This window comes from Taudactylus pleione, unplaced genomic scaffold (assembly GCF_031769625.1).
Source record: "Taudactylus pleione unplaced genomic scaffold, aTauple2 ptg000408l, whole genome shotgun sequence".
Lineage (NCBI taxonomy): Eukaryota > Metazoa > Chordata > Amphibia > Anura > Myobatrachidae > Taudactylus > Taudactylus pleione.
In genome coordinates, this window is record NW_028284810.1 from 6,578,922 (window position 1) to 7,155,637 (window position 576,716).

The following is a 576,716-nucleotide window of genomic DNA, read 5'->3' on the forward strand; positions in this document are numbered from 1 at the left end:
TTACGCCATGTGGAAATTCACTACGGAGATGCAGCTAATGCGAGAAAAGTTGTGAAAGATCAAAAATGATCCAGATGACAATCCAAAACCTGATAAATTGGATATAGCCATGGGAACCATTGGCCTAACTGTAGAACAGCACGTGTATTCCATAATTAATGAAAAATTTGCAGCACATGACATGTGGATAGTCCTGTTAGCAGCATGTGAAGATAAATGTCTGATGAGGAGGATAAACCTGAGGCATACACTGTACTGTACCAAACTATGTGCATGCAGAGACATGAATGAGTACATTAACAAGATATAGGCCCTCATTCAGACCCACTCGCAAGCGGGCGCACGTACGTTAGGCGTACGTACAAAAATATTTAAATTCAATGGCTCGCTCGTATTTTCGTTCGCATCTAAAATTCCTCCCAAAACTCTGACGACCCCTCCTCTAACTAACGAGCGTACAAAATAGCGAGCGTACATCCCCGAAATGGCTTGAAAGGAACGCACGCACAAGTATAAACAGGAAGTGGCCTTGTCAGATGTCGATTACCTGCTCCTTTATTCTGCCTACCTCCATCAATCGTATCATGCCAATCAATGTATCAATTAGCTTAATTGTTTGTTTTTTTCAACACAATGCAAGAAACTTTACTCTTGTCCGTGTTTGTGTTTACCCGCAGAATACGTACGGATGAAACATTCGCTTTTATTGTTCAAAAAACATGTGAACCACAATTAAACAATTGTACTATTGCTGTGGATCCCCGCATATTTCCCTGGGTTCATTTCTTTATTTAAATTTGCTTACGCATGTCACTGCATCAAGCCTATCCTAACTCTCCAGAGATTTCTGGCCCTGTCGAACACATGACTCATACACTAACCAATAAAATTGCTCCTGTTAATTTCCCAAATACATTAGCCAATCAGAAAATTTTTACACACTTTATCAAAAATGATTTTTAAGAAAAACACCATTGCCATCATGAGAGCCTCCGCATTCACCAGGCGCGAGCTGCTGGTGCTTATGGAGGTCATGGATCGCCGGATCACCAGCCAGCCTCAACCCATGACCAACCGGCAGAAGCGCTCCGCGTATGCGGAGGCACGGTCCCGCCTGCGGTCCTTCGGCTCACGCCGCAACATCGGGCAGCTGGAGCGCAGGTGGTCCGACCTGCAACGGCGAACGCCCCGCTTGCTGGCATGCTTTCGCATGCAGATCCTGGCAAGTAAGTGTTATGTATTGTGGTTTTAATGTTTGTGGGGCAAACTGCGTGTGCATGTTTTCCTGTCTGTTCTATTTATTATTTGTACTCATATCTGCGTGTGCATGTTTTCCTGTCTGTTCTATTTATTATTTGTACTCATATCTGCGTGTGCATGTTTTCCTGTCTGTTCTATTTATTATTTGTACTCATATCTGCGTGTGCATGTTTTCCTGTCTGTTCTATTTATTATTTGTACTCATATCTGCGTGTGCATGTTTTCCTGTCTGTTCTATTTATTATTTGTACTCATATCTGCGTGTGCATGTTTTCCTGTCTGTTCTATTTATTATTTGTACTCATATCTGCGTGTGCATGTTTTCCTGTCTGTTCTATTTATTATTTGTACTCATATCTGCGTGTGCATGTTTTCCTGTCTGTTCTATTTATTATTTGTACTCATATCTGCGTGTGCATGTTTTCCTGTCTGTTCTATTTATTATTTGTACTCATATCTGCGTGTGCATGTTTCCCCTCTATTTCTGATTTATTAATTCTACTGCTATTTGGCTTTTTTTTTTTTTTTTAATTTTTTTTTTTTTAGTTTGGTTGCCCGGATTTGTCCATAAACTAAACGCAATTTTTTTGACATATTTTAGGGGGACAGCCAAGACTCCGCCGTCACCGTCCGTCCAGACGGCGTTCCCGCCCACTATCCCCAACCCCCAGCCAACACTCCACCCCAAATCTTTCCCCTATTCCCCACTCCTCCCCATCCTTCCCAGACCCTCTCCCGGAAATGTCGGGCCTCCTTCCCCTCCGTCCCACTTCCCCCTCTCCTCCACCCACCCCTCTTCCAATTACCCCCTCTCCGGAGTCCATCATAACTCCGCCCCATTCTTTGGGTAATAACGGATCCTCCGAGGAGGATCATGGAGGTTTGCCCGGAGCTCCCGTTTTGTCTCCCGGTATGTTTTTTTTTTTTTTTTTTTAAAGCACAAACTGTTTGTATGTAATCATGTGTCGTGCCTTTCTTCGTGTTTTTGTGGCTTGACTTTTGTTGATTGTGAAGGTTTGCCTTTACCTCTTCCTGGTGATTTAAACATACACATATCATACCTGTGGGAATTTGTACCTAGGCCTTGTATTTTTGCCAGCCCCCCCTTTTAATTTTTGTTTTTGGGTTTAGGAGTGATTTGGTTGTGTTTTTTTTTTTTTATGTGGATTCCCTATTGTTGTATTAACCCACACACTTTTCTCACCCACAGAGGAACAGAGGCGTCGGCAAGAGGTGGCGGATGTTGTGGGGCAGATGCGCCAACATGTCATCGGCATTCTGGTGGCCCTCGACCGGCTGTCTGGCCTCCTTCGGCATTAGTTTTTTTATTTTTGTTCTATTTTCCAATTAAATTTATTAAGACAAATATACGTTGTGGCTCATTTTTAAAAACCAAAACCAAGATAGTTTAGCCTGACATAAGTAGACTGTTCCTGCAAGGATTTCCCTTTTTTAAAAGTTAGATTGTGTTTTGTCTTTGTATGTCAAACAGACACAAGAAACACATAACAGTAACAATGTCATTTCCCTTTTTGGGTGTAGTGTCAATTACATATTTCTACATTTTCCAGGTTCCTACTTGGTGCGCAAGCTGCTTAGGCCAATCTTACAAATCCCAAGGTTGGGCCAGGCTTCCTTTTGGTGTGGATTGGGAAGCTGAAAACATATTTCAGTTTAGCTCAACTGGCGTCAGTACTGGTTTACCCCTTAGTCAAATGTAACTTGTGTTAACCTGGTTACACTTGCTGTTAACGTTCCAAAAAAGGAAGACCATTTCACTCTTCAAACATTTATTCACAACATAACAGAGAAAACAAAGTGGTCACTCCCAAAAAAAAAACACAGTGATAAATTCAAATACAACACATACCAAGAAATAATTAAATAAAAACACAAAATCAAGAACTGGTTGACGAAGGACCATGCCAACATGATTCCACAAACATGGCGTTGCGATATGGGTTCCAGAATATATGCCCAAAAGGACCAGATCCAGGTTTGGTAAGGGTAGCAGGAAGTAGTGAGCGTTGGAGTGCCAAAGATTATGTGAACAAACAGAAGATGGTGAGAAAAATAAAAATAAATTAGATGTTCGCAAAAAAACACAAACACATTAGGTATAAACACTGGAGTTTTGTTCAAACTTACCTAAAAAATCTGGCCACCACATCATCGCGTATGGCCCCCCCACATACTGACCTTCGACCAACCTCGGGGGGCCATCCTCAGGTAAGGCATCCTCTGGCTGCATTGGGACACCACTCCTTATGGCAATGTTGTGAAATATCCCACACAGGACCACAATTTTCGACACCATATCCGGCACATACATGAGCTCGCCACCAGAGCGGTGGAGGCATCTGAATCGGCCTTTTAAAAGGCCGATACAGCGCTCCACCACTTGCCTGGTGGCTGTAAGTGCGGAATTATACGCACTTTGTGGCCCTGGTGTGGGAGCCAAATAAGGAGTGAGCAGCCAGGACATGCAAGGGTATCCACTGTCTCCTGTGAACAAAAATAGACCACATCAGGAACACTGTGTATCAAGCTTAACATTGTTATGTACTAAAGGTCTCCACTTACCCAGAAGCCACGCATCACCAGCTTGTAGGTTGGTTAATTTCTGCCATATCCCTGATTGCCGGATGACGAAGGAGTCATGAGCACTTCCGGGTAATTTAGCATTCAGGGACAGGATCTGGAGGGAGGCATCACATACCACCATTACATTCAGGGAGTGATAGTGTTTCCTGTTTCTAAATATTGCCTCCAGCCGTGCTGGAGGCTGAAGTGGTATGTGAGTACCATCCACAACCCCTATGATGTGTGGGAAGCCAGCTATTTGGTAAAAATTGGCCTTGGCCACACTAAGGGCACCCATATCCAAAGGCATTTTAATAAAATGATGGAGGTGCTTGAAAAGTGCCTCCATCACTGCCCTCAGGATCCTGGAAAAGGAGGATTGGGAGATGCCCGCCACTATTCCCACCGTTGTTTGAAACGATCCTGAGGCACAGAAATGTAACACCGCCATAAATTGCGTCAGTGGTGGTATTGCTGTTGGACTGTCAATTTGCCGCTCAAGATCACTTTCTATTAATGAGAGAGTGTCTATGATGATTTTGGAAGGTAGACGGTAGCGTCTTAAAACCTCATCATCGGGCATTCCAAAAAGGGTGACACGTGTTCGAAATATCTGGGGCCTTGCATGCCTACGATGCCTACGCCTGGGACGAGTTTGAGGTTGGTCGTCTTCCGGGAGCAGGGCCAGAACAATTCGCCCCAGATCTACCTGAAATTCAAAGTTTACAATGTAAGGCTTTTGACCCACCCCAAAAGTAACAAAAAACAACTTAGCTTTCTGATACCATCCATAGCTGCTTACATGCCGGGGTATTGTCATGATACGTATAAACTGTAAAAAAGCCAACAATGAGACTTCAAAAATTTAGAGGGTGAATTTTTTTTATTCAAATTGTTGCAAGCCAACACAGAAAATAGCCGAAACACACATTTGGCCATCGATGAAAACGACATTGCACACCGTACGTCAAATAGGGTTCAAATGGACCCCAAAAATGGAAAAGGGAAAAGCAAAACTGGATTACATGATGAATAAGCCGCCAAAAATGCGTTAATTATTTCGCAAATGCAAGTCACTACACCAACAGTCAAAAATGCGGTAATTAATTCGCAAATGCAAGTCACTACACCAACAGTCAAAAATGCGGTAATTAATTCGCAAATGCAAGTCACTACACCAACAGTCAAAAATGCGGTAATTAATTCGCAAATGCAAGACAAAAAATGGACTTACCCAACTCGAATATATAAGATTTCCAAAAAAAACGTCTTTGGGTCCGAAAGCCAAAAAAAACTAAAAAAGATGAAATGAGTGTTAAAAAAATTAACTAACCACAAAACAGAAGAAGACACCAATTGGCCACAAATTTGACTGCACAAAACTTACCAAATCAGGAAAGGATGTGGAAAAAAGGAAAAAAATGCGAACGGAAAAACAAAAGCACTGTAGCAAAAACAAACAAAAAACCAACTCTGCCAAATCCTCCAACCGCAAACAACCAAATCCAAACAACTTAACCGCCAACACTCCAACAACCCCACCTCGACTCCACACACACCAAGCCATAAATAGTGTTTATTTTCCCGCACAAATTAAGGATGAATCATAGGGACGCACAATCAATGATGCGGCCGCAAACAAAGGACGCATGTATAAATACGTCACGAAATCACATTGAATTTCTGGTTGATTTCATTCTGGAAGCAGAAACATGGCTTCAGACCAGGGAAACAATGGCCAAAAATCCGGCGGTAAGGCCTTCATGCATTTTGTCTCCATGATTATTTTCAAACAAATATATTGGTCAAGTTGTGAAGTGGCTAAATCTGCATATTTACCCAAATAGGTGAGGAGGATGACATGGAAGAGACTGCTGGCCCCAGTCAACCCGCCAAAGCTGCCAAAAAAAAAAGGCAGCCACATTTCACAAGCAAGGAGATGGAGGTTTTGATCCAGAAGTGCATTGACATCCTGCCCCAGGCAGCCAGGAATATGAGCCAAAGCCAGAAGTGGAGAATGTGGGAGGAGGTCGCCGTTGCTGTCAATAGGGTGGGTGATTATGTCCGTCTAGCCCGGGATGTCAAACGGCGGTAAGTAAACACTTTCCCATCCTATAAACAAACCCCATTGTAAAAAAAAGGATAATGGTTCCAATTTCATTCCACAGATGGGCAGACTTCAAATATCGTCTCAAACAAAAACTTGCCGACAGGGCTAGGCATGCAAGGGGGACAGGTGGGGGTCCCACCCCTGTGTCATTGGAGTTGACAGACTTAGAAGAGATGGCACAGGGGTGTGTGCAGGCTGTGGAGGTGTTTGGTGTGTCCAACATGGATACGGACATGCCAGACTTTGCGGCTCCTCATGTTGGCCAAGGTAAGTCTTGTGATGTCACCAACTCTGAAATGCTATTGTGCCAATATGTAGATTCTAATGTGAGTCTTTTCTCCAATTTCCTAACAGAGACAGAGGCGGATGAGTCTGCTCCAGAGGGGAGCCTTGGCCGCAGAATTTCTGCTGGCTCTGCAGGGGAGGAACCAGTACATCCGGCTGAGGACCCTGCAGAAGCCAGTCCAGGGCGTGCCCCCTCGCAGGCAGTGGGCCTCCTCACAGAACTCAATTTTAAATCGGATTGCCATACGGAGATTCTGCAGAGGATGGACGCCAGTCTGATACGGGTGGCTGAGGTCCTGGAGCAAAATGCTGCGGCCAACGTGACCATTGCTCAGGCCCTGGCGGAAAATACCAGGGCCAACATCCGCATCGCCGATGCCCTGGAGCAGCTCGTTCGCCAGCACATGGTGGAGCCGACCTCCCTTCCTGCCGGAACATCCGGATCCTCCACCTCTGGCACAACATCAGGCAATCCTCCAAATGTGCCTAGCCCTGTGCCTAGTCCAGAGGCCACAACATCTGCCTCTGGACAGGCCAGCCCGATGGCATCCCGGACCCGGTCTGGCACCCACCCTCACCCAGCCAAACGGGCGAGAAAACGGTGACAGCAATGGCGACTTTTCCCACACTCCTTCTGTGCTTGGCTCATATTCCTTTCTGGTCAAAACTTCCCTCTCCTTTCTTGTGAAATGTTTTTAAATTTTGTATTTACGCTTATGTTAGCAGTTATGGTTATTTTTTTTTTGGATCAAATATCTTGGCCACAAAAAAAGGCAACAAAATATTAGGCCAATTTGTTTGTGTTTAAACAATAAATTAAAAACAAAAAACTGACATTGTATTGTGACATTATTGTACAAATGGGTTACATTTAATCCTGGCCCTAAAGGCAAAAACTGACCCTCTTAAAAAAAAAAAAAGGCCTCTTTAAGGAACGTTTCAAAAATCACATAGCGATGCAAATTCCACAGTAAACCAAAAAAAAGGGGAGCTAATTAAAAGATGATGACATTATTGTTACAATAGGCCATAACCAACAAATTGTGGCCAAAATAAAACCCCAAAAATGTACGCTAATTGATGTGTAATCATGACATTAGCAGCTCTGATTTCCACCTGCGTACGCTTTTGTGCTATCCCAATAAACTGCTTTCCAAACACATACCAAGCCGGATTTCAATCCAACACTAATTACTTTACTGACCAGCCGCGATTAATCGCAGCACCATCGTGGAGTCCCGGGACGGAGGAGAAGGCCATCGCCAATGTGGTCGAGTAATCCTGACCCTAAGCTGTGCGAGCATTTTGAAGGGAAAGCGGATGTTTCAGTGACGTATGAGACGGTCCGAACACATTTGACGTTCGCATCTGCTAATGTATGTACGCCCCAAAAACGCCTCGCCACGCCTGCGTTTTTTCATCTCCACCCCCGTCAACACCCAAAAACGCCCTGTTCTGTCAATCACATTTGACATGTCACTTCCTGTACGCTATTTTAGGAACGAGAGAAAAAAAGCTCGCAATCTGCCGTACGCACATGCGCAATGTAACACCGACGCATGCGCGGTTAGTCAACATCGGAACGCAACGAGCGTACTGTTGTTAACGTGCGGCTCTGAATGAGGGCCAGTGTTTTTTTGAGCAATTTGGTGTGAAAAATTGGAGCTAACTTACACAGCCTTTTTAAATATGAAATGATAAAAAAAAATGCACATCATGGTGTAATACATTTTTAATAGAACACAAAGCTGTCAAGGTAAACATACTAATCAAACAGACCAGTTATATAAATATGAATCTTTAAATGTTACGAAATCATGAAACAAATCCTTTACAAACTGCTAATACACACTTAGAAGGCAGTAAAAAAATAAAAGCACATATGTGCTTTCCTATGGAAATAATGATGGCAATGCAAATTTCAAATGGGTACTGTTCCTTCAAAGAATGAAAAGTTGAGATTGGTCCATCAGTGATATCACAGCCATCTTCAGTATCAAGAAAATATTTGGTTTATACTGTCTGCTAATGGTTTTCTTTATAAAGTTAAACAAGACCAGGCTGCTTGTGCCCGGAAGGTTATAACATATGGGTCATGATCGCTGTTATAAATTATGCATTCTTATTAAGGTAGCAATATTTATTTCTATTTGTCAAATAAAGAAGAACAGTTGCGTATCTCCAGCTATTTATCTAACTAAATATTTTTTCAACTGTTATTCATGTAAAGTCTACTTATCAATGTTATCTAAATGTTATATATATAAAAAAAGGAGAAGCAGCAGTTATGAGTGTCTATTGATTGCTATTTAAGTACACATCCTGTAGAATGACCTCATAATCCTATCAAGCAGCCCTCCTATGGTTAATAGGTCATTTCTCACTTGGATGTGTGAAAAATAATCTAATATGTTTAAGAAGTCATTAATTACTCAGTTAGTATTTTTAACTAGGGTAAAGGTGATGAAGGGTTTTATACATTTATACATAAAAAGTTTGGTAAATATATATGACTGCCTTGTAGATTAAACTTTAATGCACATTGTGATCAGTGTTGTGAGGCAGTTGAAGAGCAGTTGCAAAGTGCTAGTCATTCTTACAGGAGTTTATGCAATATATGGAAATTCTTGCAATAGGTCTACCATTTTGTAACATACCAATAAAAGCCAAGCTGTGAGACTTTATATCACAACGTGAATTCTGAGCTTGATAAATAGGCCCCAGATGGTCAGGAATGGATAAATGTCTAGTTGCTTTATTCACACTGCAGAGGTTTAGAATAGATTTCCACCTTGTTTCCTTACAAGTAAACTAAGAGAGATACAACTCTTGCTAATAGCCAAGAGGCACTAACTCCTAAAGTACACCAATCTCATGCAGCAGTCTCTTATCACAATTCCTGCCCGCATACATCTCCTTTCCCTGGCTCTTTGATATATTGATTTTATCATCAGTTTTTAGAAGCTTGGATTCTTTGAGTAATCTCAGCTAAAAATTTCTAGTTTAATTAAATTATCTAATTCTTTCCTTTTTCATGTACTTGCCAAATTGTCATGTTGTTTAGGATACAAACGACTGTAGGTATAGAGTTATTGTATTTGTTTTCTATACACTGAAGTGCCAAAAGTCAAGAGATAGCAGAATGTAAAGGTAATAGTAGGAGGCATCACTGCACTGTATGCTCTTGAAGTGCCAAAACCTGCATAAGTTGTATTCTGACATCTCGTGAGTTAATTTGAACACCAGCTAGGCTGCTAATGGCAAGGCGATGTGAGTTAGAATGGGGCATGATAGTGTATGCCCGTTAGGTAGGACATTCCATTTGCGAAGTTGTGTGGACATTCAACATGCCTCGATCTATGGTGTCACATGTGTACAGGGAATACCTCATGGAAGAATTATCACCCACCATGGACAGCGCAGTTGCCAACCACGGGTGCTTAATGATTGTGACAAGCGACACTGGCTCAAATCACATCCACATTCAATACAGGAGGTACCAGATGCATATCCAGCAGGTCAGTACAGCATTCTTTATCTTCCATGGGATATGGGAGCAGAAGACTGACCAGTGCTTCTGTTAACACTACAACACTGGACATAACACCCACCTGGGCTTGTTACGTCGCTATTTGGACCCAGGAGGTATGGCAACATGTGGCATGGTCTGAGGAGTTACGGTTCCAGTTGTTTTGAGCTGATGGTAGGGTTCAGGTGTGGTGCAGACCTCATGAAGTCATAGACCCCAGTTGTCAACAAGACATCGTGCAGGCTGGTGGTGGCACCATAATAATGTGGAGTGTGTTCATGTGGCATGGGTTGGGTTCTCTGGTGCATCTGAACATGTTATTGACTGTTAAACGCTAGGTTGCATTGCATGAAGTCCATTTGCAGCTCTTCATGGACTTCATGTACCCCAACAACAGTGTAATATTCCAGAGGTATTCCATACACTTGTGGAATCAATGCCACATTTATTTGCTGGACTTCGCTGGGCTAGAGGGGTCCTACATGATACTAGGCATCTATCACATGACTTATACTGATACTATATCGTTATGATATACAGAGGAAAATATAACATAATTACTGGAACAAGACACTGTTACAAATGGTGTCTGCAAGTTACCTGTCTCAGGTGGTGTTCGGGATTCAACGGAGACCGGCATGACTGGAACCACAGATGACGTAGATAGCTCTATTTACAAGATTTGTGTAGCAGTGAAAACTGCCTTTGATGATAGATGACAGTAACGTGGAGGAACCGGACGGGGGCTGGCAGGAAGACTTGTTGAGTTGAACTGATGAACTAGGAACTTGACTCTGGACTGGAACTATGTGGCTTGAACTGATGAGCTTGGAAATTGACTCTGGACTGGAACTATGTGGCTTGAACTGATGAGCTTGGAACTTGACTCTGGACTGGAACAACGTGGATAAAACTGATATGACAGGAACTTGACTCTGGACTGGAATAACGTGACAATGGCTGAAGGGAAATCTGGTAATGCTGAGACAAGGGTTAAACAGGGTGATCCGGAAATTCTGTGACAAAGGTTGGAACTCAGGTGCAGGCTGGATTGGATAATTGGGAATTACAGGTTTAGGAAGGAATGGATAGGTTTGGGATTTAGGTTCAGGGAGGGAGTGGGTAGGTAGAAGGAGCAGGAGTTGATCCAGGAAGCACGATGCAAGTTTGCAGGGTGCCAGGGACTAACCAGGAGTAGGACTAGCAGAGCACAGGACTAAGGTCAGAAGCACAGGAACTCACTATTAGCTGATGCTAGCAGGTCGTCAGGATTGCTGTAGCAGGTTTTCTGGATTGCACCAGGGGTTGCTGTAGTAGGTTTTCTGGATTGCACCAGGGGTTGCTGTAGCAGGTTTTCTGGATGCACTGGGGGTTGCTGTAGCAGGTTTTCTGGATGCACGCTATAGATTTGGACTAAATTATTTAAAAGTTTGTGAGTGAATCAAATTTATGGAATTCATGCTGTAGATTGGGTATAGGTGGATTAGTCAAGATGGCCAGGGGGTCATCCGCAAATAAAGCCAGCTTGTATTCACGGCTACCCACAGTTAGCCCAGATATGTCAGGGTTCATCCTGGCCAAAGCTTCCATGCGGGGGCAGCCTTACTGTGTGTCATTGGAAAAAAGACAGGGGCAGCCTCATGCGTTCTAGTAGCTCTATCATAAATTTCCAGTCAATTCTATCAAAGGCCTTCTCTGTGTCAGTCGATATAAAGAGAGCCAGGGATTGCTCTGTCAGAGCAATGTGTATCAAATCAATCACTTTGGTGGTGTTGCCCCATGTCTCACTTTATCTAATGCAGTTTTTCTTTTAAATAAACGATTCCTGAAATTGTAAAGTACCAGCAGTAAAAATATCCACGATCACCATACAGTGCATGCATAATTTTACTCAGGCTCTCATTGAGTAAATCAGGTATTATAGATGTGTCCTCACTTAATGGTTCTCGGCACGAGATGCAGCGGGAGGCACCCGGCACAATTGAGATGCTCCGGGACGAGTAGCGTACCGTGATTTTCATTACAGTTTACATCTTAGTCGCATTGCAGATGCTAGGCTGGTTTTACAAAGTCGCAGATAAGCACAACGGAACATGGCATGTGAAAAATCCACTACCATCAGAGCCCTTTTTAGTATACACAGATGTACAAATGTTGCACATCAAATTGATCAGTGCAAACTAAGTTAACCATGTAGGTTTGTCACTTCCAGTTATTTAATTTATGCGAATAACAAGCACAGTTTGAGTGAGAATGACACTCAGAACCTGGCGCGCCGAGAGGGACTGTTTGGCGTGACTGAACAGTAACAAGGGACACATCCGTAGTTTACTTCATTCATTATGACCCATTGTTGGTTATATCATCATTGCGCACTGATACAAGCATCCTGGTCTAGGATACAGTGATTCCCCAGCAGGAAAATAATGTCAATATTTGAAACAGTGCATCCATAATTTGCATTTACATGTCTGTACAATGTAATGTGGCATTACGGGTCCCTCAGACACTGCAGATACCACTATAATTTACTTCTATAGCCTAAAAGCTAATTCAAATATTATGTGCCTGTAGTGCCAAATATATTGATAAAAATAATGCCTGTTGGAGACTATGGGTATAAACTATAATTAATATGCACCTTGCATTCTACTGTCTACTGTGATAAGAAACAATCCTTTCCTATGGCGCTTTGTAGTGGAATCCAGCAGTCAGTTTACTGATTATCATGTGGAGTCCTGAGAATGTCAGCAGTAGTATTATTGCACAGCTCAGAGTTAATAAAATAAAATACATATTCTCAATTAAATTAGTTGTTTTTATCCAATGAAGTCACTGGGCCTGATTCATAGTTGCACACAAGTCCATTTTGCAGACGTGTTTTGCGATCTTTCGCACTATGCATGCGCCCAAGCTGAGCATTGGTAACTTTGCTCAACTATGGGCAATTTACCATAACAGAGTTAATAGTCTATTTAGTGAAAAAAAATATCCCACTACATAAAATTCACCACTTTTCGCAAAAGCATTTTCTCCATATTTCTATCAAACTTGCTGCCAGGACAGCCGATGCGAAAAAGGTTAACAGGCTCTGGATCCCCCATACATCTACTGAGGGATGGGTACGGGATGCCGATGTTCGGGATCCCGGTGGTGAGAATCCCGACGTCGGCATCCTGACAGGGATAGAATACCGACTTTTTGCCGGGCGGTATCCTAACCCTCTCCCTATTCTAACCTTCCCTCCCCGGTGCCTAACTCTAACCTCCCCCCCTAGTGCCTACCTAAACTTAACCTCCCCCTCCCTGCACCCTAAACCTAACACCAGTGGCAAACGCAGGATTTTTAGAGGGGGGGGAGTTTCCAAATGCTTGATTTTAGAGTGAGTGTGGCCAGCCATGAAGAGGTTAGATTTAGTACTTAAATAAGCATCATACAAAGTGTATTGTGTGTCATAATTCCAGCATATACAGGACCAGTGATCACAGTAAGCCATTAGATGCGTCAGTAGAGCCGTCCTGCTTTAGCTGAATGTATTTATTTTAGATGTGGGAACCATTCCAGACTATTGGAGCAAGTCTGGGAGCCTGGAGGAGCAGCAGAAGACCTTAGCATTGCTCTGGTCATAATGGGCTCTATAGCAGTGCATCCCTAACACTGCATGTTTTCCAGATCTCCTAGTTGGTGCACAGGTTATTTATTACTGGCTGATACATGTTAAAAGATCCATGGGTGATGCTAATTATTTCATTTGTGGTGCTGAGAAGAACATGCAGCACTAGTAACAATCTATTATATTACTATTTCTACTGTGGTCATGGTGTGGGCTGAGGAGAGGGGTTTTCAGGCAGCCGGAAACCGCCCCTGCGTTTGCCTATGAACACTCCCTTTAGTGCTTAACCCTTCCCTAGTGCCTAACTCTAACTCTCCAACCAACCCCGCTACTTGCCTTCAGGATGTCGTCACCGGATTCTGACAGGTGTCGGGATTCTGGCATTGGCATTCTGACTGCCGGAATCCCTGCTGCTAGCATTTTAACAGCATCCCATCTACCAAAGCTCTAATGTATATCTGTCTGTCATCCATGTCCTATGCTGAATTCATCTGCCTGCCATGCTATTTGTATGACATAGCATCCATTAATTTTGATTTAGCCTATTTGTCGATGTCATGTATTTAGTTTTGTCATGTATTTAGCTTTGTTGTCTTGATTGCTGTGTCATATTAAAGTATTGCTTTGTACTTACAGTATGGTTATCACTTGTGTAATGTAATTCTGATGTGTTTATATCTACCGCTTTTACAGCGCTACAAAAACTTCATAAATAACAGATAATAAAAATATTAATTCTGAATCTGAGTGGAAAGTCCTACCTTGTTGATTGGAGTTAATATTATATTTATGTTATATTCCAAAAGAAAAATATTAAATTTATAACAACTACCAAATATTAGTCACAGTGGCGTAACTAGGGTATTGGAGCCCAGGGCAAGTTAAAAACCGGAGGCCCCCCCCCTAATGTACGCGAGTCGAAACAGTGGACAGTGGAAAATGGGGGTATGTCTACATGACGCACCACCGTTTCTCGTCACTCTGGGAATATTCCTTTCCATTCCATATGCACCTTAATACCCCCAGTAGTATTGCCCCTCTTGGAATGCCCACTGTAGTAGTGCCCCTTATGCAATGTCGCCAGTAGCAGTGCCCCTTATAAAGTGCCCCCTATAGTAGTTGTGCCCCTTATTCAGTGCCCCCAGTAGCGGCCCTTATACAGTGCCCCCAGTAATGCACCCTTACACAGTGCCCCCAGTAAGGCACCCTTATACAGAGCCCCCAATAGTGCCACTTATGCAGTGCACCTTATACAGTGCCCTCAGTAGTGCCCCTTATACAGTGCCCCCAGTAATGCCCCTTATACAGTGCCGATAGTACTGGTCCCCCTTTGCAGTGCCCCCAGTAGTGGTCCCCCCTATGCAGTGCCCCCAGTAGTGACCCTTATACAGTGCCCCAGTAGTGGTCCCCCCTATGCAGTGCCCCTATACAGTGCCCCCAGTAGGGGTCCGCCCTATGCAGTGCTCCCAGTAGTGCCCCTTATACAGTGCCCCAGTAGTGGTCCCCCCTATGCAGTGCCCCTTTTACAGTGCCCCCAGTAATGGTCCCCCCTATGCAGTGTCCCTTATACAGTGCCCCCAGTAGTGATCCCTCTTATACAGTGTCCTCAGTAGTGGTCCCCCTCCTATGCAGTGCCCCCAGTAGTGCCCCTTATATAGTGCTCTCCGTAGTGGTCACCCCTATGCAGTGCCCTCAGTAGTAGTCCCCTCTATGCAGTGCCCCTTATATAGTGCCCCCAGTAGTAGTCCCCACAATGCAGTGCCCTCAATAGTAGTCCCTCCTATGCAGTGCCCTCAGTAGGACCCCTTATATAGTGCCCCCAGTAGTAGCCCCCTTATGCAGTTCCCTCAGTAGTAGTCCCCCCTATGCAATGACCCCAGTAGTGCCCCTTAGATAGTGCTCCCAGTAGTATTCCCCCCTATACAGTGCCATCAGTAGTAGTCTCCCTATGCAGTCCCTCATATAAAACACAAAAAACACAACACTTACCTGAATCCCCGCTCCTGCCATGTCCGCCGCTGTCCACTCCTCCGTCCTCCCGGCCCGCTCTGTACTATGCGAGAGACGTCATAATGTCTCTCCCATCACCCACTGCGGGAGCCGGAAGGCGGTGCTCAAGAGTGAGCTCCAGCCCGGCTCCTGCAATGGGCGCAGCAGCCAATTAGGGTCTGTCTGACTCTCATTGGCTGCCAAAACAAAGCAGGTAGTACGAGTGTACTACTCAGCGCCGACGGCAGTGTTTGTGCCTTGTAGTGCTGACCGCACTCCGGGCCTGATTCAGAGCCGGATGCTATTTGCGCTCGCTCGTTCAGAAAAAGGGGCCGGCTATTTAAATTGAGCGCTCGCTCTTTGCGGTCTGTTGACGCCTCTATGTCTGAGCGAGTGAACGAAACATGCACTCGCTATTTTGTAAAGACGCCCCCTGGCCACTCGCATCCTACGTCATCTCCGCTATTTATTAGATTAATCAAGTACATCGAAAGGCGTCTGAACTGCTCGCAGTGTTTGTGGTAGGATTTTCCTACCGCAATCATGTGACCAGTTCAGGCTAAGAAACAACCAAGTGACGTGGTCGATGACACTGCTTTGTTAATTATGCACACCCTTAAAATGCCCGTATTGACCGTTTGGCACGCCTGCGTTTGGATCGCCACTCCCCGTTTTCAAGCACCTTCCCCTGTTAGCACCCACAAACGCCTCATCCTGTCACTCAAATTAGCAGGCACTCGCTATTTTGCGAGCACTCGATTTCCGACCGCAATGACTGGTTGGCACATGCGCATTATGACCCATACTCATGCGCAGATGTGCAAACATCGCTCGGAGCGAATGAGCAGCCGCTTACGAGAGGCTCTGAATCAGGCCCTCCATGCGGACTGCACTACACTGACTTCAAATCAGTGTCCTGAACCACGGCCGGCGTCACCCCCCCAGCACCACCGATCCGACGGGGCCCAGGACATGTACCCTGATCAACCCCCCACAGTACGCCACTGATTAGTCATAAAAGCTGTTTTGAGACCACTTAGCATTCACACAGGTCTTCTTTCAGTGACCTCACAGGGAAGGGAGTGTTGGCAGATGAGAATGCTTAAAATTGCTTAAAATTTAATTGACTTGAAATATTGCCATTTCCAGGGGATCAATACGCTTAGGAGATGCTGACCACTTTCCAGCCTTCCCCGAAAGATGAGTTTTCAATTTCTGTGTCTCACATAGCTCTGAGAGACTCTGCATTATACTGTATGCCTGCTATCACCGCATATATAAGCACTGTTACCCACACACAGTCACCAGCTTGATATCTGTATCCTCCACACAAGCTCCGCTCCATGCAAGAGTCTGTATGTGCATAACTGTGAGTACAGCTGTACAATTATATTATAAAAACAAGAAAGAAAAGGGAGGCGCTAAGAAAAAAGAAGAATAATAAATATATGTATAGCTGCAAGACAAATGAGCCTGTGTAAGCTCAATAAGACTATGCTCAGGACCACAACTAGGAGGGGGCTAGAGGTGCACGTGCACCGGGTGCCGGAATGCAGGGGGTGAAAAAGGGCTGACTCACAGTGGCTTGGGGACTGCAGATTCAGAAAATGGCCATCCAAAAATGGTCACCGCCAAGGAGGAGACAGATGCTACAGGTCCTTACTGGACCTCTAGTGTCTGTCTCCTCCTTGGTGGTGGCAATTTTTGGATGGCTGTTTTCAGCAGATTCCATGCAGACTAGCCAAAAAAAAGGCTGACTCACAGTGGCTTGGGGGCTGCAGAGTCAGAAAATGGCCATCCAAAAATGGCCGCCACCAAGGAGGAGACAGACACTAGAGTTCATACTGGACCTCTAGTGTCTGTTAGGCCAGCGCAGTGCACACAGTGTTCCCGGAAGTGCCGGGAGAAGATGCAAACCCCATGGCAACAAGCATAAACCCTATAGCAATGAGCATGAAACCCCCTGGCAACGAGCATGAAACCCCCTGGCAACGAGCATGAAACCCCTTGGCAACGAGCATGAAAGCCCCTGGCAACGAGCATGGAAGCCCTTGGCAACGAGCATGTAAGCCTCTGGCAACGAGCATAAAACCCCTGCCAACGAGCAGGTAATTTTAAAGTAATTAGAAGCCTTACTGTGAGGCATAAAATGGTGTCGGGCAAATATGTAAGTGGCACTTTGGTAATAGGCATTACAGTGTGTGGAAAATGTGTAATGGGCATTATGGTGTGTGGAATAATGTAAGTCACTATACCAGGGACGTTTGACTAGTGTACTGCCTTATGGAGGAGCAAGGACAAAATCCAGGTTCGGGAAGGGAGGGAGCGCAAAATTGCAGCCTTGTACTGGGTGGCAGATATCCTAGTTTCGGCCCTGCTATGCTAGTCAATATAAATCCAAAACAAAGAAAAAGTCCAGCGCTAGTTTGTAAAATATGAATTTAACCAAATATATTGGATATGGCAGAAGAGATAAGATCAAAACGCCAAATTATGTAACATTATTGCTTATAATGTAATATAAAAATGATACAGTAACATTAATATAGCAGCAATTATTAGAATCACAGTTAAATATAACGACTCCTCTATATGCAGGGCTCCAAAGAACCTAACTACTGCCCGCAAAGCCGCCAGCACCAACAGAGATATAGTGCTTTTTCTACGCACAGCAATATTGCGACTTGGCTGTGAGCAGCTACAAACCTTTGGTTCCCTGCATATAGAGGAGCCGTTACATTTAACCCACTTGTGACAGGACTGGGTGAGACTCTAAAATGTGGAGAGAATATTTGTAACTTTGTCCTATTAAGGGTTTGGACGTCGAAAGTTATATATGTTCATCCAAGCATATTTTATATGTATTCGTTGATTCTAATAATTGCTGCTTTATTAATGTTACTGTATCCTTTTTTTATTACATTATATACAATATGTTGCATAATTTGGCGTTTTGATCTATTCTTTTCTATATTTTATTAAATTCATATTTTAGAAACTAGCTCTGGACTTTTTCTTTGTTTTGTACAATTATATTACTGCTTAAGTACTGGGCTGTTCCGTGGCTTTGAGTGATTCGATGCTGTATACCAGAGCTGTAACTAGACTTTTCGGTGCCCTGTGCCAGAAAGAGCATTGGCGCCCCCCCTATTTTTAAAATAGGGACATAATGCACCTGAAAAAGGGGCATGGCCTCATGGGGAAGGTCCAGTGAAGAGATAGGGGAGGCCAGAAGATGCTGGGGATAAAATAAGAGGAAGCTACAAGTGAGAATGATAATAAACAGAAAATTGACAGGCCCAAACAGCGCCCCCTGCCCTGTGGTGCCCTGTGCCATGGCACTGGTCGCATTACCCTAGTTACAGCTCTGATGTATACTATTACTCTGCTATTGCCATCACCATTACTACACACATTACAGTATTAACGGTGGGGTGGGGGAGAGGGAACTCCCCATTCTGACCTAGTGCTGATGCGCTATGTCATGTCTTCAGGTCACCCCCAATGCGCATGCCAGGGGCGGATTGGGCCGCCGGGACACGGGGCTGGTTCCTGCTGGGCCGGTCCATACAGTGGCCGGCGGCGGCGGCCGAATCATGACCACCCTCAACTGCTGCCGCGATCGGAGGTTAGCTCCGATCAGACAGCTGTACATTTCCTGCGCATGCGTAGTAACTTACAAAAAAAAATGGCTAACGGGGGAGCTGATGCCCAGCCGCAGCAGCTCCTCCCACAAACCTTTGCGGAGCCTGTCAGTCACTACTGACGGCTCCGCCTCCAGCCCCTCCGCTTCCCAGCACCTCTTCTCCATGCATGCTGCAATAGTAGGCAGCTGCACGGTGATGCCAGCCACAGCCCACACAGTCCACAGACATTCAGCGCCGCGGGCAGCCGGAGGAGGAGAAGCAGCAGCAGCAGGTAAGTGGTGTTGCCGGCAGCAGGAGGAGAGTGGGAGCTTAGACTTGACGACACAGGGCTGGGGGGAGGTTGGACCTGGTGTTGGAGCTGTTAACACAGGGCTGTAGAGGGGGATGCCACACACTGGAACTGGGAAATGTGGCTGAGGCTGCCACACTGGGGATGGACTGCCACACTGGGGATGGGGGAATGGGACTGAGACACACTGGGCCTGGGGATGGAGAGACGCAGGGGACCCTGGGTATGGAGATAAACATAACGGGGTCACAGGTAGCCTGGAGAGCCACGGTGGGCCTGGAGAAACACAGGGGGGCCTGGGGATGGAGACGTAGGGGGTTCTGGAGTAACACAGGGGGACCTGGAGAGAGTCAGAAATTGTTTAATCAGGGAAATTCACATTTTGCCCTGCTCAAAAATTTCTGTTACTAAACATTATCTGCTTATAATGATGACATTGGTTATATTTCTACATAAACAGGCATCTTCCATACAGTGTGATCTCCTACATGAATAGTGAATACCGGTTGAAGACGCTGTGCAGTGAGGCTCAAATTCTTCAGAGGTTCCACCATATAGGTAAGAAAACACTTTAAAACTGACTGGCCTGTACCCAGTGCTAGTCTGACCATTAAGCATGTTACATGGGCATGTAGGGCACCAGGCACCCTGAATGGTGAAGACTCGAGTATAAAATCCCACCTGTCCGCCTTAGCTCTGGCTTTGGAGAGAGAGGGGAAAGGGAAGGCAGAGGGAGGCGCACGAAAAATGTGCAGCTTCCCATCGTAATCAGGTCTGTCCATCCCTGCCTGTACCTAATGCAGAGGGATGGGGGCCCCCAAAAAAGTGCATCGTAAACCAAAATTTATGTTGCCGACCCTGCTCTCCTCAGTGGCTTGCAAAAGCCCCTCCAGGCCCTAAGAGGAGGGAGTATACTGCCCTCTTCCAAAGACCCCATCCACTCAACAGACCCACCCCCTCAACAGACCTGCCCCCATTAGGGCTGCTACCAGAAATTTCCCGGGCTGGTTTTCCATCCCAATCCACCCCTGGCGCATGTGCAAGATCTCGTGATACAGATACCTGTAGCTAATCCTATCTATATATGCGAAAACGACAAGCTACAAAGGTGATTTTATTGTTTCTTCAACTCCATCGCCATACAAGAGTATGACTACAGTGATTTTCTCTACAGCAACTGATTTAATGCATCTTGATCAATACAAGTGTCAAACTGCACTGGATCTAATGCATTTGACATCACCAGATAATTCATCTCTCCCAGAATTATATATTTCAGAGTAGTATTGACTATGTAAAATAATGGCTATGATCATTATTCTCATATCTAGTAACTCACTACATTTTCCCCTCCAGCACTAAATGGCTGTCATTCTCTTACAATACAGCAAATGATCATCATTCTCCCACACAGTCACAATCACCATCTGTTATGAGTGCCTAACGTGATCCTGAGCCTGCAGAACTTGCAGAGTACTTCACCTATAACAACCCCCTTTCCCAGAACTACTGTCGTTCACTGGTACTCAACTGCCACCAGGTTCTAAACTCTAAGTAGTGCAGGCTCAAGTTCACAGACACATATTATTACAGGGAACAGAAAACTTCAAATATGACTAAATGTCATAGGACACTAAAAGAACTAGCTAAATGTACCATTTAACTAAATGGTACCAGGCACTTAATGCACTAACTAAATATGCTGACTAAATAGGAATAACTAGATAATAATAAAACTATATATAAAACAGTTAACCAACTTATATAACTATATCTCTGGGCTTGTAATAAGAGGTCCATTTTCGAATGAATGTGCAGAGGACATGCCATTCCTCATTGCCAGCCAAATATCACATAGATGGCTTACACAGCATTTACCAGCCACAAACTACACATAGAACCCCACCATCATATTTCACATTTCCAGTTTTATATTGTGCAAAGATAACCCTTTTGCCAACCACACGCTGCATAGGGATTAGGGATGTGCAGGCTCGGTTTTACTCGGATTTACTCGGTTCTTATCGCCACTTTACCGCAAATTCGGATTTATTATATTGGCTATCCAAAACACATGATAGGCGATAGCCAATAAAATGCCGTTTAAAGATCCGAGTAAATCCGAGTAAAACCGAACCCGCTCACCCCTAATAGGGATACACGCTTTGCATTTTGAATGAACCCAGAACATAAAGCCAACAAGCCAGCAATATGAAGTCATTGAGGAGAAGTGCCACTTCCTTCTATATACCAGGTTATTTAAATCTGTGGTCGCAATTTTAGATGGGTGCTGTACAATGCAATAATGTTTCTTGTTGGCCATTGCCTACACACACAGACTGATGCAGCCAGTCACCTCTAAACAGGTTTTACTACCCAGTCCAAGCAAGATGGACTTTAATGTGTTGGGTAATCTTTTTGGAAGTCCTAACTTCTAAATAGCCAACAAAGTCACTGTATGTGTGGCCATCTTAACACATTACTAACATTGGGAAGTGGCTGTGCAATGCCGTACAACTAGCATGCTAATTCCTGCAGGAGGCGTCTGAGGGAAAGTCGCATTCAGCCCAAGTGCTGCATCCGAAACCGCAGCATCGGATCAACATTGTACCCATTGTGTTGTTTCCGGCATCGGTCATCTGAGTAAACTGAAACTCACTCAGACTGGCCGCTTCCATCCCGCTTGCGAGGCCAGGAAATCGGCATCCTCCGATGCAGACACTGGCCTCGGCACTCCCAGGAAATGGGGTGAAATGCCCTCATTTCTGGGAAAGCAGGCCGGCGTCACCCCCTCTCTGCCCCAAATGGCCGACATGCTGCAGTTTGGGGGCACTGCGTGCGACCATGCAGGAATCGTTCTGCACATGGGCAGAATGGGTCCTGTGCATGCGCTCCACTTATGGAAATGTACGTAAATTTACATACATTTCTGAATCAGGCCCATAGTTTTTGTGTGTCATCCTTGTGTCATTCTAGGTCATTGCTTTATTGATCTAACTCATGGTGCATGAAGAAGCAGCATTTTCGAGGCTGTATCTATGTTCTGACACTTTAATAAATGGCATCATAGTGAAAATATATTTTATTTTAAGCTAAGTATGTTACAACTAAAAATAATAAGGAATTCTTATGCTCTGTCACTGTTTGAAGTATATAAATGCTTCTAGCATTTACTTGTGTGTCCCCTTATTTGAGTGCTGTTACCCAAACCTGAAGTAGAGTGGGTGTTTGTAGCACTAATGGTGATCTTGTTTTAGTATCCTACCTCGCTATTATGAGTCTATCTATAAGGTTAATTATTAATACTGTTATCAAGTGCATACGGAGACCAATATGTACATATATGTTCAGCACAGTGCTAGGTTCTTCTGCTGCTCCCCCAGACTCCCGTTTTGTTCCCATGCTCTGGAATGGTGCCCACATGTGACATAAAAACATTCAGCTCAGACAGGATGGCCCTACTGCCACATTTAATGGCTTACTGTGATCATTGGCAGTGGCGTAACTAGAGCAGGACGAGCGGGGTGCGTGCCCTGGGTGCCGTGGGACCGGCGGCGCGGAGGGGGGGCGCCGCCGGTCACGGTGCCAGTTCGCCCTAGTTAGCCAGAGTAGCACCGACTGCAGAGAGTGCGGTCAGCACTACACATTTACACAGGACCGGCGCTAGGCTTCCAGCGCCAGTCCTATGCTGCACAGCTGAGCTCCTTCCCTCCCCCTGAGCGCTTGCCCAATAGTGCCAGGAGGTGGGTGGCAGGCGGGCTCAGACTGTGCTAACACACACATCGCCGCCTGCACTGGCGGTGATGTGTGTGTTAATCAGCAGCCAATGAGAGTCAGATAGACTCTCATTGACTGCTGCGCGCCCACTGCAAGAGCCGGGCTTCCGTCCGGCTCCTGCAGTGGTAATGGTAGAAACGTCATGATGTCTCTTCCATAATGCAGAGCGGCCCGGCCCGGAAGGATGGACATGCGGGCGGCAGCGGGAGCAGGAGCGTGGATACAGGTAAGTATTTTTCTTTTGTTTCATTTTAGTGTGTATTTCGGGGGGGGGCGCTCTATTACAAAGAAGGGGATTACTACTGGGGGCACTACTGGGGGGGATACTACTGTGGGCACTGCTTCAGGTGGGGGGGACCAGTACTGGGGACTACTACTGGGTGGGGGATACTACTGGGGGCACTGCTTCGGGGGGGGACCACTACTGGGGACAACTACTGGGGGGGGATACTACTGGGGCACTGCCTCAGGGAGGGGACCACTACTGGGGGGATACTACTGGAGGGGATACTACTGAGGGCACTGCTTCAGGGGGGGACCACTACTGGGGGGATATACTGTGGGCACTGCATCGTGGGGGACCACTACTGGGGACTACCACTGGGGGGGATACTACTGTGGGCACTGCATCATGGGGGACCACTACTGGGGACTACCACTTGGGGGGGGATACTACTGTGGGCACTGCATTGTGGGGGACCACTACTGGGGACTACTACAGGGGGCACTGCATCAAGTGGGACTCCTACTGGGGGAACTATATAAAGGGCACTGTATAGGAGGGACTACTACTGGGGGCACTACTGGGGGCACTATATAAGGGGCTCACTACTGGGGGCACTGCACAGGGGGGTCCACTACAGGGGGCACTGAAAAGGGAGAACCACTACAGGGGGCACTGCATAAGGGGGACAACTACTGGGGGCACTGTATAAGGGGCACTGTATATGGGGGATCACTACTGCGGGCACTGTATAAGGGGAACTAATGGGGGGCTGCATAAGGGGGACCACTACAGGGGGCACTGTGTAAGGGGCACTGCATATGGGGACCACTACTGGGGGCCTGTATAAGGGGAACTAATCGGGGCCTGCATAAGGGTATCCACTACTAGGGGCACTGCATAGGGGGGGACTGTATAAGGGGCACTGCATTAAGGTGCAAATGGAAATAAATGTTCCCAGTGACAAGAAAGGGGTGTGTGTAATGATGACACGCCCCATTTTTCAGTGGCCACGCCCATTTTTCACGGCGCGCGCACACCCGGGGGGGCTCCATTTTCAAATTTGCCCTGGGCTCCAAATACGTTAGTTATGCCACTGATCATTGGTCCTGAATATGCTGGAATTATGACACACAATACACTTTGTATGACGCATATTTCATGGCTATATGCCCTCTTCATGGACTGACCCCACTCACTCTAAAATAAAGCATTTGGAAACCCCCCTCTAGAAAACCTGCGTTTGCCACTGAGTAGAGTTTAAACTAAAGTCAAAATGGAGACCATAAAATGGTTATAGGACCTTGGGAGGCTCAGCTTGGACTTGGGGACTCAATGGAATTTTCTACTCAATATTGAATCATCATTGAGCAGCAAATGTTTATTTATACCCTGAAATTGACATTAGACAAAGAGAAAATAATAAATAGGATTTTAGTCTATTTAAACCCATATATGTTTCAGCCAAATTCCAGGGAAAATTATTTTATAATTGCATCTATCCTTTGTTGTTTCCCCATTTTCTATTCATAGTTGTTGTACAGTATATTTCCTATTATATTTATTATTTTGTCATGTACACTTTATGTAATAGTTTATCATTACAAGTTCTAGCATTCATCCCAGATTGAGTAATACATCCCCAGATTAAATGTGTGTAGGACATATTTATTCACCTATTTGTCTAGTGAAGAACAAGAAGGTGTTCTGTTTAGATAAGGTGAACTGAGTGTTTCATGTCATGCTTTAATCCAACTTTATTGTACTTTATTTGTGACATTCCTGTAATAACATTTTACCTGTCCTTTTTCTGTATGCTTTTAACAAGTTAACAAACATAAATTAATATGTTAAACAAATCAGAAAACTATTGAAGTTCTTGCATTCATGTGGTTTCGATGAATCACTATGGATCACTCATCTGTAAATGTGCAGTTCCTGCTGCATACTTGCCTATCCTCGCTGCATACTTGCCTACCCTCCCGATTTGGTCGGGAGCCTCCCGATAATCGTGTGCTGCTCCCGACCTCCCGGGAAGTCAGGCAATCCTCCAGCTGCCGCCAACCCCTCCTATCTCCCCCGCAAGTTCCTTTGAAACCCCCGCAACGGGGGGTTTCAAAGGATCATTTTGGCCCCGCCTGCTGCTTCACAATGCCTGTAATATTGGCATTGTGTACCGGGGGCGGGGCCAAAATGACGCGACCACGTGGCCCAGCCCACAAATACTCATAGTCTGTCATGCCGATCTGGCTGCTCCCTCCCGGAAGGGGCAGCCAGAAAGTCGGCAAGCCTGTCCTGCTGTTTACGCATCATAGGCGTACATTAAAGCAGTGTCAGCTGCATTTCAGTATTGTGAACTTTTGTTTATTCATTCCAGCACTCTCAGCAGCTTATCTCTGCCTGTGTGGCCAATCAGCTAAATGACACCTAGCTGTCTGCACTGCAATTCAGTGCTATGTGCACTATCTGCAATTTACAACTCCTCAGTTTCAGTTGCAATTCATTGTCTGTATATTAAAGCAAGCAATACACTTTTACAGCTATTCCTGATATCCAGGGCTGCCATCAGAAATGGTGGGGCCCGGTACTGACAAATTAGGCAGGGCCCCCCTCCCCCGCGATATGGGGCAGAAGTGGGCAGAGCTGTGGATGTGGGTGGAGCTACTTTGGGGGTGAGAGACAGGGAGGGCTGGACCTATTGGGGGCACAGATTAATCGTTCGTAAATTCTGTTATATTATTTGCTGTGCTGACATTTTTATTTGGATGTTTTTAATGTAATATATCTAAGCACAAGATGTATTGTGTGTGTGTGTATATGTGTGTGTATATATATATATTACATACACAAACAAACAGAGCCGTAACTAGACTTTTTGGTGCTGCGTAGCTATATTAAATTAAAAGCATGTAGGTGTCAGCACAGCAAGTAATATAACAGCGCTTACCCACATTTATGTGTGTGATTTTATATATATATATATATGTATATACACACACACACACACACTGTATATATATACTATATATATATATATATACACACACTATATATATACTGTGTGTGTATATATATATATATATATATATATATACATACATATATATATATAGTATATATACAGTGTGTGTGTATATATATATATATATATATATTAATATATAGATAAAATCACACACATAAATGTGGGTAAGTGCTGTTATATATAAATATATATATACAAACTTACCTGGACACTCTGCCATCTTCGTGACTCTGGGAGCTCAGAGGACAGCCAGCGCAGAGTGATGTGCGGTACCGCGTGTATGCTCCGGCAGCTGCCAGAGAAGAGGAAGAGTCTCGGTGGTATTTAATACATGGAGCCTGTCGCAAGCCAATCACAACTCCCTGAACGGCAGCCAGCCAATCAGCAGCGGCCACTGCTGATTGGCTGGATGTTGTTCCACGAGCTGTGATTGGCTCGCGGAACTGCAGCCAATCAGCAGCGGCCGCTGCTGATTGGTTGGCTGCCGTTCCGCGAGCTGCTGTGATTGGCTTGCGGACGGCTCTATGTATTAAATGCCACCAAGTCTCTTTAGTTCTGCCCCCGGTGCATTCCAGCAGTGATGTGCGGTAGCGCACATCACTGCATTTCACACCACCGTTACCCGGGCCCCCTCTCTCTCCGTTCCCGGGACTGGAGTCCCCGCAGTCCCCCCATGATGGCGGCCCTGCTGATATCCCTAAGTGCATACCAGTCCTCAGGACTGCAACTAGCCAAGTGCATACCAGCTATTAAGGCTGCTACTAGCCAAGTGCATACCAGTCCTCAAGACTGCAACTAGCCAAGTGCATACCAGCTATTAAGGCTGCAACCCGTTAAGTATTTATCAGTCCTCAATACTGCAACCTGCCAAGTATTCATCAATCCGCAAGGCTGCAACTTACCAAGTATATATCAGCCCTCGAGGTCACATTTCAACTAGGAGCCATCTTGTCCTCCCAATTCCTTATCAATCGACTCTTTTATCAATTGACTCTTCAAGTATCCATTATCAATTGACTCTTGATCAATCAACTCACTATACTTTATTGAGCTTCATATTCCTGGTAATGGTTCCACTGTGAATCTTCCCAGAGGTTCATAACACTCAGTCACCAGGACCCCTTACAGTTCAAGTTTTCCAGATGTCCTAGCTGGTGCACAGGTGTATTTATTACTGACTCTGGGCATGACTCAGCAAGGAACGCAGTTGCTAATATGCACAAAATAGGCCGAATGTTGCGTACTGCGCATGCGTATGCATCACATTGCATGAACAAGCCATTGCGATCGGGACTGCGATTGCAATGACTACACAGACGCATCACAGAGTGATTGACAGGAAGTGCAGTTTGTTGGTGGTAATGGGGGGGTGATCGGCCAAACGCAGGCGCGCTAGTGTGTTTCAATGCCATTGCAGGGGCGTGCAAAAATTTTCCACTGGAATACCCTATGCAGCCTGAGGCCCGATATCGTTCGTGGAAATTAGCAATTTCTGAGTGAGGTCAGGGCTTGTGCAAGTATACGTGAGGCTGCGATGGTACTTGATGGTTTTGCAGTCTTGCTAAACATTACGGATGTGTGCTAAAGGCAAGTTGGCGTCCTTGTGTAGTGCAGCAACATTGCAATCGCAATGGATTAGCATACTATCGCAGTTGAACTGCATGCGTAATCGCTATTGCATTCACAGTTGCGTTCCTTGCTGAATCTGTCACATTTTAAAAGATCCACAGGTGGTCTGTAAAACATTGGATAAGAATAAACAAATAAATTATGCAATCACTCATATGCAATAGAAAACCACCAAACTCTCACACATATACAGAATTTCTAAGAAGTACATATAACAAGTTGGCGCACATCCTTTTCCAGTCTTTATATAGACAATGAGCCTGATTCAGACCCATTCGCAAGCATCCGCTCGCTCGTACGCGGCCGATGTTATGCATTTGCGCATGCGTATGCATCGCAGTGCACGTGCGCGAACTAGTTTCAGCGATCGGATTTTGCTCACTCGCCCAGCAAAGACAGCCCAGTGGAATGAGTGACTGGAGAGGCCATTTGTGGGTGGTAACAGGGGCGGGGAAGTAGTAACGGGGGAGTGGAGTTGCGAACGCAGGCGTGCCTGAGTGTTTCAACGCCGTTTTCCAGGCGTGCATAATTAACAGGCAGCGTCAGAGTACACGTCACCTGACTGATTTTTACACAGAACTGCTCGCAGTGCTTGCGGTAGGGTACAGTCAACCACAAGCGCTGTGGTCTGCTCCGATGGTTCCCGATGTACCGATGGTTGTATATACTTCTGGAGATGATGTATGCTGGTGGGCGGCTAAAGACAGGCTGGTGGGTGTCTATAAACACAAAAGTGATCGCTCGCCAAGACATAGTGGGCATGCTTATGCCTTGCCGTGCAAGCGCCTGCCTTGACATCACTTAGCTGAATTTGCATATGCTGGGAGCGAGCGGCCGCATCTAGCAAACGGATCTGAATCAGGTCCAGTGTACAAAAATAATCCACCATTGCCACTTCTCCAAACATATCAAGATATATTCCAGCATGCCATAAAAGAGAAAGAAAATATTATGGGATAAATCTGCATATATAGGAGAACCCCACTATGGGCCTGATTCAGACCCGGAAGCAAGTTCGGCGTATGAGCGAAAAAATTTAAATTCAAGCGCTCGCTCGTATGTTCGCTCGCAGCTAATCTTCCGCCCCATAGTCTCCCAACCCCTCCTCTAGCTAGCGAACGTTCAAAATAGCGACCGTCCGTCTCCTCTTTGGTTGCAGGGAACGCTCGCACAAGTCAAATCCGGAAGTGGGCCTGTCATTTTTCGATTGACTGCTATTTCATTCTGCAAACATACTTGAATCGATTAATAGCAATCAGTATATTCATTAGCTTAATTGGTATTCACATCTTTGCAATCCATTTTTTTTAACAATGTCAATAAACTTTATTATTGTTCGTGTGTGTCATTCCTTCCGCAGAATATGTATGTTTGTACCAAGGGGATGGTTTTTCAAATTTTACAGTTTGTTTGAATGCTACTATTGTTTTGCGTTAGTTTATATGCAGATTTTTCATCTTTATTAATAATATTTAAATTAGCTTACGCATATCACTGCATCAAGCCTATCATAACTCACATTATATTTGTGAGGGTGTACTGTAGGTCACATGACTCATACAATAACCAATAGAATGCTTTCTGTTAATTTTCAAAGTACATTAGCCAATCAAATTTTTTCTGGGACCTTTATTAAAACTGTTTTGTGTTGAAAAAATCATTGCCATCATGAGAGCCGCAGCATTTTGTCGTTGCGAACTCCTGGCCCTCACAGATGTGATGGACCAGAGAATAACAGAGCATCCGGCCCCCATCACTAACCGCCGCAAGCGGCAAGCCTATGCGGAGGTGCGGCGCCGGCTGCGTACGTTGGGCTACCGCCGCAATATCGGCCAGCTCGAAAGGCGATGGTCAGATCTACGCCGCAGATCCCCACGCCTTTTGGCCAATTTGCGTCAGCAAATTCTGGAAAGTAAGTATTTTTTTTACATTTTAAATGTAAGCATACCTGCGTGTGCATGTTTTCCGTCTAGCCCTGTTTCTTTATTTAGGACATACCTGTGTGTGCATGTTTTCCATCTAGCCCTGTTTCTTTATTTAGGACATACCTGCGTGTGCATGTTTTCCGTCTAGCCCTGTTTCTTTATTTTGGACATACCTGCGTGTGCATGTTTTCCATATAGCCCTGTTTCTTTATTTTGGTCATACCTACGTGTGCATGTTTTCCATATCGCGCTTTTTTTAAAATTTTATATTTGGTGTGTAAATTTTGAGTTAAAAATATTAAATATGTAATAATATAAATTTTTCAACCTCATTTAGGGGCTGAGTGCAGACTTCGACGTCAACAAACTCGACGACGTCGGGCTCGTCCCCTATCCCCCACTCCCTCCCAAACATCCTCTCCCCAACCTTCCGCAAATTCCCCCTCCACCCCAGACCTGGCAGACAGTGATGCCCCTCCCTCTCAACACATTCCCATCCCTCCAAATTCAGACTCCCCTCCACCCCCCCTATCTTTTCATCACCCTCCACCCACCCCTCTCTTTTCCTCACCCTCAACCTCCTCCCAAATCACCCCTCCTCCATCCGACCAGCACTGGCCCACCTCTGAGGAGGAAGATTTCGGGGCTCCTGGCCCAGTCAGCATAATGACCGGTATGTTTCCCTTTTAAACTATGGTTGCTTTTGTAATGTTTGGTTTTTTGTTGATGTTGTCCTTTTGCCTGTGCTGTTCAAAATTGTCAAGTTTTTCTTGTTTACGGTACCAACAAATGTAGTATTTTTGCGTAGTTGTCCCTATTTTTTTTTTCTTTTGTTTTTGTATAGTCTGATTTTTAAGTTGTTTGGTAACATATAAATTAAGGTGTCATTTTAGGAATCCAAACATTTTTTTAACCCACAGAGGACTAGAGGCGGATGCAAGAAATGTTTGCTGGCTTGCAGAGGTTGAGGGGCCATGTAGTAGGCATGCTAGTGGTCCTGGATCATATGTTGGCGCTCCTGCACCACTACTTTTTTGTTTTTCCCCCAAAAAAACTGTTTACAAAAATAAAATATATTTTGATGTATTAAAGTCTCATTCCTTGTCTGGAAATATTAGATTGTTGAACCTTACATAAGTCGACTATTGTAGCATGAGTTTTTAAGTAATGTAAATTAGATTGTAGAAAGCTCAAGTAAGTATGTAAGCTGGCACATTAAACACCTAACAATACCAATAGGTTTGTAGAATTAACTGCAAATGTTTTTTTAATTTTTTTGTGGGTAATGTAAAAACCTGCTTAGGGTTAGATTAGAAAACATACTGATTCACCATAATACCTTTGGGGTTTGTTTTTAGCCACAAAGCAGGCTAAAATACTTTACAATTTAACACATTACAGGATTAGCCATTAAGCAAGTTTGCCTTTTTTGGACCAGGTTACACTTGCTTGTAATTTAACAAGGAAATGTTTGTTTAACGTTAAAAATAAATTTAATGCACACAAATAATAAACACAAAGTGAATTGGCACAATCATTTCACACAGTGAAAACACACACAAAAATCCAAACAACACCAAAAAGAACAAAATAACAACAACAATCAAGAACTGTTTGAAGAAGTAGCATGCCAACATGAATCCACAAATGAGGCGAAGAAATCATTGTTCCCGAAGTTATATCCAATGTGTCCACATGAAGTAAATTTTTTGGATCAGGTAGTAGGCATCGTTTTTTAGGTTAATTTTATGGAATAAAAGACAAAAAAATATAAAACACAAATTAAATTTGGCCATTAAAATCTTACATGTCTACATTGTGTCAATTAACTTAATTTTTGAAAATAATTACCTAAAAAATCTGGCCACAATGTCATCGCGTATGGCCCCCCCACATACTGACCTCCAACCAACCTCAGGGGGGCCATCCTCAGGCAAGACATCCTCTGGCTGCATTGGGACACCACTCCTTATGGCGATGTTGTGAAACATCCAACACAGGACCACAATTTTAGAAACCATAGCCAGCAAATACATGAGCTCGCCACCAGAGCGGTGGAGGCATCTGAATCGGCCTTTTAAAAGGCCGATACAGTGCTCCACCACCTGCCTGGTCACTGTAAGTGCGGAATTATACTCACTTTTGTGGCCCTGGTGTGGGAACCAAATAATGAGTGAGCAGCCAGGGCGTGCAAGGGTAACCACTGTCTCCTGTGAAAAAACAAAAACAAACACATTGTGTAACAAGCTTTGCATTGGTTGCAACAGAAGGTGTCAACTTACCCAGAAGCCACACATCACCAGCTTGTAGGTTGTTTAATTTGTGCCAAATCCCTGATTGCCGGATGACGAAGGAATCATGTGCACTGCCGGGGAATTTGGCATTCAGGGACAGGATCTGGAGGGAGGCATCACATACCACCATTACATTCAGTGAATGAAAGTGCTTGCGGTTCCTAAAAATAGCCTCCAGCCTTGCTGGAGGCTGAAGTGGTATGTGAGTGCCATCCACAACACCTATGATTTGTGGGAAGCCAGCTATTTGGTAAAAATTGGCCTTCGCCACATTAAGGGTACCCATATCCAATGGCATTTGAATAAAATGATGGAGGTGTTTGAAAAGGGCCTCCATCACTGCCCTCAGGATCCTTGAAAAGGAGGATTGGGATATTCCCGCAACTATTCCCACAGTGGTTATTGCTGTAGGACTGTCAATTTGCCATTCAAGATCACTCTCTATTAATGAGAGAGTGTCTATGATGATTTGTGGCGGAAGACGGTAGTGCCTTAACACCTCATCATCTGGCATTCCAAAAAGGGTGACACGTGTTCTATATATCTGGGGCCTTGCACGCCTACGAGGCCTATGCCTGGGACGAAGTTGAGGTTGGTCGGGTTCTGGAACCATGGCCAATATAATACGACCAACATCAACCTGAAATGGTAAGCCAGGTAGTTATTGTTTTAGACAAATGTTTTAAGAAGAATATACTTATCTTTTCTAAGAAATCCAAAGATGCTTACAGGCCTGGGCTGTGTCATGTGCAGAACCATCTACATTTCCAAAGTAGAAAATATGTTTTAGATTAATTTTATAAAATAGGATTGTAAACAAATTATTTTTTCGAAAAAATAGAGAAGGGAGCACACATTAGTGAAGAAACTAGTACGCTACATTTAGTGGTAAGAGATGATTTTACAAGGAAAAATTCAAAAATCATTCCTGCGCAAAATAGTACGGTACTTTTACAGTTAAATCAAGACACATTAGTTCGCAAAATAGTACGCTACTTTTACAGTTAAATCAAGACACATTCCTGTGCAAAATAGTACGCTACTTTTACAGTTAAATCAAGACACATTAGTTCGCAAAATAGTACGCTACTTTTACAGTTAAATCAAGACACATTAGTTCGCAAAATAGTACGCTACTTTTACAGTTAAATCAAGACACATTAGTTCGCAAAATAGTACGCTACTTTTACAGTTAAATCAAGACACATTAGTTCGCAAAATAGTACGCTACATTTACTGGTAAGACATGATTGTTCCCAGAAAAAAAACAACATTACTTTGCAAAACATATGCTAAGAACAACACATCTAATTTGTAAAATCCTGAAAACCAAAACACTTACCAAAAACAGACAAATATCCCAAAGTTCAAAAACTTCACTGGGGCAATGCAAAATAACTGTAAAAAAAAATAATAAATATTAAAAACATTTGTAAACTATTTACTATGATTTTTTACGGTGGTTTTTTAAAATACTTACTCAACAAAACACAAAAAAATAGCCAAACAATCCAAAAAATAACCAACGGAAAACAAAGAAGCTAGAAAAAAAACAAAAAATCGCTCCGAAAATATCCTCCATCTACTCACTAAACCGCAAAACCACTCCAACGCCAAACCTCCAACAAACAACATGCCACATCGACTCCAGTCACACCAAGCCATAAATAGTCTTTATTTTCCCGCTCAAATTAAGGACGGACAATAGGAGCGCACAGTCAATGATGCGGACGAATAATGCTGACGCATGTATAAAAACGTCACTGAAAACCCAAATCGGTCTGCTGTAGTGAGACCTGAAAGTCCAAAATTACTACAGAGCAGCAAAGCACTAGCCAAGAGGCGCCAGGTAAGTATTTCTCTTTTTTGGGCAAAAGGATTATGTTTAATAATAATTTTGGGAACATTTTACATTATAAATGTTAATCCCATTTTTATAAAAGGTGTTGAGGATGCCATGGAAGAGGCTGCTAGGCCTAGTAGGCCAACTAAACCCCCCCAAAAAGGCAGCCACAATTCACAAGAAAGGAGATGGAGGTTTTGGTGCAAATGTGCAATGACAACCTGCCACAGGCAGCAAGGAATATGGGTGCAAGCCAGAAATTGAAAATGTGGGATGACATAGCCAGTGGTGTCAATAGGGTAGGTGAGTTGGAACGTTCAACCCGGGAGGTCAAACGCCGGTACGTAAAAACTACACTTTAGTAAAAAGTGTTTACAGGTCCAAATACTGCAGGAATAATGCCAACTTTTTACCACACAGATGGAGCGACTTCAAATATCGTCTTAAGCAAAAAATGGCTGATAGGGCTAGGCATGCAGGGGGGACAGGTGGGGGTCCCACCCCTGTGTCACTGGAGCTCACAGATTTGGAGGAGATGGCCCAGGGGTGTGTGCAGGATGAGGAGGTGTTTGGCGTGTCGAACATGGATACTGACATGCCAGACTTTGCGGCTCCTCATGTTGCCCCAGGTAAATGTTGTAATGTTAACAACTCAGAAATGTGTTTGGGACAATATCTAGATTATAATGTTACTCTTTTCTCTTTTTTCTCACAGAGACACAGGCGGATGAGTCAGCTCCAGAGGGGAGCTTTGGCCGCAGAATTTCTGCTGGCTCTGCAGGGGAGGAAGCAGTAGATCCGGCTGGGGACCCTGTGGCAGACAGTCCAGGGCATTCCCCCTCGCAGGCAGTGGGCCTCCTCACTGATCTCAATATTAAAACGGATCAGCAGACCGAGATTCTGCTGAGGATGGACGCCAATCTGCTATGGGTGGCGGACGCCCTGGAGCAAAGTGCTGCGGCCAACGTGACCATTGCTAAGGCCCTGGCGGAAAATACTGGGGCCAACGTGCGAATAGCAAATGCCCTGGAGCAGCTCGTTCGCCAGCACATGTTGGAACCGGCCTCCCTTCCTGCCGGAACATCAGGACCCACCACCTCTGGCACAACAACAGCCATCCCTCCAAATGTGCCTAGCCCTATGCCTAGTCCAGAGGCCACAACGTCTGCCTCTGGCCAGGCCAGCAGAAGGACATCCCGGACCCGTTCAGGTTCCCTCCCTACCCCGGCCAAACAGGCCAAATGGCGATGACAGCACTGGCTAATTTTCCCACAATCCTTCTTTGTGTTTGCCCCATATTCCTTAATGCCCAAAACCTCCCTCTCCTTTCTTGTGAATTTTTTATTAATTGTGTTCGTTTGTGTATTTCAAATGCCACTTATTTTGTTTGTGTGTTTCTAAAATCATTTGTTATTTGTTTTTACGTTATCAAGTTTTTAATATTTCCCTAAAATTTATTTAAAAAAAAAAACCACAAAATAAAATCACGTTGAAAATATACACAATTCTATTGTTAATTTATTCCAAAACTGGTTAAAAGGTAATCCCGCAAACAAAATTACAAACAATACAACGGAAATGTAAACATTATTTTTGCCAAAAAAAACCAAGGGTTAAAAACAATTTATGAGTTTTAATTAACACTTAGCAAAAAACCAAAGGACGATTGTTTTCTTGGCCCCTAAAAAATTAAGAAAAACAACAAACATGCGTACAATATTGTTGCCCTAAAAAAAGTAGAAAACAAATTTGGCAAAAACACGCAAATTGAAAAGAAATTTGTAAACTAATTGATTGTCTAACCCAGAAATTAGCAGCTGAGTAGTTCACCTGCGTACGGTGTTTTGCTACTAAAAAAAGCCTATTTGCTAAACACCTTACAAGCATTTTTGCAATTCAAAACTGATTGTTTTTGAGGCCTCAATTGATAAATCGGGAAACCATCGATGAGCCACGGGAAGAACGAAGAGACGAGACCATCGTCATTGCGGTAGAGAATACCAGACCACAAGCTGAGCGAGCATCAGACAGTGATGTAACACTTTTTCTGTTCACATTGGCCGTTCGCATCAGATAATTTATGTACGCCCAAAAAACGCCTCGACACGCCTGCGTTTTCCCATCTCCACCCCTGTCACCGCCCCAAAACGGATAGTTCTGTCAATCACATTTGACATGTCACTTCCTGTTCGCTATTCGACGAATGACTGAAAAAATGATCGCAATCAGCCGTATGCACATGCGCACTGTTACACCGACGCATGCGTGGTTTAACAACATCGGATGACTACGAGCGTACAGACGCTTACGAGCGGCTCTGAATGAGGGCCTATGTTCACATCAAAGTTAGGAAAGAGTGATTCCCATAGGAACCAAATTCTTAAAATAATGTGCAATTGACAATGGGATGTTAGTGAATACACTGGCTGAATTCGATGCTTACAAGACTTCCAAAACAATGAAGCCCATAAACGTATCTTTATAGTCTTATGATGACTGGAGTATGTTAGTGGAGGACCCTTAACTAAAGTTGTTTGTAAGGGCCACCATCAGAGTGGGACTGCCGAGTCTGGAGTCCCGGGCCCGATACAGAGAGGGGCCCGCCCTGGTACTGACTTACCGTGATGCAACAGGGGCCTCAGCACATATCAGATCATGACTGAAGATCCACAGCGCTGGGCAGCCGTCACTGACATCAGTCAGGGTTGCAGAAAGGGTTGAGCTTATTTTCCATTCATGCTAAGGACCTGGAAGTGATGTGCAGTGAGGGTGGAAGTGCGATTCCATCCCCATAAAGTCCACCTAAAGAAGAAACTTGTCCCGCTCGCCAAAAGATTATATTCCCCCTCTATGTCCACCTGGATGGTAGGGCATGACGTTGGAAAGTAACTGATGACATCTGAGTCCTCTCTGTGAAGGGCATCTAGACACTTCCCTGCAGAAAGTTTCCTTTCAGCAGAGAGCTATACTTCCTAGTGGCTGACCCCTCCCCCCGGACCAGCCGCCTGACCTTACATGAGCTCAGAGCAGCCAGATCTGCATATGCCTGAGCTGTAGCCACTGCCAGCACACTCATTCCGCCCCAGTGCACTCTGCTACTCGGACTCCTCCCAGGACTGCTCCCTTGAAACAGGCAGCAGTGAGAGCCCCACAGCCACTAAGATAGAGGTAAATGGGGGATGGGGCACAAAGGGACAGAAGGGAATGCATGTGTGGGTGTTGGGGGGGGTCACTGACATGCAGAGGAGAATGTGTGTGTTGGGGGCAGGAATCACTGGCAACCAGAGGGGAATGTGTGTGCGTGTGGGGGCAGGGGAGTAGCGAGGGTGGTCCCAGTGGAGCACGGGCTCCGGGCACCAAAATGGACAGAGGGCACCATCCAGGGTTCTGGAATTCATAGAGCGCTACATAGTATGATGGCCACCTTTTAGTTTTATCTTGGTTTGTTTGCTCTATATTCTAAAAAAGTTTTGGATCTGAGATCTGTTTCTACATTTCATGTTCCCTCAAGCTGCCCAGATTGCCTCCCCTCCGGCCCTCCCTCCTATGTGATCATCTTCTGTCACCTCTCCTTCTGTCAGATTGATTACATTCACTTCTCACCTCTTTAATTCCATCCCCTCTCTACCCTGTGATCGGCTCTTTGCCCCTGTCCACTCCTTTCTTATTGGCTTCTGTCACAAAGCCTCTCTGATCGACTCTTTGCCCATCCCCTCTCCTTGCTTATTGGCTTCTGTCACCTCCCTTCTCCTTTTCTTATTGGTCTCTGTCACCTCCCGTCTCTGATCGGCACTCCCTCCCTCCCTCCCTCCTTCTCTCCTCTGTGCTTCAATGGACTTAAAAGTGATACATCAGAGGTAAAATCCTAATCTTCAATTATAAAGTATGAGTTTAAAAAAAGTCACTGGTTTGCTATTTAAAGTAATGAGATGTTCCCTGGTATGACCACAAAGTGTTATTTGCAAGGTCTTTTAAAAAATATTAGGAGACCTGGAATAATAATGATGCTGGTAGACAGAACATGGTTAGTAGTACTCACATTAGGAATCGGTATGATTTACCGGTTGGAAACCCGACAGCGGCATCCCGGCAGAGGAGGAAATCCCGATCGTCCTAAGGTAAGTATTGACTAACCTAATTCTAGCCCCTAACCCTAACCCTCCCTTAGGGGTGCCTAACCCTAACCTTCCCCCCAGTGCCTAACCTCATCCCCCCTCTAAGTGCCTAAACCCAACCCCCCCTTCCCCGCCACCTAAAGCCGGGGGGATGCCTAACCCTAAATCCCCCCTGGGTGCCTAACCCTAACCCTCCCTTCCCCTAGCCTAAACCTAACCTCCCGGGGGGGTGCCTATCCCTAAGTCCCCCCCGGGAACCCTAAACCTAACCCTTTTACCCCTTCGATTGGGATGCCGGGCGCCGGTCTCCCGGCATCTGTAAAATGACAGGTGTCTAGATTTAGACACCTGTCATTTAACCCTCGCCGGGATTAAGCAGAGCAGCCAAAGGGGACCTTCTTTCTTCTTCGGGGGGCGTGACCAGACAATAGCCAGTATTAGGCTCCACCCCCTTTACAGAAAACCCTTGCGATTCACAGGCCCGCAGGGAGGGGGCGGGGATAAATTATGCAATTCGCACCATTTAGCCAAGCCCTCTCTATACGGACCTGCAAACGTCTCAGAAAATCTCCCCATCCTTTCCACTTCACTAGGAAGTGGGCGGGATGAGGGCGATTTTCCTAATCTTTCGGGGGTGCAGGCGGTTACCCGAAAAATCGGGATCCTCCCGCGACTCCCGGGAGAGTAGGCAAGTATGGTCCTGGGCCCCACAATTTCTGATGGCAGCCCTGCGTAGTAATACAAAGTCCCCATTGGAGGTGTGACTGACCCAGGCTCTAAGTATCACATATTTTGGGATTGCCCCTGGATTACTGTTTACTGGGGTAATATTCAATTGACCAAGGAATTATGAGAGCAGATGTGCCATAGGACCCAGAGTTTTGGCTTCTCAACTTAATAGACATAGCCATTAAAAAAAACTTTACAGTACTTCAACATCTGAATGATGCAGCTGAAATTGTTCTCCCAAGTCACTGGAGTACCCCCTTCCCTTTTAAAGAGTGTTTGAAAGACTCCTTTTGTATATGGACATTCAGAATATTACATTTTCTGCTGCAGATTGTTGCTCAGAGTTTCAATCCACTTAGTTTTCATGTCTTGAATACAATATGTTGCATTGTAGGCCTGTGACCTAATAATTCTTCTTATCCCCCTGAATTCTCTTCTTCCTTGAGTTATCGATAGAGGCATACTTGTCTGCTTTTGGTTTTTGGAAAAGTGGAGATGCCGCTGACCACTTTATGGTGTGGGCCAGATTCTTCCATCATTAGGCCCCGTCATGGTAAAATGCAGCGAATCACAGAGAGGGGATAGAGCTAAAATGATACGATTTGAGGCACTTTAGCACCTCCCAACGGACCCGCGATTCCCAATATTATCTCCCTATCTTGCGCACTTCACTAGGAAGTGGACGGGATGCGGGAGATCTGCCTACACTTCCAGGCGTGTGGGGTACTACCCAAAAAATTGTGAGACTCCCGCACCTTCCGGGAGAGTAGGCAAGTATGATAGCGGTATTTGTGATTCTACTTTTGGCTTTTGGGTGATTTTTGAATTCTTAAGATAACATAGTATAAGCTTCTTTCTTTTTGATAATAAATGTTTCCATGCTAGAGTTTCAACTTAAGAGGGATATTTATCAAAGCCTGGAGAGAAATAAAGTGGAAAGAAATGAAGTACCAACCAGTCTGCTTCTGTCATTTTTAGGCATACCTGCCTACCCGCCCGATTCCTGTGGGAGACTGCCGGATCAAAGCACAGTCTCCTGATGCCCCGGAAACTTAATTAAATCCCCCGCATTCCTCTGCTGTCAGCAATTGTAGAGCACCTTCTCTAGCTGTAATTGCAGCCAGCGGCCACCAGGGGGAGAGCATATGAAAGAGAGGTGTCCGGAATTGTAGAGCTTCAGCAACATGGCAGCCACTCTTCTGCAGTGAGGGCAGTATTTACCCTCTCCTCTAGTTATCCCTGCTCTCTGCTGCTGGACAAAGGGCCGTGACAGATGCTGTGTGGCTGTGCTACAGGTATAGAATAGTAATGTATCATACCTCCCAACATGACCCTCTCCAGGAGGGACACAATGCTCTGGTCCTGGACTTCCCTGGTAATTTATGATTGGTGAATCAGTCTCCTGATTCACTGCAGGAAACACGCTGAGTGTCAATAGATACGCCCACAGGTGGAGTTAGACACAACCTTTGAGCAGAGCATGACATGTCCCGTTAACAGCGTGCCACATTCTACAATCTCCCTGAAACTAGTTTTCAAAAGTAGGCAAGTATGTTTTTAGGCCATGTTTGAAAAAAAGTGTTTGATAAATCTCCCCCTAAATCTTTCTTATATTGGCGAAAGTTTTTATTGATTCCCTTTCACTTCCTTCCTTAACTTTTATTTGTTTATCTTCTCCTAATTATCCATTAGGATAATCAACAGTAAGATTTAGACATTTATTATGTGACACTTTTCAATACCATTGATTAAAAATTTCTTGTTTGTATGTCCTTACAATGGAGGGTACACACAGTCAGACTAGGAGACAATCAGGTAACGATAACGATCGATATCGAACATCCAACACATGCATCAACCCCCCATCTACTATAACGACCCTGCAATCAGCGATCGCAGGTCCCTATAGTAAACAGGCTAACCTGGTCGATATCCACAAGGTTGGCCTGCATGCACGGGCTATGGTCAATAACGACCATCCGTGCCTGTGCATCGATCATCGTTTCATTGTTTGAAGGGGACAGAATATATATCGATATCGTTATCGTTCAAATCGACCAGGGAAATCTGACCGTGTGTATGCACCTTAAGTTTTGAAAAAATTAACAAATAGAGATGATGGAAATACACTTGAAGTTACATTTTCCAATACAATATTTAAACTATCTTTACATGATGACTGTTTATGTTATCGCTTTGTGCTTGTCCAATTGCCAAGTTTTTTGTTTTTTTTCAGAATTTCTGCATCGTGTTCCAAACAGAAGGCAGATGGAAGGATAGTGTTGTAATCACAGGGTCATTGAGGTGTGCGTGACAAAATGGAAGAAAATAATGCCTCCTTGAGATAGATGCAGCAGACATTACAGGAGATAAATGCTGGAGCTAAATAAATAATTGGTAATAAACAAATATATTAATAAATAATGGTATCTGCCTATGTAGCTTTGGGCAGATGCTAAAACGTTAAAAGGGGAAATCTATACTGCACTTCTAATGACTGCTACCACATGGCAACATGCAGGTTCTTTATCTTAACCTCAGATTTGAACTCTAGAGGACTGGAGCCAGTCATGTAATTTATGGGAATAGAGGAAGTGAATACAGGTCCTAACTGTACAGGAGCTGTGGACATCTAATGGCTTCCCACATTCTGTTACACATTCCCATTATGTCTGAATCCCACATGCCTATCAATTTCCACGCTGTGTCTAGGGACAAAACAGCATGATTCTGTGGCATGTATAATGTCTGGGGGTTCCATGTGGGTATGGGGTCATCCCAGGTGTGTTAACCCATACCTCCGAACATTCCTCTCCTGAATCAGGAAATCATCTTGCCCCCTCTTAAAGAGAGTATGGTTGTGTAGAAATGTTCTAAGCACTGGATCCATGCCTGGCATGGTACACAGAGGATTCCATGCTGTAACCAAGAAGTGGAGCCCAGTATTGATCAGGAGGTGACCGTCGAGGAAGAGCAGTGCCAGCGCGGCATGGTGGGACATGGAGGATGGATACTAATGCTGCCGCTAGACATCTTTTGGAAGATAGCATCAGGACCCACTTGACAAAGCAGACCTCAAAAGTGCTTGGAGCAGTAATTGTAAGGTGCATCCCGGTCCTCTTTTGGCTGAACCTGAGAAGATTCAAATTCAGGGCCTGATTCAGAGATGTACGCTAATGCATTTGCAACTGCATACTCTCACGGATCGCAGTAGCTAAAATATGCTAATACCTTCCAAAGCATAACTGGGCAAAGGGACGCCCACTGCTCATATGCGACGATGTGACACAGAGTAAACATCAGTACTCTCGAAGCACATCGGGCAGTCACGCAGCATGTAAGGCAAGTATATGGAAAAGATTTCTGGACTGCACAACCGGACTATATATATAATGGGAGGTGCTACCTGATGAGACTAATTGCAGACACAGAAACAGACAAATCTCAGGTGCACAACTCCAACTTATTAATGATATATATATAAATGCAATAAAATTTTGCAATCAATAGAGGTTTTTAGCATAATCATGACCAAGGTTATGGGCCTACCCACCATATCCAGGTAACCTCTTTCGGGTAGGTCCCTAACATACTAGGGTTCAAATCCAGAGCGCAGAACCCCCCAAAACTGGCCCAGCTAAGCCGCCCCAGGGCACCACCATAGTAAGAAATGTGCAGGGTAAAGAGATAGTTAGGAGCAGCTGCAGCTGCATATAAAGAATGAAAATAAAAAAGTGAGGTACATATATATTAGACACACAGTGAAGGGTTAAAATGTGTTATAAAGGAAAATGTGTTATAATGCAGTGCCCTGAGACAGCTCAACCAACGCAATCCAGGGGGACCCACACCCCCAAAATGAACCAAAATTGCACTACAGTATATAACTTGTAGGACTTACCTAGAATTGTGCCTAATACAGTGTGCATATACATTTCCATACTCCATGCTTTTAAACCAATAAGGAAGGGTGCTAGTCCAGAATGTGGGCGTCTCCTTTCCCTCAGAAGTGCAATAAAGCACATTAAATGGAGTATATGGAAAAGATTTCTGGACTGCACAACCGGACTATATATATAATGGGAGGTGCTACCTGATGAGACTAATTGCAGGCACGGAAACAGACAAATTTCAGGTGCACAACTCCAAATTATTAATAATATATATATAAATGCAATAAAATTTTGCAATCAATAGAGGTTTTTAGCATAATCATGGCCAAGGTTATGAGCCTACCCACCATATCCAGGTAACCTCTTTCGGGTAGGTCCCTAACATACTAAGGTTCAAATCCAGAGCGCAGGACCCCCCAAATCCGGCCCAGCTAAGCCGCCCCAGGGCACCAGCATAGTAAGAAAAGTGCAGTGTAAAAGTATGTAAGGCAAGTCTGAACAGCCGCAAACACTGCAGCTCTCATAACACGCAGAAAGCTCTCATACTCCGAAGGTGATCGCAATGGCAATTTAAGAACGCCTATGAAACAGCGTTCAGTCAGATACGCCCACATTTTTCTAACCCCCCCTGTTACCACCCTCAAATGGTGACTACTTGTCATTCACTTAGCGAGTGGTTCCTGTGCATGAAAGTAACCACAATGCAATCACTGCACGTGCGCAGCTCGACGTTCACTCATGCACAATAGCAAACAATCGCTCATTCTGCGATATATCGTCATTGCATTTGTCTCTGAATCAGGCCCTCAGTTAATCAGGGCTTACCATGACAAAGCCAATCACGGCTTGCCATGTTATAGCCCCAACTCTTGTTCTGACTTATAATAGCAGGTGTGAGAGGCACAGGAGTAGTTCATCTTCAGAGTTGGAGCTGGCAATTTCTCAGGAAGGGCTGTATTCAATTAGCGGGGAGAAAACGGACGTTTTTTTCACCATTGGTGAAAACAAACGTTTTCGCAAAAAAAAAAAAAAGTTATATTTTCGCCAACAAACAGGCTGAAACGGCAACAGGCGAAAAATAGCTGGAGAAAAGTTTTCTCCATCCAAGACCAGGCGAAAAAAAATGCGAAATCTCTATTTTTGGCAAAAAATTTGGGAATTTCTTTCAGAATCCTTTGGACACCCCCTCCTCCAATGATAAATTACTGGGGAAAAAAATCATATGTTGCGTACTTTTGGCGAAAATGACCTCGCAAATTTTGGGCAAAAAAAAATAAAAATAAGTTGAGAAAAGATAAAAAACTATTTTTTCCAGGAAATGACTGTTCCACTTTAATTGGGGGTACGTTAAAAATGGATGCAAGTATATTTTCGTGTCATAAAAACACAATTTTAAAAACCATTAAATAAACTACCTGCTGCGACCGCGTGTGATATTTAAAACACTTATAGCATCCATACAGAGCCGTAACTAGACTTTTTGGTGCCCTGTACCAGAAAGAGAATTGGCGCCCCCCTCATTTTTCAAAGGGACATAATGCACCCAAAAAAGGGCCATAGCTTCATGGGGAAGGACCAGGGAAGAGATAGTAGAGACCAGGAGATGCTGGGGATGAGATAAGAGGGAGCTACAAGCAAGAATGATAATAAACAGAAATTTGACAGGCCCAAACAGCACCCCATGACCTGCGGTGCCCTGTGCGATGGCACCAGCCGCACTACCCTAGCTACGGCCCTGCATCCATACCACCCATCGAAAAATCAGACCCAATATGTTATAACCATTTTCAACAATTTATTTATTTATTTTATTCAAAGAATCAGGACTTTCCTGCTTATAATCAAGTTATGTCTTTAAAAAAAAAAAACATCAAGTTTTGCTGACCGATAAATGGGCCTATCCATTACCCAACTTTGTGAACAATCCGACCAAACCCAGGAGGATTTGGTCACATTGTTCACAAAGTCGGGTAATGGATAGCCAGCAAGGACCAGCGATGCGCGTGCACGCTGGGTCCTTGCCGTCCCCGACTGTCTACTGGACATGCCAGTCAACCTGACGACGCTCGTCAGTTTCGGCATGTTCAGAGATAGGTGGTCGGGCTCCTGCACTGAATGACGTTCAGTGAACGCCGTTCAGTGCGGGCACCGCACCTCGGCGACCTAAAGGTCTGAACGCTAGAAGTTCAGTCTATCAGGTCGCCTAGTGGATAGGCCCCTTAAGTCAGGTCTGGTGATGGTGCCCAGCGACGGATCTTCACAATTTTTTCTCTCCCATTCATCAATAATAAATAATGTCATATTCTACAACCTAGTGTAATATAATTTGTAATTATTATGATTGGTGACCAAATACCATACTCAAAGAGCAACAGTGCCCAGAAATCGTCATTGGGGCATATTCAATTGGGGGCAAAATAATAGAAAAACCTGGGTGTGCAAGGCTTTTCTCGCAGCCACAGGGTTTTTTCCTATTCCATTGATTTAGAAAAAATGTGCCATAGTGCTTTCTTTAGAAATCACGGCCCCAGAGGAAGTCTAATTTTTCCTTAAATTGCTATTTTAAGTAAAATAAAAAATGTAGGGAATTGCTCCAGAACCCCTTGGACACTCCCCCTAATGACTAATTTAAGAAAATGAAATGTACTAATTAGCTTAATTAATCCAATAAATACCTCCTGCTGCAGTTTCTCCATGCTCTTCCTTTTCAATGATGAAGACGGGTGGGCTGGGGCTGGTGGGATGGACTCTGCTGCTGGGTTGCATCCCCTGTAACACTTGTTGGCTCAGCTGTTGCCAGCACCTCCGTGATCTCCTCCTCCAGCAAGTCGACAGGAACTATTTAATCTCAGACTCAGTAGGATCCCTATATATTTTATATTATAAGTGCAGTAAGTATAGTGCGTATCTTAAATAATAATACAAAAGCAATACTAAAAGCATAGGGCCTGATTCAGGGGTGCACCCTAATGCAGTGGGGATTCCGACTTTTTGCTTAGGCTCAGCGGCAATAATTTGCAAATACTACAGTAGTTTCAGCCTTCCCCTTGTGTACTAGTGTGCTCCATCGACCCTTGTACCAGCATATGACAGGCACATTGGAGTTCATGTATCAAACAGTGAAAAGCGTGGAGAATTGGACCAGTGGAGAAGTTGCCCATAGCAACCAATCAGCTCCTACCTATTATTTTAACTTCAAAGCTGATTGCTTACTATGGGAAACTTCTCCACTGGTCCACTGCTTGATACATAAACACCATTGTCTCCTTCTGAAATTCATCAGAACATGGCCTCTGTGGGCGCGGCTCTTCATCTGAGAACAAAGCAGCGTTTACTGGCATGGCCGTAACACGTCCCTGAATGAGACTTTTTGCCTGTACTTTAGGCCACCGCTGAGTCAACACCCATGAACACCAATTGGTTTTGCATCGCCGTTCCTAATGCCAGTGCTCCCATATGCAACTGCGTACACTCAATGGAACGCATGCGCCGTAGGGGTTTTCAAAATGCGAATAATCGCACTCTGGGCCTGATTCAGAGCAGGACGCTCTTTCAGAGCGCTCGCTCTGAATCAGTGCCCGCCTATTGTATTTTTAGAGCGGCCTCCTGGCCGCTCGCATAGCTGTGGGTGACCACCCACAGCTATAGCGAGCTGCCAGGATGATGGTCACGATGGTCAAGACCATCGCGACCATCAGACTTGCGATGAGACCCTTGTGGTAGGGTTTCGTTGCCGCAAGTCCCAGTGGACTTCTTGCTCTTACAGAGCAAGAAGTCCACCCACTGACATCACTTGTGATGTCAGTGGGGCCGGCTCCAGACAGTAGGCGTTCCCGTGGGAACGCCTCCGTCTGGGCAGCCACGCCCCCGGCCCACCCACCTAAGGGGGCGTGCTGTCACTCAACATCGACAGCACGCCCCCTCTGTAGCGAGACCCGGAGTGACGGTTTGCCCGTCGCTATCCGGGTCTCTCGCATGCGCATGACGGAGCCGCCTCCGTCGCACGCATGCGCACTGGGCCAACATCGACCCGCTTGCGAGCACTCAGCGCTCGCGAGCGGGTCTGAATCAGACCCTAAGATCAGCATTGTGTGCCCCTCTGAACCAGGCCCTGGGTTGCATACACCATTTAATGTTTGTCTTGATAAACCAAATAAAGCGTATTTTAAATATAATTACTGTACTATGTTAACTGATACATGAACCTCCAGCAATGTCAGCAATCTGTTACACCATCTTTTAGGCAACCTGTTTTTTCCTTTTTTCCTTTAATAATTACTTCTGTGTTAGTTATATTTACACATATAAACATATGTTTGCATTTTGATTTTATTTTACATTTTTTGGATGTGCAAATATAATTTAAATGATAAAAATACATTTAAATAAAATTCTATACAGTAGCCGAACATGTAAGCCGGAGGAAAAATCCCCATAGGAAGAACACACGTGTGATAATGGCAAACTACAATAGCACTTTCAAGTTAGGATTCAACAAATAGTACTTTATTTAGAGTTAGGAGCAAATCCAGGTAAAAGGTATACATTTGTACACGAGCAAACCATGTGACTGACTCAGCGATGTAAGCTTATGCCGCCGTAGCTGCAAATTTGTATGCAAATGTCGTAGCCGCTGAGATTTGTATTGAGACGCCCACCGAAGGCTTTGCAAATCAAAGCGACTGCGTACTAAAATGCAGATCAGTCAATGAACGGACTTCTAAGTTACCCTATGATAGTCGCAGGCAGAGAGGCTTCCTGAAATGGTTACAACATGCCTGCGTTTGAGTCGCAAGCACCCCATTGCCCCCCACAAACGGTCTCTGTCTGTCAACCATTTTGCAAATAAATCCTCACTCAAGCAAAAATTAAAATGAAACTTGACGCATGTGCAGATAATTGCTGAAGCTCTGTAACCATCGGCATCGCATACATCATTGAGGGACTCCGAGGCTTGGTTGCAGTGGGTAACGCCATCTCCTGATGACGTTACCCTATGGGCTTCTATCGGGAGAGTGCTGTAAGAGGGATCCAATTGGATCCCTAACAGCACCCCTCGCGGCGCGTGTGTCCTCCGCATGCGCAGAACAACATCAGAGGGGCTTCTGGGTCATAGACCCAGAAGTCCCTTAAACGCAAAGGGGTGCTCTTACGGAGAGAGCGGTCTTTTGCATATTCCTTCATGCATACCGGTGTTATCAACGCCGGAATACATGCGAAGAGCGGCTGGATTCATCGCATCCCGAATGCATCATGCATCCCGCCCTGAATCAGGCCCTATGTTTGGATGCAACTTTAATCTGTCCGCACATTTTAAAATTGAACAAGTGAAACATCTAGCTAACTAGCTTGTTAATGCTTTCTACAAGTAACTCTAAAGGAGGCCCATACTTATAAGAGAAACCGAATGATTACATAAGAAAAGAGGTGTGTTAAACCTCTAGGATGGGGGCAGGCATGTATGCAAATTACTTGTTTGGAGTTAGCCTATGGCAAGCAGGGGTGGGTTTGTAACGGGAACATTATATAGAGGGCTAGAAGTGTGGGCCAAAGCCTCTTTTGTTCCAGATTCTGGTCAGTAACAGAGATTAGCATTGTATTCTGTATTGTGATTATATCAATACTATTAATTGCTTTTCTTTTGTTTATTTTCCTTCGGGTTAAACATATCTCTCCCTGCTGCATATTTCTCTCCCTATTCTTCTGTTATATTCTTCCTTCGCAATCTTTTCTTTCCCTCTCTGTCCTGGCCTGTCATCTGGTATTGAAAATAGTCCCTGTAGCTGTCCCTGTCCCTTTTATTTGACCATGCCCCGTCCCAGCCGCTGCGTGCTCCCTCGTGCCCGCTTTGCACAGTCGGCCAGTGAGCAGAGCCCACGCCGGCGCCGTGACGAGGCCTCTGTCGCGGCGGATGCTGCTCCTGGCACTACAGTAGCCAGGACGCCTGAGCACGCGCCAGCGTAGGAAAAACCTCTGCCGCGTACGCGGCGGATTCCATTTCTGTCGCTGCTGTGGCTAGGGACCGGCGCCGCAGGGCGGCCCCTGCCGTGTGTGCGGCGGGTGCTGCTACCGACGCTGTAGCTGTGGGGGAGCAGAGTACGCGCCGGCGCCCGGCTCTGCTGAGCCCGGGCCCGGCCGTGGCTCCCACTAATAGAGCAGGTGGTTGCGGGCGGGAGCGCACCGCGCCAGCTGCATGCGCGCGCTCTCCCGTCCGTCATAAGGGACATAGCCTCCGGTAAAAGGAGGAGGTCCCGACGGGGTTCTTGGCAGGTATCTGTATTACTGGGAGGGTCAGGTTCCCCTGGTTGCCCCCTCCGTTCCTCGCTCACAGCGGGGCGCCCGCCATGTTAGTGAGCGGGGGCGGGGCTTAGTCAAAGGGTCAGCCATGTTGCAGGGAGTTTGCTTCAAATTCCTGACCCCATGTCTGAGGAGGTTGATTTAGTGGCTACTGGTAGTTACAGGCTAGTGCAAGCGCAGTTAGTCCCTGCAGTGTTAGATGTTGCGGCCCCTCCCCCCCCCATTGCTGTGTAGCCAGAGCCTTAAGCTATAGGTTATGTCTAGACTGTACAGGGCTGATGGCCCTTTGACGTCACACCCACGTGACTCCGCCTGAAAGGGGGAGGGGCGGGGATGGTAACGGGGGACCAAAACTGTCCCCTTGTGGGCTCGCTGCACTCGCCACACTTCGGGCATGGTGGCTCGCTGCGCTCGCCACAGATATTTATTCCCCCTCTGTGCCCTATTGGATGGTAACGCAGGAGCGGTCCAGCCTCCCGCAGCCGTCACATGGTGTTTACGTCACAGAGGTCCTTTCTCCAACTTGGAAATAGCAGCAACCTTAAGCTATAGTGTCTGCCTTATCAACCCTGGCTGCTGTTTTTTTTTTTTTTTTGCCCCATTTTTAGCAGCTCCGCCAGCAGGTTCTTTGCCTAACCAGACTGTCGCGCCTGCTAACGTTAATTATGCAAAGGTGCTAAGGGGTCCGGATGTAGATCAGTTGGTGCAAGCATTATGGGCTATCGCCCCCCCTAGTTTGGACCAGCAAAGTCTAGTGACTACCGCACCCTCCCTTTTGCTGAGTCAGGGCGCTAGTCAGGCCAGTGCAGTTCTTAGGTTGCCGGCCGCAGAGGCGGCAGCAGGTGTCCTTTCTTCTTTTTCAGATGACGATGTCGAGAAAGGGGGGCTTGTTGACGAAAACGTCGGTGAAGGGACGTTCAGATTTTCCTCTGATACCGTGACATCGGAGGGTTCAGGTGGGTCTCTCTCAGACTCTAGTTCTTTGACAACATCTTTTGCTTCCTCTATATCTAAAGCGGACACCGCTGGCAGAGCGCGTAAGCAAGCTGCAAAATATGTAAAATTGGAAGCAAGGCGGCGCTCGAGGCGTAGGCATTGCACCCCTAAGCGTAAGCCAATAGAGAAAGGGTTAGAATGTTCTGCAGGGGTACACTGTGGCAACACCGCTGTATTTGCGAAGTTTAAGGGCAACTTGCCACACTAAGATCCGCAGGGGAGAATATGTGGATATTTTTGCTCTTACGGAGAAAGCTAAGAAGGCGTTTAAAGCTGCTAGGGCAAAAGGCGGTATAGGTTTGGAAGCATTTACATCTTACAATAATTGGTTGGCCGGCTTTTGCTTTTTATCGGCTTGTTATTTGGAGACGCGTCCGGAGGAGCACCTGAATGTCATTAGTTATCTGCATTTAGTGCATAGCATGCAGTTAGCTTCCAAGGGCAGGGCTTGGCGCGCTTGCGACGAAGAATTTCGTCGCAAGCAAAATGGCAGTCAGGTTATGGATCTAGGGTGGAAGGACGTGGAGGTGTGGCTGGAGGTCACGCAGCTTTTGCGTCTTGCGTTTGAGGGGTACAATGTGAGCAAAGCATCTAGTTCGGTTTGTCAGGGCCAGCAGCAGGCGTCTGGGGGAAAATGATTCGCGTTTAATAATTCTACCTCTACGCTGGGACGAAAATGTCATTTTCGTCACCTCTGATTGCGATGCGGTGGCAACCACCCAGTGGCCAAGTGTTTAAAGGTGGGTCCCCAGCAGCAGCCTGTCCAGCCAGCAAAAGGCACTAGTGCTAAGTAAAGCTCCATCCCCTGTCCATGTCACAGCGATAGCAAAATGGTGGAGTCGGTACCTGGTTCTGCAGGATGCAGAATTTTGTTAAAGGGTTTCAGTTTTGTTTTTCGTTTACCTATTTGCAGGGCTGTCGACTTGGGTTCGTCTAGAAATTGGAAGTCTGTTTTTGAGTTGCCTCACATTGTTAGGGATAAGGTGGCTGCTGAGGTTGGCGTCGGTCGTATGGTGGGCCCTTTCGCTGAGCCCCCAATTAGGGATCTTGTTGTTTCCCTGGTGGGTGTGGTTCAAAAGAAAGTTCAAGGAAAATACAGGCTCATTCACCATTTGTCTTATCCGCCAGGCTCGTCAGTAAATGATGCCATACCAGTTGAGGTTTCCTCGGTGGTGTACCAGTCTTTTGGCAATGCTTTGGACGTCATTAGGTGTTATGGTCCGGGCGCCCTGATGGCTAGGATAGATGTTGAGTCAGCTTTTCGCCTACTTCATTTACACCCAGAGTCATTCCGATGTATGGGTTTTCGCTTGGACAACGGATATTTCATAGACAAATGCTTGCCTGTGGGATGTTCTGTGTCATGTGCATTTTTTGAGCGATTTAGCACTTTCCTACACTGGTGCGTGGAATTTTCTTGCGGTGGTCATGGGATAGCCCACTATCTCGATGACTTTCTGTGTGTCGGCCCTTCCGGTTCAGATAGTTGTAGTTATTTGTTGTTTTTTGTTTGTTTTTTTTGCAAGCGCTGTTTTTTCATTTTGGGGTTCCCGTTGCTGCGGACAAAACTGAGGGCCCTTCCTCTTGCTTGTCATTCCTAGGTATCGAGATCGATACTTCAGCGGGTGCTTGTCGCCTTCCTCTTGATTAGGTCTACAAGTTGTGCAATGCCATAGCGGAGTGCACGGCTTCCAGTAAAATTACCCTGCGGCAGGCGCAATCTCTCCTGGGCCTGTTAAATTTCGCTTGTAAGGTCATACCAATGGGCAGTTTTTTCGCGCAAGCTGGAGAGGGCCACGGCTGGAGTCACTAAGCCGAGACATTTGATCCATTTGTCCTTAGAGTTTAAGCGGTTCCTCTCTGTCTGGGTCTCGTTTCTTCAGGATTTTAATGGCGTCCGGTTGTGGATGTCTCCACCCACGGACAATTCCCAGCTGCAGCTATTCACCGATGCAGCAGGCGCAACGGGGTTCGGATGCTACCTCGATGGTTCCTGGTGTTTTGGTCATTGGCCGGGGGAATGGGTCGGAAGGGGTTTGATTAAGGACTTGCTCCTTCTCAAACTTTTCCCATAATGGTTTAATTCGAAATTTGGGGTGAACGGTTATGCAATCGCAGCATTGTGATCAGGTGTGACAACCTGGGCGTGGTGCACGTGATTAACCGGCAACGCGCCTTTTCCCTGCTGGTTTTGCGTTTGCTAGGGCAGCTGCTTACATGTTTGCGCTGTAACATTATGTTTAAAGCAAAACACGTGCCGGGGTTGGGAATTAGAGCCGATGCGTTATCACGTTTCCAGTGGGCTCGATTCCGATCTTTGGCTCCTGGTGCTGACGCTGACGCGGTGCTTTGACCCTCTTATGTTTGGCAGGTGATCAAGCCGGCATGGAGGGCTTAGCAGAACAGTCTCTAGCCCCCTCCACGTTGCGAGCATACCATCAGGCATGGAATGAATGGGAAGACTATTCCCGTAGCAGCAGGCAGGTAAGAGTCAGCATCGTTCGATGCTTGCTTTTATTTGGAGTCTCCGTTTGGCTGGCAGATCCATGGCTTCTGTTACGCGCTCTTTGGCAGGCATTGCATTTTATTGTAAATTGAGGGGACAGCCTGACTTTACAAAAAGCTTTCTGATCATGAAGACTTTAAAGGGTTGGGCACGGGTTTCTCGGCCAGTAGCTGACCGTAGGAAACCTGTGGACGCTCATTTGCTTCCGGCAGTATTGGGGGCAGTTCACGGAGTTGCTCTTACTGAGTACGAGGCGGTCCTGATCCAATTGGCGTTTTCGATGGCTTTTCACGGCACCTTGCGGGTATCAGAGCAGGTGGCTTCTTCCAAATGGGTTGATGCCACCATGCTCCTCTCGGATATCTCGGTCAATGTAAGGTCTGTGCTGCGTAGGATACGGCGGTCAAGGACCGACCAGGCTGGTAAGGGTAGGTGGATCTCGTTGAATCCGTCTAAGGACGAACGGATCTGCCCTGTGACACTAGCTACGCGCTATGCATTATTAAGGCCGGATGTTCCTGGTTCATGGCTCATGCATTTGGACAGGACTCCACTTACCAAATACCAGTTTGGTTGGTTTTTTAAGGTGTGTATCAGGTTAGGCCTCCCGCCTCAGGTTTTTGGTACACACTCGTTTCGGATCGGAGCCGCAACTTCAGCGGCAGCTGCAGGTTTCTCGACATCAGCAATTAAGGCCTGGGACATTGGAAATCGGATAGTTATAAAAGTTACATTAGATCTAGGTGTTAAGGTCCTTTGTTTAAAGTCATATCACAGTGTGTTCTTGTTACGTGATATTTTATGCTTGCCTGGTTTTTGTCTTGTCTCATGTACTGTCCTGTCTTGTCTTTTCTGTTACCCCTGTCTGTCCTACTCGGGATTAGCTACTCGCCATTGCTGGCAATGGGAGTCTTGAGGGATTTAACAATTTTTACCTGAACTGACGGATTCAATTCGGCTATTCTCAATCATTTAATTCATAGTCCATCCCTCAGCAGGTTTTTATTTTACCTCTTGCCGAGTTCACCTGTTTTTTCCCAATTTCCCCCCCACCCATTCTTCCCCTTTGTGTCTTTTGTTTGTCTCAGCCACTTTAAATAGTAAAGTCGGCGACCAATAGAAAATTTTTCTTTTTGGCATATACTCACTTATGTTCTATCAGATCCCACTAATACTCCATAATATTTTATTGTTTTATACAATTCCTAATTTTTCTTTACTGCCTTCCTCCACCTTAGGATTACTCTTTGTCACGCAGGACATTTGGGTTATAGGCCACTCATATATTTTCTAGGTAGGAGGCAACGACTTAGGGCGGAGGTCCACTGTAGAATTATGAGTTGATATTGGTAACGATTTGGCGAGGGTGCTGTCGGCCTGGCCCTTGTGTTAATTAATTTGGTCTTGCATCGTACCTCGACAGGTCTGGCGTGGGGTTAGGAGTTTTCCTGCTATTGACAAAGCTGGGAAGTAACTTAACTTTGCAGTAGCCAAATTTGTGATGGACAATTATGGCCATGTCATTTACCATAAAAACATTCAATTTCGTTTTAGTGATTTATAGAGGGCTGATGGAGTCCATTTAACGGAGGAGGGTTTGTCATTGTTTTATTGGGGATCTTTTTGAGGAGTTTGCATTATTGGGGTAGTCCTTGGTATGGTGGCGGTGCGGCGGTTCTATAAGCAGAACCTTGCTGTGGCGGGAAAGAACGGCAGTTCACCAGTCCGGGTGCAATTATGAGTTAAGGGCGCTCCCTTCTGTTGACTGGTAGTTGGCTGTACCAACCTAACGGGGGGCAGTATCACCACCTAAACGGGTGGGAAGTCAAGATAGAGGCTGAGCGTTACCTTTTGTTGTTGATATGATTTACATGGTTATGTGTATGCACTCTGGGCGATCTACGCCTGCTATGCCTTTTGTTGTTTGTGTGTGGGCATAGCAGATTTGGCTGATTTCTGGCCGTCCTTTCTTTGCCACCATACATCCTTAAATAAATAATAAATAATAAATTATTATTGCTCCAATAAATCGCCATCAAGTTATCTGCCAAATCCACGTCTCAGTGTCTTTATTTTATGTTAGTATGATAAGTGGTTTGCACACATGACACACCTCATCCGATAGAAGGTTTAGAGAAACTGAATGATTACATAAGAAAAGAGGTGTGTTAAACCTCTAGGATGGGGGCAGGCATGTATGCAAATTACTTGTTTGGAGTTAGCCTATGGCAAGCAGGGGTGGGTTTGTAACGGGAACATTATATAGAGGGCTAGAAGTGTGGGCCAAAGCCTCTTTTGTTCCAGATTCCCCACCCTCCCTCCCCTATACATTTTGGTCTGTTTGTGGGTTGGTTTTTGGGCGGCGGGAAAGAACGGCAGTTCACCAGTCCGGGTGCAATTATGAGTTAAGGGCGCTCCCTTCTGTTGACTGGTAGTTGGCTGTACCAACCTAACGGGGGGCAGTATCACCACCTAAACGGGTGGGAAGTCAAGATAGAGGCTGAGCGTTACCTTTTGTTGTTGATATGATTTACATGGTTATGTGTATGCACTCTGGGCGATCTACGCCTGCTATGCCTTTTGTTGTTTGTGTGTGGGCATAGCAGATTTGGCTGATTTCTGGCCGTCCTTTCTTTGCCACCATACATCCTTAAATAAATAATAAATAATAAATTATTATTGCTCCAATAAATCGCCATCAAGTTATCTGCCAAATCCACGTCTCAGTGTCTTTATTTTATGTTAGTATGATAAGTGGTTTGCACACATGACACACCTCATCCGATAGAAGGTTTATGTCATTTAGCCTACACAGATAACCACTAGGTGGAAGCATTGAGTGTAAGAATTCCCCAAAGGAAATAATGGGAAGTTTTCATTTTGTTATAGATGCAAAGGCAACTTTGCCCATCGCCTAAGACTACATTAATATTACTGTATATGCTCTAAAGCTAAAACCCAACTGATGTCTGAGAAAAGTAAATAACTTACAGAAACACTTTAATAATAGCTCAGACTGTACAGTTTGCTCAATTAGGCATTCTAAGGAACTTATTATTAAAGCATCTGAACCTGTTTTTTTTTTCCTTTTGCTGGAACAGATTCTTATCGGAGTCAATGTACCAGAAAGTGACTCTTCATAAACTACATGTAGAATGCAATGTTTCTATGCTGTAAATTCAGCGCATCTCTTTTTATATTATTTTAAGCCGATCACACCCATGGAAAGTACTGAGCTAATCACTTGTTATTGTAGTATTATTATTATTATTATTATTATTATTATTATTACTGTTGTTTATTTTTCATAGTGCTCTGCAACAATATATAGTGTGGAGAAAAAGGATATATAAGTAAGCATATACTGTACCAGGTAGAAAGTGAAACAGATGTGAAAATAAAGAGTAACGAGGACACTGCTAATTAGAGGAGTACAGTGAGGCTCAGGCTGCAGATTGGGACATATAGGCCCGTATTCAATTAGCTGCGAAAAGTCAGAGACTTTTCGCGTATTGTACTTTCCTCTGCATTTGTCTGTTTGGGAAGCAAATTTGCGGCATGCGCGTCCCGCGTTTCGCCCTACTCAATTACAGAACAGGCAAAAATGCAAATAGGCGAATGCATAACAGGCAGAAAGCACTTAATAGATTAGGGGAATCAGTCTGGAAACCCCAAAATAAGGGGAAACCCCAAAATAAGAAGCATTGACACTGGAAATCATTACAGATGTGTACTATTACCCCTAATAAACGTACTTTGTGTCCTTAAGTTGTGTTAATGCTTTCTACAAGCATATTTGTAAAAATGGTGAAGAATGATAGAAAACAGTATTTTTGGGGGAAAATAAACAGTCCAGTTAAATTTGGGGTACTTGCGAATGGGTGCTAGCATATTTTTGTGTCTCTAAAGTGCACTTTTAAAAAATGTGAAAAATCCACCTGCTGCATGCACCTGTAATCCTAAAAACACTTACCACATCCATGCAGCTCCCCAAGAAACCTATTTTGCTAGTTTTTATCCTTGTCCCCCCACTTTTTTAATTTTCACCCCAAAAATGACATATCTTTTTTGGGGTGTTCTGATGGGGTTTTTTTTGGCTGATTTGTCCTTTGGGGAGGGTTGTCCAAAGGGTTCGGATCAATTCCCCACACTTGCACCCCAAAATAGAGATTTTGCACTTTTTTCCACCTGCCATTCATTGGAGAAACTTTTCCGCCTGTTTCAGTGCATTGAGTTGCCACTTAGGCGAAAACGTCCTGGAATTGAATTTGGAGATAAGTCGCAAACAGGCGAAAAGCGGCAACAGGCGAAACTTTTTTGCCGATTACGGCTTTTCGCGTCTAATTGAATCGACCCTTTTCTTCTAGTAAAGAGATTTTCAGGGAGAATATAAAAATCTGAAGGTTGTGGGAGTGTCTGATCAAGCATTGGGCCGTATTCAATTAGTTTTGCATCCGTGGAAAAGTTTCACCTGCCCGACTTTTCGCTGACATCACCTGTTTTGGATGCGGAAACTTATCGTGCGCGTCCCCGTTATTCGCCGTATTCAATTACAAACCACTCAAAAACAGCCAGCGGCAAATTCAGAATAGGCAGAAAGTGCTGTCAGAATTGGGGAAGTCAGCCTGAACCCCCCAAAAAGATGCACTAACATTGGGGATCAATGTAGATGTGTCCGAATAGCCCTAATAAAGCTATTTGGGGTGCTTAAGTTGTTTTAATAGTCTCTTATTAGCGTCTTTGCACAAGTGGTGAAGAATGGCATTAAGCAGTATTTTTTGGTGAAAATAAGTAGTCCTGTCAAATTTGGGGTACTTGAAAATGGGTGCTAGCATATTTTATAGTCTCTAAAGTGAAGTTTTAAAAATCGTGAAAAATGCACCTGCTACATGCACCTGCAATCCTAATAACACCTGACCCATCCGCGCAGACCCCCAAGAAGGCTATTTCTCTAGTTTTTATACTTGTTCCCCCACGTTGTGCTTTTTTGCCACCCAAAATGAAAGTACTTTTTGGGGTGTTCTCAAATTTTTTTCCCGGGATCTTTGACACAGTTGTCCTTTGGGAGGCTGTCCCAAGGGTTCTGAGAGGTTTCCCCACCTTTGCACCCCAAAATAAAAATGTTGCACTTCTTTTCTCCTGCTATTCAGAGGCGAATCTTTTTCACCTATTACATTGCATTGACTTTCCGTGTAGGCGAAAACCGTCTGGATTTGAATGTGGAGCTAAGTTCCAACCACGCGAAATGTCGCAATCGGCGATACTTTTTTGCGGAAAACGGCTTTTCGTTCTAATTGAATACGGCCTTCTGTATGGTATTCCATATATTTCACAGGAGAAGTCTTATAGGCAGGCGTGAGAAGTGGCTATCAGAGAGATGGTATGCAGCAGGCACCAGGCAGACTCAGAAATGGGCATGATGGAGAGGCAGGTGCATTTCTAGAGAGGAGGGGGGCCCGTGTGCAGTCTCTGATACAGGCCCCCTCCTCTCTGCCCGGCGTCCAAAAGCGCACTGAGCTGTACGCGGCCAGCGCTGGAGTTATAGACTCTGGGCACTAGAGTGTGCCCAGAGTCTATAGTGTCTGCACAGGTCACTGGTAAAATGGCCACGGTGGCCATTTACCCTGTACTGCGCATGCGCAAACGACGGGAAAACGGCCGCCGCAGCCATTTTCCAGTCGTTTTACAGTGCCGGACCCCCGCGCCGATGTGGGACTCCGGAGAGGTAAGTAAGATTATGGGTGCAGGGTGTGCGGTGCGGGGGCCCCCTGGACCCAGGGACCCATATTCCCCGCACACCCGGCACCCATTATAGATAAACCCCTGTGGAGAAGAGTTTGCAAAGCTGTGCTGTGGATGTGCAGCACTGAGACCATAATAACTGTGTTGCCATGATATTTAAGACCTATTGAAGTAGGTGGCCGAGCTGCTCAAGATGGCGGATGCAAGGCTTCGCTCTGGCCTGCGGGTTTAGGCCTATTCTCCCCTGCTCATGTCAGCGCGGACTACCTGTGTTCCGGGCGCTGTGACCCTGAAGGTCCCGGCCGCCTGGTAGACCTCCTCCACTCGTGCAGGGCTACCTTTACCTCCTGGGGTCGGGACTCTGTCCACGCTGAGGTGACGCCGGGGCCAGTTTTGGATTTCTCCGGCCGCTCTGATCTCACTAGCGGCTGCTGCTGGATGCGGCCGGCGTCCCTGTGGTATAAACCACAACACTGACTTCCCTGCTACCAGTTGTATGACCACAAGATCTATGTAACAGTCACTCCTGTGTGGACAGCATTGACAAGATGCATGCAGGGGTTGATTTTTCAATTCAATAGATATGAGGTCCAAGCTATAGAAAGTTTTGTTTTCTGGAGCTTGGTGCATATGGGGAATGTGGTCAGACCTCCGAAAACAGCATTTTCTGAGGTTTGACTACATTTTGCAGTTTGATGCATTATGACCCTTATTTTATACTAAATGACAGATTAGAAAAGGATTATAAATAGATAGATAGCAATGGCAAACTGCATGCAGGAGGTGATTTTTCACCTCAGTATACTCAACATGTGACTTGTTACACCATAAACAACCTCTGTGATGTCACAGCTTTGGTAGAAAGGTCACCACTTTGCAGTGCATTGTCAGTTATCAACTGTATCTGCTGATATGACATGTCACAGTGTAAGGTATGCTTATTTTAACCTAAATGTTATATATAAATATAATGATAGATAGATAGATAGATAGATAGATAGATAGATAGATAGATAGATAGATAGATAGATAGATAGATAGATAGACTGACTTTGTAGTGTAAGCTTATTTTAACCTAAGTGATAGGTACAGGGGCATCAATATGATTTTATGTTGGGCGGGGAACAAAATTTTTTTCACGCCCGCCCCCCTCCTCCTTTCCTCCCTCCCTCCCTCTCTCTTACCTGAGTGGCAGCCGCAGATGGTCAGGGGCTGTGCTTAATAGCTATAGACTGCTCAGCACTTGCACTGCACGGAGGAGGAGGTGTAATATGTGGTGTTTTAACTTAAAGACCGCACATTACACCTCCTCCGTGTAGTGCTTAAAGCACAGCCCCTGACTGTCCTTGGCCCACGAGCTAACCCCTTCCCCCCCCCCCCCCATAAATAGATAGCTATAGTAAAATGCATGCAAGAGGTGATTTTTTTTTCCCTCAGTATACTGACCATGTGACTTGTTACCATTTTGTAGAGAACTGTCAGTTATTAACTGTATCTGCTGATCAGGGCCAAATTTTCCTCAATGCAAACTAGGCACTCGCCTAGGGCCCAGCGGTTCCCAAGGGGTCCCAGGCAGACCGGCCCGCACTGCTAGAGTCCCGCTGCGGCACTGTCTGCACTTTCACAGACAGTCTGTGCATAGGAGGGGAGGAGGGTCACCATCCGCCACACAGCCCCAGCAGTCTCTGTCTCTGCCGCTGCCAGGCTTGCCACCAGTAGGCAGCACCCGGCCGGCAGCTAAATACAGAGAACGGGGGCACTGACTGCAGTCAGATTCAGCACTGCAGTGCACTACAGGGTAATAAACCCCAGTAGTCTCTGCAGAGGGGTCAGAGGAGAATATGCTGAGCTCTGATTGGAGGAGACCCTAACATGCTTTTAGTCATCAACTGTATCTGTTAATATGCCTGCTGACTTTGTAGTGTAAGCTTTTTTTAACCTAAGTGATAGGTACAGGGGCATCAGAATGATTTTATGTTGGGGCGGCAACAAAATCTTTTTCACGCCCGCCCCCCTCCTCCTTTCCTCCCTCCCTCCCTCCCTCTCTCTTACCTGAGCCGCGTCCGCGGATGGTCAGGGGCTGTGCTTTATAGCTATAGACTGCTCAGCACCTGTGGAAGCTTATTTTAACCTAAATGATAGACAGACAAACAGATAGATAGATAGATAGATAGATAGATAGATAGATAGATAGATAGATAGATAGATAGTTAGATAGATAGATAGATAGATTTGTCAGTTATTAGCTGTATCTGTTGATCAGGACCGGATTTTCCACATGGCAATCTAGGCACTCGCCTAGGGCCACGGACCTGCCCACACCCCCGGTGTCCCGCTGTCACAGTCATAGGAGGGGAGGCAGACTGGCAGCCAGTCAGTGATTTGCTGAGTCTGAGACAGTGAGGATCTGGATGACAGTAAAGCACAGCAGCCAGGCAAGTAGGGTACTGCATAGACAACAAACTATATTAAATATTATTACTCTCTAATGTAATATTCTCAACTAATCTTTAATGAAGATTGAATTATGTAGGATTTTATTTTGTATGGTAGGTGGGGTCTTTGGGGGTGGACAGGACTGCCTTATATTACAAGTATATTGTAATATACATTAAGATGACCATGATATTATTAGTCATATATTATATTCTTAATATATCAATTCAGGATGATGGTTCATTTACCAATTATTTTTTACATTAGGTACTTGTAATCAGGGGCGGAACTACCAGCGGTGCAGCCGGTGCACTGCACCGGGACCCACCGCAATATAGGGGTCCGCACTGCCCGGTGCTGTTTGTAAATAGCAGGCTGCAGTGCAGCTGTTTGCCGGGCAGTCATCAAAGGCTGTGAGTGAGCGGGCCGGCAGCTACACGCAGAGAGGACCAGAGCACAGTGCAGTCAGGCTCAGCAGCACTGCAGTGCTCTACTGGGTAATAAATCCCAGTAGTCTCTGCAGTGGGGTCAGAGGAGCATGTGCTGAGCTCTGATTGGAGGAGCCCATCACATGCCCATGCCCATCACATGCAGCCCATCACAAGCAGCCAGCAGAGCAGCAGTCACAGCCTCACAATGAGTCACTCCCATGAGGCTGCACTGCTGTTAAACTCCAGGTAAGAGGAGCATGTGATGGGCTCCTCCAATCAGAGCTCAGCACATGCTCCTGAGCTCTGATTGGAGGAGCCCATCACATGCTCCTCTTACCTGGAGTTTAACAGCAGTGCAGCCTCATTGGAGTGACTCATTGTGAGGCTGTGACTGCTGCTCTGCTGGCTGCCTGAAGATACTGCTGGTGAGTACACTATGTGGGCACTACAGGTGGCATAATGTGTGGGAACTACAGTGTAGCATAATGTGTGGGCACTAGAGGTGGTATAATGTGTGGAGGTGCTGTATCTGGATGGCAGTGAGCCCTGTGCAGCACTGCCACCCCTTTTGCTCCCTCTCCACCCCCCTCCTCCCCCTGAGCGCTTACCTTTCCTTCCAGGGGGTGGAAGGCGAGCGAGATCCTGTGCCGACGTTCTTGTGCGCCACTGCCGGAGGTCTCTTCCTGAAGACCTCCGGCATCGGGAAATGTGTGGCCGATGCCGCTGGAGGATTCCGCCCTGTGCGGAGGCACCGGCCGCACCACCCTCCCTACGGCCCTGGTGTGTGGGCACTAGAGGTAGCATAATGTGTGGATACTACAGGTGGTATAATGTGGGGGCACTACAGTGTAGAATAATGTGGGCACTACAGGTGACATAATGTGTGGGGACTACAGTGTAGCATAATGCGTGGGCACTAGAGGTGACATAATGTGTGGGCACTATAGTGTGGCATAATCTGTGGACCACTACAGTGTGACAATGTGGGGGGCACTACAGTGTGGTGTAATGTGTAGGGCACCTACTGCTTCTCCCTGTCACCTCTCACCCTCTTCCATGTCACCCACTGCCTCTTCCCTCTGTCACCCACTGCCTGTCACCTTTCCGTCACCCACTGCTTTTCCCTGTCACCCACTGTCTGTCCCCTCTCCCTGTCACCCACTGCCTCTTCCTTCTCCCTGTCACCCACTGCCTCTTCCCTCTCCATGTCACCCATTGCTTCTCCTTGTCCCCTTCTTGCCTCTCTTTGTCTACCTCTTGGTCCTCCGTGTCACCCTCTACCTCTCCCTGTCACCCACTGCACTTTGAACTTGGAGTAGGGCAGAGGAGGAGGGCCCAAAGCACATTTTTGCACCTGGCCCACCACTCACAATTGCCGCCACTGCTTGTAATATACTTGTACTGTAAGGCAGTCCTGTCCACTTCCCACCTACCATAACATGAGCACTATGATATGTATCATTTGTCTTGGTGCGCCATCTACTCGATTGACATGTGAACTGCAACTTCATGAGTCAAGATATGCTGCCTGACTAGTGCTTAATATATAGTTGGGTTTTTCTGCGGAATAGATCTTGAGATATATATGTATATATATATATATATATATATATATGTATTTATATATGCATACATATATAACTGTTTGTGTTCAGGGTGTGCGATATATGTATAGGATATATATATATATATTAGGGGTGTGCACCGGCCACTTTTCGTGTTTTGTGTTTTGGTTTTGGATCTGGATCTTTCTTCGTGTTTTGGATCTGGATTGGTTTTGCCAAAACCACCCTTCCGTGTTTTGGGTTCTGGGTTTTGTGTTTTGGATCTGTATTTTTTTGAAAAAAAGCATAAAAACAGCTAAAATCACAGAATTTGTAGGTTTTTCTGCTCCTATGCTATTATTAACCTCAATAACCTTAATTTCCACTCATTTCCAGTCTATTCTGAACACCTCACACCTCACAATAGTGTTTTTATGTCCAAAAGGTTGCACCGAGGTAGCTGGATGACTATGCTAAGCGACACGAGTGGGCGGCACAAACACGTGACCCATCTAGGAGTGACACTGCAGTGGCAGGCAGGATGGCAGTTAGAAAAACTAGGCCCCAAACTGTACATAATGCAAAGAAAAAAAGAGGTGCAAGATGGAATTGTCCTTGGGCCCTCCCACCCACCCTTATGTTGTATAAACAGGACATGCACACTTTAACAAATCAATCATTTCAGCGCCAGGGTCTGCCACACAACTGTGGCTGAAATGATTGGTTCGTTTGGGCCCCCACAAAACAAGCTGGCAATTAATGTGTCCCTGCACAAACTGGCTCTACGGAGGCAAGATGTCATCCTCATCCTCCTCATCCACCGATTCCTCACCCTCTTCAGTGTGTACATCCTCATCCTCACAAAGTATTAACTCGTCCCCACTTGAATCCACCACCACAGGTCCCTCTGTACCTTCTGGAGGCTGGTCTCCCTGGAAGAGCTGATAATTCATTTTGATGAACATCATCTTCTCCACATTCTGTGGAAGCAACCTCCTACGCCTTTCGCTGACAAGGTTCCCGGCTGCACTAAACACTCTTTCGGAGTACACACTGGAGGGGGGGCAACTCAGGTAAAATAGAGCCAGTTTGTACAGGGGCCTCCAAATTGCCTCTTTTTCCTGCCAGTACAGGTATGGACTGTCTGACATGCCTACTTGGATGCTGTCACCGATGTAATCCTCCACCATTCTGTCAATGGTGACAGTATCATATGCAGTGACAGTAGACATGTCAGAAATTGTTGCCAGGTCCTTCAGTCCGGACCAGATGTCCAAACTTGGTCCTGCCTGCCCTGCATCACCGCCAGCGGGTTGCTTAGGATACCTAAGTTTTTTCCTGGCAGCCCCAGTTGCGGGAGAAAATGAAGAAGGAGCCGTTGACGTGTCACGTTCCGCTTCAGCTGACAGTGTGTTCACCAGCAGGTCTTTGCACCTCTGCAGGCTTGTGTCGGCCGGAAAGAGAGACACCACATAGGCTTTAAACCTAGGATCGAGCACGGTGGCCAAAATGTAGTGGTCTGATTTCAACAGATTGACCACCCTGGAATCCTGGCAAAGCGAATGAAGGGCTTCATCCACAAGTCCCACATGCCGAGCGGAATCGCTCCGTCTTAGCTCCTCCTTCACTTTCTCCAGCTGCTTCTGCAAAAGCCTGATGAGGGGAATGACCTGACTCAAGCTGGCAGTGTCTGAACTGACTTCACGTGTGGCAAGTTCGAAGGGCTGAAGAACCTTGCACAACACGGAAATCATTCTCCACTGCGCTTGAGTCAGGTGCATACCCCCTCCTTTGCCTATGTCATAGGTGGATGTATAGGCTTGTATGGCCTTTTGCTGCTCCTCCATCCTCTGAAGCATATAGAGGGTTGAGTTCCACCGCGTCACAACCTCTTGCTTCAGGTGATGGCGGGGCAGGTTCAAGAGTGTTTGCTGGCGCTCCAGTCTTCGGCACGCAGTCGCTGAATGGCGAAAGTGGCCAGAAATTTTTCGGGCCACCCAAAGCATCTCCTGCACGCCCCTGTCGCTTTTCAGAAAATTCTGCACCACCAAGTTTATTGTGTGAGCAAAACATGGGACGTGCTGGAATTTGCCCAGATGTAATGCCCGCACAATATTGGTGGCGTTGTCAGATATCACAAATCCCCAGGAGAGTCTAAGTGGGGTAAGCCACTGGGCGATGATTTCCCTCAGTTTCTCTAAGAGGTTGTCGGCGGTGTGCCTCTTACTGAAACCGGTGATACACAGCGTAGCCTGCCTTGTAACGAGCTGGCGTTTCTGAGATGCTGCTACTGGTGACGCTGCTGCTGTTGCTGCGTAAGGTGATACATCTACCCAGTGGGCTGTCACAGTCATATAGTCCTTAGTCTGCCCTGTTCCACTTGTCCACATGTCCGTGGTTAAGTGGACATTGTGTACAACGGCATTTTTCAGGACACTGAGGACACTTTTTCTGACGTTTCTGTACAGTCTCGGTATCGCCTGCCTAGTGAAGTGGAATCTAGACGGGATTTGGAACCGGGGACACACTACCTCCATCAATTGTCTAAATCCCACTGCACTAATGGCGGATACCGGACGCACGTCTAACACCAACATAGCAGTCAAGGCCTCAGTTATACGTTTTGCTTCAGGATGACTGCTGTCGTACTTCATCCTCCTCGCTAAGGACTGTTGGAGGGTCAATTGTTTAGTAAAAGTAGTGGTGTTCCTACTTCCTCTCTGGGATGATGAACGACTCCCAGCAGCAGCAGCAACAGCAGCAGCGGCAGCAGTAGGCGTAGCAATGCAGGATCCTCCGGAGGAATCCCGGATAGGAGAGTCAGTCATGCCAGTGATATGGCCTGCAGGACTACTTCCGATCCTGACTAAGGAGGAAATTGACGAGGAGGGAGTTGACGGTGTGGTTTGCAGGCGCTTGGATACAACAGGACAACGGGATTTAGGTGTCCCTGGACTGCTTACGGTCTGAGCCAAAGTTTCTGAACTTGACAGTAACTTTTTATGAACGCGCTGCAGGTGCCGTATAAGGGAGGATGTTCCTAGGTGGTTGACGTCCCTACCCCTACTTATTTCACCTTTACATATGGTACATATGGCAAGACAGTTGTTGTCCGGATTTGGATAGAAATATTGCCAGACCAAAGAGGTGGAATGTTTGGTCTTCTGCCCAGGCATGACCGTGATGGGCTTTTTCATCCCACGGACAACAACTGTCTCCCCCGGAGCCTGATTTAAACAAACCACATCACCATCAGAATCCTCCTCGCCAACTTCCTCCTCAGCGCCAGCTACACCAGTATCCTCATCCTGTTGTACTTCAACAGTGACATCTTCAATTTGCATATCAGCAAGTGGACTGTGGGTGCTCCTTTCAGCACTTGCAGGGGGCGTGCAAATGGTGGAAAGAGCCACCTCTTCCCGTCCAGTGCTGGGAAGGTCAGGCATCGCAACCACCACCACACTTGGACTCTCTTTGGGGATTTGTGATATCTTCTTAGAAAGCACAGTTCTTCGCTGTGCTTTTGCCAGCTTAACTCTTTTGATTTTTTTAGTGGGAGGAGTGCTTCCATCGTCATGTGAAGCTGAACCACTAGTCATGAACATACTAGGGATCGACCTTAGCCGTTCCTTGCCACTCCGTGTCGTAAATGGCATATTGGCAAGTTTACGTTTCTCTTCAGCTGATTTAAATGTCTTTTTCAAGGTCATTTTCCTGAACTTTGCCATTTGGGATTGTATGTGCCCTCTACTATGACATTGGGCATCGGCCTTGGCAGACGACGTTGATGGCATGTTATCGTCTATGTCATGACTAGTGGCAGCAGCTTCAGCACTAGGAGGAAGTGGTTCTTGATCTTTCTCTATTTTATTTTTATCGGAGAAAGTTTGGTCCTCCATTTATGTTATATCGATTTGATATATACGTGCGGCTAAACACAGAAAATAAATTTTTTTTTGGTTCGGACTGGAGTGTACTTTGTGGGTTACAGCACCCTTTAACGGTCAAGCCAGCCGGCCCTTTACTTATGACACAGGCGCACTCTTGGCACTACTTTGTTGATGCACGTGCGGCTACTGCGCACACAATTCACAAACACAGAAAATAATTTTTTTTTGGTTTGGACTGGAGTGTACTTTGGGGGTTACAGCACCCTTTAACGGTCAAGCCAGCTGGCCCTTTACTTATGACACAGGCGCACGCTTGGCACTACTTTGTTGATGCACGTGCGGCTACTGCGCACACAATTCACAAACACAGAAAATAATTTTTTTTTGGTTTGGACTGGAGTGTACTTTCGGGGGTTACAGCACCCTTTAACGGTCAAGCCAGCTGGCCCTTTACTTATGACACAGGCGCACGCTTGGCACTACTTTGTTGATGCACGTGCGGCTACTGCGCACACAATTCACAAACACAGAAAATAATTTTTTTTTAGGTTTGGACTGGAGTGTACTTTCGGGGGTTACAGCACCCTTAACGGTCAAGCCAGCCGGCCCTTTACTTATGACACAGGCGCACGCTTGGCACTACTTTGTTGATGCACGTGCGGCTACTGCGCACACAATTCACAAACACAGAAAATAATTTTTTTTTTGGTTTGGACTGGAGTGTACTTTCGGGGGTTACAGCACCCTTAACGGTCAAGCCAGCCGGCCCTTTACTTATGACACAGGCGCACGCTTGGCACTACTTTGTTGATGCACGTGCGGCTACTGCGCACACAATTCACAAACACAGAAAATAATTTTTTTTTTGGTTTGGACTGGAGTGTACTTTCGGGAGTTACAGCACCCTTAACGGTCAAGCCAGCCGGCCCTTTACTTATGACACAGGCGCACGCTTGGCACTACTTTGTTGATGCACGTGCGGCTACTGCGCACACAATTCACAAACACAGAAAATAATTTTTTTTTGGTTTGGACTGGAGTGTACTTTCAGGGGTTACAGCACCCTTTAACGGTCAAGCCAGCCGGCCCTTTACTTATGACACAGGCGCACGCTTGGCACTACTTTGTTGATGCACGTGCGGCTACTGCGCACACAATTCACAAACACAGAAAATAATTTTTTTTTGGTTTGGACTGGAGTGTACTTTCGGGGGTTACAGCACCCTTTAATGGTCAAGCCAGCCGGCCCTTTACTTATGACACAGGCGCACTCTTGGCACTACTTTGTTGATGCACGTGCGGCTACTGCGCACACAATTCACAAACACAGAAAATAATTTTTTTTTAGGTTTGGACTGGAGTGTACTTTCGGGGGTTACAGCACCCTTAACGGTCAAGCCAGCCGGCCCTTTACTTATGACACAGGCGCACGCTTGGCACTACTTTGTTGATGCACGTGCGGCTACTGCGCACACAATTCACAACCACAGAAAATAATTTTTTTTTGGTTTGGACTGGAGTGTACTTTCGGGGGTTACAGCACCCTTTAACGGTCAAGCCAGCCGGCCCTTTACTTATGACACAGGCGCACGCTTGGCACTACTTTGTTGATGCACGTGCGGCTACTGCGCACACAATTCACAAACACAGAAAATAATTTTTTTTTTGGTTTGGACTGGAGTGTACTTTCGGGGGTTACAGCACCCTTAACGGTCAAGCCAGCCGGCCCTTTACTTATGACACAGGCACACGCTTGGCACTACTTTGTTGATGCACGTGCGGCTACTGCGCACACAATTCACAAACACAGAAAATAATTTTTTTTTAGGTTTGGACTGGAGTGTACTTTCGGGGGTTACAGCACCCTTAACGGTCAAGCCAGCCGGCCCTTTACTTATGACACAGGGGCACTCTTGGCACTACTTTGTTGATGCACGTGCGGCTACTGCGCACACAATTCACAAACACAGAAAATAATTTTTTTTTTGGTTTGGACTGGAGTGTACTTTGGGGGTTACAGCACCCTTTAACGGTCAAGCCAGCCGGCCCTTTACTTATGACACAGGCGCACGCTTGGCACTACTTTGTTGATGCACGTGCGGCTACTGCGCACACAATTCACAAACACAGAAAATAATTTTTTTTTTGGTTTGGACTGGAGTGTACTTTCGGGGGTTACAGCACCCTTTAACGGTCAAGCCAGCCGGCCCTTTACTTATGACACAGGCGCACGCTTGGCACTACTTTGTTGATGCACGTGCGGCTACTGCGCACACAATTCACAAACACAGAAAATAATTTTTTTTTAGGTTTGGACTGGAGTGTACTTTCGGGGGTTACAGCACCCTTAACGGTCAAGCCAGCCGGCCCTTTACTTATGACACAGGCGCACGCTTGGCACTACTTTGTTGATGCACGTGCGGCTACTGCGCACACAATTCACAAACACAGAAAATAATTTTTTTTTTGGTTTGGACTGGAGTGTACTTTCGGGGGTTACAGCACCCTTAACGGTCAAGCCAGCCGGCCCTTTACTTATGACACAGGCGCACGCTTGGCACTACTTTGTTGATGCACGTGCGGCTACTGCGCACACAATTCACAAACACAGAAAATATATTATTTTTTTAGCACTTGGGGGGAGCACCCCTGATGGACAGAGCACCCCCTGGACAACACTACAGCACCCCTTTAGGACTGGGACACTGCACAGGACTTTGGAACTGACTGCACAACACAGTCCAGCCAGCCCCTATGGACTTTGAAGTAGTGGACACAGCCCCTATTAACAACAGCAGCACAGCACAACACAGCCAGCCCCTATGGACTTTGAAGTAGTGGACAACAGCAGCACTACACTACACTACACTACACAGCACTAACTCCCACCCTCCCTCTTCACTGTCCACAGCCGAGTGAGAAAATGGCGCCGACGCGGGTACCTTATATAGGATCCAAAACCCGCGAGACTCGGAAGGCGGGATGATGACGTTTTGCCTCGATGTCAGATCCGAGTCAGGCGGGAAAAGTCGAGCCTGACTCGGATCGGACTCGGATCGGGGGGGCTCGGGGGGGTTCGGATTTCAGAAATCCGAACCCGCTCACCCCTAATATATATATATATATATATATATAGGAACCAGCGTGCACCCGGCACTCAGTCAATGGCAATAATGCTCCGGTGCCCTTCCAGAAAAGGCAAATATAGCATGTAGAAAGCGGACGGCACTCGTGGAGACTCAATGAAAAAATAACGATGAAGCAACTGTGCTGAAGGTCAACGTTTCAGTGTATTATCACTTTTATCAAGACATACAGAGAACAAACAATATAACATACCTTAAATACTATTCACCCAGTGTGTCAGCCTCATGCGGCTCGATCCCAGCGGGAGTCCCCTGACGTCACGTGCGGCGCCTCAGCACTGACGTCACCGTTATCCCTATGGGGGCGTGTCCGCATACAAGTGCACCCTTCACCAAGGCAACCTAAGTAAACAATAAACATAGAATAGCGGAGCATATACTAACGGTCTACAGACTATGTCACAAAATAAAACTGAGCTAAGCGTAGCCACATGTTGTAAACCTGCTGGAAAACTAATGTAAACCTGCTAGAAAAATATATGGGTAGAAGCCAATTGGATAGTACGTGCAAATCTACAGAAAACACGAATAGGAATTCATTTCATTAAGGCCTAAAGGTTTTAGAGTCTGCAGGATGTGTATCCATCTGGACTCATGCTGTAAAAGGGTACGTCCCCTATCACCCCCTCTGCTATGGGGCGGAATCCAATCTATAATTTTGCAACGTAACGTTGCCAGCCCATGTTTGAAATCCCTAAAATGTTTAGCGACCGGCTGGTCCATTGGTTTGCCTTCCAAGGCTGTTCTAATACTTGAGCGATGGAGAGCCATACGCTCCTTCAACTGACGGTTAGTTTTACCTACATAAAGGAGCCCGCATGGGCACCTTATGTAGTAGACAACATAACGGCTAGTGCAGGTGACTGCATGACGTATATAAAACTTTTTACCCGAACGGGGATGCAGGAATACATTACCCGTTTCCAAATGGCTACAAGTGATGCATCCTGTACATCTGTAATTCCCCGGTTTCCTAGTAAGAAAATGTGCAGGCATAGCATCAGTGTGCTGTGAGACATCATTATGTACCACATAATCCTTAATATTACGGCCTCTTTTAAAGGCAGGTACAATTCTGACATTTTTCAACATATCCAATGAAGGATCCTCAGTGACCAAGGGCCACATTTGTTTAGCCTTGCACATGATATCACTGGAACTAGGTGAGAACTCTTGTACCCAGATCATTTGATTTTTGTCTACTGTTTTGACTGTGGAATGTAGAGCTGCCATTCTAGATACTCTTAGCGCTTTCAATTTAGCATCCTTGAGAGCCCTAGGATTATATCCTCTAGCGAGGAACTTCATGGACATCTTATCAATTTGTAAAATCACATCCTCAGGATCATTACAGATACGTATGATCCGTAGGAACTGAGAATACGGCAAACCCCTCTTAAGGGCTGGTGGATGAAAGCTCTCAGCCCGTAAGAAGGTATTTCTGTCCGTGGCTTTAAAGAAAATTGATGTATTAATTTGTAAATCCTCACCAATGTTAATAGCCACATCAAGGAAATTAATGGAGGTATAGTTATACTCAAAGGTAAATTTGACAGCTGCATCACAGGTATTGATGTCTGACATGGTGTCAACAAAGGTCTCCACTGAACCCGTCCAAAAAATAAAAATGTCATCTATATACCGAAAATATGCTGCGATGGAATCCTGTGTGGCAGAACCAGAGAAGAATAAATCCCTCTCTACCTCGCACATAAATAAATTAGCGAAGCTGGGTGCCACACAGGACCCCATCGCACAGCCAGATTTCTGCACAAAAAACTTATTATCAAAAAGAAAATAATTCCTAGATAATGTGAGTTCTAAGAGAGTAAGAAAAAATGAAATGTCTGGGCCTGTGTACGCTGGATTGTTGGTGAGGATACGTTTGATAGCCTCTAATCCACGCTGATGAGGTATGCAAGTGTAAAGGCTTACAACATCAATTAAACACATCAATTGTTTAGACGGCAAAGGGGATAGCCGTTGTAAATGAAGAATAAAGGATGTGGTGTCCCGTAATATGGTAGTTTGAGCCTGCACAACCTGCTGTAGTAAACAGTCAAGATACTGAGATACTATATAGTATAAAGAATCTCTAGCCGATATAATCGGCCTTCCCGGAGGGGTGGTGGCATTCTTATGCAACTTGGGTATTGTGTAGAGGATCGAAATTTTGGGCCAGTCCTGTATCAATGCATCATGCGTTTTCTTTGAAATCACATTATTGGCTAGTGCTACATGAAGGATGTCATCAAGTTCTTTCTTAAATGCTGGAGTAGGATCCCCGCTAAGCTGTTGGTATACCGTAGAGTCTGACAGCTGATTGTAAATTTCCTGTTTGTAATCCAGGGTATTAAGGACCACGATCGCGCCCCCCTTATCAGCTGAACGAATCACTATGTCCTTGTAGTCACTAAGATTTTGTAATGCCTGCCTCTCTCTGCCAGAGAGGTTTGATATGCTGGAAGTCGTAGGGTTAGTCCTAGCATTATCCGTATGACTTTCAATGTGCTTCTCAATGCAGTTGGTAAAATGTTTTATGGCAACATTGTTAGAGATGGGGTCAAATGTAGATTTCTTGACTACTGGACAAGCCGATTGAATAGAACACTCAGAGGCCCCGAAGTGCTCCCTGAGTCTAATTTTTCTTGTAAATTTATGTAAATTGATAATGTCTTTGAACTTGTTTGGGGGATGCGATGGGACAAAGGATAATCCCTTATTGAGGACCGAAATTTCATCCTCTGTTAAAGTCCGAGAAGATAGATTGAACACTACATTTTCTTTTTGTAGACTCTTTTTGATCGACCTCGTCCACTGGCCTCCCCTTCGGGTTTTGGATCTGCCTGTATCTCGGTTCTGCCCCGAGTGCGTACCCCTAAAGGGGGTCTCTGTGTGGATTTGTTGCCAACCACCGAAGCACATTCTGTGTCACTAGATGAAATCGCTGTAGCTGATGAATCTGTTTCCAATGGGTATTTACGTGGTTTATATCTATGTCTCCTGTCTGGATTTTGTCCTCTAGTGTTGATCCAACTATAGACCTTCAATTCAGCGTAGTCACGATTCACAGTATTTAATTTTGACTTCTTAAATTTGATCAGATCTGCTTTGTACTGATCTATTTGGACAGATAGCTTTGAAAATAGTGCCGCCGAAGTGTCCGCTGGCAAATTTTTAATTCGTGTGGATTCAAAGTGGGCTATGTTTTCTTTTGCCACTGCAAGTTCCCTTGCTGACTCCTCTACAACCAATAGAATTAAGTCAAATGAGCACCGGTTCAAAATGGCAGCCCACCTCCTGCAAAAGGTCGGATTATAGCGTCCAATAGTCAGAATATTTTTAATACGGAAACCTCTTGGGATTTTTTTATCCCTGTAGTAATCTGAAAGAGTGACACCGTGCAGGAAGTAATCCACCTCGCGTTTTTTTAAACGTAGCAATTGTGCCGTAAGTTGTTCAATAGTTTCCTCACCAGCCGTGGTTTCTAGATTATCTTTGAATAATATACTTTCTGCTTCTACATCAGAGAAGCCAAGTACTTCTCCCAAGGGCAATACGATGTTAGATAGTCCCGCTATATCAATGTTATCCTGTGCCTCCGTCATAACCTCCACCAAATGTAGAGGGTGGGAGACAATGATGTGTTGTAACGAAAATAGAATAAAAACCACTGTGCTTTAAAGTGAAAACGAAAATAAGGTACTTGATAAACAGGAGACAGGTGCCTTGGTAAGACCACCTAAACACAGTATAGTGCAGAGGTAAATGCAGGAACCAGCGTGCACCCGGCACTCAGTCAATGGCAATAATGCTCCGGTGCCCTTCCAGAAAAGGCAAATATAGCATGTAGAAAGCGGACGGCACTCGTGGAGACTCAATGAAAAAATAACGATGAAGCAACTGTGCTGAAGGTCAACGTTTCAGTGTATTATCACTTTTATCAAGACATACAGAGAACAAACAATATAACATACCTTAAATACTATTCACCCAGTGTGTCATCCTCATGCGGCTCGATCCCAGCGGGAGTCCCCTGACGTCACATGCGGCGCCTCAGCACTGACGTCACCGTTATCCCTATGGGGGCGTGTCCGCATACAAGTGCACCCTTCACCAAGGCAACCTAAGTAAACAATAAACATAGAATAGCGGAGCATATACTAATGGTCTACAGACTATGTCACAAAATAAAACTGAGCTAAGCGTAGCCACATGTTGTAAACCTGCTGGAAAACTAATGTAAACCTGCTAGAAAAATATATGGGTAGAAGCCAATTGGATAGTACATGCAAATCTACAGAAAACACGAATAGGAATTCATTTCATTAAGGCCTAAAGGTTTTAGAGTCTGCAGGATGTGTATCCATCTGGACTCATGCTGTAAAAGGGTACGTCCCCTATCACCCCCTCTGCTATGGGGCGGAATCCAATCTATAATTTTGCAACGTAACGTTGCCAGCCCATGTTTGAAATCCCTAAAATGTTTAGCGACCGGCTGGTCCATTGGTTTGCCTTCCAAGGCTGTTCTAATACTTGAGCGATGGAGAGCCATACGCTCCTTCAACTGACGGGTAGTTTTACCTACATAAAGGAGCCCGCATGGGCACCTTATGTAGTAGACAACATAACGGCTAGTGCAGCTGACTGCATGACGTATATAAAACTTAGGGATTTCAAACATGGGCTGGCAACGTTACGTTGCAAAATTATAGATTGGATTCCGCCCCATAGCAGAGGGGGTGATAGGGGACGTACCCTTTTACAGCATGAGTCCAGATGGATACACATCCTGCAGACTCTAAAACCTTTAGGCCTTAATGAAATGAATTCCTATTCGTGTTTTCTGTAGATTTGCACGTACTATCCAATTGGCTTCTACCCATATATTTTTCTAGCAGGTTTACATTAGTTTTCCAGCAGGTTTACAACATGTGGCTACGCTTAGCTCAGTTTTATTTTGTGACATAGTCTGTAGACCGTTAGTATATGCTCCGCTATTCTATGTTTATTGTTTACTTAGGTTGCCTTGGTGAAGGGTGCACTTGTATGCGGACACGCCCCCATAGGGATAACGGTGACGTCAGTGCTGAGGCGCCGCATGTGACGTCAGGGGACTCCCGCTGGGATCGAGCCGCATGAGGCTGACACACTGGGTGAATAGTATTTAAGGTATGTTATATTGTTTGTTCTCTGTATGTCTTGATAAAAGTGATAATACACTGAAACGTTGACCTTCACCACAGTTGCTTCATCGTTATTTTTTCATTGAGTCTCCACGAGTGCCGTCCACTTTCTACATGATAATTATATATATATATATATATATATATATATTTATATACTGTAAGAGGGGGTATAGAAATGAGGACTCCAGACAGGCAGGTAATATAATATGGGCAGATTTTATAAATGTGTGGCTATTTATGTACTTTATGAAATTCAGATCATTAAGGCTGATGCTGTAATGGACAGTGTTCCTTGCGCAATACAGATATGTTATGTCATCACACCCTGTGGTTAGCTGCAGATTCAGCACTCTCACAGAGTGATATTGCTGTCACTCACAAAATGATGGAGCTGCTAATTCACAGAATTGTGTTCTCATTGGAATACACTCATGCAGTCTATGCAACTGAGGTCTCAGTAGTTATGTGGCACACACATCCCACTCAGCGCCCACAATCTTCCCATTCATTCACTACAACAATCCCACTGGGTTTCAACATCCTTCTCACTCCATACATCCATCTCATTCAGAATACACATTCAGCTCCCTAATTTCTAAAACTGTCATACTGTCTATGCATGTACACTATCTGCGCTTCCATTGTGCTCCGAATAAATTCCATGTACAGACACAACCATTACAACTTTATTATAAGTATAGAAGATACCTTTAGAAATAATGTCGGTAATATTGATAACAGATATTTAGTAAAGGGTGGCAGAAACTGTCCTTTTGCAATACTTAATTACTCCTCATTTGTCATTTTGAAAAATGTATCAATGGTAGACAATATCTACCTCTCTAGACTCATTCCCCTGTGTCTCTGCAGCTCCACCCTAGTTGTGTAAACTAGCAGAAGCTAATAATTTAATATGGGGCAGCTTTTATTAAATGTTGGGCTATTTATGTAATGTGAGGTGTGAGGTGTTTCGTGACTAACAAAAGTAAGTAAATCCTTACTAATACATTGGCAAACAGGAGAGTGTAGCATTGGGTCTCCTTCTAACTCCAAAGAGCAGTGGGTGTTGAAATAATAATTTAAAAGTAAAATCGTAGCATTATTAGATATATGTCAATATTAGTTCGCATACTCTAGGCATCAAGAACCCACTGTGACCTGTAGTGTCACTTAGCAAAACACTGTAAAAAACCCAACAAATTTTGTGGGCACCCATCCCCAGGTTGTGCGTGCAGCCTTGAGTGTGTGACCTCGCTATCCCTGCCCCCCTAGGCTACATACACATCTATATATATATATATATATATATAACATGTAGAGGGGCACTCTCAATTCCAATTCAATAATGCCGGGGTGCCTTCCTTAAAGTAATGTAGAAATGCAAGGTCTGTCAGAAACAGCAACAGGCGGCACTCTGCAGACTTTGTAAATGAAGAAAAGTTACTTTATTCCCCAAAGTTTCAAAACCAATGAGGCCTTGTCATCAGGGTGTGAAAAATCATATATATATATATATATATATATATATATATATATATACTATTCCATAGATAAAAAAACTTACGGTCTCACGTGTCCCATTAAGGCTTCTTGGACATGATCAGAAATTTCACAATACCTATTGCATTTCTGACACTCAAACTTAAAAAAAGCAATGAAATTCCAGACATTAAGGCTGAAAACTGTAACTTTCTCAATTACCTGAAACCAAAAGGCCCTACCCTGGCACAATAGCTACCTAATAAAACAAATCCCAAGTCTAAATTCGCCCCCTACCCTGAGTTATGCCTTCCCAAAATTCCTCCATAGTTTACAGCAGAAAATTGGTCCTAACTGAGAGTGTCAGAAAAAACTGACAGTTGGAACTTTAGATTACTCCCAAACAGGGCCGGCAACAGAAATCTTGGGGCCTGGTACACGGTATACCTCTGGGCCCCCCCCCCCCAACCAAGCAACGTTTTCTTTTTTTCTTTGTCAAAAACAGTTAGGAAGAGAGAGGTGCTTCTTATCAGGCTGCCTGCTCCTCGTAGGTAGACCTCGGCTGCTGACAGGAAGGAACGGCAAAGGACCCAGCGGCAATGTGATGATGTTGCAACGTCATGCATATACACCCGGACTATGTGATGTGACAGGTGACCGGGAAGAGAGCCCGGGAGAGGCTGGCCAGCTGTCGCTTGAAAGAGTATTTTAATTTTGCAACGTAACGTTGCCAGCCCATGTTTGAAATCCCTAAAATGTTTAGCGACCGGCTGGTCCATTGGTTTGCCTTCCAAGGCTGTTCTAATACTTGAGCGATGGAGAGCCATACGCTCCTTCAACTGACGGGTAGTTTTACCTACATAAAGGAGCCCGCATGGGCACCTTATGTAGTAGACAACATAACGGCTAGTGCAGCTGACTGCATGACGTATATAAAACTTAGGGATTTCAAACATGGGCTGGCAACGTTACGTTGCAAAATTATAGATTGGATTCCGCCCCATAGCAGAGGGGGTGATAGGGGACGTACCCTTTTACAGCATGAGTCCAGATGGATACACATCCTGCAGACTCTAAAACCTTTAGGCCTTAATGAAATGAATTCCTATTCGTGTTTTCTGTAGATTTGCACGTACTATCCAATTGGCTTCTACCCATATATTTTTCTAGCAGGTTTACATTAGTTTTCCAGCAGGTTTACAACATGTGGCTACGCTTAGCTCAGTTTTATTTTGTGACATAGTCTGTAGACCATTAGTATATGCTCCGCTATTCTATGTTTATTGTTTACTTAGGTTGCCTTGGTGAAGGGTGCACTTGTATGCGGACACGCCCCCATAGGGATAACGGTGACGTCAGTGCTGAGGCGCCGCATGTGACGTCAGGGGACTCCCGCTGGGATCGAGCCGCATGAGGCTGACACACTGGGTGAATAGTATTTAAGGTATGTTATATTGTTTGTTCTCTGTATGTCTTGATAAAAGTGATAATACACTGAAACGTTGACCTTCACCACAGTTGCTTCATCGTTATTTTTTCATTGAGTCTCCACGAGTGCCGTCCGCTTTCTACATGATAATTATATATATATATATATATATATATATATATTTATATACTGTAAGAGGGGGTATAGAAATGAGGACTCCAGACAGGCAGGTAATATAATATGGGCAGATTTTATAAATGTGTGGCTATTTATGTACTTTATGAAATTCAGATCATTAAGGCTGATGCTGTAATGGACAGTGTTCCTTGCGCAATACAGATATGTTATGTCATCACACCCTGTGGTTAGCTGCAGATTCAGCACTCTCACAGAGTGATATTGCTGTCACTCACAAAATGATGGAGCTGCTAATTCACAGAATTGTGTTCTCATTGGAATACACTCATGCAGTCTATGCAACTGAGGTCTCAGTAGTTATGTGGCACACACATCCCACTCAGCGCCCACAATCTTCCCATTCATTCACCACAACAATCCCACTGGGTTTCAACATCCTTCTCACTCCATACATCCATCTCATTCAGAATACACATTCAGCTCCCTAATTTCTAAAACTGTCATACTGTCTATGCATGTACACTATCTGCGCTTCCATTGTGCTCCGAATAAATTCCATGTACAGACACAACCATTACAACTTTATTATAAGTATAGAAGATACCTTTAGAAATAATGTCGGTAATATTGATAACAGATATTTAGTAAAGGGTGGCAGAAACTGTCCTTTTGCAATACTTAATTACTCCTCATTTGTCATTTTGAAAAATGTATCAATGGTAGACAATATCTACCTCTCTAGACTCATTCCCCTGTGTCTCTGCAGCTCCACCCTAGTTGTGTAAACTAGCAGAAGCTAATAATTTAATATGGGGCAGCTTTTATTAAATGTTGGGCTATTTATGTAATGTGAGGTGTGAGGTGTTTCGTGACTAACAAAAGTAAGTAAATCCTTACTAATACATTGGCAAACAGGAGAGTGTAGCATTGGGTCTCCTTCTAACTCCAAAGAGCAGTGGGTGTTGAAATAATAATTTAAAAGTAAAATCGTAGCATTATTAGATATATGTCAATATTAGTTCGCATACTCTAGGCATCAAGAACCCACTGTGACCTGTAGTGTCACTTAGCAAAACACTGTAAAAAACCCAACAAATTTTGTGGGCACCCATCCCCAGGTTGTGCGTGCAGCCTTGAGTGTGTGACCTCGCTATCCCTGCCCCCCTAGGCTACATACACATCTATATATATATATATATATATATATATATATATATATATAACATGTAGAGGGGCACTCTCAATTCCAATTCAATAATGCCGGGGTGCCTTCCTTAAAGTAATGTAGAAATGCAAGGTCTGTCAGAAACAGCAACAGGCGGCACTCTGCAGACTTTGTAAATGAAGAAAAGTTACTTTATTCCCCAAAGTTTCAAAACCAATGAGGCCTTGTCATCAGGGTGTGAAAAATCATATATATATATATATATATATATATATATATATATATATATATACTATTCCATAGATAAAAAAACTTACGGTCTCACGTGTCCCATTAAGGCTTCTTGGACATGATCAGAAATTTCACAATACCTATTGCATTTCTGACACTCAAACTTAAAAAAAGCAATGAAATTCCAGACATTAAGGCTGAAAACTGTAACTTTCTCAATTACCTGAAACCAAAAGGCCCTACCCTGGCACAATAGCTACCTAATAAAACAAATCCCAAGTCTAAATTCGCCCCCTACCCTGAGTTATGCCTTCCCAAAATTCCTCCATAGTTTACAGCAGAAAATTGGTCCTAACTGAGAGTGTCAGAAAAAACTGACAGTTGGAACTTTAGATTACTCCCAAACAGGGCCGGCAACAGAAATCTTGGGGCCTGGTACACGGTATACCTCTGGGCCCCCCCCCCCCAACCAAGCAACGTTTTCTTTTTTTCTTTGTCAAAAACAGTTAGGAAGAGAGAGGTGCTTCTTATCAGGCTGCCTGCTCCTCGTAGGTAGACCTCGGCTGCTGACAGGAAGGAACGGCAAAGGACCCAGCGGCAATGTGATGATGTTGCAACGTCATGCATATACACCCGGACTATGTGATGTGACAGGTGACCGGGAAGAGAGCCCGGGAGAGGCTGGCCAGCTGTCGCTTGAAAGAGTATTTTAATTTTGCCCATTTGCGCAGTGCCGGTCACGTCGCTGAACCGTTTAGAAATTACAATTATACTCCACAGTCCCATTTTTCTCCTATGAACTTCGGGGTCCTCTGAGCCTCAGGGCCCGGGTCAGGTGTACCCTTAGTTAGGGCCTGCTCCCAAATCCTAATTTTTTTTTTATTACCCTGAAATTTGGCATGCAGCACCAAGCAACAGTTCCACCCGCCCATGCCAAATTTCAGCTCAGTACTTCCTATAGCTTTTGAGGTGTAACCCCTTAAACACCATGCCCCCTCCGGAATTCTCTATGGAGAATTCTGTTTTTTTTTCGATTCAGCCTTAATGTAAGGGCCCGTGCCCTTATAATACTGCTCTTTCGTCACCCATCTGTAAAAGTGTATGAAAGTTAGTGTATTAATGCCGTACATCAGCATATCTTTCCCTGACCTTTATATCAATGATCCTATAATATTACAATGTAGTCATTTCAACCTGTCAGCTTCATTGATAAGTGTTAGGTATAAATGCAGCTAATGTGCAGTGTACCATTACTTTCATTTATATTTGCTTGAATCCATTAAATAGAGTTGTACAGAAGCCTATACTTAGTAAATCATCATTATAGCCATTTGAGTCAGTGATGCTAACAATAACATCACTGCACAATGAAACATTTCATTATCACAGATAAATATAAAACTCTTGTGTATACTATTATCTACTTTTAAACACAGCAGCACGTACTGTGCTTTTGTGCTTCACATAGATGTAAAGTCAAATTAATGTCAACATTCTGATGAAGATGTATCACTATCTGTGTACTATTCTATGTAACATTAGTCTGTATATCAGTAATGTTTTAATAAATAAGCAGACTAGTGTGCAAGTTTTGTTGATGGCTCTTTTTCCCCAGAAAATGGTGCCAACACATGCCCAGAAAATAGCAATTATTCTAGTATAATGCCAGAGTCTCAGCTACCTTCGGCACGTGTCATATTTCCGGTGATTTAATTATTTCTTTCCCAAATATGAGGGCTGGCTTCAGTCCAATCTGACCTTGTTTTGGGGTGCAGCTGTGCAGTGTGGACTGTCTTGTCACAAGAGCCTGTGTATAGCACACACTCTGCACCCAATATAGATAGGCTTGTATGTCCCTTTAATTTGGGACACATATGAATTACACAGATTCTGTGGCTGGCAGACCTCAAGCATACTTGCCAAATCTCCCTGATTGTCAGGGAGACTCCCTGGCTGAATTGTAGCAATCACCCTGATGAGTCTAGGATTCTACGTGATTGCACCATACCCCCATTATGTAGATGTTATATAGTTGGGAAAAAAAATAAACCACAGATATATACATTAAAATGACCAATCCAGGATCACAGTTGCTACGATAGGGTAATGTCTTCCAAAGCCTACCTGAGCATAGGCATGCCCACTGCTGCCTTCTCATAGCCATACAACAATGTGCATGAGCATAAACACTGGGACTGTCGATGTACATCGGGCAGTCATGCAGCATGTAAGTCAAGGCTGACCAGCTGCAAACACTGTAGCTCTCCTGACACGCACAGAGCTCTCATGCTATGAAAGATTGCAATGATTAATTTATGCACACCCACGCAATGGCATTTAAACGGTCAGACATGCCTGCGTTGTTTTCATCAGCCACAGAACCTGTGTAATTCACATCTGTCCCAAATTAAATGGATGATATGCCTAATTATAGATATGCATTTGCAGTCTATTATATGAAGACTAGCAACCCGCCCCGGCTTCGCATGGGAGCAATTGTCGACATTAGTAGTTTTTCCTCCTGATGGCAACACAAAAAGATTTATTTTTGACATGACACGTAAAATGACCAAAAGGGCCTTGTAAAGTTGTCCATGAGATAAACTGTTTCTGCTTAGGTCAACTCCAGCCACGTTAAGTATCTGTCCCTGTGCCTTATTTATTGTCACACCAAAGCAGACTCTTACCTGGAATTGGACTCCAGTGGTGTATCTAGGGGTCTGAGAGCCCCTGGCAAAGTAATTGACTGGCGCCCTGCCCCTCCATATTTTTGATTAATTACATTCTGTCTCCGCAGCCATTCCCCCTTCTGCCTCCACAGCCATCCCTCTTCTATGTCCCCAGTCATTCCCCCTTCTGTCTCCCCAGCCATCCCTCTTCTATGTCCCCAGTCATTCCCCCTTCTGTCTCCCCAGCCTTTCCCCCTTCTTTCTCCCCAGCCATCCCTCTTTTGTGTGCCCAGCCATCTCTCTTTTGTGTGCCCAGCCATCTCTCTTTTGTCTCCCCAGCCATCCCTCTTCTGTGTCCCCAGCCATCCCTCTTCTGTGTCCCCAGCCATTCCCCCTTCTGTCTCTGCAGCCATTCCCCCTTCTGTCTCCCCAGCCATCCCTCTTCTGTGTCCCCAGCCATTCCCCCTTCTGTCTCTGCAGCCATTCCCCCTTCTGTCTCCCCAGCCATCTCTCTTTTGTGTTCCCAGCCATCCCTCTACAGTGCCCCCAGCCATCCCTCTTCTGTGCCCCCAGCCATTCCCCCTTCTGTCTCCCCAGCTTTTCCCCCCTTCTGTCTCCCCAGCCATCCCTCTTTTGTGTGCCCAGCCAACTCTCTTTTGTGTCCACAGCCATCCCCCTTCTGTGCCCCCAGCCATCCCCCTCCTGTGTCCCCAGCCATCCCTCTTCTGTGTCCCCAGCCCCCACACAGATACATTCCATCTCTTCCGGCCGTGGCTGCTCCGGCAGGCTCCTCAGTCAGTGGGTGCAGCAAGGCGGCGCGAGTGATGTCATGACATCACATGCGCCTTGTGTAAAAAAAAAAAATCTATTAATTGCTCGTACCAGGCAGCCGCCGGCAAGCTGCAGTGGCTAGCTGGCCCCAAACATCTGGTCCGGGTGAGAGCCAGGGGCATACCTGGGAGTCGGGACTCCTAGCAGTACCGGCCTGATTATACGGTGCCCCCCCCCTCAGGCAGCGCCATGCTGGCCAATGGGTAGATATGCCCCTGTTGGACTCCTGAGCAATAAAGAATGGTTTTTCACATAAATGAAATAGGAATGGTAAAAAAAAAGGGAAAATCTAAAATTTTGTATCAGTAAACAGGGTTTACATCAGTTTTTCTGGAGAAACCGGATAATACATATCAGTCTCTACTCAGGGGCAGAACTATGGGAGACAATGGAGGCGCCTGCCGCCGGGCTCCAGCTCTGAAGGGGCACCTTCTCCATTGTCCACAACATATTCACCCCACTTAGGGCTGTAACTACAATATGTACCCAGGGTATACCATCACGGCCGTCCAATACATGACACCCCTTCCTGGCACCTGAGAAGCCACCATACACTAGGGATGTGCAGGCTCGGATAGGTTTGAGTTTGCACGTTGAGTTCGGATTTTTCCCTCCAAAAAAACGGAACTCAGAAAGAGGCTAAACGTCATCTTACATGGACGAACATCATCGTTCCTGGACTTTTGTCCAGGAATGATGATGTTCGTCCATGTAAGATGACGTTTAGCCTCTTTCTGAGTTCCGTTTTTTTGGAGGGAAAAATCCGAACTCAACGTGCAAACTCAAACCAATCCGAGCCTGCACATCCCTACCATACACTAGTGGAGAGCTCCATGTCAGACCGTCAGCTACATCCTCCGTTTATCTATAGCCTGTCTGTATGCGAATTGGGGGGGGGGGGGCACCAAAGTATAACTTGCCTCTGGGCATCTGGGATGAACTTACGCCACTGTCTCTACTTGGCATAAAATAAAGTCCATCGTTGTGAAAGCGCTCGGATGTCGGTTTTTTCATTGAGTTGCTTTACTAAAATCATCATTGCTCTGCTCCCTTTTGTCATACAATAATGTTTCATACACCTAAACCTTCCTAGACAAATGCTCTGTAGAATAGTGAAAACTGCATTAAAATCCATCCAGTGGTTCTCGAGATTAGCCCAGAAAAATCAGACAGAAGCCTACTGCTGGCCATACACCAGCACGATTTCGGGTCGATTTCCTGATGGATGGATCCTGTGAAAATCGTGTATTTATGGAGTAAGATACAATCCGATGTGCGCTCCCGCAGCTCCTAAAATGGATCGTATGATCAGATGTGCAGCGCATATGGTCCATCCTATCATGTGCAGATCGTACCGTTTATTTTGTGCATGCCATGCATCGTGCGTCCATTCAAGTCATTTCAATGGCTTTTTCCCTGATGAGCGCGTGAGGCACACGATCGATCGTACGACAGATCGTGTGCTAGAAAGACAACAAATATGCCGCCGGGACTGCCAGGGAGCTCCGGGGAGTTGGATGGTGAATCTGATCTGGTGCTGGCCGTGCAGGTGTATGGCCAGCATTACAGGGACTATATTTATTACTATGTATAGATGATACATCAGTTTCCTTCTCTGCAATGTGACTGTGGATGGGTCATTGCTATGTACAGTAGATAACAATGCGGCTGTGGATGGGTCATTGCTATGTACAGTAGATAACAATGTGGCTGTGGTTGGGTCATTGCTAAGTAGATAACAATGTGGTAGAACAATAAAAAATAGTGTCTCCTGCTCAAACATATATACTGTATGCATAGAAATATGTTTGTTGAAGCAGAATAATGCACACCCAATATTTAGAAAGCTTGTGGAGGATAGTGGAGTAAACTGGATATTACTTGCTAATAGGGTAGATTATTGCCATCTTGGTTTATTTTGTTTGGAATCCACACTTCTATCTTCTTATAGTGTTATGCAGCAGCGGCTCCTACCCTCTTGGATGAGGGGGCTGCTGCTACCTGTGCTGCACTGACTGCGTTAGTCATAAGGAGAGGAGAAGACAGTCCCGGGCCGGCCGGGTCCTGGCGTCTGTATAATGGATCTGGCAGGCGCCGGGACCGGTGCACGCGCACAAGCGGTGGTGAGACTGCACATGTGCAAAACACCTGCTATGAGGGAGTGCATCAGCTGCAGCCCCTAGAAGCTGGGTATTAGTGCCCAAAAGACAGATGAATGGCTTCCCACTGGAAGCACACTCTCTGCTAATTGCAGCCTGGACTGGAAGTCTCAGAGGACTGCCTGTCCAGGCTGTGTGTGACTGGCAGATAGCGCTGCCAATGGGAAGTCACTGCCAGTCACAGTGTAGCCAGTGCAGTCACAGACCATTGGATTGCGATGTCCATCCCTACGCTGAACCTGCAGACGGACTCAGGCCACCACTCCTCCACTGTGAAGTTCTCCCTTTCAAGCGTGATGTATATATAGGGGATGTAGTGAATTTACCTATGATCAGGATGCCGGCGGTCGAAATCCTGGAGCCGGAATCCTGATCCGCGGCCAGAACACCGGAAATCCAACATCAGCTGAGATGCTGACACTGGAATCCCGACAGTCGGCTTCCCGGTCGTAAGTATAGCGGGCCGTATTATCTGTTAGCCGCGCGCAGGGGGGGGTGTAGTAGATTTAAGCACCATGGGGGGGCTGGCTAGGGTTAGGCTGAGGGAGAGGGGAGGGTAGGGTCAAGCTACTAACAGAGGGGTTAGGGTTAGGCACTAAGGGAGGAGGGTTAGGTTTAAGCATTAATGGGGAGGGTTAGGGTTAGGATGCAGGAAGGGAGGGTTAGGGGGTGAACGGGGGAGGGTTAGGATACTTACCTAGCACCTGTCGGGATTCTGAGCATCGGGGTGCTGCTGTCTGTGTTTTGACAGCCAGCATCCCGACTGCCGGTCTCCCATACCCAACCCATATATAGCTACGTAACTTCCATAATAATGATTCTGTTTAAGGGGCAGACTGACAGGGTGGTCACCCGGAGCACTGTAGCCTGGAAGGGCACTGCCGCAGTCAGCCTGACACCTCAGTCTCCGAATCATTCTGCCTCCTCTCTTGGAGGCCTATTCATCATTACATAATTATCACCAGGGCCGGATTAAGGGGGGGCGACAGGGGCGGTCGTCCCTGGGCCCCCACACACAGAGGGCCCCCACACAGGGTCGATGTGACCCTGCCGAGAACAGGTGCCGGCGGCACCTGTTCCCGGGAGGAGGGCGCTCTGCAGCTGCATGCAGCAGCACAGTCAGTGCTGCTGCATCAGCTTGGGGCAGGGTGGTAGTGCTGATGGGACATAAGTGCCGTCCGCACTACACAGCACAAACACACAGCCGCCGGCGCCGGCAGCTGTGTGTTTGTTTTACCAGCCTATGAGAGTCAGACAGACTCTCATCGGCTGCTGCGCTGTGGCCCACTGCTGGAGCCTCCGTCTTCCGGCTCCCACAGTGGCTGATGGGAGAGACGTCGACGTCTCTCCCATCATGCAGAGCGGGCCGGCCCGGGAGGATGCTGGACAGATGAGCAGATGCAGGAGCGGGGATTAAGGTAAGTGGAGATTTTTTTTTTTCCTGCGTGTGTCTGTGTGTGTCTGGCCGGGAGGGGGGATTACTATTCCTAAAGGCACTGCTGGTGGGGGGATTACTATTCCTAAAGGCACTGCTGGGGGGGATTACTATTCCTAAGGGCACTGCTGGGGGGGGATTACTATTCCTAAAGGACTTGCGGGGGGGGATTACTATTCCTAAAGGCACTGCTGGGGGGGATTACTATTCCTAAAGGCACTGCTGGGGGGGGGATTACTACTCCTAAAGGCACTGCTGGGGGGGGATTACTACTCCTAAAGGCACTGCTGGGGAGGGATTACTATTCCTAAAGGCACTGCTGGGGGGGATTACTATTCCTAAGGGCACTGCTGGGGGGGGATTACTATTCCTAAGGGCACTGCTGGGGGGGGGGATTACTATTCCTAAAGGCACTGCTGTGGGGGATTACTATTCCTAAGGGCACTGCTGGGGGGATTACTATTTCTAAAGGCACTGCTGGGGGGGGATTACTATGCCTAAGGGCACTGCTGGGGGGGATTACTATTCCTAAGGGCACTGCTGGGGGGATTACTATTCCTAAAGGCACTGCTGGGGGGGATTACTATTCCTAAGGGCACTGCTGGGGGGGATTACTATTCCTAAAGGCACTGCTGGGGGGAGGATTACTATTCCTAAGGGCACTGCTGGGGGGGATTACCATTCCTAAGGGCACTGCTGGGGGGATTACCATTCCTAAGGACACTGCTGGGGGGGAGGGGACGGACTATTCCTAAGGGCACTGCTGGGACCACTACTGGGGGACACTCTATAGAGGGGGGGGCACTGCTAGGGGCACTGCTGGGGATAACAATGGGGACACTGCACACTGCTGGGACCACTACTGGGGGACAGAGCATAGAGGGGGGGATCACTACAAGGGGTACTCCTGGTGGGACTGTTACTGGGGGCACAGCTGAGCTGGGTTCAGCTCTGTGTGGCTTGAAGGGGGCCCCCGCAATTTAGTTGCCCTGGGACCCCCACAAGCCTTAATCCGGCCCTGATTATCACTAGTGATAATTATGTTTTAAACTCTCTGCGAGTTTAAAAAATGAAAGGGAGGTATTCATCATGCCTCCTTGCCTAAAGTATCATTTCCGAAAAACTGCTCTTTTTGCGGAGGCAGCTTTTCGGAAATGTGATACTTTTCCCCATGCAGTTGAGGTATCCACAAGGATTTCCTCATTGCATCTGCCACCCCCCTCCTCCCCCTCTCTATTCCACTGCTGTCCTCCACCCCAGACACCACCCACAGAATTCTAGACCCCCCACCGCCACTGTAGTTCCCCTCTCGGCTGCCGTTGACCCGCTGGTGTTTGTCATGGCCAACCCTCACCATCTCCCCGGCCACTGTTGTAAGTAACTCCCTCCCCCTGTGGCCCCCGCACACACCCATTGCAGCCAGTCCTGCAGGTGTCCGTTCCGGCCCCTGCTGATTATTTTACAGGCAGATAGGCAAATGAAGGCGCAGCGGCCGTGGCGTTCGTCCCAGCCCCTTACCCCGACACCTGGTTCCTGATGTCAGTAACTCCCCCACCACCACACACACCAGTGCGGCCACCTGTTTGAGACCTGGTCCCCCACGGCAGCTGCTCTCCTGTGTATCCTCCGCGGCCGCTACTCCTCCATCCTCTATCTAAAATAATAATCTCTGCCTCTGCCGCCGCATAAGCTCCACCGGCGCCCCTGCCTGCAGCACAAGCTCCCCCGGTGCTCTGAGGGAACCAGTGACAGCCAGAGATGCAGGAGGTAATTAAACAGTCATAATTTCTACATCTCAATACTAACGTATGGGGAGTGTGGTAATTATCCGCGGAGAACTGTAACCAGGAGATATCAGTGATATATCTGTGTTACACTGTTGAAGAATAGCCCTGACCCTTAATTTTTACAAAAGTAAGGGAAAATTTCAATTTTCACCCACTTTTGTAGAAATTAAGGGATGATGAATAAATCCCTGGTGTGTGCAGCTGCTCAGCTGTTGCCTCTCCTTTTCTACATCTTGCCTCATTCTGCAGCTCGGCCTCCCTTCTTGCTGCTGCCTTACACTCATCTGCTCTGCTCCACCCCATCTAAAGTGAGCTAAGGGCCTCATTCAGACCCACTCGCAAGCGGCTGTCCGCTCGCAAGTGGGTCGATGGTGTGCACTGTGCATGCGCACGACGGAGGGAGCTCCGTCGTGCGCATGCACCAGACGCGACGAGCGAAGGACTTTCCTTCGCTCGTAGTGTCTGATCAAAGGGGGCGTGCTGTCGATGTTGATTGACAGCACGCCCCCTTTGGTGGGCGTGCTGGGGGCGTGCCTTCCAGACGGGGGCGTGCCTCCCAGACGGGGGCGTCCCAAGGGAACGCCTACTGTCAGAAGCCGGCCCACTGACATCACTAGTGATGTCAGTGGGAGTGATTTTGGCTCTGATAGAGCCAAAATCACTCCGGGCCTTGACGTTGAGAAACTCAACCGCAGGCTCCGGCTCGCAGTGGCGATGGTCGCGATGGTCAAGACCATCGTGGCCATCAACCTGCAAGCTCGTATAGGCTGTGGGTGGTGACCCACAGCTATACGAGCGTCCAGGAGGACGCTCCATAATTATGGAGGTGGGCCCTGATTCAGAGCGAGCACTCTGGTCAGAGCGTCCGGCTCTGAATCAGGGCCTAATTTCCATGTGTGTTTTGAGTTTATTTCAATATTTATTTTGCAGGGAAACTACAGGTACCAGCGGCCCCTTAATGCCCAACATGCTGGTACTTGTGGTTCTCCAAGTACCAGCATGCGGGGAGGCTTGCTGGGCCTTGTAGTTCTCTAGCAAAACACAATATTAGTTAATCTATCTTTTACACAATCAACCCGGCACCCACTGGCCAGGGGTGCCAAGGATATCTCCAGGCTATCGTCCTAGGCCTGGGGTGCCCTGGAGAGGGGCCTGAGCTGACTAGTGGTCAAGTGTAATGCTTTGGCCAGGGGACCCGGTGAAAGGATTCCCCTGGCTGTGACATTACGCCCCCGCTAGAAAGAGTCCACGCTGGTTATGGAAAATACAGGGGACCCCTACTCATTTTGTCCCCTGTATTTCCAAAACCAGGATCGGCTCACTGAGCCCAGTGCTGTTTGTGCTAAATACAGGGGACCCCCGTATTTAAACAACCAGGACTGGCTCTGAAAAGTCCGGGGCTGGTTGTGCTTTTATGGGGGGACCCCATGTCATTTTAAAAAGAAGCTTTTACACAGATCTCACTGATCTGTGCATGCATCTGTGTCTGAAGCAGGTATGGGAGGGGAGTGGGAATGCCTGTCAAATGACGGCTGCATTGGGCAGGTTTGAACGACATATCGTTTGTCGTTCGGTAGTGTGTACACATTGCACGATAAGAGGGAAATCGTTAACGAGATTGACAGATCTTCCCCATTGTACAAAAGATCTGAAGATGCGACCAATGACCCACGGGAACGCGCATCGGGATCATGATATAGTGTACACACTGGGCGATATGAACATTTTGTCGTTCGGATGCGTCGGACTCAAACAAATCGTTAAAGATATCGTCTAGTGTGTAGGGGCCTTTAATGTTGCATTCAATATGAAAATTTGCACTCCAATTAATTACTTAGTATTTCCTTGCAAACCTAACCAATTTGAATATAAATTAAATTACTGTAGATTAACATTACTGTTCTACCCTCAGAGCACCCCTCTCCCCTCACCCAGCACAGCAAAGCACCCCTCTCCCCTCACTGCACAGCACCCCTCTCCGAGCACAGCACCCATCACCCGGCACAGCACCCCTCATCCAGCACCCCTTTCCCAGCACAACACCCATCACTCCTGCCCCAGCACAGCAAAGCACCCCTCACCCAGCACAGCACCCATCACACCTCACCAAGCACAGCACTCCTCATCCAGCATCCCTTTTCCCGCATTCAATATGAAACTTTGCACTCCAAATAATTCCTTAGTATTTCCTTTCAAACCCAACCAATTTGAACATAAATTAATTTACTGTAGATAAACATTACTGTTCTTCCCTCACAGCATGCCAGGCTCTCCCCTCAGAACACCCCTCTACCCTCACTGTAAAAGTCCTGATCACCACCTCATCCAGCACCCCTCTTCCAGCACAGCACCCCTCACCCAGCACAGCAAAGCACCCCTCATGGCTACAGGAGTATGTATGGACCTCCAGTGGGAGTGTCCAGGGCCAGTGGGCTTGATTGTGAGTGGTCTGTCCAGCAGCTTATGGAGTCAGCGGGGATTCGGCCCTAATGGTGGCCACGGCGCTTAGTGCCGAGGAAGGGGGGTGCGGATGTAGACGTGTCTGTCAGTGGATGGGGTGCTGGTGTGAGTGTGCCTCTTTTTGGTGTCACCCCCTGCACCCCATTAGTGACACCACTGATGTAGTGTGGGCAGGGGCGGATTTACCGCTAGGCAACCAAAGCGGCTGCCTAGGGCCCGGCGGGTCCCAAAGGGCCCGTGGACGGGCCCCCCTGAAAGCCGGCCCTGCTGCACTGCAGCAGGCAGTATAGTAGCAGCCCAACAGGGGAGGAGGCGGAGTTACAGCCCAGGAGCCGGGTTCCGCGATCGAAGATCAGCTCTGATCAGGCAAGAGTTCTGTGTTTGTAGAGGCCCTCTGACAACCTGTAGCCACCCGCGGCGCCGATGCAATAAAGGTTTTTTTGCTACAGCGCGCGCGCGCTGTGCAGAGAGAGACTGCTGTAGAGGAGCCACAGAAGTGGAGCATTAGGGAGAACCTGAGTATGGTGAGTGTGCAGTCTGTCGGCCAGGACAGGCAGATTTTATTTCTTTTTACTAATTACATTTGAAGCACTGGGACCTACAGTATGTGTACTATATATACATACATATATATATGTGTGTGTATAGTTGTGCTGTAATATTTCATATGTAAGTGTGTGTATATTTGTGCTGTAATATATATATATATATATATATATATGTGTGTGTGTGTGTATATATATATATATGTATAAATATATACACATGTATATATGTGTGTATAACTGTATATATATTAGGGGTGTGCACCGGCCACTTTTCGTGTTTTGTGTTTTGGTTTTGGATCTGGATCTTTCTTCGTGTTTTGGATCTGGATTGGTTTTGCCAAAACCACCCTTCCGTGTTTTGGGTTCTGGGTTTTGTGTTTTGGATCTGTATTTTTTTGAAAAAAAGCATAAAAACAGCTAAAATCACAGAATTTGTAGGTTTTTCTGCTCCTATGCTATTATTAACCTCAATAACCTTAATTTCCACTCATTTCCAGTCTATTCTGAATACCTCACACCTCACAATAGTGTTTTTATGTCCAAAAGGTTGCACCGAGGTAGCTGGATGACTATGCTAAGCGACACGAGTGGGCGGCACAAACACGTGACCCATCTAGGCGTGAAACTGCAGTGGCAGACAGGATGGCATTGAAAAACTAGGCCCCAAACTGTACATAATGCAAAGAAAAAAAAGAGGTGCAAGATGGAATTGTCCTTGGGCCCTCCCACCCACCCTTATGTTGTATAAACAGGACATGCACACTTTAACAAACCAATCATTTCAGCGCCAGGGTCTGCCACACAACTGTGGCTGAAATGATTGGTTCGTTTGGGCCCCCACAAAACAAGCTGGCAATTAATCTGTCCCTGCACAAACTGGCTCTACGGAGGCAAGAAGTCGTCCTCATCCTCCTCATCCACAGATTCCTCACCCTCTTCAGTGTTATGTACATCCTCATCCTCACAGAGTATTAATTCGTCCCTGCTGGAACCACAGGTCCCTCTGTACGTTCTGGAGGCTGGTCTCCCTGGAAGAGTTGATCATTCATTTTATGAACATCATCTTCTCCACATTTTGTGGAAGCAACCTCCTACGCCTTTCGCTAACAAGGTTCCCGGCTGCACTAAACACTCTTTCGGAGTACACACTGGAGGGGGGGCAACTCAGGTAAAATAGAGCCAGTTTGTACAGGGACCTCCAAATTGCTTCTTTTTCCTGCCAGTACAGGTACGGACTGTCTGACATGCCTACTTGGATGCTGTCACCGATGTAATCCTTTAACAGACAGACGCACGCTTGTCGCTGCTGCTTTGAGGATTCAAGTGCGGCTACAGCCCACACAATTCACAAACACAGAAAATAAATTTTTTTTTGGTTTGGACTGGAGTGTACTTTGGGGGTTGCAGCACCCTTTAACGGTCAAGCCAGCTGGCCCTTTACTTATGACACAGGCGCACGCTTGGCACTACTTTGTTGATGCACATGCGGCTACTGCGCACACAATTCACAAACACAGAAAATAAAATTTTTTTTGGTTTGGACTGGAGTGTACTTTGGGGGTTACAGCACCCTTTAACGGTCAAGCCAGCCGGCCCTTTACTTATGACACAGGCGCACGCTTGGCACTACTTTGTTGATGCACGTGCGGCTACTGCGCACACAATTCACAAACACAGAAAATAATTTTTTTTTTGGTTTGGACTGGAGTGTACTTTCGGGGGTTACAGCACCCTTAACGGTCAAGCCAGCCGGCCCTTTACTTATGACACAGGCGCACGCTTGGCACTACTTTGTTGATGCACGTGCGGCTACTGCGCACACAATTCACAAACACAGAAAATAATTTTTTTTTTGGTTTGGACTGGAGTGTACTTTCGGGGGTTACAGCACCCTTAACGGTCAAGCCAGCCGGCCCTTTACTTATGACACAGGCGCACACTTGGCACTACTTTGTTGATGCACGTGCGGCTACTGCGCACACAATTCACAAACACAGAAAATAATTTTTTTTTTGGTTTGGACTGGAGTGTACTTTCGGGGGTTACAGCACCCTTAACGGTCAAGCCAGCCGGCCCTTTACTTATGACACAGGCGCACGCTTGGCACTACTTTGTTGATGCACGTGCGGCTACTGCGCACACAATTCACAAACACAGAAAATAATTTTTTTTTGGTTTGGACTGGAGTGTACTTTCGGGGGTTACAGCACCCTTAACGGTCAAGCCAGCCGGCCCTTTACTTATGACACAGGCGCACGCTTGGCACTACTTTGTTGATGCACGTGCGGCTACTGCGCACACAATTCACAAACACAGAAAATAATTTTTTTTTTGGTTTGGACTGGAGTGTACTTTCGGGGGTTACAGCACCCTTAACGGTCAAGCCAGCCGGCCCTTTACTTATGACACAGGCGCACGCTTGGCACTACTTTGTTGATGCACGTGCGGCTACTGCGCACACAATTCACAAACACAGAAAATAATTTTTTTTTGGTTTGGACTGGAGTGTACTTTCGGGGGTTACAGCACCCTTTAACGGTCAAGCCAGCCGGCCCTTTACTTATGACACAGGCGCACGCTTGGCACTACTTTGTTGATGCACGTGCGGCTACTGCGCACACAATTCACAAACACAGAAAATATATTATTTTTTTAGCACTTGGGGGGAGCACCCCTGATGGACAGAGCACCCCCTGGACAACACTACAGCACCTCTTTAGGACTGGGACACTGCACAGGACTTTGGAGTGGACACAGCCCCTATGGAGAACTGACTGCACAACACAGTCCAGCCAGCCCCTATGGACTTTGAAGTAGTGGACACAGCCCCTATTAACAACAGCAGCACAGCACAACACAGCCAGCCCCTATGGACTTTGAAGTAGTGGACAACAGCAGCACTACACTACACTACACTACACAGCCCTAACTCCCACCCTCCCTCTTCACTGTCCACAGCCGAGTGAGAAAATGGCGCCGACGTGGGTACCTTATATAGGATCCAAAACCCGCGAGACTCGGAAGGCGGGAAGATGACGTTTTGCCTCGATTTCAGAATCCGAGTCAGGCGGGAAAAGTCGAGCCTGACTCGGATCGGACTCGGATCGGGGGGGCTCGGGGGGGTTCGGATTTCAGAAATCCGAACCCGCTCACCCCTAATATATATATGTATATTTATAGGATGTATATGTTTGTATTTGTACAATATATGTGTGTGTACATGTGTGTGTGTATATATATATATATATATATATATATATATAAAAACACACACCATATACAGACATATAATATGATTTGCCGGCGGCTGAATAGATGGAAGCTCGATCACTGAAGATTCCGACAGGGGAGATAAGTACCCTAACCCTCCCCCCCCCTAACCTCCCTTAGTGGTGCCTAACCCTGGCCTGCCTCGGTGGTGCCTAACCCTAACCCCACCCCTTCTTGCACCCTAAACCAACCTAACCCTCCCAGAGAGTGCCTAACCCTAAACTCCCCCCAGTGGTGCCTAACCCTAACCCCCCACCCCGTAGCCTAACCCTAATCCTCTCCAGGGGGTGCTTATCCCTAATCTCCCCCCGGGAGTGCCTAAATCTAACCCCCCCATTCCGGGGAAACTAACATACTTACCCAGGTCTGGACGTTCGGGATTCCGGCATCGGTATATGGACATCAGGCATCCCATCCGCTGGCGATATAACTACATCCGCATATAACTACATTCCCCAGAGGCTAGGTGATGTGAAAGATATTGAAGTGTGCAAGCTGGGCTGAAGGACTTCTGATGTCACAACCATGATAGGAGGGGTAGGGTCAGTGGGCTAACAGTTTTACTATGGTAGTGGATAGATCCCCTTCAGTATTTGTACCTTGACGTCATCAGTTACTGTCCAACGTCATTCCTTGCTATCCAAGTGAACATAGAGGGGGAATATAAACCTGTGGCAAGAGAAGCGAGCCACTGTGCCCGAAGCATGGCAAGAGAAGTGAGCCACCGTGCCCGAAGCATGGCAAGAGAAGCGAGCCACCGTTACCGAAGCGTGGCAAGAGAAGCGAGCCGCCGTGCCCGAACCGTGGCAAGAGAAGCGAGTCACCATGCCCGAAGCGTGGCAAAAGAAGCAAGTCACCATGCCCGAAGCGTGGCCTTTATGGGCCCTCACTCCACATCACTTCCAGGTACAAATACTGAAGGTGATCTATACACTACCATTTTACTATCCACCCATTACCTCTGTCCTTGTCACCTCTCTCTACTGTCCCCTCTGCTGTGTCCTGGCCCTGTCACCCCCGTCCTTTCCCTGTCCCCTTTGTCGTGGCCCTGACATTTCTGTCCTGGCTTTGTTGCCTCTTTCCTGGCCCTGTTACGCCTAACTCGTATCCCCTCTGTTCTGTCCTGGCCCTCAGCCTTTCCATGTCTTCTCTATCCTAGTTCTGTCACCTCTGTCCTGGCCCTGTCACTGTCACCTTTGTCCTGGTCCTGTCAATGCTGTCCTGGACCTGTCGCATATGTCCTGTCACCTCTGTCCTCACCCTGTCATCTCTGTTCTGTACCTGCACCTCACTCTCCTGTCCGTCTGTTCTGTCCTGGTCCTGTGTCCCCTACCCCCACTGTCCTGTTCCTGTCACCTCTATCCTGATACTTTCCACACTGTCCTGTCCCTGTCACCTCTGTACTGTGGGTTGGAAAGTTAGGTGACCATACTGTTTACTAGAGAATAGCAAAGTAAACCCAATGGTTTGCAATCATCTCCGATGGTGGGATGTTTATGCATGTTTTGAACCCATTCCATGATTTTGCAGCTGCGTTAGCATAAAGTCAGACGCAACTGCAGCAAAAGACTGTGTCGCTGGAAGGTCACTGCTGCCTCCGACTCAGAATCGGGCCCTCAACAGACTCTACCCACTTAAGGCTGCTTCCAAAAATTTCCCAGGCTGATTTTCCATCCCAATCCACCACTGAGAATGATGCCAATAACCTGCATTTCCCCCTCTACTAAATGTATTTTCAGTGTGTATCTGGGAGCTACTATCCTTTCTCACCTGCATCCCTCTACTCATGCTGCCTATCTATGTGCTGCTAATGCCAGCAGATGTAAGGGGAGAAAGGTGCTGTGAGGTGATGGGAGGACGGTCTGTGCTGTGAGGGGAGAAGGGTATATGCTGAGGGAATAGGGTTCTGCTGCTGCCGAGGGGTCTATGCTGTGAGGGGAGGGAGGTCTGTGCTGTAAGTATAGAGGGGTTCTGTGCTGTAAGGAGAGAGGGGGTCTGTGCTGTTATGGGGAGAGGGGTGCTGAGCTGTAAGGAGAGAGGAGGTCTGTGCTGTTAGGGGGAGAGGGGTGCTGTGCTGTAAGGAGAGAGGGGGTCTGTGCTGTTAGGGGGAGAGGGGTGCTGTGCTATAAGGAGAGAGGGGGTCTGTGCTGTTAGTGGGAGAGGGTGCTATGCTGTAAGGAGAGAGGGGGTCTGTGCTGTTAGGGGGAGAGGGGTGCTGACTTGTAAGGAGAGAGGGGGTCTGTGCTGTTGGGGGGAGAGGGGTGCTGTGCTATAAGGAGAGAGGGGGTCTGTGCTGTTAGTGGGAGAGGGGTGCTGTGCTGTAAGGAGAGAGGGGGTCTGTGCTGTTAGTGGGAGAGGGGTGCTGTGCTGTAAGGAGAGAGGGGGTCTGTGCTGTAAGGGGGAGAGGGGTGCTGTGCTGTGAGGAGAGAGGGGGTCTGTGCTGTTAGGGGGAGAGGGGTGCTGTGCTGTAAGGAGAGAGGAGGTCTGTGCTGTTAGTGGGAGAGGGATGCTGTGCTGTAAGGAGAGAGGGGGTCTGTGCTGTTAGTGGGAGAGGGGTGCTGTGCTGTAAGGAGAGAGGGGGTCTGTGCTGTAAGGGGGAGAGAGGTGCTGTGCTGTGAGGATAGAGGGGGTCTGTGCTGTTAGGGGGAGAAGGGTGCTGTGCTGTAAGGAGAGAGGAGGTCTGTGCTGTTAGTGGGAGAGGGGTGCTGTGCTGTAAGGAGAGAGGGGGTCTGTGCTGTTAGGGGGAGAAGGGTGCTGTGCTATAAGACAGCAATTGAAGGGGTCAGTATGTGGTGCTATGAAGGGACAGTGAAGGGAGAAGTATCCGGTGTTGTATGGTGGGCAGTAACTAGGTTAGTGTGTGTGCTGTGGGGGGCTCATTGTGCTATGGGGGTGCTATAAGTGAGCTGGGATGGAGGTCAGTGTGCTGAGTGAGTGATTGCTTTGAGAAGGCAGCGAGTCAGTGTGATATGGAATGTACTGGCAGTGAGAGCATTAGAGGGGGCAATCAGTGGGGCCAAAATTGAGAAAGCTTAGTGAAAGCTAGAAAAAAATCAAGTGTATTATACATACTGTATATAGCCGACATTCCAAGGTGGACCTTTTCTTCAAAGTGCTGTACAGGGACATGTATCAGGAATGAAAATATAATGCATTGGATTGTTTGAGGGAGGGGAGGGCCCAAAACCGGTATCTTGCCTAGGGCCCTATGAGGTCTAAATCCGGCTCTGAGTGTGGGGGATAAAGGGGTAAGTAATGTAATGGTGGGTAAAGAGGGGTCACTAATGTAGTGCAGGGTATAGAGGGGTCAGTGATGTAGTGTAAGGTGTAGAGGGGTCAGTGATGTAATGTAGGGTGTAGAGAGTTCAGTAATGTAGGGCATAAAGGGATAAGTAATGTGGTGTAGGATATAGATGGGGTCAGTAATGTAGTGTAGGGTATAGAGGGGTCAGTGATGTAGTGTAGGGTATAGAGGGATCAGTGATGTAGTGTAGGGTATAGAGGGGTCAGTGATGTAGTGTAGGGTATAGAGGGGTCAGTGGTGTAGGGTATAGAGGGGTCAGTGATGTAGTGTAGGGTATAGAGGGGTCAGTGATGTAGTGTAGGGTATAGAGGGGTCAGTGGTGTAGGGTATAGAGGGGTCAGTGATGTAGTGTAGGGTATAGAGGGGTCAGTGGTGTAGGGTATAGAGGGGTCAGTGATTTAGTGTAGGGTATAGAGGGGTTAGTGATGTAATGTAGGATATAGAGGGGTCAGTAATGTAGTGTAGGGTATAGAGGGGTCAGTGATGTAGTGTAGGGTATAGAGGGATCAGTGATGTAGTGTAGGATATAGAGGGGTCAGTAATGTAGTGTAGGGTATAGAGGGGTCAGTGATGTAGTGTAGGGTATAGAGGGGTCAGTGATGTAGTGTAGGGTATAGAGGGGTCAGTGATGTAGTGTAGGATATAGATGGGGTCAGTGATGTAGTGTAGGGTATAGAGGGGTCAGTGATGTAATGTAGGGTATAGAGGGGTCAGAAATGTAAGGTGGGTATTGAGGGTTTTGTTTGCTCTAGAACCAGCCCTAGATGGACCACATGGTTCTTATCAACGTGGTTCTTATCTGTTGACCAACTATATTTCTATGTTTAAAAAATGTGGCTACCTATAAAATTGTATTTATCATCAAAAATCAACACTAGTTTTGTGGCACATTATAGTTTCAAACAAATTATTTTTACAGTAACCCATAAATTCATTGCCAAGCAACCACTACATTTGAAAGTAGATGGTAAGATGAAAGTTATTGCACATAACACATATAGTTTTAGGGACATCCTGAATTTTTTAAGCAGTCAGTGGTTTGGTGACTGCACCCTCAGCAGCAATCACCATCGACAGCTCGCCCCCTGAGCGACAGAGCACCCGTCGCTAGCCAAGTCTCACGCATGCGCACGACGGAGCCGGCTCCGTCGTGCGCATGCCCAGTGGGCAAACATCGACCCGGTTGCGAGTGCTCAGCGCTTGCGACCGGGTTTGAATCAGGCCCTATTTTCACAATGTTGATAAAATGCCAAATAAAAACAGAAGCATCTTGCAGAAAGCATTCACAGGCTCATAGCAAAATGCACAAGGGAAGGTGAGTCTGAATACATTTGCTTCCAAAATCGCAGATGTAAAAATAATTAACTAAATTAAAACACAATTTTGTGCATATGCAAAGCAGCAAAAATAGCATATTGTTTTCAGGTCCAATCCCGTAGCATATGAGCCACAATTATGTTGATCACATACATCAGATACACTCACACGGGGGGCCAAATGTAATAGGTAGTCTGTTTTAGTAACAAACTTTTAGAAAGTGCGAGTAGCTCGAGGCTACTGCATTTGCGAGTTTAGGCGAGTTTAGGACTATGTAAACTGACACCTTTTAATGCGAGTAGCATTAAAAGGTGCGAGTTTTAGAGAAGCCATCACAGATCAGTGAAATCCGTGATGGCTTCTGTGTGTGTGTAAAAAAAATTAAATGTGCACCCACCGCCCTAGGGTGCCGGGGATAGCCCTGGGCTATCAGTCTAGGCCTGGGGTGCCCTGGAGAGGGGTACCCCTTTATTGGGGGGGTACCAAACTCCCCAGGGATCCCCGGCCTGGACTGACTAGCGGTCAGGGGTAATGCTTTGGCCAGGGAAACCGGTGAAAGGTTTTCCCTGGCTGTGGCATTATCCCCCCGCTAGAAAGAGTTCGGTGCTGGTTCTGGAATTTTCAGGGGACCCCTACTCGTTTTGTCCCCTGATTTTCCAGAACCAGGACTAGCTCAACAAAGCCCTGTGCTGGTTCTTAATATACAGGGGCCCCCTACGCATTTTGGCCCCTGTATTTTTAGAACCAGAACAGGCTTTATAAAGCCCGGGGCTGGTAATGCTTTTGGGGAGGGGGTGCACATTTTTTTTTATTTAAAAACATTTAACATAAGTACACACAGAAACATGTACATATCTCATGGATATGTGCATGTTTCAGTGTTAATCTGACCTGCTCAGGATGTACTCGCTAGCCTGAACAGGTCTATTATTTGGGGACTTTTGGTAAACTTTTTTTTGCGAGTCTGAAACAGACACTCTATTATATTGGGCGAGTTGATTGTTTTCAATGTGAAAACATCTGGATGCGAGTTTGAGAATGGAGAGTTTTAGTAACTCTGAAAAATGCGAGTTTTAGTGAACAGACACCCTATTACATTGGAGAGTTGTGAAAAATTGCGAGTTTAGCACCAAACTCGCAATTTACCAAAACAGACTACCTATTACATTTGGCCCTAAATGTTCAAACTTTTATTTTGGTAGCAATTTATGCATTCACTATTATGTTTGAATAAAATGAAATATATCAGATAAAACAATTTTTTTCTGTTTATGAAAAAAAAGTCCAACTTAGTATCAGCCCCAAAGACACCACAAGTGAAATTATTTTCCCAACCAGGGGCAAACACAGAACTTTCAGAGGGGAATTTATATATGGCTGATTTAGGAACAGGGTGTAATGTAGTAGTGACTTGGTGTACCAACACCAGCATTGGCGTAAGAGAGTGGTCTTGGGCTATCATGCTTGGACAGAACCCAAGTACTAGCCTAAAAACTTACTGGTGCAACCTAAATTTTTTAGGATATTTCTATATATCTCTTCCATAAAAGATTCTGCTCCACCTAGATCTGCAGGAACATACTGTATGGAACAGGGAAAATGCAAGATTACCAAATACATGAGAATACATTGTTTTTTTTTCCATTTGCAAATATATTTCTTTACTCCCATGGTTATGTGTAAAATAACCACATAAAAAATTAGATCTTGTGCATTTTTTGAATACAGTTATGGGCATGTACAGTGAACTCTTTCATATGAAAATCCTATGGCTGCCTATGAGTATGCAGAATGCTAGAACTAACACGTTTTAACCACAGTTTATTTTATTGTAACTCAGAATTGGTGACGGTGAGAAGTGATATACCCTGTTTAATAGGAAGAAAATAAATGAGGAAATCATGGAATTATGTGTTGCACAGTATATACTTTTAATGTCCGATTGCATTTATATAAAGAAAGAAGGTGGTTGAGCACATCCTAATTAATTTGAGTAGGGATGCTCTAGTGAGTGGTCAGTTTTTTCTTCCAATCTTATTGGACTAAGTTGGATCAAGAAAGAAGATTGAGATTGGTAAGTGGAAATCAAACTACATTACAGATTTTTTATTATTTATTATTTTTTTTTAGTGTGGGGGTTAGAGGTTAGTATGAGGCGGGCAAAAATATTCATTAAAAAAATATATTAATAAAGTGAGCAACATATATTAGTGTTAAACTTTAGGGGGCCACGTATATGATGTAAAATCATTAAGGGTACACATATACTGAATGACTGTCACAATTACCCCTTTTTTTATTCGGCGAAAAAAAGCAGCTGGAAACATTCAAAACGTCAGCTTGATAAATTGCACTTATAACACTGCACAACAATTAAAATTTTTCCGATGTGAAAATAGTTACTTCTAATTGATTTCAGCATGCAAAGAATGAATATGACATTTGAAACTCTCAGTTAGCTCTGAGTTCCGAGATATAGCCCATTTATGACGATGTAGGGGTATTCCTAGTGAAGTGGGCAGAATGGAGAGAATCTTACCAGCAATCTGCGTTCTGCACAGACGGGGCGGGGCCTAATGACCCAATTAAATAAATCAGTTATTTGTCCCCTCCCCTATTCAAATATATGCAATTCACGGGATTACCCACACAAGATAACTGTGGTGCACTGAGTGACAAGCATAGTGAACGATTCCACCAAGACATTTCAGCAATGGAACAAAGATATCAGGGTAGGTGATCACTACTGTTGGGCAGTGACAAGAGATGCCCCAGAGGAGGAGTACAAGCGACAAGCAAAGAGAAAGCACCCCCATAAATAGGCCACTAAATTAGATAGTACTTTCGTATGCTGTATGTTTCGTTTCATTTTGTGTTCTTATTTGTGATTGATTGAATTAAAACAACTGTTATTTATTTTCTATGAAGAAAATATCAGATTATTTTAAAATAGCTTTTCACTATGACTATATTACTAATGTACATACAGTATCGTGCAAGTAGTGTAGCTCAAAAAATAGAGCTAGTAAAAACATTCTGAAATAATTTTAGTTTATCTCTACCTCAAATTAGTAATGTATGACTATTTTTAGAAAGGAAACAAATTAAAAGTATTAATTTGTTGTACAGTGTAATGGGGAAAAGGTTTCGAACGTTCGATAGGATTCTGAGCATATTGTGCAACCTTGCACTGCTCCACCACCAAGGGGACCCTTTTGTACAACTTCAAATGGATTTGTCGCAGCTATCACCTACCAGTGGATCAGTGACTGAACTAGAGAGTGGTGGGCCCAGGTGCAAGAATATGCTTTGGGCCCCCCTATGCAGTGCCCCACGTAGTGGTACCCCTATTCAGTGCCCCCAATAGTGCCCCTTATATAGTGCCCCCAGTAGTAGTTCCCCCTAGGTGCAGTGCCCCCAGTAGTAGTCCCCACTATGCAGTACCCCCAGTAGTAGTTCCCCCTATGTGCAGTGCCCCCAGTAGTAGTTCCCCCTAGGTTCAGTGCCCCCAGTAGTAGTTCCCCTATGTGCACTGCCCCCAGTAGTAGTCCCCGCTATGTGCACTGCCCCCAGTAGTAGTCCCCACTATGTGCACTGCCCCCAGTAGAAGTTCCCCCTAGGTGCAGTGCCCCAGTAGTAGTCCCCACTGTGTGCAGTGCCCCCAGCAATAGTCCTCCTACGTGCAGTGCCTCCAATAGTGGTTCCCCCTAGGTGCAGTGCCCCCAGTAGTAGTCCCTGCTACGTGCACTGCCCCCAATAGTAGTTCCCCCTAGGTGCAGTGCCCCCAGTAGTAGTCCTTTCTATGTGCAGTGCCTCCAGTAGTAGTCCTTTCTATGTGCAGTGCCCCCAGTAGTAGTCCCCACTATGTGCACTGCCCCCAGTAGTAGTCCCCACTACTTGCACTGCCCCCAGTAGAAGCTCCCCCTAGGTGCAGTGCCCCCAGTAGGTGCAGTGCCCCCAGTAGTAGTCCCCGCTATGTGCACTGCCTCAAGTAGAAGTTCCCCCTAGGTGCAGTGCCCCCAGTAGTAGTCCCCGCTATGTGCAGTGCCCCCAGTAGTAGTCCCCGCTATGTGCAGTGCCCCCAGTAGTAGTCCGCCTTTAGAACAAACACACAAAAAAACCCAAAAGAAAACACTTAACCTGAATCCCCGCTCCTGCACCCGCCGCTGTCTGCTCCTCCATCCTCTCGACCCGATCTCGCTCTGCACTATGGGAGAGACGTCATGACATCTCTCCCATCACACACAGCAGGAGCCGGGGCTGGCGGCGGTGATGTTGTGTAGTGCAGACCACACTCACTGGCGGCGGGTGCAGCGGCGCTGTTGGCTGCAGGGGCTTTGGGCCCCTGCACCACAATGGCCAGTGGCTGACCGCCGCTAGTTCTGCCACTGCAGAGGATATAAATACTAATTGCTTAATGTGGATTGTTTCTGTTGGTGAGCTAAACTAACTTGGACAAAATCATTCACAGACTGTTGCCAAAATATACTTTAAATATTTTATACCCCACTGGTATATTCCAAAGTCCATAGATAGTGACTATGGATCTCTTGTGGCACCAACTATAACGGAATCACATGAGAAACTGTGCCTGATTTTGAATCATTCGCTGCTGTGACTGCTTTCAGCCTTTTCCCCTGTGTGACTGAATGTGTAAGGGCTGAGACGCACACTTTCAGCATCTTCAGACACTATAATACCACTTGGTGCATCTTTAGACGCAACCATTGGTCACATTATCGAAAATGGTCCTAGAGCAATGAGTATGGACGTCAATGACAGCAATTAAGCGACTGAGTTTGCAACCAGTTCTGGAACACTCTTGCGACACACCCATAAGATGGACCATATTCATGAGTCTCCCAGACACCACCCAGGAACATTTGCATTTCCGTGTACATCGACACTGCGTGTGACTCAGAATTAAGCTCAATGAACATTGTCACACGCCACATCAGAGACCCCAGGATCAGACTACGTCACTTACCTTTGCGGGCGCTGTGTGCTGCTCTCTTCTCCCTCAGGGCAGGTCCCGCTGTTGTTCCCCAATGGGTCCCGCTGCTATTCTGTCTCCACGCCGGCTCCTGCTGACTGTCAGGTCCCCGCTGCTCACATCCAGGAAGCGCTGTCCTCCAGTCCATGGGCGTGGCCATCTTGGATTTGCCCATGTGTCTCCACTACCACCAATGAGGAGGCTTCTCCTTCTCTTTCAGCCTACCAGCACCCTGCTTTTCCTATAAAAGGATCCCTACGGCTGACACAAGTTGCCAGTGCAACAAGTCCCTTAGTCTAAATAAGTGAGCCTCACCACTGCGCTCTGTAGGTGTTGTCACCGCTCTATATGGCTACCCAGCCGCTCCAAGTAGCTTCCATGCTACCACCATTTCCAAACGGCTATCCAGCCACTCCAAGTAGCTTCCACGCTACCTCCATCTCTAAACGGCTATCCAGCCGTTCCAAGTAGCTTCCATGCTACCTCCATCTCCAAACGGCTATCCAGCCGCTCCAAGTAGCTTCCATGCTACCTCCATCTCCAAACGGCTATCCAGCCGCTCCAAGTAGCTTCCACGCTACCTCCATCTCCAAACGGCTACCCAGCTGCTCCAAGTAGCTTCCACGCTACCAACATCTCCATACGGCTTCCCAGACACTCCAAGTAGCGTCCAAGCTACCACCGTCACCTTACGGCTCCGTAGCCGCACCCAGCAGCCCGTGCTGCCACCTTTACCATACGGCTCCTTAGCCGCACTTAGCAGTCCGTGCTTCCACCATCCATTATACGGCTTCCAGCCGCATCAAGCAACTTCCGTGTTACATCAATCCTCTACCAGTCATCTGCACCCTCTCATGCGGAGGAACTTCATCAAACCAAGTCTCCTCCAGCGAGCATCTGAACTGAGTAATACAGGTCCAAGGCCCAGCACGGGAACACAGCCTCAAAATCCCATGACTGTGACAGTTTGCACTGGCCCGATGGACTCAGCAAGTGGTCAAGGATCTGGAGTAGACTCCTCTCAAGATGTGCTATCTTGTCTGGAAAGACAAGAGACCTCTTAGGCCCAGTTGATTCAATTGTTCCAGGATATGTCATCGCGTCTGGACAACATTCAGGCCTTGCTAGCCCACCCTGCTCCAGTTGGCGCTCAAGCCGCCTCTCCTCCTGCGGTGTCACCTGCTCCTCAGGTAACACCTCCTGCTCGTCTTCAGCTCTCACCTCCAAGCAAGTTCGATGGCAACCCCAAGTTATGCAGAGTTTTCTTGAATCAATGCGAAATTCATTTCGAGCTTCAACCCGCCAACTTTCCGACAGCCAGAACCTGAGTGGCGTATATTATCTCTCTACTCTCTGGTCAAGCACTCGATTGGGCCTCGCCCCTCTGGGAGAAGTTGGGTCCTTTGCTCTCCAACTATCCTGAATTTGTTGACACTTTTTGCAGGATTTTTGATGAGCCAGGAAGAACCATTTCCGCATCAGCTGATATTCTACGCCTCCGTCAGGGCAGCAGGACCATCGGCCAATATGTCATCCAGTTCTGGACCCTGGCTTTGGAGCTCAATTGGAATCAGGATGCTCTCATTGCTGCCTTCTGGAGTGGTCTTTCAGAAAGACTCAAAGATGATCTGGCTTCCCGTGACCTTCCAGCCAGTCAGGATGATCTAATCGCTCTCTGCAATAAGGTGGACCTTCGACACAGAGAGCGTGCCTTGGAGAGAGGCAGATTCGATCGTGGAATGCCACGTACAGCTTCTCGACTACCTTCTGCTCCCGTGGGCCGAAGAACCCATGCAGGTCAATCGCTCCCGCTTGTCCCCTGAAGAATGGCAGAAAAGGCAGAGACAGAATCTCTGTATGTGTTGCGGATCTCCCCAACATTTAGTTAAATCCTGTCCCATCCATCTGGGAAACGCCTCCTCCTAACTTATGACAGAGAGGGTAAGTTAGGAGTTGCCATTGACTCACATAGGAAGTCTGATTCCTCCATCCAGGTTCATTTGAAGCTTCCTCGAGATTCCAAACCTGTATTAGCCCTTCTGGACTCTGGAGCGGCAGGGAACTTTGTCACTACGGACTTTGTCCATAAACATCAAATTTCCGTTGAAGTATTGCCTCGAGTCATCACTTTAACTGCCATCGATGGTAGTCGCATTACTAGTGGAACCGTCACTCATCACACAACACCACTTAAACTTACCAAATGGGTGCTCCATCCCAAACAACTATCCTTCCTAGTGATTCCCAAAGCCTCTCATTCTCTAGTTCTTGGGTTACCCTGGCTACAGAGACATTCACCACAAATTGATTGGTCAACCATGCAGATAACCTCCTGGGGTTCTGACTGTTTCAAGAGCTGCCTTCATTGGGTAGGACCTGTTCAATCTTCTGCTCTACAGAGTTCTACAGACCTGCCCAAATCTTATTTGGGGTTCCTGGACATCTTCAGCAAACAGAGCGCAAATTTATTGCCTCCCCATCGTGATTGGGACTGTCCCATAGACCTGATCCCCGGGAAGAATCCTCCAAGGGGCCGAACTTACCGTCTGTCTCTTCCTGAGACTCAAGCCATGTCAGAATATATTAAGGAAAATTTAAGTAAAGGCTTCATTCGACCTTCCACGTCTCCAGCTGGGGCTGGATTTTTCTTCATAAAAAAGAAAGATGTTGGGTTACGCCCGTGCATTGACTACCGGGGTCTTAACAACATGACTGTCAAGAATTGCTACCCTCTTCCCCTCATAACCGAATTGTTTGATCAATTCAAGGGGGCCACAGTTTTCACCAAGCTCGACCTAAGAGGAGCCTATAATCTAATCCGTATACGCCCTGAGGATGAATGGAAAACGGCCTTCAACACCAGGGATGGGCACTATGAATACCTCATTATGCCCTTCTGCCTCTGCAGTGCTCCAGCTGTTTTCCAATTTTTCGTCAATAAAATCTTCCGAGATCTCCTGTACAAGTGTGTGGTCGTCTACTTGGACGACATCTGTATTTTCTCTCAAGACCTCAAAAGCCATCATGATCAGGTGAAAGAAGTTCTTCTGAGATTATGCTCCAACCAACTTTTCTGCAAACTTGAGAAATGCCTATTTGAAGTCTCAAGTGTACCATCCCTGGGGTACATCATCTCCGGAACAGGTCTTCAAATGGATCCTTCAAAACTACAAGCCATTCTTGATTGGTCTTTTCCTTCATCCTTGAAATCCAAACAATGATTCCTAGGATTCGCCAACTATTATCGCAAGTTTGTGAAGGGTTTTTTGACATTGGTAGCCCCTATCACAGCCCTCACCTGCAAGGGTGCAAATCCAACTAAATGGTCTGTCGAAGCTACTTCCACATTTCAACTCCTCAAACAAGCATTTATCTCTGCTCCCATCTTGAAACAACCAGATTCTACCTGGCCATTTATCCTGGAAGTGGATGCATCCTCCGAAGGGGTTGGTGCAGTGCTCTCCCAACGATTTGAAGATGAGAAACTTCATCCCTGCGGTTCCTTTTCTCGGAAGTTCTTGCCAGCAGAGAAGAACTACGCTATCGGAGACCAAGAGCTGCTCGCTATAAATTGGCGCTCGAGGAATGGCGGTATCTTCTAGAAGGGGCCCAATACCCCATCACCATTTATACAGACCACAAGAATCTGCTTTACCTTAAATCTGCAAATTGCTTGAATCCTCGGCAAGCCAGGTGGGCAATGTTTTTCTCCAGATTCAATTTCAAACTCTCCTACCGTCCCGGCTCACAAAACCGCAAAGCCAACGCACTCTCTCGTTCCATGACAGGTGACTCTGATCTACCCATGAAACAGTCTCATCCAATCCTGGACCCAGCTACCTTCGCTTCTACCAAGCCATCTTCGATTCCCCCTGTCGGGAAGACTTTCGTTGCTCCTAAACTCTGCAAGAAGTTACTTCAGTGGGCCCATGTTTCTCAGTTCTCTGGTCACTTAGGTATGGATAAGACTCTTAAATTCATCCAGCAGTCCTATTGGTGGGCTTCAATGAAAGGGGACGTTAGGTCCTATGTGTCGTCATGCATCAAGTGTGCCCAGCACAAAATACCCCGGCAGGCTCCACTCGGACAGCTCCAACCTCTAGCAATTCCATTAAAGCCATGTACCCATTTATCTATGGACTTCATCTCTGATCTTCCTCCATCTCGGGACCACAACACAGTTTGGGTAATCGTGGACCGATTTTCCAAAATGGCCCATTTCGTACCTCTTACTGGGCTTCCGTCTGCATCCCTACTCGCCCAGAACTTTTATAAAAGAGATCTTCAGATTTCACAGCTGTCGAAGCTGGATAATTGGCTGAGACAGAATCAGTTTTAAAATTAGATCGGAGCGACAAGACTCCATCTTAGAAATAGGTCACACAGCGCCATTTTGTCAAAACCACATAGTACACAAAACACAACGCAAAATTGCTAATAAGTAGCACGGCCAGCTTTTTAATAATCTTCCTCAAACACATACCGACGGTGTCTGACATACATAAAAATGACTTTCCAACACATTAAAATCACCACAGACTTAAATATGAACAGCACTAAAATTTAGCAAATTAGTGGTGTTTTCCCTCCATTCACATTAACACATACACGCGATGTTAAACAGTGCACAACGCAAAATAGCTAATTATTAGCACGTTCAGCTTTTTAACGATCCCTACACAACTAATACCGACTTAGTCCCATACACTCAGAGATACCTTTCCAGCTTAGTTCTGCTCGCTAAGTACCCCACAGACCCCCAGACGCACAACGCTATTTACAGGGGTATTCAATATGAAACATTAACTTCACTGTCAAAGTTAATGTTTCATATCAGAGGTTTTACCTGCGTTAAAGTATCGGGCGCGCTCCCGCTTATACCCATATTCAATATAAAATTAACGAAAACGGGAAACTCCGAAGTTGCATTTGCGTAAAGTTACAAATTTTTCCTTAAAAAATTGTAAGACCCCCCTAAAGTTGTAAAAACATGGTGGATACACTATGGGTACCCCCGTTTTAGCCTTTAATTGAAAGTCGGGGATTTAAATAGCCGCAGCAGGTGTTTTTTTCCCGACATGGAAGAAGTGATGCAGAAGAGCACTTAGGTTATTTTTTTTCATTTTTTTTAAGTGGTCCCATCAAATTTGGGGTACATGAAAATGGGTACTAGCATATTTTGATGTCCCTAAAGTAAGTTTTTAAAAATTCTGCATTTGTGCACCTGCCGCTATAATTCTATTCTAGAAAACATCTGCCGCATACTTGCAGAATAGCCCTGAACCTATTTCCCTATTGTTAAACAATTTATTCCCATTTTTTTTTTCACCCCAATTTTTAAATACATTTTTTGGGGTGTCCCTATTTTTTTTTAAAAATTTTTTTGACACAGTTCTTTTTTAAATGTCATTCTCAGGGGTGCAGGCTATTTTTTTAAGCCTGCACCCCTAAACCCCAATTCTGCACTTTTTTTCGACACCTATTCAATGGTGAAAACTTATACCCGTTTTTTATCAAAGACTTTTCAAAACTGAGATAAGTCTTTGAAATTGAATATGGTGTAAAAGTCAAACCTGCGATAATGACGTCAAAAGTGCGATATTAACGCAAAAACGATGTTATCACTCCCATATTGAATACCCCTGTTAGTGTCATTCTCCCTTGCATACATACACTTAAAGCAATAGTTCCATAGCGCAAAAGGGTTATTATTATTCAATTCAATCACAATGCCAGCATGTAAAGAAATTACTGTTTTCTGCAACTAAGGTTTAGTACATGATAAGCAAACCGTGTTTGGTGTTGTACTGATCTACTCTGTCTCAACAGCTTTTTGGTAACATCGGTGAGAAGATCGCAACATGCATTCTCAACTTATGGACTGTAGAGAGTTAAAACACTAAAATGTACTAAATGAAATGAAAACACTAAAATGATTTGCATGCGGCGGGAAAAAGTAGACAAAAGGCTGTCGGAGGCTGATCTGTGTCCATTTGAATCAACCTGTTAAATGTCCTGTAACAGATGCACGCGTACTGGGAACCAATGGAACCATGCCACACTCTTCTATTGTGTTGCTTATCCCTGTAAAAGTATAAATGTGCGTACCGACTCCAATCTGCAGTCTTCTTGCTGATGCTGGTGACGGAGGTCTCTTGTTGATGCCGGTAACTGGTTCCAGTGCGCGTGCGTATGTATAACTGTACCTTGGGTCTGTATAATTTCTTTGCGCTAAATTATCTTAAATCACAGTGTGTAACCTACTGTTTTTATGTGGAATAATATACTTTGTGCATTGGAAACACATTTCAATGTCTGAAAGTTTTTTTTTTTACTATATGACTGCGTACGCAAATAGCGTCAACTTAGAAGGTATAGACAGGAGTGTATAAAGGTTTAGAAGGTATAGGCAGGATTGTTCAGAGGTTTAAAGTCAGTATCGTTAGTTGGGGGCTCTTCGTGTGAAGTCACGATACCAATTTACACGAGAAATATACGGTTATCAATCTCTCATCAAAGGGTGGAGTTGCCACACGCAGGGTTTACCTGCAACCACTTGATGCTCAGAGATCGCTATCCGTTATCGTGTGAGCTAAGGTACGCTGACTAGAATCCAGGGGCAAGAAAGGAAAAAGTTTGTTTTACTTTGTTGATAGAATTGCATGCTAAAAGAGGTGCCGCAGTATTGCATACATGGCTGGGTCGCATTTTTGCGTACACAGCAGAGACGCATTTTTGCGTACGCAGTTAAGGGTAACAGTCATATGGTTGTGTAGTAGTCGCATTATTGTGTATGCGACTAGTCGCACAATAGCGTATACGTATTTCCGGTCTTACTGCCACGTGTTTTAAACAAAGCCGTTGAGATTACATTATCAATTGTTGCCAATAACTGAGTTAACGGGTATTTTTCTGCACAGGAAAATAGTGTGTAACTGTGAGTATTTGTTTAGGGTGTAACACGGGACCTAAATGTTAAGGGTATCGTAGGTCCCTTAAGTGCTAGGCGCAGGAGTTGGCCTAGTGACTCGGTAGCAGCTTATCGTTTACTTTACACAAGGCAGGTGTATGGGTTGTTATTTTTGTTAGGGTTCGGCTCCCAATGTGATTATAGTATTCAGTAATCAGTGTGTGATAATCTGTTAGGCTTATTTGAGCACTATAATTGAACCGCATAGTTTTGGGATAAACTGTGATTGTGAACTGGTGAGAGGGTGGACGAAATCAACTGGAAAACCAAGGGTACTTTGTTGCCCCCTAGCGGTTGAAACGTAGTCAAAAAGGGATTGCTGCGTGGAAGCATCCTTTCTTCCATAGGTGAGTGGAGGCATCTAGAGGTCTTCCATAGGGTTCGTGGATACACCCTTTTTCCAAGCTGTCTGCAGGTAAGTGAAAGTATCTTGACTGTCTTTCACCAGTTTAATTCTTTATTGAAAAACGTAGGAGTTGTTAGACAATGATGTGCTGCTAATGGAAGCGCCGCTTGGATCGGCCCAGTTGTATTATGCATACTAAGGCCCTCATTCAGACCCACTCGCGAGCGGCTGTCCGCTCGCAAGTGGGTCGATGGTCCGCACTGCGTATGCGCACGACGGAGGGAGCTCCGTCGTGCGCATGCGTGAGATGCGACAAGCGAAGGACTTTCCTTCGCTCGGAGTGTCTCATCAAAGGGGGCGTGCTGTCGATGTTGACTGACAGCACGCCCCCTTTGGTGGGCGTGCCGGGGGTGTGCCTGCCAGACGGAGGTGTTCCCAAGGGAACGCCTACCATCTGAAGCCGGCCCCACTGACATCACTAGTGATGTCAGTGGGAGTGATTTTGGCTCTGATAGACAAAACCCCCAGCCAGGTAATAATCCAGGTAACAGACTAAACCCCCAGCCAGGTAATAAGGTCAAAAGTAGCAGTGCGGCCGGTCTGCATCCCATCCGGACAATAACTGTTCCGAATGGGAATGTGGATGCGAACGGAGTAGTGCCTACAAGGGAAGTAGTAATGCATTGTCCTTGGACAAGAGTGGAGCTAAATTCCATAATGAATGATTTCCCCGATCCCAAAAAGGAATTAGCCAAATGTCAAATATTTTTGAGAAATTTTGGGTAGTTCTCACGAGCCAACCAACAAAGATTGCCGAGTGGTGTTAAGGGCTTGTCTACCATGCAATACCGACGTGACAAAATTTATCACGGATTGTGTATTGGATGGAGATGTTCCCTTAACAGACAAAATTAATCAAGGAAATATTTCCCACATTGTAACTCAATTGGGGGTATATTTTCCAGTAGTAGTTAACTGGAACAAAATCTTCACCATAAAACAAAAAGAGAGTAAATCTGCAGAAGATTATTGTGACCGGGCTCTGCAGGCTATCACCCAGTACACTGGGTTAGAAGATATTAAAGATAGCACTCACCACAGGGGAATGATTGTCACTGTACTCATGGATGGTCTTAAAGAGAACCTAAAGACCCGGGTTCAGACCTCACAGCCTGGCTGGAGGGGAGTCACAATAGACACCCTCATAGAATCTGCAATTAAACATGACAAAAACATCTCTAAAAAGAGAGAGACCCAGAGCAAGAAACTAATGGCTGTCAGTATTCAAGCTCTAGAAGGAATGACAGTAACATCACAGCCTGCACCCACACCTGCACCCACACCTGAACAGGTACACGTCCTCACTAACCCCACACCAACACAAACGCAGCCCTACCCCGCTCACCACACACAGCCACGGGTCCCATACTATCCACAATATCCTTTCCCTCAATATCCTTACCCATACCCACCACCTTTCTCTCCTGCTCAACCCACACAACAATCCTTTCATCCACTTCACCCACGAAAGTGTTTTAATTGCAACCAGCCAGGACATGTAAGTAAGAACTGTATGGCAAAGAGGGTAGGACCCCCTAACTAGGGAGTACCTGGATATCACCATAAGGGATATACACAGAGACCAGCAAATGTCCAACAGGCACCAGCTCCAATTGCGGCCGTTAATGCTTTATTGGAGAGTGGGAGCCAACGCTAGGAGTCAGGTAATACCTGTGGTCTACAGATAGACAGGTTGACGGGAAGTACTAGGGAAAAACTGGTAATGGTAATTGATGTAACTGATACCCAATCTCTGTTCTGCTTTCTTTCCTGTGTCCTAACACCCTGACTGTCAGTATCTTTTTGCTTTCACATAGGGGGAGGTGTACACCACACATGGACACGAGTGTCCCATGGGTTCATAGACAACCCCAGTATCTTCTCCCAGGCCTTATATCTTTTCAACTTGCCAATGGAGCTGTTCTGATACAATATAAGGACGATTTATTGTTGTGCCCTGTTTCATTTATGCCCTGTTTAAATTATACTAAACTGTTGTGCTTCATCTCTCACACACAGGACACAAGGGGCCTGATTCAGACCCACTCGCAAGCGGCTGTCCGCTTGCAAGTGGGTCGATGTTGTGGTCTGCGCATGCGCACGATGGCGGGAGCTCCGTCGTGCGCATGCGCCAGACGCGACGAGCGAAGGACTTTCCTTCGCTCGTTGTGTCTGATCAAAGGGGGCGTGCTGTCGATGTTGATTGACAGCACGCCCCCTTTGGTGGGTGTGCCGGGGGCGTGCCTCCCTGACGGGGGCGTTCCCACGGGAACGCCTCCCGTCAGAAGCCGGCCCACTGACATCACTAGTGATGTCAGTGGGAGTGATTTTGGCTCTGATAGAGCCAAAATCACTCCGGGCCTTGCGGTTGAAAACCTCAACCGCAGGCTCCGGCTCGCAGTTTCGATGGTCGCGATGGTCAAGACCATCGCGGCCATCAAACTGCACGCTCATATAGGCTGTGGGTGGTGACCCACAGCTATACGAGCGTCCAGGAGGACGCTCCATTTTTATGGAGGGCGGCCCTCATCCAGTGCGTGCGCTCTGCTCAGAGCGTACGGCTCTGAATGAGGGCCAAGGTTGGTAAGGAAAAATTGCAGCCATGCCAGGCTAAGGTCAAGTACTTGGGAAACTGTCCAAACCCAGGGGCTGAGACACTACCTAGAGCAGTAGCTATTAATAACTATTACTAACAGGGTTCAATTGTATAGAAAGTTGTATGCAGATACGGTATCCCTAGAGTATAGGGATACTCATTTCACAGGTGTGGTCACCCAGAAGCATGTGTAAGTTGATGAGTAATAGTAGCCCCAGGACCACCCCCAGGCCCCCTCTAAATCTGTCCCCTTTGAAATACTGTTTGATAGACAACCTCATTTGATTATAAGTCCGCAGGAAGATTTGAAAGGTAACAACGAGGTAACTGTAAAGTATCTTATATCAATGAGTAAGCAGTTAAAACAGCAGCAGCAGAAACTGAAATTGTTGTCACTTGATATGCCAGAAGCAAATTGTCATGACGTCAAACCTGGAGAATTTGTTATAATCCAAAATTTCTTACGGTCAGGTTGTCTGGTAGATCGGTGGGAAGGTCCGTATCAGGTGTTGCTGAAGGTGGCCGAGAGAGATACCTGGGTCCATTCCACTCACTGTAGAAAGGTCAACCAACCGGTGGAGATACGGGGCGAAGTCAAAGCAGATAACGTGAACCTGTCAATTGTGAGTCTGTTCCGGGAGGGTTAAAAGGGGCGGTGAGATACCTGAGCTAAAGAAATGTGTAGATCAGTGCTTCCAACAATGGAGTGGTCTGCTGTGGTCATCCTAGTTCTTTCTTCCAGAGTTTCTGTCGTGATGATCTGTTTGGGGATATCCAGTTTCTGTGATGGAGCACAGAGGACGGAGAGGGGAGCTGATAGTGATATCAAGTGGAGTCGAGAGGAGGAGTACTATGCCAAATCAGGGGAGTGTCTGACCAATCTTAGTACCGTAATTGTTATGTAATTTGGGAAGAATACTTCCAGAAATTATGACCCTTACACATGGTGAAATGCTTGGTATTCATAAAAACACACCATCACCATATCTTCACACACAGTATGAACACAAAGACCAAAGAAATATGATACCTGGTGATGTGCATAAAGCCACTCAGTTAATTAGTGAGACAACTGGCTTTCAAGTTTTAGTAGCATTGGATCCCACCAGGATTGCTCGGGGTACACTAAATTTTAGATATATCCAAAATCTTGCTAAATTGATAGATAATATCACCGAGATGTATGATGACACCTTCAGGTATACAGGTAGGGAATTGCAAGCATACAAGAAAGAGCTGGTGCAACACAGACTAGTGTTAAATTATTTAACAGCTGTCACTGGAGGGTACTGCGTAACTTTGGCCACCCAATTTGGAGTGAAGTGTTGCACTTATGTTACGAATGATACCAGCAACCCCAAGGAGGTGATAGACCAAAAGATGGATGAAATTCTGATCCTCATACTGGTTGTCATCATAGTAATTGGAATATGTGTCAGGTGTGTTCCTACTGTGTTGAAGTGTGGAAGATCTAAAAATAAGGTAAACTGGAAGAATGAAATTATGATGGTGGTCAGTAATGACAATATGAATACTGAGGTAAATGTAGAACTGCACTACAACCCTGAACTAGGAAATACCATCATATAATGTATTATGATTAGACATGCATAAAATGTATTATTAAAATGTTATCCTAAAAACACCTCAAATAATGTAAGTCCCTATCTCCCCCACAAGACTTCCTTTATAGGATAGGTGCATTCCCACACCTTTCCCATGATCCTGCAGGATGCGTGGTGTGCGTATAAAGGTAGTTTTATGTCCCCTCCTTGAGACATGTTATTGATGGATTAAGAACCACCGTGTGCCATCCCATACTATAACATTAAAATAATATGTCAAAATGTAAGTCTAAGATAAATGTAAGACCAGTGTATGATAGCATGTTGACTGCTATCAAAGGGTGGACTGTCGAAGCTGGATAATTGGCTAAGACAGAATCAGTTTTAAAATTAGAAAATTAGATGCCATCTTGCGAATGGCGACAAGACTCCATCTTAGAAATAGGTCACACAGCGCCATTTTGTCAAAACCACATAGTACACAAAACAACGCAAAATTGCTAATAAGTAGCACGGCCAGCTTTTTAACAATTTTCCCCAAACACATACCGATGGTGTCTGACATACATAAAAATGACTTTCCAACACATTAAAATCACCACAGACTTAAATATGAACAGCACTAAAAAGTAGCAAATTAGTGGTGTTTTCCCTGCATTCACATTAACACATACACGCGATGTTAAACAGTGCACAATGCAAAATAGCTAATTATTAGCACATTCAGCTTTTTAACGATCCCTACACAACTAATACCGACTTAGTCCCATACACTCAGAGATACCTTTCTAGCTTAGTGCTGCTCGCTAAGTACCCCATAGACCCCCAGACGCACAACGCTATTTAGTGTTGTTCTCCCTTGCATACATACACTTAAAGCAATAGTTCCATAGTGCAAAAGGGTTATTATTATTCAATTCAATCACAATTCCAGCATGTAAAGAAATTACTGTTTTCTGCAACTAAGGTTTAGTACATGATAAGCAAACAGTGTTTGGTGTTGTACTGATCTACTCTGTCTCAACAGCTTTCTGGTAACATCGTTGAGAAGATTGCAACATGCATTCTCAACTTATGGACTGTAGAGAGTTAAAACACTAAAATGTACCTTGTAATATTAACAGCTTAGATTTGCATGTGGTGGGAAAAAGGAGACAAAAGGCTGTCGGAGGCTGATCTGTGTCCATTTGAATCAACCTGTTAAATGTCCTGTAACAGATGCACGCGTACTGGGAACCAATGGAACCATGCCACACTCTTCTATTGTGTTGCTTATCCCTGTAAGAGTATAAATGTGTGTACCGACTCCAATCTGTAGTCTTCTTACTGATGCTGTTGACGGAGGTCTCTTGTTGATGCCAGTAACTGGTTCCAGTGCGTATGTATAACTGTACCTTTGGTCTGTATAATTTCTTTGCGCTAAATTGTCTTTAGATCACAGCGTGTAACCTACTGTTTTTATGTGGAATAATATACTTTGTGCGTTGGAAACACATTTCGTACGCAAATAGCGTCAACTTAGAAGGTATAGGCAGGAGCGTATAAAGGTTTAGAAGGTATAGGCAGGATTGTTCAGTGGTTTAAAGTCTGTATTGTTACAGCCTTCCACAAGAGATCATCTCTGACAGAGGAGTGCAGTTTGTGGCGAAGTTCTGGAGGTCACTCTGCTCAGCCCTTCAAGTGAAACTCAAATTCTCTACCGCGTATCATCCCCAGACCAATGGTCAGACCGAAAGGGTCAATCAGGACCTGGAACAGTTCCTGCGTACTTCTATCTCCTCCTCCCAAGATGACTGGATTGAACTTCTCCCTTGGCCGAATTTGCTCACAACAACCATTATCACACGTCCACCAATTCAACTCCTTTTCTTACAGTTTTTGGTCATCATCCTCGGGCGCCAGATTTCCCTCTTCCTCCAACATTGGATGTTCCTGCCGCTAAAATGTCTCTCCAGCGGTTCTCCAACATCTGGAAAAAGGTTCGTTCCTCTCTGACTAACACCTCAGCCCGGTGCAAAAGATTTGCTGACCACAAAAGACGAGCGGTTCCAAGTTTGCAAACTGGAGATATGGTCTGGCTCTCCACTCGAAACCTAAGATTCCGAGTACCCTCGATGAAATTTGACCCACGTTATATTGGTCCATTTCCAATTATCAAAGTCCTGAACCCCGTGGCTTACAAACTAAAGCTTCCTCCATTTCTTCGTATTCCTAATTCTTTCCATATTTCTTTTCTGAAACCATTGGTCTTAAACAGATTCCAGAAGGACCTTCCTAAAGCTTCTAGTCTTCAAACACAGCAAGGAGAGGAGTTCGAAGTTGACAGAATCTTAGATTCCCATTGTCGATACAACCGTCCTCAATACCTCATCGACTGGAAAGATTATGGTCCGGAAGAACGAATCTGGATAAATGCTTCCGATGTCCATGCGCGAGCTAGTCAAGGCGTTCCATATAAAATTTCCTCATAAACCAAGGAAGTGTCTGGTGGCCACTCATGAAGAAGGGGGTAATGTCACATGCCACACTAGAGACCCCAGGATCAGACCCTATTACTTACATTTGCAGGCGCTGACCCGCAGTGTCTTCTGGCTGCCACGCTGTGCGCTGCTCTCTTCTGCCTCAGGGCAGGTCCCACTGTTGTTCCCTGATGGGTCCCGCTGCTGTTCTGTCTCCATGCCTTCTCCTGCTGACTGCCAGGTCCCCGCTGCTCACATCCAGGAAGTGCTGTCCTCTGGTCCATGGGCGTGGCCATCTTGGATTTGCCCATGTGTCTCCACTACCACCAATGAGGAGGCTTCTCCTTCTCTCTCAGCCTACCAGCACCCTGCATTCCCTATAAAAGGATCTCTACGGCTGACACAAGTTGCCAGTGCAACAAGTCCCTTAGTCTAACTAAGTGAGCCTCCCCACTGCACTCTGTAGGTGTTGTCACCGCACTATACGGCTACCCAGCCACTCCAAGTAGCTTCCACGCTACCACCATTTCCGAATGGCTATCCAGCCGCTCCAAGTAGCTTCCACGCTACCTCCATCTCCAAATGGCTATCCAGCCGCTCCAAGTAGCTTCCATGCTACCTCCATCTCCAAACGGCTATCCAGCCGCTCCAAGTAGCTTCCATGCTACCTCCATCTCCAAACGGCTGTCTAGCCACTCCAAGTAGCTTCCAGGCTACCACCATCTCCATACGGCTTCCCAGCCGCTCCAAGTAGCGTCCAAGCTACCATCATCACCTTACAGCTCCTTAGCTGCACCCAGCAGCCCGTGCTGCCACCTTTACCATACGGCTCCTTAGCCGCACCTAGCAGTCCATGCTTCCACCATCCATTATACGGCTTCCAGCCGCATCAAGCAACTTCCATGTTACATCAATCCCCTACCAGTCATCTGCACTCTCTCATGTGGAGGAACGTCATCAAACCAAGTCTCCTCCACCGAGCATCTGAACTGAGTAATACAGGTCCAAGACCCAGCCTGGGAAAACAGCCTCAAAATCCCATGACTGTGACAAACACCAACAATTTAACTGGCTAATATTTTTTATAAAATGTCTCCAAAATTGTCAATTTCTATTTTTATCAAATTGCGTAAATATTAGCTATTTCAACCTGTTTTAGTATCATTTTGTAACAAATATGCAGATATGTTAATAAAGTTATACTGATTAAAGTTTATATAGCTATTATTTATGTAATTTGATAATAACAAAATCAACAATTTTGGAGACATATTTGAGAAAAATTGTTTTAAAAAAAACTTTGCTGTGTTAACATGAGAGTGCCTATGGCCCTCATTCAGAGCCGGACGCTCTGAGCAGAGCGCTCGCTCTGAATGAGGGCCATCCTCCATAAAAATGGAGCGTCCTCCTGGACGCTCGTACCACAGCTCATACGAGCGTGCAGGATGATGGTCGCGATGGTTTTGACCATCGCGACCATCGCCACTGCGACCAAAAGCCTGTGGTCGGGGTTTTCGACCACAAGCCCTGGAGTGATTTTGGCTCTATCAGAGCCAAAATCACTCCCACTGACATCACTAGTGATGTCAGTGGGGCCGGCTTCTGACAGTAGGCGTTCCCTTTGGAACGCCTCCGTCTGGGAGGCACGCCCCCGGCACGCCCACCAAAGGGGGCGTGCTGTCAATCAACATCGACAGCACGCCCCCTTTGATCAGACACAACGAGCGAAGGAAAGTCCTTCGCTTGTCGCGTCTGGCGCATGCGCACGACAGAGCTCCCTCCGTCGTGCGCATGCGCAGTGCACACCATTGACCCACTTGCGAGCGGACAGCCACTTGCGAGTGGGTCTGAATGAGGCCTTATATTTTTCTGTCCCATAGGTAGATGTGGCAATGCTATGCTGGTATTGTGAAGCTCATACATCGATATGTCTGAACCTGCGGTTGGAATGCTGTAGTCTTCTTTGGTTACAGCGAGTGGAAGATCTTCGTACATTTCGTCTTGGCGGATGAGGAAGACGTGTCTGTGAGATTATGTCAGAACACGAACTTTCAATGCAATGCAGTGTGCTGCACTATCTTGTTGATCCCAAATCTGTCACTACTTAACCTACAGTACAGTAACACTGAAAGGTTGCAAGTAACATGAGCAGAGACTCTATGATATGTAGTATTTGTCTTGGTGTGCCATCTACTAGATTGATATTTAAAAGGCAAAACCAGTTTGAGCTTTCCTTTTTAATGATTGCCCTTTTAAAATATTGGGCCAACTCGCCAGAAACTCGCTGATACCTGCAAGCCGCAGACTATTACATTTACCCTTAGTGTTTTCTAGCAACAAATGAAGGCTACCCATGTTCCAGGATTCATAGTATACATACAACTTCTAGTGTACCAGTTAAACACCCTGGGCCTGATTCAGAGGTGTATACACTGCCGATATCAGACGTAGTAGAGCAAAGTCGCAGTTCTAATGGGCGGTGACCGGGAAATATCTTAGGGCACACACAGAGATTATCATTCTTATGGGAGTGTTGCGAGCGTGTATGTGAAAGTGGTTGTGTACACAGACTATCGACTGCTAACATAGGAGGCCATCTACAGACGGAGAACCTTCCCCTGCCATAGGGCTGGTGCAAGTATCGACGGTGCAACTGGTGATAGTGTCTTAGGACTCACCAAACTGTATTACTGTGTGTACAAATGCTGAAAGTGGACATTTTTGTCTTTGCATACTCGTATGTACGGATGTACACAAGGGAAGGACTTTGTAGTGGCATTTGCATAAAGTCACAGACAAGTGACTACAAATGGACGTGGTCATTTCTGTTTCCACTTCCAAATCAGGTCCCCTGACTTATCAAGACTATTATGAAGCCCTAACCCACCCTCCACCACAGACAGGGCTGACATCAGGGGGGGACTGCCGGGACTGGTGTCCCGGGCCCGGACCCTGGCTGAACGGTGGGGGGGGCCCGGCCGCTTCTACGACCACTGCAGAGCCTGCAGTCCAAACTACCCCCTTGAAAAGAAGAAGGGGGCCTGACCACCACTGCTACCACCTGGCGACCCGGTCCCCATGGATGGAGCTGGAGGAGGAAGCAGCTCGGGCCTTTCCTCCACAAGTTTACATGACATTCGGCACGCGCGACGTCATGACGTCACGGTGTGCTGCTGGAGGGAGTGATCGTCAATGTCGGAGGAGCCGTGGATCAAGAGGAGTAGCGTCTGCAGTGCTGGTGGAAGAAGCTGGATTCTTCCTTCTTCACAAAAATAATGTAAGTGGGAAAAAAAACAGGGGGGAGTGAGATGGTACAAAAAAAAAGCCTGGACAGATAACCGGGGCGGGGGGGGGGGGGGGGCAGGGCTGGTCGGGAGTGAGGTGTTGAAAAACAAAAAAAGCTGGCCAGATAACCGGATGGAGGGGAGGCGGGGCGGTAGTGAGTTGGTAAAAACAATACTGCTGGGCGGATACTGGATTTCCTAACCAACCTTGAGGGGTGAGGTGGTAAAAAGAAAAAATAGGCTTGGCAGAGACTAGACTTAACAACCGGGTGGGGGTGGGGCGAGGTGGTAAAAACAAAAAAAAGCTGGGCTTAATAACTGGACTTAATAACCTGGGGGAGGGGGGGGAGCGAGGTAGTAAAAAAAACAACTGGGCATAAACTGGTTTTAATAATCTGGGGAGGGTGTGAATAAGGTAGCGGGGGGGGGAGGGCCTGCCTATTTTGTCTGTCCCGGGCCCCTCAATTTCCGATGGCAGCCCTGGCCAGAAATAGTGGTTTTTCTGCTTCCTGATCACTGAAACAGGCTATTCTCAGATCCCATGTCCCAGCAATTCAAATTGGTACATTGTAGCGACTTTAAGAAATCTTATTGCGACAATATGCAGCAATAAATATTCTTAATATTCGGGGGCACACCACATTTTATAATAAATATTCCCTAAAGTTACAAGTTGATACAACATTTATTTTATTTTGTTCATTTCTGGAACGATTTCAGTGATTTCTTCCTGTTTCTGGATTTAGTTGTTTTTAGTCAAGTTTAGAAATATTGGGAAATCACTTGTAACTTTTTTATATTTGATAATGTCATTGATAGGGGGCCCCACCAGTTTATTGCCCAGGGGCCCCCACAGACCTTAAACTGGCCCTGGCCGCAGCGCCAGCGGTGATGTGTTTATAACTGTGTAGTGTGGATCACACTCACTGCGGTCTGCACTACACTGGCTGACTAGGGAGGGCCTGTACCGTGGCCAACGGTATTGGGTCATCTATGATTATTCCCATTTCTCCGTTCTTATTAGGCACTTTTTATTAACAATAAGTGCCACCCTAAGACACTCTAGTTTGCAACATCTCCACTTTTGAAAATGTTATTAGTAAATGTAACCCTTAGTATTAAATAAAGGGGGACATTAGACAGAGAGCACTTAGCCTGTCAATTAGGAGTCAAGCCATGAGTGCCCCGAGGCGATGGAGACGTTTAATCTCACAGATGAGATATGGAAATACAGGAACCATTTTGGAAGCAAGGGGGCAGGATTGATCCTTTTGGGGGCCCAGGGCATTTAAAACAGGGAGGACCGCCCCCACTCCTCTGGCACGCCCCTTCTTATCAGCACCACCCCCCCCCTTGTCGTCTGGCCCACCCCCAGTAGTTGTCCCCGTCCGGCCAAATGGAAAATGCACGGGACTGCATAGTGCAGCAGTGGGTTCTGTTATGTGTCTGTGTTGAGAAGCAGGTATGCAATTATACACATTTAAATAATTGAATTTTACAAGTTTAGATTACCATAAAGCACATTTTACACACAGAAACCGATGAGACATTTACTTGTGACTGATCTATAAAACTTTAATGGAAAAGTGTATTTACAGGGAATGAATAAAGAGAAACCTATTCTTACAGTATATATTTAGTGTAAAAAAAATACGAGCGCTAGCGAAATGCCGGTTAAAACTACAGTGAAGTTGCCAAAGTCCATATTGGCCGGAGCAGCAGCAGCACAGTGAGTGTCGGTATACTAGTGGCAGCCCTTCCCTGGTGCTGTGAGCTCAGCAGCAGCACACAGCGGGTTAAGGCTGAGGAATGCAGGAGTGTGGAATGTGCATGCAAATGAGACGGATGCTAATCTCATGCTAATGTGTTTGTGGCTGGGAACAGGCCGAGGTTATTGGCTTCCCCGGATCCTAATCCAGACGGCTCCTTGCTGCTGCCAGTCCCCCTCCTCATGCTACAGGAGGCACAGCCCGACATGCTGGATTGCAAGATGAGGGGTTTCCTCTCTACATTACACTAGGGAGCTGCATTTCTGGGGTGTAGGGGGCAGGCTTCCTCCTAATTCCAAATACCCCCATAGTGACTCCCCTCCAACCTCTTTCTGTACTTATGGAGGAGTTTGCAGAGGCTGATCATGCCTAGGAAAGGGAATGGGCAGCTGCCTTTACCGGATGGCTGGGAAGAAGCGAGAGATTACGACGGGAAGGTCTTTTATATTGATCACAACACCAGGCAGACCAGCTGGATCGACCCCAGGGACAGGTATGATGACATGACCCCAAAAGTGTCCCATTGCATTCTGCACCCCCACCCACTTAATAAAAGAATGCTTGATGGCTCTCTTCCCGGCAGTGGCCCTTGTGATTGCATTATATAGTGGGAGAATGGTGGTGGTGCTGCCACCGTACAAAGAGAGGCAGAGGAGACATATACAATGTAGCAGCTGTTGGAGAGTTGTACGGTTATGTTGTATCACTGAGCCTGGAGGAGGGGGAGGGAGTTGGGGAAGAAAGACAGGCAGGGCAGGGGGAGGTGGTAGGGAAGGGGAGGCATGTATGCAGCAGTCACTTTGGGTAATGCAATGAGGAGGAGCCAACTCAGGAATGTTGGGCTCTGTGAGGGGAAGAGAAAAATGTGGTGAGGCAACATAGAGCAGCTTATACTCCTGATGGGGAGGGGGATGAACCATTTTCCCACACCACCTACTCACTTGTGTTACCATTTACTTTCTGACTTGTTAATATTGCTTTTCTTTTTGTTGTTGTGCTCCAGTACCTCCCTATAAGAGTATCATGCTACTGTGCAGTGCGCTCAGAATAAAATGGCAGATTTGCTGCCATGGGCATTGCTGCACCCTGAGGCATCTGAGGGATTATAACCGAATATTTAGTGTGTACATAGTAGTTACATGTGGGCCCTGCAGCATTGTGGGCTATAAATGTCAGCTATGTGTTTGTCACTTCAAGTACGAATACCAGTGTCACCAGATTCCTCATTGCTCCAATAGCTTTCAGGTGGAAACATTTCACTTATTTATTTGGTTTCCCTGAGCTTGGTATTTGTTAATAGTTGTGTGCTAAGGAAAGCTTTGTAAAGGTTTGGACATCAGTTTATAGTTCCCAATCTAAAATGTGTCAGCAGTTACTTGGTTTAGTTTACTAAACTCAAAACTTATTTTTGAGAGGCTTGATAAATAATCTTCTCTGTTAAACTGTACTGTGGCCTAGTCAGACTTGGGGGGGTCTATTCACTAAGCAGTGTTAGGAGAAGTGAAAAGTTATAAGGTGCCAGCCAATCAGCTTCTAACTGCCATCTCACAGGCTGTGTTTGAAAAATGACAGTTGGGAGCTGATTGGCTGGCACCTTATCAATTTTAACTCTTCACTTTTCACTTCTCCTAACACTGCTTAGTAAATAGACCCCTAGGTCGCATGGCTGTTTCTTAAAAAAATATGTTCCAGGCGACTATGGTCTTCCTCTAAAGATGAAAACATCGGAGTCATTTCTCACTAGACAAGGAACAATAAATGAAATGCATTGTCTGTAAACTTATTTCTGTTTATTTTAAATAAACAAACAAAAGCCTACATGATTTTTTTGTTCATGTCCAGTTACAGAGGGCTTTTACCATGAAGTTATAATGTTTATCAACTAACCCACCATAAATCTTGTAATTATGGATAGAATGTCAAGCCGACTTTTAACCTGCAGTTACGCCATGTTTTCCCATTGACCTGCTGCTGCTAGCATCACTGACTTATCTTCTGCGTGAACTATAATGTAATAAGCATATCAGGTTAAACAATTTTGGGTGTCAAATTCTGTGACTATCCTTGGTATCTGGGACACACAGAAGTTATAATTGCCTGCAAAATAGTTGAGCAATGAATAGACTGATTCCTGGCATACTTACATGTTACAGTGCACTGTAGGTGTGTAAATGTCATAGTGAAACCAAATAAAGTCAAAATGGAGGAAATATACTTAAGACAGGAGTAGACAGTGACATGCTCCTTTGCAGATGGTGAAATACTCAGTGCTCCATTATGGCAAAGTTGGGCATGGAAACCCCAACGCTCAGTCATCAGGTGATGCAGAAACTTCTTCCTTTTACCTGTAGTCTTGAGTTTGCGGGAATTCTAAATACCTCTGATTTCTTACAAACACAACGGAAGATTAGCATTGTCACTTCTTCAGTTTTGACCTGGATACATAGTTGGATGTAAAAACAAGTCATATTTTCGTGCAGTCCAATCCTTGAGGTTAGATTTACTATGCACAGCTTTTATAAGCCGACGATTCTCATCAGTTTTGACCCCAAAATTTAAAATGGCAATTATTTTAAAATGAATAACCAGGCATGTTTTGCATTCATTATTGTTGCGGTTTTACATTTCAAGATAACCGCCGAGGATCGCTGGCTTGCAAAAGCCGCCACTTAGTAATATATACTAATGCCTGATTTGTCAAAGATTCAGACCATCTGCGGATTTGACCAATCGTTTTAAAATGACAATAGGAATGAATCCTAAACCATGCTTGTAATGCATTTATGTCTATTGGTGTTTATGATCTGCGGTTTTCACAAACGATGCTTAGTAAATCATCCCCCAAGTGTTTGTTGAGGGATGGTAACCCCTTTTTTGAGTTTTGTGCATTCTTAACACTGAAAGTGATACAAATGTTTGTTTTTGTTTTTTTTAAATATTACTTCGTCAGCGCTACAAATAATGTCTGACTAGATGCACATGTTATTTTCTTGGCAGTACTTTTATTTCCTATATATAGAGACATCATATAGCAGAAAAAGTTTGTATTTACTATTAACCTTTGTTTATATCCCCAGCTTACGCCAAATTGCTTTACATTATGGAACAGACATCAGGCTATTAGTATATAGCAACAATTCATAAAACTGAAAAATGAAGAAAAAAACAAAAGTTTGATTAATAGGCCCCTTGGTTTTAACAGAAAAACAAATAGGTAAAAAGGCCCAGTTTTCAAAGTTATAGGGGCCACTTCAGTTAAGCTGAGATATTAGCATGGGTCAACTTACCACACAATTTGAGGGCTATTTTCAGCATGCGCACTCCCGTGACCCTTGTTACTCAGTTGGAAAATAGACTGTAAGATTAATGCAAATGTAATTCTACAGTGCTAGACCTGGGGGAAGTGCATGGAAAAGTGGGGAAATCACTCTGGACACCAAAGAAGTGGGAAATTAGATTAGATAACAGTAAAGAAGGCTATTATTGCCCATAAACAAAGTATTTAAGGTTCTTAAAAATTGTAAAACAGATGATTCTAAAAAAATAAAATAATAATTAACAATGAAAAAAATGAAAGTAAGCAATAGTTTTTCACCAAATTAGAGCTTCTAGATTATTGCGGGTACAAAGAAAGGGCTATAATGTGTTTTTTTAATTGTTCTTAAGCAAGTTTAAAAAATATTATGAAAAACACTTTTGAGTGCCATATGCAAGTTCAAAAGTTAATTTCCCCATCTGTATAATACCTCAAAATACATGTCTCACATAATTCACATTTTTTTTTTGAGCTTTTACAGAAAATCACCTGAAAAAATGACATGTCCTTTATTGGCCAAATTATGCTTTTTACGCCTCCAATAGCATATTCATTGGGTGATTTTTACCATAAAATATAGACTTTTCCCTACTTTTCAAGGTAACTGATCCAATCAGATTGCAGTGGGAAAAAAAGTTTCTGAAGGCTATATGATCCAGTCACACGGCAATGTTGACTTGGGGCTGATATATTTGTTTGAGTAAAGAAAGAGAATAAATGTAAGTTTGGAGTGAATTATGTAACGGTGCAGTAATTGGGTATAATAGGCTAGCACCCATCTACCTTCTAAAACTAGCTTGTCAGGTTACGGCTACACATTGGTTTATTTTCAGTCAAACTTTAAGAGCAATTTGCACATAATGTTTACAACTGATACCTTGAGTAGCAATTTCTCTGTAAGCAAAAATAAAAGTTATATAATCACTGACATTCTTTAATAGATACTGTAGATGGTAAATATAGAGTCATTTGCTTTGTGTGCGTGTTGTACAGGTTACAGCTAAAACACAAAGTCCTGGGAGGAGTATTTTCATGTATGTGACACAACAGGATAAACAAACTGCTGCCTTTATGTTGTGGTGATGTAGAATGGATAGCAATGTGTCAGCCAGGCAGTGACATACCTGGTGCAGGAATGTGCTCTGTAGTACTGGTAACCTCACAGTGCACTTTGAGATTGCTCAAGTGTTGCATATACTGTACTGACTGTGTTCTGGCCCTTGCAAGAATATGTATTTCTTATTTGGTTTTAAACAATTCTACGGCCTACTAAATCCATTATAGAAACAATAAAGGTTTTAAAATTTCTTGTTGCTCCCTATTATTAGACTTGAATACCAGACATATTCCACAACATTGTGCAGTTTGACCATTTCCAGATATAGTTGATATGTATGGACTAGTGACCTCATGACCTGAAGGCCATATAAAATAGCGGCGACATTCTGGTGATACAGTTTTTTAGTTCTGCTTTCGCTGTGCCATGTTACACTGCATTTGTAAACCCGCATTTCCTGGACTTTATGAATAGAGCCTGGACAACATTGGTTAATTTATTTTGATCTGGGGTTGGGCAAGGATTGGGAATACTTAAGGCCAAATGCAGAATGAGGTAGAATATTTGTTTTAATGGTTACAAATTATGTAATCTCTAGTCGTGGGAAATTAAGGAAATCTATACTAATGATGCGTATCCACTAGCAGATTGTGAAACAACTGCACGATTGCAACATTGTAATCATGCAGTTGTTTCACAGTCTGTGCTGTGCCTACTCTGAACGTTCAGACGATCAGTGTAGGCACATCAATCATCCCCTTAAGGCACACATCCACTACACGATTAAAATGAGCGATTGAATGATAACGATATCGTTATTGTTCAATCGTTCGCAAATCGTTCACTAAAATGACCAGCGATGCACGCTCCAGCTGGTCGTTTTGGACATCTATCATCGGCCAAACATGCTGAACAACCTGACTATAACGTCAGGTTGAGCGTGTTAGGGGATGATTAATGTGCCTACACTGAACAACTGATCGTTCAATGTAGGCACAGCACCAGACTGTGAATCGACTGCACGATTACAATATCGTAATCGTGCAGTCGTTTTGAGGTCTTCTAGTGGATGTGTGCCTTAAGTTGTTCTAGAAACTGTGTGTAATTGTGTCTATACACATTATGATTCCTCTAGTTCATTGGGTGATCTTTTATCAAATCGCAGCATACATGGGCCAAAAATTAGGGTTAACAAATTATCCCTTTAATGAGGGACACATGAATTATATATGTTCTGTGGTCAGCTGACTTCAAGTTTGCATTTCACCTTGCTTTAATGTACCACAGAACCTCTGTAATTCATGTGTCCAATATTAAAGGCACAGGGACAAATGTAGTAGCCCACGATTTGTGGCAGCCAGTGCTAATCTGGCGATATAGTAACTACATTTAAAACGGTAATTAGTTTAAATTAAAAACCAGGTGGGCCCCTTACCTGGGAACCCTAGCTAAAAAAGACCTCTGGTCTGGATTATTATTATTCTCCTTTTATTTTTATGGTGTCATATGGGATCCGCAGCCCCTTACAAATGAGCAAAACAAGAAAACAGCTATTTTTAGTACATAATGCAGAACAACTGTATGACGGCTACATCTTACCACATATGTGTTCATCATCCACCTAAGCTTTAACTGTACCGTGTTGGTTGTGTCCTGTCAGGCCAAACGGTCATATCTTTTACATGTGTCTACCACCGTTTACATGGATCGCTCACGCTCTCTCGCACAAAACTCTGCATAGGCCGGAGAAGGGATGCGGCAATTCTAGGAATTGGGACTGAATTTGCTTAAATCCTAAAAGTTTTTATTTTTAACAAGGTTTGGTTAAATTCTAATCCTGATTTCACTAAAATTTTATCTCATAGGCCATTGTGATTGATTTCAGGAGCTACTGTAAGGAGCTAAGCCAAGGCATTGCATTCCCTCTTGATCTGAAAGCATAATTCAATAGTAAATTAACCGAATAAAAATCTATTGATAGACTGATGTGAATGATGTTAGAACACATTTGTGTTGTTTTGTGTAATTTTCAGCCTCTATCATCTTTGCTGAGCTCTCTGCAGGTTGAATGGTTGTAAAATTCAATGTCTAAACACACTATATGCACACTTCTCCAAGTAAGTGGCCAGCAGCTTTAGTGCAAGTGCCCATGTGTACATACCGAAGAGCGAAATCGCATAACTTTGCTTATCTGACCTGCCACTCCATATGCACTCATGGTAACGCTTTAGCTGTCAGATTTGTAATTGTTATTTCACAAACTAATGGTTACATACCAAACATTTTCAAATATCTAATTTTGCAACATGAAGGAAACCCTGACACTATGTTGGCTGGACAGTTATTTTCTTTTTCTTTTTTTCTTTTAAATAATTGCGGAATGGTGGTTGTTTTTTTCATTAAATAATGCTCACATTTAAAGGGTGTATTTAATTTTTGAAATGTATTCATGTCATGTAATTAAACGCGTTGAATGCATTAGAAATTATTGTCTCATTATCAATGTTACTGAACTTTGTATTACTGGGGAATGGGCTTATGTAGTCATCTGCATTGTTTGTTGGTGGATGCAATTAGTGTCTGTATTCTCAGTGTTGTTTACTTTTGTCTTTGCTTTGTGCTAATGAAGTGTAATTACAGTATTACTAGTAACTTCCTTTGTTGTCACTATTTGTGCTCCCTGTGAGTGAAACCAGAGTTAAGGCCCCCATACATCAGAGATGGATTGCAGCAATCGTGCAATTTGCAATCGATTGTGTATAAAAATCTGCAATGTATGGGCTTCACAGATCGCAAATTGCAACCAAAAAGTGATTGGAATTGTTAAATCTGATTGTCCAACATGTTGGATTTCACAGATCGATTGGGGTTGTAGATTGCTAGTGTATGGCCATGATCAGCAGATTTGCAGACCGTTACCAGTAAATTGATGGGCCTTTCAAGATTGTCCGATCTGTGTTTTCTGCAATCGATCTGCAAATCACTGAAAAAGATCTGTAATGTATGGGCGCAGATTGCTCGATTGGGAATTCCTAAGATCGGGCAATAAATCTTCAAATTGTTCAATTGTGGTTTTCAGATTGCTGATGTATGGGGGCCTTTGCTCTCTTACTACTGCAGACAGCTACTGATTTCATCAATAAATTCCCCAAATAAAATTAAGAGAAAAAACCCAAAAACCTTTACATAAGTGTTGGAAGGTGAGCAATGACTCTGATGTTCCAAGTAAAGGCCCCCATACATCAGCAATCTGAAAACCACAATTGAACAATTTGAAGAATTATTGCCCGATTTTAGGATTTCCCAATCTAGCAATCTGCGCCCATACATTACAGATCTTTTTCAGTGATTTGCAGATCGATTGCAGCAAACACAAATCTGCCAATCTTGAAAGGCCCATAATTTTACTAGTAACGGTCTGCAAATCTGCTGATCATGGCCATACAATAGCAATCTACAGCCCCAATCAAACTGTGAAATCCAACATGTTGGACAACCTGATTTACCAATTCCAATCACTTTTTGGTTGCCATCTGCGATCTGTGAAGCCCATACATTGCAGATTATTTTTATACAGTTATCTATTGATTGCCACAATCAATTGCTGATGTATGGGGGCCTTTACATTGGTTACATAAATGTGTTTACTGGCTTGTTAGGGGTTATATTATTACTTTTGTGACAGTTGGGTTAGAAACACTAGTTCTGCATCAAGCTAACATGAGCATAGGAACCTGTCTATGTAAGCCCTGACAGGTGAACTGGTTTAGCTTCTCCGTCTTGTCCTTACTTACTCCACATTTTGTAGCAGTCCTCACATCAAGAGCACAGATTCTATATTCTTCAGGTCTGCACACACAGGTGTCTAAATTTGTCTTCCCTTTGTGACTGATGTTGGAGGAGGAAAACCACTTATAGGGTATTAATTGAATAAGGCTGTGCAAAACATAGCAGTGTATTATTCATCTCTATGGGGGATATTCAATTAGGCTGCGAAAAGTCGGAATCTGTGTCATTTTCGCCTATTTCAATTATCCCCGTTTTCAATTTCAAAGACTTTTCGCAGGTTCGAAAAGTCTTTGAAGAAAAAAATGGGGATAACTTTTCACCATGTTTTACATGGTGAAAAAACGTACAGAATTGGGGTTATGGGGTGCAGGCTTAAAAAAAAAAAAAGCCTGCACCCCTGGGAATGACATTTAAAAATAAAAGTAAAAAAAAAAATAGGGACACCCCCAAAAAAATGAATTAAAAATTTGGAATGAAAAAAAAAAAAAAAAAAAGGGGGAAACAGTGTTTAAAAATAGGGAAATAAGTTCAGGGCTATTCTGCAAGTATGTGGCAGGTGTTTTCTAGAATAGGCTATTAGCGGCATGTGCATTTTTGCAAAATGTTTAAAAACTTACTTTAGGGTCTTAAAAATATGCTAGTACCCATTTTCATGTACCCCAAATTTGATGGGACCACTTAAAAAAAACGAAAAAAAAAGTGCTCGTCTGCATCACTTCTTCAATGTCGGGGGAAAAAAACATCTGGCTATTTAAAAACCTGACTTTCTTCTGCAGGCAAAAACGGCGGTACCCATAGTGATTCCCCATGTCTTTATGGGGGTCCTACAATTATTTCCCGAAAATTCCTGTTTTTTTTTCGTAGATCCCAATTCGCTGGGTCCTGTTTTCGGTCATTTTAAATTGAATACGAGGATAAAGCGGGCACACACCCTTTACTTTATTCCCAAAAAAGCTCCAATGTGGAGCGAAAAGTCCCGCATGGACTTTTCGTTCATTGAATACGGGCCTTAGTGTCTTGTTTTGTTATCTGTTTTGACAAATCAGCCATATACATTGGTCTTCACATAGCAATCCATGACCTATATACAAGCATCTGTCTCATCTTTCTCTTGATAAAAATAGAGGAAAGACACATTAAGAGACTGTGTGCACCTAGCCTAGGATTAGCCACACCTGCAACATCCTAAAACACAGCCATACAGGATCACAGTCCAGTTTGGGATGAGATTGGGTGTTTTAGCAGGTGGGCTAAGTGAGATGCAGTCCGTGGGGATTCCTGCGCTCAGAAGTGGGCATTCCGGCATTCGGGATGCCAGCGCAGGAATTCTGGCAAGTGTCGGGAATCCGGCGCTGGCATCCCGACTGCCAGAATCCCAAAGGTAGTGGGGAGGGGGGGTTAGGCACTAAGGGGGGAGGGTTAGGTTTAGGGTGCGGGGAGGGGGAGGTTAGGTTTAGACACTAGGGGGGGGAGGTTAGGGTCAGGCACCAGAGAAGGTTAGGGTAGGGAGAGGGGGAGGGTTAGAATACTGACCAACAAGTGTCAGAATTCTAACCTTGTCGGGATGTCGGCATTGGGAGTCTGACCGCTGGGATCCCGAGTGCCGGCATCCTGTACCCATCCCGGCTAATCATCTTGATCACTTTTGGCATCACAGGGGACTTTTATGGTGTTTGGAAGATAATGCCTACAATAGTGGTAATCTTCCAGATGCATTTACTGAGTAAACACAAATTACAGTTTTTAAATGATGATTTAATTTATTGAAATTAAAATGTTATCTACCAACTATAACACCAATGTGAAAAATGAATTTCCCCCTAAACTTAACTGGCAGTGCCATCATTAGCAATAACCGCAACCAAACCCTACCAATAACTGGGGATCAGACTTTCACATTGCTGTGTAGTAATTTTGGATCTCCTCTTCTTTGCAGAACTGCTTTAAAAAGCCACATTAGAGGGTTATTAAGCACAAACTGCCCGTTTAAGGTCCTGTCACAGCATCTCAAATGGATTCAAGTGAGGACTTTGACTAGGCCACGCCAAAATCTTAATTTTGTTTCTTTTGAGCAACTTGCTCTTGTGCTTCCGATAGTTGTCTTGCGGCATAAGATAATTGTGCTGCAGATTATGGGCTGATGACCAGACGTTTTCCCTCAGATTTTCTGATAGAGAGTAGAATCCATGATTCTATCAATTATTGCAAGTCACCAAGCTCCTAAAGCATCTCCAAACCGTCACACTACCACCGTGTCTGACTGTGGATATGATGTGGAATGTTATGTTAGCTTTATGCCAGATGAAACAGGACCCATGTCTTTCACGGAATATTAGTCTGAAAAGTTTGGGGGTTATCCAAATTTTTTGGTTTTTGGCAAATGTGAGACAAGCCTTTGTTTCTCTTGGATAGCAGTGGTTTTCGCCTCCCATGGTTAAAATTTTTGCCCTGGGTCTTATGGTGAGTGAGGCATACAGTTCCTAAAGCTGGGTACACACCTAACAGATATATCTGCAAATCAACTAAACATCATGCACCCCTCCCCGCGGCCTCTGCTTCAAGTGTACAGGCGGTCGGCTGACCATTCATACACATGGCATGATGAGCAGATATATCTGCCATCGGCTGTGCAGTACAGCCGACGCGATAAGTCCATGAACAACGTCGTTCAGACATATGGCTGGTACACACTGGCCGATCAATTGATAGGTCAATATATCTGCCAGTGTGTGCCCAGCATTAGATGTTCATCTGGGTTCTTTTGTGGCTTCCTTGACAAGTCATTGATGTTCTCTTGGAGGAATTTAGCCACTCCTGGGAAGATTCACCACTGTTCCAAGGTTTCTCCATTAAGAGATAATGGTTCTCCCTCTGGTTCGTTGGAGGACCAGGGCCTTAGAAATGGATTTGTACCACTTTCCAGACTGATTTAAATAACTTTCTTTCTCTTTTTTTTTTGGAATTTCTTTTGATTGCAGCATACTGTGCTGCTTGTTGCTTCAGTTTTATTTAAGTGATGTTTAGGTTCAACAGGGTTGGCAGTAATCAAGCCTGATTGTGTCTAGTCTATTTGAACTTGATTTATCAATTTTATTTTGGTTCATTGTTTGAAAGAGTAATTAAGGGTGCAATTGCTATTTCACACAGGGCAGGGAGGTGTTGGATAGCTTTTTTATTTTTAATAAATTAAATGATAATTTAAAAACAGTATTATGCTTTTACTCCGATTGCCTGTCTTATATTCAGTTGTTTTTGATGATCTGGAACAATTAAGTGTTGAAAATATGCAAAAATACAAGAAAGGACATGAGTGTGTTTAATTCCAGTGGCATAACGTCATCCCATATGAATAAAGGATGATAATCCTGCATCAAGTTGATTAAATTAAGAGGAATATTACATGTAATAATAACCTATAGGACACATTTTATACCTATAAGTATAATGTTGGTGCTACCCACTGATTCAAATATACATACCGAAATTATAGAAGAAATAGGAATCTGTTTCAAATCGGGTGCACTCAGTTCCTCACTGATATAATTTCGGGTCTAAAAACAAACTCTTTACTAGGTAGGCATACTTTTAAAACACAGGTATCCTTTTACCTTATGTAGTGATGAGAATGCTGATTGTTGCTCGATATTCTGAAAACGTATTATTATAATCAACTTCCTCCCAGTCGCCCACAGGCAAGAAAGATGTTAGCCCCCCCATGCCAACTCTTCAACTTCATAAAATGAACGACTTGCACTTAACATCCCTATGAAAATGATTTATATCATGCAAATCAACAGTCCCCAACCAGTTACAGCCCATTTCCTGCTAACCTGTTACCGCTCGCGTTCATCTAATGATGCAGATCCATTCAATTTTTAATTACTATTTTCACGCATGCGCAGAGTGATATCTCAGAAAAATATGCATGTGCAGTAGTGTAAAAATTGCTCATTCCATCTGCGATATTCGTGACCGCCAGACTATACGGAGACAATGGTGTAAATTTGTCCCAGATGCCCGGAGGCAAGTTATAATTTGGTGCCCCTCCCATCACAGCCGCTGACAGTGTAACGTAGCATTTCGCATGCAGATACACCCACAGTTGCACATAGAATATATGCCTGCCGTATATCATTTTAATCAGCAGGAGCTGCTTGTCTGTCCTATTCACATTGCTGTATGAGTAAGACGCATTTGAAGGGAAAAGATGCTTGGCACTACCGAGTCATTCTGCGCCCACGCATAATTTTTTACTTGGAGGATAGATGTATATGGGCACATCTGTATGTATTCGTCACAGATAAGATAGTGACCTGTATGGTGCAATTGGCATGAGGCTCAGAGTCCTCCTGGTGGAGGGAAAACCACCTGATGAGGGGTGGGGAGCCCTCCTGATACCCCTGATGGAGGGGAAAACCACCTGATCTGGTGGCTTTGAGGAGTTTAAATCAAGATACTGTAAGACTGCCATCATGGTGGGACTACAAATCACAAAATGCCCAGTCTACTGCCGACTGCATCTCATGCTGGGAAGTTGAGCCACCAAAGATCTGGCCCCCAGACTCAGCTGGTGCTACAGCCCTAAGTGGGGTGAATATATTGTGGGCAATGAAGGAAGTGCCCCTTCAGTGCTGGAGTCCGCCGGCAGGGGCTCCATTGTCTCCCATAGTTCTGCCCCTGTGCGCATTTTAATGACTGCCATACACCACTGAAAACATTTTTGTGACCACCATACAATACGGAGAGTATTCTAATGACCACAATATAATGCAGAGAACATCGTAGTTACCACCATATATTGCAGAGGGCATCGCAGTTCCTGTCCTATAATACAGAGACCATCAGTGCCTGCCATGTAATGCAGAGAGCGTCGCAGTGCCCGCCAAGTAATGCAGATAGTGTCGCAATGCCCGCCATGTAACTCACCTTGCATACTTGGCTTTTATTTTACACAGTTTCATATGTTCCTTGGCTCCTCCCAGAGGAGAACTGCTGATTCTCGGAAAATGTAATCGGTGGTGCTTCGTTCTGATGCAAGCACAATGATGGCTCCCAGTGTCTACAGCCGCTGGGTCAGTCAACAGCTGACTACCTGGCAAACAACTGCGCTGTGCCCAGCAGGCCTGTCCGTCCCTCGCTGCAGGGGCAAAGTGCGGGGGCAGCCGCTGGAATAATGGAGGAGAGGTTCCCCCTTCAGGGCTGATGCCCGGAGGTGACCACCTCCATTGTCTCCTGCAGTTCCGCCCCTGTGTAATACATATTACAGATGGTCACAAAAATTCTGATAGGTAATTCTTTTAATTAAATAATATCCAAAAAACACAATTTAAGGTGTCCCTAAACAACTGAATTGCAGAATTATATATCATATTGTTTTTGTTGAACTATTTTAAGGTTTTCGAAAGAAACGAGCATCTTTGTCTAAAGAAACCGCCTTTCCCTCTTTTAGCAGTAAATCACAGTAATACAGTCTCACACATACAGCCAAGTTCTACAGTTGTTTATGAAAGAATAAGACAAGTGTAATGCCAAAATGTACTTACTCCTGATTGTTGAATGATCTCATGTATACAGAAATATTACTAAATGGGATGTGAAAGTGGCTTTTATAAGTCAATTTTATTGCTTCTTGTAAATGCTTTAGTAAACTTTCAGCCTGTAATTTTTATTATTTATATGAGGAAGTATACTTGTGTGTGATAAATTGCATATATAGATGTATACTGTGTTATCTTACATTGTCCGCACAACATGGATGTGCTTTATGGTAACACTATTGTAGTTGAACTCTGTTTCCACCTGTGACCTTACCAACCCTCTCAATAATCAGGCTCATTAATGAGACTACATCTTCTTAACAGAAGATAATACATTTTGGATGCTTTAGACATGAAGGGGGAGATGTACTAAGCCTTTGACTGTGATAAAGCAGAGAGAGATAAAGTACCAACCAATCAGCTCCTAACTGACATGTTACAGGCTGTGTTTACAAAATCGTAGTTAGGAGCTGATTGGTTGGTACTTTATCTCTATCCACTTTCTCTCTCTCCAAGGCTTAGTACATCTCCCCCTGAATGAGGGTGTGTTCCAACATTAGATGATGATCAATAATTAGTTGTTAATGCCCTGAATGCATAAATCTCTGGAGGGAGGGGGGCACATTTATTTTGTGTAGGTACAATTTTATAGCAAAGCAGAAATTTTCTTATATTTTTATTTGTTTTTGCTGTTGGGAGTTACTCTAAAGTTAGTATGTTTTGCTATTGACATTTGATAGAAAATAAAGATGCAAAGACTTACACTATCTTAAGAATATTAACAATTTTTAAACCAATACCTAGTGCAGTTTATCACTGTCTACGTAATATTTTGGAATATGGTAAAGGGTCACGTGGTAAAATTGCCTGTGGTTGCCAGTTTTGCCTATGCATTGTGACTGCTAAGATATTAGGCACATTGATGGGCCGTTCGGTCACATGGGATCATTATTTGTGGATTGCATCTGTGCCTGTTTATTTTGCCCTATTCATTACTAAAACCTATCAAAATGTATTCCTGCCTCCCTTCCTCATCTAAAAGAAGAAGAATAAAAATCCCTGCCTGTTGCCATAATATGTAAAATGTACCCTCTTAGCACATTTGGTAAAATATCTTTCTCACTTCTGTCCATATATGAAATCAAGTGCCTCTTTCATTACACATTGAAGAAACAGTCCCTCATACAATCACCTAGTACTAGCTCCCAAAAATATGTTGGCCCCACTCGATTTCCTGTGGACACGTCCCAGGCTCCTAATTGATAGTAGAAATCGTCACTACAGTGCACAGAGTAATTTTGGGGCCCCGTTAGAGTGTTGGAGATGTGACCATACATAATTGGGGCACAGCTTCACCGCATTGGGTGGTGTGAGAAGCACTTGGCAGCTCCCTAAACAGTAGTTAGACCAAGCCACAATGATACAAATTCAAGCTTAATGACAATGGCTTTCTATGGAACCAACGGCTACATTTCTGTCTGCTTCTTACTGATATAATAAAGAATTACCAAAAAGTAACTGGTGACGCAGCCTCTGTTACTAGATCCAAAATACAGTGAATGCTGTAATGCAGGACAGACCCAGTCTGAGCCTGCCCACTTAATGGTTTTCCCAATGATCTCATTTAAAAAAACATTTGTGTGATCGTATGGATCTGATAATTTGATCAGGGCTGCATGCACGACATTGCATGAGCCGATTTCAATAGCAGCAAATAAGGTGTTATCATTTAATCTGTTCTATTTTATTGTTGTTGTTATTATTATTTAATATGCTTTATTTATAGGATGCCATATATGGTTTGTACAGAGAGAAAATGCCAAGACAGCACATGGTAGCACAGTACAATACAATGATCAATACAGTATACAATTAACAACACTACAACTCTCAACATTAGCTACTGATGCCAGTGGGGCAAGGGGAATTTTTGTTACATGCTGAATCCTATACCCACAGGTTAGGGCGCAACTAACAACTTGAGAGCCACTGCAAGAGGATATGAAGGAAAGATGAAGTGGAGTCCCTTGCAGAGAGGTGGTGTACGAGTGTAGCTGATGAGCAAGAGTAGTTAATGATGAGACAGTAGGTCCTGCTCACAGGAGCTTACATATTAAGAGGCGAGGAGACAAACAGATGACACAACAGATCTGAAGGCAGATAGTAAGAGTGGGGGAGATGTAGGATGAAAGAGGGTGAGGTGAACTTTGTGGCAACATAGTTATGCAGTGGATTTACAGTGCCCAGAACGAGGGAGAGCATTCCATTATTGGGGGCAGCACGGGATACATCTTGGATTCGGAGTGAGATGTGGTAACTAGAGGGGTGGAAAAATAACGGTCATTGGCCGACTGGAGTCGGCCAATGTAGGAAGATGAGGTTAGAGATGTAGGAGCAGTGGAGTTAGAGAGGGCCTTATATGTGAGTGAGGAGTTTGAAGAGATTTATGTAGGGAAGGGGGGAGCCAGTGTAGGGTAAGTCTAGATGCAACGTTAAATACAGATAGGAGAGGAGTGAGGTGGGGGAGGCCAGTAAGGTCAAGGTTGCAGTAGTCGAAACGAGAAATGATCAGTGAGTGCATGATAGTTTAGGTGGCATCTTGGGAATGGTAGGGTCTGATGCAAGTGATGTTGCGGAGCTGGAAATGACCGGATTGGGCAAGAGATTGAATGTGGTGAGTGAAAGAGGAAGGAGGAGTAAAGAATGACCCCCAGACAGCGGTCTTGGGGAACAGAGAAGATGGTGGTGTTGTCAGTGAAGACAATGAGTTCAGTTTTGGCAATGTTGAGTTTGAGAACGCGCATTGACATCCAGGAGGAGCTAGCAGAGACACAACTGGACACCTGAGAGGAGGGAGGAAGAGAGATCAGGAGAGGAGAGGTAGAGTTGAATGTTGTTGGCATAGAGGTGGTACTAGAGGCCGAAGGAACTGATTAGTTCACCCAGGGAGTAAGTATACAAAGAAAAGAGAAGAGGGCCGTTGACAGACGCCCACTGGAAGGATGAATGGGGGTGGGGGGATGGAATTAGAGGCAGAGATGGAGCGTTTGGTGATGTAGGAGGGAAACCAGAAGAGAACTGTTTCAGAGAGGCTAGTAGTATGGAGGGAGCGCAGCAGCAGAGGGTGATCCATGGTGTTAAGGGCTACAGAGAGGTCCAGGAGGATGAAGGAGAAGTGGCCCCATGATTTAGCAAAGAAACATCATTGATGACTTTGGCCATGGCAGTTTCAGTGGAGTGGAGGGGAGAAAGCTAGATTGGAGAAGATGAAGGATAGAGTTGTCAGAGAGGTATAGATGCGCCCAGTTACATTGTGGCTGGTATACAATCGGGAAACTGGCTGCCTTAATACCGACAGCCGGCTTCCCGACTGTCATATCCCGGCGAGGGTGAAATGCCGGGCATCTAGATGTAGACGCCTGACATTTCCCCAATGCCGGGGGGGACTTAGGGTTAGGCACCCACCCTGGGAGGGTTAGGGTTAGGCACCCACCCTGGGAGGGTTAGGGTTAGGCACCCACCCTGGGAGGGTTAGGGTTAGGCTAGGGGGAGGGAGGGTTAGGGTTAGGCCCCCCCCTGGCGGACTTGGGTTTAGGCAGCGGGAATGGGGGGGGTTAGGGTTAGGCCCCTCTAAGGAGGGTTAGGGGGTTAGGTTAGTTTATACTTACGTTAGCGACGATTGGGATTTCCAGTGCTGTCGGGCTTCCGCTGCCGGGAACTCTGCTTTTGTCAGCCAGGCGCTGCCGGGAATCGAACCGCCGGCCGCATTCCTTGTGGCTGATCGAGCCACAAATGTGTGCACGCATCGCTCCATGCGATTCCCCGTACCTACGGCGCGCACTGCGATTGCACCATTGATTCCTATGGAGGCGCGGGTTTGCGTCTTGTGCCATGCGTGACACGATTTGCAGTGCCAGTGGCAAGGATGTAGCTTGTCCTATCTGTAGCAGATGAGATGGTTGTAGACAAGCCGCTCAAGTATTCTGAAATCAAAATTGAGTTAGAGAGTAAAGAGGAGTCAAGGTTGGAATTATTTTAGACTGGGTGACACAAGAGCATGTTTGTGTGAGGTTCTGGTTTTGTTGTGGACCTGGGATGGTATTAGGAGCAAACACTGAAGCAGACTTAAAGGAAAGTGTGGAACTTTTAATGAGTGGTTTAGTAGACATGAATATGGCAACACAAAAGTCCAGATAGTACTAAGGTGCTCTTGGAACTGTAGTGAGGCAATGGGAAAAAGTCCAGGTAGTGACAGACAGAAGACAGTCCAGTATTCTGGGTTTTGTGAGGTTGAAGTGAAGTGCAGGCTGAATAAATAATATCCAGAGGTAATGCAAGTGGAGGCAAGGTGCAGGGTACAGGAGACTCAGGTACTCAGGCAAGGGAGAGGTAAATGGAGGAGGCAGGGGAATCCAGTGGGGTTGGAGCAGGCAAGGTGAAGCAGGCTTAGGCAGGGATTCCAAAGACTGGCGTACGAGCACAGGAACTCTCTCTCAGCTACCGCTGAGAAACACGTTGCACTGGCAATGAAGGGAAGCTCTGAACTCCCTTAAATACCAAGTGCTCTACCGTGACAGGTCAGAGAGAGAGCACGTGACACACCAGGATAGGGCAATTAGGTCACATGGCCAGAGGCAAGATGGCAGTGCCCATGCCGAAGCGGAACGGACGCATCGCCAGGCTTAACCAGCCCAGAATGACAACATGCCCGCACAGGACCACGCACAGCCAATTCTCCTCGCCAGGCACCAGCACCACCGCCAGACACCCCTCGCCATAGCGTCCACACAGGTATCACCTGCCGACCGCCATGCCGAGAAACCCTGGTCGTGACAGTTTGAAGGAAGAGCGGAAGATGCCAGAGGACAGGGATAGATCGGAATGATCATTGACTAAGTGTGCAGTAGTTTTTGCACTGAAAGATGATTGAGCAGTCAGACAGATCATTTGTACATCACTAAGGTGTGTACCTACAGTAGCTTTGGAAGTATATTTCATATTGACTCTGAAAAGGAAATATAAACTGGGCAAAGGATGAAATGATGTACTCCATTTTTTTGGTTTAAAACATCATACAGCCGTTTATTCTCGCTGTGTTACGGAATATGCTTTCAGCAGCAATTCTTCTCCCAGGCTGTAGGTTTGTAACTCTTTTTTTTCCTGGTATAAGATAAATGAATTAACATGCCAAAATAAATATGAGGATGATAGGCTTTTATTGTCTGTTTAACCTTCCTGCAATTAAATAAAGTGTTTAAGAAGTATAGTTGTAATAGTTGTAAACGTAACAGTACTTGCAGTTTGAAACAACAGAGATGCTTTACGTTAATAACATTTTTTTTAGTGTCTAATTCTCTTTTGGGTTTTTATTGCTGTTAAGCGTATATTTACATATGGATAACTTTTATGGCATCCTTCATTCTTCTCTCACAGGGGAAATTCTCCTGTATCTGACACGTGTCTGCATAACCACATTTTTCGTTTGTTACTTTATGATTCTTGATAGAGAGATTATTATATTTGTTCTTTCTTTTTTTTTTTTATAGTTTGAAAAAATAAATGGAACAAGAAATAATGTACCAGGTTATAAACTTCAGTAAGTTTATATTTTCGAATACAAATGGGATTTTCTTTTTTTAGTAGCAGTAAAGATATTAAACACCATAATGATCTCTAGAAAATGCCACTAGGAAATATGATTTAGACATAAACATTTGCTGGATTTTGTGCTATACACAAGCTAGCTGAAATCGGTTAAATGTAAAACCGTCATACCATTTCTTGTTTCATTATTTGTGGGATACTGTGAAAGCCAATAGATTGTATTGGAAAAAAGCTATTGAGCTCTGTCTTTACTACAATGGGAAACTGAAAGCGATAGGTCATCAGGTTTCAGTGTACAATACAAAATTGAAAGGATTACAATACATGTTCTCATTTTGTTTTTTCTTCTAAGGATACATTGTATCTGGTTTCCTCAGTAGGACAGCAGCCGTCGTGTGTCATGTCATTGCCGCTGCTTCATGTATTTTTGCCATTAGTTGCCCTGATTGAAAGACTCTAAAAGGCCCTGTTCATTTTTTGTCTGTATTATTAAGGATGGCACAGAAACCATTTTATTTACAGTACAAACCTATATTCACACCATATGAGTGACAGTCTGATTGCCCAAAAATATTTCTATCACCTAACATAAGATTATATTCTGCAGTTGGAAGGGTTTTGCATCAGAAACTAGTTCTGATGGTCATATTGTAAGACAAAAACATAAATAAATAAATAAAATTATCTAGGGTTGATGGCTGAGCTGAGTTACGTAAGCTCAGACAGTGTCTGCATCTACTGCTGGATAAGCCCTCCTGTCTTTTAGTAATGTTCTCCTAAAACTTATATTGTTAGAAGCAACAAAATCTCTGCACACCATGAAAAGGTGATTACATGCAGAGAACAGTTGCCAGGACTCAGACTTTTTTTTTATGGGATAAATTTGGAGTTTGATCCAATTAAGACACTTTTGGCAACTGCTCTTTGCATTTAATGCTGTTCAGAACTCGGGATGAGGCAGCAATACATATAGGCAATGTGAAATTGGCTTTATGTTATTTGGATTTGAAATATAACATTTAACCTTTTGACGATGTACAGTGATTTTCAGCTTAAAATGGAAGTTTTGAGAGACCATTAACAAAAACTCATCAGGAGGGGTTACGTTGCAGATGCATACTCCCTATATATTAACCATGAGCAACTCTTTTTAACCCAATAGAAGTGATTCACTATTTAATCCTATTCCACTATGACGCTGTTTCTTTTGGAGTATTGCAGTTGGAGACCGTGATTCTGCATCTCATGTATACATTTCAAAGCCATATCCAGCAGCTCTTAATTACTAAAGGGTGTTGATATAGGACCAACACCTGAAAGGGTAAATTGTAGCAGGTGAGATGTGTTGGTGGCTGTGACATGACTGACATACATTTCCCTATGTGGCACCAATCTTTAGCCTGCATAGAACACTTCTGGTATGACAGAGACTGTACAGAAATCACTCCTATTCTGATATTCACTTTTCCTCAGAGTAACGAGAGATCTATACTTTCCAGCAAAGAATGCTGCAATTATTATGCAGGACTGATTATTAAGTAAGTACAATATTTTTTCTGGTATACTGGCTACTCCAGTGTCTGACATATCCAATGTTGATTGGGAAGGGGGGGGGGGAACTAAACGAAAGTCCAAAGTACAGTCAGACACAGTTTAATGTATGACTTTCAATATTTAAAGTCCATTTTTTGAACTCTGAGAATACTCCTGTGCATTCCTAGAGTACCACTACCCAGAAAAGTATCATTAGTTCTATAACTGTGTTTTAAAAACATTAAGAAAAGTACCAGAGAGACATGTTGTAATCCTTGCGTGAGATTTTTTTTTTCAAATATATTTATTGTAAGACTGCAAAACATACATTACAATGCATATAAAATAACTGAGTTTCACAGGTAAACATAAAATACATCGATCCACAAAGATATCAAGACAGATATGACATTACCACAATCATATAATACGATGTTACACCAGACATAGAACAGAAATTCCACCACACAATGTCGGAAGGAATTTTCTGAAAATCGGACAAAAATAAAAAAATTCTAGATCTAGTTCTCAGCTATCCCGAGGGAAACTTCGGAGGGAACCAGCTACTAGATGGTTCGATTAGTCTCTCTTTTAAGTCCCAAAACATATTAACCTGTATAAATAAACCATCTGACTAAAATGGAGCAAAGCCTAGAGCAGGGGTAGCCAACCTCGATCCTCGTGAGCTACCAACAGTTCACGTTTTCCAGACCACCTAGCAGGTGCACAGGTGTATTTATTACTAACTAACACATTTTAAAAATTCCACAGGTGGAGCTAATTATGTCACTTGTAATTCTGTGAGGAGATCTGCAAAACATGCACCGTTGGTAGCTCTTGAGGACCAGGGTTGGCTACCACTGGCCTAGATTTAACAATTCCAAGTTGTACCACTGAGTCAGTTGGATGCGTGAGATATTTCTGACCTTAGATAAGATACATGGGGCCAGATGCAAAGTTGGGTGGAAATTGGGTGCATGCATGGAATAAAATGCATTTTTTTTCCAGTTTTGATACTAATTACCATCATCAGGGCACAGCCTATACTTTGTGCAAAGGATATACCTAAAATCGGGTGTAGACAATATCTGTATTTTATATATAAAAAAAAAAAATAACCTTTCTAAAAAACATTAATAGTATAGTAAAACTTCACATTAATCTTAAGGGATTGATAGAAATATAAATGAGGCTTGCAATATCAAGTAAAGGAATCAGCCTTGTGGAACTGCAAGTCCCAGGGTAAACAAGCACTGGATCCATGTGCAAATAAGGTATTTATACCAAGTTCCCCCAAGCGACAAGCTGTATCAGCGCTATTGGGAGGCGGAAGTCCCTGTGCCTGGTAAAAAGTGCACTGTGTGAGAATAAAAGCCGACGGGGAGAGTCTACAGACTGAAAGTTCGTCCTCCGTCAACTCCGCTTTTCACTTTCCTTTAATCTCCATATTTATTTTTGTTTGGGTGCCGGGACAGACTTTTACCGCGAGGAGATAACCGAGCCCCAACACCGTCTTTCGCTTTTGTGAAAGACAGTCATGCCCTGTTCGCATGCTCCTCCCTGCCAAAGGGGCTGGGAGGTGCGAGAGCAGGAAGAGAACGATCTCCTCTTGCTCATCTCTCCTGAGATGGAGTTATGTGTGAGAAGGAAGCTTTGTTTCTCTCAGTTTATTAAATACATAGCCTCCGTTAAAACCAATGAGGGCTGCAGTACTGTTGTTGTTGTTGTTCTTTGTTCTAAATAGTGACAAACAAAATTTAAAGGCTTTCTCCAGCATAAGCCTTTTATTTTGTTTACTAAATAGACCCCTATGAATATACCCTACCGTTTAAGAATTCATCTATATATTCTCACAAAACAAGGCTGCAATCCTGCCATTCACCCTCTGCTGACTTAAAGCTGATCCTAAAGGGGGTATCCACTAGACGATAAAGTTGAATGATAACGATAAAATCGTTCGATAATCGTTTGAAAATTTGGTCTTTTAGACATCTATCATCGTTCAAACATGCTGGTCAACCTGACGATATCGTCAGGTTCAGCATGTTTGCAGATGATTGGTTGTGCCTGCACTGAACGACATATCGTTCAGTGTGGGCACCCTGCAGTGTAGTGAACGACTGAACTATAACGATATCGTTATCGTTCAGTCTTTTCACTGTCGGGTACTGGATTCCCTCCTTTTACATGGCAACCTGCTGCAAAGGGGTGAAAGGGATAATAATGGACCTATTTTATTCAGTATCAACACTTACGTAATATTTATTTTTTTCAGCAGAATACCCAGGCTGATATATACAGTAATGTCACAAAGTGGATTTAAATGTTCTTTAAAAAGAAACCCGCTATTCGTGAACTACATGTGCAAATTGAAATATTGTAATTCTTACATTTTCAAAACCGGACAAGCTCTGCAAACCTTAATCCCAATACGTTCCATCAGAGGTCTGAAATATGCTTTGTGGAAGATTTTCTTAGCAATGATTTGAAAAGCTCTATACATTATAAAGGCAATGTTGCACTTTAATAAAAATAAATATCCTAAGCTAGGTACACACTGTCCAGTTTTATTTTTTCTGTTCGGGACGACAAACAGCGATTTTTCAGAATAACGAAAGCCCCAATATCTGTGCTACACATTATGCAATTTTTATATTAGCTACTGATTTTTCACCACACTGATTTTGTATATGTACACCCACAAGGAGGATGACATAGTGACAGGAATACATCGGAAATATGGACAGATTATGGTGTATTGCAACACACATTGCTCAATATTAGGAAATTGAGGTCGAAATGTTTGGTCTTGACCGACTGATCGGATAATTGAAGGAATGCGTTTGTGGATGTTTTGTTAACCGTCTTATCGGTGAAACGCTCATTCATATACACTATACCACAGGTTCTTAAACTCTGTCCTCAGTACCCCAACCAGTGCATGTTTTCCAGGTCTCGTCACAGAATCACAAGTGAAAAATAATTAGCTCCACCTGTGAATCTTTTAAAATGTGTCAGTGAGTAATGAATACACCTGTGCACCTGCTAGGTGACCTGGAAAACGTGACCTATGTGGGGTCCTGAGGACCGAGTTTGAGAACCACTGCATTCACCTGATTATTGGCAAATCGTCCCAATAATTGTTTAGTGTGTACCTAGCTTTACCCCAATCAGTGTGATAATTCTTTTTTTAAAGTCTGAGAAGTACTGGCATTACAGACAGCTGCGTTTTATTTCTATCTTGCTGATCTTGTAGATGTAATGCTCGAGACAGTCACAAGGCTGGCATCATGCCTTTTTTATTTTTTTATTTTAACCATGCTTTTTATATATACTTTTTTAGGTCATTGCTAATAAGTTTTATTCTTTCCTTTTGAAATTTTTACTTGGAAGTGAATAAAGTAACTGAACATATGTACATACCATAGTGATTTTTTGAAAAGTATATAATTAGAAATAACTACAAGGTACACATCATCTTTACATTTTTCAGTGATCTGTCAATATCTATATGGAAATTCGAGCTGAATCGCATCAACGTAGCCCCTCCCCCTGCTTTACAGTGTCGGAAATCTCGGCATTGTACAACGGGGAGTTGGGCCACGATGACTAGATCATGCTGCTGCACTGCCCACCATTGCCGCTGCCATGCCCCACTGCAATGCCGACCTCCTGGAGGGGGCAGCCAGTACAGACTGCCTAGGCAGTCATCTGTAGTGCCCCTATCCTGCTAAGGCACTCAGACAAAAATAAGCAACTATTGCCAGGAGGGGTTATATGGAGGTGAAGCTACATTACAACTGAGTTGTAGCAGTGTGAGTACCAAATCCTGCATTGTGCAGTCTATACCACAAGGTTAGTAGTTTTCCCTAAACAGAGGGTAAGAGAAATATAAAATAAAATGTAACTATGCATGGACTTCTGTAATCTGGATTATCATGCTTAAACTCAAACTTGGCAGTATTAATAAATTAATAACTCTGTGGCCACACACCATAGGTAAGGCCCCCATACATCAGAGATTGATTGTAGCAATCGTGCAATTCTGCAATCGATTGTGTATAAAAAATCTTTCCCTTTTTCAATCGATTGCAGAATTGCACGATTGCTGCAATCAATCTCTGATGTATGGGGGCCTTTAGTTGTGGGCACGCTATACATATCATCAAATAACCTAGCACCAGCGGCAGTTCCCACTTTTTTGAGCTGCCCATTTAGCAGCCTGGTCAGCTTTGTACAGTTCTATAGGACTGTCTTGAAATATAGGAATTGCAATTCAATAGAAGTTCTTGAATGTGTATGTTTTTTGTTTTCTTTTTTTTTGCTTTCTTTTATTATTCGTATATTTCTGTGTATTGCAGTTGAATATGGCTACTTGTTTTATCTAGCATGCATATAAAGAAGTGGCAGTTTTTTGTTTTTTTTTTTTACTTTTTACTTCTGTTAACCTTGTGATCTTGTTATGAGTTTGTATGCAAGTTCCCAGGTCATGCTTGTATTCGTTAGTGAAAACAGGCTATTTTTACCTTTTAGGTAACATCAGGATGTAAAATCTGCTGGTCTTTCCATACACACCATTTCTCCTTTTCCCTTTTTTTTTAAGTTTCTGATTGTAGCTGTTCAGTGAAGCAAAAAGGAAAACAAAATTCTTGAAGTCACATTTTGCTACTTTGAAAGGAAACTATTTGCTAAATCTGATTACTGAAAGATTGTGTGGTTACAGCCTAGAAAGTAAAACCAGTAAGGTGTGATTAATACCCTGTCACCTTGCACATAATGCACCAAACAGTTTTACACAGCAGCCTATTGGAAATCCAGGTAACAAAGAGCCCTGAACCTTTTTGCCCTGATGCAAAACAAATCTCGCAGAAGACGACAAATATAACTGCTGTGGCTTTGGTTCGGAACGTTGCTTACCTACCGTGGCTGGTTTAATTGCTTTCATAGTCAGGGCTGCTTGGTCTCTGAAGCCACGCTTGTCTATAAACTTGTAAGTCATGAATTTTGTTCTTCTAAATTCTAGCCCCAAAGGCAAATTATCTGCCATAAAGGATCAAGCTTCTGTCATAAAAGGCAAATATGATGATTAATTAAATAATCCCTATTGTATTGTACTGTTCAAAGTTATGAACTGTAGCTAGAGTATCGTCCATTCTTGCGTGTGGTTTAGCAATGCCACTGAGTGTAATGTGAAATGTCGAAGCATACAGAAAGTCTGCCTGCCAGGAACGTACTGTTGTGCAGGGGCTTATGTACCTTTGGGAAGCCTGTCTTGGTATCTGCATTTTTGCCCTTGAATTTGCCACAAGACTCATTTTTTAAAACTTGCTTAAAATATTTTTATTATCCTTGATTTGTAAAGCACTAAAATTTTAGATAGAGCTTTTCATAACAGATCATGGGATCTATGTACTAAGCTTTGGAGAGCGATAAAGTACCAACCAATCTGCTCCTAACTGTAATTTTTCAGACACTGCCTGTAAAGTGCCAGTTAGGCGCTGATTGGTTGGTACTTTGGGCCTGATTCAGAGCCGCTCGTAAGCGGCCGCTCGTTCGTTCTGACCGATGTTCGCACATCTGCGCATGCGCAAACCAGTCAGTGCGGCCAAAAATCGTTTGTTCGCTATATAGCGAATGCCTGCTATTTTGAGTGACAGAAGGAGGCGTATGTGGGTGGTAACAGGGGAAGGTGCTTGAAAACAGGGGTGTGGAATTCGAACGCAGGCGTGCTTAAAGGTCAAAACGGGCGTTTTAAGGGAGTGCATAATTAATACAGCAGCGTCATTGACCACGTCACTTGTTTTTTTTTTACTCAGGACTGCTCGCAAAATAGCGGTTGAAAGAACCAGCCACAAGAATAGCGAGCAGTTCATACGCTGTTCGATGTACTCGATTAATCTAATAAATAGCGGACATGACGTATGGTGCGAGCGGCAAGGGGGCGTATTTTTCAAAATTACAACCGCAAGTTTTGCTCACTCGTTCAGACTTAGAGGCGTGAACAGACCGCAATTAGCGAACGGTTCATTTGAATAGCCACCCCTTGTTTTAGAACGAATGACCGCAAATAGCGAGTGGCTCTGAATGAGGACCTTTATCTCCATCCACTTTATCTCTCTACAAGGCTTAGTTCATAAACACCAAAGACCCCTAAGTTACATGGGTGTGTGGTGGAACTAAAGTTGGGTACACATTACACGACATGTGTACCCAGCCTACCCACAATGTGACGGACGACAGATCATGCGGCCGTTTAACACCGTACGATGTGGTGAACGACCACACAATATGTCGTCCACCAGCCGAATCTAGTAGCATGGGGTTGTTCATCAAACTGACAGATTGAGCTGCATGCATGCAACCCCACGGGAGCGCACAGGATCTGACATAGTGGGGTACACATTTGCAGATGTGGACGGTATGTTGGCCCGATCCGCTAGATCTGTGTACCCATCATCACATTATACTGTACAAGTGATAAAAGACCACACAATGTTTAAATTTACTTACATAAAAATAGTTGTGTGAAAATATCTTTATTTCAAACTCCTGTTGTTCCCAACCTGCCCTCATCCCCAAGTTACCTAAAGTCAGAAGGTGCTATGAGCTGAATACAGTGGGGAAAGGGAGAGGGGAATCTGGGCATCCTCTCCCGCAGAGCACAGGAGTGAGGTGACATCATTGTGCCATCAGTGTTACATGACATACTGGTGAAGAAACATCATAGAAAATAGGCAGTGACAAACCATGGCCGGTTAATGTTTCTTTTAAACTAATGATTTGCTTAAAGGTAACTATAATAAATATAATACTTTCACAGCAGTTTTCCCTTTTATATGTTGGTACCTCATTAACATTAAATGTCCTATTAATGACAAATACCACCAGGAACCATAATGTGAGCACTGTTCCGGTATTTATAATTTATGTATGCTATATACTTTACAAATGTGCAGTAGGGCAGTGAATGGATAACTGCTGCAGAGAGCCCTGAAGTAAGAATCATTTGTTATTGCATTTATGACCCTGGCCTGAACTTACAAATGTTTGTTGGATAAGTTGTGCTGTAACATTTCAGGAGTAATGCCGGCCACACGCGGTAAGATTTTCTTATACGATGTGCACGATTTCGATCGATCGCAACGGGTTTTTTTGCAGATAATAAGTAGTCCCAGCAAATTTGGGGTACATGAAAATGGGTGCAAGCATATTTTAAAGTTGCTAAAGTGAGGTTTTAAAAAACATATAAAAAAAATCTTAAAAACACCTGGGTCATCCTTGGGGACCCCCCTGGAGTCTGTTTTGCTAATTTTTAAGTTTGTCCTCCAACTTTGTACTTTTTCGCACCCTTTTTCAAAGTAATTTTTTGGGGTGTTAAGTATTTTTTAAACTTTTTTTTTTTTTTTTGACACCGTTTACCTTTGGGGGCCTGTCCCAAGGGTGCAGGGTGGTTCCCTCAAGTTTGCCCTCCAAAACCCCAATTCTGCCCTTTTTTTTTTATTTTTTTCAACAATCTTTTTCGCCTATTCCAATGCATTGACTATCCGCATTGGCGAAAAGTCTTTGGAATTGAATACGGGGATAAGTTTTCACCTAGCGAAATGACGTCACTGGCGATACTTTTTAGCAGAAACTGGCTTTTCCCACCTAATTGAATATGCCTCTTTAGAGGGGAAAGATTCTTGCGCGTGAGTCCGGAAGTGCGGCTTATACCTCATTACTCACAGCCACGAGTAATTTGCGGTTAATTGAATTGATCCCATAGTCCAAACAGTAGTAGAACTTATTTTTGGATGGTCCAGCTGATAAAAAAGTTATTACTACTGTGACACTAGTAATATTCCTTTCGCACTACAACCGACAGCCGGTTTATTGCACAGGAACGTGCAGTAACCCGGGTTACTGTGCAGTGTGAAAGGGCCAGGTTAAAATAACCCGGGTCGAGCAGAGATGAACACTGGTTCAACACGGCTCGCGATGCAGTATGAACGGGAAAACCCGGGTCGATGCGACCTGGGTCCCGTACGCAGCATAGAAAAAGCCAGCACTTGGAGATGATCTCATCGACCCAGCAATAAGCCAGGTCGGGTGTGCATTTATTGACAGAATCAAGATAAAAGCAAGTACCAACTAAGGTCCCTGCTGTTGTGGCGCAAGAACCCTGTAAATGAGTCATGTAATCCTATAGTACAATTAATACTTAGTGCCTCATTTATCAATGAGGCCCTATCATACGCAACGAGTGCTAAAATCTCATTGTGGGGAAGATGTACTAAGCTCTGGAAAGTGATAAATTGGAGAGTGATAAACTCCCAGCCACTCTGCTCCTAACTGTCATGTTACAGGCTGTGTTTGAAAAATGACAGTTAGGAGCTGATTGGTTGGTAGTTTCTCACCCACCAATTTATCACTTTCCAGAGTTTAGTTTATCTGTCCCTGTGTATGATAATGGTGCTCCTGCCAATCAGCTCCCAACGGTCAACTGGTTGAAAAAATGACAGTTGGGAGCTGATTGGCTGGAGCACAATTTATCATATGCAAAGCGTTTTATTACTCATTGTGTATGATAAAACTCATTGATAAATGAGCCAAAAATTTTAAAGCATTGCTCTTTTAAATTTGGGGTTTAAACACGCCAGGAAGTCATGCATTACCATCTGAACACCCCCTACACAGATGTTGCCTGCAATGGCAACTGTAAAATTAAGACTTCAGTACTGAAAAAACAAAACTGACATTGGAAACCCGGCTCCCAGAGATGAAAAAAATTCACTGCCAAAGACAAGAAAAAATACAGCCAATATTGCAAAGATCTTTGAAAACTTTTCTGGGCCTTGGCTCCATAAAATGTTTAAGAGCTGATAGACGCGCTTGTTATTATGAAGTTGCGGTGTGTTATTCAATAATGTTGCCTCTGAAAAAAACAATGTTATCTATATGGACCGATAATATTTGAAATACAACACACTCAATACATAAACACAGACACAAAATGTTTATAACGCTTTCTGTGACAATTTTATGGTTTGTGTTAAAAAGGTACCCCGTCACTGATAGTGTATATAGTTCAATAGTAGCAGCTTATGAATACTTGCCCTATCTTTCCCTAGAGGCGGTGTTCTCCTTTAGAAGTTTTCCGTCCTGTAGAGCAGCTGGTACCGGATCTGTCAGCTGTGGGAGGCTTCCGTCCGTCCGACCGGTGCTTGTGTTGTCACATAGACTGCGTCCTTTCCTTGGCTCTTAGCAGAGAGCCGCTTTGCGCCTCACACTCTGGTGGTTGCTGTCTCGCGCTTCTTTGGTGACGTCAGTGGGGGGTCCGTATGCACCAACGCGTTTTGTCACAATTGACTTTTTCAAGGTGCCCGAGTCATGAGTTCTGTCTCTTTTTTTTTTAATTCTTGAGGAGATGGTTTAATTGGCTGATACATTCAATCGGTTTTAATTGCTTCTCTATCAGCCAATTCAACCATCTCCTCAAGAATAAAAACTCCCAGAGTTTTAGATAATATGGGTGCATGGTGTGCAGTGCGGGGCCCCTCTGGACCCGGGGGCCAGTGTGCACCGCACACCCTGCACCCATTATAGATATGCCCCTGATTTCTAGTCAAAAGATCCTGCAATAAGAGTTGATCTTGAAGGGTCCAATAGTTTGACGGAGGTGGTAGTTAAGTAGATTCTCAATACCTTATATTTGGTGTGATGACACTCATCAGCTACCCCTTGTTGTTTCCCACTATTTTCACAACGATTTGTAGCGCTCTCAGAGCTTCCAAATCAATAAAACTCAGGCGTGCCTGTCCATTTAAACGCCGTTACCTGACCGTGCATAAATTAGACACTGCCAGTGCATACGCAGCATGAGAGCTCTCTACGTGAGAGGAGAGCTCCCGAGTCTGCAGCTGGTCAGACCTGCTGCAAGGGCAAGATGGCCGCCAATGTGTAGGTAAGAAGGCAGCGGTGGGCATATTTTTGCAACCATCTCTGATTCAGTCCCTAAGTCATTTAGCCACCAAATGTTTTACATACTTTAATATCCGTTTTTTCAGTACTTTGGAAATATAGGGCACAAAATCTGTAGCTTTAACCAAACTGCTACATTGTGCTGTATAATGTGTATGATAAATATGATATGTACTGTATGTATTGTATTAGAGATGTGCAGTTTGGTTTTCATGAAAAATGCACCCAAACTTTGGGGTTCCGGTCGAACCGAGACCTGGCTTGGATCACTTTTGGGGTTCCGAGTAGTATAGAGTCCCGGCTCGGGTCTACTGTAAATTCTGAACTGGGATTTAAAAACCTAATCTCTGGTTTTGGAGTGGACTGCATTTAAACGGGTTCAACTGACATGACTTTAGCTATTTTATAAATTTTAAAGAAAACCAAACCCGAATCCGAACCAAAACACTTGAGGGTGGTTTTGCCAAAAACCCAAACCATAACACTGTAGCCGCGCACATCTCTAGTATGTATAATATGAATGATTTGGCTTAATTTTTTTTTTCAAATATGTTCCTTTCCTCTTGCTCCCCGCTGCTCCTCCCCACCCGTCCCCCCCCCCACCCCCCCTCCTGCTCCACCTTTTTCTCTCACAGAGCAGACACCTCTGGAGATTTCAAGTGAAGTCTGGCCCTTTAATGACTGAACACTGCCACAGTTAGTCCCTGTCAAAGCTGGATTATTGGCTGAGACAAGATCAGTTTAAAATTGAATCGCAGTGACACCATCTTGCGACTGGTCGCAAGACGCCATTTTGCGAATGACCGCCTAAGCGCCATTTTAGATAAACTCACTCTTTAGTACATGTGGCAATATTACTATTAGCATCATGCGATTGCATCTGTGACCATCGCCATAAATTACGGCGATTCACCAAAAGCCGATTTCATGACTTTACGTAGTTTGGGTGCTCTGGATAAAGTGTATATTATTATAATTCCCCTAAAGGATATATTGCATTAGCTGAACAGAGCAAATGGCCACGTGATAACTAGCCTGTGTAGACAAGCTTCCTGGATACAACGTCTGCTCTCACTCCAGGTGGCCCTGCTCGAATACACACCTTACATTAGCAGGCTTCCTTCAATAAAAAAACCTTCAAAGCCAAGAGTGTTATCTTAGGTTTTGGGTCTTGTAGCTGTGCTAATTTGCATTTACACAAGAGTCTGGGAGAACAAAGGACTTTACTTTTGAGCCTGGGAAGGGTGGAGGCTGCTGAGAGAGGGGGGCGTGTGGAACTATAAGGCTCAGCATTCCACACTGCTTGGTGTTCACTTAGTTTAAGTGAGATGTAAGTGCACCATTTCTCATACACACATTAATACGCACAATTGCGCTGGTAACTAATCGCATATTAGCGAATGCATAAGATCCTATATGAAAACGCTGTTCATTAGCTTTATGCGCACGCATCTGCTCCAAGTTAACTAGCGTCTTTATATCAAACCCCGCATACTCACACATTACATATCCACATACAAGGTTCCATAAGCTTTAAGGGATAAGATTTAAGTTTGTTCATGTGTAGTATAAATGCTGTGAAATAAAGATTATTTGGTAACTAAGGTTTTATACATGCTAAGTAAGCCGTGTTTGGTTTTGTACTGATGCGTACTCTTTCAACAGAATTCCGATATTATCGGTGTGGAGATCGCATCATGCATTCTAAACTTAAGGACCGCAGAGACTTCAAGCAACAAAATGTATATAATATGAAGAACTGTTAGGATGTTGCATGGGGCGGGAAACCAGAGCCTCTCAGTTGTTGGAGGCTGGGTTGTGTCTATTTGAATCAGCCTGTTAAATGCTCTGTAACAGATGTATCCCCCTTGGGAACCAATGGCATCAGCAACAAACTTCTCTATTGTGTTGTCTATTTCTGGGGGGTATAAATATGTGTGCTCCAACACTGGGTCTTAGTCTTCTTGCTGAATGCTGATTGACGAAGGGGTTTCTTGCTGATGCCTAACATCTGGTCTGGAAGCGCTGCGTATGTATACTGTACTTGTGTCTGTATAATTCCTTTGCGCCGAATTGTGTCTGGATAAATAGCGTGTAACTGACTGTACTTTTACTTGAATAATACTTGTGCTTTGGAACCACAGATTCCAGGTCTGAAGTCTTTATTTACTGTATGACTGCGTACGCAAATTAGCGTCATCCTTAGAAGGTATAGGCAGGATATTAGAAGGTATAGGAAGGGGTATATAGAGGTTCTAATATAGATTCCTTATCCCGCTCAGTCAAATAACAGCCCACTTGCCTACTTTCCCAGAACCTGCAGGAGGCTCCTGATTTTTTGGGTAGCCCCCTGCACCTCCGAAAGAGTAGTTGCTTCTCTACTTGAATCGGTGGGTCCGTGAGGAGGAGTGGGGCGTAATGACGCAAATCTATTCTAATCACTTAATTTAACCCTGCCCCAATTAAAATATGCATGAATCGATGCGTTTTGCAGTGAGGGGCAGGGCCTAATGACGCAAAAAGAAGCCCCACTTCCATCACCTCCAGTTGCGGGCTGGGCAGGGTGCCATGTGCCCCCCGGGCCGCAGCGCCATGCGGGCCACTGGCTGCGGGCAGTCTGTGTCTCTGTGACACAGTCTGCACCGTGTGTGTAGCGCTGACCGGACGGAGTTCGGTCAGCACTACACAAGTGACAAACACACAGCCGCCGGCTCCGGCAGCTGTGTGTTTGTTGTAAGCAGCAGCCAATGAGAGTCTGACAGACTCTTATTAGCTGCTGCTGCACCCACTGCTGGAGACGCTCCATCTTCCGGCTCCCGCAGTGGGTAATGGGAGAGGCGTCATAACGTCATATGACGTCTCTCCCATAATGCAGAGCGGCCTGGGCCGAGAGGACAAACGGAGGAGCGGATGGCGGCGGCAGGAGCGGGGATTCGGGTAGGTTATTTCTTTTTTTTTACTTTTTTTTTTTTTACTTTTTTATTACGTGTATCTACTGGGGGGGCTGACACTACAAGGGGTAGACAACTACTGGAGGCACTACAAGGGGAAGGGGACTACTACTACTGGAGGCACTACAAGGGGGGACTACTACTGGGGGCACTACAAGGGGGGGACTACTACTACTGGGGGCACTACTGGGAGCACTACAAGGGGGGGCTACTGGGGGCACAACAAGGGGGGGACTACTACTACTGGGGGCACTACAAGGGGAGGGGACTACTACTGCATAGGGGGGAGACTACAACTGGGGCCACTATTTAAGGGGCAAGGGGGGTGCCGTATCACGCACGTTCTTTGGGCACCCTGGCTACATGCTACTCCTCTGCCAGGGCCGCCTGCATGAATTTGCCCCCCAGGCTAAAAGTTGCCAGCCAGCCCCTGATCACCTCCCACCTGCTTCTCCTCCCTGGGCTACTCAAGGTACAGTAGGCGAGTCTGAATAACAGTGCAAAATTTTAAAGCAGTCTGTCTGTGTATTACAAATTATCAACCTAAGATGAGCAAACTAGCTCAGAAAAAGGAAGGACAGGGAAGCCACTAACAATTTTATTAGCCATCTATTACTCTTTGTGATTTTTGAAGTCCGTTAAATATATTCATCTATGCCACAACTGAAGGACAGCAAGTCTCATGGCTCACTGTAACGCAGTCTCTGTGTGTATCACTGGAGACTCCCGGGGGCACGTCCTTTTAGAATAGAGGAGGGAGTGAAGACTCGTAGGCATGCCGCGTATGCGCAGTAGCGCACAAGGTCTGGCAGTCTGGGGTCCTAGTGCCAGACGGAGAGACAGTGCAAAGAGAGACACCCAAAACTTATTGTTCAGTGTTTTAATTTTATTTTGTTTATTAACAGTTATTTATATAGCTCACAGACATTATGCTGCCCATTACAGATAATATTTCGTTCACTTTAGTCTCATCCCTAGTGGAGATAACAATCTATATTCAATCTATCACATGGACCAACACACACTCTCCTCTAGAGTATTTTTTTTTTTTTTGTTAGAAGCCAATTAACCTACCAGTGTCTTTTTGAAGTGTGGGATGAAACGGGAGCACCTGGAGTCCACAAAAACGCTGATTCCTCTCTCGGTAACTCTTTTGATATGTAGCTATCGGCCACAATGGCTGACACCGTCGCATTCCGGAGCTTGGTAGATTTGCCAAAAAAGCAAGCCCCATGAAACCTATGGAGGCTGTTTTTGCAAGTGAAATTGGAGGAGAAGCAGCAGCTATCTGAGATATCTACTGCTGGACCCTGTACAACATTCAGGAGATACCTAATCATGCTTGCCGACATTCTGGCTGCCCCCTCCGGGAGAGAGCAGTCAGGTCGGCATAGCGAGGGGTTGCGGCCAGACATATTATCTGGCATTTGTGGGTGGAGCGGGGCGTGGTCATGTGTTTACGTCATTTTGGCCCAGCCCCCGCTGCACAATGCCGAGATTACTGCATTGTGAAGCAGGGGGTGGGGGTCATGATGATGACGCATTTCAGCTGGGATTTCTGTTGTGACTGCGGGGGGTCCGGAGGGGTCAGCGGCCGTTTGGGAGGCTTGCCTGCTTTTCCGGGAGGCCGGGAGCGGAACCTGATTTTCGGGAGGGTAGGCAAGTATGTACCTAATATTTGCAGGCCCCCCCCCCCCACAATTTTTTTTATTGGAGGAGGGGGTGTATATTAATAGATAAATACGCCCCACAATCTGGTCTAGTTAACCATTTTAAAAGCCTGACATTCACTCTCCAGGCTCTATAGAACTCAACTTGACTGTTATGTGGATTTTTCCATTGGCTAAGGGTCCATACCAATTAGGGGTGTGCATCGGCCACTTTTCGTGTTTTGGATCTGGATCTTTCTTCGTGTTTTGGATCTGGATTGGTTTTGCCAAAACCACCCTTCCGTGTTTTGGGTTCTGGGTTTTGTGTTTTGGATCTGTATTTTTTTGAAAAAAAGCATAAAAACAGCTAAAATCACAGAATTTGTAGGTTTTTCTGCTCCTATGCTATTATTAACCTCAATAACCTTAATTTCCACTCATTTCCAGTCTATTCTGAACACCTCACACCTCACAATAGTGTTTTTATGTCCAAAAGGTTGCACCGAGGTAGCTGGATGACTATGCTAAGCGACACGAGTGGGCGGCACAAACACGTGACCCATCTAGGAGTGACACTGCAGTGGCAGGCAGGATGGCAGTTAGAAAAACTAGGCCCCAAACTGTACATAATGCAAAGAAAAAAAGAGGTGCAAGATGGAATTGTCCTTGGGCCCTCCCACCCACCCTTATGTTGTATAAACAGGACATGCACACTTTAACAAATCAATCATTTCAGCGCCAGGGTCTGCCACACAACTGTGGCTGAAATGATTGGTTCGTTTGGGCCCCCACAAAACAAGCTGGCAATTAATGTGTCCCTGCACAAACTGGCTCTACGGAGGCAAGATGTCATCCTCATCCTCCTCATCCACCGATTCCTCACCCTCTTCAGTGTGTACATCCTCATCCTCACAAAGTATTAACTCGTCCCCACTTGAATCCACCACCACAGGTCCCTCTGTACCTTCTGGAGGCTGGTCTCCCTGGAAGAGCTGATAATTCATTTTGATGAACATCATCTTCTCCACATTCTGTGGAAGCAACCTCCTACGCCTTTCGCTGACAAGGTTCCCGGCTGCACTAAACACTCTTTCGGAGTACACACTGGAGGGGGGGCAACTCAGGTAAAATAGAGCCAGTTTGTACAGGGGCCTCCAAATTGCCTCTTTTTCCTGCCAGTACAGGTATGGACTGTCTGACATGCCTACTTGGATGCTGTCACCGATGTAATCCTCCACCATTCTGTCAATGGTGACAGTATCATATGCAGTGACAGTAGACATGTCAGAAATTGTTGCCAGGTCCTTCAGTCCGGACCAGATGTCCAAACTTGGTCCTGCCTGCCCTGCATCACCGCCAGCGGGTTGCTTAGGATACCTAAGTTTTTTCCTGGCAGCCCCAGTTGCGGGAGAAAATGAAGAAGGAGCCGTTGACGTGTCACGTTCCGCTTCAGCTGACAGTGTGTTCACCAGCAGGTCTTTGCACCTCTGCAGGCTTGTGTCGGCCGGAAAGAGAGACACCTCATAGGCTTTAAACCTAGGATCGAGCACGGTGGCCAAAATGTAGTGGTCTGATTTCAACAGATTGACCACCCTGGAATCCTGGCAAAGCGAATGAAGGGCTTCATCCACAAGTCCCACATGCCGAGCGGAATCGCTCCGTCTTAGCTCCTCCTTCACTTTCTCCAGCTGCTTCTGCAAAAGCCTGATGAGGGGAATGACCTGACTCAAGCTGGCAGTGTCTGAACTGACTTCACGTGTGGCAAGTTCGAAGGGCTGAAGAACCTTGCACAACACGGAAATCATTCTCCACTGCGCTTGAGTCAGGTGCATACCCCCTCCTTTGCCTATGTCATAGGTGGATGTATAGGCTTGTATGGCCTTTTGCTGCTCCTCCATCCTCTGAAGCATATAGAGGGTTGAGTTCCACCGCGTCACAACCTCTTGCTTCAGGTGATGGCGGGGCAGGTTCAAGAGTGTTTGCTGGCGCTCCAGTCTTCGGCACGCAGTCGCTGAATGGCGAAAGTGGCCAGAAATTTTTCGGGCCACCCAAAGCGTCTCCTGCACGCCCCTGTCGCTTTTCAGAAAATTCTGCACCACCAAGTTTATTGTGTGAGCAAAACATGGGACGTGCTGGAATTTGCCCAGATGTAATGCCCGCACAATATTGGTGGCGTTGTCAGATATCACAAATCCCCAGGAGAGTCTAAGTGGGGTAAGCCACTGGGCGATGATTTCCCTCAGTTTCTCTAAGAGGTTGTCGGCGGTGTGCCTCTTACTGAAACCGGTGATACACAGCGTAGCCTGCCTTGTAACGAGCTGGCGTTTCTGAGATGCTGCTACTGGTGACGCTGCTGCTGTTGCTGCGTAAGGTGATACATCTACCCAGTGGGCTGTCACAGTCATATAGTCCTTAGTCTGCCCTGTTCCACTTGTCCACATGTCCGTGGTTAAGTGGACATTGTGTACAACGGCATTTTTCAGGACACTGAGGACACTTTTTCTGACGTTTCTGTACAGTCTCGGTATCGCCTGCCTAGTGAAGTGGAATCTAGACGGGATTTGGAACCGGGGACACACTACCTCCATCAATTGTCTAAATCCCACTGCACTAATGGCGGATACCGGACGCACGTCTAACACCAACATAGCAGTCAAGGCCTCAGTTATACGTTTTGCTTCAGGATGACTGCTGTCGTACTTCATCCTCCTCGCTAAGGACTGTTGGAGGGTCAATTGTTTAGTAAAAGTAGTGGTGTTCCTACTTCCTCTCTGGGATGATGAACGACTCCCAGCAGCAGCAGCAACAGCAGCAGCGGCAGCAGTAGGCGTAGCAATGCAGGATCCTCCGGAGGAATCCCGGATAGGAGAGTCAGTCATGCCAGTGATATGGCCTGCAGGACTACTTCCGATCCTGACTAAGGAGGAAATTGACGAGGAGGGAGTTGACGGTGTGGTTTGCAGGCGCTTGGATACAACAGGACAACGGGATTTAGGTGTCCCTGGACTGCTTACGGTCTGAGCCAAAGTTTCTGAACTTGACAGTAACTTTTTATGAACGCGCTGCAGGTGCCGTATAAGGGAGGATGTTCCTAGGTGGTTGACGTCCCTACCCCTACTTATTTCACCTTTACATATGGTACATATGGCAAGACAGTTGTTGTCCGGATTTGGATAGAAATATTGCCAGACCAAAGAGGTGGAATGTTTGGTCTTCTGCCCAGGCATGACCGTGATGGGCTTTTTCATCCCACGGACAACAACTGTCTCCCCCGGAGCCTGATTTAAACAAACCACATCACCATCAGAATCCTCCTCGCCAACTTCCTCCTCAGCGCCAGCTACACCAGTATCCTCATCCTGTTGTACTTCAACAGTGACATCTTCAATTTGCATATCAGCAAGTGGACTGTGGGTGCTCCTTTCAGCACTTGCAGGGGGCGTGCAAATGGTGGAAAGAGCCACCTCTTCCCGTCCAGTGCTGGGAAGGTCAGGCATCGCAACCACCACCACACTTGGACTCTCTTTGGGGATTTGTGATATCTTCTTAGAAAGCACAGTTCTTCGCTGTGCTTTTGCCAGCTTAACTCTTTTGATTTTTTTAGTGGGAGGAGTGCTTCCATCGTCATGTGAAGCTGAACCACTAGTCATGAACATACTAGGGATCGACCTTAGCCGTTCCTTGCCACTCCGTGTCGTAAATGGCATATTGGCAAGTTTACGTTTCTCTTCAGCTGATTTAAATGTCTTTTTCAAGGTCATTTTCCTGAACTTTGCCATTTGGGATTGTATGTGCCCTCTACTATGACATTGGGCATCGGCCTTGGCAGACGACGTTGATGGCATGTTATCGTCTATGTCATGACTAGTGGCAGCAGCTTCAGCACTAGGAGGAAGTGGTTCTTGATCTTTCTCTATTTTATTTTTATCGGAGAAAGTTTGGTCCTCCATTTATGTTATATCGATTTGATATATACGTGCGGCTAAACACAGAAAATAAATTTTTTTTTGGTTCGGACTGGAGTGTACTTTGTGGGTTACAGCACCCTTTAACGGTCAAGCCAGCCGGCCCTTTACTTATGACACAGGCGCACTCTTGGCACTACTTTGTTGATGCACGTGCGGCTACTGCGCACACAATTCACAAACACAGAAAATAATTTTTTTTTGGTTTGGACTGGAGTGTACTTTGGGGGTTACAGCACCCTTTAACGGTCAAGCCAGCCGGCCCTTTACTTATGACACAGGCGCACGCTTGGCACTACTTTGTTGATGCACGTGCGGCTACTGCGCACACAATTCACAAACACAGAAAATAATTTTTTTTTTGGTTTGGACTGGAGTGTACTTTCGGGAGTTACAGCACCCTTAACGGTCAAGCCAGCCGGCCCTTTACTTATGACACAGGCGCACGCTTGGCACTACTTTGTTGATGCACGTGCGGCTACTGCGCACACAATTCACAAACACAGAAAATAATTTTTTTTTGGTTTGGACTGGAGTGTACTTTCAGGGGTTACAGCACCCTTTAACGGTCAAGCCAGCCGGCCCTTTACTTATGACACAGGCGCACGCTTGGCACTACTTTGTTGATGCACGTGCGGCTACTGCGCACACAATTCACAAACACAGAAAATAATTTTTTTTTGGTTTGGACTGGAGTGTACTTTCGGGGGTTACAGCACCCTTTAACGGTCAAGCCAGCCGGCCCTTTACTTATGACACAGGCGCACTCTTGGCACTACTTTGTTGATGCACGTGCGGCTACTGCGCACACAATTCACAAACACAGAAAATAATTTTTTTTTAGGTTTGGACTGGAGTGTACTTTCGGGGGTTACAGCACCCTTAACGGTCAAGCCAGCCGGCCCTTTACTTATGACACAGGCGCACGCTTGGCACTACTTTGTTGATGCACGTGCGGCTACTGCGCACACAATTCACAACCACAGAAAATAATTTTTTTTTGGTTTGGACTGGAGTGTACTTTCGGGGGTTACAGCACCCTTTAACGGTCAAGCCAGCCGGCCCTTTACTTATGACACAGGCGCACGCTTGGCACTACTTTGTTGATGCACGTGCGGCTACTGCGCACACAATTCACAAACACAGAAAATAATTTTTTTTTAGGTTTGGACTGGAGTGTACTTTCGGGGGTTACAGCACCCTTAACGGTCAAGCCAGCCGGCCCTTTACTTATGACACAGGCGCACGCTTGGCACTACTTTGTTGATGCACGTGCGGCTACTGCGCACACAATTCACAAACACAGAAAATAATTTTTTTTTTGGTTTGGACTGGAGTGTACTTTCGGGGGTTACAGCACCCTTAACGGTCAAGCCAGCCGGCCCTTTACTTATGACACAGGCGCACGCTTGGCACTACTTTGTTGATGCACGTGCGGCTACTGCGCACACAATTCACAAACACAGAAAATATTTTTTTTTTTGGTTTGGACTGGAGTGTACTTTCGGGGGTTACAGCACCCTTAACGGTCAAGCCAGCCGGCCCTTTACTTATGACACAGGCGAACGCTTGACACTACTTTGTTGATGCACGTGCGGCTACTGCGCACACAATTCACAAACACAGAAAATATTTTTTTTTTGGTTTGGACTGGAGTGTACTTTCAGGGGTTACAGCACCCTTTAACGGTCAAGCCAGCCGGCCCTTTACTTATGACACAGGCGCACGCTTGGCACTACTTTGTTGATGCACGTGCGGCTACTGCGCACACAATTCACAAACACAGAAAATAATTTTTTTTTGGTTTGGACTGGAGTGTACTTTCGGGGGTTACAGCACCCTTTAACGGTCAAGCCAGCCGGCCCTTTACTTATGACACAGGGGCACTCTTGGCACTACTTTGTTGATGCACGTGCGGCTACTGCGCACACAATTCACAAACACAGAAAATAATTTTTTTTTAGGTTTGGACTGGAGTGTACTTTCGGGGGTTACAGCACCCTTAACGGTCAAGCCAGCCGGCCCTTTACTTATGACACAGGCGCACGCTTGGCACTACTTTGTTGATGCACGTGCGGCTACTGCGCACACAATTCACAAACACAGAAAATAATTTTTTTTTGGTTTGGACTGGAGTGTACTTTCGGGGGTTACAGCACCCTTTAACGGTCAAGCCAGCCGGCCCTTTACTTATGACACAGGCGCACGCTTGGCACTACTTTGTTGATGCACGTGCGGCTACTGCGCACACAATTCACAAACACAGAAAATAATTTTTTTTTAGGTTTGGACTGGAGTGTACTTTCGGGGGTTACAGCACCCTTAACGGTCAAGCCAGCCGGCCCTTTACTTATGACACAGGCGCACGCTTGGCACTACTTTGTTGATGCACGTGCGGCTACTGCGCACACAATTCACAAACACAGAAAATAATATTTTTTTTGGTTTGGACTGGAGTGTACTTTCGGGGGTTACAGCACCCTTAACGGTCAAGCCAGCCGGCCCTTTACTTATGACACAGGCGCACGCTTGGCACTACTTTGTTGATGCACGTGCGGCTACTGCGCACACAATTCACAAACACAGAAAATATATTATTTTTTTAGCACTTGGGGGGAGCATCCCTGATGGACAGAGCACCCCCTGGACAACACTACAGCACCCCTTTAGAACTGGGACACTGCACAGGACTTTGGAACTGACTGCACAACACAGTCCAGCCAGCCCCTATGGACTTTGAAGTAGTGGACACAGCCCCTATTAACAACAGCAGCACAGCACAACACAGCCAGCCCCTATGGACTTTGAAGTAGTGGACAACAGCAGCACTACACTACACTACACTACACAGCACTAACTCCCACCCTCCCTCTTCACTGTCCACAGCCGAGTGAGAAAATGGCGCCGACGCGGGTACCTTATATAGGATCCAAAACCCGCGAGACTCGGAAGGCGGGATGATGACGTTTTGCCTCGATGTCAGATCCGAGTCAGGCGGGAAAAGTCGAGCCTGACTCGGATCGGACTCGGATCGGGGGGGCTCGGGGGGGTTCGGATTTCAGAAATCCGAACCCGCTCACCCCTAATACCAATCTAGAAATATTGATATATTTTCTAAAATGCATTGAAACACAAGAAGTTGTTTCAGGCAGTGGGGCTGCAATCAACACTGTACTGACATACTGTATATCATTGTTGTAACTATATATTGTTTCTAAACTGGTTCATGTGTTTATCCTGCAAGAAATGCAATAGTAAAGTACCCCTACTGAAACTAGGGGTGTGCACCGGCCACTTTTCGTGTTTTGTGTTTTGGTTTTGGATCTGGATCTTTCTTCGTGTTTTGGATCTGGATTGGTTTTGCCAAAACCACCCTTCCGTGTTTTGGGTTCTGGGTTTTGTGTTTTGGATCTGTATTTTTTTGAAAAAAAGCATAAAAACAGCTAAAATCACAGAATTTGTAGGTTTTTCTGCTCCTATGCTATTATTAACCTCAATAACCTTAATTTCCACTCATTTCCAGTCTATTCTGAATACCTCACACCTCACAATAGTGTTTTTATGTCCAAAAGGTTGCACCGAGGTAGCTGGATGACTATGCTAAGCGACACGAGTGGGCGGCACAAACACGTGACCCATCTAGGCGTGAAACTGCAGTGGCAGACAGGATGGCATTGAAAAACTAGGCCCCAAACTGTACATAATGCAAAGAAAAAAAAGAGGTGCAAGATGGAATTGTCCTTGGGCCCTCCCACCCACCCTTATGTTGTATAAACAGGACATGCACACTTTAACAAACCAATCATTTCAGTGCCAGGGTCTGCCACACAACTGTGGCTGAAATGATTGGTTCGTTTGGGCCCCCACAAAACAAGCTGGCAATTAATCTGTCCCTGCACAAACTGGCTCTACGGAGGCAAGATGTCATCCTCATCCTCCTCATCCACCGATTCCTCACCCTCTTCAGTGTGTACATCCTCATCCTCACAGAGTATTAATTCGTCCCTGCTGGAACCACAGGTCCCTCTGTACGTTCTGGAGGCTGGTCTCCCTGGAAGAGTTGATAATTCATTTTATGAACATCATCTTCTCCACATTTTGTGGAAGCAACCTCCTACGCCTTTCGCTGACAAGGTTCCCGGCTGCACTAAACACTCTTTCGGAGTACACACTGGAGGGGGGGCAACTCAGGTAAAATAGAGCCAGTTTGTACAGGGACCTCCAAATTGCTTCTTTTTCCTGCCAGTACAGGTACGGACTGTCTGACATGCCTACTTGGATGCTGTCACCGATGTAATCCTTTAACAGACAGACGCACGCTTGTCGCTGCTGCTTTGAGGATTCAAGTGCGGCTACAGCCCACACAATTCACAAAGACAGAAAAAAAAAAAGAATATTTTTATTGTTTGTGGAGCACACTTTGAGGGTTACACCACCCTTTAACAGACAGACGCACGCTTGTCGCTGCTGCTTTGAGGATGCAAGTGCGGCTACAGCCCACACAATTCACAAAGACAGAAAAAAGAAGAAGAATATTTTTATTGTTTGTGTAGCACACTTTGAGGGTGTCACCACCCTTTAACAGACAGACGCACGCTTGTCGCTGCTGCTTTAAGGATGCAGGTGCGGCTACAGCCCACACATTTCACAAAGACCGAAAAAAAAAGAACAATATTTTAATTGTTTGTGTAGCACACTTTGAGGTTGTCACCACCCTTTAACAGACAGACGCACGCTTGTCGCTGCTGCTTTAAGGATGCAGGTGCGGCTACAGCCCACACAATTCACAAAGACAGAAAAAAAAAGAACAATATTTTAATTGTTTGTGTAGCACACTTTGAGGGTGTCACCACCCTTTAACAGACAGACGCACGCTTGTCGCTGCTGCTTTGAGGATGCAAGTGTGGCTACATCGCACACAAGACACAAACACATTAAAAAAAATTTTTTGATTTTTTGGAGCACTTTGAGAGTTACAACACCCTTTAACAGACAGACGCACGCTTGTCGCTGCTGCTTTGAGGATGCAAGTGCGGCTACAGCCCACACAATTCACAAAGACAGAAAAAAAAAGAACAATATTTTAATTGTTTGTGTAGCACACTTTGAGGGTGTCACCACCCTTTAACAGACAGACGCACGCTTGTCGCTGCTGCTTTAAGGATGCAGGTGCGGCTACAGCCCACACATTTCACAAAGACAGAAAAAAAAAGAACAATATTTTAATTGTTTGTGTAGCACACTTTGAGGGTGTCACCACCCTTTAACAGACAGACGCACGCTTGTCGCTGCTGCTTTGAGGATGCAGGTGGAATCTAGACGGGATTTGGAACCGAGGACACACTACCTCCATCAATTGTCTAAATCCCACTGCACTAATGTCGGATACCGGACGCACGTCTAACACCAACATAGCAGTCAAGGCCTCAGTTATACGTTTTGCTTCAGGATGACTGCTGTCGTACTTCATCCTCATCGCTAGGGACTGTTGGAGGGTCAATTGTTTAGTAAAAGTAGTGATGTTCCTACTTCCTCTCTGGGATGATGAACAACTCCCAGCAGCAGCAACAGCACTAGGAGGAAGTGGTTCTTGATCTTTCCCTATTTTATTTTTATCGGAGAAAGTTTGGTCCTCCATTTATGTTATATTGATATATAATATACGTGCGGCTAAAGCGCACACAAACACAGAAAATATTTTTTTATTTTTGCTGGAGAGTAGTGCACTTTGTGGGTTACACCACCCTTTAAGAAATGAGCCAGCCGGCTCTTTACTTATGGGACACAGGCGCACGCTTGGCGCTGCTCCTTTGTTGATGCACGTGCAGCCACAGTGCACACAAGTCACAAACACAGAAAATATATATTTTTTTGGTTTGGAGTGTACTTTGGGGGTTACAGAACCCTTTAACGGTCAAGCCACCCGGCCCTTTACTTATGACACAGGCGCACGCTTGGCACTACTTTGTTGATGCACGTGCGGCTACTGCGCACACAATTCACAAACACAGAAAATAATTTTTTTTTTGGTTTGGACTGGAGTGTACTTTCGGGGGTTACAGCACCCTTTAACGGTCAAGCCAGCCGGCCCTTTACTTATGACACAGGCGCACGCTTGGCACTACTTTGTTGATGCACGTGCGGCTACTGCGCACACAATTCACAAACACAGAAAATAATTTTTTTTTTGGTTTGGACTGGACTGTACTTTCGGGGGTTACAGCACCCTTAACGGTCAAGCCAGCCGGCCCTTTACTTATGACACAGGCGCACGTTTGGCACTACTTTGTTGATGCACGTGCGGCTACTGCGCACACAATTCACAAACACAGAAAATAATTTTTTTTTTGGTTTGGACTGGAGTGTACTTTCGGGGGTTACAGCACCCTTAACGGTCAAGCCAGCCGGCCCTTTACTTATGACACAGGCGCACGTTTGGCACTACTTTGTTGATGCACGTGCGGCTACTGCGCACACAATTCACAAACACAGAAAATAATTTTTTTTTTGGTTTGGACTGGAGTGTACTTTCGGGGGTTACAGCACCCTTTAACGGTCAAGCCAGCCGGCCCTTTACTTATGACACAGGCGCACACTTCGCACTACTTTGTTGATGCACGTGCGGCTACTGCGCACACAATTCACAAACACAGAAAATAATTTTTTTTTTGGTTTGGACTGGAGTTTACTTTCGGGGGTTACAGCACCCTTAACGGTCAAGCCAGCCGGCCCTTTACTTATGACACAGGCGCACGCTTGGCACTACTTTGTTGATGCACGTGCGGCTACTGCGCACACAATTCACAAACACAGAAAATAATTTTTTTTTGGTTTGGACTGGAGTGTACTTTCGGGGGTTACAGCACCCTTTAACGGTCAAGCCAGCCGGCCCTTTACTTATGACACAGGCGCACGCTTGGCACTACTTTGTTGATGCACGTGCGGCTACTGCGCACACAATTCACAAACACAGAAAATATATTATTTTTTTAGCACTTGGGGGGAGCACCCCTGATGGACAGAGCACCCCCTGGACAACACTACAGCACCCCTTTAGGACTGGGACACTGCACAGGACTTTGGAGTGGACACAGCCCCTATGGAGAACTGACTGCACAACACAGTCCAGCCAGCCCCTATGGACTTTGAAGTAGTGGACACAGCCCCTATTAACAACAGCAGCACAGCACAACACAGCCAGCCCCTATGGACTTTGAAGTAGTGGACAACAGCAGCACTACACTACACTACACTACACAGCACTAACTCCCACCCTCCCTCTTCACTGTCCACAGCCGAGTGAGAAAATGGCGCCGACGCGGGTACCTTATATAGGATCCAAAACCCGCGAGACTCGGAAGGCGGGATGATGACGTTTTGCCTCGATGTCAGATCCGAGTCAGGCGGGAAAAGTCGAGCCTGACTCGGATCGGACTCGGATCGGGGGGGCTCGGGGGGGTTCGGATTTCAGAAATCCGAACCCGCTCACCCCTAACTGAAACCAAAGGATCGCTCTCCCTGGGTTACAGGGTGACACATAACCAGTTTACTCTAGAACTACTTTTGTTCTAGATTTTTAATATAACATTCATGTTGTTTTTTTCTTCTGCTGCAGGGGTTTTGGATTCGTTTTATAACTGTATATACTGTATAGTATTATTGTTATATTTACAGGTTGATTCTCCCATATCTAAAATGCTTGGCACCAGAAGCATATTGGATATCAGATTTTTCCGTACTATGGAATATTTGCATACCATGATGATATATCTTGTGGATGGGAGCCAAGTCTGAATGCATTTATGTTTCATACATACCTTTATACACACAGCCTGGAGGTAATTTTATTTATTTTTAAGAATTTGTGCATCAAACAGAGTTTTGTGTACATGCACGAAATTCATTTGTTTCAGATACACCTTAAACACACAGCCTAAAAAGTAAATTATTACAATATTTTTAATAATTTTGTGCATTAAACTAAGCCATTGGAAAGCAAAGGTGTAACTATCTCGGTTGCAATAAAAAGAAATTCTGTGTTTCAGAATATTCTGTATTTCAGTATTTTGTATATGGGAGACTACATGTAGTATCACATTTAAACAACCATACTTTTATTGTTTTTGCAATGATAGCATTCTTTTAATTATATTATTAACATAATTATAATGTATAACTTGCTAAACTGATTTGACACTCCATTACCCAGTAGTTAGCATTAATGGGTGTTACCCTCTGACCTTTTATTTCCAGAACCACAATAATTAATGCAAAATCTATTAAGATCTAATAACTCAATTCAATCAAAGGCAGTAATTAGGTGGTTATCTCATTTAAATGAGTAGTGAAAATAATGAATACACACACTTGTTGGTTGCACCTCTGCCAAGACCCTTGCCCCTGAGTTCATCGTATGACTAAATGTACAATGACGCCAAGATTAAAACTGAACAAATTCTGATATTTTTTATTAAATAGATCAAAGCATAAGTATGATACGTGGTGCTTGCTGAAATTGTTTATGCCGTGATTGCTATTATGGTCTGCACCACTGTAAAAAAAGGCACTTAGGATAATCTTAATAGCCGGGCCGACTCGAGACATGTACGACCATTGCGGTCGAACAGGGGCGCCAGCCCATAGAGGGCGCACCACTCCCAACCAGCAGGAAAGGCCTGTTTTTTGGGCACTGCCACGCTATTCCACTCGCGGGACTAAGTGTCCCGTGAAAGGTTGGGCACCTCCACTGCCGCAGCTGCGCGGCGGTGCCAGCCCCGGAGATGAGGAATCCTTAGTGCAGGAAAAGGGTTGGGGGCAGCCCAGCTACTGACATAGTGCTGGGCTGTCCCCCAGCCTGACGTTAATGGGAGACGTGACATACAAGCAGACCCCCAAATAACGTCATTTAGGGGACGTGGCCTATGGTAATTGGGTCACACCCCCATTTTTGTCGCGCACGGGTAAGGGGCGACGAATTACCATCCTGCACAGTGCGCGGCTCCCCCTATGCATTATCTGTGTGATAGAACCTTGGTGTTCTTTAAATCAGATATTGAACAAGGTGTTTTATTATTGTGTTATCTTTTTACTATTTTTGTTTTTTTTGTTTTTATGCTACAGAGCGCAATGTGTATTGCATTCATGTTACTCTCTCATTTTGGGTAGGTACACAGTTAAACATTAGAACGACCGGCCAACTTGGCAATGGCCGGGACGACTACGCATCGCCCCGGGCAGTGTAAGATTGCTGGTACACGCTAGGAAAATTTAATGAACAACTGAACAATCACTCGTTCCATCCCCACATGCAACATTGTGTGATTAGCCATGCAGCACAGCCAATTACACGATATCGCATTGTGACCTACGAGAGCACGCAATCGGGCATACACTCTGCGCGATGTGCCCAATTTGTCGTTACGATTTGCCCAAATCACCCCGATATTGTGCAAGTGTGTAGCCACACTTAGATTTAGGAGCAAATCCAGCCATAGGGTGCAAATCTACATACAGCTTGAGTCTCCCATATCCAAAATGCTTGGGACCAGGGGTATTTTGGATATCGGAATATTCCGTATTTTGGAATATTTGCATAAAATAATGAAATATCTTGGGAATGGGCTACAAATCTAATCACAGGATGCATTTATGTTTCATATACACCTTATACACACAGCCTGGAGGTAATTATATACAATATTTTTAGCAGTGTTGTGCTTTAAACAAAGTTTGTGCACATTGAACCATCAAAACACAAAGTTCTTACTATTTCAGTCATGCTCAAAAAAATTCCGTATTTCGGAATATTTGGATATGGGAGACTGTATAAACGTAGCATGTCACAATGCAAGGGGTATAAATGCAATTATTTCTCCTTCATCCACCAGGGGACACTGGAGCTACTACGCTGGGGTATAGACATGGATGAGTTGAGCCTGACACTTTAACTAAACTAAAAGTGTGACTGGCTCTTCCTGCTCTATGCGCCCCATCAGCCCCAGTTTTGAAAACGTGCCAGAGAAGAGATGGTGCACAAATAGGGCGGTCTCCAGCCTTATTAGTTTATAATTGATTTAATTTTATTTTAATTTTCCCACACATGTTCTGATTCCTGGGTTTGGAATCTGGTGTCCCAGGGTGACAAAATAGACTTTGCCTTTCCTTCTCCTGTGTGTTTTTTCACCACAGGCTTACCAGTCAGTCCTGCAAAACGAATAGCTCTCCGACAGGCTATTACAGTCAGAGGTTCTGATTGCGGTTCCAACCTCCCAAAGGACTCAGGGATTCTACTCAAATCTATTTGTGGTTCCGAAACAGGATGGGTCGGTCCTGCCCATCCTCAACCTGAAATCATTGAATCTCTACCTACAAATTCAAGGTGGAGTCTCTTCACTCAGTCATTGAGGGGTTGGAAGAGGTGGCGCACATGGTCTCCCTGGACATAAAACATGCGTATCTGCACATCCCTACCTGGAAACTACACCAGGCCTTCCTTTGGTTCGCGATCCAGGATGCACATTACCAGTTTCAAGCATTGCCGTTCGGCCTATCATTGGCCCCCAGGGTCTTCACCAAGGTGATGGCGGTGATTGTCCATCTTCGCTCTCAGGAGGTAAACATTGTCCCATACTTGGACAACCCCCTCATCAAGGCCTTGTCGGAGGAAACTCTGCTGAACCATGTGTCGTTGACTCACCAGATCCTCATACAGCACGGCTGGATCGTCAATTTCCAAAAGTCCCAGCTAATACTGTCCCAACAGATTAAATTTCTAGGAATGATTCTGGACATGACTCTGCTGAGGGTTTTCCATCCTCGGAACAAGGCACTGGCCATCCAGGAATTGGTCCAATTGTTTCTCATGCCAAGAGGAGTATCAATGCACTTCTGCATCAGACTTCTATGGAAAATGGTGGCGTCATTTGAGGCCATTCAGTTTGGCAGGTTTCACTCCAGACCGTTCCAATTGGATCTTCTGTCCAGATGGTCCGGATCTCATCTGCAGATGCATCGTCTGGTAACACTGTATCCACAGACCCGCATTTATCTTCTGTGGTGGCTCCAGATGGAGCACCTTCTGGTGGGTTGTCGGTTTGTCATCTGGGATTGGATCCTGCTGACAGACGCCAGCCTTCGCGACTGGGGAGCGGTGACCCTCAACAGCCAATTCCAGGGGAGCTGGTCTCCAAGAATCCCATTTACCAATCAACCTACTCGAACTTTTGGCAATCTACAACGCCCTGCTCGCGGGGTATCCCCTGTACGAGTACAATCTGACAACGCCACAGCGGTTGCCTACATCAACCAACTGGGGGACTCATAGTCGCATGGGAATGTGAGGGGCCAGCCGTAAACTTCTATGGGTGGAAAGACCCGTCGAGGCCATCTCCACGATTTTCATACCGGGAGTGGACAACTGGGAAGCAGATTATCTGCCAGGACCTTCACCCAGGGGAATGGGCTCTATATCCCGAGATCTTTCTACAATTGGTCCGTTGTTGGGGCAGGCCCCAGATAGACCTCATGGCTTCCAGGACAAACCGATACTTACCTCAGTACTGCTCCAGAACACTGGATCCCGACGCCATCAGAGTGGATGCACTGTCTCTCCCTTGGCCATACGAGCTAATGTACCTGTTTCCACCGATTCCACAGATTCTCAAGCGCATCAAGTGCAAGACCACAGCAGTCATACAAGTGGCTCCGGATTGGCCCTGTTGAGCTTGGTACTCGGACCTCCTGTCCCTTCTGTCAGATTATCTGTGGCCTCTGCAGTTACAATCGAATCGGCTTTGGCTGGGTCCGTTCATATACCCCAACTTATGTCAGCTTCATTTGACGGTGTGGCTGTTGAAACCGCTCTCTTGAGGAGTCATGGTATTCCGAGCAAAGTGATTCCTACTATGCTCAGAGCATGGTTACGGCTGTTCATTACCATAGAATTTGGAGGTCTTATGTGTCCTGGTGTAAGGGCCGTGGTTTCTGCCACTCCGGTGACTGTTACTTTAACTGTGGGGTGTTCTTGCTGGTATCCATCTTGTGGGGATTGTTACCTTGTGGAATTTGTACCTAAAGACCATTTGGATAATCTAAACTAAAGCAGGAGGAAGGAGGAACCCTACTTTAACCACTTGGAGTTGTGATATGCTTTTCCAAAAACATTTTTTTATTGTCATTCAAAGCGTTGAACATCAAAAATACAATCAAGGATGAACATAGCTATACAGAGATGGTTAGACATATTGAATCACACTTATTTGAAGAAATAACATCTGGACCTCTCGGAGCAGAATACAATTAGTTATCACAAATCAGTATAAAATGGTCACAGTGGATTATTTGGAATATCTCATAATATAGACATATTAGCTCAAAAGAAGTGAAGATCATCCAATGACCAACTTAGTGAAAAGAAAAATGATGGGCTACCTATGTCCCTCCCCTCCCCCCCCTCACCAGACACTCAAACAAAAAGTAATAAAACAAAGTCAGGCATCTAATCTAATTGGAGGATCTTCTGCCGCACATTGCGTCAAGTACCATGATGAGTTTTGCGGAGTTGTGATATGCTTTTATCATTATTACTTTTGTGAGTGTGATATGTTAATAAATTGTTCCAACAATGGTGCACTAATTTTTCCTGTCTCTGTTTACTTTTGAGAAATTGTTCTGATATATTGGGAGTGGATTAAAGGTTTACATGGAAAGAGACAGTAGCAAAGAAAGAAAATGCGCAAGAGTTTTGGAACGTGGGAAAGTGTCTTGTATAACAAAAGGAAAGTAAAAATCTTACCTTTATTTTCATTGGATACGTTAAACTTCTCTAAAGGAACTGTGTTTAGCGCTTTTAGGGGACATTGTTTTTAAGATTCAAATTATAAATTTGCACCTTCTAGGAGGAATTACTCCTCCTTACACTAAATCAAAACCTCTGGTTGCATCATTTTGGCCCCGCCCCGCTTCACAATGCCGATATTACAGGCATTGTGAAGCAGGGGGTGGGGCCAAAATGATTCAGCGTGAATCGAGTCACTGCTCCCCCCCCGCTGCGGGGGATTCAGAGGTAATTGCGGGGGGAATAGGAGGGGTGGGCAGCAGCCGGGAGGATTGCATGCCTTCCCGGGAGGTCGGGAGCGTAGGCAAGTATGCCCTTACTTAGGCAAAGATTATCACCCATACTACGTTACACTAGAGGGCATTTACTAATGTACAAATGCTGGTTTGTGTTGGTAGTGGTACACACTTTTACACAAACACACGTGTTTTATGTGTAAGAACATATATGTCCTGATCAGGATGCTGGCTTCTGCTAGGGGTACACAAAGGGGTAGAGTCAATAAAGCTTCTAAAATTTAATAGTGGAAGTGCTGCCCATAGCAACCAATCAGATTTTAGCGATCATTTCTCTATTGCATTTAAAAAATAAAAAAAAATGGACAGAATCTGATTGGTTGCTATGGCAACACAACCACTTGTTTATTTTAGAAGCTTTAGCAAATCTACCCCAAATCCCTGGAAGTAGGCATGCATTCTGAGATGTGCTAATTAGGCTCTTCTACACCCGTAAGGAAGCACTGTGAAAACCCTTTATTTGTGACTTTTTTAAAATTACACTTTGGTGCATATTTGTCACAATTCGCATTTTTAACGCTGATGTGATAAATATTTTTTACTTAATTTTGCAAATTGAAGAGTAATATCTAAACACAAATTTACTCAAATCTTCATGCCAAGAGACGGGCTCCGATAAGAGCCTTTCCTGGTGAACAGCTGGAAGCAGTGTCATAGCGTAACGCTATCAACCTTCCTCCGGGCTCAGGTTCCCAGTGCACACTGTTCATGTAGGCTGTCTGCCAGTGCATGAGGTGGGCGAAGAAAATTTAGCAAGTTAGTAGCCAATAGGTTACTAAGGGGTCAATCCTATTCCGTGCGATGTGCCGTTGCAACAGCGTTAACAGTTCACACCCTTCGCAGCCCGATTCGACCCTAAATTAGCCAAATTTTGCTCGGGGTGCAAGCAAAATTTGGCGAATCCAGGCTGCTGTGATGACTCACTGGCGAGATCATCACACGGAATAGGATTCACCACTAACAGTATAGGGTAACACCATCTGGTAAATCTGACAGCTTTGCAGCGCCAACTAGAAATCTATGGGGGCTGTGGCAGCTGTTGGAATTGGAGGGGACCTTCACACAGTTGGGGAATCTTAATATTTGATAAATAGGCCCTTTTATAAAAATTTGCATTAGTGTTGCATACTTGTACAAAGATGTGTGAATGTCTCACAGAACACATGAGACCCAAACATTAAAATGCCCCAACACCCTGAGTTTTGTCTGTACACACCTGGTCCTATCACTGCTTTATCCATCTTTAAAGGTGCATACACACTTGGCGATATTACTGTGTGATTGCACGATTACGACATCGTAATCGCGCAGTCGCTCAGTAATCATGCGATGCGAGCTCCTGCTAGTCGTTTCCGACATCTATCATCGCCTGAACATGCAGGCCAATCCGATAACGACAGATTGGCCATGTTCAGGAATGATGGTGGGTGCGATTACGATGTCTTAATCGTACGGTCTTTCCTAATCGCCTAGTGTGTACGCACCTTAAGGGTCAGTGCACACAGGTGCTTTGCATCCATGCAGTCATGAAATGCCTTCAGATATATTTTCTTAGAATAGTGGTCGCCAACCTTAATTGGGGTGCAAGCTACTTGAGATAAATGAAACCTCCTGAAGAGCTACTAAAATTGTTGGAAAAAAAAAATCTGTAGTGTGTTCTAGCAACTCACTTAGTAATACTGCAGGCTCATATTCTGGAGAAATGCCTTGCCTTATCAAATTAATTAAAACCAGGCAGTGCTGGGCGGGAGTCACGTGCGGTGTCCGTCATGTATTGTGCCGCTCCGAGCTACCAAAATTATGACCACGAGCTACGGGTTGGCGACCACTGGCCTAGAATAGTTCTAAAATATTTGTTTAATTAGCACTTTATTGTTTTCATTTATGCTAGATTATGTGGATATTGATGGTCTGTAAAGTAAATAGCATTGTTTTTGTTCTTTATGTGCTTTACTTAAACTGCATGATCATAACATAAGTGTGACCAATGATTTTTTTGTGCATGAGGTATTATTACACAATTCTGAGGCAATCAGATTCTAAGGGGGAGATGTATCAAAGCTCAGACAGATGAAGTGGAGAGAGATAAAAAGTACCAACCAATCAGCTTCTGTCATTTTACGGGCTGCATTTGAAAAATGACAGGAGCTGATTGATACTTTATCGGTCTCCACTTTCTCTCTCTCTCTAAGGTTTAATACATCTCCCCTAAGTACACCTTAAATTTCACCTGTAGTCTCATCTGTTTTTACTCCCACTCTTCATCTAAAGCATCTTCTGTACGAACGCATTTTATTACTTTAGTTTACAGCATTTATTTGCCAAAACATTTTCGTATCTAGATTTCTGTTTTATTGTATATTCATTTGATCATCAGCGGCTATAACCAATCGTTGTAAAACAGCAATAGATATAAATGCTAGACAACCTTGGTTTAGTATTTATTCCTATTGCCTTTTTAAGACTAGTGAAAGCCACTGATAATCGTCCACTTTGACAAACTGTTCCTAATACCCTAATGTCTTCTGTAACAAACAGCTAAGCTTGATTTAAGAGGTTTTAAATAGAGGCAGAGGTGCCGCAACTGCATGGGCAAGGGGGCTGCTTGCTTCCCCCAACATGTGAGAGAGGTGCCAGCTACATGCAGGGACTGAGCATTGGGGTACAAGGAGTCTGCACAAGTGCAGTGCTTTCTAGAAGCTGAGTAGAGGTGGTCATCGGAAGTCGATGGTTAGCAACCATTGATGTTTACAATTCGATGGAAGTTTTTTTTCCATCGAATAGCTGGAATTTGATGGTTGCCAGACATTTGGCTCTCAAATGGTTGTGATACAGGGACTAGTTGCCATCGCATCGCTGGATTTGATGTCGGAGGCCCGACAACCATTGAATGTCAGGCTTCCGACGTCCATCCCTAGCAAGTCCCATGAGACTTGGCACAAAAGGTCAGAGAGGCATGTGCTGAGCTCTGTTTAGTGGAGATCATCACATGCTTTTCTGACCCAAGGGAGGAATTCATTCCACTGATTGTGATAAACAATGCATTATTAGCTGTGGCATGAAATGCTGGATTGGAGTTGTTGGGAGTTCCTATGTCTGTGCTTTGGTGGAGTCTGATGTTGTAATCACTATATGACTGTATATAGGACGGCCAGATGACGCAAAGTTTGCAACTTCTATGTGTGTATATATTATTCCTATTAGGTGTGAGTAGGGTTCTGCGAGCGGTCACAGCAAACTTGCTGTTACGATCCTCTAGCAATTGCTAGGACCGAGATGGAGGTGTTGGAGATACGTGGCACATCGAAGAACAAACACAAGAAGTATAGTTAAATCATGGCAGTTTACTAAATAAATGATATGATGGACCAGTGAAAACACAACATGTCAATGGTGTAATAAGGAGCTGAAACCATAGGACAGTCAATAGAATATACTGTAGGTTTACAGTCCAAACTAAAGTTGTTAAATGGCCAGGAGGCCTAGTAGACAGCAATGCTTGAAACGTGGTGAAGAAGCAGGATTGCTGGATGGCCTAGCAGACAGCGATGCTTGAAACCTGGTGTAGAAGCAGGATTGCTGTATGGCCAGGAGTGTCTAGTAGACAGTGGTGCTTGAAACGTGGTGTTGAAGCAGGATAGCTGTATGGCCTGGAGGGCTCAGCAGACAGTGATGTTTGAACCGTGGTATAGAAGCAGAATAGCTATATGGCCTGGAGGCTCTGTAGACAGACAGCGATGCTTGAACCGTGGTATATAAGCAGGATAGCTGTATAGTCTGCACGGCTCTGTAGACAGCGATGCTTGAACCGTGGTATAGAAGCAGGATAGCTGTATGGCCTGGAGGGCTCTGTAGACAGCGATGTTTGAACCGTGGTATAGAAGCAGAATAGCTGTATGGCCTGGAGGCTCTGTAGACAGACAGCGATGCTTGAACCGTGGTATATAAGCAGGATAGCTGTATAGCCTGCACGGCTCTGTAGACAGCGATGCTTGAACCGTGGTATAGAAGCGGGATAGCTGTATGGCCTGGAGGGCTTAGTCGACAGCGATGCTTGAACCGTGGTATAGAAGCAGGATAACTGTGGGCCTGGAGGGCTCTGTAGACAGCGATGCTTGAACCGTGGTATAGAAGCAGGATAGCTGTATGGTCTGGAGGGCTCAGTAGAGAGCGATGCTTGAACCGTGGTATAGAAGCCGGATAGCTGTATGGCCTGGAGGCTATGAAGACAGCGATGCTTGAACCATGGTATAGAAGCAGGATAGCTGTGGGCCTGGAGGGCTCTGTAGACAGCGATGCTTGAACCGTGGTATAGAAGAAGGATAGCTGTATGGGTCTGGAGGGGCCTGCAGACAGCGTTACTTGAAGCGTGGTATAGAAGCAGGATAGCTGGAGGGCCCTGGAGACAGCGTTGCTTGGACCCAGGGTACTTGGGTCACTTAAAAGCCGGTGAGCAGAATACACGCAGCATGTAGAAAATATAGCTGGAAGTCTGGATGCACAGAGAGCAGGTGCATAACCAAAAGTTCCACATGAAAACTCTATAGCCGACAGGGCGGCGACAGTCCAGGAAGTTCAAATAGTATCAGCTGCCAATCGGGCAAAACTAGGAGGAAACATGTGAAATCCTCTGACGTCTGGGTCTCCTAGCAACCGGCAACCTAGAAGCATGGTCAGGAGCAGGAGGAATACTGGCAGGAGCCAAGTCCTGGACTGGACTTGTAACACTTGCACTACGAATTGATTTTTCAAAGGAAATTCACGTTTTTTTGCACGTATCCCCCTGAGCAGATGAATCGGTAGGGAAAATATTTTAAAGTAAAAATGTCGGGACACGGTGCAGAACCTCTGGCACATCACTCCCATTGCATAATAATGCACTTCGAGGGGTTAAATAGCATAATTTGGTGAATTTCTCTAAAAGCTCCATAATGGCTTAAATTATGTGGGCCAGGTAGGTGGAGGCTTAAATGATGTGGGCCAGGTAGGTGGAGGCTTAAATGATGTGGGCCAGGTAGGTGGAGGCTTAAATGATGTGGGCCAGGTAGGTGGAGGTGTAAATGATGTGGGCCAGGTAGGTGGAGGTGTAAATGATGTGGGCCAGGTAGGTGGAGGTGTAAATGATGTGGGGACAGGTATGTGGGGGTGGGTCAGGTATGTGGATGTGTAAATTATGTGGGATGGGTATGTGGGGGTGTAAATGATGTGGGACGGGTATGTAGAGGTGTAAATGATGTGGGATAGGTATGTGGAGATGTAAATGGTGGTTGATTGATATGTGGAGGTGTAAATGGTGTGGGACAGGTTGGTGAGATGTAAATGATGCACTGAGATCTACGCGGGAGGGGGCGGAGCCGGGTGACGGGTCATGTGCCTCCGGGCAGACTGTATCACTGTGACACAGGTGCACCGCAGCGCTCAGGAATTTGCGGCCGCCGACGTCACTGCCAGACAGATCTGTTCCCCGCCTTCAGTTCTCTGCTGCCGCTGTTGGAGCCAGCAGGTAAGTAAGGGGCTGTGATGGAGGGGGGCTGTGATGGAGGCCACTGTGATGAGGAGGGAGTTAGAGGGGCTATGATGAGGGGCGGTGATGGAGGGGCTATGATGAGGGGGAGTGAGAGAGGCTATGTTGAAGGACTGTAAAGAGGGGATATGAGGGGCCAATGTTGGAGGGGCTGTGGTGAGGGGGATATGGGGGCTGTGATGAGGGGAGTAAGAGGGGCTGTGATGAGGAGGGTTGTGCTGACTGTGGCTGTGGTGAGGGGTGCTGGGCTGTGAGGGGCTCCATGGGGGGGATGAGTGAGCTAGGATGAGGGTCCACTGAGGGGCGCCAAAATTATTCCTGCCTCAGGCCGGCCCTGTTTAGGACCCCATGTGGACTTAATCCATCTCTGACGCAGGGATGGACATAACATGCAGGTTTATTTTTAGGCTTCCTTTCATTGATTTGGTTTAATAAATTTAGCAAAAGCAGCTGCCTTTGCATTGCATGATGGTCTCTGTATGTCAGGATTCTGGTCTGAATTTCCTGATAGAGCCTTATCCAGTGGTAGCTGTGTCAGTTTTCAGCTGACTTGCTCAACCAATGGACAGCTACCTATGGTATAAACAGGACATTGCCTGATCAACTTCGTTATTCCCAGATGGTTGCTGTTTGCTTCGTCCAGGCTTCACATGCAATCTTCCAGAGACTCCTCTTAACAGTGGTATTTCCAGTATATGCTCTGTACATGTGCTTTGTACTGAGTCCTGTGTATTATTTACAAAGTGCCTTTGCCAGTATATTATTTACAAAGTGCCATATCCTTGTGCAGCAGTGTGATAGAACATCTTGCCTGTGTGTAAATAATACACTGGCAAAGGCACTTGAATCAGCACAAAGTGCTATATCCCTGTGCAGCAGTGTGATAGAACACCTTTCTCCTGTTTGCTATTTATAAGAGCCTTATCCTTGTACAGAAGTGCTACAGTACACTTTGCCTGTGCATGCCAATTCATAAGCCTTTGCCTGTGTGAGCTATTTACTATATCCTCGTGCATTAGTGTTCAGACACGTCTTCCAAACTGGTGCAATCACCACTCTCCTTCAGTGACTGCAGCATATCCTCACTTCCCTCCAGTGTTAAGCTTGCCACACATCTAAAGATTATCTGTCCAACCAGCCAACTAGTTGATTGGTTGTAATGAAAATCTGGTAACGTATGGGAGTAAATGATGATTAGCAATTTGCTCCTAAATGCCAGAAAACAGATGAAAATGGTCGTCAGACAAGTTTGTTAAATATTTGATTTAAAAAATTTGTTCAAACAACAGTTTTTGCCCATTTTCCGGCGTTTGGGAGCAAATTGCTGATTGTCATTTGCTTTTATACCTTGCCAGATTTTCATTCCAACCAATCAACTAGTTGGCTGGTTGGCCAGATAATCTTTAAATGTGTGGCCAGCTTTAGCTGCACAACCTACTCCCCAGTGGATTCTCTTCCCTCTGGTTTCCCACAGCACCTCTTCAGGAAACCTCTCTATTGTGCTTCTCTGTACTAGTGGTACAGAGATTATATGTCACGACCAGGGTTTCGCGGTGTGGAGGTTGCGGTCCTTGCCGGTGGGGGTGCTGTGGTGCGGTCCTTCCAATGACGGAGCTGGTGCATGGAGAATCAGTGGGTATGTGCAGGGGTCTGCCAATGTTGGCCCATCCTGACAAGTGTAAGTCTAGCAGTGTCTCAGCATCACAGGTACATGGGAGCGGCCATCTTGCCTCAGGTCATGTGACATAGTGGGCCTATCCTGATGCGTCAGATGATCTCTCCACTTCCAGCCCCTCAGTAGGGGACTCCAGGACGCTAATCGTGACACTGTAAGCCTAGAGTGTGGCTCAGTGCACCATAGCAATAAGCTCCTACACCAAACTACAACTGCCTACCCTCCAACTTGACCCATTCCATAATGGGGCCCATACATCAGCGACCGATTGCCGTGATGCTGCAACCCAGCATCGCAGGATCACAGAAATCCAACATGTTGGATTTCGGCGATTTGACGATCTCGATCAAAAAATGCTCGCAATTGTCAAATCGCCGACATTTAACATGACAAATGTCTGCGATCCGGTGACGGAACGCAGTACATCAATGGTGGGAGGTCGGTGTTTCCACCCGGAAATGCCGGCATTTCCCATCGCATCGCGAAACACACTTGCTGATGTATGGGTAGTGTACCTTAAGGTACAAAACACTCTGCTCCTGCACTTCCCACCTAATGTATGATTGCAATCACCTGTTTTGAACTAGTTAATTGATGAGACAGGTGTTTCAGCACAGGTGTCTGCAATCATAAATTAAGAGGGAAATCAAGGAGCAGAGCACTTTGTTGGAGGGTCTGCAACTCCTGACAGCACACGAGTTACCTTCGTCCTCTCCCAGTGCTGGTTGGATAACTTTTCTTACAGGGATGCGCTGTTGGCTGCATATGTTCCTAAAGCTGCATGGTAACGCTGTTCCAGTGTTTTGTCTGTGAGTGAGGAGACTAGGGGCGGGATGCGCTAACACAGTGCAAAACTTACCACCAGTCACCTCATTTGTACTGATCGCATATGCACAAACATATGCGATCAGTACAGCAAAGGACAGCTCTTCCGATAAGAGCAGTCCTTTGCGATCTCCGCTGCGCCCTGGACTTCCGGGTTTATGACCCGGGAGTCCATCTGCACATCCCTCATAGCAGCGCCATGCGGTAGAAGCCCAAAGGCTTCTATAGGGTAACGCCAGCCACCGTATCGGAGCCCGGCGACCAGAACAATAGTGCATACGGAAAATGCGGTAAAACCCCGGAAACAGGGTTTTTACCGCATTTTCCGTTTAGTGCAGGGTTTTTACCGCATTTTTCGCCCCCAGGGAGAGAGCAGTGATGTCCTCATACAGAGTCCAACTCAGCAAAAGCATAGGTCCCTCAGGCTTACTGATCTGTCGTGTGGCAGGTTTCTTCAGCTGCCCCTTAGGGGAACGACTTAGGGGCACAAAAATGAAATTATATGTTGCCCCACAACCTAAAATCATTGTGGCGCCCCTGAAGAGAGGACAACTATGTTTAAACATTTCTTGCACCTTACCATTGTAGGTGTAACTGAATGTTAGGTATTTGGAATTGCATGTGATTTTCTTGGCAAATATAACTTGTCTATGTCAAAACATGTTTCAGCTCTGACATATCCCTCAATCTTCTCCAAATATACTAATACCTGTAAAAAAAAATTCAGAAGTATAGTAAGCTGGTTGACTGTGAAATAAGTACAAGTTTACAGCTGTCTTGTATTGGGAAAGGTTTATAAACTGCATTCTCTAGGTGCTGCATTATATCATTATTAGAATTATGTTCATGACTGGGACACTGAACATTCAGTGCTGCAGTTGTTTGGCAGGTTATGTTTGCTTGTGTTGATTAAGGAGGCCTCTGAACTAATGGTATGTTAGGAATGGCAGAGATAATGAACCTTCAGGATTCCAGTGTGATAAGGCCACATGAGGTGTAGGGCAGTAAAACCTTCACTTAGAAAGGGTCAAGAGATGGCTGTAAAACAGGAGTATGCAAAAGTTACACTGATGTATATTGCCTGTTCTACTAATTACACCTTTTAATTGACTTACAGCACCATTACACTCAATAAATTAAACAAAGTGGTATTAATAGCTAGCTGGTATTAGTTGAATGTCATGCAGTTATAATATTCAGGGCCTATTCATCATACCTTAAAAATCGATGGAGGTAATTAGGTTTAGAACTCACATGGAGTTCTACCTAATTAACGGAGGAATTCATCATTCCTCCTCTCCATAACTATCTATTCCGGAAAGCTGTTATATTTGCGATGACAGCTTTTCGGGAAATAGATACTTTTCCCTCTCTACACTAACTTACCGCAGCTGTAATCAGTGCTGCGCATGCGCTGTTACATTCGTAAACCCAGCGCATGCGCAGCACTACCTACAGCGGCGGTAAGTTTGTGTGCCAACCTCCCAACCCCGCCTCCCCCCCCTCCCCCTCCGCTCACTTCCCCCCCGTCCCGCACTTACCTGCCCGCGCAGCAGCCTCCGGATCCCTCCTGCTGGTCTCCCAGCACACGTGGTCTCCCAGCACACCACAGTACTGTTTAGAGAAAAAAAAAAAAAAAAAAAGTTTTTTTTTTTTTTCTAAACTCTATTGTGTTCTGCTGGGAGAACACAGTGTGCGAGCAACCACCGGAGCCAGAGGAGGGACCAGAGCACCGGAGGGAGCTGCGTGGGACCTGTCCAGCTGACCGTAGGTAAGTCTCACCTGCTATTCGCCACCTCACCGTGGCGGATAGTACCTCCATCAAATTCCGAAAATACATGATTTTCGGAATTTTGTTAATACCATAATTTCCATGTGGAAATTAACGCAGGGGGACTTGGCAAGAAGATATCAGTGTTATCTCCTGTGCTAAGTGTCATCATGAATACTAAAATAACGTTATTTAAGGAAAATGTTCTTAAAAACGTTATTTTAGTGTTGATGAATAGGCCCCATAGTGTCAATTTGAAGTAAACATCTCATGTAAAATTTTGGTAGCAGTGTTAAATAACTACCGTATATACTCGAGTATAAGCCGAGTTTTTCAGCACATTTTTTGTGCTGAAAAAGCACCCCCTCGGCTTATACTCGAGTCATGCCCGCATGGTACGCTGCTGAGTAGCGTACCATGCGGGCCGCGGTGCAGACTGTGTCACTGTGACACAGCTGCACCGCGTGTGTAGCGCTGACCGGACGGAGTTCGGTCAGCACTACACACTGCCAAACACACAGCCGCCGGAGCTGGCAGCTATGTGTTTGGTATAATCAGCAGCCGCTGAGAGTCTGTCAGACTCTCAGCGGCTACTGCTGCTCCCACTGCGGGAGCCATCTTCCGGCTTCCGCAGGGGGTAATGGGAGAGACGTCGTCATGACGACGTCTCTCCCATTATGCAAAGCGGCGGAGGAGCCTGTAGCAGCGTCGGGACCAGGAGCGGGGTTACAGGTAAGTGTTTGTTTTTTTTACATTTCTTTCTACTGGTGGGGGTGCTACTGGGGGCACTACCAGAGGGGGGGGATTAATAATGGGGGAACTACCAGGGGGGGGATGTTGCTACTGGGGGCACTAAAAGGGAGGGGGGGAATACGGGGGGCACTACCAGGGGGGATGTTGCTACTGGGGGCACTACCAGGGGGGGTTAATACTGGGGGCACTACCAGGGGGGGATATTGCTACTGGGGGCACTACCAGGGGGGGGGGATTAATACTGGGAGCACTACCAGGGGGGGATGTTGCTACTGGGGGCACTACCAGGGGGGGTTAATACTGGGGGCACTACCAAGGGGGGATATTGCTACTGGGGGCACTACCAGGGGGGGGGGATTAATACTGGGAGCACTACCAGGGGGGAATGTTGCTACTGGGGGCACTACCAGGGGGGGGTTAATACTGGGGGCACTACCAGGGGGGGATATTGCTACTGGGGGCACTACCAGGGGGGGGGGATTAATACTGGGAGCACTATCAGGGGGGGATATTGCTACTGGGGGCACTACCAGGGGGGGATTAATACTGGGGGCACTACCAGGGGGGGATATTGCTACTGGGGGCAATACCAGGGGGGGATTAATACTGGGGGCACTACCAGGGGGGGATATTGCTACTGGGGCACTACCAGGGGGGGTATTACTACTGGGGGCACTACCAGGGGGGATATTACTACTGGGGGCACTACCAGGGGGGGATTACTACTGGGAGCACTACCAGGGGGGGATTACTACTGGGGACAGTACCAGGGGGGGATTACTACCAGTAGCTGCTGCATTTCCCACCCTAGGCTTATACTCGAGTCAATAAGTTTTCCCAGTTTTTCGTGGTAAAATTAGGTACCTCGGCTTATATTCGGGTCGACTTATACTCGAGTATATACGGTATGTTATTGTGTGGTTGCAGGCTGTGGGATTGTGTGTATATTTATGGTCATAGAGTGTGTTGTATGAGTGTTTTATGCTGGGAGCTTTTGTGTGTACATTTTATAAATACATTTATTTATTAACAGTTTCTTATATAGCGCAGCAGATTCCGTTGCGCTTTAAACACAACATATTTAGTGGTCTCCTACCATTAAAACTATTCTAAATGGTGCACCAGAAGGACACGTGAAATTGTCTAGTTATCAGCGATGTGTCTGTATAAAAGTACTAGAATTTAAATTGACCCACTTCTGCCTCATTTGCATTATTTGCAACCACAGTACAAACACAATACCATTTAGCATAACAACAAATTTCCCTTTCCCCATCCCCACATAGTGACCCAAAGTCATTGGAGAATATAGTTGATGTGAAATCAGGTACCTGGTCCACTATGATGTTTAGGTATTTGGTTAACTTCAAATTGATGCTCAAATTACCCAGGATTGGCCAAAGCATCATATTTCCTTCACTGCCTTATTTTCTTTCCACATTGCTATGTGGTGGCATTATGTCCCCAGGTAAACGATGCACGCATAAACGGCTATTCACATGGGGCAACAGAAAATGAGATAACTCGGACCAGACCACTTTGTATTGTTCCAATTCTCACATACCTATTGTAGGTGCTTTCAGTAATGGACATGGGTTAGCATGGGCACAGACTGGCCTGTAGTAGGGTTAATGCACTGTGTGTTGTTACATATTACTGCCATCACCATCGTTAAAAATGGTTTGCAATTTGGGCCACTGTAGCCCTTCTGTTGGTTCATATCAGATGAGATAGCCTTCGCTGACCTCTTGCATCAATGTGACTTGGCCTCTCAACACCCGATCAGCAGTTCATGGTTTTTCCCCCACCTCAGACAACTGTCAATAGAGCCTCTTCCTGTCTAACCTTGAGCAACCCACATATTATATATGTTTTTAGATGCGTCAATAGGCAGAGCAGAGTATTCATTGATCACTGTAGTGACTTAAAAAGTCCTCTGGATAATAACTAAATGCAGCTCGCTTTATTTAAAAAGAAAGTCAGTGCTGCTTTTCATCTCCCTCAATGTGTATCATTTCTGACTGCCACAGACAATGTGCCATTGCGCTTTCCAATAATACTTAACTTCTAAATCCTTGGGCATTTGTATAAATACCTGTATTGGGAATTCAATATATTGTAAACATTACTAACTAGTGAGTGTTTGTAAAGTATATAAAAAAATTTTTTTTAACCCAGTTACATTTGCCAAAGTAATTAAACAGAAATTATGACACTTATAGATGTGGGTTGTCTATCAGTTTCATGTGGACTGTAGTGTGTGTGTGTGTGTATATATATGTATATGTGTATGTGTGTGTGTGTGTGTGTATATATACATATATATATATATATATATATATATATGTGTGTGAGTGTGTGTGTGTGTTTATATATATATATATATATATATATATATATAATATTTTTTTTTTTTGTTATATTTATTTTTGTGTGTGTGTATGAGAGTACTCACCAGACTTCACCGACTTTAAGTAGAAAAGTTCCAAAAATAATTCAGTTTATTCCATATGCATAGTCGACGTTTCAGCTCCAGACGAGCCTTTGTCAAGACTGACAGAACAACCCACCGACCGTCGCAAACACCAGTTCAAAAGTGTGTGCATCATAGGTACTATTTATACCATGGATCAATGGGCCTGTTTCAGAGCCGCTCGCAAGCGGCTCGATGTTTGGCCACCGTGCATGTGCCGCGTCCGGCGTGGGCAAGCCCCACAGAGCGACTGAACTTGAATCGCTGTGGGGCTCGCTACAAGACTGGGCGGCTATGGATTGGGGGCTGAGAGCTCGCCCCGTATTGTAGGGGGGGTGGCTGCACAAACGCAGGCGTTCCCTTAGGGACGCCTGGCGTTTGTGGGAGGACCTACTGACATCACTAGTGATGTCAGTAGTGGACTTCCTGCTCTATTAGAGCAGGGAGTCCACTCGGGCTTGCGGAAGCCGAGACTCTACCACTGGGTCTCGTCGCAAGCCCGATGGTCGCGATAATCGTGACGGTCTCCAGCTCGCTCGCACAAGCTGTGGGTGGACACCCCAGACCCTGCGAGCTGCCTGCGGCAGCGAGCAGGTCTTAATCGGGGCCAATATGTTTTAGCCTTGCACGTGGGACGCCACCAGAAGTGACATCACACTAATTAGAAAGAATTCCATAATCTCACTTATACTAAAAAGAAAACTAACTAAAGGGGCACTTGCCTCACAAGCGATTAAACCAGTTTACTCACCTCATATCTTGCCCGGGGATTCAGATCTTATCATAGACTATAGCCGTGGCTATTGGCCATCAGCAGACCCGCTACCGGAAGTCAAAGGCCCGGAAGTATCCGGAGTGGATGTGCGTAATTTATCCTGTCCGCACCCTGGAAGGCATGGGCTAGTGGAATGCAAGCACTATCACTAGAGCCCTATTTGCATCTCTGGTACTAAACACCATCACTAGAGTCACCAATCAGCAGTCCCCCAGTCCTTAGTATACAGTCCATATGATGCACATACATCACATAACCAACATTAATATATTATATAAAAAGCATATACAGTGAAAAACGCTTTTAATCCAGGCTAAACATTAATATTTTTAACGCTAAGCATTCTTAATTAGTGTGTATATACCGTATAAAGATTTTACTCGCTTTTAAAGTGCCGACTCATTACACCATGGGAGCCACCATCCTAGCCTCTGAATTTAAATAAACATAGACAATTAATTAAGTTCATTTAGCCCTTTTAGGGGCAACAGTCTCCAGGCGGTGTATCCACTTAGCCTCACATTTCGATAAGATCAATCCTCGATCACCACCTCTTTCCTAGGGTGGAATCCAATCGAATATCATGCACCTTAAGGTAGGAATTGGGTGTCCCATTCTTTAGGAAATGTACCGCCACAAGCTTATCAGAAGATCCAGTAGAATATACCCGACGAATAGATGACAGATGCTGGTTCATCTATTCACAGAACGTCCTCACCGTCTTGCCAACATACATTAATCCGCATGGGCAGGTAAGAAAGTATACAACATGGTCTAACTGGCACGTCAAGTGCTTACGAAGGAAAACTTTCTTACCACTATGCGGGTGGCTGAAGAATGTACCAGTCAGCATAGATCTACATGCGGTGCACCGTAGTCATTTATAACATCCTTTCTTCTTGGATAACCAGTTATCTTCAGGCTTACCCCTTTGATGCATATTTTGACCTTTTATTTATGCTTAGAAGTGGTGGTGCTGTCCCAAGTTTCCTGAATGCCTGGTCAGTGGTCAACACAGGCCAATTCTTCTTAATTGATCTTTGAACCACTGAAAGATTGGTATCACACCTACTATTCAAAATGAGTCTTGTACCATCCTCCAATTCCCTATTGATCAGGGGTTGCCTCTCTGCAAAGCGTTTCCTTGCATTTGTAAGGCTATTTCTAATCACTTGGTCCTTGTAACCTCTAACCTCTCACAGCATTCTTCTATTTGTACTTCAGCCAACTGACGATCAGAGTTGTTCCGTAAAATGCGTAGAAATTGCGAGATGGGTAAATTCGATTTTAGTGAATTTGGATGGTGACTTCTTGCCCATAAAAGGGTGTTTCTGTCAGTAGGTTTCCTGAATAGAGTAAATTCCAACCCAAAGTTACTTTTAAATAACGTAAGATCAAGAAAATTTGTGGATTTGCAACTTAAGGCTGAGGTAAACCGTATTGGGCTAGGAAGGCTATTTAGGCTCAAAACCATGGTGTTAAGACTCCTCGTCACCTAACCAAATTAAAAAGACATTGTCTATATATATATCTTTTGTAATAGAAAATTTGTTCACCAAATTTGCTCGGTTTATGTTCTTTTTCATATTGTTACATATAAATATTAGAATAGGCCGGAACCAAATTCGACCCCATCGCCGTACCGGTTGTTTGGATATAATAATCCCCTTGATACAAGAAATGACTATACCTTCAACAGTTCCAGCATAAATTGTATTGGGGGTCCACTATATGGTCCTTCACACAGTGCTCTTTCAACTGCCTCAATACCCTGTATATGTGGGATCACAGTATACAGAGAACAAACATCGTGTTGCCAATATATAGTCAGATGGGAGGTCAGTCAACATCCTTAAGTTAGACAATAAGTGGCCAGTATCCCGGAGGTAGGTGGTCACATTCTTGACAATCGGTTGAAAATGAAAATCTAAAAATTGGGCCACAGGATGCAATACAGAGCCCTGGGCCGATATTATGTGCCTCCCTGGTGGATCCACTAACGTCTTGTGGATTTTCGGTAATGTGTATAAAATGGTGTAAATTGAAAATTCAACCATCAAAAATGCGACAACCCTCCTCCTCAATCCAACCATTCACACCTGTGAGATTTATGTGGTCATCCACCTCTTTCTTAACCCTTACCACAGGATTAAAGTCTACCTTCAAATAGGTGGAGTGATCTGACAATTGTCTCCTTACTGCTTTGTCAGAGGAAGCAAAGTCTTCTATGATTATCGTGCCCCCTTTATCAGCATTCCTTATGACCAAAGCGGTATTACTGCATATGTCCTTTAAAGCTGTTTTCTCAGCCACAGTCAAATTCTCAAACCTTTTATTATATAGTATGAAACTATCATTCCAATCAGGGCCGGCTCTAGGGGTGTTCGACCAGTGCGGTTGAACAGGGGCGCCACCGATAGAGGGTGCACCCCTCCCCAACATCCTGATTTCAGCGCGACAGTACTGTCTCACTGTTCCACCTGTGGGCCGAAGTGGCCCGCGGGTGGTCAAATCGGCGGTGGTGCACAGGACCCTGGGGTCTGAATGGATGCTGCGTGCATGCACGCGGCATCCATTCAGTGATGGGAGAGGGCTGGGGGAAGCCCAGCAAGTGAGGCTCCCCCCCACCCTGACGTTGTTTGGAGGCGTGCCATGCGGGCACACCTCCAAATAACTTCACATAGGAGGCATGGCCTATAGAAATTGGGCCACGCCCCCATTTTCGGTCGCGATGTAGGGGCGCACTAGAGAGAGCCGGCACAGGGTGCTCCGAACCCTGGAGCCAGTCCTGATTTCAATCAGTGTTTACCAACCTTAAGAAGGTTTTTAAACTTGCGTTGGACGAGTTGGGATCAAAAGTACTTTTTTATTTTTAAATTTACACATTTCTTTACTCACTTTACAGTCCTGTTTATTGTCGAAATATTCTCTCTAAGTTTACGACCAATCTTAAGTAAATCCACTGACCACTGAAATTAATCAGCTTTATGGGTAGGGATAAATGATAGCCCCTTAGAGAGTAGAGTATTTTCTGCATCTGTCAGTACATGCAAGGTTAAATTAAAAATCAATTCCTTTCCCCTTTCCATCCTCTTGGCCTTCCCCTTGGTACCCTCACTCCGCGGATGCGGACTCCGGGTTCTCTATTTGAACCTTCTACTTGGGATCTTGTGTTGGAGCCTAAAAAAGAGGAACCTGAGGGAGGGAGGTTATCGGTAGTGTCAGTTTCAGAGGATGAGTTGGATGTATAGTTATCAAATCGGTTCGCTCTGTAAAATAGTCTTTGTCTCACTCCCTCATTTGGGCGTGTCGATCTATCATCACCCAAAAGCCATCGATATATATTATGTCTCTGATAATCCTGCGCTACACTCTCCAATTTACTTCTCTTGAACGAGATCGTCAGCCTTATATTTATCTACCTGCAATTGAATTACCGTATATACTTGAGTATAAGCCGACCCAAATATAAGCCGAGGTACCTACTTTTACCCCAAAAAACTGGGCAAACTTGTTGACTCGAGTATAAGCCTAGTGTGGGAAATGGCAGCAGCTGGTTGTGCCCCCAGTAGTAATTCCCCCTGGTTGTGCCCCCAGTAGTAATCCCTCCTGGTAGTGCACCCAGTGGTAATCCCCCCCTTTCAGTGCCTCCAGTGGTAATCCCCCCTTTCAGTGCCTCCAGTAGTAATGCCCCCCTGGTAGTTCCCCCTGTAGTAATCCCCCCTGGTAGTGCCCCCTGTAGTAATCCCCCCCTGGTAGTACCCCCAGTGGTAATTCCCCCTTTTAGTGCCCCCTGTAGTAATCCTCCCCTGGTAGTTCCCCCAGTCGAAATCCCCCCTTTTAGTGCCCCCTGTAGTAATGGCCCCCTGGTAGTGCCCCCTGTAGTAATCGCCCCCTGTAGTCCCCCCCCCCCCCAGTAGAGAGAGATGTGATAAGAATTAAAAAAAAAAAATTCCTTACCTGAAACTCCCGCTCCTGGTCCCGCCGCTATCTGCTCCTCCGGGCGCTTTGCATGGGAGAGACGTCGTCATGACGACGTGTCTCCCATTACCCACTGCGGGAGCCGGAAGATGGCTCCCGCAGTGGGAGCAGCAGCAGCAGCTGCTGAGAGTCTGACAGACTCTCAGCGGCTGCTGATTACAGCAAACACGCAGCTGCCGGCTCCGGCGGTTGTGTGTTTGTGCTGTGTAGCGCTGACTGAACTCCGTCCAGTCAGCGCTACACTTCACTCGAGTATAAGCCGAGGGGGTACTTTTTCAGCACAAAAAATGTGCTGAAAACCCGGCTTATACTCGAGTATATACGGTAGTTGTATCCAGTCCTCAGATTTATCTGCAGTGAGGACCGGCGTGAGATCTCGTTCAAAAGATTTAAGTTCTGCCCGCAATTTCTGTAACGCAGACCTTACTTCCTGAGTGACTAAATCCAATAAATCCAAGGAACATTTATTCAGCACGCCACACCATTTGACACAGATATTCGGATTCCTGCGCCCAATGGTGGGCGTGTTTATGATCCTAAACCCACGTGGTATCTGTTTATTTCTATAGTATTCGGACAGAAACTGTCCATGCAAGATTAAGTCTATCTCACTTTTTTTAGTTTATTCATCTTATGGAATACACCAGTAAGGGTCTGAGAGTGTAACTGGTCAAACTCAAGTTGATTAAACAAAATGTTATCAACCTCATCATCCGTGAGGCTAACTTGTATGTTCTCTGCTTCACTTATGGAATTATCATCAAACCGTGCAATCCCATGAGCCATAATTCATAAATACCACTCTAGCAAAATTTGGGAGCAAATGGTTATACACAAAGGAGAAAATTAATATATATATATATATATATATATATATATATAATCCCCCGTCAGCCTGAATCCAATCATATAAAACCACTAAGAAGATCGATATATTATACCATAGCTACCTAAAATTAATTATTCCACTAAACATGTGTTTGTATAGTGGCGAATTGTCAAAGTCATATTGTCCGCATGGTAGTAGAAAATCCTCTCATTAGAATTAAATTTTATCCACCATAAAAATAACAGCGGGTGCAGGCTTAGAGAATACTTATCGTGTCCTCCAATATTTAAAACAGGGGTACCACCAAAATCTTTAAGATCCAGTATATATCAATCTTCGTCCAACAAGATGTACTAGAGCACTCACCACCCAGCATACAATTATATTGTTGCAAATATAGCTTTATTGTTGAATTAGAACATTGAATGGACACAATTCCAAGTCGACGTTTCGGTTCGTGTCGAACCTTTTTCAAGAATGGCTTACAAAGAACTTGTACTTATATAATATATACAGTACTGTACAAAAGTGTTAGGCAGGTGTGGAAAAAATGCTGCACAGTAAGAATGCTTTCAAAAATAGAAGTATTAATGGTTTCTTTTTATCAATTAGGAAAATGCACAGAAGAAAAATCTAAATCAAATCAATATTTGGGGGCCTATTCATCATTAAATAACTATCACTAGTGATAATTATGTTTTAAACTCGCTGAGAGTTTAAAAAATATTTTGTAGAAATTCATCATGCTCCTTTTAGAACCCCTGTCCCTTACTGATACTTGGTACTTAATACATTCCTGGAATTTTTCATTTCATATTGCTGCAATAAGCAGCGATATGAAAGTAATAATTATCGAGTGTAGAACTTGATTGTGGCCGGAGATGTGTCCACTTGACAAAGATGGTGGCTGTGGCAATGAGAGGGTCAATTCCTTGTTTTGCAGTGTCATTTTCATATTGGCGTTAGGTGCCATGTACTGTAAGGGTTGGGTATGGGATGCCGGCACTCGGGATCCCGGCAGTCAGCGACGCCGGTATCCCGACCAGGTTACAATTCCGACACCTAAAGGTAAATACTGCTAACTTAACCCCTTACCCTCCCTCCCCGGTGCCTAACCCTAACTCCTTACTCTAACACTTCCCCCTAATCCCGACTGCATCCCGTACTGTAAATGTGTTTTAACATGTTATATTTATTGCACTGTGGCCCTGATTCAGAGCCGGACGCTCTGACAGAGCGCTCGCTCTGAATCAGGGCGTCTTTTTTTATTTTTAATGGAGCAGCTGTTGCCACCCACAGCTAATGCGAGCGGCCAGGATGATGGTCACGATGGTCAAGACCATTGCGGCCATTGGGCTTGCGACGAGACCCTTGTGGTAGGGTCTCGTGGCCGCAAGCCCCAGAGAGCTTTCAGCTCTAACAGAGTCGAAAGCTCTCCCACTGACATCACTTCATCATCTCATGAGAACCCCTCCATCTGGGCGGCCACCCCCCTGGCCCGCCCACCAAAGGGGGCGTGCTGTCACTCAACATCGACAGCACGCCCTCTTTGGTGCGAGATCCGGAGCGACAGATTGCCCGTCGCTATCCGGGTCTCGTGCATGCGCTCTGGGCCACCATCGACCCGGTTGCGAGCACTCAGCGCTTGCGACCGGGTCTGAATCAGGCCCTGTGTGCAGTTGTAGAATCGCCATGTTTGGGAAACGTATATTTAAATGTAGGGACTATGCACTTGCATGAATGTAAACCTAGAAAAGGTTTAGTGTGAAATGAAATGGCCAAACCTTTGTGTATAAACACTTTCTTTGAATTTTGCTCTAGGGGTTACTCCTGTGTTTTGGAAGTTCTCTAAAGCTGGTACCAGGGAAGCCGAGAGGGAGGGAGGGGGGGGCGGGTACTAATTACACCAGCCTGGGCTTGTGGGAGGAGTCCAGCGGGGGCCCGAGTCCAACGCCACCCCTCCTCCATCTTACCTGTCAGCAGCCCAGCACACTATCCTCCATCTGCTTGTGGCGGGGCGCAATCACACTGTTCATGCCCCTTGGATACGCGCCAAGCTGAGGGACTCACAGCGCCCCCTCCCCAGCATGTGGTGCTGCAAAGTTTTGTGGTTTTACGATAGTAATGGGGGCAGGGCAGCTCTCTACGGCCCTGGCTGGTACACACTGGGCAATCGAACGGCTGATGTATTGAGAGCGGTCAGCGGGTGTGTACCCCCGATATGTCTGTGAATGACGTCGTACACAGACATATCGCATCCGGCATAGCAGGTGGCTGATATATCTGCATGTCTGTCAGCCGACCGCCCATACGCATGCTGCAGGGACCGCTGGTGATTTACATCTCAGCTGGGTGGGCAAATTCAAATCGGTGTTAATTTTGTTGACTAAGATTTTGTATTTTTTTTTGTGGACTAAATTGTTACGATAATATAAACCTTTTAATAACGAAAACTAAATCTGTGTTCAATTGTAAATAAGCGACTAAAAGAAACTACTAAAGCCGCATACACACTAGACGATGTGCTGTATGAACGATATTGATGAAAGATTTCCCTTGAACTTTCTGTAGTGCAGGAAATCAATATTGGGTCTGCACACTGGAAGATATCTTTAAAGATATCTTTCAGTGAAGTCATCCTGCCACATCTCTGAACAGGCAATTCTTGATGATACTGTCAGATTGGCCTGCATGTACGGACGGCAAAAGACATCATTAACGACCCGGGGGAGCGTGCATCGTTGGTCGTTCCCAGCATACACACTGAACAATATGTAGTTGAACGATATCATTATCATTCATAAGAATCGTCTAGTGTGTATGCGGCTTAAAACTAAATTTAAATTCCTTGTCAAAATTAACACTGATACTACATACACTACTTTCTATTTTGAAGTAGGGTAATTTTAAATTTTTAAAGAACAAGTATGTGTTCTAGATGTTTGCAGAAAATAAATATGTCCTGTGTGAAGGAAATATGATTGTGTATTGCACTTGTTCTAACAAACTTGAGCCATTCATTTGTATATGATATATGGGAGGAGTACTACGATATGTCAGTATTTAACACATTCTCACTTAGTCTACTGAGCCTAGATTACTAAACACATAGTTAAAGGTTTGCTGACTACAAGTTTTAGAGAAAAGTTATTGAGTAAAACCATAGTTGCCTACCCTCTCGATTCAGCCGGGAGCCTCCTGAAAATTGGATGCCGCTCCCGGCCCCTCGGAAAGGCAGCCCCCCCCCCCTCCTTCCCTGCTGAAAGTCGGTAAGTGTGAGTAATATCCATTACAGTATCATTAAACTGCAAAAATTATGATTAAAAAATTTACTAAAATGAGGCAAACTGACTAAGTCTTGACTAAATGAAAGCAAAAACAGAGAAACTAAAATTTTAAATAAGCGATTTAAAGGCGGTTGTCCACTGCCCGATTAAACAGAGCAATTGAACGATAATGACATTGTTATCATTTAATCGGGCACAAATCGGGCGGTTTAATGTCGAAAACGACCAGTGATGCTTGCTCCCGCTAGTCGTTTTTTACATCTATCATCGCCGGAACATGCTGGTCAATCTGCCGATAACGACAGATTTGCCATGTTCGGGCATGAGGGAGGGTGCCTATATTGAACGACTGATCTTTCAGTGTAGGCACAGCACAGACTGTGAGACTAATGCACGATTACACTGTCGTAATCGTTTTACAGTCTGCTAGTGGATACGCACCTTAAGAATAAAACTACATTTAAAAACTTGTCAAAATGAACATTGATTCAAATGTCCACCCAGTTGTCAGCTCTGACACGTCGAGTGGCCGATAGGTAAGTGTGTATAGCTTACCTGATCGTCCGCTGTGTCGGCACAACGGCGGGTTGGCAGAGAGATTTGCCAAACTGGTTTGATGCATAGATATTTGAAAAGATTAAATTTACCAGTTTGGTGAAATGTAAGATTTATTTATTTATATTTTGTGAGATAGGTGCCCTAGAAGGGGTGTGGCAGGGCCGTAACCTGTTGTATTGTGTGCTCTTGCTATGAAAATGGGGCCTGTGAGCTCTGAATGCAGATATCCTCTGTCTCTGAGAGGAGAATACTTCTGTTACATTTGTATGCTGTGAATGGTCCCTAGCACCTTTAGCGACGAGACTAAAGGTGGCTACACACGGCAGTGGCGTAACTAGGGCAGGGCGAGCGGGGTTCGTGCCCTGGGCGCCGTTGGACCGGCGGTGCGGGGGGGCGCCGCCGGCCACGGTACCGGCCGGCCCGCCCTAGATAGCCAGTGTAACGCCGACCGCAATGAGTGCGGTCAGCGCTACACATTTGCACAGGACCGGCGCTAGGCTTCCAGCGCCGGTCCTGTGCTGCACGCCTGAGCCCGTTCCCTCCCCCTGAGCGCTTGCCCAATAGCGCCAGGAAGTGGGCTCAGGCTGTGCATAACACACGCATCGCCGCCAGCGCTGGCGGCGATGCGTGTGTTAAACAGCAGCCAATGAGAGTCAGATAGACTCTCATTGACTGCTGCAGCACCCACTGCAAGAGCCGGACTTCCGTCCGGCTCCTGCAGTGGGTAATGGGACTGATGTCATGACGTCAGTCCCATAATGCTGAGCGCGCCAGCCCGGGCGGACTGGAGGGCGGGAGCGGCATCGGCTTCGCGGACAGGAGCAGCGTGGAATCAGGTAAGTATATTTTTATATATATTTATTTATTTTTAAACCTTACCTATCTGCACAACGGGGGAGGGCTTGGCTACTACTGGGGGGGACATCTACTGGGGGTGCCATTGGGAGGACCTCTACTGGGGGGGGGCTACTCTACTGGAGACTACTACCTGGGGGGGGGGACTACCACTGGGGGCATTCTAAAAGGGGCCTAGTATTACTAGAGGCACTGCACTCGGGGGACCACTAATGGGGGCAATAATAGGAAGGGCCACTACAGGGACCACTGGATAGGGGGGGGGGTCACTACTGGGAGCCTGCATCAGGGGGACCACTACTGGGGGCACTGCATGGGAGGGGGGGACACTACTGCTGGGGGCACTATATAAGGGGCTTACTGCTAGGGGCACTGAGGGGACCACTACAGGGGGTACTAGATAGGGGGGATCACTACAGGGTGCCTGCATAAGGGGACCACTACTGGGAAAACTGCATGGGGGGGGACTACTGCTGGGGGCACCATATAAAAGGGCACTGCATAAGGGGATACCGCTACTAGGCGCACTGCATTGTGGGGACTGCTACTGGGGGCACTGCATAAGGGGGAACACTACGTGGAGCACTGCATTTGGGGGGCCACTACTGGGGGTACTGAGTAAGGGGAACTAATTGGGGGCTGTATAAGAGGGACCACTACTGGGGATACTGTATAAGGGGCACTACTATGGGCCTGCATGAGAGGGACCACAACTGCATACTGGGGGTACTACTGGGGTTAAGGTGCATATGGATAGGAATGTTCAGTTTGAAAATAAAGGGGTGTGTCATGTTGACACGCCCCATTTTTAAGTGACCACGCCCATTTTTTCCTTTTCAAATTTGCCCTGGGCTCCAAATACCCTAGTTACGCCACTGACACACGGTACGATTTTTTTAAACGATATTGCCGTTTTCAACCGATTGGAACGACAAACCGTTTAAAATCTGTGTGTAGGCACGATAACTTAGCCAATGCACGCTCCAGCTGGTCATTGGTCTGTGATCTTTTGAACATGCAGAAAGTCACGACCTGTCTTTAATGATTTGGCACACATCGTTCTGTGTGTACGCACAAGGAATGATTTCATGGACGATGAACGATTTGTCGTCCCTTTTCCTGGCCAATCCCCTCCATGGAATCAGTATGTATGACCGCCGGACCTCAGCACGGTGGTTCAAATCCCGACGCCGAAAGGCTAGCAGATAAAGATCCTGTCTACGGGTAAGTAACTACCCTAACCCTCCCTTAGGGGTGCCTAACCTTAACCTCCCCCACTAATGCTTTACTCTAACCTCACCCAGGGGTGCCTAAACCTAACCCTCCCGGCGGGGTACCTGGCCCTAACCTCCTCGGAGGGGGGCCTGACCCTAACCCCCCCTTCCCCTAGCCTAACCCTAACCCTCCTGGGGGGGTGCCTACCCCTAAGTCCCCCCGGGGGACCCTAAACCTACCTCTCCTCCCCAGCCCGCATGGCTATCCGTTCCCGACGCCCGGCTTACCTATGATCGGTATGTCGGGATTTCGGTGTGGGGCTAATGATGGGCATCTGTATTTAGACGCCTATCTTTAGTCCCATGCCGGGATTTCAGTGTCGGTAAGCCGGCGGTCAGCATTTCGACCGTCAGCTTCCTAACTACATCTCCCCCTCCACCATTTTGTGCCAGCAGACTGGGATATGGAAGATGCATTGCGAGGTTGTTTGCTGACAGTCAATATATTGTTAAGGATTTGCAGTCGTTAACGACCATCTATATCGTTTGATCGTTTGTACAATCATTTCATGTGTTTGCACAATATCGTTTGTCCGGTAGTGTTCAGGAGTTCATGGGAAATCGTTAACGAGATCATTTAGCATTTAGTCTTTTGAAAGACTTTTGAGCAATAAACGTCTTGGGCCAAATGTAATAGGGTGAGAGTTTTCTCACACTTCTTAAACTCTGCATATGTAACAGAGGGGTCTATTCATCATTACTAAAACAAATATATGGAGGTAATTAGGTTTAGAACTCGCATGGAGTTCCACCTAATTACCGGAGGAATTCATTATTCCTCCTCCCTATAACTATCTATTCCGAAAAACTGTCATTTTTGCGATGACAGCTTTTCATAAAATACCTTACCTGAATCCTCTGCCGTCCTTGTCTCCCCCGTTCCTTCAGCTCTGCACTGCCTGTGCCTGGGATCCCCGGCGGCGTGTCCAGCTCTCCCACAGAGCCCACTCCATCCACGATATGTCATCTTCCCTCCTTCCCCTTCCCAGACAGGTCTGCCCTGTTATATACAATACTGCAGCCACTGCCAGGCTGGCAGGTAGCAGCCACGGACCACCGACCCCCCCCGACCTGCTGTTACTTATGTGGGGTAAGTGATATGGACGCGGCCGGCGGGGAGATGATGGGTCTGGACCGGCCGTGGCTCCATGCTTTAAACTGCACCTGTTACACAACACGGAGTCGCAGTCGGTGCAGACACAGCATCTCCCCGTCAGCCGTGGCTCCGTGTTCTGTAACAGGTGCAGCTTAAAGCTGTGCCCCAGGGAATGGTTACTGCCGGCAGGAGCTGGGCAGAGGGGGAAAAATGCTTTCTATGTCCTGCCCGACGCTGCATGTTGCTGCAGATGGAAAGTGTCTCCCCTCTGTGTGTTCACCGGAGACACTTGTAAAGTGCTTCTTTATTTAACTGTTTATAGTAAATAAACAGTCAATTAAAAAAGCACTTACAAGTGTCACTAAGGAACACACAGAGGGAGACACTGCCCGTCTGCAGCAGCAGCCGCAGGGCGAACACACTGTGGAGCCGGAGGATAGAGCGACTGAGCGAGCTGGATGAAGACCTGTCCAGCTGAAACCAGGTAAGTATATGCCGCTGCTACAGCCTTACACCATCTAAATGTGGCGGATAGTAACACCATCAAATTCCGAAAACACATAATTTTCGGAATTTGATGAATAGCATAATTTCCATATCCCCATACTAATGTACGGGGAGTGTGGAAATTAACTCAGGCGGACTTACCAGGAGATATCAGTGTTCTCTCCTCTGTTAAGTGTGTTCATGAATACTAAAATAACGGTAATTAAGGAAAATGTCCTTTAAAAACGTTTTTTTAGTGTTGATGAATAGGTGCCAGGGTCTGAGAACAAAGCAGCAGAGCAAACCAGCTTGTTTTTCAGGCTCAAAAAACTCTCACAATTTAAACTCTCATCCAGATGTTTTCCCATTTTGATGATAAAACTCAACCAATGTGAGTTTACTGCTAAACTCTCACATTTTCTAAACTCTTACCCTATTACATTTGGCCCCTTGCCTTTAAGACAATGCATATACTTGTATCCTGTGACCAACAGAATAGCGCAAAACACTGTTCCATTCTCCAGCTGTTGTGGATTGATCCAAGTGTCTCCAACCTAAAGCCCTCTGCCAGCTACCCTGCAGAGACTGGTCCATGGTGAGGGACCAGTGGAAGTTAGCAGGCACTATCCAGGAAGTGTTGCAGCAGTGTGTCCACACATACCCAGAAGTAGGCGGTTCCAAGTGCCGGTGTAGAAGCTTGGTGGTGGCAGCAAGTTACACGCTTATTGCGCAGTGGGCAGAGTCAGTGACAGGCGGTACTGTTGCAAGATCCAGTGGGTTCAAAAATAATCTGTGATTGCCTGGCGAGGCAAGGTCGTCCGGTCACAGACATAATTTATAGATATGCCTCTAAACATTCCTTTATCTGGAAAGCACTCTTATTTGTATGTACATACCTAGTCATATTTTATTATTGTGTGTTCAATGTAGCATATCTCAAAACTGTCACAATTTTGGCGGACAGTCCCGATGTGATACATGTCGTCATGAGGAATACTGAAAAGCTGCCATGCACTCTGGAGCTCATTCAGACCCATTCGCTAAGAAGCATACTCTCGCTGCTGCCGATGGTTTGCAGTGTGTATGTATTGTGCGCATGCACATACTTTAGCGAAGGTTCACAATGCATTCGCTCGCTGCGCATAGACAGCCCAGCAGAGTGAGTGACAGGGGAAGCCATTTGTAGGTGGTAACAGGGGCTGGCCATTAAAAACAGGGGAGTGGAGGTGCAAACGCAGGCGTGCCTGAGCATCTCAATGGCGTTTTAGAGGTGTGCATAATTATAAGACAGCATCATAGTACACATCACCTGGATTTTTTTACCCTGAAGTGCTCGCAATGCTTGCGGCAGCGTATGGTCAACCTCAAGCGCTGCGATAGCGTCCGATGTTACATGATGTACCGGTGGTTGCATACACTTCCTGAACATGACGTGCACAAGTAGACGTCTTAAAACAGGCTGGTGGGTGTCTGCATACACTATGTGATCTCTCTCTAAGAAATACTGGACGTGCTAATGAATTGCTGTGCGACAGCACTGCCTATGCAATTTGCATACACATCGTGCGAGTGATCGCATATAGCGAACGGCTCGAAATCAGGCCCTGTGTACTGTGGCATTAAACAAGTTGAAATACCCGCAGCTGTGCACCGGAATTGTAAAGGAGGCAAGTGATGATAAATGTACATTTAAATATATTTGTAGCATTGCAGTCAAGAAAGCAGATAATGGGCTGCAGTGAGCTTGATGTTTATATGGCAAAATGCATAATGTGCAAAATGTTTATGTATTAAATAAATAAAATGCACTTACCTGTGAATCCCCTCTCCTCTTGGCAGCTGCATTCAGTGAGCTTTAGAGGGTAGGTTCCTGTATCAGAGTGATCTCAAGAGATGCAGGGGGAGTTCGGGTCACAGAAAGCAAATTGCTACCATGGAGTGCCAAAGGTTTCCAGCTTGATAGAATGGAGGCTCCCCTGGGGATCTGAGCACTCTGTGGGGAATTCAATTGTTTCACATTGCCTGTAGCTCCCGTCTAAAGTGACGGGATCAATGAAATTGTTTGTACCAATGGTCGCTAGTTATTGGGCATCTATTATATGTGCTCGCACTCTACTAGCATGGCGAGCAGAAATCCATGAAAAGTCTGGCTTCTGGGTGCAGCGCACCCAGTGTTTTGAACAGGCTTATGCGTCTAAATCTGGTGCATTTGGCGCGACATGCGCAGTAAGTAACTGGTGTCTATTGACTCGCGCCCAAATGCACAAATAATTGATTATCACTCCATCACTGTAGAAATGAGATTGGGTGCGTGAAAACAGTTGAATTACCCCTTCTGTGCCTGGAGCCCAAATGTTAGAGGTGAACAGGTATTCCAGCAGGGGGATGTAGTCTGCATCCCGGCTGTCAGGATGCCGGCGTTCAGAATCTCGGTGCTGGAATCCTGACCATTTACATCCCGATTAGGGGTAGGGTTAGATACTTACCTACAATCGTCTGTATTTCCAGCCATTCGGGATTCCGGTGTTGGGATTATGAGCCCCCCAGTATTCTGTGCGTCGGGGTCCCGTACCAAACCCCCAGCAGGGTTCCTGGAAGTAAGTATCCTCCCCCTTCCCGGACTTTCAGGCACTGATGGAGCAGTCATCTTCCCAGGTGGTGTCATGCCTAGAGAAGAGAACACTCCCCCTCTGTCCAAGGACAATGGGCCTGATTCAGCATGGACCACTATTCTGCTTATATGCATGCAACGCAGTTGCTAATATCAGCGTTGACATGTAAATGATTTCATTTGCATTGCGATCGCAGCCTGACATAAGGATGCCCACTTCCCCTTACTCACATCTGTATACTAGGGCAACATAACTAAACAATTGGTAACATTGAGTAACATTGGACCCATACGCACAGTTAAGGCAGGTCAGACCTCTCTCAGGAATTGCTTATTTCAGCGCACGCTATGAGGCCTCAGGCTGTGTATGGTATCGCTGTGGATAATTTATGCACGCCCATGCAACGCCGTTGAGACAAACTGGCACGCCTGCAATTTTTCGGGTAACCCCCCCGCACCCCTAGAAGAGTAAGCACTTCTCCCACTTCCTGCCCACTTCCTAGTGAAGATCGGTAGTCCTTTGATAGGGATCGGGGCTTAATGACGTTATTCTACAAGAATCACATTTGACCCTGCCTCCTATTTAAATATGTAATTTGCGGCAATTTACTGCGAAGGGTGGGGCTTAATGACGCAAAAATCTGACCCCCCCCCCCCCCCCCATCACCGCCCACCTGCCTCTTCTCCTCAGGCTTCTCCTGGGTTGGAAGAATATAAAGTAAGCAAGTATGAGTTATACCCCTTTTACACCAAAATCCAGGGTCTGACCCTGGAATTTGAACACTGGTCAATCCCGGGTCGAACTCGGCTTCAGACCCCGTTCACACTGCAATTCGACCCGGGTTATTCCCGGGTTTGCCCCGTTCACACTGAACCCGGGTAATCCCTGCTTTTCCCTATAGATGTCATTAAAAATTGACTTTTTTAAGGGCTGACAAAGATGAGGTCACAAAAGGCAACAAAAGAGAGGGGCGGGGACTGCTTACAGCATTGCAGCAATGATGGAAGACTGAGCACATGTGGGTATTCCCGATGTCCTCACTGTTTACAGCTTTCTGTTGATTTCAGCAACAGAGAATTGGATGCAGCTTTTTATGATGTGGCACCTTGTGCAGGGTTCGAGGAGGAGAGCGCAATTCTTGGCTGAGAGGGCCAGATTTCGACGCCAATATTTGCGCAGGAGGAGAGCACTGATATCAGCCAACATCACCACCATGATGAGATTGACCACCATGAGAAATAGAAGAATGTGGGCCAGAGACCGCCACCATGGAGAAGCTTTCATGCAGACTGTAGAAGCTTTCCAAGTGGAGCAGTGGCTGGAACACTTTCGGATGTCGCGTGCCACCTTTTATTATATTTTGGAATTACTGGCACCAGCACTGATGATGCAGACCACCAACTACCGAAAGCCCATCACCCCAATCAGGAGATTAGCCATTGCACTCTGGTGGTATGCTACCCCCGGAGAGTACCACACACTCTCCTGTCTATTTGGTGTTGGGATTGGCACAGTCTGCAAGATCATTTACCAGGTGACGCGGGCATTAGTGGATACCCTGTACCAGCGCTTTATCTCCTTGCCAGAAGGACAGCGCCTAGATGAAACCATCCAAGGCTTCCTCAGGCGTGGGTATCCGCAGTGTGCTGGTGCCATAGACGGGATTCCCATCATCGCCCCCCATGAAAACCCTGTGGATTATTATAATCGGAAAGGGTGGCAATCCATTATTCTTCAAGCTGTTGTGGACAACCGATACTGGTAAGTAAATTTTTACAAATTATTCTTTCATATCTACATTTATTTTATGTTTTTTGTGGGTCGAATACTCATATTTTTTTTTTTTTTTTTTTTAGTTTTACAGATGTTTTCATAGGCTGGCCTGGACGGGCACATGACGCCAGAGTACTAGCCAACTCTGACTTGTACAGCATAGCAGAGGAAAAGCGGGGTGGATGGCTTTTCCCTAGAGAGGTAAGAATATATGGTCCTTTTTCTCTTTATGTCCACTATTATGTGCTTTTGCAAAATATGAAGTGTGAAATGGTGCGGAATGCATGATATTCAAAAGTATTTGCCAACATATATATTGTGCTATAAAATACATGAAATTTTTAAAAACTACTTGACCACCATGTGAATACACCTTATGCCACTTCTCATTATAGTGACCTTATTTTTTTTTAAACAGAAATCGGTGACCGTAGATGGCGTGGAGGTCCCGGTACACATCATTGGCGATGCGGCATATCCTTTGAAGCATTGGCTAATGAAGGGTTATACACAACATGTACAGTTGTCCACGGAAAAGGTCACCTACACTCACAGCCTTAGCTCTGCCCGGATGGCTGTGGAAAATGCTTTTGGACGTTTAAAAGGACGTTGGCGCTGTCTCATGAAGAGGAATGATGTGGACCTAAAAATCATGCCCCATGTAGTAGCAGCCTGCTGCATACTGCATAACATTTGCGAACTTCAAAAGGACCACTTTCTTCCCGAGTGGAATGTGCAGGACACTGAGGTGGGTGGCATTGCAAGTGATGCAGTAAGCTACGTGGAGGAGCATGAGGACAGCGCCGAGCTCATCCGGGCCACCATTTCTAAAAACCTTCCCTTATTGATTTAAAATAAAAAGGCAAAATTTCATATTTCAAACATGTTTTTTGTTTATTTGGTTTGAATTTTTTAATTTTAACTTTAACCATGCGCATATATTCTGTTTTTTAATAGAACAGTTTTAACACATTCTTAGATTGTCGGAAAAGTATAAAAACATTCTAAAACAAATGTCAAACATCGTATGCCCAATATAAAAGAAAAGCGCCTTATAGATCCCTGCGGGCAAAACAATATACTATAAAAGTTATAAAAATTTGAAAAGTGCCATCACACAATAAACATGATACTTGTAGCCACACAATAGAAAAAATAAACTAAAATAGAACATGTACCGGTTGGTACACCGATAAAATATTTAAAATGGGCATGTTTACGGCAATTGCCTGTACACTGTATACTGTGATGACTCTTGGTTTGTTTCTGTTGTGTTAGGGTTAGTGCTAGGGTTGTAATAATTAGGACCCATATTGCACTGGCCAAATCTGTGTTCTGGGTACACTGGGGCCTGTGGTAATGCCTGTGTTTGGTTGGGATAGCCACGACCAAATGTGCGCTCGAAAAACAACATCTGTCTCTCTTGCATATCCATTAATTGGCTCATAAATGACTGCTGCTTTTGCCTTTCGGACTCTAGAAACCGATCCAATCTAGCATCCTCCTGCCTCTGAATAACGGCATCCAATTCGCGGAGATGCTCCACGATCACAGAAGTCATCGCTCTAGCCGCTTGCTCCGACCTGTTGAGCTTCTTCTTTCTGGGTGGCACATTGTAGACTGCAAAGGGGCAAAACAAAAATATAATATGCACTGAGCCGACATAAAGATAGCAGTGGTGTTTGCGTACATGTGCTCGTGGCCTTCTATCTACCTGCACGCTAGCAGCACTCTGCAACAGTTACCATTTGGATTTAAGTGAATGTAGTGTGTGTGTGTCTGTGTAATGTGGTTGTTTTTATTTTTTTAAATACTTACTATTAGCGCGTAGCGAAGGGATCTTTTTAGGGGGCGCAGTCTCTGAGCTTGTCTCACCTACCTCATCTATGGTGGAAGTGATACTGTCAGCATTCACAGATGAATCCATCCCACTACCTTCTCCAGGTTCATCGGTCAGTAGGAGCTGTGATGTTGGTCTGCTTTGCGAGGATGGCAGGGTAACCTGTGTAGCCGGTACCTCTTGACTATCCTCCTGCTGGCTGGAGCAGGATGGCGCAATTGAGGAGGACAGTGCTATGGGGTTTGAAAGCGCTGTATTTCCAAAAGCGCTGTAGCACAATTGGTAATGCACCCATTCCTTGCGGCCTGCACCACTTTTGTTGCGGTTATGATCGTGCACTTTAGTGAACTGCTTACGCAAGGCCTTCAATTTATTGACCACTTGCTGCTGCGTGCGTTTTATCCCTCGGGACTCCAGCATCTTGGCTATATTGTGGTACACTACCACAATATAGCCAAATATATACCACTGCCAGCGCCCCAGAAGCTCCAATCAACTAATAGCAGAATATAGCCGGGTAAAATAATCCGGGTAGCACCCGTTCACACTGCCACATGACACGGGAACAACCCGTGTTCAACCCTGCTCTCAACCCGAGTAAGATTCCCGGGTAAATCAACCCGGGAAATTTTTCTAGGAGCCGTTCACACAGAGCATTGACCCGGGTCGACCCGGCAATAACCCGGGTTATTCGGTTGGTGTAAAAGGGGTATAAGTGGCCAGTGGGGAAGAGCTGACAACAGCCAGGAGGTGCTGTAGAAGTGTGACCACACATTCTAAGAAGTTCCAAGTGCCTCTAGTAGGAGCCTTGGAGAAACCGTTACAGGTAATGGTTTAGGATCCTGTTGCAACAAGTAGATCCAGTGTAGCAGCCTATTGGTGGCTGTTACTTGGTTAAGGATGATATGCATTGAATGCTGCAGCTCAAATTCCAGGGTCAGCTGACAGTCATTTCTGTCTTTTAAAAAATGTAGACGGGACTAACTTTGCAAATCCTTTAAAAAAAGAAAAATATATCAATCTTTTATGTCTCTAGCATCAAAAATTAGATTATAGGCTTTATTGAACAAGAAGACTGCAAAGCCAATTGTGGTGTTGTGTAAAGTGCTATATATTATTATTATAATTTATTTATATGGCGCCACAAGTGTTCCGCAGCGCCTTACAAAGATATAGAATGAAATCTGTAAATAAATAAAACCCCACTTCAGCACGCCATGTCCCAGGTGACTTGACTGCAGCAAATGTATTTTTTGCTCACAATGTGCTTATTCGCTTAAATAAAACAACTGGGAGCGACAAAACTACATTACTAAATTGCATTGATCAATTTGATGGGCGACATATGTACATCTGTGTGTGCCAGAGTCTGAATCTCTATACGAAGTGCTATGGTGTACCGGCCGTAGCTTTCTCACGCCAAATACAGCTGTCCTGAACATACGAATTTGTACGGCTATAAAACACATTTCTGTGGGTTAAGTCTCAGCCCAGCATCAGTAGTACACTTTGAGTGGTGTTGCGCTGTCTGCGATGCAAATAAGTCACCAAGTTTAAAGAAAAAGCTGGTATGTTCAGCGTCTAGGGCCATACGACATATGGACACTAGAGGGTAAATTTACTAAAGTGAGAGTTTTTAGAAGTGAGTTTTAGAAGAGATGTTGCCCATAGCAAACAATCAGATTCTAGCTATTCTCTTCTAGAAGGTGCTAGTTAAATGTTAAGTAGAATCTAATTGGTTGCTATGGGCAACATCTCTTCTAAAACTTCTAAAAACTCTCACTTTAGTAAATTTACCCTTAGGTGTATGAGGTCACATCTGTATAAACTGTATATTTGCCATCACTAGAGCCGTAGTGTTTGAGCACACATCTGTACATGTTCAATTACGTTTAGGTCCAGTTTTAAGATCCGTCACAGTGATATTTTTAACGATATTGTTCAGTCGGTCACTATATCGTCCGGTTTGTATGCAAAAACGATGAACGATAACGACCAATGATGCACACTCCCGCTGGTCGTTGGTCTTTGTCGTTCATCACCCGATCACGCAGGCCAACCTGACGATATTGTCAGGTTTTTGCATGTTCGGGGATGAGGGAGGGAGCCTGGCACTGAACGATATCGTGCATGATATCGTGCAGCGTTTGTGCTCAATGTCATTAACAACACCGAGCACACACCTGCCAGCGAAACACTAGATGATATCGCTCATGCAGCAAATCGTCTAGTGTGTGTGCACCATTGCTCCGAACAACTTTACCTACTAAATAGACTGAATTCATAACTGCAGTTTAACTGAGAGTGCATCTGAAGTGCAAACCCAAGTGGTTTTGTACTAAGTCCATAGTTTACAACGTTTTTGTATATCTATCAAGTGTATATTATTAAAAAAAATAATAATTTTTTTTTTGGGGGGGGGGGGGAGTTAACTTGTCAGTTTGTGAATGAGTGAGGTTATTTTAAATTTGGATGGGGAGAGAGCTGTTGTTGCATGGTACTTCTAACTGACGCTACCTTTATCAGGGCAGGGAGGTGTTCCCTTTCTGCTAATAAGTCACACAGGGGTCTATTTCAACACAAGGAACCCAGGTGTCGTCCTCAGAGGGGGTGACACCAAAATGCTGGCTCCTACTAAGTGACAGGAGCTGGGTGCTGCAGTGTAACATTTTTCTGCAACACTCTGCTGCTGTCACAGAGGAGGAGCCGACAGTGCAGGCACAGTCTCCAGGGGGCAACCTAGCATCTTCGGGGATGCTGGGCACACCCACAGAGTGATGCAATCGGTATTTCCCAATAGGCCACACCCCTTGTGTTAGGATATGCCCCCTTTTCAAGCACGGGTTATGGAATGCCCACCAGGTGTCACCAGACCTGGTGACGCCTCTGCGTTTAATATTGTCCTTGTAAGTAAGTTTCTGTAACAGATTGTAATGTAATGTTGTGTTTTATGGTTTCTACATTTTTTTTAAACATGAATCCGCAAATGGAAGTAGTTAATCAGTATTCTATCACTGTATTCTTAGTAGTACTATATTTGTATTTCTATTGCATTACTTAGTTTTGTTAGCTACTAGACTCCTTACATTCTAAAGCAAGTATCCCCATAACGCTAAGTAAATCATTCAGTTCGTCTCCTCCTATGTTATATACAGCGATTCCCCAGTTTTAAGCTGTTTGGTTAGCATGTGTGTGTGTGTATATATGTATGTATATGTGTATATGTATATAATATGTATGTAATCTATAAATATATATATATATATAATGAGAGAGAGAGCACAAAGTGGTTATGCACAGTCAGTCTCTGGATTGATAACAGTCCACAATCCAGCTTTAAGTGATGTTAGTGCAGAACCATCCTCACAGCCAGAACCACAGGCATAATGTACGTACATGTAAGAAAGAACAAATGGGGGGGCGCACAAGTGAGTTTTAGAATCAAAATAATGTGGCCTATCAGATGGTGGACATGGTTATGTTATAGGTCCGCTCCAGTTACAATCTACATGCTGCTAATACCATTAATATTTGTCAGCCTGCTCCCACTTTGTCCCTGGCACTCCGGCACCTCACTTGGGAATGCTTGCTCTGGTGCCTTCCTGCAAGGTATGCGTCCCCAAATACATCCAAACGTGAACAGGCGACACTCAGAGACTGTTATTCAGTGAAAAACTTCACTCTCAGTGATTTATTCAAAGCCTACGTTTCAGGGAAGGGGATTGCTGGTAGGTTAGAGAAGGGAAGGTGAAGATGAGTTTGGGAGGACCCAGTGGTTATGATATATATATTGGTATCCATAATGTTAAGGTGCCCACACACATACCGATATACTTACGATCCGACGATGTGTCCGATTTCCCTTGAAATTCTCCCTGGCAGCTCAGCACACGATATGTACACGATATGCTGTCCAATCTTCATCTGGTCTCCTGCAGCCAGACTTTTTTATAGTGCATTGTGTCCCGAATTGTCAGATCTGCCATACTGCACGGTAGATCTGAAGATGCAATATGCGACCTGCAGGGGCGCGCATTGCATCGTGATCGTGAGTGGGGACTCAAGATTTGGGCATTTTTTACCCAATCTGTCGTTCCAATGTGTTGGAATCGACCAGATCGGGAAAAGAATCGCTATGTGTGTGGGCACCTTTTTAGAGGTTAATTGGTGGTCTTCAAAAACAATATCCGTTAACTGGATTGTAAGTATAAAGCAAAACCATCTGAAATTTTCTGCCTCTACCACGTTCTTCTCCTGATACAGTAGCAGCAAATCTCAAATTGTTTTTGCTCTTTATGTACATAAACAGCAAAAGCGTAATAGTAAAACTTAAAACACTGGTCCACTAAACTAGAAAATAATTGTATAAAGTAAAGAGATAACTGATGTACATGAGAGATCATTCCAACAGATTGAGTATGGGATGCCAGCGCTTAGGATGGCGGCGGTGAGAATCCCGATGTCGGCATTCCGATTGGGTTAGAATACCGACACCCGCCGGTAAGTACCCTAAACCTAACCCTCCCTCCCCGCAGCCTAATCCTAACCCTCCCAGCTGCTGCCTAAACCAAAACTCCCCCCCGCAGCTTAACCCTAACCCTCCCCTTGTGTCTTACCTTGCCATCCCCCAACTGCAATACTTACCGTCAGGATGTCAGCGGTCGGGATGCTGGCGACTGGATTCCGGCGCCAACACATTGAGCGCCGGCATCCCGATCCCCGGGATGTCAACTACATCACAAATCCAACATCATGTTGCAGCAGTATTGATAACTTTACATCACTGTATAATAAATCCTGGTTTAAACAACCAATGGTAATGGTGAATTTATTAAAGTAAATACAGTAATAAAAATCTCCCTTTTGTAGTAAGCGGTATTCTGCTCAGATAGTCATAGTTGTGTATTTGTATTGCTATGATTGGAGAATCTGTTACACATTTGTTTTTACAAAATGAAATATTCTTTATAGACTGCAGATAACTCTGCTTACCCAGTGATTTAGCAATCATGGAAAAATAATACAAAACTTTCATGGCACTGCCAAGAAATATCATTTAGAACCTCATTAGTCCGAGGTCATGCAAAAGTAATTTACAGTCATCTGATGGCAATTCACATCTCTGTCCAGTTTTTCTCCCTTCTGAACTGATTAAGCCACCAAAATGTATATAATTCACTGTGGCCGTGGGTAATGTTTTTATATATATATATATATATATTTAGCAGGATTGCAAACTGTTAGTTTTGCAATTAATACTGCTATCCATAAAATATTAAGGTACAGTCCCAGGGTAGAGTATCTCATAAATGTTTCAGCTATCATTATCAGGGTAAACTTTTCAAGCACGTTTCCATTCTCTTCTTGGTCAAGCTGAGAGAGAGCCTACAATGGACTAGTCGGCGATGATCACAAAGACTGTTAGATATATAGTCACCCTGTAGAGGATTTTGTGTGACCTAGTGTAACACGCAGTGGAGGTATCTATTTCCTTGTGTCTGAAGTGATGCAGAAAAAAATTGTTGCTAAACATTTTCTATTTAATTACATTTATTTTTAAAGTATCATGTGGCTATAAAAAAAAGCACAAACAACCTTATTTTTTATTTTACTAAATCTTCTACACTCTGTCTTTGTAATAAGACATTGGGTGTTTAAATCCTTATGGTTTTTAAATGAGTTAAAGTGCAGTTATTATTATTATCCTTTATTTATTTGGCGCCACAAAGGTTCCGCAGCGCCTTACACAGTACATAAATGAGCACACAAGAAAAACAGTTAATAGTAATATAAAACAATGCAGGACAAGGACATGGTTTATAAACATAGCTGCATAACACAAGCAGCAGGACATGAGCAACCAGGTGTTAGGTGCCGTTGTGGGGAGTTAGGAGTAATTGATACTATAAGTAGGGGGAGGAGAAGCACATGAGGGATGAGGGCTCTGTTCATGAGAGCTTACATTCTAAAGGGGAAGGGCAGACAGACAGGGGCGACACAGAGGGGTAGATAGTGAGGAAGGAGCATGGAGAAGTGGGTTAGGATATGTGCTGCGGAATGTGTGTGTATAAGATGACCTGATGTTATGTCAAAATTAAGTCCTTCATTCATCTATCTCTAAGACAGAAAATAGATTTTAATTAGGTGTTATTTACGTGAGAGATGTACAAAATAAAGTCGTAGCACTTTAATTATTGTGTGTTACATTTTAGCATCTAAATACATCCTGATAAAAAATATGAGATATGGTAACAACTTACCTTTGTTATCTCTATTTCTACGAAGTCCATAGGGTTCCACAGGATTCCTTGGGGTATAGGTGATGACGTCAGGCATCGGGCACCATAGAGTTAAGTTTTCAGCTTCCCAGGATGCATCAGGGTCCCCTCCTATACCCCGCCCCCGAGCCAAGGCATCTCAGTTACGTACCAAGCCATAGGCCGGAGGAGGAGAAGGAAGAGAGAGAAGAAAGATCTGGACACACACAAGAATCACATTCTCACCAGAGGGAGACGGAAAAACCGGTGACCAGAGTAAAGCCCATCTGCGGCACAGGTGCGACAGGGCGGGAGTCCTGTGGAACCCTATGGACTTCGTAGAAATAGAGATAACAAAGGTAAGTTCTTACCATATCTCATATTTTCTACATCATGGTCCATAGGGTATCCACAGGATACCTTGGGGATGTCCCAAAGCAGTATCCTTTAAGGGTGGGGACGCTCCTGTGCTGAAAGGAGAATCCGCCGCCTGAAGGAAGCACCCTGAGAGGCAGAGGTGTCAAACGCGTAATACCTCACAAAGGTATGGACAGAGGACCACGTGGCAGCCTTGCAGATCTGGACTGCAGAGGCACCACGTCGAGCTGCCCACGAAGGACCCACAGACCTAGTGGAATGAGCCCTCACAGAGGATGGAACCGGAAGGCCTTCATGAAGATAAGCTTCTGAAATTGTCATACGAATCCAACCTGCCAAAGTTTGCTTTGAAGCAGGCCAACCCTTTTTACGGAAGCCATAGAGGACAAACAAGGCGTCCGACTTCCTAAACAAGGAAGTGCGGTCAACATAAATCCTTAAGGCCCGCACAACGTCCAAAGTGGCCTCACCCACTGAAAGGTCGGGTGAGTTAAAAGCTGGCACAACGATTTCCTCGTTGATATGAAAACGTGAAACATCTTTGGGAAGAAATTCAGGATGTGTGTGAAGCACTGCCCTGTTCCCATGAAAAATCAGGAAAGGGGGTCTACAAGATAGAGCCCCTAAGTCAGAAACACGTCTGGACGAAGCGATGGCCAGAAGGAAAATTGTTTTAGCTGTCAGCCATTTAAGGTCCACTGAGCCCAGTGGTTCAAACGACGGTCCCTGGAGAGCCCTCAGGACCACAGCTAAATCCCAAGGCACCACCGGTGGAACAAATGGTGGCTGAATTCGAAGAACACCTTGCATAAAGGTGCGCGCACATCAGGGATTGTAGCAATCCTACGATGGAACCAGACGGACAGGGCAGACACCTGCACCTTCAGAGAAGCAAGGCGAAGCCCATGGTCTAGTCCCGCCTGTAGGAAAGCTAACACTCTAGACAGACGGAACTCCCGAGGTGCATAACCTCTCAGCCGACACCACTGGAAGAACGTATGCCACACACGATGGTATATCCTTGCAGAAGAAGGCTTCTGAGCTCGTAGCATAGTTCGGACTACAGAGCTAGAAAACCCCCTGGACCTTAACATGGCCGTCTTAATAGCCACGCTGTCAAAGACACTGTGCCTGCTGGAGAACATTGAAGATGGCGCGGCGTTCCAAGATGTTTATTGGAAACTCCTGTTCCGTCTGGAACAAGTGTGGACCCGTGACCACTCCCCAGCCCCGAAGGCTGGCATCCGTTGTCAATAAGACCCAGTTCGCCACCCAAAACGGACGACCCTTGTTGAGATGAGTCGTCTGCAACCACCAGGCAAGGGACAGGCGAACCTCCGGAGTGAGCACCATCATCTGGGACCTTAGACTCTGAGGCAGTCCATTCCATTTGGACAGGATCAATTGCTGCAGAGGTCTGGAGTGAAACTGGGCATATTCCACCATGTTGAATACTGACACCATGGAGCCCAGTAACCTCATTGCCGAGTGTAGAGACACACGGCGACTCTGCAGACAACTGCGCACCCTCAACTGCAAGGCATAGATCTTTTCTCCCGTCACAAAGATCTGGTGCTGACTGGAGTCCAATAAGGCTCCGAGGTGTAGAATCCTCTGAGACAGGATCAGGGTGGACTTCTGCCAGTTTATCAACCAGCCGTGTCGTTGCAGTACTGCAATCAGATCCAAGTGGCGTAGAAGGAGTTCTGGAGACCCTGCTACCAACAAAAGGTCGTCTAGGTACGGCAACATGCGGCCTCCCTGCAGCCGCAGGAACGCCGCAATGACCGCCATAACCTTGGTGAACACACGTGGTGCTGTCGCCAGGCCAAAAGGTAACGCCCGGAACTGAAAGTGATCGTTGCGGATTGCAAACCTGAGGAACTTTTGGTGACTCAAAAGAATAGGGACATGCAGGTAAGCGTCCTGTATGTCCAACGACACCATGTAATCCCCAGGTTCCAGCGCCAGAATGATGGACCGTAGGGTCTCCATCCGAAATTGCAGCACCCTCAAAGACTTGTTGAGGGCCTTGAGGTTGAGAATCGGACGATACGACCCATTGGGTTTCTGCACCAAAAATAGATTGGAATAGAAACCCAGGCCCCTCTGGGAGAATGGAACAGGCACTATAACTCCAGCCTGGAGCATAGTGTGCAAAACCTTCCGCAGTTCCCTGGCTTTGTTCTGGTCTAAGGGAAGATCCATGGTGAAGAATCGGGATGGGGGCCTGTGCCGAAAGGAGAGGGCATACCCGTGAGAAACCACCTTGTGAACCCAAGTGTCTGTCGTAGTTGCCGACCAATACTGGGCGAACTGCAGCAGGCTGCCTCCCACTCTGGGATCCCCCAAAGGGAGGCCCGTACCGTCAGGCCGCAGGCTTGTCATCAGACTTAGGGGCCGGATGTCTGGTACTCCATGCTTGATTCCGGGGCTTGGCCGATTTTTTGGGGCCAGTCTGTCGGGAAAAAGACTGTGCTTTAGGCCTACCGTTGGCCCTATAAGGCCGAAAGGACGACGTACCTGAACTTGAATGAACTGCAGCAGATGGGAGACATGCCGATTTGGCTGCCGCCAGCGTGGCTACAATTTTATCCAGATCCAGACCAAATAGGACTTCTCCATTAAAAGGCAAAGCTTCCAAGCCCTTCTTGGAATCAGCGTCCGCCTTCGAAGATCGCAACCATAAGGTGCGACGAGCAGCAACAGCTGCCGAAGAAATCCGAGAAGTCAGGGTACTGATATCCAAGGCCGCTTCATTGATATAAGTGGCCGAATCCCGGAGATTGTCTACCAACTCGGACTGTTCAGCCGAACAGCCGGAATCCAAAGACGCCTCCAAATTATCTGCCCAGCGCTCCATAGCTCTGGCTACCCAACAAATGGCCATAGCCGGCCTGGCTGCCCCCCCTGCGAGGGAATAAACAGACTTTAGGCAGATCTCCACCTTACGGTCCGTAGCGTCCTTCAAGGAGGACATGGAGGGCATGGGCAATGTGGCACTTCAGACTAGGCATGTCACATGAGAATCCACTTGTGGAGGGGATTCCCACTTAGAAAAATAATTGTCCGCAAACGGATAAGCCACCGCTAAATGTCTTTGAGGCTGACACCGTTTACCAGGATTTTTCCATGCCTCCTCTAAATGGTCTACTAACTGACCCGTAAGAGGAAACACTGTGGTGTCACCCTTAATATCCTTAAAAAAGGCATATTTGGACTTGGACACCGGAGGATCGTCATCCTCAATAACTAAAGCTGTGCGGACCACCCGAATAAGGCCAGGAATATAAACCTTGGACTTAGCGTCTGACTCTTTAGTACGGAGAGGTTCTTGGTCAGATAGATCCAGAATCTCCCCATCATCGGACGTCCCGTCGTCATCCTCATAAGGAGCAGACAGAGACTCCACCGGCCGCTTATGTGGCCGCAACACAGACTCCCCTTGTAAAACATCCGACAAATGCTGTACTGAAGTTGTCAGAGAATTAACCCACGCAGGCTCCTGAGAAACCTGGGGAGGGGAAATAGGGAGACTGTGGGGTACCATCAGTTGTCTCGGGAAACCCTGCATGGGTGATGACACCACTGACTGCTGGGACAATCCCATCTGGGAAAACGCAGGTGGAGGAGCTAACTGGCCCACTAGGGTTGTAAGCGCTTTAGCGAAACAAGCCCAGGGAGGTTCCTGTACCGGAGCCGTGACAGTAATTGGCCGCGCCAATACATAACACTGCCGACATAGCCCCTCCGCGTTACCCACCCCCTCCACTATAGGTACATTGCACTTAGTACACATAAGCTGGAGAGGAAATTCACTCTCAGACATGATGGTAAGTATGTGACCCCTCTCACTGATACTTATTAGTATAGTGGGAGAAACACCCTGCAATCACCGCACCGCAAGGGTTTTAGTAGAGTAAGAGCAGGGACAGAAAAAAAAGGCTGACAGTAGAAAATGAAAGTACAGGCAGCAGCGCTAGCAGTAGTCACATACAATGCAGAAACTCAATTCCCTGCACTATCAGCGCTGATTTCAACTACACAGGCACAAAGTCTGGTAGGACACAGCGCTGCATAAACTGACCTGTAATAGAGGTATGCAGGGGGGACCCAGACCACGATGCTGCACTCAGCTTCCAGCAGCGTTCACCACCCTACAAAGATGGCCACTGAGGAGCAGAGAGGGGGCCGGCCTGGAGGAGGATCGCTGCCACAAGACCAATCGGCAGCTGTGCAGAGAGGACCCTGGCATGCGATTAACCCCCAGGACGCCATAGCGCTTGCCGCTTAGCCGCGGCCCGCTGTCCCTGGGGTATAGTGGAAGCGCAGGCTGTTTGCCTGGCTCCACGTGCAGCCAGTCCCCAGGGAGCCCCCTGCCTGGGGACTTCTGGACCGTGTGCTCAGCGGGGACCCACCGCGGGACCCCGCTGCTTACCTGTCCCCCTTGGATCCGGCCACGGTCCGAAGCATCTGGGGTCACCGCTAGCCGTGACCCCAGATACCTACCAGCATTCCCCGGATCAGTACCGGCGTTCTGGTACCGGCAGGGTGAAGGGGAGATATTGCATGCACGTCAGTACCGACTGTCCTTGCTGTTTACTCCCAGTTGTGTAGCCACAGCTGCCGAATTTTGAGAAAACTTCAGGGGCATTAAGCCCCCTCTAGACATGTGCTCCGACTCCGAGCCGGGCACCAACGGAAACTGGGATGCCTTGGCTCGGGGGCGGGGTATAGGAGGGGACCCTGATGCATCCTGGGAGGCTGAAAACTTAACTCTATGGTGCCCGATGCCTGACGTCATCACCTATACCCCAAGGTATCCTGTGGATACCCTATGGACCCTGATGTAGAAATGCAGCTATTATGGGACTGTCCTGCCATCCTAATACAGTAGTGACTACTTTAGTCCCAGCTGCTGGGTGCTAGCCATGCTCCTGTGAGTGGGTGCATCTCACATGCTAGACCACAGGTTCTCAAACTCGATCCTCAGGACCCCAAACAGTGCACTTTTTCCAGGTCTCTTCACTGGATCACTAGTGAAAAAATTAGCTCTACCTGTGGATCTTTTAAAATGTGTCAGTAAGTAAAGAATACACCTGTGCACCTGCTGGGTGACCTGGAAAACGTGACCTGTGTGTGGTCCTGAGGACTGAGTTTGAGAACCACTACACTAGACCCACCCACAAATGGTAAAGTGATGTATGTTAGTTAGTCCTTTGAGTAACCTGGTAAGAAATTGGTTCTAGCGTAAATCTGCTGAAAACAGAACTAGAGATGGGCTGGGTATGAGTTGCTGTCGGGATCCCGGTGGTCAGAATACCTACCCTTATTTATACAAGTGAATAAGGGTCTGTCTGTAGTCACTCAGACCTTCTCACTCAGTGTCGTTTGCAGTTTTGCCGAACTTGGAATCGGCTTGTTGCACACCAAGGCTATCTGGGCTTTTGGCAGCCGGACTCCTGCATAGTGACTCCCTTGGGTCAGCTTGCGCTAGCCTTAGAGTGATGATTAATACATTGTTTGAGTGATGCTTGTGGTTAGGGCAGAGACTGTCAGCACATGACCTGTTGGCCGTGTCAGTGTATGGGGGACCAAAACCTATTAACTTAAGGATGCTGGACTGCGTCCTCTCCCATAGCCTATTGGCAGAGTAGCCCAGCAATGTGGAGTGCAACAGAATGATTCTAGGAGGTATATTTACTAAAGTGCTGTTTATAGAAGTGGAGGTGTTGCCCATAGCGCAAACACATCTAACATCACATATACTCTGAACAAGTGTTTTTCATCCTGGTTGGCAGTCTGGATAATAAAGATATCTGGGGGTATAATTACTAAAATGCAGATTTATAGAAGTGGAGATGTTACCCATAGTGTGCGTGTATATGAGTGTAGGGTAATATAGATTGGGGGGGGGGGGGGGTTTATAGGCATTATAACAGACTTGCATTTTTTTTTAGATTTTGGGTGGTGATGGGGGGAGGAGGCAAACTTTAGTCGTCATTAAGCCCTGTGAATCCTGCATTTGTAACTAAGGGTCGGAGCCAAATAATGTGATTCTCAGAATTATGTCACTAGGCCACGTCCTACCCGCAGACCAAAGATCCTCAGAAAAATTCTGCCCACTTCACTAGGAGGTGGGTGGAATGCGGTAGAAGTGCCTACTCTCTTCCAGGGGCGCGGGGGGTTACCCATAAACTTGGGAGCCTCCTGCACTTTCAGGGGCAGTAGGCAAGTATGCATTAGGATAATGGAGTGATCTCACCAAGTCAACATGGAAATATTTGTCTGAGTTCTATTCACAACTGTGGGATTTACCAGAAAGTAGTCAGTTCCTGGAAAGGGATCTAGTCAGGAAGCCGAGCTACCCGACTGTCTAATCCCGGCAAAGTACCAATGACAGGCATCTAAATCCCGACGCCTGTCATTAGACCTACGCCGGGAGAACGACACCCGGCATACCGAACGAAGGTCCGCCAGGCGCGGAAAGCCGGGGGCGGTGCGGTTAGGTTTTAGGGCTCCTGGGTGGACTTAGGGTTAGGTTTAGGCTAGGGGAAGGGGGGGAGGGTTAGGTTTAGGCTAGGGGAAGGGGGGGGTTAGGCAACCCTGGGGGAGGGCTGCAGGGATGGGGGGATAGGATTAGGCACTTGTGGGGGAGGTTGTGGCTAGGCACCCATAAGGGAGTTGGGTTAGTATACTTACCTTATTAGCGATCAGGATCTTCACCTCTGCCGGGCTTCCACTGTTGGCCGGCTGTATTACCTACTACACCCCCTGGAAAGGATTGATGATAGTGAGAATAAATGGGTAAAGTTTTGTTTGAAGATTTTGGTGATGCTTCGCATCAAATGCCGGGCGTTTAATGTGACTAGTATGTTTGTGGCCTAGAAAAAGTCCTGACCTTTTCTAATAAAAAAAAAAAAGACCCAATACTAAAGTGAAGTCTCACTGACACTACTGCTTAATGATGATAAACAAGCAGCAGAGAGGAAATTAGAACAAATTTCTTAGAAGGAATTGGGAGAGGTGTTGGAGGAGTCTAGTGACAGGAATGAGTCCTGTTTTAGAGGAGACAAAATTGGAATAGGACATTGATGGTGTATAAGATACCAATACTACTTTTATTACATATGTAGGTGACAGAGTTCAGGTAATGTTTGTTTAAAATAGGATTCTCTGATTAAAAATGGGTTTCTTGCAAGAAAATATCGTTGTTAGACTGATTTATTTCCATACCAATTTTTCTCTTTAGTGGGAATTAAGGCCCTGATTCAGAGCCGCTCGTTCGTTCTGACCGATGTTCGCACATCTGCGCATGCGTACGGATTTTAATATGCATGCGCGAACCAGTCAGTGCGGCTGAAAATCGTTTGTTCGCTATATAGCGAATGCCTGCTATTTTGAGTGACAGAAGGAGGCGTATGTGGGTGGTAACAGGGGAAGGTGCTTGAAAACGGGGGGGTGGAATTCGAATGCAGGCGTGCTTAAAGGTCAAAACGGGCATTTTATGGGTGTGCATAATTAATGCAGCAGCGTCATTGACCACGTCACTTGTTTTTTTTTTACTCAGAACTGCTCGCAAAATAGCGGTTGAAAAAACCAGCCACAAGAATAGCGAGCAGTTCATACGCTGTTCGATGTACTCGATTAATCTAATAAATAGCGGACATGACGTATGGTGCGAGCGGCAAGGGGGCGTATTTTTCAAAATTACAACCGCAAGTTTTGCTCGCTCGTTCAGACTGAGGCGTGAACAGACCGCAATTAGCGAACGGTTCATTTGAATAGCCACCCCTTGTTTTAGAACGAACGACCACAAATAGCGAGTGGCTCTGAATGAGGGCCTAAGGCCCCTAAAATGATCTCACATAATGGAAAGAGTTTGTGAGCTATCCAGGGAGAATGTAATGTTCAAGTCTCTATGGTGGTAACATGTATTACAAATACCAAAATACAACCCATTAGCATTAGAGTGCGGTGAACCAATTAGGACATGTGTTGGACATGTTCTACGTTGAATATGAGAGAAATAAAGAAGATGGTTGTCGGTTTTGGTTTGTATCCACTAAGGAAGAGTAAAAATAATGGGGGTTAGTTTGCTTTCTGTGGGAACAAACACACCAGATTTAAATTTAAGAATGTCCATCAATGGAAGTATTTGCTAGACAATGGCGGCTTCAGGTAGCAACATTTAAAATGAATATATATGCTTAAAAGTTATCAAGATAAGGCATTATAGAATCATAAACATTATAAACCATCAGATATCATCATGCAGAAGTTGTAATAGGTCTGCAGGTCACGGTTTTCTAGTTAACCTAGGGTTATATGTAAAGGCATGTTTTTGTTGAATATAATATTTTGTCAGTTGTACTTCTGTTTTTGAGCACGTCTGCTTCCCATTTGCTGAAATTGTTTGAGTTGCTTTAGATGCTATATAAAAACACTCTTTGATAAAGCTTCATGCAGAAACGAAACCGGTTAGAAATCTGATTCACAAGTGGTCAAATGTGGTTTTAAACTGGACTTGACTACCATACCCGCTGATGGCCGTTTACTATCTACCTCACGGCATCAGCTGGATAAGAGGCGAACCTGACCGGGCGAGCTGCGAACTTGTGTACAGCCTGTGATAAATACCTGTGCTCAATATTCCATCTATTACTAACTACATTGGCCTCCACTAACAACAGCGGATGGACTCTCACAGCTGACATGCGCAGACTCCTGCAGGTGGGAGAGGACCTATGTGGGCTACTAAGTATGATCCTATTTGCTGTTGATATTAAAAAGCTTCAGCATATTACACTTGGAGAGATATAAATACAGGCTATTTTATAGCCTAGTATTCGCAACAACTTGAGACATTGTATCACCAGGATCAAAAGACACTTGGCAGATTTAAGTACTGGAACCGCTTTATGTGGAGTCTCCAGCTTTTTTTATTTCCTTTTTCTACATGTTCTAAAAGGATTGGAATTAAGGTGTAAAATACACCCTTTTTTTGGGGAGGGGTCTATTTTTATACATCCTAACATGGTTCACTATTTAATGATAATATGCATGCATATGTTTTTTTCTAATATTATTTCACCTATCTAATGTGACTACAACAATACTGAATATAAAACGGTACTGTTATTGAGAATAAAATGAATGCATTTAAATATATATATATATATATATATATATTGTATGTATGTATGTATGTATGTATGTATGTATGTCCTCACCTAATTCAGCCAGGGCGTTAATTACAGTTAAAATTTATAAACGCAGCACCATTTCTCATTAGCGTTTTTGCTTTAGATGCTAGCTTGTCAATACATTCTTCTATGTTGGGTCACTTTTCAGCAAATTGATTTTCTCCCTCTCTTTTATTTTTTTTTTTTTTTTAACTGATCAGATGTTCTAGAAATTCTGATTTCGAACCAATTTGCAGTTTTGAGAATTTATCTACATCTCTATTGCTCACCTTTGTGTCAGTAAAATCACTAGGCTTATAAAAGATGACTGTTAATACATTTTTCTACTTCTATGCCATTCTTCAATATGTGTTTGATGTCCTTGAATTATCTAGATATCTTTCAGATACTGTTTATTTCCAGGGAGTGATATCTTATGACATAACTTGTTGATTTTAGGAGCGGACTGTAATGAGATTGTCAATAACTTCTGTAATTTAAAAAAATTTTTTTTTATCCCTTAATGAATTTACCTATAAGCTCAAGGGATATAAACCTTAATAACACATCTTTGGACATAGGGAAGACTTTCTTTAAACTGAAGTCTATCTATTTTATGAGCTTTCAGATCAGTTATGTTCTTCTTCTTCTATTAGGTCCATAGGTCAGCTGATTTAAAAGTTGTGTAATGACCTTTGTACCTTGAGAGCGTGCCAGACATTCCAGCCATTTCATTGCCTGAGTTAAGTTGTTTCCTGTAATTAGGTGTAGGATATGCAAGTTTATTGACTTACTAATAAAACTGTACATTTATTCATTTTCTGAGTATCTCTTATCATCCAGAATCAGACTATATCCTAATCCACTTTAGTGGGTGGAATCCATATTCAAGAAAATGCATACTATAAATTTTCACAGACAACTCTGTCACCTGAGGTATGAGCCATGAAATGCCTCATGAACATTGGGCTCTAGCCAATCTATTTATTACCAGTTATTTATATAGCGCACATATTCCGCAGTTCTTTACAGAGAATATTTGGCCATTCACATCAGTCCCTGATCCAGTGGAGCTTACATTCTATGGGCCTGATTCAGACCTGCTCGCGAGCGCATAGCGCTTGCAAGCTGGTCGATGGTCGGCCCAGTGCGCACGCCCCGTAGCGAGTGAGAACTTCACTTGCTCTGGGGCTCGCTACAAGACGGGCGGCTGCCGATGTTGATCGACAGCTCTCCCAGTTTTGTAGGCAGGTAGGGGGGGTGGCTGGACAAATGGAGGCGTTCCCTTAGGAACGCCTGCCGTTTGTGGGCGGCCCTACTGACATCACTCGTAATGTTAGTAGTGGACTTCCTTCTCTACTAGAGCAGGAAGTCCACTCGGGCTTGCGAGACCTGAGACCCTACTACAGGGTCTCCTTGCAAGCCTGATGGTCATGATAATCGCGACCATCGCCAGGCCCCCCGCTAAAGCTGTGGGTGGTCACCCACAGCCTAGCGCACTGCCTGGAGGCCGGGGATAAAAAAAAAAAAAAAACACCCGCCCTGATTCAGGGCCAGTGCTCACACACGGGTTCATTTTTGTTTGGAGCCAGTATATTTTTTGGAGTGTGGGAGGAAACCGGTGCACCCGGAAGAAACCCATGCAAGCACAGGGAGAATATTCAAACTCCACACAGTTACAGTCGTAGTGGGAATCGATCCCATGACCTCAGTGCTGTAATCTAGTAGTTGATAAGAGGGAGACTTAACATTTTGTTCACTCTGGATGAACATGTTCTTTGAAATGTCATGACACTTTAAGTTCTATTCCATGGCACAAATAACTAATCTCGGGGATACACTGTGAGATATCTCAGTGTATTGGACCAGATATCTGTGCTCCTCCCCCGGGGAGGAGACATTTATCCGTTCCTTCCCTGTGAAGGAACAGGGGATATGTCAGTCGGCCGCGGCTGGGCATATACTGCCCGATGCGGCCGACTTTTAGACTAAAAAATATTACGTCGGACAGACATGCTGAACAATCCGGCATGCCCGATTGTTTGATATTTCAGCCTCTGTTGGCCGTACGCACAATACAATTATTGTGTCAATCTGTCGATATCGGGCAGTTCAGCCCAATGATTGTATATAGTGTATGCCCAGCAAAAGTTTAGGTGCATACAAAACTATTCGCTCTGTGTATTTCATTTTTTAATTATTATTTTGAGATGTCAGTCTGTTAAAATAAAATAATTAGGGGTCTATGTACTAAACCTTGGAGAGAGATGAAGGGGATAATGTGACAACCAATCAGCTCCTAACTGTCATTTTGCAAACAGTCTGTAAAGTGACATGAGCTGATTGATTGATTGGTACTTTATCCATCCAGTTTATCTCTCCCCAAGGCTTAGTACATAGACCCCAAAATCTGTCCCATTTGTCGCCAGAACAACATGTTTACAAAGTAGGGGAGTCTTAAGAGAGGAGGGGTCCCGTGTGCACTCCCCGTGTGGGGCCCCATCCTCTCTCCCCGATGGCTGGAAGCCGACTGATGCGGCTGGCCAGCCACCGGAGCCTTAGTAGACTCCGGGCATTAGGGTGTGCCCAGAGTCTACTGCGCATGCGCAGAACACCGGAAAAATGGCCGCGGTGGACATTTTCCGGTGTTCTGAGCAGTGCTGACACCTGATGCTGGACCACGGACAGATACGTTTAAAAAAATATGGGTGCAGGGTGTGCGGTGCGGGGCCCCCCTGGACCCGGGTGCCCATGTGCCCCGCACACACTGCACCCATTATAGATACGCCACTGCTACAAAGTTTAATTTAGTGCAGGCTGATAAATGTACAAAACTAAAATACGCGTTTACAACATTGCAAGAAGAGCCGGCTCACAACCTGTGATTCTACAAATGGAGATTCACAGATTTTCTACCTCTGATTGATTGAGTAGTTTAAGCTTAGAATGTTCATGGCATATTTTATTTATGTCATTGTATTTAGAATAGCCTATTGTTAGGAAATACATTTACATATCATCATGCGTCCGACTATGAATCAAACCCACTGTACATTATGTTGACATTGTTCCTTAAGCTATAGTCCTCAATCATCTTTTCCTTTCAGGTACATCCCAAGTACACCATGTATACGGATGTGACCAAATTACAGACAAAGAGCACTAACCATTAGCATTAGGCCAGTTACCCATTTGCTTTGAATTTGTGTCAAAATGTGGAAATGCATATAAAAGATGTCTGCCTGTGTGTTTGATATGTGGTTCACAAGCTGTATATACCCATGGGTGACATGCACTGGACTCATTCACATATGTATTTGAATATGTGTCCAGATGAATAGGGCACTTGATTTGCCAATTAATTTCCATTGGTTTCAGCATGCCCCAATGCAATTGCATGCAGACGTAAGTGCAAATGGTCATGGGTGTATTGAATAGAATGGGTTCTATTTTAACAATCCCCATACTTTTTAAAAATATCAGAAGCAGCATTTAGATACCAGTTTTTAAAGTTCTCAGACAAGTATCAGATTTGAGTTAATGAGATTTAAATTCTTCCAAATAAAGGTAACCCGGTAGTAAAACTAGAGTTTCCAGATTGCTTATTGAGCTTGGGAACCTTTAGCAGGTTTCTGGGAAACAGCTAGATCCCCTTCCATAGATTGACCCTGATGTCATCAGCCAGTGTCCAAAGTCATTTCCTACCATCCAAGTGGGCTTAGAGGGGGAATATAATCATGTGGCAAGCCCGAAGCGTGGCGAGCGAAGGGTGCCCGCGATGGGCCAACTTTCTTTTTTGGGTGGACTGTGTGGGCAGGAAACTGTACTTCTGACCTCCAGTGTATGTGACTTCCAGGTACAGTATCTGAAGGGGAAATAGTCTCTACCCAGGTTTCTGGACATAGGCCAAAGGTTGTAAGCATTATTAGGTGCTGAGGATCAGATGTGTGCCTTGCCATGTTAAGCTGCAAAGAATATCAAGCTGGCTAAAATTAATTTGTGGGCTGTACTTTAAGCTACATGTTCATTCACCTCAGTTGTGTGATGCACTTTCTTGCTATTATTATTATTCAGAGATGTAACTAGGGTTTTTGGTGATCAGGGCAAATTGAAGCCCCCCCCCCCCCCCCACAAAAGATAAAACGGTTCTATAAAACAATGATAGAAATCTTATATAGATACATAAACTGGTTAAATGCTACAAAACTGTCAAAAGCATATTAGCAAAGTGATCAGTGAAATGAAAGCACATTTATATGTAAATTTTACTTGTGTGCTATATACATTAAACAAAAATGATTTTGTTGTGACCCCTGGTCACTAGAGTTACTTGTTTGCTGTACCCATTATATGTATTTATTGCCATATCCTATCTGTATTAGTGTGTGGGGTGTGATTTCTAGGCTTTGTGCTGACACCGTGGGGTTCTATTAGGTTGCGGATATATCAATTGATCGGCCAATATATCTGGTGCCTATCGGACAGTGTGTACCAGTGATATGTCTGTGAATGACGTTGTTCGCAGACATATCGCGTCGGCTGTGCTGCACAGCTGATGGCACATGAAGCAGGGCCCACGGGCAGAAGCAGATGATGGTCGTTCAGTGTGTATGAACGACCATCATCTGCAGATTTATCTGTGCAACTGTACCCACCTTTAGAGAAAAGACAGCCCATAAGGTTCTTATCCAATCTCACACATTGGGAGAATTTAAATTAGGGATAGCCATTAATGTTTCCAAAACATTGATGGTTCCCGGGCAATGGTACTTTTTGTATGTGAGAGACTCAGATGTAAAGATACAGTTTATTTCTGTGATGGGCCACTTTATATAATTCAAGGGCTCTATGTGAAACCCTCCAGCCTTGAAAAGGGCAACATATCTCACTCTTGTTCCACACATGCCCTCAGATTCCCACTTGCCATAAAATGGGCCCACATACACTCATACTCCTTATATACTTACACCTTAACATATGCCCCTCAGACCTCCCACATACTCCCAATATGTCCCTCAGACCTCCCAAATAATCCCAATATGTCCCTCAGACCTCCCACATACTCCCAATATGCCCCTCAGACCTCCCACATACTCCCAATATGTCCCTCAGACCTCTCCATATGGACACCTTCCTCACTCACTGGATAATTTACTGAAAATTCTCCTACCTGTCTGCTTCTTATTCCCTTCTCGCTGCCCCCACATATAGATATGATTTATCTTCAATTTTTTTTCTTTTTCAGACTTTGATACGGTATACAATGTGCCAGCCTCTATTAGCATTCATTAATTCAGAAATTAATTCAGAATACAGTGGGGCCAATGCAAACATACTCTTGCTTGCTCTGGAGGTACAGGCCCATATCCACTTCCTACTGAAGGGGTACAACTGAGCTGTAATGGCGTCTCTCATGTAGGCAAACTTCAGCGGTGTCTATTTGGCAACCTCCTTATAATATATATAATTTTTTTATCGTGTTCCCTCTAGCCTCCCTGCCTCCTGTCAGTCCAGCCTCCTGTCACACATTGATTGTGTGTGTGCCTTGGAGAGAGTTAAGTGCCAAACAAACAGCATCTAACTGCCATTTTCCAGGCTGTGATTGAAAAATGATTGTTAGAGCTTGATTGGTTGGTACTTTATCTCTCTCCGAGAATTGGTACATCTCTCCCTATGCATTGTAGACATACCTTCCGACATTTCTGTCCCATGGAATTGGGACAGAGCACTGGTGAATGGGATACACCTCCCAACATTTCCACTGTGGGGACACATGTCTGCCAGTGGGACAGAGCCTTCAGATCAGCACTGTCCCACTAAATCACAGTTGGAAGGTACATGAAGATAAATGTTGGACCTTTCATAGATACGTCTGAATGTGAGGGAAGTAGATTGGAGAAAGAGAGAGTATTTACATTAGAACAGTGTTTGGTTGTTAAGTATCAGCAATTTAGCTGTAAAGCACTTGTACAGATGTATTCTCAGACAGTTCAATAATGCACGTTCTGCCAAAGATCCTGACAGTGGTTTGTATAACGTAATGTGCACCATGAAATTTTGACCTATGGAGGGTACACTTTATGTGGCTGTTATCTCACCCAGGTTAGCATTTTGCATGGACTACTGTTCTTCCACTAACAACCTAGAATTGTGAATATCTGGAATAGCATCTTGATTTTGTCACGTCTTTGCTAAAAACAATTCCTTAATATGTTATTAACATTTTGCATTCCTCGTGAACTCATTATTTTGGGGATTCTAGACAGCACTGACAGGAGTTCCATCACCAGGCTCTCTGTATTCCAAGCACTTCTCGACAAAAAGAATGAGCTTGTTTTCCTGACCTGACAGTTGCAATCCGTCATGAAGATTTATTGAGTAAATTATATCTGCTTGATTTTATGTACGTTGGTGTTCTGTAAATTATGTATATATATATTTTTTAATACTTTATATGCAATTTGTGAGGATGCAATAAAATCAGAAAGTAAACTTCGTCTACAATAAATAGAAAGGAAAAGCAATGCATTTAAACATATATACAGTTAATCATAGGCCATAAAATTAGAATGAAAGCATCAGAATACAATCAGGAATAACGAGTCTTAAATCATCTGGAGGCAAAGTGGCTTTGACTCTTTGAAAAGAAGGGTAGGAAAGGGGCAGAGGCAGCCTTGGAGGGATTTTCCAGGTTCTGTCTCCAAGTATGATATTTTTAAAAGCAAAAATGTGTAGGTTTATTCTGTGATATATCGATTTGCTCAATAGTCTTAGATAATGAAACGCCAAAGAACATGTATCCTATTTTTATTTTTTTTCTGGCTGCATCTCAGTTGCCTCAGCAAAATGTATATATTGTGTGTATTTTGTATGCAATTACCAAATTCCAATGATACTCAGTTAAAAACAATTTTGTTACGTTTTGTTGCAGGTTAACAAAACCCTTATCGTTCGCAGACTGCGTTGGTAATGAGCTGCCATTGGGATGGGAATCTAGCTACGACCCACAGATTGGAGTGTACTTTATTAATCACATTAATCGTAAGTGAATCATGTTTAATAATATGTATAAGTGTAGATGTATATGTATGTGTACCTATCTATCCGTTTTAGTTTTCAGACAGATGTGTTCATGTTCTAATGCTGAATGTATGTAGCCTAGATTTTTCAGTTACCAATTTTTATTCATTTATTTATTTTTGAACAATAATTTTTGTTGACTGAATTAGTTTACAGGAGTATAACAAAAACAGTATAGTAATGTTCATACAGGTATATATGTATACAAAAGAAAATCATCACTACAGGCTGAGTCTCCCATATCCAAATAAGGAATATTTTTAGCATTATTGAGAAAGTGAAAACTTTGCTTTTCGATGGTTCAGTGTACACAAACTTTGTTTAAAGCACAAAATGATTAAAATATAGTATAATATAACCTTCAGGCTTTGTGTATAAGGTGTCTATGAAACATAGATGATTTCATGTATGTACACAAACTTTTTTTGATACACAAAATTATTAAAAATATTGTATAAAATGACCTGCAGGCTGTATGTATAAGGTGTGTATATAGAACATAAATGCATTCTGTGTTTAGATTTGGTTCCCATTCCCAAGATATTTCTTTATGGCATACAAATATTCCAAACAACGGAATATTCCGATATCCAAAATACCCCTGGTTCCAAGCATTTTGGATATGGGAGACAACCTGTACAAACCAGGAGCTAAGGATCATAGAATTCTACATAAGAGTAGAAGCTTTATTATAAATAAGAGAGCGACATTCAATTACAGAGTAGTAAGTGTCTAAAAACAGAGAGAGAGACCATTATGAAAACCTATCCCAGGGTTCCAATTTGTATTTTTTATTGTTAGTAGTTGTTTGTCTGGATTTGGTGACCTTTCTGTGCTTATTATTAGAATCATTATACACATTATTATCGTTTGTATAGAGCTATCATATTACACAGTTCTTTCTAGAGAATAGTAACTCAATTGCTTTAGTTCCTGCCCCACTGGAGCTTACAGTCTAAATTCCCTACCCCAGTTTAATTGAGTCCTTCGAGAAAAAATAGACTATAGGCTGCCATCTAAAAAGATACATAGCGTTCTGGTCATAGGGAAACTAATTGAATTGTAGGCCTGTGTTGACTGCATTGTATTTTGTGACCCAGCCTAATTGGGAAGATTAGAGTAGGGCGGCCCCTACCATATGTTGAGCTTATAGTAGCAGCTTGGATCGTGTGAGCTTCACTTGTTAAACAGTCTTGGTGTCAATCATCTCAGAATATTAACTACTTTAAATCACAGACATACTTAATCACTGTATTGTACACAGAGGGATGGATAGATGTACACTTTCACAGCAATTATAAAACAAATTCCCTTTTGCCACTGTGCTGCCTCCCTGCAAATTTAATATGCAAAACTAACTTAGGTAATTAATTGGAGAACTGTATTCTATTCACAAAATAGATCAAATTAGTTCATACTTGTAACAAAATACCATGAAACAGCTGTTCTAGCTAATCTACTTTCCTGGCAAGTGTGTATCTATATAGCACTAAAGAAACGACAGGGCTGCGTCCCAGCTAATTAGGCTTTAGATATAATGACCCTATGCTTCAGGCAGCTTGGACAAAAGCTGATTTGTTCAAATTGAGGAAAGTAAAATTTACATATTATTAAGCAAAGTAATATACCTAAATAACAGAGGGTTTAGATTTGACTAAATCTATGTCGGATTCTGTTTTCCTATTCCTTTGCTGACATTTGTAAATTTAAATGGTGATTTTCAGTCATTATATATTTACGGGGTGTATTCATAATGCCTACAGCACAATGTTGACAGTTATGATGTCGACATTTAACATGTCAACATGTTCACAATGGCGACATGAGAGATGTTGCATGTGAAACGTCGACATTCCGCACAGACCAACAGCGGACTGGGTTAGGGTTACGCTGCGGAAGGAAGGGTTAGGGACTGTGGGGGGAGGGGCGTTAAGGACTCTGCGTGTGGAGGTTAGGCAGTAGGGGGAGGGTTAGAGGTTAGAAGTAGTGATACTCCCCGCCGGAATACTCATCAGCTGACAGCCGGATCTGGAACACATAGATGGAGCCACCGTACCAGGTAAGTCACCACTAGACCACCAGGGACATTTTGTCAACATTCTTAACATGTCTACAGACTATACCAAAACTCTATTTTGACCCCTCTGTTTCACTGAGCAGTACTCCAATGATTAACCTACATCTCTGATGTTGAAGGGTCTGAACCTGCGCAGGACCCTGACCCTGCACCTGAAATGCTGCATTTGGGAGGTGCACTTGGTCACCGTTCCTGGATACGGGGGCGTATCGTCCATGTTTTCCAGGAGGGACGAGGCCAGGGTCTGCTTCGGTGGACACAGATTCCTGTCCTCTTAAGTGACTAGCACCCAGTCAGGCTGTGGGAAGCTTCAGCTCTTGCAGCCTGACTAAAGGGGCAACCATCCCGACCTTTGATCGCGATTGTTGCAATGGTGATCCCAGCCTGCAACATCGGTCACAGTGCTGGGAATACAAATGTAACAAGGCGGTGTCTGACACCTCCTTCTGCATCTGAGAGGATTGGAATTGCACAGCTGCTTGTGTGCGCGATTGTGCCATTGGCATAACTAGGGTATTTGTTTTTTTAACTTGCGCTGGAGACCAGAGCCCCTTCCCCCCAAGTGGGTGTGGCTACTGAAATATAACACACCACCGTTTCTTGTCACTCTGGGAACATTCCTTCCATATGCACCTTAATGCCCCCTGTAGTAGTGCCCCTTATGCAATGCTCCTTATAGTAGTGCCCCTATTGCAATGCCCACTGTGGTAGTGCCCCTTATGCAATGTCCCCAGTAGCAGTGGTGTGAATAGGATGCACAAGCAGCTTCTGTTGATTACAATGATATGCAGAATTCCTATATTCTGTGAGCGACTACGGGTGTATCTGCATGCGAAACGCTACGTTAGTGTCCCAACCGCTGACAATGTAACATAGAATTTCGCATGCAGATACACCCGTAGTCGCTCACAGAATATAGGTATATAATTTTAATTACTAGAAGCAACTTGTGCACCACTGTGCAAATAAGACGAATTTGAAGGAAAAAAGTCACATGAAAAGACATTCAGCGCTACAGAGTCACAGGGCACTCACGCATTATGTCTGGGGTCTGCGTGACGTTATTTGGAGGCGTACCCGCATGGCACGCCTCCAAATAACGTCAGGTTGGGGGTAAAGCCCAGCCCTCCATCACTGGCTGGGCTTCCCCCAGCCCTCTGCTGTCAGTGAATGGATGCCGCGCGCAATCCATTCACACTCCGTGGGTCCGGCACCGCCGCACAGTTGCGGCGATGGGGGTTCTCAACCTCCCGCTTTGACCACCCGCGGGCCACTTCAGCCCACGGGTGGAACAGCGGGACAGTAATGTCCCGCTGAAATCGGGATGTTGGGGAGGGGTGCACCCTCTATGGGTGGCGCCCCTGTGCAACCGCACTGGTCAAACACCCCTAGAGCCGGCCTTTGCATGCCGCAGACACAGCTGGTCACACCAGACATGCAAGGGACTCTCCTGCTGCAAACAAGGACATGTGGTCGCCCACAGCTATGCGAGTGGGCAGGAGGCCGGTCAAAAAATAAAATAGCCTGGCCCTGATTCAGAGCGAGCGCTCTGTCGGAGCGTCTGGCTCTGAATCAGGGCCAGAGCCCTAACATGTTTTATTTAACATGTTAGGATTCTCTGCCCACCTAACAAGCATCACAGACGTGAGACATGACTGTGCCCAAGGGCCTAGTGCCAGACAATCTTGGTGGCCTAGGGAGGGTTAAATAAGTGAAGGTGGCTGAAGCTGCCTACCATGGCGCTGGGAGAGGCTGCAGTGGGGAGCTTCATTTAACTCTCTTCCTTTCCACCATTGCAGCACTCTCCAGTCCACAGCTTCTTGCTTCGGCTGCTGGTCCGTCCTGGCAAACCAGGACGGACAGCAGCACTCACCTCTCCTCACACCTCACTGCCCGCCCCCTGAAAGCAGTACACCTTTCCTCACACCTCTCCTCCCCTCCCAGCAGCACTCACCTCTCGCCACACCTCTCCTCCACTAAATCCAGCACACCGCTCTAGAACTCGCCTCTCGTCACACCTCATTTCACAAGAGCACTTACCTCTCCTCACGCCTTGCCTCGCCTCGCCTCCACTCATCACACCTCTCCTCACACCTCACTTCCCCTCCCCTCACAGAAGCACACCTCTCCTCACACCTCACTTCCCCTACCCTCACAGCAGCACACCTCTCCTCACATCAACACTCACCTCACCTCCCCCCAACTCACCGCAGCACTTGCCTCTATTTACCCCTCACCGCAGCACATGCCATGCAGCGCTCGCTTCCCCTCAGACAGAGTCCACTCCCCTGCAGAATTTTGAAATGAGCACCAGCTAGACCTGCAGTCAATTAGGGGCGACGACATGGCTGCCACTGAGTGGCTGCCGGTCCACAAGCTGTGATTGGCTCGTGGCCGGCACCAAATTCAAACAGATACCCGCAGCCGCTTGTTTACCGCCACTGGGACAGTGACCATCCCAGCGCCAGTCACTGAAGTGAAGTGCTGGTATGACATATTGTTTCACACTGGCACACTTCGAGTATTGTACATGTATACCATATTGCAGTTACAAATTTAGACAAAAGCATTATTATATGTGAGACCTATAGTTTTTAGAGGGCAATAATTTGAGGTCGTGATGGCACAATCTGGGTGCTAATTATGAAAATATTTGTGAAGTTTCATTTATTTTTTATTTGATTGGTGCTATACATTCTGTATGAAATGTTTGCTATGTGTTTAATAAAATACAGGACTTTCTGTGTTTCAATGCGATGCTGCGGTTGACTATACAATTTAGTTGCCGTTTTGCCAGTGTGCATTGTGTGTTGTAGCATAAATGGATTTGACACATCTGTTCATATTATACCAATTGACACAACACCAGCAGTGGAGATCATATGGGCCTTTTATTTATAAGAAGTCATACTATCATAACAAGTAGGGTTGTGTACCAGGTAAACAAGTGCCACAAAGAGCCTCACCATCTGTGCCAGTTAACCAGACACCAAGAATCATGTATTCTGTGTCCATCCAAATCAATCACCTGACCTTGTCTCTCTGGGACTAATGTTAAACATAGAACTCAGGTGAAAAAGCCCTCTCAGTTGGAAAAGAACCCGTCATGACTGAAGTGCCAATTCAAGAACCCTCCAAAAATAAGTCCAACTATTTTCCAGAGACCAGGGCCGATGCTAGGATGTTCGGTGCCCCCTGCAAACTATAAATTTGGGCCCACCTATAAATATATCCTCTTGTCATGTCTCCTATCCCTTACCCCTTATTCATGTTACGCCACACAGTAGAGCCCCTTATGCACCTTATGACACAGTAGTACCCCTTATTCACCTTATGCCACACAGTAGGGCTCCCTTTACCTATCTGTTACTAAAAAGTGGACTGCACCTAATTCCCAGTCCACTCACCAGTGGTATCAGGCTATTGCCTGCCTACCTTAGGGCGCATAAAGTGACCTGGGCCTAATGCTTAGTTACCTGTGGCACAGGAAATCTGCTCTGCCTAACATACCCCACAGGCTTGTGGCCTGATTACTCCCCCGGGCCTAATACCCAACACCTGGTGGGAGGGGGAGTGGTAAATCACCGGTGGCCAAGGCCGTCTACCTGTAACCTGCAGTGGGGAGCTTCATTTAGCTCTTTGCTCTCCCGCACCTGCAGCACTCTGCGTTCCTCATTTTCTTTCTACTGACACTGGCCAATGGCGCCATCTTCTGGCTTCTTCCGTGTCCAACGGAGCTCTTCAAGCGACGTCCTCTTCTATTGAATGCCGCCGCCTTACTGCAGGCTCTATGACTTGGCGAGTCACGAGTGGCTCGCCGTGGCTGCTGCTAATTGATTTCAGTTCCATGATTTTCTCGTGCCTGGCGTCAAGTTAAAATAGACCCTGCTGACTATTATTGGCTGGTCCGCAAGTTGCGATTAGTTCGGTCTGTGCCAACTTTTAACTGGCGCTGCACCCACTTGCCTGGCACTTATTAAAATGGTGATTAAGGCGGCAGACCACTGCAGGTCGGGACAGCACTTTCCTGCTAACGATACTGTCTTAGAACCTCTATACACTCCGTCCTATACCTTCTAAAATCCTGCCTATACCTTCTAAGGATGACGCTAATTTGCGTACGCAGTCATACAGTAAATAAAGACTTCAGATCTGGAATCTGTGGTTCCAAAGCACAAGTATTATTCAAGTAAAAGTACAGTCAGTTACACGCTATTGCTCCAGACACAATTAGGCGCAAAGAAATTATACAGACCCAAGTACAGTATACATACGCAGCGCTTCCGGACCAGATGTTAGGCATCAGCAAGAGACCCCTCGTCAATCAGCATTCAGCACGAAGACTAAAAACCCAGTGTTGAAGCACACATATTTATACCCCCCAGAAATAGACAACACAATATAGAAGTTTGTTGCTGATGCCATTGGTTCCTAAGGGGGATGCATCTGTTACAGAGCATTTAACAGGCTGATTCAAATTAGGGGTGTGCACCGGCCACTTTTCGTGTTTTGGTTTTGGATCTGGATCTTTCTTCGTGTTTTGGATCTGGATTGGTTTTGCCAAAACCACCCTTCCGTGTTTTGGGTTCTGGGTTTTGTGTTTTGGATCTGTATTTTTTTTTAAAAAAGCATAAAAACAGCAAAAATCACAGAATTTGTAGGTTTTTCTGCTCCTATGCTATTATTAACCTCAATAACCTTAATTTCCACTCATTTCCAGTCTATTCTGAACACCTCACACCTCACAATAGTGTTTTTATGTCCAAAAGGTTGCACCGAGGTAGCTGGATGACTATGCTAAGCGACACGAGTGGGCGGCACAAACACGTGACCCATCTAGGCGTGAAACTGCAGTGGCAGACAGGATGGCAGTTTGAAAAACTAGGCCCCAAACTGTACATAATGCAAAGAAAAAAAAGAGGTGCAAGATGGAATTGTCCTTGGGCCCTCCCACCCACCCTTATGTTGTATAAACAGGACATGCACACTTTAACAAACCAATCATTTCAGCGCCAGGGTCTGCCACACAACTGTGGCTGAAATGATTGGTTCGTTTGGGCCCCCACAAAACAAGCTGGCAATTAATGTGTCCCTGCACAAACTGGCTCTACGGAGGCAAGATGTCATCCTCATCCTCCTCATCCACAGATTCCTCACCCTCTTCAGTGTGTACATCCTCATCCTCACAAAGTATTAACTCGTCCCCACTTGAATCCACCACCACAGGTCCCTCTGTACCTTCTGGAGGCTGGTCTCCCTGGAAGAGCTGATAATTCATTTTGATGAACATCATCTTCTCCACATTCTGTGGAAGCAACCTCCTACGCCTTTCGCTGACAAGGTTCCCGGCTGCACTAAACACTCTTTCGGAGTACACACTGGAGGGGGGGCAACTCAGGTAAAATAGAGCCAGTTTGTACAGGGGCCTCCAAATTGCCTTTTTCCTGCCAGTACAGGTATGGACTGTCTGACATGCCTACTTGGATGCTGTCACCGATGTAATCCTCCACCATTCTGTCAATGGTGACAGTATCATATGCAGTGACAGTAGACATGTCAGAAATTGTTGCCAGGTCCTTCAGTCCGGACCAGATGTCCAAACTTGGTCCTGCCTGCCCTGCATCACCGCCAGCGGGTTGCTTAGGATACCTAAGTTTTTTCCTGGCAGCCCCAGTTGCGGGAGAAAATGAAGAAGGAGCCGTTGACGTGTCACGTTCCGCTTCAGCTGACAGTATGTTCACCAGCAGGTCTTTGCACCTCTGCAGGCTTGTGTCGGCTGAAAAGAGAGACACCACATAGGCTTTAAACCTAGGATCGAGCACGGTGGCCAAAATGTAGTGGTCTGATTTCAACAGATTGACCACCCTGGAATCCTGGCAAAGCGAATGAAGGGCTTCATCCACAAGTCCCACATGCCGAGCGGAATCGCTCCGTCTTAGCTCCTCCTTCACTTTCTCCAGCTGCTTCTGCAAAAGCCTGATGAGGGGAATGACCTGACTCAAGCTGGCAGTGTCTGAACTGACTTCACGTGTGGCAAGTTCGAAGGGCTGGAGAACCTTGCACAACACGGAAATCATTCTCCACTGCGCTTGAGTCAGGTGCATACCCCCTCCTTTGCCTATGTCATAGGTGGATGTATAGGCTTGTATGGCCTTTTGCTGCTCCTCCATCCTCTGAAGCATATAGAGGGTTGAGTTCCACCGCATCACAACCTCTTGCTTCAGGTGATGGCGGGGCAGGTTCAAGAGTGTTTGCTGGCACTCCAGTCTTCGGCACGCAGTCGCTGAATGGCGAAAGTGGCCAGAAATTTTTCGGGCCACCCAAAGCGTCTCCTGCACGCCCCTGTCGCTTTTCAGAAAATTCTGCACCACCAAGTTTATTGTGTGAGCAAAACATTGGACGTGCTGGAATTTGCCCAGATGTAATGCCCGCACAATATTGGTGGCGTTGTCAGATATCACAAATCCCCAGGAGAGTCTAAGTGGGGTAAGCCACTGGGCGATGATTTCCCTCAGTTTCTCTAAGAGGTTGTCGGCGGTGTGCCTCTTACTGAAACCGGTGATACACAGCGTAGCCTGCCTTGTAACGAGCTGGCGTTTCTGAGATGCTGCTACTGGTGACGCTGCTGCTGTTGCTGCGTAAGGTGATACATCTACCCAGTGGGCTGTCACAGTCATATAGTCCTTAGTCTGCCCTGTTCCACTTGTCCACATGTCCGTGGTTAAGTGGACATTGTGTACAACGGCATTTTTCAGGACACTGAGGACACTTTTTCTGACGTTTCTGTACAGTCTCGGTATCGCCTGCCTAGTGAAGTGGAATCTAGAAGGGATTTGGAACCGGGGACACACTACCTCCATCAATTGTCTAAATCCCACTGCACTAATGGCGGATACTGGACGCACGTCTAACACCAACATAGCAGTCAAGGCCTCAGTTATACGTTTTGCTTCAGGATGACTGCTGTCGTACTTCATCCTCCTCGCTAAGGACTGTTGGAGGGTCAATTGTTTAGTAAAAGTAGTGGTGTTCCTACTTCCTCTCTGGGATGATGAACGACTCCCAGCAGCAGCAACAGCAGCAGCGGCAGCAGTAGGCGTAGCAATGCAGGATCCTCCGGAGGAATCCCGGATAGGAGAGTCAGTCATGCCAGTGACATGGCCTGCAGGACTACTTCCGATCCTGACTAAGGAGGAAATTGATGAGGAGGGAGTTGACGGTGTGGTTTGCAGGCGCTTGGATACAACAGGACAACGGGATTTAGGTGTCCCTGGACTGCTTACGGTCTTAGCCAAAGTTTCTGAACTTGACAGTAACTTTTTATGAACGCGCTGGAGGTGCCGTATAAGGGAGGATGTTCCTAGGTGTTTGACGTCCCTACCCCTACTTATTTCACCTTTACATATGGTACATATGGCAAGACAGTTGTTGTCCGGATTTGGATAGAAATATTGCCAGACCAAAGATGTGGAATGTTTGGTCTTCTGCCCAGGCATGACCGTGATGGGCTTTTTCATCCCACGGACAACAACTGTCTCCCCCGGAGCCTGATTTAAACAAACCACATCACCATCAGAATCCTCCTCGCCAACTTCCTCCTCAGCGCCAGCTACACCAGTATCCTCATCCTGTTGTACTTCAACAGTGACATCTTCAATTTGCATATCAACAAGTGGACTGTGGGTGCTCCTTTCAGCACTTGCAGGGGGCGTGCAAATGGTGGAAAGAGCCACCTCTTCCCGTCCAGTGCTGGGAAGGTCAGGCATCGCAACCACCACCACACTTGGACTCTCCTTGGGGATTTGTGATATCTTCTTAGAAAGCACAGTTCTTCGCTGTGCTTTTGCCAGCTTAACTCTTTTGATTTTTTTAGTGGGAGGAGGGCTTCCATCGTCATGTGAAGCTGAACCACTAGTCATGAACATACTAGGGATCGACCTTAGCCGTTCCTTGCCACTCCGTGTCGTAAATGGCATATTGGCAAGTTTACGTTTCTCTTCAGCTGATTTAAATGTCTTTTTCAAGGTCATTTTCCTGAACTTTGCCATTTGGGATTGTATGTGCCCTCTACTATGACATTGGGCATCGGCCTTGGCAGACGACGTTGATGGCATGTTATCGTCTATGTCATGACTAGTGGCAGCAGCTTCAGCACTAGGAGGAAGTGGTTCTTGATCTTTCTCTATTTTATTTTTATCGGAGAAAGTTTGGTCCTCCATTTATGTTATATCGATTTGATATATACGTGCGGCTAAACACAGAAAATAATTTTTTTTTTGGTTTGGACTGGAGTGTACTTTGGGGGTTACAGCACCCTTAACGGTCAAGCCAGCCGGCCCTTTACTTATGACACAGGCGCACGCTTGGCACTACTTTGTTGATGCTCGTGCGGCTACTGCGCACACAATTCACAAACACAGAAAATAATTTTTTTTTTGGTTTGGACTGGAGTGTACTTTTGGGGGTTACAGCACCCTTAACGGTCAAGCCAGCCGGCCCTTTACTTATGACACAGGCGCACGCTTGGCACTACTTTGTTGATGCACGTGCGGCTACTGCGCACACAATTCACAAACACAGAAAATAATTTTTTTTTTGGTTTGGACTGGAGTGTACTTTCGGGGGTTACAGCACCCTTAACGGTCAAGCCAGCCGGCCCTTTACTTATGACACAGGCGCACGCTTGGCACTACTTTGTTGATGCACGTGCGGCTACTGCGCACACAATTCACAAACACAGAAAATAATTTTTTTTTTGGTTTGGACTGGAGTGTACTTTCGGGGGTTACAGCACCCTTTAACGGTCAAGCCAGCCGGCCCTTTACTTATGACACAGGCGCACGCTTGGCACTACTTTGTTGATGCACGTGCGGCTACTGCGCACACAATTCACAAACACAGAAAATAATTTTTTTTTTGGTTTGGACTGGAGTGTACTTTGGGGGTTACAGCACCCTTTAACGGTCAAGCCAGCCGGCCCTTTACTTATGACACAGGCGCACGCTTGGCACTACTTTGTTGATGCACGTGCGGCTACTGCGCACACAATTCACAAACACAGAAAATAATTTTTTTTTTGGTTTGGACTGGAGTGTACTTTGGGGGTTACAGCACCCTTTAACGGTCAAGCCAGCCGGCCCTTTACTTATGACACAGGCGCACGCTTGGCACTACTTTGTTGATGCACGTGCGGCTACTGCGCACACAATTCACAAACACAGAAAATAATATTTTTTTTGGTTTGGACTGGAGTGTACTTTCGGGGGTTACAGCACCCTTAACGGTCAAGCCAGCCGGCCCTTTACTTATGACACAGGCGCACGCTTGGCACTACTTTGTTGATGCACGTGCGGCTACTGCGCACACAATTCACAAACACAGAAAATAATTTTTTTTTGGTTTGGACTGGAGTGTACTTTCGGGGGTTACAGCACCCTTTAACGGTCAAGCCAGCCGGCCCTTTACTTATGACACAGGCGCACGCTTGGCACTACTTTGTTGATGCACGTGCGGCTACTGCGCACACAATTCACAAACACAGAAAATAATTTTTTTTTTGGTTTGGACTGGAGTGTACTTTCGGGGGTTACAGCACCCTTTAACGGTCAAGCCAGCCGGCCCTTTACTTATGACACAGGCGCACGCTTGGCACTACTTTGTTGATGCACGTGTGGCTACTGCGCACACAATTCACAAACACAGAAAATATATTATTTTTTTAGCGCTTGGGGGGGAGCACCCCTAATGGACAGAGCACCCCCTGGATAACACTACAGCACCCCTTTAGGACTGGGACACTGCACAGGACTTTGGAGTGGACACAGCCCCTATGGAGAACTGACTGCACAACACAGTCCAGCCAGCCCCTATGGACTTTGAAGTAGTGGACACAGCCCCTATTAACAACAGCAGCACAGCACAACACAGCCAGCCCCTATGGACTTTGAAGTAGTGGACAACAGCAGCACTACACTACACTACACTACACAGCCCTAACTCCCACCCTCCCTCTTCACTGTCCACAGCCGAGTGAGAAAATGGCGCCGACGCGGGTACCTTTATATAGGATCCAAAACCCGCGAGACTCGGAAGGCGGGATGATGACGTTTTGCCTCGATTTCAGATCCGAGTCAGGCGGGAAAAGTCGAGCCTGACTCGGATCGGACTCGGATCGGGGGGGCTCGGGGGGGGCTCGGATTTCAGAAATCTGAACCCGCTCACCCCTAATTCAAATAGACCCAACCCAGCCTCTAACAACTGGGGGTCTCTGGATTCCCGCCTCATGCAACATCCTAACAGTTGTTCATATAATATACATTTTGTTGCTTGAAGTCTCTGCGGTCCTTAAGTTTAGAATGCATGATGCGATCTCCACGCCGATGATACCGGAATACTTAGCATGTATAAAACCTTAGTTACTAAATAATCTTTATTTCACAGCATTCATACTAAATGAACAAACAAATCTTATACCTTAAAGCTTATGGAACCTTGTATGTGGATATGTAATGTGTGAGTATGCGGGGTTTGATATAAAGTCGCTAGTTAACTTGGAGCAGATGCATGCGCATAAAGCTAATAAACAGTGTTTTCATATAGGATCTTATACATTCGGTAATATGCGACTAGTTAACAGCGCAATTGTGCGTATTTATTAATGTGTATAGTATGAAGAATGGTGAAAGATGCAATCGCATGGTGCTAATAGTAATATCGTCATATGTACTTAAATGTGAATTTATCTAAAATGGCGCTTGGGCGGCCATTCGCAAAATGGCGTCTTGCGATCTCATTTCCAAGATGGTGTCTTGCGGCCAGTCGCAAGATGGCGTCACTGCGATTCAATTTTAAACTGATCTTGTCTCAGGCAATAATCCAGCTTCGACACTGCAGTGCTAACTCCAGCTTACCACATCGTGCTGTTCCTGCCAGAGACCACCATCACGCCCCCTCCCCTTAACCACGACAAAAGCTGTGACTAAATCAATTTAAATAGCAACAATCCTATATAGTATTTCTCCATTCTTTGTCATCATTATCAATTAATTGTTTTGTTTTATATTAACTTTTTTTTTAATTTACTTTATTTATCTTATTTGTTTATTATATACTTCACCAGCTAGCAGAACAATGGTAGGCTCCCTGCTCCGGCACACTGCTCCCTTTGTGCTGGTATGCAGTCAAAATGTTGACAGTTATGATGTTCCCTTAAATAGGACAGGGCACACAGTGACATTGGTGTGAGTGGTGGGTGAAGGCTAGAACACCTCAAATAAAAAAAATTTTGGCTGAAGAGATTTCATTGTGGGCGAAGCCACGGACAACAGCTAGTATAATATAAAATATGAATATATCCAAATACATACACATAAAATTTGTTTGTAAACATTTGCCTATTTGCAGATTCGATTTAGTGAATAATTGTTAAGACAAATAAAATACCAGGAAAACTTCTTTCTATCATACCACTGCTGTATTGCAAAATCTTCATATAATCTGTTCAGGTGTCTGAATACATTTTAATAATTTATGTTTATTTGTAAATCGGGCTGTATCATTTCACCAAAAAGTTTCACACTGCTTTATCTTAAAAAACAAACGAGTAATTACTGACTAACAGGGCAAACCCACACTATATAGCTTTTACTAACTTAAAAATAATGGTTTGTGTTGTTGGTTCTGAAGGGAAACTAGCTGCTTGTAGTTGGCATACTAATGAATGTAGTAAATCCTATTAAAAGCTCCTATTTTCGTCTGCTATAAAAGACGGATATATGTAAATGACATCTTTGTGAAAGCCTGCTATTTACCATACAGTGCCTTGGGTAAGCATAACGTGTCAGCGAGGTCATATTATACACAAACCCATCAACCACATACTGCGGTAAGAAAATAAGCCAGCAGTTTTTAAAGATCGCTGTCGTGGTATTTTTTTACACTTAAGTTATTCACAGTTGTTTCAATACAGTTTATAAAATGTGTACTTTTTACCCTGTTGTAACCTATGTTTACATGATTCCATTTTATTTAACAAATATTGCTAAAATTAATATTACAAGCTTCCCTCTACAGTTACATACGTTTTAGAATCACAAGAAAACCAAATTACAGATGCCTCCTTATTCACCTTTGCTGCAGTCACGCTAAAAGCCCCTCTCGACGCGTCTCTAAAATGTTTGGGGCGCCCCCTTGCCACCTCTCTCTTGGCATATATGATGGAGTGTAGAGGGTCTGTGTCTCACAGGTCTACAGTGACCCAGTGTTTTTTTTTTTTTTCAAACATTTTGTGTGTTTAGTCTTTTAGGTTTTTATTAATGAAAATATTTACTGATGATATTTTCTCCTTTTTAAACCTGTTCTATAGGAAATTGTCCTAGAGATTCTAAGCAGGGCCGGAGCTACCATTAGGCAGCTTTAGTTTTTAAAAGAAGGTCTCTTGGACATGAGTCTTCTGCGCTGTCATCAGTGACGGCCGCGGTTCTTATAAGCTGCAGCCTCCTCTATGAATCCCACTACCCACAGTCTGATCCCACATCGTGCTAACTGGTGGTCAATGCTGGAGCCGGTGACTCATCTGTTGGACTGGCACTGGTAGTCCCATGACATGTCGTGCTGCTGTGCAGTGCGTGTTATGCACCCCCTTTTTTTGGAGACAGATACAGTCACGGAGCTGGGAACTGCATTAGTGACTGTCCGTCCCCAGCGTGCCTCTTACATCATTGTTAACGGACTTCTGCCAGGTAATTTTTAAGTTATTTAGAACAAATTCAAATGAGAACAAATGTGATCACAGGGTTTTTGATTAGTAGTGTTGTCACTGACTTATTGAGTGCTTGCAGATACAGGACATGGTTGTTGGCTTGCCTACTGGATGTTCTTGATTCGTGAAATGAGATCCAGTTGTACAGTATGGTATTTCATACCATTTGGTTGTGTTTCTTTTGACCCGTATAAGATCTAAGTGTATTGGTCAGCTGTGTGGTTTTTTTAGTTTTTTATTATTGTGTGTGAGAGGCTGGGCAAAGGATATTTGGGGGAGCAGGGGTGGCTTATGTAGCTTTGGCTAGGGCGCCTAGAGACCTTACCCTGGCCCCTGATTCTAAGGATGTTGACACATGTGTTGATGATTTTGGTTCTAATCACATATTAATGAACAGGTTTTCCCCTTTTGTTCTTAGATAGTAAATCCAAGGTGGTCCACTTGGATTCGTCTTGAAATAAGGTTTCAATACGTATTGGGGCCTATTCATCATAACTAAACTTTCTCTGTAGGTAATTAGGTTTAGAACTCGCATGGAGTTCTAACTAATTACCGGAGGAATTCATAATTCCTCCTCTCCATAACTATCTATTCCGAAAAGCTGTCATTTTTGTGATGACAGCTTTTCAGGAAATAGATATCCCTCTCTACACTAACTTATCGCAGCTGGAAGCAGTGCTGCGCATGCGCTGTTACATCTGTAAAACCAGCGCATGCGCAGCACTGCCTACAGATGCGGTAAGTTTGTGTGTCCCCCTCCGCTCATTTTTTTTTTTCTAAACTTTGTGTTCTGCTGGGAGAACACATGACAGCATAGCAGACGGAGCCAGAGGAGAGACCAGAGCGCCGGTGGGAGACGCCGGGGGACCTGCCCACGCTGACACAGGTAAGTTACCTGCTATTCGCCACCTCACAGTGGTGAATAGTAACTCCATCAAATTCCGAAAATACATAATTTTCGGAATTTGATGAATACCATAATTTCCATATCCCTATACTAATGTATGGGGAGTGTGGAAATTAACGCAGGGGGACTTAGCAAGGAGATATCAGTGATATCTCCTGTGTTAAGTCTCTTCATGAATAGTAAAATAACGTTATTTAAGGAAAATGTCCTTAAAAACGTTATTTTAGTGTTGATGTATAGGCCCCATTGTGAGAAAAGCCATAAACTCCAGAAGGTTTTATGTGGTCAGATTTCCTGAGTCTGAAGTTGGTAGGTGGTGCATATAGTTTGAACAACCTGTTACATCCAGGGCTTCAAGTTATTGACTGTGCTAACCAATCTTGAAAATTATTCTTCATTTTATAGACAAGCCTGTTCCTGGCCTGTTCCTGCAGCTCAGCTCTTACACCAAGTGACAACATTATAATTTGGTCCCAAGCATAGGTGGCCAGAATTGATTAGAGCCAGCTGTATGGCATCTGTTATGTGTCTTCTGCATAATGGTTCTAGCAGTTGTGTTACAAAAAGTCAACATTCAAAATGTCAACAAATCAGATATAGACATTCACAGGGAACATGATCGGCACAGGGCGCAGTGACCGCTAATTATGACACTGCCGCAAGGTGTCTTAAATAGTACCTCAACCATTTTCAATTAACAGTCTTACATGGATTACCTTAAGACGTGGACTATTAGTGCCTTGAAGGTCAACTTCTAGAAGTACTTACCTAGGTCATGGTGACAAATTTTGTTACCTTATTTTAGAATATGTTTTAAACAAGAATCCAGATTGAACTCTGTTGTATACCATATGCTAATGAAACTGGTGTAAGACACCAAGGGGGTGATTCAGCATAGTACTGAATTGCAAAACCGCACAGCTTTGCAATTCCGTCCTTGCTTATATGTTAATGCAGCAGAAGGCGTGATGCCTCCTGCATGCATTAATGATCCAAGCTGCATCCATGCCTTTTAGATGTAGCAGTACACGTCTACTTAAAAGCCACCCTCATAGGTGTTGCTTTCACAATCTCCCTGAAATGCTTTTTCAAAAGTAGGCAAGTATGACTATACCTCCTTGACCACAATGCTAATTTTGTTGTTCTGATAATATTTTGTAGTCTGCAACCAGGGTGTGAAAAAAAAATAATAAAAAAAAAAAAAAATCATTTTTTTTTTTTTTTTTTTTTAAATTGGATTTTTATAAAAATGATCAAGTAAACAAATAAACCAAGTAAAACAATAATACACATTCTTTTAAAATACTGTAACTTTAATATATTTAATTTAAGTGACTTGACAGTGTCACCATGAATCATGGCATGGCACAGCAAACTACACACAAATCACACAAACTGCAAAAGGAAAGAAAAAACAATGATGTTAAAAGTTACAATAGTTGGCAATTGCCTTGCCTGATTTGCAAATCTGAAAAAGCCTACACATTGGGTTTATTGAACGCCTTAAAAAGAAATAATTATTGATGATAGAAAGAAATCCCTTGAGAAAATTAATGAAACTATAGAAGCTCTAGAAAAAAATGTTTGAACCTCTACAAAATATGGCTGACTATATAAATTTGATCAATATGACTAATGAAAAAATAGAGACTGATATTGTAGCTCAAAAACAAAGAAAATTTACAAGGGACAAAGAAGAAGAAAAATAATTTAATAGACTGGAAAATGAAAGAAGAAAGCCAATTAAAATTCAATACCAGTGGATAAGATCCCAAAAGAGAGAGCATACAGTATACACACAATAGTCTATCAAAACAAAAATTTACATACAGAGACTCTTTGATTAAAGAACAATCAACAACATTGGGAAAAGAAATAACATACAAACCATACAATCGTAACAATTTTATTACGGAACACCCAACCACACCAGGATCGTAAAAGAACTTCAAAATTTACAATCAGAAGAACCATTCCCATAAAAGACCATATACAAATTCACTACAAATAAGAAACAACCCTTACACACTCATTAGACCATCCTTTGCACAAGGGACCCAAGAAGCTGAACGAGAACAAACATCAAATTTCAGATCATTATTAAAAAAGATCCATGATCAGAATGAACAAAAGGAAAAACGTATTGAACAAACACATTACAAACAACCACAGAAGAGGAACTTTTTAGAAGACGAAGAATCGATTGACTAAAGTGATTTTTCTAGACCTAGTCTACAGGACATAAAAACCACCAGACTCACTCAAAACAGCCTACAAGAAAAGAAGGAACAATACATCACTATCAAATAAGTGAACATGGGGCGGAAGCTGAAATAAGATATTGAAAATTAAAAATAATACAATGGAATCAATAGATAAAAAAAGTTAACTGCAGACCAAACAAGTGTATTAAATAAAGGACTTAAATTTGCCCCCCACTCATCCATCAACAAATTTATACAAAAATGTATCCGAAAACTGTGCATTATGAAATACTATGCGAAAGACCCAGTCACGAGACCACCCTAAACAAAGAATATAAATATACCCCTTTTAAACCCTCATCAACTTTTATCCATCTCACATCAAAGGGGCGCACATTAAAACCTTTCAAAAATTGGTTGAAAAAGAAATTAGTGATATACCTGAAAAGAACAAACCACAATACAATTTCACATCCCAGAAAGAAAAGCTTTAAAAGAACTCAAGTAAGACAAAACGATCATAATCAAACCAGCAGATGAGGGTGGAGTGGTTGTAATTTTAGACCGAGAAAAATATGAACAAGAAACCGATAATCTTTTGTTGGACAAAGAAACATAGAAAATTAACAGCAGATCCAACTAAAAACTTCCAAAAACAATTGGTGGAGAATTTGGAAGAGGGCTTACAACTTGGAATCATAAATAAAAAGTTTGAATTTGAGTATCTAAACCTAAAAATCCAAACATTCCAACACTGTATCATCCGCCAAAAATACCTAAGGACGCAACCAGGGAGACCGATAGTCTCTGGGTTAGGCTCTGTTACATCAAGTCTATCAAAATATATCAAATTTTTCTTACAGCCTATTGTAGAAAAACAATAGAGCTATTTACGAGATACAATGCACTTACTACAAATAATTGAAGATATCAAATGGAAGGAGCATTATATTCTCTGCACTAGCGATGTGAAATCCTTCTACACATGTATAGAACATGAAGATGGGTGTGAAGCCACATTATACTATTTATCTACACAATCAGACATCGACAACAATCAAATGTCAACTTTATTTACAAAACAATTATTTTTGGTACAATGGTGATTTATTTTTGCAGATAAGAGGGACGGCAATGGGGATATAATTTGCCCCAGTTATGCAAACTTATTTGTAGCGCACTGGGAAGATGAAAAATCTGGAATAACAACATGTATCAGAAAATGGCACAGTATGGTATGGAAGAGGACAATTTATTAATTGCATTTATTAATTGCATCAATACAAATACACTTAACCTAGAATTTACTACTACCTACAGCAAGGAAGTTGTCATATACCTGGATCTAGAAATATTTATAAAGAACAACAGTATCCAAACAAGGTGTCATATGAAGAAAGTTAATGGCAACAACATGTTACTATAGAACAGTAACCATCACTGTAATTGGGTCAACAATATTCCTGGAGGACAACTCCGCAGATTAAAATGGAATTGCACAGAGGAAAACACCTTTTTGGCACAAAGTAAAGCACTAAAAGAATCCTTCCTACAAGAAGAAATAAAAAAAGTCTCCATACTAGACAGAAATAAATTGATCCAATACAAACCAAAAGATAAAGAAAGAAGAAATAAAATTTTCAATCCACTTTTATTACACAATTGAACATGGACCACAAGAAAATCAAACAAATTTTGGGTAAACATTGGCATATTCTACTCTTAGATGATGACCTCAAAACTCAAATTCCTCTAAAGCCGAAAGTAACATACAGAAAAGCAAAAAAATCCCAACCATGAACTGACACACAGTTATATTACAATTGAGAAACGAGAACAAAAAAACAATAAAAGAAAAGGCCTTCACTTTTGCTTACAATGCAAGGGATGTAAAAATCAAAAACCAGGAACAAAACCAATAACAACATTTTCTTCAAACCAAGACAATAAAGAATAACTAATCAAAGATCAAATCACATGTGACACCCGAGGTATAATTTACCTTTTGGAATGTCCATGCGGACTCCAATATGTCGGGCAGACAAAAAGGAAAATAAAAACTTGAGTTGCTGAGCACATATATAATATAAAGAAAGGATTGAAGACACAGTGTATCAAAACATTTCTTGGATACTCATAACAAAGATCCGGCAGGCCTAAAATTCATAGGCATACAGAAAATCATGCCACATTGGAGAGGAGGAAATATAGTAGATTCACTAAAAAAAATAAAACAAGATGGATCTACTCTCTAAATACCCTGCAACCCTCAGGTCTTAATGTAGATATAAAACTAAACGTATTTTTATAGAACACACACTTTTGTATGCAGTATATCTACTCTACCTTCATTTATCTTCCATCTTTCTACCTTCAGCTCTCTTCCATTTTATTAATTTTCCTTTTTTATTATACTTTTTAACTTTCTATTATTATTACTATTTATTCATTAATTTTGCACATGGCACACATTGATCCTCAGTGCCTAATACTGGCACATGAGCTTGCCGCTCTTTTAATCTACTTCCGTTTATGAGCACTTCCACTTTTTAACCTTATTTAAATAAAGTTTTCCACATATAAGGAAGTAGTTTTTGAAACTTAGATTATCCTTGAAAAAGTACCAAGGCAGGTAAGAAACGCGTTGATCCTATATACAACAGGTGGAGGAAGAAGCGAACACTACCGGCGGACCACCCGATGCGATTTCTGCAGACCTCTGATGTAATTTTTGTGCGCCGTGTACAGCCACCGCTATCCCACCAGGATATAGTGAGAGTTCCCGTGCTAAATAGGAAGAGTAAAAATACACCACCAGCACCTGGAACAGAAGACTAAGGTAGTGACAGTTAGGGCATTTTGCTCTGGACTGAACGTTACTGTACTGCCTCACATGTTTTCCAAAGGAGCTTAAACATTTAATGGTATCAGTGGTGCAAATGTGAACTTATTTATTTTGTTTTTTTATTTTGATTCACTACTACTTATGCTTTCGGTATTAATTTTTTTCTCAATTATATTTGTTTTTTCATTTTTGCCATCTCAATTGCTGATATTTTATTTCATTTATTTTGTGTTACTTTATTTTTAACTTTACATTACTATTTCAATTTCTATACCTACCTCACAATTAACCCCTAAACATTAGCACTCGTTTTATTCCTTTAAATTATATGATCTTTTTATAACTGAGCAGCTTTTAAACAATGCCATCTAGCGCAGTTCATTTTTTATATTTAGCCTTATAAAGAAACAAAAGCTTTGCAACTTTGTCAGTACCTAAGCTTTGACTGCACCAAACCAAATGTTGAAAATATTCTTTCTACTGAAGCTGTTAATGCTGCAGCTGTTAGCAGTTGCTCTACTGCTACCATGATATTTTCATTAGCTGCTACAGTTTCTGAACCAATGTGCATTTTCCACCAATCTATTGGTGCCACTGTTTACGCAGCTTCGTGGTCAAACAAGAGGTAATTAAATGTTGTTGATGTTGCTTGTAACTTGACTAGTGTTGGTAGAAGGGTATTTGAATGTGGATATTTTTCTTTGGCAAACTTAAGAGCTTCTAACTTTTCTTCTGCAGTTAAACAACTACCACAGTAACGTGGGTCCATCAAGTAAGCAAGATAATGTGCAGGTCCCGATGCTTGATTATAGCGGTCCAAAAATGTCTTCATGCTTGGTTTGTTCAGATTTAATTCCTTCAGACTATCCTCTAATTCTATCCACAATAGCAATAGCCATATATACAGACCTTTTATTAGTACAGCAGCTAATCAAAGGTGAAAGGACTATGGTCCATATTGCACAGTATGCCAATTACCAGTAAAAACATGGATGTAGACTCTAACTCTACATCCATGGTAAAACAAATATAATGTATATTGAATTCTTGAAACATGACTGTCAAAATGTCAATTATCAAAGTAAATTTTAATAATACATTAAACACCTTGATTTGTTATTTTTTTAATCGTGATTTAAATCAGCACACCCTGTCTGCAACATTAAATACTAACTAAGTGTTAGTGGGATAAGATACTGTCCATTGAGACAGGACTGTAACTAGTAATAAATTCATATTTTAGTGAACGGGTTTTTGCGTCTTTATTCAGTAGTTGAGGAAATGTTTCCCTACTCAGAGAGCATTATTTAATTAGATGTAGTGGAGCAATAATGGTGATGCTCTTTGTTAAGCAGTCTGTTGTGTCTTCATGTCTGCTCAGATGAATTATATTTTGATCGTGTAACTGCTGAGAGGAGAGAATGGCAGGCTCTATGCAAGTAGGTCTGCAGAGTATTTCTGATATACAGCTAGACTGGTCTAATTCTTATAGATGTTGCACGAGTGACCTCTCATGCCCTATTTTGCCTGCATGTGATTCTTCTTTCAGCTCTGATGTTGTCACTAGACCAGACTTCATGGTTGAGAGAGACTTCACATTTCCTGGCAATAATAAAATCCCTTAAGCAGTAGACACACTTTCGTCATTGTTGCATGCTAGAAAATAAGACGTCTGTAAACTGGCCCTTGTAAATCAATTTGGAGATTATTGGTGCCCATACCCGTTATACAGGCGTTTGGCGTGACTGATCTAGTATGAGCGATTTGGCCACATCTGTGTATGACCAAATTATATTAATCGGGTATCCAGTAGGATCAGATTTTGATTGTGTAGGTGCCATTGCAGTTTATAATGTTTGGGTATTTTTGGCAAAACTTGCCTCATATACTAACCTACATCCTCGATTCCCCACCTTTTGAGGACACAAATCCTGTTACAGGTGATTGTATTACCTACTTTTTTTTTTTGGTGCTTGTTGACCAGAGTAGTGTCATTGAGAAAGTGGTTGCAATTCCACTGGAAACCCGTCTGTCAACCCATGATATTTATGATCCATTCCGGTCAGTATTCAGGAGAAGACATAGCACTGAAACAACCCTGGTATGTGTGCTTCATGATCTCCTGATAGCAAAAGACATAGGTCCCTATTCAATCTTAATCCTTTTAAATCTTTCTGCAGCATTTGATACCGTGGACCATGGGATTCTAATTTAGCACTTGAAAAATTTCCATGGACTGGATTACACGGTCCTTAGCTGGTTTCTCATTGGGAGGTCACAGAGAGTTTCTTCTGGAATATACTCCTCATCACCAGTGCCACTGCCGCGCAGTGTTCCACAAGGTGCTGTACAATCTCCCATGCTTTTTGCATTCTACCACTGGGTGAAATAATCAGACATCATGGCCTAGTCTACCACTGCTATGCAGATGATACACAACTGTACTTGTTCTATGCTGTCCATCTGAGCTCCAGGAAATTGGGTAATTGCTGGTTGACTGACTGAATCTTGATAAAATAAAGGTCCTTATGATTGGAGCTCACCATCAAAGGTCAAGACTGCAGCTTAGCCAACCAATTGGAATTAAGCTTGGGGGTTTATAATTACAAAACACTGAACATGAGCCGGAATCTTGGTGTCCTGGTCTGACACTTAAACATCAGGTATCAGCCGCAATCAAATCCTCATTCTTTCACCTGAGAAACATAGCCAGTATCGAGCACTTAACTCCCTCAGAAGACCTGCCTAAGGTCATACATGCATTTATATCATCACGCCTAACCTACTGCAATGCCCTGGGTGTCCCAGCAAAACAATTGCACAGCTTACAGCTGGTACAAAATGCTGCTGCCAGACTGTTAACTAACCAACCCTGCTCCAGCCACATAATACCCATTCTCTACTCCCTTCACTAACTACCTGTAAGATGGTGAATCTACTTCAAGATAGACTTTCAAGCCCTACATAACCCAGGGTCCATGGTACCTGAAGCAACTTCTGATTCCTTACTGCCCGCTTGCTTACTGCGATCTGTAGATGAAGAATTATTAGCAGTACCTAGAATCTGGAGTCTGGTTTTGAAGGGTACAAAACTCATTTGGGGGTTGAGATTTTAGGCTTTGTGGCTCTGACTCTCTGGAATTCACTTTCTCGCACAGTTCAAGAGGTCTCCACTCTAGAATCCTTCAAAAACAAACTCAAGACGTACCTGTTTACTCACGCATTTCACTATAATCTTTTAGTTCCCAAAAAAACAACAAATGGTTAGTTCTCTTTTCTGTTAAGCTTAACTTGTTTATCTTGTTTTTATCTTGTTTTTTTTATGCAAATGTGAAGCAATTTCCTATTGTGAGAAAAGTGCTGTATAATTATTATTTATTATTATTAATAATATTATTATTAGAAAGGTCTGTGGATGTTGAGTAGACACAGCACTGCCTAAAGACATTATGCACTACCCGATACTGATGCTGCCATCAGGAGGTGTGAAAAGTACTTGCTTACTCCTTTAGTGAGCATCATGTAATAAACCTTATATGGCATTCAATGTACTCTCTTCTTGTCAAGCTGGTTAAAGTGGTGTCTGCAATTGAGGGCATGCTTAGTTCTATTCATAATAATTTTGGTATAATTTCATAGGTGGAAGAGCTGCTGGGATACATTAACCAGTAGCTGAGGTAGACTGATAGGGATTTCATGGACCCTTTATATATGTGTGACATTGTTTCACATTTTTATTATGAAAAGCATCTGAATGACAGTTTTTGACATATATGACATAGAAGATGGGTATTCCCATGTCCTTCACCACCTTTGTTACTAGTATAACATATTTATGTAGATGTTTCGAAAAATACTATTTTTCTCCTCATATCCGTACAGGGTTTTGAGTTCTATCAAAATCCTATTTGAGAAAAAATGATAGTCTGACTTAGATGTGGAATTTTTCTCTCCTATCTGTGGAACTGCTGGAATGTGGCCTCCTGGAGGTTTGTGACATCTTTATCACAAAATGATTTAGTGCATTCTCTATTCTGCAGATAACTTGACATATGATGTGTAATAGATATGTGCAGTACTAGGCTCCCAGAGCTTTATCAAAACACTTTCTTTGAACTTTTGACTATTTACCTTGCAACTCAGTTTTCCTTACAGCTTACACAGCCCTCTGAACATACAACCAATTAAAACGCCACAATGTGCTTCCTAAATGACTGACTGACTTTTAGTTTATGACAGATGATGACTGATTGGGAGGGATAGTGGTGGTGGACATTTTTGTTCTTGTTAATAATGAATAGTAGACTGAATATTGGTCAATTTGAGATACACACATATTAACCATACAGACTATTCACTTTATGCTAGTGGTTCCCAAACTATTTCGAATCACTGCACCCTTGAGTATCAACATTTTTTCCACGGAACCCCTGGGCCAAAAGTTTCTTATTAAGAAATTCAGCAAAAATTTAAATGTAATAAATTGTGCGTATATGTCACCCATAGGTTCAGTTGACAGGGCTGTGGTTCTTTTTGTCCACATTTTTTTGGATTGACAGCCATTAGCACTGGTTTTGTCTATCACACTGACTAAAAATAATTTTATCTGGTACTGAACCACCAACCCAAGGCACCCCTGCAAGTGCCCCATAGTATCTGATTCTGATCTAAAAATCCACGTTAACACTATTTATTAGTTATCTTTTGTTTTACTGCACCTGTTGTTAGTTTTTATTTTTTTTATTTTAATGATCGGTACCACAAACGTGTTTGTTTTTTTTCTCTCACATGAGCAATGTCCCACTAAACATTATACACTTAGGTTTTCTATTAAGACTTAGGCATTCAATTAGCTGCGGTAAATTGGCGTGTGCTAGTTGACCCCCGGGGCTTATTCAATTAGCCCCACTTAACAAGGTTTTTTTTTTCAGGTCTCATAATACCCAAAAATAAATCCCTGATAAGTGTGCAGTTATTGGGAGATAACAGCTACTTAATGCCCGAATCCGGGAATTTATCACGGATTCCAGGGGTTAACCTGAGTTTACACTCATTAACCCTTTCATTTAAGTTGCGTTATGATCAGCAGATATATCTGCCATCAGTTGTGCTGCACAGCCGACACTAAGGCTGAAGAACCCGACACTAAGGCTGAAGAACCCTAAGGCTGAAGAACCCGACACTAAGGCTGAAGAACAAACTGTGTGTTCAGAAACGTCACAAATCCATGAGGAGAGTCTAAAGGTGTCCACGAGTGTAACATATGAGTCTAACATTTTTTCATACTGTACTCTTAGAGTAGCCTCCTTCCATCATTTCTGCACCCGCTGCATATGTGGGGATGAGCAGCACAAGTAAAGGTGGTGACATAACAGAAATTGAGATGCTAGTGTGGAAGTGCAACAGGAGGATGAGGGGGAGATTTGTGTACTATCTGACGCTAAGGAGGATGTTTTAAATCAGCCACCAGTGGCAGAAGTTCTTGCTCATGATAAAGAGAGAGCCATTGTCATGCCCGGGCATAAGACCAGAAAAACCACCCCTTGGGTTTGGAATTATTTTTACCCAAATCCTGACAACATTTGTGAAGGCATCTGTTTCATTTGTGAGGCCAAAGTTAGTAGAGAGAGGGACGTTAACCATCTAGGCACCTCCTCCCTGTTACATCATTTGCAACGAGTTCATGCAACTTACAGATGTTTCCTTATACATCTTTGCTGCAGTCGCGCTAACAAGCCCCCCTTGGTGCGTGAGACTCTCTTACGCCGGGTATTTTTTTTTTCGTCTTTTTTTTTTCGAAAATGCATCTAAGTATATCTGAGTGCGAATGAACTTCTGAATCTGTTTAGCGAGTGCTACAATGTAGCGGCCACAACTTTTTTTTAACTAAAAGTTCCGTTGTGGTTCATATACAGATATACTAGTGTAGCATATCAAATTAATCAGCACAGTCTGTTGATGCATCCTAGTCGCATTGCGTTTTCAACCAAAAAAAAAGACACCCAATGCTAGCAGATTAGCACAGGACCTTGCAGCTCACCCACGCCAGGCAAGTCACACTGCATGGTGTAACATACTTGCCGACATTAATATTTACCTCTGCGGGAGTTGGTCGGAGATGAGATACTGGTGGGGGCGGGCCAGATGATCCACCTCATTGTAAAAATGCCACAAATCCCTCATTTAATTAGGGGGTGGGGCCAATTAAAAAATTTGCCATTAGGTCACGCCCCCTAGTAGCGAACTCGCCGATCCATGCAAAAATTATCCCAATTCTGCCCACTTCACTAGGAAGTGGGCAGAATTCTGGGGAAGTGCCTCCTTTCCTGGGGGTGCGGGGGGTTACCCGAAAAGCCTCCCGCAGGTCTCGGGAGGGTAGGCAAGTATGTGGTGTATTGAGACTAGATGTATTTATCAAAATTATAATAATTTCTAATATAATAACAAGCAGTCCTGTATCAGCTATGAGCAGTTGGACCAGCACATGCAATCTCCACTGCCTACACACTCATCAACCTCCTCGTGATTGGAGGTAGTCCTTCCAAAAAATTGTTTTGTGTGTGCCCAAACAAACCAAAGACTTCAGCCACAAAAGTGGCAGTCCCTGTCGCTGAAGTGCTTGGTTTGCTAAGCTCAGCATGTCCTTTTTAATATCCAACATAAGGGTGGGAGGGAGGGCCCAAGGACAATTCCATCTTGCACCATTTGTTTTTTTCATAATGGGCTGTATATTTGGTGGGCATTGCGGATGGTTTTTTTTGCATAGACAAACATTTTTATTGGACATTACTCTAATATGTTACTATGTATTATTATTATTTTCTTTTTAATAATATAATGTTAATGGCCAAGGATTCCTGACAAGGGTTAGAGAGCACGTCCCAAATATTAGGAGGCTGACCTGCTGGCCATACTACCCCCTCATCTTTCATACATTTTCTTTGTCAATCAAACAAATTTAAATTAGCTAACTTATCAATCCTTCCTTATTTTACATGCCTTCCACTCATACATACTCCACCTCCATTTCCCTGTACTGCCATTGGGCCTGTGATGTAGTTCTTGTTTAATTAAAATATTCTTGATTTCTATGGGGTCGTATAGTTTATTAAACTGCCATCCATTCTGCCACTGCTGTGTGGCAATGTTTCATAGATGTGCTATAGCTGATCGCACCCGACAGGAGCAATAATTGAATAGTTCCATTGGGTGTGAAGGGGCTGGAAACAATTGAATTCCGCCCATAGCCTGTAATAAAAGCACATGATGTTTCTTTTTAAGCTAGGACTCCTGGGAGAGCAGGTCAGGGTCAGACTGGCCTACAGGGCTAAAGGGGAGATCCCTGGTGGGCTCCAATTCCTGAGGGCCAACCCTCTCCTCTACAGGCCTGGCTCCAGACTGAAGACCCCTACATTGTTACTCTATTAGAGGGTCAGCTATGAACATGGGTGCTCTCTCTAATGGTTAGCCAAGCCTCTGCAGGGTTCTGACCGCAACCCCTGTAGGTGGCTGACCACACCCATTAAGCATGGGCCACTACTACTGTATTCCTTCAGTCCGACAGTGGTGCAGGTAGGGCATTTGCCTGCAGTGAGGTGGGTGATGACTTGCCAAAGTGACATAAAGTGAACATGGAGAGGTGAGGGAGCTGTGATGATGGAATTCACATTGTAATAATCTATGCCCGCCCCACTTGATCACACTTGAATCAGGTCATCATGCCCCTCCCACCTGCCCTTTTCACACCTCCTGGTAGCTAGGTATGGAAAGCATGTTAGCATATTCTTAAGCCTGAGCTGCTATTTTAATATGCTGATGTGCAATGGAAGTATTTTGGAAAAGCTCCACCTGTTAATGTGCACAGCTACAGACCAAATTGATGTATGTAGCTTGCACTTTTACATTTCTAAATTGCTGCTACCTAACCTTTCCAGAGATTTGTCACTTAATGGACATGATTAGAGATGGTGGGGGCAGCAGATCATCAGTTTACTGAGTTCCCTGGAGACAGTGTGTGGAGTGAAAGAGGCTGGAAAGCTGGTTTGTCCTCATGTTTTGTGTCATTTCTGGCATACTTCTGGCTCTGATGTTAGGGATGGACACATAGAAACTCCCCTGAATGACTCTGTTGTTAGGTAAAGCTGTTTCCTGTGCTTGCTGACACTAGTTCAGTTGTTGGTATAAACAGAAACAACAAAGAATGTTCCTCATACACCTGCTGAACTATAATTCATACCAGATAACCATAGATATGTGTGGTAACAGAGTGCAGTGATTCTCTTACATTACTTCTGTCTTACACAATAAGTATACATTTTGTCATCTTAATGTGTGTTTATTACATTTGTGCAGGTTAAAGTGAAACTTTTAATGGTGTTATGCACTCAAATAAAGGTTAGTGTTCTGTCATCAAGGTTTTTATTTGATTTATTTATATTTACACTTGGTTGATGGAATTTCTTTCTGATCATTGGTTTGTAATATGGATGTTTAGATGTCTTTATGACAAAAGCCCACAACGTCTGTGTACATTTACATAGTTCCTTTTACCTGCTTCCATCACTTTTGTTGACAAGCTCTATAGGCCACTGCACAAGGCTATGTTAAATAACTGGTATACAACCATCATTAAATTCCTCAATTATGTCACTCGTTAGTAGTGACTGAGTGAGTAGGAAGCATTTGCATGGTTATAGCTTATTTTCTATTACTCAATACTTTGAGAGACCAATAAATATTTTTATACGTTAAATGTCTTTTGAAACCTTGGCTACTACTGTTAATAGGAAGATGCCATCTAGCTGTTTTCATGTAGTGTAGCTCAAAAGATCACTGTTTGTTTATTTGAGTAAATAGCACAGCGCACATTCCTAAGTGCTATGAAGCCGCGGAAAGTTGAATATATTTACTCTTCTGCTGTAGAAAATGCTTTTTGTAACAGTGCATTCCTAGAAACCCGTAATACAAGTTTGGTTTTTTTGCTTGTGAACCTAGCACTTTCTGGCGGCCTGTTTATTTCACCGCTTTGCTTACAAATATTAACATTTCCATTTAAAGACCTAAATTTTATTTCATAAGAAAGTGTTTGAAAATACTGTGAGGCTTGTATAGCTTGATGGGAAACTTATTAAATACATAATTAAATTGCTGTCTTACATTTTTATTTAGTTTGCCATGGTTTAACTCCAGACGTAATGTATACAAATTGACTGTAAGCACTCCATCTCACAGAGCAGTAGGTAATAATTTTACTTTCCGGAAATGACCAGGGTTGCAATATCTCTACTATCCCACACACTGAACGACTCACAAACGATGAAATGTCATTAACGATTTCCCTTGAACTCCCCGGCAACTCTTTGACAGTCCTGGACAAACTATATCGTGCATAAAGTGTTCATTTTGACAAACAATCTACTAACTACCTATCGTGCGGCCTTAATGATTTCCAGTGCATCGTTAGAGATTGTGAGATCTTATGGAGCATACACACGGTCAGATTTGAAAGATGAACGATTGAATGATTTGAACGATTTTACCAAAGTTTTGAACGATTGAACGATTTTTGACTGCAGTCAGACTTGGACGATTCCATTCATTTTAATGCAAACACAGCAGATGTCAGATATCGTTGTCTGACAAACGGGAACGCGCATCGTTCATCGTCCATCGTTCAGATATGTCAGAGTTTCCTTCAGATATGAACGACTGAACGATTTTTAAATCGTTATCGTTCAGATCTGAAGGAAAAATCTGACCGTGTGTTTGCACCATTACCTGCAGTAGGTAAGATCTGAAGATATGATTAACGACCCGCGGGACTGCGTTATCGCTCAGTGGACTCTCACGATTTGCTCATATATTGCATGATTTGTCGTCCTGATCCGTCGAAAATCGGTAAATCATGCAAAATATCTGTCAGTGTGTGGGCACCTTAAGCCAATAATTTTGTTATAATTCAGTAATACAGTGACTCTGCAAAATATGCCTGTAAACATGTTTAGACAAATGGTATTGATCTGTAGTAAGCTCAGGCTTACCTACCCTCCCGATTTGGTCGGGAGCCTCCCGAATATCGGGTGCCGCTCCCGACCCCCCGGAAAGGCAGGCAAGCCTCCCGGCTGCCGCCTACCCCCCCAGACTACTAGTAAAAACCCCCGCTGCCAGGGGGACCGATGACGCGCTGAATCGCGTCATCGAGGCTCCGCCCCCTGCTTTACAATGCCTTTTTTCCGGCATTGTGAAGAGGGGGCGGGGCCACTATGACTCCATTGGGCGGTCATGCCCCAGCCCCGCCCCCAAAACGGCATCACAGTCCGGCCATGCCCCCCACAGAATGCAGGCATTCAGCTCCCTCCCGGAAGGAGGGAGCTGAATGTCGGCAAGTATGACTAAGCTTTCTTAAAATATGTGAAAGACATTAAAATAATCACTAAAGGTTTAACTATTTTAGTATTAACATACTGTGTCATTATACATAGTATACATCAAAGGGATTGGTTATGGAGATAAAGTAATGAACAGGCCTAGATAGTACTCATTTTAATTTTTTTAACAAACAGTCCAAAGTGAAACCCCATGTAGCAGATGATTGCATCATGATCCCAAAATAAAACTTTGGGGATTTATTAACATCAGTGTGAACAAGTTTTGAGACTTTTCAAAATTTCAAAACATTTTTTTTTTTTTTTTTACTTTTTTTGAGAAAATCTAAATTTTGATTTTGAAAATGGGTAATTTTTTTTTAATTTTTATTGAAACATACTGCTGTGTTATATGCATACCCATAAAACGGTTTAAAATGAGACCTTGCCCAACTCTCTAGCTCAATTAGGTGAGCTGCAAATGCAATTTAAAACATTTTTTAAAAGCTACTTTTTTTTGTACTTTTCAGCCTAAGATTTTTTTTCTTTACACCCTTGGCAGCATTTATTATATCACATTTAATTTAAATTAGAGATTGTAAGGTAGAATTTTCAAAAATTGTGTTCATTAGATGTGGAATGACCCACTCCTAGATATATATATTGTTGCAAATGTCGAATGAAAAACGATGTACCAGTAGCGCATCAGCGGGTGTGTGAACAATGTTGTTCATGGACATAGGTGTACAGACGCATCAGGTTGGTCTTGAAGCACAGCCCATGCCGATATATCATGCAGATATATCTGTGCATGTGCACCCGCCGCCTGACCGTACACTGGTTGCAGGGACTGACGACAATTGGGCGGGCATTTCATGTGATGCCTAAACGGACATATTGAGCAGTTGATTGGTAAGTGTGTATAGCTTGTTTAATTGGTCGGTCACTCTGTCTTTTAAGTGTGTACCCAGCTTTAGTAGGATAAAATGTTAATGGACTAGATTATGGTTTTCAGGAATGTCTAAAATTGTTCATGCCTATGGTTTTGTATGGGCTGCAAGCACATACGTTTAAAGCTAGACGTCTTATTTATAAACTGTACACGCTTTATAATGTTACTGCTTGTGGTACTTTCAGTGATACATTGTGCCTGAATCAAAGGTGCACGCAGTGGTGATGTCAGACGCAGGCAGTCAATGTTTTCAGCCTGAGCATACGTCCAAGGGCCGTATTCAATTTGAGGCGTTAAGTCCGGATCCGCGGTACTTTGCCGCCGATGACGTCATTATCGAATGTTTTGGTTTTACCACGTATTCAAGTTCAAAGGCTAGGCGGAAAGTCAATGCAATGTCATATTCGGTAAAGTATCGCCTATGAATGACAGGCGGTAAAAAGTGCAGAATTGGGATTTTGGGGTGCAATGTTCCGGGAACCTTCGTGCAGCCTTCAGTCAGTCCCAAAAAGGTAATCTGTGTCAAAACATTTTTTTAAAAACGTAAGGACACCCCAAAAATTTACTTTGAAAAAGGGTGCGAAAAAAAAAATAAGTTTGGGTACAAAATTAAAAACTAGCGAACTTGACTCTGGGTGGGGGGGTCCCCAAGTATGCTCCAAGTGGTTTTTTGATTGCAGGTGTTTGCGCCAGGTGGATTTTTCACAATTTTTTAAAGTCACTTTAGCAAGTTTAAAATATGCTGAACCCCATTTTCAAGTACCCCAAATTTGATGGCCATAGTTGTTTTGCCCTAAAAAAACCTTCTAAATGCTCTTCTCACCTTATTCAAAGCCGCATTTATGCACCTGCTGTGGCTATTAGAAACCCCAACTTCCTTCAGGAGTTAAAAAATGGGGGTACCCTTTGTCATCCCCTATGTCTACACATCTTTAGGGGGGGTCCCTAGAATATTTCCCGAAAATTCCCGTTTTGTTTAACCTGTTAAAAAAAAACGGGGTAAAGATTTACAAAAAAAATTACATAAGGTCCCCCACAAAAGCGAAACCAGCCCAAGGCTTGCCAGCCAGTGGTGGTTTCTAAAAATATGGAAAACAAAATGTGTAGGGTTCCACCGTATTTTAGAAACCAACCCAAGACTGCAGGGACCAGTTCTGGTTTTAAATATAGGTGGAAAAAAAAACGTGGGGATCCCTCTATATTTAAGACCAGCCCAAAGACCCAATCACCGGGGCTCCAGGTCCAAAGCATTAGCACCCCAAATCGGTCAGCGCAAGCCGGTGATCTCGGGGGAGTCGGGGACCCCCTAAAGAAGGGTCCCCCCCTCCCGAGCACCACAGGCTTACGCTGAAGCCCCGGGGCTCTTCACCATACCCCTGGTTTGGTGGGTATGGAGGTAATGGGGGGCCAAATAATGTAGAACTATTGTGTTTTACAGTGGAACTACAAGTGCCAGCATGCCTGCCATTTTGCACTTGTGGAACAACAAGTGCCAGCAGACATGCGGCACCTGTAACTTCACTGTAAAATAAATAGTTAAAAAAAGACAAAACACACACACCGTGACAGTTTAACTTTATTACACACACCTACCCTTTCACACATAATTACCTATACCAGATGTGTCTGTCCCCTTGTCCAGTAGACCGATTTGGGGTGCTAATGCTTTGGACCTGGAGCCCAAGTGATTGGGTCTCCGGGCTGTGGCATTACACCCCAGTCGGTTGGTTCTGGTGCTGGTCTTAAATATAGGGGGATCCCCACGTTTTTTTTACCCCTATATTTAAAACCAGAACTGGTCCCTGCAGCCTTGGGTTGGTTTCTAAAATACGGTGGAACCTTACACATTTTGTTCCCCATATTTTTAGAAACCACCACTGGCTGGCAAGCCTGGGGCTGGTTTGGCTTTTGGGGGGGGGGGGGGCCCTATGTCATTTTTTTAAAAAATTTTTACTTTTTTTTTACAGGTACAACACAATCAGAATTTTCGACAAATATTCCAGGGAACCCCCTAAACATGCCTAGACATGGGGGATCACTATGGGTACCCCCATTTTTAACTCCTGAAGGAAGTCGGGCTTTCAAATAGCCGTGGCAAATGCATTTTTGCAGAATTTAAAAAAAATGCGTTTTGGGACTTAAAAATATGCTAGCACCCATTTTCATGTACCCCAAATTTGATGGGACCATTTTTAAAAACGTAAAAACTAAGCTAAGTGCTCTTCTGCATCACTTCTTCAAAGTCGGGAAAAAAAAACACCTGCTGCGGCTATTTAAAAACCCGATTTTCTTTTGCAGCCAAAAACGGGGGTACCCATAGTGATCCCCCATGTCTGGGCATCTTTAGGGGGGGTCCTAGGATTATTTCCCGAAAATTCCATTGTTTTTACACCGATCCAAGTATCGCCGGGTCCCGTTTTCGCCTACTTTCAAATTGAATACAGGGATAGGCTGGCACGCGCGCGATACTTTAACGCCTACAAAACAGGCGAAGGCAGCGTTAAGTCCGGGCCGCGTTAAATTATCACGGCTCGGCTCAAATTAAATACAGGCCCAAGTCGCACTGCGTATGGGTTCCGATTGTAACATGCATGTGGCTAGCCAGATACGTGCGTGTCACTGATGGCGACTGCATCTAAAGACGCACCAGGAGACTATGCTAGATAAGACAGAAGTTGATTGGCTGCTTTGCGCAACTTCTCCACTGTATCTCTCTCCAGGGCTTGATACATCTCCCCATAACTGTAGCCGGTGAAATGATTTCTGGGATCACTTTTTCTTGTGTTTGTCGTGAAACGATTTGTTATTTTCCCCAAGTAAATCCATGTTTGGCAAGTTGTGATAGTTGATGGCAGTGATGTCTGTTAATGAACTAATGCTGCTTATAGCTATTTTATTGTGATGTATTCTAACTGGCAAAATTACAGTGTTAAAGTCATCTCTTTAAAATCATTGCTGTCTTTGTGCAGCCGTTTCCATTTGACACACATGATGTGGTATGTGATTACTGTCCTTATTGTATATGGCTTATAAAGCCGCTCCGGTGTAACTCCCATTATACCTCTGCATGGACCTAGTAATAGAGATGGATGTTTTGAGGAGCCCTGGGGAATTCTGTAGTTGGCTCTATAGGGAAATGTATAACTAGACCTGCTCGCTGAATAAGAGATTACTTTTATTTTTTATTGCAATTTCTTATATCTGAAATGGGAAACTACAAGTACTACATTGCCTTAATTAACACATGTTGCTAGCAAGCAGGGGTGTATTTAGGGGTCTGAGCTCCCCTGGCAAAGTAAGGGACTGGTGCCCCTCTCTGTTGGTCATTAGTAAACAGACACCCTGGTGGCCATTCGGGCGGCGATCACCCCCCCTCCCCTCCCTCGCTGTCTGGTGCTGAGGCTTCTGACTTGAGGCACAGCAGCAGCACAGACTTTTAACAGACAGACAGAGCCGTAACAAGACTTTTTATACAGCCTTCATCTCCCTTGCACTGCCATATACAGCCTACCCCCCATATTTGTATATACATATACTATATATTTATTTCACACACCATATACTGTATGTATATGACAGGTTAGTCCCTTAACCAGGATGAAGGCAGCAGCAACGAGCAGAGGTGATGGGAGCACTGAGATCCAATGAGAATTAGATGTATCTGCCCGAGAATGCCCCATCCCTGGGCAACATACTGGCTGTAGCAGGGCAGTGGACTTTTTGCAATACAGACTGCTGGGGGGAGGGACTGTTGCCGATGCCGCTACTTCCTCACTCTGGCTGCCCAGGAGCTCGTGGTGCACTGCATGCCGGGAATTGTAGTCTGCTGGGAGCAATGCACTATGAAGCATGACAGCCTCAGCAACTACAAATCCCGAGGGGCCGTGCTGCTCGCAGTGCTGGATGGCTGTCCCACTGCTACAAAGGAACCAGGAGATAAGTGGTGAGGAGCCGGGCACACCGCTAGCATAACATCGCAGCATGCGCTCAGCAATATAGTTTGCAGCAGCGGGAGGTGAAAACGGTAGGTTCCGGCCGTAGGGTGGCGATGGTGCCCACCCCTAGCTACGGTCTTGCAGACAGAACTGGCCACCGGTGGCACTGCCGGGCGGCGCCCCCCCACCAGCCGGCGCCTCTGGCAAGTGCCATCCTGGCCAATAGGAAGATACGCCCCTGCTAGCAAGTTATTGGTAGAGAGAAATTACTTTTAAAGGTGCCATTCTCAAAAGCAATGCATGTTATATAGAGAATGCTGTGCAGAATACAACAAAGATACTGTGCCCAAGAGATTTGCATATAAGAATTGCTCAGGTGTTTCCCTTTTACTGGTCACTTCAATGGAAAAGTATTTTGCTGTAGTTTATGTGATCTGTTTACATTTGCAAACTTTATTTCTCTAGAAACCACACAGATAGAAGATCCACGTAAGTTATGGAGGAAAGAGCAGGAGTGTATGCTGAAAGACTATCTTATGGTGGCACAGGATGCCCTAAGCACTCAGAAAGAGCTTTACCATGTGAAAGAACAGAGGTTGGCGCTTGCCCTGGATGAATATGTGAGACTCAACGATGCCTATAAAGAAAAATCTAGTTCACGTACTAGCCGTAAGTATTTAAGGTGCTGGCTGGAAAAATAGGGGTTATGTATGTTTTACTTGAGGCAAGAATCACGTATCTGCCCCTATCTCTAAAGCAAGTTCACCTGGCATCAGTCATTTGGAAGATATGCTCCATGCAGTAATATATGAAAAACTAGTGTCTAATAATGTAAACTGCCTACACCCAGGTGAGAAAGGCATGGCATCTTATTCTCACCATTGCAGTGTTGTATCTATAATGGGTTCCAGATGTGCTGTGAGTCAGGAGGGTCCCGAGTCACCCACCCTGATCCATCTACTATATTTATGGTGCTCTCTTCGCAAATATGCTGCAGGTAGCTGCATAAAAAATAGCAGATTTTGCACCTGCTATCTTCTGCGCAACTGCCATTGTCATATTGACGGGGGGTTGAAGGGACACACGTTTCCTAATTTCTTAAAACCCCCTGATCTGGTGGAAAATTGGACCCCACATAAGTAGTAATATTATTTGAATTTCCGCTTATGGAAATTATGGGTTTTGGGCCTGATTCAGCATGGATCGCAACTGCTAAAGTGTACGCAGATGGGCGATTGTTGCATACTGCGCATGCATCGCAGTGCGCGAAGGTATCATTGTGAGCGCACTGCGACCATGGAGACCACGGAGAGCAATCGCAGAGTGAGTGGCAGGCAATGAACATTTGGCGCTGGCGAAGGGGGGTGGTTGGAGAAAGGCAGGCATTACATGGGCGTGCATAAATTAGCCACTGCGACGGCATACGCAGCTTGAGTGCTCACTGCGTGCAGAAAGGTTATCAATTTCCGAATAAGGTCTGTCCTGCTGTATTGTGCGTGAGGCTCCAATGTTACTTGATGGTACCGATGTTTTCACTGGATTGCAAGGTATTACCGATGTGAGATAGGCGTCTTTATGTTGGTCTGCGACGGCTTCGTGATTGCATTCATTAGCATATTTTCTCAGCAGACCTGCATGTGATTACGGAGCTGAGGTTGCAATAGCGATCCGTAATGAATCAGGCCCTTTGTTTGGAACTAGTCTTTATATTTAAAAACCAAAACATATTTAATAAAATTAAGACTCAGGGCCTTGTGTTGTGCTTCAACGCAACATATGCAATTGTTTATGGGTGCACAAAAGTATGTCATTGTTTATGGGTGCACAATATTATGTTTTTATGTTGTAAGCCTGCAAAACATGTGTGGAATATTTTATTCATCTTTCTTTGGTATTTTGTTTAGTATTTTCAGGCTCATCTTCAAGTACAAAGTATGATCCCGATATCCTTAAAGCTGAAATCTCCACCACAAAAGTCAGGGTAAGTTTTCTGTGGGTTACTTCAGTCACACAATTTGGTATCCGGATGGTAGATAGACAGTAACTAGAAAGTCAGTCAATAGATAGACACCAGAAGGTAGACAGTGCATAGGTCGACAGGGTTTAATGGTCAACATGGTCAAAAAGTCAGCATTCAAATGGTAAACACAAAAAAGTTTAAAACATGGTTTTACCTGATTTTTCAGGTTAAGGTTAGGCGCTTGGCGGAGGGCTATGATTAGGCTGCGGAAAGGGACGATTAGGGTTAGGCACTAATGGGAGGCTTAGGGTTAGGCACAAGTGGGAGGCTTAGGGTTAGGCACTAAGGAGAGGTTTAGGGTTAAAATTACAAAAACAAAAAGGGGTCAACCTTTGTTTTTTGTTGACCTTTTGACCATGTAGACCTTTTGACTCTGTTGACCTATTGTCTATCTACCTTCTGGTGTCTATCTATTGGCTGTCTATCTAGATACTATCTATCCTTCAATCCACACCCCAAAATTTGGAAACAAATGAGGGAGTGGCGCTCGTTAAATAGCAGCTGTAGGAGGAGAGTGTTAAACTCAAAGATAGTATATAACTGAAACAAAGTAACAGCGCTAATGGATAGAGAGATATTTTAAATAAATGTCTATCATATACACATGGCTTGGTCAAAATGAACACAATTTAATAGGAACGTATAAAAACATGAATATATAAGCTAAAATGTGCAATATTGCAATAAGGATTGGCCCCACAACACTATAATGAGTCACTGAGTCCAGTATCAAGTGAATAGCTGGTGAAAGTCCCAGTAAGAGGAGTACATTACCAAGTGGGTACTGTAGCAGGAAGTCCTTGCATACAAAGTAAGTACTTTAACTTGCATAAGCTGTTGCCATATAGCGGTTGACTCCAAATTCCTGGTCCGGAAAATTGAATAAGTGTCCTCCAAGTGCTCTGGTATGTGGGGGTCCGTATGAAGGCTCAACGCGTTTCCGTGCGGAAGTATCCCGCACCTACGTCAGGACCAAGAATTTGGAGTCAACCGCTATATGGCAACAGCTTATCCAAGTTAAAGTACAGGTTGAGTCTCCCATATCCATAATGCTTGGGACCAGGGGTATTTTGGATATCGGAATATTCCGTATTTTGGAATATTTACATAAAATTATGAAATATCTTGGGAATGGGACCCAAATCTAAACACAGAATGCATTTGTGTGTTATATACACCTTATACACACAGCCCGAAGGTAATTGTATAATATATTTTCAATAATTTTGTGCATCAAAAAAAGTTTGTGTACATACATGAAATTCATTTATGTTTCATATACACCTTATACACACAGCCTGATGGTTATTTTATACAATATTATTAATAATTTGTGCTTTAAACAAAGTTTGTGTACATTGAACCATCAGAAAGTAAAGGTTTCACTTTCTCAGTCATGCTAAAAATATTCCGTATTTCGGAGTATTACGTATTTCGGAATATTTGGATATGGGAGACTCAACCTGTACTTACTTTGGTGCGAGACCCGGAGCGACAGCCCGGGTCTCGCGCATGCGCACGACGGAGCTCCCTCTGTCGTGCGCATGCGCAGTGGGGAACATCGACCCACTTGCGAGCGTACTGACGCTTGCGAGTGGGTCTGAATGACCCCCATTATCCTTAAGTGTGTTCATGAATACTAAAATAACAGTAATTAACACAGGAGATATCACTGATATCTCCTGTGTTAAAGTCCGCCTGCGTTAATTTCCACACTCTCCATACATTAGTATGGGGATATGAAAATTATGCTATTCATCAAATTCCGAAAATTATGTATTTTTGGAATTTGATTGAGTTACTATCACTGTGAAATGGCGTATAGTAGGTGACACTTACCTGTGTCAGCGTGGGCATGTCCTCCACCGGCTCCCCCCGGTGCTCCCTGAATTCTCCTCTGGCTCCGTCTGCTGTACTGACACGTGTTCTCCAGGCAGAACACCATAAAGTTTAGAGAAAAAACAAAAGTTGTTTTTTTTTCTTTCTAAACTTTACTGTGTTCTGCCTGGAGAACACATGTCAGAACAGAGACTGTCTGGGATGGGGGGGGGAGGTGAGCGGAGGGGGTGTTGGGGGCACACAGAATTACCGCATCTGTATGCAGTGCTGCTAATGCGCTGGTTTTACAGCTGTAACAGCGCATGCGCAGCACTGATTCCAGCTGCTGTAAGGTAGGGTAGAGAGGGAAAACTATCTACAGTGCATCCGGTAAGTATTCACAACGCTTCACTTTTTCCACATTTTGTTATGTTACAGCCTTATTCCAAAATGGAATAAATTAATTTTTGTCATCAAAATTCTACACATAATACCCCATAATCACAACGTGTAAAAAGTTTTTTTTTGAGATTTTTGCAAACTTCATTTAAAAAAAATACTAAGAAATCACATGTACATAAGTATTCATGGCCTTTGCCATGAAGCTCAAAATTGATCTCGGGGTGCATCCTGTTTCCACTGATCATCCTTGAGATGTTCCTACAGCTTAATTGGAGTCCACCTGTGGTAAATGCAGTTCATTGGACATGATTTTGAAAGGCATACACCTGTCTATATAAGGTCCAACACTTGACAGTGCATGTCAGAGCACAAACCAAGCATGAAGTCCAAGGAATTGTCTGTAGACCTCCGAGACAGGATTGCATCGAGGCACAAATCTGGGGAAGGGTACAGAAAAATATCTGCTGCTTTGAAGGTCCCAATGAGCACAGTGGCCTCCATCATCCGTAAATAGAAGCAGTTCGGAACCACCAGGACTCTTCCTAGAGTTGGCCGGCCGTCTAAACTGAGCGATCGGGGGAGAAGTCAGGGTGGTGACCAAGAACCCGATAGTCACTCTGTCAGAGCGACAGTATTCCTCTGTGGAGAGAGGAGAACCTTCCAGAAGGACAACCATCTCTGCAGCAATCCACCAATCAGGCCTGCATATTAGAGTGGCCAGACGGAAGCCACTGCTTAGTAAAAAGCACATGGCAGCCCACCTGGAGTTTGCCAAAATGCACTTGAATGACTCTCTGGTCTGATGAGACAAAGATTGAACTCTTTGGTATCAATGCCAGGCGTTATTTTTGGAGCAAACCAGGCACCGCTCATCACCAGGCCAATACCATCCCTACAGTGAAGCATGATGGTGGCCGCATCATGCTGTGGGGATGTTTTTCAGCGGCAGGAACTGGTAGACTAGTCAAGATAGAGGGAAAGATGAATGCAGCAATGTACAGAGACATCCTGGATGAAAACCTGTTCCAGAGCGCTCTTGACCTCAGACTGGGGCGACAGTTCATTTTTTAGCAGGACAATGACCCTAAGCACACAGCCAAGATATCAAAGGAGTGGCTTCAGGACAACTCTGTGATTGTCCTTGAGTGGCCCAGCCAGAGCCCAGACTTGAATCCGATTGAACATCTCTGGAGAGATCTGAAAATGACTGTGCACCGACGCTTCCCATCCAACCTGATGGAGCTTGAGAGGTGCTGCAAAGAGGAATGGGCAAAACTGGCCAAAGATAGGTGTGCCAAGCTTGTGGCATCATATTCCAAAAGACTTGAGGCTGTAATTGCTGCCAAAGGTGCATCAACAAAGTACTGAGCAAAGGTTGTGAATACTTATATACATGTGATTTCTTAGGTTTTTTTTTTTTTATTAAGCTTGCACAAATCGCCAAAAAACTTTTTACACAATGTCATTATGGGGAATTGTGTGTAGAATTTTAAGGACAAAAATGTATTCCGTTTTGGAATAAGGCTGTGACATAACAAAATGTGGAAAAAGTGAAACGCTGTGAATACTTTCCGGATGCACTGTATTTCCTGGAAAGCTGTCATCGCAAAAATGACAGTTTTTCTAAATAGATAGTTATGGAGAGGAGGAATGATGAATTCCTCCGGTAATTATGTAGAACTCCATACAAGTTCTAAACCTAATTACCTCCAGAGAAGTTTTAGTTATGATGAATAGGCCCCCCAGAAACTTACTTATTTGCTTTATCAGTAGTCTTGACCTCTGGGATATTGCAGACACCTGTGCTGCATGTTGTATTCCCTTGCAATCATATGTAGGTGGGCTGTGATGCCAATGCAAAACTAGTCCCTGCTATCCCTACAACTGTGAAGAATGAGACAAGGTTCTCCTGTCGCCTCACAGTAGGAATAACCCTGCCTGACCTGCTGATGCGCTCAACTTTACTAGTCAAACTTGCAAACTGACCAACACTCAGGCGTGTTCATTTCTTCATTCACCAGGTTAAGAAACTAAAGAGGGAGCTGTCACACATGAAGCAGGAACTACTGTACAAGGAGCAGGGTTTCCAGACACTGCAGCGGTGAGTTTCAGCACGTCTTTGTTCTGTCACCACCTTCGTCTGCATCTTGGCACAACACAGTGCCCCCCGTCCTCTTTCTCACTCAGCGTAACCTTTATATTTAGGACATGTAGAAAAACAAAGTCTCTTCCATCAGATTCCATGAGATTCTAGCACTTGTCCGTCCTTGTCGTGCCAACCGTCTGCTACCAACTTGACACTTCTTATGCAATAACAAAAATTGGGGCTGTCTGCTGAGTAAAGGCAAGAAAGTGATGTGAACAGATAATAAAACAAATTAGTTCTACTACAATTAAAGTCTAACCCTCCACATATCTCCTGACGTTATGACATAAGAACATTATGGTTATTTATTTAACTCATAATGATTTGCTTCTTTCATTTAGTTTGACATAAACCCTTTGAAGGGTAGATGTCACGGGGATTCATCTTTTTGTTCGGTTTTTATGAAGACACAAAAATTTTATAATGCGAACAAAAGGCGCTGCAATCTTTTATAAAACTAAACCTTTGATAGTGTAGATGTACAGTCAGTTAATAAATGCTATTTATAAAAAGAGATGGGAATAAAACAAATGGATATCATCTGTCTGCATAGATCGTTCCGCTTCTAACTGCTTAAATTTACATTGGTCTCGCCAAGAATCGCCTTTTGAACTTCAAGAAAACCAACTTAAATAGCTTGAAATTGGTAGCGACAGAGCCACCATCCAATAAGCATGTTTATGTGACGGTAAAAAATACACCCACAGTCTGGTTTTAAATTACTCTGGACAATGCATCAATGCATGAGCACGTTGTATTTTGTCCTGTTAGAGCGACTTTGTAAAGATTAATATATCCTATAAGGGATCCCATTGTTTCTGAAACATGGAACCTTGAGATTTAGAACACAGTTACCAACCTAGATTTCATTCTTGGAGAAATACTCTGTCATAGGGGACCACTCCCTCACTGCCTTGTGCTTGCTGCTGTAAACAATTGGGCATGGATTACCTGTTGGTGTGGGTTCAAGATACTAATATTGTGTGCAAACAAAGCCAAATGCCACACTTGCAGTCTGAAGAGCAGATGATGCTGTCCCTACATCCTACCTGTTAGGTAAGAAACAGCTGTGATGGGGGCAAAATGCTCTTGGGGGGCTTACACCATTTTGGAGTCCCACTGGACAGACCTCTTCCATGTTCCTAGTAACCCTCTGTATCTGCCTTCCTGTAGGACACTACAGCTCCTCACTTAGCTCCAGATTGGTATGGTATGGATAACTTATGGGAGCCCTATCTTTAGTGTGTGTATATGATTGTATCATATTTGTTGTCTGTTTTTAGATCTTCTCAAAATGTAATTTCCTCAGTGGTGCCTCATGAACATGTAAATATGCCAGATTCTACCTTAGGTTCAGTGAGAATTTTTTTTCCTATCACACAAGTGCTTCAAAGATCTTGAGCTATAAAAAAGCCTGCTGGAAAAATGTGTCACTTAGTAGTGCCTGTCTGACTCAGGTCATAGTGTTCTCTTGACCCTTTTAGTCATTTTTACCTTTCACTTTTTGTTTTTATCTTCCCAAAAGTAACCCATACATGCTGCAATTTTCTTGGTTGATTTGTCCACTGCATCACCTCTTACTCTCCCACAAACCCCCATCCAAAGAAAAACAGGAACTGGATTAGAAGCGCAATATGTTGGAGACCCTGGACTCAGACACTTGGAAGCATATTGGAGTCAATCTCGTGTCTGCAGCGTCTATACTATAGTCAGTTTCAGGGAAGCTCCCTAAAACTGTATATCTGCTAGTACCTTTTCCTGCAGCGTCTCCATAAAATTGTTGGAAATGTGTGTGCAGGTGTTGATATTGCAGAGTTATGTATCCACACACCAGTGGATGCTCAAACTATAAACAGCCCAGTTACTTAACTAGTGGTGTTAGTTTGATAGATTACCAGGTACAACTGTACTACCTGTTACATGCACACTGGTAATTGAGCGGAGTGGGGTTCCATACAGCTACCGAGCCAGTTAATGTATGCTGCAAATGAGTAGCATTGCAGGGATGCTGTAACAGCTTTAAATGCAGGTATTAACCAGGTCTCTCACATGAGCTAAGTTGGAGACTGCTGTCTCCCACCATGTAACTCTACACAGTACAGACAAGATGGCCCCTTCACATGCTCAGTTGTGATTTCGGTGGCCAACCTTGGAACATGGCACAAAGTCTCCCTGAAGGGACAGGAAATTGGAGAATGCCCTTCCTCCTCTTCGCTTTGTTGGAAGGCTCTCTGTCCCATATATTCTGGCACTGTCCGAAAATATCTCCCATGTGGAAAGAGATTAATTATTTGACATCTCTTACCATTAATGTTCAAGTCCCGCCTAGCATATAATCATATTCCCTGCTACCGAGACCTGTCGCTGAAGTCTCTAAACCAGAGGTTCCCTACCACGGTCTTCAAGGCACTCTAGCAGTCCAGGTTTTAAGGATAGCCATACCTGAGCACAGGTGTCTTAATTAGTACCTCAGTTATTTTGATTTAACCATCAATGCTCAAGCATGGATATTACCAAAACCTGGACTGATTGTGTGCCTTGAGAACCGTGGTTGGGAAACACTGGTCTTAAACACACTCAGAAATTGATATGGCATATATTGAATGTAGCAAAATGTTGGATCACTTTTTGTCGGAGAACTGTGGCCCTGTCCTTCCTTTCCTTTATTACAGAAGCCATTTGGTTCACTTATACTATGGAACACATCCTAGTATAGGCCCTCATTCAGAGCCGTACGCTCTGAACAGAGCGCACGCTCTGCATGAGGGCCGGGCTCCTTTTTCATGGAGCGTCCTCCTGGACGCTCGTATAGCTGTGGGTCACCACCCACAGGCTATACGAGCGTGCATTTTGATGGCCGCGATGGTCGTGACCATCGCGACCATCGAAATTGCGAGCCGGAGCCTGCGGTTGAGGTTTTCAACCGCAAGCTCCGGAGTGATTTTGGCTCTATCAGAGCCAAAATCACTCCCACTGACATCACTAGTGATGTCAGTGGGCCGGCTTCTGACGGGAGGCGTTCCCGTGGGAACGCCCCCGTCAGGGAGGCACGCCCCCGGCACGCCCACCAAAGGGGGCGTGCTGTCAATCAACATTGACAGCACGCCCCCTTTGATCGAACACAACGAGCGAAGGAAAGTCCTTCGCTCGTCGTGTCTGGCGCATGCGCACGACGGAGCTCCCTCCGTCGTGCGCATGCTCAGTGCAGACCATCGACCCACTTGCGAGCGTACAGCCGCTCGCGAGTGGGTCTGAATCAGGCCCATAGTCAGCAGTGAAGCTGACAACTTTATCTCTGTATGGTCACCCTGGGTGGAACGCTTCTACCCGTCTGTCCTTTGGCCTTTAACCGTATATATACTCTCCTAAACCTAATTCCATTTGGAGTGTACAGTTTCTGTCTTAGTAAGAACATATAATAGGTACCATGAAAACGGTATCAATAATGAACTGTCTTGGTTATGTGCCCCTCCCCACACCTATTCCTTATTCCCACCTCATCTTTTTGTATTCCTCCTTTTTGCATTGCTATGCGCAAAAAAAAATCTTAAATTAACAGATTATCTTTAAAAAAAAAAAATTAAATTGTCCACTTTAGTCCTAAATGGCCAAAACATTGCAGCATGTTCAGCTCTGAAGAGACTGGGGATCCTGATCAGCATCTGATGGAGTACCATTTGGTGTGTGTTGGGGCTTTTTGGAAAATAACTGCTTCGTACTATGTATGCAGTCATTGTCTGATCTTTGCGTATGGTGCCCTGTGACATCCGGATGTTCGTGGTTACTTGGTGGTTGGGTTCAGTACCTGGGTTATCATATATGGTCACCTAAAATGTTTTGGACAATACATATTCATTGTAAATCCTACTTGCCTACTTTTAATTTTTTTCTCCCAGGAGAAGCCCGGGGAGGAGAAGCAGATGGGCGTCAGGGCCTGATGGTTCACGCCATTAAGCCCCGCCTCTTGCCTCAAATTGCTGTGAATAACGCATATTAAATTACCGGATGGGGTCAATTGATGCATTTATTGTAGAATTGCATCACTAAGCCCCGCTCTCTTACCGGAGACCCTCAATCTCTGTGAAAATTCTCCCCATTCTGCCCACTTCACTAGGAAGTGAGCTGTAATGTGGGAGAAGTGCCTACTCTACCGGGGGTGCTGGGGGTTACCCGAAAAAATCGGGAGCCTCCCGCGACTTCCGGGAGAGTAGGCATTTTTGTTCTGACTCTGTCTCTCACAGTTAAAGTGTACCTATGATGGAAATTACAGACCTCTCTCATCTTTTAAAGTGCAACAACTTGCACAATCGGTGGCTGTCCAAATACTTTTTTGCCCCACTGTGTATGTGTATATATAATATATGTGTATGTGTATGTATATATATATATATATATATATATATTCATCAATGTGATTCTTTTTCAAACTCAACCATGAGCTTGAAAAAATTCACACTGCTACATGCACAATAAACATATTGGTTTATTGCATCTAATCCCGAGTTCCGTATTTTCATTCCTTACTAACCATACTGGACTCTGACACTTGGACTTTAAAGATTTTTTTTTTTAGGTGAGTGACTGGATATATATATTATATATATATATATATATATATATATATATATATATATATATATATATATATATATATGTAATTCTACTAGCTATACAGTATACTATACCGGACTACATTATTTTTCTGTTTTAATTCACCGTTTGCTCTACTAGTAGACATGTTAATAAAAGTCTGATACTTGGATTTTTAACTATTTTTAATATTTTCCCTGAAGAGTTCACAGAAGTTGGCAGTACAGTTTCTATGGCCTAGATTTGGAGTATTGGATTTAGGCTCATTATATCTACATTTTATAGCAAGCTAAATATATCAACATCTTCCGTGTCCTGCCTTTGATGCTAGCTTAAAGAGACAATTGCCTTGAGACGGGTCACGGAGCATTGCGAGTCAACGCAGCAACTTCTTTTTTTAATTTAAAATGGATTTTTTTTTTTTCTTTTTGTAGTAATAGTCTAATTGTCGAGCTGTAATAAAGTAACACATCGGTAGGATCTATGTATGTTATTGCGCAGGAAGGAGGGGATTTTGTGCGGCAATTGTAGGCCAGTGAACCGGGAGATAAAATATATGTTGGTTTCTACAAAATCCAAACTATATTAAAAACAGCTTTTTTTTTACTTTCTTTCATTCTTCTCATTCTGTACTTAAAGTAATCACACCTCATGCCACTGTGCCAGATTAAAGGTTAGCCAATTGCTCTGTTATTTTATTAATACAACAACGCAGTATTGTTTTAAATCAGCTTGCTTGCAAGCAATTTTGATAGGAATCCAAAGCATGTGTGAGAAACCGTCAACAACATACCACAGGGGAACAATGGACAGTTGTTGAAGAAACTCGGGCACACACACTCAAACATTCCTCGTACAGAGACATAGAAGAACATGTAAGCTTGAAGAAAGTCTACAACCATGCCATGATCATGTTAGACTATTTCACCTTTTTTAATACTGTATATCATACTTGCCAACTCTCCCTGATTGTCAGGGAAACTCCCTGAAATAGTAGCAATCTCCCTGATTGTAACTTACCATTATGAAGCTGTTGCAAAACAAAACAAAAAAACAGATAATATGCATTCAAATGGGATCATTAGTATAATTTCCCTGCGTTGGGTATAAGGCACAATGATCCCTATGGCTACAGGCATTTTCTGAAAAGTTTCAGTGTGTTTTCATCAACAAGTAGATCTTACTAACTGCTTTGGGGCTCATTTACATTTTGCTGTAAGTCAGTTTTGTTGGGCTTCTTTTAAGAACCAGCTGTCAATACTGCAAAGGTATATGGGTAAGATTGACCAATGTGGTACATTATTCGGTGAGCTACAGACAAGTCAGGTATGTTAATTGATAGTTAGTATATTATCTATACTTTTTCTTTTTTATGTTTCAGTTGTAAGAGTGATAATTAGGGGTTTATTAGTTTGTAATGCTGCCCAGTGTTGTCTCGTATATGAGACTTGTGTTACAAATGGTTATAATGTCTTACTGATATGTTTTTCACTTTCTGGGGCTGATTCTGACGCAGATGCGGTAGTGGTTGTATCTTTTGCCACAGTTGCGTCTGTGTCATTATGCAAATGCCGCTATAAAGTTCTTCCCTGGTGCAGATCCGTGCGTCTGAATGTGAATGGAGTGAGCCGCCCATTCTGTAGATTCCGCAATACTGCTTGGTGCATCTATAGAGGTACCATGGAAACTTCCACCAGCCCTGTAGCAGGTGCAGGTTCTCTGTCTGAGTATGGCCTCCTATGTGAGCAGTTCGGTGTCTTTGTAGCAACCGCTTTCCGTGTCACGCATGCGACCATCCCATAATACGTAACATCTCCCTGCGTCTGTTTAGCCACCCCCATAGTACCTTCCAGTCACCGTCCAGGAACACCACTCACATTTCTGCTACCGTGTGCCGCCACTCTGTACAAAATCAGGATGCGCGCTCAGGCGATGAGTCCGATTACGAATCAGCCCCTCTTTCTTCACATTTATGTTGTACAGAGCCAGATTAACAATGGCTACAGCTCCAGGCCTCCACATAAAAATAGGCCCCACCATCATGACAGTATGATGATGACCAGCTGGCCACACAGTCGGCTATATAAATCATAAGTAATATTTTTATATATTTAGGGAAACAGTGTGGCTGTTAGTGTAGGGATGTACACGCCCACTTGGCTATAGCACCACCCACACAGCACTAGTCACACCCGCACAGCACTGGTCACACCCACACAGCAATGGTCACAGCTCCTTCCTTTCTCAGTATAGGCCCTTGAACATTTTGAGCTCCAGGCCCATTAGTTCCTTAATCCGGACCTGATGTTGTACCAAAGGCTGAACAAATGATATTAAAGCTCTTAACTATTCCTCATCATATCATATCATTGTCTTAAAATGTTTGCATGCTTATGTCTGTCTCAGATTATTTCTGACAATGTGTGTTCTTGCCTTTCTCATCTTTCCCCAGCATTGACCAAAAAATGTCTGGAGGCCAGAGCGGTTATGAGCTCCGCGAGGCAAAGGACATCCTTTCCGAGATGAAGAGCATAAGGAAGGCGATCAGCACCGGGGAGAAGGAGAAGCAGGACCTGATGCAGGTTTGTGAGCTGCTTTGTTTTTACCAAGAGCTGTACACAAGCATCTACCCAAATCTGTTACTGTAAATCAGCAATGATCGAATGAATCATAGATTAAAATCAAGTGATTACAATACATCCTTTGACTCCATATCTTTGAAATTGTTTTGTATATGAAAAGGATATTTGCAGTCACTATAAGTATTGGGAGCACAGATAATCACTGGGATCAAATGGTTTTCTAAATCGAGAAGCCAAAGAGACTACAAATATTTCATAATGTTCCTATAATCTGTCAGAGGGAGTATATCCTCCTGTAGGATCAGGGCTGGTTTTTCAACTGCGCACATGAATGCCTATTGGCGTCTCCATCATCCTTTTAGCTTACCGATCGCTAATATAAATTGGCAGGCTCTGCATATATCTAGGGACCAGCGGAACAATTTGTCAATGTTTTTGTGAATTCTAACAAATAGTATTTATTTCATACAAAATAAAATGTCTTCACCTCCAAATCATATTTTAAAACTATTTCTTACCAGAGCACCTTTGCAAAAACAACGGCTCGCAAGTCACTTACCTGTATTCCACCCATTGTCCGTTTGCTCTTCTCTGCGTAGAAACTCTGTTTTTTTTTTTCCAAGCTCCTTTTGTGCTTCGGTTCCAGTGTCTTGGGCTGAAAGCCTCAGTCTGCTATTATCTTTATTATAGATTTCCATAAGATGGTGCGTGCTCAAGTCCTTGCAAATATCGACCGTTAAATCTATTCAGTCCCCCACAAATGTCACATATTGCATGTCATGATTGCAAATGGCGCAGCTGAATTCAGTATAAAGCCACAGAGCAGCACTGATCATAGTGATTTAAATAAGTCTTTCAGTTATCACAGGTTGTTTCCAACTCATGTTAGTAAATGAAAATCTACGTAGAAGCGTGTTGCTATGTACAGTTGCACTGAGTTAGAACATCACTGATAAGGGCGTAGTTGCTAAAATATGTGGTCTGTCCCATAATAGTAAGAATCCATATCGCCGCATATCATGGCAATAAATATTCATTTTTTACAGAGATGTACCAATTTTAATCGCTAGGGACAAGGGCTCCGATAAGAGCTTGTCCTGACGGTCAAGAAGTATAACGTGATCGCATCCATGATCACTTTACCGCTACATGCGCTTTGGGACATCCTGCAGTCCCCCAGAGTGAGATCGCAAGACAGGTAATGAGCTAATGCCATTACGCGATGACTCTGCTTCCTGGTTCTGCGTCTGTGGGCTTACTGCACATAGTCGGATGTCAGACATCACATGAGTTAGAGAGGGGACACGGATTGGCTAACACAATCTGCAGATGGCGTTAGCTATCAGGGCCAAGCTCTGGAATGCATATCAGCCCTCACAGACATATGGGTTCTGCATTTGCAGTTGGAAATGGTTGGACCTCAGCAGATATTACAGCACTTAAGATCAATTGAAGCTGTGAAAGATGGGTTAAGGGAATGCCAGTTAGGAGGAACTTGCAGTAGCCTTAGCAGGAGATAATGTTAGAATGGATAAGAGTTTTGATTGCCTCTTGGGTAAGAAAAGAGCATTAACTGCCAATGTATATAAGGTGGAGTGACAGGACTGGGAGAGAGACTGGATGGGATGAATAAACCACATAGCAGAGTCAAGTGATACACCAAGGCAGCGGGCATAGGTAACTGAGGGGAGTTCAGCAACTGGTCTGGCACCCCCAAACCCTCAGAACACGTGACGTCATGATGTCTCACAGTTAGCGCCAGTGGAACAGCAGAGAAATAGGAGGGGTGCGTCCGGGGGCAACCTGTGGCTTTGTTTCTGCGGGGTGACTAAGGCAGGTAGAACAGGGAGGCAGGAAAGCTACCATGCTGCCCCTTTCAGCCTTGTGCTCTGTGCAGTGGCACAGGTCATATACCCTCGATACTGCCCTGAGTGAGGGAAATGCGGTGTGGCACAGGAGATTTGAGGTGAGGTGGTGGGAAAATGTTCAGCTGTATTTGTTTTCCTCTGTTTCTGTAGTGGTGTGTGTCTTGGCTTATGTTTTTTTTTTAAATTGTAACTTCTGCTTTGTTTTATCAGAGTCTTGTTAAGCTGAAGGAACTATTTCATCTAGAACAAAGCAGAGGAAGATCAGAGCCAGACTTAACAGCCAGTCTCACAAACTCCCATTTGTCTCTGTCCAGACAGACGCTGGACGCTGGATCACAGACTGATATTTCTGGTGATGTAAGTTTTCCCCTCTCTCTGAGTGACAGATATGAATGCAGTTGTGTAAGGTCTGTTAGTTGCATAGGAATTACAGTGTATATGTAAGTCTGCAGTCATTTCATTTTCTATTATTCATCTCATCTGACATGTAAAAGAGTTGCAGAGCAATAGTATCTTTCACACTAAACATATGGGAAGGTAGAGATCCCCTTCAATATTTGTACCTGGAAGTGACGTGAAGTGAGGGCGGAAGTGCGGTTCCATGCCCATAAATGCCACCAAAAGAAGAAACTTGTGCCCTCGCAGGCACACTTCTCTCACCACGCTTTGGGTTTATATTCCCCCTCTATGACGTGGATAGTAGGGAATGATGTTGGACAGTAACTGATGACGTTAGGGTACAGTACTGAAGGGGATCTATCCACTTCCATACAATATCTACAGAATCTCTGCATCATTCCTTCCTGCTGGAGGTTACACTGACCACTGTGGACCTAGGTGTGGTTCTAGTCTCCGATCCTGCACGTGCTTCTCACAGATGGACAGCATCCTCTAACACTATACATCTGTGTGTCTTTCTCTCATAAATTAAATAAATAAATAAATTGAATAAGAAAACGCATAAATAGACCTAAAGTAAAAATATTTAAATTTCATAAAAAATGCCACAACTTTTGATGTCTTTGTTGTGCATTTTCTATGTATAGACTGGGTGCTTTAGAATTGGGGTGGATGTCATGAATGTACAGTATTTATTACGATGTTGCCTGTATATTTGTGTGCATAATGGAGTGATAATGACAATTAGACCTGTAGCTTGGGGCCTGGGCTGTAAAATATTCCCCCTTCAAACCCATTTATGCAAAAATAGGTATATTCTAGACTAGCACTAGAGAGATGTGAGTTTTGGTGCTCTATTAAACATATATGGGCCCATGTAGAGCTTTTAGGAAGGATTAGGATTTTTTTGCTTATATTTCTGACTGGGTTGAGTATGGGATGCCGGCACTCCGGATCCCGGCATCAGAATACTGACGTCGGCAACCCGACGGGGTTAGGATACCTATACCTGTCGGTAAGTATCCTAACCCTCCCTCCCCGCAGCCTAAACCTAACACCCCCCCAGCCTAAACCTAACCCTCCCCTTAGTGCCTAACCCCTAACCCTTCCCTTTACCCCACTACTTACCGTTGGAAGTCGGGGCCGGGATTCTGACAGGTGTCGGCATTCTGGCACAGTGCATTCTGAGCGCCGGCATCCCGAAAGCCGGTTTGAAACTACCTCCCGTTTTGGACATAAAATGCATCCAAAAAAGGCCACAATTACATGTGAGTGTTTAATCTGATGCACCTCAAGCTGCATTCAGCTTACAGCAACAGTAATATGTGAGAGAAGCCTAGGGATATGGAATGTGAACATTGCATTTATAATGTAAAATGCAATTAAATACAGACACAAAGCCAAAATAAAAGCACCAATTAAATTAAATACAGCTGTAGTCTTCCCATTTAAAATTAAAATGGCCTGCATACAAATAATAGTTAAGTATTACGAGTTAATGGCTACGACTTCACATAGCAGCCACACTAATGATTTCCATACAGTGAAGAGGGGTCCAGGTGCATTCAGCTAATCAGATGCCGATCATTCTCATTATCAATGCTTCCTTTACACTAGGGATAGAGCACCCGCTAGAGAATACAACTATGTCTCATCTATGTGAACCCTGTATCTAGGTCTAACCCTAATCTAATCTGTATCTAGGTCTAACTCTGTCTCATCTATGTGGACACTCCCTTACTATACTCAGCATACAGGTGCCATTTTGCTGATCTAGGGATCATCATATGTGTGTAGACCATTTGTAGTTCCCAGTTTTCCTACCTTTTCCCTATACCTTGTTTTCCTGGTCCTCTAATCCTTCTTTTACTCCCTCCTCCATGATTTACTTTTACTTGTGTATTTTTTTTTCCTCTTATTTGTCCACATCCCCTACTTACAGTGGTGGATTTCTTACTAGGCATGTGCCTATGGGTGCCACTTGCTGGGGGCAGCGCAGCAGCCTACCTGCATCAGAGCCCTGGTAGCTCCACTGACCCGAGGCCGGGTGATTCCTTTTTTTTGTGTCATTATGACTTATTTATTTATTTTGCTGCCGGCAGGTGACAAACTTGAGGTTGGGGCAGCCTTGGGCAAGGGAACTGACCCGACATAAAAAAGGGGAAAGCCAGCAGTGACATGATGTGGGGAGGGGCAACAATATTGTGCCTAGAGGCGGCCTGACCCTTTAATTCGCCTCTGCCTACCTATAATGACATCCATTGTTTCCCCTATTTGTAACCTAGTGACACAGTCCTATGAGTTGCTGCATGCTGCACGTTCTGCTTTGGACATTTATATTATACATATATTTCAGTGTAAAGCGGGCACAAAATTGAGATGAGACACGTACGCCTAAAACTTCATTGTGGGTGGCCATCTATAAGTCTCCATAGAGAATCACTGCGTTTAATATATTCTGTAATGCCCTCCTCTTCACTCAGGAGTTCATCTAGAAAATACAGGGGGACGCCGTGATCTACTTTTCTATGGAATGAAAGTGAATGTCCTATTGTCACTGGGAGACATGTCATTCTGCAATACTGCATATGTATTCGGGCTATACCTCAGCCCAATATTGCTGGGTTTTATGATTTCTTCTCACACTGCCAAACTATGGTGTCTCTCCGTCCTTATTATTTTCATAACCTCTGTTAGAAATCTCCTGACTTTGCCTGGTACTGCTACAGATCATTGCTTATTTTTTGTCTTCCTTTTTATTCATGTCTTAAAATTTTCATTGAAAGCTCTAGTTGTCAGGCATGCTGCTAATCCGATGTTGCAGTGTGTTTTCTTCACTTGCTTTATATCTTTTATTTCCCCACTCCTCCCAGCAAACCCTGCACTCATTAAATGGAGATGTTTTCACTCTAATTTCAAAAAGGTTTAATTTTATAAAATCCTATTAATACATTAATGTATGCGAAGTCAGGTGGGTGAGCACATTTTAACTTCGGGTTTTCCAGGTTTCACTTTTAATCCATTCATAATTAATTCAATTAAGATTCTCTGGGGCCTATTCATCAACACTAAAATAAAGTTTTTAAGGACATTTTCCTTAATTACCGTTATTTTAGTATTCATGAAGAGACTTAACACAGGAGATATCACTGATATCTCCTTGCTAAGTCCCCCTGCATTAATTTCCACACTCCCCATACATTAGTATGGTGATGTGGAAATTATGGTATTCATCAAATTCCGAAAATTATGTATCTTCGGAATTTGATGGAGTTACTATCCGCCACTGTGAGGTGGCGAATAGCAGGTGACACTTACCTGCTTCCAGCTGGTGAGGTCCTCAGGCGCTCTGGTCCGTCCTCTGGCTCCAGTGGCTGATTCCTATATCCTAGCTTGGTGTGAATGTAAAACAAGTAGTGGCCGCAGCCATAAATCGTAATTTTCTTCCTTTTATTGATTCTGTTTAGTTGCTTTTATCATATTTTGGTGGTGTGTCCTATGTCAGTATAGACAGCAAGAATACCATTTGTTGGATTATTTTTACAAGATCTTGTGTCACACTACCAACCTCCATTTAAACCGTTATATGTGAAACAGAGGCCCCTCGCATTTTGGTTTATGAATCTATAGAATGTTACCTAGATGTACAAATGAAGTAGTGCAGCTTTCTAGCGTTTATAGACTTACATTTTTGTATCTATCATATTTTTATATCTAATAGTTTTACAGCAGTGGTCTCCAGCCTTGATTGGGGTGGGAGCTACTTGAGAAAAATGAGACGTCTTGAAGAGCCACATTTTATTTTTGAAAGCTAAAACCACATTTTTTATTGAAAAACAACAATGTATTATTACAGTGATAAAGTGGTCTATTTACTAAGCTTTGGATGGAGGTAAAGTGAACAGAAAAAGTGCCAACCAATCAGCTGCTAACTGCAATTTTTCAAACACAGCCTGTGACATGGCAGTTGGGAGCTGGTTGGCTGGGACTTTATCTCCATTCACTTCACTTTACTTAATTTCCATCCAAAGCTTAGTAAATAGGCCCCATAGTTGCAATTTATAAATAAAGAACAGACAAATTTTAATGAGATGTCTGGCACGCCAAATTTCCAAGATTGTTTTAAAATTTGTCTGGTAACCTGAAACTCCCATCTTAACACAATTGTCAACATGTTCATTAGTCATCCTGTTCCTGTATTTGCTCTTCACTATCTTCAATGTGGAAAATGAAGACCAGCAGAAATAACATTTAACCCAAAGTGCCACTCAAAGCAGAATGTGATATTTAGGCCAAATGCTGTTTGAAATTGTGGATCCAGAGGCAATACTTTTCACTTTAAGGTCACTTTACAGTGTTACAATCTCCATTTCTCTTGATGATATATCTTCCTGAAAGAGTTGTCCAATAAAACTGGAGATATGCTCAATGTCAACTTCCATAAAAGGGAATGAAAGAAACTGAACAAGGGGCTCAATTTTTTTTTAAATCAGTGAAACGCCACTTCAACTCTGCTTTTAGGTGGGAAATTATTTCAATATGATTTTCACATAAAGGACTTGGATTTTCCTCTTTTTCGATTTCTTCCCTCAAACAAGGGAAATGTTTGACATCGCCTTTATAGAGATTCCTCTCCCAAAAATTAAGTTTGTGGCAAAATACCTGAATGTCTGATATCCTCTGGCTAATATCCTTGTCTTTACCCTGCGGTTGAAGATTCAGTTCAGTCTCTCACTTATGGCGACTAAAAATGCAAAGTTCTGTTTCCACTCAGGATTTTCAAGTTGAGGGAAGTTTTCACCACATTCTTGCAAAAATAGTATTATGGCAAGCAAGACTTCTCTGAAACGGCGAAGGACTTTGCCCTTGCTTAGCCAACGCACTTCTGAATGTAACAAAAGAACCCCGTACTGGCAATCCAGTTTTTCAGCAAGAGCTTTAAATAGCAGTCTTTAGAGAGCATGGGCTCTAATTAGCTTGACAATTTTAATAACAAGCATCCGTTTACTTGTTGAAACTTTGCACACAGTGGGGTGTATTCATCAACACTAAAATAACGTTTTTAAGGACATTTTCCTTAAATAACGTTATTTTGGTATTCATGTAGCCACTTAGCACAGGAGGTATCACAGATATCTCCTTGCTAAGTTCCCCTGCGTTACTATTCGCCACTGTGAGGTGGCGAATAGCAGGTGAAACTTACCTGTATCCGCGTGTGCAGGTCCCCAACGAGTCCCTCCGGCGCTCTGCTCCGTCCTCAGGCTCCGGAGGCTGGTCGGACATGTGTGCTCCCCAGCAGAGCACAAGAAAGTTTAGACACAAAAAAAAAAGTTTTTTTTTTTCTTTTTCTATTCTGTCATGTGGTCTGCTGGGAAACCACATGACAGACCAGCAGGACAGAGCCGGAGGCTGCTGCGCGGACAGGTAAGTCGGGGGGGGGGAGGTGAGTGGGGGGGGTCGGGGGTGGGGTTACACAAACTTAACGCATCTGTAGGCAGTGCTGCGCATGCGCTGGTTTTACAGATGTAACAGCGCATGCGCAGCACTGTTTCCAGATGCGATAAGTTAGTGTAGGCAGGGAAAAGTATCTATTTCGTCATCGCAAAAATGACAGCTTTTCGGAATAGATACTTATGGAGAGGTGGAATGATGAATTCCACCTATAATTAGCTAGAACTCCATGAGAGTTCTAAAGCTAATTATCTCCAGATAATTTTTAGGTTTAATGAATAGGCCCCAGTGACTGTTGGTGAATAATGCAGTGATATGTAAGAAACTTCGCACACAGTGACTGTTGGTGAATAATGCAGTGATATGGTAGAAACTTTGCACACAGTGACTGTTGGTGAATAATGCAGTGATATGGTAGAAACTTTGCACACAGTGACTGTTGGTGAATAATGCAGTGATATGGTAGAAACTTTGCACACAGTGATTGTTGGTGAATAATGCAGTGATATGTTAGAAACTTCGCACAAGGTGACTGTTGGTGAATAATGCAGTGATATGTTAGAAACTTCGCACAAGGTGACTGTTGGTGAATAATGCAGTGATATTTTATAAACTTTGCACACAGTGACTGTTCGCGTATAATGCAGTGATATTTTATAAACTTCGGAAAGCTGGGATCCTTGTTACACAGTGCTATAAGTCCATTAACACCTGTAAATGCTGGAGCTCCATCTGTAATAATACAAACGAGTTTGTGAAGAGGGATTTTTGCTGAAGAAATATACTTTGTGAGCTCTGCAAAAATGTCTTAGCCTCTTGTACGTTCTTTCAATGGAATAATTTTCAAAAGTTCTTCTTTAACGCTAAATTTATGAAATACCATCCTTACAAATACAGCCAACTGTGATATGTCAGTTTAGTCAATGGACTAATCCAGCAGGAGAGAAAAATAGCAGCACTTGTTCAGATCATATTTTAGTTGACTGACAAAGTCATCTGACATAACCTCAACTCGCCTCATAGCACTATTGGCTGGGAGAGGTGTATTCTTTATGGCAGAAATTATTTCCCATTTATTTTTACATTTTTCAATAACGCATCTGCTGCTTCCAAGAAAGCTTCATTAATAATTTCTCCAACGTCAAATGATTTTTTGTGCTTAGCAATTATTTGGGCCACTCGAAAAGAAGCAAGAGTGGCAGATGTGTTTTTGTTCCTAATGTTAGTGAAAGCTGATTGCTGCCCAGTTAGTTGATTTTTTTCATTGTCTCTCTTTTTCTTTTCTTAAAATACTCCTTATGGGGAATTCCTGGTCAATTTTGGGATGGTTGGTTTTGATGTGTCTTTTTCGACATTACACTTTTTTCCCCACTGAAACACTTATACTACACAATAAGCAAACACATTTACCTTTAAATTCTGTGAAAAATATAATCATTTTCCCATTCAGGATGATAATAAATCTTTTGCTTTTTGTTCCCACTCATTTTACTGAACAACACCATACAACTGAAAGAACAGTACCGATGCTTTCGGTGGGAGATGTCCCATACAAAGTCAGGTGCAAAATATATGTATAATACAGAGTCACTGATGTACTATAGTCAAACTGAAAAACATTTTGTTAGATGGAATCTCACATACCATTTTGATGTGCTCGGTTGTGAATCTCATGGAGAGTGGTCAAGCGGGGATCAGGGTGCTGCTGGATTATATTTGCAGGCAGAACACAGTGGATGGAAAGGTCCCACAACCCCGTTAAGGTGCCCGATCTCTACTGTGATGCTCGTGGAGAGTGGTCAGCGGGGAGCAGGATTTATTATGCAGGTGGGACAGTGGATGGTCTGGTCCCACATCCCCTTTTCAACGTGCCCAATCTGTACCTATTGAGAGCTGTCAGTGGGGAGCAGGGTGCCGTTGGATGTATTATGGCTGCAGGTGTGACAGTGGATGGCCCGGTCAGCGATGCTCTAAAACACAGAGACAGCGCTGATCGAAAACAAACTGTCAACGCTGATCTTAAGTTTGTCAGCACTGCTATAAATGCGCGAGCCTGCTGGCAGTGACTGTCATGCACAGCCACCGGCCATGTACGAAGTTCTATGCGCAGCTTGCACGGTGTGAGCTCAGTGCCGCAAGGCGAGCTACCGCTTCGCTGCCACCATCGCTGTAAGGCGAGCTACCACCGCGATGCCCCTGTCGCCGTAAGACGAGCTACCCGGATTGCAGCGCGAGCCACCGGTAGCTCGCGAGTGACGGATTGGCGACCGTGGGTTTACAGTAGGGATGTGCAGGCTCGGATAGGTTCGAGTTTGCACGTGGAGTTCGGATTTTTCCCTCCAAAAAAACGGAACTCAGAACGAGGCAAAACGTCATCTTACATGGACGAACATCATCATTCCTGGTCTTTTGTCCAGGAATGATGATGTTCGTCCATGTAAGATGACGTTTTGCCTCGTTCTGAGTTCCGTTTTTTTGGAGGGAAAAATCCGAACTCCACGTGCAAACTCGAACCTATCCGAGCCTGCACATCCCTAGTTTACAGTGATGTAGAATATATTGGGGGTCGAAAAAAATCATTGTTTCAGGGCATCTTTCAGGAAAGGAAAATAGGGTTGTGTGTGCTGCAGTCTTGTAGCCACCTTTCATGATCAGATCCACTTATTTATATTTGTACTTCATAGAGAAATACCCATAATACGCCAATTTATCAGTATCGAGGTACCACTGAAAATAAAATACACTATATGGGCAAAAGTATTTGGCAACACCTGTTAATTATTGAATTGAGGTGTTTCAATCAGACTTGTTGCCACAGGTGTATAAAATAAAACACCTATCCATGCAGTCTTCATTTGCAATAATTTGTGATACAAAATGGGCTGTTCTGAAGCGTTCAGTGACTTCAAGCGTGGTACTGTGATAAGATGCGTGGTACTGTGATAGGATGCGTGGTACTGTGATAGGATGCCACCTTTGCAATAAGATTGTTCGTGACATTTCATCCCTGCTGGATATTCCACGGTCAACTGTAAGTTGCTAAGGCGCATGGTGCTTAAAGTCACCAACGCTGATTCCATAGCTTGAAGAGTTCCAAGCTTCCACTGGCATTAATGTAAGCACAAAACTGTGTGGCGGGAGCTGGGTTTGGCGGATGCTGGGAGAGCGTTACCTGCCTGGCTGCATTATGCCAACTGTGAAGTTTTAATGGAGGATGGATAATGGTATGGGGCTGTTATTCAGGGTTTTGGCTAGGCCCTTTATCTCCAGTGAAGGGCAATTTCAATGCTTCAGCATACCAAGACATTTTTGACAATGCTATGCTTCCAAATTTTGGCAACAGTTTGTGGAAGGCCCTTTTCTATTCCAACATTACTGTGCCTCAGTGCACAAAGCAAGGACTATAAAGACATGGTTTGATGAGTTCAGTGTGGAATAACTTGACTGGCCCGCACAGAGCCCTGACCTCAACCCCATCAAGCACCTTTGGGATGAACTGGAACTGCGAGCCAGGCCTTCTCCTCCAACATCAGTGCCTGACCTCATAAATGCTCTACAGAATGAATGGGTATGAATTCCCACAGAACACTTCAAAATTCTTGTGGAAAGCCCCAAGATTGGAAGCTGTTATAGCTGCAAAAGGGGGACAAACTCCATATGAAAGTATATGTATTTTAATATAATGTCATTACAGTACCTGTTGGTGTAATGGTCAGGCGTCCGAATACTTTTGTCCATATAGTGTATATTTTGTAGCCTATTTTGAGTCCTGTTTGGGTCTGACTTTGAATTGTTTCATATATATGTGTGTGTGTGTATATATATATTATAAATATGTGTATATATATATATATATATATGTATGTAATCTCATGATTGTTCCTGCTTTTTTACATATTTTTGGATCTATTATGTTCATAAATCTGTTGCATTGAAAGTATCTTCCAATTATTGAACAATGCCATCTAGTGATCTAATCATAGTGGCACACCGCCATGCATCAATGTTTCCTCTTTTGCACAGTACACCGTCCCCTTTATCAGGAATTTGTTTCTTTTTAGGCATCACTCGTGACTATAAAAACAGAAAACCAAGAAAAGTAAATGAGCTGATAAGTTTGGTGTGTGCTGTTACAAATGGGCCCACTCGCAAATCAGATGCAACCCACCCAAGTGGGGTTTTAAACTTCTGTGTAACATGATTTAGAAACTTGAGATGCTTGATCAGCCATCTCCATCAGCATATATTGCCAAGCTTGCATTGTGACCTAGTTTTATGTGTTTTAAGCTGTATTTCTCTGTGACTGTCAAGCAGAACCTCTAGAGTTTTTTTTTCTTTTCTACATAATGCCTTGCACATTAAGCTAGAAATATATGTTCCTCCTAAACCCCAGTAACCTTGGAGAGAGCATGTGATTTGGCACACTTTGCTCTCTCCTGGGCAGTCTTCTTCCAATGTACATAGCTGTAGTGGTGCACATGCCCTCTAACATGAACCATTCCAACAGGTACAAAACACTCTGCTCCTGGACTTTCCTCTTAAGTAATGATTGCTGCCACCTGTTGTGTTAATACACCCTTGTTATCAATAAATCCATTCAACATTGTTTAGCTGGTGGAAGGGGTCATGTTGGTGGGTGACTGTCTGTGTAGAAGAAGGCACCTTGTAGCAAGTAAAATGCAGTCTGACAGTTCGGGTGTTAGGTGGAGACTCCCTGGGCTGCTTCCTCTATACAGGTGTCTGGTATGCTTGGTCGATAGTTATCATGTCGACTTGCATAAAGTTAATGTGATAATGTCGACATGCCCCATGTGGGCAGTGAAAATGGTGGCATTCATCATGTCTTCACGGATGACCTGTCAACATGATAGACTGTCGACAAACCGTCCCTGGTGATCTTTTGGTGTCTGACCTAGTCCTTGCAGTGGTGGCTCCAGGGTCATCTCCTAGGTTCCAGTGGTCACGTGAGGCTCAATTCCGGCAGGGCACTCTTCTCCCGAACCTGACCTTCCCCCGCAGCCAAATCCTAACCCCCCCCCTGGCAGCGACTAACCGTCGGATTTCTTACAATGACGACATTTCACATTGCAACCTTTCAGAGGTTTACTGTTTCTAAGGATGGGGACATGGTGCCTGTTGACATGTGGAACCATGTCGACATTGGGGAGTCAACATTATCAATGTCGACATGGTAACTGTGGACCATGTGGCCGGATCCCCTGTACAGATGTATTTCTCTGTGGCCTGGTGTAGACCTGCTCAGAAGAGAGCATAGTTCGTTTTTCACAAGGACGCTGGAGATTTTGGAGATTAAAGTGGACCTGTCCATCATCTTTTTTTTAAAGAGCTCTCAGTTGCTTACATATACTAATACATCTGATCATGTGTAGCCAGTATTATTACTTTGGTATTTCATAACTCAGTGGTTCTCAACCTCCAAGTACAGGCCCCCATACATCTGCAACGGATTGCCGTGATGTTGCAATCCTGCAACCCGGCATCACAGGATCGGTGAAACATGTTGGATTTCACAGACTTGCCAATCATGATCAAAATCTGATCATGTTGGCACATCAGTGAAATTTAACTTGGTGGATTTCACCGATTCTGCAACAGATCGCGGAACATTGATGGCCACCAGTCGGCATTTCCGGCCAGTGGATCGGCATATGCGATTGGAGGATCGCTCAATCCGCCGGCACATGTATGGGGGCCTTATCCCCAACAGGTCATGTATTGCAGATTTCTGTCTGTGGAAGCTGGTGGGATAATTACTGACCCAGCAATATAGATTAACTCACCTGTGAATGGTTAAAGATATCCACAAATCATGACCTGTTGATGGTACTTGAGGGCTGGAGTTCAGAACCCCTTGAAGTACTAGGTTTTGATAGTTTATTTTGGATAATTACAAGGTTAACCACTAGCGTACTTTGACATTACTGCAAAGACAGTTTGGTAAGTTACAATAGCTACAATATGAATCCCACTAGTGGACACACAGAGAAATGGGCACAGTTTAGCAATAGTACAGAGAAGTTTGAAGTCCCCATGGAAAACCAACATGCAAATCAAAATTAATTGATGTATAAAACCTAACAGTGAAAAGGTTATCTAATGACCAATTCAATTTCAAAATTCAGAAGGCTCCAATGCACATTTTAATATCCATACAGATAGTTTAATTTTTTTTTTTTTTTAGTATTTCATAACTAACATTGACAAAGTGGATTTTCATTATGTGGGTGTATATGTATTTTCTTAATTACCATTTTTGTCTCCCATTCAGATTGGAATGAGAAGCAGATCAAACCTGGCAGAAAAGGTTAGGCTGAGCCTGCAGTACGAGGAGGCTAGGAGAAGGTACCGTTATCCTAAACAAGTCTAAATTGTGTTAGCACAGAGATAAACTGGTTATTTGGTGACCTCTAGTGGCCATTTTGAAAAGTAACATAATTATTTGGTCTGTGTTCATTTTTGTTATTGTAATCATTATTTTTATACAGTATTTATAAGGTGCCAACATTTTACAAAGTAATATACAGTATGGGGGAAGCTTGCAGTATTAATTTTAAACAAGCATTGGGACAAAAAGATATAGAGGTCCCTATCTGTAAGAGCTTGTGTCTGAAGGAACAATAGTATTTAGATATATGAAATCTAGGCACTGATTCAGAGATGGGCGCAATGCAGATTATTACGCAGATTGAGCATGTGTGTAAGCTGCATTGCGCACGCATAGCAATTATTTTGTGATTACGCCCACATAGAGGATCCATTTGCAAAGTGAGTGACAGGTAGTCAGCATTTGAGGGAGGTAATAGGGGGTGGCTAGGCAAACGCAAGCGTGTCTGACCATTTAAACGCTGTTTCATGGGCGTGCATAAATTAGCTATTGGGATGCATAGATTAGCTATTGGGATCTCCTTTGCAGCATGAGAGCTCTCTGTGTGTCAGGAGAGACGCTGTGTTTGAGACAGGACAGACTTGCCGCATATGCTGCTTGGCTGCCTGATCTGTGTCGATGTTAGCGATATTTACGCTGGTGCGAGCATTGGACGCATATGAGAAAGCAGCAATGGGTGTTCCTATGCTCTGGTAAGCTTTGGAGACGGTTGCATATTTTCGCATCTGCGTTCCGTGCGAAATCACAGATGCAATTACATTATTGTACATCTCTGAATGGAGCCCTGAGTTAACAGAAACATATAGGTCAGGTGCAGACAGATGTTTCCCCAAATGTAGGAGAAATTTCTCACAGCATAAGAGCAGATATGATGAGTTACAGCAGAGGTGTTCAGTGAAAGCAGGGGGTAGGCTGTACTGTGATGTTAGGGCTCAGGTACTAGCACTATTGAAACACATGTACCATAACACAGCAAGCAATCAGCAGTACAAGGTACACAATAAAAGCAAGTATCTGGTTGCTATGGTTCAGTATATCAAAGAAACGCATAATAGAGAATCAGAAGTAAATCGCTTTTGGGATGGCATTGAACTAATACCAATTTAACTGTACGGCACAGAAATCTATACTGTGTGGAACTGAGGAGTATGGAGAGGGTTCAATTACAATGCATAAAAGAAGAAGAGATAACATTTTGACACTGTGTAGAACATGAGAGCTGCCACCTATATATTAATTCTATATCATTGTCTTCTTTAGTAAAAGGTTTCTACTCCAACACTGTCAGATGTCAAACACTGATCATTTCCGTTTACAAGTGCGTTTCTGCTCATGCTAGTTGCGATGGTCTCTGTATTGTTTACAGATTTCTTTATTTTTATTTTTTTTGCAAAGATCCACAAAAATCTTTTTATAAATGTGTTTTTGGATCTTACCTGAAGTTTGGCGTTACCCCTTTCTGGCTCCACTTATCATCCAATAGCCATGATTCCATGCCATTGAGATGAGGCTGTCCAATTCCATGGACCAATGGAATTACTGGTCGTTTTCAGCAAAGGCTTCTTATATTATTCAACTGTTGAGCTGATCCTCTGCATTCACCATAAATGGCATGTGGAGTCATTTCCCAGGTCCTAGCCTAAAGCTTAAATACATCTCTTGTAGCAGAAGTTGACAAACGAAAATGTTTGGCAGCCTTGGGTAACAGCATATATGCCCTACTTGCACTAAATGATCTTTCATGTGTACCTAGTACCATCTCACTGTAGACAATCAGTATTCAGCCAATCCGTTCCGTAGTACCTGGAAACATCACAGGTTTGTAGCAGTGATATGAGTCATATCACTGTTACACACCTGTGATGTTTCCAGGTAATATCATATGACAGATTGAATATTGGTTCAGCCCACAAAATGTCTGTTTCCTCTATGAGTGGATTAAGCAAAAATAATAATAATAATTAATAATAAAAAAAACCCACATGATTGTTTTAAACACACCAGAAAAGTAAACACAAAAGTTTGCACCTCAACAAGAAAATGCCTAAAGGGGAACAAAAAACTATGAAGAATTGTAACTTTTTTTTTTTTTTGCAAATGGGGAAACATTGCATTCATTGTTGTAAGTGTGCAGTGGTTTCCACTTATCAAAGTAAATAACAGCAGAACTGAGGTGGGAGAGCAGATGTTAGAAACATCTAGTAATACTCTAGCCATCTGCAAGGCGTATGGTGTTTACTGCTTTAACAGGTTTATAATCACTGCAATCAATTTGTGTCACACATATCTGATCAGTAGTCAACAATGCAGTGATGTAATTAATAAAAATTACAGTACCATGGCTTTTTTTTTCTTTTATTGAATGTTCCTAAACTTGGTTACTTATAAACCTGAATCAAAGCTGCAAATAATTGTTGTAAATAAATGCAAGGGGTTATTTCTTTTCCTTTCTTCATCTGTGCTTTAGTGGCTTTTCTAAGTAATTGAGTATTTTAAAGGTGTTTTCAGCTCGGTAATTGGAGCATATCTGTCATTTTGCTTGTCCAAGTGTTTGCTTTCAAAATAGCCCCAAAACCTTCTTTCGATTGTTTGTGCTCTCTACGATGGTATTTAATTGTTGTATGTTTTTCCTTTTGTTTTTTTAACCTACATCTGTTACCGTGTGTAACAGGGTATTGTGTGTCTTTTTATTCTTCCTTTTTTTTTTTTTTTTTTTCAAATCAATCTGCATTCAGAGATTTAAAATACATCTTGAATTGATTTTTTGTTATTTAATAACACCTTTTTTGTGATGTCTTGAAAAGCATGGCAGCTTACTCCCAGCAGTATGTCTAGATAATCATACAGCATATGAACTGTGGGCAAAACATTTCTAGGCAGCTTAATATGCTGTTATCCAAACCATCATGAAGCCTTGTCTTTGACGATTGTGCATGATTTCAATTGACTTGGTCTACTCCTTCTGTTGCAGTATGGCCAACTTAAAGATAGAGCTAGCAAAGTTGGACAGCGAGGCCTGGCCTGGGGCATTGGACATAGAGAAAGAAAAGCTTCTGTTAATTAATGAGAAAGAGGAACTTCTGAAGGAGCTCCAGTTTGTAACGACACGAAAACGCACTCAGGACGAGATGGAGCAGCTGGAAGCAGAGAGGAGGCGGCTGGAAGAGGACCTCCTGTCTGTGAGAAGCACTCCCAGCCAAGCGCTTGCCGAGAGGTATGTAGCGCGCCTGACACCGCTGTACGGTTAGAGCGTGTCGTGCATCTACACTCTTCTCCTCTGTCCAAGTTAGAATCTATGCAGCACATCGTAATGCAGTCATGCTTTGCACAATGTTAATAGTCCATAATATTGTCAGAATATTCAGGGGCTCTGTGTTTGAACCGTGTGTATTTTATGCAGGTTGAAACTTCAAGAAAAAAAGAAGGAGCTGGTTAAGAAGTTAGAAGAAACCACAAAACTGGCGACACATTTGCATTCAGAACTGAAAAGGTAAGAAGTCAGAGACCTGCAGGCAAGTGAGGGCACACTAGGCTCACGGATGTTACTTCCTTTGCAGAGTCTTGTCCTTACGTGTCCCGTAAGGCTTCTCAGTATAAAACGGTTGATGTGTATATATATCTGCCAGGCACACTGCCATCGTACATCTCTTTTGTATGTCTTTTATTTCCTTGTAGGCGCACTTTCTGGTGTGCTGGAGTTCACAGCCTAGATGCAGAATGTAATGCACATGGCAAGATTTCATTTGTAAAATATTTGTGCTCTTGCAGTAAATTAGGTAAAAAAAAATGACTTCTCTTTAATGCCTCAGACTATAATAAGTAGAGAAATTCTGAATCGAAGAAGAACATTTTACCGGTTTTATTGATCTAGAATTCCAGACGGTTATACTTGCTGTCTCCTCACTTCTTATGTCCCTGGAAAGCACGGGTCTGCTGAGATGCTGCCACTGTCACTTGTGGTGTTTCTCATTTATTTTGTTGTGTTTCAAAGTGTAGAACTGTGAATGTACAGAAGTAGGACATTATTTGCCATAATAACTGTAGTATAAATGACAATGAGTCTGCTTTGGAGGAAAGATTTCATTGGTGGCATGTGATTATATAATATAGGGCCCCTGTGTTAACCACACAGTCCGTGGGAAGAACCAGTAAGAATGTATTGGCAAATTATACAGCAGATATAATGATAGCAGCTCATGGGGATATACTCGTACTTGTAGTTTCCACGCCTAACTAACTTGCCGCTTCCGCCCTTTAATGACTGGCCATTTAACATTCACCCACGACAAGGATTAGCATGCTTAGAGCTGTCACTTGGCAGATGATATTCTCTGTATTTTCTGTTTAGTGCTACAAGCAGCTCTCATCTGTGTTCCTATACACATATCTGTGCACACACACAAAAGAGACTTTACACCATCAGTCTTTATATGTTCATGTTGTATGCGAGTCAAGTTTTTATGAACATTACCTACATTTAGATGCGATTCGCAATAAAACTATTCATTTTAATTAACATTTTGCTCTAATAGACTAATAATGATCCATTCTGTGGGCTTCTTCATGTATAAAGCAAAATAAACACATTGATAATGTTTGCAGAGCTAATTAGGTTTGACAAACATCTTCATTATAGACTGAGTAATCACCAGAGCCTTGTCAATAAGAAGTGTGTTCTCTTGCTAAGTGTTTCATATAGCACTGTTCAATTGGGACAATGTTTTATTTTATCATTGAGTGTCATATCTAAAATAGGCTTGAATACATACAATTACAAAATGTTCACAGCTGTGCAAGTGCTAATTGTTTACAAGTAGATAGGGCTAAAGCCAGTTACCCACTGGTGTTATAAAGTATGCTAGTACTAGCGTTATATGATGCTCGGAAAAGCATGCACGCCACTTTGGGGATTATCCCATAACCACTGCTGCTTGTGCCCGAGGACAGAAACTGCCAGGACACATCAGCGTCTCCAGAATGCTGCATGTCCCATTTACCCGCCTCCGTATAAGCCAGTATTATGGGTAGGAAACTAACTTTTAAGGTGTCAGGTTTTGAATAGTAACCTTCTGATAACAAATACCTCCATGATATAATGCCACAAAGTACATCACCAAATACATCATCAAATCCATCAATGAAATTGAGCTACCTAAGACGTCCTTTTTTTTTTCTTTTAATATTCCTCAATTGTAATAACATTTAGGAAATGGAAAAAACAAATGATATGGTAGATTTTAACTATCAATTATTTTTTTTTAAATCTCATTTTCGAAAGTATCTTTAAAAGTGTCACAATACAGAAATGTTGTACCGGGTCGTCGAAATGAAGCTTTTCCTCACATATAAGGGTCTCTATTATCTTATTGCAAAACTGGTCACATTTTAACAATCTATATTTATTCTGTAATCAAAAGAAAGTACATTTTGTTAATGTGTGAAATGGTTCCATTCTGAGATTTTATGTTATTTCTGTAGTTTTATCACTAACGAATGTTTATTTGGTGACTTCTTCAGAGCAGGGAGCAAACAAACGTGTTGGGAGTGTGCAGATATAATTTAATGGTTTATTTCACTGACTAAATGAGTGGAAGCTGCCATACTAATCGCTCTATGAGGAAATAAATCCAAAACATCTTCCAGAGTTACAAATAGCACAGACACCACCTAGATTTTTACTTCAAAATCTGTCAACTATTATTTTTCCAGAAATGAGTCCCGAGTCTCTATAGATAAGGGAAGCACACTGACTTGGCTCTGCCAGTGAGAAGACTTTGCTTAATTCAGAGTAAAGATGCATGAAAATAATGGCTTTCACCGAATCCTGACCATATCCCTTTGTGTTATATCCTGTTCTCAGCAAATGAGTACAATGTACTCCTGGCCTGGGTGCGCTTTCTGTCAGCAGTCAGATTATGCACTTCTCTCTATTCTGCATAAAAGCAATTGCCCTGGCTCTCCCCTGCTGCTCCCGTCTGCTTTGTGCAGAAGTTATTGACGAGGCGTGTGTTATACAGGAAACTAATGTACAATGGACATCATCCTGCAATGTTAAGTGGACATTACACTACGATTTATAGTGCCCCTTGACGGTGAAATCTGTTTTCAAGGAAATAAATTCCTGTTGTCTTGGGTGAGTGATGTAAATGGTACAAATGTGCTGCTTAGTAACTGATATCAACATTTTCTTTATATTCGGCTAAATGCTGTAAGCTAATGTCTGATGGACCGCTATGCTAAAGGTTACTTACAACACATTTGACTCTGGGAGATGTATGAAACCAGAAAGAGCTAAAGTGAGAAATTGCCCATAGCAACCAATCCGCTTCTAACTGGCATTTTATCTAGCAGTCTATAAAATGAAATTACACTTAGGGTATATTTACTAAAGTGGGAGTTTTTTAGAAGTGGAGATGTTGCCCAGAGCAAACAATCAGATTCTACATAACATTTATCTAGCACCTTCTAGAAGATAATGGCTAGAATCTGATTGGTTGCTATGGGCAACCTCTCCACTTCTAAAAACTCTCACTTTAGTAAATATACCCCTTACTGTAGAAGCTGATTGGTTGCTATGGACAACTTCTCCATTTTATCTCTCATGCTGGTTTGATACATCTCCCCTTCAGTCACACAATGCTAATAGATTAACCATTTTCCTTGATGTTTGCTGCTTCTTTAACTTCTAGAGTGTTTTATTTTTCATCCATATATGTGGCCTAACTGGAAGCATGTCATTCTGTGTTGCGATTACAGCCTCTCTGCCAGCACGTTGTCCGTTTCCTCGGGGAGCAGCCTTGGCTCCTTAGCTTCCAGCCGTGGCTCCCTGAACACGTCCAGTCGGGGTTCTCTCAATTCTCTGAGCTCTACTGACCTTTATTACAATCAAGGAGAGCCTGCATCAGACCTGGACTATCAGTACAAGCTGGACTTCCTGCTACAAGAGAAGGGCGGTTACATTCCATCTGGGCCCATTACTACTATTCATGAAAACGAGGTAGTCCATTGCCATGGCAGGGCCGAATATACTAACTTACCCACTACACAAGATGACCCACAAGAAACCAAACCTCCCAAGTCTGTGACTTCACTTTCCTCCCTGTCCTCCTTGTCATCACTGTCCCCACCCGGCTCCCCCTCAGTATTGGAAGGAGTGTTTTCCTTGTCTACTCAGGACACTGTTGGTACAGATTTTGAAAGTTGTGAGCTTCCTGCAATGTTCTCAGACATGAGCATCTGTGAAAATCAGCTTTTATTGGACTCTGCTGTAGAGCTACCCACATCCTTCCCTGAAGATAAAGGTATAAGGCACAAGGCGTCTACAACGTTGCACGAGGAGAGCGCAGGTAAGGCCTTACTACAGGCTCGTCATAATGACAGACTGTTGTGTGATCCACATATGTCCAAATAGCTAATGCCAGGACTGTCAGAGAGATTACAGCAAAACATATTTATTGCTGTAATAGAAGGTGACAAATTGCATGGTTTTCCTTTGTTCTCAGAACAGACCTAACAGTAATTTATTCGCAATTGTGCCCACAGTCTTGCTTTCATTTTTTGATGCCAAAAGGGTTATATTATGTCGGGGAAGGGGTGTGGCTTGTCTGGGTAGGGGTGTGGCTTGTCTGGGTAGAGGTGTGGCCTCTTTAGAAATAGTCCTGATTTATACAGGTCATAATGCGACTTATTTTATCCTGATTCTCTGTAATTGGGGAAGACGAGAAGTATCTATTACTGTAGTTGCTTCCTGGTGCTTCCTCCGATTTCTACGCTCACATTCATGGCTTGATATTCTCCTAATTCAGCCCATTGATCAATACATAAGGGCATCAGTGTTAGACCTGATTTGGGCCTTGAACTGCATTGAAATCATGTGTCCTTTTCCAAAGATGTTGGTATTCCCACCAATTTATTTTTTGTATACCTTTAGAATATTCACTCATTCATTCACTGAAAATGATGCATTTATAAACAAAATATATTTTTTTTCTTTTTAAAAAGTCTAATTTTACAGAGTGTCTACTTTTTGTGTGTTTTATAAGAGCGACTATAGCAGCCTCCTGTGAGTGCACTGAAATCTGTATGCTGCTATTGCTGTGCTCTTTCTAAGATCGTGTAGGTTCATCATTTGCATTTGCCCATCTAATGATCTAATTAAAGTGGAAATAGCCCAGGCTATGTGTTGTTATGCAAATACAAACAAAAGCAGATTTAGGGACTGTAGGCTGTTAGCGTTTCTCACCTGCTAAGCAGCAGTTTTTAAAACTGGTATCACTTTGAGACAAAATAATGCAGCTTGATTTCTCACTAATAATATAAGACCCCCTACTGCAGGGAAACAGTGTGAATTCAATACTTCACCTTATTTGGGATAATTTGTGTTTATACAAAAAAAATTTCTGCCATCTAGTGGTCAACATATATATCTGAATGTCGCTGTAAACTTGTAAAGTATGCTAATGGCAAAAAGTCTGATCAATGTCAAATAGTATATTACTAATATAGCATTAGTTTTTTGTAAAATGCACTGACTGAGCCAGTATAATGATTTTTGGATGTAGACTTCCTCTTCCATAAAAGGTGCGCATTTAGACAGTAGAAGTGAAGGTGTAAATAAGATACATATCACATAACATTTATTTTTTAAACCATAGAAAAAAAGCTAAACTTCTAAATTATTATATTTATTTTTATAATTTATTTGCTTCAAGTGTACGAGCAAACACATACATTTTTAAACAAAGCGCAAGCAAAAGAATGTCCAATAATAATACTTTATGGAATATGTTTTCTGTGGGAGTACCCACTCATTTTTCCTTAATGGTACCGTGTGTGTGTGTGTGTCCTGGGGTAATTGGACACAAATAAGCGTACTTATAATAATGTAGCCTAGTACCAGACAGAAAATGAAATGAGGCTTATCTGGGAACTCGTTAAGGCGATAGTCGTTTCTCCATTAGATGTTTACAGGTAACCGCTGAAAGAAGTTAGATCACATTGCATAATGCTGCTTAGTCAATATTGTGTGTGATCTGACACACAAACTGTATAAAGGTATAAATAATGTTGGTCTTATTCCTCCTCCTTCTGCCATGCATGGGGGTACAGGGTGTTCCAGAACTTGTACACCTGCAATCCCTGACACGTTTTATTATCAGTGGACTTTCTCAAAGGGAAGGTCCATGTTGTAATGTCTAGTGTTCATTCTAGCACCCTGCACCTGTCACAACCTGTGCATTTCCTCTTTCCTGCCTGGGGTGTCGCTCTGTGCTCTGGTGCTTCTAGCACACACAGCTGATGCAACAAATTTCTGAGATACAGACCAACGTATGCTAGAAGCACCAGAGCAGAGAGGGACACCCCAGACAGGAAAGAGGAGCTGCACGGGCTGTGACAGATGCAGGGTACTAGAATGTCCACAATAAGACCCTTAAAAAGGGCCGTCAATCAGTTTACTTCGTCACATGATTCATCATATCATAACAAAAACTACACAATAAGTAAAAAAAATAATGAAATAGAAACCGTGGCCCCAGCAATGTGCGGTAGTCATGCATCTATATATCTATGTATTAACATTAACATGTATTTATATAGCACACACATATTATGTAGCGTCTAAATAAATTATATGTGTGTGCATCTCCCTGCAAAACACTGCAGTCTGATAACTTGTACTACGTAGAGCCACAACAAGCAGTGTCCCCTCTACAGTAATGACCATTTTCTTTTTTTTTTTTTTTTTTTTTATAAACTCTTTTTATTGAGCAAATCACATAAGAACAGTACATTCCAAAAATAAAATACAGCACATAACATACTTTTATAATAGGAACTGTACTATTTCAGAACAATAATATAATATAATAGTAGATTTTCTCAGTATAATAAAAGAAAGAATATAGAAGCAAGAAAAGTATCTTGCTGCAACGGTGTGGCAATCCGTTTAAAAATAGAAGAGAAACAAAAAAGAATAAAAAGATAGAAGGAAAAAAAAAAAAAACTTTAAGAAAGACAAAGGAGAATAAGAGGAGAAAAGGATGGGTGGACTCTATATAGGATCACTCTCTTTTAATCTAGATATAGTAGAAAAAAAAAAAACCATAAAAGGAAAATTTAATTGTTGAATGGAGAGGAAATATTTTGGTATGTCAGCCAAGGGGACCATGTTTTATCAAAAGTTTTGGATGTATTATGTAATAAAGCGGTCATGTATTCCATCTTGTATATATACCAGATACGTGATAATATTGCCTGCATTGGAGAGGGATGAGGGTTTTTCCAGTCCGCTGCAATTTGGCAGGTCGTAGCAGATACTATATGTCGGAATAACTTATTCTGAAATCGGGATAGAGAGGGTAAATTTAAGGGAAGTAGAAAATGCTGAGGATCAGAGGGGATCGTGATCTCAAAGAGGCGCGAGAGGAGATCGAAAACCTCCTGCCATATACTAGCCAGTTTGGGACAAGTCCACCAGATGTGCAAAAAATTGCCCTCGCCACCACAACCCCTCCAGCATCTATCTGAAGCATCAGGAAACATTACTTGTAGCCGCGATGGTACATAGTACCATCTATATAGCAATTTATAGACATTTTCCTTGATTTTGACGCAAATAGAACTGGCGGCAGCGTTGTCCCAGATCTCCGTCCAATCCTCAGCATCTATAGAGTGCCCCAAATCTCGTTCCCACGCCAACTCATGAGAATCCCGATTGGAGCTTACTTCATCCCCTAGTAAGGAATAAATAGTAGAAATAAGACCCTTAGTGGAGGGTCTTCTCCAACATGTAGACTCAAAAGAGGTCAAAGGTCTGCTAATCAGAATCAAGCTAATTTTGGAGTGGAAGTGTCTGATTTGTAAGAACCGGAAAAAATCTTTGGGTGGAATTGCTACTAGTAATGACAATTTTCTTAAACTGCTTTAATATGCTGCAAGAGTTGCCCTCTACACACACACTTTAGAGGATGAATCCTCATATTGGTACATTAATCACATAGCTATATACCTAAAGCTCTAAACCTAGACTTGGAATATGAGGATTTAGTCTATAATTGCATGCAAGGGCACCTCTCCCGAATCTCAGATAACACACTGCCCCAAATGCCATCCATACATTGATACGCTGATTACTAGTTGAATTTTGCCTATAGAGTTACCCCATTGCCAAACATATATGGTGCACTGTCAGACATATATTACCAGCAGTACAAGGAGAGGGACAGGTGAAGAAATGAAGGTAGTAGACACCTATGCAACAGTTAACAAATCAGAAGCTATAATATGTGGAAGAACCGAAGGAGACATCCATTTGGACATGTGACAATGCCAGGGACAGGGAGTGCTGTGATGAACATGTTGGGAAACAGAAAATTGTAACTAACAGACCTCTCCATTACATGTCTCTTATGAGTTCTGAGGGCCTGATTCAGCAAGGATCGCTATTCTGCTAGAACGCACGCACCACGGTTGGTAATATCAGCGGTGAAATGCAAATGTGTGCAATCGCATTGTGATCACAGCCTAAAATAAGGACGCCCACTTCCCCTTACACACATCCGTATACTTGGCCAATATAGCAAAACAATCAGTAACATCGCACCCATACGCACAGTTAAGGCAGGTCAGACCTCACTCAGGAATTGCTAACTTCAGCACACGCTATGAGGCCTCATGCTGCGTATGGTATTGCAGTGGATAATTTATGCATGCCCATGCAACGCCATCCCAAAGCACTGGCACGCCTGCGTTCGCCTGACCACCCCCCTGTCACCACCCACAAATGGCACTTCCTGTCAATCACTCTGCTCTGGGTCTGCGTAGCCTCTGCAAATTCAGTTCCCATCGCAATTGCTATTTCACACACGCACACTGCAATGCATACTCATGCGCAATGCAAATTAATCGTCTGATTGCGTGCGTCTTTGCTACTGCGATCTTTGCTGAATCAGGCCCTGAGTGTGCAAACTCGGGCCAAGCTGCATAGTTTTGCTTTGGTGGCAGGGGCAGGCACCTCATTATGAGACACCGAGACTACCTTCCCGTGCCGTCTACCACCAAAGAGAAACAATAAGACTGCTAGTTTGATATTCTGGAAGATGATACAAGCGCAAATTATGGCAAAAGCTCTGGCGTAGTCCCAGGGTCTCTGCTAACCTGCACTTGCACTGTCTTTCTGAAGATAATATCCAGAAGCTGGTGGATAGCACCTGTTGCAGGCACACAGTGGGGTCTATTCTGGGAGTGAGGTGCAGGCCCCTCTTGGCCCAGTAGCCCGTGTACACTGCACACCCTGCACCAGTGGCGGAACTAGCGGCAGTACAGCCGGTGGCTTGCACCGGGACCCGCTGTGGTGCAGGGGCCCATAGCCGCTGCAGCCGCCGCCAGTGTCCCCCGGGCCCCACAGTGTAGTACAGACCGCAGTGAGTGCGGTCTGCAATACTCAACAAACACCGCTGCCAGCCCCAGGTAGTGCACTCGTACTACCCTGCGGCGGTGTGTTTGTTTTGGCAGCCAATGAGAGTCAAACAGACTCTCATTGGTTGTTGTGTCCACGGAGGGAGCCAAGCTGGAGCTCACTCATGAGCTCCGGCTCCCGCAGTGGGTAATGGGAGTCAGGTAAGTGGGGTTTTTTGTGTGTTTGTTCTATGGGCGGACTATTACTGGGGGCACTGCACATAGTGGGGACTACTACTGGGGGCACTGCATAGCGGGATACTACTACGTGGGGCACTGCATAGGGGGGACCAAAGCAAATTCTTGTACCTGGGCCCACCACTCTCTAGTTCCGCCACTGCCCTACACCCATTATATATACAGTCCCTACTGATGACCGCTCATGTACAATGCTTAGCCAAGCTGCAATAATGCTACCAATGACGGCAGTGACACCTCAAGCGCAGTGGAAATAAGCAAATATGTCTGGGAGATAATTCTACATGTAACATTTTCATGAGCTTATCAGAACTGCACAGCTTTCAGATAAAGGTGTACTAATGAGAGGAGAAATGTTCCCGATGCCTGGAAGTAATCCTATGTAAAGTAAACACACCGCACTTCCCATTTTCTCACTTCCTTCAGCAGAGTGAGGATAACAGCTTGCACACAGAGGCATAGCAGATTTTAATAAAATATCAAACCTGCAAAGTTTTGTTGGGGCATGGAAACTTGTACATGACAGTATATTTGTAAATGCTATTTATGTAAGGCAAGTTGTATTGTAGGTTTAATCAACCCTTAAATGGTCCCCATAGGCATATACTGTATTTGAAAATAGAAACTTATGGAGAGGGGTCACACCAGGTCTCAAAGCTATCAGCTAAATCTGCTGTAGAATGGTATTTAAAAAGAGCCTATTCATAAAATCTTCTCTCCAGTGCATAGGCAAACGCAGGGGGGGTTTCCGGTTGCCTGGAAACCCCCCTTCCAAACCAACACCATGATGACTACAATAGAAGTAGCATATAATACTAAAGTTGCATTTTTTTAAGATCCCCTCAGTGTCACAAACTAAATAATTAGCACCACCTGTTGATCTTTTAAAATGTCTGAGCCAGTAATAAATACACCTGTGCAAAAACTAGGAGATCTGGAAAACATGAACTGCTAGGGGTGCACTGATATAGACCATCGATAGGGTTAATTAGTAATACTGTATAATAATGAACTAGCCAGTACATAAAGAGACCAATCTGTACATATATATGTCCAGGACAGTGCTAGGTTTTTTTGCTGCTCCCCCAGATTCCCGAACTTGCTGAAATTATCTGGAATGGAGCTCACATCTGAAATAAAAACACTCAGCTCAGGCAGGATGGCCCTACATACGCATATAATGGAATAATGTGATTGTTGGTCCTGTATATCTCAGAATTATTACATACATTACACTTCGTATGATGTATATTATAGCTGGTTAATTGCTGATTATGCCTCCTTCGTGGACTGGCCACACTTGCTTTAAATTCAAGCATTTGGAAACCCCCCTCGGGAAATCCTGCGTTTGCCACTGCAGTGTTCTCTCTGACGGTAACACTGGATCTACTGATGAGATCCGCATTCTCGTGTACAATAGGGTATTTCCCATGCACCTGTGTCACCTATGATGTGTTAAAGCAGTAAGGTTCCTGCTGTGTGAGCAGCTTATGCAGGCCCAGCGACCCATGTAACTGGATTTAGCATGTGAGCATGTGCTGTAAACACGGTGGGTTCCGGTGATCTACTGTATATCCATAATGTAATTGTGATTACTAGCCGGCTGTAGTGACTCCATATGTGGGTGGGTTAAATGTGCTAAGATCACATTCAAAACTAGCTTATCCCATTCATAGATCTTTGACAAGGTGAGTATGAATCATCATTCTCTGCCATTAACTGAGACACATTAGTGGTAGGATACATACAAGTCACAGCGACGATGAAGTCCTTCCAGAGTCTGCGTCTGTCATTGCCAGACTTTCAGAGTGGCTGTGGATATTCCTAGGGGTAATTAATAAATCATGTCACCACCTTCACCCTATCACACGGGGAAATACAAAAAGCACCTTTATCATTAAAAGGGAGGAAAATCAGCATTCGTCTGTATTATCTTAGAGAAAGACATTCAGCAATCAGATCCACTATCTAAAGCCACAGAACTTTAAACATCTTAACAAGATGTAAGGGATGCTCTCAGATGGGAGCATGGTGCATTTCAACACACTTTCCCAGTCATGGATGAAAGCCCCTCATGGAACTTCAGAATGTGTCTTTAAATGAAGACGTTTGGCACACTGCAGGGGGCCAGCCTATGAATATGGGTTACAGATGAAAAGTTACGAGGTGCAGCTTATGGTGGAATACAGTTATGGGGATAATAAAGGATTTTTGTGATAAGTGTAGATGCTACCAACGGGGATTTCTCTTTTTATCATTTCTGTGTTCAAGTGAAACGATATACCCTTTTATTGGTGTAAAGGGAGATTAAAAGGACGTTGCTTTGCTCTAAACACTTCTAAAATAACAATACTAAAATATTATTATGCTAGATCATTTACAACTGAAATAAGTTTAATTCCCCCTATTAATAGACACTATTTAATATATACATAAAATGAAGAATTTTGCCAGAAATCGCATTATATCACTCACTGGGCCTGAACTAGAGGTGGATATCGCGTCTATGTCAGACGCAAGCAGACAGGTTTTTTTCAGTCTGAGCCGCACCGCGCATGCGATGGTTTCTGCTGGGACGCAGAGAGAGGCAATTTCAGTGGGTGTTGCTGGATGGTAACGGGGGTGGCAAGACAGACGCGGACGTGTCGCTGTCAGCAGCTGCTTCTTTTTCTGCTTTGCACTGATTTCGGCGGCCTTGATCAGACGGACATTCTGCACTTCAATAGGGCTGGTGTAATGTTTGATGGTGCGACCAATGGTGCCTCTTAATACACAAAGCAGTGGATCAGCACCGCAGCTGGTGGATTTCTCTGGACGAATCCCACCAGCTGCAGTATGAGCATAGAGATGCAATCACGCGGCGCAAAAATACGCAGCCGCTGCTGCATTCGTTTCCACCTCTGAATCAGGCGTCTCTTAATTTATTTATTTTTTTTAAATCATTAAGAGGTCATTGTCTAACGTGGGTTTGGTACAGGATGCCGGCGCTCTGGATCCCGGCAGTCAGAATCTTGACGCCAGCATCCCGACAGAGTTAGGATATCGACACCTGTCTGTCATTATCCTAACCCTCCCCCTCTAACAACCCTTAACTTTCCCTCCCCGCTGCCTAAACTTAACCTCCCCCCCCTAGTGCCTAAACCTAACCTCCCCTTCTCCGTACCCTAAACTCAACCCCTCCCCCTAGTGCCTAACCCCAGTACTTACCGTAGCCGGGATTCTGACAGGTGTTGGGATTCCGGTGCCGGCATTCTGCGTGCCGGCATCCCGCATGCTGTGATTATTACCGCATCCCATCTAAGGGGTCAATCCAATTAGGTGCGAGTAGCGAGTTCGCATCGATGCGCGCTCCCGAAAATTCTCCAGTCCAATTAAAAATGCCTAATAAACTTTTTTTTGTTTAATCTCAAACTAATTAAACGAAGAATGCAAAAAAAAATTTGTAAAAAGGTGATTTTGAGGGCACCTTGAAAATTTTTATAAAAAGAGAAAAGATAAACAATTATTTTTCAATTTAAAAAAATATTGTAATTACATTTAACGTGCCTAAACTAATGAAAAAGTTGATTTTGGGGTAATTTGAGGACAATTATTGGAATAATTAAGCTAATTGGAAACTATCAATTGCCTAATTAGTCGTTAGGGGGGTGTCCAAGAAGTTCAGCACAGTGTCCCAACATTTTAAGCTTAAAATAAATATTTTCCTTTCCATCTCTCACTCTCAGGAAGGTGCAAATGGAAAAATACAAATTGACTGGTTTAGTGCGAGTTGCTAATTGGATTGGAAAATGAATTTGAAGAAAAATAGTAACTCGCAATTCGCACCTAATTGGATTGACCTCTAAAGGGGCACATCCACTAGCAGACTGTGAAATGACTGCACGATTATGACATTGTAATCGTGCAGTCATTTCACAGTCTGTGCTGTGCCTACAGTGAAAGATCCGTCGTTCAGTGTAGGCACATCAATCATCCCTGAACATGGCCAATGTGTTGTTATCGGCAGATGGACCAGCATGTTCAGACGATTATAGATGTCAAAAACGACAAGCGGGAGCGCGCATCGCCAGCTGTTTTTGACATTTGCATGCCCGATTTATGCCCGATTAACGAGCGATTGAACGATAACGATGTCTTTATCGCTCACTCGCTCTGTTTAATCCGGTAATGGATGTGCGCCTTAAGACTTTTACAATCATGTATAGAGTTCTGTGCTGGATTCTTGTTGAGCTCATACTTTAGTGAAATCAGATGAGTTGGAACAAGTAACTCATCCATTAGCCGCCAACTCTTCCTCTGCCTTGGTACTGTACAGCCAATACTGCCAATGTTAAGGTGCCCATCCACTTAAAGATCTGAAAACGACTGCACGATTACGACATTGTAATCGTGCAGTCGTTTGTCAGTCTGTAATGAGCCTGCACTGAACGAGCAGTAGTTCAGTGCAGGCACGTCAATCTGGAAACATGCTGAACCTGACGATATCGTCAGGTTGTCCAGCATGTTTGCAAGATGATAGATGTCTAAACGACCAGCGGGCACGCGCATCGCTGGTCGTTTTAGACACTTTTGCAAACGATTGAATGATCGTTATCGTTCAATCATTCAACTTAATCGTCTAATGGATGAGCACCTATAATTTCTATCAAGAGATGTGAAACTTGTACTGATGTAACAGTCATATAAATAACAAATTGAAAGTATGTCATAGTTCAGTTTTTGTCCTGCCCAGACTTTATTTAGGCTGCATCTTATGATGCAAAGAATTATGAATGGATTAATTGGAGTACATGGAGCTATCAGAAACCGCATGTATAGTCTGGATTGGTTAGAGTGAATTTGTGTGAGTAAATATACACAATCTCTGCATACAGAATAAAATCCATTTGAGTTTATTTATAACAGCTAAAAGTAAAATTAGAAGTGGTGACAATTTTGTCTCAATCCCCTACATAAAAGCAATCCACATATCTAAAAGAAAGTAGTTGGGTTCTCTTCTCATACACACCATATAGATAGCATTATGACATTTCTCGTCTTGTTCAACATTTATCAACTTATTAATTTTACATCTGCAGATCACTTATATGTATTGAAATAAAATATTCAAATTTAACTTTTTATCGTTCAAAAATAAGCTTCATTGTGTTTTTTAATGCATAGATTGTAATGCATGTCCTCATATTGGGTCTGATTCACTATGGATTGCTATTGCGATCGCAGCTGCGATTACCCTCGCAGACCCGCTGTGAAAATATGCTATTGTTTACAATCGCAGGCCAACATAAAGACGCACACTTCCCCTTACATATGTGTGTAATACCTTGCAAGTCTGCAAAAACATCGGTACCATCAAGTAACATCGGAGCTACACGCACAATTACAGGTCAGTAAGGGCAGACCTTACTAACTTGCTAACCTTCCTGAACGCAGTGAGAGCTCAATCTGCCTATGCATCGCAGTGGCTAATATATTTATGTACGCCCCTGTAACAGCGACTGACGACTCCCCCGTCAACACCCCCAAATACTCTGTCAATCACTCTGCAATGGTTCTTCGTAATCTCTGCGATCACGGTGATGCATGCGCACTGCGATTCATGCGCAGTATGCAATAATCGGCCTGCGTACGTGATTGCAATAGCGACCCATAATAAATCAGGCCCATTGTACACACATCTATATACTCTAACCTATCCACAATATACTGCATACATGGTTTCTGATGGTGGATTTGGAAAAGATCCACACCGAACATTACCCAACACATCAAGAGGAAGTGCCGCACATTCTTCCTGGTTTTAACGAATGGAAGTGAGTGTATGTATGTATATATACATTATATATATATATATATATATATATATATATATATATATGAAAACATTGAATCTGTTTAAAAGCGCCTGCGTGCTAAACAAAGTGCTGTGCGTGCATAAATATTATTAAAAAAATTGCAAAATAAATAATAATTAATAAATATTATTGATACACTTCGAGAAGATCAATATTAAATATCTGTGTTCTTTTAACCAGTAAAGTGCAGAGTGCAAATGTGAAACAATTTCCTTAATAACACAAATAAAACAGTGGTACCATCTAGGAAAGTGCGAGTGAGAATAAAATAGTACTCTGACTATAATATACGTAAAATAAACACACAAAATTTATTTTAAGACAAGAAACATAGTATAAAAATAAAACAATAAAAAAGTTTTATGCAGAAATGGATGTGCTATACACAGCAAACACAAAGTTGTCACTGACCGGTATATGGGGGTATGCACAAATAGATAAATATTATAAAAAAGACATAACAATTAATATAGTTTAAAAAAGGATTCTGCGGCTTATCTGATAAGGATGGTAGTAAAGTTCATGAGAGGTAAGTGGAGCATCCAACGCGTTTCATCTGCCAATCAGACTTCTTCAAGGAAGCTCATTCCTTGAAGAAGTCTGATTGGCAGATGAAACGCTTTTATACTATGTTTCTTGTCTTAAAATAAATTTTGTGTGTTTATTTTACGTATATTATAGTCAGAGTACTATTTTATTCTCACTCGCACTTTCCTAGATGGTACCACTGTTTTATTTGTGTTATTAAGGAAATTGTTTCACATTTGCACTCTGCACTTTACTGGTTAAAAGAACACAGATATTTAATATTGATCTTCTCGAAGTTTATCAATAATATTTATTAATTATTATTTATTTTGCAATTTTTTTAATAATATTTATGCACGCACAGCACTTTGTTTAGCACGCAGGCGCTTTTAAACAGATTCAATGTTTTCATAAATCTAATAACAGCAGATCACCACTGCTGTACTTCTTCTGTTTGAGCTGACACCCATACTATAGGGTAGTGCTATACACTATACCTTTTATATTTGAAAAGCTATATATAACTTGAATACGACTGGTTTTAAGGAGTAGGACTTCTTCCTATTTTACTGAAATAGGGTGTTTATTATCTTTTGGTGCCGTGTTCTCCCATTGCTACATATATGTGTGTGTGTGTATATATATATATATATATATATATATATATATATTATTATTATAAAATAAAGTATAATTGTTTATTTTTATCTGTAGAGGGTTTCACCAGGAAATCAGTGGAGGAGAAGACAGCTTGTGTTTCTGCTGCAGTGTCCGATGAGTCGGTGGCTGGGGATAGTGGTGTCTATGAGGCATGCATTAAACCGTAAGTATTATACCATACCAAACTTACTGTATATCTATGTATATGCTCAAGTTACTGCTTTACCGCTCATGGTGCTGCTCCTTTACCATAGTTCTCAAAGGCAAAACAAAAGTGATGGCATAATTATTCAATCAAGCAATTCTTTCAGTCTCAATCATCATTTTACCTTTAACTGGAATATCACATACAGTAGTCAAATCTTAGATCTTTGATAAGTATACTACACCAGGGCCGAAACTAGGATCTTTGTCACCCGGGCAAGGCAGTAATTTGCCCCCCAAGCTTATAATTATAGACTCTGCCCTTTCAGAAACCTCCTGATGTCTCTAAAGCAGTCTGTGTTCCCATCTTCCTGTATCACTGCAGCAGCCTCTTTCGCTCCCCCTTATATCACTGCAGCAGCAGTCTGTGTTTGTATTGGGATGTAGTCAATTTCCCAGACGACGAGATGCCGACCGTTGTTAGCTGCACGGGGGGGGGGGGGGTTCAGGTTTAGGCACCCCCTGGGGTGGAGTTAGGGTTAGACACCCCACAAGGAGCATTAGGGTTAGGGAGGGAAGAGGGGGGGTTAGGCACCACTGGGGGGAGGATAGGTTTAGGGTGCGGGAAGGGGGGGTTAGGGTTAGGCACCATTAAGGGAGGGTTAGGGTTGGGGGGAAGGGGGGACAGGCAAGGGTTAGGATACTTACCATCCGGTGTTGGGAACTCCTCCTGTTGGGCTTCCACTGTCGGGATTTGAACAGCCGCCGGTATTGACTCCTCACACACTGTTCTTCAGCGCACATGACGTCAAGGGAGCTGCCCCCCTCCTCTATATAAACCAGTGGCTCGTGGCTTATAGCCATACACCATCACCCAGGACGCTGGGGTAACGCGGGACCACACTCCTCCCATCCTACGGCCCCAGCTAAAATGGCTGACCCCTAAGATGCAGGCAAGAAGACCTAGGAGGTTGCACAGTATATAGACCTTCCCTCAAAACACACCCACACACACCCTTAACTACTTAGCCAATGAAACTGCAAATATGCTAATTAGCTAACATTACAACAATTAACCCTGTCTAGTCTGTGTCAGCTGACCCAAGCCTTGCGTTTTAACCCCCGTCAAGCATATAACATGCCTTCTATCACTTTTCTTGTACATTGTCTGTATCATGTCTTAAAAATTAAATTTTCAGCATTAGTTTATGCCTTTCATCCCTCCTGGGTTAGAGTAAAGGACAGGTTTAGAGAGTAAAAAACCACATTGTTCTGCAGAGGATGGGACTTAAAGTAAATCCCGCTACATATTGTACAAGAACAGGACCACCTGAAAAAACAATGTCATCCTTTTTAAGAGCCCGCTATAGACAATAATTAAAAAAAACTGAATCCAGCATTAGTGCTTATGCCTATACTGGTACTGGAAGAATCCGGGTGGCAAGGATATGGGGTGCCCAAGAAATGACCATTACCAGCACTAAGCGCTTTTATTTATTTATTTTTTGTAATCTCTGTTTTCTTATTTTAGCTATTGGTATTGTTATCTTCCAATCTCAATTACAATAGGGGCTCTGTAAAAAATTGCCTCGACTCAAGGGCATATTAATGCCCAGGGGGGCCCTTGTATAGCAGGCCCCCTCCACTGAGCAGCAGGCTTCCCTCCCAAGCACCACATCTTATCTTGTGCCGGCATGTGGGTCCCTCTGTCACCGCTGTGACATCTTCCCAGTGATATTCAGGAAGGTGGTGTATGTGCACAAGAGAGCACAGGTTCTGGCTCAATGCTTTCACTGCGCAGCGGCATCTTCCCAAAGATGTCACTGGGATGAAGGCACCGCGGCGGAGGAGAAGGGGCCCACTTACCGGCACAAGGTAAGTATACTATTAGGAGCTGGTGTTTGGTGCATGGGCCCCTGGACCTGTGTGCACTGTACACCCTGCACCCATTATAAATACACCAATGCATCTCAACTGCTGTTTCTGAATAATTGTAGAGAATTCTGTCTTTCTACCAGACCTTGTGAAGATGTTGCATTTAATGAAGATTATCCAATTCTTGGGGCAGCTGAAGTTCAATTAATTCTGAGGTAAGCACCACATATTTGAGTTTGATTTGAGCCATGTTACCCATTTAATTGCTGAGCTATTGCTCTTGGTGTAAATAAAGCATATAGTAATGTCTGCAAGAAAACTCTGCAGACCACTAGCCCAATTACCTTGGGGTATTTTTTTTTTTTTTACAATAAAAAAAATAAATAAATGGATGTGAAATATGCATGAAAACTATGCACTTGGTATGTAGTTTATATGCATCTACCATGGATGATATACACTGGGCATGTTCACATATGTTTCCGAGTGCATCCAAGACACGAGCACCAAGAAGCTCTTTTCCCCTTCCTTTAAATCAGGGATGGAGAAACTCAGGCTCGGGGGCTGTATAAGGCCCCCGGAATCATTTGGTCTGGCCCTCAGAGCTTTTTTCTGCTAGTCTCATCTGGATATCAGGATGCCTAGAATGGTACCCTGCAGCCAGAATCTATGCTGCAGTGTCCTTAGAACGCTTCAGACGGTCACAACGGTGCACTTACACCTCCCTGGAGCATCCTCAGGATGCTCCGGGCATTGTTGTAATTACCGGCAATTGTGGCCCTGTCCCCGTGTGACGTCACACGGAGGGGGCGTGGCCAGCAACAGGCCGCAAATAATGTTATATATATCAAAATGGCCCTCAGCAGAAAAAAGGTTCCCCCCCCCTTGCTTTAAATAGTTTATTTTTATTTCAATATAACTTTTTTGTCTTTAATTCTTTTAGATATGATTCAGGAAATTCCAGCTTTGTGATAATAATTGGGGAGGCGAGAAACCATCTCTCCAGGGTCCAGTTTGGTTCCAGAGTGTAAGTAGAATTTTCTAAGCCTCCTATACATGTATTGCCCAGTAATCTCCATTGCTTTATTCCCCTTAGATAGCCAATTAGCTTCACAACACTTTGGTTTGTCCCCCTGCGTATTTAATTGATGAGCTTTATTAATACCCCTGGGATAGTCAATATATGTTTTTATTGAACTCCATTAATATGTACTGAAACAATTAATAGGTGTATTTAGCACACAATTAATATGTTAGTTATTCGTACTGGTGCACATCACTTTATCACTATTGATTTTTCAGTCGGAGAAAGGAGGAAAAATATAATGGCGTGTGACTTCTGGCTTCTGAACTGACGGATGTAATAGCCAGGGGTATGGAGGGCTAAAATACAAATCACCAGCAATTTGTAGCATGTTTAGAAGGATGAATTGCCTACGATTTGATCCAAGAACCTCCTGGAAATGGTTCCATCTAGTGAGACCATAATAAAGAGGCACTTTAAATATATAAGGGTAATCCAGAAAGTAAGGACTGTTTTCCCGTAAAAAAACAAAAACAAACCATTTTTTGTTAATTTTAATAAACGCAGAGTACCTTTTTAATCTCCTTCATCTAAGCATTTACCAAATTTGTCCGCAAGCTTTAGATCCCCTTATTGTACTCCAGTTCATTGAACCAGTCGTTGACTGCAAGCTTCAGCTCATCGTCACTTCCAAGTCGATTTCCGTCCATTAACTTTTTGTACTTGGTAAAAAGATGAAAATCGCTTAGAGCATAGTCCGGACTATAGGGTGGATTGAAAACTTGTCACCCAAAACTGTGACAAGTGATGGACGTTCCGGTCAATCTTTGTCTTGCACATTTGTTCGTCCACTATTGAACATTTTACACCACTTTCTACATCACCATACACCTGCTTTTAATGGGCGATACATTTCGTCAGGTCTCACTTTCTGCACTTTCAAGAGTTGAATAACACTACACACTTCACAGTCTGGGGGATTTTGTATCATATGGTTAATTTTAACAAAGCACAACATCACCAAAAACATCCATAACAGCATGCCATTCATAGACCACTTAGAAAACAGGATAGGAAGACCACCTGATCAAGAATGCGTAACCTGTCTTTACTTTCTGGATTACCCATATATGTATTTAGATTAATTCGGGACACCTTAAATATAGTAATTAATGATTGATACACACACATGATGTCACTTGTAGTTCCACAAATGTACAATATAATTGGTGCCTTCATCATTACTTAAGAAGTCTCTAATTAACGTTAAAATATTATTTCCCCCTTTATTCAATCTACAAATAACATTGGCTCCTTAATGTATTTAATATTATAATGCCTGCATTATTAATATGTTAAAATGTTTTAATTATGTATTCTTAATTTGCCCCTGGTAATAAATACATGAAATAATTTTACTTCAAAAATACATTCCTTAATTGCTTGGTGGCCTTAAATAAGTACAAATTAGTGACCTTTCCGTACATATATATTTAATGTGCTTTTTTATTATGGTCTGGTGTGTAGTTCTATGGCCCGGCCGTACAGTTTCATTGCCAGACCTGCTGTTTTACGGCCCGGCCGTGCTGTTTTACGGTTTAGCGCGCAGTTTAAACAATCTCGCTGGACAGAGGCAACTTTATTGTTCGCAGGCTTTTCGGTATGTTTGCTGGTGATTTGTGAACTCGCTGTTCATTACATCTGTCACTTTGCATTCAGAGCACTGAAAAATCAGGATGGACATTTGCCGCAAGTTGTGTTTTCCAGCAATTTTGCTTTTAAAACATCCGCCAGTTGTAATAGGCCTTAAAAATCACAGAAAACCGTAGATTAGAGCAAATCACGCTCCATTACATTTGCCTCTAAGTGTTTGTCACTCCATCACACAAAATGATGAAATGGAATAAATCAAGTGATTTACAGACAACCATGACCACAAAAAGTTAATATTCTGATTTATGGGTCGTGACTAGAGGCAGCATAGGTTCACTTTGACTACTTCAACAACCTTCAGGAGACGAGGAAGAGAGTCCCTTCATGAGCGGAGTTGAAGGAAAAATTCCTCTCAAGTACTAAGTGCTTTGTGTGGCACTGGATATCCAAGTTGAAAGGGTAGAATTCATATACAATAGAGACTGCTGTTATGGTTGATGTCTGATTTATCTCTTTCATCTTAGTATTGCCTTTCCTGATTGCAACTACATACGCTTTTTTTCTACTGTCTTTTTTTTCTTTGGGATTACAAAGTCTCGGAAGCACTTTCAAGCATATACAAGTAACAGTAACAGAAAATCACATGTACTTCTCTTAACCAATTCTCTGTAACAGAAAGAGTATTGCACTGTAAAATATGTATCAATTAGACTGGTTTGTGATGGGGTGTTGCTGCTTTTATGTCACAAGATATAATACAGTAATACATTTCCACAAATATAATTATAGAATATATATTATACATTCCAGAAACCACAATAAAAGGGAATCTGCATAGTATATTTGGCGCTACAGTACCAGATACAAACGCAGGATTTGTTGGGGGAAGGTCTGTCTGTCTGTCTCTCTCACTCTCTCTTTCTCTCTCGCTCTCTCTTGCAAACGCGAATATATAACACACATACTTATATAACACACATACATATGTATAACACACTTCCTTTCAACGCAGCAGCTGCAGTTTGCTGGCGGGGGTGAGCACTTTGCATCATTCGACAACTTTTCATTGTGGCCCACATAGACCCGCAAATTGCTGCATTGTGCAGCCAGGGTTTCTATCAATCGATCCACAGCCCGTGTGAAACAAATAATTTGGTCTGTATGGGGTGTTTCTGTGTACTCGGAAACCCCCCTGCATGCGCCAGGGAGTGCTGCCTCTTTAATAATTTACAGTCATGCCAGCTGCATAAATTGAACATGTTTTTAATTCTTGGTTCTGTTGGACATCATGCGCTATTGAAACAAGGATACTTGTGTACTTTACGGACTCATTGCAGAGAGAACCCAAGTGTGCTACACTCATTATTATTATTATCAATCATGGTAATGTTTAAAACCCCTTCACGGAGAGGACACTGACGTCATCAGCCAGTGTCCAGCGTCATTCCCTACTATCCAAGTGGACATAGAGGGGGAATATAACCTTGTGACGAGCCACCAAGCCCGAAGTGTGGCGAGCGCAGCGAGCCCGCGAGGGGACAACTTTCTTCTTTAGGTGGGGGACAACTTTCGGTACTTGTAGACTGAATAAAGGGGGAAATAATATTTTAACGTTTTATTCTTAAATAATGATGTAAAGTACACAAGTACCATTTAAAACATTTGTTGGGTTCTCTCTGCACTGAGTCCGGAAAGTACACAAGTACCGAAACAAGATATATTTTACTGCTGCGATATCGCAATACAAATAAAATTGATAGTGTAGTCCTAACCATAATCTATAAGGAAAGTCATGCTCAACAGGGCTGTAACGATCAGTTGGCCAGGATGGCACTTGTCAGGGACGCCAATTGAGGGGCGACTTCAGTGGCAAACGCAGGATTTCTAGAGGGGGGTTTCCAAATGCTTGAATTTAAAGCAAGTGTGGCCAGTCCACGAAGGAGGCATAATCAGCAATTAACCAGCTATAATATACATCATACGAAGTATAATGTATGTAATAATTCTGAGATATACAGGACCAACAATCACATTATTCCATTATATGCGTATGTAGGGCCATCCTGCCTGAGCTGACTGTTTTTATTTCAGATGTGAGCTCCATTCCAGATAATTTCAGCAAGTTCGGGAATCTGCGGGAGCAGCAAAAAAACCTAGCACTGTCCTGGACATATATGTACAGATTGGTCTCTTTATGTATTGGCTAGTTCATTATTATACAGTATTACTAATTAACCCTATCGATGGTCTATATCAGTGCACCCCTAGCAGTGCATGTTTTCCAGATCTCCTAGTTTTTGCACAGGTGTATTTATTACTGGCTCAGACATTTTAAAAGATCAACAGGTGGTGCTAATTATTTAGTTTGTGACACTGAGGGGATCTTAAAAAAATGCAACTTTAGTATTATATGCTATTTCAATTGTAGTCATCATGGTGTTGGCTTGGAAGGGGGGTTTCCAGGCAACCGGAACCCCCCCTCCCCCTGCGTTTGCCTATGGACTTAGCTACCCTCCAATTTTTACCCCTCGGGAGCCCATGGTCATGGGGAAGGCTCTCTGAAAATCACAAATTAACCCAGTTTTGCCTTTTCTTCTGAGCTCCTGGCACGGGGCTTCATCATGGATCCTCCGCAATTATATGGCTCAGAAATGCAGCGCCTGTGTGACGTCATGACGTAGCGATGAAGCCGAGTAGAAGTTTTAGTTAAGTTCTTTACTTTGTGAGGGGCTCCCGGGCCTTTAGATATGGCCCTGATGGCCAGGCAAAATCGTGGAGGCTGCTTATGTTTGGTCACAAGCTTGTGTGCATAGTTCACAGGCTGTATGTTTCGCCATAGAAATATAATCTATTTGTGTGCCAGGATCACTCTGCTGTCTAGATGCGTAAAAAAAAAAATACATTGCAGGTGGTCCAGAATCCTGTAACCATGTATCCTTACTGTCTAGTTTTGGCAGGGGAGGATCACATACCTTGCTCCCTGACCCCTAGGGGGCGCTAGTGTTCTAATACAATTTAGGGTACTCACTACTGTAGCCAATCCTGAGAATACAGCTTTTTCAGGATATATGTGGCTATAAGTATTTTGAATCACCAGACTTTGGGCGCGATGCATCAAGCATCGCATTTTGCATGCATTGCGTCCAGCCACTCATCGCATGCATGCCGGCATTAATAACGTTGATATGCATGTAGAAAATAGCAAAGGACAGCTTACAATAACAGTTGTCCTTTGTGATAGAGGGACTTTTGGGTTTATGACCCAGAATTCCCGCTGCTCATGTACAGAATGCTGTGCGCGGTGCAGGGTGCACTGGGAGAGATCTGATTGGATCTCTGTCAGTGCTGAATGCAAAAACAAGCCCATAGGCTTTTATAGGGCAACACAATCTCAAGATGGCGTTGCTACCATCTCCAAGCGAAAAATGCGATCGAACCCTCAAAAACTGCATTTTTGAGTGTTTGACTGCGTAATGGAGGAGAGTGCATCCTGCCTTCAGACTTAAACAGACTGCTGCAGAAAAGCCACATACCTCTCCCCCAGCACTGATATACCTTAATACTATATTTTAAAGAGAAACAAGAATGTAATAAATGTTTTGTTAACCACTACTGCTAATACATTTTAATGACTAGTTTATCCCTTTAACTTTTAATTCTATGGCCATGAGAAGTCCCCTTTGCATTTCTTTGGGTACAATTCATCTTTGATGTCCACTCGAAAATCTCTGCTATATTTATAATACATGAATGGTGTTTATGCTATATTTATAATACCTGAATGGTGTTTATGCTATATTTATAATACATGAATGGTGTTTATGCTATATTTATAATACATGAATGGTGTTTATGCTATATTTATAATACCTGAATGGTGTTTATACATGTATAAACAACTGGTAAATGCTTTTATCCAAGATGTTAGAGAATGGCAATGATGAGACAAATGAATTTGTTTGTGGACCAATCTATGACAGTACTACAAAACAATGATAGAGTGAGATAACTTGCGCCCTCTAACTGCAGCTAAGCACCAGCTCAAAAAAGGACACCAAACCTCATAGATATATAGATACAAAGTAGGGGTGAGCGGGTTCGGATTTCTGAAATCCGAACCCCCCCGAGCCCCCCCGATCCGAGTCCGATCCGAATCAGGCTCGACTTTTCCCGCCTGACTCGGATCTGAAATCGAGGCAAAACGTCATCATCCCGCCTTCCGAGTCTCGCGGGTTTTGGATCCTATATAAGGTACCCGCGTCGGCGCCATTTTCTCACTCGGCTGTGGACAGTGAAGAGGGAGGGTGGGAGTTAGGGCTGTGTAGTGTAGTGTAGTGTAGTGCTGCTGTTGTCCACTACTTCAAAGTCCATAGGGGCTGGCTGTGTTGTGCTGCTGTTGTTAATAGGGGCTGTGTCCACTACTTCAAAGTCCATAGGGGCTGGCTGGACTGTGTTGTGCAGTCAGTTCTCCATAGGGGCTGTGTCCACTCCAAAGTCCTGTGCAGTGTCCCAGTCCTAAAGGAGTGCTGTAGTGTTGTCCAGGGGGTGCTCTGTCCATCAGGGGTGCTCCCCCCAAGTGCTAAAAAAATAATATATTTTCTGTGTTTGTGAATTGTGTGCGCAGTAGCCGCACGTGCATCAACAAAGTAGTGCCAAGCGTGCGCCTGTGTCATAAGTAAAGGGCCGGCTGGCTTGACCGTTAAAGGGTGCTGTAACCCCCGAAAGTACACTCCAGTCCAAACCAAAAAAAAATTATTTTCTGTGTTTGTGAATTGTGTGCGCAGTAGCCGCACGTGCATCAACAAAGTAGTGCCAAGCGTGCGCCTGTGTCATAAGTAAAGGGCCGGCTGGCTTGACTGTTAAGGGTGCTGTAACCCCCGAAAGTACACTCCAGTCCAAACCAAAAAAAAAATTATTTTCTGTGTTTGTGAATTGTGTGCGCAGTAGCCGCACGTGCATCAACAAAGTAGTGCCAAGCGTGCGCCTGTGTCATAAGTAAAGGGCCGGCTGGCTTGACCGTTAAGGGTGCTGTAACCCCCGAAAGTACACTCCAGTCCAAACCAAAAAAAAAATTATTTTCTGTGTTTGTGAATTGTGTGCGCAGTAGCCGCACGTGCATCAACAAAGTAGTGCCAAGCGTGCACCTGTGTCATAAGTAAAGGGCCGGCTGGCTTGACCGTTAAGGGTGCTGTAACCCCCGAAAGTACACTCCAGTCCAAACCAAAAAAAAAATTATTTTCTGTGTTTGTGAATTGTGTGCGCAGTAGCCGCACGTGCATCAACAAAGTAGTGCCAAGCGTGCGCCTGTGTCATAAATAAAGGGCCGGCTGGCTGGACCGTTAAAGGGTGCTGTAACCCCCGAAAGTACACTCCAGTCCAAACCAAAAAAAAATTATTTTCTGTGTTTGTGAATTGTGTGCGCAGTAGCCGCACGTGCATCAACAAAGTAGTGCCAAGCGTGCGCCTGTGTCATAAGTAAAGGGCCGGCTGGCTTGACCGTTAAGGGTGCTGTAACCCCCGAAAGTACACTCCAGTCCAAACCAAAAAAAAAATTATTTTCTGTGTTTGTGAATTGTGTGCGCAGTAGCCGCACGTGCATCAACAAAGTAGTGCCAAGCGTGCGCCTGTGTCATAAGTAAAGGGCCGGCTGGCTTGACCGTTAAAGGGTGCTGTAACCCCCTAAGTACACTCCAGTCCAAACCAAAAAAAAAATTATTTTCTGTGTTTGTGAATTGTGTGCGCAGTAGCCGCGCGTGCATCAACAAAGTAGTGCCAAGCGTGCGCCTGTGTCATAAGTAAAGGGCCGGCTGGCTTGACCGTTAAAGGGTGCTGTAACCCCCGAAAGTACACTCCAGTCCAAACCAAAAAAAAATTATTTTCTGTGTTTGTGAATTGTGTGCGCAGTAGCCGCACGTGCATCAACAAAGTAGTGCCAAGCGTGCGCCTGTGTCATAAGTAAAGGGCCGGCTGGCTTGACCGTTAAAGGGTGCTGTAACCCCCGAAAGTACACTCCAGTCCAAACCAAAAAAAAATTATTTTCTGTGTTTGTGAATTGTGTGCGCAGTAGCCGCACGTGCATCAACAAAGTAGTGCCAAGCGTGCGCCTGTGTCATAAGTAAAGGGCCGGCTGGCTTGACCGTTAAAGGGTGCTGTAACCCCCGAAAGTACACTCCAGTCCAAACCAAAAAAAAATTATTTTCTGTGTTTGTGAATTGTGTGCGCAGTAGCCGCACGTGCATCAACAAAGTAGTGCCAAGCGTGCGCCCGTGTCATAAGTAAAGGGCCGGCTGGCTTGACCGTTAAAGGGTGCTGTAACCCCCGAAAGTACACTCCAGTCCAAACCAAAAAAAAATTATTTTCTGTGTTTGTGAATTGTGTGCGCAGTAGCCGCACGTGCATCAACAAAGTAGTGCCAAGCGTGCGCCTGTGTCATAAGTAAAGGGCCGGCTGGCTTGACCGTTAAAGGGTGCTGTAACCCCCGAAAGTACACTCCAGTCCAAACCAAAAAAAAATTATTTTCTGTGTTTGTGAATTGTGTGCGCAGTAGCCGCACGTGCATCAACAAAGTAGTGCCAAGCGTGCGCCCGTGTCATAAGTAAAGGGCCGGCTGGCTTGACCGTTAAAGGGTGCTGTAACCCCCGAAAGTACACTCCAGTCCAAACCAAAAAAAAATTATTTTCTGTGTTTGTGAATTGTGTGCGCAGTAGCCGCACGTGCATCAACAAAGTAGTGCCAAGCGTGCGCCTGTGTCATAAGTAAAGGGCCGGCTGGCTTGACCGTTAAAGGGTGCTGTAACCCCCGAAAGTACACTCCAGTCCAAACCCAAAAAAAATTATTTTCTGTGTTTGTGAATTGTGTGCGCAGTAGCCGCACGTGCATCAACAAAGTAGTGCCAAGCGTGCGCCTGTGTCATAAGTAAAGGGCCGGCTGGCTTGACCGTTAAGGGTGCTGTAACCCCCGAAAGTACACTCCAGTCCAAACCAAAAAAAAATTATTTTCTGTGTTTGTGAATTGTGTGCGCAGTAGCCGCACGTGCATCAACAAAGTAGTGCCAAGAGTGCGCCTGTGTCATAAGTAAAGGGCCGGCTGGCTTGACCGTTAAAGGGTGCTGTAACCCACAAAGTACACTCCAGTCCAAACCAAAAAAAAAATTATTTTCTGTGTTTAGCCGCACGTATATATCAAATCGATATAACATAAATGGAGGACCAAACTTTCTCCGATAAAAATAAAATAGAGAAAGATCAAGAACCACTTCCTCCTAGTGCTGAAGCTGCTGCCACTAGTCATGACATAGACGATAACATGCCATCAACGTCGTCTGCCAAGGCCGATGCCCAATGTCATAGTAGAGGGCACATACAATCCCAAATGGCAAAGTTCAGGAAAATGACCTTGAAAAAGACATTTAAATCAGCTGAAGAGAAACGTAAACTTGCCAATATGCCATTTACGACACGGAGTGGCAAGGAACGGCTAAGGTCGATCCCTAGTATGTTCATGACTAGTGGTTCAGCTTCACATGACGATGGAAGCCCTCCTCCCACTAAAAAAATCAAAAGAGTTAAGCTGGCAAAAGCACAGCGAAGAACTGTGCTTTCTAAGAAGATATCACAAATCCCCAAGGAGAGTCCAAGTGTGGTGGTGGTTGCGATGCCTGACCTTCCCAGCACTGGACGGGAAGAGGTGGCTCTTTCCACCATTTGCACGCCCCCTGCAAGTGCTGAAAGGAGCACCCACAGTCCACTTGCTGATATGCAAATTGAAGATGTCACTGTTGAAGTACAACAGGATGAGGATACTGGTGTAGCTGGCGCTGAGGAGGAAGTTGGCGAGGAGGATTCTGATGGTGATGTGGTTTGTTTAAATCAGGCTCCGGGGGAGACAGTTGTTGTCCGTGGGATGAAAAAGCCCATCACGGTCATGCCTGGGCAGAAGACCAAACATTCCACCTCTTTGGTCTGGCAATATTTCTATCCAAATCCGGACAACAACTGTCTTGCCATATGTACCATATGTAAAGGTGAAATAAGTAGGGGTAGGGACGTCAACCACCTAGGAACATCCTCCCTTATACGGCACCTGCAGCGCGTTCATAAAAAGTTACTGTCAAGTTCAGAAACTTTGGCTAAGACCGTAAGCAGTCCAGGGACACCTAAATCCCGTTGTCCTGTTGTATCCAAGCGCCTGCAAACCACACCATCAACTCCCTCCTCGTCAATTTCCTCCTTAGTCAGGATCGGAAGTAGTCCTGCAGGCCATGTCACTGGCATGACTGACTCTCCTATCCGGGATTCCTCTGGAGGATCCTGCATTGCTACGCCTACTGCTGCCGCTGCTGCTGTTGCTGCTGCTGGGAGTCGTTCATCATCCCAGAGAGGAAGTAGGAACACCACTACTTTTACTAAACAATTGACCCTCCAACAGTCCTTAGCGAGGAGGATGAAGTACGACAGCAGTCATCCTGAAGCAAAACGTATAACTGAGGCCTTGACTGCTATGTTGGTGTTAGACGTGCGTCCGGTATCCGCCATTAGTGCAGTGGGATTTAGACAATTGATGGAGGTAGTGTGTCCCCGGTTCCAAATCCCGTCTAGATTCCACTTCACTAGGCAGGCGATACCGAGACTGTACAGAAACGTCAGAAAAAGTGTCCTCAGTGTCCTGAAAAATGCCGTTGTACACAATGTCCACTTAACCACGGACATGTGGACAAGTGGAACAGGGCAGACTAAGGACTATATGACTGTGACAGCCCACTGGGTAGATGTATCACCTTACGCAGCAACAGCAGCAGCGTCACCAGTAGCAGCATCTCAGAAACGCCAGCTCGTTACAAGGCAGGCTACGCTGTGTATCACCGGTTTCAGTAAGAGGCACACCGCCGACAACCTCTTAGAGAAACTGAGGGAAATCATCGCCCAGTGGCTTACCCCACTTAGACTCTCCTGGGGATTTGTGATATCTGACAACGCCACCAATATTGTGCGGGCATTACATCTGGGCAAATTCCAGCACGTCCCATGTTTTGCTCACACAATAAACTTGGTGGTGCAGAATTTTCTGAAAAGCGACAGGGGCGTGCAGGAGACGCTTTGGGTGGCCCGAAAAATTTCTGGCCACTTTCGCCATTCAGCGACTGCGTGCTGAAGACTGGAGCGCCAGCAAACACTCTTGAACCTGCCCCGCCATCACCTGAAGCAAGAGGTTGTGACGCGGTGGAACTCAACCCTCTATATGCTTCAGAGGATGGAGGAGCAGCAAAAGGCCATACAAGCCTATACATCCACCTATGACATAGGCAAAGGAGGGGGTATGCACCTGACTCAAGCGCAGTGGAGAATGATTTCCGTGTTGTGCAAGGTTCTCCAGCCCTTCGAACTTGCCACACGTGAAGTCAGTTCAGACACAGCCAGCTTGAGTCAGGTCATTCCCCTCATCAGGCTTTTGCAGAAGCAGCTGGAGAAAGTGAAGGAGGAGCTAAGACGGAGCGATTCCGCTCGGCATGTGGGACTTGTGGATGAAGCCCTTCATTCGCTTTGCCAGGATTCCAGGGTGGTCAATCTGTTGAAATCAGACCACTACATTTTGGCCACCGTGCTTGATCCTAGGTTTAAAGCCTATGTGGTGTCTCTCTTTCCGGCCGACACAAGCCTGCAGAGGTGCAAAGACCTGCTGGTGAACACACTGTCAGCTGAAGCGGAACGTGACACGTCAACGGCTCCTTCTTCATTTTCTCCCGCAACTGGGGCTGCCAGGAAAAAACTTAGGTATCCTAAGCAACCCGCTGGCGGTGATGCAGGGCAGGCAGGACCAAGTTTGGACATCTGGTCTGGACTGAAGGACCTGGCAACAATTTCTGACATGTCTACTGTCACTGCATATGATACTGTCACCATTGACAGAATGGTGGAGGATTACATCGGTGACAGCATCCAAGTAGGCATGTCAGACAGTCCATACCTGTACTGGCAGGAAAAAGAGGCAATTTGGAGGCCCCTGTACAAGCTGGCTCTATTTTACCTGAGTTGCCCCCCCTCCAGTGTGTACTCCGAAAGAGTGTTTAGTGCAGCCGGGAACCTTGTCAGCGAAAGGCGTAGGAGGTTGCTTCCACAGAATGTGGAGAAGATGATGTTCATCAAAATGAATTATCAGCTCTTCCAGGGAGACCAGCCTCCAGAAGGTACAGAGGGACCTGTGGTGGTGGATTCAAGTGGGGACGAGTTAATACTTTGTGAGGATGAGGATGTACACACTGAAGAGGGTGAGGAATCGGTGGATGAGGAGGATGAGGATGACATCTTGCCTCCGTAGAGCCAGTTTGTGCAGGGACACATTAATTTCCAGCTTGTTTTGTGGGGGCCCAAACGAACCAATCATTTCAGCCACAGTTGTGTGGCAGACCCTGGCGCTGAAATGATTGATTTGTTAAAGTGTGCATGTCCTGTTTATACAACATAAGGGTGGGTGGGAGGGCCCAAGGACAATTCCATCTTGCACTTCTTTTTTTTCTTTGCATTATGTACAGTTTGGGGCCTAGTTTTTCTAACTGCCATCCTGTCTGCCACTGCAGTGTCACTCCTAGATGGGTCACGTGTTTGTGCCGCCCACTCGTGTCGCTTAGCATAGTCATCCAGCTACCTCGGTGCAACCTTTTGGACATGAAAACACTATTGTGAGGTGTGAGGTGTTCAGAATAGACTGGAAATGAGTGGAAATTAAGGTTATTGAGGTTAATAATAGCATAGGAGCAGAGAAACCAACAAATTCTGTGATTTTAGCTGTTTTTATGCTTTTTAAAAAAAAAATACAGATCCAAAACACAAAACCCAGAACCCAAAACACGGAAGGGTGGTTTTGGCAAAACCAATCCAGATCCAAAACACGAAGAAAGATCCAGATCCAAAACCAAAACACAAAACACGAAAAGTGGCCGGTGCACACCCCTAATACAAAGTAGAGTGGTTCACAAGCACTGTTAGAATCAAATTTAGGTATAGGACTCTTGATCTCCTCTGTGATGGATTTCCTATATATTTCGACAAATTAAAGGAAAATAGTGATTCATCAGCATACACAGTTCCTTTTTTTTTTTTTTTTTCAATTATATATCTGTGTTTCCAGACTCACCGCAAATAAAATGTGTACATCAAAAGGTATCTTTGTTCTTCTCTATATATACCAAATATAGTCTAGTACTCCCAATGGAGAAGAACTCACCAAATATTTCGCTGCTACATGCACATAAAGGTTTCTTTCTCATCTGGATGAACTTATCATCAATGATAGTCTTAACTCATTCCAAATGGAACCAAAACTGAGCCGCACTCAAATGGGAATCCACTCCTTGTTACTCCAAAGAAGATTTTTTAATATAAAAAAATATAAAAAATAATACAATAGTATCCCCCACACAAAATATGGTTTGTTCTCCTCTACTCCACTAAGGCTGAGAACACATTCCTCTCACCACTCATATCCTGGGCATAGGAATGGGATATGGAACCGTTCTATAAGATGAAAATTCAGCCTAAATAGGAGATGAGTTGATTCAAAACCTGTGGGATCCTCCAGCTCACGGTGAGTTTGATTCTAACAGCGCTTGTGAACCAATCTATGACAGTGACTAGCAGAGATAATGTCCATGTGTGGTGGTTCCATAATACCTGCAGCATCTATGCTGCTTCCTTATTGCCTCTATTTTACTTCCATCAGCCAGAAATGACACTCCTAGGATCTACCCTCCTGCCCCGTAACTGGCCCCTGTCACGTATACAGACAGCTCGTCACAGAACCATGGCACGAAACCCAGCTTTGTGAGAGCTTTTCTGTCATACAAGAATAATACAATGTAATGTGTGACTGAGACTTCAATTATACTTATGTTTCAAAGTGGAAGGTGCAGAGTTCCATATATGACCTTACAGTCTCAGGTTAATTGAATATTACAACATTTTTTTGTGTTACCTCAACAATGGTGAAATATTATTACAATGATTAATTAACAATGTAATATGAATTGAAGTATTGCTTATACATTAAACCGAAACAGATCTACATTTGTCCATATCACATCACATTAGAATTCAGTACCAATTTTACGTTAAAGTGGAAAAGCTTAAGACAGACATTTGTAGATGGGCAGTAATGGCCATTTAGCCCACATGGAAATAAGTGATTATACTTTTTTATGCAGGTATATCCGGGTTGCCGTTCTTCCATCTTCAAATGACCACAGCTGCCTGTTTAGGACCAAAGTGTACCCTGCTACAGAGACTATATTATTTAATGAGCTGTTCAGAGTGTCCATCTCCCACAGTGGTCTGCAGCAGAAGACTCTGCGAGTGGATGTGTGCTCAGTTGGGAGGACCCATCGAGAGGAATGCTTGGTATATAACTAATGTCGCTGCTCACCATGTTTGTGTTTTCACTCTGACCTAGAGAGTACTTGATATCTATTACTCATATAGTGGATTTCTGTTTATGTATCTGTAGCATTCAGAAATTGTCAGCATGTGACTGTGTAAGTGTAAGTATTACAGGTGTGGGGAAAGAAAACGTATTAAGTATCCTTTAACGCAGTGAACAATCATTCACTAAACTGCACAGCAGCACTCCCTAATCAGTAACTCATGTACAATGCAATCAGGAGTTATCAGGAATGTGCCATTAATTGCTACTCATTGAAATGAGTGGATACAGAGGCTGAAGGGTAGGTTTAGTATGAGTAATATGGGGGCTGGGTTTTTTCAATGCAGTCTCATGGTTTTTACATTAAGTTTTCACAAATATCTATTTTATTAAGATACACAGATGTTTAATTTTCAGCAATCTATACAGCAGTATTTTATAGCACAAATTACATACAGGCTTTCAGTGTATCAATGCAGGGAAGGGGAAATGGGGAACAAAGTTTGAGCACAAGATCATGAAAATCATACAAGTGATATAGTACAATTCATAAATTATCCACAATAATATTAATATGATCCTTAGTCAGGGTATCATAATCACACAAGTGGAGCTGCTCCCCCGAGAGTATATAAACCATTAGTAGAACATCTTTGAAGAAAAGGGAACTCTCGTTGTTTAGGGGCACTCTTTTGAAATATATTCGATATGAAAACATAACATTTATTGGATATATATTGAAAATAATGATAATAATTAATCTGCCAAAGTACACAAATCAGAGGCACATCATTATAAAAACGAGATTAAAAGAATTTCACATGAGAGAAAGCTGGTGAATTAGAACAGGGTGATTCAACAATAATGGTATAATAACCAATTATTATTAAAAAAATATACCAGTGGTTCCCAAACTTTGTGCCGCAGCACCCTGGGGTGCCTCGGGACACTTGCAGGGGTGCCTCAGGTTGTTGGTCTAGCACCAAATCAAATTCTTTATGGTCAATGTGATGTAAATATGTGGACAAACAGAAGCGCAAACCTGCGCACACCACATAACTGACCCTAAGGATGACAGGTAATCACAATTTACTTCACTACATATTTTTCTGAATTTTTCAATAACAAACTTTTGGCTTAGGGTGCCGTGAAAACAATTCTGATGCGCTTGGGCGCCTTGGTTCAAAAAAGTTTGGGAACCACTGAAATATACCACGGTCACTGAGGCAGCGTCAGTGAAACGCGCGTCTTGGACCCGTGATTCCCGCTGTGCAGGAACGCGGGACACCCACCAGCAGCGTGGTAACACACTTACCACCTAACAGACGCCTCCAGCCGCAGCCTGCTCACTTAGAGCATTTAGGTACCTATTCTTTACTTCCAAACCTCTCTTCTCTAGCACACTATGTGACTGGCTACTGTGTCCCTGCAATACCTGTGAGTAACAGAGCCTTTATCCACCATTTATGTTACTAATGTAACTTAACCTCTTTCTTCTGATCACTGTATTCGGGGCTTAGCTTCTCACCACTCACCAAGACCTTATGGTATGTGAGTGGCAGCAGCATAGATTCTGAGTGTTATACTGTGTTACCAACTTATTGTTATAACTATACTTCTCTAACATCTTTATGGGCACTCTCCTTAGACTTCAGTCAGGGTAGGTTACTGCTAGAGCTGTAACTAGATTTTTTGGTGCCCTGTGCCAGAGAGAGCATTGGTGCCCCCCCACCACCATTTTTAAAATGGGAACATAAGATAGAGCACCTGAAACGCACCCAAAAAAGGGGAATGGCCCCATGGGGAAGGGCCAGGGAAGAGAAAGGGGAGGCCAGGAGATGCTGGGGATAAAAGAAAAGGAAGCTACAAGTGGGAATGATAATAAACAGGAAAATTGACAGGCCCAAACAGTGCCCCCTGCCCTGTAGTGCCCTCTGCCATGGCACTGGTCACTCTACCCTAGTTACGGCCCTGGTTCCTGCAATTTCATTATCAGGTCCCTTCCTCTGACTGGATCTAAAAGCAGATGCTCAATACACTCATTCTCACCCCTTGGTGAGCGGATAGTACGCTCACATATCATTCATTATTCGCTATAATGATATGCAGCAGCTGCTACCCTGCCACTGTGCAAAGGGAGTAGTCTATTCTTTGATTGAATTCAACTTCTCTTTCTCAATCCTATCTATCTAGGGTACCTGAGGTAGGTAAGATATGCAGCTATTTGATGTCCTCTTCCTGAACACATTTTCGTTATCAGGAGACGTCACGCTGTGACAAAATATATTTCCTGTATACTCCACAATACATTATGATGTACCATTTAAGCATAACATTCTTTATGCTATTATGACTACTAAAAATGTGACCAATATCACCGCGACTGCCGATATATTGACCCGTCACTGCACCTCTAATTGCAATATACCTTGAACTATAATATGTTATACCGTGACTGTGGTCAGAGCCGTAACTAGACTTTTTGGTGCCCTGTGCCAGAAAGAGCATTGGCGCCCCCCTCATTTTTCAGAGGGACATAATGCACACAAAAAAGGGTCATGGCTTCATGGGGAAGGACCAGGGAAGAGATAGGAGAGGCCAGGAGATGCTAGGGATGAAATAAGAGGAAGCTGCAAGCAAGAATGACAATAAACAGGAATTTGACAGGCCCAAACAGCGCCCCCTGACCTGTGGTGCCCTGTGCCATGGCATCGGCCGCACTATCCTAGCTACGGCCCTGACTGTGGTATATTTTTGAATAATAATTGGTTATTATACCATTATTGTTGAATCACCCTGTTCTATTTCACCGGCCTTCTCTCATGTGAAATGATCCTTTTATTCTCGTTTTTATAATAATTTGCCTCTGATTTGTGTATTTTGGCGGATTAATTATCATTATTTTTAATATATATCCAATAAATGTTATGTTTTCATACGGAATATTTCAAAAGAGTGCCCCCAAACAATGACAATTTCCTTTTTCTCCTAAGATGTTCTACTAAGGCTTGCAGTGTAGTCAATGCAAACTTGGAATATACTTTTTATTTGTTTTTATAGAGATCATTAAAACTAAAACATTTTGGAAGCTGTACAGTTATATGCTTCCCTCTCTGTTATATTTATCTTATGCAGACAGGGAAAATATATTTCCTGAACAGGCAGGAGTGTCATAATTTGGGAATGGGTAGTATAAAGACCTTTCCACAGGCCAGTGATGCCCAACTTTCACATGAGAAGGGCAGCACCTGTGTTCTAAAGGTGCGTACACATTAGACGATTCGCTCCATGAGTAATATCGTCTAGTGTGTCCCTGGCAGGGGTGTGCTCGATTTCGTTAACGACATTGAGCACACACACTGAACGGTATCATGAACGATATCGTTCAGTGCCGGGCAACCTCCCTCATTCCTGAACATGCAACAACCTGACAATATCGTCAGGTTGGCCTGCATGTTCGGGCGATGAACGACAATGACCAACGACCTGCGGGAGCACGCATAGTTGGTCGTTCGTTGTTATTGTTCATCGTTTTAGCATACACACTGGCCGATATAGTGAAGGATAACGATATCGTTCTCGTTCAAAATATCGGTAAGTGTGTATGCACCTTAGGGTTCTCAGGAAAGCAGGGTTATGTACAATGTAATACATTGCTCAGTAAACCTGCCATCCACCAGTGGTACTGTACACACCTTCATCTCCATCGGCACTTCCTCTGGGTCGGAGGCAAGAATCACTTCATTAAGCCAGATACTCATTATATTGATCGTAGTATGTCTTCTGATGAAGGGAATGAAAATAAAGTATTCCTTTTGCCCTGTTCAGAGTGGTGACACAGGGGATTATATTATAAAGATTCTCTGGACGGTGTTCTTGAAATCATCTGAAAGATAAATTTTTTCAGTTGTTAAGAGATTTATGCGGACATATTACTTAAGAAAGAGAGGGTAAAGGAACGTAAATATGTTTTTATTTATTTCCTTCATTGTGCAGGCCGGAATCCAGATCACCCTGGCTGATTTATTACTCACAAGTGAAGTGTATACCCGATGGCATACCTTGGTGCCCTGCAGACCCATCGTTCATCCAAAGGAGCTCACTGAAAAATCAGTATTAAACACAAGCAAGCCACGGCCTGCAGCTTTGAACTTGGTAAGGGTTTGAGTGTGTTTGTAAAATGTAAATGTACAGATGTGTCCACATACATTTATCCTCCATGCGCTACAAGTCACGACACACGTAACGCGGGAGCTCCTTCTGCCTCGGTAGCGCTGATCGTATTTTGTGCGACTTTTTACCTTCAAATGCGTATTATTCACACACTGATGAATTGTGATGCGAATAGCTTCTGCTGATTAAAATAATATGCAGCATGCCTATGTCCTGTGTGCATCTGCGGGTGTATCTGCATGGGAAATGCTACGTTAGTGTCAGTGACTGTAACAATGTAAACAAGTGTTTAGCATGTAGAGGGACACCCGCAGACGCACACAGAACATAGGCATGCTATATATAATTTTAATCAGCAGAAGCTGCATTTGCCAGCTATTCGCCTTATCTGTGTGAATAAGACGCATTTGAAGGTAAATCGTTGCACAAAAAGACGCTCAGTGCTACCAAGTCACGCCACAACATAGCACGATTAGAAGGGCTGTTTAATGCGCAAGGAGGCTAGATGTATGAGGACACATCTGTAGCTTTGTAGATTTATAAAACTTGTGTTCACATAAATGTTTAATAAATCAGAAATAAAGTAGAAAAGACTGCCCACTGTTCATACTAATCCCCACTACCTACCAGTATAATACAATAAAGTGTTATAATAGTGCATCCACACCGTTCATCAAGGGTCTGCAAATTTATACATTATGCTTATTTGTATATTGTCTTTACAGTTCAAATCATCCTGGCTTTGATAAATATTGCTGTACAAAAGTGGCCTTAGATTTAAGGATCTCTCTCTCTCTCTCTCTCTCTCTCTCATATCATAGTTTAATGTACAATAGTGAGCAGGCTCACGATACCAAAATAACATTGTTACTATGATCTCTAGGTCTTAATACCTTCATCCATTAAAAAATGGCCAAATATTCTCTGTAAAGTGCTGCGTAATAACTGGTAATAAATACATTTTTTAATTATTCTGGAAAAGAATCCGTTAGTTATGTAAATGGTATAAGGAATATAGGACCTCATTTAGAGGCGGTCGCATAGAGTGGTTGGACGTAGCGAGCGATGTTTTTGTCAACTGCGCATGCGTGTACATGGCAGTGCGCGTGCGCAAGCCTGTCTTTCCCACCGCAATCCTCTTGCTCGTTAGTCACTACAAGGTCGTAGCTGTGATTGACATTTCGTGGCGTTTGTGGGTGGTTACAGGGGAAGGTGCTTGTGAACGGGGGTGTGGTGGTGCGCACGCAGGTGTGGTTGACCTTAAAAAGGGCGTTTTAAGGGCGTGCATATATTACTGAGCGAGTCATCACACACGTCATCTCGTTGCAATAACGATGCTACTGCTCGTAGTGCTAAAGGTAGCCCAGGGTCTACCTTAAGCATTGCGAATACAGGTGATGGTTTCTGCCTCAATCGATGTCTGTAGGCAATTAACACTGTAACAGGTGTTAATCGTGCTGACGTAGGTTGCCGTCTGTGACCGACTCTGAATTAGGCCGTAGAAATAGGAGGTGTGCTTTCATTGTTGTGGGTGTTTCCGCGCTTACGATGTGTGTTGCGACTGAGCGTTCGTTTTGCATATTCTCGATCACTTTGGGTGCTACCGATCGCTCCCGAGCGACCGCCTCTGAATGAGAGCCATAGTGTCTGCAAAGACATAGGGCCAAATATAATAGGCTACTATTTGTTGCAAGTGCCGAGATTTTGTCAATTTAGCAGCAAGATTTAAAGCGGCAATGAAATTTCAAGAACGCGAACTAAAAGCAAATGTGGTTTTCGTTTTATAAACACTACAAAGAAATCCTTTGTGGTTCTTGATTAATCAATAAGCCACCTATCTAAAATAGTAAAAAGAAGGATTCGATGGGGTAGATTCAGTTAGCCACGGTATTTACCACGTGGCTAAAGTTCAGAGTTTGGCACCCTGGAGCTATTTAATTATTAGGCAATTTCCCTGCGCTGAAAACCTGTGGCTAACACGCGTTAACCCATACATTTCGGGTTAAGTGCCCAGAATCTGTGGGTTACCCCGCAAGGGTCCACTTAACACAGATTGTACCTCGCAGCACTGAGTGTTAAGTGCACCCTCTGAGGCCTACTGCATGGGATAGCGTCTGTAATGAAATAGTTCAGGGCAAGTTGGGTAATTAAATCTGCCCCTATGTGTAAATGTTGACCAAGAAAAATCTGCACTTAAAAGGAAATTACATTTTGTTTTAAAATCTTCCGCTTTCTCGATTTAAATATTTACTTAGGCCTATATTTTTTAAAACTAGACAACCTGCCACATTAAGTGAAAGACCACGTTTTTTATTTGACACAAGATGGGAGAGATAAGGTCTTTAGATGCCTTCCATCTGTGGAAATTTTAGTTTTGTGTACTGTTTCCGTCATTGTCCAGTGATTGCCAGACAACAACTACTAACTTGGCAGATTGTTTGAAAGAGGAGACTCCCCTTTATCAAGACAGGGTTACCCCATGTGTATTCGTGCAGTATTAGAGAGATATGGCACAATGTGCCCTTCTCCATATCTATGGGAAATGTTTTTTTTTCTTCTCTGTAGTGTTGGGTGAGAATTTCTGGTGATCACCAGAAAATAGCTGTTAAGGGAGCCTTATAATTTGAAAGATGGGACTCCCCTCATGCAAAGAGTATGTGAGCGACCCCACATTTACAGGTGTAATTATGGATGTGATAGGGCACATAGTCTCCTCCCACTCACAAACGGAAACCGTCTATTTTCTGTAGCGCCGGGTAATATTGTCTGGTATTTAGGGGCGCAGGGAGGGAGGGGAGTGGGTACTCTTTACCCTTTACCACAACCCCCTTTCCCCCGTAAAAGTCATACTTCGGATCTCGCGCACATAGTATTTTAAGGAGGTGGCCTGGTCACCCCTCCCCGAGTTGGCCATGCCCCTCCCAGTATCGGGTCCCAGCGGAGCTGTAGGCAGCCCTGTCTGTAATCACTAGACATTAGCTACTAGAGGGCTTGCCCTCCGCAGTCTAGATGTATATCCAATGGATAGCCCCACTCGTCCTCCGCAGCAAAGGGGTTAAATCCCAGCTAAACCACTGAAATCTCTGCACTTGCCGTAAATCGCATACTGATGAAGTTGACCTGTAGCATTTACCTTGACTTTTTTTTTTTATCAACTGTAATGCCAAATGTCTGCATTCATGGCAACATTTAACTAATTGTATTCTGTCTTTTCTTGAAAGATTTCCCTAAACCTATCTAGATGAGCATGTTTCAGGAATCCAGAATCACTTTCTCAAAGATGAGAACAATTGACTACTATATCCTTACATCTGCCTTTTGAAGCAGGACTGTAAAAGAACAGCCAGACATCTGAAGCTTTTTATTTCAGTGGTTGTATACGATTTCATTACAGCTGCATTCGCTGCTGCAAGATGACGGAAGTCAGACAGAATCCAAATGAAAGATTAGGGAACCATAGTTCTAATTGTGCTATTTTCCTGTCTGACTTTCCTTTCATGATCAGCTCCTGATGGCTTTATCTCCCTTTGTTATCAGGATGCTGTGTCAGCATTGCTAGAAAGGACCTCTGCTGAACTGGAAGCTGTAGAACATGAATTAGCACAGGAAGAAGCCAGTGAAGATGACCAGGAGCAGACATGTTCTGGGGAGGAATGGTAAATCTTCAGTGCTCAGCACCAATTCTTAGGGGACCTGTATAGTAAAATAAAATATATAAAGTAATCTTCTTGTGTCCTGTTGGAGATGCAATTATTATATATTGAGCGTTGTGGCCTGCCTATTTTATAATACCCTATTAGAATACCTTTACAGTCCACACATGATGGTGAAAGTTGTAATACATTTTAGCTGCAGCAGAAAGAGCTCTGAGTTTCTCTGAGACTTGTTATACCACAAAGAGATGCAGAGCCACAGGTTGCCTTGGGAATGTTTTCTTATGAGCTTTTGGGTTAGAGGGTAGTACTAGCTTTACAGTAAAAGAGAGAGATACTCTCAGTGCACACTAAACAGTTCAAATAATACAGACTAATGGTAAAAATGAATGAAATGGATTCATTTATTAAATAATTCACAAATAATATTTTGTATAATAAAATGGTCAAAATTCCTCATGAGGTCGTGGTCTAATACTGGTATACATGACAAACATATAACGACATGAAACACCAAATAGTTTGTAACAAAAGCCATAGGCAGGGGAGGTAAAACGCTTAGGTGTGCTCCCCTGATTATTATTTATTTATTTATTTATTTGTGATTTTTTTTTTTTTTTCTACAAAGAAGAAACTATTATATGTTTTATATCGTTATATGTTTGTCATGTATACCGCTATTAGATCATGACACCAGTGAGGAATTTTACTTTAATTTTATTATACAAAATATTACTCTTACTTGTGAATTATTTAATAAATGAATCCATTTCTTTCATTTTTACCATTAGCCTGTATTATTTGAACGGTTTAATGTGTGCTGAGAGTATCTCCCTTTTTTACTGTATATCATTCAGTGGGATTTTGTAGTATTTCCACACTCTGAGCAGCAACTAAAAATCCCCGTTCTATGGATTAGCGCAGTTCCGTGGGTCTATACTGTTTCTAAATATCTGTAAATGGATCCCAAGACCCCTGTTAATTGAACCAAAATAGTAAATAAATAAAATACACACATTTCCAAATAAAGTTTATTTGAACCATTAAGAAGTAAATGAGTACACTATCTTGGTTTTGCCTTTCAAATTATCTCACTTTAATTTTAAACCGCTAACTCACCAAAAAGTCACGAGTACCGGCAACTCGCAGGCTATTACATTTACTCCTACATCGTCTGTCTTTGTTCTTGATCTTTTGTACTGCAATGGTAAATTTTAATATTTTTGTAATCCAGTTTGAGGAAAAAAAACGCATGAAAGCCAATGCTATAGGCATGAGCCATTGCATTACTCTGTCACTAAGAATCAGATTAGCCACTCTAATCACAAGTGTTTACCCATGCTTGCTGCTTGTGATTGGCTAGCGGCGAAGGGACAGTTGTTTAGTGAAGGGCGTTCATATCGAGCAATTTTATAGGCTTTCATGGGTTTCTTTTTGTTTATTTTTACTCTCTCATGTTGGACTACAAAGAAAGCTATTGACTGAAACCATGCTAGTGGTTGTGGTTCAACAATTGCCAACATGTCTTTCGAGTCTATGATTGACAGTGCATACTGTGATATATAGTTTCACAATAGCTGAGGCAAAAACAACTGTGACTTAAGCGCTGCTCACTGTCCTGTTCTCTAAACCCTACACTTTTTGTTTGAGGTCCTGCAACTAGACCATTCCATTGAATTAGGTAAAAAATCTGACACAATCAGAGGAACTTTGGCCCTTAAATCTAAAGGTGGGTACAAACTACCCGTCCGCCCATTACAACGCCCAACGCTATGAACAACATATCAGGTGGTCGGTACACACTGCACGATCTCACTGTCCACCCGATGTGTCTTTCACCAGCACCATTGAACTTAACGGCGTTGGCAGCAGGGTCGCTCAGTCGTCCATGCACGATGTGCCCGATATGATCCGTGGGATCGGACGACATATAGTCTAGTGTGTATCCGGCATAACTTTTCCAATACAAGATTTCACATGTCAATGTTGTTAAAAATTTAGATTTGCATTAAAATGGGGCAAAATAAATTTCTAGCTTGTTTTCAGGGGCGTATCTACCCATTGGCCAGGATGGCACTCACCAGGGGCGCCGGCCAAAGGGGGGGCGCCACCCGGCAGTACCACCAGTAGCCAAGGGGTGGATAAGTCCCTCGGCCCCACAAGTGTAGGGCAGACCGCAGTGACAGCGGTCTGCCCTACACAGTTTACAAACACGCAGCCGCCAGCGTGGAGGGTTACTACTGGGGGCACTGCATAGGGGGGCGCCAGTCCATTACATTGCCAGGGGCGCTTTGATCCCTAGATACACCCCTGCTTGTTTTTTAAGCTCTTGTTCTGCAATTGGTTTTAGGTTAGAAATGCCGGGAGAAGAGCAATTCGTTGTCCTAGATGAACATGGTACCAGGGGACTACTGCATGAGTATTATTCTCCACCATTGCAGTTATCTGTAGAGCCAGAAGAGGCGCATCCAGGAACCAATGCAGAAACACATAGCTGGAACCCCACCTCCACTCTCCCCCCTGCTGCCGAGCTGCCAACACTGGTAAGAAGTTGTTAGTTTTGTACGATGGTCTAGGGATGGTGTCGATATTCCACATACGTTTAGGACATCCTCTACAGCCACACGTGACTCCATGACTGATTGATTGTCCTAAAAGATGTGATCTCTATATTGTTTGACAATTGAAAGATTCAGCTTTGATTTGTGTCTTCTTTGTTCATAATTAGGTTGTTTTCTTCTTGCAGCAACATTTTTACTTTATTTTTGTCATGAAATAATGTAGCGCGCTGTAGACATCGCATCATCAGAAAATTTTGTAACAACTACAACAGTCAATCGGTGCTTAAAATCTTCCTGTCCTACTTAAGAGATTGCACCTCACAAATATACAGAGTCGGCCCCAGGCATAGGCATGATAAGCAAATGCCTAGGGGCGACTCAGTCCTTGATGGAATGCCCCTAGCATGCTGAGGCTGAGCTCTGCGTGCAGCCGCCTCTTCTGCCTGTCTGTCACAGTCCTTCCAATCCCAAACACCCCCCCCCCCCACCGGCACCTGCCGCTGGCCGCTGCTCCCTCCCAGTCCCACCTAGTCACCTACCCATAGCCGAGAGAGCCCGCCGGCACAGCTACCCCCCCAGTGCGCTGCCGCAATCGGACCTCTCCGATCGGGCAGCACAGCGTATGGCCAGGCGGCGGCCGGTCATGTGACCGTCATCCGCATCCGCCCAGCCCCTTAGTCAGAATGAGCTTCTGCATAGAAGCTCATTATGACAGTAAAGGTCGGAGGAGCTACGATGGCCGCGGCCAGCCATTGTAAAATAACGCTGCGCAGGTAAGAAGACTCAGGGTGGGATTTGATTCACTAAGTGAACTAAACACAAATAATATAATGCACAGCTATATATATATATATATATATATATATAATATAACTATACATACACTAATACACATATATATATATATATAAATGTAGGGAGCCAGCACTCCCAAGCTGCTCAATATTAACTTGCATCCGGTGCCCTCCGTGTTACCTCTCCTAAGCAGGTGAAGACATATGTACATCCGTGAAGGCGGCACTCTCGACGGCTTAAAAAGCATGACAAGGACCCTGTTGTATGATCTATACAACGGGGTTTTTGTCATGCTTTTAAGTCGTCGAGAGTGCCGCCTTCACGGATGTGTGTGTGTGTGTATGTATATATATATATATATATATATATATATGTGTGTATATATATATATATATATATATGTGTGTGTGTGTATATATATATATATATATATATATATGTGTATATATATATATATATGTGTATATATATATATATATATATATATATATATATGTTATACATTATACACACACACATACATACTATTGCTGATTGGTACCTGTGTATTTATACTATAATTTGTTTACATTGAGTCCTGTTTGTTTCCTGCTGAGCTTTGATAGCTTCTTGCAGAATTTTGTTAGACTGGAGCAAGGTCTTAACAATGTCCTCCATGTTGTCTTTAGGTGTAGGTTTGTAGCAAACCCTGGCTTCTCTAAGCACCTTCATGGACTTCACAGAACACGAGTTGATATCCAACACAACAAATTGGTGTCTGTCACTTTAAATTTTAAATGTAGAACTTTTCCTCTTGCTGCAATTTCCATTGTGCATTGCCCGCATTCTCCACCAATTGTGATATGATGGGGGTAGGGGTCCCTCTCCTGGGGAAGGTGGACACCTCCTTACACACAGCAGCCAGGAAACAGCACTTCAGTCGTGGATTTTCGTGCAAGCTGGTCGGCACCAGTTTTTATTATGCAACTCCAATAGTCAAACAAACCAAACACAAAATAAATCCTAGCCCGGCTGGGTATTGACTAGACAGGTAATTTCCTCTCTATAAGTGGCAAGGCCCTACTGCCTTACCACAAACACAGCACATTCAAGAGGTCCCAGGGTCTCTGGACATGCTAACCTGCATTCCTACTTCCCCAGGTGTGAGACACTGCATCAAAACTCTTACACAGCTATATTGAGCACTTCCAGGTGTATTCCTTAATTAGCCTGCTCACAGGCTGGAAGGCCCAACACCCAGAGTGGCCTGTGGATGGAGCCCTCCCTCCTCTCTCACATCCACACCCCTAGGCCCCATTCTCCGGCTTTTACCTAAAGCTGACACTCAGATCTGTTTGTAAAACAGTCTCTTCCTGGGGGTTAAGATACATATTACAGGAATCTGGGATACATCTACACGCCATCCCTAACTTCTCCAGTGCTTCTATCACAATATACATTTTTTTGCTGTTGTGTTTTTGCCTTAACCCCTTTTTGCTGCTGAGGCTTTTCACAGTCCCGTGTGCACATTTTGGTTTGGTAATATTAACCAATTAAAATTGCAAGAAACTAAACTGAAAACATTTTTGGTTTGCGTTTTCATTATTCTGAACCAGAAACATTGGCAATATTCACACGAATTTGCAATTTTAGATTCATTTTGCTCATTTTTAATTTGCTAGTTTTATAACCCAAGACTGGAATGCACAGTATATTATATAGTCTTCATTAGATCACATGATACACATTTGAGGATAACCCCTTAGCTGTAATGAGATATATCTGACGGGCGAGCCCCATTCCCTTAGACTTGAAGGAGTTAAAATGCACACCAATTCCATCAAGTGAAGCTTTCCCATATAATTTCTGGAATGGCATTATAATATAAACGCTTTTTGTACTTACTGGGACTTTGCTTTCTAATCCGCTATTTTAATATACATCCATTGTTCTTGTTGTTGTGTTTCCACCTCCCTTTAATAGGCATAAATCGATGTTTTGGAGCCCTCAAAGGCAAAATGTATAAGAAGCTCCCATGGTTTCTAGAGGATCAATTCATCCATACTCTGACTTACTGGGCCTGCTGCACTGCTGTCTAGTGCTCTGCTGCGCGCTAAGCTATACGCAATTACCAATCGGCCGTTCGATGTGTCACAACTGTATGGGCAGTTGGCGGTCGCCCATACCGTATACACAGCCAGATGCACCGCTATATCTCTCAGATATATCGGCACCGGCTGTGCTTCAGGGCCACCCTGATATGTCTGTGAACTACGTTGTTCACAGACACATCTAATATTACGCTCACCAATAGAATGAGTGATATATCGCAAAATGTGTACCCAGCCCTAGTGTGTGTACGTTACACTCATCTGAATATGTCCTAATACTGTAAACAAGATGTACACTGAAATTAATAATGGTTTCCCTTTAAAATAAATAATCAAACAATTTAATTTGATTTATTAAACAATTTAATTGTGATCAACGTTTTTACAATAACAGGTTGACAAAGAAACCAATACGGAAGAAGCCGTTCATGAAAGTATATTGGTCCGGCCCAAGGACAGGAGTAGCCTTGGCTCAAGGCAGCGGCCATTTGTGCGAAACAGCATGATCGTACGGTCACAGACCTTCTCCCCAGGGGAGAAGAACCAGTATATATGCAGGGTAAGATTTAAAGATTTTTTTTTTTTTTTTTTTAAATGTACGAAATGTATATTTGATAACCTGGATTATTTTATGATATGTAGATTGTTGTACATGTAAATGAAACATTTTGTTACCGTGATCAAATCCGCTTAATTTAATAATTTCATGTTATTTGAACTCATGACCAAAAGCAAACACTGGGATAGTCATGTCCACATGTTCTAGCTGGTCATATCTCTAAATGCAAGGAAGATGATTATGGGGGAGATGTATCAAATATTTTGTAGAATGTACTTTCTAAATGCTAGCTACAAACTGATTGCTATGGTCAACTTGTCCAATCTTTAGGGGGCTTGATATATCTCCTCCTACAGATGTGTCTTTATACTGTACATCTTTGCTGCAGTCGCACTAAAAAGCCCTTCTCGGCGCACCAGGTCCCTCGAGACTCTGCTAGAGCCGGCATCATTTTAATTTGCTGAAAATGCGTCTAAATCGCAATACGATGTGACTAGGACATACCAGCAGACTGTGCCGATTAATTTGATATACGACACTTGTATATCTGTGTGCGACTGAATCTGTATACAAAGTGCTACAATTCTCGGGGCTGCAACTTTTTTCATTCCATGTTTCGTGCTTCGTATACAGACTCAGTCGCACACAGATATATACAAGTGTCACAAACAGGGCCAACGATAGCCGCGCCTGGCCCAGGTGACCGGGCGTGGCCTAATCGCGGGAGGCGTGGCCATGCCCCCTTAGAAAAAAATGAAGAAAAAAAATATTTCAGCGTCGCGAAGCAGCGCTGTGTGCTGAAGATGGGGCGCTGTGTGCCTCTCAGACCGGCGCACAGCCAATGGGGTGCGCAATCAGCGTGATCGCTCCCCCGATAGGCATAGGAGACTGATCTGGCTGCTGCTTAGCAGCTGCGCGCAGTCTCCCAGTGCAGCCCAGCACACAGTAGCGTGTGCTGGGCTGCTGTGACTTAAGACGCGCTGTACCCGCTCCCCCTCCCCCTCTCAGCGCCCCTAATCACAAATCAAATTTAAAAAAAAGACGCCCAACACTAGTAGAGTAGCATGAGCCCTGGCAGCTCACTCACACCAGGCATATCGCGCTGCATGGCGTATTGAGGATAGATGTATGAGGACACATCTGTAAATGTGAAAGCTTTGTGGCTCAAATGGATTCCCACAAGTGTATGGTAACTGCCATTTAGAGTGGTTTGTAAGTGAAGTTGGGGTCTAGAGAGACAGAGGCTGCCGCCATGCCTTTCCGGAGGCTGCCGCCATGCCTTCCCGGAGGCTGCCGCCATGCCTTCCCTGTGGCTGCCGCCATGCCTTCCCTGTGGCTGCCGCCATGCCTTCCCTGTGGCTGCCGCCATGCCTTCCCAGAGGCTGCCGCCATGCATTCCCATGTTCCAACTAATTCTACCTTCAGTACACTTATACATCCTACACCATTTCACCATTTACCTTATTATCCTCCATGCTTTGCCTTCTGCAGTACTCAGAGTGCAATTATCAGTGAGGAATTAGGTAACAGTGAAGCATCAAGGAAGATTTTCCTTCTATCTACTGCTGGAGTGGACACATTTAAGCCATACAGTAAATAAGAAATAGGTCCAAATAGATTTTGTAGCCTTAATGGCACCATATGCTGCTCTCATGGAATCTGACCCCTTTTTGAAGTCAGCTAACTTTATCTCAGAATCATCCCGTTTATTAAAATCTGGCTCATGTTCTGTGTCACTAGAGGTCACTGTGCACCCAGCAGAGTCTATAGCGTTTTCATGAAACAGGGAATCCACATTATTGATATTTCCTGTATCAAATATCATCAGATAATCTCTTATTTTAATGAACCGGGTAAATGTCTTATTTTTCTACCTTTCATTTAGTCCTCAGCAAATTTTATTTAAAATCTACTTATGCTCTTTCCTTTTTGTAAACTGACTCCGGTGTCTTTAAATCTTGCATTAAAAGCTGTATCCTTGCCAAAAACATAATCTGTACCTGAACAAGTCCACACCCTTCAATTGGGAAACAGCTGCAACATTAACCCTATATTCCTCTTTGCCTGAGAGCCAGTCCTGGTTATTACTGGCCAGCACACTCTCTGCGGTATTAAACACTGCATGTAGCTTTATTCTTTGTAGCCAGTTATGCATTCAGTATGGAAAACATAGCACTTTTGCTTTAACTTTTTGTCAAATAGGATAAAATCTGCATATTCCTAGAGCCACCCTACATCGGTGCAGATGACTGGGGTGTCTGCCCGGAATGGGTATGATATAGCGCTGGCCGCATGGCCGGCGGTTCGATTCCCGTCAGCGGCAGCCCCACAGGAGCAGAGTGCGAAACAGCGGAAGCCCGACAGTGCTGGAAATCCCGATCGTGGATAGGTAAGCATAGACTAACCTAACCCCCCCTAACCCTCCTTAGGGGTGCCTAACCCTAACCACCCCCTTCCCCGCTGCCTAAACCTAAGTCCTCCGGGGGGGTGCCTAACCCTAGGTCCCCCCCGGGAGCCCTAAACCTAACCCTCCCCCCCCTGCGGCTGTCCGCTCGCGGCGCCCGGCATCACTACGATCGTGATGCCGGGCGCCGGTCTCCCGGCATCGGGGAAATGCGGGCGTCTACATCTAGACGCCCGGCATTTCACCCATGCCGGGATAAGACAGTCGGGAAGCCGGCTGCCGGTATTTAGGCAGTCGGCTTCCTGATTGCTTCCCGTCTGCCCTGCAGCACTAGGTTCCAAGTCAACCCCTAGAATAGAATATTTTACCCAGAATCCTCCTGTTTGTCCTGTTAGGAAGGTTGGGGCTCTTAGGAAAGTGATTTCTACGCGTAGTGTAGGTTTTGTTACAGAGAACTTCATTTTTTATGTAATACGCTGTGCATTTCTCTATGGGTGCAGCCCATACTTCTCTCTACTGATTGCTCTGCAAGCTATGACTGGGGTATAGATCAAGCTAAATAACCTGGTTTGTAGATAGACCAAAGAGGACAGAAGACTCATCCTACTTGTATACATATTCCTTTGCGCTGTGCACTAGCGGTTGTCACGTTTGGGCTATGGTGGCCCTCTGCAGAGGGATTGGAAGACGTGGACCCAGGTTGAGAAACGAAACAGAGACGAGGGGCCTGTATATATGCCTTCCTCATCCACAAGTACCGGATGTTGGCTAGACCTGACAAAAGGCGCAGAGTCTAACTTACTGGGAGGTGTTCACCAGTGACCCCTCCAAGCGGGATTTGGGTATAAGCTGCAACCAGCAAGCAGGTCATGGCCCTCTGGTCAGGTATCCGGCACAAGTAGGAAATGGAAGAACACTATCACAGAGAAGCACAGGAGAATGATACTGGAAGTTTGGCACTTAGGTGATGTACTGGGTACAACCTGTTGATCCAGATGCAGGGCTGGCACAGGAGAATGGCACTAGGAGATTGTACTTGAATGGTGTACAAAAGGACACACACTGTAGTCCCAAATGCAGAACTGGCGCAGGAAGATTACACTAGGAGATTGTACACGGATGACGTACTGAGTACATACACTGTGGTTCCAGATGCAGGACTGGCACAGGAAGATGACACTAGGAGATAGTACTCAGGTAACGTACTGAGTACAGACCGACACTGTGGGTATACGCTAGAAGAGTATCGCTGGAAGAAAGGAGCTTGGAACCTGGAACGCTGCTACAGCTAGTATACACTGGAAGTAACGATGTTGTACAGGCAACTTCCTGTTGTCTGGAGCTGGGCTAAAAACCATAAGGTAGCAGTCGGAGGATAGTGTCAGCTGACAGCAACCAATGCTATCGTTTGGTAAAGGGCTAATCAGGTGATGTAGACTGTCATGGCTGCATCCATGACGGTAACTGCAGGAACCAAATCACGGAGCAAGCACATAGATGTCCTAGCAGACCCCAGGTATAATCCTCAGCGCGTCACTCTCTGCAGCACCTGGCGTCTGACCACTCAAGAGGTCAGTGGAAGCTGGTGCTGAGGTGAGTAACGGCCAATCCTAGGCTGCAACCTGACAGCGGTGGGGATGAGTGGTCATCTTGATTCCTCTTCATACTGTTCCAGAGTACCTTGCCTGAATCATTGTAACCCAACACACATTTCCTTTGTTAACCTTTCACCTACTAGCTCAAAGGGGCACATTCAATTAGCCGTGAGCAGCTGCCGTTATGACTTCCTATGCTAGTCAAGACCATTTACATGATCTAGTTTACCCTTCATTACCAGTAAGATTGGTAAAGCTAAAGATATTGCTCCTCACACTGTACATCTACCAAAATTTCACTCCAAGACCTGTTGAAATGTAAAATAGATGTTTGTGCTCTGCATTGCTCTCCCCTTCTCCATCATCCTCTGTACTACTTTGAAAACTTTAAAAAAGCATGTGGAAATTCCAGGTGATATTATCGCAATCCCTGTCATTTCAGCAAGTACTCCATTATTCAGAAGTAGGTCCTACTTCTCTAGCAACATTAACAGTAGAGTTTTGTTACGTTTTTCCCCACCAAAAAATGTTCTTCCTATACTTCTAAGTGTATAGTACATGTGATATTAACCTCCAGCACTTGTAACAAGTGGAAACCGCAAGCTACCAGTGCATTGTTCATATTCAGGAGTCCTGCAGGCATGTACATAGATGCTCTAGTCATTCTGTGGCAAGTTTTGCCATCACATTGTTTTCCACCAAATAGTTCAAATATCACTTGGAAGCATAAGATTCAACATTCTCGAGTAATTCTTGTTATCCCAGTGTTCATGCTACTTGGATGCAGTCAACATGCTGTCAACTCATGCTGAAAGGTACCTCTTCAGCCAGACAAGCTCACTCAAGGACAATCTAAATGTTGAGATAATCCAATGGCTTTGTGTCCATTGCTGTGAACACCTTACTTCATGCATCTGAAAATTGCTACCTACAAATTCTATTATTGTACTTGGAAGGTCGTCTTAGTATTCTGGCACACACACTAACATTCTTGGCATTCTTGTGGCATTCCTTGCATGTGACTCGGGTACTGGTGGTAGGCTTCATTTACAAGCAGCATCTAACCCTACCACTGATCATTCAAGTCGTTGGTTGTATTCATATTTCATTTAAAGAACTTAGTGCATCTTGGGATCACAATCCTTTCAGTTCTGCCACCAGCCATTCAGAGCATCAGGTTTCTGCAAGAGCCCCTTTTGATCTTTTACGCTGGCCAGTAGTTTGCAGACTCCCCCCTACTTTACTCGTGGTACTTAATTTCTTCAATATCAACAAAGAAATTATATCTCTGGATTCCACTTTAGATACAGTTTACATTTTCTTAACTACTGCATATCTTATACTACATTTTTTCAGTCTTTCATAAAGGCGAATCCCAAAGATGGTGTTCATCCTCCAAGCGCACAATGGCTGGTGCTTTACACAATTTTACAGTTGTTTGGGATGTCTGGTCCTTTACTTCCTCTGGGCCCACTAGTTGGTTGTGGTCTCTGCTTTTTGGACATTTATTGCGGTATCTCTTTTAAAGGCCATCGCTCCTTGTTAGTTTGTTTGAGATGTTAGATTTTGCAGTCCTTACTACCCATACTTTTTTTTTTTTTTATGACTGGGTTGCCCAGGGTCACCTGCACTGACATAGGAGGGGCTCCAAGAAAATATATTTTTTAACTCTGTTTGACATGATAAAATGTTAACGAAAAAATGTTCTGTTTTCCATATTGAATGCATACCACAAGAGTAGGTTTCCTGAGCAACGGCTCAAAGATATACTGTAAATATTGGTTATTATATGGAAACGGTCTACTGCAGTGACTGTACTGGCCAGTGGTAACCAATACTAACTCTAAGGTGTGGAGGAAAGCAAATGGAAAATATATTTTTTTTTATAATAACTGTGACTTAGAAGTAAGACTTGTGTTCAGGGTTTCTCATTTATATTTTGCAATCATCTTATTAATTTGTCTTAAAATTAATTAAAAAACATAAATCTGATTTAAAGCTCCTTCTAGATCACTATCTATTGGTTTTCTCTTCTAAAAACCTAATTTCATAGTATAGGTGGTCATAAATCATGCACAGGTGATGTCTGCCAATTTGTCTTGCTACCCTTGAAATTAAGCGGTCCTTGTTTCTTGTGGGTCCAGTCAAGTAACCATTCCGAATAGTCCAAATCTGATTTAAAAGGATTACAATCAAATTGATTTGTAGAAAGTCTGGTCAGCCAATTGCACAGCTCGATGTGTCTGTAGTGTCACTGGGCAACCGGCAGAAGGAATGTTCCCCTGGATACAAGATCTGTCTGATTGGGTACCTGATGTAGGGCTGTTATGGTGACAGTGTACAGTGTATGTGGCCAAATGTGCCTTTGCTGGTTGGAAAAACCTCATGTGACAGAGAACAGACACCTTTTTACTGGTTAAAATGGGACTAGGACTTTAAATATGTTGATTTTCATTTATATTTACATTTTAAATTTGCTAACTGCTATTATGAAAAATCCAGTCATAACATTCTTTTTGTCCTGATGACTGTATTAATTTATTTATACATAAAGAATGCACACTAGCTGATAAATGTGCGTACTTGCACAAAAGTAATGTCAAAGAAACGACATTGGGATTACATAGGACTATTTTCCTGTCATTCTTTTAAAGTGAATATTTGAAATCTTGTTGTTTGCTTGCAGTGTTATGAAAATAGGCCATTTAATTCCATTATAGCTGTCTTTTGCACATTACTGCTATATATTCCTTTAGGTCATGATGCAGGCAAATGTTAAGACAGAGGGAGTATATGTAATATAGTGCAAGTTCCATGAACTGGCGCAGTCTCAGCAATTAAAGCTGTAGAATTAAAGTGGCAATAATTTAAAAGGCAAAACCAGGTCTACAGCCTAAATCGCAGAGGTCGCACCAGTTCAAGGAGTTTATACTCTGTTACCTAAACCCCAGAATTTTGCTTATAAATAGACTGATTTGCTCGCATTATAATTCATCAGTGCAGGTGACATAATTGGGGAATGTCATGTCTGTAGGTGAGATCTATCATTCCATATGTGAATCAATCTATAATTCCAGAAGTCTGTGCTCCTTAACTTTTTTCATTGAAATTACATTTTAATCTAATGATGCATATTATATCAATTATTTGCTACATGTTGTTTGTATAGAATAAAAATTGTTTTTAATGATTACACAAAAGGTGTAATGTCAAAGAAAATAAACACAGTACAACTGCTAATTAGATCTAAAGTTAACGCTACATGTAAAGATGGACACATATGCATCAAGATACGTATTGATGAATGAAAGGAAAATACATTGTGCAGCATGGGATTCTCCTTTTCTAGTGGGACACAGGTTAAGCCTGTTCCCTGTGTAGCTGAATTCCCTAAGGGTATAGGGACTGCAAATAATATGTTGAAAGCACATGAGCTCCTCCCAGCACCCCGGCTATTGTGTGTTGAATTACTATTTTTTTTTTTTTTTTTTAATTGTTACTATTTTCATATGTGGCAATACTAATCCCAGCAAGCCCTGGCATTCCATAAAAGCCTGTGCACACTTGGCTATGTCTATCGCAGTGTGTACGGGGCTGCAGGCAGCGGACAGGGGGTGGCGCTGGGGACACACTGCACGGCTGATCGGGAGCGTTTAACCCAATCAGCCGCAAATCTAATATATTGTGTACCCAGCTTAATTCAGAGGTGAGCGCAGAAGTCTGTTTAATAATATTTTTATATTCTTAATTATACTCCTGTGTACATCAAGAAATAGTATATAAAAAAAATTACCACATCACATTTACCTATAAGGGGTTACATACATTTAAAAAAAAAACCAAGAAGTTTAATTGTTTTTGACATTTATTGTGAAATACGAAGAAGTGTAGATGATACTGTGTTTTTGTCTGAATTACATAATAAAATAACAATAAAATCAAACAATAATAGAGACAAACTTACAAACAAACATATGTGTGTGTGAAGTGTGTACTGTGTGTGTGTGGTGGTAGGCAAGGGTTAAAATGAGCCAGCACAGGGCAAAACTGTGTTGCATCTGTTGTATTTGGTTCCACCTTCGCCAGCTCACCTTGTAGTGTTTGTGTGTGTGCAATGTTCCTTTAGACAGTATGGGGGTTAGGCCCTTAGTAAATTTCAGCAACAGGCCCATGTGGACTTTAATCTGGCACTGGGTGGGGTTTTATGACGAGAACTGAATTGCAATGTTCTATATTACCGACTGAATTCATTTAGGACAATGTTTTATAATAAATGTAGGCAGAATACATTTATTACTTTAAAGAATATGAAAAAAAATTACTTCTGCATAAATACACGTTTTGCAGAAAAACGTGATGTGATATACACAACCGGGAGTCATTTTCATGTTCAGAAGCCAAAAATCTATAAGTATCCCATAAATTCGTTAAAAAAGCTTTTTCATCGCAGACCTGTGTTATTGTTAGAACCTGAAAGGGGATTTTTACAAATACGTTGTTCCGGGCTGTAATGCGTATGTGGTTTACATGGCTGGTGCATCCTTAGACGCCACCCTTCGTCGCACCATTGGAACTTGCATCAGCCCTGTGGCTGGAATCGGTATGGGATGCTGGCAGTCGGGATACCGGCTGTCGGAATCCCGACACCGGCATCCCGACAGGGCTAGCATACTGACACGATGCTAGTAATATCAGTGTCGGCATCGCGGCCGCCGGGATACTGACTGTATCCCCTGTGGCAGGTGTAGTGTGTCTGCCTCCCATATGAGCGGTCGAACGTCTGTGTACCCAACCAATTACACCACGACTCCCATAACACGCGATAATAAGATGTGTGATCGTCATGTGTGTGTTAATACACCGCCCTGGAATGCCCACTATTTCAATACACTTCTCCTTGTGTGTGTCTGAAATTAGAACTATGTCTCTGCACGGACACAACCGGGACGCACGTGCAGTACAACTTAGATGCATGCGAGTTAGCAATAAGTCCCTAAACTACGTCTGATGTCGGCAGTGTGTACCCCTCTGAATCAGGCCGCTAATGTTTGTTTAGATCCTTTAGCACACTTTTTATTGTCACTGTTAATGGCCATGTGCTGTCCAATTTCTGGCATCAAAAATGTGTTATTTCTGTGACCTCTTCAAAACTATAAGCCAAGTAATGGGATTATATGTTGAAAGCGGAGAGCCTCCTTGTGTCTACACACTGACTGTGTACCCAAACATTACTGACATTAGTCACTGTGAAGACATTCTACACCTTTGGAAGATTACACAAGATGCTTTTCAGCTGTTTTTATTGAATCTTTTCAAACATTTTATTTCATTACCTACTGCATTTAAGTATTTGATTACCTCTTTCTTGCAGCTAAATCGAAGTGACAGTGACAGCTCAACCCTCGCTAAAAAGTCTCCATTTGTGAGGAATGCAACAGAACGCTGCAGTTTGAGAGTGAAGAGGGTATGTGTACTGACACACACTCCGCAACACGCAATGAATCAAACACGATTTGTATTACACTGATGGCTATTTGGGTTTTCAAAGACAAAGTTCTTTTCGATCAAATCTATTACATGTTGATTTTATGGGATAGTAGTTCAGTCAATATCTTCTTATTATAAAAAGCCGCATAGGCTAGGAAGAAATGGACATTATTGTTTCTCAGAAAGTAATGTACTAGCAGCTCTTCTAGTGTGTAATGTTCCCATTTTCAAGCTGAAAGTTGAGTGAAACAATTCAGCCAGTCTGTAAACTTAGTGCTTATATCCTTTTAAATAAAATGCAATGACCTGGTGTCTGCTCCACACTTCTTCAGGATCAAAGTGCACCATGAATGTGAATTTTGGCTTTCTGTAGCAACCTTACTGTATTTAGCATCCAACTTTGGTAATGGGTGTTGTTTATGGACCAAGTTACAAGGTCATAGTTGAGCATGTAAACCTGCTTGTTACTGTAAGCTGAAACTTTTAGTTCTGATCTTGCTGTTTAGCCCATGTGCCAGACGGTGACTCGAAGAGTCATGCACGAATGTCGTGAGCGGACCTCTCTGGACTTGGAGCTGGACCTTCAAGCATCCCGGACAAGGCAGAGCCGACTAAATGATGAACTGCAGTCCCTGAGAGGCCTGAGGCAGAGGTTGGAGGACATGAAAGCTAGGGGAGAGACTGATTTACCGCCATGTGTCCTGGAGGACGAACGCTTCCAGAAGCTTTTGAAACAAGCGGAAAAGCAGGTAAGGCATCATTGTGTTACTGAGTAGAATAAAACCCAGAGGTTGAAAGAGCAAGGCTACTTCAGGATTGTATCATTACTTACATTGGTTAATTTGAATGTATCCTATAGAGTGTCAATGGTCTTGGTTCTGGAAATCACCCCCCCACCATCCCCTTAGTTATGTATTTTGGTTCTTGTCTTTTTGGTGGCGGAAAGAGAAACAGATTAGTTGATTGGTTATTGTATTAGCTTGGTACACTTTCCTTACATGTGATTTTGTATGCATTCGTTTGTTCGTTATCCGTTCTTATGGGGTCTATGTACTAAGCAGCGATAAGAGACAGAGTGAGAAGTGATAAGTCTATGGTAAGGTCCAAGCCAGTCAGCTTCCAACTGTCATTTTTCAAACACAGCCTGTGAGATGGCAGTTGGGAGCTGATTGGCTGCCACCTTATCACTTATCACTTTTCACTCTGTCTCTTATCACTGCTTAGTACATAGACTCCTTTGTCTTTAATGCCAACTCCAGTTCTACGGTGTGTGTTTATTAGATAAGTTATTTAGCATTAGTTATTTAAGGTGAACTGGAAAAATTTATTATTTCATTTGATGGAAAATGACTAACAGTTGCAAGGTTTTTTATGTTGCACACTGGTAGTGATGTACAATAAGATAGAAAAAATGTGTATATTATAACTATACAGTGAAGCAGACATAGGCCCGTATTCAATTAGCCACGAAAAATCAGTGACTTTTCGCCTGTTGTACTTTCCGCCGCATTCGCCTGTTTGAGATGCAGATTCGCGGCATTTGTGTCCCCGCAATTCGCTGTATTCAATTACAGAACTGGCGAAAACACAAATAGGCGAATGCTTAACAGACGGCAAGTACTGAATAGATTGGGGGAATCAGTCTGTACCCCAAAATAAGACGCACTGACACTGGAAATCATTACGGATGTGTACTATTAGCCCTAAAAAAATTACTTTGTGTCCTTAAGTTTTGTTAAAAGCTTTCTATACGCTTTTTTGTAAAAGTGGTGAAAAATTATATAAAACAGTATTTTTTGGTTAAAATAAATAGTCCAGTCTAAATCGGGGTACTTGAAAATGGGGTGCTAGCAAATTTTTGTCTCTCTAAAGTGCGCTTTTAAAAAATGAAAATCCACCTGCTGCATGCACCTGCAATCCTAAAAACACCTGCCCCATCCAAACAGCCCCCCAAGAAGCCTATTTAGCTAATTTTTATCCTTGTCCCCCCACTTTTGTTTCATTTTCTATTTTGGAGTGCAAATGTGGGGAATTGATTCAGAACCTTTTGGACCCCTCCAAAAGGACAAATTAGCCCCCCCCCAAAAAAAATTACTTCAGAACACCCCAAAAAAGACATGTATTTTTGGGGTGTTCTGAGGTAATTTTTTATTATTTTTTTTGGGGGGGGGGGGGACTGATTTGTCATTTGGAGGGGGTGTCCTTTTCCGCCTGTTTCAGTGCATTGAGATTCCGTTTAAGTGAAAGAGTCCTGGAGTTGAATTTGGAGATCAGACGCAAACAGACGAAAAGCGGCAATAGGCGAAACTTTTTTGCCGATTACAGCTTTTTGCTTCTCATTGAATCTGGCCCATAGTCATAACAGGGCTTAAGTGCACCCTTTGCTGGTCCATCCCCTTATCCGATCTCATTATGTTACGCGGGGTCTGCAGCACTGACTGCAGTGGTCCTGAACACACACTTACAAGTGCCTGTCTAAAGTAGTGATCCTAGCTGCAAAGTGCCATTCCAGGCACCCTGCTAGCCAGAAACGAGGGGTGGGGGAGGGGGATCAGCGTCGCCCACAGTGCCCTGCACTCTGCAGCGATAACAGTCGCACCTAGTTACGACCCAGGAAACAGAAGTCCCTACGCACAAGAAGTTACAATCTAAATTGTAATTTAACTAGGTAATGTCATTTATCAGAAACTAAGTCCAACGGTCTACTCATATATACAGTATGCAGAGGGTAATATTCACAATGTTTCTGGGAATAAAGTTATTTCCCTGCTGGAGCTTACAAAACTATTAAAAGTATATACAGTATGCACTAATCTAATATTAATCTGGATAGATAGGCTAGTCTCTAGACTAGAGTCCTTGAGATTTGTGTGTTCACGCACCTTCATAATATGCGATTATTGGGGAAACAAACAACTAAGTGACAATTTCAAATCAAATATCTGCTTTATTTCATTCAACTGACCTATTGCACATTATTGTTGTTCCTACTTTGTAATTCAATGTAACCTGCCAGTTACAGTGATAAAATGAGTTGTCTGCCAAAAGTCCCAGAACAACCCATTAATTGAAGTTATGTAATCTATCCCTGGTGATGCTATGCCTTGGGCTTTAATAACAGATCAGGTTTTTTTCTGTCTGTAGGCTGAACAATCAAAAGAAGAACAGAAGCAAGGACTGAGTGCTGAAAAATTAATGAGAAAAGCCTCCAAGGACGTATGCAGGTTACGGGAACAGAGCCAGAAGGTGCCTCTACAAGTGCAGTCATTCAGGTAAGGCTCATATGTGGGCGCAACTCTCGCCTTACAAACCGCATCTACCAGGGCTTGCATTTAAGGACCAAAGAGTAAATGAGTTTTTGGAATATCCGGTATCAGTAAGGAAAACAAAAAAGTCACAAATAAATTCTCAAAACACAATCTGCCTGCCCTCTTACATATCAGGCTGGTCCAACTGCTTCACACTTCACTGCAGCAGGTTTGTGTATACACTAACCAGTTTTATGAACTATAGACCAATTGATTTTCAATAATAATAAATTCTTGCACAAACTTTTTTTTTTTTTCCCCCCTGTATTTCATGGTTATATTTGAAGTATATATTTGGATTGCTGTTTGTCGAAATAGGCCAGCTTAGTTTCCAGCTTCAATTTCTTTACTGACTAGGATATTGGCTTTAGGATTGGTTGATTACAGTATTAAGTTAAATTTACTTTTCCCACTTTAAATCTTCAAGTTATTAAGTTTTATTATGTGATGTCGTCAAACTCCATCCAGTGGCAGGTCCAGAACAGGCTCCCTGGCTCAAAGTTCTGCCCAGCGTACACCAATGGGAGGTTCAACCGGCACCTCAACCTCCTAGTATGTCTTCTGGGATCCAATATTTCTACTCTGTGAAGTTTTGGTCCAAATTATGTGATGTCGTCCAAATCCATTCAGTGGAAGGCAGAGAACAGGCTCCCTCTGTCAAAGTTCTTGCCGGCTCACTCCGCCATGAGGTCTGACCGGGACCCCAACCACTCCATTGGGCATCTCAAACCAATTGCCACCCCTCTGTGAAGTGTTCGTCCAAATCCATCCAGTGGTGGTCTCAGAACAGGCTCCCCAGGTCAAAGTTCTGCCCAGCGTATACCAACGGGAGGCCTGACCGGGACCCTAACACCCCCTAAACCTGTCCAAGTTCCAACTGGACCACCTCGCGTTTCCTTTCATCCAAATTGGTGCAGGGGTGTCTGGATGCATAACTGCACAGACAGACAATCATGCAAGCAGACCAGTGAAATATATATATATTATATAATATATATATATTATAGTAAATTAATTTAAGTATGGAGACTTTGGGTTGTGTTGCCCGCTGAGTTTAAAACAGCAGCACTATTAAATGCATGGTGTTCTTAAACAGGTTTTTACACACAGGAAATCTGCTGTGCATGGAAGAAATGTGTCCGCTATGTCTCTACTATGTTTCTAGTTTCTAACAGTACACTAATAGGAAGATGTATGAAAGCTTCTTAATGATCTATTGATCATTTTATAAATGCTAGGTAGAAGCTGATGGGTTTCTATAGACAATTCCACTTGTCCTCTGTTTCTCTTTTTAGAAGGCTTGATACATATCCCCCTAATTTTATGCTTTTGTTGTGAGAGTTCGTTAAATGATGTTTTTTAAACTGAGGCCTCACAGTCAAGAGCATTACAGAAGTATAGAAATAAATACAAATATGTCAGAAGTACTGTACCTTATCGCTACAAAAAAATCAGCCGCCAATTTCTTAGCCTATTGTCCCACATTTCCAAAGCCACCATTAAAGGAATAAAGTCAAGAAGAAGAAGGTACTTCGTCAAGCCTTCCGACACCCAGTCATCGGGCCAAGGAGCAGCACACCAAGTCCCATCGCCGAAGCCAGAGGAACCTGCGGTGTCAGTGAATAGTTGCAATTCACAATTATCCACAGTTTGGCAGGTCAAATGCAGACGTAATTAAAATTGGACAAAAATTCTTCCCAAACCAGAGGATCAAGAATAGATTTCTGCCGAGTAGCGAATAAAACAATGCAGCCTGTGAACACCAGCTATAGCCTGTTCCAGCTTCCGACAAAAAATTAAGCTCATGGGAAGAACTCTGCAAGTGAAGTTTAAAAGCCCCAATAAAGACTGAGCATTGTGTAGTGTAGCTTTCCCGGGTGACAAAGCCGGGACAATAAGGTCCCTCAATTTCACTATGTTATCTTCAGAGAGGTGACAATAGCCATCCATAGTATCGATTTTGATACCTAAATAAGACAGCCGACACACTGAACCCCCTGTTTTATCATGAGCAATGGGAACACCAAAATATAATGTTTCAACAGCCTTTAGGGAGATTGTCACAGCGCGGAGAATTACTAAGACCAAACAACAAGAAATCATCGAGGTAGTGGGCTACCCTGGATTCGCCTGTGAAAGCCTCTATGCACCACTGTAAAAAAAATCAACTTCTCAAAATACGTGCACTATGCAGAGCAAACCACGGGCAAGCATCTGTTAATGTAAAAATCGCCATCTAACTGAAAACACATAAATCAAAATGATTCAAGGTGACGACATGCGACACATCCCCCTACTCATGTCATGCATATTGTAACCGTGTTTATTAACACCGAATAAAAACTCATAATGATTAGATCTGTCCTTTGCATTGTAAGGACTTCCAGGTTCTTGGGGGGGTTAGCGGCGACGGCCGGTCAGCCGGTCAGCGCATGCGCGGGGCACTTGTCGTGGTATTTTTTTTCCGAAAATACCGTGACTAGTGTGCGGAGGGGATTCGCAGGGACAGAGCTTTCTCGCAAGCTCTGTCCCTGTAAGGGATTTGTAGTAAATCCCTGTGATATTGCCTGAATTCACCAATGCGAATTCAGTCGGTAATATCATACTACAATCTGCATTACCAATGCAGATTGTAGTAAATAGAGCCCATTGTCCTTCATTGCCATCATTTAGTTTCCATTTATCACATTTCCTGAGTCAGATATAGGGCATGGGATAGATCCTTTCAATGAAGCTATAGTCTGCATTTTTATAAATACTCAATATACATTTGTTACTCCCACATTGCCTCTGATTTTTCTGGTACATACAAAGTGCTTAATTAAAGGTGGTTATATTTTTTCTCCTTTGAGCACACTATGTGTTGGCTTTGTCTAAACGCTACAAAGGAAATGCTATTTTGGTCCTCAAATAAGTGGTGTCGTTTACAAAGAGTACTTACTTTACAATTGCTGCTCCACCCATTACTTCCATAGTCTAGCACTGTGAACTCATCCCTTTCATTGTATCTAGTGTATATTTTACTTTGTCACCCCGTTCTACTGCACAGTGGTGGGAGAAGAAATGTATATATGTGTGTGTATGTATGTGTGTGTATATATATGTGTGTGTGTGTGTGCGTGTATGTATATATATTAGGGGTGTGCACCGGCCACTTTTTGTGTTTTGGTTTTGGATCTGGATCTTTCTTCGTGTTTTGGATCTGGATTGGTTTTGCCAAAACCACCCTTCCGTGTTTTGGGTTCTGGGTTTTGTGTTTTGGATCTGTATTTTTTTGAAAAAAAGCATAAAAACAGCTAAAATCACAGAATTTGTAGGTTTTTCTGCTCCTATGCTATTATTAACCTCAATAACCTTAATTTCCACTCATTTCCAGTCTATTCTGAATACCTCACACCTCACAATAGTGTTTTTATGTCCAAAAGGTTGCACCGAGGTAGCTGGATGACTATGCTAAGCGACACGAGTGGGCGGCACAAACACGTGACCCATCTAGGCGTGACACTGCAGTGGCAGACAGGATGGCATTGAAAAACTAGGCCCCAAACTGTACATAATGCAAAGAAAAAAAAGAGGTGCAAGATGGAATTGTCCTTGGGCCCTCCCACCCACCCTTATGTTGTATAAACAGGACATGCACACTTTAACAAACCAATCATTTCAGCGCCAGGGTCTGCCACACAACTGTGGCTGAAATGATTGGTTCGTTTGGGCCCCCACAAAACAAGCTGGCAATTTATCTGTCCCTGCACAAACTGGCTCTACGGAGGCAAGATGTCATCCTCATCCTCCTCATCCACCGATTCCTCACCCTCTTCAGTGTGTACATCCTCATCCTCACAGAGTATTAATTCGTCCCTGCTGGAACCACAGGTCCCTCTGTACGTTCTGGAGGCTGGTCTCCCTGGAAGAGTTGATAATTCATTTTATGAACATCATCTTCTCCACATTTTGTGAAAGCAACCTCCTACGCCTTTCGCTGACAAGGTTCCCGGCTGCACTAAACACTCTTTCGGAGTACACACTGGAGGGGGGGCAACTCAGGTAAAATAGAGCCAGTTTGTACAGGGACCTCCAAATTGCTTCTTTTTCCTGCCAGTACAGGTACGGACTGTCTGACATGCCTACTTGGATGCTGTCACCGATGTAATCCTTTAACAGACAGACGCACGCTTGTCGCTGCTGCTTTGAGGATTCAAGTGCGGCTACAGCCCACACAATTCACAAAGACAGAAAAAAAAAAAGAATATTTTTATTGTTTGTGGAGCACACTTTGAGGGTTACACCACCCTTTAACAGACAGACGCACGCTTGTCGCTGCTGCTTTGAGGATGCAAGTGCGGCTACAGCCCACACATTTCACAAAGACCGAAAAAAAAAGAACAATATTTTAATTGTTTGTGTAGCACACTTTGAGGGTGTCACCACCCTTTAACAGACAGACGCACGCTTGTCGCTGCTGCTTTAAGGATGCAAGTGCGGCTACATCGCACACAAGTCACAAACACATTAAAAAAATAGTTTTTTATTTTTTGGAGCACTTTGAGAGTTACACCACCCTTTAACAGACAGACGCACGCTTGTCGCTGCTGCTTTAAGGATGCAGGTGCGGCTACAGCCCACACAATTCACATAGACAGAAAAAAGAAGAAGAATATTTTTATTGTTTGTGTAGCACACTTTGAGGGTGTCACCACCCTTTAACAGACAGACGCACGCTTGTCGCTGCTGCTTTAAGGATGCAGGTGCGGCTACAGCCCACACATTTCACAAAGACCAAAAAAAAAAGAACAATATTTTAATTGTTTGTGTAGCACACTTTGAGGGTGTCACCACCCTTTAACAGACAGATGCACGCTTGTCGCTGCTGCTTTGAGGATGCAGGTGGAATCTAGACGGGATTTGGAACCGAGGACACACTACCTCCATCAATTGTCTAAATCCCACTGCACTAATGTCGGATACCGGACGCACGTCTAACACCAACATAGCAGTCAAGGCCTCAGTTATACGTTTTGCTTCAGGATGACTGCTGTCGTACTTCATCCTCATCGCTAGGGACTGTTGGAGGGTCAATTGTTTAGTAAAAGTAGTGATGTTCCTACTTCCTCTCTGGGATGATGAACAACTCCCAGCAGCAGCAACAGCACTAGGAGGAAGTGGTTCTTGATCTTTCCCTATTTTATTTTTATCGGAGAAAGTTTGGTCCTCCATTTATGTTATATTGATATATATACGTGCGGCTAAAGCGCACACAAACACAGAAAATATTTTTTTATTTTTGCTGGAGAGTAGTGCACTTTGTGGGTTACACCACCCTTTAAGAAATGAGCCAGCCGGCTCTTTACTTATGGGACACAGGCGCACGCTTGGCGCTGCTCCTTTGTTGATGCACGTGCAGCCACAGTGCACACAAGTCACAAACACAGAAAATATATATTTTTTTGGTTTGGAGTGTACTTTGGGGGTTACAGAACCCTTTAACGGTCAAGCCAGCCGGCCCTTTACTTATGACACAGGCGCACGCTTGGCACTACTTTGTTGATGCACGTGCGGCTACTGCGCACACAATTCACAAACACAGAAAATAATTTTTTTTTTGGTTTGGACTGGAGTGTACTTTCGGGGGTTACAGCACCCTTTAACGGTCTAGCCAGCCGGCCCTTTACTTATGACACAGGCGCACGCTTGGCACTACTTTGTTGATGCACGTGCGGCTACTGCGCACACAATTCACAAACACAGAAAATAATTTTTTTTTTGGTTTGGACTGGAGTGTACTTTGGGGGTTACAGCACCCTTTAACGGTCAAGCCAGCCGGCCCTTTACTTATGACACAGGCGCACGCTTGGCACTACTTTGTTGATGCACGTGCGGCTACTGCGCACACAATTCACAAACACAGAAAATAATTTTTTTTTTGATTTGGACTGGACTGTACTTTCGGGGGTTACAGCACCCTTTAACGGTCAAGCCAGCCGGCCCTTTACTTATGACACAGGCGCACGCTTGGCACTACTTTGTTGATGCACGTGCGGCTACTGCGCACACAATTCACAAACACAGAAAATAATTTTTTTTTTGGTTTGGACTGGAGTGTACTTTGGGGGTTACAGCACCCTTTAACGGTCAAGCCAGCCGGCCCTTTACTTATGACACAGGCGCACGCTTGGCACTACTTTGTTGATGCACGTGCGGCTACTGCGCACACAATTCACAAACACAGAAAATAATTTTTTTTTTGGTTTGGACTGGAGTGTACTTTCGGGGGTTACAGCACCCTTTAACGGTCAAGCCAGCCGGCCCTTTACTTATGACACAGGCGCACGCTTGGCACTACTTTGTTGATGCACGTGCGGCTACTGCGCACACAATTCACAAACACAGAAAATTATTTTTTTTTTGGTTTGGACTGGAGTGTACTTTCGGGGGTTACAGCACCCTTAACGGTCAAGCCAGCCGGCCCTTTACTTATGACACAGGCGCACGCTTGGCACTACTTTGTTGATGCACGTGCGGCTACTGCGCACACAATTCACAAACACAGAAAATATATTATTTTTTTAGCACTTGGGGGGAGCACCCCTGATGGACAGAGCACCCCCTGGACAACACTACAGCACCCCTTTAGGACTGGGACACTGCACAGGACTTTGGAGTGGACACAGCCCCTATGGAGAACTGACTGCACAACACAGTCCAGCCAGCCCCTATGGACTTTGAAGTAGTGGACACAGCCCCTATTAACAACAGCAGCACAGCACAACACAGCCAGCCCCTAAGGACTTTGAAGTAGTGGACAACAGCAGCACTACACTACACTACACAGCCCTAACTCCCACCCTCCCTCTTCACTGTCCACAGCCGAGTGAGAAAATGGCGCCGACGCGGGTACCTTATATAGGATCCAAAACCCGCGAGACTCGGAAGGCGGGATGATGACGTTTTGCCTCGATTTCAGATCCGAGTCAGGCGGGAAAAGTCGAGCCTGATTCGGATCGGACTCGGATCGGGGGGGCTCGGGGGGGTTCGGATTTCAGAAATCCGAACCCGCTCACCCCTAATATATATATATATATATATATATATATATAAACAGAAGGTATAGATGCCTTGGTGCCCTCCCAAAGGTAATACACAGCCACTCAGAGGGCTTATATATGTATAAAATTAAATAGCACACAGTCACAGGCAGGAGCGTCCGATGTTTTGGTTTTAATAACCTTCTTTAAGGACCGATATGTCTCTCCATTGCTGTGTGTATGTATGTGTGTGTGTGTGTGTGTGTGTGTGTGTGTATGTGTGTGTATATATATATATGTGTGTGTGTGTGTGTGTTAGTACTAGCCGACAATATAGTTCCATAAAGCATCTGGTGACAGTACAAGTGACACTTTTCCATTGTTTGTTTCATCACCTGAAAGTAACCAGTGGTCTTGTAATGTGTGTGATTCATTTTTTTTATTTAGTGTTACAATTCTTGTATGGCCCTTGTCCGATTTACTAAGTCCATTGGCCTGACAAATGGTCCCCTGAGTGCCCAGAGGACTGGAGGTGGCGGATTGGGGGAGCATGCTGCCCATTGTTTCATTTATCCATTTAGGGCACTGTATATGCAGAATGGTGACACAATAGTGGAACTTGTGAATTGTATAGTTGTAACTTTGCACCTCTGCAAAATGTCCTGTAGCATTATCATACTGTTCACTCTGGGTTTTCTCCTTTTTATTTCTTACATAGAGCTACTATCAGTCCTGGACTGATGGAAATTCAGTTACTATGGCAATATGGATATAATGTTACCTCTATACAGCCTGACTAGCTGGATCTCTGCCAAAGTTGATCATTCACATTTGGCCAGTTATTTATTATTTTGGCCCATTTATGATGTGATATGTGACCAGTTAATATTAAAATGCTCTAATTGGCCACCAAAATTGTAGCATGCGCGATCACCTTCGTGTTATGAAGATTAACTCACATTTGTTATGATCTTCTACGAGTCACAAAGGGAGCTGCTCCAAGTTCTTTGGATATTGTGGCTGTCTGAGCTGTCAGATAAATACTTATTTGCAGGCATGATGAGAGCATTTCACTGTATGTTCTCCACACTTATTTGGACCCAAGCTTCAAGAGCTGTTTTGCTTTCTTGCAGGGAGAAGATTGCTTACTTCACCAGAGCCAAGATCAGCATCCCGTCTCTCTCCGCTGATGATGTATAGTTCTATTTTTATTACACAGCTGTACTATTTTTACAATTGCCCATCTTTTTAGACAAACTTTTTGTAGCATAGCTCTTGCTTTTACCGTAAAAAAGCAAAACCGAATATTTTTTCTACATTATACTGTAATTTGTAAAAAAATCTTTACTGAATGAATGACTAGAAGAAAAGAAAAAAAAAGTCACCAAAACAGAAAAACACACACAAAAAAAAGAAGAAACCAAAGTAGAGTAATTTAGTGCACCGATGGTAATCTTGTACAGTCTGTATGTGTCATATATGCATTTTCTTAATGTTTTGTAAAGTTTGCAGCGAAGACCCACAGACAGTGTGGTTTTCTTTGCTGTTGAACTGCACTGTCCGCCGACATTTATTGTTCAACGGACTGGTTTAACTGTTTTCATGTAAGCTGACTGTGAAACTGGCTGACAAGCCATACATCTGACTTTTGCACCATAGACTTTTTTTTTTTTTTAATCAATCTAATTTTCCAAAACTTCAAGGCTGCCTCATGAGCCAGGTGCTCCTACGTCCCTGAGTGGTGCCATTTCTATCGTTGGTATTCAAGCAAAAAAATAAAAACATGTTAAGTAGGGATATAAGTTGATATAGCACTGCAGCTGCTCTCAATTATATGCCTGGTCAGGGTTACAGTAACGGAGAGTAAAGTTACTTTATAAGCAATCCTTACAGCAAGCTGACGGATTTCCGGATCCCTCCTCATCCATTAGATTAATTTGTTATTGAATGTGTGTGGGAGGGAGCCAATCGGCATACTGGGGTTATCACAATTGTAGCAAAATACTCCATACTAGTTATGTTTTTGTTAACAACAACTTACCCAGTACAAAACCAAATTCCAATAATATACCGTGTATAAAACGCATACATGCACGCACAGTAACACAAATATGCGAGCAAGAAAGTCACCTGACACAAAAGAGCTAAACAGTAAATATGAATATACTGTAGATTTATTTCCTATAAACATTATAAAATAATGGACTATAGATTTGCTCCTTTGTAGACCTTCCTTTATATTCCTTTTATAACAAGTAATTGCGTGCTCTTCATTTAATTCACTAACCAAAACTGTCTTCAAAACTGTCTTCCAGTGTATTGTTGTCAAATAGCTTGAAATGATCTATCAGTGACAAAATTTACTAAGCGGTGGGTTCTAATCTCTGGCATTTTGGTGGCGGTTTCGCAGCGTTTTTGCTATCCTCACATTTACCAAGGCCAAAATCACTGCAAAACCGCCGTCAAAACAAATTTTTGAATAGAACAGGGTTGTCATTTAGAACCGCCACCAAATCCCTGGGGTTTAGAACCCGACGTCAAACTGCTGGTGGTTTAGAATCCGCTGCTTAGTGAATATTTCCCAAGGAGTTTACCAAACGTATCTGTATACATATTGTGCCTTAAGAGTTGCACAGCCTTAGCAGTTTGGTTTCACAATGGAAATGTTTGAAAATCTTTGTTAGACATATTACCATTTTTAAATGCTGCAATTAATTTAATTAGAATAACTTATTTGGTTTTTGAGGAGTACCCATTCTGTGAGCAGAACAAATATTCATGGGAATGAAGTCAATTGATTTCACTGGGAACTGTCTAAGACATTGGTCTAAGGGCCTGATTCAGACCCGGACACAGAGCAAATTCGATCACAAATGACCGATGTTTTGTTTTGTGCTCATGCGATGGTCCAGTGGCTCTAGTCGCAGGCATTTTGGGAGCGGAGACGTAGAACAGCTTTGAAAATGGGGGTGTGCCAAAGCCTGAGACTAATATCTTCTATGAGAAAGAAAAGAAAGCACATTCTATCATGGAATGCTTACATGCATTCGCTTTTCTTTGGTTCCTGTATGGAGTTTCATTGTGCCCAATTGCCCTGTAACACTCCATTTCATTATCTGCTCAGCATTTTTTTATTGTTTCTTGGAATGTTTTATAGGCTAAAACCTCATTATAAGCTCTTAGGGATAAAAAAGAACCTCCCAGATTGGTGTCGCAGGTCATTGCGTAGCATCATTATTTAGCCTGGGGTCCTCAGAAGTAAGTTTTTACAAACACTGTTTCAATCATGTCTGTCAGCATGTCCTTTATCATTCATATTTGGTCTTACTACATAGTGCCTAGTGGGATAGCGAATTTTATCCGGCAGGTTATACTCTCACCCATGTTGGCTTTTACAGCCTGCAGAGCAGGAGAGAGCTGTAAGATATACCAGAAGCCGGGACGGCAGCAAGCAGAGTGCAGTCTGACATATCAAAAGCCGAGTCGTGCTGTCGAACTGGAATGCTCAGTCCTAGCACAGTCACAACTGTACTGGGGTGCCAGCTAGGGAAAGCCTGCCTGGGAGGGAGATGGTATCTCACGCTGCATAAAGTAATCTGTCCCAAGTGAATGTGGTCCTGTGTGAACCCTGTGGGGTTGTTTATCACTACAATATGTACAAGGCACTATGGGGCATATTTATCAACAAGCTTTAGCATACACAATGAGTGATAAAACCTGTTGTGTATGATAATGGTGCTCCAGCCAATCAGCTCCTAACTGTCATCTGTTTGAAATATGACAGTTGGGAGCTGATTGGCTGGAGCACCATTTATCATACGCAACAGGTTTTGTCACTCGTTGCGTATGATAAAACTCGTTGATAAATAGGCCCCTATGTATTCAAACACTGCACATGACATTGGCCTTCATGGTTGCTATGGATATTTCTGCCAGCTTCTTGTTACATACCAAACTTTTTAGGTTCCTGCGGATTGTCTTGTGAAGCAGTGAAGTCAGTCACTTACAGTTCTAAAAATCTTCCCTTTCAGAATGATTTTATATCTATATATCCCACTCTTGCCAATTCCCATGCAGATAATCCCCAGCAAAATAGATTGCCAAACTGGTATGTGATTCGTGTAAGTCTATAGCCAAGAGAGAAATGCTTGCAAGGATTAAAGTGAATTAGGGCCAACATCGTGTATAGTACAGGTAATTATTGTATTTGAAATAACTCTCCAATTATATTTCCAGTTTGGCTTATATAAAAGTGCTTATTTAGAGCTTCTGTTGGATGTAAAGCACTTATTTAATTTTTTAAATGTCCCCTTAAAAGTATGTGACATGTCTATAGATAAATTTATATGATTATATAGAGAATCTTTAGTACAGTTAGTGTTGTGTAATGGTGAACGCTGGCTTTGTTCAAATAAGTCCTCTTGTTAAATTGTATCCATGAATACACAGAGTGGAGGTGGCAATTATGTGGGCTGCACTAAAACTCAACCAACAAATCATCAAAGTTTTGTAATATGACTGAGGCTTGTGACTAGATCCAAGGGTATTACTGCTATGACTTTTGTTTGTGGTTGTATTTAAAGATTCCTCATGTTTCTACCTCCACTATGTGTAAAACATCTGTCACTGCAGCTCTTGGATAAAAAGGAAAACCTTGGACTCCCCATTGTGTATTGAAGTACACCTCCTTAATGAGTCTATGGGGTCCATTTACGAAGCAGTGTTAGGAGACAGTGAAAAGTGATAAGAAAGTAATAAGGTGCCAGCCAGTCAGCTCCCAACTGTCATCTCACAGGCTGTGTTTGAAAAATGACAGTTGGGAGCTGACTGTCTGGCACCTTATCACTCTCTTATCACTTTTCACTCTGTCTCCTAACACTGCTTAGTAACTAGACCACTAAAGCTGGGTACACACTAAACGACGTGTGTACCCAGCGATGCAACACATGACCCCCCTGCTGACTGGCCGATATATCGGGCGGTCTGTAAACACTGGGTGATCCGGTGACTGACTGCACCATATACTGGCCTCCGCCGCATCGCGCTGCGTGGGATCTTCAGCCGCATCGCCTGATTTGACTGCATGTACAAAAGATCAGGCGATGTGGATGACCACCCCACGAGAGTGCGCACTACATGATGTATAGTGCATACACACTGGACGATTTTAACGATTTGTCATTCCGATGCGTCGGAATCGGCCAAATCGTTAATAAAATCGTCTAGTGTGTTGGGGTCTTTAAGCTGGGTGCACACTAGTAGATATATAATTTGATGGAATGATGAATTATATATCTGTAGCAGATTGGTGGGTGTGTATACCCGATATTTCTGTGAAAGACGTCGTTCACAGACCTATCAGGCCGGCCCTGCAGCACAACTGATACCGATATATATGTGCATCTGCCACCCGCCGACTGCCCGTACACTGGCTGCAGGCACCGTCAACACTGACATCACAACTGGGTGGGCAAATTGAAATGCCCGCTCAATTGCGATGTCTAGCCTGAGATATCGAGCGGCTGATTGGTAAGTGTGTATAGCTTACCAAATTGGCTGCTCGGGTGACGTGACAGCCAGTCGCCCGCAATGTCGGGTAAGTATGTACCAAGCTTTAGGACCTTATTCAGAGTCAGTCTGAAACTTAATCGCAATTTGCTTTTATTTATAAAAAAAAGTCTTATCTCTGCGATCTATTTACAGTCAGTCACAAATTCAGTGGTAGTCCCTGGCAAATCTCAAGTGTGACTCTTCCCACTTGCCTGCAACTCCCTTCCCTTGTCGTACCTGAGATAAGACTGGATTGTTACTGGAGTGGTGGCTTCATGGACAGTACAGAAAATGGTAAAAATCGCAGCACACAATATATTGAAGTTAATGACCAGTCTAAGGGGCCTATTCATCAACACTAAAATAATGGTTTTAAGAACATTTTCCTTAATTACCGTTATTTTAGAACTCATGAACACACTTAACACAGGAGATATCACTGATATCTCCTGCTTAAGTCCGCCTGCATTATTTTCCACTATGGAAATTATGCTATTTATCAAATTCCGAAAATTATGTATATTCGGAATTGATGGTGTTACTATACGCCACTGTGAGGCGTATAGCGGGTTACACTTACCTGCTGTCAGCTGGGCAAGTCCTCCTTGGCTCGTTCAGTCACCCCCTGGTCCTTCGGCTGCTGTTCTAACACTGTGTTCTCCCAGCAGAACACAGTAATGTTTAGAAGAAAAAAAAAGTTTTTTTTCTAAAATTTACTGTGTTCTGCCGGGAGAACACAGTGTCAGAACAGCAACCGGCGGTGGCTGCAGCGGCCAGATAATTGGCGGGGAGGGGGGATGACACAGAATTACCGCAGCTGTAGGCAGTTCTGCGCATGCCATGCTTTTATGGATGTAACGGCGCATGCACAGCACAGATTACAGCTGCGGTAGGTTAGACCAGGCAGGGAAAAGTATCTATTTCCCGAAAAGCTGTCATCGCTAAAATGACAGCTTTTCGGAATAGATAGTTATGGAGAGGAGGAATGATGAATTACTCCGGTAATTAGGTAGAACTCCATGCGAGTTCTAAACCTAATTACCTCCAGAGAATTTTTAGTAATGATGAATAGTCCCCTAAGTGCCTTGGAGGATCTGAAGCAGACACAGATATAAAATTTTAGGTTTTTTTTATTGTAATTTCAACACTTATAAATATATGTACAGGTTTCCATTTCCCACATTATGCATGAATCATTCTTTATTTCTGAAAAACAAGGGTTCTGTACTGTTAGAAGTGTTTCTCTAAGCACTGATTCAGGCGTTTTCACATATGTGAGCTATAGGACGCAGTCATCATTATCAACTTTACACTGGGATCAAAGCTGACGCAGGTCAGCCAAGAGGCTGTGTTTGAGACTTTTTGGTGGCCATGTGTACTGTACTGTACTTTTATTGTGACTTCACACCCACTGCAGTCACATATTTGCACACGTCCCACCATACACGCGCATTCCAGCCCCAATCTCAGTCCCCTGGTCACAGAGCGTCACAAATCAGACCAGAGGCAAAAAAAATGCGGTTTGCGAAAATATGCGCATTCACTGTTTAAAAAATTGCAAATGAGGACAGTTACACTTGTGCCTGACTCTGAATAAGGCCCATAATATTGTGAGCTTTCCAGCAGTTGTAATCCTATGGTGGACAATATAATGTGGAAGTATCTATCATAACATCTGAAAATGAAATCCATCATTGGACTATTAGTTATTCGCTTTTATTTAATATGGACCTGTAATATTTAATTTGTAATGAAGTATTATGTTACAAATTCACCATAAGTCATACATGAAACCATGAGTCAACATTTGGTTAATTTCAAGTGCGTTCTAGCTTTATATCTAAAGGCTTTGACTCTTGACATTGGTCCATTGGGCCAAACTGTACACGTGGACTAGTGTAGCAATGGCTACTGCTATGTGCTACTCTGTTATATGGTACAGTATGTTCTGAAGTTATATCTGTATAATTACTCTAAACAGACTCATTTACAAAGAATTGTTCAACTTTAAATAATGTGCACCCTCAGCTGTTAGAGAACTTTTGGCAAATTGTTTTAAATTTGATCACATCGTAAAAACTCATCCAAAACCAAATACAATGAAACATTTTCCTTCGTTTAGAATTCATGTTTTTACACATTTAAATGTTCTTCAGTGATTTAGCATTACTTATATAAATCACTGTTACGTTACATCTAAATTATATGTACAAGAAGAAGACGTGTGCAAATCATACACATGATTTGTATAGCATGTGTTTTAAAACCGTCTCACTATTAGATGAATGTATTAATAGTCTCTCTGTATTTGTGCTATATAATATCAGATGCGAATGTCTGAAATGCTCCGTCATGCGACACTATCCTCCTTACCAGACCAAAAATGTTTAAAGGCTCCAGAGGAAGATAATATAATAATTATATTGCTTTTGAAGGTCGGAGGCTCTCAGCTTGCCCTCCACGACAACACATTTGACACATTTCAGATCTCTCCTTTATTTAAAACCATTGGCTCAGTCAAAATAATCTTATTTCTGCTTAGGTAGGACGACTCCTAGTATTGATGTGTGTAGTGATATGGGCACTATTCTGCCCATCTGCTGTTCTCAAATCATGGCTCATTCCACTATACAAATGTGAAATATGGATAACCAAAATGTTGACAGCACACTGGTAAAAGTGGTATTCACTTACCGTGAGGGAACTGAGCAGGTGGTTTCAAGTGTCTGTCTAAAGACAATCAAGTATTATTGTGAACAAAATGCATTGAACTCCAGTGTACTGGTTCAAGACCGAATACTGCTATTTCAGGGTTAAGTAACCTGTGGCTCTAAAGCCATTGTTAAGCATCTCTACCATCTGGCTAGCTATAGAACTGTTGTAGATCCACAGGTCACCTTACCCTGCTCTAAACTCTACCTGCTTTTAAGACTACTAGAAGAAGTCACATATGTACTTGTAAGGTCAAAGATTTGGGGAGGGCATAATATGAAGTTATTTAACAGCAATAATGTGTGTGTTGCATAACCCTTGGTCCGTGAAGGGTGCATTGTAAAGGATTAATGAAGGTTTCCTGTGTGTTTTGTCAGCTTGATTTTGTAAAATGTAGACACATGTGTAGAGCTGTTGTATCATTTTAATGATTTACTATCTCCACTTATTTATTTACTGTCTTATTTATGTTATGTTTTGATGTAGTTCAGTTCTGGTCATTTTAAGACTGGTCATAAATGATGCTAATAAAATCATTTGCAGCTTGTTCTACAGTTTCGGAGCTGTTACTTATTTATATTTTAATTTCATCATTAAGTATTACATTGCGAGTTTTAGCATGGCCCAGTAATTCACAAGTGCAACCAATATCCATCATTGGAAGACCCTGGCTGCAGCATCGTGCAATTAGATCCTGAGTCGATGTGCTCTGCTCTGTTGGCTGCAGCATCGTGCAGTTAGATCCTGTGCAGATGTGCTCTGCTCTGAGGGCTGCAGCACCATGCAGTTAGATCCTGAGTAGATGTGCTCTGTTGGCTGAAGCACCATGCATTTATATCCTGAGTAGATGTGCTCTGCTCTGAGGGCTGCAGCATCGTGCAGTTAGATCCTGAGCAGATGTGCTCTGCTCTGTTGGCTGCAGCACCATGCAGTTAGATCCTGTGCAGATGTGCTCTGCTCTGAGGGCTGCAGCACCATGCAGTTAGATCCTGAGTAGATGTGCTCTGTTGGCTGAAGCACCATGCATTTATATCCTGAGTAGATGTGCTCTGCTCTGAGGGCTGCAGCATCGTGCAGTTAGATCCTGAGCAGATGTGCTCTGCTCTGAGGGCTTCAGCACCATGCAGTTAGATCCTGAGCAGATGTGCTCTGCTCTGTTGGCTGCAGCATCGTGCAGTTAGATCCTGAGCAGATGTGCTCTGCTCTGTTGGCTGCAGCACCATGCAGTTAGATCCTGAGCAGATGTGCTCTGCTCTGTTGGCTGCAGCACCGTGCAGTTAGAACCTGAGTAGATGTGGTCTGCTCCGCTATATTCATCTTCACACTTCCATCTTGAATGATTTTTGTGCATTCTGTGGTCATTGGCTGGTTGAAGGCTTATAAATTAACTTAAAACAACTATTTTTACCATAATGTAACGCTAGGGAAAATGGATTCATAAATCTTTGTAAGTAGAACCATAAATCTCTTGCTTTTTTTAAAAGAAACTCCTATAGCCGAAAGTAAAAATATATATATATATTCACACCAGCCAACAGCCAGGACACTTATAATATATATAATAAGTAAGTGGGAAAGGCTGGAGCATAATATTATTGCACTGTGAACTGGCAGGAATGCTGCATCCATTTTGTAACACACTAAATTCCATAACTAGATACATGTACAATATGCCTTTTAATAATAAATACATGTTATTTTCTAGCAGATGAAATAGTTCCCATATAGTAGCAACTTGTTTTTAGGTACACTTTTTTTTTTTCAACTTTTCATTTTTTTTTAACTTATAAAATATGCTGCCTAGCAGCAGGCTACGCGTGTTGTCTTCCCAGCCAAGCTATTTACCATCAGTAACCGTTACAGAGGATAACATCAGATCATGGCTATAGTTTATGTCTGGTGTCCTGCAAACCTTGTCACTGGAAGGTCACAATCTTATTGCCAAAGGTAGGGAGTGCCGCAATACAATAGAGCTAGATTGAATTAAACATTGAAATGCTGTATCTCTCAGCTAAAATCAATAGGTGAATAAACCATATCACGGTTTGTTTAGAAAATTCTTTACTATCCACAGACCTAAAATCACCTTCCCATTCAATGCCTTGAAGCAAACATAGGCACCCAGTGGCTCTCTAGGTGTTGTGGAACTATAAGTCTTAGCATGCCCTGGCAGTGCTTGCTGGGACTCTCTGTTCATAGCGGGGGAAAGGCCATGCATGCTTTGGAGGATATGTACACTTTTCACTATTTTTAAATATAACTACGAATATATATACTTAGTTAATATATTTAGTATTACTTTTTTAAAGCTATTATTACTGTGCTTTTAGCATTTTACTAGTATATATATATCAAAATCAAAGTATTACAGCCACATGTCAGAAAAAATATACATTCAGCCAAATGAACAAAGTTTTAGCCTGATGCTGAAATGAAATGTTTTACTATTTTTTTCCCTGTTATATCCTCCTTAATTGTTTTGAAATATGAAATGCTCAGAACTGAACTAAATATGTAATCAGGTTAAATTCTGAATGTGTTTGTTTTTTCATTTTGTCCCTGTCTGTAATATTATGAAATGCTACCATCACTTAGATTAACGTTGTCTCTGTACCTTCCATATGTCTCAGTGATTTGAACAAAAAATACATTTTTTAACAAAAGAAATGTTGGTGTATTATTTTATGGTAACACATGTAGCAAATAATGTTTTATCGCACCTTGATTAATGTGCAGGTTTTATTTTTGCTGTGGAACATTATTATTATTATATGTATTTCTTTTAATTATATAAGGGTTGACAAGCATGGAAAAACATTCTAACTGGTAATTTTATAGTAATGTGCCAATGGCTACTAGCACTTTTTAATGATATGCTATTCTGTATTAAAATGTGTAAGAAAAATAGAAAATTGCTGTGACAGAATACTCAAGTAATGTGTCCACGACAAGACAAATGGTAGTGTAATATCAGTGGTGTCCCTCCCCATGGTGACACCCGGTGCCAGTGGGAGTGTAGTGCACTGGCAAAAAGGGGGCGTGGCCTCGTTGGTAGGAGCCGTGGACTTGGGGCCCGAACCCCCTGTTGTATTGACTCCGGGGGTCCTGGAGATGCGGACTGCCCCCGGGGACCAGTCTGTGTGCAGTGCCAACTCCCTCACTGTGTCAGGAGCAGAGTGCTGAATGTAATGCTACAGTACAGCACCCAGCTCCTGTCGCTGACAAGGAGTCAGCACTTTGGTGTCACCCCTCGGCGTGTGACACCCGGGTGCGACCCTCACCACCCTTGTGACGCCATTATGTAATACTCCAATTATTATAGTATCAGGAATGGCTGGATTTTTCCAGGCCAAAATATAACAACTTTGTTCCTATATTTAATGTAGATTTGCAACCCTGTTTATACATACAGTCAGGCCAGGCGCGATGTGGTAAATTTGGCAGCCAAAGAAGCAGCAGCGACAATCTAATCACTGCTCCCCGCGTTATACCTCTGCTCGCACGGCGGTGATCAATAAAAGGAGACATTGCATGAAGAGCTCCGGCGACCGCAGAAGAGACCAGAAGATGGTGCTGCTCCTCAGGACGGGCCAGCAACATAAGAACAATATGAGGAACGGAGAGTGCTGCAGGTGGTGGGAAGCAAAGAGCTAAATGATGCCCCCCACTGCAGCCTCTCCCAGCTTACCGGTAGGTGGCCTTGGCCACTGGTAATTTAGCACCCCACCGTCCCCCCTCCCTAGACCACCAGGTGTCGAGTATTAGGCTCGTGGTTGCAATCAGGCCTATGGGTCATGTTAGGCAGGTATATTGCCTGTGCCATAAGTAAAAGTCACTCTTGGCATTAGGCCCAGGTCACTTTATGCGCCCTAAAGTAGGCAGGCAATAGCCTGAGCCTCTGGTTAGTGGCTGCACATTAGGCCCAGCCCACACTTTAGTAATAGATAGGTAAGGGGAGCCCCTACTGTGTAGCATAATGTGAATAAGGGGCTCTACTGTGTGGGGTAACGTGAATAAGGGGCGACATGTCAAAAAGACAACATATTTGTAGGAGGTGCAAATTTATAGTTTGCAAGCGGCGTCAAACACCCTAGAACCGACCCTGCATAAGGTAATGTCCTAATAGTCAGTAAGCATTTTTAGCAATAGCCTGGTTAAACCAAAGGTGTTTTTTCATGCTTACTATAAAATAACTTTGCATTACCAAACTCAATATGAAGTGAACAAAGGTTTTTTTTTTGTTTGTTTTTTACCTTCTAATGTAGATAAACTCGATACACAAGAGTGGAGTATGATTAATGTGTATGTAGTATGACTGACTGTGGAGTGTGGACCAAAACTGGAATCAATTGCTCATATAAAAAATTTTTTTTTTCAATATTGAAATTGTTATTTGTATATAAATGCTGATAATATGTGCAGATAACTTTTTTTTTTTTTGTCCTAAGTTTACAGAAACCAAGATACTGTTTCCTGTATACTATTTAAGCAACTATAAATCTGGCTACACATAGATAACTGGTTTAATGCCTTAAAGGTGGTCGGAACAGAGCCGTAACTAGACTTTTTTATGCCCTGTGCCAGAAAGAGCATTGGTGCCCCCCTCATTTTTCAAAGGGACATAATGTAGCCAAAAAAGGGCCATGGCCCCATGGGGTAGGGCCAGGGAAGGGATAGGAGAGGCCAGGAGATGCTGGGGATGAAATGATAGCAAGAATGATAATAAACAGAAATTTGACAGGCCTAAAATGCGCCCCCTGACCTGTGGTGCCCTGTACGATGGCACCGGCCGCACTACCCTAGCTACGGCCCTGGGTCGGAATATGACCATTTGGCATATTGGGCCAAGTGGCTGGATCACTTCTGGCAAGACTGGGGCCTGTCAGTGCGGTCAGTAGGTAACCACACATAGAAAAGTTCCAAAACACTGGTCAATAGCTGTGATGTACAATCGTCTTCCATGTGGCAGCATGCCTGATAATATGTGTGGACAACATAAGTTTGGCTGTAGTACAAGTATGCAGGCATTTTAGCTACTACTGTGACATCACTAGTCCCGCCCCTTGTGTATGTATCCACCAATCCACACAGTGCATTTCAGCAGAGAAAATGTGCAAACCTGAGTGTTTAGTTAGAGGAACCATTCTAAACTCTCATGGCAGCATCCTTCTGAGGAGTGATCGGAGGAGGATCATATTTAGTGTAATCCATTCATTTATTTCAGGTGTATAATTTAGCTGCACAATATACAGCCTTTATTATTGGCAAGTAACCCTTTAGTTATGCTTTAAATGTATCTAAATATATCTTTTTCCACAACTTTTCTTTCAAACCTTTTGTTATAATAAAAACTATATGTACACCTCTGACAAAAACAATACATTTTCATTAAGCAAATTAACTATTTGGGGTATATTTACTAAAGTATGGGTTTTTAGAATTGGAGTTGTTGCCAATAGCAACCAATCACATTCTAGCTATTATATTCTCTAGAAGGTGCTAGATCAAGAAGTAGAATCTGATTGGTTACTATAGGCAACATCTCCACTTCTAAAAACCCGGCCACACTTTAGTAAATATAACCCTTAGTATTCATCACAATCTTTTAGAAATTGCAAAATACAACATTAAGAAGTGATTGTAATGAAATAATGACAAAGTCATTGTTATTTTAAATTGATTCAGGAACTTATAGATAAAACTTCAAGCCAGGCCAAAGAGGTTAATTATAAATCTCTCAGCCGTGAAACTAGGTAATTCAATATTCTTTGAGACAAATGATCATAGTATAATTCAAGCAGTTTCCTTATTCAGTACGCTGACCACATTCTCATGGGCATTTTTCCACAATTGCGAAGAGTGAATCCCAATTCTCAGTTTCTGTGTAAGAGTAAGGACAAAACTGAAGTATTTTGTTTATTAAGGAACTTAGGGGAGGGGCAATAAGTGGCCCCTCAGCTGTTGTAGAGGGTGTAGTAGGTATTACCGCCGGACGCATGGCTGGTGGTTCAAATCCCGACAGCGGCAGCCCAGCAAGGGTGAAAATCCTGATCGTCCCTAAGGTAAATATCGCTAACCTAATTCTACCCCCTAACCCTCCCTTAGGGGTGCCTAACCTTCCCCCCCAAGTGCCTAACCGTAATCCCCCCTCTAAGTGCCTAAACCTAACCCCCCTTCCCCGCTGCCTACACCTAAGTCCCCTAGGGGTGCCTAACCCCCCCTTCCCCTAGCCTAAGCCTAACCCTCTCGGGGGGGTGCCTAACCCTAAGTCCCAGCGGGAGCCCTAAATCTAACCCTCCCCCCAGCCAGCACCCGGCTTACCTTTGTTCGGTATGCCGGGCGTCAGTATGCCAGCGTCTGGTTAATGACAGGCGTCGAGTTTTCGACGCCTGTCATTAGTACCACGCCGGGATTAGAAAGTCTGGAAGCTGGCGGTCGGCATTTAGACCGTTGGCTTCCAATCTACATCCCAGTGTAGAACTACACATCCCAGTATGGCCGGCAACTGTTTTGCTATTTCTTCATGTTAAAACTGTTGCAAGGCATGCTGGTATGTGTAGTTCAACAACAGCTGGTGGGCCGCTTATTGCTCACCCCTGTCGCCGCCCAGTGACTCTGACTTTATTAATCTTTGTTTAATTGGACTAATGTAAACGTTGAAGGATGAATAGATAAATATATTCCTGGTTTAGGTAGTCTGATTGCAGAGCTCACCATCAGTGCAGTTCACATTCTCTTCCACAACAGCACTTGAGCTCCTTCCATCCGTATTGTGGTACAATTGCTTGTGGATGTGACTACAGAGCAAGGGATGTCACCTAATTATGGGTGGGTACGTATTTATTGTGGTAATATTAGAAGGGACCAACACTATGGCAGCAGGTAAAACCCCAACAGGCAAAGCAACTGAGTTGGCTCATCGCCTGCACAGACAGGGATACAATACAGCTATGTCTACTGTAGGTATTACCCTGTGCTCGCACTATTGAGGTGACAGTCCCTTTCATGTTCTTACAGAAGCAGAAGAAAAGATTCAGAAACAAACACTGACTTTACATGGGTGTCAAGTTATACTTTATAGATTATCATGTATGGTAAAGAGCAATGAATGAACTATGGCCCTGATTCAGACCCACTCGCAAGCGGCTGTCCGCTCGAAAGTGGGTCGATGTTGTGCACTGCGCATGCGCATGACGGCGGGAGCTCCGTCGTGCGCATGCGCCAGACGCGACGAGCGAAGGAAAGTCCTTCGCTCGTTGTGTCTGATCAAAGGGGGCGTGCTGTCGATGTTGATTGACAGCATGCCCCCTTTGGTGGGCGTGCCGGGGGCGTGCCTCCCTGACGGGGGCGTTCCCAAGGGAACGCCTCCCGTCAGAAGCCGGCCCATTGACATCACTAGTGATGTCAGTGGGAGTGATTTTGGCTCTGATAGAGCCAAAATCACTCCGTGCCTTGCGGTTGAAAACCTCAACCGCAGGCGCCGGCTCGCAGTTTCGATGGTCGCGTTGGTCACGACCATCGCGGCCATCAAACTGCACGCTCGTATAGGATGTGGGTGGTGACCCACAGCTATACGAGCGTCCAGGGGGACGCTCCATAGTTATGGAGGACGGCTCTCATTCAGAGCGTGCGTACGGCTCTGAATGAGGGCCTATGTTTCTGCGTGTATGACACTGTTCAGACATAGTAGCAACTGTTCTGACAACTACTTACAATATTACTATTGTTCTAAAAACAACAATGTAGAAACCTCTAGGAGGAAAACTGATGGGTTTATATATAACTCAGATCAATGTGACGCCTCATATCTGCAGAAATAGTAACTCTACAATTTTTACATGCACTTCTCCTGATATCACTGTAACACATCTTAAACTAACCCTAAAAATAGTTCTTGATAAAGTATCTCACTACTCTGTCACTTCAATGTCAACAATGGTCCTCTAAAGTAACGAGCATCTTCAGAAGTATTGGTGTATTTTAGAAATAAATCTCTTCTTACCCCTCCCACACAAAACCCACTAATGACCATCAATACCCAAGATCTTGCTTTGCACTTTAAGGACAAGATCTGACATGAATGGTATCCTCTGCCACAGCTTGCTACCTGCTTAATTCCTTCCCTGATCCCTCTGTAACCTGCTCTCACATTCTGATGATACCCCAGTTTACCTATCCATTCCCGAATGGTAAATCACATCTCTGGGACTAGTAGTACTTACCATGAAAGTAAAGGACCCAAGTGGAAACTAGCTCCATGGGTGGGGTAAGTTTCTTTCCCTTGCTTACATACTACAAATGTCAGTGGGAGGGTGTTCACTAATACTAGGCTAGGAGATCCTATTTCTTTTACTTCCATGTGTGGCTCCATGAGGGCAAAACCCAGAATTTGGGGAAGCCGCGTGGCACTTTTGATTGAACATGGTGAATTCAATTGAATGTCTCCTCTCCTTTGCTGCTGTTGGGTCCCTTAAGTGCAGTGTCATTGCCGCTGAGGCATACGCATATTAGCTAGCTGAACTACAGGTGCCCTCCAGCACCAATTCACCCCAGTTGCTGCTTAAGGAACCCAAAGCAGCAGCATAATGACACTGAATTTGCCCTGATCTTCACTAGTCTTAATGTTTGTTACTATAATACTTCTTTTGCATTTGAAATATGAGGATGGTTCAATCGGTAAGGAAACAAGACTTTTCTTTGCGTAAATTTATTCACCTCATACCGTAAATGTAGTCATCTCGTACATATGATCAATAGTATGGCCTTAGTACATATTTATGAAACAAAACAGAAATAAAAACTGTATGAATCATCAATAATCAAACAAGGCTACAAAACACCCAGGTATCAGGATATGGAGTCCTGGAGAATGTATTTAGGCCTGGATACAGAACTGTCCCACTGTCACTTTTTCTACGCTCACTGGCGTCTTTTTCAAGATGAGTGATCTCTCTGTTGGTCCGGATAGCACATGTAATACGGCGTGTGCCATCCAGGCCCCAAGTACGTCTGATGTCCAATTAATGAACACCCGGGTTCCATTCTGGTTGGACATCTTATATGGCTTTTTCTGGTATGGATATACACTGCCTTTTGTATGAGTAATTTTATAATTTGTTAATAAATACATTAAAAAAATGTATCTACACCATAAGTTTCATTTTTTCCACATACCATTATATCTTGGAAGAACATTCGTGATAAGTGGATAAGAAACCTTTATGTGTTTTCTACATGTCATAGAAACGTAAGCATTTGCTTGTGTCTTAATCTATCTGCAGAAGGATGTATGAAATGTTTTTCGGAGGTGCACCTTGGTTTTGAGGAAGAACCTTTTGGGATCTGCATGAGGACATCTTCCACTACTCCATATCCTGACAGCTGTGTGTGTTTTGTTGCCTTGTTTGATTATTAATGATTACCGGTAATACAGTTTTTATTGCTATTTTGTTTCATAAATTTGAACTTTCTGGAGAATTATCTGCACCATATATGATATCTGGGTGAGATCAAGGACTATCAATACCGCCTCATTATTATATAGAACTTTTCTTCTAACGCATTATTTTGGTCATACCTGTTTTATGTACCATTTTTGCTGCTCTGAAGTGTTAGCGTCGGGTTTGTGTATATATTCCTTGTTACACATTTTGGCCTTAGTACAGATTATTTTTCCACATAGTCTCCATACTTGTCTAAGCATTTGCTGCAACAGTACACCAAGGCATCTATCACAGCATATTAGAAATCCGTGTCTAAATAAGGGCTGTAGGGGGGATGGTCTAGTACCTCCCAATGGTAGCTTAGCAATAACTCACGTTTGCAGTTGGCTGAGTGCGGCCTGGCGTTATCATGTAGCAATTTCCCTCTACAACTGGCTCAATGTGTCACAATAGCAGACAGTATTCACAGTATCTCCCTTGATGAGGAAATCAACAAAACACACGCCTTTGTGCTCCTAAAACATGGTCGCCATGACCTTCTTTGCTGATGGAGTTGTTTGAATTACTTTGAAGGTGGGGACGATACGTGTTTCCATGTCATTGATGCTTGCTTCATCTTCAGTGTCACGTGGTGCACCCACGTTTCATTGCCTGTAACACTAAGCTGCAGGAACTCCTCATGGTGCTGCATTAAGTGCACGAGAGACAATCCCAGCATAAACACTTTTTTCCTGTACCCCAGTTGCTCATGCAAAGCACCCACTGAGATGTTCTGTTCAACAGAAACATCACTAACTCGAATGTGTCTGTCCACCTGAATCAGACCTTCAAAGAGGCACAAATTGTCATCTGTGGGGGACGTGCTTGGCCAGCTGGATCGCTGCTCATCTTGAACGTCTATCCTGCCGTTATCAAAGGCAGAGCACCAAACCCAAGCCTGTTTCCATAACATTGACATGACGTTATCACCGTATACCTCGACAAGTTAAAGATGATTTTCAGCTGCTGAAGTGCCCTTTAGACGCAGAAATCTGATCACACTACGCACCTCAATGTTTTGACCATGTTTCCTCCTCTATCCCTCTGTCTCCTTTCCTGTCCTTTCCTCCCTCTCTAACCATCCCCATCTCCCCCTTCTCTCTCTATAGCTATCTATAAATATATCTGTGTGTGTATGTGTATATATATATATCTCGATTTATATGTCCATCTATATCCCCCCACTCAAAATCCTGTGTTTGCCCCTGGCAGTGTACTAGATCATGTCCACTATACTGGCGAGAGTTGGTTCCCAGCAGTGTTGTGGACATAGGGCCTGATTCAGAGCTGGACGCTATTTGCGCTCACTCGTCCAGAAAAAGGGGCTGGCTATTTAAATTAACCGTTCGCTCTTTGCGGTCTGTTCACGCCTCTATGTCTGAACGAGCGAACAAAATATGCGAACGTAATTTTGAAAAAAATGCCCCCTGGCCGCTCGCATCATACGTCATGTCCGCTATTTATTAGATTAATCTAGTACATCGGACGGCGTCTGAACTGCTCGCTATTCTTGTGGTTGGTTTTTCCTACCACAATCATGCGAGCAGTTCTGACTAAAAAACAACCAAGTGACGTGGTCGATGACGCTGCTTTGTTAATTATGCACACCCTTAAACCGCCCGTTTTGACCGTTTGGCATTCCTGCGTTCGGATCTCCACTCCCCGTTTTCAAGCACCTTCCCCTGTTACCACCCACAAACGCCTCACTCTGACACTCAAAATAGCAGGCATTCGCTATTTAGCGAGCACACGATTTTCGGCCGCACTGACTGATTCGCGCATGCGTATTAAAATCCATACGCATGCGCAGTTGTGCGAACATCGGTCGGAACGAATGAGCGGCCGCTTACGAGCGGCTCGGAATCAGGCCCATAATGTAGTATTCTGCGACCTTGCTGGTCAGTGGAGAGACCAGATAAAAGGTAAGTGGCACAATAGTCGCTGCGTGAGGCCGTGGCAACTTTATTGATGGGGCCCCCACCAGCCTTAATTCGGCCCTGCCTGGCGGTAGAGGTCTTGTTACCTTACTTATTGAACCACCCTTATATGTTTACATTATTAAATATGTGCATTGCAATGATTTCACAGTGGTCACACTACAAAGACGACGTGCATTTATTTACATGCTGTATAGGGAGCAATATTAGTTAGTCTCTTTACTGGCTGACAGCAGAGTACTGGAGGCTTCTGTATGTTTCTTTTCACACTATAGAGAAATTATTTCCCATAACATGTGTGGAGTAGAGGGAGGAGGTTTTGCCTAAATAATAGTTTGTGGAAAGGGTGAAAATGGGTGACATTTTGGTTGCTGTCTCATTAGAATTGTAAAGAATATATCTGGGAATAGCACTATGGGCAAGGTGTGGCAGTAACTAAAGAGGGTTATTAAGAAAAAGACTGTACAATCACTTGTTTGCTATGGATAAACCGTATAATAACTGCCACTCCCCACCTCCACAACATTTAGTGAGCGAGAATACAGGGAATCGGAAACAACAGTTAAGTTGCGTATCCACTACCCGATTTTACCAGGCGATTGAACGATAATGACGTCGTTATCGTTCAATCGTTTGAAAATTGGGCAGAAATCAGGCAGTTTAATGTCAAAAATAACCAGCGATGCGCACGCTCTGGTCGTTTTTGACATCATCTCCCGAACATGCTGGTCAACCTGTCGACGTCATCAGGTTGCCCATGTTCGGGGATGATTGATATGCCGACACTGAACGACTGAACATTCAGTGTAGGCACATCAGACTGTGAAACAACTGCACGATTACAATGTCGTAATCGTGCACTCGTTCCACAGACGTTAAGTGGATACGCACCATTAGAGTGGAAGCAGTTAAATTCTCTTTAAGTGTGGGATTATTGCTACATCTGGTCCAAAGCAAATAGCAAGTGATATGAATACAAAAATGTCAAGTAATGAAAGCATGACTTATTAATACACTTAGCCTGTCAAGTGAAATTGCCAGCTGTGATTAATGTCATTAGATAACAATAATTAATTTGTTTATATGCACCATTTACTGTATTTACTATTTATAATGTATTTACTTTGAAACTCGTGCATTAACATGACAAATGTAAGCGGTACAGCATTATTAAGGAACAATTGCACTTTTTTTTGTAATTCCTAAGCTGCTAATTATTAGTACTACATTTCTGCTACCTTATGCTGGAAATAAAACTCATACTCAATCTGTTTGAACTAGAGATGAGCGGTTCGGATTCTGTGGAATCCGAACCGCTCCGAACATTGGGGATCCGAGTCCACCCGAACCCTGTTCGGGTGTTCACCGCCTGACTCGGATCCCCGTTCGGGGCCGAACGGCGGTCGCCTGATGTCGGATTCTCACTAGAGAATCCGACATCAGGTCTCCTCGCGTGTAGGGCAGAGCGCAGTGATAGCGCTCTGCCCTACACAGACACAGACACACAGCCGCCAGCGGCAGCTGTGTGTTTGTTACAGCAGCCAATGAGAGTCACACAGACTCTCATTGGCTGCTGCACGGAGGGAGCCGGCTGGAGCTCACGCATGAGCTCCGTCTTCCGGATCCCTCCTCAGCGTGTGACAGAGCGGACGGCGCGGGAGCGGGGAATCAGGTAAGTTTTATTTTTTTTATTTTTTTACTTGTCAAAGGTCCGGGGGCGCTACTGGGGGGGGGGTCTGCACTACTGGGGGGGTCTGCTACTGGGGGGGGCTATACTACTGGGGGGGCCATACTACAGAGGGGCCTGCTACTGGGGGGGGCTATACTACTGGGGGTGGGTCTGCACTACTGGGGGGGTCTGCTACTGGGGGGGGCAATACTACTGGGGGGGCCATACTACAGAGGGGCCTGCTACTGGGGGGGGCTATACTACTGGGGGGGGTCTGCTACTGGGGGGGCCATACTACTGGGGGGGATCTGCACTATTGGGGGCCATACTACAGAGGGGCCTGCTACTGGGGGGGGGCTATACTACTGGGGGGGGCCTGCTAATGGGGGGCATTCTACTGGGGGCACTGCATAGTGGACCCTACTACTAAGGGGACTGCATAGGGGGCACCACTGCTGAGGGACATTGTGTAAGGGACACCGCTACTGTGGGCATTGTGTAAAAGGTTCACTACTGTGGGCATTGTGTAAAAGGGGCACTACTGTGTGTCGTAACATAAATAAGAGACACTACTTTATGGTGTAATGTGAATCAGGCCCTATGTGCGGTGTAATGCTAATAAGATTGTGCACTGTGACTCCTAGGGCCGTAGCCCACTTTGTAAACAAGTACTGTGACTCTGCTGGCCGTACCCCACTGGGTGGGTGCACTACTTTTCATTTCTGCCACTGCTGTGTGGCAATGTGTCATAGATGTGCTTTATACTGTGGTGTCTGTGTCGTTGTGCCGCTGCTTTGTCGCTTAGTAACCAGTCAGCTCACTGCAACCTTTGGCCAATAATGTTGAAAACAATATTATAAGCTGTGATATGGTCTAAATTCACTGGAAATTAATGTTATTGAGGTTAATAATACTCTAGGAAGAAAAAAAAGACCAATTTATGTGATTTTAGCTTTTTTTGTCAATTTTTGTAAAAAAATCCAAATCCAAATCCAAATCCAAAGCCAGTCACCGCAGTTTGGCAAATCCAAATCCAAATCCAAAGCCGGACGACGAATTAGAACCAAATCCAAATCCGGCAAAAATGGTCCGGCGCACATCCCTAGTTTGAACCAATCTATTTGTCTATATCAGTGGTTCCTAAACTGTGTGGCGTGGCACCCTGGGGTGCCTCAAGGCACTTGCAGGGGTGCCTCAAGGCACTTGCAGGGGTGCCTCGGATTGGTGGTCCAGTAGCAAATAAAATTATTTTTAGTCAGTGTGATAAGCAAAACCAGTGCTAATGACTGCCAATCAAACAATATGTGGACAAAGAGAAGCGTAGCCCTGTCAACCACCACATAACTGACCCTAAGGGTGACATATAAGCACAATTTACTTAATTAAATTTTTGCTAAAATTCTCAATGAGAAACTTTTGGCCCAGGGATGCCGTGAAAAAAATGCTGATATTCTAGGGCGCAGTGATTTGAAAAAGTTTGGGAACCACTGGCCTATGGGATAATCCATTTGACTGCTTGCTTTAGTTTATTCACAATAACATTTGTCAAGACGACTTAATAATATAGATAATATTTTGTAATGTCTACTTCCAAATGTTATATTATTTAAGCCCAAAAGAAAAGTATACTGTGCACCAGGGGGTAGATTTACTAACAGGTGGTTTGTAAAATACACCGATCAATTTCTCTTTTCATTCAGCTATTTGAAGAGTATAAAAAGTGTTAAACTGGGCATCCACTATATAATTTTCTGTCAGATATCTGTCCAATCAGGCTAGTTGGAATGAAAACCTGGTAATGTATGGGAGCAAATGACAGTCGTCCATTTGCTCACAAACACTGGAAAACAGACAAAAATAGTTGTTCAGACAAATTGGTTAAAACACACAATTTTAACAATTTTTTTTCAATGTTTAAAACCATACGATCGTCTGTCATTTGCTCCCATACATTACCAGGTTTTCATTCCAACCAGCCAGATTGGACAGATATCTTACAGAAAATTGTATAGTGGATGGCCAGCTTAAATGTGGGAGGTGTAGCTTGGACGCTATGATGAGCAGTCACATGATGCCAGAGCTCTGGTGAAGAGGTGACTACATTTTCACAACCAACAGCTCCACTGAGTGAACTCCATCCAGCTACCACCACTACACCATCTGTGGCCCTTGGACCCTTAACTGAGGTCTCCATTGGCACCCCCAGTCTTCCAACTGAGACAAGGTGCCGAGGCCTGCACACCATCCCCACAGCCCAGCTACATCGAGCTCACAATTTGCCTATACTTACCTCTCCCTCGGAGCTCTGATTGGAGGCCATAGGGTCGCTGCTGGACACTGGGCCTGATTCAGAGCCGCTCGTAAGCGGCCGCTCGTTCGCTCCGAGCGATGTTCACACATCTGCGCATGCGTATGGGTTGTAATGCGCATGCGCCAACCAGTCAGTGCGGTCGGAAATCGTGTGCTCGCAAAATAGCGAATGCCTGCTAATTTGAGTGACAGAATGAGGCGTTTTTGGGTGGTAACAGGGGAAGGTGCTTGAAAACGGGGAGTGGAGATCCGAACGCAGGTGTGCCAAACGGTCAAAACGGGCGTTTTAAGGGTGTGCATAGTTAACAAAGCAGCGTCATCGACCACGTCACTTGGTTGTCTTTTAGCCTGAACTGCTCGCATGATTGCGGTAGGAAAATGCTACCACAAGAACAGCGAGCAGTTCATACGCCTTTCGATGTACTTGATTAATCTAATAAATAGCGGAGATGACGTATGATGCGAGCGGCCACGGAGCGTCTTTACAAAATAGCGAGCGCATGTTTCGAAAATAGCGAGCGCATGCAACAGACCGCAAAGAGCGAGCGCTCAATTTAAATAGCCAGCCCCTTTTTCTGAACGAGCGTCCGCAAAAAGTGTCCGGCTCTGAATCAGGACCTGAGTCCATCGTCTTATCGAATCATGTGCCCATTTGGATATTGTTGCAAGGGGGTTATCTGTTAGGTATTCTAAACAATGGTGTTTCCCAGTCAAAGTGACGACATCCTTAAAATTGACGTCAATGCTTGGATGAATTATTATAATGATATATATACAGCTTAGCTGCAGTGTTATCCTGGTGGCTTATCTTTAATAACCCTCACGTGGTATCATATTCGGAGAATTTTTTTATTTTTTTTTCACTTGTCCTGCTACCTAATATATTATAATGGACTCCATTTGGCCAGCCACCCCCCTCCCCACCTACAAAACGGGACGAGCTGTCGAGCAACATCGACAGCTGCCCCGTTTGTAGCGAGCCCCAGCGCAAGAGACTTTCTCTCTCATTCCGGGGCTTGTGCACGCGCAGTGCGAGCGGGTCTGAATGAGGGCCATAGTCATTTATTCTCTGCAAGGGGTTTAATTATAGAGTTTTCTATAGTATTACTTCTAGAGCAGGGGTGGCCAGACTATTGGACTGTGATCTACTTTAAAGCTAAAAACCTTTCCTGATCTACAAAGTCTGAAAAGGGGGGTGTATCATGCAAAAAGGGCGTGGCCTCATCACAATGGTCGTAGGGTCTGTCTTGCCGAAATCACATAGAGGGGGAGATGTACTAAAAGGGAAAATGTGGTAAAACCCCCGAAAATACAGTTTTCGGGGGTTTTACCGCATTCCCCATATGTACTAAGCAGCAGAATGCGATTCATTCTGCTGCTTCGCGTCGCTAGGTAACGCCACCTGAAGGTGGCGTTACCCAATAGAAGCCTGTGGGTTTCTTAACGCGACGCTCCTGGCTGGGAGGGATTCGATTGGATCCCTCCCGTGAGCCCCTACGGACCACGGCCTTCTGCGCATAAGGACTTCTGGGTGTTCAACCGGAAGTCCCTCTGCCCGGCAGCATCGTAAAGGACAGCTCTTATCGGGAGAGCTGTCCTTTGTGAAATCCTTAGTACATACCGCGGTAATGAACTGCAGTATGTACGCAAGGTCAGGGGAGATGTACCGCATCAAATTATGCCACACAGCAGCACAATCTTCTTCACAGTACACCATATAGTAGTGTCCCTTATTCACGTTACAACACACAGTAGTGTCCCTTATACACAATGCCCACAGTAGTGCCCCTTATACAATGCCCACTATAGTAGTGTTCCTTATGCAGTGCCCCCTATAGCGGGTGCCCCTTATGTAATGCCCCCTGTATTAGAGCCCCTTATGCAATGCCCATTGTAGCTGTGCCCTTTATGCAGTGCCCCCTTTAGTTCTGCCCATTATGCAGTGCCCCTTATGCAATGCCCCCTGTAGTTGTGCCCTTTATGCTGTGCCCCTGTAGTTGTGCCCATTATGCAGTGCTCCTTGTAGTTGTGCCCATTATGCAGTGCCTCCTGTAGTAGGGCCCCTTATGCAATGCCCCCTGTAGTAGTGCCCATTATGCAGTGCCCCCTGTAGTAGTTCCCCCTCCCAGTGTAGAACAGCCCCCTCACCCATGTGCAGTACTTACTGACATCACGCTGGGATTCGCGCTGGGCACCGCTCCTGCTGTCACTCCCACTGACTGCTGTATCTAACTGGATCCAGCATGTGCGCAGGCTCCTCACATCGCGGGTGACGTAATGTTGTCACCCGTGCACTGCTTCACTGCGTACGCTGGCCTCTGAAGCGATCAGAGGCTTCTTTAGCTTCTGATCGCTTCAGAGGCTAGCATTCCCAGTTGTTGCAGGCAAGTTGATCACGATCTACTGGCGGGACCTCCACAAGCTACCAGCAGATCGCGATTGATGTTTTGGCAAGACCAGTTCTAGGGGTTTAATGTTCACTGCTTTCTTATACAGCTATACTTTTTTTTTTTTCCATTCTACCTAGTTACATGGTAGCCATGGTCAGTGGTGCGGGAGGTGCGGGCCACACCGGGTGTCACCCTCCAAGGTGGTGACGCCAAAAGTCATACACTCCTGTCCGCACCCCCCTCTCCCCCGGGTTACCACAATGGGGCAGGACTGCGGGTGTTCATGCGAGGCCCCACCCCTGGTTACAGGCTCCACCCCCCACAAACGCTGCCCGCGACCCCCTTCCGGATTCAGGTCGGATCATCGGCACCTGCCCCATGAGGAAGTTTGGAAAATTGGGCCCCCCTCTCACATGCAGTTCCCCCCCCTTAGCCCCCCTCTAGCTTTCTTTCTTAGCTCTGCCGCCCTGTACAGCTGTCCCGCCCCTCAGCTCTCCTCTCCTGCTCCTATTCGCTGGGCATAGTGTGAATGCAGTGCACTACACAAAAGAAGATATTTACAGTGTGTGAGAGAAAGTGACAACGCTGCCTGTGCAAAGCGCTACCTCAGCCCTTCTATCCTGGGAAGTCTGTCCCTCTCCCACTGTCCTCTTTGCCATTCCTGCCTATGCCACCTTCCAATATGTCTGCCCTTTTCCCATATATGTGCTTTTGATCCCTCCCCATGTCTGTGCCACTGCACATCCCCATATCTGTGACTCTGCCCCCTGTCCCCATATCTGTGCCTCTTCCCTCTCTCCCCATTATGCCTCTGTCCCCTCTCCTCATATCTGTGCCTCTGCCCCCTCTCCCCATTGTGCCTCTGTCCCCTCTCCCCATATCTGGGACTCTGCCCCCTCTCCCTATTCTGACTCTGTCCCCTACCTATCTATGCCCCTGTCCCTTTTCCTCTGTGTGCCTCTCCACATTGTGCCTCTGCCCACATTATCTATGTGTGCCTCTGCCATTGGGTGCTGGCTGGCGATCAAAAGAGGCAACACTGAACAGAGGATCAAGTTCATTCAACACCACATAAATTAACATACAGGTGCCAAGTAAGCCCAGTTTTCAATTATTAAGGGCCCATATATATTATTAACGCTGATGTGGTCTCTTCACTCCTTGCACTTCGCAGAGATGACCCGGGCTCCATTGAGATCCCCTGTCCCTGCGGGTGCTACTTCATCATTCCCAGCGCTATCATTGCATACTGCAATGCAATCATGGGCACTAATATTACTATTAGATCTCATTTATTGATAAATTGCCCCCCCAAGCCTTTATGGATTTTCTCCAGTTTAAAAATTTTTTTTTTTCCTTTTTAATCATTAAACTTTCAAAATATATATTTTAAATAGTTTATCTACTCTTTAACTTTTTGTGTGTGTGTATACATATATATAAATGTGTGTGTGTGTGTGTATGTACCTTGGTCCCTATATATTTTTTGGGGAGGGGGGGTGGGATGTCACCATGGATTACAGCACCGGGTGACACCAACCTTCGTGATGCCTCTGGCCATAGTTACTTTATTATAGACGTTCCTTTTCATATTTCTTCAATGTATATTTTTAGTGCAAAAGTTTCAATATTGGTACATTTTCCTAAGTCCGCACACATATTTCTTTACTTGTTTATGCTCCTAACTTCTTTTGTTTTTCTTTGTTTTTGTTTATTTTCTTCTTCATATTTCCAATCTTTTGAGGATATTCTTATTGTATACCTATTTTACAATGTCGCTGGGGGGATGGCATGTAGTGTTCTGATTTTTTTCTCCTAAACTTGATGTCAGATGTTAAATTATGTTCATGGAATGTGCGGGGCATAAATTATTTAGTTAAATGCTGATGGATCCTGACGGGTGTAGTAGGTATTACCGAATCCCGACAGCAGAAGCCCGGCAGGGGTGAAGATCCCGATTGCTAATTAAGGTAAGTACCGCTAACCTAATTCCCTACCCTTACCCTCCTTTAGGGGTGTCTAATCCTAACCTCCCCCCAAGTGCCTAAACCTAACCTCCCCTTCCCTGCAGCCTAAACCTAAGTCTCCCGGAGGGTGGTGCCTCACCCTAAGCTCCCCCCAGGAGTACCTAACCCTAACCCCAACCCCCCCCTTCCCCTAGCCTAACCCTCCCCGGGGGGTACCTAACCCTAAGTGCCCCCGGGAGCCCTAAAACCTAACCCTCCCCTCCTGCGGCTGTCCGCGCCCCGCTTCATTGCCGGGTATCGGGCTCCCGGCGTAGCTCTAATGACACTGACAGGTGTCGGGGTTTCCACGCCTGTCATTAGTACCTTGCCGGGATTATACAGTTGGGAAGCCGGCGGTCGGCATTTAGACCGTCGGCTTCCTGACTACATCCCATCCTGACCTATCTTAGTAATTGAAAGCGGATGTGGTGTTTCCACAGGAGATCCACTTGACCCCCTTGTATCATTTAAAACTTAATATGTTTAGATATAAATTATTGGGTTTTTCCTCCGACTCGAAAAGGCGAGAGGTGTGGCCATATTGATGCGCAAGGGAATTAATTATGAGCTACATTCTACTGACACAGATAGCTCTGGTAACTATATTATAGTATATATATCTATAGATGGGATTCAATATACATTATGCAACATTCATGCCCTGACTATCCATGATGCCCGATTCTAGCAACTTATTCTTAATAAACTTTGGACCTGATTCAGCAAGGAACGCAGTTGCTAATACACACGCAATCAGCCGATTGTTGCATTCTGTGCATGCATCACAGTGTGCTTGTGCAAACTAGCCATTGCGACCGGGACTGTATTCACAGTGGGTACGTAGACCCATCTGTAGAAAGATTGAGTGGATGTGCTGTTTGTTAGTGGTTGGGTGAACACGGGCGTAGCAGTGCATTTCAACACCGTTGCAGGGGCGCGCATAAATTATCCACTGCGATGCCCTTCGCAGCCTGAGGCCTGATAGCGTGCGTGGAAGTTAGCAATTTCTGAGTAAGGTCAGGACTTGCGCAAGTGTGCGTGAGGCTGCGATGGTACTCGATTGTACCGATTGTTTCGCAGTCTTGCTAAACATTATGGATGTGTGTAAGGTATAGTGGGCATCCTTATGTTGTGCTGAGATTGCATTGCGATCACAATGGATTAGCATACTATCACAGTTGAACTGCGTGCATAATCACTATTGCATTCGCAGTTGCGTTCCGTAATGAATCAGGCCCTTTATCCCCTTTCAGGCTCCAAATTGATACTTGGTCGGAGATTTTGATTTGGTAGTATCCTTCTCATTGGATAGGAAATCCACTTTCTCCTACTCATCTACCTAAATTAGGTATCCCTTTATGAGATAGAGCTTGATTATACTTATCACTCTACCATTTATAACATGTTCTCTCGTTTAGACTACCTTCTCATGTCAGAGTCCCTGGTCTATGGGGTGTTGGACTCCCACATTGAGGGCCTGATTCAGAGCCGCTTGTAAGCGGCCGCTAATTCGCTCCGAGCGATGTTCGCACATCTGAGCATGCGTATGGGTTGTAATGCGCATGCGCCAAGTCAGTGCGGTCGGAAATCGTGTGCTCGCAAAATAGCGAATGCCTGCTAATTTGAGTGACAGGATGAGGCGTTTGTGGGTGGTAACAGGGGAAGGTGCTTGAAAACGGGGAGTGGAGATCCGAACGCAGGCGTGCCAAACGGTCAAAACGGGCGTTTTAAGGGTGTGCATAATTAACAAAGCAGCGTCATCGACCACGTCACTTGGTTGTCTTTTAGCCTGAACTGCTCGCATGATTGCGGTAGGAAAATGCTACCACAAGAATAGCGAGCAGTTCATACGCCTTTCGATGTACTCGATTAATCTAATAAATAGCGGAGATGACGTATGATATGAGCGGCCAAGGGGCGTCTTTACAAAATAGCGAGCGCATGTTTCGGACGCTCGTTCAGACATAGAGGCGTCAACAGACCGCAAAGAACGAGCGCTCAATTTAAATATCCAGCCCCTTTTTCTGAACGAGCGTCCGCAAAAAGTGTCCGGCTCTGAATCAGGCCCTGAGTCCATCGTCTTATCGAATCATGTGCCCATTTGGATATTGTTGCAAGGGGGTTATCTGTTAGGTGATTTTAAACAATGGTGTTTCCCAGTCAAAGTGAAGACATCCTTAAAATTGACGTCAATGCTTGGATGAATTATTATAATGATAATCTTACCCATCTAGATGATGCAGGATTGTTCTGGAAAACCGCAGGTTGTGCTATGTGGGTATATAATTTCTTTCTTTGCTTAATATAAATAGATTGAAGTAAATTGTTTTGTGAGGCTCAATCAGCCTTAACTGCTGCCTCTCAAACGTATAAATCTTTCCCTACATTAGCACATAAACATAGTTATATACCTGTAAGGCACAGTTTGACTAAGTTATTGCACAACTTGATTATAAGTTTACGTCAGCTGGTATATTTCTTTTTTCAGCATGGCAATAAGCCCAGTCGAATGCTTTCTAATGTTCTGAGGGGGGAGAGAGGGAGCTTCTATATTGCTGACTTACATAATGATCTACGTCAAGTTCATTCCACTGGTAAATATATAATTCCTATTTTACATGACTACTATAGACAGAGCCGTAACTAGACTTTTTGGTGCCATGTGGCAGAAAGAGCATTGGCGCCCCCCTCATTTTTCAAAGGGACATAATACACCCAAAAAAGGACCATGGCTTCATGGGGAAGGGCCAGGGAAGAGATAGGAGAGGCCAGGAGATGCTGGGGATGAAATAAGAGGAAGTTACAAGCAAGAATGATAATAAACAGAAATTTGACAGGCCCAAACAGCACCCCCTGACCTGTGGTGCCCTGTGCAATGGCATCGGCCGCACTACCCTAGCTACGGCCCTGACTATAGAACTCTTTTTGGGATCATGTTACCCTACCTCAGTCCTCTGACAAATATCAAGAAGGTTTTGTCAGTACTGCAAACTATTAGAGACTCTCTCCAAGTTTCTACCTTCTTTAGATGCAGAAAAACCATTCGATTTGGTAACTTGGGATCACATATTCAAGACACTCGCTTGATTTGGCTTTCCAATTTCCTTTATACTAGTGCTGCGCACCCTATAAACTACTTCTTCTCATACACGAATATCTGCAAATAATTTTCTTTCTGAGGCTTTTGATACATAAAGAAGTACCAGACAAGGCTGTCCCCTGTCTCCACTGCTCTTCGCAGCTGCATTGGAACTGCTAGCCATAGCATGCAGACAGGAGATGTCTGTTACAGGTATTCTTGCTCTATTTGCAGACGATATGTACTTTCTGGTGTCTGGAAATGGACTGGAGTCATTGTGCTTTGTCATATTTTCTTTTATTGTCCTCTATCTGAACTGTATCGTTAATTGAGATGCATATCTGTAGTTAGTAATGTAATAATATCGTACTTGCCTACTTTCCTGGAATGGCTGGGAGGCTCCTGAATAGCAGGTGGTACTCCTGGCCACCTGGAAGATTGGGCAAATCTCCTGGTGTCGGCTGCCGGCCACTTAGCAAGCACAAGTCGACGGTCCAGGGCTGCACTGAACTGCGTCATCGTAACCCCACCCCTTAGTTTACAATGGCGTTAATACCGACATTGTAAAAAGGCCCCCTCACTACACCCCGCTGTGTCAACCTGACTGTCCTTTCCCGGAGGGGACAGCCAGAATGTCGTCAAGTGTGAAAAATGTGTACACTTATTAGTTTCTTGTTCAATGTGTGCACTGTATGTATCTGTGTATTGTACGACCTGTGGGCCTGATTCAGACCCGGTCGCAAGCGATGAGCGCTCGCAACCAGGTCGATGGTGGCCCACAGTGCATGCGCACGACGGAGACGGCTCCATCGTGCGCATGCGCGAGACTCGGCTAGCGATGGGCAGTCCGGGTCTCGCACCAAAGGGGGCGAGCTGTCGATGTTGAGTGACAGCTCGCTCCGTTTTGAGGGCGGGCCAAGAGGCCGCTCCCAAAAAAAAAAAAAAAGCCCGGCCCTGATTCAGAGCGGGCGGCTCTGAATCAGGCCCTGTGTACAGGAATATAGATTTCACAAAGTATTAATGTAATATGCACAAGAAATGAACTCATACAGACTAACTGGGTTGCAGTGATTAATATCAAAATGTCCTCTCTTGCCTGGTAGATGCTGTCCACTATATAAACAAATGAAAGTAAAGAAGCATCACAAAGGGCAGGACACTGTTCAGCCATAAATATTGTTTACTAAAATGAAATCTATACTAATATAATAAGAACGTTGTATCTGTCTGTCTGTTCCAAATTTGTGCAAAAACTACTGTACCGATTTTCATTAAGTGTGCAACTGCTTGCGAAATGCTACGTTACAGCATCACAGCCGCTGACACTGTAATGTAGCATTCCACATGCAGATACACCCGCAGTTGGACAAAAAACATAGGCATGCTGCATATCATGTTAGTCATCAGAAGCTGTTTGTGGGTCCAATTTGCATCGCTGTGCGAATAAGATGCATCTGAAGGTAAAAAGTCACACGAAAAGACGCTCAGCGCTACCGAGTCACGCCACAGCATGGTGCGACTAGAAGGGCTGTTTAACGCTCATGGGGGCTAGATGTATGAGGACACACCTGTAACACCCTACAGGGGGTGTTCTATTCTTGGAGAGTTGTGGTGCTTCCTTACCAAATACTCTGTCTCTGGATCACCTTGGAATCTTTCGGAAGGTAATGATTTAGATACAGGCGATAGTGGCAATAGGATGTGATATTTATTCAAACAAGATCAGTTCAAATTAGTGACAACTTTTACACACTTTTAAGCAAATAAATTTACACTTGGATCTGCAAATTTTATTGTAACCGGAACACTGGACTTGCGATCCAACTGCAGAGAAGAAGGTTAAGAGCGAACATATATATTACATCACATGTATGTATAACAGAACAAATAAAGCATGTTCTACCACATCTACCTGGTACACCAGGAAAAACACAGAATGCAATAGTCTTGAAGTTTCTCACTGCATGCAAGTGATTAGCTAGCTAGGAGACAGTATTTATAAACGTTGCCCGGGTAGAAGAAGAATGTTGGGGGATAAGTTGAAATGTACTCTATCTATGCAAGATCCTGCACTGATGCTTTTTAAACAGTTCCAGTTACTTGTTTCTAATATTAGGGTAAACAATGTAATCCTCTGCCTTATTTCGCTGAGTATTATAGGCACCTTGTCTGAACCCAATGGTTTTATGCAACACTATCTCTTTAGTAGCAACTGTTTTGTAGCTGATTAGGCTTAATAAAAGTTAATTGCAGCAATCTATTTGCAATTTCTCCCTTTGTTTGTGATGAGAATCTTGCTGCTATCTAAATAATGGGTTTAGTCTGAGAGAAACTTCGTACTCACAGGTACACGGTTTGCACCTCAAGCCTGCTGATAATTTGTATACTCAAATCCTCCACCAACCAGATCGTGGTTGTATTAGTATCTTACATGTTCGGTCTGAAGACTCTTTATAATTTCTACAGCGAGTATCGCTATCGGGTATTAGAAAAGTGGTCATACAATGTCTCTCTCTGGATACAGGTCTTTCTCTGATCTTATTCAATTATGAAAATGCCTATTGCGAGTGGAAGCCAAGGGAAACAGATTCTAGTGAGACTGTAGGATTTATGACTTGAGTACTGTATGTTTATTTAGTGGCTGTTGTGACTGATGAGTGCTTGTATAGGGGTGTGAGTAGATTTTCCTTACCCCTTCAGCATGTACAACCTCCACCTCCAATCTCCTTTACACACTCCGGCTCTGTCTTTCACCTGAAGATCCGCAGCAGCGCCTCTGCACTAAAAGCTTTCTGCATTGTCACACTGCAGGGCAGGGCAGACCAGTCTGAGGAGAAGCTACACCCGCTCTCCACTCCCCCGATCAGCCTCCCAAGCAGCGCTGAGCAAAGAAAATATACCGTCACTGGGCTCCACCTCATTTCCTCCTCTGCCGTCCAGTCCCTTCAGAGCTCCGGAATCTACAGTCCTCCTGTGGCTCTCCTTACTGCCCGCTCCGGTCCCGGCAGCCGCTTTCCTCAGCGCGCTCCGAGTAAATCCAACCTCTCACTCTGACAGCTCTCATGTGCCCCAAGGCTGTTCAGAGTGCCGGATGTCACAGACGGGGATCTGCGCGACTCTGAACACCGCCGACTCTGAGGTAAGAGTCTCCTCACGCAGGGTACCCCTACCGGCTCACTGCCTCAGGCCGGTTCTCCCAGCAGCACCCACGGTAGTTTCTTTTATAGCAGTGGTCGCATGCGGGTCTGATTCCTGCTCCTCGCACATGCCGCTCTCCTCTCTGCCCATCTATATTATGTATGAGAACAGGTTCCCCTATATAGCGTATGGTAGTGTCCTGTGCCTGGCCGCGTGTCCCCCAGTGTCCACAGTCTCGTGGGGCAAACCACTTCAAATTCCCCACTGTAAGGAGTTAATATACTGTATATAAATGAAAGGGCAGCATGCCTAGTCCAAAAGAATTTACAGTACCTATATGGACCAGCCTGTCTTTTAACTTATTACTGTGTAGATAGATAAGTTAGCATTTTTAACTATTTATATACAGTGCACATCTGTCAGCAAAATAAATAACAGTATTTTATATAAATGGGGCAGTGACCACTTCAGGGGTGTCACATTCCTCCCCGCTAGAATGATGCATGTCCCCATGCATCTACCTTTCTTAACAAGTTTAAGCAAACTGTATTTATAATCAAAAACTTTGTTACATTTGTAGCAACATCACTAGTCACAGATGTTGCCAACAATATCTTTACAAGTAATTTAATTTGATACTTTCAAGCTGTTACAATTGTTTCTGGACACTCTATTGCCTGTATCTAATGGATCGAGTTCCCTTTACGTCTCTTTGCTGGTTTGGTACACACCTTTTTCAGAATTGCTGCTACCTCTTGAGAGCTTATCGTGGTGAACTCGTGATCTGGATGGTACCAAGCTGGGAAAAGGCTTCTCACTGTTCCCTTAGTTGGGCTAGGAGTATTGGTAGGGATATGAGGTTCAAACTTCAGTGTAGCTGAATCTGGGCATTGGGGTTTAGACTGTTCAGATTCTTCTGCCGTGGCTATGCGGTTCACCCCTTCGGTGTCTGTCTCTTTTTCAGTGGCCCTAGAATTTTCCTGATTGAAGCAATTTACTTGAGAAGGGATGTCCTCCGCTCCAGCTTCGCTTTCAGGTTTTGGCTCTGGTTCTGAAGAAGATTTTGGCCCAATTACGTTCTGCCGACTCTGCAGCACTGTCTCACTTTCCAGTTCTTGAGGTTCCTCTCTATATTCGTGGTATTGGAACTTTTGTGGAGAGCCTCTGTGACGTGAATAGCACCAAGAACCCTTACGATCTGCAGCATATCTGCTACCTTGTACTGGAAAACCATCAGGCCCAGTGACATTTGCTGCTTGCAGACCTTTCACTTCTTGGACCACATCAAACTCTACATTCTCTCCATCTCCCAAACTGCGGAGGTACTTCCTGGGATTATTCTTTTTGTTGGCGGTGTAGTGGACGAACACGTCTTCCTGGGTATCATCCCGGTTGATGAATCCATACCCGCGTTTCACATGGAACCAGATGACTTTTCTGGAAATTCTCCCTACAGGTGGAGTGCTCACAAATTTTATTTGGTTCTGTGATATTGGGCCTTGATTCACATCTCCGGGTAGCCTATCTTCCAACATTGGGCCTATTCTATCTGTCCCTCCTGAGGGCTGGCCCTCGACCTCAGGACTTCCGTGTTTAACGACTCCCTCTTGCAATATCGTTCGATGTGGCCACTCTGGTTGCATCTTTGACAGATGGGTTGTCCTTGGGCATCGTAGCTGTCCGTGGCTCTTCTCTGATCCGGACCCCACTGCATTCGTGATGAAGGGGCAGGCTTCGTCCGAGTTAGTTGGTGCATTTCTTTGCGCATTTCCATCATCTCTGCTGTTAAGTCAGCTAATTGTTCCTTTAATGTTTGAATCGGGTCTCTCATTGGTACTTGGACACTCTGTCCCACTGTCTCGTTCCCCTTTTTGCTTTAGTTTCCTAATGGGTGGGATGTTTCCCGATACCCCGGCATTTCTGGGAATATGACTTCTTGGCTTGCATTATGGCCAATCACTTTAATGGCTGCCTCCTTGAAGTCGAGGAATGTGTGACCTTCTAGTTGCAATCTCAGCATTCTCAACTGACTTCGGACACCTTCTTTGTTTGTTCCCTCGATGAACTGGGAGATGAGAGTTTCGTCAATTCTTCGAATTTCCTGATTATCCACTACTTGTATGGCTTTTAGTGCCTCTTGCAGGCTTAAGGCATAGTCTCTTAGTGTCTCTCCAGCCCGTTGTTTTTCGGCTGTAAAATTATATTTTTAGCTCCGAAATGGTGCGGGTTTTGAATGTCGTAGACAATCGTTGTAGAATCTGGTCTACCTTTTGTCTTTCCTCTCGCGGCCATGATGAAACTTCTCTAAGGGCAGCTCCCTTAAGTTGACCTATAAGTAATTCTACTTGTTGCTGCTCGCTCACAGGATATAGGCAGAACATGGCTTTGATCTTCTTTTTAAATTCTAATAAGGTTGTTCCTTCTTCTCCCATACTATCTCCACTATAGGTTTGGAGCCAAGGGGCCCCGAAATAATACGGCATCGTGATGGGCGACACCAGTGTGGATGGCATTGCTCCACTGGGTGATGCATTGGACGATGAATATTTCTGACTTGGTGAGGCGGGTAATAGTCCCCTGCCTGGAGTAGATGCAGAATTCTGGGGTTCCGACATTTTTCTTTTGTTCGTCCTGTTCGTATGACGCCAAATGTAACACCCTACTGGGAGTGTTCTATTCTTGGAGAGTAGTGGTGCTTCCTTACCAAATACTCTGTCTCTGGATCACCTTGGAATCTTCCGGAAGGTAATGATTTAGATACCGGCAATAGTGGCAATAGGATGTGATATTTATTCAAACAAGATCAGTTCAAATTAGTGACGACTTTTACATTAGCATTACAGAAGAACAATTCGATTTGTTCAGCACACTTTTAAGCAAATAAATTTACACTTGGATCTGCAAATTTTATTGTAACCGGAACACTGGACTTGCGATCCAACTGCAGAGAAGAAGGTTAAGAGCGAACATATATATTACATCACATGTATGTATAACAACAAATAAAGCATGTTCTACCACATCTACCTGGTGCACCAGGAAAAACACAGAATGCAATAGTCTCGAAGTTTCTCACTGCATGCAAGTGATTAGCTAGCTAGGAGACAGTATTTATAGACATTGCCCGGGTTGAAGAAGAATGTTGGGGGATAAGTTGAAATGTACTCTATCTATGTAAGATCCTGCACTGATGCTTTTTAAACAGTTCCAGTTACTTGTTTCTAATATTAGGGTAAACAATGTAATCCTCTCTGCCTTATTTCGCTGAGTATTATAGGCACCTTGTCTGAACCCAATGGTTTTATGCAACACTATCTCTTTAGTAGCAACTGTTTTGTAGCTGATTAGGCTTAATAAAAGTTAATTGCAGCAATCTATTTGCAATTTCTCCCTTTGTTTGTGATGAGAATCTTGCTGCTATCTAAATAATGGGTTTAGTCTGAGAGAAACTTCGTACTCACAGGTACACGGTTTGCACCTCAAGCCTGCTGATAATTTGTATACTCAAATCCTCCACCAACCAGATCTTGGTTGTATTAATATCTTACATGTTCGGTCTGAAGACTCTTTATAATTTCTACAGCGAGTATCGCTATCGGGTATTAGAAAAGTGGTCATACAATGTCTCTCTCTGGATACAGGTCTTACTCTGATCTTATTCAATTATGAAAATGCCTATTGCGAGTGGAGGCCAAGGGAAACAGATTCTAGTGAGACTGTAGGATTTATGACTTGAGTACTGTATGTTTATTTAGTGACTGTTGTGACTGATGAGCGCTTGTATAGGGGTGTGAGTAGACTTTCCTTACCCCTCCACCTCCAATCTCCTTTACACACTCCGGCTCTGTCTTTCACCTGAAGATCCGCAGCAGCGCCTCTGCACTAAAAGCTTTCTGCATTGTCACACTGCAGGGCAGGGCAGACCAGTCTGAGGAGAAGCTCCACCCGCTCTCCACTCCCCCGATCTGCCTCCCAAGCAGCGCTGAGCAAAGGAAATACACCGGCACTGAGCTCCACCTCACTTCCTCCTCTGCCGTCCAGTCCCTTCAGAGCTCCGGACTCTACAGTCCTCCTGTGGCTCTCCTTACTGCCCGCTCCAGTCCCGGCAGCCACTTTCATCAGCGCGCTCTGAGTAAATCCAACCTCTCACTCTGACAGCTCTCATGTGCCCCAAGGCTGTTCAGAGTGCTGGATGTCACAGACTGGGATCTGCCATGACTCTGACCACCGCCGGCTCTGAGGTAAGAGTCCCCTCACGCAGTGTACCCCTACTGGCTCACTGCGTCAGGCCGCTTCTCCCAGCAGCACCCGCGGGAGTTTCTTTTATAGCAGCGGTCACGTGCGGGTCCGATTCCCGCTCCTCGCATGCGCCGCTCTCCTCTCTGGCCATCTATATTATGTATGGGAACAGGTTCCCCTATATAGCGTATGGTAGTGTCCTGTGCCTGGCCGCGTGTCCCCCAGTGTCCACAGTCTCGTGGGGCAAACCACTTCAAATTTCCCACTGTAAGGGGTTAATATACTGTATATAAATGAAAGGGCAGCATGCCTAGTCCAAAAGAATTTACAGTACCTATATGGACCAGCCTGTCTTTTACTTATTACTGTGTAGATAGATAAGTTAGCATTTTTAACTATTTATATACAGTGCACATCTGTCAGCAAAATAAATAACAGTATTTTATATAAATGGGGCAGTGACCACTTCAGGGGTGTCACACATCTGTATGGTAGTTATGCTCCCGGGCCCACGTGACCAGAAGCACTATATAGACTGGTGGCGGCAGCGCCTTCACCCAACACTGACACCAATGTCACTGTGTGCCCTGTGCACATACTGCTATGTAGCCTATCCACCCGCGCACGCAGGGGGCGTTTCCGAGTCCCTGGAAACCCCCCCTGTCCGACCCGACGAGCAGCGCCGCTTAACAATTTTTTATTTTTTTAAGAAATACTGACACTGCCTGGGCTGGCTGTAGGGGGAGCTGCAGCGCGCAAGCCCCTCCCAGCCAGTTCCCAGGCTGGGCACCGTGACATCAATAGCGCCTCTCATGCCGCCCTGGACACTGTCAGCGGCGCACTGTGGACTGCTCCGGAGCTGAGTGCAGCCGCAAGACGTAGGTGGCCGCCGGGTGCCGCCTCGCCCGGGGGGGAAAATGTTTAATTGCTTAAGCCTGTACTGCTGTGTCGGGGGAGCGCCGGGGATCTTGCGGGCGGGCGGCGGGGGCTGGGAGTGTCCGAGTAGTATTTTTTTTGAATGGTGCCATTTTCTACTGCTCTGGGGGGGGGGGGGGTACGGGCGGCGGGGCAGCCAGGAGGGGTTCATAATATGTATTTACATTACATTCGACTGCTCCATGTATGCGGTGGGGGGATGAAGGGGGGAGGATAATATTTTTAGCTTATGCCAGGCTGTCTGCTATTCCCATTCCCCCACCCTACTGGAATAACATATAGAAGACAGCTGGCATTATCTAATAAATATTATCCTCCCATCCCCCCACCCCTGGGAATAGCAGACAGCTGGGGGGAGGATAATATTTATTAGATTATGCCAGCTGTCTTCTATATGTTATTCCAGGCGGGTGGGGGAATGGGAATAGCAGAGAGCCTGGCATAAGCTAATAAATATTATCCTCCCATCCCCCCACCCCTGGGAATAGCAGACAGCCTGGCATAAGCTAATAAATATTATCCTCCCATCCCCCCACCCCTGGGAATAGCAGACAGCCTGGCATAAGCTAATAAATATTATCCTCCCATCCCCCCACCCCCGGGAATAATATACAGCAGACACATGGCATAATCTAATAAATATTATCCTGGATAACATTTATTAGATTATGCCAGCTGACTGGTGTATGTTATTCCCGGGGGGTGGGGGAATGGGAGGATAATATTTATTGGATGATGCCAGCTGCTGTATGTTATTCCCGGGGGATGGGAGGATAATATTTATTAGATGATGCCAGCTGCTGCATGCTATTCCCGGGGGATGGGAGGATAATATTTATTAGATGATGCCAGCTGCTGTATGTTATTCCCGGGGGATGGGAGGATAATATTTATTAGATGATGCCAGCTGCTGTATGTTATTCCCGGGGGGGGGGAGGAGGATAATATTTAATAAATGATGCCAGATCATTGCTGTATGTATTTTGGCTCTGCATTCATGTTTTTTTTAGCTGAGTGCTGCCGTGTGTGTATGTGTATCTGTCTATTCCGTGTCTGTGTCAGTGTTGTGTAGTGTGCAGGCTAAGGGGGAGGGGTTATTTTGATTGTGCAGTATCAATGCTGAGGGTATCGTTGCTTGTTTCAGACAATGATCAGATGATCGTTGTCTGATCGTTCTGCATGTGCTGGATCGAGCATCCAGCACATGCAGCAACCCCCCCACTACTGTTGATCGTGGGTCCCTATAGTTAACAGGTTAACATGGTCGACCATGTTGGCCTGCATGCATGGGCGATGGTAGATATAGTTATCGACCATTCGTGCCCGCTCATCGACCATCGTTTGAGGGGGCATTAAAGTGTACTATTTGAGTGATAACGATCTGATCGTTATAGCTTAAATCGTACACATTATCTGACCGTGTGTACGCACCATTAGTATGTGGTAGGGATGTGTTTTGTTTTTATCCATGATAATACCATATAATTTTAAATTTTTTTTTACATATTTTACTTTAATTGTATCTTATAGAAAAGTCACAAGTAGTTTCCGACATAAGAACAATGTCAAAGCGGCCATGTAAACAAAAGGATGCTATCCAGAAATATTTTAAAGCAGCTTCAAAAGCTACAGCGCTGCCATCAGTGACGGCTTCCACTGCTTCTGAAAGCTGTTTGCTAGAACACCCTGGCACGGTTCTTTTGGAGGGAAACTCTGAGAGTGAGGCAGGAACATCCTCTGCTGAAATAACCACATCAATAATAAACTTGGACGAATGTCCAGGTCTTTCAGAAGGATGCTCAGATGAGACAGACACAGGGAATGCACCGAGCGTTCTACTTGTGGAACAGCCTAATCCATCTCAACCAGACATCAGCATTGCCCTATCTCATTCCCTGAGTGATGCAGAGAAGTTCAATGTTCTAGAGAATTTTTATAAACCCCCAAAAGATTTTCAATTTCCAAAGAAGCTGTTGTATGGAAAGCAACGCAAGTTCCAACATGACTATCTGTCACAATTTAAATGGCTGGCATATTCCAAATGCCTTGATGCTGGACTTTGTGTTTTATGTACTCTTTTCTCTCTGCCAAGTGGTGCAGCAGAAAACTTTGTGTCTGTGCCATATTCTAACTGGACAAAAATGGCTAGCGTATTAAATAAGCACCAAGTGAGTTTAACCCATACGAATGCTGTATCACTAGGCACAGAGTTTAAAAACACTTATAAGGGACTCCAGAAGCCAGTGGACCACTATCTAGATACAGAAAGGGGTCGGAATTTTGAAGAAAATCGAGCAAAGCTTAGACCAATAATTAGCACCATCATTCTGTGTGGGCGACAAAATATTGCTCTAAGAGGCCATAGAGACAGTGACGCAGGTGACTCTGCTAACAAAGGCAACTTCAAAGCTATATTAGATTACAGAAGTGAGGGAGACAGTGAGTTGAGAGAACATCTAAGTAAGTCAGCCAAAAATTCAAGATACATTAGCTGGCGGGTTCAAAACGAAGTCATAGACATCTGTGGAAACATTCTGAATAGGATGATAGTTGTGATATATGTGGATGAATTCTTTACCGTCATAGCTGATGAAACAGCTGACATCAGCAATAAAGAACAACTAGCTCTTGTCATTCGATTTGTCAGTAAAGAAGGTTTAATTAGAGAGAAGTTCCTAAGATTTATAGAATGCACCGAGGGGGTCATTGGGCAAAATATTGCACAACAAATCCTCACAGGCATTAATATGGCCGGGCTTTCTTTGAACAAACTTCGTGGTCAGGCATATGATGGTGCAGGGTCAATGGCAGGAAAGGTGAAAGGAGCTGCTGCAATTATATCTCGCCAGTACCCAAAGGCGGTCTATACTCATTGCTGCTCCCATGTTTTAAACCTAGCCATCATGGCAGCTTCTAATATTCCCATGGTGAGGAATATGTTTGGTGCTGTGGATCGAGTACACACTTTTTTTGACTCTCACCCAAAATGCCAAACTGCTCTTGAGGCTGCTATTTCTAGTGAGTGCCCAGAAGCTACAAGAAAAAGGTTGAAGTCTCTGTGCAGGACCCGTTGGATAGAACGGCATCATGCACTGGAGACCTTCCTTGACTTGTATCCTGCAATAGTGAAATGTTTTGTGGACATTTATAATCCACCATCAGAAAATCCAGCATCCTGGAGTAAAGATAGTGTGGTTGATACCAAATCTCTGCACCTTACTTTGACTACTTTTAACTAGGGATGTGCAGGCTCGGATAGGTTCGAGTTTGCATGCTGAGTTCGGATTTTTCCCTCCAAAAAAACGGAACTCAGAAAGAGGCAAAACGTCATCTTGCATGGACAAACATCGTCATTCCTGGACAAAAGTCGGAGCCTGCACATCTCTACTTTTTAACCGCATCATTACTTTAGTAGTAGTACAGCACTGTATGTCGTTTGTTAAAGGACTTACTTTCTAACTACAAGCTAAAGCAAATGACATTGTGAAGGCCTGTTCTGCAGTTGAGGTTCTAAAAGTTACATTGGCAGGAATCAGACAGGATATTGATAATGAGCATGCCATGCTCTTTAAGAAAGCCAGTGATCTAGGATTAATGTTAGGAGTTACACCTAGTCTCCCACGTACCTGTGGTCATCAAACCATAGAAGCAATGTGCCAGCAGAAAATCCTGAAATCTATTACAGGCGTGTCATTACTGTCCCGTATCTTGACCATCTTATTACAGAGCTTGATGTTCGCTTCTCTGATCATCAGACAAAAGCCATGACAGCACTGACCATCATTCCATCTGTAATTGTTAGACAGTGCAGATCAGAGCCAAATGATAACTAATTTCACTAATCTGAATGAGGATGATCTTCCTTCTCCAAGAACATTCCATGCTGAGCTGATGCTATGGAAAAATCATTGGAAAGCTCAGGATACAGCCATTCTCCCCTCCACACCTTTTGAATCTCTATGCCATGCTAGTAAGCTGGCATACCCCAATATAAACACCCTACTTCAGATATTATGTGTACTTCCAGTCACTACCTGTGAAGCAGAGCGCAGCTTTAGTTCTCTAAAGCTTCTGAAAACCCATCTGCGCAGCACTATGGGGCAAAGCCGTCTGAATGGTTTAGCTTTGCTCCATATACATAATAAAACCCCTCCTGCTGTAGATCATGTCCTGGCAGAGTTTATTAGCCACCATAACCGTAGAATGGAACTGGGACATGTTGACATTTAAAGTACTGTTAAATTACTTTACATTTTAGTTCAAATGTTGAAATTGCACTGGTAGTTTAAATTTTGTTCGTACATACTGTTACACATTGTGCATAAGCAAGCTTTATTCCCAGATGCCTTGTTATTTATATTATTTATATTAATACACTTGAAGTACACAATAAAGTGTATGTTGCAAGCTTATTCTGGTTAGATGTTTTTGTCATTGGGTCTGTAACCAATTATTTTGAAACCCCCCTTTCAAAATCCTGCGTTTGCCACTGCTATCCCCCCACTTCTTAACGGCCGCACGCATGGTGTCACACCTATCTCTTTGATTGATGATGTCAATAAATTTTTTATTTTTTTCTTCAAGGTCCATAAAATCCACAGGATCTACCTTGGGGTATGTAGTTCAAGTTATCCATTGCACCAAACAGCTTACAGCTTTGAAGCTCCCAGCATTCACTGGTCCTCCTCCCTATATACCCCGCCCCCAGCCACAGGCATTCAGTTTTTTTGTTTGGTGCGCGGCAAGTATCCAGACACACCGTTTTTACAGCGGGACTGCCAAGGCAGTCCCAGGCCTTTTCTTTTTTTGGATTTACCTTTTGTTTTTTGAACTCCTGAGTTTAGCAATATTAGGCGCCTAATATGACGCATATACTGTGACTCCTACCTCCGTCGATGCCGCAACGCCAGCACCGCTATATGCCCTGGGGATTTCGGCGGGCCTCAGCGTGGCTCACCTAGCGGCATTGCTGAGGTCGGGACTGCGGAGATGGCAGGTAAGATAATTCCTCATGGGGAATCATACGCGGAGCAGTCCAGGCCTCCGGTGTAGGAGACGCATCGGAGGCAGCTGCGAGTGAAGGTCTCGTTTAAGGTGTCCTCACTAAGGCAGCTGGGACCATATGTCTGTCGCCGGGGAGGGGTAGAAGATGCAATGGGCGCACTAAGTAGCGTCTACTACTGTGAGGCCAGCATATCCGTGCCGTCAAAATCGCAGCTTAGGGGAGATAGGCGCTCCCCCGGCCGCTCATCCCTCAACCAAGACACAACTTCCAGTTGCGGATTCCCGCATCTGGTTTGCTACTTCTGACCACCTCGTGTGTGAGATGCTCACAGTTCACCTTGGGTGCGCTGCTGAAAGCTGTTTGTCTCATAGGTTAGGTGTGTCTCTCTGTATACCTCTCCCTTGGGTCAGGCATATAGCACTCTATATCCTACCAATACCCCTGAGGGGGCTGGTCAGTTGATTCAGAGTCAATTTGCAGTAGCATTTGAATATATCTATGCATTGTATGTTACTGTGATGCTAGCTGCCGTATTTATACTGTCTTTTTGTTTTCAAAACTGTCAGATATATCGATCGCTGAGTTTCGTCTTATCCCTCTAAAAGTGTGTGGGGTTTCTTAATTTAAAGTCACATTGCATTAATACTGTATACCTTATACCTATTACACATTGCTATGTCTAAAGGTAAAGGAGAGAAGGATGAGCTTCCTGTGCTAAAATCATGTAAATCCTGTTTTGCAGGCCTGTCTGAACAGGATTTTGTGCAAAATGGGTTGTGTAGTGTCTGTTGTAAATAGCCACCTTTTCTATCTTGTACACCTGCACCAGCACAAGAACCACCCTTGGTGGCCTCTTGGTCTCAGGTGTTGTCGCAATTGGTGGACAGGGCCGAAGCGTTGCATGCTCCTGCCACAATATTGCCTCCTGCTATGGGATACCCACAGCATTTGCATCCTTCCATGCATATGTCCCCCATTAATCCCTATTGGTTTGATTCTTCTGCTCACTCTAGTCAGAGTATGCTGTCGTCTATAGCACCTCAGCAAGTGGTGCTGGCGAATAGACCAGTGGCAGTAAAGCAGGGGCATAAGAGAGGTTCTCTTTAGACATTGCCTCAGGATTCTGACTCGACCTCCTCATCGCACTCTGATACTCAGAGTTCGGGGTCTTCATCAGTGAAGACCGTCTCTGGTGAGTGCTGTTAGATCTGTCCTCAGTATAGATGAAGAGGAGGTGCCGCCGAAATCTAAGACTCCGGTCTTTAGGCATCAGAAGATGGCTAAATATTATTTTCCTCTGTCGGAACAACTGACGAATCTTATGTCTGAAGCATGGTGTACTCCAAATAAGCATTTTCATGTTACAAGGAATTTAACATCTCGATAACCATTTGCACTTGGTGAGTGTAACAAATGGGAAGTTTCCCCATCAGTAGATGCTCATGTAACTAGATTGATCAGGAGCTCTACCCTACCCATTCTTGCAGCATCCTCATTATCAGAGGTTACAGATAGAAAACTTGATAACTATTTAAAATCAGTGTTTTCATTATCTGGAGCTATTTTCAGACCAGCTATGGCTGTAGCCTGGGATGCCAAGGCTATGGAAGAATGGACGAAGGCTCTGGTGGATAGCATACCGAATGCTACCAGAGAACAGCTGTCTCATCTCAGGCAGATGCAAGAAGCAGCTATGTACATGGGGGAAGCAGTCATTGATGCTGGTATCATGGCTTTTAGGGTATTGGTAACTAGAGGGCGGATATAGGGTCCAAGAAGGCCCTGGAGTCTTTGCCTTTTGTTGGGAAGTTACTGTTTGGACCAGAGCTGGATGACATAGTGTCTTCTCTGGCGACATCTAAATCTGCGGGGTTGCCATCTACGACTACTTCTGAGTATAGGCAGACGTCAGCATGGTCCTTTCACCCACAGGGTAGGGCAAAGAGACAGTCTTCCTCTAGACGGGATAATTCCCACAGGAAATTGCAGACCAGGAAATCCTGGTCAACCAGACATCCTGCTTCCAAGCCGGATGATAAGCCCACTGCCTGATGAGGCGGGCCTCTCCCTGGAAGGTCCCAGGGTGGAAGGCCGACTTTTACAGTTTTCTTATGCCTGGCATCAGATGACTACGGATGTCTGGGTTCGAGAGGTGGTCTCTCATGGTTATGCCATCACATTCCTGAGACATCCTCCTCAGAGGTTTGTTGGTGCAACCCTTCCCGTAGACCCGGTCAGATCTTTGGCCTTCCAGGAGGCTATTGGGGCCCTCCTGAGGTCAGGAGTCATAATCCCCATTCCTGTGACACAACAGGGAAGAGGTTATTATTCAAATTTGATTTTGATTGAGAAACCAAATGGTCACATCACCCTATCCTGAATCTGAAGTCTCTCCAGATTCATCAATGTGCCCAAATGGTCAATTATGCTGGCAATGGGGCCTGAAGATTTCATGGTCTCCTTGGACATACTGGATGCTTTTCTGCATATTCCTATTGCACAATCTCACCAAGGATTTCTGAGAATGGCGGTAGATCAGCATTACCAATTTCAGGCTCTACCCTTCGGGCTGGCCTCAGCACCTTGGGTATTTACCAAGATAATGGCAGTCATGACGGCTCATCTCAGATGACATGGAATTAGGATTCTGCCATATTTGGATGACCTCCAGATATCTGCACAATCTCAGGAGATGTTACTGTACAATGTAATCTCTAGATGACCATTGTCTGCCTACAAGAGCACGGCTGGATAATCAATTGGAAAAAGTATTCTCTTTCTCCAACTCAGCAAATGGTGCACTTAGGGGAGCTACTGGACTCTCTGGGACAGAGGATTCTTCTGCCAGAGGACAAGATTGCAGCACTTCAATCTCATGTGCACATCTACTTTGCAAGCAGGAGGTATCAGTTCATTTGGCAATGCAGGTGCTTTGCCAAGCACCTGCATGGTGTCCACATGGTGTCCACATTCGACATGGTGGCTTATGCCCAGTTCCACTTCAGGTTCCTGCAGCAATGGATTCTGTCTCATTGGGATGGTCTGTATCACCGGATAAGAGGCCTGATTCAGACCCGGTCGCAAGCGCTGTGCGCTCGCAACCAGGTCGATGGTGGGCCAGTGAACATACACACGACAGAGCCGGCTCCGCGGTGCACATGCGCGAGACCCGGATAGCGACGGGCACTCCGTCGCTCCAGGTCTCACAACAAAGGGGGCGTGCTGTCAATGTTGAGTGACAGCACGCCCCCTTTGGTGGGCGGGCTGGGGGAGTGGCTGCCCAAATGGAGGCATTCCCATGGGAACGCCTCCATTTGGGGGCAGCCCGAGTGATGTCAGTGGGAGAGATTTCAGCTCTGTTAGAGCCGAAATCTCTCTGAGGCTTGCGGCAACAAGACCCTACCACAAGGGTCTCGTCGCAAGCCCGATGGTCGTGATGGTCTTGACCATCGCGACCATCTTCCTGGCTGCTCGCTATAGTCACCCACAGCTATGCGAGTGGCCAGGAGGCCGTTCTTAAAAAAAAAGACCGGCCCTGATTCAGAGCGAGCTCTCTGTCAGAGCGTCCAGCTCTGAATCGGGCCCAAAGTTTCAGATGATCTGCATCTCACCAGAGGTTCGGCTCTCCCTCGCTTGGTGGCTACAGACGACTCATTTAGACAAGGGTCACCCATTATGGGTCCCAGATTGGGCACTTCTCACCACATATGCAAGTCTGTGAGGATGGGGGGGGCGGTGAATGGTCATCACACCTTTCAGGGAAGGTGGACAGATCAGGAAAGTCACCTACAGATAAATATTTTGGAGCTTTGTGCAGTGCACAGAGCACTTATTCTGGCACAGGACCTACTTCAGGGCAGGCCTGTCCAGATTCAGTCCAACAATGCGACTGTGGTGGCCTATATCAATCATCAAGTAGGCACACGAAGTCTGGCAGCCATGAGGGAAGTGGCAAACATTCTGCTGTGGGCAGAATGCCATCTCTGCAATATTCATCCCAGGAGTCCCTAACTGGGAAGCGGATTTCCTAATTTGTCAGGACATACACGCCGGAGAATGGGCTCTTTATCCGGACGTCTTTCAACTCCTGGTGGACAGGTGGAGACTACCAGACGTAGACCTCATGGTGTCACATCACAACCACAAGGTCCCCAGGTATGGGTCCAGAACAAGGGATCCCTCAGCCACCTTTGTGAATGCTCTGGCGGTGAGATGGGACTTGCGGTTGGCATACCTGTTTCCTCCAATCTCCCTCCTCCCAAGGGTCATCAGAAAGTTCAAGCAGGAGGGCGGCAGTATAATACTAATAGCTCCTGCCTAGCCCAGGAGACATTGGTTCACCGGTCTGACATGTCTATCTAGACAGCCCACTTCCACTGCCTCTACGACCGGATTTACTAGTGCAGGGTCCCTGTCTATATGTGGGTTTAACTTTGCTGGCTTTGACGGCATGGCTCTTGAGTCTTTGTTTTTTTTTTTTTTTTTTAAAGTATGTTTATTGGATTTTCAAAATGAACAGAAATTATACAGAATAATATGTATAATATAATATAATTTTACATACATCTATTGGTCATAAGTAACTGAATTGGTCTACTATTTGAATTACATATAAGATTCAATCATAAACATATGCTTAATAGAGACAATACAGGGTAGACGATCGACTAGGGGAAGGAGGGTGGGATGGGGAAGAAAAAAAAAAAATCCTAGTTATGTTGAAATAAAGATGTCTAGGTGGAAGTGACTCCTCTCCTGGAGCCAGAAATATAGATTTATCTATGTGAGAGATCCCAATTGTCGAAGGAGAAACCAATCCGTTTTCTCAAATATTTAAAATATATTAGACTGTAATTCAGAATCTAGAGAATTAATAAAAGCCCCCCATTTACGATAAAATCGGATTACTCCAGTTTCTATCTCTGGGATAGTAGAATAGCGATCAAAAAACATTATTTGTAACAAGGCCTGTTTTATCTCGGATATAGAAGGTTTTGATCGGGAAATCCAGTGCTGTAAGATTACTTTTTTTGCTACAGTTACTATGATGGTGAAAAAGGGAATCAAATGATTAATACACAGTCCTGTTTCCCAAATACAAAAATTTGCGAATAACAATGCTAATGGGTCTGGGGAAAGTGACAATCCAAACAATTTGTTGATATATGAAGTTATCTTATTCCAGAATTTCTTTATCACCCCACATTCCCAGAAACAATGTATAAATGATGCACGGGAATGAGCACATTTTTTACTCCAGTCTCTGAGGGTACCATAAAGGCCCGTTGATGTGGGGCAATATATGCCCTATTAATTACTCTAAGGTGGACTTCTTGCAGTGAAGAAGATTGTAAAATACGTAGAGTGTGGTCAAAATTATGCACAAGGTTACCTTCAGATCCAATTGTGGTGAGATCTGACCTCCATGCTTTCACTGATCTACTCCAAATCTTAGGATATGCAGGTCTAATCAATTCTCTGTATAGATTTCTAGTCTTATAGACCTTTTTAGTCATAGACGAAATTAATGACATCAGTAAGTGTGGACTATCTGGGTCAACAAGGGGAGCGGGAATTGATTGTGTAAAATGCCTAATCTGGAGATAACTAAAAAAAATACGAATGGGGGATATCAAATTTGTTTCTTAATTCTGAGAAGGTAAGCAATTTGCCACCTGGGTCAAATACGTCTGCTGTCGAGCGTATGCCTTTACTTCATAGTCTCAGTAAGGTTGCGTTTTCCAGAGCTGGAATGAACTGTGGGTTTCCCCAAAAAGGGATAAAACTTGAGTGCCTTATTTATGCCCCACCAGGCTAAATAAGTGTCGCGAAACATTATGTTTGTTAGAATATTTGGAGGTATCTCAGCCTTGGGTGAATGCAGCAGGGCTCCCGGGGAAAAGAGGGATGTTAAGGCACAATCTAGTGGGTAACATGTATAAGTATTGCGGTTTAGCAATCAATCTAATATGTATCTGAAGTGAACAGCGTTAGTGAAATGGAAAAGATCCGGGACGTTAAGACCTCCATGTTCTCTCAAGGATCTTAATTTTTGGTACACTATCCTAGGTTTCTTATTGGACCATATAAATTTACTAAACAGTTTTGAGATGAGAGTTATGTCTGCCCTAGTTAACCTGATTGGAAGCATCTGTATAATATATGAAAGTTTTGGAAAGATGACCGATTTTATTAATGCTACCCTTCCCAGAAGCGATAGGGGTAAAAACATCCATCTGTCTAGGATAGTACCTATTATCTGAACTAAAGGGGAGAAATTGAGGGAATATAACCTAGAAAGTCGGGCAGGAATTTGAATTCCTAAATATTTGATCTGGGTCGACACTAATTTGAATTGTTTAAGTGAAGCATTTTGTGATAGAGTATGAGAATTACCTGAGATCACTAATAACTCGGACTTGATGATGTTGATTTTGAATCCTGAAAATCTACCAAACTCTGAGATAATAGACATAATAATGGGAATAGTTACGGATGGAGATGACACAAACAGCAGCATATCGTCTGCAAAGAGGGCAACCCTCAAATCTATGTTACCCACTAAGATATCTCTGAACAAAGGAGAGGAGCACAGTGTAATCGCAAGAGGTTCAAGAGCAACCGCAAATAACAGGGGTGATAGTGGGCCGCCCTGTTGGGTCCCCCTTTTAATTTGAAATGGACTAGATATATGTCCGCCACTTACAATTTGAGTGTTAGGGTTTGAATAAAGTGTGCTCAGCATTCCTATAAACTTTTCCCCAAAACCAAATCTTCTCAATGTTTCGTATAGATGCTGCCATAATACCATATTGAAAGCCTTCTCAACATCTAACGATAGTATAGCTTTATCTAATAAGTAATTTGAGGCATTGGAGGCCAGAATAGCCGCTTGGACTCTGCGGATATTTACAACTGAGTGTCTACCAGCTATGAACCCAGTTTGGTCCTCATGGATTACCGAGGGTAATAACTGTTTTAAACGTTCTGCAATTATTTTGGTCAGGATTTTGTGGTCCTGGTTTAAAAGCGATATAGGACGGTAAGATCCCGAGTCACTTAGATCTCGATCAGGCTTTGGTAAAATCTTGAGAATTGCCGAGTTAAAGTGAATGGGCATAGATTTATCTTTCAGCATTTGATTCAATGCCATTGTAAGTGACGGGCATATCTTTTTGTTTAGAATATGGTAATACTCAGCTGAGAGGCCATCTGGGCCTGGAGCCTTGCCCCTTTTCATATTTTGTATAGTTTTCCCCACCTCTATTTCAGTGACAAGAGATGTCAAGAAATCAACATGAGAAGAGGAGACCTGTGGAAGAGTAAGATCTTCCCAAAATTTTTGTGGGCTGTAAATATGGGGAAGGATCTGTATTATCCGAGTATAACTTTTCATAGAATGCTCTCATTACTTCTACTACTTCAGCCCCACTAGAGGTGAAAGACCCATTAGGAAGCCAGAGGGGATGAATTAGGGAGGAAGGTCTACTGCCATTTAATAGGTTAGTTATTAATTTGCCAGACTTGTTCCCAAATGTATGAAATCTATGATTTTTTTTTTAAAGGAGTATCTACTCTCAATTTTTGTAAGGATGCCTTCAAATTGAGATTTAGCCTTCAGGTATTCGTTTTTATGCTGGGGGGTCGGAGAAGAAAAATAAGTCTGGAAAACCCTAGTGAGGGATTGTTGAGTTTCAAGAAATTTTTTGGCTAATTGTTTCCTGTGAGATATTGTATAGGAGATAATAAATCCCTTAAGAACTGATTTTGAAGCCTGCCAAAAGAGAGATGGGTTTGATTCAATGTGTTCTGAATTGTTTAACTTATATTCTTCCCATGCAGCTTCTAGTTTTGCTCTGAATTTCAGAGATTGAGTTAAATATGATGGGAATCTCCACACTGAGCCCCTGCCTCTATCATAATTAATCCACATATCAAACCATAACAGAGCATAGTCTGAGATGGCAATCGACTCCATTTCCGTCTGTATTATTTCAGGTAATAAAGTGTTTGAGGTTAGGAGATAATCTATCCTCGAGAGAGTTCCATGGGCAGCTGAAAGACCTGAATAAGATTTCTCAAGAGGATGAAACACTCTCCATATGTCTAATAAATTTAGACCGGTGGCAAAGGAGGGTACTCCTAATTTTGGGGGTTTACGTAGCTTCCTGGATGAACCCTGTAAGTCCAGACCTGTCAATGAAATCATATTGAAGTCACCGCAGACAATTATGGAGTCTCCCTGATATGGGGTAAGCAAGGCTGTGAGTTGTTGCATAAAAGATTTCAAATAGATGTTTGGGGCATACATGTTACAAAGGACATATTTTTCCCGGCCATTAAAACTTCACATATGAGGTATCTACCTTCTGGGTCACTTTTAGTGGTTATCAGTTGTATTTGCAAGTGTTGCTTAACAAGAATAAGGACCCCTCTAGCCTTGGATGTGTATGGTGCGGATGCCAAGACCTTCCATTTCAATGTATTTATTTTTACAATTTCTGAGGGGATTAAATGGGATTCATGTATGCATACCACATCGACTTTCAATTTATTCAAATTTAATAAAACTTTTTTCCTTTTCTGGGGGGATTTGAATCCTCCAATATTCCAGGAGTCTATCCTACATTCCAGTCCCATAAACTTGTATATGAAAAAATGAAATGAGATTTCTCCAACACTTCAAAAACAAAAAATAAAATGGGAAAAAACAGGAGGGGATTAAAAGACATAGACAGGGGAAACATCAACCTTACATGAAAAAAAACATTCACAATATTGGATATAACACCAAAAATTAGCAAAAATAGCAATATTACTTTTTGGAGCATCAGATCTAGAGCAAGACTGGACCAGAAGCGATATAAACCTCCTAGATATAGACCAGAGATATTCTTTAACATAACACAGAGGTTTGAGCCCCTAACCAAACCCGACTTATTACACCAAGATAACAAGTAAAGCATGTCCGCCCCACCAAAAATATAGAAATAATGCATACAAGACTAAATGTGCAATCAGTACAAAACATGGGTGAAAATCATCTATATGCATATGAGTTTCATAAATGAGAAACAGGTGTAAACCTCTAAAAAATATAACTAATTCAAAACTGTAAATTTTGTGTGCTCATGTATCAAGCGTCATCACATGATCCATGTATCTCCTTCCCCCACAGCACTACAAAATGTTTAACATTATACACTATACATTATACATTATGCATGGCCCTTTGGTTATTATGCTTCAATTTAATTAGCCTGTAGAATGCAATAATGAAACCTATACGACCTGTCGCAGAAATTCTGAGGCAGGTACTAAAATATAGATCTCCCAGATTCATTTTATATGGAGCCAAGGGTGAACTGATGGCGAAAGTCAATCCCCGTCATTTTGGGAGGATGATCTTTTCTCTTGATTTTGCCCTTGTAGAGTCTTCTGTTTTAAAGGCCAAAGGTTTCTCTATTTCTGTGATCCAGATGATGAGGGCAAGGAAGCCTGCTTCGGCCCGCATCTATCACAGGATTTGGAATTCATTTTTTCTTTGGTGTTCCCACAGAAAATATGACCCTAAAGTTTTCAGGGTCTCACGAGTGCTTGCCTTTCTTCAGGTGGGATTAGAGTTAGGTCTTCGTCTGGCTACCCTGAGAGTTCAGGTTTCTGCATTGTCAGTATGGTTCCAGCGCAAATTGCTCCCCTGCCGAATGTTAGAACATTTTTGCAGGGGGTTCTCCATCTGCAACTTCCATTTGTCCCTCGGGTGGCGCCGTGGAATTTATCTTTGGTTCTCAGGGCACTGCAAGCTTCTCCTTTTAAGCCCTTGGAAAAGGTGGATCTTAGATGGTTGACAGCGAAGAAACTTTTTCTCCTTGCTATTTCCTCAGCTCGCAGATTCGGATTTGGCAGCCCTGTCATGTCGCTCCCCCTATTTGATTTTTCATCAAAATAGGGCTGTTCTTCGTACTAGAGTGGGTTACCTTCCAAATGGTGGTATCCCATTTTCATATTAATGAAGAATTGTAGTCCCGGCTTTTCCGTCTTCAGACCTTTCTAAGGGTGAAGCTTCCCTGGATGTGGTTCGTGCCCTACGTATCTACGTGGATCTTACCAGCTCCATCAGGAAAACAGATGTGCTCTTTGTGTTATATGGGTTTCACAAACGAGGTTGGCCAGCTAACAAACAGACTTTGGCTCACTGGTTGCGTATGACTATTTCTCAGGTCTATACACATGCTGATCTCCCTGTCCCGAACAAGGTGACAGCACATTCTACATCGGTCTGTGGGACCATCATGGGCGGTTAGACATGGCACCTCGGCTGAACAGCTGTGCAAGCCAGCCACTTGGTCTTCCATCCATACCTTTATCAAATTCTATGCATTTGATTCTCCTCCCTGCTCAGGAGCGTCCCCACCTTTAAGGGAACTGCTTTAGGATGTCCCCAAGGTAAATCCTGTAGACCCTATGGACCCTGAAGAAGAAAATTAGTTATGGTATTACATACCTCAGTTAACTCTTTTTCTTCGAGGTCCATAGGGTCCACAGGGCGCCCACCCTGACGCACCTGGCCTCAGTTGGGATCTGTTCTTTGTTTTGTTTTTTTTATCACTGATTCCCTCTTAGTATTTTGAGAGTGTTTCTTGGGTACATTGTACTTCCTTCTCCACTTTTCGTCTCTTGCCGTCAGGCTTGTTTACAAACTGAATGACTGTGGCTGGGGGCGGGGTATATAGGGGGGAGGACCAGTGCATGCTGGGAGTTTTAAAGCTGTAAACTGTTTGGTGCAATGGATCACTTTAACTACATACCACATCGTAGCTCCTGTGGACCCTATGGACCTCGAAGAAAAAGAGTTAACTGAGGTATGTTATACCATAACTCTAATTTTGTTATTGCTCAGCTTTAACTGGACGGATCAAAATGAAATACGCAAGCGCAAAAAAGCCCCCGTATCCAGCGGAAGGAGCCGGAGAGGGGCGGATGGATCTGAAAGGATTCCTTTACACAACCCGGGACTCCTTCCCATCAGCAGAAGCTGCTTGTGCGTCCTATTTGCATCGCTGTGCGAATAAGATGCATCTGAAGGTAAAAAGTAGCACGAAAAAGATGCTCAATGTTACCGAGTCTCACAGCAGTTATGCATTATGTGTAACGCGACTTGTAGCACATGGAGGATAGATGTATGTGGACACATCTGTAGGTGCAAGGGGTGCAGCTGCTATGGGGCCCAGAGCTGAGGGGGGTCTGATGGGGGGGAGGGGGGACCATTTTTTCTTGTCAGAGTTACATGTGTTATATACATTTTTCACCATTGGTTGGTACATAAGGACCCTTACAAACATTTGCTATGGGGCCTTCAAATACCTAGTTACGCCCCGGCGTGAGCCACTCCTGACAGGCCCACTATGCAATGCAATACAACTCAAATAAATAAAAATGTTAGCAGAAGCCATTTCATCGTGGGCGAAGCCGTGGGTAAACAGCTAGTTCTATTATAAATGTATTAAAATTAGTTTGCCACTTTAATTAGATATGCAAAAATATATAAGAATCTAGTGGAAATTCTGTTTCTTCTTTATTATTGACTGAAATGTAAAAGCTTCTGTGGGTATGCAATTGGGAAGCCGGCTGACATTATACCGACAGCCGGCTTCCCGACTGTCATATCCCGGCGAGGGTGAAATGACCGGCGATGTAGACGCCGCTCATTTCACCTACACTGGGAGACCGGAAACCGGCATCCCGATCGAAGGGATGCCAGGCGCCGCGAGCGGACAGCCGCCGGGGGGGGGGGGAGGGTTAGGTTTAGGGCTCCTGGGGGGGACTTAGGGTTAGGCACCCCCCAGGAGTTTAGGGTTAGGCTAGGGGGAGGGAGGGAGGGTTAGGGTTAGGCACCCCCGGGGGACTTAGGTTTAGGCAGCGGGGAAGGGGGGATTAGGGTTAGGCACTTGGGGGGGAGTTTAGGGTTACATACCGATTCCCTTCTGTGAGGTCTATTTACTAAGCTGTGTTAGGAGATAAAGTGAACGGTGATTAGGTACCAGCCAATTAACTGCCATCTCACAGGCTGTGTTTGAAAAATGACAGTTAGGAGCTGATTGGCTGGTACCTAATCACCGTTCACTTTATCTCCTAACACAGCTTAGTAAATAGACCCCTGTATGTTCTATTAAATTCCTAAAATCAGTTATCAGTAGTATCGTATTTGTCTGCCCAGTATACAGTATATGATATTGGGGATCTGTATATTTGGCAAGCCTTGTACTGACAAACGCATGTCAAATTGCTTTTATGATGATGCACTGTCTATTGTGTCATAAATATTCTTCTGACAGTATTCTGCAGGCTAATATGCATTTGACACACAGTTTATACTTTATTGCCTTTGGAGTAATTAATCATCTTTATTCATAGGGCCTGATTCATTACGGATCGCAACTGCAACAGCGTATGTAGTTGGCTGATTGTTGCGTACTGCGCATGCATATGCATCGCACGCACGAAGGCTACACTGCGATCGCACTGTGATCACGTAGAGCATGGTAAGCCATCACAGAGTGAGTGACAGGGAGTCAGTGTTTGGAGGTGGTGACGGGGGAGTGGTAGGAAAAACGCAGGTGTGCCTGTCCGTTAGAACGCCATTACTTGGGCGTGCATAAAGTAGCCACTGTGACGGCATACGCAGCTTGAGTGCCCACTGCATGCAGAAAGGTTATCAATTTCTGAGTAAGGTCTGACCTGCTGTAATTGTGCGTGAGGTTCCATTGTTACTTGTTGGTACTGATGTTTTTGCTGGATTGCAAGGTATTACGGATGTGAGATAGGGGAAGTGGGCGTCTTCAGGGCCGGATTAAGGCCCACATGGGCCTGGAGCTGAAAATGTTCAAAGGCCTGTACTGAGAAGGGGAAGAGCTGTGATCGATGCTGTGTGAGTGTGTTCAGAGTCACCTTGTTGTGTACATCCCCTACACTATGAACACTAACTACAAAGAATTAGAAAAATTGCATAATTTTTTTGGGGGTGGTGGGGACTAGAAAAACTTTTTAAATAAATACAGCTGGTAATCTTGCTGTCATGTTAATAGGCCTATTTTTATGTGGAGGCCTGGAGCAGTAGCTCCATCCGCCCCATTGTTAATCTGGCCCTGGGCGTCTTTATGTTGGTCCGCGCACAGATTTGTGATTGCATTCATTATCATATTTTTGCAGCAGCCCTGAGTGCAATTACAGAGCTGCAATCTCAATAGCGATCCGTAATGAATCAGGCCCATAGTTCACTAATTTATATATCAATCATTTGTCATATGCTGATACATCCATTTGTGGAGTTAAAAATATAAAGGCCCCTATTTACTACAATCCGCATTTGAAATGCCTGGGAGGGCTCTGTTTAGAGCCGACAGGACATTGGAGTCCGGCAAGAGGAAAGGTTGAGGCCTTTGTATATACATGCATAACAACTGGTGTTCAGATGTGGGTTTTATTGAAAACTATTGTTCGGCTGATTTGGAATTTATGTTGGTAAGGTGTAGGCCATTTTATCTGGCCCGGGAGTGTTCTGTAGTTCTTGTGTCTGCAATTTACATTCCGCCCCAAGCGAATGTCACCACAGCTTTGGACACCTTGTTTACTGCTATTTCCAAACAGCAGACTGCTCATCCGGATTGGGCCTTCATTGTTGCCGGGGTTTTTAATCAGGCTAATTTAAAATCTGTACTTCTGAAGTTTGTACAGAATGTGAGAGTACCGACGCATGGCAATAACACACTTTACCACGTTTATACAAATATCATTGATGCTTATAAGACCATCTTATGCCTTCATATTGGGCTATTGGATCATTCTTCCCTACTTCTGGTCCCAAAGTATACTCCGGTGATTAAAAGGTCTAGGCCAGGGGGCGTGGCCTGACTGGATACCAGGGTAGACGTGTTGCCCTTCAGCTCCCTACAAACCCTAGTGGATTACCCTGCTACGTCTGCCCCTTGCTGTTTGGGGAGACCTCTCCTGCATAACTACCCCCTCGGGGCTCCGCTGATCCCCCGGCTAGCAGTCGTGAAGGTTTACCTCCTCTGGGGCCTTTGCTGCCTACTCCGCCTCCGGAGTCCCCGGCCTCGATTTCCAAGCCAGGCCCGCTGGTGCCGCACTTGCCGCCGATCACGGCCGGACTCTCCCGCGGCCATCTTGTCACCTTTGACCCCACTCTGCCTGGCTGGAGTGATGGTCTGGGCGGTCTGTGGAGGCGAGGGAACCCAGGAGAGGCCCGCAAACGGAACTGCGAATCGTGGGAGGGCGCCATTTTGGCTCCCTTATAACTCCCTCTGCACCACCTCAGCATCAGCCGCTTGGGAGGCCCTGACACCAGGAGTAAAGAGGACACCTCACCAGGGCCCCCTTGACCAACCACCTCTATACACAGGTACAAGATATTATCAAATCTATTGATTGCTGTGTTAGACTGTGGCTCCTGATTCCTGGCTCCCTTAAATCTGCTCCCTGAGTACACACTGAGATACTGCAGCTATAGGTGGCCGTGACGAGTGACCTGTCGGTTGGTCCGGGGTTGCTGTTTTGACTCTGGTCTCCTTAATATTGCGGTGCCCTCTTCAGAGAGTAATAGAGTTATAGCAGACGCCATTTTGGATCATCTGTGCAAATATATAATCACAAAATCAGTCACCTCTATGGTTCTTGCTCTCTCTGCCTACTTGTTCTCCAGGAGCCCTGGCGGACTACTGAAGTGTCATTACTAGTTGTGACTCACTATGTCTCTCTGAAACAGCTTTTCGTGTTGGCCCTGATGCCCCTCTGAAACTTATCAACATGCAGATTTAATCTTTCCTTCTCAATGTAACCACCGACCACAAATTGAAACATCACCAGTACCTATATCTACTCGACACTCTAGTTGGAGGTGCCGCTTCATTGGATCACATCGGTATGGCTCCGAAAAGAATAAAAGCGGCCAAATCAGCTCCACTTGTTCACTTTTTTGGATCCTCTTCTACCTCTACTAAAAGCCGTCTTCAACAATCACCACCTGAGTCTGCTACGTCTCCAAAATCCCCACCTAGACAAGCAAGTGGTCCTCCTGTACCTTCTCAGGAAAATGAGGACAGTTTAGATGGTCCGGTTACCCTGCGTTCCATTCATACTATGTTAACGTCATTTAAGGTGGATATAACCTCGGAATTAAAATCTACCATTCAATCTCTGAGAGCTGATATTAGTGAAATCGGAGATCGTACCGACCATTTGGAATCTAAAATGGAAGAATTGGTTGCATCACATAATGACCTAATCTCAGCACACGATTCTCTGCAGGAGGAATTAGCCTCTGTGCGGGACAAGGTAACAGATCTGGAAGACTGCTCCAGACGCAACAACATTAAAATAAGAGGTATTCCGGACTCCGTCACAAATGCTGAGTTATATGATTATGCCACGGAATTATTCCAGAAACTTCTTCCTGATGCCTTACCCTCGGATCTTCTGATTGACAGAATCCATAGACTTCCAAAATCCAAACAAGCTCCAGCCCAAGCACCTAAAGACACCCTCCTTAGAGTTCACTTCTTCCATATTAAGGAGCGTATACTTAAGACTACTCTCCCTTCCTCCCCCACAGTTGAATGTCTGGACAATCTCCAACTTTTTCGTGACATTTCCCCAGCGACTCTGGCAAAACGACGTCTTTTCCTCCCAATTACACTGGCCTTGCGTAAAGAAAATATTCAGTATAGATGGGGATTCCCGACTAAACTGATTGTAACAAGAAATGGCTCGTATACAGTCATACAATCTCCAGAAGATGGGCCGGCTATTCTTCAAAAATGGGGTGTTGCTCTTACTAATCCTACCAATATGCCTCCTAAACCTATACCCCAAGAATGGTCGAAGGTGCCGAGGTGATCCCTTGAGGTGTAGTATCTTTACAGTTACTGGATGTAGTTATACCATTCAAAGCTATATTTAGAATTTTGTTATTCAATATGCTCTTTCTGTTTTTTTTTTTTTTTTACCTGTACTTCCTATGTGTATTAGGTTTACGGCTTTATGATGTACTTTATCTACGATTTTTCATTCAGTCCTTTCACAGCTAATGGCATATATTATATTTGCGTGGTTATTTAGTGGATTGGGCTGATGAAGACTATACTCAATGTTATTGGTGGACCGATAAATAGCTTAATGGATAAATGGTAGTATATGAGACTTTCATATATTTTGGGAACTGCTTTCTACAGTCTTTCTGTCTTTTGTAGTGGTTACATTGCATTTAATTTTTCTTTTTTTTTTTTTTCTTTTCTTTATATACATAAATGATGTTTGATAGGTTATATCAAATATGGCCATATTTGATATAACCTATCTATGGCCCTCATTCAGAGCCGTTCGCTATTTGCGGTCGTTCGTTCAAAAACAAGGGGTGGCTATTCAAATGATCCGTTCGCAAATTGCAGTCTGTTCACACCTCTAAGTCTGAACGAGCGAGCAAAACATACGCTCGTTTATTTGATAAAAACGCCCCCTGGCCGCTCGCACCATACGTCATGTCCGCTATTTATTTGATTAATCGAGTACATCGTACAGCGTATGAACTGCTCGCTATTCTTGTGGTTGGTTTTTTCAACCGCTATTTTGCGAGCAGTTCTGAGTTTAAAAAAACCAAGTGACGTGGTCAATGACGCTGCTGGATTAATTATGCACACCCTTAAAACGCCCGTTTTGACCTTTAAGCACGCCTGCGTTCGAATTCCACTCCCCCGTTTTCAAGCACCTTCCCCTGTTACCACCCACATACGCCTCATTCTGTCACTCAAAATAGCAGGCACTCGCTATATAGCGTACAAACGATTTTCGGCCGCACTGACTGGTTCGCGCATGCGTACTAAAAAACGTACGCATGCGCAGATGTGCAAACATCGCTCGGAACGAGCGTACTGCCGCTAACGAGCGGCTCTGAATGAGGGCCTATGCTGTTAATATTACAACTGAAGGAATTATTTGAAATGAGGGGTATTAGGTGGTCTTCTCTTTGAGCCTCCCCCCCCATACTTCCAATTTTTCTGTCATGTTCTGTTTCAATGACAGAAACTCTAGCTCCTTTATGGATGCTATTTCGGTTTGTTGTATTTTTTTGTTTTATATGTTTGTTATTTTATTTATACATTTTTTATGCATACAGTCTCTGTATTTGTCATTTTTGTGCAGGTCTATTTGTAAAAAATCCACACCACATTTATCTGATTCCTCCCCATGGACAATTTTTTAAGCATAAATGTTAAGGGCCTTAATTCACCTCATAAGCGACGTCTTGCATTAAAATACTTCTTAGATCAAAGAGCTGGCATAGTGGCAATTCAAGAATCGCATTTACCATTACATTCTACTCCTCAGTTTACTAATAAAGCCTATCCGACTTGTTATACCTCCTGTGGCCCATTTAAGAGGAATGGAGTGGCCATACTTTTGAGCAGATCATGCCCATTTAAAATAGAAAGTAAATGGGTGGATTGCCGTGGTAGATATATTATCTTGGTGGGGAAGATAGGTACTGAATACATCACTCTAGTGTCAATATATGTTCCTAATTCAAGACAACCTAGTTTTCTTAAAAACTTTTTACTTAAATTACAGGAGACTAGAAAGAGAGCTCTATTCATTATGGGCGACTTTAATCTTGCACCCGATCCTAAATTGGACAAATCTTCATCTCTCGATAAACAATCATTGAATGTGGCTTCCTCCCTAGCTCGTTCCTTCTCGCACTTGTTGGCTGAATTTGACCTTTATGATGTTTGGCGAATCAAACACTCAAGAACACGTGATTATACCTTTTATTCAGCAGTTCACAAATCATATTCTAGAATAGATCTTCTTTTGACTGATAAATGGTCTCTCCAGTCCATTCCCCGGATTGATATCTTACCAATTACTTGGTCCGACCATGCTCCCTTACTATGGTCTTGGACCCCCTTTCCCACGTCTCCCACCTTTAGACCTTGGAGTTTACAAGAATATATTTTATTAGATGATGTTGGCTCGCGTGTTATGACTGACGCATTGACTGCATATGTAGAATTAAATTCTCCCAAAGCCACTTCAGCCACGAATCATTGGTGTGCACTCAAGGCGGTAATGAGGGGGGCTGCTATACAAGCCGCAGTTAAGATTCGGAAATCGAATCAAGAAATATATCTCGCATATCAAGCTGATCTTTTAAAATTAGAAGCACAACATAAACAAAATCCAAAGGATTCTATTGTTTTCTCTGCCCTATTAGAAGCCAGGAAGAAGTTAAATAATCTACACCTCTCCCAAATTCAACGTGCTATCACTAAATTAAATCAGAAGTTTTACTCTCTTGGAAATAGAGCCAATAAACTGCTAGCCAAACTTAGAGGGAAAAATGCTATTAATAGAATGAAAAGTCTCTCTAACCCCAATGGATCCTCAATATCAAATCCTAAAGATATTGCTCAACAATTCGCCTTATACTATGAAAAGCTTTATAACCTTTCTCAAGATACCCATATATCTCAGCCCTCTGAATCTGTGATAAATTCATTCTTAGATTCTGTTAATCTTCCATGTCTTTCCCCTTTGGAAGCAGAAGCTTTATGTGTCCCATGGAGTGATAGCGAAGTATTAAGAGCGGTTAAATCCCTAAAAAAAGATAAAGCACCTGGCCCAGACGGATTCATTAACAGTTTCTATACGCATTTTCAAACCATTTTGACCCCTATTTTAGTAAGTTTATTCAACGATGTCTCTACTCAATCATTTCCTAAAGAAATGTTAGAAGCCCAAATCATCACTATTTTGAAGCCTGGTAAGGACCCGACACTTTGCCCAAACTATAGGCCAATAGCTTTATTAAATTCAGATATCAAATTATATGCAAAAATAATCGCTAATAGATTGAATCCTATTCTTCCTAATTTAGTTTCTTTCGATCAGGTGGGCTTTATCTTAGGGAGACAAGCGCCAGACAACACCAGAAGAGTTCTTTCCCTCCTGGAAGCCCAAGCAGCTTGTTCCGTGCCTATGGTTTTATTGTCCTTAGACGCGGAAAAAGCCGTTGATAGGCTACACTGGCTTTTCATGTCCCGGGTCCTGGCTAAGTTTGGCTTTTCTGGCTTGTTTTTGAAGGCTATCTTGAATCTCTACACTGTCCCTTCGGCTAGAGTATACAGTAATGGGTTTTTGTCCAACAGCTTTAATATCTCTAACGGGACTAGACAGGGGTGCCCCCTTTCACCTTTAATTTTTGCACTAGCTATGGAACCCCTCGCAGAAAAAATTAGATCCTCCTCCTCCTTTGTGGGCTTCAATATTGGCTATAAGCAGCATGGGATATGTCTTTTTGCTGATGACGTCCTGCTATTCGTCACGAAACCAGACATTTCCTTACCTGCTCTTCACAATATACTTCAAGAATATACTGCATCTTCATACTATAAACTAAATACCTCAAAATCAGAAGCATTAGCATTCAATCTTGATCAAGCTTCCCTAGATAGTCTCCGGAAACAATACCCTTATGCCTGGCAGACATCGGCCCTCATTCAGAGCCGTTCGCTATTTGCGGTCGTTCGTTCAAAAACAAGGGGTGGCTATTCAAATGATCCATTCGCAAATTGCAGTCTGTTCACACCTCTAAGTCTGAACGAGCGAGCAAAACATACGCTCGTTTATTTGATAAAAACGCCCCCTGGCCGCTCGCACCATACGTCATGTCCGCTATTTATTTGAGTAATCGAGTACATCGTACAGCGTATGAACTGCTCGCTATTCTTGTGGTTGGTTTTTTCAACCGCTATTTTGCGAGCAGTTCTGAGTTTAAAAAAACCAAGTGACGTGGACAATGACGCTGCTGGATTAATTATGCACACCCATAAAACGCCCGTTTTGACCTTTAAGCACGCCTGCGTTCGAATTCCACTCCCCCGTTTTCAAGCACCTTCCCCTGTTACCACCCACATACGCCTCATTCTGTCACTCAAAATAGCAGGCACTCGCTATATAGCGTACAAACGATTTTCGGCCGCACTGGCTGGTTCGCGCATGCGTACTAAAAACCGTACGCATGCGCAGATGTGCAAACATCGCTCGGAACGAGCGTACTGCCGCTAACGAGCGGCTCTGAATGAGGGCCATCATCTCTTAAATATCTGGGCATCAATATCCCTCTAAATCCTCAAAATGTTATTAAATATAATTATCAGCCTTTGTTAGAACAATTCTCAGCACTTACCAAAGCATGGGTTAATTATGAAATCTCTTGGATGGGCCGACTCTCCTCTGCAAAAATTATGCTTCTTCCAAAAATTCTGTACTTATTTAGAGCCATTCCATATTTAGTTCCATTGAATCTGCTAAACAAATTCTATGCAGTTCTGTCTACATTTATTTGGAAGGGTTAAAGTCCTCATATAGCTAAGACTCGACTATTTCGGTCCAAATCTAGAGGGGGACTAGCGGCTCCTAATCTCGAATTCTACCAGCACGCTTGTCTTTTGGATCAGATGAAAGACTGGTTAGCCCCTCTACCGATTAAACCATGGGTATCTATTGAAATCTCTGTATCTCAAACTCTCCCCTTACGGGACATCATGTGGACTAAAACTGCTGAAAGACCCCATAAATCCCTTATTCCAAAGATCGTCTCTGATACCCTTATAGTTTGGGACAAATTGATTTCCACACATGGGGAATTTTCTCTTCCCTCGTCTCACATTTCTATATTAGCCCTTTCTCGACTGATCCCGGATCTAGTACTTACACCATGGCATGAGAAAGGTATTATAACAGTTAGAGATCTTTATACTAACCATCAATTTAAATCCTGTCAACAATTACAGGATCAATATGGTATTCCCAAGACTGATTTTTTTTAAATTTTTGCAGGTGAGACACTGGGTATTTTCTAACTCTGGCCCAAATCATCTCCTTCCCACCCCACCTCCTTATATACTTTCTAAACTGTCTACTACTGGCCATAAGAGTGGCATTTCTATTTGATATAATACGCTTATGACTCTGATGGAGGAATCTAAACTTTCTATACAATCCAATTGGGAGTCGGATCTTAATATATCTCTAACTGAAGAAGATTGGTCTATTTTATTTATGAACATTTTCAAAATGTCCAAATGTTTGAACCATTCTGAAATGCTCTATAAACTAATTCACGGCTTATATTACACCCCAATCAAGTTGCATAGAATCTGGCCAGACTCCTCTAAATTATGTTGGAGGAATTGCGGGTTAGACGGTACTCTAATACATATCTTTTGGTCTTGTCCTAATATATTTTCCTTATGGTCAGAGGTATTTCAATTAATAGCTCAGGTCACTATGGAGACTCTTCCCCAGTCTCCAGAAATCGCACTCCTACATTATTTTCCTCCTACAATACAATCACATAATAAGTATGCATTTTGATTGCTACAAGGGCAGCTCTAGCACAATACTGGAAGAGACCTGACCCCCCATCTCTCTCGATAATAATATCCAAAATTCAGAGAAGTTTTGAAATGGAAACCTCTGGATTTAAATATTCTTCATCATCCTCGTCCCCACTGCTAAAATGGCGACCCTGGTCGGCCTTTATTGAATCATCTTCTCACACGACGTCCATAATTGGCTAGCTTTAACACTGCCCCAACTCGATATGCAAAAGGTTATTATGACAGACCACACATGTTTTCCCATAAATAATGGTTGTATGTATTGTACTGTTCTGTTTTGTTTTTTAGAATTTATAGTATTGTTCTGTATTACTTGGTTTTTCTATGTAATACTTGCTATATATTTTTATTTTCTTTTTATATTATATAATTTGTCTAGTTTATTTTCTTTTTGTATTATATTTATTTTATTTTTATAAAATTTCAAAAATATAATGTTTATATTATGATGATTGTAAATTACTGTTTACTATTGTCTTATCTGATGTATATTGGATTTTTTTGTTCTACTAATAAAAATTATTTGAGTAAAAAAAAAAGGTCTAGCCCAGTTACTGGGAATGTTACGGTTTGGCCTGAAGGGGCTCTGTTAAGTTTGCAGGGCTGCCTTGAATGTTCTGGCCTCTATGGTTCGGATGTACCTTAATTGTTGTATAGAGAGTGTTTGTTTTTTTCCATAGTGAAGATTTTGCATACTTCATAACGTGACACCTAAAGGGTGGAAGCGTTGGCTGCAGCTTACCTGTGCTTTGGACGCTCCTGGTGGCTCTGCAGCATACTACTGGCTGCAGGTTGCCGTTCTAGGCACCCTGAAAACCACATACAGGTGCCGTGGCGCAGTGACGGTGCTTCCCCCAGGGCCCTGTGCCCTATGCAACGGCACCACTTGCACGGCCCTAATTGCATGTAATAACACTGCTTATTAATGTAGTAACCAACAAATATGTCACCACAACATAAGATGGACATATGCATACTGCAGAGAGACATTTTATGTTTGCTTTTTTTTTTTACTTTTATCACTGAATGAACAGACTTATGATTGAAATAACGCCTATGACTTATGGGCCTGATTCAGCAAGGATCACCGTTGCTAATACGCACGCAATCGGCCGATTGTTGCGTACTTTGCATGTGTATACATCGCAGTGCGAGTGCACGAACCGGCCACTGCGATCGGGACAGCAATCGCAGTGACTATGCAGACCCATCGCAGAGTGATTGACAGGAAGTTGCATTTGTGGGTGGTGCCGGATGGAGGGGGGGTTGGCGAAATGCAGGCGTGCCGGTGCGTTTCAATGCCGTTGCTTGAGCTAGCATAAATTATACACTGCGATGCCCTACGCAGCCTGAGGCCTAATAGAATGCGCTTAAGTTAGCAATTCCTGAATGAGATCAGAGCTTGTGCAAGTGTGCGTGAGGCTACGATGGTACCGATGGTTTTGCAGTTTTCATAAACATTACAGATGTGTGAAAGGTAAAGAGGGCGTCCTTGTGTAGTGCTGCGGCAGCAGAGCAATCGCAATGGATTAGCATACAATCGCAGTTGAACTGCGTGCATAATCACTACTGCACTCGCTGTTGCGATACGTAATTAATCAGGTCCTGTATGTAAAAGTTGCATAAAACTTTGCAGAACAAGCAGGAAACCTGCATTACAGGAACCCAGCTGTGTGACTTAATTTCATTTACTGTAATATCCCCGCAAATAGATGATGTAGCATAAGACAAACAATTCATATACCCATCAGTGCATAAGGAGAACTAGTCACTCAAAAGACAACAAAGTCTAAACTTTATGTGTTAAGTGAATATTACAGAATACTGTGAGCAGGATCTTTATGACACCATCGCAATATCCTTTATATTGGACAGACCATACAGAAGATGAAGAGTGAGTGAAAACAAAGCAGATAGAGAATGTAGAATGTCAGCAAGAGCAGTCTGAGATCAGGAAGCTGTAACCTAATTAACATAAATTAATATCTCTCACAAGAGTTGGAACATATTAAAGGGGTTAAACGGTCATTTATTGATTTAATACTATTTCCCAGAACTACAAGCTGACGAACTTAAAGTGATGAGTGAATGTTTTGGAGCCTTTTTAAATCACCTGTATATTTGCTTTCATTTGCATTGTGATCTTAAATTATTTGCTAATCAAGTTTGCCAAACTTTGTAAATATTTTATTTTAAAATACACAAACACAAAGTACAAATATATGCAAGAGAATAACATAATTTCACACGCTCTGGAATATTTAAAAATATAAGTTTTATGCAGCAAGCATCGGCATTAACCAAAAACAATTACTGGGTAAGAACAGTTGGGTGGCGAGGGGGGGTACAAAGAAGGAGGCTGCACCTCTGGAGCCGCCACTGGTAATGACAATTCAGGACTGGAAGAAAGGCGTTTGCACGCTTACCGTTTCTCAAACTAATCCGTTAAATACTTCAATACGTCAGGAAGATGATACATTTTACTGACTTTTTTCTGTTTTTACTTCATGATCAATTACCTTTTTACGACATTATTTTTCTGATTGACTGTAAATGGCAAATTAGCATCCATAGTTTTAATAATATAAAATGTAATCTGGTGGAACAACACAATGTTAAACATTTTTAAACCGTCCATGGCTTTATTACCAACATTCTGTGGCCCAGATTTATCAACGAGTGATATTCCTGTTACTAATCTTCAATGATGTCCCAACCAATCAGCTCATTATTGTCATGTGTTTAAAAAATGACAGTTAGGAGCTGATTTGTTGGAACACCATAGAAGATTGTTAACGACTCGTGATACCAAGAATATCACTCGTTGATAAATCTGGGCTTGTTGGAAATATATGTGACCCTCTTGGATAATCAGAATAAATTCTGTCCAAATTCCACCAAAACCGATGCCCCTCTCCAAAGACGAGAAAACACCTTGGTGTAGCCACCAGCATCTGCGCTTCATGAGTCAGGTGTGTGAAAGTGAATCATGCCCTCATCAAGACTGATTATCATGAGGCTGGAAAGGGTTACACAAACAATGATTACGCATTTGGCCTTCTTAAAACACAGTCAGCTAGATACTTTCACCCCTGTACGTGACAATACAATTCTCAGAAATGGATTAAGAAGGCTGTGCTGTAATGTGTGTGTGCTATAATAGATGGATGACTGCTGCTGAATAATCCTGTTAGTGTGCAATTGTTGAGGACAAGTCATGCTCTGCGCTTTCTGGTGGCGTGTCCTATGATTTGTGTGTCTGTATCAAGTGTAATGACTGTCCTGACTCCTGAGTGTCCTGTTTACAAGAGGGAAAAGAGTTGCTGCTGCTAATTTATCTGCCGCTTTTATTGCTGCTGCTAACTTATCTACAGTACCACACTTCAAAGCTCCAACAAACATCCTTATATTACATGAACATTGCATGATCAAGGAGAGACCTATTAGCCAGCAATGCATGAAGGAAGGAGGATACGAGACAAGTGCAAAGGTATTGTATTTCTTGCATTTAGAGTTTTGATAGGGAACATATAATCTGGAATAAAGTATTAAGATTGACAAGTCTACATAATGCAGTGACATCATACTTAATACAGTGACATCAAACTTAATGCTATAAAATACATTACTCAAACAAACAAAAAGTGCTTTGCCTTAAGACCCTTAAAAGACCATGATACTAAACTTTGTATTGCTTACGAAGTGAATGTGTCAAATAAAATAGTACTACAGTTATAACACCATATTTAAAAAAGAGAAATCCTGCATTATTTCTGGGATTTGTAATATTAATTTGCCAAACAACATACACTAGTATATTTATAATATCTACTATACTAATGAGCACAGATACATATAAAATTATTCTCCATCCTTACAGTGCTGGATGTGGGCATTCAAGCAGTGCCCATTGTAATATATACATATATGCAAATATTTAAGTACTTGATCAATGTTTGTTCCTCCATACCCCTGGAATATATAGCGATAATAATAGGGTTTTTGCTTGGTTCCATGGTCTTCATATGATCAGATCCGGGCATCTGCTTGCTTGAGAAGCAGGTTGATATAGTTCACTGAGCGTATTTTTACCCAGGCTCAGAACATTTGGTTGTTTACCAGCACAAAGCAATGAGCACAACAGCAGTGAGCCCCCAAACATAAGGAAGAATGAGCCAAACCAACACATGAACATGGCTTCTCCAAACTCCCACCTGGGGACAATTTCTGGGATTGTTTCATCCCAAAATTCCTGGACTGTATCATAAGCCATCCAAGAGACTGGGACTAGTGCAGTGATGCCCGAGGCCCAGAACAATGTTCCTCCAAAAATTGTAAATTTCCTTTTGGTGTCCATTTCTCCAGTCTTTAAGCAATCCAAGCACATGACTGAGACTATGAGGCCAATAATCCCCAAACCATCCGAGAGAAACATCAGAATTCTAGACATCCTAAGGGGAAATGGCAATGCCAAAAAGGAATCAAAATCCTTGCACTCAGTTGGACCTTCATCTTGTATTATGCATGTCTGCCACAGTCCCATGTTCCAGATTTCCAGTTCATTCAGATCTAGGTTCAGATTCTTCCAGAGAGGCACAAAAGTGCTAACACAAGTAAGCACACATCCCAGCAATGCAAAAAACATTGCACCATATTGCAGATGTATCCTGTGGATCGCAGCCATTTACTCTGGAGCCTATGTGGACAAATGGCGGAGGAGTAGCTGCTCTGTGAGAGCTCAGTGATGTGTTGGTATTGTACTTAGTAGTGTTAAATATAAGCTATTAAATGTCATTTAAGTTCTTCGAAGTGTATGCCTATGTTTAGTGAATGAAGTTCTCAGTTTCAGTAACTGGATTTCAGCCAATAAAGCACTACTGTCTTACAGACAAAGACTCTGGAGAGATTTCATCATTGATGAACACTGAGGTGTAGGTGGGGTTTGCACTGAGCGCTTTCAGGTTTGAAGCTATTTTTAACTCTGAATTAAAGTTTTTAGTACAGTTATACTATTGATTAATTCCACAATATTTTGCTTTAGAATGGCAACAGCACAATGATACAAACAAAAAATGCATTGTTTAGCAGCAATATCACTTATATGGAAGCTTAATAGAATGCACTATATTGTAATAGTAAATAACGTATCAGAAGGCAGATAAATTATAATATTTCTGCAGTATGGATCTCTAAAGTCAGGTTGAATTAAAAAGAATATGCAGTACAAACATTATTGCTCTATTATTGCTTTTCTGGGGGGGAGAAATAATTTTTTTTTAGCATTACAGCAATATTTTATTTTATAATGTGTATGATTAGATTATTTTATAATATGCATGTTGCATTAACATAGGAACTCTGCTTTGTAGAAAGTAACATACATTTATTTATCCATGATATTAAACGGACTCCTGACTCATAATTTTATGTCCAATACAGATTAGTTGAATACATATCTTACTTAAGTGTATAATACAGTAATGGTTTTATTCCTCTTTGTTTATAATCACTATTGATTTCAATACCGTACATATCGCCTATTGGGCCTGATCCATTACGGATTGTGATTGCAATAGTGAGTACGTACGTCTCACTGCGATAGTATGCTAATCCACTGCAATAGCTATGCTGTTGTAACACAACATAAGGACGCCCACTTTACCTTACGCACATCCGTAATCCTTAACAAGACTGTGAAACCATCGGTAACTGACTACAATTGCAGCCTCAACCGCACTTGCACAAGCTCTGTCCTTACTCAGGAATTGCTAACCTCTTTGCACGCTATGAGTACTCAGGCTGTGTATGGCATAGTAGTGGATAATTTAAGCACGTACATGCAACGGCGTTCAAACGCACTTGCACGGTTTTTCAGAGTGCATGCAGGCATTGGGGAATTTATTCACCCTTTATTTTGAACGAAATATAAATCTATTAATTCCTGAATTATATGCCCAGACTGTAAACCATCGGCGATACATGATATTGTGGCTATTTGCAACATATTTTTTCAATTAATATTATTATCTCGCCTGGCTTTCAACATTTCCTTATTGGAGGGATGCTTTTTCCATGATATGTGTTATACAAATGGCAATATATTGATTTGTGGCTGTTAGCATATAGTGAAACCTCTATATCTAGCCTTCCAATAGGAGAGGTGCATCCCCCGCAATTTGTGTGTAAGATATTTGTTTGTTGGTTTTGTCTGTTCATTCATAGTTGCTCTTTTTTCTTCTTTTTTAAATATACAAAATAAAAGCTAATTTGTAATAGGCTGGCTGGTCTACTCTCTATACCTATTTGTGTGCCCCCAAAAAGAGTCCATTCTTTTCGTTTTCCTTGTTGGTTTATAAATTGTGTGCATCTCCAATGTTGAAACTATTGAGATGTGTGCAGGTTGTCGCCAGTAGCATATGCGCCTAGTCAGGGATGGACTGGGATCTTAGGGCCTGATTCAGAGATGTTCGCAATGCCGATTTTTATGCAGATCGAGCGATTGTCATTGCGCATGCATGTAATCTGCACTGACCACACACAGCGATTGTTTTGGGAATACGTCTGCATAGAGGATTCATTTACAAAGTGAGTGATAGGTAGTTAACGTTTGGGGGAGGTAACAGATCCTCCAACATGACCCGTTCCATTAGGTACAAAATGTTCTGCTCCTGGACTTCCCACCTAATTTATGATTGCAGCCACCTGTGTTGAAACACCTGTCTCATCAATTACCTAGTTCAACACTGGTAACTGCAATCATACATTAGGTGGGAAGTCCAGGAGCAGAGTATTTTGTACCTAATGGAACAGGTCATGTTGGAGGGTAGGAGGTAATGGGGGGTGGCTAGATAAACACAGGCGTGTCTGACCATTTAAACGCTGTTTCATGGGCGTGTATAAATTAGCCATTGTGATCTCCTTTGTAGCATGAAATCTCTCTGTGTGTCATTAAAGTTGCAGTGTTTGCGGCTAATCAGACTTGCCCTATATGCTGCATGGCTGCCCAATCTGCATCAAAGTTACCAATATTTATGCTGTTGTACATCATCATATGGATATGAGAAGTCGCAGTGGGCATCCCTATGCTTGGCTGTGCTTTGAAAGTCATTAGCATATTTTAGCAACTGCGATCAATGAGAGATAGATGGAGTTAAAAAATATTTTTTCTAACAGTGTACCCAAAACTTAGAACATCCTAGTAACCAATATATAATATAGAGAGCATTCCAGTCATTGATATACAATACAATAAGCAACCTAGTAACCATCATACAATAGAGAGAACATCCTAAACACCAATATTCAAAACAGAGGTAATTGTTGTGACCACAATACCATATAGAGAGCAATGTTTTGATAACCATACAATACAGAGAACATCCTAGTGAATTTCTACAATACAGATATAATCCTAGTGACCTACATACAATACACAGAGTATTCCAGTGACCGCTGTGCAATACAGAGAGCATCACAGTGACTTGCATACAATACAGTGAGTATTCTTATACCCACCATACAATACAAACACCATTCTTGTGTATGCCATACAACGCAAATAATATTCTTGGGTCAGCCATACAATACATAGAGTATCCCAGTGACCACCATACAATACAGAAAGTATCCCAGCAATATAATATACCTGTAGCATCTGTGATATGGTAAATATGACAGAACAGCAAATTGACAAAGTTTATATTTCTTCTAATACTACGATAATATAAGTTCTATACTCCCCCACAATCTTATATATAAAATTCATTGGTCTGTTTGGGTGTCTGTCCGGTTATGCATTCGGACACCCCTGCAACGTTTGGGATGAAACCAATGTGGGGTGTTCCAGTCTTGGATCCTGGTCAGGTTTTAGGGGGGTTAGGATGTGGTCGAAAACTTCACAGAGTGGTAACATTGGATCCCAGAAGACATACTAGGCAGGGGGTTGAGGTCTCGGTCAGACCTCCCTTTGGTGTACGCTGGGCAGAACCTTTACCCGAGGAGCCTGTTCTCGGCCTTTCACTGGATGGATTTGGATGACAACTTCAGAGGGGTAGCAATTGGTCTGGGATGCCGATTTGGATGAAAACTTCAGAGGGGTGGCAATTGGTCTGGGATGCCTAACTTAATAACTTTAAGATTAGGTCCCTGTCGGACCTCCTGTTGATGTATGTTGGGCAGAACTTTGATCGGGGAGCCCGTTCTGGGCCTTCCACTGGATGGATTTAGATGAAAACTTCATAGAGGGGTGGCAATTGGTTTGGGATGCCTAACTTAATAACTTGAAGATTTAAACCCAGGCAACGCCGTGTACTTCAGCTACACAGGTATCAGAAAACCATTCTATAAATACAGTATAAAGAGAATGTATCAGTGTTTCTGACGCAAGGGGTTCTGCCAATAGAGCTTGGGGTAATATGTTTCTTCACATTTACTTTTATGTTGGATTCTACATATGTATGTAATGCATAATAATAATAATTATTTAGTGAATTCTTTAGTGACATATGTATATTTATACAATTTTCTCTTGGCTCTCTAGATTGTAAGCTGCGAGCAGGGCCCTCTTACCCTTATGTATGTCTTTTATGTATGTATGTATGTATGTATGTATGTCTTTTACAACCCAGTATAATGTTAATGTGATTCAAATTGTAAAGCGCAACGGAATTTGCTGCGCTATATAAGAAACTGTTAATAAATAAATAAACATGTTTTTATTACTGTATGTCTACATTGTGTCCTATAGATGAATTTTCAGGGCTGCTGGTATGAATTAGTGAAAGGCTGGTAACATGTTACAGAGTAAATCACAATAATCACAGTATGCTATACAGGGGCAGCTGTACCAAGCTCTGGAAAGTGATAAATTGAAGAGTGATAAACTACCAACTATTCAGATCAGGGCCAGAATGACCATCTAGCACTTCTGGCAAATGGGCTGGTCTGGATTGAAATCCTGGCCGAGCACCTCTGCCTCCTGCCGCACTGCTTGGCCAAGATACTGAGAGACGGGGGTGGGGGTGCTGAGGCTACGCCCAATTAGGCCACACCCCCTTTTTTAGAACGCACAGGAGCTTCTGCCAGGGCTGTTTTGCAGCCCGGGTCCATCCATTAATCAGATACTAACTTTTAAACACAGCCTGTAACATGACAGTTAGGAGCTGAGTGGCTGGTAGTTTACCACTCTTCAATTTATCACTTTCCAGAGCTTAGTACATCTCCCGAACAGTGTGCACAAGTCACATGCAGACCCATAAATAGCGCCACACTCCATTCCATGACCTGAGAGCTGGCACACTTGTAGGGTGATGAAGTAGAACTCTCTCTTCCTCTGCTACAGTGAGTCACTGAGCAGTTCCTGCAGTCAGGTATCTGTTACACAGTTCCAACACCCACTGTCTATCTCCAAGCAATGGTGCGCCATCTTTCCGATACCCTATCCAGGGGCGGATTGGGACAGAAAACCAGCCCGGGAAATTTCTGAAAGCAGCCCTATGGGGCGGAGTCTGTTGAGGAGGTGAGGTCTGTCAATAGGGGCGGGATCCCTTCTTATAGGGCCTGATTCTGAGTTGGACACAGTTGCAGCCATCTTTGCATCTTCTACTGCTGTCTGTGACTTCAGCCTAATGAGCCTACAATGCCCTTCCCTGGTGTACAGACCTGCGTCCGAATATGCAAGGACTGAGACCCCCACTGTTTGTGTCTAAAGCATACTTGCCTACCCTCCCGATTTGGTCGGGAGCCTCCCGAAAAGTCGGGTGCTGCTCCCGGCCCCCCGGAAGGCAGGCAAGTCTCCCGACCTCCGGCGACGTGTCTGCAACCCACGGACTTGTAAGGATAAAGCCCGGCAGCGGGGGGGGGCGGTGACGCGATTCACGCTGAATCGCGTCATCGTGGCTCCGCCCCCTGATCCACAATGCCATTAATATCGGCATTGTGAAGAGGGGGCGGAGCCATGATGACGCGATCGCGCTGTCACGCCCCCATGCTCCGCCCCCAATGACAAGTCGCTGCCGGGTCCCGCCCCCTTTGACACGCCACGCCCCCCTGCACTGTAAGCCCGACAGCTCCCTCCCGGAAGGAGGGAGCTAAATGTCGGCAAATCTGGTCTAAAGACGATTGGAACTATGGAGTATGGCCTCCAATGTGGGCAATTCAGCATCTCTATAGCCAGCCCTGAACACCCAACAAATTTCTAATACACTTCTTGGTGCATGTGACTGAATCCGCACTGCAACTCAGACACATGTGCAGAAATAATGCATAAGAAAAAAATAAAAACACATTGGTCCTCACAGGAAAAAACACACACTTTAACCCCTACAGAAAAAAAAACACATTGAACCCCGACAGGGAAAAAAAAAACATTTGCCCCCACAGGACACAATAAAACACCCTGGCTCCTACAGGAAAAAAATAAAACACATTAGCCTCAACAAAAAATAAAATAAAACCCACACTGGCCCCCACAAAAATAACCAGACAAACACATTGACCCCTACAGGAAAAAAAAACAAAAAACACATTGGCCCTCACAAAAAAATTAAAATACATTTACACCCGACAGAAAAAAAAAAAAAAACACACATTGACACCCGACAGAAAAAAACAAAACACACATTCGTCTCCACAAGGAAAAAATAAAACACACACTGGCCCCCCCCAAAAAAACACATTGGCCCGCACAGAAAAAAAATTAAACACATTGGTCACCACTGGAAAAAATAAACACAATGGGCTCGATTCAACTGAACGCAAATTAAATAGTGACATTTTTTCCTTGTGGAGACGAATGTGTGTTTTGTTTTGTTTTTCTGTCGGGTGTAAATGTATTTTAATTTTTTTGTGAGGGCCAATGTGTTTTTTGTTTTTTTTTCCTGTAGGGGTCAATGTGTTTGTCTGGTTATTTTTTGTGGGGGCCAGTGTGGGTTTTATTTTATTTTTTGTTGAGGCTAATGTGTTTTATTTTTTTCCTGTAGGAGCCAGGGTGTTTTATTGTGTCCTGTGGGGGCAAATGTTTTTTTTTTCCCTGTCGGGGTTCAATGTGTTTTTTTTTCTGTAGGGGTCAAAGTGTGTGTTTTTTCCTGTGAGGACCAATGTGTTTTTATTTTTTTCTTATGCATTATTTCTGCACATGTGTCTGAGTTGCAGTGCGGATTCAGTCACATGCACCAAGAAGTGTATTAGAAATTTGTTGGGTGTTCAGGGCTGGCTATAGAGATGCTGAATTGCCCACATTGGAGGCCATACTCCATAGTTCCAATCGTCTTTAGACCAGACTTGCCGACATTTAGCTCCCTCTTTCCGGGAGGGAGCTGTCGGGCTTACAGTGCAGGGGGGCGTGGCGTGTCAAAGGGGGCGGGACCCGGCAGCGACTTGTCATTGGGGGCGGAGCATGGGGGCGTGACAGCGCGATCGCGTCATCATGGCTCCGCCCCCTCTTCACAATGCCGATATTAATGGCATTGTGGATCAGGGGGCGGAGCCATGATGACGCGATTCAGCGTGAATCGCGTCACCACCCCCCCCCCCCCCCCCCCGCTGCCGGGCTTTATCCTTACAAGTCCGTGGGTTGCAGACACGTCGCCGGAGGTCGGGAGACTTGCCTGCCTTCCCGGGAGGCCAGGAGCGGCACCTGGTTTTCGGGAGGCTCCCGACCAAATCGGGAGGGTAGGCAAGTATGCTTTAGACACAAACAGTGGGGGTCTCAGTCCTTGCATATTCGGACGCAGGTCTGTACACCAGGGAAGGGCATTGTAGGCTCATTAGGCTGAAGTCACAGACAGCAGTAGAAGATGCAAAGATGGCTGCAACTGTGTCCAACTCAGAATCAGGCCCTATAAGAAGGGATCCCGCCCCTATTGACAGACCTCACCTCCTCAACAGACTCCGCCCCATAGGGCTGCTTTCATAAATTTCCCGGGCTGGTTTTCTGTCCCAATCCGCCCCTGGTAGTGTGGAGCAGGGTAGCTGTAGTGGTGGGAGTAAGGGGGCAGGATGGGAGTGGAAGAAGAAGCTGAACAGGAATTACCTCCACACTCCACTGTCACCTCAGCTCATCGGTCCCGGCTGCCTCCCCTCTCTCAGCGCTGACAGCCAGAGCAAGTATGTTTAGAAAGCCCCTGCCACCTTGTCCTGCTCCTGCGGCTCCTACTCCATCTCAGGCACAGCTGCACCGCACACCCGTCCCCACCTCCTTGCATGGTCCACGTCATCTCCCGCAGCCCCAGGAGAAGGAATGGGCCAACCCAGCTACGACCATGCCACAGAGAGGGGAGCTGACGGCAGGCGGCGGAGGTCGATAGAGGGGGGACACTGCAGATTGATGGTGGGGCCGGGAGCTTCCGGTTTCCGTAACTTGCGTTCCATAGCAGAACGCAAATACTAGAACCGCCGCTGCCGGCAGTCAGTGTCTGCCCAGCCTGGCCGGCAGTGTCGGCCAGCCCAGCATAGGGGTTAATGTGGCCGGCCCAGCGGGAACTTTCCTGCTTTCCCGGCGGCCCAATCCGCCCCTGACCCTATCCTACGGGTGCATTGGATTACCAGTCAAGATCTGCAATACAGCGGTGACAGATTAGCACCTACCCTAATCTGAGCAGCCTTTTGCGCTGCTAATTATTTCTCGTACCCTTCCTCCCTCCACCCCCACTCACCTGTTGTAGATTTTCCATTGCTGTGCGCCCTGTGTAGCAGGTCCTGCCACGGCTGTGAGGAGTGGGGGCCATCATGGAGAGGTAGGGTCCAGTTGCTGTAGCGTTAAGCTGGACAGCCCCTACAAGATTCCCTCGAAGGGATCAGTTACCTTTTAAAGAATCAGGTTATTTAAAAAAAAATCAGGCATCCTCCTGGTAAGGCATATGTTCTCTCTGCCACTACACCTAGTTAGCGCCAGGCTTATGTCACATACACTTATTACTTATATCTATATGTTTGCAGTTAGGCATCAAATAATGCAAAAAAGCTTTTCTTATACACTTGGGACAACTTGTACCTCATCTCCAAGTGCCAGCCTACATAAGGGCCAGAAACAAGCAAATCTGCATAGATGGATAAGAGTGTGGCCACTTCTCTGATCATGCACAGAGCAGGTTTACGTAAGTTAGGCCATGCAATTTGGTATAGGTCTCACCCAGCATCAGCCCAAATCTGTATTAATGCATAATGCATTTAAAACCATCTTGTCTCTGATTAAAATGGGATATATGTAAGCAAAACAACAGGTAAGGACCTGTTTAGCTAATTTAGTGTTATAGAAAGAATTGAAAAGTACCATAGTTTTGAAATGGGGTCATATTGGGATGAGTGATGTTGGTAATTTAACCATATTGAGGCTTTGCTGGTTATAGGTTACAATGGCCACATATGGGACAATCCTGGAAAATGTCTTTCAGTAATAGACTTTTATTTGTAAGATGCAAAAAGAAGAACTACCAAGAGGTTCTACTCAGGCGCTGCGTGGGGTATTCAAAATCAGCTCTTAAAATTAAGGCTAGTCAACCTTAAGCAAATAAATACACATAGCTATGAAGAGATAAACAGCGCTAATAACATTTAAATAATACTTATACCAATGGAATGGATTGTGTATATGACAATATTTATTAAAAACAAATAAAAAGAAATTATAAATATGTATATGAACACAGTTATCTAAGCCTTTTTAACATCAATGAAAAGAAATATAGGCAAATAACATCAAATGCATGCAGTGGCGTAACTAGGGTATTTGGAGCCCAGGGCTAGTTACAAAATGGACCCTCCCCACATGTAGGTGCGCGCAGCAGAAAATTGGGCGAGGTCACATGCCACAAGGTACGTGGCAACATGACATACCACCATTTCTCGTCACTCTGGGAACATTCCATTCCATTTCATATGCACCTTAATGCCCCAAGTAGTAGTGCCCCTCTTGCAATGCCCACTGTAATAGTGCCCATTATGCAATGTCCCCAGAAGCAGTGCCCATGTAGTAGTGCCCCTATACAGTGCCTCCAGTAGGGCACCCTTATACAGCGCCCCCAGTAATGCACCCTTATATAGTACCCCCAGTAGTGCCACGTATAGTGCCCCCACTAGTGCCATGAATACAGCGCCCCTTATACAGTGCCCCAGTAGTGCCACTTACACAGTGCCCCAAGTAGTACCACTTATACAGTGCCCACAGTAAGGCACCTTATACAGTGCCACTAGTGGTGGTCCCCCTATGCAGTGCCCCCAGTTGTGGTCCCCCCTATGCAGTGCTCCCAGTAGTGCCCCTTATACAGTGTCCCCAGTAGTGGTCCCCCTTATGCAGTGCTCCCAGTAGTGCCCCTTATACAGTGCCCCAGTACTGGTCCCCCTATGCAGTGCTCCTTATATATAATGCCCCCAGTGGTAGTCACGATTATGCAGTGCCCCCAGTAGTAGTCTCCCCTATGCAGTGCCACTCCCAGCACACAAAAAAACACTTACCTGAATCCCCGCTCCTGCGCCCGCCACTGTCCGCTCCTCCTACCTCCCTGGCCGGCCTGCTCTGCACTATGGGAGAGACATCATGGCGTCTCTCCCATCACCCACTGCGGGAGCCAGAAAATTAGGCTCATGAGTGAGCTCCAGCCCGTCTCCGGCAGTGGGTTACAGCAGTCAATGAGAGTCTGTTTGTTACTGTGTAGTGCGGACTAGGGCACGAGTCCTGCTCAAACCCCCCCCCCCAGTTACACCACTGTATACATGGATACTTTTAAAAGCATTGGCAAACAATTAGTTATTAAGCATCTGGGACATTTAGGGTATAATGCACAAACCACCTGTTCCTATTATAGCCTAGTAAGGACTAGAGTTTGTTGGCTGGTGTCACATGTATAGTATCAGACAGTCTCAAATAGTTACCACTTTGGTCCAGTGATGTAGGGTCCTGCATGTTGTTAGTCCCTTGTAAAGCTTAGACCTTTGTGGTTAGAGTTGCTGCAGAAATGATAGGTGACAGCCGCAGTAAGTCCAGATATTAAAGGAGGATCCAGGGCTTGGTCCAGGTGTTCAAAAGTGCTGATAAAAATTCACAATGCAAAAGGAAGTCCAGTACAGAATAGTCCTGGTGCGTATCCCTGTGTGTCCCACAGCTTTATCAAAGGATCCTTTGCCAACAGAATCTATTCCTTACAAGCAGGGCCGCCAATCGGGGGGGACAGTCGGGACTACTTTCGGGCCCAGTCACGTCGATAGAAAAGGGGGGCCCGGCCCGCTCCTACCTCCCGCCCGCTGTCACTACTACCGGTCTTGTGAAAGGGGCTTCTACTTGCTAAAGGGTCCTCCGGTCTGCTGAGCCGCTACTGCCTCGCCGTCGAGGTGAAAGGAGCCCGCTGTCAAAGAGATCCAGTGGCGGGCTGGGCTGGGGGGCAGGGTGCCATGTGCCCCCCGGGCCGCAGCATCATGTGGGCCGCGGGCCGGGACAGTCTGTGTCACTGGCACTACAATGAGGAGACCACTACTGGGGGCACTACAAAGGGGGGATGCTACCACTACTGGGGGCACTACAAGGGGTTGGGGGACTACTACTACTACTGGGGACACTACAAGGGGGGAATACTACTGAGGGCACTACAAGGGGGGGGACTACTACTACTGGGGGCACTACAAGGGGGGGACTACTACTACTGGGGGCACTACAAGGGGGGGACTACTACTACTGGGGGCACTACAAGGGGGGGACTACTACTACTGGGGGAACTACAAGGGGGGACTACTACTACTGGGGGCACTAGAAGGGTGGGACTACTACTACTGGGGGCACTACAAGTGGGGGACTACTACTGGGGGCACTACAAAGGGGGGGGACTACAAAGGGGGGGACTACTACTACTGGGGGCACTACAAGGGTGGGACTACTACTACTACTGGGGGCACTACAAGGGGGGGACTACTACTACTACTGGGGGCACTACAAGTGGGGGATTACTACTACTGGGGGCACTACAAAGGGGGGGACTACTACTACTGGGGGCACTACAAAGGGGGGGACTACTACTAATGGGGGCACTACAAGGGGGGGACTACTACTACTGGGGGCACTACAAAGGGGGGGGACTACTACTACTGGGGGCACTACAAAGGGGGGGACTACTGCTAATGGGGGCACAACAAGGGGGGGACTACTACTACTGGGGGCACTACAAGGGGGGACTACTACTACTGGGGGCACTACAAGGGGGGTCTACTACTGGGGGCACTACAAGGGGGTACTACTACTACTGGGGGCACTACAAGGGGGGGACTACTACTAGGGGCACTACAAGGGGAGGGGACTACTACTAGGGGCACTGCATAGGGGGGAGGGGACTACTACTAGGGGCACTACATAGGGGGAGGGGACTACCACTGGGGGCACTGCATCGAGGGACCACTGCTGGGGGCTCTATATAAAGGGCAATACTGGGGGTACTGCATAGGGGGGAGACTACAACTGGGGCCACTATTTAAGGGGCATTGCATAAGGGTTACCACGATTGGGGGCACTGCATGGGGATGGACTGCTACTGGGGGCACTATATAAGGGGCATTGCATAGGGGTACCACTATTGGGGGCACTATATAAGAAGCTTACTACTGGGGGCACAAGGGGCACTGCACAGGGGGGACCACTACTGGGGGCACTATATAAGGGGCTTACTACTGGGGGCACAAGGGGCACTGCATAGGGGGGATCACTACTGGGGCCACTACTGGAGGCCTGCATAAGGGTGTTCTCTCCTGTGGCACACGGGGTCACTGCATATGGCCACTACGACAGGGGGCTGCCCCTAATCTTTATTTTTACCTTACATTAATCCCATATGGACCCGCCTCCTCCCTGGAACACTTGGGGGGGCGCCGGTAGCACGCACGTTCTTCGGGCATCCTGGCTACACGCTACTCCTCTGCCAGGGCCGCCAGCATGCATTTGCCCCCCAGGTTAAAAGTTGCCAGCCAGCCCCTGAAGAGATCCGTCCCCGCTGAATGTCCCCGACTCCCCTCTGCTGATGTATAATAAAGTTTAGTTGGCGCGCGTGACGTCATGACGTCACCGGGCGCCACTGAAGGAGAAAGAGGAGCCGCGGCATGACCTGAGGAGCAGCAGTCTGGCACAGAAGAAGATGGGTAAGTAGATTCATGGTCAGAAAGGGGCTGGAAACAGCGTGCTGGAGAGACAGAACATAACTGTATTACTCACATAAACCTATTATTAGAAACAATATACACCTACCAGCAGCCTGTCCTATAGATATTCCTCCTGTGCAACAATCCCTCTATTACTCCTTTTCAGCTTTCACTTTAGTGTACAGGGCTGTCCCTGCTTTCCTACATACTGACAGAAGTTTTGTTCATGTCTTTCCAGAGCACCAAATACCTGTAGCACAAAATACATTTCAGCAGCTTGCTACTGAGCCCCAATGCCTGCTATTTGCAGACACTGGAGCACTCAACCTGATTTTCCTTTAAAATTGTCACTTTTAATCTAGAAATTACGGTATAACACTAAAATAGCGCTGTTCCTGTATATCACACTATGGGGCATATTCAATTAGCTGCGGGATTTCACCTGCGGCTAATTGACAGGCTAAAGTCCCGCGACGCGGGGTTTAGCTATTCAATTAAATAGCTATTTCCCCGCGTCATTAGACTGGGACTCTTGCGCAAGAACACACTGATTCCGCGAGAACTGCGGAATCAGTGTGTAATAACCTCTCGCGCGAGGCCGAATAGGGCGGCCTCACGCTGATTTTACCTCGCACCTACATGAGGTGCGAGGTAAAGTCAAACAGTGGAGACTCGCGCGCAGGGTCTCAGGGACACCTGAGCGTGGAATCCCCGCTAATTGAATCCCGTCAAGCGCGACAATTAGCCGCGGGGTAAACTGAATTGAATATGCCTGTATGTATGTATGTATATATATATATATATATATATATATATATATATATGTATAAAATCTGGAGGCATATCATTGGCACATATCCTGCATGTGCATCTTTGGTGCGTACAACTTTGCAAATCGTTATATAGCGCCATAAGGAGAGGTGTGCGGCTGCATTATGTGGGAAGGGGGGGGCTGCCTATTGAAGTCAGTCCCGGGCCCCACAATTTCTGATGGCAGCCCTGCTTACAAAGCTATAATAGGAAAAGTTAGTTTGTGCATTATACCCTAAATGTCCCAGATGCTTAATATCAACTGATTGTTTAATCCATGCACATGAAGATATTTGCCTATTTCTTTTCATTGATGTTAAAAAGGCTTTGATAACTGTGTGCTTATACATATTTATCATTTATTTTTATTTGATTTTATTAAATATTTTCATATACACAATCCATTCCATTATTTAAATGGTATCAACTAGGGGTGTGCACCGGCCACTTATCGCGTTTTGTGTTTTGGATCTGGATCTTTTTTCGTGTTTTGGATCTGGATTGGTTTTGCCAAAACCACCCTTCCATGTTTTGGGTTCTGGGTTTTGTGTTTTGGATCTGTATTTTTTTTAAAAAAAGCATAAAAACAGCTAAAATCACAGAATTTGTGGGTTTTTCTGCTCCTATGCTACTATTAACCTCAATAACCTTAATTTCCGCTCATTTCCAGTCTATTCTGAACACCTCACACCTCACAATAGTGTTTTTATGTCCAAAAGGTTGCACCGCATACTTGCCTACTTTTGAGGGAGATTGTAGATGGCTGCAGAATGCGACGTGCCGTTGTGGGGGGGTGGTCTGCTCCACCCAAAGGGCGTGTCTAACTCCACCTATGGGCGTATATATTCCTATAAGCTGACGCCCTAGCTCCCCCACTGACATTAATACATCTCTACCCTGCCATATTGACATTAATAGATTCCCCCCCAGACGCACACATTCATTTATATGAATAGATTCATACAGTCACACACAGACAGTCTCAGCACATCCCATGAATAGATTCACACACACACACAGTCTCTCACACACAGACACCCAGTCAGTCACACACATCATATGAAGATTTCACCTACACACACACACACATACATCACATTACTACACACACACATACATCACATTACTACCCACACACACACACACACATCACATTACTACATATACATCACATTACTACACACACACATACATCACATTACTACACACACACACACATCACATTACTACACATACATCACATTACTACACCCACACATACTGTACATCACATTACTACACCCACACATACTGTACATCACATTACTACACCCACACATACTGTACATCACATTACTACACATACATCACATTACTACACCCACACATACTGTACATCACATTACTACACATACATCACATTACTACACCCACACATACTGTACATCACATTACTACACATACCTCACATTACTACACCCACACATACTGTACATCACATTACTACACATACATCACATTACTACACATACATCACATACAAACACACAGTAATAGATCTCCCTCCCTCCCCCACGGCACTGACATGAGTTATACATGTGACAGGAGCTGCAGTGAGCTCTACACTCACAGTCTCAGGCAGCTCCTCTGTCTTCAGTGTCCTGCCGCGTCGGCTCCTCCCCCCTCCGTCCTCTGTCATCACAGGCTGGCCTGGGAATGCTGGGAGCATCAGTCTCTCCCAGCAGCAGTCTGTGAGCAGGGGAAGGCGTGCCCAGGAGACCTCACAGCAGCCACACTCCTGCCTCCCTGCACCCGGTGAGTGCGCCCCTGCGTCTTAAGCTCGGGCCCCGCCCCCTTTACCTCCGGACTCGCGCATGCGCAGTCCGGATTTTTAGACAGGGCAGAGGGAATGCGGGGGATTCAACCTACTTTACGGGGCTGCGGGAGCTCCCACCTTTATTCGGGAGACTCCCGTGAAAATCGGGAGGGTAGGCAACTCTGGTTGCACCGAGGTAGATGGATGACTATGCTAAGCGACACGAGTGGGCGGCACAAACACGTGGCCCATCTAGGAGTAACACTGCAGTGGCAGACAGGATGGCAGTTTGAAAAACTAGGCCCCAAACAGTACATAATGCAAAGAAAAAAAAGAGGTGCAAGATGGAATTGTCCTTGGGCCCTCCCACCCTCCCTTATGTTGTATAAACAAGACATGCACACTTTAACAAACCAATCATTTCAGCGCCAGGGTCTGCCACACGACCGTGGCTGAAATGATTTTTTCGTTTGGGCCCCCACAAAACAAGCTGGCAATTAATCTGCACAAACTGGCTCTACGGAGGCAAGATGTCGTCCTCATCCTCCTCATCCACTGATTCCTCACCCTCTTCAGTGTTGTGTACATCCTCATCCTCACAGAGTATTAATTCGTCCCCGCAGGAATCCACCACAACAGGTCCCTCTGTACGGTCTGGAGCGTGGTCTCCCTGGAAAAGTTGATAATTCATTTTTATGAACATCATCTTCTCCACATTTTGTGGAAGCAACCTCCTACGCCTTTCGCTGACAAGGTTCCCGGCTGCACTAAACACTCTTTCGGAAATACACACTGGAAGGGGGGCAACTCAAGTAAAATAGAGCCAGTTTGTACAGGGGCCTCCAAATTGCCTCTTTTTCCTGCCAGTACAGGTACGGACTATCTGACATGCCTACTTGGATGCTGTCACCGATGTAATCCTTTAACAGACAGACGCACTCTTGTCGCTGCTGCTTTGAGGATGAAGGTGCAGCTCCAGCCCACACAATTCACAAAGACAGAAAAAAAAAGAATTTTTTATTTTTTGTGGAGCGCACTTTGGGGGTTACAGCACCCTTTAACGGACAAGCCATCCGGCCTTTTACTTATGACACAGGCGCACACTTGGCGCTACTTTGTTGATGCACGTGTGGCCACAGTGCACACAATTCACAAACACAGAAAATAATTTTTTATTTTGTTTGGAGTGCACTTTGGGGGTTACAGCACCCTTTAATGGTCAAGCCAGCCGGCCCTTTACTTATGACACAGGCGCACGCTTGGCGCTACTTTGTTAATGCACGTGCGGCTACTGCGCACACAATTCACAAACACAGAAAAAAAAAATATATTATTTGGAGTGCACTTTGGGGGTTACAGCACCCTTTAACGGACGAGCCAGCCGGCCCTTTACTTATGACACAGGCGCACGCTTGGCGCTACTTTGTTGATGCATGTGTGGCTACTGCGCACACAATTCACAAACACAGAAAAAAAAAATATTATTTGGAGTGCACTTTGGGGGTTACAGCACCCTTTAATGGATGAGCCAGCCGGCCCTTTATTTATGACACAGGCGCACGCTTGGCGCTACTTTGTTGATGAACGTGCAGCGACTGCGCACACAATTCACAAACACAGAAAATTTTTTTTGATTATTTGGAGTGCACTTTGGGGGTTACAGCACCCTTTAATGGACGAGCCAGCCGGCCCTTTACTTATGACACAGACGCACACTTGGCGCTACTTTGTTGATGCACGTGCGGCTACTGCGCACACAATTCACAAACACAGAAAAAAAAATTATATTATTTGGAGTGTACTTTGGGGGTTACAGCACCCTTTAACGGATGAGCCAGCTGGCCCTTTACTTATGACACAGGCTCACGCTTGGCGCTACTTTGTTGATGCACATGCAGCTACTGCGCACACAATTCACAAACACAGAAAAAATATTTAGTTTTTTTGCACTTGGGGGGCGCACCCCTGATGGACAGAGCACCCCCTGGACAACACTACAGCACCCCTTTAGGACTGGGACACTACACAGGACTTTGGAGTGGACACAGCCCCTATGGACAACTGACTGCACAACACAGCCTAGCCAGCCCCTATGGACTTTGGAGGAGTGGACACAGCCCCTATGGACAACAGCAGCACAGCACAACACAGCCAGCCCCTATGGACTTTGGAGGAGTGGACACAGCCCTTATGGACAACAGCAGCACAGCACAACACAGCCAGCCCCTATGGACTTTGGAGGATTGGACACAGCCCCTATGGACAACAGCAGCACAGCACAACACAGCCAGCCTCTATGGACTTTGGAGGAGTGGACACAGCCCCTATGGACAACAGCAGCACAGCACAACACAGCCAGCCCCTATGGACTTTGGAGGAGTGGACACAGCCCCTATGGACAACAGCAGGACAGCACAACACAGCCAGCCCCTATGGACTTTGGAGGAGTGGACACAGCCCCTATGGACAACAGCAGCACAGCACAACACTGCACTACACTACACAGCCCAGCCAGCCCTAACTCCCACCCTCCCTCTTCACTGTCCACAGCCGAGTGAGAAATTGGCGCCGTCGTGGGTACCTTATATATAATCCAAAACCCGCGAGCCCCGGAAGGCGGGATGATAATGTTATGCCTCGATTTCAGATCCGAGTCAGGCGGGAAAAGTCGAGCCTGACTTGGATCGGCCTCGGATCAGGGGGGCTCGGATGGGTTCGGATTTCAGAAATCCGAACCCGCTCACCCCTAGTATTAACGCTGTTTATCTATTCATATCTATGTATTTATTTGTAAGGATATGCATTCACACTGCGGCGGGTGGAATGCCAGGCGTCAATATTCCGCCGCCCACATCACGCCACCCGGCAATTAACCGATGCCGATATCCTGACAGTAAACGGGATACCGACGCCGGCATCATGAAGCAGCAGAATCCCGATCGTCCAGGTGGGTAAGTAACGGCAAAAGGGGTGTTAGGTTTAGGTACCCCCTGGGAGGGTTAGGCTAAGGGAAGGGGGGGTTAGGGTTAGGCACCCCCCGGGAGAGTTAGGTTTAGGGTGCGGGGAGGGGGGTTAGGTTTAGGCACCACTGCAGGGGGGTTAGGGTTAGGCACCACCAAGGGAGGGTTAAGGGGGGTAGAGGTAGGTTAGCCTATTGACCCACCACTGTCGGCATTCTGATCCATCTGGCCTTCCGCTGTCAGGATTTCAGCCGCCGGCTATTCCGATTCCATTTGTAAGATGTCACATACATGGGGTTTAAAAAAGTGCTTCCTTTGAATACCTTCCAACATTTGAAAATCCTGGTCCAGGATTCCTCGCGTGCTGTGGCCTAATATTTGCTAGTGCAGGCCCCCTGGTATATGAAGTTTGGGTGGCATACCACGTGTCTCATCCCCATTTCTCATCACGCTGGGGGCAAACCCAGCCGGCAGCTGCTGGACAGCCCCCAGCCTATCCCGCCATGTGAATGTCATCTATACATAGCAGAACAGCAGTGATGGTGCCCCCCAACCTGACCCCGCAGGCGGGAGCCTGTGGCCCGTGGGTGGGCCAGTGCTTGACAAGTTTGACTGTCCTGGTGAATTCGGGAAGGTTGGGAGGTATGCCTTTGACTGGCGTTAGAGCACCCCTACAAAACTGTGACTTTGTAGGTCAGATCATCATATGTTTGGTAACCACAGAGCAGAGTATTTTCGGAGAGCACTGTGCTGATCTTATGATTATATTAGCATTTCTCTGTCACCATTGACAGTATAGCATGAGGGTGCGTGTGTTGATTAGGCACCTCCACCCTTATGTTTTCTTCTGTCTGAGCTACAGTAGTAGCTCTTGGTTGTGGGCATAGGTAACCAGGTGGGTCCAACAGATGAGAATGGCATAACAATATAACATTGTGGACACAGGTGTTGTAGGATGTGATGCAGTGCAAACAGGATGCACAGTAAATTGGGCACCCACCATCCCTTGTATTTAAACAGAACTAATCTTTATTTATACTTCTTGATCTCCACTCCAGTGCATGACTTATATTGCATTGGTTACATAATGAACATAACGTCACTCCTGCACAGTCCTTAGGTGATAGTTGCCCAAAGGTGTTAACTAATATAACAAGATAAGTTCATTTTCTTTCCTCATGCACATTAGCTTAGTTGATAGTTAATTTTCAAATAAAAGGGGCAATTTAAATACCATTACTCGACTATCTCAACTGGGTTCTCTGGGGTGTAGTAGTCTCACAAAATCTCTCCCACATGCCGGTTGCTCTCAGTTCATCATTCCTCCCTGCACTCTCAGCAGACCTTCCATCTTAGGGTGATCTCTGTACTGCTCTTCCTCTGAATTTCTTGGTTGGGTCCAATTGTGACAAAAAAATAATCAGTACGTATACAGTGTCATGGTATGGACTATCTCCAGACAAATCTAAGGGCTAAAATTAATAGTCTGCAAGTTGCGGAAGTTGCCTATATTTGGAAATTTAATGACAAAATTTAAATCTGCAATTTTTTAAAAAGCAAATCCAGGTTGACTTAGCCTTTAAAAAAAATAGGCACTTTAAATCTATATCACTGAAATATTGGCACTTGCTGCAATTCACAGGCTGTTTACTTTTGGCCCTATATATATAAGATGAGCACGGCCTAGTATAAATGCACCCATGTGATGGGGATTAAGGTCTTCTCACAAGTTTTTGCAAACAGCAACGGTAGTATAGGTTTGGGATTTATAAGCCCAGACCCAACTCTCCTGTCCTTCCTTCTGACCAGTGAAGGCTTAACTGCAAGGTGGACATCTTCAGCACACTTTCCTGAGTACTCTGCATTATAATCAGGTATTACTATTTATCTAACTTTTAAAACTGTCTTACTATTTTAACCCTGCAATTTTAGCAAAAATATTACTTTACTAAAAGTATTGGGTTATTTTCAAGTCACCAGGCAGTAGTCTACATTCAGGGACATCAGAACGATTTTATGTTCATTCCATTGGCGCCTCTGAAATGTTTGGCCCCCCCTGTTCTGGCGAATATGTCAACATTGGAACTTTATTGATGAAAAATAAATAGGCTAGAGCAGCAGCTACTATCTCATAAGCTAAGAACTGTAGTCCCAGAGAGGTGAAACCACATTAGGGGGGCATGTTCAGTGATAATGGCAAAGATTCCTGCACTGAGATAGTAGTGGAGTGGCGTATCTCCACAATCTGATTTGCTGTTAGACATTCTTTTTCCACTACTGAGGAGCAGGCTTCACAAGGTTAGAGCTTCTAGCTAAGATGCACCCTCAAAATTCCACATCAGAAGCAACAGGCTGCAAAAACACTGTTTGGCAAAGTAAGGAGCTCATAATTCAGGACCTTCACTAATTAGAATCTGTTTAATAGCAACAAAGGGAGCCTGACATTCAGAGGACAATACCAGTTTATTCAGGAACAAAAGGTTCATTACAGGAACGACAACCATATAAATTGAGTTAATAAATCTGTAATAGCAAGCTAAAACTAAAAAAAGAAAAGAAATGTAACTGCTTTTTCTCCCAAGAAACTGGAGCTTCATTCCGGGTCTTAACCTTATTTACCAGGGCTTAGGGCAACCATTATATTTATTCTCTCTCTTGCCTAAAGGACATTTTTCAGGTTGGCTGTAAAGCCCACCGCAAGGACAGCGCCTACATGATTCTGGTGTACATCTATAATGAACACTCTAGATGAAAATATCACGCTAAGTGACAACATAATACTGATAAGGCCAAAGGACTTTGTCCATAAGGATCCTGAAGGGCATAAATACAAAGTAATGCAAATGTATGGGGTAGAAAATGCTGTTTTATGCTTGGACTCCTTTGTCACCTCAATCTGCCAATATTTAAAAAAAAATCAGATATTGAACTATATCAGACAGAACCCAGCTGATTGCGGAGCTTATACACCCTTGGCATGGGGTATATATCCAACTTTGACATTGCTTTCACCGTGCAATAATGTACACAAAACCAGATACCGCTATCAGATTTAGTTGCCAGGGCAATGGGGGCTACACCTGTCACAACTCACGGATACTGCCAACACAACCAACAAACCTGCACTAAGACACCGCTGGCACCCCCGCACTGCCGACACAGCCAGCAAACCTGCACTAAGACACTGCTGCACCCCCAGACTGCCGACACAGCCAGCAAACATGAACTAAAGACACCGCTGGCACCCCCGCACTGCCGACATCACTGGTACCCTTCACTGAGGACACTGCCAGCAACGCAGCACTTCCATTTCATGTACTGAGGACACCGTCAGCAACCCCGCTCTGCCGACACTGCTGTCACAGTAAGTGCACTATTGGTGTATCCAACCCACACTGTATGACACACTGTATCCGTGTTGGAAATTAGATACTGAACTGCCACATGTTAGTGCCGCCCACTGCGTCACTTAGCTTAGTCAGCCAGCTAGCTGGATGCAACCTTTTGGCCTTAACTAGATGAAACAAATAATATTGTGAGGTGGTCAAAATTGATTGAAAATTACTGGAAATAAATTTTGTTGATGTTAATTATACTGTAGGAACAAAAACAGGCCCATTTTATGTGATTTTAGCTGTTTTTATGATTTTTTAAGAAAAAATCCAGATCCAAAACCAAAACACGAAAACAAAACACAGAGGTGAGGATTTGGCAAAACCAATCCAGATACAAAACTAGGGTAGATCCAGATCCAAAACCAAAACACGGGGGTCGGCGCACATCTATACTTATTTATCACCTGTTTTAATTCCATATTGGTAGTCAATATGGCCTCTAAAAGGGGCTTTTTGTTCCAGAGTTAAAGTTAGTTCACAGAAAAACTGTTTGTGTGTCCCGAGGTCACTGAGGACCAAAATCAGTGTTACCTCTAAATGGGTGTACAAATAAAGTTTACTGCGTTCTACAAGTTTCTAATATATTTATACAATATATTTTCTACCCTTCCAAGTGCCAGGCTGGGATATATTATTATTTACATCTCTTAGTTAATGGATTACTTCAAATGGACCCTGTCATTTTGCCAACAGTGTTTATGGGTAACAACAGTAGAACCTTATCATCTAGCGTGAAGACACAAGCTTGTGCTTTACCATTATAGAGCACTCTTGTACCTGTTGTATATTCAACAGATGATCTTTGACTAACTGGCCAACAAAATACAGAGGATTATAAATACTCATAACATGCTGCAGGATGCAGAGATATTTTAATTAGAGATATGTGCAGACCCCCGTGTTTTGGTTCTAAATCATTTTCATGTTTTGGTCTTGGCAAAATCACCCTCAAGTGCAGTGGAGTAAGTTCATCCCAAGCACCTGGAGGCAATTATAATTTGGTGCCCCCCGCCACAGCCGATGACACTGTAATTTAGCATTTTGCAAGTAGATACACCCACAGTTGCACACTGTAGGCATGCCATGGAGAAGTGAGACAGAGAGTTGTAGGTGAAGGGGGTGCCAGACGTGTCACACTGACAACAGAAGCTGCTGAGAAGCAGCAACACCAATGAGTAGGGACAGACTATAGACAGACGGAGGTGGCAGCTGATGGTCTGACACAGAGCTCTCTACTAGTGTATGGTGGCTCCTCAGGTGCTAGGTAGAGGTGCCCTGTATTGGGCATCCGTGACGGTACTCTCTCGGTACATAGTTACAGCCCAAAGTGGAATGAATATGTTGTGGGCAATGGATGAGGTGCCCCTTCAGTGCTTGAGCTCGGCGGCAGGTGCCTCCATTGCCTCCCATAGTTCTGCCCCTGCTCAAGTGTTTTTATTCGTTTTTGACCACCTCACAACACCTGAAATCATGCGTTTTTAGATCCAAGTTCCAAAATTGGCAAGACGACCCGAGTCGGGACTCTGTTGTACTCGAAACACAAAAGAGATTCAGAGCCAGGACTTTGCTCGACCCAGAACCCCAAAGTTCGGGTGTGTTCGTTTTGCAGGAAAACTGAAGTTCTCATCTCTTTTAATGGCAAAAAGTCAGTAGAAGCCTTTGGCATCTCATGGATAGCAAAGAGCAAGTAGGGGAGTTCATCCCATTGTTTCTCAGTTTCAATAAAACATTTTAACATTGATTTTAGAGTATGACTGAACTGCTAGACTAAATTTTATCCCCAAGGTCACCTTCAAGGGCTTCAGTACTTCTTATAACATAAATTTGGCACCCTGATCCATAAGTATATTTATCAACTTAGTTGCCACTTGTTTGGCTGTGGCAATACACAGAGAAAAAAACTAGCTGTCATTCTATTAACAATTTTATTCTGCCCTAGGTGCCCACCAGGAGTCAAGTGAGCCAAAGATAGCACTTGTTTTCTACTGGGGATGGAGACAACCAATTTTCTTATTTTTATATGCTGGTCCTTTCAACACAAAATGATGTTCTGCAAAGTGAAACGAGTGAGCTCTTTCAAAAGTACAAACGTTGAACATCAACAGCCACAACATAATCAAAAGCCTTTTAGGCACACGGTCTTCCCAATGAGCCACCCTAAGTTTTATTTATATAACAAATCTACAAATCTTCAAACGGGCTCTCAAGACCCACTACTTCATCAAGGCCTTCCAGCTCTCATCCTAATCCACCTCATGCTCTGTCCTCCCAATCTTCCCCTTCTGTGTCACGCCTGTCTGTCTGCCCCTCCCCTTCAGAATGTAAGCTCTCATGAGCAGGGACCTCTTCCCTCATGTGCTTCTCTTTACATTTTCTTCGACTATTTTCTCCCCATTAGGGCACCTAGCACATGACTGCCAACTCCCTGCTGCTTATTGTGAGTGTCTAACTGCTATTGCAGCAATGTATATAAATTGTGTCCTTGTCCTGCACTGTAATGTACTGTAAGTTACTTGTTTCTTGTTCACTTGTTAGTTCTATGTACTATGTAAGGCGCTGCGGAACACTTGTGGCGCCATATAAATAAAGGATGATAATAATAATAACAGCATATTTTGTTGTAAGATCAGGAAAAAGCACAAGGGAAAGGGTTAGATCTTCCTCATTGATATTATGCAAATCTCCATCATAATTATTGCTAGGAACCACAGCCAGTAACATAACCCCTTCTCCCACCAAAACATCTTGTGAAACCCAATCCTAAAAACTTTGAAGTTATATACAAAATAATCAAAATGAATGAACCACAAAATGTTAACTTAATTAAAGAACGGATTCACACATTTTTTAATTTAAACTGAAAAGAACCTCTGAAAGTCACTTAGAGGTATCATATTATAAAGGATGTTTTCACACCCTTTTCACATTATTTTAGTATCACCTATAGTTATTACAGGGCAATTGGAGTAGAATTCAAAAAAATCTACTCCAACCCCTAAGTATCACTTATTTTTAGTAATCAGATCGCATTTCCCATAATTGTAATGGGAAATGTGATCTGGCCAAAGTTACTAAAAATAAATTGTGAAAAAAATACCTAGGGAGGCCCTGTGATAATAACGCCACCTGGAGGTGGTGTTATCTAGGGTCTCCCCCGGTTGCCGGACTCCTGCTCCGCTCTAACGGGGAGAGCAGAGGCGGGAGTCGGTCCTAGTAATCAGCTATGTGGTCTAAACAGACCGCAAGCTGATTACTGTAAAAAAAAGAAAAAAAAATTGTCAAATTTTTTTTACTTACTTGACTCCAGGGACCGGTGATCGGGCCTCCGGTGATGTCTACCCTCTGATCAGCTGGTCTCCCATAGTGCACTGTGGCCCGGTCATCAGGTGATCGGATCCCAGTGCAGTATGGGATATCACCTGACCGGACGCATGGAGGACATCACCAGAGGCCCGGATCATGCAGGTAAGTGCTATTAAGGGAGGGGGGGGTCGCGGGGGGTCCACGATCTTGGGGGGTGGGGCTTAGCACCGGGGGGTAGCAGCGGCGGCCGGTCGGCACATGCGCGGGCACTTTGTCATGGTATTTTTTGCGAAAATACCGTGACTAGTGTACGGAGGGGATTCGCAGAGACAGAGCTTTATCGCAAGCTCTGTCCCTGCAAGGGATTTGTAGTAAATCCCTGCAATATTGCCTGAATTTGCACTGTGAATTCAGACGATAATATCACACTACAATCTGCATTTAATATGCGGATTGTAGTAAATAGAGCCCTATGTCTTGCTCAAGGCATGTTCTGTCTGGAAGACTGGCTGGTGGCACAACATGTATAGGGTCTCGCTGTGGTCACCTTGCTAATAGAGAAAAATTATGTTATTATTATTATTATCGTTTATATGGTGCCACAAGTGTTCCGCAGCGCCTTACAAAATACATAAATAGATTGATTTACCTTGACTTACAGTACAATACAATACATTACAGGGCATGGATAATACACATTGCTGCATTCGCGACCATAACACCCAGATAAGCAACAATGCAAAGCAACCAAGTGTTAGGTGCCCTGGTAGAGAGTAAGAAGTAGATGAAGGTAGAGTAAGGAGAAGCACAAGAGGGTAGAGGGCCCTGCTCATAGGAGCTTACATTCTAAGGGAGAGGGACAGACAGACAGGGGTGAAACAGATGGGGTAGGCAGGGAGAGAGGAGTATGTAGCAGCAAGTTAAGATGGCAGCTGAAAGGCTTTGATGAAATAGTGGGTCTTGAGAGCCCGTTTGAAGGATTGAAGAGAGGTGGAGAGTCTGATGGGAAGCGGGAGAGAGTTCCAAAGGTGGGGAACAGCGCGGGCAAAATCTTGGAGGCGAGAGTGGGAGGAAGTAATCAATTGGCATGAGAGGCAGCGTGCATTTGTTGAACGAAGAGGGCGGACAGGAGAGTGAAGAGAGATGAGATCAAAGATGTAAATGGGAGAGGAATGGCTGAGGGCTTTGTGAGTGTGAGAACCTTAAATTGGGTTCTAAAAGGGAAGGGGAGGCAGATACAGAGCATTTTGAGAGGAAGATGAGCTGAGCAGCAGCATTGAGGACAGACTGGAGAGGGGAGAGAAGGGATTTGGGGAGGCCAGATAGTAGGAGGTTACAGTAGTCCAATCTGGAGATGACCAATGAGTGAATGAGGGTTTTAGTGGCATCCTGGGTGAGAAAGGGTCTAATCTTGGAAATATTTTTAAGATGAAAATGACAGGACTGTGAGAGATTCTGGATATGTGGTTTGAGGGAGAGGGAGGAGTCCAGGATAACTCCAAGACAGCACACTTTGGGGCTAGAGGAGATAGATGTGCCATCAATTGAAAAGGAAATTGTGGGAAGTGTGGTTATGTAGGGGGGAGGGAAGATGATTAGCTCAGTCTTAGATATATTATGCTTAAGAAATCGCTGGAACATCCAGGAAGAGATGGCCGAGAGACAGTTGGAGACACGAGTGAGGAGAGAGGTCAGGGGAGGAAAGGTAGATCTGAGTATCATCAGCATAGAGATGATATTGGAGGTCAAAAGAGCTGATGAGTTCACCTAGTCAGGATGTATAGACTGAGAAAAGGAGAGGTCCCATAACAGAACCTTGGGGAACACCTACTGCAAGAGGCTGTAGGGGAGAAGAGGAGCCATGAGAGGAGACAGAGAAGGATCAGTCAGAGAGGTAGAAGGATAGCCAGGAGAGGGCAGTGTCATGTAGATCAAGGGAGTGAAGGATTTGCAGAAGGAGAGGGTGGTCCACAGTGTCGAAAGCAGCAGAAAGGTCAAGGAGAATGAGCATAGAGTAGTGGCCCTTGGATTTAGCAACAAGGAGGTCATTGCTGACTTTAGTGAGGGCAGTTTCAATGGAGTGGAGAGAACGGAAGCCAGACTGAAAAGGGTCAAGGAGGGAGTGAGAGGAAAGAAAGGATGGTAAGACGCTTGTAAACAACACGCTCAAGAATCTTGGAGGCAAAAGGGAGGAGAGAGATGGGACGGTAGTTGGAGAGAGTGTTAGGATCAAGGGTAGGTTTTTTTAGTATGGGGGAGACAAGGGCATGTTTGAATGCAGACGGGACAGTGCCTGATGATAGGTAGAAATTAAGGAGGTGGGCAGGCAGAAGGAGAGAGGTAGCGGAGGAGACGTGAAGGGATAGGGTCAAGGGGGGAGGTGGAAGGGGGGGGAGGACTGGATGAGGGACATGACTTCCTCTTCAGATACAGGGGAGAAGATAGTTAGAGTCAATAAAATGGAAGGAGAGAGGTGATCTGGGAAGAGAGGAGGTGGATAGCAGGGGGACTGGTGGGATATGATGTCCTGACATATGGAGTCAATTTTAGATGTAAAGTAGGTAGCAAAGTCAAGGGCAGAGAGCGAGGAGGGGAGGCGAGGACGGGGTGGGCGGAGGAGAGAGTTGAAGGTGGTGAAGAGACGTTGGGGATTTGAGGACTGAGAGATGAGGTTCTTGAAATATGACTGTTTAGAGAGGGAAAGGGCAGCACTGTATGATGAGAGCATAAATTTGAAATGGAGAAAATCAACCTTAGAGCATGATCTTCTCCACTGTCGCTCGGCAGTTCGCGAACACTTTTGCAGGTATCTGGTGCATTTGGAATGCCAAGGTTGAGGTGTAAATCTGCGAGAGTGAATAGTGATCGCTGGAGCAACAGAGTCCAGAGCAGAAGTAAGGGAGGTATTGTATAGAGAAATGGCTTGTTCAGGGCAGGAGAGAGACAGGATAGGGGAGAGAAGTGAGTCCAGCTGGGACGAAAAAGAAATGGTGTCAATAGCATCAATGTTACGCTTAGTGATGGTGGCCTTAGGAGGTAGAGGAAGGGAAGGAGAGAGGGATAGATTAAAAGAGAGAAGGTGATGGTCAGAGAGGGGGAATGGGGAATTGGAGTAATCAGAAATATCACAACGGTGAGTGAAGACCAGGTCAAGCGAATGCCCACTCACATGGGAGGGTGAGGAGGTCCATTGGGAGAGACCAAATGAAGAGGTGAGGGTAAGGAGTTTGGAGGCAGAGGCTTCTGTGGGGCTATCAATAGGAATATTGAAGTCACCTAGGATAAGAGAGGGAAGGTCAGAGGAGAGAAAGTGAGGAAGCCAGGAAGCGAAGCTGTCAATGAATTTGGAAGGAGGGCCAGGGGGACGGTAAATAACAGCTACTCTAAGGTGAACTAGTTGGAAGAGGCGTATAGCATGAACCTCAAATGTAGAGAAAGTAAGAGATGGTTCAGAGGGTAGTAGTTGGTAGGAGGTGCCAGGGGATAGAAGGACCCCTACCCCACCACCATGGCGACCCCCAGGCCGAGGGGTATGAGAGAAGATGAGGCCCCCAGAGGAGAGAGCAGCAGGGGAAGTGGTGTCAGAGGGTGAAATCCAGGTTTCAGTAATGGCTAGGAGATGCAAGTTTTTTGAGATGAAAAGGTCATGGGTGGGTACGAGTTTGTTACATACTGATCTGACATTCCAGAGGGCACAGGATAGAGGGACAATGTTTGTGGGAGAGATGTGAATTAGATTATTTGGGTTGCTGTAGCAAGAAGGTGAGTTTAATATGGGTGGCCAAGATGAATGTAGTGGAGAGATTATGCGGGGACCAGTGCTGGGAAGGGAACCTGTAGGTGGTTGGCAGGGAAGGAGTTTAATATGATTGGGGTGGTATGGGGTGACATGGAGAGGAGGTTTGTAGGAAGGATTATCAGTGGGGTAGTAGGACATAGGAGGGGTAGAAGAGAATGAAAGTGTAGTAGTGGGAGAGGAGAGGAAGGATGGCAGACAGAGGAGGGGAGATAAAGGAAGGAGGTGGTGGAGGAGACAAGGGGGAAATGATATAGGTGGAAAAAGGGGGTAGAGCAGAGGATTAGGTAGACAATGAGTGGAAGGGGTGGTACACATGATAATGGTGTGGAAGGGTTGAGTAGGGGGAGGAAAACTAGATGTAGGAATAAAGTATCAGTTCAGAGGAGAAAGTAATAGTACAATGGAGGAAATTGTGCCTGCAAAATTTCCAAACTATTATTGAGAGGAAAAGAGGAGAAATCGAATTGTAAAGTAAATGGAATTAGAAGACAGATGACAGGCTAGGAAAAGAAAAGAGGTGGGAAGACATTTATAAGAAATAAACTGAATTAGGCACTGAATACAGTAAGCTATGAGTTGTTTGTGAAACGAGCGAGTCAGTCCAAATATTAGCAAGTGTAAGTTTTTATAGTGAGCAAACAGAGTCCAGTGAAGATTGTCCAGGTGATGCAGACAGCAGTTGCTTGTAGTGTAGATATTGTGAACTCACATTTCTTGATTATACTTTGTCCATATGTTCTTGTTAAGGAATAGTTTCAGGTTAGAGTGGTCTCCTTCTTCCGAATTTGGTAAGAAATGCACTTTTACAAATTATGCACTTCTAATAATTATGCCCTACTCAGCCCAAGGGCCTTCAGCCTCTCATATGAAACTTATATAGGCTGTGTCTGCATGTGTATGCAATGGATCCAATCATCCCCCAATACCCTCCCACTAATATGGCTAGCAATAAATGCCCTAACATAAACAAACAGTGAATACCACAGAGCTAAGAAGAACAAGGTCTAGTAATATATACACTTTGCAAATAATTACAAATTAGATAGTCTGCAGCAATGATGAGGTTACCTGCCAATTAAGATATTGACACTACTCATTGCCACTGCTTGGTATATATCTTCTGACTGCCTCCGAAGAGAGAAATCCAGAATTATGATGCCAACACCTATGCAAATTATAGGAAAGATTCTGGCATGAATAAAGGAGCTAACTTTCACAAATATAAGCTGTCCTCATACTAGTCTAGTATACATATTTCTAAGATGTAGCAGAAATATTTTTTTCATATACGTAACCACAAGATATTTCCGCTGTTGATTGTTTTATCTATTATGGTGCAGTTGACTAATCCAGATGGAAGGGATTTGGCCAGGGAGGAGATAGTGGCAACCAGGAGATGGTGGGCAAAAGAAAAGGAAGCTACAAGTGAGAATGATTATGAACATAGAATTGACAAGTCCAAGCATTGGTCTCATCAATACCTTGTGCTTTAAGAAGTATATGCTCATGGATGTAGCCACAACTTTGTGAGCAACATTTTGAAGGGGCTCTCACCCCAATGCTTATAGAGACACCTCTCTCCACACTGGTTGTTCATTTTATACCCCTTAGCAGTGCTTCAGTTACTGTAATGCGGCATTATGCCCCATAGTAGTGCCCTAGTTAATTTTATGCTATATAGTATTGCCCTAGTTCCCATTATACCCCAGTTAATATTATGCCACAGTGTAGTGACCCCAGTTCACAATATGCCACATTATAGTGCTGCCAGTACATGTTATGCCACACAGTGCCCCAATTCATACTGTGCCACATTACAGCAGGGCCTTCAGGGCTGAGAAGATTGCAGTTTCCAGTGAGTATAAAGATAGGGAAGAGAGGGTGAGGTCCATCCAGCTCCTACCTGAGGGGGATCCTTACTAATTGATGTGCTTTGATTGCCTGTCTGCCATGTCAAGTATCTAGTCTCATATGAGTGCAGTGCCATAGTTTGATATGATAGTAATATGGCTTACAGTATGTGGAGGCAATTTTTCTGCCATTAAAAATGTCTAGAAAGTTTTGAGAAGCTGCAGGGAGCCCTAATGGAGGAAGGGTGATGGCAGCGGAAAAGGAGGAGGTTTTCTGCAAGCATGCACTTATGCATAAAGGGCTGCAAAGATACATGTATTTGCCTGGTCACTCAGCTAGTACTGAGATTATGAATATGTAATACCCCCAATTTATTGGGATGTCAGTGAGTGGATCGTACCTTTTGTTCTGCCGGAAACTTCTTTGGAGTGGATCGCCAAATGGATCAGAGCCGTTCCTCTTCCAGGCTCCTCCTATCACGGCAAAGGGATAGGAGACCCCTCCATAACCCAGCACAGTAATCACACACTTTGAAAGTGATGTTAAGGTTTATTGTGCTGGAGCACTACGTCACACAGAATGGGTATGAAGTTCATATCCCAAAGCCGGCAGCCCGAAGAGAGAAGATCCTGATAGGGCAGGTGAGTACCCTATCCCCACCCCTCCCTCCCCCCCTAACCCTCCCTTAGTGGTGTCTAACCCTAACCTCCCCCCTACTGCCTAACCTCCCCCTGGTAGTGCCTAACCCTAACCCCCTCCTTAGTGCACCCTAAACCTAACCCTCCCAGGGGGGTGCCTAACCCTAACCTCCCCCCCAGGGGTGCCAAAGACTTAGCTACTTCAGTCTGGCGTCCTTCGGCATTCCGTCATTGGGATTAAGATAGGCATTGGTATTTCGAAGCCTATCTTAAGTCCCTTGCCGGGATTCGGTTGTCAGTATTGAGACATAACTACAGTACATCCCCATTACACTAGTATGGTATTGGGTAAAGGTTAGAACATGCAAAGATACACAATATCAAATACAAATACAGTAGCTTAAGTGAACTTAGAACATTCATTTCTCAGCAACCAATATAAACTGACAATAGCTACATTATGGTTGGCTAACAATCACAATTAGGGCATCACAACATCAAGAATGATCAGTGCATCACATTACAACGTCTGAATATAATAACCAACTGTTCTGATGTACGGTCTTACTGCAAATAACTAATAAGGAGCACAATATCCCTATCGGTGTTTCCTTGAGTTACTGCCCCTTAATCTTCCCTGTACATGCTCTCTTTTATGCACTTAAACATAAGGGAGGTGCAGAGAATCACTGTATACTGAGGACCTGATTCAGCCTGGATCGCATGGCTGCGTTCGCACGCACCCGCTAGATGCAAAAATATGCTAACGATGCAATCGCACAGCAACCGCAGCACTATACCAAGATGCCCACTACTGTATAAAGCCGCCCACTTCCCATGACATACATCCGCAAGTCAGCAAAAACATCGGTAACATCGGAACCATTCGCACAGATGTGGTTGACCTGACCCGACCTGCTAAGCTTCCTGTCGCCATCTAGACCTCTGCCAGCGCAAACAATCGCAGGGGCTTAATTATGCACGCCCCATTAATGGCATTCAAATGCACAGACACGCCTTTGTTCCTTCGACCACCCCCCTCTCCACCCTCAAACGGTCACTTCATGTCAATCACTATGCGATTGGACTGCATGCTCACTGCGATCGCTTCCCGTATTTGTATTCCCGATTGATTATTTTATTTCTATTAATAACTGTTGGAAATTGGAATATAGCAGCAGTATGGGGTCTGCAAGTATGGGGGAGGTGTTTTGTTGATTGCAGGTGTTTGCTGAAGGTGCGTTTTTTTGCGCTTTTTAATGCTTGACTTTAGCGATTTTTAAATATGCTTGCATCCATTTTCATGTACCCCAAATTTGATGGGACTACTTATTTTTTTCCAAAAAAAGTTGCTAAATGCTATCCTTCACCACTTTACCAAAGACGCTAAACAGCACCTATTGAGACCGTTTGAAGACCCCACATACCTTTAGCAGGGCTATTTGGGGGTACCCATAGTGAACCCCCATGTCAGAGCATCTTTTGGGGGGTGTCAGGCTGATTTCCAAAAAAAAAACAGGACTTTTCACCGATTTCCTTTTTAGCCGGATCCCATTTTCGCAGATTTGAAGTTTAATACGGGGAATAGCGGGGACAAGCGCAATACTTTATTGCAGGCAAACCTCCAATGACAGCGAAAAGTCCGGCAACGGAATTTTCGCTCCAAATTGAATATGCCCCTATGTCTGTCTATGTGACTATCTAGACTGAGAGAGGGAGCAGGTGAGAGTAGTGACTGCACCTGCAGTTTCCAGCAGCATGGTGATTGTAAATGAAGAATGTCTCGATCAGAGACATCCTTCATGTTTATGGTAGTCTGATTCAGCGGTGCCCTCTAGTGGCCGGCGCCCATAGGCAGCTGCCTTATGGTAGCGCCGGCCCTGAGTAGAGAAGTTGCCCATACTGAAGCAACTAATCAGCTTGTACCTAACATTTTATAGAATGTACTTGTTAAATGCTACCTCAAAACTGATTGGTTGCTATGAGCTACTTTCTTTTCACTGCTTGATACATCAACCCTTATATCTCTTGTAGCTTTATCTTATATTTAACACTTGCATCTGATAAGAAAATTATAATATGAAATCCTATGCCAGGTCCTGCTTATGCAGTACCTGTATGCTTTCCAAGTGTCTGTGCCCCAGTTGTCTGTGCCACTTATGATTGGAATAATATCTTTGTGTGCTTCATCTTACCTGTTCCTTTAAGGTGTTGAGACAATACAGGATTGGATATATCACCTTTCTTCCATTCAGGATAATACAGTACATTTGTCATAATGGAATTTTATGTTGAGTTCTTTAGCCTGGAGCAAGGAACATAAAGCACAAGCTTTACTGGTAATGACAGATTGTTGTTGGTTGCATTGAAGCTAGATAGATTAAGTCAATCTGCTACATGGAATTTCTGCACTGAAGTATGGAAACAACATGGTTACACTTTATGTCATCAACCATTGACCAGAATTGAGGTACTGGGCCAAATGTAATAGGGTGAGAGTTTAGAAAATGTGAGAGTTGTGGGGGGGGGGCTCCCCAACAAACCAGGAACAGCCGGCTCTAGGGAGAAGAATATGTAAACTGTCGTTATGTATGCAAACATATAAAAATGTCTTGGAATATTTGTAGCTGTTAAAATGTTATGTATACTATTTTCTTGAATTTGATCTGGAAAACTTAATTTATTATTTTTTATTATTTTGATGTACGGTGTTAATTGCTTCAATAAAAACCTTTAAAAATAAAAAAGAAAATGTGAGAGTTTAGCAGTAAACTCTCACATTGGTTGAGCTTTATCTTCAAAATGGGAAAATATCTGAATGAGATTTTAAGTCGTGAGAGTTTTTTAAGTCTAAAAAAACATGCAAGTTCGCTGTTACTTTGTTTTTGGACTCTATTACATTTGAAAAGTTTAAAAAGTGTCAGAAACTCTCACTTTTCTAAACTCTCACCCTATTACATTTGGCCCACTGTCTCTAGTATTCCATTTAAATACTCCTGCATGTCCTTTCCTTTGCAAGTCTTTTATGGTATAGTTTCTTTGGTAGAAACAGCTTACTATTTAAATTGGATCTTTCATGCAGTTTATGTAAATCATCTCACATGCATTTTGTGATCATCTCATATTAATGTCTATTAGCTGGTCATCTTCAACTAATAATAAGGCTGATGCTTGCTCATCCTTGGCTGTCTTTCTTAAACCATTCTTAGATATTAATCTCTGCTCTGTCTGTAGCTATAACCTGGATAGCAGCATCTCAATCTTATATATCCACAGCAGATAATTGTTTAAACACTGCTTGTTTGTTCAAACATCAATTACACAAGGCAGTGTTGTAAGATTACCTTGATTTTGAGCAGTACATGTAAATTTCATTAAAATTAGGCATTAACAAGAATATTGTTGAAGAAAGTACACAATTGCAACAAATACTGACTACACGGTGGTACTTAACATACAGTGGCAACTACTGTCTCTCCAGAATAACCTCTCAGGTGTTAAAGTTAAAATCAAAATACTTCTGTATTGCTTCAGTGATTGTGCATTTATGTGAATAAACTAAACTCTCTTTAGCTAATTATTGCAGTGACCATGAGACATTGCAAGAGTTAACTTAATAAGAAGAAATACTTCTAATTAATATCGAACCATGGACTTGTTTGGACACGTTGGCAGATGGCTATGACTAATGGAGAGAAAATAGAAACTTATCCTAATAAAAGACTCATTACGGACCTCTAATAAAGATTAGATGATCATACCAACCGAAATCAAGATGAACAATGAACCGGTTGACTAGAGACTCTTATGAACTTAATGAACTACTTTATACCCCCTAAAGTGAATACTCTGCATTTATTGTCACGTAACACTGTAATTTTCCCCTGGACTTGCAAGATTTGCCCACTCCCCAGAACGCCCCTCATTATCCTATCGCATCCTTGTCACTCCCCATGATAATGCATCCACCAATCATGTTTCTGTAACATGATGTATTGCTATGTAATTATGTACACCATTTTCATTAATTATTGTTATTGGAGTGCACAAAATGTATTGTAGACTGATGCTGAATCAGAATATCTTCCTGATATCTCATTGTACATGGTCCATGTCTGTGCGCACAATATTATGGCTGGACCCTTTAAATAAATATACCTTTGCTTTCACCACAAGCTGTTTTAAATGAAGATTAACATTAACACAGGTAAATCTTAAAATTTAACTATTTTATACTCCAATGTGAGAAAACTAAGAATTTTGTATATTTTTTCTAAATTTTTCTCTGATAGTTTTCCTAGAACACTGACTGTCTCAGTGAATCAAAGCCAATATTAAAGCAAGTATGTTAAGAGACAATTAAAATATTTTTTATACTAATACTTTTAAAGATAAATAATTTAATTATTCAATATATATTCCATTACCATGAGTTCAGATGACAATGTATTGAAGGTACTCTGGTCTTGTATATAATCAACATTCAAATGTCAAAGAAAAACAAGATAATTTAACAATATGCTGCACTAAAATATTACAATATTTTAGCCATACAATCAGAAATGTGTGTTATTGGAAATGGGCTACTTGGTATATGGTGGCTATGATGAAGCTAGCCACACCATTTTGAATCTTCTGAGAGGCACTACACACAGCCTGTACTTATTATAATGGAAGTGTTTATGGCTATGTGAGAGCTGGGATCCGGTCAAAATCCTGACAGACAGGATGCCGGCACTTAGCATGCTTTTGCTGGGACCCCAACCGCCGGCATCCCCGGCACCTGTTAGAATCCCGGCGCCAGCATCCCAACCGCCGCCATACCGATGGTAAGTACTGGGGTTAAGGGGAGGGTTAGGTTTAGGGTGTTGGGAAGGGGAGGTTAGATTTAGACACCGTGGAGGGAGGGTTACGGTTAGGGTTAGGATACAGACCGACAACTGACGGTATCCTAACCCTGTCGGGATGCCGGCATCGGGATTCTGAACGCCAGGATCCCGAGCGCCGGCATTCCGCATTCAACCCTTGAGAGCCACATGCATGAAATCTATTGCATCCGTAATATTTGGAAATGCATGCTATAGAATGAGAAGCCTCTATCAACTCCTACCACTTAAATGTGCTAAGTGGAAAATATATGGATTTTCAGTATAGTTTTATGTTCACGTAAAACCTTGAACAGACAGTTTGAATAAGTTGGCTGAAAATTGCCAGACACATCTGCAAACATTGGCTGAAAAGGTACATGAGGCAAGGTGACTGGAAGCTTTGATCACACAGACACTTCATTTTACTATGGAGCTGTGGTTTCAGGTTAGCACTTAATAGTTCATAAAACAACATCCTCTGAGAGACCATGTAGCTATTGCATAGTTCTGTATATGTGTGACCTTGGAACGCCCTTACATGTATTTTCTGATGTTCTACTTGCATCCTATCAGCCACCCTATGGGTGTTGGCAGCAACAAATGGAGCCTTTCGCTGAAATGTATCAACCACCCATTGCTCCCTGACTTGTATATTTACATCCACTCAATCATGCATTGCCTTCTTTCCTTCCTCAGGTGCCCCATCATTCACCACCACACATACTGCATGTTCTCCCACTGCTGCACCTGTATCACTCCCCATCCATTGCCTCATTCTCTCCCTCTGGTTACATATCATTCACCACCGCACATACTGCATGTTCTCCCACTGCTGCACCTGTATCACTCCCCATCTACTGCTCATTCTCTCTCTCTGGTTACATAACATTCACCAGCTCACATACTGCATGTTCTCCCACTGCTGTACCTGTATCACTCCCCATCCACTGTGTCATTCTCAACCTCTGGTTACATATCATTCACCATCTCACATACTGCATGTTCTCCCACTGCTGCACCTGTATCACTCCACATCCACTGCTCATTCTCTCCCTCTGATTGGATATCATTCACCAGCTCACATACTGCATGTTCTCCCACTGCTATACCTGCATCACTCCCCATCCACTGCTCATTCTCTACCTCTGGTTGCATATCATTCACCATCTCACATACTGCATGTTCTCCCACTGCTGCACCTGTATCACGCCCCATCCACTGCCTCATTCTCTCCCTCTGATTGCATATCATTCACCAGCTCACATACTGCATGTTCTCCCACTGCTACACCTGCATCACTCCCCATCCACTGCTCATTCTCTACCTCTGGTTACATATCATTCACCATCTCACATACTGCATGTTCTCCCACTGCTGCACCTGTATCACTCTCCATCCACAGCTCATTCTCTCCCTAGGGTTACATATCATTCACCAGCTCACATACTGCATGTTCTCCCACTGCTGTACCTGTATCACTCCCCATCCACTGCTCATAATCTCCCTCGGGTTACATATCATTCACCATCTCACATACTGCATGTTCTCCCACTGATGCACCTGTATCACGCCCCATCCACTGGCTCATTCTCTCCCTCTGATTCCATATCATTCACCAGCTCACATACTGCATGTTCTCCCACTGCTGCACCTGTATCACTCCCCATCCACTGCTCATTCTCTCCCTCTGATTCCATATCATTCACCAGCTCACATACTGCATGTTCTCCCACTGCTGCACCTGTATCACTCCCCATCCACTGCTCATTCTCTCCCTCTGGTTACATATCATTCACCATCTCACATACTGCATGTTCTCCCACTGATGCACCTGTATCACTCCACATCCACTGCTCATTCTCTCCCTCTGATTGCATATCATTCACCAGCTCACATACTGCATGTTCTCCCACTGCTACACCTGCATCACTCCCCATCCACTGCTCATTCTCTCCCTCTGATTCCATATCATTCACCATCTCACATACTGCATGTTCTCCCACTGCTGCACCTGTATCACGCCCCATCCACTGGCTCATTCTCTCCCTCTGATTCCATATCATTCACCAGCTCACATACTGCATGTTCTCCCACTGCTGCACCTGTATCACTCCCCATCCACTGCTCATTCTCTCCCTCTGATTCCATATCATTCACCAGCTCACATACTGCATGTTCTCCCACTGCTGCACCTGTATCACTCCCCATCCACTGCTCATTCTCTCCCTCTGGTTACATATCATTCACCATCTCACATACTGCATGTTCTCCCACTGATGCACCTGTATCACTCCACATCCACTGCTCATTCTCTCCCTCTGATTGCATATCATTCACCAGCTCACATACTGCATGTTCTCCCACTGCTACACCTGCATCACTCCCCATCCACTGCTCATTCTCTCCCTCTGATTCCATATCATTCATCAGCTCACATACTGCATGTTCTCCCACTGCTGTACCTGTATCCAGCGTCGTAGCTAGACGGCAGTGCGCCCTGTGCAGCACTGCCGTCCCTCTCCGCCCCATCCTCCCCCCCCCTGAGCTCTTACCCTAACTTCCGAGGGGAGGAGGGAGGGCAGGATCTTGCGCCGACTTTCAGTGACCACTGTCCGGCGCGCACCACTGCCGGAGGTATCTATCTGCAGACCTCCGGCACAAAGAAGTATGTGGCCGGTGCCGCTGGAGGATGGCGCCCGGTGCACATGACCCCTCAGCCCCCCCCTAGTTACGGCCCTGCCTGTATCACTCCCCATCCTCTGAGTCATTCTCTCCCTAGGGTTACATATCATTCACCAGCTCACATACTGCAAGTTCTCCCACTGCTGCACCTGCATCATTCCCCATCCACTGCGTCATTCTCTCCCTCTGATTACATATCATTCACCAGCTCACATACTGCATGTTCTCCCACTGCTGCACCTGTATCACTCCCCATCCACTGCTTCATTCTCTCCCTCTGATTCCATATCATTCACCAGCTCACATACTGCATGTTCTCCCACTGCTGCACCTGCATCACTCCCCATCCACTGCCTCATTCTCTCCCTCTGATTCCATATCATTCACCAGCTCACATGCTGCATGTTCTCCCACTACTGCACCTGTATCACTCCCCATCCACTGCTTCATTCTCTCCCTAGGGTTACATATCATTCACCAGCTCACATACTGCATGTTTTTCCACTGCTGCACCTGTATCACTCCCCATCCACTACTCATTCTCTTCCTCTGATGCCATATCATTCATCAGCTCACATACTGCATGTTCTCCCACTGCTGCACCTGTATCACTCCCCATCCACTGCCTCATTCTCTTTCTCTGATTCCATATCATTCATCAGCTCACATACTGCATGTTCTCCCACTGTTGCACCTGTATCACTCCCCATCCACTGCTCATTCTCTCCCTCTGATTCCATATCATTCATCAGCTCACATACTGCATGTTCTCCCACTGCTGCACCTGTATCACTCCCCATCCACTGCCTCATTCTCTCTCTCTGATTCCATATCATTCATCAGCTCACATATTGCATGTTCTCCCACTGCTGCACCTGTATCACTCCCCATCCACTGCCTCATTCTCTCCCTCTGATTCCATATCATTCACCAGCTCACATACTGCATGATCTCCCACTGCTGCACCTGTGTCACTCCCCATCCACTGCCTCATTCTCTCCCTCTGGTTACATATCATTCACCACCTCACATACTGAATGTTCTCCTACTGCTGCACCAGCATCACTCACCATCCACTGCCTCATTCTCTTCCTCTGGTTACATATCATTCACCATCTCACATACTGCATGTTCTTCCACAGCTGCACCTGTATCACTCCCCATCCACTGCCTCGTTCTCTCCCTCTGATTCCATATCATTTATCAGCTCACATACTGCATGTTCTCCCACTGCTGCACCTGCATCACTCCCCATCCACTGCTCATTCTCTCCCTCTGGTTGCATATCATTCATCAGCTCACATACTGCATGTTCTCCCACTGCTGCACCTGTATCACTCCCCATCCACTTCTCATTCTCTACCTCTGGTTACAGATCATTCACCAGCTCACATACTGCATGTTCTCCTACTGCTGCAACTGCATCACTCCCCATCCACTGCTCATTCTCTCCCTCTGATTCCATATCATTCACAAGCTCACATTCTGCATGTTCTCCCACTACTCCATCTGTATCACTCCCCATCCACTGCTTCATTCTCTCCCTAGGGTTACATATCATTCACCAGCTCACATACTGCATGTTCTTCCACTGCTGCACCTGTATCACTCCCCATCCACTGCTCATTCTCTCCCTCTGATTCCATATCATTCACCAGCTCACATGCTGCATGTTCTCCCACTACTGCACCTGTATCACTCCCCATCCACTGCTTCATTCTCTCCCTAGGGTTACATATCATTCACCAGATCACATACTGCATGTTTTTCCACTGCTGCACCTGTATCACTCCCCATCCACTGCTCATTCTCTTCCTCTGATGCCATATCATTCATCAGCTCACATACTGCATGTTCTCCCACTGCTGCACCTGTATCACTCCCCATCCACTGCCTCATTCTCTCTCTCTCTGATTCCATATCATTTATCAGCTCACATACTGCATGGTCTCCCACTGCTGCACCTGCATCACTCCCCATCCACTGCTCATTCTCTCCCTCTCCTTACATATCATTCATCAGCTCACATACTGCATGTTCTCCCACTGCTGCACCTGTATCACTCCCCATCCACTTCTCATTCTCTCCCTCTGGTTACACATCATTCATCAGCTCACATACTGCATGTTCTCCCACTGCTGCACCTGTATCACTCCCCATCCACTGCCTCATTCTCTCCCTCTGATTCCATATCATTCATCAGCTCACATACTGCATGTTCTCCCACGGCTGCACCTGTATCACTCCCCATCCACTGCCTCATTCTCTCCCTCTGATTCCATATCATTCATCAGCTCACATACTGCATATTCTCCCACGGCTGCACCTGTATCACTCCCCATCCACTGCTCATTCTCTCCCTAGGGTTACATATCATTCACCAGCTAACATACTGCATGTTCTCCCACTGCTGCACCTGTATCACTCACCATCCACTGCCTCATTCTCTTCCTCTGGTTATATATCATTCACCCTCTCACATACTGCATGTTCTTCCACTGCTGCACCTGTATCACTCACCATCCACTGCCTCATTCTCTCCCTCTGATTCCATACCATTCACCAGCTCACATACTGCACGATCTCCCACTGCTGCACCTGTATCACTCCCCATCCACTGCCTCGTTCTCTCCCTCTGATTCCATATCATTTATCAGCTCACATACTGCATGTTCTCCCACTGCTGCAACTGCATCACTCCCCATCCACTGCTCATTCTCTCCCTCTGGTTACATATCATTCATTAGCTCACATACTGCATGTTCTGCCACTGCTGTAACTGTATCACTCCCCATCCACTGCTTCATTCTCTTCCTCTGGTTACATATGATTCATAAGCTCACATATTGCATGTTCTCCCACTGCTGCACCTGCATCACTCCCCATCCACTGCTCATTCTCTTCCTCTGGTTACTTATCATTCATCAGCACACATACTGCATGTTCTCCCACTGCTGCACCTGCATCACTCCCCATCCACTGCTCATTCTCTCCCTCTGATTCCATATTATTCATCAGCTCACATACTGCATGTTCTCCCACTGCTGCACCTGTATCACTCCCCATCCACTGCTCATTCTCTCCCTCTGATTCCATATCATTCATCTGCTCACATACTGCATGTTCTCCCACTGCTGCACCTGCATCACTCCCCATCCACTGCTCATTCTCACTCTCTGATTCCATATTATTCATCAGCTCACATACTGCATGTTCTCCCACTGCTGCACCTGTATCACTCCCCATCCACTGCTCATTCTCTCCCTCTGATTCCATATCATTCATCTGCTCACATACTGCATGTTCTCCCACTGCTGCACCTGTATCACTCCCCATCCACTGCCTCATTCTCTCCCTCTAATTCCATATCATTCATCAGCTCACATACTGCATGTTCTCCCACTGCAGCACCTGCATCACTCACCATCCACTGCCTCATTCTCTCCCTCTGATTGCATATCATTCATCAGCTCACATACTGCATGTTCTCCCACTGCTGCACCTATATCACTCCCCATCCACTGCGTCATTCTCTCCCTAGGGTTACATATCATTCACCAGCTCACAAACTGCATGTTCTCCCACTGCTGCACCTGTATCACTCCCCATCCACTGCCTCATTCTCTCGCTCTGATTCCATATCATTCACCAGCTCACATACTGCATGATCTCCCACTGCTGCACCTGTATCACTCCCCATCCACTGCCTCGTTCTCTCCCTCTGATTCCATATCATTCATCAGCTCACATACTGCATGTTCTCCCACTGCTGCACCTGTATCACTCCCCATCCACTTCTCATTCTCTCCCTCTGGTTACACATCATTCACCAGCTCACATACTGCATGTTCTCCCACTGCTGTACCTGTATCACTCCCCATCCACTGCTCATTCTCTTCCTCTGGTTACATATCATTCACCAGCTCACATACTGCATGTTCTCCTACTGCTGCAACTGTATAACTCCCCATCCACTGCTCATTCTCTCCCTCTGATTCCATATCATTCACCAGCTCACATGCTGCATGTTCTCCCACTACTCCACCTGTATCACTCCCCATCCACTGCTTCATTCTCTCCCTAGGGTTACATATCATTCACCAGCTCACATACTGCATGTTCTTCCACTGCTGCACCTGTATCACTCCCATCCACTGCTCATTCTCTCCCTCTGATTCCATATCATTCATCAGCTCACATACTGCATGTTCTCCCACTGCTGCACCTGTATCGCTCCCCATCCACTGCCTCATTCTCTCCCTCTGATTCTATATCATTCAACAGCTCACCTACTGCATGTTCTCCCACTGCTGCACCTGTATCACTCCCCATCCACTGCTTATTCTCTCCATAGGGTTACATATCATTCACCAGCTCACATACTGCATGTTCTCCCACTGCTGCACCTGTATCACTCCCCATCCACTGCCTCATTCTCTCCCTCTGATTCCATATCATTCATCAGCTCACATACTGCATGTTCTCCCACTGCTGCACCTGTATCACTCCCCATCCACTGCCTCATTCTCTTCCTCTGGTTACATATTATTCACCATCTCACATACTGCATGTTCTTCCACTGCTGCACCTGTATCACTCCCCATCCACTGCCTCATTCTCTCCCTCTGATTCCATATCATTCATCAGCTCACATACTGCATGTTCTCCCACTGCTGCACCTGTATCACTCCCCATCCACTGGTCATTCTCTCCCTAGGGTTACATATCAATCACCAGCTCACATACTGCATGTTCTCCCACTGCTGCACCTGTATCACTCACCATCCACTGCCTCAATCTCTTCCTCTGGTTACATATTATTCACCATCTCACATACAGCATGTTCTTCCACTGCTGCACCTGTATCACTCCCCATCCACTGCCTCATTCTCTCCCTCTGATTCCATATCATTCACCAGCTCACATACTGCATGATCTCCCACTGCTGCACCTGTATCACTCCCCATCCACTGCATCGTTCTATCCCTCTGATTCCATATCATTTATTAGCTCACATACTGCATGTTCTCCCACTGCTGCACCTGCATCACTCCCCATCCACTGCTCATTCTCTCCCTCTGGTTACATATCATTCATCAGCTCACATACTGCATGTTCTCCCACTGCTGTACCTGTATCACTCCCCATCCACTGCTTCATTCTCTTCCTCTGGTTACATATGATTCATAAGCTCACATATTTCATGTTCTCCCACTGCTGCACCTGCATCACTCCCCATCCACTGCCTCATTCTCTCCCTCTGATTCCATATCATTCATCAGCTCACATACTGCATGTTCTCCCACTGCTGCACCTGTATCACTCCCCATCCACTGCTCATTCTCTCCCTAGGGTTACATGTCAATCACCAGCTCACATACTGCATGTTCTCCCACTGCTGCACCTGTATCACTCCCCATCCACTGCCTCATTCTCTCTCTTTGATTCCATATCATTTATCAGCTCACATACTGCATGGTCTCCCACTGCTGCACCTGCATCACTCCCCATCCACTGCTCATTCTCTCCCTCTCCTTACATATCATTCATCAGCTCACATACTGCATGTTCTCCCACTGCTGCACCTGTATCACTCCCCATCCACTTCTCATTCTCTCCCTCTGGTTACACATCATTCATCAGCTCACATACTGCATGTTCTCCCACTGCTGCACCTGTATCACTCCCCATCCACTGCCTCATTCTCTCCCTCTGATTCCATATCATTCATCATCTCACATACTGCATGTTCTCCCACTGCTGCACCTGTATCACTCCCCATCCACTGCCTCATTCTCTCCCTCTGATTCCATATCATTCATCATCTCACATACTGCATGTTCTCCCACTGCTGCACCTGTATCACTCCCCATCCACTGCTCATTCTCTCCCTAGGGTTACATATCATTCATCAGCTCACATACTGCATGTTCTCCCACGGCTGCACCTGTATCACTCCCCATCCACTGCCTCATTCTCTCCCTCTGATTCCATATCATTCATCAGCTCACATACTGCATATTCTCCCACGGCTGCACCTGTATCACTCCCCATCCACTGCTCATTCTCTCCCTAGGGTTACATATCATTCACCAGCTAACATACTGCATGTTCTCCCACTGCTGCACCTGTATCACTCACCATCCACTGCCTCATTCTCTTCCTCTGGTTATATATCATTCACCCTCTCACATACTGCATGTTCTTCCACTGCTGCACCTGTATCACTCACCATCCACTGCCTCATTCTCTCCCTCTGATTCCATACCATTCACCAGCTCACATAATGCACGATCTCCCACTGCTGCACCTGTATCACTCCCCATCCACTGCCTCGTTCTCTCCCTCTGATTCCATATCATTTATCAGCTCACATACTGCATGTTCTTCCACTGCTGCAACTGCATCACTCCCCATCCACTGCTCATTCTCTCCCTCTGGTTACATATCATTCATTAGCTCACATAGTGCATGTTCTGCCACTGCTGTAACTGTATCACTCCCCATCCACTGCTTCATTCTCTTCCTCTGGTTACATATGATTCATAAGCTCACATATTGCATGTTCTCCCACTGCTGCACCTGCATCACTCCCCATCCACTGCTCATTCTCTTCCTCTGGTTACTTATCATTCATCAGCACACATACTGCATGTTCTCCCACTGCTGCACCTTCATCACTCCCCATCCACTGCTCATTCTCTCCCTCTGATTCCATATTATTCATCAGCTCACATACTGCATGTTCTCCCACTGCTGCACCTGTATCACTCCCCATCCACTGCTCATTCTCTCCCTCTGATTCCATATCATTCATCTGCTCACATACTGCATGTTCTCCCACTGCTGCACCTGCATCACTCCCCATCCACTGCTCATTCTCTCCCTCTGATTCCATATTATTCATCAGCTCACATACTGCATGTTCTCCCACTGCTGCACCTGTATCACTCCCCATCCACTGCTCATTCTCTCCCTCTGATTCCATATCATTCATCTGCTCACATACTGCATGTTCTCCCACTGCTGCACCTGTATCACTCCCCATCCACTGCCTCATTCTCTCCCTCTAATTCCATATCATTCATCAGCTCACATACTGCATGTTCTCCCACTGCAGCACCTGCATCACTCACCATCCACTGCCTCATTCTCTCCCTCTGATTGCATATCATTCATCAGCTCACATACTGCATGTTCTCCCACTGCTGCACCTATATCACTCCCCATCCACTGCGTCATTCTCTCCCTAGGGTTACATATCATTCACCAGCTCACAAACTGCATGTTCTCCCACTGCTGCACCTGTATCACTCCCCATCCACTGCCTCGTTCTCTCCCTCTGATTCCATATCATTTATCAGCTCACATACTGCATGGTCTCCCACTGCTGCACCTGCATCACTCCCCATCCACTGCTCATTCTCTCCCTCTCCTTACATATCATTCATCAGCTCACATACTGCATGTTCTCCCACTGCTGCACCTGTATCACTCCCCATCCACTTCTCATTCTCTCCCTCTGGTTACACATCATTCACCAGCTCACATACTGCATGTTCTCCCACTGCTGTACCTGTATCACTCCTCATCCACTGCTCATTCTCTTCCTCTGGTTACATATCATTCACCAGCTCACATACTGCATGTTCTCCTACTGCTGCAACTTCATAACTCCCCATCCACTGCTCATTCTCTCCCTCTGATTCCATATCATTCACCAGCTCACATGCTGCATGTTCTCCCACTACTCCACCTGTATCACTCCCCATCCACTGCTTCATTCTCTCCCTAGGGTTACATATCATTCACCAGCTCACATACTGCATGTTCTTCCACTGCTGCACCTGTATCACTCCCATCCACTGCTCATTCTCTCCCTCTGATTCCATATTATTCATCAGCTCACATACTGCATGTTCTCCCACTGCTGCACCTGTATCACTCCCCATCCACTGCTCATTCTCTCCCTCTGATTCCATATCATTCATCTGCTCACATACTGCATGTTCTCCCACTGCTGCACCTGCATCACTCCCCATCCACTGCTCATTCTCTCCCTCTGATTCCATATTATTCATCAGCTCACATACTGCATGTTCTCCCACTGCTGCACCTGTATCACTCCCCATCCACTGCTCATTCTCTCCCTCTGATTCCATATCATTCATCTGCTCACATACTGCATGTTCTCCCACTGCTGCACCTGTATCACTCCCCATCCACTGCCTCATTCTCTCCCTCTAATTCCATATCATTCATCAGCTCACATACTGCATGTTCTCCCACTGCAGCACCTGCATCACTCACCATCCACTGCCTCATTCTCTCCCTCTGATTGCATATCATTCATCAGCTCACATACTGCATGTTCTCCCACTGCTGCACCTATATCACTCCCCATCCACTGCGTCATTCTCTCCCTAGGGTTACATATCATTCACCAGCTCACAAACTGCATGTTCTCCCACTGCTGCACCTGTATCACTCCCCATCCACTGCCTCGTTCTCTCCCTCTGATTCCATATCATTTATCAGCTCACATACTGCATGGTCTCCCACTGCTGCACCTGCATCACTCCCCATCCACTGCTCATTCTCTCCCTCTCCTTACATATCATTCATCAGCTCACATACTGCATGTTCTCCCACTGCTGCACCTGTATCACTCCCCATCCACTTCTCATTCTCTCCCTCTGGTTACACATCATTCACCAGCTCACATACTGCATGTTCTCCCACTGCTGTACCTGTATCACTCCTCATCCACTGCTCATTCTCTTCCTCTGGTTACATATCATTCACCAGCTCACATACTGCATGTTCTCCTACTGCTGCAACTTCATAACTCCCCATCCACTGCTCATTCTCTCCCTCTGATTCCATATCATTCACCAGCTCACATGCTGCATGTTCTCCCACTACTCCACCTGTATCACTCCCCATCCACTGCTTCATTCTCTCCCTAGGGTTACATATCATTCACCAGCTCACATACTGCATGTTCTTCCACTGCTGCACCTGTATCACTCCCATCCACTGCTCATTCTCTCCGTCTGATTCCATATCATTCATCAGCTCACATACTGCATGTTCTCCCACTGCTGCACCTGTATCGCTCCCCATCCACTGCCTCATTCTCTCCCTCTGATTCTATATCATTCAACAGCTCACATACTGCATGTTCTCCCACTGCTGCACCTGTATCACTCCCCATCCACTGCTTATTCTCTCCATAGGGTTACATATCATTCACCAGCTCACATACTGCATGTTCTCCCACTGCTGCACCTGTATCACTCCCCATCCACTGCCTCATTCTCTCCCTCTGATTCCATATCATTCATCAGCTCACATACTGCATGTTCTCCCACTGCTGCACCTGTATCACTCCCCATCCACTGCTCATTCTCTCCCTAGGGTTACATATCAATCACCAGCTCACATACTGCATGTTCTCCCACTGCTGCACCTGTATCACTCACCATCCACTGCCTCATTCTCTTCCTCTGGTTACATATTATTCACCATCTCACATACTGCATGTTCTTCCACTGCTGCACCTGTATCACTCCCCATCCACTGCCTCATTCTCTCCCTCTGATTCCATATCATTCACCAGCTCACATACTGCATGTTCTCCCACTGCTATACCTGCATCACTCCCCATCCACTGCTCATTCTCTACCTAGGGTTACATATCATTCACCAGCTCACATACTGCATGTTCTCCCACTGCTGCACCTGTATCACTCCCCATCCACTGCCTCATTCTCTCCCTCTGATTCCATATCATTCATCATCTCACATACTGCATGTTCTCCCACTGCTGCACCTGTATCACTCCCCATCCACTGCTCATTCTCTCCCTAGGGTTACATATCATTCATCAGCTCACATACTGCATATTCTCCCACGGCTGCACCTGTATCACTCCCCATCCACTGCCTCATTCTCTCCCTCTGATTCCATATCATTCATCAGCTCACATACTGCATATTCTCCCACGGCTGCACCTGTATCACTCCCCATCCACTGCTCATTCTCTCCCTCTGATTCCATATCATTCACCAGCTCACATACTGCATGATCTCCCACTGCTGCACCTGTATCACTCCCCATCCACTGCATCGTTCTATCCCTCTGATTCCATATCATTTATTAGCTCACATACTGCATGTTCTCCCACTGCTGCACCTGCATCTCTCCCCATCCACTGCTCATTCTCTCCCTCTGGTTACATAACATTCATCAGCTCACATACTGCATGTTCTCCCACTGCTGTACCTGTATCACTCCCCATCCACTGCTTCATTCTCTTCCTCTGGTTACATATGATTCATAAGCTCACATATTTCATGTTCTCCCACTGCTGCACCTGTTTCACTCCCCATCCTCTTCTCATTCTCTCCCTCTGGTTACATATCATTAACCAGCACACATACTGCATGTTCTCCCACTGCTGTACCTGTATCACTCCCCATCCACTGCTCATTCTCTTCCTCTGGTTACATATCATTCACCAGCTCACAAACTGCATGTTCTCCTACTACTGTACCTGTATCACTCCACATCCACAGCTCATTCTCTCCCTCTGATTGCATGTCATTCACCAGCTCACATACTGCATGTTCTCCCACTGCTATACCTGCATCACTCCCCATCCACTGCTCATTCTCTACCTAGGGTTACATATCATTCACCAGCTCACATACTGCATGTTCTCCCACTGCTGCACCTGTATCACTCCCCATCCACTGCCTCATTATCTCCCTCTGGTTACATATTATTCACCACCTCACATACTGAATGTTCTCCCACTGCTGCACCAGCGTCACTCACCTCCACTGCCTCATGCTCTTCCTCTGGTTACATATCATTCACCACCTCATATACTGAATGTTCTCCCACTGCTGCACCAGCGTCACTCACCTCCACTGCCTCATTCTCTCCCTCTGATTCCATATCATTCATCAGCTCACATACTGCATGTTCTCCCACTGCTGCAACTGTATCACTCCCCATCCACTGCTTCATTCTCTCCCTCTGATTCCATATCATTCATCAGCTCACATCCTGCATGTTCTCCCACTGCTGCACCTGTATCACTCCCCATCCTCTTCTCATTCTCTCCCTCTGGTTACATATCATTAACCAGCTCACATACTGCATGTTCTCCTACTGCTGTACCTGTATCACTCCACATCCACTGCTCATTCTCTTCCTCTGGTTACATATCATTCACCAGCTCACAAACTGCATGTTCTCCTACTACTGTACCTGTATCACTCCACATCCACTGCTCATTCTCTCCCTCTGATTGCATGTCATTCACCAGCTCACATACTGCATGTTCTCCCACTGCTGCACCTGTATCACTCCCCATCCACTGGTCATTCTCTCCCTAGGGTTACATATCAATCACCAGCTCACATACTGCATGTTCTCCCACTGCTGCACCTGTATCACTCACCATCCACTGCCTCAATCTCTTCCTCTGGTTACATATTATTCACCATCTCACATACAGCATGTTCTTCCACTGCTGCACCTGTATCACTCCCCATCCACTGCCTCATTCTCTCCCTCTGATTCCATATCATTCACCAGCTCACATACTGCATGATCTCCCACTGCTGCACCTGTATCACTCCCCATCCACTGCATCGTTCTATCCCTCTGATTCCATATCATTTATTAGCTCACATACTGCATGTTCTCCCACTGCTGCACCTGCATCACTCCCCATCCACTGCTCATTCTCTCCCTCTGGTTACATATCATTCATCAGCTCACATACTGCATGTTCTCCCACTGCTGTACCTGTATCACTCCCCATCCACTGCTTCATTCTCTTCCTCTGGTTACATATGATTCATAAGCTCACATATTTCATGTTCTCCCACTGCTGCACCTGCATCACTCCCCATCCACTGCCTCATTCTCTCCCTCTGATTCCATATCATTCATAAGCTCACATACTGCATGTTCTCCCACTGCTGCACCTGTATCACTCCCCATCCACTGCTCATTCTCTCCCTAGGGTTACATGTCAATCACCAGCTCACATACTGCATGTTCTCCCACAGCTGCACCTGTATCACTCACCATCCACTGCCTCACTCTCTTCCTCTGGTTACATATTATTCACCATCTCACATACTGCATGTTCTTCCACTGCTGCACCTGTATCACTCCCCATCCACTGCTCATTCTCTCCCTAGGGTTACATATCAATCACCAGCTCACATACTGCATGTTCTCCCACTGCTGCACCTGTATCACTCACCATCCACTGCCTCAATCTCTTCCTCTGGTTACATATTATTCACCATCTCACATACTGCATGTTCTTCCACTGCTGCACCTGTATCACTCCCCATCCACTGCCTCATTCTCTCCCTCTGATTCCATATCATTCACCAGCTCACATACTGCATGATCTACCACTGCTGCACCTGTATCACTCCCCATCCACTGCATCGTTCTATCCCTCTGATTCCATATCATTTATTAGCTCACATACTGCATGTTCTCCCACTGCTGCACCTGCATCACTCCCCATCCACTGCTCATTCTCTCCCTCTGGTTACATATCATTCATCAGCTCACATACTGCATGTTCTCCCACTGCAGCACCTGCATCACTCACCATCTACTGCCTCATTCTCTCCCTCTGATTGCATATCATTCATCAGCTCACATACTGCATGTTCTCCCACTGCTGCACCTATATCACTCCCCATCCACTGCGTCATTCTCTCCCTAGGGTTACATATCATTCACCAGCTCACAAACTGCATGTTCTCCCACTGCTGCACCTGTATCACTCCCCATCCACTGCCTCATTCTCTCGCTCTGATTCCATATCATTCACCAGCTCACATACTGCATGATCTCCCACTGCTGCACCTGTATCACTCCCCATCCACTGCCTCGTTCTCTCCCTCTGATTCCATATCATTTATCAGCTCACATACTGCATGGTCTCCCACTGCTGCACCTGCATCACTCCCCATCCACTGCTCATTCTCTCCCTCTCCTTACATATCATTCATCAGCTCACATACTGCATGTTCTCCCACTGCTGCACCTGTATCACTCCCCATCCACTTCTCATTCTCTCCCTCTGGTTACACATCATTCACCAGCTCACATACTGCATGTTCTCCCACTGCTGTACCTGTATCACTCCTCATCCACTGCTCATTCTCTTCCTCTGGTTACATATCATTCACCAGCTCACATACTGCATGTTCTCCTACTGCTGCAACTGCATAACTCCCCATCCACTGCTCATTCTCTCCCTCTGATTCCATATCATTCACCAGCTCACATGCTGCATGTTCTCCCACTACTCCACCTGTATCACTCCCCATCCACTGCTTCATTCTCTCCCTAGGGTTACATATCATTCACCAGCTCACATACTGCATGTTCTTCCACTGCTGCACCTGTATCACTCCCATCCACTGCTCATTCTCTCCCTCTGATTCCATATCATTCATCAGCTCACATACTGCATGTTCTCCCACTGCTGCACCTGTATCGCTCCCCATCCACTGCCTCATTCTCTCCCTCTGATTCTATATCATTCAACAGCTCACATACTGCATGTTCTCCCACTGCTGCACCTGTATCACTCCCCATCCACTGCTTATTCTCTCCATAGGGTTACATATCATTCACCAGCTCACATACTGCATGTTCTCCCACTGCTGCACCTGTATCACTCCCCATCCACTGCCTCATTCTCTCCCTCTGATTCCATATCATTCATCAGCTCACATACTGCATGTTCTCCCACTGCTGCACCTGTATCACTCCCCATCCACTGCTCATTCTCTCCCTAGGGTTACATGTCAATCACCAGCTCACATACTGCATGTTCTCCCACAGCTGCACCTGTATCACTCACCATCCACTGCCTCACTCTCTTCCTCTGGTTACATATTATTCACCATCTCACATACTGCATGTTCTTCCACTGCTGCACCTGTATCACTCCCCATCCACTGCTCATTCTCTCCCTAGGGTTACATATCAATCACCAGCTCACATACTGCATGTTCTCCCACTGCTGCACCTGTATCACTCACCATCCACTGCCTCATTCTCTTCCTCTGGTTACATATTATTCACCATCTCACATACTGCATGTTCTTCCACTGCTGCACCTGTATCACTCCCCATCCACTGCCTCATTCTCTCCCTCTGATTCCATATCATTCATCAGCTCACATACTGCATGTTCTCCCACTACTGCACCTGTATCACTCCCCATCCACTGCTCATTCTCTCCCTAGGGTTACATATCAATCACCAGCTCACATACTGCATGTTCTCCCACTGCTGCACCTGTATCACTCACCATCCACTGCCTCAATCTCTTCCTCTGGTTACATATTATTCACTATCTCACATACTGCATGTTCTTCCACTGCTGCACCTGTATCACTCCCCATCCACTGCCTCATTCTCTCCCTCTGATTCCATATCATTCACCAGCTCACATACTGCATGATCTCCCACTGCTGCACCTGTATCACTCCCCATCCACTGCATCGTTCTATCCCTCTGATTCCATATCATTTATTAGCTCACATACTGCATGTTCTCCCACTGCTGCACCTGCATCTCTCCCCATCCACTGCTCATTCTCTCCCTCTGGTTACATAACATTCATCAGCTCACATACTGCATGTTCTCCCACTGCTGTACCTGTATCACTCCCCATCCACTGCTTCATTCTCTTCCTCTGGTTACATATGATTCATAAGCTCACATATTTCATGTTCTCCCACTGCTGCACCTGTTTCACTCCCCATCCTCTTCTCATTCTCTCCCTCTGGTTACATATCATTAACCAGCACACATACTGCATGTTCTCCCACTGCTGTACCTGTATCACTCCCCATCCACTGCTCATTCTCTTCCTCTGGTTACATATCATTCACCAGCTCACAAACTGCATGTTCTCCTACTACTGTACCTGTATCACTCCACATCCACAGCTCATTCTCTCCCTCTGATTGCATGTCATTCACCAGCTCACATACTGCATGTTCTCCCACTGCTATACCTGCATCACTCCCCATCCACTGCTCATTCTCTACCTAGGGTTACATATCATTCACCAGCTCACATACTGCATGTTCTCCCACTGCTGCACCTGTATCACTCCCCATCCACTGCCTCATTATCTCCCTCTGGTTACATATTATTCACCACCTCACATACTGAATGTTCTCCCACTGCTGCACCAGCGTCACTCACCTCCACTGCCTCATGCTCTTCCTCTGGTTACATATCATTCACCACCTCATATACTGAATGTTCTCCCACTGCTGCACCAGCGTCACTCACCTCCACTGCCTCATTCTCTCCCTCTGATTCCATATCATGCATCAGCTCACATACTGCATGTTCTCCCACTGCTGCAACTGTATCACTCCCCATCCACTGCTTCATTCTCTCCCTCTGATTCCATATCATTCATCAGCTCACATACTGCATGTTCTCCCACTGCTGCACCTGTATCACTCCCCATCCTCTTCTCATTCTCTCCCTCTGGTTACATATCATTAACCAGCTCACATACTGCATGTTCTCCTACTGCTGTACCTGTATCACTCCCCATCCACTGCTCATTCTCTTCCTCTGGTTACATATCATTCACCAGCTCACAAACTGCATGTTCTCCTACTACTGTACCTGTATCACTCCACATCCACTGCTCATTCTCTCCCTCTGATTGCATGTCATTCACCAGCTCACATACTGCATGTTCTCCCACTGCTGCACCTGTATCACTCCCCATCCACTGGTCATTCTCTCCCTAGGGTTACATATCAATCACCAGCTCACATACTGCATGTTCTCCCACTGCTGCACCTGTATCACTCACCATCCACTGCCTCAATCTCTTCCTCTGGTTACATATTATTCACCATCTCACATACAGCATGTTCTTCCACTGCTGCACCTGTATCACTCCCCATCCACTGCCTCATTCTCTCCCTCTGATTCCATATCATTCACCAGCTCACATACTGCATGATCTCCCACTGCTGCACCTGTATCACTCCCCATCCACTGCATCGTTCTATCCCTCTGATTCCATATCATTTATTAGCTCACATACTGCATGTTCTCCCACTGCTGCACCTGCATCACTCCCCATCCACTGCTCATTCTCTCCCTCTGGTTACATATCATTCATCAGCTCACATACTGCATGTTCTCCCACTGCTGTACCTGTATCACTCCCCATCCACTGCTTCATTCTCTTCCTCTGGTTACATATGATTCATAAGCTCACATATTTCATGTTCTCCCACTGCTGCACCTGCATCACTCCCCATCCACTGCCTCATTCTCTCCCTCTGATTCCATATCATTCATAAGCTCACATACTGCATGTTCTCCCACTGCTGCTCCTGTATCACTCCCCATCCACTGCTCATTCTCTCCCTAGGGTTACATGTCAATCACCAGCTCACATACTGCATGTTCTCCCACAGCTGCACCTGTATCACTCACCATCCACTGCCTCACTCTCTTCCTCTGGTTACATATTATTCACCATCTCACATACTGCATGTTCTTCCACTGCTGCACCTGTATCACTCCCCATCCACTGCTCATTCTCTCCCTAGGGTTACATATCAATCACCAGCTCACATACTGCATGTTCTCCCACTGCTGCACCTGTATCACTCACCATCCACTGCCTCAATCTCTTCCTCTGGTTACATATTATTCACCATCTCACATACTGCATGTTCTTCCACTGCTGCACCTGTATCACTCCCCATCCACTGCCTCATTCTCTCCCTCTGATTCCATATCATTCACCAGCTCACATACTGCATGATCTACCACTGCTGCACCTGTATCACTCCCCATCCACTGCATCGTTCTATCCCTCTGATTCCATATCATTTATTAGCTCACATACTGCATGTTCTCCCACTGCTGCACCTGCATCACTCCCCATCCACTGCTCATTCTCTCCCTCTGGTTACATATCATTCATCAGCTCACATACTGCATGTTCTCCCACTGCTGTACCTGTATCACTCCCCATCCACTGCTTCATTCTCTTCCTCTGGTTACATATCATTCACCAGCTCACAAACTGCATGTTCTCCTACTACTGTACCTGTATCACTCCACATCCACAGCTCATTCTCTCCCTCTGATTGCATGTCATTCACCAGCTCACATACTGCATGTTCTCCCACTGCTATACCTGCATCACTCCCCATCCACTGCTCATTCTCTACCTAGGGTTACATATCATTCACCAGCTCACATACTGCATGTTCTCCCACTGCTGCACCTGTATCACTCCCCATCCACTGCCTCATTATCTCCCTCTGGTTACATATTATTCACCACCTCACATACTGAATGTTCTCCCACTGCTGCACCAGCGTCACTCACCTCCACTGCCTCATGCTCTTCCTCTGGTTACATATCATTCACCACCTCATATACTGAATGTTCTCCCACTGCTGCACCAGCGTCACTCACCTCCACTGCCTCATTCTCTCCCTCTGATTCCATATCATTCATCAGCTCACATACTGCATGTTCTCCCACTGCTGCAACTGTATCACTCCCCATCCACTGCTTCATTCTCTCCCTCTGATTCCATATCATTCATCAGCTCACATACTGCATGTTCTCCCACTGCTGCACCTGTATCACTCCCCATCCTCTTCTCATTCTCTCCCTCTGGTTACATATCATTAACCAGCTGACATACTGCATGTTCTCCTACTGCTGTACCTGTATCACTCCCCATCCACTGCTCATTCTCTTCCTCTGGTTACATATCATTCACCAGCTCACAAACTGCATGTTCTCCTACTACTGTACCTGTATCACTCCACATCCACTGCTCATTCTCTCCCTCTGATTGCATGTCATTCACCAGCTCACATACTGCATGTTCTCCCACTGCTATACCTGCATCACTCCCCATCCACTGCTCATTCTCTACCTCTGGTTACATATCATTCACCATCTCACATACTGCATGTTCTCCCACTGCTGCACCTGTATCACTCTCCATCCACAGCTCATTCTCTCCCTAGGGTTACATATCATTCACCAGCTCACATACTGCATGTTCTCCCACTGCTGTACCTGTATCACTCCCCATCCACTGCTCATAATCTCCATCGGGTTACATATCATTCACCAGCTCACATACTGCACGATCTCCCACTGCTGCACCTGCATCACTCCCCATCCACTGCTCATTCTCTCCCTCTGGTTACATATCATTCATCAGCTCACATACTGCATGTTCTGCCACTGCTGTAACTGTATCACTCCCCATCCACTGCTTCATTCTCTTCCTCTGGTTACATATGATTCATAAGCTCACATATTGCATGTTCTCCCACTGCTGCACCTGCATCACTCCCCATCCACTGCTCATTCTCTTCCTCTGGTTACATATCATTCATCAGCACACATACTGCATGTTCTCCCACTGCTGCACCTGCATCACTCCCCATCCACTGCTCATTCTCTCCCTCTGATTCCATATTATTCATCAGCTCACATACTGCATGTTCTCCCACTGCTGCACCTGTATCACTCCCCATCCACTGCCTCATTCTCTCCCTCTGATTCCATATCATTCACCAGCTCACATACTGCATGATCTCCCACTGCTGCACCTGTATCACTCCCCATCCACTGCATCGTTCTATCCCTCTGATTCCATATCATTTATTAGCTCACATACTGCATGTTCTCCCACTGCTGCACCTGCATCACTCCCCATCCACTGCTCATTCTCTCCCTCTGGTTACATATCATTCATCAGCTCACATACTGCATGTTCTCCCACTGCTGTACCTGTATCACTCCCCATCCACTGCTTCATTCTCTTCCTCTGGTTACATATGATTCATAAGCTCACATATTTCATGTTCTCCCACTGCTGCACCTGCATCACTCCCCATCCACTGCCTCATTCTCTCCCTCTGATTCCATATCATTCATCAGCTCACATACTGCATGTTCTCCCACTGCTGCACCTGTATCACTCCCCATCCACTGCTCATTCTCTCCCTAGGGTTACATGTCAATCACCAGCTCACATACTGCATGTTCTCCCACAGCTGCACCTGTATCACTCACCATCCACTGCCTCACTCTCTTCCTCTGGTTACATATTATTCACCATCTCACATACTGCATGTTCTTCCACTGCTGCACCTGTATCACTCCCCATCCACTGCTCATTCTCTCCCTAGGGTTACATATCAATCACCAGCTCACATACTGCATGTTCTCCCACTGCTGCACTTGTATCACTCACCATCCACTGCCTCATTCTCTTCCTCTGGTTACATATTATTCACCATCTCACATACTGCATGTTCTTCCACTGCTGCACCTGTATCACTCCCCATCCACTGCCTCATTCTCTCCCTCTGATTCCATATCATTCATCAGCTCACATACTGCATGTTCTCCCACTGCTGCACCTGTATCACTCCCCATCCACTGCTCATTCTCTCCCTAGGGTTACATATCAATCACCAGCTCACATACTGCATGTTCTCCCACTGCTGCACCTGTATCACTCACCATCCACTGCCTCAATCTCTTCCTCTGGTTACATATTATTCACCATCTCACATACTGCATGTTCTTCCACTGCTGCACCTGTATCACTCCCCATCCACTGCCTCATTCTCTCCCTCTGATTCCATATCATTCACCAGCTCACATACTGCATGATCTCCCACTGCTGCACCTGTATCACTCCCCATCCACTGCATCGTTCTATCCCTCTGATTCCATATCATTTATTAGCTCACATACTGCATGTTCTCCCACTGCTGCACCTGCATCACTCCCCATCCACTGCTCATTCTCTCCCTCTGGTTACATATCATTCACCAGCTCACATACTGCATGTTCTCCCACTGCTGTACCTGTATCACTCCCCATCCACTGCTTCATTCTCTTCCTCTGGTTACATATGATTCATAAGCTCACATATTTCATGTTCTCCCACTGCTGCACCTGCATCACTCCCCATCCACTGCTCATTCTCTCCCTCTGGTTACATATTATTCACCACCTCACATACTGAATGTTCTCCCACTGCTGCACCTGTTTCACTCCCCATCCTCTTCTCATTCTCTCCCTCTGGTTACATATCATTAACCAGCACACATACTGCATGTTCTCCCACTGCTGTACCTGTATCACTCCCCATCCACTGCTCATTCTCTTCCTCTGGTTACATATCATTCACCAGCTCACAAACTGCATGTTCTCCTACTACTGTACCTGTATCACTCCACATCCACAGCTCATTCTCTCCCTCTGATTGCATGTCATTCACCAGCTCACATACTGCATGTTCTCCCACTGCTATACCTGCATCACTCCCCATCCACTGCTCATTCTCTACCTAGGGTTACATATCATTCACCAGCTCACATACTGCATGTTCTCCCACTGCTGCACCTGTATCACTCCCCATCCACTGCCTCATTATCTCCCTCTGGTTACATATTATTCACCACCTCACATACTGAATGTTCTCCCACTGCTGCACCAGCGTCACTCACCTCCACTGCCTCATGCTCTTCCTCTGGTTACATATCATTCACCACCTCATATACTGAATGTTCTCCCACTGCTGCACCAGCGTCACTCACCTCCACTGCCTCATTCTCTCCCTCTGATTCCATATCATTCATCAGCTCACATACTGCATGTTCTCCCACTGCTGCAACTGTATCACTCCCCATCCACTGCTTCATTCTCTCCCTCTGATTCCATATCATTCATCAGCTCACATACTGCATGTTCTCCCACTGCTGCACCTGTATCACTCCCCATCCTCTTCTCATTCTCTCCCTCTGGTTACATATCATTAACCAGCTCACATACTGCATGTTCTCCTACTGCTGTACCTGTATCACTCCCCATCCACTGCTCATTCTCTTCCTCTGGTTACATATCATTCACCAGCTCACAAACTGCATGTTCTCCTACTACTGTACCTGTATCACTCCACATCCACTGCTCATTCTCTCCCTCTGATTGCATGTCATTCACCAGCTCACATACTGCATGTTCTCCCACTGCTATACCTGCATCACTCCCCATCCACTGCTCATTCTCTACCTCTGGTTACATATCATTCACCATCTCACATACTGCATGTTCTCCCACTGCTGCACCTGTATCACTCTCCATCCACAGCTCATTCTCTCCCTAGGGTTACATATCATTCACCAGCTCACATACTGCATGTTCTCCCACTGCTGTACCTGTATCACTCCCCATCCACTGCTCATAATCTCCATCGGGTTACATATCATTCACCAGCTCACATACTGCACGATCTCCCACTGCTGCACCTGTATCACTCCCCATCCACTGCCTCGTTCTCTCCCTCTGATTCCATATCATTTATCAGCTCACATACTGCATGTTCTCCCACTGCTGCACCTGCATCACTCCCCATCCACTGCTCATTCTCTCCCTCTGGTTACATATCATTCATCAGCTCACATACTGCATGTTCTGCCACTGCTGTAACTGTATCACTCCCCATCCACTGCTTCATTCTCTTCCTCTGGTTACATATGATTCATAAGCTCACATATTGCATGTTCTCCCACTGCTGCACCTGCATCACTCCCCATCCACTGCTCATTCTCTTCCTCTGGTTACATATCATTCATCAGCACACATACTGCATGTTCTCCCACTGCTGCACCTGCATCACTCCCCATCCACTGCTCATTCTCTCCCTCTGATTCCATATTATTCATCAGCTCACATACTGCATGTTCTCCCACTGCTGCACCTGTATCACTCCCCATCCACTGCCTCATTCTCTCCCTCTGATTCCATATCATTCACCAGCTCACATACTGCATGATCTCCCACTGCTGCACCTGTATCACTCCCCATCCACTGCATCGTTCTATCCCTCTGATTCCATATCATTTATTAGCTCACATACTGCATGTTCTCCCACTGCTGCACCTGCATCACTCCCCATCCACTGCTCATTCTCTCCCTCTGGTTACATATCATTCATCAGCTCACATACTGCATGTTCTCCCACTGCTGTACCTGTATCACTCCCCATCCACTGCTTCATTCTCTTCCTCTGGTTACATATGATTCATAAGCTCACATATTTCATGTTCTCCCACTGCTGCACCTGCATCACTCCCCATCCACTGCCTCATTCTCTCCCTCTGATTCCATATCATTCATCAGCTCACATACTGCATGTTCTCCCACTGCTGCACCTGTATCACTCCCCATCCACTGCTCATTCTCTCCCTAGGGTTACATGTCAATCACCAGCTCACATACTGCATGTTCTCCCACAGCTGCACCTGTATCACTCACCATCCACTGCCTCACTCTCTTCCTCTGGTTACATATTATTCACCATCTCACATACTGCATGTTCTTCCACTGCTGCACCTGTATCACTCCCCATCCACTGCTCATTCTCTCCCTAGGGTTACATATCAATCACCAGCTCACATACTGCATGTTCTCCCACTGCTGCACTTGTATCACTCACCATCCACTGCCTCATTCTCTTCCTCTGGTTACATATTATTCACCATCTCACATACTGCATGTTCTTCCACTGCTGCACCTGTATCACTCCCCATCCACTGCCTCATTCTCTCCCTCTGATTCCATATCATTCATCAGCTCACATACTGCATGTTCTCCCACTGCTGCACCTGTATCACTCCCCATCCACTGCTCATTCTCTCCCTAGGGTTACATATCAATCACCAGCTCACATACTGCATGTTCTCCCACTGCTGCACCTGTATCACTCACCATCCACTGCCTCAATCTCTTCCTCTGGTTACATATTATTCACCATCTCACATACTGCATGTTCTTCCACTGCTGCACCTGTATCACTCCCCATCCACTGCCTCATTCTCTCCCTCTGATTCCATATCATTCACCAGCTCACATACTGCATGATCTCCCACTGCTGCACCTGTATCACTCCCCATCCACTGCATCGTTCTATCCCTCTGATTCCATATCATTTATTAGCTCACATACTGCATGTTCTCCCACTGCTGCACCTGCATCACTCCCCATCCACTGCTCATTCTCTCCCTCTGGTTACATATCATTCACCAGCTCACATACTGCATGTTCTCCCACTGCTGTACCTGTATCACTCCCCATCCACTGCTTCATTCTCTTCCTCTGGTTACATATGATTCATAAGCTCACATATTTCATGTTCTCCCACTGCTGCACCTGCATCACTCCCCATCCACTGCTCATTCTCTCCCTCTGGTTACATATTATTCACCACCTCACATACTGAATGTTCTCCCACTGCTGCACCTGTTTCACTCCCCATCCTCTTCTCATTCTCTCCCTCTGGTTACATATCATTAACCAGCACACATAATGCATGTTCTCCCACTGCTGTACCTGTATCACTCCCCATCCACTGCTCATTCTCTTCCTCTGGTTACATATCATTCACCAGCTCACAAACTGCATGTTCTCCTACTACTGTACCTGTATCACTCCACATCCACAGCTCATTCTCTCCCTCTGATTGCATGTCATTCACCAGCTCACATACTGCATGTTCTCCCACTGCTATACCTGCATCACTCCCCATCCACTGCTCATTCTCTACCTAGGGTTACATATCATTCACCAGCTCACATACTGCATGTTCTCCCACTGCTGCACCTGTATCACTCCCCATCCACTGCCTCATTATCTCCCTCTGGTTACATATTATTCACCACCTCACATACTGAATGTTCTCCCACTGCTGCACCAGCGTCACTCACCTCCACTGCCTCATGCTCTTCCTCTGGTTACATATCATTCACCACCTCATATACTGAATGTTCTCCCACTGCTGCACCAGCGTCACTCACCTCCACTGCCTCATTCTCTCCCTCTGATTCCATATCATTCATCAGCTCACATACTGCATGTTCTCCCACTGCTGCAACTGTATCACTCCCCATCCACTGCTTCATTCTCTCCCTCTGATTCCATATCATTCATCAGCTCACATACTGCATGTTCTCCCACTGCTGCACCTGTATCACTCCCCATCCTCTTCTCATTCTCTCCCTCTGGTTACATATCATTAACCAGCTCACATACTGCATGTTCTCCTACTGCTGTACCTGTATCACTCCCCATCCACTGCTCATTCTCTTCCTCTGGTTACATATCATTCACCAGCTCACAAACTGCATGTTCTCCTACTACTGTACCTGTATCACTCCACATCCACTGCTCATTCTCTCCCTCTGATTGCATGTCATTCACCAGCTCACATACTGCATGTTCTCCCACTGCTATACCTGCATCACTCCCCATCCACTGCTCATTCTCTACCTCTGGTTACATATCATTCACCATCTCACATACTGCATGTTCTCCCACTGCTGCACCTGTATCACTCTCCATCCACAGCTCATTCTCTCCCTAGGGTTACATATCATTCACCAGCTCACATACTGCATGTTCTCCCACTGCTGTACCTGTATCACTCCCCATCCACTGCTCATAATCTCCATCGGGTTACATATCATTCACCAGCTCACATACTGCACGATCTCCCACTGCTGCACCTGTATCACTCCCCATCCACTGCCTCGTTCTCTCCCTCTGATTCCATATCATTTATCAGCTCACATACTGCATGTTCTCCCACTGCTGCACCTGCATCACTCCCCATCCACTGCTCATTCTCTCCCTCTGGTTACATATCATTCATCAGCTCACATACTGCATGTTCTGCCACTGCTGTAACTGTATCACTCCCCATCCACTGCTTCATTCTCTTCCTCTGGTTACATATGATTCATAAGCTCACATATTGCATGTTCTCCCACTGCTGCACCTGCATCACTCCCCATCCACTGCTCATTCTCTTCCTCTGGTTACATATCATTCATCAGCACACATACTGCATGTTCTCCCACTGCTGCACCTGCATCACTCCCCATCCACTGCTCATTCTCTCCCTCTGATTCCATATTATTCATCAGCTCACATACTGCATGTTCTCCCACTGCTGCACCTGTATCACTCCCCATCCACTGCTCATTCTCTCCCTCTGATTCCATATCATTCATCTGCTCACATACTGCATGTTCTCCCACTGCTGCACCTGTATCACTCCCCATCCACTGCCTCATTCTCTCCCTCTAATTCCATATCATTCATCAGCTCACATACTGCATGTTCTCCCACTGCTGCACCTGCATCACTCACCATCCACTGCCTCATTCTCTCCCTCTGATTGCATATCATTCATCAGCTCACATACTGCATGTTCTCCCACTGCTGCACCTATATCACTCCCCATCCACTGCGTCATTCTCTCCCTAGGGTTACATATCATTCACCAGCTCACATACTGCATGTTCTCCCACTGCTGCACCTGTATCACTCCCCATCCACTGCCTCACTCTCTCCCTCTGATTCCATATCATTCACCAGCTAACATACTGCATGATCTCCCACTGCTGCACCTGTATCACTCCCCATCCACTGCCTCGTTCTCTCCCTCTGATTCCATATCATTTTTCAGCTCACATACTGCATGGTCTCCCACTGCTGCACCTGCATCACTCCCCATCCTCTGCTCATTCTCTCCCTCTGGTTACATATCATTCATCAGCTCACATACTGCATGTTCTCCCACTGCTGCACCTGTATCACTCCCCATCCACTTCTCATTCTCTCCCTCTGGTTACACATCATTCACCAGCTCACATACTGCATGTTCTCCCACTGCTGTACCTGTATCACTCCCCATCCACTGCTCATTCTCTTCCTCTGGTTACATATCATTCACCAGCTCACATACTGCATGTTCTCCTACTGCTGCAACTGCATCACTCCCCATCCACTGCTCATTCTCTCCCTCTGATTCCATATCATTCACCAGCTCACATGCTGCATGTTCTCCCACTACTCCACCTGTATCACTCCCAATCCACTGCTTCATTCTCTCCCTAGGGTTACATATCATTCACCAGCTCACATACTGCATGTTCTTCCACTGCTGCACCTGTATCACTCCCATCCACTGCTCATTCTCTCCCTCTGATTCCATATCATTCATCAGCTCACATACTGCATGTTCTCCCACTGCTGCACCTGTATCGCTCCCCATCCACTGCCTCATTCTCTCCCTCTGATTCTATATCATTCAACAGCTCACATACTGCATGTTCTCCCACTGCTGCACCTGTATCACTCCCCATCCACTGCTTATTCTCTCCATAGGGTTACATATCATTCACCAGCTCACATACTGCATGTTCTCCCACTGCTGCACCTGTATCACTCCCCATCCACTGCCTCATTCTCTCCCTCTGATTCCATATCATTCATCAGCTCACATACTGCATGTTCTCCCACTGCTGCACCTGTATCACTCCCCATCCACTGCTCATTCTCTCCCTAGGGTTACATGTCAATCACCAGCTCACATACTGCATGTTCTCCCACAGCTGCACCTGTATCACTCACCATCCACTGCCTCACTCTCTTCCTCTGGTTACATATTATTCACCATCTCACATACTGCATGTTCTTCCACTGCTGCACCTGTATCACTCCCCATCCACTGCTCATTCTCTCCCTAGGGTTACATATCAATCACCAGCTCACATACTGCATGTTCTCCCACTGCTGCACCTGTATCACTCCCCATCCACTGCCTCATTCTCTCCCTCTGATTCCATATCATTCACCAGCTCACATACTGCATGATCTCCCACTGCTGCACCTGTATCACTCCCCATCCACTGCATCGTTCTATCCCTCTGATTCCATATCATTTATTAGCTCACATACTGCATGTTCTCCCACTGCTGCACCTGCATCTCTCCCCATCCACTGCTCATTCTCTCCCTCTGGTTACATAACATTCATCAGCTCACATACTGCATGTTCTCCCACTGCTGTACCTGTATCACTCCCCATCCACTGCTTCATTCTCTTCCTCTGGTTACATATGATTCATAAGCTCACATATTTCATGTTCTCCCACTGCTGCACCTGTTTCACTCCCCATCCTCTTCTCATTCTCTCCCTCTGGTTACATATCATTAACCAGCACACATACTGCATGTTCTCCCACTGCTGTACCTGTATCACTCCCCATCCACTGCTCATTTTCTTCCTCTGGTTACATATCATTCACCAGCTCACAAACTGCATGTTCTCCTACTACTGTACCTGTATCACTCCACATCCACAGCTCATTCTCTCCCTCTGATTGCATGTCATTCACCAGCTCACATACTGCATGTTCTCCCACTGCTATACCTGCATCACTCCCCATCCACTGCTCATTCTCTACCTAGGGTTACATATCATTCACCAGCTCACATACTGCATGTTCTCCCACTGCTGCACCTGTATCACTCCCCATCCACTGCCTCATTATCTCCCTCTGGTTACATATTATTCACCACCTCACATACTGAATGTTCTCCCACTGCTGCACCAGCGTCACTCACCTCCACTGCCTCATGCTCTTCCTCTGGTTACATATCATTCACCACCTCATATACTGAATGTTCTCCCACTGCTGCACCAGCGTCACTCACCTCCACTGCCTCATTCTCTCCCTCTGATTCCATATCATTCATCAGCTCACATACTGCATGTTCTCCCACTGCTGCAACTGTATCACTCCCCATCCACTGCTTCATTCTCTCCCTCTGATTCCATATCATTCATCAGCTCACATACTGCATGTTCTCCCACTGCTGCACCTGTATCACTCCCCATCCTCTTCTCATTCTCTCCCTCTGGTTACATATCATTAACCAGCTCACATACTGCATGTTCTCCTACTGCTGTACCTGTATCACTCCCCATCCACTGCTCATTCTCTTCCTCTGGTTACATATCATTCACCAGCTCACAAACTGCATGTTCTCCTACTACTGTACCTGTATCACTCCACATCCACTGCTCATTCTCTCCCTCTGATTGCATGTCATTCACCAGCTCACATACTGCATGTTCTCCCACTGCTGCACCTGTATCACTCCCCATCCACTGGTCATTCTCTCCCTAGGGTTACATATCAATCACCAGCTCACATACTGCATGTTCTCCCACTGCTGCACCTGTATCACTCACCATCCACTGCCTCAATCTCTTCCTCTGGTTACATATTATTCACCATCTCACATACAGCATGTTCTTCCACTGCTGCACCTGTATCACTCCCCATCCACTGCCTCATTCTCTCCCTCTGATTCCATATCATTCACCAGCTCACATACTGCATGATCTCCCACTGCTGCACCTGTATCACTCCCCATCCACTGCATCGTTCTATCCCTCTGATTCCATATCATTTATTAGCTCACATACTGCATGTTCTCCCACTGCTGCACCTGCATCACTCCCCATCCACTGCTCATTCTCTCCCTCTGGTTACATATCATTCATCAGCTCACATACTGCATGTTCTCCCACTGCTGTACCTGTATCACTCCCCATCCACTGCTTCATTCTCTTCCTCTGGTTACATATGATTCATAAGCTCACATATTTCATGTTCTCCCACTGCTGCACCTGCATCACTCCCCATCCACTGCCTCATTCTCTCCCTCTGATTCCATATCATTCATAAGCTCACATACTGCATGTTCTCCCACTGCTGCACCTGTATCACTCCCCATCCACTGCTCATTCTCTCCCTAGGGTTACATGTCAATCACCAGCTCACATACTGCATGTTCTCCCACAGCTGCACCTGTATCACTCACCATCCACTGCCTCACTCTCTTCCTCTGGTTACATATTATTCACCATCTCACATACTGCATGTTCTTCCACTGCTGCACCTGTATCACTCCCCATCCACTGCTCATTCTCTCCCTAGGGTTACATATCAATCACCAGCTCACATACTGCATGTTCTCCCACTGCTGCACCTGTATCACTCACCATCCACTGCCTCAATCTCTTCCTCTGGTTACATATTATTCACCATCTCACATACTGCATGTTCTTCCACTGCTGCACCTGTATCACTCCCCATCCACTGCCTCATTCTCTCCCTCTGATTCCATATCATTCACCAGCTCACATACTGCATGATCTACCACTGCTGCACCTGTATCACTCCCCATCCACTGCATCGTTCTATCCCTCTGATTCCATATCATTTATTAGCTCACATACTGCATGTTCTCCCACTGCTGCACCTGCATCACTCCCCATCCACTGCTCATTCTCTCCCTCTGGTTACATATCATTCATCAGCTCACATACTGCATGTTCTCCCACTGCTGTACCTGTATCACTCCCCATCCACTGCTTCATTCTCTTCCTCTGGTTACATATCATTCACCAGCTCACAAACTGCATGTTCTCCTACTACTGTACCTGTATCACTCCACATCCACAGCTCATTCTCTCCCTCTGATTGCATGTCATTCACCAGCTCACATACTGCATGTTCTCCCACTGCTATACCTGCATCACTCCCCATCCACTGCTCATTCTCTACCTAGGGTTACATATCATTCACCAGCTCACATACTGCATGTTCTCCCACTGCTGCACCTGTATCACTCCCCATCCACTGCCTCATTATCTCCCTCTGGTTACATATTATTCACCACCTCACATACTGAATGTTCTCCCACTGCTGCACCAGCGTCACTCACCTCCACTGCCTCATGCTCTTCCTCTGGTTACATATCATTCACCACCTCATATACTGAATGTTCTCCCACTGCTGCACCAGCGTCACTCACCTCCACTGCCTCATTCTCTCCCTCTGATTCCATATCATTCATCAGCTCACATACTGCATGTTCTCCCACTGCTGCAACTGTATCACTCCCCATCCACTGCTTCATTCTCTCCCTCTGATTCCATATCATTCATCAGCTCACATACTGCATGTTCTCCCACTGCTGCACCTGTATCACTCCCCATCCTCTTCTCATTCTCTCCCTCTGGTTACATATCATTAACCAGCTGACATACTGCATGTTCTCCTACTGCTGTACCTGTATCACTCCCCATCCACTGCTCATTCTCTTCCTCTGGTTACATATCATTCACCAGCTCACAAACTGCATGTTCTCCTACTACTGTACCTGTATCACTCCACATCCACTGCTCATTCTCTCCCTCTGATTGCATGTCATTCACCAGCTCACATACTGCATGTTCTCCCACTGCTATACCTGCATCACTCCCCATCCACTGCTCATTCTCTACCTCTGGTTACATATCATTCACTATCTCACATACTGCATGTTCTCCCACTGCTGCACCTGTATCACTCTCCATCCACAGCTCATTCTCTCCCTAGGGTTACATATCATTCACCAGCTCACATACTGCATGTTCTCCCACTGCTGTACCTGTATCACTCCCCATCCACTGCTCATAATCTCCATCGGGTTACATATCATTCACCAGCTCACATACTGCACGATCTCCCACTGCTGCACCTGTATCACTCCCCATCCACTGCCTCGTTCTCTCCCTCTGATTCCATATCATTTATCAGCTCACATACTGCATGTTCTCCCACTGCTGCACCTGCATCACTCCCCATCCACTGCTCATTCTCTCCCTCTGGTTACATATCATTCATCAGCTCACATACTGCATGTTCTGCCACTGCTGTAACTGTATCACTCCCCATCCACTGCTTCATTCTCTTCCTCTGGTTACATATGATTCATAAGCTCACATATTGCATGTTCTCCCACTGCTGCACCTGCATCACTCCCCATCCACTGCTCATTCTCTTCCTCTGGTTACATATCATTCATCAGCACACATACTGCATGTTCTCCCACTGCTGCACCTGCATCACTCCCCATCCACTGCTCATTCTCTCCCTCTGATTCCATATTATTCATCAGCTCACATACTGCATGTTCTCCCACTGCTGCACCTGTATCACTCCCCATCCACTGCCTCATTCTCTCCCTCTGATTCCATATCATTCACCAGCTCACATACTGCATGATCTCCCACTGCTGCACCTGTATCACTCCCCATCCACTGCATCGTTCTATCCCTCTGATTCCATATCATTTATTAGCTCACATACTGCATGTTCTCCCACTGCTGCACCTGCATCACTCCCCATCCACTCCTCATTCTCTCCCTCTGGTTACATATCATTCATCAGCTCACATACTGCATGTTCTCCCACTGCTGTACCTGTATCACTCCCCATCCACTGCTTCATTCTCTTCCTCTGGTTACATATGATTCATAAGCTCACATATTTCATGTTCTCCCACTGCTGCACCTGCATCACTCCCCATCCACTGCCTCATTCTCTCCCTCTGATTCCATATCATTCATCAGCTCACATACTGCATGTTCTCCCACTGCTGCACCTGTATCACTCCCCATCCACTGCTCATTCTCTCCCTAGGGTTACATGTCAATCACCAGCTCACATACTGCATGTTCTCCCACAGCTGCACCTGTATCACTCACCATCCATTGCCTCACTCTCTTCCTCTGGTTACATATTATTCACCATCTCACATACTGCATGTTCTTCCACTGCTGCACCTGTATCACTCCCCATCCACTACTCATTCTCTCCCTAGGGTTACATATCAATCACCAGCTCACATACTGCATGTTCTCCCACTGCTGCACCTGTATCACTCACCATCCACTGCCTCATTCTCTTCCTCTGGTTACATATTATTCACCATCTCACATACTGCATGTTCTTCCACTGCTGCACCTGTATCACTCCCCATCCACTGCCTCATTCTCTCCCTCTGATTCCATATCATTCATCAGCTCACATACTGCATGTTCTCCCACTGCTGCACCTGTATCACTCCCCATCCACTGCTCATTCTCTCCCTAGGGTTACATATCAATCACCAGCTCACATACTGCATGTTCTCCCACTGCTGCACCTGTATCACTCACCATCCACTGCCTCAATCTCTTCCTCTGGTTACATATTATTCACCATCTCACATACTGCATGTTCTTCCACTGCTGCACCTGTATCACTCCCCATCCACTGCCTCATTCTCTCCCTCTGATTCCATATCATTCACCAGCTCACATACTGCATGATCTCCCACTGCTGCACCTGTATCACTCCCCATCCACTGCATCGTTCTATCCCTCTGATTCCATATCATTTATTAGCTCACATACTGCATGTTCTCCCACTGCTGCACCTGCATCACTCCCCATCCACTGCTCATTCTCTCCCTCTGGTTACATATCATTCATCAGCTCACATACTGCATGTTCTCCCACTGCTGTACCTGTATCACTCCCCATCCACTGCTTCATTCTCTTCCTCTGGTTACATATGATTCATAAGCTCACATATTTCATGTTCTCCCACTGCTGCACCTGCATCACTCCCCATCCACTGCTCATTCTCTCCCTCTGGTTACATATTATTCACCACCTCACATACTGAATGTTCTCCCACTGCTGCACCTGTTTCACTCCCCATCCTCTTCTCATTCTCTCCCTCTGGTTACATATCATTAACCAGCACACATACTGCATGTTCTCCCACTGCTGTACCTGTATCACTCCCCATCCACTGCTCATTCTCTTCCTCTGGTTACATATCATTCACCAGCTCACAAACTGCATGTTCTCCTACTACTGTACCTGTATCACTCCACATCCACAGCTCATTCTCTCCCTCTGATTGCATGTCATTCACCAGCTCACATACTGCATGTTCTCCCACTGCTATACCTGCATCACTCCCCATCCACTGCTCATTCTCTACCTAGGGTTACATATCATTCACCAGCTCACATACTGCATGTTCTCCCACTGCTGCACCTGTATCACTCCCCATCCACTGCCTCATTATCTCCCTCTGGTTACATATTATTCACCACCTCACATACTGAATGTTCTCCCACTGCTGCACCAGCGTCACTCACCTCCACTGCCTCATGCTCTTCCTCTGGTTACATATTATTCACCACCTCATATACTGAATGTTCTCCCACTGCTGCACCAGCGTCACTCACCTCCACTGCCTCATTCTCTCCCTCTGATTCCATATCATTCATCAGCTCACATACTGCATGTTCTCCCACTGCTGCAACTGTATCACTCCCCATCCACTGCTTCATTCTCTCCCTCTGATTCCATATCATTCATCAGCTCACATACTGCATGTTCTCCCACTGCTGCACCTGTATCACTCCCCATCCTCTTCTCATTCTCTCCCTCTGGTTACATATCATTAACCAGCTCACATACTGCATGTTCTCCTACTGCTGTACCTGTATCACTTCCCATCCACTGCTCATTCTCTTCCTCTGGTTACATATCATTCACCAGCTCACAAACTGCATGTTCTCCTACTACTGTACCTGTATCACTCCACATCCACTGCTCATTCTCTCCCTCTGATTGCATGTCATTCACCAGCTCACATACTGCATGTTCTCCCACTGCTATACCTGCATCACTCCCCATCCACTGCTCATTCTCTACCTCTGGTTACATATCATTCACCATCTCACATACTGCATGTTCTCCCACTGCTGCACCTGTATCACTCTCCATCTACAGCTCATTCTCTCCCTAGGGTTACATATCATTCACCAGCTCACATACTGCATGTTCTCCCACTGCTGTACCTGTATCACTCCCCATCCACTGCTCATAATCTCCATCGGGTTACATATCATTCACCAGCTCACATACTGCACGATCTCCCACTGCTGCACCTGTATCACTCCCCATCCACTGCCTCGTTCTCTCCCTCTGATTCCATATCATTTATCAGCTCACATACTGCATGTTCTCCCACTGCTGCACCTGCATCACTCCCCATCCACTGCTCATTCTCTCCCTCTGGTTACATATCATTCATCAGCTCACATACTGCATGTTCTGCCACTGCTGTAACTGTATCACTCCCCATCCACTGCTTCATTCTCTTCCTCTGGTTACATATGATTCATAAGCTCACATATTGCATGTTCTCCCACTGCTGCACCTGCATCACTCCCCATCCACTGCTCATTCTCTTCCTCTGGTTACATATCATTCATCAGCACACATACTGCATGTTCTCCCACTGCTGCACCTGCATCACTCCCCATCCACTGCTCATTCTCTCCCTCTGATTCCATATTATTCATCAGCTCACATACTGCATGTTCTCCCACTGCTGCACCTGTATCACTCCCCATCCACTGCTCATTCTCTCCCTCTGATTCCATATCATTCATCTGCTCACATACTGCATGTTCTCCCACTGCTGCACCTGTATCACTCCCCATCCACTGCCTCATTCTCTCCCTCTAATTCCATATCATTCATCAGCTCACATACTGCATGTTCTCCCACTGCTGCACCTGCATCACTCACCATCCACTGCCTCATTCTCTCCCTCTGATTGCATATCATTCATCAGCTCACATACTGCATGTTCTCCCACTGCTGCACCTATATCACTCCCCATCCACTGCGTCATTCTCTCCCTAGGGTTACATATCATTCACCAGCTCACATACTGCATGTTCTCCCACTGCTGCACCTGTATCACTCCCCATCCACTGCCTCACTCTCTCCCTCTGATTCCATATCATTCACCAGCTAACATACTGCATGATCTCCCACTGCTGCACCTGTATCACTCCCCATCCACTGCCTCGTTCTCTCCCTCTGATTCCATATCATTTTTCAGCTCACATACTGCATGGTCTCCCACTGCTGCACCTGCATCACTCCCCATCCTCTGCTCATTCTCTCCCTCTGGTTACATATCATTCATCAGCTCACATACTGCATGTTCTCCCACTGCTGCACCTGTATCACTCCCCATCCACTTCTCATTCTCTCCCTCTGGTTACACATCATTCACCAGCTCACATACTGCATGTTCTCCCACTGCTGTACCTGTATCACTCCCCATCCACTGCTCATTCTCTTCCTCTGGTTACATATCATTCACCAGCTCACATACTGCATGTTCTCCTACTGCTGCAACTGCATCACTCCCCATCCACTGCTCATTCTCTCCCTCTGATTCCATATCATTCACCAGCTCACATGCTGCATGTTCTCCCACTACTCCACCTGTATCACTCCCAATCCACTGCTTCATTCTCTCCCTAGGGTTACATATCATTCACCAGCTCACATACTGCATGTTCTTCCACTGCTGCACCTGTATCACTCCCATCCACTGCTCATTCTCTCCCTCTGATTCCATATCATTCATCAGCTCACATACTGCATGTTCTCCCAATGCTGCACCTGTATCACTCCCCATCCACTGCTCATTCTCTCCCTAGGGTAACATAACAATCACCAGCTCACATACTGCATGTTCTCCCACTAGTGCACCTGTATCACTCACCATCCACTGCCTCATTCTCTTCCTCTGGTTACATATTATTCACCATCTCACATACTGCATGTTCTTCCACTGCTGCACCTGTATCACTCCCCATCCACTGCCTCATTCTCTCCCTCTGATTCTATATCATTCACCAGCTCACATACTGCATGATCTCCCACTGCTGCACCTGTATCACTCCCCATCCACTGCATCGTTCTATCCCTCTGATTCCATATCATTTATCAGCTCACATACTGCATGTTCTACCACTGCTGCACCTGCATCACTCCCCATCCACTGCTCATTCTCTCCCTCTGATTCCATATCATTCATCAGCTCACATACTGCATGTTCTCCCACTGCTGTACCTGTATCACTCCCCATCCACTGCTCATAATCTCCCTCGGTTTACATATCATTCTCCATCTCACATACTGCATGTTCTCCCACTGCTGCACCTGTATCACTCCCCATCCACTGCCTCATTCTCTCCCTCTGATTCCATATCATTCACCAGCTCATATACTGCATGTTCTCCCACTGCTGCACCTGTATCACTCCCCACCCACTGCTCATTCTCTCCCTCTGGTTACATATCATTCACCATCTCACATACTGCATGTTCTCCCACTGCTGCACCTGTATCACTCCACATCCACTGCTCATTCTCTCCCTCTGATTGCATATCATTCACCAGCTCACATACTGCATGTTCTCCCACTGCTACACCTGCATCACTCCCCATCCACTGCTCATTCTCTACCTCTGGTTACATATCATTCACCATCTCACATACTGCATGTTCTCCCACTGCTGTACCTGTATCACTACCCATCCACTGCTCATAATCTCCCTCGGGTTACATATCATTCTCCATCTCACATACTGCATGTTCTCCCACTGCTGCACCTGTATCACGCCCCATCCACTGGCTCATTCTCTCCCTCTGATTCCATATCATTCACCAGCTCACATACTGCATGTTCTCCCACTGCTGCACCTGTATCACTCCCCATCCACTGCTCATTCTCTCCCTCTGATTCCATATCATTCATCAGCTCACATACTGCATGTTCTGCCACTGCTGTACATGTATCCAGCGTCGTAGCTAGACGGCAGTGCGCCCTGTGCAGCACTGCCGTCCCTCTCCGCCCCCTCCTCCCCCCCTGAGCTCTTACCCTAACTTCCGAGGGGAGGAGGGAGGGCGGGATCTTGCACCGACTTTCAGTGACCACTGTCCGGCGCGCACCACTGCCGGAGGTCTCTATCTGCAGACCTCCGGCACAAAGAAGTATGTGGCCGGTGCCGCTGGAGGATGGCGCCCGGTGCACATGACCCCTCAGCCCCCCCCTAGTTACAGCCCTGCCTGTATCACTCCCCATCCACTGAGTCATTCTCTCCCTCGGGTTACATATCATTCACCAGCTCACATACTGCATGTTCTCCCACTGCTGCACATGCATCACTCCCCATCCACTGCGTCATTCTCTCCCTCTGATTACATATCATTCACCAGCTCACATACTGCATGTTCTCCCACTGCTGGACCTGTATCACTCCCCATCCACTGCTCATTTTCTCCCTCTGGTTACATATCATTCACCATCAAACATACTGCATGTTCTCCCACTGCTGCACCTGTATCACTCCCCATCCACTGCTTCATTCACTCCCTCTGATTCCATATCATTCACCAGCTCACATACTGCATGCTCTCCCACTGCTGCACCTGCTTCACTCCCCATCCACTGCTCATTCTCTCCCACTGATTCCATATCATTCACCAGCTCACATGCTGCATGTTCTCCCACTACTGCACCTGTATCACTCCCCATCCACTGCTTCATTATCTCCCTAGGGTTACATATCATTCACCAGCTCACATACTGCATGTTTTTCCACTGCTGCACCTGTATCACTCCCCATCCACTGCTCATTCTCTCCCTCTGATTCCATATCATTCACCAGCTCACATACTGCATGTTCTCCCACTGCTGCACCTGTATCACTCCCCATCCACTGCCTCATTCTCTCCCTCCTGTTCCATATCATTCATCAGCTCACATACTGCATGTTCTCCCACTGCTGCACCTGTATCACTCCCCATCCACTGCTCATTCTCTCCCTAGGGTTACATATCATTCACCAGCTCACATACTGCATGTTCTCCCACTGCTGCACCTGTATCACTCCCCATCCACTGCCTCATTCTCTCCCTCTGGTTACATATCATTCATCACCTCACATACTGTACGATCTCCCACTGCTGCACCTGTATCACTCCCCATCCACTGCCTCATTCTCTCCCTCTGGTTACATATCATTCATCACCTCACATACTGAATGTTCTCCCACTGCTGCACCAGCATCACTCACCATCCACTGCCTCATTCTCTTCCTCTGGTTACATGTCATTCACCATCTCACATACTGCATGTTCTTCCACTGCTGCACCTGTATCACTCCCCATCCACTGCCTCGTTCTCTCCCTCTGATTCCATATCATTTATCAGCTCACATACTGCATGTTCTCCCACTGCTGCACCTGCATCACTCCCCATCCACTGCTCATTCTCTCCCTCTGGTTACATATCATTCATCAGCTCGCATACTGCATGTTCTCCCACTGCTGCACCTGTATCACTCCCCATCCACTTCTCATTCTCTCCCTCTGGTTACACATCATTCACCAGCTCACATACTGCATGTTCTCCCACTGCTGTACCTAAATCACTCCCCATTCACTGCTCATTCTCTTCCTCTGGTTACATATCATTCACCAGCTCACATACTGCATGTTCTTCCACTGCTGCAACTGCATCACTCCGCATCCTCTGCTCATTCTCTCCCTCTGATTCCATATCATTCATCAGCTCACATACTGCATGTTCTCCCACTGCTGCACCTGTATCACTCCCCATCCACTGCCTCATTCTCTCCCTCTGATTCCCTATCATTCATCAGCTCACATACTGCATGTTCTCCCACTGCTGCACCTGTATCACTCCCCATCCACTGCCTCATTCTCTCCCTCTGATTCCATATCATTCATCATCTCACATACTGCATGTTCTCCCACTGCTGCACCTGTATCACTCCCCATCCACTGCTCATTCTCTCCCTAGGGTTACATATCATTCACCAGCTCACATACTGCATGTTCTCCCACTGCTGCACCAGTATCACTCACCATCCACTGCCTCATTCTCTTCCTCTGGTTACATATTATTCACCATCTCACATACTGCATGTTCTTCCACTGCTGCACCTGTATCACTCCCCATCCACTGCCTCATTCTCTCCCTCTGATTCCATATCATTCACCAGCTCACATACTGCATGATCTCCCACTGCTGCACCTGTATCACTCCCCATCCACTGCCTCGTTCTCTCCCTCTGATTCCATATCATTTATCAGCTCACATACTGCATGTTCTCCCACTGCTGCACCTGCATCACTCCCCATCCACTGCTCATTCTCTCCCTCTGGTTACATATCATTCATCAGCTCACATACTGCATGTTCTCCCACTGCTGTACCTGTATCACTCCCATCCACTGCTTCATTCTCTTCCTCTGGTTACATATGATTCATAAGCTCACATATTGCATGTTCTCCCACTGCTGCACCTGCATCACTCCCCATCCACTGCTCATTCTCTCCCTCTGATTCCATATCATTCATCAGCTCACATACTGCATGTTCTCCCACTGCTGCACCTGTATCACTCCCCATCCACTGCTCATTCTCTCCCTCTGATTCCATATCATTCATCAGCTCACATACTGCATGTTCTCCCACTGCTGCACCTGTATCACTTCCCATCCACTGCCTCATTCTCTCCCTCTAATTCCATATCATTCATCAGCTCACATACTGCATGTTCTCCCACTGCTGCACCTGCATCACTCACCATCCACTGCCTCATTCTCTCCCTCTGATTCCATATCATTCATCAGCTCACATACTGCATGTTCTCCCACTGCTGCACCTATATCACTCCCCATCCACTGCGTCATCCTCTCCTTAGGGTTACATATCATTCACCAGCTCACATACTGCATGTTGTCCCACTGCTGCACCTGTATCACTCCCCATCCACTGCCTCATTATCTCCCTCTGGTTACATATTATTCACCATCTCACATACTGAATGTTCTCCCACTGCTGCACCAGCGCCACTCACCTCCACTGCCTCATGCTCTTCCTCTGGTTACATATCATTCACCACCTCACATACTGAATGTTCTCCCACTGCTGCACCAGCGTCACTCACCTCCACTGCCTCATTCTCTCCCTCTGATTCCATATCATTCATCAGCTCACATACTGCATGTTCACCCACTGCTGCACCTGTATCACTCCCCATCCACTGCTTCATTCTCTTCCTCTGATTCCATATCATTCATCAGCTCACATACTGCATGTTCTCCCACTGCTGCACCTGTATCACTCCCCATCCTCTTCTCATTCTCTCCCTCTGGTTACATATCATTCACCAGCTCACATACTGCATTTTCTCCTACTGCTGTACCTGTATCACTCCCCATCCACTGCTCATTCTCTTCCTCTGGTTACATATAATTCACCACCGCACATACTGTATGTTCTCCCACTGCTGCACCTGTATCACTCCCCATCCACTGCTCATTCTCTCCCTCTGATTTCATATCATTCACCAGCTCACATACTGCATGTTCTCCCACTACTGCACCTGTATCACTCCCCATCCACTGCTTCATTCTCTTCCTCTGGTTACATATGATTCATAAGCTCACATATTGCATGTTCTCCCACTGCTGCACCTGCATCACTCCCCATCCACTGCTCATTCTCTTCCTCTGGTTACATATGATTCATAAGCTCACATATTGCATGTTCTCCCACTACTGCACCTGTATCACTCCCCATCCACTGCTTCATTCTCTTCCTCTGGTTACATATGATTCATAAGCTCACATATTGCATGTTCTCCCACTGCTGCACCTGCATCACTCCCCATCCACTGCTCATTCTCTTCCTCTGGTTACATATCATTAATCAGCTCACATACTGCATGTTCTCCCACTGCTGCACCTGCATGACTCCCCATCCACTGCTCATTCTCTTCCTCTGGTTACATATCATTCACCATCTCACATACTGCATGTTCTCCGACTGCTGCACCTGTATCATTCCCCATCCACTGCTTCATTCTCTCCCTCTGGTTACATATAATTCACCAGCTCACATACTGCATGTTCTCCCACTGCTGCAGCTGTATCACTCCCCATCCACTGCTCATTCTCTCCCTCTGGTTACATATCATTCACCATCTCACATACTGCATGTTCTCCCACTGCTGCACCTGTATCACTCCCCATCCACTGCTTCATTCTCTCCCTCTGATTACAAATCATTCACCACCTCACATATTGCATGTTCTCCCACTGCTGCACCTGTATCACGCCCCATCCACTGCTCATTCTCTCCCTCTGATTGCATATCATTCACCATCTCACATACTGCAGGTTCTCCCACTGCTGCACCTGTATCACTCCCCATCCACTGCCTCATTCTCTCCCTCTGGTTACATATCATTCACCACCTCACATACTGCATGTTCTCCCACTGCTGCACCTGTATCACGCCCCATCCACTGCCTCATTCTCTCCCTCTGGTTACATATCATTCACCATCTCCATAGGCAAACGTAGGGGGGGGTTTCCGTCTGCCTGGAAACCCCCCTCCCCATCACATACCATGACCACAGTATAAATAGTAATTGAATAGAATTTTACTAGTGCTACATGTACTTCTCAGTATCACAAATTTAGCACCACCTGTGGATCTTTTAACATGTATCAGCCAGTAATAAATAACCTATGCACCAACTAGGAGATATGGAAAACATGCACTGTTAGGGATGCACTGCTATAGAGCCCAATATCTACATTAATGTCCAGGGCAGTGCTAGGTTCTTCTGCTGCTTCTCCAGGCTCCCGGACTTGCTCCAATGCTCTGGAATTGGTGCCTACATCTAAAATAAAAACATTCAGCTCAGGCAGGATGGCCCTACTGCTCCATCAAATGACTTACTGTGATCCTGTATATGTTGGAATTATGACACACAATCCACATTGTATGACGCATATTAAAGCTGGTTAAGTAATAATTCGGCCCTCTTCATGGACTGGCCACACTCGCTCTATAATCAACCATTTGGAAACCCTCCTCTAGAAATCCTGCGTTTGCCACTGATCTCTTATACTGCATGTTCTCCCACTGCTGCACCTGTATCACGCCCCATCCACTGCTCATTCTCTCCCTCTGATTGCATATCATTCACCATCTCACATACTGCATGTTCTCCCACTGCTGCACCTGTATCACGCCCCATCCACTGCTCATTCTCTCCCTCTGATTGCATATCATTCACCATCTCACATAGTGCATGTTCTCCCACTGCTGCACCTGTATCACGCCCCATCCACTGCTCATTCTCTCCCTCTGATTGCATATCATTCACCATCCCACATACTGCCTATTCTCCCACTGCTGCACCTGTATCACTCCCCATCCACTGCTTCATTCTCTCCCTCTGGTTACATATCATTCACCAGCTCACATTCTGCATGTTCTCCCACTGCTGCACCTGCATCACTCCCAGTGGCGGGCTGGGCCGGGGGGCAGGGTGCCATGTGCCCGCTGGGCCGCAGCATCACGCGGGCCGCGGGCCGCAGGCAGTCTGTGTCACTGTGACACAGACTGCACCGCGTGTGTAGCGCTGACCGGACGGAGTTCAGTCAGCGCTACACAAGTGACAAACACACAGCCGCCGGCTCCGGCAGCTGTGTGTTTGTTGTAAGCAGCAGCCAATGAGAGTCTGTCAGACTCTCATTAGCTGCTGCTGCACCCACTGCAGGAACCGATCCATCTTCCAGCTCCCGCAGTGGGCAATGGGAGAGGCGTCATGACATCATATGACGTCTCTCCCATAATGCCCGGGAAGGACAGACGGAGGAGCGGATGGCGACGGCGGGAGCGGGGATTCAGGTTAGTGTTTTTGTTTTTTTTTACTACGTGTGTCTACGGGGGGGGAGGCTGGCACTACAAGGGGGAGACCACTACTGGGGGCACCACAAGGGGGGAACCAAAACTGGAGGCACTGCAAGGGGGGACTTCTACTAATGGGGGCAATACAAAGGGGGGACTACTACTACTGGGGGCACTACAAGAGGGGGGACTACTGGTGGCACTACAAAGGGGGAACCACTACTGGACTGGGGGCACTATAAGATGGAGGGACTACTGCTGGTGGCACTACAAGAGGGAGACCACTACTGGGGGTACTACAAGTGGGAGATCTCTACTGGGGGCACTACAGGAGGGGGCACTACAATGTCGGACCACTACTGGGGATTATAACAGGGGGCACTTCAAGTGGGGGTCTACAACTGGGGGGACTACTACTGGGGGCACTACAAGGGGGGTGACTACTATTACAAGGGGGGACTACTACTACTAGGGGCACTACAAGGGGAGGGGACAACTACTAGGGGCACTGCATAGGGGGGAGGGGACTACTACTAGGGGCACTACATAGGGGGGAGGGGACTACCACTGAGGACACTGCATCAAGGGACCACTGCTTTGGGCTCTATAAAAAGGGAAACACTGGGGGTACTGCATAGGGGGGAGACTACAACTGGGGCCACTATTTAAGGGGCACTGCATAAGGGTTACCACTATTGGGGGCACTGCATGGGGTGTGGACTGCTACTGGGGGCACTATATAAGAAGCACTGCATAGGGGGTACCACTAATGGGGGCACTATATAAGGGGCTTACTACTGGGGGCACAAGGGGCACTGCACAGGGGGGACCACTACTGGGGGCATTGTATAAGGGACACTGCATAGGGGGATCACTACTAGGGGCATTACTGGAGGCATGCATAAGGGGATCCTCTCCTGGGGCACAGGGGGGCACTGCATATGGGCACCACGATGGGGCTGTTCCTAATCTTTATTTTTACTTTACATTAATCCCATATGGATCTGCCTCCTCCCTGGAACACTTGAGTGGGGGGGGGGGGGGCGCCGTAGCACACATGTTCTTCGGGCACCCTGGCTACACGCTACCCCTCTGCCAGGGCCACCTGCATGCATTTGCCCCCCAGGCTAAAAGTTGCCAGCCTGCCCCTGATCACTCCATATCCACTGCTTCATTCTCTCCCTCTGATTCCATATCACTCACCAGCTCACATACAGCATGTTCTCCCACTGCTGCACCTGTATCACTCCCCATCCACTGCTCATTCTCTCCCTCTGATTCCATATCATTCACCAGCTCACATACTGCATGTTCTCCCACTGCTGCACCTGTATCACTCCCCATCCACTGCTTCATTCTCTCCCTCTGGTTACATATCATTCACCAGCTCACATACTGCATGTTCTCCCACTGCTGCACATGTATCACTCCCCATCCACTGCTCATTCTCTCCCTCTGATTCCATATCATTCACCAGCTCACATACTGCATGTTCTCCCACTGCTGCACCTGTATCACTCCCCATCCACTGCTTCATTCTCTCCCTCTGGTTACAAATCATTCACCACCTCACATATTGCATGTTCTCCCACTGCTGCACCTGTATCACTCCCCATCCACTGCTCATTCTCTCCCTCTGATTCCATATCATTCATCAGCTCACATACTGCATGTTCTACCACTGCTGCACCTGTATCACTCCCCATCCACTGCTCATTCTCTCCCTCTGATTCCATATCATTCACCACCTCACATACTGCATGTTCTCCCACTGCTGCACCTGTATCACTCCCCATCCACTGCTCATTCTCTCCCTCTGATTCCATATCATTCACCAGCTCACATACTGCATGTTCTACCACTGCTGCACCTGCATCACTCCCCATCCACTGCTCATCCTCTCCCTCTGGTTACATATCATTCACCAGCTCACATACTGCATGTTCTCCTACTGCTGTACCTGTATCACTCCCCATCCACTGCTCATTCTCTCCCTCTGATTCCACATCATTCACCAGCTCACATACTGCATGTTCTCCCACTGCTGCACCTGTATCACTCCCCATCCACTGCTTCATTCTCTCCCTCTGATTCCATATAATTCACCACCTCACATACTGCATGTTCTCCCACTGCTGCACCTGTATCACTCCCCATCCACTGCCTCATTCTCTCCCTCTGATTGCATATCATTCACCATCTCACATACTGCATGTTCTACCACTGCTGCACCTGCATCACTCCCCATCCACTGCTCATCCTCTCCCTCTGGTTACATATCATTCACCAGCTCACATACTGCATGTTCTCCTACTGCTGCACCTGCATCACTCCCCATCCACTGCCTCATCCTCCCTCTGGTTACATATCATTCACCAGCTCACATACTGCATGTTCTCCCACTGCTGAACCTGTATTACGCCCCATCCACTGCTCATTCTCTCCCTCTGATTGCATATCATTCACCATCTCACATACTGCCTATTCTCCCACTGCTGCACCTGTATCACTCCCCATCCACTGCTCATTCTCTCCCTCTGGTTACATATCATTCACCAGCCCACATTCTGCATGTTCTCCCACTGCTGCACCTGCATCACTCCCAGTGGCGGGCTGGGCCGGGGGGCAGGGTGCCATGTGCCCCCCGGGCCGCAGCGTCATGCGGGCCGTGGGCCGCAGGCAGTCTGTGTCACTGTGACACAGATTGCACCGCGTGTGTAGCGCTGACCGGACGGAGTTCGGTCAGCGCTACACAAGTGACAAACACACAGCCGCCGGCTCCGGCAGCTGTGTGTTTGTTGTAAGCAGCAGCCAATGAGAGTCTGTCAGACTCTCATTAGCTGCTGCTGCCCCCACTGCAGGAGCCGCTCCATCTTCCAGCTCCCGCAATGGGCAATGGGAGAGGCGTCATGACATCATATGACGTCTCTCCCACAGAAGAAGGGATGTTATCACTTTAGCAACCACTTCCCTTCATACACATAGCAGAGATGGGCACTTTGGGGAGCCCCTGTCGCTGCGTGTGAACAATAATATTAGGTTGAATAGCAATATCATATTGCAGCGATAAGCGCCAATATTAAATTTCAATGATCAGATCTAGAACCTAATAATAAATATGACCCTACATCTGATTGTTTTTTCTAACTGTCTTGTACTGTATCTTTGTGAAATGCATAGCATTGAGATATAAAGGTGTTTAGCCAAATAATAGAATAGATAGTCTTGTCTGAGATGGCACAATAGAGCTCATTCAGAGCCGCTCGCTAGATGCGATCGCTCGCACCCAACATATGCAAATTCGGCTAAGTGACGGCATGGCAGGCGCTCGCTCGGAAAGGCATAGGCACGCCCACTTTGTGTTTATAGACGCCCACTAGTGTATGTAGAGACGCCCACTAGCGTACGTCATCTCCAGGAAGTGTATTAAAACATTGGTACATCGGGGACCATCGGAAGGGCTCGCAGCGCTTGTGGTTGCCTTACCTTACCGCAAGCACTGCGAGGACTTCAGTGTAAAAAACAGGCATGTGACGTGTACTATGGCACTGGCTGATAATTATGCACTCAGGCACGCCTGCGTTCACACCTCCACTCCCCTGTTATTAGTGTCCTGCCCCTGTTACCACCTACATACGGCCTCTCCTGTTACTCATTACACTGGGCTGTTTTAGCTGGGCGAGCGAGAGGATTTCGATCACTCCGAGTAGTTCGCGCACGCGCAGAACGAAGCGTATACATGCGCGGTCTGACAACATCGGCCACGTACAAGCGAGCGGCCGCTTGCGAGCAAGTCTGAACCAGGTCCAATGTCCCAAGTACGTTTCAGATACTGCTCTCTTCATTAATAAGGTTGATTCTGAATGATATCCAGACTTATTACTGAAGTAAAATAACATTTCACACATGAAACATTTCCTTTGGCAGTATGTCATTTTACTAAAATATCACAAAGTACCTTTTTCCAATTATTTCATACATTCTTGCAGACACATCACTTTGAAGAAGGCCAGACAACAAGTTCTATAAAGTCAGTAAAGACAGTCTGAGTGCTATTGGCAATTACTCATTTGTGATTAGCAGGATTATACAACCTGTAATTGTCTTCAGAAGACTGGAGTTGCATATATTTGACTTCAGTAGTATATTCTCACTGGTAAAACAGAAATTTTACAACACACATGAAATATGTTGTTTTGCTGGTTGACACATGCGATGCACAAATATTCAGTAATGACCTGTGTATACTTTGTGTAACCTCTAAATCTACAGTCCTTTGCATATTAGGTATGTAAAAAAAAGCTCTAGAATTAAACTGGCATAAAACTAATACTGCTGGGAGGCTCAAGAAATTTGCAAATGTGTACAATTCCAGGTAAAATGCCACCTTAACTCAGAAAAACTAACATAACATATAGCCCTGCCTGTTGGGCAGGGCTATATGTTATGACCTTCTTGACTTCAAAAGATCAAACCCATATTTTAGTTATCTGTGGGATTTTTTCAGAAGATCTAATTTGTCCTCAAAACATTTACTTATTCTCTATAGAAGTTTTGTTAATTTATGGATACCGTAATTTCTAATATCCTATGACTAATCTGGCTACAAAAGTCACCACTATTCACTTAGGTTTTCAAACCACAAGAGCTTATTCGATAAAATGAACATCAACAAAATTCTTAATGAATTAATATTGGAAACCCATTTTAACAAGGTTCAGGGTTCAGTTTTGCAGCTACAAAATGCACCTAATTTTCATATAGTCAGATCTGGATATTTGGAGTCCACATGTAGACATTGTTCATGCTGTTTTGTAGGCTTGTAACATATAGATGTTGGATCAGTTGGTGTGAAGCAATAGGAGAAGGCAAGTAGTGAACCACCGAGGAGAAGGAAAAATCCTCCAAACCAGCCCATGAAGAGGGCTTCACCAAACTCCCATCTTGGAACAATCTCTGGAATAGACTCATCCCAAAATTCCTGAACTGTGTCATAAGCCACCCAGGAGACTGGGGCTAAGGCAGACAATCCTGATGTCCAAAGCAATATGCCTCCTAGAAGTAAGAGACGGTTCTTTAGCTCTAGGTTTTCTGCTCCAATCTTCACACAGTCCAAACCAAGGCTGCAAATGACAAGACCGAGCATCCCAGAGCCATTAGATAAGCACATTAAAATCCTGGAAATCCTGAGCTCGGATGACAGAGCCAAGAAAGAATCAAAGTCCTTGCATTGCATTCCTCCTTCCTCTTGTACGACACAAGTCTGCCACAGTCCCATAGTCCAGTTTTCCAATTCATTTAAATCTAAATTTAAGTTTTTCCAGAGAGGCACATAGGTAGTGACACAGGACAGAATCCATCCTGCCAAAGACAACAAAGTTCCTCCAAATTGTATGTAAGTTCTTTTGGCCAGAGCCATACTTTTTAGCTATTCCTTGACAGTATTGTAATGTGAACACCCCTGCAACTATCTTGGTCTCAGAGCAGATAGCGAACTAATAAACTTGGCTCTGAGCTACACGGTATATAAGCTTTAGACATTAACCATTTAATGACTTTGAAACAAGGGTTTGTTTCAACGAGAGATAGTGTTTCATATAGATGGGAGAAGAATTCCTGGCAGCTATGAGTTAAGTTTATGATAAGCATTTGATCTGTTACCTTTCAATTTTCTGAGTAAAATTATATCCCAATGCCTGATGATTACAAGCCAGGGGGTGAACAAAGAAAGCTCTATGACCCCTCACCCTAAAACACAACAGTAATCATTGTGCTTCAATATGGATTAATTAGATTTTAAATGGTGATAAAAGCCTCCTGTGTGTGTAACAGGACTTCATTGTAATAGTTGTACCTGAGATTCAGGCATGTAGAGATGGGACATGCATAATAATGGACCTAGCATAAAAAAGGTTTCTGCATCAAATGAATACAGTTTTAAAACTTTAACTAAATATAATGGTTTATGCTTGTTAATATTTTCATGCTGATGTTATTGTATAAAACACCTGTATAGAAAATAAAGCATCTATATAGACCACTGGCTTATCTGCTATGGTTTCAGAGTCTGCAGTGCACAATGGGCCATGAGCCAGTGTGCACTGACAGCAAGCTATTTATTTGTGGACCCCCTGCCCAAATAACACTGATGACTTTGGGAGAATAGTCTGTCAGGGTTCCCAAACTTACTTTAATTTGGCATTTAGGCCCTTGTTATAATTTTAAATGGCTTGACTTTATATCAGAAGTTTTAACACTAAACCAGGGGCGTAACTAGGTATTTGAAGGCCCCATATCAAAAGTTTGTAAGAGTCCCTATGTACCTATGGTGAAAAATGTATTGTCAGGTGTATAAATATTGGGACATTGACAGAATTTTCATATTTTGGCCTCTATTCACCACCACAATGGTTTTGAAATGAAACAAACAAGATGCGCTTTAACTGCAGACTTTCAGATTTAATTTGAGGGTAATTACATCCAAATCAGGTGAACGGTGTAGGAATTACAACGGTTTCTATATGTGCCTCCCACTTTTTAAGGGGCCAAAAGTAATGGGACTATCAACTCAAAAGCTATTTCATGGACAGGTGTGGGCTATTCCCTCGTTATTTCATTATCAATTAAGCAGGTAAAAGGTATGGAGTTGATTCTAGGTGTGACATTTGCATTTGGAATCAGTTGCTGTCGACTCTCAATATGAGATCCAAAGAGCTGTCACTATCAGTGAAGCAAGCCATCATTAGGCTGAAAAATCAAAACAAACCCATCAGAGAGATAGCAGAAACATTAGGTGTGGCCAAATCAACTGTTTGGAACATTCTTAAAAAGAAAGAATGCACCGGAGAGCTCAGCAACACCAAAAGACCCGGAAGACCACGGAAAACAACTGTGGTGGATGACAGAAGAATTATTTCCCTGGTGAAGCAAAACCCCTTCACAACAGTTGGCCAAATCAAGAACACTCTCCAGGAGGTAGGTGTATATATGTCAAAAGTCAACAATCAAGAGAAGACTTCACAAGAGTGAATATAGAGGGTTCACCACAAGATGTTAACCATTGGTAAGCCTCAAAAACAGGAAGACCAGATTAGAGTTTGCCAACCAACATCTAAAAAAGCCATTACAGTTCTGGAACAACATCCTATAGACAGATGAGACAAAGATCAACTTGTACCAGAGTGATGGGAAGAGAAGAGTATGGAGAAGGAAAGGAACTGCTCATGATCCAAAACATACCACCTCATCAGTGAAGCATGGTGGTGGTAGTGTCATGGCGTGGGCATGTATGTCTGCCAATGGAACTGGTTCCCTTGTATTTATTGATGATGTGACTGCTGACAAAAGCAGCAGAATGTATTCTGAAGTGTTTCGGGCAATATTATATGCTCATATTCAGTCAAATGCTTCAGAACTCATTGGATGGCGCTTCACAGTGCAGATGGACAATGACCCGAAGCATACTGCAAAAGCAACCAAAGAGTTTTTTAAGGCTAAAAAGTGGAATGTTATGCAATGGCCAAGTCAATCCGCTGACCTGAATCCGATTGAACATGCATTTCACTTGATGAAGACAAAACTGAAGGGAAAATGCCCCAAGAACAAGCAGGAACTGAAGACATTTGCAGAAGAGGCCTGGCACAGCATCACCAGGGATGAAACCCAGCGTCTGGTGATGTCTATGCGTTCCAGACTTCAGGCTGTAATTGCCTGCAAAGGATTTGCAACAAAGTATTAAAAAGTGAAAGTTAGATTTAGGATTGTTTAGTTTGTCCCATTACTTTTGGCTCCTTAAAAAGTGGGAGGCACATATAGAAACCGTTGTAATTCCTACACCGTTCACCTGATTTGGATGTAATTACCCTCAAATTAAATCTGAAAGTCTGCAGTTAAAGCACATCTTGTTTGTTTCATTTCAAAGCCATTGTGGTGGTGAATAGAGGCCAAAATATGATAATTCTGTCAATGTCCCAATATTTATGCACCTGACTGTATAACACATGTAACTTTGACAAGGAAGATGGGTCTCCCTAAACTCTGGGCCCCATAGCTAATCCACCCACCAGCTTTCCATTAGACACCATATAAAGCAGCAAGTTGCTGAGGTGTTTTGGAAGGGGAGAGGGGGCAAGCATTTACCAGGACTGGATTAAGAAGTGTTGGGGCCCCAGGGCATCTCATTTATGGCGGGTCCTACCAACAAAATAATCAATATACTATGCTGGCGATGTTATTAGAAAATATAATGTGTAAATACTGCCAGCACCTCAAATGTGGTAAACACACTGTAGTGACACCAGTTCAAATTGTGCCCTACAGAAACACCTGTTCACATATGGCACAGTGCCCCTCACACTGGTGATGTCGTTATGTGTGGGGACCCTCTTATGTGTGGAGTCCCCTGGCGACTGGCCCTTGCCACCCTGTTGTTAATCCAGCACTGAACATTATTCTTGCACCCAAACCCACGGCATCCATAAAATGGAGCTGTATTTATGATGTGAAAGTAGGCGTTACCTCTGCAACAAGGCGTAATGGAAATGCTGGTACCGTTGGCTTCTTATAAAAATAAAACATGAAATATGGTCTGCTGTAGCAAACATAAGATTAGATTATTCTATAAGATTAGATTATTTCTATATTTATCCAGTCAATGTCAGTTGCATATAGGAAGAACTTTAATGGCAGCTATAAAAAAAAAAAGATTGTTGTTTTGTTAGTAGCTGCTATATTTGCCTATTATAATACTGTCCTACTTTATCATAGTAAAACAAGTATAATGTATTAGTCTATGGTTATGTTAGGAATTTTTTGTTATTCCTGTGGTAAATCTAGGCGTTTCATAAAACCACAGGTCTTGTATTCTAATATCTCTACTGATATACAGTCATAGATGTGTTATGCCTTAGGAAAGGAAGGTGTACTGTAGATAAGAATGTTGAAGTTGTGGCATTAGATCTTAGATCAGGCATGTCGACATCCTGGCAGCCCCCTTCAGAAGGGGGCAGCCATGTCGGACATGCAGCAGGGCGTGGTGCTGTACGGGGGGGCGTGGCCGGGGATACTACCCGGCAATGTGGGTGGGTGGGGGAGTGGCCCTGCGTCATTTTGGCCCTGCCCCCGGTACACAATGCCGAGATGTTCAGCATTGTGAAGCAGGGGGTGGGGCTACGATGATGTGATTCAGCGTGAATTGAATAGTAATCACGCGGGGGACTGCATGGACTGGCTGCCACCGGGAGGCTTGCGTGCCTTTCCAGGGGGCCGGGAGTGGCACCCGATTTTCAGGAGGCTCCTGGCCGCCTGGCCAAATCGGAAGGGTAGGCAAGTATGTCTTAGATGTGCAAAATGTGAAGTACATATTTTACATTGCTTTTCCCCCTGACCATATTTTCCTTAATAGTGTAGTGATTACCTTAACAATGTGTGAAAAAAATAAATAAAATAAAAATATATATATATATGTTTATTTACATACACAGATTTTATATATATATATTTATTTCTAAAATGGGTGAGAAAAGGCGCTCTCTGGTGTAATATTTTAGAGTATAGAAATATCGAAGATAAATATTATATGTACCTTCATCAATTATTTAAAAGGCACATCAGGGGGGTCTTTTTATGGAGCCAGTGTGCTGTTCCTTCAGTATGAATTCTGAATCCTTTGGGTTACTTTATCAGGATACACCTGGGAATTCTAAGCAACCACTTGGTCCCCGCTTGTTCCTCCCCGTATATTCAATAGTGGACATGTAGATATATAGAAGGAATTGCGCTCTCATAGTGCAGTATTTTATGAGTTTTTTATGCAACACAAAACAAACACATAGAAATCAAAGTTCTTACATTAAAAAAGGTGGGTCTCTGGAGAGACAGTTAGTATGAGACAACCGCACAGCACCTCAACGCGTTTCATCACTTAGACCCAGCTCACTGGGTTGGACTTCGTCAGGAGGATAAAGAAATGCTCTATATGAGGCCCTTTTATAGGGTAGAACTTAATGACCAGACCATCTACGGCATTTCCGGCAACAGACGCCGGACAGCGCCATCTTGGACAGATCGGCAAATCTCACGATAACCTCAGGGACACCGAATACCGATTATGCGCTGAACTCCTGTGTAACCAAATAGACACAGTGAGAGAGCACTTCTATTCTAATGTCCAAGAGGGCCGGTTATGCCCTCAGAACACACAAGTGCGGATATTGTCTATCCCAACACTGTATTAGGCATTCACTTACTATCGGCGGCCATTTTCTTGAAGCCCACCATACTGTATGGGCTGCCCCATTTTGTTATAGATCTATAAACATATGCTAATAGTCATTATATATATATATACAGTGTATACATACACACACACACTGAAGTGCCTAAAGTAATGGGATTGTAGTATGTAAAGGTAATGGTACTGTGACTCCTTGGAAATGCCAAGACCTGCATTAGTTGTAATCTGACATCTCATGAGTCAGTTTGAACACCGGCTAGGCAGCTAATTGGCAATGCAACGTAAATTATCAGAGGTCGAACGGTGCATGATAGTGGGTGCCTGATGGATGGGACATTTCATTTCCAAAGTTGTGCGGACATTCAACATTCCTCCATCTATGGTGTCACGTGTGTACCGATAATACCTTATGGAAGGCATTACCACCCACCGTTGACAGCGCAGTGGCAGACCATGGCTGCTTAATGATGGTGGCTTCTGGCCAGAATTGTCTGTGGTAACAGACAAGCGACAATAGCTCAGACCACATCCACATTCAATGCAGGAGGTATCAGATGCATATCCAGCAGGTCATTGCAGCATTCTTTAGCTTCTATGGGATATGGGAGCAGAAGACCCACCAGAGTGCCCCTTTTACTACTACAACATCGGACACAGGGCCTGATTCAGAGCCGGACGCTATTTGCGCTCGCTCGTTCAGAAAAAGGGGCCGGATATTTAAATAGAGCGCTCGCTCTTTGCGGTCTGTTGATGCCTCTATGTCTGAACGAGCGAACGAAACATGCGAATGCTATTTTTTTAAAAACGCCCCCTGGCCGCTTGCATCCTACGTCATCTCCGCTATTTATTAGATTAATCGAGTACATCGAAAGGCATATGAACTGCTCGCAGTGCTTGTGGTAGGATTTTCCTACCGCAATCATGCGAGCAGTTCAGGCTAAAAGACAACCAATTGACGTGGTCGATGATGCTGCTTTGTTAATTATGAACAAAACGCTGTTTTGACCGTTTGGCATGCCTGCGTTCGGATCTCCACTCCCCGTTTTCAAGCACCTTCCCCTGTTACCACCCACAAACATCTCTTCCTGTCACTCAAAATAGCAGGCATTAGCTATTTTGCGAGCACACGATTTCCGACCGCAATGACTGGTTTGCGCATGCGTATTATTACAACCCATACGCATGTGCAGTTGTGCGAACATCGCTCGGAGCGAACGGGCTAGAGGACGTCTAGGCATCTATCCCGTGCATTTTGCCACTTCGGTATGTGTGTGTGTGTGTATATATATATATATATATATATATATATATGTATATATATATATATATGTATATACAGTACTGTGCAAAAGAGAAGAATGCTTTCAAAAATAGAAGTGTTAATAGTTTCTTTTTATCAATTAAGAAAATGCAAAGTGAATGAACAGAATAGAAATCTAGGAGGAAGGTTGTTCCAAACATGTTGGTGAACTAACCATAGATCTTCTGTGGATGTTGCAGGAGGGGGCAGGGCGGTCGTGGGTGTATGGTTAGCCGTTCAGCGCAAACGCGGGCACCTTTTGGCAAAAAATACAGTGAGAAAACTGCAGAGGGGATTTGCAGGGACAAAGCTCTATTTTGATAAATCCCTTTGATATTTCCTAAATTCGCAATGTGAGTTTAAGCGAGAATATCACACTACAACCGCAATTTAAATGTGGATTATAGTGAATAGGGCCCTAAATCTTGATTAAAAAAAAAGCAAAAAAGAGAGACTAAAGTGTGACTTTAAACCAACTACAGTACAATTTTAAATAAGTGACTAAGGGCCTGATTCAGCAAGGATCGCAACGTATGCGATTACGTATGCATCGCAGTGTGCGTGCGCGAACCGGAACCCTGCAACAGTGTTCAAATGCACTGGCATGACATATATATATATATATATATTATATATATTATATATATATATATATATATTAGGGGTGAGCGGGTTCGGATTTCTGAAATCCGAACCCCCCCGAGCCCCCCCGATCCAAGTCCGATCCGAGTCAGGCTCGACTTTTCCCGCCTGACTCGGATCTGAAATCGAGGCAAGACGTCATCTTCCCGCCTTCCGAGTCTCGCGGGTTTTGGATCCTATATAAGGTACACACGTCGGCGCCATTTTCTCACTCGGCTGTGGACAGTGAAGAGGGAGGGTGGGAGTTAGGGCTGTGTAGTGTAGTGTAGTGCTGCTGTTGTCCACTACTTCAAAGTCCATAGGGGCTGGCTGTGTTGTGCTGTGCTGCTGTTGTTAATAGGGGCTGTGTCCACTACTTCAAAGTCCATAGGGGCTGGCTGGACTGTGTTGTGCAGTCAGTTCTCCATAGGGGCTGTGTCCACTCCAAAGTCCTGTGCAGTGTCCCAGTCCTAAAGGAGTGCTGTAGTGTTGTCCAGGGGGTGCTCTGTCCATCAGGGGTGCTCCCCCCAAGTGCTAAAAAAATAATATATTTTCTGTGTTTGTGAATTGTGTGCGCAGTAGCCGCACGTGCATCAACAAAGTAGTGCCAAGCGTGCGCCTGTGTCATAAGTAAAGGGCCGGCTGGCTTGACCGTTAAGGGTGCTGTAACCCCCGAAAGTACACTCCAGTCCAAACCAAAAAAAAAATTATTTTCTGTGTTTGTGAATTGTGTGCGCAGTAGCCGCACGTGCATCAACAAAGTAGTGCCAAGCGTGCGCCTGTGTCATAAGTAAAGGGCCGGCTGGCTTGACCGTTAAGGGTGCTGTAACCCCCGAAAGTACACTCCAGTCCAAACCAAAAAAAAAATTATTTTCTGTGTTTGTGAATTGTGTGCGCAGTAGCCGCACGTGCATCAACAAAGTAGTGCCAAGCGTGCGCCTGTGTCATAAGTAAAGGGCCGGCTGGCTTGACCGTTAAGGGTGCTGTAACCCCCGAAAGTACACTCCAGTCCAAACCAAAAAAAATATTATTTTCTGTGTTTGTGAATTGTGTGCGCAGTAGTCGCACGTGCATCAACAAAGTAGTGCCAAGCGTGCGCCTGTGTCATAAGTAAAGGGCCGGCTGGCTTGACCGTTAAAGGGTGCTGTAACCCCCAAAGTACACTCCAGTCCAAACCAAAAAAAAAATTATTTTCTGTGTTTGTGAATTGTGTGCGCAGTAGCCGCACGTGCATCAACAAAGTAGTGCCAAGCGTGCGCCTGTGTCATAAGTAAAGGGCCGGCTGGCTTGACCGTTAAGGGTGCTGTAACCCCCGAAAGTACACTCCAGTCCAAACCAAAAAAAAAATTATTTTCTGTGTTTGTGAATTGTGTGCGCAGTAGCCGCACGTGCATCAACAAAGTAGTGCCAAGCGTGCGCCTGTGTCATAAGTAAAGGGCCGGCTGGCTTGACCGTTAAAGGGTGCTGTAACCCCCGAAAGTACACTCCAGTCCTAACCAAAAAAAAATTATTTTCTGTGTTTGTGAATTGTGTGCGCAGTAGCCGCACGTGCATCAACAAAGTAGTGCCAAGCGTGCGCCTGTGTCATAAGTAAAGGGCCGGCTGGCTTGACCGTTAAAGGGTGCTGTAACCCCCGAAAGTACACTCCAGTCCTAACCAAAAAAAAATTATTTTCTGTGTTTGTGAATTGTGTGCGCAGTAGCCGCACGTGCATCTACAAAGTAGTGCCAAGAGTGCGCCTGTGTCATAAGTAAAGGGCCGGCTGGCTTGACCGTTAAGGGTGCTGTAACCCCCGAAAGTACACTCCAGTCCAAACCAAAAAAAAAATTATTTTCTGTGTTTGTGAATTGTGTGCGCAGTAGCCGCACGTGCATCAACAAAGTAGTGCCAAGCGTGCGCCTGTGTCATAAGTAAAGGGCCGGCTGGCTTGACCGTTAAGGGTGCTGTAACCCCCGAAAGTACACTCCAGTCCAAACCAAAAAAAAAATTATTTTCTGTGTTTGTGAATTGTGTGCGCAGTAGCCGCACGTGCATCAACAAAGTAGTGCCAAGCGTGCGCCTGTGTCATAAGTAAAGGGCCGGCTGGCTTGACCGTTAAGGGTGCTGTAACCCCCGAAAGTACACTCCAGTCCAAACCAAAAAAAAAATTATTTTCTGTGTTTGTGAATTGTGTGCGCAGTAGCCGCACGTGCATCAACAAAGTAGTGCCAAGCGTGCGCCTGTGTCATAAGTAAAGGGCCGGCTGGCTTGACCGTTAAGGGTGCTGTAACCCCCGAAAGTACACTCCAGTCCAAACCAAAAAAAAAATTGTTTTCTGTGTTTGTGAATTGTGTGCGCAGTAGCCACACGTGCATCAACAAAGTAGTGCCAAGCGTGCGCCTGTGTCATAAGTAAAGGGCCGGCTGGCTTGACCGTTAAAGGGTGCTGTAACCCCCGAAAGTACACTCCAGTCCAAACCAAAAAAAAATTATTTTCTGTGTTTGTGAATTGTGTGCGCAGTAGCCGCACGTGCATCAACAAAGTAGTGCCAAGAGTGCGCCTGTGTCATAAGTAAAGGGCCGGCTGGCTTGACCGTTAAAGGGTGCTGTAACCCCCGAAAGTACACTCCAGGCCAAACCAAAAAAAATTTATTTTCTGTGTTTGTGAATTGTGTGCGCAGTAGCCGCACGAGCATCAACAAAGTAGTGCCAAGAGTGCGCCTGTGTCATAAGTAAAGGGCCAGCTGGCTTGACCGTTAAAGGGTGCTGTAACCCACAAAGTACACTCCAGTCCAAACCAAAAAAAAAATTATTTTCTGTGTTTAGCCGCACGTATATATCAAATCGATATAACATAAATGGAGGACCAAACTTTCTCCGATAAAAATAAAATAGAGAAAGATCAAGAACCACTTCCTCCTAGTGCTGAAGCTGCTGCCACTAGTCATGACATAGACGATAACATGCCATCAACGTCGTCTGCCAAGGCCGATGCCCAATGTCATAGTAGAGGGCACATACAATCCCAAATGGCAAAGTTCAGGAAAATGACCTTGAAAAAGACATTTAAATCAGCTGAAGAGAAACGTAAACTTGCCAATATGCCATTTACGACACGGAGTGGCAAGGAACGGCTAAGGTCGATCCCTAGTATGTTCATGACTAGTGGTTCAGCTTCACATGACGATGGAAGCCCTCCTCCCACTAAAAAAATCAAAAGAGTTAAGCTGGCAAAAGCACAGCGAAGAACTGTGCTTTCTAAGAAGATATCACAAATCCCCAAGGAGAGTCCAAGTGTGGTGGTGGTTGCGATGCCTGACCTTCCCAGCACTGGACGGGAAGAGGTGGCTCTTTCCACCATTTGCATGCCCCCTGCAAGTGCTGAAAGGAGCACCCACAGTCCACTTGCTGATATGCAAATTGAAGATGTCACTGTTGAAGTACAACAGGATGAGGATACTGGTGTAGCTGGCGCTGAGGAGGAAGTTGGCGAGGAGGATTCTGATGGTGATGTGGTTTGTTTAAATCAGGCTCCGGGGGAGACAGTTGTTGTCCGTGGGATGAAAAAGCCCATCACGGTCATGCCTGGGCAGAAGACCAAACATTCCACCTCTTTGGTCTGGCAATATTTCTATCCAAATCCGGACAACAACTGTCTTGCCATATGTACCATATGTAAAGGTGAAATAAGTAGGGGTAGGGACGTCAACCACCTAGGAACATCCTCCCTTATACGGCACCTGCAGCGCGTTCATAAAAAGTTACTGTCAAGTTCAGAAACTTTGGCTAAGACCGTAAGCAGTCCAGGGACACCTAAATCCCGTTGTCCTGTTGTATCCAAGCGCCTGCAAACCACACCATCAACTCCCTCCTCGTCAATTTCCTCCTTAGTCAGGATCGGAAGTAGTCCTGCAGGCCATGTCACTGGCATGACTGACTCTCCTATCCGGGATTCCTCTGGAGGATCCTGCATTGCTACGCCTACTGCTGCCGCTGCTGCTGTTGCTGCTGCTGGGAGTCGTTCATCATCCCAGAGAGGAAGTAGGAACACCACTACTTTTACTAAACAATTGACCCTCCAACAGTCCTTAGCGAGGAGGATGAAGTACGACAGCAGTCATCCTGAAGCAAAACGTATAACTGAGGCCTTGACTGCTATGTTGGTGTTAGACGTGCGTCCGGTATCCGCCATTAGTGCAGTGGGATTTAGACAATTGATGGAGGTAGTGTGTCCCCGGTTCCAAATCCCGTCTAGATTCCACTTCACTAGGCAGGCGATACCGAGACTGTACAGAAACGTCAGAAAAAGTGTCCTCAGTGTCCTGAAAAATGCCGTTGTACACAATGTCCACTTAACCACGGACATGTGGACAAGTGGAACAGGGCAGACTAAGGACTATATGACTGTGACAGCCCACTGGGTAGATGTATCACCTTACGCAGCAACAGCAGCAGCGTCACCAGTAGCAGCATCTCAGAAACGCCAGCTCGTTACAAGGCAGGCTACGCTGTGTATCACCGGTTTCAGTAAGAGGCACACCGCCGACAACCTCTTAGAGAAACTGAGGGAAATCATCGCCCAGTGGCTTACCCCACTTCGACTCTCCTGGGGATTTGTGATATCTGACAACGCCACCAATATTGTGCGGGCATTACATCTGGGCAAATTCCAGCACGTCCCATGTTTTGCTCACACAATAAACTTGGTGGTGCAGAATTTTCTGAAAAGCGACAGGGGCGTGCAGGAGACGCTTTGGGTGGCCCGAAAAATTTCTGGCCACTTTCGCCATTCAGCGACTGCGTGCCGAAGACTGGAGCGCCAGCAAACACTCTTGAACCTGCCCCGCCATCACCTGAAGCAAGAGGTTGTGACACGGTGGAACTCAACCCTCTATATGCTTCAGAGGATGGAGGAGCAGCAAAAGGCCATACAAGCCTATACATCCACCTATGACATAGGCAAAGGAGGGGGTATGCACCTGACTCAAGCGCAGTGGAGAATGATTTCCGTGTTGTGCAAGGTTCTCCAGCCCTTCGAACTTGCCACACGTGAAGTCAGTTCAGACACTGCCAGCTTGAGTCAGGTCATTCCCCTCATCAGGCTTTTGCAGAAGCAGCTGGAGAAAGTGAAGGAGGAGCTAAGACGGAGCGATTCCGCTCGGCATGTGGGACTTGTGGATGAAGCCCTTCATTCGCTTTGCCAGGATTCCAGGGTGGTCAATCTGTTGAAATCAGACCACTACATTTTGGCCACCGTGCTCGATCCTAGGTTTAAAGCCTATGTGGTGTCTCTCTTTCCGGCCGACACAAGCCTGCAGAGGTGCAAAGACCTGCTGGTGAACACACTGTCAGCTGAAGCGGAACGTGACACGTCAACAGCTCCTTCTTCATTTTCTCCTGCAACTGGGGCTGCCAGGAAAAAACTTAGGTATCCTAAGCAACCCGCTGGCGGTGATGCAGGACAGGCAGGACCAAGTTTGGACATCTGGTCCGGACTGAAGGACCTGGCAACAATTTCTGACATGTCTACTGTCACTGCATATGATACTGTCACCATTGACAGAATGGTGGAGGATTACATCGGTGACAGCATCCAAGTAGGCATGGCAGACAGTCCATACCTGTACTGGCAGGAAAAAGAGGCAATTTGGAGGCCCCTGTACAAACTGGCTCTATTTTACCTGAGTTGCCCCCCCTCCAGTGTGTACTCCGAAAGAGTGTTTAGTGCAGCCGGGAACCTTGTCAGCGAAAGGCGTAGGAGGTTGCTTCCACAGAATGTGGAGAAGATGATGTTCATCAAAATGAATTATCAGCTCTTCCAGGGAGACCAGCCTCCAGAAGGTACAGAGGGACCTGTGGTGGTGGATTCAAGTGGGGACGAGTTAATACTTTGTGAGGATGAGGATGTACACACTGAAGAGGGTGAGGAATCGGTGGATGAGGAGGATGAGGATGACATCTTGCCTCCATAGAGCCAGTTTGTGCAGGGACACATTAATTGCCAGCTTGTTTTGTGGGGGCCCAAACGAACCAATCATTTCAGCCACAGTTGTGTGGCAGACCCTGGCGCTGAAATGATTGGTTTGTTAAAGTGTGCATGTCCTGTTTATACAACATAAGGGTGGGTGGGAGGGCCCAAGGACAATTCCATCTTGCACCTCTTTTTTTTCTTTGCATTATGTACAGTTTGGGGCCTAGTTTTTCAAACTGCCATCCTGTCTGCCACTGCAGTTTCACGCCTAGATGGGTCACGTGTTTGTGCCGCCCACTCGTGTCGCTTAGCATAGTCATCCAGCTACCTCGGTGCAACGTTTTGGACATAAAAACACTATTGTGAGGTGTGAGGTGTTCAGAATAGACTGGAAATGAGTGGAAATTAAGGTTATTGAGGTTAATAATAGCATAGGAGCAGAAAAACCTACAAATTCTGTGATTTTAGCTGTTTTTATGCTTTTTTAAAAAAAAATACAGATCCAAAACACAAAACCCAGAACCCAAAACACGGAAGGGTGGTTTTGGCAAAACCAATCCAGATCCAAAACACGAAGAAAGATCCAGATCCAAAACCAAAACACAAAACACGAAAAGTGGCCGGTGCACACCCCTAATATATATATATATATATTAGGGATGAGCGGGTTCGGTTCCCTGAGAACCGAACCCACCCGAACTTCGGGGATCCGGGGCGATCCGAGCCCAAGCTCGGATCTCCCTGTCTGCCCCGGATCCCTCTACCGAGGCAAAACCTCGAGATCTGCTGTCGGATCTCGAGGTTTTGCCTCGAGCGGCCATTTAAAAAAAAATGCCTTTGCCTTTAATGGGCAAAGTGCTGATTGGCTGACAGAGCCGTCTGTCACGGCTCTCAGCCAATCAGCATTATGGTGCTCATTTGCATGTAGCACGGACTCGTGAGATCCGTGCTACATGCATCTGTGTGATTGACAGTGACACAGAGCACAGATGGGTCAGTGAGACCCGTCTGTGCTGCTGTGTATTTCAATGACACAGATGCACGCACGGACCAGGAGATCCGTGCTACTTGCATCTGTGTCATTGACACAGAGCACTAACGGGTCCGTGAGACCCGTCTGTGCTGCTGTGGTAAATAAAAAAAAAAAAACCTGTGTAAAAAGAGAAAAAAATGGCGTCCTCCCCCCCAAAAAAAGAGCAACCAGCCCCGGGCATTAGTGACCCAGTGCTGGGTGTGCTTAAATACAGGGGACAAACGACATAGGGGTCCCCTGTACTTAAACACAACCAGCACCGGGCTAGTCAGAACCAGAGCTGGTTGCCAAAATACGGGGGACAAACGACGTAGGGGTCCCCCGTATTCTGCGCAACCAGCTCTGGGCTCTGATCCGGTCCTGGTTCTGGAAATACAGGGGAAAAAAATGAGTAGGGTTCCCCTGTATGTTCCAGAACCAGCACTGGACTTTTTCTAGCGGGGGGCTGATGCCACAGCCAGGGGAGCCCTTTCACCGGGCCCCCCAGCCGCAGCATCAGCCCTGACCGCTAGTCAGCCCAGGCCGGGGATCCCTGGAGAGCTGGGGACCCCCCCAATAAAGGGGTCACCCTCTCCAGGGCACCCCAGGCCCAGGCTGATAGCCCGGGGCTATCCCCGCCACCCCTGGTGGCGGTGGGTGGCGGGTTGATTGTGTGGTGTGGTGTAAATAAAGAATATCAAACATTGTCTTTACAAGTAGAACTGCAAGTCCCAGCAAGCCTGCCCCGCATGCTGGTACTTGGAGAACCACAAGTACCAGCATGCAGGGCATTAAGGGCCCACTAGTACCTGTAGTTCACCTGTAAAAAAATGTTTAAAAAAAACACAGGACACACACACCGTGACAGTATAAGTTTATTAAACATACATACACACACACACACACACATGTACACATACTCACCTATGTAACCCTGTAGCATCGGTCCACTTGTCCGGTAAAGTATCCCTAGGGGACCTGTGAAAAAAAACATACTCACCATCTCCTATGCGAGGTTCTGTCCTCTTCGTTCCAAAGTAGGCATCCCCGGACTTGGCAAAAAAAAAAAACGAAAACGCGATCCACGAACTTAGTACCGTTCTATAGAACGGTACTTCCCGAATGAGAGCTTAGCGGCGGGGTATCACCATGGAAACCCCGCTGCTAAGCGTTCATTGGCTGAGAGAGGCCATCTCCCGTCTCTCTCAGCCAATGAACGGCTCCCTCCATTGTAGTCAATGCTGGGAGCCGCAAGGTTATTAAAGTTTACCCTGCGGTTCCCACCATTGACTACAATGGAGGGAGCCGTTCATTGGCTGAGAGACGGGAGATGACCTCTCTCAGCCAATGAACGCTTAGCAGCGGGGTTTCCATGGTGATACCCCGCCGCTAAGCTCTCATTCGGGAAGTACCGTTCTATAGAACGGTACTAAGTTCGTGGATCGCGTTTTCGTTTTTTTTTTTTTGCCAAGTCCGGGGATGCCTACTTTGGAACGAAGAGGACAGAACCTCGCATAGGAGATGGTGAGTATGTTTTTTTTCACAGGTCCCCTAGGGATACTTTACCGGACAAGTGGACCGATGCTACAGGGTTACATAGGTGAGTATGTGTACATGTGTGTGTGTGTATGTATGTTTAATAAACTTATACTGTCACGGTGTGTGTGTCCTGTGTTTTTTTAAACATTTTTTTTACAGGTGAACTACAGGTACTAGTGGGCCCTTAATGCCCTGCATGCTGGTACTTGTGGTTCTCCAAGTACCAGCATGCGGGGCAGGCTAGCTGGGACTTGCAGTTCTACTTGTAAAGACAATGTTTGATATTCTTTATTTACACCACACCACACAATCAACCCGCCACCCACCGCCACCAGGGGTGGCGGGGATAGCCCCGGGCTATCAGCCTGGGCCTGGGGTGCCCTGGAGAGGGTGACCCCTTTATTGGGGGGGTCCCCAGCTCTCCAGGGATCCCCGGCCTGGGCTGACTAGCGGTCAGGGTTGATGCTGCGGCTGGGGGGCCCGGTGAAAGGGCTCCCCTGGCTGTGGCATCAGCCCCCCGCTAGAAAAAGTCCAGTGCTGGTTCTGGAACATACAGGGGAACCCTACTCATTTTTTGTCCCCTATATTTCCAGAACCAGGACCGGATCAGAGCCCAGAGCTGGTTGCGCAGAATACAGGGGACCCCTACGTCGTTTGTCCCCCGTATTTTGGCAACCAGCGCTGGTTCTGACTAGCCCGGTGCTGGTTGTGCTTAAGTACAGGGGACCCCTACGTCGTTTGTCCCCTGTATTTAAGCACACCCAGCACTGGGTCACTAATGCCCGGGGCTGGTTGCTCTTTTTTGGGGGGGTGCACGCCATTTTTTTCTTTTTTTACACAGGTTTTTTTTTTTTACCACAGCAGCACAGACGGGTCTCACGGACCTGTCATTGCTCTGTGCCAATCACACAGATGCATGTAGCACGGATCTCCCGGGTTCGTGCTACATGCAAATGGGCACCATAACGCTGATTGGCTTCCTGTCTGCCACTGCAGTGCCACTCCTAGATGGGCCACGTGTTTGTGCCGCCCCCTTGTGTCGCTTAGCATAGTCATCCAGCTTCCTCGGTACAACCTTTTGGCCTAAAAACAATATTGTGAGGTGTGAGGTGTTCAGAATAGAGTGGAAATGAGTGGAAATTAATGTTATTGGGGTTATTAATAGCGTAGGAACAAAAAAAGGCCCATTTATGTGATTTTAGCGGGTTTTTTTTATTTTTTAAGAAAAAATCCAGATCCAAAACACAAAACCCAGAACCCAAAACACGGAAGGGTGGTTTTGGCAAAACCAATCCAGATCCAAAACACGAAGAAAGATCCAGATCCAAAACCAAAACACAAAACACGAAAAGTGTCCGGTGCACACCCCTAATATATATATATGTTTATTTACACACACAGATTTTATATATATATATATATATATATATATATATATACAGTATATATACAGTATATATATTTCTAAAATGGGTGAGAAAAGGCGCTCTCTGGTGTAATATTTTAGAGTATAGAAATATCGAAGATAAATATTATATGTACCTTTGCGGGTGGTAATGGGGGAGGGGTGGCCAGCAAAACACAGGCGTGCCAGTGCTTTTGAACGCCATTACAGGGGAATGCATAAATTATCCACTGCAATGAAGTTAGCAATTTCTAAGTAAGGTCAGAGCTTGTGCAAGTGTGCGTGATGTTACCGATTGTTTTGCAGCCTTGATAAACATTACGGATGTGTGTAAGGTAATGTGGGCGCCCCTATGTAGTGCTGCGATGGCATAGTGATCGCAATGGATTAGCATATCATAGCAGCCAGACTGCGTGCGTAATCGCAGCTGTGATCCGTAATGAATCAGACCCTAAAACTAAATTTAAAATCCTTGTCAAAATTAACACTGGCTATAGGGCCCTCAAAGTTCTAGTTATGCCCCAGGCCTCCAGGAGCTCCATCAAGATCCCCCACCTTCTGCCACTGCTGCTCACCCAGGACAGGGTGCTGCTGCCCGGATCCAGCATGGATATGATGTGTGTCACGACCAGGCCTGTGCAGCGCCGGAGGTCGCGGACCTTACCTGTCTGGGCGCTCTGGCGGGGTCCCTTCGGCGGGGGTACTGGCTTCCGGTGGTGCGTGGGTGCAGGTGAGTCCTGAAGGAGGGTGGCTGGACTGCAGGCTGTGGTTCATGACAGACAGCTATTGGGTGCCGCCATCTTGGATTTGGGCATGTGACCTGTTCTGCCTATCCATTCACAGCATCATCCTGGGAGTCCTAGCAACCAATCATGCACCTTCCTTGGGTACTTTAGTTGCCAGTGCAATGTTATACACAGCGCAAGCTGTGTGCTAGTTCTCTGATCTCCCTTGTGTTATTGCTGTATCCTGCAGTTCTAGCTGCTCTTTGTCACTGCTCAGTCTGCTTTAGCTCCAGCTGCAATCAGTCACCACTCAGCTTTGCTTTAGTTACAGCTCTTAACCCCTCGGACTCCTGATTACTGTGTGCACCATCCTGCTTGCCTATCCTGCCGGAGAATATACCATTCCCTTGGTTCTAGTGTCCCCTCTGGTGTTACAGTTCCTAAGTCTGACATACTTCACAATTTCTACAGTTTTCTACAGTCAAGCTTCCTTCATTTCATCTTTTATTCAGGAATGACACCCCTCTAAGGCCAGCTTTGTTTCAATACCAAAAGCCTGTTCTACGGTCATCACCTGTCTCCACCCCGGGTCCAAGTTCAAATCAAGTTCTGACAATGTGGAACCAACCTGAAGAGCACCATCATCGGGATCATCCCCAACACTAGAAACCTAGCCTTTGACAACAATGAGATTCCCACTATGCACAGATGTGACCTGACCAGCCCTTACGTTTGCCCCTGGAGAGCTGGAGATGGGAGATCCTCCAGAGATTTTGTCTTTAGAAAAAGGTCACACACACTAGACAGCTTAAACAAGTAATTCTAGCTTTTTTAATGTATTTTATATGGAACTGGCTTTTTCCATATCAACATGGATCCTGCTCTTCTCATATGTAGAATAAATGTGGCTTTCCCTATATATTTACAGTGGAATGAGATTGAAATACCGGCAGGATTAAGATCCCGATTGGGGCAGATAAGTTCCCTAACCCTCCCTTAGTGGTGCCTATCCCTAACCTCCCCTCTAGTGCCTAAGCCTAACCTACCCCCAGGGGTGCTTAACCCTAACCCCCCTCTTACTGCTCCCTAAACCTAACCCTCCCAGGGGGGTGCCTGTCCCTAACCTCTCCCTGGGGGTGCCTGACCCTTACACTCCCCCTAGCGGTGCCTAACCCTAATCTCTCCCCCCAAACCTAACTCTAATCCCACTAGACTCCCTAATCCTAACCCTCCCCCCCTTGGCTAATGCTAAGGGCGCCCCGGACTTACCTTCATTTGGGATGGCTTCCGCGGTGTTCCGGCATCGGGTTTATGATAGGCATCAGTATTTCGACTCCTATCATAAATCCCTAGCCGGCATTCCGGTGACTACATCCCATTTACAGTAGTATGGATTAGGGATGTGCGCCGGTCCATTTTTGGGGGATTTGGCTCTGATTCGCCATCCGGTTTTGGCTTTGGATTTGCCAAACCGCCGTGGATTTGGATTTTTTTTTTAAATTTACAAAAAAGCTAAAATCACATAATTTGGGCTTTTTTTGTTCCTAGAGTATTATTAACCCGAATAACATTAATTTCCAGTCATTTACAGTCAATTTTGACCACTTTACAGCTCACAATATTGTTTTAACCATTATTGGGCAAAGGCTGCAGTGAGCTGGCTGGTTACTAAGCGACAGAGCAGCGGCACAGACACCACAGTTTAAAGCACATCTATGAAACATTGCCACACAGCAGTGGTAGAAATTAAAGTTAGTGCAAGATGGAATTGCCCTTGGGCCCTCCCACCCACCCTCGCAGTGGGGTACGGCCAGCAGAGTCACAGTACTTGTATACACAGAAGGCTAAGGCCCAAGGAGTTACGCTGCTTGTATACACAGAGGGGTACAGCCCAAGGAGTCACAGTGATGGTATACACAGAGGGCTAAGGTCCAAGGAGTCACAGATATTGTATACACAGAGGGCTAAGGCCCAAGGAGTCACAGTGCTTGTATACACAGAGGGCTAAGGCCCAAGGAGTCACAGTGCTTGTATACACAGAGGGGTACAGCCCAAGGAGTCACAGTGATGGTATACACAGAGGGCTAAGGTCCAAGGAGTCACAGATATTGTATACACAGAGGGCTAAGGCCCAAGGAGTCACAGTGCTTGTATACACAGAGGGCTAAGGCCCAAGGAGTCACAGTGCTTGTATACACAGTGGGGTACAGCCAACAGAGTCACAGTGCTTGTATACACAGTGGGGTATAGCCCAAGGAGTCACGGTGCTTGTATACACAGTGGAGTACAGCACCAAGAAATAAAAACAGGGTTTTTTTTTACTTTTTAAACTTCATTTCTTGAAAAAATTTTTTACTCTTTTAAACTTTTTTTGTACACACAGCCACTTGTGAGTCTGGACACAGCCACTTTAATCAGCAGAGTACAGCACAACATACATCAGCGTGCAGTGTACCCCCTTATACAGTCACTTTGCCGGCACAGCCACTTGTGAGTCTCTGGACACAGCCACTTAATCAGCAGAGTATAGCGCAGCCTACATCAGGGTGTAGTCAGTGCCCCCTATACAGTCACTTTACCTGCACAGCCAGTGAGTATCAGCAGAGCAGTGCACAGCGTGCGAGTGAAATGTCGCTGAGTCCCGGTCACGGCGCCTTATGTAGAAACCAACTCTCGCGAGAATCCGACGTTGGATGACGTTCGGCCTCGAAGTGGGAACCCCACAGGAGTTTCTGAACCTATTTTTCTAGGCAAATAGTGCTATATATATATATGTGTGTGTGTGTGTGTGTGTGTAGAAAGGGCACGCACTCTAGGTATAGGAAAACACTGATGCATATGTCAAGGATTATAGTATACCATTAAATATAAAAGCTGTTATGCTGGGTGATATGCTGTAAACCTTAAGTAGGGATACTTTATTTTAACAGCCCTGTGTACGTATAAATACAAATTGGCAGATTACAGTGGCTAGGTGCACCTGGTCTTTCAGTGGTCAATGAGCTTTCATTTTATGTAAAGACCTTATTTTTAGCCACATAAAAGATTATTTGTTCTGGTAGATGTATCCTGGATACATGATAGACTTGCAAGGTAAGATGATATGAACGTATGTAACAAGACGAAGCAGGAGAATAAATCATGGCATTTCTTGGCTGACAATGGAGGAATTATCAAACCAAATCAGTAGAAAAACAATTTTCTATGCTTGTTACTTATCGTTTTGGGATTAAATGTGCTGAGAGATCTTTTAAGTGGATCTTGCAGACATGTATAGGAAGTAAGCTTTTACAATTGTCTATAAAATCATAACATTGGTGTCAATACAGGACAACGGACAACTCAATTTGTAATAAAAAATTGTCATATAGCAAGGAGTTAATATATAGATTTTTATTAAAATTAAAGTGTGGTCAAGCGCTACTTATCCTCACTTCATAAACATAAAATGCTGTAAATTTATGGCCATTTCCACATCCATGCCAGGCTGCGTCTGAGCCGCCTGGAAGAGCCCAGCGCTACCCTAGCCAGGCACCAGAGAACGTGGTGAGTGGGGTGGCCCGTCAGATTGGTCCAAGGTCCCAACGGCGGTGGCCACACTGCACCCCTATGGAGTGGCTCTCCAGCCCTGCATGCAGGAATAACTATTTTCTTGTCTAGGTGTTAAGTCAAAATGTATAAACCACATACACTTTTGCTCTCACTTCAAGCTTATTATTATTATCCTTTATTTATATGGCGCCACAAGGATTCAGCTGCGCCTTACATAGTACATAGACAAATGAGCACACAAGAAATAGTTATTAACAGCGCAAACAAAACAGGACAAATACATGATTTATAAACATTGCTACATAGCACTTAAATAAGCAGCATGGTGTCAGCAATCAAGTGTTAGGTGCTGTTGTAAATTAAAGTATAAGTAAGGGGAGGAGAAGCACATGAGGTAAGAGGGCCCTGCTCGTGCAAGCTTACATTCTAAAGGGGAGGGGGCAGACAAAGACGGTGACACAGATGGGCTGGTTTGTAAGGAAGGAACATGGAGTAGTGGCTAAATGACTAAACATAGGCTGGCAAAAGGATTGCAAGGGGTTAGGACAGGTGGCAAGGAGAAGGGATGAGTGGCAAGGGGATGGTTATGGTGGGGGGTATAGTGTGGTGTCATGCAGTATACTTACCAACATATTTATCAAGTAATATTTGCAGCATATCCCCTGAAAACCACAATTTTCGAGGGGTACATGCAAATATTAAGGATCCCCCAATGTATGAAGGAGGGCACGCGACAGATATCTCCGTATCTGCAGCAGTCCTTCCATTTCCAACAGCAGCTCCAGCCCCCATATTTGTGTGTGGGCAGTGAAGCTGTCATATTTACTTTGCATTTCGGAGTTTGGCCCTGGCAGCTAACGCCATCTTCAGTTGGCATTAGCTGCTATAGCCTATGGGCTACATTCCGCAAAAATCACCAGCCACCACACATGCGTGGTTAGCAGACCTCTCATGAGCAGAACAGCCCAGGCTCCCATAGGAAAAGTGAAATGATTGCAAATAGCAGCAATAAGAAAATTATAATTACCGGGTCTGAAACCCGATGATTAGTAAATTTGCTCTTTGAGAGAGGAGCTGTGCAGAAAGAATGGAGTCTAACTACACAGTTCCAGGTGTCATGTGCTGAACTTATCCAATCAGGGGCTCCTCCAATCAGCATGTGCTGAGCACCTACAATCTTACCTCAGCACATGCTTTTCTGGCCATGTCACTAGACAGCAGTAGCGTAAATAGGGCAGGGCCGCCGGGGCTCATGCCCTGGGCGCTGTGGGATCGGCGATGCAGGGGGGAGGACACGGGTTTTTTTTTTTCGCTGCCTGCCACGGTACCGGCCTGTCCTAGTTAGCCTGTGTAGTGCAGACCGCAGTGAGTGTAGTCGCACTACAGACAGACTCTAATTGACTGATGCTCCGCCCACTACAAGAGCCAGATAGGAGCTCAATCATGAGCTCCGCCTTCTGGCTCCTGCAGTGGATGATGGGAGAGACATCATGATGTCTCTCCCATAATGCAGAGCGTGCCAGCCGGGAGAACTGCTATGCGGACGGCAGCAGGAGCCGGAGTGGGGATTCAGATTTTATTTTATATTTTTACTCGTGTGTTTGTCTGCACTACTGGGGGCTCTGCATCGAGGGGGGACTACTACTGGGGGCATTGCATTGGGGGGGACCTCTACTGAGGTCTACTACTGGGGGGGCTACTACTGGGGCACTGTATCGGAGGGAGGATCACTACTGGGGCCACTACTGGGGGGGACTACTACTGGGGGCACTGCATGGGGGGATTACTACTGGGGTCACTAGATAAGGGGCACTGCATAGGGGTAACCACTACTGGGGCACTGCATAGGAGGACTACTACTGGGGGGCACTATATAAGGGGCTTACTACTGGGGGCACAAGAGGCACTGCACTGGACCACTACTGGGGGCATTGAATAAGGAGGACCACTACAGTGGGCACTGTATAAGGGGCACTGGATAGGGGGAATCACTACAGGGGGCACTGGATGGGGGGGCCTGCATAAGGGGGACCACTACTGGGGGCACTGCATAGGGGTGACCACTACATGGGGCACTGCATAAGGGGAATCACTACTGGGGACCTGCATAAGGGGGACCACTACCGGGGGCACTGTATAAGGGGAACTAATGGGGGGCTGCATAAGGGGGACCACTACTGGGGGAACTGTATAAGGAGCACTACTGGGGGCCTGCATAAGAGGGACCACTACTGGGGACATTGCATACTGGGGGTACTGTAGAAGGGGCACTACTGGGGGCCTGCATAAGGGGGACCACTACTGGAGGCACTGCATAGGGAGGACTGTATAAGAGGCACTGCATTTGGATGCATATGGAGTGGAAAGGAATGATCAGAGTGACGAGAAAGGGGTGTGTGTCATGTTGACATGCCACATTTTAGTGGCCATGCCCCTTGTGACCATGCCCATTTTACCACCGTGTGCGCACATGGGGGGTACTCCATTTTTAGATTTGCCCTGGGCTCCAAATACCCTAGTTACGCCACTGCTAGAGAGACATCACAGCAGGAAGAACGGCACTTACTGTTATACCACCTTCAGAATACAAACCCTTATTGCCCGAAAGGCAATTTTTCTTTAGAAAAAAGTGAAACTGCAGGCAGTGCACTCCTACATTGCCTCACCAGTAATCAGGCTCTAGTCAATGAATCTCTGGTCAATACTAGCAATCCACAGAACTTAGTTGTGGAAGTCACCTAGTGCGCCCCCAAAGAAAAAATACTGTGTACTTAGACCTTCATCTTAAGACTCTTCTGGAAAAGCCTGTACACACATAAAGGCTGGAGCAGAGTAGGTAACAAAACAAGGAAATACAAGCGTACTACATCGCATATGCAGATCCATCACAAGCTGCATACGCCTCCCCATCAGCAGTAGTTACTCACCATGCTGGTTTATGACAAGTCATCATCATCACCTACTGTACATCTACTTGCACATGCCCTGTAGTAGATGCAAAGATATGCCTCCTAACATACTGTAACTGCGGACCTGCATTTGCCACATTTGCATGAACACTCCTTTGCTGACATTTGCCTTCGTTAGGATGCCCCATTCTAATCCTGATCTACCTCTGTCATAAAAAGTGTCAGGTATATGCATGCCTACAATCTGCATATGCACAGAGGGTAATAATGCAAGAGATGTAGTACTCCAGGTGGTATGCAGTCGGGAAGCCAGTGGACCTAATCCCGACAGCCGGCTTCCCGACTGTCATATCCCGGCAAGGGTCTAAAGGCAGGCGTTGATATGCCGACCCCTGTCATTAGACATACGCCGGGAGCCCGACGCCCGGCATCCCGATCGAAGGGACCCCGGGCGCCGAGCGCGGATAGCCACGGGGGTGCAGGATTAGGTTTAGGGTTCCCGGGGGGGACTTAGGGTTAGGCAACCCCCTGGGAGGTTAGGTTTAGGCTAGGGGAAGGGGGGGTTAGCGTTAGGCACCCCCCCATGGGACTTAGGTTTAGGTGGCGGGGAAGGGGGGGTTAGGTTTAGGCACTTAGAGGGGATTAGGGTTAGACACTGGGGGGGAAGGTTAGGGTTAGGCACCCCTAAGGAGGGTTAGGGGGTAGAAATAGGTTAGTATATACTTACCTTTGACGATTAGGATTTCCTTCTCTGCCAGGATGCTGCTGTCGGGATTCCAACAGGCGAGCATGGGTCTGGCGGTAAATCATACCGATTCTCTCCAGGTGAACCAACTGTGGCCCATCCATATTTAGGTATGCCAAGTTGTCTCACAGCAAATTCCCTAGATGGAGGAAAGAATGTGCTCTGCTCTTTGAGGTAAGTGAAGGAACCTAATTTTACTATGGGGACCCCAAAGTTCTAGTTATTCTGCTAGTTGCGGTGTCACTGTAAATGATCAATCCTGCAGCCAAATCAGCTACATCTCTACCTTGTAATTTCCACTCATTTCCAGTGCATTTTGACCCCCTCACATCTCACGATATTATTTTCATCCAGTGTAGGCAAAAAGCTTGCACAGAGTTAGCTGGCTGACTAAGCTAAGTGACAGCAGTGGGCGACACAAACACCTTCAACTTCAGGAAACAAATGTTTTCATTTATCAAGAGGCCTCTGAGGCAGTTGGAATTGAAGGCAGGGAAAGGAAGGGTTGATTCCTAGTAAATGTAATAAAAAATTTTATTCCAAAGAAAATTTATGAGGGAGGAGGGGAGGCATTTACAAAGAGCATTTACTCATTCACATCAGTCCTTGCCCCAGTTTAGCTCTTCAGTGGTTTAGATTTTTTTTTTTTAATTAAAGGGGCATGCAGGAGATGCTGTCTGTGGCCATAAAAATTTCTGGACATTTTTGGCATTCATCAACCGCATGTAGAAGATTTCAGTGGCTGTGGTAGTTCAACTTCTAAACATGGCACATCTAGAAGACAGAATGGCACTGCAGTGGTAGACAGGTTGGCAGATTAATAAACTCTACGACCCCATAGAAAGAACCCAATAATGTTTTCATTAATCAAGAACTAGGTCAGAGGCTCAAGGGAGAAGAAGTATGTATGTAGTTGAAAGCAGGGAAAGGAAGGGTTGATTCATAATTAATTTAATTTAAGTTTTGGATTCTGAAGCAAATTTATGAGGGAGAAGGGGAGTCATTTACAAAGAACATTTACTCATTCACATCAGTCCTTGCCCCAGTTGAGGTGTTTGGTGGTTCCAAATTTTGTTAAAAAATGAAAGGGGCATGCAGGAGATACTATCTGTGGCCATAAAAAATTTCTGGACATTTTTGGCATTCATCTACTGCATGTAGAAGATTTCAGCAGCTGTGGCAGTTCAATTACCAACATGGCACATCTAGGAAAGAGAATGGCACTGCAGTGTCAGACAGGGTGGCAGTTTAATAAACTATAACAATATGTTCATCTACACAAAAAGACAGTCGGCAATGCCCCAATCAGCGCATAATGCAAAAAAAAGAGGTGCAAGATGGAATTGTCCTTGGGCCCTCCCATTGACAGGAGTAATGCCGGTGTCGCACCTGCCCAATTTGATTCTTAAATGGGTGGAAGAACTATTAATGTGGCAGTAAACAAAATGGAAACTCTGAACAGGAAAGGGGCAGAAGTATTATTAAAGTCTACTACTAAACATCTGTAATCATCGTGCTTCAGGTAGGTCCTGGACCCCCGCGGACCTCCAGAGCTGCCCATGACACAGATGCCTCAATAACACTTGCAGAACCACCACGAGATATAAATAAAGGCCATCAGCTCAGTCTTTCCTTGCCACTAATTGTGGTGAATGGAATGTTGGCAATTTCATGTGTTTCTGCACCACACTTTCCCTTTATTAGATGTGTTTTTTTCTTTAGCACTGTATATTGTTTATTTTTTATTTTAGATGCCTTGACTTCAACCCTCTATGCCAGTGATTTTCAACTCGGGGTACACCGAACAAGATTTTAAAATTGCTAAGGCACACCATCAGTCCCCCACGGGAAAAAAAAATAGACATAGGCTCCCACAGACAAAAATGATAAAACAAAATGGTCCCCACAGAAAAAAAAATGTATATATAATATAATAATAATAATAATAATAATAATACAAAATATCTATATATATATATATATATATAATTATATATATATATTATCTAAAAATAACCAGCTGAGAAGGCTCACTGTCGTCCCTGTCCTATCTCTCCTCGGCTGAGCACACAGTGCAGAGCTAGGAGCAGTGTGCAGGCAGGCATGCAATACAGCATGCGTGACCTATGTCATGCCGCGTCTCCATAGGTCACTGCCCAGGCACTTCTGAGCCTCCTAGAAGAACCCAACATGGCCCAGGCCAGCAGTACAAGTAAAGTCAACTCTGACCTCGCGGCACACTAGACAACTGCTCGCGGTAGTGTGCCATGACACAATGGTTGAAAAACACTGCTCTATGCCCTTGAGCATCAGCATTACTAGATGACATTGAAGGACTAGCGTCATCATCATTACTGCTGGCAGGAGCTGCAGCGATACTGTATTTGGTTGCTCTTGCTATCCATTTTTCAATTTGCAGATAATTGCGTGGCCTATATATGCACCTGAGCAAAACAAAGCACACAAAACAGTACAAACAATACAATAATTTTTTTCATGGCGCAGCTGTATTAATGTGTGGAATAGCGCCACAGGGCTTATATAAACAGTACAAACAATACAATAATTTTTTTTATGGCGCAGCTGTATCCTTCATTAAGTGGAGCCACAAGTCTTATATATGCACATGAGCAAAAAAAAGCGCACAAAACAATACAAAAAATACAATTATTTATTTTTATGGCACAGCTGTATTTCTGCGTGGACTGAAGCCACAGGGCTTGTATATGCACATGAGCAAAACATAGCGTACAAAACAGTACAAACAATACCATTTTTATCTTTTATGGCGCAGCTATATTCCTGTGTATAATGGGGCCACAGGTCTTATATATGCATGTGAGCAAAACAAAGTGCACAAAACAATACAAACAATACAATTTTTTTTTCTTTTTTGATATCGCAGACACAGGTCTATTCAAACCGCATGGAGTGGAGTCACAGGGCTTATATATGCATTGCACATGAATGTCTTACTGATGGACACAGCACTGCCAGTATAGCACAGCATACAGCAGCGTGCACCCTCTATACACATTAACTAAGCAGTACAGCCATTTGTGACTTGTGAGTGTAGACACAGCCTATACAGCAGGGTACTGCACAGCATACAGCAGCGTGCACTCCTATACACATTGACTAAGCAGCACAGCAACTTGTGATTGTGGACACAGCGTATATAGCAGAGTACAGCACAGCATACAGCGGCGTGCACCCCCTTATATATATATATATATATATATATATATACATTAGTACAGCACAGCTTATACAGCTGAGTTAAGCGTACAGCAGCATGCTTAACAAGGAAATGGCGCAGACTCCCCTTCACAGTGCCTTATATCGAATCCAAAATCTGCGAGAATCCAATGCCGCGAGGATGACGTTTTGCCTCGAAGTCGAATCCAAGTCAGACAGGAAGATCCAAGCCGTCACTCAGATCTACTCTGATTCCCGATGTTCGGGCGGGTTCGGATTCCAAGGAATTCGAACCACTCATCTCTAATTAAAACCAATACTTACTCCTTTACAGATCATACTAACAGTAATTATTTGTGATTAAGGTGTCTATTTACTAAGCTGTGGATGGAGATAAAGTGAACGGAGATAAAGTACCAGTCAATCAGTTCCTAACTGCCATGTCACAGGCTGTGTTTGAAATATGACAGGAACTGGTTGCCTGATACTTTATCTCTGTCCACTTTATCTCCATCCAAAGCTTAGTAAATAGACCCCCTAGAAACTAGAGTTAATATTAAATTATATACCAAATGGTAAAGCTGCAAACACTCAGTAACTCTATAAATACTTCTCTCTGCCAGTATACAGTATGTTGTCTTATGTTTGAGAGCAATTTGTTTAATTAGTGCTAAACAAGCCATGAAAATAAGCTAAGTAAGTGGCAGTATGCCATTATGCCTGGGATCAGACACAAACGTTGCTGTTTCCTTGGGTATTACATTTGCAAGGGTACATTTTGTAATTATTCTTTGGCTGCCAATTTGTTTTGATTTCTTAAAAAAAAAACTAGCTCCTAGAACATAAAATATTTTAGAACATATACATTTTTCTCAAAACAATTGGCAGTCACATTTATATTTCAAAATGTTTAAATGAATTTTACAGACACAATTTGAAGATTATGATATAACTGTTTCTAATGTACCCAACCTTTCTTCATGTCATGGTCATTATAAAAGTTAATCGGTCCTCTCGTCCCATAAACCATGCTGGTGATAGCGCAGGCAACAGTTACAGTATGCATTGATTGCATCATAGAAACATCAGATAAATGAGTGGTGGGCTAACGGAAGTCCACAAGCAGCCAGCAAGGGTGTTTTAAGAAATTAAGGGGCCTGTGTGTCAGATTTGTGCTCGAGCTGCCTCACCACCATACTGCATACCTCCCAACATTTATAACAAAGGATTGGAAGAGAGCGTGGTCATGCTACATGGGGCACTGAGTGTCAGAACAGGCCCTGACCAATATGATGCCCTAGGCAAGATTCTGGCTGGTGCTCCCCCATGTGAGACCTGAAAAGGGGGCGTGGTCTTACCGAATGGGCATGGACATGACAGCGAGTGACTGGGGAGGCAGAGGGTGTCAGTGTCTCCAGCCATCATATCTTTCCCTTTTGTGTGTCTCCAGTCATCAAGTCTCACCCCCTTTTGTGTCTCCAACCATCAAGTCTCTCCCCCTTTTGTGTCTCCAGCCATCAAGTCTCTCCCCCTTTTGTGTCTCCAGCCATCAAGTCTCTCCCCCTTGTGTGTCTCCAGCCATCAAGTCTCTCCCCCTTGTGTGTCTCCAGCCATCAAGTCTCTCCCCCTTGTGGGTCTCCAGCAATGCAGTCCCCAGCCTCTTTAACAAGCTTTCATAATTTACTTACCTATACTGTCTTTCCTCTGCTTCTCTCCTCTGAGGTGCGTGCTCTGCTGTGAATGATGCTGAAGTGACCTTAGTTCATGCCAGCATCACACTGATGGAAGCTGCAGGAGCTGTATGAGGGCTACAGGCTTTCTGCTTCTGATGATCTGCTACTTGTAAGATAATATGACAGGCAGTAGCGGCTCCAGGCACGGGCAAGCTGGTACGTCGCCCGGAGTGCCACTGTATCCGCAGGGAGCTGGAAACGCCCACCCTCCCGGCGCTATCGTTACTATGTAACTTCAGGGGGAGGAGGGAAGGGGTGGCAACACAGGACGGCCCTGGGTGCAGCAAAGCCTAGCGCCAGCCCTGATGACAGGCAGCAGCCCCGGAAAGCCTAAACATCCCATCAGAGGACAGCCACTGTCATCAGGGACTTCTCAAATCTAGAGCTGGCACAGCAGAGCTTAGCTGTCCAGCCTGCCCAGTTTCCCCTAGGATTTTCCAGATAGCCCTAGACATTTGCCTATACTGCCTATTCCTAGGGCCGGCTCTGAGTATAGTGTGAGTCACACAACAAATGCGTCCTGGTTGTTACTGGTCATAGACACAGCACAGAATTGGGCACAGGATCTGTGTATTTTAGTGGGAGTACCTGGGAGGTATTGGGGGTATTTTGGCTGATGTAGGCATGTCGCTGGAAGCAAGTGCATCCAAAGAACCCCTCACACAGAAGACCATGCTCAGATGGCTGATGCAAGTTTTTATGGTGCGACCGAAGGTACTTCTAAAGACTTTCAGATACGGGAAAGCACAGTCTCAAGACACTGCAAGTAGGCGTCTCAGTTATTAGAAAACCGTCCTTGGCATAAGACACAAGACACATGAAGCGACTGCAGCATAAGACACATCTGCGGACGAATTAGAATCGAGCCCAGTTGGTGTCAGTATAGTGTTAGTGTGGACTGGTCAGTGTGGTGTAGGTGGTAATGATGGTGTACACACTAGCAGGAAATTTCCTTTTGCTTTGATGTAATGTGGATGTCTCTAGCTGTGCCCATGGAATGTGGATACATCTTGACCAGCTGTAACTACATACATCAGCTTTCCATGAGAAGCATGAGGTCTGTACATATTGACAATTGGTTCAAGCTCTAGACATTATTGAAATACTGCTTGTGGTAACTTTAACTTGGTCCACAACCTGAAACTAATATCAGTGGGTGCAGAAATCACATTTACCATACAAAGCACCACTCTCCTTGTAGTAGAAGCAGTGGGATATGGCCACATTATTCCTGAGGGGGTAGCCTTTATTGTGTCCATACCTCCCAATATACTGCTTTTTAAATTCGGGAACCTTGCTTTTGAAAAGTGGATGTGGTCTTGTTCCAGTTAAGCCAGACCTCCTGGCATATGACATTTTGGGGGCATAACTACATGTAACGCCTCTGTTTTCACGCCACCCTGGGGGCGAATCCAACATTCCTGCAGCTGCTGGGTTGCTCCAGCCCATACTTGCCTACTTTTGAAAAAGCATTACAGGGAGATTGTGAAAGCAGCACCTATGAGCGCGGCTGTAAAGTGGGGGTATACTGCTACATATGAGAGGCGTGTCATAACCTGACTTACAGCCAAATGTAGCCAAAGCAAAGCAGTTAGTAGGATCTATTTGTTAATGAAAACACACTGATACTTTTCAGAAAATACATGTAACCATAGGGATCATTGGCCCTCATTCAGACCCACTCGCGAGCGGCTGTCCGCTCGCAAGTGGGTCAAAGGTCCCCACTGCGCATGCGCACCACGGAGGGAGCTCCGTCGTGCGCATGCGCGAGACCCGACGAGCGAAGGACTTTCCTTTGCTCGGAGTGTCTCATCAAAGGGGGCGTGCTGTCGATGGTGACTGACAGCACGCCCCCTTTGGTGGGCGTGCCGGGGGCGTGCCTGCCAGACGGAGGCATTCCCCACTGACATCACTAGTGATGTCAGTGGGAGTGATTTTGGCTCTGATAGAGCCAAAATCACTCCTGGCCTTGCGGTTGAAAAACCCAACCGCAGGCTTTTACTCGCAGTTCCGATGGTCGCGATGGTCAAGACCATCGTGACCATCATTTTGCACGCTCGTATATGCTGTGAGTGGTGACCCACAGCTATACGAGCATCCAGGAGGACGCTCCATATTAATGGAGGTGGGCCCTGATTCAGAGCGAGCGCTCTGGTCAGAGCGTCCGGCTCTGAATCAGGGCCATTGTGCCTTATAACCAATGCAGGGAATGATACTAATGATCCCATCTGAATGTATATATCTGTTTTTATATACTCGTAACAGTGTCATAATGGCGGTAAGGTGCAATCAGGGAGATTGCTACTATTTCAGGGAGTCTCCCTGATAATGAAGGAGAGTTGGCAAGTATGGCCCAGCCTCCTCCCTGTACTGAAAGGATGCAGTGCACGGCATTAATTCAGCTTCAATGGCAGAGCCGGCCCTAGGGTTAGGCAAACTAAGCAAATGCTTAGGGCATTTGGAATGCCTAGGGGCATCCAAGCCCGCCTAGGGCCGGTGGAGGTTTATTGCTGGCACTGCTGGGGCACCTGTTGCTGGCTGGGCAGAGACTCTGGCAGCTGCTACTGCCGCTGTGCAGCATCCACGATCAGAGCTCAGTTGACAGCTCCAATCGGGCCTGGCAGCAGCAAACAGTGAGCGAGCAGTGGTGGAACAGCCAGCAGCAGTTTGCGGGGACGGAACACGTTGACGGTGGCTAGTGGTTAGCGCTGCATCGGCGTTGGGCAGCTTCTTGCCTCAATTAACTTTTAAGATAAGCCCCTGATGACATATTGCATTTGAACTTTTGCTTTTACTTTTTTAAGTGTTATTTGAACATTTTTAATAGTATTGTTTCTCATGTGACTATTTTAGCAGATACCATTCATTTTACTGTATATCAATTTCTTTTACTATATTATATGTTTTTCCCTATATTTATCACATGTGTATAAGGGACATATAATATTTATATTGTTTACAAATTTTGCACTTTATTACATGCACTATTTACACAGGGGAACAGTGAAACCTGTGGGTCACTGGTAGAGCCTGTCTGAGCATCTGGAAGATCAATATTCAATTTATGTTTGTTTTGTCATATTCTATATTTTGATTAAAAAGAAAAGTTATTAGGGAGCTGAAAGTGTATTCTGAATGAGATGGATGTATGGAGTGAGAACGAATGGGAAGATTGTGGGCACTGAGTGAGATGTGTGTGCTACATAACTGCTCAGAACTCATTTGTATAGACTGCATGTGTGTATTCCAATGAGCACACAATTCTGTGAATTAGCAGCTCCACCATTTTGTGAGTGACAGCAATCTGCAGAGTGCTGAATCTGCAGTTAACCACAGGGTGTGATGGCAAACCATATCTGTATTGTGCAAGGAACACATAAATTAAAGTGTCAGCCTTAATGATCGGAATTTCATTGCTTTTTTAAGTTTGAGTGGCAGAAATTCAATTGGTTTTGTAAAATTTCAGATCATGTCTAAGAAGCCTTAATGGTTTTTTTGTCTATGGAATTTCATTGCTCTTGTAAAACGTATTAACTATCAGGGTTTGGAGGAGTAAACTGGGCCACCTGCAGGGGAGAAGGGCAACAAAATGGTATATTAGCGCAGGTGGAGGAAGGCTGGCACACAGGAGGTGTTTTGGGGGTGCACAGGGAGAGACGGCTACAGGGGCTGGCTGCAGGAGTGCAGGGCAGTGGTAGCAGCGGGGGTGTGGAGCAGTGGAACAGTGCACAGGGGCATCAGTGGGCAACAGAGGGGCTCACTGGCACTGGGCATGCATCTGAGAAAATAAAATAAATGAGATACAGATGCATGGATGTTTCAGTGAGATCCATCTATGCATCCATGTTAAAAATGTAGTATCTGTAAAATAATTTTTTTTAAAAATGGCATGCCCCCCCTTCAAAGCACAACCATCCCTGGGCTTTTCACTGCCAGTTATGGTTGCTAAGATACAAGGGATAAAAAGCGTAGGGGTCCCCTGCATTTAGCACAACCAGCACCAGGCTTTTTAGAGCCAGTCCTGGTTGTCAAAATACAGGGGACAAAAGACATAGGGATCTCCTGTATTTAGCCAAGCAGCACTGGGTTTAGACAGGCCGGTCCTGGTTTTGGAATACAGGGAAAAAAGCATAGGGGGTTCCCTGTATTATCCATATCCAGCACCAAGCTCTTTCTAGTGGGGGGATAATGCCACAGCCAGGGAACCCTTCCACCGGGTCCCCCGGCTGAAATCATTAACCCTGACTGCTAGTCAGCCCAGGCAGAAGAACCCTATTGAGCAGAGGACCCCCCCAAACAAGGGGTCCCCTTTTCAGGGTACCCCAGGCCTGGGCTGATAGCCCGGGCTATCCCTGGGCAATGGGTGCCAGGTTGATTGTGTAAAGTGGCCCCTCTCCCTAAAACACAACCAGCCCCAGGCTCTTCACTGCCGGTCCTGGTTGTGAAAATACAGGGGGAAAATGACAGGGGTCCCCTGTATCTAACACAACCAGCACCGGGCTTATCAGAACCAGTCCTGGTTGCCATAATACAGGAAACAAATGACGTAGGGGGTCCCCCGTATTCAGTGCAACCAGCACTGGGCTCTGAGCCAATCCTGGTTCTGGAAATACAGGGGGGAAAATGCGTAGGGTCCCCCTGTATTGTCCAGAAACAGCACCAGACTTTTTCTAGCGGGGGGCTAATTCCACAGCAAGGGGAGTCCTTTCACCAGGTCCCCCAGCCGCAGCATCAACCCTGACCACTAGTCAGACCAGGTTGGGGATCCCTGGGGTGCTGGGGACCCCCCACAATAAAGGGGTTCCCCTCTCCAGGGCATTCCAGGCCTAGGCTGATGACCTGGGGCTATCCCCGGCACCCATGGGCGGTGGGTGCTGGGTTGATTGTGTAATGTAAACTATAGGTCCCAGCTAGCCTCCCCCACATGCTGGTACTTGGTAAACCTCAAGTACCAGAAAGTGGGGCATTTAGGGCCCACTGGCACCTGTAGTACAGCTGTAAAAGAAATATTAAAATGAAGACTACACAGATTTTTTAAAAATAATTAATTTCGTCTGCACCTTCATCTGGGGGTGGCGGCCTTTAAACTCTGTTTTGTGGCCGCCGCCACCCCAGGACTTCATTGTCTTGGCCAACCGCTAGGGCTTTGGTGTCTATGCCTGGCTGGCACCAATCCAGCAGGGCTTCGTCATCTTCACCCAGTGGGCGCCAACCCGCCAGGGCCTCAGCATCTGTGCCTGGGGCAACGGCCTATAATCTCTTTCTGTCTGCCACCCCAGGACTTCATTGTCTACGCCTGGCTGGGGTCAACATGCCAGGGCTCTGACGTTTGGTAGGGGTCAACCCACCAGGGCTTCAACATCTTCACCTGGTGGGCGCTAAACCGCCAAGGAATCGGGATCTTCACCTAGGGGGTGGCAGCCAGTTAGCTCCTTTGCATGGCTGCCACCTCCATAGGGCTTCTGGTGTCCTCTTCACATAGTGAGTGGCAGCCTGTGTCAGCGCTTTTGCATGGCTGTCACCCACTAGGACTTCCGGCGTCTTCACCTAGTGGGCGGCAGCCTGTGTCAGCTCTTTTGCATGGTCGCTGCCCACTAGGACTTCCGGCGTCTTCTTTCTTCAGCAGCTCTTCACTGCTGCTTCCCCACCGTCATACTGCCATGCCGCCTCCTCATGCTGGCTTATATAAGCCAGCCGAGGAGGTAGGGTGCCATTTTTTAAATGGGCACCGCTGCCGAACTCTGCAGAATGGCTGGCAAGGACTAGATCCTTTTGGATCAATACCTGCTGCCAACACCCGCACCAGTCCCATCGCACCACAGCCGTTGACGCTGGCACTGCCGCCACTGATGCCTGCACCTCCACCACCTGCACTGCCGCAGCTGATGCCCACACCACTGCTGGTCCCCACCTGGCTAACTGCCGCACCGTCACCGGGTCTCCGCCACTGCTAATGCCCGCTACAATTGCCGGTTTCCACCGCCGCTAACGCCCGCATTGGTCAGCCAACTTTTTGCACCCCAGTGAAGCCACAGTGAGTTCACCTGCTGAAGGCACCAACTGAGGCTGTGCAACAAGTTGAATCTTCTTATCTGTATAATGATGCAATTGTGAGGTAATAGCTTAAAAACTGTAACTTTCTAATATACCTGAACCCCAAAAGCACCTACCCTAGAACAATAGCTACCTAATAAAACAAACCACAAGTCTAAATTCACCCCCTACCGTGAGTCAGGGCCGGCAGTTGGGGTGTTCGACCAATATCTCCAGGAGAAAACCCCCATTAGAGTCTATGGGGGAGGGAGTGTGTTTAGGTCACAGTGAAAAGTCTGTGACATCAGTGATTTCTTTTCACTGCACTTAAATATGGAGAAAACATAAATATCACATTTTCTAGCTATTATGCCGGAAAAATTAGATAACTATGGCCCTCATTCAGAGCCGCTCGTTAGCGGCAGTACGCTCGTTCCGAGCGATGTTTGCACATCTGCGCATGCGTACGGTTTTTAGTACGCATGCGCGAACCAGTCAGTGCGGCCGAAAATCGTTTGTACGCTATATAGCGAGTGCCTGCTATTTTGAGTGACAGAATGAGGCGTATGTGGGTGGTAACAGGGGATGGTGCTTGAAAATGGGGAGTGGAGATCCGAACGCAGGCGTGCTTAAAGGTCAAAACGGGCGTTTTATGGGTGTGTATATTTAAAACAGCAGCGTCATTGACCACGTCACTGGGTTATTTTAGAGCCAGAACTGCTCGCAAATTTGTGGTAGCAAACACCAACCACAAGAATAGCGAGCAGTTCATACGCTGGTCGATGTACTCGATTAATCTAATAAATAGCGGACATGACGTAGGATGCGAGCGGCCAGGGGGCGTTTTTAACAAATAAACGAGCATATGTTTTGCTCGCTCGTTCAGACTTAGAGGTGTGAACAGACTACAATGTGCGTACGGATCATTTGAATAGCCACCCCTTGTTTTTAAACGAACGACCGCAAATAGCGAACGGCTCTGAATGAGGGCCTATGTTTATTAAATATCCTCCTAAATATTGACTTGATTTAGATTTGTCTTCTGTTCATTGACTTTGCATTTTGTTAATGGATAAAAAGTACACTATTAACACTTCTATTTTTGAAAGCTTTCTGACTTTGCAGCATTTTTTTCACATCTGCCTAAAACTATTGCACAGCATTGTGTGTGTATATATATATATATATATATATTTATACATATATAAATATATATATATATTTGCAGTGCTTAAAGTGGTCCTAGAAAAGTGGTGTAACTCAACCCCCTCCTCAGCGTTTTCTTTAATAAACGGACAGCGCACACCATAGAAAAGGGGTCATGGTCTCAAAAGAAAGGTGCGTGGTCACACAATAGTATTTCCAATTCAAATTATGCCATACAGTAGCACAATCTTATCCACATTACACTGCACATAGTGCCCGATTCACATTACACCACAGCGTTATTCATGTTATGACCCACAGTAGTGCCCCTTATACACAATGCCCACAATATTAGTGCCCCAAATACACATAATGCTGACATTAGTAATGTCTCTTATGCAATGGCCACAGGAGTAGTGCCCCTTATGCAATGCCCACTGTAGTGGTGCCCCTTATGCAATGCCCCCAGTAGTGATGCCCCATATACAGTGCCCTCAGTAGTGGTAGTGCCCCTTATGCAGTGATCCTAGTAGTGGTGCCCCTTATGCAGTGCCCCCTATGCAATGCTCCCAGTAGTAGTACCCTCAGTAGAAATGCCCTCTGTTGTAGTGCCTCCATTAGTAATTCCCCTGTAGTAATGCTCCCTGTAGTAGTGCCCCAATAGTAATGCCCCCATTAGTAATGCCTACAGTAGTAATACCCCCTGTAGTAGTGCTGTTTACATTAAAAAAAGACAAAAAACTTATACTTACCTTAAGTTCCACTCCTGCATCCATGGCTGTCCAACAGGCTGCTCCTCAGAACTATGGGAGAGACGTCATGACGCCTCTCCCATAGTGCATACTGCGGGAGCCAGAAGCCAGAGCTAAGGAGTGAACTCCAGCCTCCGGATTACTACTGGCGCTATGGGGAAGGAGCCGGACGCCCGCTGGTAACAAAATCTCAGCGGGCACCCGGCAAATGGAGCCTCCCTTTGGCGCCGGGCTGAGGTGGGCCGGAGGAGGCAGAATTAGTTCCATCTACAAATAGAAGTGATGGAATATACATATATATATATATATATATATATTTATAATAAATTAATAAAGAATGGTACTAAAACATCCTCCAAGAGCAACTTCTCCCAACCATCCAAGAACAGTTTGGTGATGAACAATGCCTTTTCCAGCCTGATGGAGCACCTTGCCATAAGGAAAAATTGATAACTAAGTGGCTCGGGGAACAAAACATCAAAATTTTGGGTCTAAGGCCAGGAAATTCCCCAGACCTTAATCCCATTGAGAACTTGTGGTCAATCCACAAGAGGCGGGTGGTCAAACAAAAACCCACAAATTCTGACAAACTCCAAGCATTGATTAGGCAAGAATGGGCGGCCATCAGTCAGTATGTGGCCCAGAAGTTGATTGACAACATGCCAGGGCGAATTGTAGAGGTCTTGAAAAAGAAGGGTCAACACTGCAAATATTGACTCTTTGCATAAACTTAATGTAATTGTCAACAAAAGCCTTTGACACTTATGAAATGCTCTTAATTTTACCTCAGAATACCATAGTAACAGCTGACATAAAGGTCTAAAAACACTGAAGCAGCAAACTTTGTGAAAACGAATACTTGCGTCACTCTCAAAACTTGTGGCCATATATATATATATATATATACTGGTATAGTATAGTATTGTATAGTATAGTATAGTATAGTATAGGCACAGTATATTCCCTCCATCCCCAGCCAACAGGAAGATGAGGAGTCTAGCTGCAGCTTTGAGTACAGTGGTGAAGGCTATGCTACTACAGCCACAACTGTACCTTCTGACTGTGGGGTGGCATAAGCAAGTGTATGTTTCTTTCAGTTGCCATTTACATGGTAGTGATCAGAGCAGAGCTCAAGGGTGATTGAACAATTTGAATATGCATATGCTTTGCTTTTACCAGAGCCATAACAAGGACTTTGAGCTCACTGTGCCGTCTCCGCCCCCTTTGCACATGATGTCATGTTGTTGCGCATTGGGGACAGGGCCGCCAACACCTGGTACTGCACCAGAGCCCAGAATGTTTTGAAGATGCTTTGGACAGCTGTAATTACAGCAGGGTGCCTTTCTGTAGCGTTCTCAGGGGCGACGAGAGGGGGAGATCGGGTACTAATTACCTGGGCATGGGCTTGCTATAGGGGCCCAGCGGGGGCCAGGGGCCAGCACCGCCCCACCCCCTCCCTCTTATCTTACAGCAGTCCAGCACACACTGGGCTGAGTAGCTGAGTAGTAACCGCAGCAGTCTCCTATGCCTGTGGGAGGGAGCGAGTGCAACTGATCGCTCCCCACCCTACCCCCCATGACTTTGCGCCGTATAGAGGGGCTCACAGCACCCCCTCCGCAGCACGCAGTGCCGCTGCTAAAGTACTTTTTTTCCCACTTTTTTAGCCTCCCGCGATAAGGCCACGCTCGCTTCCCTGGGCCCGGCACGGCACTTGACTCCCCTGAGCATTCTAAGAACTCTACAGGCGGCACTGCCGCAGCGATACTGATGACGGCGCCCTGTGCCATGTTCGGCCGCACATCCCTATTTACAGCGCTTGCTTTTTACCATGTATCTGTCATCAATCCTGTTTTATTTAACTTGACTAATTACACTGACTTGTTTTCCCCTTTACTACTTGTATTGTCACTTTGTGTTGTTGGGGAGGCAGGTGGGAGTTATCCTAGATCAGGGATGGAGAAACTCAGGCTCGGGGGCTGTATAAGGCCCCCGGAATCATTTGGTCTGGCCCTCAGAGCTTTTTTCTGCTAGCCTCATCTGGACAGCAGGGTGCCTAGAATTGCACTCTGCAGCCAGAATCTATGCAGCAGTGCCACATAGAGCGTCCTTAGGATGCCTCAGACAGTCACACCGCTGCCCTTACAGCTCCTCGGAGCATCCTCAGGGTGCTCCGGGCATTGCTGTAATCACCGGCGATTGTCACCCCGCCCCATGTGACATTACGATGTTATATTATCAAAATGGCCCTCGGCAGAAAAAAGGTTCCCTACCCATGTCCTAGATGGACCTCTGAAGGATTAGGCTAGCACATATTTAACGTATAACTAATCCAGGACATAACATGGTGGAAGCAAGTCACTGTACAGTTACCTCATCCCATCACCAGGTACCAGTACCACTTGCCCATTAGTTTTATATACATAAGCATGTGTGTTGCCCCTGTCTACTGGGAAAAATCACCTTTTTTCCACAGCAGGCTATTAGAGGTCAAATTGGGTCATTAATTTACAGTTACACTTTGAACAAGACACACAGAGCATGTGGTAGCATTCTTTATTTGAATAAATATAAAAAATAAGAACACTGTAGAATATATGCATTTTGTTGTTTTACTCATTTTAAAAGAAATCCACTTTTATTTGGATTCATAAAATAATACTCTTATTCTCCATGAGGCTGTATTTATTGATCCATGTAATTGCACTACTAGGCTCAGCATTATACATCTGGATTATAAATCCTTCTTCATTGGGAGCATCGGCTGTGTCTGTTGGTAGAGCTGGGTTGCTGCCATGGATTTTTTCATTGCTTCTTTTTCCCCAATCAGAAGAAATGCAGATCCAAAATCTAGAGTGATACCCTTTGACACCTCTGATTGACCTTCAATCCCTTCTGCTAGGGAGCCATCTGCTTGCATGTAATTATATCCTGTAAGTATACGCCTCCTAGGACTGCACTTGCTGCGCCTAGATTTGGTTGCATTGTGGAAGATGCTGTATCTGACAGGAATGCTTCTAGCACTGGGTTGAATTGGAAAAGTGTCCTCAGCATCAATGGAAACATCCTGTTCTTGTAGGTGTCCGAATAAATCTAATGTCTGAGGAGGTTGCTTCTGATCCTTTGCTACTTTCTTCTGAGTTCTGGGGGAAAACATATTTTAGAGGCTCTTCCTTGATTAAATTATATACTACCTTAAGAATGACAGGACGGCATATAGATGATGTGCCATGATGCACTCACAGAACTGTAGCCAGTGACACTGACCCATACTAGCTACACCTATACCGTATCTATCTCTACCACCCCTGAAAACTTAATTCTGTTCATTTAGCTTGTGCTCATTAACTTAAATCTGTTACATTTAGCCAATAATCCTATTAATTTTATTCATAACATGTCTTATTTGTATAATACCAACATATTATGTAGTGCTGTACAATAACAGAACTTTATCCAGGCACATAGGTACCCACCTCAGTGGTGCATACATATCCTTACCATAGGCACAAACAATTAGCCTACCAGCATGTCTTCTTGTATGGTGATACATACACTTTATGGTGGCTTATAAATAAAATAGAACATTTTAATATGTCTTTGAAATGTGGGAGTTATGGGGAATGCTCTGGGGAAACATACACAAACATGTGATGAACACTATACCCAACCGAGTTTGGTGATTAGCAATGCTAACCACTGTGCCGTTGGTGTTGGAGTGAGGTAAGGGGCAGCAAAAGCACTTTGAAATCAGCCACTTGATTTTCAGTACTTTTCAGTATAAACTCACTGTGCACCTTGTTTTGTATGGGCTTTAAATATTCTAAGGGGAGCTATCATTATTTGTAATATTTATTTTCTCCATTATGCACACCCAGATCCTGACAACGCTTAGAGAACTATTTGCTTTTATCAGTTGTTATTAGATGTCTGAATGGGGGGACTGGGGGTACAGGATTACTTTAAGTGGTGCAGTGCTATTATTATAACGCTTCACTCCACTGACAATATTTATACAGTCTATGTTATCTAATAAACATAATGTTAATAATCATCTACAGGTATTGAGTCAAAACGAGCCTCAGCTAAGTCATACAATTATCTTCCCCACAGAATACTCTGTATAAGCAATGTCTGTACTCACTTATCCTGCTCCTCATCCCAGTCTTCCTCTTTGATTTTCAGGATATTGCTGATGTGAAAGAACTGTTGCAGATACAACCATGCTTCCCTGCTGCAGTCCATGTTGGCAAGTTACTGTTTACCGACTGGCAGTCAGGCAATGATCACTGGCATCCAGTTATATGTGATGTCACAGATGATGTCATCATAATACACTTATTATGGTGATTGTACAGAAACAACCTGAGAACCATTCAATAATGTTGGTTACTTAGAGAAATACAACACAACGATATATGTATCTACTGTATATGTATATGCCTTGGATTTCTTATGTATAAATCTCTCTCTCTCTCTCTCTCTCTCTCTCTCGTTACATATAAAAAAACATAGGGCCTGATTCAGAGCTGCTCGCTAAGATGCATACGCTCGCGGCTGCCGATGGTTTGCAGTGTGTGCGCATGCGTATGTATCGCAGAGCGCATGTGCATACCTTAGTGAAAGTTCATAACGCACTTGCTCGCTGCGCATAGACAGCCCAGCAGAGTGAGTGACAGGGGAAGCCATTTGTAGATGGTAACAGGGACTGGCCATTAAAAACGGGGGAGTGGAGGTGCAAACGCAGGCGTGCCTGAGCATCTCAATGGCGTTTTAGAGGTGTGCATAGTTATAAGACAGCATCATAGTACACGTCACCTGGCTTGTTTTACACTGAAGTGCTCGCAGTGCTTACGGTAGGGTATAGTCAACCTCAAGCGCTGCGATAGCATCCGATGTTACCCGATGTACCGATGGTGGCACCCACTTCCTGGACATGACGTGCACATGTGGATGTCTGCATACACTATGTGATCGCTCTCTAAGAAATACTGGGCGTGCTAATGCATTGCTGTGTGATAGCACTGCCTACGCAATTTGCATACACATAGTGAGAGCAGTTCTGAATCAGGCCCGTAGTTGTATACATTCAAATGGGATCATTAATTTCCCTGCTTTGGTTATAAGGCACAATGATACCTATGGCTACATGCATTTTCTGAAAAGTATCAGTGTGTTTTCAACAAGTACTTTAGATCTTACTAACTGCTTTGGTGCTCATTTACATTTGGATTATGTAAGTCAGTTTTGTTGTACGCCTCTCAGATGTAGTACACACCCACTTTGCCGCTATGCCCATAGGTGGTGCTTTCACAATCTCCCTGAAATGTTTTTTCAAAAGTAGGCAAGCATGATATATATATATATATATATATATATATATATATATATATATATATTAGGGGTGAGCGGGTTCGGATTTCTGAAATCCGAACCCCCCCGAGCCCCCCCGATCCGAGTCCGATCCGAGTCAGGCTCGACTTTTCCCGCCTGACTCGGATCTGAAATCGAGGCAAAACGTCATCATCCCGCCTTCCGAGTCTCGCGGGTTTTGGATCCTATATAAGGTACCCGCGTCGGCGCCATTTTCTCACTCGGCTGTGGACAGTGAAGAGGGAGGGTGGGAGTTAGGGCTGTGTAGTGTAGTGTAGTGTAGTGTAGTGTAGTGCTGCTGTTGTCCACTACTTCAAAGTCCATAGGGGCTGGCTGTGTTGTGCTGTGCTGCTGTTGTTAATAGGGGCTGTGTCCACTACTTCAAAGTCCATAGGGGCTGGCTGGACTGTGTTGTGCAGTCAGTTCTCCATAGGGGCTGTGTCCACTCCAAAGTCCTGTGCAGTGTCCCAGTCCTAAAGGAGTGCTGTAGTGTTGTCCAGGGGGTGCTCTGTCCATCAGGGGTGCTCCCCCCAAGTGCTAAAAAAATAATATATTTTCTGTGTTTGTGAATTGTGTGCGCAGTAGCCGCACGTGCATCAACAAAGTAGTGCCAAGCGTGCGCCTGTGTCATAAGTAAAGGGCCGGCTGGCTTGACCGTTAAAGGGTGCTGTAACCCCCGAAAGTACACTCCAGTCCAAACCAAAAAAAAATTATTTTCTGTGTTTGTGAATTGTGTGCGCAGTAGCCGCACGTGCATCAACAAAATAGTGCCAAGCGTGCGCCTGTGTCATAAGTAAAGGGCCGGCTGGCTTGACCGTTAAGGGTGCTGTAACCCCCGAAAGTACACTCCAGTCCAAACCAAAAAAAAAATTATTTTCTGTGTTTGTGAATTGTGTGCGCAGTAGCCGCACGTGCATCAACAAAGTAGTGCCAAGCGTGCGCCTGTGTCATAAGTAAAGGGCCGACTGGCTTGACCGTTAAGGGTGCTGTAACCCCCGAAAGTACACTCCAGTCCAAACCAAAAAAAAAATTATTTTCTGTGTTTGTGAATTGTGTGCGCAGTAGCCGCACGTGCATCAACAAAGTAGTGCCAAGCGTGCACCTGTGTCATAAGTAAAGGGCCGGCTGGCTTGACCGTTAAGGGTGCTGTAACCCCCGAAAGTACACTCCAGTCCAAACCAAAAAAAAAATTATTTTCTGTGTTTGTGAATTGTGTGCGCAGTAGCCGCACGTGCATCAACAAAGTAGTGCCAAGCGTGCGCCTGTGTCATAAGTAAAGGGCCGGCTGGCTTGACCGTTAAGGGTGCTGTAACCCCCGAAAGTACACTCCAGTCCAAACCAAAAAAAAATTATTTTCTGTGTTTGTGAATTGTGTGCGCAGTAGCCGCACGTGCATCAACAAAGTAGTGCCAAGCGTGCGCCTGTGTCATAAGTAAAGGGCCGGCTGGCTTGACCGTTAAGGGTGCTGTAACCCCCGAAAGTACACTCCAGTCCAAACCAAAAAAAAAATAATTTTCTGTGTTTGTGAATTGTGTGCGCAGTAGCCGCACGTGCATCAACAAAGTAGTGCCAAGCGTGCACCTGTGTCATAAGTAAAGGGCCGGCTGGCTTGACCGTTAAGGGTGCTGTAACCCCCGAAAGTACACTCCAGTCCAAACCAAAAAAAAAATTATTTTCTGTGTTTGTGAATTGTGTGCGCAGTAGCCGCACGTGCATCAACAAAGTAGTGCCAAGCGTGCGCCTGTGTCATAAGTAAAGGGCCGGCTGGCTTGACCGTTAAAGGGTGCTGTAACCCCCAAAGTACACTCCAGTCCAAACCAAAAAAAAAATTATTTTCTGTGTTTGTGAATTGTGTGCGCAGTAGCCGCACGTGCATCAACAAAGTAGTGCCAAGCGTGCGCCTGTGTCATAAGTAAAGGGCCGGCTGGCTTGACCGTTAAAGGGTGCTGTAACCCCCGAAAGTACACTCCAGTCCAAACCAAAAAAAAATTATTTTCTGTGTTTGTGAATTGTGTGCGCAGTAGCCGCACGTGCATCAACAAAGTAGTGCCAAGCGTGCGCCTGTGTCATAAGTAAAGGGCCGGCTGGCTTGACCGTTAAGGGTGCTGTAACCCCCGAAAGTACACTCCAGTCCAAACCAAAAAAAAAATAATTTTCTGTGTTTGTGAATTGTGTGCGCAGTAGCCGCACGTGCATCAACAAAGTAGTGCCAAGCGTGCGCCTGTGTCATAAGTAAAGGGCCGGCTGGCTTGACCGTTAAAGGGTGCTGTAACCCCCGAAAGTACACTCCAGTCCAAACCAAAAAAAAATTATTTTCTGTGTTTGTGAATTGTGTGCGCAGTAGCCGCACGTGCATCAACAAAGTAGTGCCAAGCGTGCGCCTGTGTCATAAGTAAAGGGCCGGCTGGCTTGACCGTTAAGGGTGCTGTAACCCCCGAAAGTACACTCCAGTCCAAACCAAAAAAAAAATTATTTTCTGTGTTTGTGAATTGTGTGCGCAGTAGCCGCACGTGCATCAACAAAGTAGTGCCAAGCGTGCGCCTGTGTCATAAGTAAAGGGCCGGCTGGCTTGACCGTTAAAGGGTGCTGTAACCCCCAAAGTACACTCCAGTCCAAACCAAAAAAAAAATTATTTTCTGTGTTTGTGAATTGTGTGCGCAGTAGCCGCACGTGCATCAACAAAGTAGTGCCAAGCGTGCGCCTGTGTCATAAGTAAAGGGCCGGCTGGCTTGACCGTTAAAGGGTGCTGTAACCCCCGAAAGTACACTCCAGTCCAAACCAAAAAAAAATTATTTTCTGTGTTTGTGAATTGTGTGCGCAGTAGCCGCACGTGCATCAACAAAGTAGTGCCAAGCGTGCGCCTGTGTCATAAGTAAAGGGCCGGCTGGCTTGACCGTTAAGGGTGCTGTAACCCCCGAAAGTACACTCCAGTCCAAACCAAAAAAAAAATTATTTTCTGTGTTTGTGAATTGTGTGCGCAGTAGCCGCACGTGCATCAACAAAGTAGTGCCAAGCGTGCGCCTGTGTCATAAGTAAAGGGCCGGCTGGCTTGACCGTTAAAGGGTGCTGTAACCCCCGAAAGTACACTCCAGTCCAAACCAAAAAAAAAATTATTTTCTGTGTTTGTGAATTGTGTGCGCAGTAGCCGCACGTGCATCAACAAAGTAGTGCCAAGCGTGCGCCTGTGTCATAAGTAAAGGGCCGGCTGGCTTGACCGTTAAAGGGTGCTGTAACCCCCGAAAGTACACTCCAGTCCAAACCAAAAAAAAATTATTTTCTGTGTTTGTGAATTGTGTGCGCAGTAGCCGCACGTGCATCAACAAAGTAGTGCCAAGCGTGCGCCTGTGTCATAAGTAAAGGGCCGGCTGGCTTGACCGTTAAAGGGTGCTGTAACCCCCGAAAGTACACTCCAGTCCAAACCCAAAAAAAAATTATTTTCTGTGTTTAGCCGCACGTATATATCAAATCGATATAACATAAATGGAGGACCAAACTTTCTCCGATAAAAATAAAATAGAGAAAGATCAAGAACCACTTCCTCCTAGTGCTGAAGCTGCTGCCACTAGTCATGACATAGACGATAACATGCCATCAACGTCGTCTGCCAAGGCCGATGCCCAATGTCATAGTAGAGGGCACATACAATCCCAAATGGCAAAGTTCAGGAAAATGACCTTGAAAAAGACATTTAAATCAGCTGAAGAGAAACGTAAACTTGCCAATATGCCATTTACGACACGGAGTGGCAAGGAACGGCTAAGGTCGATCCCTAGTATGTTCATGACTAGTGGTTCAGCTTCACATGATGATGGAAGCCCTCCTCCCACTAAAAAAATCAAAAGAGTTAAGCTGGCAAAAGCACAGCGAAGAACTGTGCTTTCTAAGAAGATATCACAAATCCCCAAGGAGAGTCCAAGTGTGGTGGTGGTTGCGATGCCTGACCTTCCCAGCACTGGACGGGAAGAGGTGGCTCTTTCCACCATTTGCACGCCCCCTGCAAGTGCTGAAAGGAGCACCCACAGTCCACTTGCTGATATGCAAATTGAAGATGTCACTGTTGAAGTACAACAGGATGAGGATACTGGTGTAGCTGGCGCTGAGGAGGAAGTTGGCGAGGAGGATTCTGATGGTGATGTGGTTTGTTTAAATCAGGCTCCGGGGGAGACAGTTGTTGTCCGTGGGATGAAAAAGCCCATCACGGTCATGCCTGGGCAGAAGACCAAACATTCCACCTCTTTGGTCTGGCAATATTTCTATCCAAATCCGGACAACAACTGTCTTGCCATATGTACCATATGTAAAGGTGAAATAAGTAGGGGTAGGGACGTCAACCACCTAGGAACATCCTCCCTTATACGGCACCTGCAGCGCGTTCATAAAAAGTTACTGTCAAGTTCAGAAACTTTGGCTAAGACCGTAAGCAGTCCAGGGACACCTAAATCCCGTTGTCCTGTTGTATCCAAGCGCCTGCAAACCACACCGTCAACTCCCTCCTCGTCAATTTCCTCCTTAGTTAGGATCGGAAGTAGTCCTGCAGGCCATGTCACTGGCATGACTGACTCTCCTATCCGGGATTCCTCCGGAGGATCCTGCATTGCTACGCCTACTGCTGCCGCTGCTGCTGTTGCTGCTGCTGGGAGTCGTTCATCATCCCAGAGAGGAAGTAGGAACACCACTACTTTTACTAAACAATTGACCCTCCAACAGTCCTTAGCGAGGAGGATGAAGTACGACAGCAGTCATCCTGAAGCAAAACGTATAACTGAGGCCTTGACTGCTATGTTGGTGTTAGACGTGCGTCCGGTATCCGCCATTAGTGCAGTGGGATTTAGACAATTGATGGAGGTAGTGTGTCCCCGGTTCCAAATCCCGTCTAGATTCCACTTCACTAGGCAGGCGATACCGAGACTGTACAGAAACGTCAGAAAAAGTGTCCTCAGTGTCCTGAAAAATGCCGTTGTACACAATGTCCACTTAACCACGGACATGTGGACAAGTGGAACAGGGCAGACTAAGGACTATATGACTGTGACAGCCCACTGGGTAGATGTATCACCTTACGCAGCAACAGCAGCAGCGTCACCAGTAGCAGCATCTCAGAAATGCCAGCTCGTTACAAGGCAGGCTACGCTGTGTATCACCGGTTTCAGTAAGAGGCACACCGCCGACAACCTCTTAGAGAAACTGAGGGAAATCATCGCCCAGTGGCTTACCCCACTTAGACTCTCCTGGGGATTTGTGATATCTGACAACGCCACCAATATTGTGCGGGCATTACATCTGGGCAAATTCCAGCACGTCCCATGTTTTGCTCACACAATAAACTTGGTGGTGCAGAATTTTCTGAAAAGCGACAGGGGCGTGCAGGAGACGCTTTGGGTGGCCCGAAAAATTTCTGGCCACTTTCGCCATTCAGCGACTGCGTGCCGAAGACTGGAGCGCCAGCAAACACTCTTGAACCTGCCCCGCCATCACCTGAAGCAAGAGGTTGTGACGCGGTGGAACTCAACCCTCTATATGCTTCAGAGGATGGAGGAGCAGCAAAAGGCCATACAAGCCTATACATCCACCTATGACATAGGCAAAGGAGGGGGTATGCACCTGACTCAAGCGCAGTGGAGAATGATTTCCGTGTTGTGCAAGGTTCTCCAGCCCTTCGAACTTGCCACACGTGAAGTCAGTTCAGACACTGCCAGCTTGAGTCAGGTCATTCCCCTCATCAGGCTTTTGCAGAAGCAGCTGGAGAAAGTGAAGGAGGAGCTAAGACGGAGCGATTCCGCTCGGCATGTGGGACTTGTGGATGAAGCCCTTCATTTGCTTTGCCAGGATTCCAGGGTGGTCAATCTGTTGAAATCAGACCACTACGTTTTGGCCACCGTGCTCGATCCTAGGTTTAAAGCCTATGTGGTGTCTCTCTTTCCGGCCGACACAAGCCTGCAGAGGTGCAAAGACCTGCTGGTGAACACACTGTCAGCTGAAGCGGAACGTGACACGTCAACGGCTCCTTCTTCATTTTCTCCTGCAACTGGGGCTGCCAGGAAAAAACTTAGGTATCCTAAGCAACCCGCTGGCGGTGATGCAGGGCAGGCAGGACCAAGTTTGGACATCTGGTCCGGACTGAAGGACCTGGCAACAATTTCTGACATGTCTACTGTCACTGCATATGATACTGTCACCATTGACAGAATGGTGGAGGATTACATCGGTGACAGCATCCAAGTAGGCATGGCAGACAGTCCATACCTGTACTGGCAGGAAAAAGAGGCAATTTGGAGGCCCCTGTACAAACTGGCTCTATTTTACCTGAGTTGCCCCCCCTCCAGTGTGTACTCCGAAAGAGTGTTTAGTGCAGCCAGGAACCTTGTCAGCGAAAGGCGTAGGAGGTTGCTTCCACAGAATGTGGAGAAGATGATGTTCATCAAAATGAATTATCAGCTCTTCCAGGGAGACCAGCCTCCAGAAGGTACAGAGGGACCTGTGGTGGTGGATTCAAGTGGGGACGAGTTAATACTTTGTGAGGATGAGGATGTACACACTGAAGAGGGTGAGGAATCGGTGGATGAGGAGGATGAGGATGACATCTTGCCTCCATAGAGCCAGTTTGTGCAGGGACACATTAATTGCCAGCTTGTTTTGTGGGGGCCCAAACGAACCAATCATTTCAGCCACAGTTGTGTGGCAGACCCTGGCGCTGAAATGATTGGTTTGTTAAAGTGTGCATGTCCTGTTTATACAACATAAGGGTGGGTGGGAGGGCCCAAGGACAATTCCATCTTGCACCTCTTTTTTTTCTTTGCATTATGTACAGTTTGGGGCCTAGTTTTTCAAACTGCCATCCTGTCTGCCACTGCAGTTTCACGCCTAGATGGGTCACGTGTTTGTGCCGCCCACTCGTGTCGCTTAGCATAGTCATCCAGCTACCTCGGTGCAACGTTTTGGACATAAAAACACTATTGTGAGGTGTGAGGTGTTCAGAATAGACTGGAAATGAGTGGAAATTAAGGTTATTGAGGTTAATAATAGCATAGGAGCAGAAAAAACTACAAATTCTGTGATTTTAGCTGTTTTTATGCTTTTTTTAAAAAAAATACAGATCCAAAACACAAAACCCAGAACCCAAAACACGGAAGGGTGGTTTTGGCAAAACCAATCCAGATCCAAAACACGAAGAAAGATCCAGATCCAAAACCAAAACACAAAACACGAAAAGTGGCCGGTGCACACCCCTAATATATATATATATATATATATATATATATATATATATATATATATATTAGGGATGTGCAGGCTCGGTTCTACTCGGTTCCGTTAGTTTTTTTTTACCGAATCTTATTGGCTATCCAAAACTCGTGACAGCTGAAACCCAATAAGATTCGGGAAAAAAAACCGAACGGAACCGAGTAGAACCGAGCCTGCACATCCCTAATACATATATATATACACACACACAGTCAAGTCACATTATTATGTCCACCAGCTAATAGCCAGAGTAACTGCCGTGTGCAGCACGGACACCAGCTAGACGGGCTGGGAGTGACTCAATAAGGTGCTGGTAGGTTGGCACAGGTATCTGGAGCCATGCTAACTGCAGTGCATCCCACAGCTGCTGGTGGGTGCATGGCGGAGTATCCATAGAGCGAACACTACGATCGAGGTGGTCTCACAGCTGCTCAATTGGGTTCAAAATAAGTCCAGGTAATTAGGGTGCCAGGGAAGTACTTGGAAGTCTTGGTCATGCTCGTTCAACCACTGTCGGACATTTCTAGCTGTGTGACATGTCGCATTGTCTTGCTCTGTAAGGATGGATTCATAACCAAATCGGTTGAGGGTGCCTTCCATATGGATGAGTGGGAAAAAAGAATGCCAAGAAAACATTCTCGAGACCATAACGCTGCCACCACCAGCTTGTGTTCTTTCAGCAATGGTTGCAGGGTGTTTCTCGCCTGACACGCCAACGTCCATCCGTTCGATGTAACAGAAAACGTGACTCATCGGAGAAGGAAACCCTTCGCCAATCAGTGGAGGTCCAATTCTGATACAGGCGGAAAATTGAAGCCTTTTACGCCGATGCACCTTCGTTAGCACAGGTGCAGCGACCATCCGTTTGCTTCGGAGGCCCATACGCAACAGGGTTTGCTGGACTGCAATTTTAGACACACGTCTGGTGGCTCCCAAGTTCATTTTGACTGTGAGCTGCTCCACTGTACCGCGTCGGTCGGCCCTCACGCACCTTCGTAGCCGACTTTCACCTCATATCAATGGCACGTGGTGTTCCGCAGTTTCCAAGTCTGTTATTTGCAATGGTGCCATTTGTCCAGTCACGATACACCTTCCCCAGAGCAGCATGCGAACAGTTCACAAAGTGCGCTGTTTCAAAAATACTACCACCCTTGGCCCGACAGTCAATAATCATCCCTTTTTGCAACTCGGATAAATCGTCCTTGTACCTATGACAGCAAAAAGTGATATGTGTGCAGGCGGCCTATCGCACACCTTATACACCCACCAAGCCACGGCTTGTGACGTACTTCACGGGCTACGAGCTGCTGACTTTAAATGTACAGTAGGAAGTGGTCATCATAATGTGACTCGACTGTGTGTTTTTATATATATATATAATTATATATATTATATATATATATATATATATATATACAGTATATTTATACAGTATATACATATATATATATATATATATATATATATATATATACGGCACTCAGAGTCTTAAAAAAGCTTGTATGCCAAGGGTATGTCAAGGTAACAAGATAGCTTGTATGCCCTGAAACTATGGTTATTTCTACTGTGCCGCCAGTTCTTTCTACTAAATATATATTGCAGAATGGAATAGGATAAATATTACATAAAAATAATTCTATATAATAATGGTGGCTGCTACCATTATTATATAATAATTAATTATAATATTCCCATTATTTTTATTTATCACTGTGGGGCCCAGGTGCAATGCACTAGTTTTACCCCTGTTTGTGTGTATACAGGGTGCCATAATTAACATAATTAATGTCCTCTATTTAGAGCCGCTTGAAGCTTTATCTAACCATCACAATGGGGCCTATTCACCATCGGAGGCCATATGGCCCCCGATGATTAAGTATTGATCTTGCTTACTTAAGTATCCAACTCGCAGCGGGGGAAACTTGACACCGGGGCAATTCATCATTGTTCCGGTGCGGGGACAGCTGTTCCGAAAAGCAGCTGTCCCCTCGGTTAGTATTGCAGCTACAGAAGTAGCTGCGTTACTTACCTCCTCTCCGTCGGCCCGGCTACGCATGCGCAAAGCCGCCAGGGAGGTAGTGAGGAGGTGGCGGAGGAAGGAGCAGGGATCCGAGAACAACCACCGTTTGAAGATGGCACTTGTTCTCGTGAGCAAACTCTGAAAACTTCAGTTTTCAGAGTTTGCTGAATATCAGGTGGTCAATTTGGGACCCCTGATGATGAATGGCCCGGTAACTAAAATATGCGTTTCCACTTTTTTACCGGGCCATTTATTGATGATGAATAGGCCGCAATGTCATCAAATTTGGTAGGAAAACTAATTAGGACATGGGAAGCAGGATTACGCAACAGAAAGATTTAGCGTTCTATTTATTAAAATAATTTTACTAAAATAAAGTGAAAAAGGGTGTTTTCATACAATTTTCACAATATTTTACTATCACCTATAGTTATCACGGGGCAATTTGAGTAGAATTCGTAAAATTCTACTCCAAACCCTAAGTATCACTTATTTTTAGTAAGCAGATCGCACTTCCCATAATTGTAATGGGAAATGTGATCCGACCAAAGTTACTAAAAATAAATTGTAAAAAAATACTGGGGAAAGCCCTGTGATAATAATGCCACCTGGAGGTGGTGTTATACAGGGTCTCCCCCGGCTACCAGGCTCCTACTCTGCTCTAAAAGGCAGAGCAGAGCCCGGAGCCGGTCCCAGTGATCAGGTGTGTGCGCGGGGCACTAGTCACGGTACTTTTTTGCGAAAATATCGTGACTAGAGTGCGGAGGGGATTCGCAGGGACAGCTTTCTCGCAATCCCTTGCAGGGACAGAGCTTGTGATAAAGCTCTGTCCCTGCGGATCCCATCCGCACTCTAGTCGCGGTATTATCGGAAAAAATACCTCGACTAAGAGCCTGCGCATGCGCCGACCTACCGTCGCTGCTACCCCCCACCGATGCTAAGCCCCGCCCCCCGCGATCGCGGACCCCCGCGACCCCCCCCTCCCTTCATTATGCTTCCCTGCATCCTCCTGGCCTCTGGTGATCTTCTCTGGGCTCCCCAATCAGGTGATCTCCCATACTGCACTGGGACCCGATCACCTTATGACTGGGTCGCAGTGCACTATGGGAGACCAGCTGACCGGAGAGGAGCCATCACCAGAGGCCCGATCACCGGTCCCTGGATTCAGGTAAGTAAAAAAAAATTGTTTCAATTTTTTTTCTTTTTTTTACAGCAATCAACTTGCGGTCTGTTTAGACCACATAGCTGATTACTGGTACCGGCTCCCGCCTCTGCTCTTCCCGTTAGAGCAGAGTGGGAGCCCGGTAACCGGGGGAGACCCTGGATAACGCCACCTCCAGGTGGCGTTATTATCACAGGGCTTCCCCCAGTATTTTTTTACAATTTATTTTTAGTAACTCTGGTCGGATCACATTTCCCATTACAATTATTATCGAAATGCGATCTGCTTTACTAAAAATAAGTGATACTAGGGGTTGGCGTAGAATTTTACTAATTCTACTCCAATTGCCCTGTAATAACTACAGGTGAAACTAAAATAATGTGAAAAGGGTGTGAAAACATCCTTTTTCACTTTATTTTAGTAAAAATAATGTTAATAAATAGAGCCCCTAGTTGAAAAAGCCACCAATAGGGGGAATATGGTGCTATACAAAGTGAAAACAGGGTGTAAATGGACAGACAAATGTTTTATTGCTGTTTTATATTATTGTAACACAATAAAGGTAATCATTCATTACAGCAGAGGTTTCCAAACTCTGCTATTACAGTCCAGGTATTAAGGATATCCAGGCTCATTTATCAACAAAACATAATTCTCATGATAACTACCGTTCACTTTCCCTACCGTTTTCAGCTTTTCACAGCTATTTATTAAACCCTTACTACCCGGCGAGTGAAAACGGTAAATTTAGTTGGTGTAATGATTTTTGTCTTCATTTTTGCTCCTGACAAATCAGGGGCTTCGTAGGTTTGGCCCTGCTGGTGCATGAAGGTTTGGGCATGGACCGGAGACATGGGCTAAGGAGACGCAGGAGGAGAGGTGTCACAAAGAGCAGGAACAGCTGGCATGGGAGCGGTGACATGCGCTTTGAGGAAATGCGGGCAGGGAGCGGAGACATGGGCTATAGCTACCTCTGGCGGCTGATCCCTGTCTCATACAGGCAGATCTCTTCAGAAGCCCCTTGGGGGGCTGTGCTGAAACCAGCAACCAGAGAAGACACAGGTGGAGAGGGGAGACACGAGCATGATGAGCGAGTAGGGAAGGGAGACAAGGTCAGAGGAGGCTCGGGCAGGGAGCAGAGACACGGGCAGAGGAGACACAGGTGGAGATGTGAGTCAGGGACAAAAGCACAGGCAGGGAGCAGAGAAATGGACATGAGTAGGAGCGGGCAAGCAGAACAGTCATGGGCATTGAGGTGGTGTGGGCAATGAGAGGAGACATGGGCGATGGAGACAGGAATAGAGGGAGACACGGTCA

General features: G+C 44.7%; 4 protein-coding genes across 4 annotated transcripts; 1 reads left to right on the plus strand and 3 right to left on the minus strand.

The window, feature by feature from the left end:
* Positions 1-123,349: 123,349 nt before the first annotated feature.
* On the plus strand, positions 123,350-366,403 carry WWC2 (WW and C2 domain containing 2). Its single transcript, XM_088446944.1, has 23 exons — positions 123,350-123,692; positions 230,830-230,939; positions 267,488-267,691; positions 268,927-269,003; positions 273,284-273,363; positions 280,451-280,580; positions 282,659-282,805; positions 294,588-294,661; positions 297,676-297,918; positions 298,105-298,194; positions 301,461-302,050; positions 314,456-314,564; positions 316,564-316,635; positions 317,364-317,447; positions 331,294-331,486; positions 335,505-335,663; positions 339,219-339,337; positions 341,685-341,877; positions 345,175-345,339; positions 354,710-354,802; positions 355,332-355,574; positions 357,970-358,097; positions 366,289-366,403. Exons 1-23 carry the CDS (start codon positions 123,565-123,567, stop codon positions 366,353-366,355), a joined length of 3,498 nt encoding a protein of 1,165 aa, XP_088303070.1. The 5' UTR covers positions 123,350-123,564; the 3' UTR covers positions 366,356-366,403.
* Positions 207,291-229,598, minus strand: LOC148506295 (uncharacterized). The gene is made up of 4 exons (XM_088446961.1): positions 229,589-229,598; positions 208,057-208,518; positions 207,582-207,858; positions 207,291-207,300 (listed from the first exon to the last, which is right to left on the minus strand). The coding sequence occupies exons 1-4, from the start codon at positions 229,596-229,598 to the stop codon at positions 207,291-207,293; spliced, it is 759 nt and encodes a 252-aa protein (XP_088303087.1).
* Positions 366,404-435,105: 68,702 nt separating the features above from the next.
* LOC148506296 (claudin-24-like) lies at positions 435,106-435,768 on the minus strand. The gene has a single exon (XM_088446945.1). It carries the CDS (start codon positions 435,766-435,768, stop codon positions 435,106-435,108), a length of 663 nt encoding a protein of 220 aa, XP_088303071.1.
* Positions 435,769-521,508: 85,740 nt separating this feature from the next.
* On the minus strand, positions 521,509-522,171 carry LOC148506297 (claudin-24-like). The gene has a single exon (XM_088446946.1). The coding sequence runs from the start codon at positions 522,169-522,171 to the stop codon at positions 521,509-521,511; it is 663 nt and encodes a 220-aa protein (XP_088303072.1).
* Between the last annotated feature and the right edge of the window lie 54,545 nt (positions 522,172-576,716).

Coding starts and splice junctions, on each gene's coding strand:
- WWC2 (XM_088446944.1), top strand. CDS start 123,565: ATGCCTAGGAAAGGGAATGGGCAGCTGCCTTTACCGGATGGCTGGGAA. Junction 230,940..267,487: donor CTTTATTAATCACATTAATC/GTAAGTGAATCA, acceptor TTATTTCTCTAG/AAACCACACAGATAGAAGAT. Junction 267,692..268,926: donor ATCTAGTTCACGTACTAGCC/GTAAGTATTTAA, acceptor TATTTTGTTTAG/TATTTTCAGGCTCATCTTCA.
- LOC148506295 (XM_088446961.1), bottom strand. Junction 207,859..208,056: donor CCCTTCGCTACGCGCTAATA/GTAAGTATTTAA, acceptor GCCCCTTTGCAG/TCTACAATGTGCCACCCAGA.
- LOC148506296 (XM_088446945.1), bottom strand. CDS start 435,768: ATGGCTGCGATCCACAGGATACATCTGCAATATGGTGCAATGTTTTTT.
- LOC148506297 (XM_088446946.1), bottom strand. CDS start 522,171: ATGGCTCTGGCCAAAAGAACTTACATACAATTTGGAGGAACTTTGTTG.